We start from the raw sequence: 576,716 nt of genomic DNA, 5'->3' as shown, positions 1-576,716 counted from the left end.
AGATCTCAAACCGATTGTTGTTGATTTCTACAATTAAATACATAATTTAATAGCGCCAGTCGTATTATCATCGCATAGGGTTTTAAATACTGTGGCTTACTTACTCTTTTCACTGTTTTTTTTATTGCGCTGTGATATTCTAGTGCCATTTTGTCTTTTACAGAGTGTCGCATCAGTGTTCGTATCACTACTAGAGGCTTACGACCATCGATTAAAACAATATTATTATTTATTGTTGTTGTTGACTTTTGTTTCAGAATTTTAGTCCATATTTGAGGCCCATCAAGGTATGACAGTAAAAAGTTACTGTTATTACAAAGGAGCCATATTATTATGCCAAATAATTTAGGCCTGAGATGTTGCTGATGACGTTATGTTACTAATATAAGAATTGCCTAAATTCTTCATATTCGAAATAAGATTTTCAAAATCTCTATTTTATGAGAGAGGACGTTTATGTCCAGCAGTGGTTCATTAATACACTAAAGATTAAAGTTATATCAGTACATAATTATAGTTAAAATCAATAAGGATACAGACGCCAAGATTAACAAGATTATGGTGCTAACTGTGTTGTACACAAAACTCTTAACTATACTGACAGGTTTAAATACAGTCCTCTCTATAAATAACAGTGAAAGGAATGTCACTACTTTTAAATGTGCCAATTAAGTATAGATAAGTCATATTATGTCCAACAGAATTGCCACCATTATAATAGCAAATGAGACTTTTTAAAAAAAGATTACTTCTTTTGGAGTACCTCAAGTGTGCATATTAAAGTTTTCTTCTCGCAATTCCCGAGTGCATACTAAACAGAGTGAAATAAAAGGTGATCAGAACCGACAAAGGCGCTACTGGACGAATTACCATCGACAAAGGTTTCCGCTGCCGGCTATTTGCACCATTACCCTGATAGTGCGGGAGGGTTTGTTGCTAACGTGTAGGGTGTGTATACTTGTGTTTATGTACAGGATGTACTGTTTGTAACACTTGACTCGAATAAATGTATATTATTTCATCTTTACTTCACTGTGTCACAGTATACTATTGTAACTCCTTTACGGTTAACTGTGTTAAACTCTGGAACTCCTTCACTAATGATATACGTCACTCAAAATCAGTAAATATTCTCAAAAATAGTTTGAGAGGATATTATTTAATGTAACCATAAATAATGTAGTATATGATTAAATTATATATGTTTAATATTTAGTATTCCGCACTGGGCCAGCGTGGTGGACTATGGCCTAAACCCTGTAGTGGGTCGATGGGTATTGGATCGATATGATGATTTACAGTAATAGGTATCAATTATTGTAAATTATACCAAAATACCAACAACCCCGTTCTGTTCGACTTCCTGTCGCCAAAGGTTGTCTAAGAGAGAACGCTTTAGTAATAAGACAGCCTTCGCACGCAAAATGTTAATGTTAAGTTTTTTCTGTAATTATAAATGTGTCAGAAATTAGGTTTTACAAACGACACAAACTGTGCCGTTAACTATTTGATAGAATCTTACAAACACATTTCAAATGGATCAAAGAAGAAGATTAGATCAATGGGATTACTAATATTTAAAGTTATACTTTATGGTACGATTTCCGTATCGTGTCAGAGATGGGATTGTGTTTTGTTCAGTACAGACCGGAGTAAGACATTTGGCGGCTTCTGAGAAAGGGCATTGATTTACGGTCTTATGTCTGGCACGTGATAGTAATTGTTAAAGTCTGCCAACTCACATTGGAGCATGGTGATAGAAATTAATAGGCTGAGGACGATAATGAGAATAATTATAATGACAAGATATACCCATTGAACTGCGGTGAAAGCGTAGTAGTAAGAGCTTCAGCGTCTCTTCCGGAGGTGCCGAGTTCGAACCCCGGCACACAGCATATACTTTTCAGAGGTATGTGCATTTTTAAATACCTTGAATGAAAAACTGCAGCTCTAGCGCTGTAGTAACCTATAAAAGCCGGAAATTGGATTTACATACATAAGATTTTGTGTTAAGGTGCAGTATGAAACAATATAGATATAGTTTTAACGTTAGATGTTACAGCGATAATAGAAAAACTGTTTAACACTCCCTGCATAATACGGTTCATGAGAAACAGTCCATCATCAAATAAGAGAAGCAGACATTCGGGGTTAGTTATAGGATCCCGTTGCCTTCCGATAGTAAACCCTTAAAAGGACAATTCAGGTTTTCCAAAAAATATCATCAAACTGAGAAATTAACGTACAGTTTCTGCCTTTACACGATACTAAGTCAAAAAACGTTATCATATGATATATTTTATCATATATTATGTTATTAATTGTTATTATTGTTGAAGAATCTATCTGTATAGCATGTAATAAGAAGGAAGAGCCTATAAGGCGTAAATAATGTGAAAACAGTAGGTTAGCTTGATAACTGTGTATCCAACTTTAAAGCAACAATGAAACTCGGAGAGAGTACTTGAGGCGGTTTAAGTCCTTATATAAGTCGAGTACAAAAGATCTTGAAGTGTCGAAGTGCATCGACAAAGCGGGCCCTACACCAAGATATTTATTTTAGATAATGCGGTTGACTTGTCACATGACGTGTTTACCAGAAATAAATGTTTTTTTTATGCTACTCCATCATGGTGACCCTACATCCCCCATTAAACGTCAGTCACCCTTTATCAAACGACTGCGAGTCAAACCGTGCCTTTGTTACTGCATAAAAGGCCTGAAAGATAAATTTGGTATAAATTAAGTTCTTCTTATCTCCTTAGGTAAGGATGCCTATACTAATTTTCGTTCTTATCATCTTGGGCAAGGAGTATTGCCTCTACTTATTTAGTTCGGAATTTAGGAACAGGTTAGAAGCCGCTAGCGGCTATGTAGAACTCCATAATATACAATGAAAGTTAAGCGGGATATGTTATAATTATTTTTATTCCCTTCCACATTCATTTGAAATACTAGTTACTTAGATTAACCATGGCAGCCCAAAGTCAGCTATTGCAATTGCATCTCAGTGATCGATCTATGACAAAAAGTACTATGAAAAATAACGTTTTAAATAAAATACGATTAAAATTACGAATAAATAAATATACGTGTAATAATAAAACAAGTTTGTTTGCAATCAGCAATGCAGGTTTTTTTTCTTAATAAAATTCGTTGTCTCTGAAACTTGTGGTTATCGATCGAAAACTAAACATAACTTGAATGGGTACCTAAGATACAAGCTCGCTTAGTTTTGAAGCGTTTGGTGTTACTAAAATGTTTCAATTTTTTTTTCTTCATGATTATTTTTTGTAACTGAACGATAACCGAGTCATAAATTAAATGTTCAGCCCCACCATGCTAAGTGGTCTTGAAGCAACACACGTAAGGAACGGACTTTTCTCTGGTAATGCAAGAGTGCTCCCTTCGGCAAGATACAATTGTTTTATAATTTTTAAAGTCACTTCGTGTTTAAGTTAAACATTTCTTCCCTAACAACTAATGTTTAATGTGGAATGAATACACTTGTATGATGGTAATGGTGTGATGACTGGATGAATATATGGTGACAGGGAAAGCTTAAATAAAAGTTATTTGAGGGTCACGCAAGCATGCAAGCATGTGTTATAAAGATATAACATAATGGAAAATGTTTGTGTGATGAGCAATAAGTGTTTTTCAGTGTCTGGGTGTTTATATGTATTTTCTAAGTATTTATGTATAAATAATTCATAAAAATATTCATCAGTCATCTTAGTACCCATAACACAAGCTACGCTTACTTTGGGGCTAGATGTCGATGTGTGTATTGTCGTAGTATATTTATTTATTTATTTATAACACATGTTTTAAAGTAGGTACTGCCTTAAAAAACTTATGTGTAAGGTTTTTTAAACTCTTATCGACTAGAATTAAATTTTTTGTCATTGACCTGCTTAATTACTACCCGGTTGAACATCCTGTATGTGCCACGCGATATTAGCATAGAATCGAAATATAATTGAACATGAGAGGATCAGCTTAGCATAAATTACATCATTTACATAAATTACAATGTAGGTTACATTTAAAGCTTCATATCTCATCGTTAAGGATCCGGCACGGACTGAAATCGAGAAAGTCAGGTCGCTTAATGGGCTTTGACTATGTATTAGACTTAAGGCATAACTACGCGCCAAATGGATACCTAACTATTATTGTAAATAAAAAACTGTTTTACAATATCTCTTCCACAAAAAATGGTCTATTTTACATCCCTTCGATAATACTTCTAATAATAAAGGGGAATAGTTTGTTTGTAACAAAACTCACGTTGAATGTGAAAAATGTTTGTTGCATACGACAATTTGGGTGAAACTTGTTCAATATTCACTAAGTTATTGCTACTTTTTCACTTTTTGAATTTGCTCAGTTCATAAGGGACGAAAGCGTGATGTTGTATTTAATTAATCAAATCTAACCGGGTCTTGTTAATTAGGGTATTGAAATAGATTATTTCCGTGAAGTAAAAATCTAAAAAATATATGGCAGGAGTGAATATTAGTACAACTTAAAAAAAAAACTGTGTTTCTTAGTTTGCATGCATGTTTCACAAAAAAAAAGTCCACATTGTGTCTAGAAAGTACTTCATCCTGTTTGGAAGCGCCTAGGCTAGCGAGTAAAAAGACCTATAAAACTGTTTTTGAACGATGCAAATACTAGTTTACACGACGCTCGAGACAGCGCCCGGCCGCCGGTGTCGGTGCGTTGATAAATATTTATGGAGAGTTTAAACAGATACCAGAAACCCACTTCGTAGAAGATCGGTCTATGACCTTCCGTAGATGCTACTATTAACGTCCCACTACTGGGCACAGACCTAAGCACTCATAGGAGTGTGGGTTTTAGAGCATATATCCACTAAACTGCTCCAATGCGGGTTTGTGGGCTTTAACCAATAGTATCGCAAGTTAGGGATCAGAATCGAGAGCGGTTTAACGGCACGGCATGGGACTTGATACTACCAATTTTCCTCACCGGGCGGGTACTGAGAATTCTCCAACAGAACCCTACAAAATTTTGGGGCGACCCGAGAGCTAGACCAACGAGGCAGATGCTCATCAGTTTAATAGCTGATCATCTGGTAGGGATATCGTTAAACACAGATAAAGAATCACCTTCTTCAATCAAAGACTATTTCCTGTCTAGTTTTTAGCAAAATATCTATGTATTTTATGTTTATGTTTAAATAAAATAAAATACATAGATATTTTGCTAAAAACTAGACAGGAAATAGTCTTTGATTGAGTCTTTGAATCGTGGAACTTGGAACTCCCTACAAAAGACCTATGTCCAGCAGTGGACGTCTATCGGTTGATGTGATGATGATGATGTTTAAATAGTAATATGTATTTAAGTTTATATATTGATATATATATATTGATATTTATATACATATATATAAATATATATGTTTTTACTGTATATATGTAGTATTAGTATGTATTGTATATGTGATATATATAATTAGCACAATTTAAGTATTGCACTATCCCGTTACTCTAATGTGTTTCTTCAACCGAAGGTTGTCTGGAGGAGATCGCTTCAAGCGATAAGGCCGCCTTTGTGCATATGTATATTACCGTTTTTTTTTTGTTAACCTGGTTTTATATTTGTATGAGAAATAAAGACTTTTTCTTCTTCTTCTTCTTCTTCATCATATTCTTATTACCGAACCGCAAAACTAAGTATGCTTGTAAATAATTATTGTTGTATGCTTAAAACTTTGTTATTCTCAGAAATTGGCAATGTCTTGCAATTCTTACATTGACCTCTATCGGCTCTATTTATTTCAGATTCTGAGGTTTGCCACTTTATAGATATTTCGGAGGAAAGGCGGCTTAAAAATAGATAAATATATATAGTATAGTAAATGATAATGAATTTATATTGTCTTAATTTGTTTTTAAAATATTCAATTAAATGGAACAACTCTACAAACAAAATAAAAAAAATTGTAAAGTAAAGTTTTCTTTTAAGAAATTATTAGGATGTACGCCGCACTTCCGTTATAAAAGGTTGTTTCAGTCTTAGTAAACTGAGCTTCATTAAAAACCACGGAATAAATCATGTAAATTGTGATTTATCTGCGCACAATAACTCGTAAGATGAGACTTTGCAGACAGTTAAAAAAAAGTGGCCTGTTTTCATGTTTACACGCGAGGGAATTAAACTAAAGCTAGTATATAGCTAGTATTTACATCGGAAAAGCTGCTGATAAAAGTTTTCTGAGGTATTAAAAAAACGCATTTGTTATTTAACTACATATACATAGCTTAATCGCTTAACTTACTCCTCCTCCATCTTGGAGACAACCGCCGGATATTTCTTTTATCCCGGAAGAAAAGGGTTCTTGCGGGGTTTATAAAAACCCAGTAATAAACCCGGACGCAGTCGACTTCATCGCGCATATGAAAATATTTTCAGTTACAGAAATTCACTTTAAAAATAAAACGTAAGCGCATTTTAATATTGAACTTAAGCTTCAAAAGTACTTAATGGGCTAAAAGTAGGTCAACCGCGAAACAAATTCCTGCAGCTGGGGTTTGGAGTGCTGCAAATAATTAATAACTAGATGAAATAATTGTGGTAGGTATCTCGAAAATTGAGTCATATCCTGTATTTTAAATATCTAGACGAGCAATTTACTTTGGGTGCCATATTTTATCTAAATGATACTTAAAAGTGTACATCTTTGGTAGGTACTTTAGGTATAACCTCTATACTTATAATAAAACTGTAACAGATGAAATTCCGTACATAACATATCAAAAAAAAAATGTATGGAATTCTGTACTGAACCGAAAACTGTAATTTTTTCATTCATGTCTGTCTGTTTGTCAGTCTATCTGTGTGTGTGTCTGTCTGTATCGTGGCCGCGCATCATATTTAAACTACTGATTTGACACCATAATTCCATAAAATGTTAATCAATTTATCTAATTATTATCGTACTGGATAGATTAAACTATCAGTTTAGTTTATTACTCTTTATAATATGTTTATAAATCTGATATTAACAATCGAGTTACCAGAAATGACCATAAATTTGTGATATCTGCATGTCTCTACTAAAGATGCAGAACTCCTTTTTGAGTATACGCTTTTACAACATGATTCCTAAGGTAATTCTAGACCTACCAATATAAAAACAACATAAACCATACATTTAAACAACGTTAAAAAACATCTAATACAGCGAGGTTACTATACATTTGAGGAATTTCTTAATGACAAGGTAGATTGGAAGCAGCCAGCTTCGCTCTCATTTCTCGCAAGATAGAAAAATGATTGTGAATGTAGATGTTGGAAAAGTTCAACTATTGAGTTTCTTGCCGGCTCTTTTCGGTAGAATCTGCTTTCCGGGGAAGACTACTACTACAAACAGACATACATGACGTGACGTAACGTTGACGTTCCAAAAGTGCTTATAAAGTAGGCCTACTTGAAATAAAATAAAAATAAGATAAAATAATTTGAACGATACTGAATACATTAAGTGTTGCCACATTAATGATAAGTTTAGTGCTAGGAGTGAATAAAAATTTATATAGAATAAGAATTCAAAATCTTATTTTCTATTAATATACTATTTCTTTAAAAATGTAAATATAGATATTTCAATTCAATTTCAATTTCAATTTCTTTATTTGCAGATAGAGTTACATAGTTGGTAGGTACTATATTATAATAGTGCTACAATCGCCATCGATTGGCATGCAAATAAGATTTCTCAAAAACTATAAATTGAATTTGAATTTGATGATGAATGAATGAAATTGAATTAAGTATTTAAATCAAATAATAATAATATAAAACAAATTTATATATTCTATTAATAAATATGATATGTCAAAGTTCTATAAAATGTCACATAAATATTCTTTAATATCATAATAACGCGTTTTAAGTAAGAATTTACCGTTTTTATCTGAAATAAATGAATTAATGTCAGATATTTACGTTCTGCAAGTATTCCGAAAAATATAACTTTTTTGGCGGCAGTATTCAACTTACGAGTATAAAGCACGATTTAACTGCGGCATTCTGCCCTCGTAGCAAATTTTGTAGTAAAATACAACAACAGTACTTTCTATTTGGTACAGTTCGCTACCAAATAGGAGGTACCAGAAAATTTAAACAATGCAAGATCGTAAATATTCCGATATGGTAACTCAAAGATGTAACTCGAAAAGGCAGATAGGTAGGTAGCTATTGGGGGAGATATGACGGCTACCGACAAAAAGGTTTGCGACAAGCAATTTTATACGCGCGACAGGATGTTCCTTGATCTTGGGGACAGATAGATGTATTGCATAATGCTTTTGTATTCAAATGTTATTTGAGATATACCTACTTAGTCTGTAACCAGAGTTACAAGGTTGACAAAATATTGAAATTCCGGAGTCTGTATTCATAAAAGGGAAAGGTGATTGTCTGACTGACGTACTGACTATCCAAGGCAAGGGGTTGGACTATGTCTATTCTCTAATTACAATTTTCGCCCTAGGAATAGAACCTATATATTTGTATCCTACTACATTCTTGAAGTGTTTGTTCTTTCATTTGTTGTTCTAAATGATGTGATGTACAAATAAAGAGTATAAATAAAAATAAAAATAAAACCTAAGAACTGTCTCATGATTGATAGGTAGTTCCTTGAAAGTTCAGAGTGTAACTACAATTTACAAACAAATATTGTATTTAGGAAAATGTGCCAACCTTGGTTTTATAAAAATGTAACTAGGGTACGAGGAGAGATATTATGCCAACAGAAATGTTTGTGACAAGCAATTTGACACGCGCCACAGAACGTGTCGTGTCCATTGCCCCAACATAGTGTAGTGATGTGCATATAATATTACAGCTAGGTACTATGGTGAGGTACCTACTCACTTTGTTGTAACGCGTTTTGGTATTTACAAATACAACTAGTTCATGCTAAGTATGTTTAATTAGATAAAATGTTGACTTCTGAAATACTATAAAAGCTCAGTGATTAATGGAAAATGGATTGGTGGTTATTGGAGACAAAATATTTTAAAAATATTTACTAATGTCTTAAACATCTCTGCAATTTTTGCAGAGATAGCTTCAGAATCGTTAATTTATTCAATCTGTAAAATTTAAGCAACGTTTACAAAAAAATATTTTATTTGAGTGGCATGCCTATAATAAAATACATAAAGTGTGGGCACTACTACAAAATTCAAATCAAACCTCTCAGGTATACCATGAATAGACTAATTAACTATCGTATCAATTAATAGTTAATATTTATAGGTTTATTGTGTTAAAAACAAAACGTAACCTACAAGGTTTTTTAATTTTTATATTAAAAACATAAAACTAAATTAGCAAAGTTTTTAATTTTAACACACAGGTCGTTATAATACGTTACGAGCATGTCATGGTCACCGTTGACACTAACCTATAAATCTTTACGCATTAATAAATTCATACAACCTATACTAATATGTTAAATGCAAAATTGTGCCTGTATGTTTGTAGTTATTGAAAGCCCAATTACTACACCGGATAAGTGGATGGACACCGGAATTTTTTCTCCGAAATAACATTTCCTGTGAGATAAAAAAGATTTTGTTATCTTTGCAAGGCAAGGCAAAGCAAGGCTTAACAATTAAAGCGATCTTGAAGAATTTAAGCTTGCATACTGGAGACAGGCATAGTTTTCTTTATGCCGATATCTGTAAAAAAGGGAACGAAATAAAAGGCGAGCCGCAGTATTATCACATCATGCCTATTTTACGGTTGCAACCTGATGGTGGCGCTCTTCTATTGACTAAACTAATACTATCTTTGTTGATTTGAAAAGCACTCGTATAACGATATAATGTTTTCAAAGTTCCGTTTAGTCACTGCGCAATACTGTTTGGCAGACATCTCATTTGTCAAAGGGGTTTAGGCAGTGAAGTGAGGAAAGCGTAAATAGCTGTGCATTTATCTTCCACTTGTCTAAAGCGACATTCTACAAGTAGCATTCGGAAATATAGCTCGAAATTTGGTAAATTTTGACTTATATTTAGTACCTACATCACATTTTAAGTAACGATTCGCTGCGACTTCATATATATGGCTTTAGCGTCTGATAAAAAGTTTTTGCCGGTTTGCACCGGAAAAATCATCCGCTAATTACACAATATACATCGCCCTCTCACGCCTTTAACTTTTCTTTCTGTCTGGTATTTCCAGATATTATGTAGATTTTTCTTTACTAATACCACTTTAAACAGCTTTCTTTTTGCTCTTTTTATACTTTTAGTTAACGTGTAAAATAAAACTTATAAGAAAGCAACGTGCCACCAATACCAAAAGTCGATCGATCGATTCGATCAGTCAGCTCAGCTCAGGTCAGCCTCAGCGGACGATAGAGAGCTATGCTGGGAGTATGTCTACGTGATCAGAAAAATGAAGAGATCTGTAGTCTTAGACTCCGACGAGGATGATAAATGGGAGCCGCTTGAAACAAGAAGCCCAAGCCCGGGGTTAAAATCATGTCAGTTCCGTAATTTTTATATGCATTTAAAAAAAATATGTAAAAATGTTAGTGTGATACCACCAGACCACGCTGATACCTTAATCCAGAGACGTAAAACTCTCCTGTACAACCCGATATTTTTCAGTATCTCCTAAACTATGCGACTAAATTGTAGTGACCAAAAAGAAATCTCTTTTTTGAGGAACAGAAGTCTAGGTATATCTAAAAATGATGATAGAAAATCAAATAATTATAATAATTATTGTGGCTTACTTATTAGGAATTTAAAAAAACTTTCCTCTTTATAATATTAACATAAATACTACATATATAAATCAACTCGGCGCGTTCGTATAAGCTGAGAGACTAGTAATGTTTGAGAATACCGGATGGTAATACCAGCCGATATTCGATTCATATTATATTATACGGGCTTGTATAAACACTTCGCATATAACGTAATCACCTCTAGGGGCCTTTAATAATAAATATTGATTGGCACTGAAAATTTTACTCGTTAACATATAGGCTATCAGGCATCAGCAATGTCCGTACACGCCTTTGTATTAAATATTCAAGCTTATCTAGGCCTCTACATAAAAGCTTGCCTGTAAAACGCTTTTATGATTAACGGTCCGACCGCAAACTCTAATAAATATGGTTATGAATAAAACTACTCCCTATAATAACTCGTGTTACATCATTAACTTGATAGCTTCGGAATATAATTTTCATATATTTTTTTTAATTAAATGTTTTCACTCGAGCACACACGTGGATCCAGAAATAGTGATGCAGTATAAGATAAAACCGATAAGCTGAAATATTGGAGTACGTTGTATACGCTTATATAGTATCAGTGGCGAAGGGTGGGTTATTTTATAAAGGGAAGCCGGATTAAAAATAACAGGCACGATCCAAAATTCAATAGCTGGACAAAAATAACTCCCGCTTTCTCCGCATAAAGTAATGATATTTTGTTAATACATAACTACTATATGATAAGTTGCCTTAATCAAAACTTCAAACTGTTTATGCTACACAGAACACAGATACAAATACATTTACAGTACCTATTAACTAATTAAGTGTAAATTAAGAAGACATGCTTACAATGTAGTTTTTAAGATGTCATTAAACAGCGATGTTTTTTTCTTATAATTTACGGGTTTATGTGGTATACGAGTAACTATTGGCATAGTTAGAAAAAAAAAAAAAAATAACAATATCCTCTTATTAATGATTGAGAGGCTATCATCTAGCCAATATTCATAGAAGTAATGTACAGAGTTCCGTCTTACAAAACGGCCTTATCTCGTAAAACTTTATGTTTGCTTGTGTAGGTACCTGATGATTTACCCCAATCTGTTACCGTCTTGGAGAAAGTTGTTAATTACGGCAATCAGCTGTTCTGCTTTACTAATTATTATACCATCTAACCTTTTATATTTGTGAAAACTTAAATTAAATCCGTTTCGCCCTTTTTGGGTTTAAATGTTTTAAACAGACAAATGCTGCGAGCAGATCTTACTTCTACCTACTTCACAAGTATCAGTGATAATAATAACCAGTTTACCATACAAGTTAGGTATTTATGAGAATTACACTTCCATTTTGTTACGGGAAACTGAAAATAAATCCATTGAATCGCATTCAGTCCCAAAATAATTACTTCTACATATTGTTCAGCGAATAATACCGCGTTCACAGTATAATAAAAGTTTCGGGTAAGCCTGCAATAGCGACGGTTGTTCATAATAATTGCAATGAATGAATGTACGAAATAATGAATGAATGAAATCTTTTTGTTCTTAGGGATCATTCAACTATGGGCCATAAAGCCTGAAGCCATAGTTTTAAGTACTTATTATGTGTTCGTGATTTAACCCATGTCTAACCGTTTTTTAACTCACTTAATCCTAATATATTAATTAAAAATAAGTAAAATGTTAATAAAGCAGTATTCCTTATTGATAAACAATTAAGAGATCGTTACTTAAAAGTTCAAACAAACAACCAAACAAAAAACGAATCTATGCATATGTCATAAAATTTTCTTTAATAGCAATAATTACCCAGTAAATAGGCCACCGGATGGCGAGTTAAAAACCATCAGTTCAGTTAAAGTGCGGCCCTGTATGTACAGCCAGTGTCGTGGGTATTGTATAGAAGCAGGCGTTACTTTACGGAAATCCATGATATATCATGAAAATTAAGCTTAATTTGCTATACTCCGCGATAAGCAGGAGAATCCGTACGGTGATATTTATAATTTCTTCAATCCTTACACTCCACACCAAACGTTTCTTCGGTAACTATCTACGCACGTTTCGCTCCAAAACCGGAGCATCCTCAGGATATGTTGTTGACATTCATTGAATGTTTAACAATTATAGAGTATAGCAAATTAAACTTAATTTTCATGAGTGTGTGTGTGTGGGTGTTAAGCCATATGTATCTGTTATTACACCGACAAGCACGCTCTTCAGACTGGAATACATTAATGCTGATTGGCGGCAGATAAAAGCATGGTGGTAGAACTTTCCCGGACGAGCTCTGTCACAAAAAGCTCATGGATGCAGGTTTGAACACGTTAATCCCCCCCCAATTCTAATTTAAAATAATCTTTTTGCGTTAAATGGCATGATTATTGATTATGTGTACACCACAGAATAGATAAGTAAGAAACTTTTACTCCTTTCATTTTGACGAATGTTGCCCTAAAATATTAGAAGGAAATTAGATGAACATGGATTAGAAATGTTTTACAAGGCCGCATTTCTGAACCGTTTTGTTTGAAATAAAAAAACCAAATTATACACAAATACATGTTTTGGTTTGCTTAGTACAAACAAACGAACTTTTTTGCACATATTTAAAAATCGGGTGGTCGTCAATTCCGACGCTGTAATTATTGTATCTGGATAATAAGTTACACATAATTATTTATTTTGACGTAGTGGCTTTCGAACGCGGTTTTGCTTCAAAATAATATGTATAAATATAAAAATTATTTAGTCTCTGTGCGTTACTTATTTGGCAGACATAACTCATTCATAAAAATGGCTGGAGTGTTGTTACGTCCCAACAGATAATAATTTCCCTTCTTGTTTGAAATACATGATACCAGCTGATTGTAATTTCTATTTTATTGTATTAGGCATCTATTTACGTAACTCTTGCCTTCAGACTATATACATAGATAACGATAATTGTATATTTTATTGGGTTAGTCTTTCGGATTTATTAGTTCTATCAATATTTTATTCTGTTATTAGTTTTATCAATAAATTTCACTGAGGTAAGTGAGCTTTTGGTGAGGTAGGTGAGGGTTTGGTGAGTAAAATTTTTGCCTACCGCAGTACAATATGATTACTTTTTACTAAACATTTTGCAAAGTTCTCTTTTAAGCCTGTAAAAGTCGCATCAAAATGGGATAAGGTGCTTGTTAGATTTATATCTATTATAGTTCTAATAACACAGCTGATTTTTAATAGATTCAGATAGATTTATTTATTTCGATATTATAATCAAATATTCCATTTGTTTGTATTTATGTACCTATAGGTATTCGTGTTTGAAATACGGTTACTAAAATTAATTAATAGACTGTTATATAAAACTAAGATCACCTGCGGTGGGTTAGAAACTATGGGAAGGAATCAAAATATTTTTTGCAATTACGTATTGGTTTAAATATTAATTTGTTTTAAACTAGATGCCCGCCCCGGCCACGCACGGGCGCAATGTAGATACTAATGTAGGCAGTTTAGATTGCTTAAGAAATAATAATATAATTCCCTACTACAGAAGTTTAATCTACATCGTAAGGTTTAGCGCCTGCAATGTAAGCGCAAAAAATATGTTTGTTACTACATCAGTCTATCTATTGTTCAAAACTGCATTAAAATCTGTTGCGAAGTTTAAAAGATCAAAGCGTACATAAAACGCATTTATGCAAAATTTATTGCACACAAAAAAAATGGTTTGCAAAAGGCGGGCTTAATGCTAAAGCATTTTCTTCCAGCTAACCTTAGGACGTGCGAGAAAAAACGAGTGCGGTTGTGGCAAAAACGAAACTTATGACATTATAAAATATTACGTGATGTATATAGAGATATTGTTTAAAGATAGACCTTGTTTTATGCTATGTAAAGAAAATACATAATTTGAGTTCAATTCGAATAGCATCTTTCTATATACTATATCTACATGGGTAACAAAAACCAGAGACTTTTCTTCATTTATAACAAAAGTACGTTGTATATGGATTATACAATATGGATTGAGCTTTGCCATGAAAGTTACGCCTCAAGGTTCTATACAATATAGAGTAGACTATGGAGTAATAGACAACCACCTGCCTCTTTGAAAAACCCAGCATCTAGCAACAAATGATCTCCAAAGGTAGATAGGTACAATTTAATTGAATGCGAACTGAAACAATTGCTTCAACGTATTGTTCCGTAATTATGTTTTGCTCGCTGCGGTGTAATTAAAATTTTCGTATTCGCCTGAAAGTGTGAGTTAACTCATAATAATTTTAATTGACTAAGAGCAGTCTAGACGGAATTATTACTTTAAATCAGATGTCTATCGCTCGTGATGGAGCTTTTAGAAGGTTTTTAAATTAAAATTAATCCAGGAAAGAAACTATGAAGTGTTATGAAAACATAGCGTAATTTGCTATTCTCCGCAAAAGCAGGAGAATCTGTATGGTGTAATTTATAATTTCTTTAATTTTTATACTCCACTCCAAACTGATCTTTGGCAATGTAGGGCCTTTACATTTACTACAATGCCGAAGATCATTCTCTTCGCGGAGCATAGCAAATCAAGCTTAATTATTCATTGTTATTTCAACATCTCCAGAGGATGCTCCAATTCCGGGGCGAAACGTGCGTGATCTGTTTGGTATGGAGTATAAAGATTATTATTATTATCTCTTTATTTGTACACCATATTAAGAATTATACAAGAAAAAAAGAAACGTAAAAATATAAATAGAATACAAAAGGCGGCCTTATATATATCTGCAAGGCAACTTTAGAACAAGATTAAAGAAATTATAATTAGGATAGACGGAGTATAGCAAATTAAGCTTGATTTTCATAATATATCATGGAATTCTGCAAAGTAACGCTGGCATCGTGCCGTGTGGTGACGGCAGATCAGAGTACAGTTGTCAGAGTACCTGTTTGCGTCCCGCGGGAATCCCGACTACGAGTCGACTAAGGGAATATCACCGCGAACGGGTAGCAGCGTCTTCTGTCTCTCAGCAGTGGACTATCATAGGCTATTGATGAACGCCTGCTTCTATAATATACAACTGAAAAGTAGCTGAAACTAATGAAGGTTTTCAGTCCATCGGCCACAATGATATGTTGGCTAGAATGATGATAAAAAGTATTGTCTCGATGTGCCAATCTTCTTAATGTACGTACTTACATTTTAAACGACGTATTTATAGCAAGTGAGTGCGTAACGGTCAGTGACAAATCACAGACAAACGACATATAATTGCCATATTGCTACGCTAGTCGCCGACAAGAAGCTCTTAAAATAAAGAAGTCGACACCAAGCACACGATCTATGTTGGTGGGTCGGCTATTAAAATCCATGTAACCCTGTATATATATATATGAAGAGTGAAACTGATGAGTTTCCAGCCGGCTTCTTCTCGGTAGAATCTAAACCTATGTGGCTATGACCAAACGGGAGGGTTTGGTCATAGCCACATAGGTTTGGGCATAGCCACTGCGCTGAGCAGACGCGTTGGTGACGGTAGTAGTGGAACATATTACGCAACTACTCGTTCTTCGTCATATTCTCTTACTTGCCTCGTAAGACACTCGTGAGACGATTAGGGATGTTATCAACTGTATTCTGATCACCACAAGGCACATAGAATTGTGAATAAAAAAATATCTACTTAAATTATTGTTGAATGCTGTTTTGTCGTTATATAATTTTTCACAATTGAATCGCCACTCTCCAATTCCTGTGAATGACAAGCAATACGTGTGTAACTGAAATTCAATTATCGGAAACTAATTATACTTTATGTAGGCCACTGTGCGGTCGATTGGTGTGAAGTGTTACGGGAACGGAAATATTTGGTTACGGAATAAAACGGTTGCTACAGTTTTGTAAAGCTGTTCATTTTCACATTTTAACTTATTACTAGTGATTCACACCGAACCAAAACCTAGCGCTGTAAGGCGAATAAATTTTACATTTAAACGAAACACTTTCGATTCGATACTAAATAGAAAAATAGTATCGAATCGAATTACGTTATACACGAGGTTCACAAAGAAAACTAGAAAATACTGTCCCTTATTTGTTTATATGAGAACCCAAAACTATTGGTTGTGAAACATTAACTGCTACGCTTTAGCAGTATAATTCACCCTTTTGTCGTTAAGGCAAACGGCGTGACGCTATCTTAAGCCATATCGTTAATATATCGAGCAAAAAAAAAATTTTAAAAAATAACTCGATTGGAGGTTTTATGGTTTTAAATAAAAATCAAAAATTAAATAAAATCTGTTTTGGGGTTTATATGAAAAATTTTGATAAATTATGAAAGTACCGGAATCGTCCAACTGTAGTTTCTTTATAAGTAAATAAAGATTACTTCATCTATTTTACGTTTTTGTTTGTATAATTTTCAAATAAAATTTACAGAAACAACAATAAAAGATATCAATATCAAAGTTAGAAATATTGTTATAAAGGCAACACATCCTTATAATATAATTAACCAAGAAATAATAATCAACCTTGCATAGTCCGTACTAGTAATAAGAATAAAAATAAACAAGATCCTAATGGCTGTAGAGATAAAAGAAATAACTTTAGTTATACGCGCCACTACGCCAAGAATTCGTACCGCTTAATGTTACGAGTTAAGTAGAAACGGTTTCTTTGGTATAAGCAAACACTCATGAAAGTAAAAACTACTAAAGATAAATTGTTAAAGTCACAACCACATATAAGATTTGCTTGGCACATAAAGATAACAAACTTATTTGGATCATTTTTCGAAATTTTAAGACACCTACATCGTATATATCAACATCATATAACAAATTTAAATATAATTTATCAAAATTAAGCTTAATTTGCTATACTCCGCGAAAAGCAGGAGAATCTGTGTGGTGTAATTTATAATTTCTTCAATCCTTATACCCCACACCAAACAGATCTTCGGCAATATACCCTCTACGCACGTTTCGCTCCGAAACCGGAGCATCATCAGGAGATGTTGACTTTACAATGAATAATTGTTAAGACTTTACAATTATTATATTTTAATTATTTTGACTTAACAATTATTCATTGTAAAGTCAACATCTCCTGATGATGCTCCGGTTTCGGAGCGAAACGTGCGTAGAGGGTATATTGCCGAAGATCTGTTTGGTGTGGGGTATAAGGATTGAAGAAATTATAAATTACACCACACAGATTCTCCTGCTTTTCGCGGAGTATAGCAAATTAAGCTTAATTTTGATAATATATCATGGATTTCCGCAAAGTAACGCCTGCTTCTATCCAATATTTAAATATAATTTCATAAAATATTGAATCTACAGCAGATTAATAATGGAACCAAAAATTTGTCAAGGGAAAGAATATAAAAAACACAATGGGATATCACTGATTTTGAATTGAACTTAAACTTAATTAGGTTGGCCTTTGAAAATTAAACCATACTGTATTTAGTGAGTGCATATAATTAATACGATTTAACACAACTATATTATGAAAATTTACGACACGCTATACTGAGTCTACAATTTCTTTTTTAGTTTTTTAACTCACAGCACATAATGTAAATCACAGGCCTTAATTTAAAGGTGTAACCCCAAAATAACTCTTCCGTACATCCTGTCGTTGACTATGTTTTGAATAGGTAATTCATAAACTAATTCTACATCATGTACGCACTTTAATAGAGGACTATATAATGAAATAACAATTTTATTGGTCTAATACCGAACAGGTTTGCATTAATTTTAGCCGAGAATGTTTCACTTTCTTCGCAAGGTGGGGTACCTTCGTAAAGGTGCAAATATATCATCATAACCTATATACGTAAATAAACGCGTAGTACAGCAGACTTCATTTCGATAAAACAACCTAAACGTGCTCTACCCCGAAAAACGTTGGCGAAATCTTAACACCGCCTTTTCTAATGGAACGGCTACATTAATGAGTCGCGGGAACCCGCAGTTTCGTATTCGGACTCCGTAATAAAGGCATGCTCAGAATACGCTTCGGCTGTTTGATATTTTCTGAATTAATTATCCTTCAATTTTAATCTGAATATGGATTCTATTTGCAAATGATTTATTTCGTTTATCTAGTGGTCTTATTTTGTAAGCTGGCTTATTTTGTCTACCAGGGGCTGGGGCTGTCGTGCAGAAGGATAAGATCACGTTGTTGAATCAATTTAGATAAATTATCTCATAAATACTTTAAGTTACCAAACCATATGATTTCTTCCACGTGACATTTTTACTCCAGAATTACGATTCAGTACAAGACGCGTGACGTGCTTGATTGATGTGTAGTGTTATATATTATGTGCTGAGGTGTATTGCAATATATCCTCATCAACCAATGGATTCCATTTCTGTCTGTCAATCTATAGTATACCAGAATTATAAACTTTGTGCTGCTTGTTTCAGCAGCGCTCGATAACCCGATTCAGTGTTTAAAAGCGACGCTATATCACACACAGTAGAACACGTAATTTTAACAACAGATAAACAAGCATGAGATTTTAAGATACATGTCTTTATTGACATTAGCTACATTTACATTACAAATATATGGAATATTTGTTTGCCATGTCTTGTCCGGTTTAAATGATATTCCGTAAAAAAACAAAAATCGTTAGGGATTGAAAGATTAGCGTGAAAAGTCTGAGGTCCCTTTTAGGAAGAGTTTGACAAACTCCCTGGCGCAACGGTGCGCGCTGTGAATTTAAATAGGCGGTCCCGGGTTGGATACCCGGCAAGGGCAATTTGGGAATTTATAATTTCTGAACTTTCTCTGGTCTGGTGGGAGGCTTTGGCCGTGGCTAGTTGCCGCTAAGCGATTTAGTGTTCCGGTGCGATGTCACATGAAAACCGGTTAGGGGTATGACTACCATACTCCCTAACAGGTTTGGGCTCGCTACCATCTTAGACTAGATGATCACTTACCACCAGATGAGATTGCGGTCAAGAGCTTGTGGAGGAATAAATAAAATAAAAAAAAGTACCAAGCAATGGAATTCTTAACTGACGGTATTGTAGTATATATAGCTATCCTATTTTCAGGGTCTGTGCAAAGATACACAGGAACAGGTATTTTTTTTTATCCCGCCGCAGAAACGTGTATCCTGTTTGCTATTTCTGGATATAAATATCTCTATTATAAAAATAAATTATATAAAATTAATAAAAGTAATAAAAGTTTGAGTTTGTCCATTGTGAAGGTCTCTTTACGGAATTGGCGTACTTTTCTTGCGTCTCCCTCCTTTAGTTGCAGGCAATTTCGTTTCTACTAACGCTCTTCCTTTGTCTTAAATGTTTTTTTTTTTAAGATAGCGCTTTGTTTGAAAGGAATCGAGTGGAGTTTTGTTTCAGAATATCTTTACTCAACATTGCAAATTGTTTTCTTGGCTTTGATTATTTAGGTTTTTTTTGTCAAAAAAAAAAAAATAGGTATCGTAAAAAGTTACCTGTTGAAAATATTTGTATTGAAATTCTATAACTATGTCCCTAGCAAAGACCAGTAGTGGACGGCTGAATGATGAACGAGGGTTTATTGATATTCTAGGGGTTCGTTTGCTTACATAAACTGTCATGCAACTGTACTGTTTAAATAATATTCGGCCATCATAATTTAAGCATGTAAATACTCATAACAGAAATGAAATATTTGTCGGTCCAAATTCCGTGTTCATTAAAATGCCTTCAGCTATTGAAATTAATGATTACCTGAAGAGAATTTAAACCCTCGGTTTACAAAACTTTTAATTTCATGATCCCTTATTAAGAGTGTTTATAAGATTTTTAGCTACTGTCGACACACATTTTAAGTTCCACTTTGTAACCAGTGAGTACTTATACATATTTTTCTACTTTTATGTTTTATTACTTCTGCTACTAGATTGCACATTAAACGATAGCTGGTTTCTAAGCATCGATTTGCAAATTTTTTTTGTGTCTTTTCAGGGCGATTACGTAAATAAAATACTTAAGCGACCATCTCTTTTGTTTGTCGGGTGGTAACTATGGTACTACACATTCTTAGTACAAAAACAAAATAAACTTTAATAATGCGCGTGTGGTGTGTGCAAAATGGCGTACATTCAGAATTTACTAAACCTGTGGAGTTACCAAAGGTATAGCGCCGGTCTACCGTGGGAGAAGCGGATAGATGTTGAAATGGTTGTATGAATAGTTATACAATTTGCGACGAAATTAATAATGGTGGTAACTAAATTCAATTAAAAGTATCTAAAGCTAGGAGGGTTTCGAACGAGCTCACAAGTGCACCGCAAGATACCTCAGTGAGGAAAATCTGTAATTTAAATATGCCCTGCTGAACCCGGGATCACCCACTTATAAGTCAGCAGACCTCACCTCTGCGCCAGGGAGATCTTCGAAAAGCTAACCCTATTCTCAGTGGCGTGCACAGGGTCTTCGACCAGGGTATGCACTTGCTCTATAGCAAGTACATGGCATAAAATGAAAACCCGTCAAATACGAGTTATATAAAATAATTTGGGAAGGCAATGCTTTTGTGCATGTATGAAATGCACGCCACTCTCTATTCTTTGTACTGGAAAATGAATTTGTGCAACCGTCGCGCATCTAACTCTTTTTAAATCTGGGCAGGTATGAGCGACTCTCGCAAGAATTCTGAATACCCATTAAATTCCAGAAAAGTGCTTTGACGCTTATATCTTATCTGATAATCAGATCCTATATCAGAAGTAGTTGCATTAATCTCTTTTGTTTGAATCACTATTTTGTAAACACCTGTCCACGGCAAGGTAATGTATGTAACTGGGATACAATTATCGGAAAATAATTATACTTTATGCGGGCCGTTGTTGATAGTTTGCGGTATATTCATGCGAGGAGCTACGAGCATGGAATATATAATAACATAATAATCGAAGCGAAACATAAATGTACGGAATATAATATTACGGTTTTTCTTTCTTTCAATATTTTACCCGCCCACATTTGCCATGCCTCATTCTGATAATGTCCGTCCTCGTAGGAGCTTACCTATACGGAAAAGTATCTTAAAACTCATGTTTGAAAATAAAATGTTATGATAATTTTTTAATCTAATCCATTTATGATTTTTTGTGTTTTGTGGATACATACGCTTTCAAGAGCTACAAAGTCATTTTATTGAGCTTTGGGGATTATTAGATATTTATTTATTTTGGTTTGTGGCGTACTCACTCATACGGCAGCTAATATTTAAAATCAGTAAGGCATCTCAAAATCGATAAGGCCATACCGAAGAGCAAGTTGTTGATGAATTATCCTGGCTACTTGATTATGTTTGTCCAAGTATTCGCCGTTAGCAAGATGAGAACACCCGAAACTATATTTCATAATGTGTTTCCGGTAGTTTCTCGTCTTGATGACCTCGTCCATAATTGCACAGACAAAACCCTCGGTTTCCCCAAATAAGTCACCGTAACCAGGATATATTTGGTTTAAATTATTATTAATTAGGCTAAATTAGTTAGTTAGTTAATAGTTCGATAGACAATACACACCTCGCCATCTAGCCCCAAAATAAGCGTAGCTTGTTTTATGGGTACTAAGATAACTAATGAATATTTTTATGAATAATATACATAAATACTTATAATATACAGATATACACCCAGACACTGAAAAACATTTATGTTCATCACACAAACATTTTCCAGTTGTGGGAATCGAACCCACGGCCTTGGACTCAGAAAGCAGGGTTTCTGCCCACTGCGCCAGTCGGCCGTCATTATAAAAATTAAGCTTAACAATTATTCATTTTAACATATCTCCTGAGGATGCTCCGGTTTCGGAGCGAAACGTGCATTGAGGGTACGATGCCGAAGAACTCTTTGGTGTGAGCAGTGGCGTGCACAGAGTTTTTGACCAGGGTATGCATAAAGAAGGAAGGTGCCATAAAATGGAAAAACTCTCTGCATTTATAAGTCATACAAAAATTTTAGGGTATGCAGTGCTTTTGTGCATGTATGAAGTGCACGCCACTGGGTGTGAGGTATAAAGATTTAAGAAATTATGAATTACACCACACAGATTCTCCTGCTTTTCACAAGGTATATCTAATTAAGCTTTATTTCCATAATAAATCAAATCTATTTATTGAATAATTACAATAAATTTAAATTATTACTAATAAGGCTATATAGGTAAGACACACCAATTTGTATACTACGTGTTGTTATTGCTTTTCTGTTCCCGGTTCTTTTAGTGTTGTCAGTCAGGAATATTTAATTCCTTTAATAATTTATGTCATAATAATGAGACATACGTCACAAACCGAAATAAATAAATATCTAACGCTCCCCAAAGCTCAATAAAATGACTTTATAGCTCTTGGAAACTTGAATAAAACTCGAATAATCAAGGCCTATTCCGGCCTCAGAAGAGTCATTTGCTAGATATTACTGTAAACGAGATCGCATAAGAGCATAATATGGGAAATGAGCACGTTTTATTACACCAACCACTCCGCAAAGAATTCGCTTAGTGTTACGAGTTCAGTAGAAATGGCTTCGTTGGGAATGCGAGGAGTAAAAATAAAATCAAACCTGTGTTTTTACGAAATAAACTCAAGTTAAGATTTATTTACTTCATGATTAGATAACGAGGGTTAAGAGTTTATCAGTTCCTTCATAACTTCAAAACCAAGCATCATAATTTGACAAATTAGTTTTTTTAGAAACGTCTTGATAGTGTGCCAAACGTGTGTGACTGTGTGTGTCAAAACAGCCTTAAATTAAACAGGAGAGCACATCTTTTAAAGGAGTTACTGAAAAAAAGTATTTAATAATGCCGTATAGGGTATCCATATCGCTTTATTACTGTAGAAGTGGTGACATCACGTGAACACCTTATTTCAGCTTAGTAAAGTATTAATACACACAAATCCGCACTGAGCCAGTGGGGTGGACTACGGTCTTAACCCCTTTTCATTGTGGGAGGAGACCCGTGTTCTGTTTAATATGAACCTTTAATTTTTTGGTTTAATCATTTATTTCTTTCATCTCTTTGCAATCACAAGTTGAAATGAACACACGATCATTTGATTAATCGAGTAATATAAGTAAGATACAGAAATACGTGATAATAAAGTGCTGTTACACAACAATACGTGAATAAAAAGTATGAAGACGTAAGAAATGTCTTGTGTTTATTTACACGTCACAAATGAATTGCACAATGGCGTATACAGATGATTTTAGTTCTTGTGAGATATGTCGAGTCCAAGCTTAAACGTTACTGCTTTCACTAAAAAGGGCGAGTTTAAGTTTGTTTTACTTGAACTCGGACTTTTGGTGTTGACTCTGGTTTCTGACTCTTTAAACTTTCAATTAAAAAAAAGGACGGGAAAAATTGCTGGTTTTTTTTGAGTTAGGTCATGCAAATTATTAGTTTGAAAATAAACTCTGGTATGAGTGTATGTTGGAATTCACTGATCAAACAAATTATAATATCATGGCAAAGAGCAATGGAACGAAGTATTATGTCAAAAGGAGAAAAGAAGTACCCTTGCCAGCGATAGACCGCATTATCGGTAGGATGATGACATAAGAAAGGTGGCAGGACCAAATCAGAAAGCCCTGGCTTTCTGCGGACGAGGCTTTGACCTAAAAAAGGGTTAATTTTAACTGTTATAAGTTTCGAGTTCAAGAAATAAATATGATGAATCTATAAAAAAAAGAAAGAAATAAAATGAAAATACATCATATTATATTTTTTTTTACTCCGATTTAAGGCAAGCAATAAATATAGTCTTATCATTAAATTGTAAAATGTATGAAGTAATAAAAGGCTTTTTTATTCATTTATTAAAGTGTGATGCGTTCTTAAGTTATCCTTGCAATGCGCTGTGCATATGTCGGGTATTTTTATAGAGTGGGAAAATTTGAGCACAATAAACAGTTGGTTTGAATGAGCTTCACAAAACGGGTAGCTTGAATAGGTGATGCGATTCTTTTCAGACGTTTTGCAATTTTATTTTCATACCATTAACTTTTCGGTATGGTTTGTAGGAGTTTTAGATAAACTTTTGCTATTGGAAGAGTGTATCTAAAAGATTGCATGAAGTAGTAATCCTTGAACAGAAGCAGGCGTTACCCAGGCGAAAGCCCATGACATAAAAATATGTTTAATATTATCGTGAAATATAAAATAAAATTAAATAAAGATAAATTTTAAAAATCTTGCTAAATTCTTTAATGTATTTTAGTTATCTCTTTATGCCGTTTGGGTCAACGTTTGAAAGCAACCTCTAAATAGATTATTCCACTACTACATACGTCACTATCTATTTTTCGAAAAGTGACGTATGCTAAGATTTATAAACTAATAACCGGCTTGTAAGTGATATTATTAAAAAAAAACTTGTTTCAGTCCGGATTATTGAAAGTAGGTTAGTATTGAAAGGATACTTCAGGCTTCTGCCACACCCTAGTGTTACTGGCTACGATGAGCTAGAATCTGATCAGAAAACTGTGTTAGATGCAGCTTAGCTAGTATTTTTCTTTTTTTTTAACCGCCTTTACATAAAACGAGAGGTGATAATTTGGCTGTATTTTGTTTTTATTTTCGTTACCCCAGAACTCTTGCATTTATATACCTATTAGATTTTATTTTTTTGAATATTGGACTATAATATTGTAAGTATATCATATACTCCCCATTATCATCAGATCAAGATCTTTTTTCTTTTTTTTAAGAGAGAACTTTTCAAATATTATGAATACACCTATAGCGATTTAAGTATTTTTAAAGGAACTTATGCTTTCGAAAAGCACTATTTGGTCATTTGAAACTGCTGATGAAAACTATAATATTATGTATTGCACGGTATATACGGTATAAAAGAGCTAATGGTGATGTGACGGGAGAACTCCTCAACCACCAACCCCGCCCCAGGTTCAGGAAAAAAAATATTTTGCAAAAGGTTGAGCAGTTGACGATTGGCTATTGTAACTTAATTTAGATAATTATTAACCGAGCAACTAAATCAGTGAAAAATACTTACTTTGCATACACATAAATATGTTTTAAAAAACACTTATTTTTTGCTTTTTAATTACACAAGAAAGTTGGTTTTTTGGTCAATTTTTGTTCTATTTATTATAGAAATGGGATTATTGCTATAGATTAATTTTCTTCGTTCCGACTTAGATGCGCGTCTTAAATTAAATGAGAAGATACAGTGATGTATATATATATATATTTTATATTAATAGCGGGCAAACGAGCAAGTGGGTCACCTGGTGTTAAGTGATAACCGCCGCCCATAAACATTTGCAGTACCAGAGGAGCCACCGATGCGTTGCCGGCTTTCGAGAAAACACATCAGATGGGAGATTGTTTCACAATTTGCAAGTGCGCGGTAGAAATGATCTGGTATTTCGAATAGTAGGAGAATACCAGGCATCCAGATGGTGATGGTGGAATGCATTTCTACGGCGTGAGGTGCGGTCAGAGAACAGGGACGGAGTATAATTTAATGTAACCAACATGATAATATACTTAGTACACAAGCAAAACAACGGGAAGTTTTTCAGTACCACTCTGCTTGAACGACTGTATAATCAAGCTAAATAAACGTGCTTCGATCACGTTGTTTGAAGATAAAAGTACACAATATGATGGCAGCACCTGCGAAGCGTGAAAAAATAACTTCCTTTTACGCTAAGCTCAAGAGAATTTATTTTACAAAAAGGGCTCTTTTACATTGGTAAACGTTGTGTATCACAAGATACATAGAACATATATTGTATAGGCTAAAATGGATTATCGCGTACAAAGTCATCAGTTTGTACGCAAGTAAATTGCCTCAGGCTTTTCCTTAGAAGTTTTGTTTAAAGTATATTTATCATTACTCTAATTATTTAATTGGTAAATTACGTATAAACTTATGTGATGAGGTACCTAAATGTTTATCATTCTATACATGAGATGAGATAATAGATCATTTATTGAGTAAATAATATTTTTTTGACCCCATAGTTCTTCTCAGTCGGTTCGCTCTTGTCAGAGCGGTCGTGGTCGTCATTTAAGGGTTGTGGCACGCTTAACTGACCCCATAGTATCAGTTCTTATTTCGAATCTCGTTGATTGCAGTGAACTTCAAGGAAACTGGATACTTTCTCTTGGATGTAATGGTATTTTACGTAAATATATTAGCTTCTTCCCTGGAGACATCAATACCTGGAAGTTGACAAACCTTTAGAAAGACTAAAATGTGTGATAATTAACGTTAAAAAATAATTCCGGTGTAAAGCTAAATTATAAGAGCCGAAATTATTAAAGATAGTAGGCAAAAAAGATGCAGACCTTGCTGCCCGCCAAGCATCCCGAGACTGTACGTCTATTAAACGTGTTTACTTCTGCCATCAGACTTACTCGCCAATGTGAAGGTAATATGCCAACAAACGTATCATTCGTATTTCAATGAACGCTCTCGGGTATTTAGTACATGACTTTACTGAGTGACCCACTTCTTGCAGGAAAACGTGTATTTGGTCGCACTATTAAGGCTGTGCTCTGGTTAAAGATGTCTGTGTCTATCATCGAAGATGTTGACTCCCCAAACGGCCTTCTTTGGAAAGTGATCGACGAAATCCAAAATGAAATATGTACCTAATCTATTCACAACCAGAGTAAAATGCGGAGGGATTTTCATGTTTCGTATCAGTATCAACTCGGCGATTAAGTACATTTAAATATTCATAATTTAAGTGAGAATGTTTATAAAATCTAGAATTTAAATGAACGTTTCGTTGTAACTCCGAATCTGAACTGGGACGCGCTGTAAATTCGCCCGGAAAAATGAGTGGTGCACTAATGAATAGGGAAATTTCATCTCTGGACTTTGAAGGTTTATTTGGGTTTTAATTTTAATGCTTTATTTAATTGCTCTACCGTACTCCGTAATGGGAAAACAAATTAAGGGACGAAAGAGCGGTCAGTGACGTCCCCTTTTTATGTGAAAAATATGATGATTTAAAAATAAGCCTTTAGTAGATTTGCTTCGTTTAATGTAAAATATCCTTTATGTACAATTGATAGTGTATATAAAACGTTAATGCAGCTTCCAATAATTACGATACGGAAATTTTGAACATTCAAGTATATTGAAAGTTAGAGCGCAATTTTTTTCCATAACCAGGTGCATACGAGCTATTTACGTTGTTTCGGTGGCCTAATAATGCTTCGTTCTTAAAGTAACATGCATAAAAAATAAGTCTTATAGTGTGCATAAAGTGCTACTGCTGCTTCCAAAAATTACTAAACTGAAATATTGAATATCAAAGTATATAATTGAGAGTTAGAACTCATTTTGTTACATACCTAGAATCTAAGTCTAGGTCTAATGAGATCGATCGATCTGTATTATAGTTAAAATGATTGGAACGGAAATTAGACGTGAAGAAACCTTATGTAGATCTCTACATAAGGAATCCGGTAACGACACAATGTTCTCAAAGTTGTGTGGAGTCCACCAATCCGCACTAAACCAGCGTGGTGAACGACGGCCTTAACCCTTTTTCAGTGTGGGGGAGACCCGTGCTCTGTAGTAGGCCGGTAATGGGTTGATGTGATGATGATGAACTAAAAACGCACGTAACTCCAAAAAGTTAGAGGGATGGATCTCAGTCCCCCGTAAGAAAGGCTTAAAAGTTAGGCATCCACCCCTTCCACATAAATATAAACCGTAACAAATTATAATTACAATTATTACCGACATTATTATACAAAGGATACACCTAATTGCAATTTGATGTCCAAAATGGCCGGCCGGTTCGCAATTGCAACATTTGCCACTAACGATGTTGCCATTAGTAACAATTAGATTGAGACTGCTAAACGTACTGCGCACAAACTGCCACACTTTCCCGTTTTATTGGCCAATTAGAAAAATATTGAAGACATATTGATGCTAGTTTGGGAATAAAATGGGGGGATAGGACTTTATTTATATTAGATTATATATGACCTTAATAGTTAGGACTTCAAGCCTCACTATCAGCGGGAACGGGTAGGATCCCTGCCACAAACCTTCCTTTCTTTGGCTATTCCAGTAAAGTACTACCCCCATGTTTATTTCAGGCACTAAGCAGTATTGTTGCAGTTCTGTGTTCCAGTCTGGACGAGCATATGATGCTTAACACCTATGCATCAAGTTCAACCCATTAACGGCCCAATACAGGAGACAAGTCTCCTCCAGTAATAAGTAGCGGCTAAACTTCATACTTATATAGAAATACTATGTAAAATACCATCGCTATTTTCCCCTCTTCTCGTCCTAATACTGACGTAAATTGTGGTTAGAGAGTTGAGCAGTAATTCTCTCGCACCTCGGCTCGGTTAACGGTGACACCAATTGTCCTAAATGAATTGTACAACTCACAAACTGTGAAGAAAGTTCAGCCCAACAATTTACAAAACTGTTATGTCTGGGTCCAATTGCTTCGCTTGATTTTCTTTCTCGTGTCAGAGCATTACAAAAAATTATGGATTCTTTGAACATATTTTTGTATATAGTTATCATTGACGGAGAAAGCACATAGCCCACCTGATGGGTTCAAGAACAGTCAAGAACTCATCAACCTGAGGCGTAGTTGTTAAGCCTCAAGTTCTTGTTATCACATCGGGAACCACGCCCTTCAGACCAATTCAAATTCAAATATTCTTTATTCATGTAGGCATGTAACTTCGTCCTCAAACTTAAACCTACAGCTACGAGGGTTCACAACGCGCCCAGAAGCTAAGCTCGCTAAGAAGAGCCTACAAAAAATTAGCCGGGTATTTTTTCTTTGTTATCACCATCTCACAGTAATTTAATATGAAGTTAGAGCAATTAACACCTAAACTTTTTTTATCGTTTAAGCGATCCTTGATATTCATCTTCATCATCACATCAACCCATTACCGGACGAACAAGGGTCTCCTCCCACAGTGAGAAGGGGGTTAAGGCCGTAGTCCACCACGCTTCGGATTAAAATGAATAACCTAACCGTAACATCAGAATACAAGACAAACATATTTTGCATTTACAGAGTAATCTTTGCTGGGCATTCATGGATACAAGAAATAAAGTTGAATACCGAGTTATTATTATATCTCATTTATAAAAAAAAAAACAAAGTGAAAAGCAATATAAATAATCAAAGTTATCGAAACAAAGTAAAGCGTTATCTAAGAAAAAGTACATTAGAAACAAAAGAAGAGCGTTAGTAGAAAGGAAATCGTGTCTGCAAGAGAGATCGCACGGTAACGATTCCATTTTTGCTAGGGCTCATACACCGATAGTAAAAAAGAGCGATTATTATTTTTGTTAATTTTATAATAATTTAATAATTAAGTTACTATAAATTTCTTCAAAATGAATATAAATAATTTTCATATCTAGCAAACGAAATTTTATAATTTATTTCGCATTTATTATAATTATTTCGTATTTATTATAACTATTTCGCACTTGTTACTTTTTATAAATTTAAAATGCATATAAAAATTTTCGGAACTGACAGGATTTGAACCTGCGACTCTCGGGCAATCGACGTCGCTGCCGAAAATTAGTATATGCCTTTCACATCAGTCATATAGCGACTGTAGCGTCATCTAGTAGGAAACGTTGCAGTTTCGATCTACTTTTTCAAAGGTCCATATTACAATGAGACACGTTTGAAATAAGAGTTTTTAATAATCCTTCTCCTGATTGGTGAAAGCGCTCAGGCCGCGATTGCCCGAGAGTCGCAGGTTCAAATCCGGTCGGTTCCGAAAATTTTTATATGCATTTTAAATTTATAAAATTGATAATTCCTCCAAGTGTAGGTAAAACACTACTAAAAAAATTATAATAACTTGTTACTTTATTGGAAAAATAACAAATAAAAAAAAGGAAACTTGGTTCAGCAGTTCTGTAACAATGGACTGATTATAATTTTATATCATCAATTATTGGAAATAAATGAACCATATGTATAATATGTAAGTATAATAATTAGTGACCATGTCCTTCGAAAAGTTTAGGTGTCCTCTAAGAGGTTGGGTTTTAGTGATAACTTTTTTAACATTATTCCAAGGGAAATTTTAAGCATTACATAATTTTTAATGATAAATCAATTTATTACATAATACGATTTAACAAGTACGTTTTAGTACCTACCTAGATGACGATTTCGTACTGACAAAGAATTAAGGAAATGAAAGTGATCCGGGTACCAAGTCAGCTTTCACAATTTCAATGACAAAAATATCATATAAGGTGGTAACGTGGGTGCCTATTCAAGTTTTATTACTTTTAAAAGTGAATTTTAGTCACAAAAAAGTGTAAATATCATGCCCATCATACATTATACGTCTTCAAAAACTAAAAAAAATCGACGAGTTCAAGTAGCAAGAATCGAAATTAAGTTTATTATGAAAATAAGAATATAATAAATTTAAGATATTATTATGAACGCGTCTTTATACTGAAGTCCAAACACAAAGTTGCGGGCTTCCGCAACTCATTAATGTGGCCGCTCCATTAGAAAAGGCGTTACTAAGATTTTGCCTACGTCTTCGAGTTCCTTCTATAAATACGCTCCAATTCTTCTTGGAAATAACATTTCGGGAAAATAGCTATTCCTATATTTTCGAGGGAATATTTTCTTGAAGTTTCATTATAATTATTCATTTCAAGGTTTGAAATGTAGTATTTTTTTTTGATAAATTTATGTTTGGGAAAATAAAGTTTTGACTGTCCTCAGTGTAATTCATTTTTTGATAGGCAGGTTGCTTTAATAGGTTTTTGAATAGATCCCCAAATTGTTTCGAAACAAGACGGGCATACTCCGATGACAGTTCATATGAGTTTAGCCGTTACTATAAATAATAACATTTTTTAAAACTTACGCAGATGATTAAAGGATTTCTCCACTTTTTCAGCGGCATCTTAGTTTTAAAATTACTATTTTAATTAGTACTACTACTGAGTGACTTCATTGACGCTTATACTTGTATGTGTATTTTGTATCTAAAATTATAAACGTACAAGTTACGTTTATGATATTTATAATTATAGTTGTTCTCACTCCGTGATATTTTGAAGGATTCTAAATAATATTTCATATAAACAAAGAGAATATTCTGTTACACTTAAATTTTCAATGAAATGCAAGACTACGGAAATTAAAATCTCAAAAAGCCGTAGTTTAGAGAACTTATAATGAAACATGCATTTTATAACTCTCACACGTTTAGGGAATATTGTATTTAGTTCTCTTTTTACCAGAGCACAAGTTGTGTAGCGGGGCGAACGGAAAATTGAAATTTTCAGTGTTGAATTTTAACTGCGTTTGAATGAAGCCTCATTAAACGCGATGGCGCAGCAAAATACAATTTATTGTTGTCGAAAGTGTTGCAAAATGTTTATTATTTGGGTCCATTGTTGTGGTAACGTAACGTTGTTGTAGGCTTCTATTTCGGCCGTACTTGGCTAGCCTCTTGCCAACATTAACTGTAAAGCTCCGTCCACACGGCGCGTTGCGTTGCGTTGCGTCGTCGCAACGCAAATATTTTGACGCATAGCCGGCCACACGGGCGCTGCAGCGTTACTATGACGCAGTCAACGTTCCGTCGGCGCAGCGGCGACGCACAGTTGCGGCAAGTATTTTGAAAAAAATTCGCAGTCAGTCTATAGCAAATCATGGATCGGAAAAGACGTCTAGCATTGCTCCTATTACTACGTCACCGCCGAAATCGACGCAAGATCACAAGACGGTACTGGATCAGTCCTTTCATTTCATTAAGAAATCGTGATGGACAGTTTTTTTTTTTAGAATATCGGGAGTTGCTATTAGACGAAAAGAAGTTTTATAATTTTTTTAGAATGAGTGTATCCAGCTTCGAATGTTTATTGAAGTCCTTAGAACCACACATACGAAAAAACTATACTAATATGAGGAATCCAGTGGAACCAGTAGAAATGCTGGGAATCACTTTAAGGTAACTATATAAATATATTTAAGTAATAAAAATATAACAGTTTTTTTGGTTTGTTTAATTAGTAATCAACTCACAAATAATCAGCAATTGTCATAATTTTAAATTTAGACATTATTTAAGAGAGATATCATCCAGTAATTACAAATTAGAAAAATCGTATTCAGTTTCTTCACTTGCTTGAGATGTTTCTGGAGATGTAATTGAATTATTAAAATCAGAAATGTATGTACTTTGAAAATTTGCTGTTTGATACCCATATGGTGGTTGGTGAGACGTTGATGGGCCACTCACATATGATGATGTTTGTCCATACCGCATTTCATCTATAATTTGTATAACTTTACTTTGGAAACGGAGAGTTTCTCGGTCGGAAAATTCTTGAATAGATGGCAATATAGCTCTGAAAAAGGACATATGGCGATTTTCCGGCTCCTTGAGAAGTTTTAGTCCTTCTCTTTCAAACTCATCCATTTGCATTGCCCTTTTGCGCGCGACTGGAACATAGCGCGGAGTGTTGTCTGTGGTAATGTCATCATTTGTAGACGTAGATTCATTGTTGATTTCTCTAGGCGAGTCTAAGCTAGATTCGGTGGCATTTTGTTCCACTTTTCTCAAAAAAAGGAGTTGATTGTATAAATGATACTTCTTCAGTTTCGTAGCGCCCGAGCCCGATTTTGATGCTTCTTTTAATTTTTTTGAATATCTGAAGTAATTATCTTTTACACTTCTCCATTTTTTTATTAAATCATTACCTGCAAAACCAATAGTAAACATGATTTAATAATTTATACATAGTGAATTTCTCGATAAAATTTAATGACATATTCAGATATCGTTAACAAACACTATGTGACCGACTCTGGAATCGTGAAAATATAACAGCTGTTACATACAAAAAGCAATACCTACTGAATCAAAATGTATGCAACAGCTGCTATTTTTTTCGCGATTCCAGAATTAATTGGTTACATAGAGAAAGTTATTTGCTATCGATGTCTGAATATGTCAGTATTTTTTTTCGGGTATCTATCTATCTCATAAATGCATATTATAATAATTATTTTCTTTTCAGATACCTAGGAAGTGGAAATTCAATAACTGATTTACATTTCAAATTCAAACGGGGAAAATCTACTATTGCATATATAATACAAAGAGTTTGTCGTGCTATATGGACCAATCTTCTTCGAGACAACATCCCTGAACTGACAACTGAAAGTTTCCAAACAATAGCGAGGGGTTTTGATGTAAAGGCAAATTTTCCTCAATGTGTTGGTGCCATCGACGGCAAACATATCCGCGTGTGTAATCCTGCAAATAGTGGCTCACTTTTTTTTAATTATAAAGCCTTTTTTTCGATTGTGTTGCTAGCTATTGTGGATTCAAATTACAAATTCGTATTTGTCGACATCGGTGCATACGGAAAAGAATGCGATTCAACCATATTACAAAATTCTAAACTGTACGAGCTAATGATTAACAACAACTTACCACTACCTCAACCCCAGCCACTCTCTGGTAGCAATATACCAACCCCGTATGTATTTGTGGGTGACGAAGCTTTTGGACTGAGCAAACATATTATGCGTCCATATGGCGGTCAAAATCTCGACTTACAACAAAAGGTTTTCAATTACCGTCTAAGCAGAGCCAGAAGATATGTCGAATGCGCTTTTGGGATTATGGCTAACAAATGGCGCATTTTTCACAGACCGATAGACGTGTCCTATGACTTCGCTACTGACATTATAAAAGCATGTTGTGTATTACACAATTTTGTCGCTGATCGAGACGGTTTTAGACAAAGAGATAAATTTGCTATAAGTGTTGATGAATTTCTCCCAATACAACCCGTACATGAAGAACAGACAGCACCGAATGTCATAAGACAGCAATATGCGACCTATTTTATGACTAGAGGAACTCTGCCTTGGCAGCTAAATAAGGTATAATTGTATTATGAGGGTTTTCAAGATTTTCTTGCACCGCCAATTCCGCGATCAGTAAAAAAATAATATTTTATACCTACTCAGCGTAGTCTAGGTTAGTTTTGAGCTAAGTAATAAAATAGTACTCACGCTAATCTAAATTCCCTAAGTTTTAAAATTTTAGAGTGTCGAGATATTAATTGAGTAGTCCACTTTCAAACCCCGTTAAGTTTATGCAGCAATTAATTGAGAAAACTAATTAAAATGTTTAGACTTAAAATTACGATATTAAGATGCATTTTTTTGTGTATTACATGAACTTAGTAGCACATCGAATTAAATTATGTTAGCAAATAAAATCACTCTTTCATAATAATCATTTAATTTGCATTTTAAAATTAAACATAGCTAGTTTTGCAAAAGATTTTTTAACATAGATAGTTTTGCAGTTGTATGCAATCAACATAGGCAGTTTTGAAATAATCAAATATAAGCTTCTATTTTCCTCTACTCTTAAGAAATTACAATTTTTATCTATTATTACACTCTTAAGTCTATTTCTTCGTGTATTATGGTTTCTTCATTATCAGTCTCTTCTATAACAGTCTCATTTGGTTCTTCTTGAAGAAAATTGTAATATTGTAAATAATCGTAAGAAGCCCAATCTTCACCGAAATGTTTTTTCAAAAGATTTCGCACATCATTTAACTTTACTGGTTTTACTGGAACTCCAACATTCATCATAACGGGCACAATATTTTCGAATGATTTGCCTCTTTTGCAAACGTTGCCATAATTTATTACCTCAGATACATAATTAGGTTCCCCTTTAATGGCAATTCTATTATTTTTATCCTTTCTTAAAAAGAATCTTTTAGAGGCATTAAATTGAAAGTGCCAAGATCCAGGTAACTTAAGTACGTTTTTAACGCTTGATTTCCAATCATAAAAATGGAAGTCGCTGCCTAGTCTGAGAACCGTACCATACTTTTTAAAAATATCAAAATATGTCTGGGGTTCCACAATGACTTCTAAAGGACGTATTTCTCTTTCGATATTTCCAAATACACGGTCGGGGGGCAAAAATGAATGCCCCACTACAGGGAATATCAGCGTAAGTTTCTTGATGTGACGTGGAGCTTTTGTTTTTAGCCAATATGCCAACATTCCCAAAACGATTGAGTTTTTATTTTGCCCCCCACAACCGTCGCAAAATAATTTAATATGACTAACAGTGTCTTCAAAATTGGTATTCATTAGCCGATGAAATACCGCCGAAGCAATCTGATTAGATCCTTTCTTTGCCTCAGTTTCCAACCACGTGTAAATAAATGTGTTTAAACAGTTTTGAGCCCCACGAGATGGCCCTTGACATACTGTTAAGTTATACGTATACAATTGTCGGCTAAAGTAGGCACTCTGGTCTGGTACTTTTGGTAAAACCAAATTCTTTTGACAGTCAAAAGAGAAAATTATTTCGTTGTCGCCTTGTGTTTTGAGGCTAGTGTAAAAGCATTTGGCCTTTAGCTTGTGAATACGAAGCTGAGCTATTTGCAGCTGTTTTTTTGCTGTGTCGCGTTCTCTTTTAATAACTTCTTTTAATTGAATGCATTTAGAACATGCATCTGTAGCGGGAGACTTAAAACTCAAATTAAAGTACTTGTTAAAGATACGTCGGAAAAATTCATATCTCACTGACACATTCTGAGCGTCATCGTTGTAAAGTTTATGCAATTTTTTTATACTTAGATCGCTGCTCAGATATTGCACAGTAGATCTTCCTCTAACATAATGTGATTCCAAAGCTTCAAGTCCCTTTATAAACGATTTTACGGATTCTGTGCGATCAGAATACAGATTGGACTTTCTATTACCTCCTCTTCTTTCTTTCGGCATTGCCATCGTGATTAAATGCTGTTTACAAATTCTTTGAATTCTGTCCCTAGAGATTCCCAGAATTGTGGTCATTGCTTTTTGACACACCTTAATTAATTTGACGCGGCGTCTTCCAGCCAAATTTTCGTGCTTTGGTATAAAATAGCATATAGTCTGGGATTTTCTCTTTCCTTCTTTTTTAGGAGTTTGCGCTGTACAGTATTTTAATAAAAAAGTATCTTGGGTGACTTTAACTGAAGTTGAATAAAAATTCCGATGAAATTTACTGTAGTCTTGAACCGTTAAGTCGTTACACTTGTATCCCTGTTTTGAATTTCCATGTACACATTGTGGTATAACTGGCAGTCCCTTAGGCATATGTCTAAAACAAAACAGATAGGCACATTAATAAATAACAATAGAGCAAAAAAATCCCCAGCAAATAACCAGGTATCTATCCTATTTACAAAAGGTAACCATAAAATAATAATCTTACCGTTTCGACTTCTCAAGTTCTCTCTTCCATGTAGATTTATCAGCTATCTTTTTACGTCCTCTTCTGTTTGGTGCCAAAACAACTTCTTGTTCTTGATACTCCATGATAATTTTAATAGAAAATACCTCGTTTTTAAAAGCCTGCAGTATCTGAAGAAAGCAACGCGTGCATGCACTTCGACAGTATTATGCGTACTGGCACTCAAGATGGCGGCTTTTGCAAAAGTCACCACGCAACTTAGCGTCGTTTGCAAGTTAATACAAACTTAGCGATTTTTGAAAGTGGACTGCCGATCAACATAACGACTTTTGCAAAAGTATTGAGATTTCAATCCCATTTTATTCTTATCATAGCGAGTTTTAACACAGTATATTAAATGCTGACGTTAATATTTTAAATCCTTAACCGATTGGCGCCATTGGATAAAAAATGTTTTTTTTTTAACATAACGTGGTTTGCAAGTGGACTACTCAATTTTGTACTGATCGCGGAATTGGCGGTGCAAGAAAATCTTGAAAGCCCTCTTAAATAAAAAAAACATAAATATCTGTACTGTGAACTCACCAACTTTATTTTTTCGTTCAGCTGTGAAATTCTCGTAATCAGGAAATAAAACTTTTGATATGTCTTCCCAGGCTTTTGTTTTTAAATTTTTATTTTTAAAATCTACGTTTGACTTGTCCCATATAATTTCCCTTTCCTGTATCAATGTAATCAAGTAATCTATGTCAATTTCTTCAATGGTATTCATTTTACCCTGCAAATAAAACTAATTACCCTGCAAATAAAACTAAATACAAAAACGTAAACGTAAAACGAAATGAGCTTCCGTGTATCCTCTCTGTCAACGCACAAGCAACTGAGCGCTGACGCTCCGACGTCGCACGAGTAAACCCCCTCCCGCTTCGTCTCGGGGGCTGCTGTCCGTCATGTGTGCGTTGCGACGACGCAGCGCGCCGTGTGAACACCTTGGTTATTTGTATGTAAAACAACGCAGTGGTAGCGCTGCGTCGACGCAACGCTGACGCAACGCGCCGTGTGGACTGGCTCTTAAGCGTAAATACATCAAGTTGATGTGTTCCGATAGTGCACAAGTCTTTAAACTTAACTCAATTTTACAGGTCTGATAGAATCACGATTCTTTGCCACAAAGTAATAAAACCGCTTTACGTTTAGTAAGGGGATTTGTATAAAATAAATTTTTCAATAGCTAAGAGGAAATTTCTATAGCTAAAAGGAAACGCTCTTTATAAAATCGCAAGATAGGTTACTTACATAATTTACTAGCTGCAGCCCGCGACTTATCTGCCTGATTGAATTTTTAATTATTTCATTGGTACTTAAATTCTTCCCAAATTCGGTTAAGCGGCGTACATAGGGACATTATCCAGTGCTTTTGCGATAAAAAAACTTTCATTACAAGAAACAATATACGTGCGAAATTGCATCAGGCCCTGTATAAAGGTTGAGCCAAACATAGCAAAAATAGGAAATTATATTTTTGTGAGAGTATAGATCTTTAACTTGTACTTCGAGGTAGCTGCTGTATAAAATAAGATTTTGTCTTTTAAACTGTACTTTGATTCTTGAAGATTGCAATAGAAATTGCGTAGAAAAGCGAACACTTCTAGAAAATATCTTCTATGGATCACTATTTTTAAAAGAAAAATAGTTATAGCACAAAGAAGAGAAAAAGAAGAATTGTTAAATTGCGAAGTTTTATTTAGACAAACACAAAGTTTTGTGTTCAGTAAAATTGTACACAAGCTGTTTGTAAGCATTAAACATGGAGAAATTCAGTGGTGAGTTTAAGTTGAGTTGCATTTCAATGAATGCAACGGAGTCACAAATGGCGATTTATTGTTACCGAAACTGTCGCCGTAATGCCCGTTCATTCCGTTTTATTGTGTAGGTAAATTATTAATGCTGTATGATAATTGTTTTTAATTATTTAGTGCGATCAATACAACATAAATTACTATAAGCGTTGAAAATTTGGCCTCAATTTTATGATCTATCATTAGTTAATTTATAAATGGAATACTTAAAAAAATAAATTGACAAAAAAGGCCAATTTATTAAAAAAAATAAGAAATAACTATTCTCTGCAACATTTTTAAGTCGTTGCTAAGTAAAATACATTAAGGAAGTATGTAAAAATTTTTCTTGCTTTTTAATAGGTAGGTTTGCAATTACCTATATCTAAATTATAATAGACAAATGTAAGCTGTCCATAACTTTCTACGAAAAATTGTTTTTTTTCCGAGACCGGGGTGTTATTGGTGAGGCATTCTCCCGGCAATTCAAAATCTAAATTTTTTTTTGTATAGCATTTATATTTATTTCATCTAAATATTATAAAATTTATTTGTAAAGAAAGAGTGTCTTTTATGCTATGCATGCTAAGTTAGCCTTTAGATGGAGTGCACAACATTATAAAACAATTGTTAAATGTGTCCATATATTAAGATAGTTGTATGCACATTGGCTTCCTAATATATAAATAAATGAAAATCCTCTAGTTACATTAAATAATACTGAAATCGCTCAAGGTGTGCCTATAATATTTGAAGAGCTCCCTGGATCTTAGAAATGGGACAACCTCTTAGATATGACATACCAAAAAAAAATCATAAAATTTGTGTATAATTGGCGGAGTAATCGCGTAACAAATGTACAACTGTAAGTACATTGAAAACTTACATACGCACCTCAAACCTCACAATACTTATGGAGTTTATAAGTTTTTATGGAGTTTTTAAGTTATTTTACTACTACAACAACAAGTAAATTTTAGTTGGCGTAAATGAATCTGGAATATAGATTGCGTTTAAGTGTACCTGACATTTTTTAGAAGATCTTTTTTATGATGACTTTTTATATCTGAAAAAAGTCAAGTCAAAGAGAGATTCAAAACAAGTCAAATTTCAGACGAATAACTTTGTTAGGTTCCAATTATTTCTTAAGTCTGTGTACAGGATGTCATTGATAGTTCTATACGACGTTACTAACATTGGAACTACACTTTTTTCTATTTAAGGTAAAAAATAAAAAAATCTAAAAACATTAATCAACCGATTTTTGGACGAATTAATTGTCCGTAGTTTGTCCGAAAAATATTTCACGCGTTTTTATTCAAACCGTTCAGGATCCTTATAAGATTTAGTTTAACCGCGTCATGGGATTATCGACGGCAAGAAGTTAAAGAAGAGTTACAGTGGAACACTCTTCGGCTTTCATATTGAATTAAAATAACAAACAGTCCCTAGATTTAATGTTTGTAGTACATTATAGTGAAGGATTTTATTGTATACTGACTAGATATTGCAATTTGCAATACCATAGCTATCACAGAGGCTTCATTCAAACGTGGCAGAAATTCAACACTGAAAATTTCTGTTTTGTACTCGAAGCAACAACTTGTTTTCAACTCCACTGAATGAGATATTCTCCGAGCGTTCATTTCAATTCCTGAAGCATTTCCAGTTTAAAAAAGGAACCTATATTATTTTGAAAAAAAATATGGGTTCCTTTTTTAGTAAAATCAAAATAGTTTTTATTCGATACTACTGCATAATATCCTCTTTGTTATTTTTTAATTGAAACTTCATTTGGTTCTATAAAAATAAAAGAACTGAGCAACGCGTCTTTGCAGCTTGGTACCAACTCAATCTAGATGCAGCGTCCGAATAAAAACACAACCCTACACAATCTGATCCAACCAGATCTAATCCGTTGCATTCTGAGCATGAAACGGAAGATAATCAAGTACGTCGTAATCAAACTCCATTCTAATCAATCTGACACAATCTAACTTTACATCAAGGTAATAATTTGGTTTTAATAACCTAAAACCAAATTATTACCTACACGTGACACATAATTGACGTCATTACATTCCACAGAATTGTGAGAAATTGGACAATTTCGCGGCAGTTTCAACGTCAAGGCGCAATTTGGAACACCACAGTGCTTAATGAGGCTTCATTCAGACGTGGCTGAAATCAGGCCGAAATCGAACAGTGCAGTACATTTCAATCCAATTTTAAAAGCCTAGCAACAACTTGTTTCTAACTCCAGTAAATGCAGTATTCTCAGAGCGTTCATTTAAATTCCTGAAACAATTACTACTATGATTCAAAAGATTTCAGCTCAGAGAGCAGCTGGAATTTAAATGTCTATGATTTATGAAATAATTATTCTTGTCGTTAGCCTTTTAATGCTTTATTATTTTCTTCATTTATTAAGGAAAAAGAAAGCACGACTGCAGCCAATACTTTTCGGTTTTCTACTGGAATGGATATTTTATGAGATGAACGTGTACAAAGAAAAAACTATTCTACTATATTATATAACAGTTGTCATCGGTGTCATTCATCTTAAATCTAGTATTATGTTAACTTATTTAGCTTAAACGTATGTCATAAAATGGGTAGTTCCTGAGATGAGCGTGTTCAAACAATTAAACATTTCAGGTATTATACTTAGTTATATATTAATAGTATAATATATCAAGGTTATATAGTATATACTAATGATACTAATTATGTTTGCCAAGTATGTCTAGTGGTTAACAATTTTAACTTCGGATCAAGAGGGTGTAAATTTCTAGGTGGGGAAAAAACTTGTGTTTTTCCGGAAGTAAAACATTATAAAATGTATTTTTTGAAAGCGTTGTGTTCGTAGCGTAAGCTTAGCGTAATTCAACATCATCATTCACTCAAATTTACACAAATTCACGTTTTTTGTAGTCATGATATGATTGTAAATAAAATATCTATCTATTACACTGGAAACACGAGTAAAACTTGATGAATTCAAAAGGTTTATTAAAAAATGGATCCGTAGTTATAACTTAAAACATTTTAACTCCGAGCGGATTTTAATGAACGTACGGAATTTTTAAGACCAGCGTAATATTATGAATTTAATAGTCCAATGTTTTCCACTGCCTTCCGCAAAGATGAACGGATATTTATCCGCTAGAAGTATATTGTTATAATAATTGTTTCCCAAGCTTGTACATTTTAATTAATTTTAGCATTTAAAAAATGTTCATCCTTTAAACAATTTTATGCCTGAATTCGCGTGTTTGAATCTTAATCATATAATCCTTATTAATAGACAAAATAATGCCCCCAACTTTGAATAATTTCATTTCCTTTGGAGTATTGAATCAAATAACCGGGTAGACAAAGAAAACTATTTGAACCGGTTACTAAACAAAATTTGCCAGTAAAATAAGACCGGTTCAGGGCTTTAGTCACAATATTGTATTAAGGTTTACTGTGCTGTGTGGATTTCCACACAAAAAAAAAACACTACGTCCGACGGAAACAATTTTCTACGACAAACATAGTAAAAGTTCATTTGTAACAAATTCCTTTTAAGAAAGTATACGTGTAACAAAAAATACTATGTGTGCATATCGAATACCTACTCTATGATTCGGATGTGAGATGGAGCGAGCTAATAGTGACGCGTCATTAGCTAATGGGCAAGAAACCACTGCAGAGAGCTATTATCCTCAGCGTTTTTACCATGTTTTTACTCTGTTGTGTGCCTGCTCTGTGCTCTATATTACAGCGAGCGATGACTTGTGCAAATAAACCTATTTTGCGTTTTGGCTTGTATTTAAACACTAGAAAGTATGTGTTCATTAGTTTTTAAAATATCAATGAATGAATAAAGCGGTGATCGTTGATAGCTTAGTGGTAAACACTTCAGTCACCCTTTCGGAAAGACCTAGTTCTGTGTAAGTTTTTTAATTTAAACAATTAAAGACCACTTGCTTTAACAGGAAAGGAAAATTTTGTGAGGAAACCTGATTGCCTGAGATTTCTCCATAACTCAGGAACTCACAGTGTTATACAATTTTGAGTACATATGTAATGTACTTAAAATTGTATAAAACTGTGGTGGACAACGGTCTAAGCCCATTCCTATTCCCATTCTAAGAATAGACCCGTGCCCTACAGTCGGCTGATAATAGTGATGACGGAAAAGGCATGTTTTTACCTACCTGATATGAGTAAAACGTTGCGGTGACAGCCTAATGGCTAATATGACTTTGGGTTCATTGTCAGGGGGCGAGTTCAAACTTCTAATTTCGAAGTTATGTGCGTTCCAAGCAATTAAATATCACTTGCTTTGACGGTGAAGGAAAACATCGTGAGGAAGCCTGGATGCCTGAGATTTCTTCATAATGCGTGATGCGTGAGATTTCTCAAAAGCGTGTCAAATCTATTAATCCCAAATTGGTCAGCGTTGTGACTACGGTTTAAAACCTTTTCATGCTAAGTTGAGAGGAGAGGGTTGATAATGATGATTAAGGAAATTGAATGTTATATTAGCTAAAATAATATGAGTAAAATAACAGCACTACAACTAGCTTATCCAAACTACTATATAACGTTATGTCGTCATACATGTTACGTTAAGCTTAGATACGGAGAACACAACAATACATCGGATGATTACTTCGACTATAATAGGATAACAGTTGGCCATTTCTCAGATAAGATAGTTGTACACAAAGTACACATACGTGTTGGACCAGTATATGCTATTGTATTACGAGTACCTTTAATAGGTTTTTAGCCCCCTTTCATATCTCAGTACCTCATCCCACATGTATACCATATCCCACAAGTATACCATCCCTATCCCTATCCCTACTAATATTATAAATGTCAATGTAAGTTTGTTTGTAACGCTTTCACGCAAAAACTACTTAACCGATCCTTATGAAACTTTGTACGCATATTCTTGGAAGTGTTAGAAGTAATATAGGATACTTTTTATCCCGACATTAAACTCGGTTCCTTTGGGAGAGGGGATGAAAGTGTTTGACGATTTTACACCATGACTCCGACTAATTATAACCGATTTAAATAATTATTTTTGTACTACAGAGGTTAAAATATGTGTTTAATTTTGCCCAAACTGTGGTTGGAGATAGAGGACAGAAGTCCTTAGCGGACGGCAGCAAACCCCTCATTTAAAACTTAGCGATACTGAATACTTTATTTTTTTTTCGATCTACAACTAAATTTAATGCCACATCAAAAACAAAATCAAACACAGACGAAGTCGCGGGCAACAGCTAGTATTTAATAAATAAAAGAAACTTAAGAAGGTCCAAATCACAATTGATACATCAAAAAAGTGTTATTACAAATTTCCGGCTAAGTTTGTTGTGGGCTTCTTCTTAGACCGGGTCGCGTTTGGAACCCTCGTAGCCTTAGTTTTAAGTTTACGAATGTGGTTATCGCCATCATCTCACTACCGTGTAATTCTTATGTACGCATCAAAAGTGCCACCTATGGGCCTACTTGAATAAAGATATTTTTGACTTTGACTTTGATTTAATGCCACATCAAAAAACAAAATCAAACGCAGACGAAGTCGCAGGCAACAGCTAGTACTCTATATATGCGTATATACCCATACCTATATCCCAGTAAGGCCTCCGCTTTCTTAGACAGAGGAATTAGGATGTTTAATGACTACACGTTGTTTTTATTTGTTTTATTGACTGCAAACTCGCATAATAGAAAGTGCGGATACAGTCTAAGATAATAGTGGGCTTTCCTGTTAGAGGTATGATGCTATTAAACCATAACCACTACAGTTTACGGTAGCGTTCCGGTACGTTTTTTTGGGTAGGGTTATAACTAACCACGGCCGCAGCTTCTTCGAACCCGGAACCACCCTCTGAGAACCGAAGCGCTCACCAATTCGCCAGGGAGGTCGACAAAAATGTTCTCTCAAGGTCTTAGTATAAACAAACGCCATTAAACAACAAAGTGTGAAGTACTAATTATTTTTATTTTGTTTCAGTTGTCGCTGTAACTATCAACTTTATTGAATCGAAAACGCACGGAGACCACAATCTTCTCTTCAAACAATATCGCAGGTACCTACGTTATATATATAATCTTGAGTTATATTATATGGAGGTTTTGTATGTATAAGCGAATTTGATTTAATAACTCAGCGGGTACAAAGTAAAAATAATAATTAAATAACCATTAAAAATACTTAAAGCTATGGCAATTGGTCGCAAATTCAAAGTTATACTGTGCTTTAGCAGCAATACGTAGTAAAAGAACTAGGTTCGAAATAGCCTTATAGATTGAAGAAATTATAAATGACACCACACAGATTTTTTCGCTTTTCGCGGAGTATAGCAAATTAAACATAATAATCATAATATATCATGGAATTCCGCAAAGTAACGCCTGCTTCTATCCAAATATATTACATTTTAAAGAATATATATTAGAATCCGTGAGGCCCAAAACCCGAGTTACTGGACTTTTCATAAGGACAGCAGTGGGTGTAGCACAAAATTTGCTTGTAACGCTTAATTCTGGACTATTCGATTTTATATCATTATTATTTAACCTGGTACGGTTGTTCAGTGACAGGCATACTGTATCTCATCGTTTAGCCCAGTTAACTAGGTCGTAGCCCACCTATTGTCAATAAAGTAATTACCGTTATTTACAATTATAGTCTTGCGTCCACTGGATACTGACACGGTAAATTCTTGTTCCAGTTGTATGCATCTCACAATATTGACTTGACTCAAAAATGTTACTAAATTGTGTAAATCTGACGATTTGGTGATTTATTTATTAATTTACTAGCTTCTGCCAGTTGCGGGCGGTTCGTCTGCGACTTCAGAAATGGGTCTAAAGCTTCGCTCGTTAACAATTCTTATTCCTACCACAAGAACTATTGGAGAGATCGGTATATAAAGAACATGCCCTGTTCCATAGCGCAGGTGACATGCATACCAAATTTCAAAGCTGCCTGCCCGCGGCTTATCTTGTAAACATTTTTCGATTTTCCCTCGGGAAATACTCAAGGAATCGGGATAAAAGGTAGCCTATGTTCTTTTTCATGTCAATGGCTACATGCATGCCAAATTTCATCCAAATCCGTTAAGCCGTTTTTGCGTAATTGTGTAACAAACATCCACACTTTCACATTTGTAATAATAGTAGGATTAATCAATTAGTAAAGATAAGCATAATATTGTCAATCGACAATTACATTATTATTCTCATTATACTTATGAACGACATAAACAACAAGTATTTAAAATAAGGGTACATAAAGTAGATAAAAAAAAGAATAAAAATTGAAATAATAACAAAAAATAATGGTTTTTTTTCTCTACAAATAACTACATATTTTCAATAGTTTAAGTTATTTGAACCTCATTTAGGAACAATGAGCATAATGAGATAAATTTTTCCCCTCAATAAATACTAGTTCCATTGGGTTTCTTCATTAGATTTTTTATCGAGAGATTTCATAACTATGGGACTTGTAGAAAAGTATAGCACTACTAAATTAGATTTTTCATCAAAAGATATTTGGATTAAATTATTTATGTACTCCATTATGCATCTTATAACAGTATTAAACAAACTCTAGGGTAAAGTCCAAGTTACACCTAGAGACACCCTTAAAGAGTAGTGAGTGTGAGTTTTTTACCTCTCCGCAACGTAAACAAAGGATCGTGACAATACTGTTTCTCGGTATTGTAACTAGATGGCGCTTGTTCGATTCCAGAAAAATATTAGTTAACTTTCACGCGTTTAAATAAGTAGAAAGTCTCACACTAAGCACTCTGAACAGGCCCATATAATGGTCAAAAATTAAATGTTACTGCGTGTAACTGCGGTTTTCTGCCTTGACTAGATAAATACTGACCTTGCCCACAGTCCTTCTTAGATAGTTTAAGTTTGTATGCCTTATTACTAAGCGCTTACAGCAATGTTTGCGTATCACAATAATATTAGTAGCAAAGCAATGTTATTTGCAGGCAATAAAAGGTAATAGGAGAGTCTATTCAATTCTATCTAAGGATTTAATATCCAGAAACGCAATAAAACATCCCTCCAAGCCGTGTTGTTACTTTGACACTGTTAACTCGTAAAATTGTTCGGTCGGTGATACACTGAGAGGAAAACGCACCGTCAGCTTTAGGCATAGAAATTATTACACACCGTATACATGCACCATGTACCAAGTTGCGAGGAGCTCATGTATGCATAAATGCACTGCCTACCCCATAGATTTTTTATAACACGTATTTGCGCAATTCATATCGGTGATGCTTAGCTATTCTTGATTACCAAGATGCACCAATAAGGTAACACTTTGTTTTCTCCGTGACGAGCCTATAAACATTAAATTATGGAATAATCGTTTATATATATAACTTAAAACTAACCTACAAAATTTAAATCGTAATTAGGTACTAGACAAATTACATGCTTATAATATTTTTTGAGGTGTGTGTTTTGAATATATTCGATAGCGTTGTTGACATTTATATGATATTGTTAATGTGTAGAAAACTATAAAATTATTACCATTATTGCCATTATCCGTTAGCCGTTTTATGTGTATGCAACAAAACATGTCAATTACTTGCTCTGTTAAAAAAAAAAGTATAACACGGGAACCGTATATTTTTCCAGGCTAAAAGGTAGCTTATATGCTTATATAGACTAATCTACTCGTGTGTATGTGCTAAATTTCATTCCGATCCGTTCAGCTGTTCTGGCGTGATTCAGCAACAAACATCCATTAAAACTTTCGCATTTATAATATTAATAGTTGAATAGCAATGTTATAGTATTTATGTGTGATAGTGTGTTTTACTGTCTAACTATTTTAGTATGAAAAGCGATGCCAAAAATAATACATTATAGTGACGAGTGTACCCACACCATTACACAGTACACTCGGTGACATAAAACTTTAAAGCCAATAAAAATACGAGCATCCACTGTAACAGCTGATAAGCGCTTTTTTATTTCACTGTCCGACATTACTGAGACACTTTTTGCCTTGATTGTCTTTTCTCTGGGAGATTATTTCTAGTACTTAGGTACTACTGTTGTCAATGAGGTACAGTCGATACAGTAAATTAGTAGTAGCAGAGCTTTAAGTACTACTACCATGATTATTTCTGTGCTCCGGTGTGGTATGACAGTCATATGAGGTATGATTATTTCTGTGCACCGTTGTGGTTGACGTATGACAGTCTTATGAGGTCTTATACTCAAGCCTCAGGTTGATGGACACAGTGCATCATGTGGTGAAAATACAGCAGCGCAGAGGATATATTAGACTCTTACTGTCTAACTGCCTAAAGCCCCACGGAGTTTCTGATGTTTGAAGCACGGCTGTCCAGTGAAGCAGATCAATCTCAATTTTAAAACTTTATTATTGGAAATAAATAATACTTACTGATTATGACATTTGTCACTAGCTGGCGTATAAGTCAAGAAGTGTGGAGTATATGACGAATACTTACGACCGATCTATATCATTATTTTTGAATAGCGGAATCTACATAGACGTCTGACGTAAGCGTTACTTCGGTCGAAAAAAAAATTGAGTTACTCCCTAGACGCGCCTTAAGAAATTTTACTTCAAAAAAACTTTAAATAATCTTAGCACAGACATGGTTTATATTTGTCGTTGATAAAGACAAATTACATCCGAGTATTGATAATCTTTCTTGTTCCCAGGGCTCCCGCATCCTTCCCCGGGGCCGGGATTAGTGATAAGATCCCGGCTGACAAGCGGGATTATGGTGAGTGATTCGTATCTATACTTCTGTTCCCCAATTCTTTAATCAATTGTATATACGCAATTCGTTTTGTGTCACGTAATACATTGAATTGTGTTGTTTGACCCAAATTAACGTGATTAAAACATAACACGTGTACAACTCAAAGTCAAAGTCAAAGTCAAAAATATCTTTATTCAAGTCGGCCCACAGGTGGCACTTTTGATGCGTACATAAGAACCACACGGTAGTGAGATGATGGCGATAACCACATTCGTAAACTTAAAACTAAAGCTACGAGGGTTCCAAACGCGTCCTGGTCTAAGAAGAAGCCCACAACAAACTTAGCCGGGTGTTTTTTTTTTTTTTTGTTATCACCATCTCACAATGTCATGTTAAATTATTAGAAGAGCAACCTGGTTAGAGCAATAATTTACACCCAAGCTTTTTTATCGTTTACGTAGTCCTTTATACTATAATAGGACTTTTCTATAAGCTTACGTTTAATACAAACTTTGAACTTTTTAAGAGACATCTCCAAGATGACAATTGGTAGTTTATTGTAGAATTGTATGCAATTTCATTTAAACGAATTATGAATTTTATGTAACCTAGTATATTGCACTGTAAGTTTATTCTTACTTCTAATGTTTAAATTTTTAAATTATTGCAGTAACTTTTTTGTAAGTAGCACTCTTTTTTTTAGATGTATGGCATTTAAAAAAAATAAGTGGTTTAGATTAAGGTACATTTTATATATCAATAAAGATTATTATTGGTATGAGCAGGAAGATCAAAAAGTTTGTTGGGCTATCCATTGTATGAATAGATGGGGCAGCGATGAATTGTGTGCTCAATCATCTAATCACCCTCGCAACATCCTCAAGTTTTTTGGCTTCACTTCGCAAAGTATGTGTTATGCGTAATACGTCATCATCATCATATCATCACATTACCAGCCACTACAGGGCACGGGTCTCTTCCCACAATGAGTAAGGTTTAGGCCGGAGTCCACAACGCTGGCCCAGTGCGGATTGGTGGACTCCTTACACCTTTGAGAACATAATGGGGTTCCCTCACGATGGTTCTCTTCATCGTTGAAGCAAGTGATATTTTAATTGCATAAAAAGCACATAACTTAGGAAATTTAAAGGTGCGTGCTGGGATAAAACTCGGCCCTCCGAAAGTGAATTCGAAGTTCTACCCACTGGGCTATCACCTTTTCTGCATAAAGTTGGAACCAGTTACACAGTTAGACAGAAATAGACTATTACATAGAATACTATAAGTATTCAGTATCGCTAAGCCTTAAATGAGGGATTTGCTGCTGTCCGCTGAGGAGTTCTGTCCTCTATACCCAACCATATTCATCAGATCTACACAAAGTTTGGGCAATATTAAATACATATTATAACCTCAATAGTACAAAATATTTTTTTAAATAGGTTATAATTTGTCCGAGTTATGGTGTAAAATCGTCAAACATTTTCATCCCCTCTCCCAAAGGAACCGAGCTTAATGTCGGGATAAAAAGTATCCTTTAATACTTCTAATACTTCCAAGAATATGTGTACAAAGTTTCATGAGGATCGGTTAAGTAGTTTTTGCGTGAAAGCGTAACAAACAAACTTACATTGACCTTTATAATATTAGTAGGGATAGGGATAGGGATAACAACTATGTCATTGTGTAGTAAAAATTAGCCTTTGTTACCAGCTTAAAGTTAAAATAAACTATTATAATATATTCTTAAACCCGCTCTCAGTGAGAGATAAGGCCTTGCATTTTGTCATTAATAGCTCGATGATGTTGAATAAAGATTAATTACATTTTACATGTAACATGTATTACAACATGTATTATACTAACTGGTAGTACTGAAGAAGTATCAAATGACATTAACGTGCAATTTCAGTAAGTGGAGTATAGCAAAGGTCAGCGATTGATGTTACTGGTATTATCTGGATCGAAGAACCTAACCTTGACAAGTAAGGAGATCAAAGCAACGTTGTTCGTTACTTACCGTTCGCTCTACACTAAACTTTCCAATCTTGTAACTGAAGTTGTCTAAAGAGAAGATTTAATATTTGTAAGCGCCGGAAAAACGTATATTGGACATAAAATGGTGTTCTGGAGGTATAAAAGAAGAAAAATGCTTTTTGAAATCGTTGTTTGTTTATTAACTAAACTAAATAAATAAATACTAGCTTTAAACCTAGACTCCGTCCTCGAATTTCAATGTTTCTTCAGTTGGCTCAAAACTAATTTATATCTGTTTCTAGAATGCAATCACCGACCAAATATTTTGTGAAGGCGTATACATGGGTCACAAAGTGTAGTTTTTTATATTGCGCGGGAAAGGTTCCAAAGTAAAATTCATCCTCCAGGATGCAAACTCTTGGCAATGTTTTGTCAAGACCGGTGCAATGGTTGAGCTAGCTGAACAAAGGTAACAAACCTTTTATGATAATTTATTATTATTATTGAAACTCTCTATTCCGCCGAATATATAATATATATATTATATACCACTGGTAAGGGCGGCCTTATTACTGGTAGTGGTCTCTTCCAGGCAACCATTAAAGGTAGGGATAGTAAATACATACTTATAAGTATGGACTAGAGAAGTGTTTTTTAGTTCGGTGAGATTTCCTCACTTTGTCGTTTCATCTGGAAGGAAATTATATTATGTATATTTTAAAATTTAACATTGCGATTGAGTTTGTACGTCATCATTATGAAGGTTATTTTTGTAACATTTAGACAAATAGATGTACTTTATGAAATATTATCTATTTATAGCTCTTTTTAAAGGAGCCGAATAAAAAATGACGGAAAATTTAGGCACAGTTTCACAAATAGGTGGCAGCTTTATATATGGTATTTTTATAAGGAATGTTGTCGGCAGTTTGAAATTTAATCATTCAATTCAATTTAATTCTCTACTACCCTTCTCTCTCCCACTACTAATAGTACTAATTCTGCTTCTCGCAATTTGCCTGAAAAAAATCCAAACTCGATCTTAATCTAAAGTTTCAAATCCGTGGTCAATCAGCAATTTGAAAAAAAAATACACATTTTCTGAGACAGACCTCTTAATCGTACCTAAAACAATAAAGTTATTCATGAAATTTAATTTTCTACCTAGTCTCATTTTGTATTAAAAAAGAGAGCATTGTCATGGAAAACAACTTTCGTATCGGTCCTCTTTGAAAAGAATAAAGTTGTAAGATAAAAGTGTTTTCAAAAAACTCGGAAACAACTGCGTCGCTTCTACTGAAACTTTTGGGTCCAGTTCCCAACGTTTTGTGGTATCAGTACAAGTGAGTGCAAAAATTTAGATACAAAAATATATATATTTTTAAATCAGTTGCCCAAAGAGTGGTACTTTTACAGCTGTGTACCTATCGTGTGGAAACTTAGATTTTTGCACTATACAGTGTTTCTTTTAGTCACTGCTGTTCTAAGCCATAAAACAAAAAAAATATTATTCAATATTTTTTGGCTTCGTTGACTAATAAAGAGTCTTTTTAATTTAAAAAATTGTCCAGAAAGTCCGTCTGAATGTGCTAAATCAGGCAGGGTTTGTGGGACTTTTTTAATCTACGGTCATTTATGAATCACTCGTTTGAAACACGTGCAAAGCATTTTCCACATGTGAAATTATTTACTTTTCGCATAAAAACTAACTACTCAGTTTCCAGAACTTTTCTAACGTTTTCAAAAGTAAACTTTCTAGATAAACTCGCACTTCATTATTCAGAACTAAATTCAATGTTATACATGTCTAAAACCCAATGACATAAAATGTGGTGGAATTTAAAATATTGCGAAAGAAGTCGGGTATTTCTCAATACAAAATATGTTATAGTGGATACAGCATTTTTATTCCAAAGAAGTAAAGTTAAAGCACTCATAAACTGACGTCAAACAAGTAAAATTGACAGGCCAAAGGTAGAAGGCTAGGCTATCTCTTATACATAATAAATTCTAAACAGAAAATTCTGATCCGATAGTAAAATTTCTTTTTCTGAAAATAACAGTATAAAGTTTAAATCAGTATTGTTAAAATGTACCATTCATATTTTTTCTTATATTTTGGCGCCTAATATAATAGAATAATTAACTACGATGTATGGTTAAGCCATTTCGATTATAATTTCTATCCAGTTGGAAGTTCTGTTATTAATAAAATAAATATATTACAATGGGTCGTCGTCTGGGAATATAATATAACTTTAAATAAAATGTTCCCTTTTTCAAACCCAACCGTATACTAAACTTTTGCCTATCGACGTGGAGAAATTGCGGAGGAGATTGTTCGGAAATTTGCTCCAGCTTTCTGTACAGGATCTCGATTTTTATTTAGCCCTTTTTTCACTTAATTTATATCCGAGTTTCTGTTGCGGCTAATTATTGCATCGCTCAATGGGTTACCGGAAAAATAATTGTAAAGACTTCAATAATAATAATGTAAAGTTTCTGGGGTACTTTGTATGCCTACTTATTTTTACACGTTATGCACCGTACAACTGCAGGACATTATTGAACTGGATGGTCAAGGACATATTGCAATGACAACGAACGTTGCCATATAAATGTGGGTAAACCAGCCACTTATCTCATTATTTCAAATACAAAAATTAAATAATAATCCAAATATGAAGTTTACTACACATATAATTGGATAGGTAGAGACGAACTATCGCCAATTTCGGCCTTGGAAAGACGAGAGCTGGTGGACTGTAAATAAATTAACTAAGAATTTAGGCGTTCACAACTTTGGCACAGAGGGTGCAAGGAAATTTGGATCGTGCACTAACCTAAGCAGTTTGATTACAGTACATAACATATATTTTTATTTTTACTTCCTTGAGAATATATTTAACACTCCGGGAAATCTCGAATGAAAACAATATTTGTCAAGGTAACACTTTGACAAATATTTTGCTTTCGTTACATGTTAGTACCTTAAGCTATCGATATAATTGGACAATAATTATTTATCCTACTGTATTATATAATATCAGCTAAATATCGTAGTAAATTTTAGGTATTTATTTCTGTTCTTAGAGATTATAGAATTCATCGAATCGTGCGTTAATTTTATTGAACCTCTTGTCTATGTGTACCGTTTGTAATAGTTTATATCCTCCTCATAATAATTTTTGAGAGCATCTGCGAATCATGATAGTGTGATATAAAACATCGCTATGACATGACGTTTCGTCAACATATTGTGCAAAAATTAGGTACACATGATTGCTAGCAAAGAAGATAAGACCGATGTATTGTCAATAAATTTCGAGGAATAGTGTCCTTGCCCCGCATGCTTACCCTGATGCATGAACTACTAAACAATTATGAATTTCAAAATTTAAAACTTTATCAAACGATTCCGCAGTGCACTTACGCACGGTTTAGTTCTGTAGAGGCTGCATGAACCTAACTCGGTACTGCACTCAAAAGTTGTGCAGTTGCGGGAAAAGTTTGCCGTCTATTCTCAGTAATCTATATTTACAAAATAAAAAGCTAATTTAAACTTTATTTCGTATATCATAAAATGGAATTTCATTTGCAAGCAAACTCGTATTTTTAATCTGAAGGATCTGTGTTTGACGCTCATGATAAAGTTTTCAACTAAAGTTCGAAGTGTTCGAACTAATTAGCATTGAATTTGCCTTTAATTATTATTAAAGGTACATGAATTTGTTCGGTATTTTTTCTGCGTGTATAATCGTTAAATAATCATATTACAAAGTCAAAAAAACGTTTTGATTAAATAACGCGTAGCAGAATTTCTGTATTCAATTTACACTTTTGTTTGCACGTTATTGTATTCGAGTAGTAGTCTAGTTTCAAAACGTACACACACTTTTATAGGTTTTATAAAGTTTCCACATTCAAAATGTTACCAAACAATACTTTGTTTCCGCACGTTACGAGAATGTTTTGTAGAGGCCTTACAAAGCTTATTCAGTACCTACGCTTTTGTAAACTGTTACGTCTGGGAGAAAAGTTTCATGTCTACACTCTTATCTAAGCATAGATAACTAACAAACTTATTCTAACTTTATATCCTACTATCCTATATATATATATAATGTTTTCCAAGATTAAACTGAGTAACTGAGAGTTATTTTTTTTCAAACTATTGTCTTTTTAACTCTTTGTAAACCGTTTGGCTGTGATCCTATTATATGATAGCAATTGACAATACTGTTTAAAATAAACTGGCATTTTTCAACAGTAAATTTTCAAAGTAAAGAGTCTCTTACTGTGTGCTCAATCGCGCTTAAAAACGCATCCGAGCTTACCAGATAGGACTCAGTTTAGAAATAACAACTCCCTAAATATGAATACAAAGCATTTTAAGATAGTTTCGTTAGATAAAGTATAACCTTTACCTAACGAATTAAAAAAATTATCCATCATAATAAATACATTTTAAAACAAAAAAATATACAGCTTAATAAGTATCAAATACTTTATGTGAAAGTAATAAACACTTTTTTAACTACTTACTAAAGTTTAAATGAAAAATTAAGCTTTGTAGCTTCAAAATGTACAGATTTCTGCACGTTTCAGCTGCTCTCTAGAACCCGCACGAATTCCATCATGTACAGCACTCCAAACTTGTGCTCCTACACCCAAACTTTTGCCTATGTACGCCGTACGAGTACATTGAGCTAAAATGACTCTCGATACAAGCTATTTTACCTTTAATGTAACGATAAAGTAGAATTTCGAAAGCAGATAAACTTTTCAAGTTTTTTCTTTTTTAGTACCAATCCGCGTTTTACTATCAAGATAAGGTTAAATTGAATGGATATTGCTGTAAGAGTGGTGTGGCCTAATTCTCAGAGAAACCAGGGCACGTCACTTGAACACATATCAGTTTTTAAATTATAATTACTGTTTCACGCGTCCAACAACTCATGAATGTAATTTATGTATTTAGTACCTACTCTCTTATTATTGTACCATAGTTTAATTCAAAAATTCAAAATTCTTTTATTTCAAGTAGACCTAATATAAGCACTTTCGATACGTCAAGTCTGTCTATGTGTAGTGACTCTACCACCGGTTCGGAAGGCAGATTCTACCGAGAAGAAGCCGGCAAAAAATTTAGAAGTTGCTCTTTTCCAATAACAACAATTTACATTTTACATTTAAAATTCATTTTAATTCAAACTGACTATCTTATTTTATAATCAGCATCAATAGCCTATAACAGTCTTTCGATTCTCAGGCCGCGATTGCCAGAGAGTCGCAGGATCAAATCCTGTCGGTTCCGAAAAATTTTATATGCATTTTAAATTTATAAAATAGTCTTCCGATGGACTAAGAGCTTGTACCAATGTGAGGGTTGGTCCATAGTCACCATGCTGGCCAGACGGGAAGGTGGTCGTAGTAGATGGTAGATAAAAGTATCACAGAGAACGTTGCTGCCCGTTCTGCGTTATCTCCCGTAGCCACCTCGTTTGATACTCGCAGGAAGTGGAGGGGTGGTGATAAAGTGTATTCTGATCTGCCATCACCACTCGGCATGTCACTGATTGTTTAATGTATACGTATGTAAACATACGTGTACGTACTGTATATCCGATACTGACTATTTTAAATATATGCAAACCTACGCATACATATGTATACACAAAATAGTCAGTTTCGGTGAAGAATACTTTTATCAGCGACATCCTCACTAATTATAATAGTGCGAAAGTGTGTTTGTTCATTTGTTTGTTTGTCCTGCCTTAACGCTTTAACTTATCAAATCGATTTTTGGCATAGAGTTAGTCGAAAGGACGGAGATGAACATACTTTTTATGTTAGGAAAAAAAATGGTTCCCGCGGGATTTGTTTAAGATAAAAAAACGCGGACGAAGAACGCGAGCAACAGCTAGTAGACAATATTTGCCAGCGGAAGTAAGTAGTCTAACGTTGGCTAAAACAATACTCGTAATAATTGTCAACAACAATTAAATTCAATAAGATACTCATGGCATGCCGCTTATAACATTCTATTCCTATCCATTGGATTGGAAGCATGCCGCGTATGTAAGATACAATAACTCTCTCTCGTAAACACAGTACATTCTTTTTCTAGTTCATTGTTAGTGTTTAAGCTTATTTTTACGACCGACGTCAACCCTTTTTTGGGAGGGTAATTACAGTACATTATAGATGGTTTTCACGCCAAAAAAATATTATCCACCTTTTCAAGTAATAGCTCTGTGATAATAATTTAAAGAAATGGAAATGGAGTATACAAATTGCTAAGACCTGTATCTATGCTTAAATAACAACTTTACTCAATTAAATATTTGTTTATGAAACTGTGAAACGAGTTAACGCCAAAAGAAAATTATTATATCTGTAATTAACTAAATGTTTCTGGCAGCTGTTTTAGTATTTCATGTCACATAATCAGAATAATTCCTAGTCTAAAAGTAAGTATGATGACGAGTAGCGAACATCAACTAAAAGAAAAAAGGGCGCGTACGGAGTGCAATTTTAGTAGCAAGCATTAGGTAATACAAATTTTGAATTTTGAGGGTAATAAAAAAAATAAACAAAACTAAAGAAAGCAATATAATTATAAACTTTATGAAATGATTTTGCAAATGGATAGCAATTAAGTATAACTTCCGTCTATCTCTGGTGTTGAAGCAGAACTGAACTCCATTTGGCGTGCGCGCAGCCTCGTGCCCCGCGCGCCCCTCCAAGTCCGCTTGCCTCCCGCCAAGGCATCGTCCGAGTAGGCCACGCCCCCAAATATGACTAGTCTAGACTAATTCTATAGTATTATAGTAGTCAAGTTCTTTCATTTGACACCCATACTGAGGAGGTTGTGAAAAATGTGTAATCCGCCATTTTGTGGCAGCGGCCATCTTGGTTTGATTTTCATACGCACATAACTAAGAACACTCCCAACTAATTCACTTTTCAAATAAAAAATAAAATAAAATCGATATATCCAAAAATAGTAATTTAAATCCAATTGAAAAGTGATGAGCTCAAAAGAAATGAATAAGATACCCCGGGAGACAGCATTAAGAATAATTGTAATAAAAAAATAAATTGTCCAGCGGTTAAAACACCAGTTGTGTTTTGTTCTGAAATAACTTAACCCTCCAAGTGTTTGAAATTTATTATGTAGCAGTTGCTCGCAATTTTTATCGTTGCCTCTGTTTTTCATTTGTTTTTCCTGCTTTTAAAGATCGTAATTTAAATATACAGTTTCAATTTTTAATACACCATGCCTTTAACTACATCATTGATCTATTAGTTACATATTTTGACTAGGGCGTGTCATAAATTCTTAGGTTTTAGAAAATCATGGAAATATGGAGTATAAATTAGCTCTGAACTGGTGCTAAGTTTGTGTGTAGACAACACACGAAGAAATCTAAGAAGAAAGAGCATTGAACTAGGTAGTTCTAGGTAATTTAAATAATATCCCCAATTATGGGCCGAAGATACCGTAATCGAAATCTTGTTGAAGTTGAAAAAGAAAGTCTGTGATTTGTTGAAGTCTAAAGCTACATTTAAATCCGGGATCTACAAGTTATAGTCAAATCTGAAGGCTGAACCTAACATGAAAATGAAAAATAAAATAAAAAAATATAAAATCTTAACTATCGCTACATAAAGAAGGAATTGAAATAAATAAATCGAAGTAATCAAACTTCAAAACATTGCCAAAACAAAAACTCTCGTAAATGAAAACTCTCGTAATAGGTATTTTAATTGCTATTTCACTTTCAATAACATAGGGCAAAGTTGAGTTCAGCTTGTATTCAACTTCAAAATAGATTACTGAGAGAAAACGTAAAACTTTGACCGCGGATGCACAAGTTTCGAGTACAGTACTGTACCGACTACTGAGTATTGACTGCCGAGTTAGGTTCGTGTGGCCTCTACACAGCCAGACGGAAACTGATCGTTTCGTAGTTTTATAAGTTCCGAGTGTGTACGAGTATTTTGCTGCCCATAAATTGAAAGTTATTAAAAGAATTCTAGAGAGAAGTATATCAAAGAAAGTAAAGCTTCAGTGTTTAAAGTACATGTTTCTTTTGTGGATACAATTTATTATAAATAAATAAATAAATATACTACGACAATACACACATCGCCATCTAGCCCCAAAGTAAGCGTAGCTTGTGCTATGGGTACTAAGATGACTGATGAATTTTTTTATGAACAACATACATAAATACTTAGAATATACATATAAACACCCAGACACTGAAAAACATTCCTGTTCATCACACAAACATTTTCCAGTTTGGGAATCGAACCAACGACCTTGGACTCAGAAAGCAGGGTCGCTGCTCACTGCGCCACTCGGCCGTCAAGGGATACGTTTAATACATACTCATTTTATTTAAAATTCCAAATTAATCTGTTTTAAGTTTGATTATGAGCACTTTTGAATCTTCAATTCTGCCTTTTTGCAGTGATTCTACTACCAACTGGTACGAATCCGGTCGGGAACGAATGTAGTCTCTCTAAATTTGTCTTATTCGTGGTGACCTAAAACATATATATACAAATAGTAAGAATCTACTCTGCTATCACTTCAGTGTAATACGAAATACCGCACTAAAGTATTATTGTTTTCTTATGTCGAAAAATTGACTGATACCACAATTATCAAACTCGATCCAATAACGAAGCGCCATTGTGAAATTAAAATTCTGAACATACGTCGCTTTTAAATAATAAATACATAACCCTTCCAGTGCTGTAGTTGGGTAAAAAAGAGCATTTCAAACTGAAATAAAGCGACGAAAGTTTTTGTGCAATCAAAAGTTTTCTGTATTAAGCAGAGGATAAAGTTTAATTTCGATTCTATTTTACATTCGATATGGATTACGGTGGGGTAGACGGAAAATTTTGACCGCAGCTGCACGAGTTTAAAGTAAAGTTCCGTGTTAGGGCTTTGCGGCCTAGAATTGAACAGTGAGAGAACTCGTAGTGAAAATCCATTTCATTGTTATGAACGATTTTCAGTAAATTAAAAAAAATAAAAATCGACTATAAAAACGGTGAAGCTCTTTGAACAATTGTTTTAATTTATAATGAAAATGTTTTATGAAGCCAAAACAAATCACGTTCTTGAAGATTTGATTCCGAATCGGGCTGAAAATTATTACTTGTAATTATATTCTGCAAAATTTGAGAGCTTGTTAAGCTTTCAGTCCCAGTAACTATATTTAATAATATGTACAGATATAAACCCACTGAAATGTAAGGCGTAACCTCAAGAACTGAATAAGGTTTCAAAATTTTTCAACCTTTGATAGCACACGTATTTAAAAGCCAGACCATGATGCTTAAATTTAGTGTCCGTACATAAGTAACCGTTTTGAGGAAACTTGGATTGTTCCCTCCTAAGTACACCAAAACAATATTGTATATTTGTTTGTTATAATTTAAAATATGTTAAATTTTTTCAAATTGAATGACCCAATCTTATTAAAAACCTGTTAAAATTTTTGTTGCATCTTTTATAAAAATACTCCATACTAATATAAAACTTATATACTTATATACTGTTTTGTTTCAGGTACACACCTCCAACGTTTAGAGTCGGAATCAATGCACAATTCTAGAAATTCTAGGTAAGTAAACATATAAGAATTCAATATCATTCATACATAATTGATGTATTATTGGTATAAGTTTAAGGAGAAAATTATAGTACTACAATTAGCTACAAATTTTTTCTAAATTCATACTTGAATGAGGTTATTAATCACAGGATTTATCTTATCATATTTACGCAAACAATGCGTTAAAATAATAGCTCCTATTTAAAACATTTTGATGTATGTGACGCTTTGTTATGTGCCTAAACTATAATTTTGCAAATGAAGGCTGGACTGCGGCCAAGAGTAGAATAATTTATACTATCACATAGAACAAAGTGGTATACATTTGTAAGAGAAAATATTTTCATCAAAGCCAAAACAAGATCATCTTTATTTTTTTGTATTGTGTGTTTATGTGCACACGTTTATGTGCACACGTAGTTTTGTAGGGGAATATTGTAAGTATACTGGGAGTGCTAAATTGTTGACTGCTCATTTATTTCAAATCAAATAATATAACTTCAATTTTTGTTTTATCGCAGTAGAATTACAGTTACAAAAGCAATTTTAACTAAGAAAAAATATTATTTAACTTAATATTGCTACGCTTCTAGAAGTTGAGCTAAAGGCGCGCAATGCGACGCGGTTGGTCAAAAAAATTATGAAACTGTGAAATTCACGAGGAGCCGCTGGTATTTATAAAACCGCTCTAGTGTTATATACAACCGCTCGCAGTACTTCAACGTCGGTATTTATCGCCGTCATTCAGTTGTTTTCGTAGCGTGTAGATGCATGCGCTACGAATAATGTATTCAGTTATTATAATGTTTAAAACATGCCAGCGGCTTATCTTTGACAAGCAGCTGTTTACGTGGTGGCATAGTATTATAATGAAGTACGTGTGTTGATTTTATATGCCACCTTCTAGTTGCCTATCCATAATTGCATCTCTCCCGTGATGATAAAGTGTGCAAGCATTATTTTTGTCCCTATTGCAAGGATAATTCATCACTGACATCAAATCATAATTAGTAGTTAGTTCTCCTAAATAAGCAAGTTTAAGCGATATATTCCAGTACGACAAACGAACACAGTTTTTCTATAATAATAATAGCTGATGGCTCAATGATGGTAAGAGGAAAACAATAACCTTTATACGGAGCAAAACTTAGTCGGCCATGCAAGGAACACGTCAACCCGAGCTGTAGGTGCTAAACCTCATGTGCCTATAATTTTTCTTGCTGCTGCTGTCCTTCACTTATAATAATAATTAAAAATGAAATTATTAGCGGAGATGAATACAATCGACATCGAAATTACAGTGTTCTGATGAAAGCTTCAAAACGTAGCACCGGAGTAGCTTACTTTTGATGAAATGTCAATTTTTTTTGATTGACAACCGACCAGTGCTGCAATTTCATATTTATATTTTGTGAATAATGAGATAAACATCTACGCTTTGTAAATATTAGTAACATTTCAAAAGTGCCGTTTTCATATTTGCTTACACCTATTTTTTTTAACTAGCTGTTGCCCACGTTGTTCGTCAAAGATTACTACTGTCTTTGACAAATCCCGTAGAGTAAAAAATAGCTTAAATTACTCTACGACTTTTCAACTATCTCTCTATCTCAAAAATCATGTTGATTGGTGAATTTGATAGACCAACAAAAATACGAAGAAATAATAAACCACTGGACCACATTCGCGTGCAAGATACTCACATCTAAACCCCATAAGCCTATCTCCTATGAGAGTTAAAGCTTATGTTAAACAGCGTGATGTTGATTAGAGCAATGATGTTGATATAATTATGGAAACAATAACAAAGCCCTGTACATAATGGCTATATAAAACTCAGATTACATCTGCAATCTAATTACGTCCAGTAAACAGTGCGGGCGTAGTTTAACAACGGTTAACTATGCATAAATTAAACTGAGATTAATGAAATTACCACGAACAGTGGGCGGTCGTGGCCATGCATTAATGTATGCTCAATTTGAATTTATAGCTTCCGTAGGTTCACTACGCTGTATGTGAAATTGACTGGGATATGTCTTTTGCTAAAAATAATTTTTAATGAATTAAAAATGTTATTTATTTTCTTTTACCGACTACCGAAATGGAAGAGGACGTTATGCACCCACGTAAATTTTTATTTGGCGGTTTTCCATCATTCGTAATGTTAATAGATTCGTAATATTTTTTTCGTTAAATCCGTTGATCTTCTTCAGTTTAATCAGAATTTGCTAACCACCATTTTCGGAGTTGGAGTATGAAACTTATCAGGAAGGAAAAAGTACTAGCACTCAATGTTATCTATTGTTAGTTGTATAAAGTGGTATTAGCAAAATAGGTATCATCACATTGCCTGCTACCAACTTAGACTGCATCATCGCTTACCACCAGGCGAGATTGCAGTCGAGGGCTAACTTGTTTTGGATAAAATAAGTGTATTATAATCTTATCCATTTATAGAGTTAAGTTAAGAATTTAAATGGTTTGATACTACCTTTGTACATTGTTTTTTCACTGAACTCTCCATGAAATAAGAAAGCACCGAGAGAGTAACGGTGATATTTCAATTACGACCTAAATAATTATATGAATAAGGCACAGTATGGAATATCGGTATTGAACGAAAAATAGGGTTTACAAAACACTGTATTATTAAAATATTTGACGGTTCACTCTTCGTTTCTACAAAAAAAAGTAATAGTAAATAGACTAGTTAGGCGGCACCTTAGCACCTTTTGTTTTTGTATAGTAATATAATTTAATCTTCGATAAACTATCTATATGTAGATAGGACTATCCTTTATATAAAGCTACATGGTTATAATGTTCGTATGGCGCAACGTGCATATTGTTGCTGGAACATATAATATATTTGGTTATGTATGATGGTTTAGTATGTGTACATACAGTGTGATTAGAAAAGTACGTTTGGACCTGGATTCATAGACAATTAATTATAAACAGATTCCGAATTATTTGTGCTGTTGTTAATGAATATAAATATTAAAGTCATTAAATATAAATAGGTATTAAAGACAAATATTTATATTAGCTTAAATACCTGTTCCGACTTTTATGACTATTACTATTTATGACTTCGATTTAGAGCTGGGCCGAGTTGGAATACCATTACTCACCTCTAACTTTTCTATGTTACGTGCGATTTAAGCAATTAAAATATCACTTGCTTCAACGGTGAAGGAAAAAGTCGTCAGGAAACCTTTATACCTGAGAGTTCTACGTAATGTTCTCAAAGGCGTGTGGAGTCCACCTATTGGCACGCCAGTTTGATGGACTACAGCCTTAACCCGTTCTTATTGTGGCAGGAGACCCGTGCCCTGTATTGGGTTGGTAATATATTTATATGATGATGATGATAAAGTATTTACAAAATTTAAATTTATTTAAAAAATATTGTTTTATACAGTGCTCCCAGTACTCCTCATTAAAATGAACGGTTGCCAGAAACTTTAAATGTTAAGTGCAACATGAGGAATGTCATCCACAGCGTGTTCTTTCTATTTAAACACGTCAAAAAACTCACTCTTCTTCGTATTAGAAACTAGTCCATGTGATGCAGCATATGTCTCGCATGTTTTGAGGAGCTTCTTTAGAGCAATAATCGATGGGATCGGCAAGAACACATCGTCTGCATAGCTCGGATTATTGATCATGGTGCCATCAATATAGCAGCCAATTCCAGTGTTGCTCAGCTTATCCACAACCTGGTTAACATAGATGTTATATAAATTAGGGGATAAAAAACCACCCTGCCACCGGACCATTAACACCACACTAACACCGGACTTAAGCTTACATGTGGATGAGATTGCACCCCCAAGTAACTCTATTCGTTTGAGAGCAGATATCTTAAAATTCTAATCATCTCAGGTGGTACCTTTAAAGTCTGCAACTTTTCCCATAGGTACTAGATCAAAAGCCTTCGAGAAGTCAAGAAAAGCAGCATATACAGGACGTGGCTTTCTGCACGTATAGTACTGGACTATCTGCTGGAGACAGTATGGCATTTTCCGTTGACTAATTTCGGCGAAATCCAAACTGCGCATCAATACGTAACTTCGTAATATTTTCTTTCTATTACAAATGTTTCAAACAAATACTTGAAAGTAAATAGGTACCTATTCCATTCCCCGAACGCACCCTGAAGAAGTTTTGATAGCAAAACTTTGTGCAAACTAAATTCAACCTAACTCGTAGTTCATGCATACTGATAGTATGAAAACAATCCGACTATAATACAATTAACATTATAGGCTAGGTGCCAACCGTTTGTATGTTATTAATTTTATGTATTTTTGCCATATATTAAGTAAAAATACTTCCTAGGTCCTATGTCTGTATCCAATATTCGATATTTAAAATTTTACCGGGAGCTGCCGGGAAAGTTCCCCGTAAGCTTTTCCAGGATGAAAACTACGTTCATCTCTGTAATGCGAGGAATAGGGCAGTGCCTGTGCCCTACATAACTCAAAAACACATGACTCCATATACCTGAGGCCTAGGGCATAAGCATCATGGGCCACACTGGCAATCATGCCCTTCCAACAGGAACATAACATTGCTGCTTGATGGCAGAAATAAATATGGCGTAGTAGTTACTTCCCCGGACGAGTCACAAAAAAGTATATTATTTTAGAAAAATCTCAAAACTGACAAATTTTGAATTACAACTTCGTGTTATTAAATGTGCAATAGGACTTTTAAAATAAATCATAGTTTAACAATGAATTGCATAAAACTTGTTATAAAATAACAAGAAAATGTTATAAAATAAGTATTCGATTCCTAGAAGATTTAATGCAACTTTTTGCAAACTAAATTAAACTTTAACTCATGCATACAAATTGAATGGGAACAATCTGACTACATAGAAGTAACTGTTAGTTTTGACGAAACTAGAGCTGCACCTAAGTAAGCTTATGATCACTGGATCAATACCTAATGTGGTAGCCTTTATTTTGGCCGGGATGGTAGGGTGTGGCCGCGACTAGATACCACTCTACAAACCGGTTTGGATTATTCCTCCCGTTCCTAGTTGCTCGTTCATCTCTAACAAGTAACACTTGTTAGCAATCGACCATGTCGTGTTTAATGTATTTGCTGACGGTAATGAAAAATACTTATTTATCGAGTGGTCAGCCTGTTTGACTACGGATAACGAGGTCATGCGTTTGACAAGGCAAATACAATTAAATATTGTGGGGGTCTTTTAAATAATCTCACTTTCAGTTAGGAAATTAGCCTCTCCACCCACGTTTCTCGGAGAGCACTTTAAGCCATCAGTACCAATTAATTTCAATAACACATGATGATTATCATTCAAGCACGCCAAAACGCATTTTTCTGCATGGTGGGTCTATGCTCTTAAGCCCTCGCTCCTATTTAGAAAAGGCCCAGGAGTCGGATATTACTAATAAATGATCTCATGACTATGATGATGATGGCTTAAAATGCTTACAACTTTCGCGGCTTATGCGGCTTTTGCGACCTTGCAACAGTCTACAATAAACTTTAAACGCGCTTTTGTGTAACAAAAATAATATTGTAATTATATACGCTCTTACACTAAAAGCGGTATTATGTTGAATGCAGTATTTGATTTCATATTTCAGTAGTCGCATTATAAACGAGAGATCGTGGCCTAGATTCGATAGCGAAAATTAAGCTTTACAACATTCAAACAAGTATGTAAAAAAGATTGAGAGGCGGAGAGCCTTTATAACAATATCGTTGGTTTATCTAATGTGTTTTTAAAAGATAAACACACGCAACACTTAAATGCTAAGCGCACTTGTTGCACTTTTAGTATATCCAAGTGGTGTATGTTTATACAAACAAAATTATTTCCTACTAACAGATATAACTTACATCCTCGTCTACTTAATGTATGAAACGAATTTTTAATACCACTACACTGTCATCTGCATTCAAGATTTAATAAGGAAGAATGATTATGAATCGTTGACTATTAAAAATGGCAGCTGTTGGGTTTCTTGTTGTATTCTTTTTAGTACGATTACCATTCTGAATGTCTTAAACAGAGGTAAAAATAGGTATTATATAATTCGCTATACAATCAAACCATTGTTACACAAATTTATCCAGAGTTCAATACTTATATGGAAAGCTAGAGTTCAAGCGTTAGCCTGCGTTTATTTTGGTCTTTTTTTTTTATTTCGTGGAAACTGTTTGTTTTCCTGAGATAAAAAAGTACCCATGTTACTCTCCGTCCTTTCAACTAACTATATGCCAAAAATGAAGATGCTTAGTTAGAGTGTGCAGAAGGACAAATAAAAAAACAAATATACTTACGCGTTTATAACATTGGGAAGGATTTACGGTACAAAGTTGTATTAAAAATGACAACCATAGCATCACCTATGTTTCCATTCAAATAGGCTCATGGTTTAGCAACCGGAATAGCAACTCCAAAAAGATAAACACACCTCTCTGGCCATAGTTGTGTGGTTATAATTTACTTTTTTGAGTTAAGTTTAAAAGACTGAAATAGTTGTAGAAACTGACAGAATTTACGTTTAAAAATATAGGGTAAGGTGAGCATGTTAAGTATCTTTAAAACAAATGTGTAAATCAGACCGTTTTCATTTTACGCCATTTTCATCTCCACACAAGATATAATAAAGAAGATCTTAAATTAAGTACCATTTCGAATTCAAGAGCCGCTGTTGAGTTTTTTGCCTACCGCCTCGTAACTGGTTATTTGTGTGACTGTGACTTCATCCGCTTACGAATTCAGAAAAGTTATCCTTTTGCCTAGGAATATATAACCGCTATTGTAGAGAACATAGTCCGGGTCATATACTTACAGAAGTAGTTTACTTACAGCCAAATTAACATAAAGGTACAAAACAATAAGAATATTACTTCATTTATCTCGTTACAAGATATATACGAGTACATAATATATAAACAACCGAATAAAATCTTACAACTGTATAAAGTTTTTAAAAGAGTTTTATTTTATCTTATGAGTTTCTTCTTTTTAGTAATATTAATACAGACTGGTGAAAGAGTCACTACCAGGGATAACTTATAAGTCTAATAAAACTTTTTCGCTTAAACCAAGGCCCTTTGTGTAATGTTTATTCCATCTGATTTAATTTTAGAAGTAAGCAACTATATAAAATGTTTGTTGTTTTAAATAATTTAAGGTTTCTTTGAAGGTAAATAAAAACTGAAATATTACAATTGCAGGTCGAACGATGACAAGAAGACGAGAAGAAAATATGATACGGAGCTGCCTTTTCAGACTGTGTCATTTGGTTAGTGTTACATTTGCTTAACTTGCTTTAAACTTAGAAAAAAATAATAATACACAGTGTACTTAGTATAAACGTATATTATCATCGCCATACCACCGATTGACGTCCTGACTGACTAACTTAGTTAACTGAGTTAACTGTAAACTGAGTTTATTTCCAGTGGCTTCCAACAAATACTTTTAACCGAAATTAAAGTATAATCATATGATAAACAGGTTCCCTGGGATAAATAATAAACTGTCTACACTATAGTATTTCAGATATTCCATTAATGATTTTCTTAACGACATGGTTGCTTCGAGACAGCTCTGTTGCGATCTCCATGTGACCTAACTAGATGGCGCCACAAGATCGTACATCACGCTATCGAAGTTTTAACAAATGAGGCGCAATAACTTAAGCTCAACTGTAACAACAGGAAATCTGGTTTTCTGTGCTCTGAGGAAGATTTTCTATTGTAACGGTTCAGCGTATCACATTAGCTCCCCTTACAAGCTGGTTCTAATATCAGCATTTTAGTGAGAGTAGAGCTTTTTGTGCAAGAGACAAAATTCTCTGTAAAACCTACCCTTTGAACTATAGAGTCACTAAAAAAAACACTTGATGATTCAAAAGTGCTTATAGAGTAATCATATAAGAAATAAATCCTTTGGAATTTGAATTGCTTTTTTTATATTATAGGAGCAAGATTCAAGAGAGACCTCAGCTCAGGAAATGTTATGATTACTCAGCATTTCAATGACAAAGTCGTATCGCCGGGTGAAGATGTAAGTACCAAGTTTTCTATATAATTACTTCAAAGGTCTCGTCGATCGGTAAATCTATACCAATATTATAAATATGAAGGTGTGTATGTTTGTTTATTGTTTACCTAAGGTCGGCTCCACCTGAGTGAAATGAACAGAAGTCAAAAACTTAATTACCAACGTAGGTACAAAGTCAAAGTAAAATAATTCTTTATTTAATGCTCATAGACGGCACTTTTGATGCGTACGTTCCATACAAAATTTGTACATGGTAGTGAGACATCGTTGTTAACTTAAAACTTAACCTATACGATGGTTCCACACGCTATGTTTTAAGAAAAAGCCAACAAAAAACTTAGTTAGGTGTTATTTTTAAACTTAGTTAGGTGTTATATTACCATCTCACATGGTCTAAAGCTATACGGGGCATCCAAACGCGCCTTGTTCTAAGAACAAGCCAACAAAAAACTTAGTCAAGTGTTATTTTTGTTATCACCATCTCTCATTGTGTATATAATAAGTATTTATGTATATTGTTCTTAAAAATATTCATCAGTCATCTTAGTACTCATAACAAAAGCTACGCTTACTTTGGGACTAGATGGCGATGTGTGTATTGTCGTAGTACATTAATAGTATATTTATTTATATTTATTGTATTTACAGCTTTAGAGCAGTATTACATATATTCATCATCATCATCAACAACTAATCACCAGCCCACTATAGGACATGGGTCTCCTCTAGCTTTGACGGCAGTCTTACCCCTTCTATGAGATGGGGTTAAGACTGCCATCAACCACGCTGGCCCAGTGCGGTTTGGTGGACTGCACACGCCTTTGAAAACATTATGGAGAACTCTCAGGCATGCAGGTTTCCTCACGATGTTTTCTTTGACCATCAAAGCAAGTAATGTTATAATTGCTTAAAACGTACATAACTTAGAAAAGTATGAGGTGCGTGCTGGGATTCCAACTCGTCCCCCCAAGTCCAAACTACTGGGCTATCACCGCTTCATTGCATATGTTATTCAAAATTAATCAAAGTTACCGTAATAAATTTTATATTTGCCATTACAGTATATAATAGTATTCCCTAATTAATTATTCGGCCTCTACGCCAATTGTTAGTACAATTGAAAATCAAATTCAATTACGAATACCGCGAAAGTGTAAATAGTATACATTTGATAAACGAGTAATACATGAAATTATTATCATATGAATATTATTCTGATATAACGAAATACCTAGACATTAATTACCAAGCGCACAATGGTATGTTCAAATCTATGATAAGTAGGTTTATCTGAAATGTATGATGTTTTTAGGTTACAGTTTGTAGAGTAGGTAATAATATCATGCATTCATTATGAAGATAATGAAGTAATGAATCTCCCCCTCTCTTTCTCCCTCTCTCTCTCTCTCTCCCTCTCTTCCCCTCTCTTCTATCACACAACCACTTTGAAAGTGGGGAGAAAATGATAGTTGAGAAAACTAATATAATCTTTATTACTTGTTATGATTATAACGCATGAATAAATCCATATTATTTATTACGTAAAAATCTAAAACTAACATATTTATATATTATAATTTAATGTTTGTAAATTTTCAGATAAGTCTACAATGTACAGCTACATCGGATCGGCCACCACGGTTCATTTGGGAAAGAGACGGCGTAGTCATCACATCGAATACTGACTCTAGGTATTATTTTCCTTAGACTTGTCTCAGAATTTCATCGATATCTCATCTTTATCACCATTCTCAGCCCATGATCCAGGCCCTCCTTTATCATAAGAGAAAGGGATTTTGGGGGTCCACACTCAAATCAGCTTAAATGCGGCTTATGGGGCTTCACGAAAGTGCTAATAGCTGGAATAGAAAGTTTTACGTGCTCTTTGATGCACTCGGGTGGGGCGTACAAATTTTTTGACTCCAATATGGTACTGGTAGTATTAGAACAAAAAACCCACCACCTAATAATTCTCGGTCCGACCCGACCCGACCCGAGCGGGCTAAACGCTAAGCAAACGAAGCAGTCAATTACAAGAAATTAATATTTACCCACGTTAATACCTTTTGGGGTACATAATAATGTGTATGTGTTGAGTAATTATTAATTTATATGGATTTACAGCAGCAATTCTAATTAGCCTTGTATAAGTCTCCTCTCAGAATAACAAGGATTATGGCCGTGGTCCACCACACTGGCCAAAAATTAATGTTTTTCACGCCTTTATCAGGACAATATTGAGAACTCTCAGACATGTAGGTTTCCTTAGGTTATTTAAGCAGGTGATAATTAAAATAACTCCAAAACATTACAGCAAGAGAACTAGGTATCTCCGACAGGAAAACAAAAATCTTACCCGCTAGATTAACATCGCTCTTTGACCATTATTTTTTAGTCATTAACATAAATACAAGTTTCAGATTTAGAATAGTGCATCTTCCCTTCCATAATTATAAAAATCGTTGTTTTTTAAGACAAAAGAAGAGAGAGTATTAAAGAATGAATCCCGTTCCAGGTATATCCTTGGCCAGGTAATGTCGCCGTCGGGAATTGGAGTGATATCACAATTAAACATATCCAGATCTAGGGTTGAAGATGGCGGGCTTTATGCTTGCGTGGCGTATGAAGGGGAGTCAAATACAAAACATGCTGCTAGGATAGATGTCTATGGTAAGTTGAATGTCATCATCATCATCAATTCAACCGATTGACGTCCACTGCTGGACATAGGTATTTTGTAGGGAGTTCCAAAATCCACGGTCCTGGGCCGCTTGATGGCTACAAAGGGACACGCTTGATGTCGTATGTTCGCCACGTTGGTTCAACGGTTCGGGGTCTGTGACCTGCCCATTGTGACTTCAGCTTCGCGACTCGCTGAGGTAACTCTGACTCTTTTACGGATCTTCTCATTTCTGATTTGATCACGTAGAGATACTTGTAGCACTCTCCATCGTACGCTGAGTGACTCTAGCCTTCCTATGAGGCCGATAGTAAGACAAAATCTAAATAATCACAGGCAGTAGAATTTTAAATCAACCTAGCTAATATTAAACTGCTGGAAAAAACCTCCTCTCATAGACGAAGGGAATATATCAAAAACCAACTACAATTTTTAGTCCAATGTGTGGATAGTCACGTAAAGGTAACGATATTTAGCTTTTAAAGATTACTATCGGTGTTAATAATATCATGAAAAAGCATCAAACTTTCAAAATCAGTCACCCATCTGCAACATATTACAGTCTTCGGCAACTTTGCTTCATGATGAACGGTACATTCAAAACGGTCATAGGTCAGAAAGAAACAGACACTTTCTCATTTATATGATAATGTATGGATAAATATAACATAATAAAAAACACAAACAGAGTAAGTTACTCTGTTATATTCGCTCAATAGCTCGATAATGCTCGTAAGATATTCGCGGGAAGATGAGGAGTTATCATAATTGTATGCAGATCTACCGTCACCACACATATGAACTTAAATCAAGTTCAAACAATACTCTTAGGTACTTGCCAATCTCTCTGGCGCAGCTGTGAGCGCAGCGGTTTTAAATTGAAGATCCCAAGTTCGATTCCCGGCAGGGGCGATTTTGGATTTATAAAATCTTAATTGCGTCTGGTTGGCTTTGTTGGGAAACTTCAGTCGTGGCTACCCTACCGACAAAGACGTGTCGCTAAGCGATTTAGCGCATTGAGACCGATTAGGGATATGGGTTCAATAAAACTGCTCCCTTAAAGGTTAGCCCGCTACCATTAAACTGCATCATCACTTAAAACCAGAGATGCAGTCTAACTTGTAGTGAAATTAAAAAAAAGAAAGTAATAGCAATTCAGACCGGCTGTTGGCAAAATTTCGCCATGCCATTGTTAGCCCGCTTCTATCTTAGACTGTATCATCACTTACCACACGGTGAGATTGGTACAGAAGGGCTATGGGCTAGTAGTGGAAAAAAAAACAAGTTAACATATCACATAGGTGCAGTTAAATAATTTATAGGTATCATTATAAATAACACGGTTAATTTATGTTATTAATTTCCATAATACATTTCGGTAATAAAGTCTTGCTTAGGTAAACGAATCAGCTTCCTGAAGCCAAGCAATGTCTTTGACAAAATTGTCATTACTTCGTGCTCAGAAAATGGTTTTCTTAACTTTATTAATTGACTAATAACTTGGAAAGCTTCCGTATTATATGTGTTCATAAAAAACTTTAATTGATTTTCAGAAACCGAATAAGTTTCATTTGCTAGGAACATTGATTTATATTTACATAGAAGTTGGTTGGTTTAAAGCGTATATTATGTTTCACCAAGTATAGGCTGGTAAATTTTTTGAACTAGCAATTCCCCGCGAATTCGTCCTGACAGGTTTTCCATGCGAACTATCGTCCGCTATTCTCAACAATAGACCTACCGCGTAGCATCTCCCGCCTATTTCTCCTATTCGCCGCCCTTATATTTCTCCGTTTGATCACCAAAGAATCATCATAACAATTGATATTAAATAATATGTAATCTTGCTCAAACTTGTTTTATAAAGTCAAAGTCAAAGTTAGTTCTGGTATATATTTACGTGAATTTATATAAACACATACATGATGGAATCTTTTGCAAGCAATACCTGCACCAAAATATATGTATGCAAATTAGGTTAAAGATATGCATACCCATTTTCTTTCTTGGCCTAAAAATGGTATGAAAATTTATTTAAAGTATTTTTGTTAATCAGATTAAACTGTTTTAGATAACAACTAAATGTAATTTATGAGCTTTATTTTGTGATTTAACTTTACAGGTCCACCTTACATAAGAACTTTGCCACCGATCAAAGTTCAAAGCGGTGATTCATTGAAACTGAGATGCCCTTACTATGGATTTCCTATAAGGTAAACCTGTTTATATTTATATTACAACGTACCACCGTTATGTTGCTATTTTTCTGTATCTGTGTTGTAATTCTGTGTTTATACACAGATATTTATGAATGGTCTTAAAAAATTTCAGCAAATTAGAATGGGAACACAAAGGAAAAAAGATCATAACATCAATGTTGCCGCAACACACGAGGTATAAACGAACAAATATAAATAGTAAAAACCGTAAAAACACGAGAAAGAGACGTAGAAAACGACAAGTCTTAGAAAGTAGTGAAGACGGTGTCCTCAATATAGAAAGAGTATTGAAAGAAGAAAATGGCGAAATGTATACTTGTATCGTATTTAGTCCGTCGGGAGAAATGGCTAGAAGGTAAATTGTTCTATATATGTTCTAACCATGTTAGAGTAGTTTGTTATTCGATCATGTCCAGTCAGGCAATAATTACTATAATGGGGCAGAAAAAACTTTAGAATTTGATAGCATATAAAGACAGACTTAATTTATCAAAAAGATTATAATCCTCCAGAGAAATTATTTTCTCTTACGACTCTTACGTGATTCATGCGTAAACATAATACCGCATCAAAGTCAGCACTGTAGTTTACATAAAAATGGCAACATGGTAAAAAAGAAAGAGTCAAGTTCGCAGTGCCACAGTGTGTCTACAGCAAATCTATCTAAAAATCAAGTCCAGACATTTATTGCTAAACACGTACGTAATGTAATACGGAACCTCATTCGATCGACCCAACGATATAGAGACTCTGACTCGAACGAAGTGGTCGTAACGTCAAATTCTGAACGACTACAATTCACATGTTATTAAATAATTGAATACGAACTACTGTATCATATTTTGTTAAATAGTTATTTTCGCTATTTCTAGATCATTTGAAATACAAGTTGTAGAAGCCCCTGAGCTGGATGAACTGCGCGTTGGATCCGGTTTAAAAGAAGGACAGATTGTTCAAATTACTTGCAATATAATCAGTGGAGATCCACCGATTTTTTTTTCTTGGCTTAAAGATGGTATGAAAATTCCAGCTAGCTTAAAGGTAAGAAATTTTTAGCTCAAATCGTTTTTGCGTTATTTATTTGTATAGGATTAATTCTACTGTGATTCAATCTTAGTTTGAAATTATTTAAAAAAAATGTAACTTAACAAGGTATCATTATATTTTATATATCTTTATCTAACAGTTACTCTTTTTAACTTTAAATTTGAATCATAAGTTATTATTTTATTCTTTTAACTTTTGGTAATACGATATGAATGAATAAGAATAAGGTATACTAGAAGAAGAAGAGTACCTTTATTTTGGTCTATTATTTTTCATATTATTATTGCACAGCAACGTTCATTGTTATTTCACTTAAATTTCAGATAACTGAAAGAAGCTCAGAACTATTCAGCGTTTTAATCATTAAAAGAGTATCGCTAGAGCATTGCGGTAGATACACATGTATAGCTACTAATCATGTCGGTAAAGTCAATCAGACCACTGACTTATATATAAATGGTAAGTAGTACTCATTTTAATAATATGCACAGACCAACAAACAAATCATTTAACGAGCTCATCAACATTAATTTCCAAAATTTTATAAAATATGAGTCACGATTTGAATCTATTTATTATTATTTTTGTATATGAAATTTTCACTTTCCATAAACTTGAATATGTACGTCTGATAATTAATTAATTTTATCTTATACTTTGCCAGACCTTAGTCCTTACAATAAACATTTGATAATACAATAAGCAATAAGCTTTCTTCAATAATAACTTTAGTCTTGTTCCTCCTTCCCCGTTCTACCACAGATCAGCGAGACACCGTGAGCGGTTGATATTCCATCAACACGCTCGAAACGGTTTTTATCCACGTTTCTAATACGTGCCGCTAAGATGTGGAACGCCCTCCCGGCAACTGTGTTTCCTGCCACGTATAATTTGAGTACCTTCAAAGCTAGAGTGAATAGGCTTTTTCTAGGCAAGCGTGCTCCAACCTAGACCTCATCATTGCTTTCTAACGGGCATGATTATCGTCAAACGCTGGCCTATCGTTAATCGTTAATCGTTAATAAAAAAAAAAAAAAGTTAATACATACAATTTACGTCAGATGAAGCTCCAGTATTTTCTTTATTTTTAAAAATTATAAGAAGTCATATTTATTAATCATTACATAACTTTATTTTGTCCACAGTTGCACCAAAGTGGGTTGAAGAACCGACAAATACATCTCTTCTTCTTGGCCAACGTGGTATTGTAGATTGTAATGCAAATGGTTATCCCACGCCACAAATACATTGGATGAAGAGAGATGGTATGTATCTACAACTAAAGCAGATTGTTCACTTTACCTGAGCTGTATGTTTGAATGTTTTTTTTATAGTAATAATTTACTAAACAAGCTGATGGCACACCAGATGGTAAATCAAAAACTAGCACCTATACGCAGGGCACATCAAAGGGCATGCAAAAACCACGTCTTACAAAGGGTCCATGACTAACCTGAGGCTTAGGTGATAAGCTTTATGTGCCTATAATTACACACATCAATGAGGTTATAAGAATTGGTATTCAATTTTCGATTACATAATGAACACTCATTTTCAGAAAATTAAATTCTTTTATGATGCTATTTACTGTAAAAACATAAACAAATCAATTATTGAATTTAAACTGAGGTAAAATATTTTCTTCCAGCTGCATTAGGAATTTGGCGACCAATTCTTGATTTAGCTGGGGGTGGAGTGTCCAGCTATCCTAATGGCTCGTTATCGTTAGAGGTGGTTTCTCTAGCAGACGAAGGAGAATACGCATGTCACGTAGACAATGGGGTTGGTGAACCATTACACAAGAATTTGTGGATAAGTGTCAATAGTAAGTTAAAAAGTAATAAAATCATACCCTATATCACAGCTGAGTATTAACTTAATCGTAGTATTTTACTTTTAACTAAATTAATGTAGCCAGATATTAAGTTTTTATTATTTAATTAATTTCGATATTTGTGAAATTTAGTTGAAGGTGTGTAAAGTATCGTGATAAAATTGACGTCAATTAGCGCAATGTGCATTTCCTTAACATTTTTGCCTACATACATGGGTAAATGGAGCCAATTAGTTTTCCTAAAGACTCGAACTATCAAGCTTTGATAATTTGAGTGCGTACGAAACTTACCTACTTCAGCTTTTCATGATCATCATTATCATGTCAACCAATAAATAAATAAATAAATATACTATGTCACATCGCCATCTAGCCCCAAAGTAAGCGTAGCTTGTGTTATGGGTACTAAGATTACTGATGTATATTTTTTTATGAATATTATACACATAAATACTTATAATATACAGACGATGGACAATGGACGTCTACTGCTGGACATAGGCTTTTGTAGGGAGTTTCAAATACTCTTGTCTTATGCCGCTTCCTGCGATGTTATCGAGGCTGCGTTTACAGCACCTTGGAACCCCAACGTCCATTAGTTCCCCGATCTATGTGTCCCGGCCATTGCCACTTCAGCTTTGCGACTTATAGATCTATGACGGTAACCCTGGTTCTTCTACTGAAAATAATATCTAGTTCGGAAAATCAAACTTCGTACCTAAGCACTTTTAATTATGGAGAATAACTAACTTCCAAGTTATTTCTAGAGCCGGTGCACTTCGAGACCGTGGGAATGAACCTGACTACAAAAATGGGTCTACCAATGACACTTATTTGTCAACCATTGGGTGACAATCCTATACGGATCAAATGGAGCTTAAATGGAAAACCAGTGGAGTTCACATCGTCGAGGTAATTAAAATAATTACAAAACTGTTAGATGTATTCTTGATGTGTGTGCAAAACAAGAAACTACTGAAGTTATCAAGCGACATCTATCAAAAGTAAACTTAACTAAATTAACATTAGAAACAGAACCAGGTTGTAACAACATTTTCCTGGGTACGTTGGAACAGTTAGTGCACTGCTTCATTTGTAGATGGCGTTCTTTTGAACAGACCAACATAAATTTGTGTAGTTTAACAGGAATTAAATCGATTAAGTTTAAAAATTCTGTAGCTTGTTTTAATATAACTAATTTTTAAATTAATTTTTCCAGAATCACCATATCAGAATCGGTTAATTCTAATGGTATGAAAAGCACGATTAACATCAATTATGTGGAAGGCAGAGATGGCGGAACATACGAGTGCAGAGCGAGCAATCCATACGGTGTTGCTACGTTTAATATTCATTTAAATATTCTGGGTGAGCATTTCTTTGAAATAATATTACAAATCTGCGAATGCCATTATATATTCGATCGGTATTCGGTTTATTTCATTTACGCATAATGAAAAAACTATCGAGTACATTTGAATTATTGCTTTAATATTTTACTATAATGTCACTGTTTTGAATAATGTGATAAGCATATAGGTTAATAATTATAGTGCGCTAAGTTTGAACCTAAACGGTGGGGCTAGCTTCAGATTAAGATTTTATTTTCTAATATAAATGAAAACAGAGATTCATTACCTACTGAATGTTAATAATAAGACCCATTTTAGATCATCATAATTATCAACTAGCCAAGGCAAGGGCCTTCAAATTCAAATTTCATTTATTTCAAGTAGGCCTAATATAAGCACTTTTGAAACGTTAAGTCTGTCTGTTTGTAGTGATTCTACGGTCTACCACCGGTTCGGAAGGCAGATTCTACCGAGAAGAAGCCGGCAAGAAACTAAGCAGTTGCTCTTTATCAACATCAACAATTTATATTTTACATTTTAACATTCATTTTTCTATCTTGTGAGAGCTGAAAGCGGAGCCGGATGCTTCCAAGCAACCTTGTCATTAACCTTCATACTCAGTTTAGGTACTAGTGATTCAACCAAACATAGTACTAAGCTATGATTTCTGTCACTATTTAATAATCGTGTGAATAAATGATTTTTATTATTATTATTCGAGATTTACTCTCACGCCCGTGTACAAAATAAATACATAAAAAGAGCCAAAACAACATTAATATACTTACTTAGATACATAGAGATTAATACACTTAAATATACATTACATAAATACATACTTGCACCGGGCGGAGGATAACACCCCGGCAGGGGAGACCAAACGGCCGGGGGTCAGGGCGACAGGCTTAGGAATCGCCGGACTATCCTAGCCGAGCCTGCAACACCACTTTCTGCATCTTGGCTGCCAGTGAATTGCCACGGAACCCCAGTCGCCTTAAATGGTGTGCTAAGCTAACTGGGATTAAACCATTTGCAGATATAACTATAGGGATGATTTCAGCGGACTCCACGTGCCACATGGCGGTAACCTCGTGAGCTAGATCAAAATATTCACGCTTTTTCTCGGTCTCAGCTCTCACGAGGTTCTCGTCATATGGAATCGTGATGTCCACCAAAAACACCCTAGACTGCGCCCGGTCCATTATCACAATATCTGGCTTATTAGCCATGATCGTCCTGTCGGCTGTCGGTAATAATAGACCGGTACCAATAGAGCCGGACATTGTCGCGCTCGAGTATTATTATTATTATTATACGGGTAATCCACCACGCCGGACAAGTGCGGTTTGATAAACTTCACACGCCTTTGAGGGCGTATTGGGGAATTTTAATGCATTCAGGTTTTCACATGATGTTTCCTTGAGCGTTTAGCAAGTGATTTAATTTCGGAAAAAAAATATATAAACATATACTTCAGAATAGTCAGAGGTGCGTGCCGGGGATAGAACTCGGCCCCTCCGAAAGGGAAGCTGAGGTGTTAAATTACTAGGCTATCACCACTATTACAACCACTATTATAGAATTATTTTTCATTTTCTTTTTTCATCAGAACCGCCTACCCCTCCAATGGATCTCCAAGTGGACTCAGTAACCAGTTCATCAGCGAAATTGTCCTGGAGGGACACAATCATATCGCACGTACAATATTACAGTTTACAGTACTCCTCCAACCATTACACTATGTGGGACACTGCTAAAACTATCAATATAACTAGGTATGTACAGAGAAAATTATTGTTTCAATTTTGATAATCGCTTTGGTTTTTATAAAATCCCTCCGGAACTGTTAATGTTCTGCGCGGCTAGCAAAGGCAGGAGTCAAAAAATGTATCCCCCGATTATATCCATTCACAAGCAAAAAAATTAACTTTTCCACCTGCCAAAGTACGGGAACGGGGAAAAGAAACTTACAATCTAAAGCTGTCGGATAGAATATAGTATTATCCTTTCCCATAGATAAAATGTCTCCTGCCCGCGCTAGCCGTATCGTAGGCCCGGCCCTCAAGGTATCTTAATGCAAAATAACGTCAAGACGGGTAATGGTTTAGACGAACATACGAGTAAATAACAAAGAAACACAGTTTCACAGTTATTTTTTCACAACAAAGCAATAAATACCTAAACGTTATGTATTTTATACTATATGGATGGTTTAAGGATGGTTACTTAGATGTTAAAATTGCTAAACAGATCTTTATATTACGCGTTTAGATCTTAGTATAACACAGGGTACTTTTTATACCGATAAAACTATTCAAATTATAAATGGGAAAGAGACTTATTTATTTAGACTTTTTTACTCTTGATTTTTTGTCCTAATTTTTGAAATTAATACCTACGGCGTACATAGAAATTTTACCAGTTTAGGTGGAGATTGACACATAATATATATTTTATTCCGTAGGAGTAATCTAACATATTAGAGTAGGCAATGCTTTTTGTGAACGTATGTCGGCACTGCACAGGAGTAAAATCTTAAGCCGTGCTAGAATCCTGTACTATTTTGTTTATATAGGCAAGAAAGCGACATTCGTCAAAACATAGAACTACGTGATCTGCAACCAGCTGTGGATTATCGAGTGCGTATCGCTTCAGGCAACCAAGTTGACCTCAGCCCGTACACTCAACCTGTCCACTTCACTACCTTACAAGAAGGTAGGCTATTTACCATTGTTGATTTTATGAGCACTCCCGTCTCATTCACTGCACACGTAAACTCAAATCTTCTCAACTTTCATTTGTGGATTCCTAATAAAACTATTTTACTAATCTTTCTCAGAATTTACATTTGGAAAATATTCCCAACCTCATATATTTATATGCAAACTATTTATAATATTACACATACATTTGGGGTATGAAAATCACAATGACATAGAAAATGTTTGTGCACCGAATGTTTTTAATTTCCAACAGCACCATCATCAAGCCCTCTCGGGGTTCAGGTTCAACAAACAGACAACCCGGGTGAATTATTCGTATCATGGATACCGCCTACAAGGGAGACCCATAACGGAGCACTTCAGGGTTACCATGTAAAAGCCATGCCAAGGATCAGTGGAGAAGCTGGTAAAGTTCTTATTTTTAAACTCAAGTACATTATTTTAGAGCAAGGAAATGCCTTGTAGTTAGAACTAAGCGTGTAGAAGTAGTAGAATCTTTTTGCTGCCGCACTTATGACCTGATGTTCACTTATCTGTTCCTGATGTATTAATAGGTGGCTAATCGTATCTTTTATATAAAATAATCGAAAAGCATCGGCATGTACAAATTCTAGCGATGCCAAAGTGCTAGCGCATTTACTTTGTCTGTTCATTAAAAGCTCTGGTCTGGGTTTTACCAAGCGGAAGTTAAAAATTTGGTATTCAGTTGAGTATTATTATTTACATCTAAAAAAAAACAGAAGAACCTCTGTTTTCTAGTTTATTTTTTTATCGCTACATTTAAATATAATTAATAGTACATAAATATAATTAATAATAAATAAATATACTACGACAATAAACATATCGCCATCTAGTCGCAAAGTAAGCGTAGCTTGTGTTATAGCTACTAAGATAACTGATGAATATTTTTTATGAATACTGGTAGATACTAAGATAACTGATGAATATTTTTTATGAATAATATGCATAAATACTTATAATATATAGATAAACACCCAGACACTGAAAAACATACATGTTCATCACACAAATATTTTCCAGTTGTGGGAATCGAACCCACGGTCTTGGACTCAGAAAGCAGGCCCACTGCGCCAAATTAACGAGGGCTGAGCTAGATGAAGTAATGAGTACTTGTAATATAAATATTGATTTTGCATTCCAGGTGGCAACGACTCGCAGACTAAACTAGTGAAGGTTACGTCAAGGAAAGGAAAACAAGAGACGATTTTGAGCGGTCTCCTAAAGAATACGAGGTACGCTTACTACGTAAAAATAAATATCATTTCAGGATATTTATTGCGTTACTTACACCCAAAAAACTTTTAATGTTGGATTGGATTTCTAATAGAAAAACTCAGGCCCATATCTGAACATAAAAAAACGACCGCTAATTTTACAGGTACGCTGTATCTGTGAGTGCATTTAATTCAGCGGGAAATGGGCCATTCTCTTTGCCTGTTTATCAAACCACAAGGGAAGGAGGTAATTTGCAAATAATATTTTAATAATGAATATAAAATTTAAAAAATAAAGTTATTCCAAATATATTTTTTTGACATTTCTACATTTTCTTGGTTCAGTGGTACTTGCAATCCTTATTTTATCTATTTCAGCTCCAGAAGAGGCTCCGTCAAGTGTGGAATGTGTAGGGTCATCATCATCGTCAGTCCGTGCAGCGTGGCGACCGGTGGCTAACTCCCACTCTTTATTGGGATATGTAACACATTATTGCACAGATGGTAAACTTCTTCCTACACACATTTTATTGCCTACGAACAATACAATTACAATTTTTTTATTTTATTTTATTTATTTACTTATTATTGCAATGGTTGTACCTGAATCAAAGTTCACAAAGATTATATAAAAAGAAAAATAAGATAAATAATATTAAGATTCGAAATACGGTAAGAATTATGTACTATGTTAAAATAAATGTGTAAAAGAGTTAATATCAAACAATTGTATAATAGTACAATCGATCAAAAACAATCAGACAAAAATGTATTTGTCGGAGCATTTTAAAACACGCGTATGTGTGTATGAGTATGAGTGTGTGTACGTGCGTGCTAGGGTGTGCCTGTGTTTGTGTATAAATGTAAGCTCTTCAGTGAAAAAAAAACTAAATGGGTCCCGCGCACTCTTTTACGAGCGTTAAGATCTTTTATTTTGAAGACGACATCTTCAACCAGCTTTATAATATGTTTCTTGGTATGTATAATCTTCACACCCTTCCTCTTTTGGCAGCCTCTTTGTTACCGTGGTGAGCGCTGTTGCATATAAAATGATCTGATATTTGTTTCAGATGGTCCTTGGCTAAACGTCACAACGCCACACACAGAATTGTATCTTCAAGGTCTGCTCAAATACACTAATTATACTATAAAAGTCGCCGCCTTTTCTAACTATGGCGTTGGACCTTTCTCTTATCCTGTTGTTTGCACGACATTACAAGACGGTAAGTTTTATTTACAGAGTTTCTAAATTATATACAGCTGCATTTATATAGCGTCTCTTTTGGAGGCTTTGGCCGTGGCTAGTTCCCACGCGGCCTTTGTTGATGCCTGCCAAGCAATTTTGCGTTCCAGTACAATGTCGTGAGCAAACCATGGGGTTTAATACAACTGTCATACCTTTAAAAGGTTAGCCCTATCTTAGGCAGCATCAACTAGGACATAGACTTCCATCTTAGAAATTGTAGACTAGGGCTAACTTGTGACAAAAAAAAAACTATCCGGCATCCGGCGGCTTAATTTACGCAAGCACTGAAATCCAAAGTTTTCAATTACATTTTATTCGTCTTAAATTTGTTGTATTTCTATGAACTATTGGTATACGCGTGAATAATATTAGCTGAATGCTCATAAACCGAATATTTGTTCGTTTTTAAGTTAAGAAATTATACTTTTTTTCAGTTCCTGGACCACCATCTGCTATAAAAGCTTTAATATCATCTCCCACTTCTTTACTAGTTAGTTGGAAGAGACCTGATCAACCTAACGGAGAAATCACTCACTATACTGTTTATGTCAAACCGGTTACCAGGTATTTATTTTTCTTTATATTATATTGATTTAGTTACAGATTTTTATTTACTTTAAGGAGGATATGTAGTACCGACCCGTGGAAAGTGCAAGAAGAAGTTGATTCACTTAGTAATTATTAGAAGTAAAATATTGTGTGGACACATCAAATATACCTTCTTTAAGGTCACTTAGTTGAAGGAATCAAATTTTGAAATTGTGTTTGTCTTAGAAGATTTTAATTCAATACATCGATATAAATTCCTTGTAAATCAAAGAAATAGGTGTATAAAACATTATATTTTATTTAGTAATTTATTTAATAGCAAGCCAACGTTATATACAATGCCTTAAATCTATTATAAACATAATGATAATATTATAAATTATACATCGTATACCCCACTTATAGGTTAACTCTCCTTGCATTATGAAGTTTAGAAGTTCTTCAAAGATATAAACAAAATAATACTTAAGATTTTTTTTAAATCGTATTATTTTCTTTAATCTCTAAAGAACTTCTAAACTTCATAATGCAAGGAGAGTTAACCTATAAGTGGGGTATACGATGTATAATTTATAATATTATCATTATGTTTATAATAGATTTAAGGCATTGTATATAACGTTGGCTTGCTATTAAATAAATTACTAAATAAAATATAATGTTTTATACACCTATTTCTTTGATTTACAAGGAATTTATATCGATGTATTGAATTAAAATCTTCTAAGACAAACACAATTTCAAAATTTGATTCCTTCAACTAAGTGACCTTAAAGAAGGTATATTTGATGTGTCCACACAATATTTTACTTCTAATAATTACTAAGTGAATCAACTTCTTCTTGCACTTTCCACGGGTCGGTACTACATATCCTCCTTAAAGTAAATAAAAATCTGTAACTAAATCAACGAAGTTCCCAAATACGCCCCGGTCCCAGAAGAAGACGACCGTAAACAAACTTATATGAGCTGTATAAAGGAAAGTTGATCCCTTTAAGAGATCTCTTCTAGCCACTTTAATTACTTAAACGTTGAAAAATTGGGAAAAAAGTAATCGAAAACTATAATCAATCAATTGTTTTATTCACGTCACTGTTATGTTTAAACAAAGACATTACTAAATTGAAAATATAAATTTCAGTACCAATGCACCTCAAAGCTACAGAGTGGAACCAATACAAGAATCGAACCTGTCACGACAACTGACATTCCCCTTGTCAGGTCTAACCACCGGGATGCAGTATGAAGTATTCGTGCGAGCTCATACCACCGCTGGTGAAGGCGCTCCAAGCAACAGAGTTCACGTTGAGTTAAATTCTAGAGGTAAAATATTACAGTTAACAATTCCGGTAATGGTATAATTAGATTTTATCTGGATTAAGATGTTGAATTCACCTATCTATTTATATACTATATAAAAAAAAGATTTAAAATTTTCGGCCAGTTGGATCGATTCTGACCAAACTTTGGCAGGAGACATTTTTCTCCCCGGAAAATCAACTCTCCAACCACTAGAGTTTTGCAGAGTTATTATTGCAAGTATTATTATTTAGCTATTATTACATTTATTTATAATTTTTTCATTATAAAATTAAGCTTAAAATGCCTAATTTGTGAAAGCAGGAGAACTTGTATGGTGCTATTTATAATTTATTCAATCAGCATTAAAACAAGTGTTTATTTTATTTTCAGTTGTAGCTGGTGTAGCATCCCTTGGAGGAGCTGTATCAGTGGGGGTGGGAAACTCCCTCCTACTAGTTTGTCAGTGTGTGGGATCACCACCACCGAGGACAGTGTGGTACCACAAACACAACATCATCACACACCATCCGAGATTCACGAGGAACCATGATGACAGCTTGTTGATTAACAGTAAATATTTATGTTTACTTTTACTGACCGACCGACCGAAACGGTTTAAAACAACGGATTTTTTTGTATATTAATCGGATACATTATTGTTATTTGTGTTTGTAAATTATCAATTTTTAAAGATTAAAATGTTAGATTAACCTATGCTAGCAAGTTTATCCTCCGATTTAATAATAAAAAACGTGAAACGAAAGATCACCTTATTTATTGAGAAACTAATTTAAAAAGGTATATCTATTCAACAGGTTTAATAAACGAAAACTTAACCTTAACCTGAATTATTCCTAACCCAGGGTAAATAATTAAAACCGGTTGATAGTGATTTACACGATTAAAATTCTTAATACCACTTTATTGTTCTTTTTAACAATATTTAGTTTGTGAAAGCATAAATAACCGGTGCCAATTACACTAAATAACTGGGTTTTTTTAACTCTTTTGACGTACGAGTTAGTTTTAAAATATTAAGAATGAAATAACTATTGATAAACACATTTTTCTCACAAGTTCAACGAAATGAACGGTTCTGAAATATATACACCAGTTTTAAAATTTATAAAATTGTTATTTTCTCCGAATGTATGTAAATACACTAATTAAAATCATAAAATTGTAAGCAGTGAGTAGTAGTACAGTTGCTAATAAAGGAAACATTTACTAAAACTGTTACGAAATTTTCAGATATAGATCAATCAGTAAGTGGAAACTACACTTGCTTAGCTAAGAACCTGTACGGATCGGATTCGGTGTCTTATGAAGTTTCAGTATTACCCACGCCAGAACCACCCGTTTTTAGGGTGACTTCGCACAAGAATGCCATACATTTACAGTGGGACCAGCCGAGGAAAGTTGGAGAGAAAAACCAGAAGATCAGTGAGTACTTAGTTAAAGTACCTGATATCAATAAAGCAACGTAGAAAAAACATAATAGGTAGACAATAATTAATTTTACAATGAGATTGTATTGATACTTGCGTTGAGTTTCAATGTAGTCTATGACATGTGAATATCTTCCCCATCAATATCTCGGTGACGACTCTCAGTGACGACTATTTTACATTTTACATAGTGAGTCCCTGGACAAACTGGGGGAAACTGCTCCGTTATTCATCGACATAAAAATTTGATGTTTTTTACCTGTATATAAACATAATACTTTGTATTAATTTAGTAAACTTCAATAAAAAGAAAATATTAAATAGCTCATCATCAATGTTGCATGCAAAATAAAAAGACGTTTTTTTCCATCCATCCATTACATCGATATCCGAGGAATTCACAGTTATGTAATATCTCAATAGAATGTTCTATGGATTGATAATAACTCTATTTACTCTTTAATCTCCAAACGTATAATATGAAGTTTGGCGTCCGTAGTCCGTACTAAGATTTTTATATGAGTACATCCAGTTCACGTTTTGATAAATAAAGTTATTTCAGCCTACGAGCTGACTTGGAAAGAGGCAAACGGCTTGTGGCAGGACACGTGGTCAGACAAAGGTACAACTATTCAAGGAGTCCAGGAATACACACTAGAAGGTCTGAAATGTGGTACAAAATACTCTCTAAGGATGACAGCAGCCAATAGTGTTGGCTCTTCACAGCCGGCTTACGTTGATGCTACAACTTTGGGTGGAGGTGAGATTGATTTCACAATATTAGGTTTTGATGCTCACTTACTTAATAGATAGAACTATTTTTTGTCATAAAAGGGCACAATTCAAAATTAGTCTACCTGCACAACAGCCTCTCGAAGCAAACCAGATGACCGTTATTAGAAGAAACTACCCACATTTTACTAAAATTAAAGTTTAATTTTTCACATAGAACATCATTTAAAGCTAAGTGCATATAAAGTAAAGTTAAGGATTTATGTAGTACATTTCAAACACATCATTAATTGGATTCACTGGCAAAGGTTCCCAAATAAGAATCTCCTGCTTACTATTAAAGTAAAACTCGATTGTCCCAAAAAATATAAAATTATTTTTAGTTCCGATATCACCGACAACAACGGAATGGTTTTGGAGTAACTCGAGCCATATATATATACAATTGAGCGGTTGGGACGAGAATGGCTGTGAAATAACGCGATGGGAAGTCGACTACAGAGAGCACGGAGGGAAAGTTTGGAGGCGAGCTGATAATAAATTGGTGAGAAACGTAGACGTCATTTGTGTTAAAGAATGTGACTTGCTAAGTAAACTTATTCAACGAGCAAAAGTGATTCCATTTGAACAATATACTTTTTATGATTGTACTTTACTGTTTCTTCATCATATCGACCCATTACTGGCCCACTACAAGGCACGGGTCTCCTCCCACGATGAGAAGGGGTTAAGGCCGTAGTACGTACGGATTGGTGGACTCCACATACCTTTGAGAACATTATGTAGGCTCCACTCTCAGGCATGGTTTCCTCACTATGACTTCCTTCACCGTCGTAGCAAGTGATATTTTTAATTACTTAAAACGCACACAACTTAGAAATATTAGAGGTGCGTGCTGGGATTCAAACTCCTACCCCCCGAAAGTGAAGTCGAGCTTCTATCCACTGCACTATGACCGCTTCAACTGTTTCTTGAATTCATGAACTTAAGTAAAACCGTTAAATTAAACCCATGGCCCTAATCGATTTCTACGCACCATCATAACGAAACGCTAAACGACTTGGTGGCACATCCTTGTCACAGTTTCTAACAGATATCTATCTGTTTTTCTATTAGTTTTTGTATAGTAAAAGAGTCTATTTATCTTGAAACTGCGGTATTTCTATCATACATTATTTAGTCTTCTGAACCGCCTTGTCATAACATATTATTAATAATTCGCAGCCTCTACTGGACCAAGCGTGGAATCATTACTCATCATCAATACTCAGTCAGCCAAACTCCTTCGTCATAGCCGACCTCGTTCCAGAGCAGTGGTATCAAATAAGAATAGTCGCTGAGAACGCCGCGGGAATATCTACTTCGCTTTATATGTATGCCACTACTACGATACTTGGAGGTAATACAAAACAACTTTAATAACGTAATTGTTCAAAGTCAAAAATATCTTTATTCAAGTAGGCCCATAGGTGGATAACAATAATCGTAAACTTAAAACTAAAGCTACGAGAGTTCTAAGCGCGTCCTGGTCTAAGAAGAAGCCCAAAACAAACTTAGCCGGGTGTTATTTATTTTTTTGTTATCACCATCTCATTTTCATTTAAAAGCAACCTGGTTAGAGCAATAATTCACACCCAAGCTATTTTATCGATTACGTAGTCCTTTATACTATAATAGGACTTTTCTATAAGCTCACGTTTAATTAATATGCGATTCTTATTTTCAATTCAAGAAAACTGAGAAAATATCAACTGGTTCTAACATTATCCCCGATAGGTCGCAGTACATTCCTAAATTATAAAAAGTTTATATTTAATATACAAAAAATTATTACATATTGGTTTTTTTCCTACAAGACTGATTTTCGGTTTAGTTTATAATCTAGTATTTATATGCTTGTTTAAAGAAAATATAAAAAACATCTTTAGTAATTAAAAATCATATTGGAGCGCAAAGCAGTTATGTTAAAGCCAAAATAGTTAAAAGTAAAGTCATGTAGAATAGGCACCCACGAAATGGTACCAACACATAATCGTTTTTATGTTGAATTTTTTAATCCCTATCCCTACTAATATTATAAATGTCAATGTAAGTTTGTTTGTTACGCTTTCACGCAACAACTACTCAACCGATCCTCATAAAACTTTGTACACATATTCTTGGAAGTGTTAGAAGTAATATAGAATACTTTTTATCCCGACATTAAGCTCGGTTCCTTTGGGAGAGGGGATGAGTGTTTGACGATTTTACACCATAACCGACACCGACAAATTATAATCGATTTAAATAATTATTTTTGTACTATAGAGGTCATAATATGTGTTTAATATTGCTCAAACTGTGGTTGGAGATAGAGGACAGAACTCCTCAGCGGACAGCAGCAAACCCCTCATTTAAGGCTTAGCGATACTGAATACTTAATTTTTTTTTAGAACTACAACTAAATTTAATGCCACATCAAAAAACAAAATCAAACGCAGACAAAGTCGCGGGCAACAGCTAGTTGTAAATAAATGTTTCTTCATTTTCATTTTCCGACCCATCGAATGCAGTCTTTTATTTACACAAAACATTGTTGAGTAGTACTGGAGCTTTTTGTGGCAGTGTTCGTCCGGAAAATTACTACCAACACTTATTCCTGCTGCCAAGCAGCATTGCTGCGGTCTGCATTTAGGGACGCGGTGTTCGGTGCATCAGTTTGATGGACAAAGACAGATGGACATGATTTCTTTTGGAATTTTCCTTGCTTGTTTCGCTTTTGGGTGGCTTTGTGCTCTGTGCTTATGCTTGAGAGCCCAAAATGGATTAGGTTAATAACATTGAATACAGTCGCAATATGGATACATTTACACGCATTTAAATCCCTTCCCAAGTGTTTTGGAAAGTGCATCTCGTCACATTTACATTCATTAATAATAATGAAGATGAAATGTAAATCATGAAATTCATCCATTAAAACAGTTTTATTTTTACAGAATCAATCGGACCACCGTCGGACAACTTTGATATTAACATGCTGGTTATTGTATGCAGCTCAATACTACTATTGATTTGCTTAGTAACGTGCATGTACATTCTAGTTAAAAGACATCAGTAAGTCGACTTTTACATTTCACTTCTTACTTTTAAGGATACAATTAAAAAGTAAAAAACGTGACTGCTGAAAAATAAAACCAACTTAAAGTGACTTTAATTTAACGTTCAGACGTCTTCCTTCCATTCCTGAACAATAAATATCTTCTTAAATAGGCTAGAAGATTTTTTTTAAATAACGGCAATTTACAGGTTAAACTTAAACATAATGGACTTCTTAGATTTCATACTTATTTATTTCCGTTTTACAAATGATTAAACAGAACAAAATATTTTCAGCCACCAAAGACTGACGGAATACAGAAATTCATTAACAGGTGAATGTAAATCGGAGCGAAGCAACGCAACAGTCAACACTCCTCAAAGCATTCCGACTGAAGTGAATAACAGAGTTTACAGCACTCCAGTACATCTCACTGGAGATAACAAACATGGTAAGCTAATTAGACCCAAGTATTTTCATGGTAAACGAACTTCGAGGGACTGAAGATAGTATGTATACTTCCATCATATGTAAATATATTGACTACGCGACATACAACCTAAATACGAGTACATATACAGTAAGTTGCCATACGAATGTATTTTCAACGTGCAATTGTCTATTCCATGGCATCCATTTCTAAACTCCAGAAAATGTTACCTACAGTTGGGCACAGGCCTCTAGAGAAATGTAGAGCTTAGATCCACCGCGGTCAGAAATGGTTTGATGGGCTATTTTCGTCTCAGACAGGTTGAATTAAATTTTAGCTTAAACTCATAGCTCCGAACCCTTATTTTTTGTAACATATAAGTATTAAAGTCTATTTTTTGTTATCAATATTGTTATGGAAGGTGTTTAATTCTGTTACAGAGCTATACGAAATAAGTCCGTACGCACAGTTCGCGATTGGTTTTCGTACATTCGGTCATGTGGACAATCAAGAGGTACCCACTCGGATGCACCTGCCTGGCAACAGTAAAGCTAGATATGACAGTGGTAAGTTCTACACATTGAACTTTTGTCGATATATTTTAAACTGCACTTTTCTATTATGAGGACAGGTAAGATTTTGCTAAAATGAATCAGTCAGAAACCTTTCCTTTGAGAAACTGACAACGTTTTTGCAAATCTGTGGGGCAGTAGAGTTCATCATAGAAAACAAATAAACAGACACACTTTTCCTGTAGAAGTTATATCATCATCATCATCATCACGTCTACTAATGGACTTCTGCTGCTGGACATAGGTCTTTTATAGGTACGTTGGTTCCAAAGTTATGTACCTGGCTATAATTTATGCACATCTTTGTGTTCTCAGAGACAAGTTTCCAAATGAGATCAGAATCTGAAGAAAGCGATTGCGTTTCACGAACTACAACATTAAAAAGTGCACCAAGAAGTGAGTATCTAATTGTCATACAATTCTTACGAGAAAGCACTACGGTTGACTGCCTCATCTCGTGACAGAAGGGCTCACAAATTTTTGCGCAAAGGTTTTGCCTGACTGTTCAGCGCGGAAGTGAAGCCAGCATACTTGCTATCATTTCACGTGGGTTATGGAAAAAAATTATTATAATTAAATTAATTATCAATTAAAAAACTACTCCACTACAAAGTACTCGTATATAACAGAAAAAGTGTTTTGTTCGAAAATATTCAATATAATTTATATTACTTTAACGTTCTTGCTTAATACATATTATCACTTATTGATTCTATAAACGCCTCTACACATTGGTATACGTCTAGTAATAACCAAATTGACTAAAATAGATAAACAATTCGTAGGTGACAACTTATTTCATTTACAAATACTTTTAACGTAAGTATATAATATATAGATAGATATTATCTACCTATTCATAAAAAAGAGTGCATTAAAACTAGGTTCTAATATTTCCCAACTAACTTTCAATTAATGAAAGATCTTAATAGACTTATTTAAAGCACTACAAAATGTATCATGGAATTTAAAAAAACATATATTGTTTATTTATTTTCAGAAGCCTGTCGAGTGCCTCATCACAGGTAGCCATCGAATATTAAAAAGAGAAGTGAAACCAAAACTAGTCAGTAATTTAATAAAATGTTTGTTTTCATTTTGTTATATAATACAAAAATATCAATTAATTCTAGCTTATGAACCGTTACGAGATTTTAATAATAATATGTTTGTTTTATAAACCTCATGTGTATCGACCCCATTTTTTAAATGTATGAGCTCAATGTAGTAATTTAATATAGGTTTTACGTAAAATTCTTACAGTTATTTTAACATTTGAATCTTTGTGTTATTACAATATATGTAAATAATGATAGATGGTTAACTAGGTGGAAATGAAAAGCAAGTAAATTTCAGTTCGACTATTGCCCATTGATATAATATTTATTAAAAATGTATTTCGTGTTTTTTGTCTGCTGGAAAACTATTTACTTATATGAAGTGTTTTTAAAACATGTACTCTCACTAAAGTCACACTGCCGAAATTTAAAAATGTTATATATTAGTTTTCTTTTTATTGTTAAAATATTTTATTAGTATTTCTTTTTATATTAATATTTTTATAAATTGTATGTGCACAATTTTTGTATTGATGCAAATTTTTCTAGTCAAAGTATATTTATCTTGCCAGATAATATTATGTTTAAAGCTGATAAGTCAAAATTTTGTAACATATTATAGAAGCGATAGAAATATCTTTTAGAGGTAATTTTGCTTCTATAGATAATGTTGTAGTGAAAATTAATATTTATCTTCAAAAAGACTGATTGTTTAATGTTTGTTTATTAATAATTCAAACTTGTAAATCTTCGATTTACTAGAAATAAAATTTCGAAAATATAAATGTTAGAACATGATTTATTGTGTTTACTTCTTTGTTTATTTTTTTAATGTCCAATCCCTCAAGGAATGCCATGTTTTACTAAATGCTGAATAATTCAATATTGAGTGGTTATTTTGATATGAATAAAAATTCACAGTGCACTCAAGGTGGCTTCTTAACACCCGCGCGTCGTTATTTTAGATCCAGTACAAGCTTATTGATTAAGTGATCAACTTTGGTAATTACACTGTAAATAATAGTCGCGCAAAAAAAAATATTACCTACTTAGAGAAAACTTAGGCTGTGACCAAAAAATATTCTTGACAAGAATTAATTCCAACTGTTGGCTCCAAACATATTGTAAGAACACTAAAGTACTTTATAACCTTTTTAACGGTTTATAACAGAAGGAATTTCTCGATAGCCATTGATAAATAATTTAAATGCTCCTCTGTATTAGTGTTGCCCAAATTCAGTCTTGGTCTTGCAGTCTTGGTCTTGTTCTTGCGTTTTTGCAAGACCAAGACCAAGAACAAGACCGCGTATTTTTAGCAAGACCAAGACCAAGACTGACCGTGCAAGACTTGAGCAAGAACAAGACATAGCCTGCAAGACTCTTGCGTCTTGCAGCTAGGACTTAGCGCTATTTCACGGAGTAGTTAGGTGTAACAGTTCGGTGTATAGGTAGGTAGGTACGCTTAGGAATTCTATGAGACGCAAAAAACTATATCAAAGAATATGAAAAACTGGACCTATGCGCATTACGACTAATACCATAAACATAGCGAATAAAAAAATATCTATTAAAATCAAACTGAGTGCATGCATAGTTATGTTTTAACCATCGGCACTTTGATAATGCGGCATCAAAGGTTTTGTACTTACTTCTCAAAGAAATTTGCCGCTTTTCGGAAGTACATGGTTATGATACACGCGCCGGCGGCTTCTTTTGAAATCTAAAACAATCGTTGCCGCCGCGCCGAAATCATAACATTTGACACTATTCATGCAAAATAATTTCGAATTTTAAGAGTACCTACAGGTGTTCCAAAGAATAAATAAGTTTCAGAGTGCTTAGAATGAAAATGAATACATTATACTGATCACGCAAGTAGTATTATGATTAGGATAAAATGGTGAGGATAGGTAGTAGATGTCATAATAATTCATTCTAGTAAGTAATTATAATATTGATTACTTATATGGTTTTAAACTAATTACTTAGGTACTATTATTGTACATTTAGTCATTATATTTCTTAAGTTTTTACAAGTTGTTTTAGCAAATGTAAGCTTATAAATCATAAATGTTTATTAAGAAACAGTTACTTCCATGGAAAACGACATATAGGTCAGTTGATTTTTCGAATTTCTTATCAAATCTTCAGTTATTTATTAATCTGCTTGATCTTTACTATGGCTATGTTAATTCAAGCTCACAATGTTCCAATTCTAATACGTTTTTCTAAGATTTAAAGTAAACTTTAATAAATAGTAATAGACTAATAGGTAATTGCAAGACTTGCAAGACTCTTGCTGCAAGACCAAGACCAAGACCAAGACTGGGAGCGCAAGACCAAGACCAAGACCAAGACCAGGTGTATTGGCGCAAGACCAAGACCAAGACTGGCTAAGTCTCGTCTTGTTCTTGCATTTGGGCAACACTACTCTGTATTAGGGAAAACCAAACATTATAGGCACTTGGTTCTCGTGATACCGCCTTAACGACTACATCTAAGCGCTTTTAAAATAGAAAACGCACACAACTTTCTCTTCCAGAATAGTTACTCTGATTTGATTTCACTTTCAAAAGTTCAAGCTTAGCTTTTTACTTAGTAATAGATTCCAATTCATTGAAATTATGAAATGGCTATTTAGTTGAAGATAGAAAGGAAGCCGGAATCAGCAAAACCCAAGCGTCCCTATATACTCGTGAGATGGCTCCGAACTTTCAACTTTATCGCTCACCTCCAGACCTGAAAAAGTTTTCATATAAAATCAGTTTGGAAACTGCCGTTTTGTTCGAAGTGCGCATTCAACCGGGAAATTGCCTGGAAACTTGCCCTAAGATAGGTAGATAATGAAACTACTTTCCCGTTTTTCTGAAGTGGAGATTTGATACCTAACTACGCCGTAATTCACTTAGTTATATAGTTTAAGCTAAGTGCTGCTAAATGAGCTTGCAAGAACTTTAAATATTTATAATTTATATAATCTTTGCGGCGTCTAAAATATATGTTATTCTTGACCAAATTTCGGTTGAATAGTTATACAATTACATTGCCATTAAAATATAATTGTCAATAAAACTTTATAATATGACCAACTAACCCTAACTAAACTTAAACTTAAACCTTACCTAACGAAAATTTGAAGCAAATAACATATCACATGGTTCAAAAATTTTTGGGGTAAAATAAAAAATACTATATTGTACGTGCACATTACTTAGTATATTGATTATTTATATTTTTTTCATAACTAATCTCTATTGATATCTCCGCCAAGTGTGATTTCTGCATCACGTACCTGCGATTTCGCGTTGCCACTGCCTACCTCATGGCCTCTTTGGACTAGTATTAAAATCGTCTCGATTCAAATTTCGAAGGTAGAATCTTTTTTTCTTCATATGAAAAAGGTTCAAAGGTAATCGGAAAGACAGACTTGAAAAAAAGAAATGTTACATTTAAGGGAGTAGACAATTTGAAATACATCGGTTGTATCGTTACCGAGCTCACAAATAGTAGAGATGGAATATGAAATTGATACTCGCATCCAATACGCCTTAAGATGCTCGGATGCTCTCCATGAGGTCTTCATGTCCACGATTAACAGTCAGAAACCCAAGATCTATGAAACTGTAACTAGGCTGATCTTGATGTACGGCTGTGATTCCTTGAATTTACACGAAAAGAAGAAAAGAAGATCTCAGTGGCAGAGAGCAGGATATTCTGGAAAATCCTGCGACCAACAAGGCGTGATGACGATGGCCTGAGGCTACGGAAGAATCGAGAGATCGCAGATCCGGAAGTCGAACCAAACATGATTGGAAAAATCAAAACGGCGAAACTCCGTTGGCTTGGTCACCTAAAGAGCATGGGGGAGGATCGGGTGATGAAACAGCACATTTAGGGCGTCCATTAGAAAAATGGCCTGTTCGAGGTCCTAGGTAAGTACCGATGGATTGATGAAGCCTGCCATTAATTACACACACTTGGCGCAGAAAAGAAGCGAGTGGCAGCATTTGGTGTCGGAGGCCAAGATCCTCGTTCGGTCACTGAGCCATTGTAGGCAAGGTAATTGAGGATCTTTTACATCAATCTTTTTTTTCATGCAAAATTTTTCTATTATTACCTTCTATTGTAAAAAATTATACTATTTTTTATCTATCGTGCCATCTATCGGATATTGATGAAACTTCATGTTCAAGAGAAAGTTCGCCATGTTGGTTTAGTAGCTGGGGTGTCTGCTTAGCAAGCTGTAATATTAGGGTTTAATACTGAAAATCTCGCACTAGCAACACAAAATAATAAGACATCCACCGGACTTTAGGTGCTATAACTACATGCTCATCATGCAAACTGAAACTATAAAAAAACCATAAAGCCAATTAGCTAATAACTTCGTAATGCACTATTGCTCGACCGGACCAAGGTCTTAGATAGAAGCAGGCGTTACTTTGCGGAAACCCATAATATATTATGAAAATTAACCTTAATTTGCTATACTCCGCGAACAGAAGGAGAATCTGGATGGTGTAATATATAATTACTTCAATCCGTATACTTCACACCAAACAGATCATCGGCAATGTACCCTCTACGCACATTTCGCTCAGAAACCGGAACATCCTCAGGATATGTTGACTTTACAATGACCAAAATTGTTGACGGACCAAGGTCCCAAAACATATTATAATGGGCAAAAATGATGGGTACTTCACATGACGAAGTGCCTAGGTACTTTATATTAGTATAAAAAAATTTAAATATCAACCAAGATCATAATGTACCAACTTTGTACCTAAACAAAATATTGCGTTACGGTTAATTCGATAAATGTAGGGCGCAATTCTATCAACCTTATTAAAGTGGACTTTCGTCAGAAAGAAAGTATCAAATACCTAACTTAAATCAGATCAAAGACTCAATTTCATCTTCATTAGAGTTAATACATTTACGAAGCGTTCGAAAGCAAGTAACGGAAAAAAAACATGTAAGGAAGCATCTGGAACCTTTTCCTAAAATTAAGCTATCGATTTAACCGTTCTGAAGTATCCAATTTGCCACTTGAGTGCGTCTTCATCTTTTCATCTGAGACACTGTGAAGTTTAGGTATAGGTTCCTTTATTTTTAAATGGGCGAACGTATCAGCGTCTACAATGATTTTGAAATTAAACCCTTGTTATTAAGAATATGAGAAATACTTATACAGATTGCTTGAAATAAACTATAATTAATAGTTTTCTACTAACGTAATCTAAGATTTTTATATACCTACAATTGAGTTTTGCTTTTTATTAATAACATAATAATTATTCATTGATTCTGGTGAAAGCTGAAAAGGAAAAATTATCTAAATACTTGGACCTTGCTCAAGATTACCGCCATGTGGAATTTGAGTCGACCGTTGTTGTTCCGATCGTCGTTTCAGTCAATGGTCTTCTCGCGAAAAGCTTAAGAAGCTTTCGCTTGGTTGTTGGATCAAGGGTCGGATACAGAAGGCAGTAGTCCTTGAAACGGCGCGTATTGTGAGGAGGTTCCTCACTCTGGAGCCCTGACCACCGGTTTTTTTTTTGTTTTATTACTTTTTAATAGCGTTTTTTAATTTATTTTTAAGCGTTGTTAATAATTGAAAAAAAAAAGAAAAAGAATAAATGATAGGGAATCATTGTTATAACAATTTTAATTTTACTGTTTAAATATGTTTATAAACTGTGTATAGGTTAAACCGCATTAAAATTCTCCCAGAACTTTTAAAGAAAATGGTGCTCGTTCGAAAAAGCTCGTATTGCAGATAAGTGGTCAGTAGAAAAGCTCGCATATTAACTAGTTGATTGATAAAATGAAAACAGATGTTATCTTAATCTAAAAACCAAATGATAATTAAAGTATTTCATGAAAAATGGCTAAGTAGTTTTTCAAGGAAGTTTTCATTTTCATTTTCATTTTATGCTTATGCGTTATGTCACCCAAGTCTGTGGCGCTAAACTGTTCTTCGTGGCTGCTAATGTGGCTTTATTACCTTGCGCAACTTCAGTCCCAAAAATTACAACGGCTGTGTATTTCCTTAGTAAATAAGTAATATAAATAGGTTTAAAATAAACCCCGACATGGGTGTGGTGGTAGAGAGTTCGAATACTACGTTCTTGTGACGCTTGCGTCAAGTGGCTCCCTACAAATAGTTTGATGTCCCCTGTCCACCTAATTAGGGGTTAACCTACGCTGGGTTTAACCGCGGGTGGTTGTCAATTCTTCACTCTGTTTCTTCGAGAGATCTTCTCATTTCTGATTTGATCACGGCTGTTACTAAAAATGCATCCATCGCCCGCAGAGTGAATCTGAGCATTTTTCCTATTTAGCCAAGTTTACATAGAATTATAAAAAACGTGTGTCAACCACTTTATAAAAAACACCTAAGTATAGTAACTCAAATCCAATGAATGCATTTTAAAATTCAACTCAACTCTCCTTATATTTTCTGAAGGAGACAAACTATACTTAGGATAGCAATATAAACTGAAAACAAGCAATTAAACTACACCGACGACAGATTAATTATTTGTTTGTACAACAAACTTTAGCTGGCTTCCACGAGTACCTACTATGGATTGTCGATTCGAGTAGTCTCAAGCTTTTAGTTGTTGTTTTTATGCTTATGATATTTATCAAATAAAACATTTCGAATTTTGTATTATAGACAATAGTATGTAAAACTGGTAATTTTGACTATTGCTTTTACGTCTTTTACTGTCCATATTCATACAAACATAAGATTTTTTAATATGACTTGTAACACGATTTAATTTACAAATTGTAAATTGTTTTATTCAAAACTTGATATATTCCATTTATCGAAAACACAATAAAGAATGAAATAACTAAACTGCATCGGAAGAGATAATAAATTATGTGAAATCATTCATTTAAGATTGCACTTCTACATAAATTAAGACTCACACACGCATACATTTGCACACTTATACACACTTACGCACACTCACACGCATTCACACTCATTCATGCTGTTGTGAATATCGTAACTGATTATTTTGTACATGTTGTACTTGCACCTATTGCTTAATGGTCACAGTTTATATTTGTAATCTAGATTTGGCTTTATTTTAGTAATAAGATAAAATTTGTAACGCTGTTGGATTACTAATAAATAAATAAATAAGTTTTGTGCGTTTGTGGACTATGAAAAAGCCTTTGATTCGGTGGAAACTTGGGCTGTGTTTAGGTCACTGCAGAGATGCCGAATTGACTACCGGTATATCCAAGTGTTGCAGTGTTTGTACAAAAACGCCACTATGTCAGTTCGTATACAGGATCAGACTACGAGACCAATCCAATTGCAGCGAGGCGTGCGACAGGGAGATGTTATCTCCCCGAAACTATTTACCGCTGCGTTGGAGGACGTCTTTAAGCTTCTGGAATGGAACGGACTTGGCATCAACATTAACGGCGAGTACATCACTCAACTTCGGTTTGCCGACGATGTAGTCATAATGGCAGAGACTCTGGGAGACCTAAATACGATGCTCGATGGCCTCAGCAGAGCTTCTCAACAGGTTGGCCTACGAATGAACATGAGCAAGACGAAGATTATGTCTAATGCTCATGTTCCGCTTCAACCAGTAATCGTTGAGAACACTGCACTCGAAATTGTTGACGAATACGTATACCTAGGACACACGATCCAGTTAGGTAGGTCCAATTTCGAGAAGGAGGTGAACCGCCGAATCCAAGTCGGATGGGCAGCGTTCGGGAAACTCCGTGCCATCTTTTCGTCAGAAATCCCTCAGTGCCTGAAGACGAAAGTCTTCGAACAGTGCGTGTTGCCAGTGATGACCTATGGCTCTGAAACATGGTCGTTAACTATGGGCCTCATAAGAAGGCTTAGAGTCACTCAGCGGGCGATGGAGAGAGCTATGCTCGGAGTATCTCTACGCGATCGAATCAGAAATGTGGAGATTCGTAGAAGAACCAAAGTTACCGACATAGCTCAACGAGTCGCGAAGCTTAAGTGGCAATGGGCCGGGCACATAGTTCGGAGAAAGGATGGACGTTGGGGTCCCAAGGTGCTGGAATGGCAGCCCCGTACTGGTAAGCGCAGCGTTGGTCGACCCCCAACGAGGTGGACAGACGACATTAAGCGCGTCGCAGGTAGCCGTTGGATCCAAGCGGCTCAGAATCGTGGAACTTGGAACTCCCTACAAAAGACCTATGTCCAGCAGTGGACGTCTATCGGTTGATGTGATGATGATGATGAAATAAATAAAAGGATACAAGTAGGAAAATATCATAGAAACGCAGTTGCAGATGCGGATACAATACACGTTTCGTTTCTTCGTCGTTCATATATCGGTTAGATGGATTGCTGCAAACCATCAGAATTATTATAGTACTAATAGTAAATTTGAATGTAACCAGCATAAACTTATGTAATAATTACGCTAACAAATATCGGTAATACACAACAACAAGTAGGCACTCGTACAACTGTTTAACATCGTAGCCACGTAAGCCAAACTAACTTTATATTATAGTAGTAGTTGAGAAGTTGCGGCTTTCTGCTTAAGTGGAACAATTGTGATGCTATAAATAGAACATCGGTATTATAAAAGCCATTGCATCGGTATTAGGTAAAATATGTTTGGGTGTACAAGTTGGAAATGAACATTTTAAAACACACAAACATGAAACAAATTCACAATAATAAAATGCGGACCATTTTTACATAATTTTCAGAAAAAACGTGTAATTAGCAAGCTGACCATGCAAGTAAGTTTAGAAGAGATTCTGGTTTGACTGCGTAACTTTAAAGTTATACTGTGACTTGAAGAAAATGAATAAATATCTTCTAGCTATCCCCAGCAAGAGATTTGAAAGCAGAGTGTGAATCCATTTATTTTACAAATGACATTTCAGTAGATTGGACTGGTAAATTCTGTGTAGGCATTTGATATATAGGTATCGGCTATTTCGAAGGAAAATTTAACCCTACCGTTTCTTGACTATGCATTAAAAAAAATTATGAATAGATCCTTTCTTAGGTGCACTAGAGAAACCCGTTGGCTATGGTTTTCAAAATATTATGCATTGAATTTTCTAATCGCAATCATAGGGGTATTTACACATGGGTATTTTACATATTTCAATAACGATTGCAATGCGTTTATTAAATAATTTAAGAATTAAGTCAATATTGATGTTATAGTAATATTATTCACTTGTTTATTAGGAACGTCTTGTTCATGCAATGACAAATGGTGCAGTATGGTATCAAGACTGCAAAAGTCCGCAGAAACAAGAAGAAAACGACGAAGAGAATGCACTTATATAAATAGACGGCCGAAGATTTTGCGTATTCGAAGAAAGACACGCAATAGAGTTAAGTTGTAGATATATAACATTACTTAAATCTAACGACATATTAAATATTAAGGCAAGGTCAAACAAACGCATTCAGCTCCTACTTCGCCTGCAAATTTGCTTTCTGCTCCCGGCCAATTACAAAGATTGCTCCAACCAGCATGTCTTTAAGGCTTCGGTTTCACTTTAACTTCAAGTACTACAGTCAAGTATCTCTGTACGCACTCCACGCCATTTCTCGTTGGAACTAAATTTCTCCTGGTTGTTTCGCCTTTAGAGAACTACAGAAAAGTTTTCCCTCAGCGTTGATGGAGTGATAATTAAAATTATCAAAAAACCTCTAGCATTTCATGTCTAGTTGAAACAAACTATTTTATAGGTTGTGATTTTATCATAGTCAAAATTGCCTGCCTCGCCATCAATCTTAGTTGATAAATAATTTTTGTGTAGTCACTATTCAAAATATTTTATGCTCTTAGAACCTTTTAAAGCATCGTGACTGAATTGTTTAGAAAACTAGAATTTCTAAGCAATTCAGTTAGAGGTACCTTTATAATAATTTGGAATTCAAGATTTTTTTTGTGAAATCTAAAATTTTATGAAGTTATTGAGAGCTTTTGCATTATTTCAGAAATGCGCATGCCCTAGCAAAAACGGGCAAGTTAAAATTCCTATCAATATTGACACTATAGCATGTTGCTCACCAAATGCTGACAGTCAATCGAAATGCAGCAAGATCCAACCAAAAGCCAATTTATGTTCACGGGGTACAAACACATGCTGCCAAAATACTCATGATACGGAAATTCTAGATGTGAATGAAGCAAAACATGGTTGCGGTCCAATGGATGATATTAGGAAGAATATTTGTAGATTTACTATTGATGCTTATTTTATTTAACAATAGTTAAAATGTTGTTGCTTGGAAAGAAAGTTGATTGGTGAATTTGAATAAAGTCTTTTAAAATAAGTTGAGATTAAAGTTAGCTTAAAGTTGGCTAAATCAGATTCTGCTTATTATTCTATACCTACCTGTGTCATTAAACAAATTTTTACAGGAGCTGTTGCCATTTGACCGGAATTGGCATATTAACAATTTAGGTAGCACAAAATGCTGCGTAGTAATCGATAAAGATATTATATTATACAGCTTTTGTAGTACCATAAGTCTTCATGAGTATAGGTTACTCACAATTATATTGTTAAGGTTATTATCAGGTGTTGTAAATGGTAGTAACCAAGGGTCGTAAGTTGCAAGCCACACAAATAAGACCACCAAAAGTCGCAGATTTATTGCCATTCCTTCAAATTTCATATATAATGTATGGGAGTAGAACACATTATAATAATATGATAATTATATTTTTGACAAAAATTAAAATGCGGCCACTTTGTATTCAACACATATTTTTAACACAAAAAGCCAACGCTGCTGCCTCCAGAGCTACTTTTGTCTAGTTAAAAAGGACCGTTATAAGATAATATTAGGTCATCATCATCATCATCATCACATCAACCGATAGACGTCCACTGCTGGACATAGGTCTTTTGTAGCGAGTTTCAAATCCACGGTTCTGTGCCGCTTGTATCTTGGACGCGCTTAATGTCATCTGTCTACCTCGTTGGGGGTCGACCAACGCTGCGCTTACCAGTTCGGGGCTGCCATTCCAGCACCTTGGGACCCCAACGTCTATCCTTTCTCTGAACTATGTGCCCGGCCCAACTCTGGTTCTTCTACGAATCTCCACATTCTAATAGGTATTATTAACAAACCCAACTATATAATGCGGGTGAATTTAATTAATTTACATAATAATTGACGGTCTGAAATATTCTAGAGACAAAACGCTTTAATTTGAATACGAGGTTTTGCTAATAAATATCCTTACATATTGCGTGTCTACAAGTACGTTCTGGTGGGAAGATACGACAAATAGGTGCTGCCAAACGAATTAGCGTTCCGATACGATAATAGTATTACCATCTGAGGCTGCCTCATCGTCTAGTCGTATTAACTTATCTAACATTGAATGGTGATATATGATAGGTGGTGGCTTTTAGTAGCTTGGAAAAAACAATAAATGTAAGGATTCTTAAGATACTTCTTATTATATCTACTTAACATAATTACAATAATGTAAAAAATGTTCACAACAAAGCGAACGATAAGCATTTTTGTTTTTATTAAGGCGGGAGGAATTCAGAAATTATGAAAGAAAACAGTTTATATTCAAGAAAATGTGTACAGACAGCTAAATGGGAAGTTATTACGAGCGTGAGGGAATTATTCTCAGAAGTGTTAAGGCTTTAGGCAAATTGTGTAATTTAAAAGCGCTCCTTCAAAGAAATTATGAAATTATTAAGGTATCTAGTACAACTTTTATCTGAGAACCGGAAAACTTCCATAGGCATAATATATCTATAAATTTAGATGTATCGAAAAATAATTTAATAACTTTTTATAACTATAATTTGATATGTGTCAGATAATTTGTTTTCAAATTAGTTCGAACTTTAACGCATGTAATAATGGATGAATAGTTTACAAGAAATTATTAAAATTATGTTAAAGTCACAGCCAGTGTTCACGTACTGTGCCGGTGGGTATTTTGATATTAATAATGGTCCATTTTCCAGTTCAGTCTCGCGAGAGACTCAGACGGCGTACATCTCGGTCGTGTCGATAAATATGTCGTTTGACAGGTAATAGTTGTTTATGTATAATTATTGTTACTGAAGTTCAAAGTGTGAGACCAAAATTAAAGATCCAATACATTAAAATTATAAAAGACTGTAGAAAGTCATGTTGCTGATATGAAGTCTATTGACTATGAAATGATATTTTTGTTAGTATAAAATTACGACTATTAAGTGTTAACGATTCCCAGTGACTTATTTATCTCGTACAAATTTAATATAATTCTTTAATATACCGTGACCTGGCCCGCCTCAAGTTACTTAATTTTATGGGGCCTAAGTGTCTTATAATATTAAATAGCCTACAACTATCCTAAAGTATCGGGCGTCTACCAATAATTAAATAAGCAATGACTTCTTTAAAGAGCAATCACTTTTCCTATTTTTTTGCACCGCATCTACTTAGATGTTTTCAAAGGATTTAATCATCTATCATACGATTTAATGAGTTTATTAAGATTTGTCGTTTGAGATCAATTCCACCCTAAGGTAGGATGGGATTGCAGATAGAAGCAAGCAACAGATAAGACAATTAAGGTAATTTGTAGAAATTACAACTACTTTGCGCACTACAGAATTATTTATTATTTATATTAAAAACACAATACGATTTTGACATAATATTCAAATACCACCAAACGGATAACGCTCTCTCAACACCTGTTTTTATATTTGTTGCTCTTGCACGGTTACTACATCATTATTTATTATTGTTCAACAACACATCACAACCATGCACGTAAATTAAATAAAATTAACCCTCCATTTGGGTGGATAGGGTAAAAAAAACAATTTTCTATTATTTTCAAGTGTGTTTGTCCTTAAAAAATATGACAGAGGGTTTTATAATCAACATCATACCGCAACACATCAACAAGAATTAGACCTTACTGTGACGGAGCCCGTCCTGGGAGGTACCGCCATGCTTATTTCTGCCGCCGAATAGCATTCCTGGGTTCGGGTCTGAACGGTGTGGTTGCCAATGCACATCACTATATGAGGCTTAAGAAATGAACCTTAGGGTGATACAGGCAGGAAGGCATTTTGTAGGACATGTTCATTAAATACCCGGCGAAGTATTGCTATGTATCTGGTGTATCATCTGCGTGTACCATCAACTGAAAGATAAAAAAAATTTTCCATTTTTTTCAAGTGTCACTGAAAACTAACTACCTTATCGAGCCAAATATTTATCTAATAGCTTTTTATAATAAACGCAATTCATATCATTTTATCTCAGTCTTTTTATCTGTTGTGGTATTGTAAGAGTTTTGTAAGTTTTGGTTTATTAAAAACATCAACTTTGAAGAGAACTTCCCCGCGCTATCATTAGATAGAATTTCTAAAATCAATGAAAATTAACTAAAAACATTATGTTACTGGTTTTCATATTTATATATAATGAATTTAATCAGTAACACGCGTTTAAGGTGTTAAATAACATAAATGAGCAAATATACTGCATATCCTTTTATAGTACCTAGGTTTTTTATATGTAATCTATACTGGGCCAGCGTGGTGTTTTAGAATACGGACTAAACCTTTTTCATGGTGGGAGGAGACCCGTGTACTATTAAAGTGGACCGGTAATGAGTTGATATGACGATGATGATAATAAGTTATAATTTTATTTCCTTTTGAGAACAACACGGTCTTAAAAAAAACCCATAGATCCTATCCGTAGTGCGATTTTGACTCACTTCAATTAAAATCTTCCAAGGCTTATTGATCACGAAAGCAATTAAGCTTATGTTGCCTTCCAGCGTTAATTACGCTTAAATAATATAACGAATTTAATTAATTTATAACAGCCGTGTAATTCCTCTAAATTGAAAATTCACTGTGAAGGAACTGGTCAAGTGTTAGAATACGACGGGTCATATTTAAAACGACAATTTCTTGTATCAAGATGACATATAATAAAAAAACAGCTTTGAATTTCCCCCTATTGAGTTTGGTTTAAAGTCTATGACGCCAGTGTTATGTGATAATAACACAATGTTATTGTTGGGTTTGAAGTCACCAATATATCTTCAAGGAAAAAACTTCAAGTTCGCGAAATATTTCAGCCTGATGTTTCACTGCTGTGATGTTTTGACGGCCGATTGGCGCAGTGGGCAGCGACCCTGCTCTCTGAGCAAAGGCCGTGGGTTCGATTCCCACAACTGGACAATGTTTGTGTGATGAACATGAATGTTTTTCAGTGTCTGGGTGTTTATCTATGTATAATAAGTATTTATGTATATTATTCATATAATTATTCATCAGTCATCTTAGTACCCATAACACAAGCTATGCTTACTTTGGGGCTAGATGGCGATGTGTGTATTGTCGTAGTATATTTATTTATTATTTATTATTTATTACTGCTGAACACAGGCCTCGCATCCCATGGTTAGGCCTCTCCTTACCATAAGCGTTTTAGAGCCTTTTAGAGGAAAACTAATTGTGGAACGAAGAAAGAAGAACGTGTTCCTTGTTCAGAGCCGCGGCATCAAAGATTCAAGTTTCCTTAATGACCGTCGACCTTCTAAAGATGCCGGCGCTTTAAGAAGAAAAGTTTAAATACTCTTTACTTGGAACACGCTGAGTATTAACGTCCTCTTCTTCTTGTTCCCTCTGAGTAGAGAGGGAGAGAGGGAGCACAGACATACCACGCTCCAATGACGGTTAGCGGGCTTTACAAGTTAGTAAAAATTACAAGGTCCTACGGCTTAAAGTGCTCTTTTCGTGGCACGGGGTTGACACTGCCAATTTCCTAATTTTGGTCTGACATTCTTGAACAGAAAACTCAAAACCTAACAGTTTAAGACCCGACTCAGGATTGAACGTAGGACTTTGTGATCCAGTAGTTGAACATTCTAACTACTAGACCAACGAGGTAGTTAAGATACTCTAATCTGCTAAAATTGGCGGGCATTAAACGTAAATAGTGCTTTTCGTTAAATGGAATAAGGGATACAGGGTGAAATGGTGCAATGCAAACTTTCGAACTCTAAGTACCAGCTACCAATATTTAAAACCAGAAACTCGTTGTTCTTGTGTGATTCGTTGTTCAAACATGTTACCTAACAAAAGAAGCAGTTTTTAACAACCCAAACTATAATTTTAAAGTGTGTCTACATCCAACATTGTCATCACATTGGCTCAGTAATAAGTAATTACTGTATGCATCATAAAGCTCCGAAAATCTCGCAAATTAATACAAAATTGCATGTGCTTACAGAAAACGAGCGGCCAAAAAACGTCATATAAATCAGATTAAGGATAATCCTGAGTGGACTGAGGATGTTTCTCTTGGTAATTAGTGTTCAACCAAACAGAGAAACTAATTTCAACTTGGTATGTCTACACACGAAACTAATTATATCTTGCAACCGCTTTATGTTTTGGGAACTTGTCTGGTGATGTTGCCGATTCACATATTTATTCGTGGTTAGGATATTAGGATGAATCCTTCGAGACCTCGGATGTAGAGCATTTTATTTTTTACAAGATAAATTGCGTAAAACGATAAAACTGCCCTTACGGATTTTTTTTTCTATTTGATTTGTTATTTTAAATAATTAGGAGTTTTGTCATAAAACTGGCATTTTCATCTCCGTATCAGGAAAATAAATAGTGCATGCATAAATCAGATACATTAATTTTACTAATGTTAAGCAAAATCCCATACTTAAGCAGAACTACCACCAAATTCGCAGACTGACTTGGCTTCTTATTTGTATTATAACCTTACTTCCTGCAATAAAGATCTTTTTCTACCTAATTTCAGAACTAACAGATTAGCGTAATCCCAAAATATACATAGCTACTCGTACGTTGCACTGGTTTCATAATTCGTGGAGCTAACGAAGTAGGAATCGCAAATGAGGCGCGACTGTCCCACAAATCTGGGGCATGTTCTCTTTGTAATGTTCAAAGCTACTAAGGCACTGCGATATTTAGTTATATCCAACAAGATGAAGTTCAAACTAAAACTACTAAGGCTCTTACAAAATATCACCACGGGGAGAAGTAATATTTGTTTCCTTATATTAGTAATACCTATTTGGAATCTATATAAGAATATATGTTTTTTAAGTCCAGACTATGTGAATTTCGACAGTTAATTCAATATTTCCTTCAGAGATTCAAGTTTTTATAGTTTATAGTTTATCCAAACACACACGCAGTCATACGAACATAGAAATTAATTGTAATTTTGTTGCTTCTCTGTAGTCAGGTTTAAATAAAGACAAACTAATATTCAATAAAAAAAAATTGCCACCATGGCAAATCTGCTATAAAAAATATATTCAGAGTTAATATTCAGAGTTTAGTTAATGTTTTTTATTCGATGGGGCCGGCTAAACGTTTAACATTTACCCTGGTTTAGTATGATTTTTTTCTAGTCTCAATAAGCACTCAAATTAGTTTTGTGTATATCCAAAGTGTAAATGAAAACCGAAATAATATTTCACAGGCTTTAGAGGTACATTATGTACTTGTCTCTGAGACTGGTCTGTGAAAACGAAACATAATAGTTTTTGTGTAAACCACTGCCAAAGTTTTTACTGGAAGAAATCAGATACAGCTCTAACATCACATGCAAAATTAAAATCATGTGACTCCTGTCACTTTATTAGGTACGCGTCATGTAACGTAGGTACTATGCGCGTGTCTGTCTTTTAACTTCAAACTTAGAATATTTTTAATTCGTTGTTATGGAAAAAATCCTTATAAAATATACTTATGCATCCTTCAATATTATTATAATTTTCATTATTTCGTAATTTTGTTAAACTTTGTACACCAATATACTTATAATATGTTATGGAACTTTATTAAACACCTGGACTTCAGATGGGTTAAAATATACTGGGACAAGCAACGACCAAAATAGGCCACGGTTGTTCATAACTCTGAATCCAAGCGCATTTTTAATGTCATCACATATGAATCCGCTAACGAAATGAACAACGCATTTCATGTGAACGTCACGTACAGCGCCTTTGTGTTGACAACACAATGTGCATCGGATGTACGACTTTTCAACTCGTTCTGCTGCGCCGTGAAAATTTTCATGTTGCTATATTTGTGAAACTGTCCTACTGAAAGAGCCTACCTTTACATAAAATATGGAATATTTTCCTAACCATATTAATTATCAGCTTATAACTTACCTATACTGGACACAGGCCTTCTCTCTCATACGATAGAGGGTTTGTGCATAGAGGGTTTGTGCATAGAGGGTTTGTGCATCCAACTCGCTACTTCAATATGGGTAGGTGGCTTCATATTTACAAAAGTCAGTTTTTTTAAACCATTCAAAACTTAATATAATGATATCATATGAAAGTGATTATAAACTATGTGTTCCCTTAATGATAGGTGCCATCCAGGCGACGCGACGCTGTAAATTTTAATTACTGACCGAAATTGAACAGTTGCTGGTTATTACTTAAGGCGACATGACCACATTAGTTTAAATTTTGCTACCTTATGTTATGGCATCCCTGAACTTACCTAGGTTTTGTCTCTTCTGATAAATATAATGTGTTTACCAAAAATTTCACTAAATAAAAAAAAGCTTCTATTTAAAATTTGATAATTTTAAAAGTGTACATTTTTCTTTTAGTGTACACTTCGGGCCTTTTTCAACTTTTTGGCGGGCTGCCTTCGATAATCTCTACTTTCTACTCAATGAATTTCCGGTTTATTTGCTATCCAGTACAGTTTTCAAGAAACAATTCAAATTATATTTGAATCAAAGCCAATGGTAGAGGCGTTACTTTGCGGAAATCCATAATATATTATGAAAATTAAGCTTAATCACACTATTATTATGGGTGATTTTAACACTTGCCTTATCAAGAATGACTCACGAGCTAGGCGCCTGGTAAGTATAATTAATAGCGCCAATTTAAATCTGCTCAGCACTAATGCAACTAATTTTTTTCCCAACTGCGTACCTTCACAACTGGATTTAATGATCGTCTCTTCACCTGAGCGTATTAATGTGCATGGCCAGCTTCCAGCCGAAGCTTTTTCATATCATGACTTAGTATTCTTATCCTATAAAATTCGCCCGCCCAGGGTTAAACCTACAGTCGTGATGCGGCGAAGCTTCAAGAGCTTTGATAATGATAAGTTTATGCATGATCTTAGCCGGATTGACTGGGATGTTATTTTGGATGCCCCGGATGTAAATGATAAAATTTCAATCTTTAATTCTCTTCTTATTGATCTATTTGATGTGCATGCGCCTCTTCGGCCAATTAAACTTAAGCATCTTCCAGCTCCTTGGCTTACTGTAGAAATAAGGGGTTTGATGGCGACGCGAAATGCTGCTAAGTCGAAATTTAAAATCAATCCATCACCTGAAAATTTACAAAAATATAAAAAGGCACGTAACCTTTGCAACAAGACTTGTCGCGATGCTCAGCGTAACTTTATACATACTTCTTTGGATAGCAAGGATTCAGCCAAGATATGGAAATTTCTTGACGCTATGGGCATTGGACGACAGCGTAAATTATCCGTATCTGGTTTCAATATTGATACTGATGCCCTTAACAAACATTTATCCACAGTAACAATATTAGATGACGTAACCAGAGCTCGGACCCTGAATAAAATTTCTTTGCAGCCAAAACCTAACCATGCAGTATTCAATTTTGACGCTGTCACTGCTGATGATGTCAAAAAGCATATTATGGCTATCCAATCTGATGCCATTGGTAGTGATGGTGTTAGTCGCAAAATGATTATGCTAGCTCTTGCTTATGTTTTACCTGTACTTTGCCATATCTTCAATAGTTCTCTCTTCTCTTACTCTTTTCCTAATGTGTGGCGGCTGGCACATGTCATACCTATTTCGAAAATTAACCAACCTTCATCTTTTTCTCATTATAGGCCTATCTCTATTTTACCTTTCCTGTCAAAAGTCCTGGAGCGCATTGTTCATGGGCAACTATCTCTATTTCTTAGGAAAAATAACATTTTAAGTCCCTATCAATCTGGATTTCGTCCTGGACACAGTACTACTACAGCCCTTGTTAAAATTTGCGATGATATTAGATGCGGTATGGATGAACAAAAAGTAACAGTCTTAGCATTACTCGATTTCTCTAATGCTTTCAATACAGTAGATTTTGAAATTCTTCTGGCTATTCTTGATTCCATAAATATATCCTGTAATGATTTAAATTGGTTTCGTTCATACCTCTATGACCGTAAACAGTGTGTACGTATTGATAGTAAGTGTTCTTCTTGGTGCAGTCTCAGTGCTGGTGTCCCACAAGGTGGTGTTCTTTCTCCTCTACTTTTTTCCATTTTTATAAACTCATTGACAGATTTGCTTTCGCTGTCTTACTCTGTTCGCGGAGTATAGCGAATTAAGCTTAATTTTCATAATATTCGACACACTTCAGTTTTGTATGAGAGAAAGATACCTTTGGTTGTCCTAGTCGTGTATCAAAAAGAAGAAATCAACAATAACAAAAATTCAAGTAATATTATAATTATTCAAAATAATATAACCAGGATTAAAATTATTCTACGCTACAAAGCCATAGCCACGGACTAAGTTTTAATGAATAATTTCAATTTGACGCCCGTTAAGTTAGTAACAACTTCCCATTAGGGAGTTTGTAACTCGAAATCTGATTCAAATTATTTGTGACCATCCCAAATAGCAGAGGTTGATTTATCTGTTGTTCGATTTTAATCGCTTAGTAATGTTTCGGTTTCCCGCAAATTATTATTTATCCCGTTGATAATTGATAAACAATAACGAGTTGAAGGAAGATTTGAATAGAATTGTAAACAACATAGCAAGCGGTAAATGGATATTAAAATGTATCCTTAATCATAATACTCAGCCCGAATTTACACTATCTATGATAAAAGGGAAATGCAGGCTTTCGAGGTGTGCATCGAAAAGCTAAAATCAAAGATCCGAGATCTAATATTAAGTTTCAGTAATGTACATGACATGACATCCATACCTACTAATCTATTATAAATGCGAAAGTGTGTTGTCCATTAAATATCGTCCTTCCTTCCCGTCCTAACAAAGCTTTTATTATTATTATATTATACTGACTTATTCAACCCGAGTAAAATAGTGGGGCGCAGCTAGTTCTATAAAATTGAGTACAGAGTTTGAAATCTCAAAATTCGGCTCAACATTTCGGTCGTTACAAAGTCATTCGAAACAAAACATGGGACCCAAACTTTAGCTAATGACGTCGTTTCACTCGAATCACCAACAACCGTAATGTTACGAGCTCTAATTAAATTTTATAACGCGGTGTAGATGTTAATTGCCACAAATCAAGAACATGTTAAATTGCATTACCTTCTTGTGATTGTTAATAATTTAATGTAGCAACGACGTAGGTTATGCAAAATTTTTAGTTCTTCATAATCCTCAACTCAAGAAGTAGTTTAAGTTGAAGGAATTCGTTCAGTACCTATGTTTGGTTATGTGTCTGCGTGTCGGTTTTTCTTTGACATTGTATGGACAGAAATTTGGTATATTTTTCAATCTGTTGGTTACTTAATTGCGACTATTCGTAACCAGTTGTGATTAATTAATGTTGTGTCTCGAAGTATTATCACCTCATTACTCATCTGATGAAGAGATTTCCATAATTTTGTTCATTTGTAATATAACTTTCATATGACTACATGTTAATACTTACTGCAAAACTAAACTTTCTAATTAAAAATTTTAAACGGGTATGTCGGCGATGCGCCAGGGTTTTCACGCTCGGTGTCCATTATAATAAAATAACTCACCAAATATCACGTAGTTCATTTTCGCACAATTGCTAGTATAGAACAGAACCGATTTACATAAATAAAACGCTTTTATAGTTTCCTTACAATGGCTAAAACGGATATAGCAAATACAACTTCTTTTGAAACAAACAAATAAAATTAGGTACTGCAAAATAATTCTTAAAATATTCCTTAATATTTATAATAAATGTTTAATCAATTTAAATTACTTAAAATGATTAATCATTTATATAATACAGAGGTTTGTTCATTTAATTGCAACAAACATTAGTCAGTCTAATGATGGCGCTGCCGGCCAGATTTAAAATGAATTAAAGAAAGACTTATTGCATAAAATAATAAAGTTTGATACAGAATAATGATATTAATTCTATAAGATATTAATTTGAACATTTTCACAGTAAATAAAGTAGTTTAACAATAAATGGAACATCAAACATCTTGAAAACATTCAAACAGTCAAAACAGTGTATATTAAATATCAGGCCCTAATAAGTATCGGTTTTATGTTTACAAATAACTATTTGAATTTAAATCTGATATATTTCAGATATTTTTATAATAAAATATTCACTTTAACGATAAACTAAAACATAAATATCAATAGTCGCCAATTATTGCCGACAGGTGGCGATTTGCGCCCATAGGTACATACCACGATAATATTTTGAATTTGTCGATATTTCGACCCAGTTGCATGGATCGTGGTCACGACGGGACTGCGTAGGTACGAGATGTCAATGTTGGATGTCACGGGCAGAATCTGACTACCCGGTTTCGTTTCTTTTTGTCGGTATTTCACGAAATATTCGACACACTACACTGACAACGTCACTTTTAAATTGAGAAGCTGTACGATGCTTTCTTGGTTCGCATAATTCTACCACCGGATTCAACACACTTGCTTATTTAAAACCGTCCTCACGATTGAAGTTTTTGTGCTTCCGAATTTCAATCGCTTCACGAACTAGTCTTGGAATATAATGACGGTCGGTGGAGAAAACACCCTTACAAAAGATTGCCCACTTGATGTACTCTCCAAAGGATTGTTTACCATAACAGTGTCCCGGTGTGTACAAGATCGACTGCAGTTGTGGAAGATCTTATATTGGGCAAACAAAGAGATCCATACCCACTCGGGTCACCGAACATATAAAAGCGGTTAGAGACAATGAAACACAGAAGTCAGCGATTGCGGAGCACATTCTACAAGAGGGCACTGGATAGAGCTACATGACTCTAAAGTTCTTTCCACCGACCGTCAATTTTTTCGCATAAATATAGGTGCCAGGGTACGTAGCGTATAATATAATATATAAAGAACAGGAGCGTATTTGATAACAAAGTTGATAGTTGACCATGTTATAAATTCTAAGACAAAGCCATTAGTTGTCATTAACACCCCATAAAAGTAAAGGTGTCTAACATAGCATAATCTAAATTGGCTGAATTGTTAACAAATAATGGTTATAAAGAAGACATATTTTACGATCTTAAAACCCCTTCGTTATTGAATAAAAAAGTACAGCAGACCGTATTAAAAAATAATCCAGATGCAAATGAAATAGCTTGGCCACCGTCCAACACACCCTTGAAAATATATTAACTCGTGAAAATAGGGAATCGACTAAAAAGATAACAGGCGGTTTACGAATTGCTGTTTATTGATCAAAATAATAAAGTGAATTATTCTTTAAACGTAGATCAATAAGTGGGTAGAAATAAAGAATTGGTTCAACAATTTATTGCTTAATTTAGTTAGTATAAAAATAAAATTTACAAGGTAATGGACTGAGTATGACTTTAAACCTTCGTCGTGCCTTGCAGTAGACTGGTGGATATTGATGATGAATATGAAAGTTACATGTTTACGATTTTTGTAACTCTGACAGACACTATACTCTACGATTTTAAATCTAAATCTTGAACAAATGTAGGTTTAGTAACTGAATAAATAAGTCTTAGGTAGTATCGTTACATAATGATAGTGAAATAAAGGCTAAGTTTTTTACAGACTTCTTTTACAACCCTAGAGCATTTGTAATTAACGTAGTGTTATAGTAATTTAATAAAGTGGGTAATTATTAGAATTTTTATAACTATAAATTTATATTTGCCAGTAGGTATTTTGATATAAATACGACTGCAATATCGATACACTTCAGTCCTGTATGAACTCGAACGATGTACCGTGTCTTCGTCTTTGTCAGAACTTGAAATAAATAGAATCCAGGCAGGTATTTAAGTATGTTGGAAAAGAGTAAGTATTTACCTGCTATGTTTGTTGACCAAAGATTTAATAGGCATGTAAGTAACAAGGGATAAGATAAACTATTATAAAAGACTAACGAAAATAAAGATTCATACTTTCATCGCTTGTCGACCATAAGGTAGTTTTATTTTATGCTTTTAAAAGATAGGGTGCTTTACTAACTGATTTTGTTTTGATAATATACATAAAAAGTTATATAAGACAAATGGTAACAGCCATATATTCTACATAAACTAACAGACGCTACACCACTATATCGTGGATAAAATAACCATGTACCTACTTAATGTATCTTGGAAGCATGGTTTTACCTTCTATTAACTGGAAATCAAATTCAGGATAGTAGTCAATTAGCAGAGACTTTTTTTTTTCTTTTTTATTGGTCAACTTAAGAGTAAAACAATTAACGACAACTAGGTCACTCACCTCATCTCAAACCACACAGAGTTTATGTGACCAGGTATAGCTTAAAAGCTTGCCTGTAGCTGCGTAGATTATATAACCTATAGAAATATAAAGAATTCTCGCCTAAGCTTAAAAGACTATTAGCCTTCATTAAAAGAGGAAGTAAGTATAGAAGCAAGGACAAAAAACAGTAAATGAGTTTATTCGATTGAAAAGTCCTTTAATTATAAGATTATCAAGAGCAAGCATAAAAGACTTAAAGCCTTTATTGGTACAGACGGAATACGTAAGTACAGTGCCACGTTTCTCTTGTTATTAGAAATTCCCTTTGCTGTCAAGATGCTTTGATTGAGTTTAATCATTGGAGAATTTGTTCCGCAAGATAATAACGACAGAAATAGGAATTTATGCAGGATAGTGTCAAAAGTCAGCATAATATTTAAAAGTTGTTAGATATTTAGTGTTTATGTTGTTTTATTTAACAACACTTAAAACAATTTGTATTTTATAAAATATTGATGTGATATCTATTTTTAGCAGATACAAAACTAATTATAAAAGCTTTATAATCTCTATGTTTTTCATATTTGTAGCAAGGATTTATCCTTTCATTAATCACCAATTTCATGGGTGTGTAAAAACTTAATTGATGCGCCATCATTATGGGTCCGCCATATTGGATTTTATTATGTCACTTCAAAATGGTGTATGCAAATTTTTTATCTCTATCAGTTAAAGGATAACTGGTATTAACATTAAGTTTCAAGATTTCATCCACACACACTCACTCACGTGACACGTTGAATAAAATCGTCTTTATTCGCAATAGCCCCTCAGTGAAAAAATATTTTGATTACTGCAGCTAAAATCCACACAGCTATAGCAAGCAATATTGATGATCTGCATGACGTAGTATCTTTTTGATTAAAGGAACTTAAACTATTTATATGGTGCTGAGAAACATATTCGTGAAAACAGATGCTGGAATTTTTTTTTTTTTTTTTAATCTTTATTATTTTCAAGGGGGCTTTATCACATTGTGATTATGTCGCTCCCGTAATTAATTTTAAACCTATAATCTATGATATTATTCAAATTTAATCACAATAATGTACACTAAATAATAGTGTGCATAGCATCTCCGCCTGCTTTGATAACGGGAAGGCCAAGATGCTATTGCACATACCTACCTGCAAAGATTGATTAAAAATTTGTTGTCGTTCCACGGCGTTCCGTTCACACTCCGTCAAAACATGTTGGATGTCGTCAATAACTCCACAATCAGGACAGTTCGGGGAGTCAGATATACCCATTAAATGTGTAAACTTCTTCGACGGAATGTGACCGGACCGCAGCCGTAATAGTGCGACCACATATCTTCTTGCCATTTTCTCAAACCATGGATGTCGAAGAGGCTCACTCTGTAAGGTTTTGTACCAAATACCCTTCGTTAGTGACCGTTCATTGAAATACTCGTGCCACATTTGTTTGCACATTACCTTCACTTTGCCGAGTAAGTCAGATGGCAAAGGTAAACACGTGTAAGGCGTACCGTCTCGCGTCGCTAGGCGGGCAGCAGAGTCAGCCTCTTCGTTCCCTAATATTCCTACATGTGACGGTATCCACTGTATCGTTACATTTTTGTTAGTTTCACGTAGTCTGAAAATAATATCTAAAACGAACATGGCTATCGGGATGCCTCGACAACTCGAGGGTATCTGAGCCAAATGTTGGATGCTGCTTTTTGAGTCTGTAAAAATGACGAAATTTTGTTTTTCTATGCCCATTATATATGAAAGTGCCTCAGCAATAGCTATTAATTCACAGTTCATAATAGAGATGCATGTGTTAATTTTAAACTTTTTAGAAAAATTACTCTGTGAATCATAAAAAGCAGCTCCCATACATATATCATCCTTAGACCCGTCTGTGTACAGTCTGTAGTGTAGATTATATTTATCATACATATATGTTACACATAGCGTTCCTTAATCCGTGGTATTAATCAGTCTTTTGGCTGTGTCTACTCCAGTTATCTTATCACAGACCACGTTGGTAAGATCAATATTACTAGCCCATGTGTTTAAAGTAAATACATGGGAACATCTTTATAGGTTCTATAAATATCTACTAATAATGGCAATTTTTTATTTCTCCAGTAATATCCATGGCATAGATTGGAAAGTTCGTCTAAAATACAAGTAGTGAAATCATTGTTAATGGAATTTGTTCTCAAATAGAACTTCCCTGCAAGAAATCGCCTGCGCATCGTAAGTGGTAGAATGCATAGCTCACTTTCCATCACATGAATTGGGGTACTCTTGATGAATCCTCCTACAATCCTCATTGCTTGGTTCTGTACACGATCTAGTTTATATAGGTGACTGTTAGAACTAGTATGATACAAAAAACTTCCATAATCGATTCTGCTACGAATTATAGCTAAATAAAGTCTGCGCAGATGTTTGGGATGAACGCCCCATTTAGACCCTGCTAGAATTTTAAAAATGTTCATATATTTATTTACTTTGTCCCGGGTTTCGTTGATATGCTTTGCCCATTTTAGTGAACAGTCCAACCACATGCCAAGGTATTTTACCACGCTAACTTGTTAAATTGTGTAATTATTAATATTTAATTTAATTGTGCTTCTTATTTTACCTCTGCCAAACACACACACCTTTGTTTTTCTATCTGAGATATTTAGACCCAGGTCGGCAATTATTATTTGGAAGGAATCTAATGCGCTTTGTAAATATGATTCTGCGTCTGCTAGTCTTTTTTGGCAACTATAGATTATAAAATCGTCCGCGTACTGGGAAATAAAAACTTGATCGATATTTTGACAAACCTTTATGGTAGCCACATTAAATAATATCGGAGACAGGGGATCGTCCTGCGCTATACCAATTCCAGTAAACCTACTGAGTGTTTTATTATCACTGGTATGTACTATTAGATTCCTTCTATGTAGGTAATGCCAAAGATAATTGCATAAAAGTGACCCGAAACCAAGACTATCCAGAATGGTCAAAAGAGCTGAGAGGTTAACGTTGTTATACGCACTATCAATATCTATAAAGCAAGCCGCAGTTGGGAAACCCTTAGAAAAACCAATCTGAATTCTGGAGACCAGTCTGGATAGTCCATCGTAACACGACCTATAAATATAACCTACCTATAACCTTCTGAATCCTGTAGCGTTTTGCGAAAGGTAATTATTGTTTTCAAGGAACCATTCGAGTCTACGCGTTATAATTAAATGTAGTATTTTGCATGGACATGAAATTAAAGCTATGGGTCTAAAATTTGAGTTTACATTATTATTGAGCCCATGTTTTTGTAAGGGGACAATTCTCACATTTCTCCACTGATCCGGAATAAAACCGGAATTTATAAATTTATTATATAAGGAGGTCAGTATGTATTTACCACTATTCGGCAGGTGTTTTATCATGGAGTATGATATGTTATCTTGACCTGGTGCAGTATCTTTACTTTTAATAGAATTGACAACTTCCTGTAACGAAATCGGGCCACAAAGTTGCATATTATCAGAGGTAAAATCAGGAGTAGGTGGAACAACATAGTCTGGCGCCAGACTCTTTAACAATATGTTAGCTTTCTCACTATCTACTATAGGTCTACCTGATTTGTGTCCCTTAACCCATTTCATCTTGGTCCACATTTCACCTGCAGTTGTTACATTGTCTATATGACTACAAAATTCTTGAAATGATTTGCAGCTACCTCTACGTATGTCTCTTTGTGCTACTTTGATTTTTCTTTGTAATATATCGAGATTTTTTGATGTCGGGTTTCTCCTGAAGGTGGCCAATTCACGTCGTCGTTGCGCAACCGCATGAGATAGGTTTGGTTCCCAATAAGGCCTTGGTTTAAATTTTTGCTGACGTAGGGGATTATCACAAATTTTTATCATAGGTATAAAGTCATTCGCCGCCCTGTTAATGATATCTATAAAATTATTATATGCAGTGTGTAAGTCAAAAGGAAGAGCTAAATTTGTAAGTTCTGATTATATTTTACTTGTATATGCTGCCCAATTGGCTTTCTTGTAATTTCTAAGCTTGGTATATTTTCTTGAACACTGAATTTCTGCACTGATTTTGATAACCATATGATCGCTTCCCAAATTTTCGTTTATTACTTCCCAATTAAATGCAAATGCCAAATCCGTAGATACAATAGATATGTCAGGTCTTCTGGATAACGCCGTTAACCAGCTTTATGCGTGTATCTGCCCCATTATTAAGGGTTATTAAGTTATTCTGTAGTATAGAGTCAAATATTTGATTTCCTCTTACATCTATTTTAGATGACCAATTAGAGTGATGCGCATTGAAATCCCCCGCTATTACTGTCTTTTTGTTTACTAATGAAAAAATTTCGTCCCAATCGGTTTTTGATGTACATACTGATGATGGACAGTATATAGAAATTATGTTTTAAATATCAGCACAGTTTAAAAGTTGTACATGTATAACTTGTATATCAGTGTTCGTTATACTAAGGTTACACAACGATGACTTTATTGATCTATGTGTTAATATAGCTATTCCTCCATATCCGTCATCTCGATCTGTTCTAAATATGTTATAGCCACTAATACTAAAAGTGCTTTCGGGATCTAGCCACGTTTCACTGAGTATATGTATTTTCTCCTGGCTTAGTAAAAGTTCAAACTCTCTTGTTTTCGGTCGTAAACTTGGGCTATGTTTGTTGACAGTTCCATTGGGCTATGTTTATTTTTATGTGTTCGTGTCTGTAATCCATTGTCTTATGTAAGAGAAGAAAGGCTGGTCAGATAGATATTTCAATACAGAGTGTTTGATCAAATCGAAAATTATCTTTGCACAGGTTTTTACTTTTTCTTCTACCGAAAGCTTACTATCAAAAATCTTTTCCTTCACTTGTTTCAATATCTTTCTCCAGGTAATTTTATTTGAATTGTGCTTAGAAGTTCTTTCTTCAGTATTTTGAACACCTTCAGTCTCACTTTCCGATGAGTGATAATTATTTATACCATCATCTTCCTTAGATGTACTTTTTGCTTTCTGCGTTTTCTCTTTTGTATTATCTTTCTTCATCTTATTTTTGGATTACCCTTATTTTCCGATGATTTTTTCAGTATATTTGCATATGTTCTTTTACCTTGCATAGAAAATGAGTTTTTCTGTTCATCTGTGTATTCTTCATCAACTTCTACTTCACTTGGTTGTTCAGTGTAATTGCAATGATTTGGAGGATCTGGTGGTACATATATAGTTAGCGCTCTTTTATATGAGCAGTTAAACTCTGCCATTAACTCACGGATCCTTTTCTCTTTTTTATATATAGGACAGGTACGGGCTAATGCCATGTGTTTCCCATTACAGTTATTGCATTTGAAAGTTGTGGTATTACAGTTAGCATGGTAATCACTACATTTAGGGCAAATGATTTTGTTAGATGGGCATACCCTAACTGAATGCCCATATCTCCAGCATCTCGCACACTGTGTAACAGGATATAGGTAAGGAGTTACTGTATTTACTGTATCAAAGATACCTTATACACCTTTCTTGGCAATGATGATCCTCTAAAACATATTCTTACAACTTCTGAGGGTTCCCATTATCCATTAATGCTGCTTCTTCGTTTGAGTCTTTTAACTGCTATTATGTCAACATTACATCTTAAACTTTTCTGAATTTCTTCCTCCGTTGAATCCAAATCTATATGTTTAATAACTCCATAGGTCTCATTGATATCAAAAGTTCTTTGACACTTGAAGCCTTTTTCTTTGAAATATTTTGACTCCATTAATTTAACTGCACTGTCATCGTTGTTGAATTGTATTGTAACTTTGTATGCGTTAACGTATTTTACCCTTGTGATATCCTGTATACCTTCAGCTTTTAATATTTTAGCTAATTTGAATTGCTTCGGTATTTTTTCTGTAGCTGTACTGGTGATATTAACTTCTATCTTATCTTCTGGGATCCTGACAGACTCAACGCTATCGTGCGTTCGAGCGATTCGTTTACCTCGTCTTGTGACAGTTGTCGATACTTCCTCTTGATCTACTGGTCTATTTCTCTTTGGTGGTCTTAAGCCAATATTTTCCTCATCCATGTTCTCATCTATAATTTCAACATTCTCACCCTGACGTGTCATCTCAATATTTTCCATCCTCTCATAATACTCGTTCACACAATTCGCGGTCTGAACATATATAGGTAACATTTCATAATAGTGCTCAGTGCAATCCATAATGAATAAACATTGTTAAGCGATATAACATCGACAAGGTCCCGCGCGTCAACGTGAAACCGGTTCGCGGTGAAACAAAAGGCGCGTAATATTATTTGCTACATAATGGAATAGCCATATATATATTGGCAGCTTATTACGACCCTGTCGTACTACTACTTGATACTAATATTATAAATGCGATAGTGTGTTTTTTTGTACTTCCTTCACGCCGTAACTAAGCAACGAATCAACTTTTCATTGAGGTAGTTGAAAGGAAGGAGAGTAATTTTTAACAAAGCGAAATAAACGGGGACGAACGCGGGCAACACCTAGTTCTCTATATTCTTAAATCAACTTCAAGTTAGTTATTATCAACTCAGCAAAAGTCAGTTCACGTTATAGGTATGTAGTAGACACGTACGTTCAAAGTCAAACTCAAACCCGAGCCGGGATCGTAGGTAGAATAAATTAATAGGAAACACCGTGAAAACATGTTCCGCTAAGAAAAATGTTAATATGGATAAGGCACTCCGATTTGCTCTACCAATGTTCAGTGGCAAACATTATCAAAGATATTTGTGTTGCTACCAAATTCAGATTCCCCTTTAGTTTTTCTTTATTGATTTATTTCTATTATTTGGTATCTAAACTTTAACATCGTACTAAAATATTAGGTATGTTTCTTAAATTAATCTGATGACTTATCTTTGGCTTACTTTATCCACGTTTTTTTATGAAAATTAACGGATTTAATATTAGCAATAATTAGATAAACTATTTTCTATTCTCTGGACAATATTTTTCGATATTAGTCTAGTTGTATTTAACCAACGTCGTGTATACATACGAAGCTGAATCTTAAATGTCCACCAACGACCAACATTGCTTTGTTTACAAAATTGTGCCATTACGTAACCAAAACACAATTACCCTATCCACACACACATTTCCCTCATATTCCAGGGAATTGTAGCTTAATCTGCATGTCGTTACGAGTCTTGCCTTGACTCATCCATAATTCACATAATGAGGACAGCAGATGTCGTTTGAGATGAGTTCGTAGTTGGTACAGGCTACGGTCTGATGTTCTTCATCTGGATCCTTTAAAGATGAACAACTAAACCTTCAGTAAGAAGTTATTGCCTACTTTGCATTTCAGAATAATCTTAAAATTTGATTGTTTTTGAAGTAGATAAGTATGCCCTCAATATCAGCACGTATAGCAGTTTGCTTTCACGCGATTAAATAAGTACCTAATTGTAGGTATAAAATCTTACACTTAGCACTCTGAACGTTACTCCCAGAACATTTGCACCGCGATAACTATCGCGAAGACCAAACAGCAATGTGCCTAGTGACTTGAACATTGGCATTGGTGTAGCACCAACGGCAACGTCCAAGATGTTATATTTTACTATGCTAATTTCGTGCGATGCAATTGAGACACATTAGAGCCGCGTGAAATTAACGCAGGTGTGGCGAAGACGTAAGTTGTTTTGGATTTCTTTTTAGACAGGGCCACGTACCACGATCGCTTAAAACTATGACGTATATATATTAATATTATTGACGTTGCTGTATCAGAACTGTAATACTTTTATAACTATAATCTTAATTTTAAGAAAGCTAAGTACTCTATGTGGCACACGATCCAGTTAGGTAGGTCTAATTTCGAGAAAGAGGTGAACCGCCGAATCCAACTCGGATGGGCAAACTTCGTGACATCTTCTCGTCCAAAATCCCTTCAGTTCAGTCAATCTTTGAACAGTGCGTGTTACCAGTGATGACTTACGGATCTGATACGTGGTCGCTAACTATGGGCCTCATAAGATGGCTCAGAATCACTCAGCGGGCGATGGAGAGACCTATACTAGAAGTATCTCTACGTGATCAAATCAGAAATGAGTAGAAGAACTAGAGTCACCGACATAGCTCAGCTAGTCGCGAAGATGAATTGGCAATGGGCAAGTCACATAGCTCGGAGAACCGATGGACGTTAGGGTCTTAAGGTACTGGAAAGGCGACCCCGCACCGGTAACCACAGCGAAGGTCGCCCCCCAACGAGGTGGACAGACGAAATCAGGCGAATATGAAGGTATGTGATGAAAAACTTTAGAACAAAAGTATATCGAACGCGTTTGGAATACTCGTAGCTACAATTCACAAGTACCAGTGACGGGTCTATTTGAATATTAGAACTTTATTAGATTTGACGAACAGTCAATACTGTTTGTTATGATCAGTATGAAGCACATAACTTAGTCCATTATAGTCAAATCCAGTAACATGCTATGATTCTCGTATTGAATTTAAAATTGAAATTCATCGAAGAATTACAGACGCATTTACAATAATGAAAAATAGCTCTTAGAATTTTATTTCATTTTTAAATTAATAAAGATTCAATTCAGAGTAAGCAAGCAGAAATAAAGGAGATATACACTTGGTAGTTTCTAATGAATTCTCCTGATAATTTGTACCCGCTAGACTACCGGACAAGCGCAGTCATCTAAGAAAACAATTAGATACATAAATATTTGTTGGTATCCCCGAAAGGGAAATCAACTTAAAAGGTTACTCGAAGCCTTTATCTCTGAGCTCATTCTGAAAATTGGGATTTCGCCCCGATATATATTCGTATGCCCCGATAAAAATAATTCTGAAATGACAAAATATTTGCGTTCAAACTATTTCACATGCGATTTTACGTTTCGCCCGCTACGTATGAAACCGGTATTTTATTCTGGCGCAGTATTATATTTTAAAGTTTTTATGTTGACCCGGCGATTGTTAGAGAAAATCGCAGCGCGTCACACATTTTTAGACATCAAAACTTAAAAAAAATAATATTTTTTTGCAAAAAAATTTGAATTGAGATGCTTAGAAATATATTGAAAACATAAAGTGTTCAAAATACGTTGAAGGTAAGAGTGGGAGCAGCCTTTTTTGAGCAAGGCAGAGGTTGGTCCTTGTCCTTATACTCGTATATCCACTATGCAAAAAAAAACGATTGTCTCTCGCTAATAAAATGGATCCAGATCTGCACTGATAGCATTGTTTACGCATGAATCGTAGTTTATGCACAACATAAGAACTGATACTAAGTAGTTCAATGTGACCTTTGCGCGTACAACCTGTAATATAAAATAAGGCAATCCCATACAGTCTTCCATCCGCAATCCGTTGAATCGTCCACCTTCGGTTTATTTGTAATTTTTTTAGTTATTTTTCATGCCTATCGGCTAAGGATTGGAGTATGCATGTAGCATGATGTTTAACAGCGTACAACTGTTCTCTATGCATAAAATTATATATAAAAATGAATATAAAAATTATTTTTAAATCAAACTGTAATTAGCGCGTTCAAACAAAATAAAACAAAAACAGTAAAAATTTAAAACAAGCTATTATGAGTACAGATATATTCCTTATGGTATTTATACTTTCATTACCATCAAAAAACATTGAGGTAGATTTTTTTAAGTGAAGCCAAAGTCAAGAGTTTTGTAACCAGCGGTTTCTGAGACTCGTATAATTTTGTCTATTCATGGTGGTCTTGTAATGTTAGGTCACCACTTCAGGACCATGGGAGCCCTATATCCACTGCTCCTATATTCATACTTACTGGTCCCAACTCGCTGAGGTACTTCAGCAACTCTGGATTTTACGTGTTTTGATTTAATTAAATAGAGAAAAATTAATCGGCTCTCTACATCACACGTAACTCTTGTACTTTATTACAGAGATTAATATTTTAATATCGCCATATTCAAATATTCCAAATATCTTTTGATAAAAGCAATCTGAAGCTGACAAAAACTGACGTTCTCGTATCGCACATATACGGTTTCACGCATCGTTGGTTCCGTACTGATACCACGCGGATATTTTACTGTGGCACGGAATTGTATTTCAGAATTTTTTGTTTGAGCATCGACGGCAGGTAACGTATTAAAAGCTCTGCAAAATTAATACTTTTTTTGCGAAATTTTAATTAATCAAAGAGTGATGATTGGAAATTATAGTTGCTACTTTTTTTAATGTCAATGCTTGATTAAAAGTGATCATTCACTTTTTATTAAAATTAAAACCTCGTACCTACTACAAATAATTAGTAAAGAAACCACAATAAATTTTAAAACATAAATGAAGATTAGTAACTCTTCAACGCATTCATGCAGTAGTAGGTACTTTGTCCTATTTATTCAGCACAACGTAGATAAGTTAATTATTAAAATTAATATACACGGTTTTTTTTTAATGCAAATGTTTTTTTTTTAATTTATTAGTATGAACTCGATAACAAGGGATTCCTTTCAGGTGGGCCACTATGAGTCAAGCCTCCCTATAATAAAATCGAGATGTTATCCGGTAAAAACAACGGTTCTATTTAATAAACAGCTCATAAATCAGAAAAAATCACTTCTCACAACCCTAATAGGTTGTTTAAATTCCATTGCGAGCGGTCGATAACAATGCCAATAAAATTGCCTTTGAAACGTCAAACGATATGCTAATGCTAGGGCTGCCAGCTCTTTTATATTCGGCGCACGGCCCCGATATTTCACCGTGAGATCTGCTAAAATTCAGATAAGGGGACGCTTTGTGTGGAGATGGACATTGTGTGCGGAATAGTAAAAAGCTTATTTTTCATGTCGTTTACTTTATTGTGTTGGGGATTTGCTGAGTGTTTTAGTAAATATTACATCATAAATAGAACACATAAACGAGTTTAGAGGAGTAAAGAAGTGCAAGTTCAGAGTAGCAAAAATGTGGAAGTGTTTGGTAAAGCAAAAACAATTACTGAATTTAACAAACAATGATATTGCGTAATATTTATATCCCAAAAAGAAGAGAAGCAATGATCCCAATATAATGTTTTAAATTTGCAATAAAAAGGAATATGCTTATTTACGTAAATATGTCAGTAATTTATCAAATAAGCAGTCTAGTTTTTAAGATTATTTTTCCATAAATTTTAATAGTTTCGTTTCCATACTACATTAGCATAGAACACCTGAATATCGGCAGATTGCGGCTTACACTTACAGCAAGCGTTCCCGGTTATTCTCCGCTTCACTGGATTCGAGGACAACATTGGAACAAGCTATTATGCACCTTCATGCCTTACCATAAAAACTAACTCGTCCGCAAAAAAACCTAAAGTTTGTATTACGACCACGTTCTGGCTTTTAATTTCAAATTACTCTTAACACAAAGAGAACTCGCCTTTAATTTGAAAACGGTAGAGTTTACAAATACAATCATTAAATTCAGGAATGGCGTCATGAATAATTCGCACTAATACAGATAATATTGATGATAAAGTAATATCTAAAACCCGATTGGCTTATATTTAGCTATGTTGCGAATTACTATATCAAAAAGAATTATTTAATTTTAAATAGTTGAGTAATTTAAAAAACTAACTGGTTAAAATTAATGAAATTATTGGAATCAGAATAATAACATTTTAATACGTTCATCTTACCATTAACAAAAATCGAAGCCTTTACGTGTTGGAATTAAGCAAATATATCCAGGCTCGTCGACAGGTTCGTGAAATTGTTTTTATGTTTAAAATTTTAAGGAATGAAATTGATACTCCAAAACTACTTAGTAAAATTGGTTTTGTATGTCCAAAAAATATTATATATAGGCGTAAATCGCCTCCATTTTATTTGGCCTTAGTCAGATCGAAATACGCTCTTAATAGCTATATTTACAGAGCTACTCAAAGCTATCATAATAATTTCTCATGTTTAGATTTATTAAAATCTTGCTCAGTTAAAAAAATGAAAAGATAAGTTCAAATTGTTCTAAGTACTACATATGATTTCATATATCCACTTTGATGGATAGTGTTTATCTATCAACAATGTGTTTTTTTTTACTAATATTTAAAATTTTCATAATTAGGTTATGATTTTTAGCGGCTACTTAATTGGTGTATGTGATATTTTCTTTGTACTAATTTTAAGCATTAAGTTAACCTATTATATCCATCAACCTGAGGCAAAGCTTTTAAGACTTTTGTGCCTTTAATAACACTGGCAATAACCATGCCCTTCCAACCAGATATATAGAGATAGCAATGCTGCTTGGAGGCAACCACCTATGTCAATTTTTATGAAAAAATTATTCGTTATTATTATAAGCAATCGAGAACGTTTGTCGTTGTCGCCGTTGTCTGTGACTAAAACACAAACTGATGCTGTTTTTAATGTTAAAATGTTTCTGTAAATGCAATTTAATTTTATCAATAGAATTATTAAGATAACCTGTAGGAATACGTTTTATTAGCACGACAAGGAGAACAGATAATCTAGATCAACTACCAGTGTTGCATTATTAATGTCCCACCCAGAGCTTCCGAGACGTTAAGCTCGCACTGCAGAGTGCTTTGACATACAGCTTGAATAAAAGCACTTTTCTTTAAAAAGGGGAAATAAAATGCAGGTTTTTTGATTTAACTCAAACCTAATATAAAAAAACAAAGGACTTAAGGTTAATTTTATAGGACTCGAAACTAAATCCAAGGAGTTAAGATTACAACAAACACTGCATTTGATTACAAAACATGAAATTGTTTATTTACAGCAGGCATGTTCGTGTAATGTCTACTATAACATAATTATTATTTGCTACAATACCATTACACAAAAAAATAGAGGAAAGACTTTAAAGTTAGGCTTATTGAAATTACACAAAAATAAAAATAAATATTTTTATTCACAAACGTTTAAATCTCACTGAATTCAATAATTTTTACAAATATTATTTTTTTTTAAAATTCTAGTGGATTTTCGATAACTTTTTTAACATTAAGTATATTTTTGATTACAGTCACAGTACACATTAATTTGTTGAGCTGGTGGTATCAGTGGCGTGCATAGAGGGAATGCACAGGGTATGCAGATGATATAAAATGAAGAAAATCTCCAGTACGAGTTATAACAAACTTAAGGATAGTCATTGTAAGAGTTATAAAAAGCCTACCCTTAAGTATTTATAACACGTACTGGAGATTTTCTTCATTTTATATCATCTGCATACCCTTTGCATACCCTCTATGCACGCCACTGGGTGGGATAAAGCTTTTTAAGAGCAGTAATATTTTAAAGAAAGTTATAAGGTATTGAAAGGCAAAAAAAAGATATGTAAAGATTAGGAAAACACATGAAGGAAAAATCTGAATTAAAAGGAATTAACTCACGGTACCCCTTCACGAATCCAGCGTGTCACTTATTTTCACTTACACAAAGTAACTTCACCAACACAATATTCAATGAGGCGTTAAACGATTTTAATTTACAAATTTTTGTAACTTATACGGCCATGTTTTCGTTCTCACGAATAGTACGTGCGCGCGCGGTAGTCTGATTTCGATTTGTTCATAAATTTGCGAACTCCAAAGAACGGGTAGGAAGAAAATAAAAATAGGAGTGTCTAATTAGTAATTTTTAATAGATGCGTTTTATTTTGGCGCATATTTAGATTAAAATTGACGTTCCTATTATTGCCAACTGAATTGATTTTCAACCGACTTACGAAAAATTTGACTGTGTTATTTTCTGTATATTATGTACTTGAATCCTCCATCAATTAGCAATTCTTTTTTGTTTGGTACGTTATACCTTCGAGGTGGTTTTTAATTTGCTGAAGATTTGCTGGAGAAATCGAGTGAACTCTTTAAATATTATAGGCACACCTATAGCAATTTGAGTAGTTTTTAAAGGAACTTGTGCATATTATTTCGAAAAGTACCATGTGGTTAAGTGGAACTCATGATGAAGACCACGGATGAGCATTGGAACTATACAATAATTAGTATTACACGGTTAGCGCTTCCATTACATGTCTGCTAAGCAGTTTATGCTCATCACAATAAAATAATAATTTATTTTTATACATTTAACCCAAAATGTACAAAAAATGAAATGAAAACATCCTTACGATTGAATACAAAACTATCCCTATTTTAAAATAAGTACATATTTAGATTTATATTTAAATGAATGACAATAATATTATAAGCAAAATTATCACTATACATGGTCTCCGACATTATAATAACTCTTGTATAGCGTATTTAAATATTCATCTCGATATATAAACTCAATTTGTTGCGCATATAGGTACATGGGTAATTGGAGTTTCCCAATTTAGGATTCATAGGCCGCGTCGGTTGTTTTGAAACTGGCTATTTAATGGTAACATATTCGGAGCTAGATTTATAATTACTTAAACTTATTCTAGCTGAAGAAATATATAACAGGTCTCAAATTAATTCAAACGTACCTGAGCGTAAGCACCTGCATTACAAAGCGATGGTAATACTTAAATAATTATTATGACCAACGATTGTGCGGTAGGAATCACTACAGCGATAAGGCCTTCTTTGGGTTTTTTTAAGCTACAAAAACTGTAAAAAAGCTTAAGCTAAAGGTTTTTAAGGTTTTTTTCTTTATTATTATTTATGTGTGCAATAGATTTTTGTAAAAAACAAATAGACCTATACATACTTTTCTAAACGCGTTTGATTGTTTGTTTATTTGTGATCAATGCATGTCTCAATTGATGAACCGGCTTTTGCGTTATTTATTACAGAGATAGCCAGAAAAAGACCAGGACGCACCGGGGCTTTTTCATGCCCGACACTACACACTGTACCATATTAATAACACAATTACTATATTTTATGGTCTTCATCCCCAGAACATTATATCCATAGCTGAGAACAAGTGTTATCTTTATACTAGAGAGGTTTTAGAGCATAAACCCGCCAAGCTGCTTCATTGTAGCTTAGCGAGCTTTAACTTTTATTATAATAATTATGTTATGACTAACGGGACTGACGGTTACTCGTGTGTTACATACTCTCACAGGCACAGGGGCGGACAAACAAAATCCCTAACTTTGGGAAAACTCAACAAAAGCCCATTTTAATTCCAGGTTGGGCACCTGGAAATAGAACCCAATACTCAGTGATCCGCAATCGAACATGCTAATTCATTAAACCACTGAAGAAGTAAAGCAATCACTGAATTATCATTATAGTAGGTTAATTGCTCGTGTTTATTTTGTTGCAAATCCAGTGGGAACCATTTGTTTTCTAGAATAAACAGTAGACTATGTTATTATCCGACCATTCAATTAGATTTATGCTGAAAATTAAGTAAATTGGTTGCTTAATTAGGGCGTAAAGGAAGGAAAAACAAAGAAACACACTTTCGCATTTATAATATTAGTAAGGTTTGAAGAAAAAAAAAACATTAGCTTTATTATTAATAAGTAATGAGTAAGTCATATGCGCCATCAACAGAGATGAGAATTGAAAATAACACAAAAACACCTTCACCTGCAACCTACATTGCCGCAAATGGAATCATTCGCCAGTTTCCCGGACACTGTAATATTGATGCACCCATCAATTCCTCGCACATGCTTTGGGCAAGTTGAATTTTTAAAACCAATGCCATTTGGCACTGCGCCATAGTTTGACGCACTCGGAACGGAAAAACAGGCAAATTATACAAAAAGTGCATCATTATTTGCAGACGTACGACGTTATATACTAGATTTCTAGAGAAACATTATCAATAGTCTTAACAGTCCACTAGTGGACTAAAGTAACACGCTGGGCAGACGGGTTGGTGATCGCAGTAGATTGTGGTAGTAGCACAAAGGATGCTTCTACCCGTTTTGTGTTCTCAAGAATATTTTGGGGTGACATCTGTGAGCACTGTTACGACGAATTCCGATAGTTTAGATCACGTATAGAACAAATTCGACGATAAAGTGCATCAAAATTAAAAATTCATTTAATTCAAGTAGACCGTAAATAAAAACTTTTGAAACTTCAAGTCTATCTGTTAGTTGTAACTTTACCCTCGGTTTGGAAGGCAGATACTACTGAGAAGAAGCTAGCAAGAAACTCAGCAGTTGCTCTTTCCGAATATCAACAATGAAAAATATAACTATTTTTACAAAGCGGAAACTTGCTTTCAAGAAACCTTTTCACGCTAAAATAAATGTGTTCATAGATAGATAAGCCAACAAAAAATACCACCACCAATACCACCGTGGACGAAAAAGTATACGTTCCTCCGACTCCAAGATACAGAATATCTTCAGGAGAGACTGACTTCATTCATGCATAGAATGGCAATTTTAATATTTTATAAAGTAAATCTTATATGTTTTAGGTATTTGAAATAATTTCACTGTTTAACCTTACTAAGCCTTTGATAAAATAATTAATTATTCGGTTCACTCTCATCGCATTGGATTTTTAAAAATAGATTTATAAAACCAATGTAATTTGGCACGATGCCATATTTTGGTATGTAAGAGAAAGGATAGGATTTTTTACCGAACATGCACTCTTTGAATTACCCTTAGCAAAGCAACTACAACCTACAAAATATGAACATCATTAGTCTAATAAATTCCGCACTGATAAGCAGGAAACAATATAGAGATCGAACCACACCATTGTTTCAATGCTAGTATTCGGGCTTTAGTAATTATTATCATGTCATCTTAACGAACTCTTCTCTTCTTTCGAATGTCAGTCCAGTATTTAGTTGCCAACTTAGGGCAATATTACTAAGAAATGAAATATATAATATATCCAATTTACCCTTGGGCACATAGCTAGATTAATCGATGGGCGTTGGGGTCCCAAGGTGGCAAGGAACCTTGTAAAGGTACGCGCGGTGTTGGTCGACCCCCAAACTAGTGTACAGAATAAAACTAGATACTGGGAGCCGCTGGAAACAAGTGGCCCAAGACCGTGAACTTCGAAACTCCTAACAAAAGGACTATGTCCAACAATGCCATAACAGTATATACCAAAAAGCACCGATATTAAAAAAAAAAAATATTTATACGCAGAAAAATACTAACATAATATCCAATACGAACAAAAACAAGCTTATTTCAAATGCGAAGGTAAAAAACGCCAGAAGATGTTGAACATAACTAAAAACAACTTTACCAAATGCAGAATCTTTTTTCGAAATCAAGTATTCCCCTTTCCTATCCAGCTGAGCGTAAACCTTGCACAAGAGCTTAGCTTGCTTGTGAGCCCGTCTGAAATAAGTCAAAAAAGGATTTTCAGTCCGGATGTCCTATAATATTACGGGTTTAAATTCTTTTGTGCTCTGTTTGTATAGCTGTGCCGTGGAAACCAGCTTTTATGAAATACCTTTTTGTTTGAATACATGCAATCTATTACTATTTTATATATATTGTATATAAATAAAAACAGCTATTTTGTTTAAATATAAATTATTTAGTATTTATATATTCTACAATAATTAATTTAAATAATAAGTTTGAGCATTATTAAGATTATATTGTCAAAGATTATACTTCTACTATCACAGATTTTTCCATGACACTGACACTGCTAATTTGTCTATTTTTTTCAAACAAGTTATAATTTAATTTTTTTTAAATAAGAGTACGTTTTATTTTTTTTTTATTAAAAAAGAGTAAGTCTGTTTGTCAAGTAAAAGGTTACCCATAACCGCACTAAAAAAAAATGATTATTACTCTATATGCCTCGAAAGGTCAAAATTTTGGACAAAGGGTATCCGGAAATCTAAAAGGTCATTTTTAAACCCACCTTTTGTTCCATTGTGATGTCTGCTCCTTAGCCACAAGCTTTACTTTTAGTTCAGAAGAGGGTGAGAAAGAATGGAAGGGGAACAATAAAGATACCCGTGATTTTCAAAACTAATAATGGGTAACACTTTTTCCCTAAATATGTCAAAATTAAAATTAAATATTGAGGTAAGTTCGGTAGATTCTCATATTAGAGATAGGTTAGAGCATTAGAAAAATAATTTTAGTTTGCTGAGCTATGTCGATAACTTTGGTTCTTTTACGAATCTCCTGATTTCTTATTATTATAGCTCTTTCCATCTTAGAATCTTCATTCTAATGAGGCATTTCGTAAACCTCGCCTACAATATCAGAAAAAACAATTGTGTTAAAAAATATTGAGTATAATTATTAGTCTCTATTGCAACATCGCATACTGAAATCTTCTTTAATTAATGGGTGATATTGACGTGTGTCCAAAGTAGCAAATGAAGGACAGTAAAATATTTTTTATGTAGAATTGAACAATAAAATTTTAAATTGTATGCCAGAACTTGTAGGATTCCGAAAATGCCTTTCCTTTATAAAACAATGGGGTGAATCTCATTATACAATTATACCGTTCAGGAGTAAAAAGTATGAAAACAGTTGTCTATTGTTGGAATAGGAATCTAGTATTCGGCGCTGAAAAGGATTCTTTGTGCATAGAAAAAGTAGGTCATTGTGTACACTTTTTACACGGGCGTTCAAATAAATAGAGTATAATTTGAACAATAACTTTTTGATCCTTGTTGATGTGGATGAATTTTTAAGTTTACGAATATAAATATAGGCAATATAATAGGCCCGATTGTGATAAATATCACAATATAGCTTCGATATCAAGTTGTATGTGCGCAACAATAGTGCCTACTATAGGCCTATTTGAGTAAAGAATAATTTGACTTTGACTTTGACTTTGCTGTTTTCTATTAACTATATGTGTGCTGAATTTCATTTTGCTTGTTATATTTTCAAAAATAGTTTCGTTGTATCTAATTAATCTAAATGTCAATTATAAGCTTTATCGGAGAGAATAAATTTTTTTCAATTTAGTAGGCGTTGTTTATAAATTAAAAGGTAGAAGTATTGAGATGAGTTAAATCGTAATATTATGAATGGCTAGCACGACATCGACATCGATCACATTTAATTGGGCGTTCTGTAAAGAAATAGTGATTAACAGTGTGATTTGATTAAACGCGCATTGCGAGTACACCTGATAGTAAATAATGATGTCGGCTTACTTTAACCGCGCTTGTGTTTTAATTGAACGTACACATAATATAATAAGTGATTGTGATAGCTATAGGTATATGGAGATAGATGGAATATAATTCCAGACGCATTGCACGCCCAAGAAGGTACTAGCTTTCTTTGGTTGCAATTTCTTTACGCAAATACTTACACGGGATGTTTATCAAATGAGCACGCTTTTTTTGGCCTGCAGTGTATACACCGTGTTGACCATTCGCTTGCCCGCGCAGCTTCCAATTAGCGCGCTTTGTACCGTATGACTGTCGCTTGAACATTCATGTCCGACTTTAATAAGCGGGTAAATTCCCTTTGTTATGTACGTACTTTGCTAGCCAACGGATCAGTTGCTGTGACATTTTTAACTTGACCTTTAGGTTTTGAGTTTAGGTTTTTAACTTGAAAAGGAATTACAGCCACCGAATTTCTTAAGGTTATATACATTTCATCGTATCGATCGTAGTTCATAGGTACAGTGAATACTACTATACTAGTGAATACATTTTTATACAGAAACTAGCTGTTTCCCACTTACTTCCGCGCGTATACTGTTTTTTTAACATAAACCGTTAGAAGCCTATTCTTTTACTGGAATAAAAAGTATTCTGTGTTACTCTCCGTTCTTTTAACTATCTATATGCCAAAAATCAAGCTGATTGGTTGCTTAGTTAGAGAGTGAAGGGAGGACAGAAAACAAAAACACTTTCGCATGTTTAATATTATTATTTTATACAGAAATCACAGTTACCTGAACATTTTCTGTTTTCAGCTTCTCATTTGCTATCACGTTTATAACACGCAACAGCCAAGCATTTCCAATTGGTTAGCGGCACCTCTGGGAATTCAACGCTCGACCGCGCTAGCTAGATAACACGTTGTTTCTAAACCATGCTGCGTTCACAATACGCCATATTGAGTGATTCTTTTTGAGTGTGTTTTAAACCGACTCGGATTGTTTGATACAATCTACCTAATAAAAACGGAAACCGCAGAAATCCTTTGCGTCATCCACTTTGATATAATATTTTATCCAAAGGCACCTATCAAAAACTGCCTTTCTTATCATAATCAGTATATTCAGTAAAGAATATGGGTAATGTATATATTTGTTAAAATTATCAATTGCATTATCCAGTTCCCATTATTCAAAGGGTAGACTGAATCATATTGCTTTAAGCGATATGCGTTTGCGCATATATATATTTTGTGTTACTTTGTGCAATAGACTTTTGTGTATCTAATATCTATATGTTATCATCGTCATTCTCTTAATGACCCATTTGAATTGTAACAGGCCTCCTATCTCGTACGGTAGAGGGGTATTTTTGCTTATAAGTTGTGATTTCCACGACACAGGGAATCCTAGTGTGGAAATCCCAGACTATCTGTATTCTTTGGCTTCCTTTTTATGTATTTGTTTGAAATAAATAAAGTATCCTTAACGTTGCTTGAGGGACTTAAACGATTTTAGTCATAACATGAGAATATCCGCGACCAACGGCTTAATGTAAATTTCTTCACACATAAATAAGTACCTTATAAGAATTTTGGCCTCTTCTGAGAGTCAAACACAGGACCGCGACATCGGTAGTCGAACATCCTATCAATGGAATCAACAAGGTAGTGTATTCAAAGATAAGTAAACGTCTAAACATTAGTATTATTATGTCCACCTTTTCTATGTAGCTGTGTTTAGTGAACCATTCATTGCAGAGAGAGTTCGCTTTGTTGAAATAAAACCGACACTTTGTATGTATATGCTCAAATATTATTTATATAAGTGAAGTTCATTTTAGTATTATCCAATATTAGGAAACTAATTAAAATCTTATAGCCAAACCAATCCATTATGTCGCTTCGTCAATAAGACTACTTTTGCACGCCTAAATGTTTAGATTATAATTCTATATTGCTTTTTGTTTTGTATTTATTATTTGAGCGTGCAATAAAGTTTCAATGAAGCACACAATCAGAGGCTTGGTTGCGCTTGTCTCGGTTCTTGTCCTTTCAAATTTTAGATTGAGATTAGATATGATGCATGTGCATTTAAGAACTAGCGCTAGTGGAGTTGCTTAGCGTGAACGCGCATTAAATGGTTTGTTGCGATATCGCACGGAATATCTGGCGACCCGCATGGCGTCCGACCGATAGCGTTTCTCGCTCCGACTAGTTGCCGTTGCTAATGACACTGATATTGTTCCTAGCTGTGAAGCCCTAGTTTTAGCAATAAACTAGGTATTTCTGTAACATCATACCTCTCCTTATCCTTATCCTTTCTAAGATTATAAATGGAAAAGTTTTTTATCATCACCTCTCTCTCCTCTTCCCACAAGTAAGTGGCAACTAAAGAAATATAACGGAGAATGGACAGTTACGTCCACACTTGCACCTGCCCAACGCGTGGTGATAATGTGCCCAGCAGTGGATTGTTATCGGCTATTGATGCACGTAATAGAGTGACGGATTAGAAATAAATAGTTCATAGCTCGGACAGACTATATAATACAGGATTGCGTTGACTGATTGTATTTCACACCGTTAAGGTATTGCACACCTGTGTTAAAATTTCAGCTTGATGCCTTTAAATTTTATTCCTGAGGGAATTGTTCTTAATAGATATACAGACACGGAGATAGAATCGTGGTTTATTTGGAACCACAAAATGTTTGCAAATACTTCTTAATTTGTTAGTTGTTCACGCAGTTGTTGTCTTCAAGTTTAATGTTTGAAAATTGGTTTAGCTAAGAATTTAGTTCGAATCTGGAATGCCTGAGCGTCAGTTAAAGCGGTTGCATCGAGCGCAGATTGTTTTGTGTACTAACCAATGAATACCTTCCTAGCATCTAGGATCTAACTTATATTTGCCGTAATTCTATATAGTGGGTAAATTATTAAAGTTTTGATAATAAATAAATAAATGTTACATCATGTTTGCCAGATAATTTAATAAATTGATTAGGATTTGTTATTATTTTATTAATAAATAGTTTTAAAGAAAAAATAATATTTGATTAACAACCAATTGATAAACGACTAAGACATCGGGAGGTATCTTTGCATCGTTCGAGTCCATGTAGGACTGGAGTATATCGATAATGCAGTCGTATTTATATCAAAATACCCACCGTACAACGTAACAACAAACCTTTGAGGCAGCCAACACTTTTTACGTTATATACTTTATTTCAATGTACTTTGCTGTCAGTGTCGCTATACGTACTTTACAGTACGCTACTAAAAATGCGGGTTGGCGATCAATTATTTTTCTTATTACGCCAGTGTTATCAGGTCATATTTTTGATAAGTACCGGTAATTCGGTAGTGGATAACGCAAACTTGCTAACTACGGACTGAAAAGGTACTGAAAATTTTATTACTATCAACTTATTACTGGCCACTATATAAGAAAGGTTCAGAAAGGTAGACTTCACCCGCCTTCAATTGCATTATGTAGAACTCTCAGGGATGTAGGTTTCCTCACGATGTTTTTCTACTCCTATTTAATACTTACGCCACACATAACTTTCCACAAAAGTTAGTGCACTTGCTGGGAATCGAACTCGGTCCTCCCGAAAGGCTAGGCTTACACTTAATTATTTTACAATTATTTATTGAACTGACTTCGGAAGTGAATCTTTTCTTCCATTACACTGCATGTTAGCCCTAAACTTCAATATTACCTAGTGGTATGCAGTCTAATATGGTAGCGGTCTAACCTGTTAGGAACTATGGCAGTTATATATAACCCCTTATAGGTTTCTACGCGATACCATACTGGAACGCTTATACGCATATCGGAACTACTTTGTCGTTTAGACCAGATTAAATTCGGAAATACATTCCCAAATGGCCCCTGCCGGGAATCGAACCCGCAACGTCAAACTTATAACCACAGCGCTCACCGCAGCACTGGGGAAGTTGCCAAATCTATGACCATGTGATTGAACTGACTGGCTGATAGAGCGTGTGGTCGAACATGCCAAACACTTACCAAACTCCATGGTATCATGAAATTATAGAAGACTCGCTGGCTACTAGAAAATGCATATAGCAGACTCCGGGGAGCATGTGCATTTAACCCGATCGTGTTGTAATGGGCACAGCCATGTTGAGCGCAGCTGCAACGCAATTTGCATTGATATCACTTTGCCGATGGTTGCAGTTAGAAACAGCTTCGTAGAAGAACATTCGATGCGGTTTTAACTGACTGTGAAATAAAACAAGGTTAAAGGAAAACACTGTTTTTCCAGATTCACAATCGAATATAAATCTTGCCACTTTAAAATATTGTTATTGAAATCAGTTTTTTTTTTTTTTTTTAAATACACTTTCTTGAGTCTTTGACGTAACAATGTGGCTATTTTTTAATTCAGGTCGATTTACAACACATCCGATTAGAAAATGTAATATAGGTGTCTCAATGTTTAAACGGGTATATATTTTCAAGGGCGGTGTCATAGGGGATTATTTCCAGTGACTAGTGTGTTTGCTTGTGCTTTATCCAAGAATGGCAGTACTTATTGATAACAATGGTGAGATCAGACGTACGAGTAAGTGCCACAGGTTTGTTTAGTATTTTTTTTAACTTATTTTACATACGACCATGTACAAGTAGTTCCTATTGATTATTTACTTAACCACCTTCACACAATTGATAGCTTGGCGGTATAACTTGGCAAGTGAATTGATGACTAGCAGCAACCAAAGCCTTACTTAGCTCTTAATAGCCTATAATTTAATAATAAGCTTTTAAATCAATATTTCATTCAAAAATGTCACGAGCTTTACAGTTGCAACCGAATTTCATCACAAAAACTGTTTTTTAATCGGTCATATTTACAAATGCGGTCACATTTGCATCAAAAAAACTGCGGCATGTAAAAGCAATAACACATTAATTCCCAGCGAGCGTGATGCGTTGTGTAGTGAAACAGTGCGGGTACGAACCGCATATGAATTTCGCTTTAGACCTTTTGAGCATTTGCACGTTCGAGTTACTTCCGCCAATAGAGATCTTTGTGATAACAAACTGAAAAAAAAATGGTATCGCGGTCAGCACTATTAAATTAAGACATGGAATTAAAATTCTCAACTTCATGACTACATATTGTGGGTGTTTGATTAAACATAGGTCTTTTGTCAAAATTGTCTCCTAGATGATTGATGATTGATTAACTAGGTGGCGCTCTTGCGATTAAATACAAATCTTTTATCTTTCACAGAAATCTCACACATGATAAACTCTGTAATAGTAGTGAGGCACATGGTTTTTTCTATAGGATTTAATGATAGTAAAAAATATATAGAAAGGTAAAGGCTCATTTTAATATATTTATTTATAATACTGATGGCTTCTCACTCTTAGGTTGACTTTAAAAAATCACTTTCATTGATAATGCCGCCTTTGCATCGTAACTCTACGTACTTATGCATTTCTTTGTATTGTTGCAATACAGGTAATCTATTGAGTTTTAGTATAGTAACAAATAAATTTATGATTATAGTTGTAAACCACTAGGCTATCACCGCTTCTACATCTTACTTAAAACAAAAAATTATGTAAACTAATAACTTAAATATTTTAGCGAAGGGTGGTTAGTTCGAATTGACTTAAACGCAGCACGTGGTAACACCCGTTGTGTGAAATTAGAGCTATATCCGCGCCGATGTTATTGTTTCGTCAAAATCTGTATTGCATTCAACTGTTTAGCATTTAATCTCATTATTTGCCCTGTGATATATTTTGTCATAATATAAACCGTTGGAAATAACTGCAATAAATGCGGGTGATTAAAATTTTATGATAAAATTAGAATAATTATCACGGAAATTTTCATTTTCTTTCTTTCCAAATGGTATGTCTATCGCGACACTCCATTTTAATTTTATATTAAACTATACTTTCTTATAATAAAACTGTAACTGGTCAAATTCTGTATATTGATGATATTTTGCAAACACTTCGTAATTGATTCTGAAGCCAAAAGTGTATTTTTTAATATTTTTCTATCTGTCTGTCTCTTGGCCGCGCATCACGCTGAAACTAACCTAAAAAAATTAGTTTATTTTCAAATTTCGTGTAGATCTGATGAATATGATTGGATCTAGAGCACAGAACTGCTCAGCAGATAACAGCAAACTCCTCCGAAAAGGCTAAACGGTACTGAACACATAAAGTGTTGGCACATTTATGAGGAGTTTAGTGCTAGGACAGAACAAAAAATTTACAAATTGTCTTGGTCAACCTTAAGTTTATTCGTATAACCCAACTAACAAGGAGATTAAGATTCTTCTTTTAACAATTACTATTCTTTGTAAATGATAGGAGCCGAGACAGATGGATACCAAATTCTCTTTTAAATTTCCAAAGAAGTTCTGATTCATTTACTGACTTGGGTCAACGTCGCTTACCCAGTGCTGTTGACTGATCTGAAGTTCTGATATTAAGCAACACATTATTATCAGCCCTTTGTTATAGCGAATTTAAAGTATTTTAAATGAGACAAAACGAGAATAGGCCTCCGGGACGGTCATTTGCGATTGGCAATGTTTAAAAGGTTGAAGGATAATGAATAAATAGTGGGTAATTCAAGAACAAGAACAGATATATTATTTATCCACATTTCAGCCGTTAGTTTAAATATGTTAAAATACCATCTGTACTTAATGTAATAGGTTTGTATATTTCGCACCACCATTGGATTGAAAGACTTTACGTTTAGTATCTGATTTATTGTGGTGGGTGTTAACGCAGTACGCTACGTCCTGCAATTTACGCGGCCGAAGCCTCACCTTTACCTACACACCGGGACCTTTAGTAGATACATTTTATCATATAAATTTAGGAAAAAAAAATATGCTCGAATAGGTAAATATATATAGATATAATTTTTTTTTGGTTATTCCACTCATTATTTGTGACCGTCAAGTTATACAAAACTAGCAAACTTATAAGATGGTATAATAATGCATAGCCCATTGAAACTTTATTATAGTTCGGAAAAGTAAAGCTACGCCAACAAAGAGCAGAGGCCAAACTTTTAAATGGACAAAAACCGGCATATAAATTTATTCCAAAGCAAAACACTCAAACCGGCGGGCAAACCGTCTTATTCAAATGCTAAAATATTATTCCCGCAAGTTTATGCTAAGTCCTCGTTCGTCTCGGTTTCCTAATGAGGTGCCATTCTTTGTTAACGCCGAGTTTGTTAACCCGTTTTATCCTGTGGTGGCGCCTACTTTAAATCCCCTTAGGCTTTCTGTAGTTTTATAAACTGTAACACAAGTGTATCAGTGTAAACAGTTATATTCGTAATTTGATAATTAGAGCGATAGTATTTAAACCATTTATTGAACGAAATCTAGTCTCTGCTTACCCAGTAATCACTGATTGAGATAATTGTGGTAAAAATCCTCGTAAATACGCATTGGAGCAGCATCTAAGCTTTAACTTCGTGGCTCATGCCCATAAATTGGGGGTAAATTATAATTTGTCTATTAATAATAATAATAATTTATTGGATCAAAAATGTTACACAGAATATCAAAACAACAGTAGAAATAAAAAGAAATACAACACAAAAAGTAAAACAATTTCACATAAATTGGTAAACATATTTGTATAGCTTAATGCACATTATATTGATATTTGCCTCTTACTATTGATAACCTGTGGACCCCACACTAGGCGACCAGTATCGTGGGGCCCAGTTGGGTGTTCTAGCTGTTTAGGTAGGTGCCAAAACCTGACGTCAAAACAGATAAAATAGAGTAGTAGTAGAGCTTTTCGTGACAGAGCTCGTCAGAAGAAGTACTACCACCATGCCTGTCACCAAGAAGCATTGCTGTGGTCCTTGATTGCCGGTGTAATTACAAGCACATGAAGTTTTATACCTAAATCTGAAATTGATGGGAATAGGGTTGCACATTGTAGGACGTTTCCCTGCGAAGTGTTGGGTGATATGGTTGATCTGTCAATGTTAACTATTAGTCAGAGAAATAAAATATATAAAAATCATATAAAGTGTACATATGTGTATGTAGAGGGTCTCTTCTAATTTCAGTAGCACTCTGTCCATAAATATAAAACTACAAAAGTAGTAGGTAGTTAAAAGTCGGTGCCAAACGAATTAAAATGAAATATCTTAAAACAATTAAACTACAACCGCTGAGTGCGCGCGACGTCTTGGCGACACTCCAACGTGTGACACTTGTGGTTACTGAACGTACACATTCGGTTACTATTTAAACATAACGAAGTGAGACCACAAGAAAGTAATATGAACTTCTGTATTATTTACTAACCTGTACTGGAAGAAGTTCATGAATACAATCTAGAACATTTTGTAACTTAATTTGTTTCTGTGGCATGAAATCAATGGCAATTCTTTGTTCGCGTTGTTTGGGGTTTTTTGACCATTCCGCAAGTAACACCGTAATAACGAATTTCTAAATGCATTTTATAGGCAAAATTTTGCTACTTTGGGTACAATTTTTAAATTTTTTTTTTTAAATTTAGCGTTTTCTTTTTTAAATAATAGTAGCCTAATAGCTGTTGCATGCGTTTTTCATTCGTAGTTATTATGGTATTTACACAATGTATGTAACTATTTGTCCATTAAACTAACTTTACTCTAAAAATCAAGTTGAAAGGATAAATAAGCTTTCTTAACCTTTTCGTAAAAAAAAAATCTTTTCTCTTTAGAATATTCCTACAAAAGCTATGAGCAATTGATTAACATGGTAGGTACTTACCTCGATATGATTTCAGCGTGCTTCACCTACAGATCTAACACAAAGAATTGCAACAAATAACGAATTATCAAAATCGTGAACTCTGAAACGTCAGTTTTGACATAAGTGCAAGATCCTTTTCTCAGCATAAAATCTTGGCAGTAGGTATAATTAAAATCTTGGCAGTAGGTATAGTAAGGAATAAGTAAATATGAAAAACCTTTACAACGAACGACTAAACTATTCACAAAATCTGTACGAGAATAAGACATTTCTAGCATCATGAATTGTAACTCCAGTATCCAACTTAAGCAATTCGGTGCTAATGATGGCATTTTGCATGGCGTCTCTTTTCTTTGTGCGTCCGTCTTTTGTTCGGAAAAAATGTCGTGTTCTTATAAATAGTTGAAAACTTGGGACTATTGTTTCGGAACTATCGTTCTTAAAATATGTTTAAGAGACGCAAATGCTTGTGAATTTATAAGAGAAAAATATTATCTAGACTTTGTGACCATCTATATATAATATTATTAAGCAAAATGCGTATCCTAACCTCATGGCTATCTATGTTTATGTAACAGTAGATAGGAAACATCAACCGCAAGTGAAAACTTTAACACCATATAAATACTAGCTAATATGCAGTAAAACTCTGTAACTATGTGCCATTTACCAACGAATTGTGGATACCACTGCCTCACCATCAGACAGTTGCAAACATTATCTTCAGCAATTCAACTTAAAAAATGGACCATAAAAACCCCACGATTCAGGGTATTACTCGCACAGCAAAACAAAACTCGATACGAACTCGAAACTCGACCTTAGAAAGCGATAAACAGTAGTAAATTCTGTTTCTACTAAAGTTAACTAAAGAACACTACAACAGAGCTAGTAAAAAAAGTAAATCGAAGTTGTCAAACAAAAGTAAAATAAAGTAAAGGGAAAACACTCGTAAAAAGTCTCTCGACGTGGAATTTACGATTGTAAGGATTTGCTTTATAGATCTCAGGATACGAGATTGATTGAATAATGATGTGAACGGTAATGAAAAGATTCAGTAGAAGGCACAACAAACTATTTCAAATGCTTTTTTCAACCGACTTAAAAAAAAGGAGGAGGCTCAATTTGACTGTATGTTTTTTTTGTATATTTGTTACTCGATTACTCCGCCAATTAGACACTGATTTTGATTTTTTTTTTGTTTGGTACGGTTAACTTTGGTAAAGATTTATTGAAGGGATCCTGGAAAAACCGAGGGAACTATTCAAATATACATATCTATAGCAATTTGAGTATTTTTAACGGAACTCGTGCATCTTCTTTCGAATAGCCCCATATGGTAAGTGGAAGTGATGATGAAGACCATAGGTGGCCACTGGAACAATACAATAATTATTTTTATATGGGTTGCTTCACTTCGGTTATGTAAACGTCTACTAAGCAATTTTTTGCTCGTCACAATAAAAGCTGATGGCGATGTGCTAGGAGAACTCCTCAATCATTAACAACCCGGCATCGGGAAAAGCAATATCTTGCAAAGGGTTATGAGCAGTTGACATTTGGCTATTATAACTTAGATTATGGCAAACTACTAAAAAGCGTGAAAATAAATTTTTGACAAATAAAAACGTAAACGGTAAACAACTAAACGGCTAGAAGAATTCGGTGCCAAGCTAAATGTAGAAAATTACTAGGTACTTTCGTTTTTTTGCACCACAAACCTAATAATTTTTCATTTTACTTAGCACTGACTTATAAATAATTTTTTAAGTAAAAATTCTCAGACTTATGTATTACTATGTGTCACATTAAAATGGGTATAATACAAACACAAAATAGCTCTAGGTATCGCTATATAAAAGCGGTGATAGCCTAGTGGGTAAGGCATCGTTTCCTTTCGTGGAGACTGAGTTCGAGCCCTGCACCACCAGCACCACTGACTTTTTGGAATTACGTGCGTTTTAATGTCAACAATCTAAATATCACTTGCTTTAAATGGTGAAGGAAAATTACGTGAGGGAACATGCATGCCTGAGAATTCTCCATAGTGTTCTCAACGGCGTATGAAGTTCACCAATCCTAAAGCCTTCTCATTTTGGGAGGAGACCCATGCCCTGTAGTGGGCCGGTAATGGTTTGATGGTGATGAATGTTATCCATATAACGGCCTTACTGATACCTAATTAGTGCAATCCACCTTAGACGGTATCATCATGTACCTACGAAACAAAAATTGAAGTCGAAGATCCATAAAAAGATAGTCAATGATTCACAGTCATTAATTAGCCATGAAATATCAAACCACTGCCGTATATGAGAAAGAAATAATAATTAACTTGCACTTTAGGAGTACTTGAACAACATAAAGAAGATGAAAAGGAAATGGCATACAAAAATTGCGTGTGAACATAAAAGTCACGTAAAGGTATTATGTAAGGCATATATAATATAAAATCTTGAGTGCCTTTCTCACTAATCCTGCCCGAGGGTCGATCCGTATTAAGTTTGGAAGGCCAGTTATTCTGCAATCAATTTAAATTTAAATAATCTTAAAAATTTAGCTTAGTTGCCCAAGTGTTTTAGGGTAAACAATTAAGTTAAGACGGCAATAAAGCGGGTTAAGCTTTTATTTACCTTTTATCTCTTGGATATTGTACTATAAGCTTTAGTATGATTTTTATGCTATCAACAATAACTGTTGAGATGAAATAAGTTTATTAATCGGAAGAAATACACACATATCTCTCCCAAATGAGAGAGATAGAGGGCTTAGAGGGGAATAGCATAAAACCGCCACGCTGCTCCCATGCGGTTTGGTTAGAAGTAATAAGTTAGGGATAAGATCAATGCATGAAATACATGAATTAAAAACTGCAATCAAGTCCAAGTGTAAAATTACTGTTACTTTCCTTGCTACTGTATAAAAAGGAATACAAAGTATATGATCTCAACATTGTAACTTTCCACATTTTACTTGGCACCGACCTAAAAATTTGGTACAAAATATTTACTTCTTGCTTTTTTGTTGTATAACAAAGTCGGTTCTTTTTAGTCAATTTTTCTTTAAGTTTTGTCAATATTGTTTAGCTCTGGATTTAAGAACAAGTGGATAAATATGTGCAATGCTATAGTTTTTAAATATACTTACAAAACCAGATTACGTTTTAGTTTAATCAAGGATTTGCTCCTCGGTGACGCCGGCCCGAGATGAAAATAAAAGTTTATGGGTCATGTTGTCCGTTCAGCGGAAGGAATATTGCCGTCACCAGGGTAATCAGCTTCTTTATGTAATTCACTGCTTTAACAATTTCCATGAATTTCCGCTTCGATGGTGTGTTTTCTATGTATACTTTTATTAAAAATAGAAAAGATTTGTTTTTGTACCCAATCCGTTTGAATGTTCTGGATCGAATTTAACCAATATTTTTTCACTATTTCAAAGTAACATAGGCGTTTAAAATTTCTTTTCAGAAAAATTGGGGATAAAAATAAAAATGCAATAAAGTAACCCAAAGTAGCATAATTTTTTCTTTAAAATTAATTACTTGGTATGCGCTGAGTAAACTATTGATGATACATAAAAATTATGTTTTGAATGATTAAAGTCCTCATTATTTACCTACAAAAAAATCCGGGAATATATGTATCTAACAATCAATGCAAGTCGCATTAGCACATTTTATGGTCTAAAATTTCATCAGAAATGGGCTACATTACTATCGCAGTATTAATTCTTATCCGATAAATAGTTTTATCACCAAGAGTTTTTATATAGCAATACAATACTTTTTATTTCATACCAATAATACATTTAATATAGAGTGTATCAGGAGTTTTAACAATGCATGAACTACAACTAAACAAAACAGCGTTTTAAAAACTACACCTGTTTATTTTTTTAAAGAATACACAACTTAACAACTTGCTTGAAAAACAAAAACAAACGTAGACGAAATCACGGGCAACAGCGAAATTTTAATATTTAAATAATTTTAGTGGCGGCCCGTAACGATTACTTATCACTTTAGTGATAGTAGGTACTGAGACCGTGAACTTAAATACCTTTAAAACCAATTTCCTTATTATTATATGCCTATGCTGTGCAAGGTAAAACAAAAGATTTTGATTTCACCAATATTGAGGCCATATTTGGGCATTTTTTTAAACCTCAGCCCAACGAGGCAGTAATAGTAAATTGTGACGACAAATTAAACGGTTTGGATATCAGTGGTGAAAGTTCATTAAAGGCAATTGTTTGATATAAGTCTAACTAGTAATTGTTTTATAGCTGGTGATCAGTTATTTTTTTTTCTTCATTTGCTTAACTATTTAAAGACCAGTTGGCGCAAAAAAAGTTGTACACAAGAATTGAATTTTGCTATGAAACTGAACATTGTTTATTAGTAAGGGTATGTCTATTTTTGACTAACAATTTCAATAAAAAGCCTAAAATATTAATCCCAAGCCAATTAAAAAAAGCCAAATTCCATGTTATCCGATGAAATTAATTGGCTTCTGAGAATTGAGGCAGTTTCCAAAAATAAGGTAAGTTCTGTGAAAAATCTCTAACAACAATCTTGGAAATCCTAAGTCAGAAAAACTTATACTTCCATCCCATTTCAAATGTTGACACAGATAGCTTAGTAATTTGTGACTGAACGAGAAACTTGAAGAAATCGATTGGAGTCAACAACTAGGTACTCGTACCTACATAAATCGTTACTCGGTTTGCGTAGCACTCGACTTGAAATTGATTTAATTTTAATGGGCGATTTAATCGAGAACAGCTCTTGAGGATGTTTATTCTTGTTTCTCGACTGTTTTACATGGTAAAATAATAACGTCCTACTTTTATCTATATTATCAATACTAACAATATAAATTGGGTTCTGTGTGTGATTATTTATTTATTTGTTTAGTATTTAAATAGTTTAATTACCGCACCGGCAAAATTAAATTTGACATATAAAAAGCTTGCATCCTTAAGTTGGGTACTTTTGTATGGAAAAGCAACAACGCCTTGTACACACAGCTTTAAAGCAAAACCGTTCTTTGGAAATTATGCATACCTTGTAAAAACAAATGCAAAAAAAGTCACAGACAACAGCTAGTGGAAACATAAGAAATGGCAAAAATAGGATTGTAATATAATTTGAAAAGCTGTGATATTTTTTATTAATTGAGTCGGAATTACAAAATGTACATATAGTGGACAAAGGATTGTGTACCTTGGTAAGCAAATGCGAATAAAGTCGCTGACAACAGCTATTAGAAACATAACAGATAAAAATGGCAGGTAAAAATTGCATTATAATATAATTTGAAAAGGTAAAGAACTTTGAATTTTTTATGAATCAAGTCGGACTTGCAAAATGTGCATAAAGGAGGCATAAGAGTATAAAATTTCTTAGGCATAGATCAACGGGTACATACCACGATAATATTTTGAATTTGTCGATATTTCGACCCAGTTGCATGGATCGTGGTCACGACGGGACTGCGAAGGCACGAGATGTCAAGTTGGATGTCACGGGCAGAATCTGACTACCCGCTTTCGTGTTCTTTTTGTCGGTATTTCACGAACATTTCGACACACTACACTGAAAACGTCACTTTTAAATTGAGAAGCTGTACGATGCTTCCTTGTTTGCATAATTCTAACACTGGGTTCCACACACTTGCTAATTTAAAACCATCCTCACGATTTAAATTTTCGTCCTCACGATTGCGGAGCACATTGTACAAGGGGGCACCCAGCACTGGATAGAGCTACATGACCCTAAAGTTCTCTCCACCGACCGTCATTATAATCCAAGACTGGTTCGTGAAGCGATTGAAATTCGGAAGCACAAAAATTTCAACGGGTACATACCACCCGTTGATCTATGCTTAAGAAATGTTGATTTACCACGAAAATCTTAGTTTAAGAGTATAAAATGTTGTATTACTAGTTAGTAAGGATGAGCAAGTAGCTAGCCAGGAATTGAGCCCAAGGGTTCGACGACATCCAAAACAAAAATAGCCTCTACGAACTCACGTCCAACCGACATTGGTCGTAGCAATAACCTACGGAGCTACAAGCAGTTATATAAATGACTTACGGGCACTATTATGGCCTCATCTCTTGTAAGAGAGATTTAGAGCTTTAACCAATCCCGTGGCCTTAATTTGTGTTGGTGGGCTTTTATAGACAATACTGAAAAGGCTTAACATGTTCCTCGAGGAAAGAGGGCACCCCACAAAACTCTGCTAGACAGAAAAACCCAATCAAGCATCGTTAGCCATTAAATGAATTAATTTAAATATTCAAATAACAATAAATTTAAAAAAAATATATGTGCAATGTTACAGGGCCTTGATTCTCTATTGCATTCAAGCAGTTTAGTAAGCTCCTTAAATGCAATAAATAATGTTATAATAATAATTTAAAATATAAAACACCTTTTAATATTGCTGCGATTTTATTTCAGTTTAGTTCAATGAATGTTTTGTCAATCTATATATTTTTAGAAAATTCAAATATTTCATAAAAATTGTCACTATAAATTTTTACTACTTTAGGCTATATTATTAACTTGTATTCTTGCATATCATCTGATGTATATCCTTAATTATATTTTCAGATAATTCAAAACTAAAAATTGGACAAATATATACTTGTGCAAATATTGGCCAAATATTTGCTGAACGATCCCGCGGTATTTGTTCACGGGAATAGTTCCCACGTCTGGAATTAGCTGGCGAGTTTCCCATTCGACTTAGGAAATAATTTCGTTAAGCGTCAAATGGTAGCCTTATGAAGAGGGAAATAAAGAAATAATCCTATGCAGTATAGGCATGAATTCATAATTTCTTTTAAACCTTGTTTACTTGCGTGTTCGTGCTCTTAAAAAGGTGGAAACAAAACTCGGAACAGTAACTAAATGACTGAAATTGAAAAGGAAATCTACGTTATATATACAAAATTATTTTGCAACAATTAAATGAATTACATTTCAAATGGTCACTAGACTTAGTACTATTATTATAAATGAGTGCTTAACCTGTGCATCATTGTTTTGATAATTTGGTATAAAATTAGCTGGAGTTTTGGAAACAAACAGGTATCCGCAGAATAATCTGTATTGTATTTTTTATCCCGAAAAAGCACCCGCAAACCGAAGTGTGGATAGTTGACCATTTTCGTCTTGATGAGTGGAGAATATACCGAATTCCTCCCTGCGCTGGCGTGAGTCGCATTGTTTTACGGCAGACTCGAGATTGGTTCCGAATTAGCGTTTTCGGTCAAACTTCGTGACTTGAGGAATGTTCTAGTCAGTAGTACTTTTCCCATTACATTTCAGAGTTGGTGCACGTAGTAGCTAGCATAGTTCGTCGTCGTCATTTGTTTGTTATTGCCATTTATTTTTTAGAAAGTAGTAGCATAAAATTAGTTTTATGCCATTGATAATTCCACCTGTAAACCTTTAATATAGTATTTTAATATTATAATACATGCATTGTAATGTCAATCCGACTTTAATTAAAAATGTGAGCCTTGCTGCATGTAAAAATGAAAAATCCGAAAACATATTTTTGTACATTTTAAATATACAGACAAAACGGTCATCTTCTATTATGACTGGCCGTACACTCCTAACATTTGCACATTGTGTACTGTACATGCACTGACAGATACAATCTTCATAGGTCCGATCATTGATTTCATATGTTACTGCGTCCGATCGCAAAGCGGTCCAATCATAGATAATAGAATTTCTATTATAGAAATATCGTAAAGTGAATAAACAATTAAACTTTTGATAACAATAACATATGCCTGCTATCAAGTCCTAAGCGTATGTCACCCTCAGCCTATAAACCTACTGTAAGAAATATACCTTGTTTATCTAGATCTGGAAGTTACTATATACTATGTCGGTTAATACTATTACCTAATAATATGAAAGAAAATAACTTCATGTGATAAGGGGTCAAATATATATTTGTTACGTCAGGATAAGGCCAAAGACATTCTAAATAAATTAAATAAATAGGAAGCAACCCTAGATGATTCAGCTTCGGCTTTCGCCTACGACATATGAACGCTTTTAAAATAAAAACTAAAGAAACTAGCGCACGCTAGGTAAAAGCTCTTATTATGCAATTGAAACCGACTTATTTCCTAGCTTCCTAGACACTCAGAGAAAAAGGAAGACACGTTATGAAGACTGAAGTAGGTATACCTGCGACAAATATTTTCCAAGAGGGATATCACACAAGTTATAACGGGAAATATGCAAGGGTTCGCATGTTAGGTACTTTATAATAACAAACTACTTTACTCAGTTATGTACCACATGGAGAGTTGTGGATGCCGATAGCTAATAATTTTTTTAAGTATGGAAATATCCTCTTTTATGGAATAATAGATGTTCCTCGTGATTTCACCCGATTTCACGTTAAATAAAAGGGTCATCGGAATCAAGGCGAATCGGATTGGCCAAAAGCGCAATGTCACAGCTACATAGGACTTGGAAAGACAGGAATATCTCAATCAAGACAAAAGTGCGTCTGGTCCGCGCACTTATTTTTCCTATATTTACGTATGCAGCTGAGACATGGACCATTAAAGCAGCTGATAGACAACGTATTGACGCTTTTGAGATGTGGTGCTGGAGGAGAATGTTGCGAATCCCGTGGACGGCACGCAGGACCAACGCATCGATTTTGAGACAGCTTAAAATTACAAGAAGGCTATCAACCACCTGTCTTAAGAGGATTCTCGAGTACTTCGGTCACATTGCCAGAAGAGATGGAGACAATCTTGAAAAGATAGTGGTCACTGGCAAAGTGGAAGGAAAGAGACCTCGAGGACGTAGCCCGATTCGTTGGTCGGATCAAATCCGCACTGTTCTCGACACCAAAGTGCATACGGCTTTAAACGTTGCTCAAAGCCGAGTCAAATGGCACAAAATCGTCCAAAAAGTTGTTAGTGGAAGGGGTCACGACCCTCAGCAATGAGGAACACGACGTAGAGAGAGAGAGAGAGAGAAAAGGGTCATAACGTAGTTGGGTGTTAAGACGGTTTAAATAACGTGTGTTAGCGATTGACACCAGACTATTACCTACTCTACGCCATATCACATATTGTGACGTCAATAAAAGATTCATTGATTTTGCATAAATAATAACTCTAATATATATTGAAAGCTTTCTTAATAGATTATGAACCATATACTTCCACGAAATAAGTTGTATGGTAAAATATAATTATGTGTTCGTTTTGTTGTCAATATCTAGTCAATATAGCGCTGAACCCAATATAATATTTGTGCGAGTATAAGAGGTATTCCATATTACCATCACATAAAACCATTACCGGCCCGGATCTCCTCCCACAATGAGAAGGGGTAAAAACCGTAATCCACCACGCTGGCCCAGTGCGGATTGATCGACTCCACACATCGTTGAGAACATTATGGAGAACTCTCAGGCATCCAGGTAATAATTTAGTTCAAAAACTTGTATTAACAATAGAGTATGGTAATAAAAGGATGAGGTTTATGAAGAACGTCGTTGGCGATAACGCAGTCTAAAATGGTAGCGGGCTAATATGTTGGTACCGCGAGGATTATATTGAACCTTTAGTCTCACCGGATCAAACCAGATCAGTTCAGGTTTAATATCACAGCTTAACCCCTGTCAGGTCAGTACACTAACACAACTAAGATTGCATCATCATTAACGACCAGGTGAGATTGTTGTCAAGGGCTATTTTAACTTAGCTAACCGCCCCTGCCCTAATAAGTGGGAGGTCAGAGTTCGATACCTAGGACCTCCCACTTATAAACCAAAGCTACTTTTTCAGGGAGGTCGTCAAAATTGGAAGCATTGGGAGGCTTTAACCATTGATAGCCCTATTTGTCAGAAATAATAAAAAGGAACGACAACGGCTTAGTACCGTTTTTGAGGCAAGTTCATAAACTACGTCAACAAAAAAAGTTTCATAATTCACAATAAACTACGTCGATTCAATAAATAAAATATCTATTTGGTAGATGGTTTCAACCGCAAAGTCGTCGTCTGTAAAAGCATAACCTAGTAAAAGCCTGTTAGGGATGCCTTATTTTCTCGTTTCCTAGATATCAAACACAGCAGAAAGGAAAATTCGCTTCATAATAAACTAGACTACGACAAAATATTTCATTTGAGTGAACATTTCTGCCAATTTCGCATGCAACCAACAACTTCATATTTGTTTAGTAGATTTCTCAACCGTTCTATTTCAAAGAATGCTCAGATTGTACCTATACTCTTGTTTTCCTTAGCCAGATAAAAGGAAAACAAATCACGAGATTTTCTCGCTGAAAACGTCGCACTATGCACGTTGTTAAAATCCTTTTTCTACTAATAATACAGATGCTATAGTATGTTTCTTGGTTAATCTTTCTTTCACGCAGCAAATAAGTAATGACGTGGTTTTGGTAAATACCAATTGTATAAATACTTATTTATGGGCCAGAGAGGGGACAAAGGCTACTTTTATTACCAAAATAAAAAGGTCAAAAGGCTAAATCATGAAAAGTTCCCATGGACTAGGTTTAAAGCCCAATTCCATCAATAACATTTTCATGCTGTACGTAACTGTCAGAGGAGTCGTAACGCCATGGCTGAAGCTCTTCACTAAACCGAACCAGAGAAAATTCAGTAATAATTATAAATTCCTAATTAGTATATTCTATTACGGATCACAAGGTTGTTGGACATCGGATTTTACTGTTGTAATTTATCAGTACCTGTCCGGAGTTAAAAAATTGAGGGTGTCCAAACTTTAAGCTGTCCATCCCGCCGATTGTCACTAAATATAAATAAATATAAATATACTACGACAATGCACATCCCATCTAGCCCTAAAGTAAGCATAGCTTGTGTTATGGGTACAAAAATTACTGATGAATATTTTTATGAATAATATACATAAATACTTATAAGATCCAAATAAACACCCCGACACTGAATAACATTCATGCTCATTACACAAACATTTTCCAGTTGTGGGGATCGAACTGATGGCTGTGGACCCAGAAAGCAGGGTCCGATAATTAACATACTTAGATGTTAATTATCGTTGAAGCCGTATTTTAGCATTGACCACAATGCACTAAAACTCTATGACAGATGAGGTATGTACTCTGCAAGTGTCTTTGTATTTAACTTCTTGCAAAATGGACAGCCAGTTTTATGGCGAGTTGGCGTTATTATCCTAGAAATTAAAACTAAGGCACCTTATTGCAACATTAAAATTATTTAAACATAATAAACAAGAACAACGGAGAAAAGGCAGAGACACAGATAGAGATTTGAATTTTTCTTTCAAATATTCCTCAAATTACGATGTATTGTTGTATCCATTTTCCCTCGCTTTTATTTCTAATGTCATCAAAAATATTTTTTGTTTGTACACCTATCCTTGGTTTTATGTTTATTTATTGTTATGGAAGAGAAGTGTCTTCTGACACTGGGTGGTTATACTACCCTTAAAAGAAGGCTCCAGCCATTAGTTACAGTAATTCTATTTACCCAAATAAACTATTATTTATTTCGCTACATTCAATATTGCAGCAACAATTTATTTGACTTTGCAATTGAACTAATCAATTGTTTTGAGATCAAGACTGAACGTGATACTTATAATATTATGAGCATTTATATGCAAGAATGGTTAATCTAGCTACGCGTTCTGTAGCAAAGTTACGTGCAAAGTATAACTTTGAGTTAGTTTATTTCCTTTGATCCAGCATTTGCAGGCAATAACAGAAGTTCTGGTTACAGCATTTACTTCTAATAATAAAATACAAGTATCTTGTAGTTGGTAACTGTAGTTTACCGCAGCTGCTTAGTTAATGTATCTAAATCTTTTAGTTGCATAAATTAAATTACATAATATTAACTGAGAGCAAATCAAAAAGCTAACAATTTTGTAAGATTTTCTTCTTCTTCTCCTGCTTGCGGCTCAGGTTCGCCTAGTCCCTGGTGTCACGTCGACCGGTTATGGTCTATTGTGAAGCCGCTGTATAGATCTTCCAGCAAGTAACAAGAGCAGTTTCTTCGCTGGAAGAGATTTAGCACCTGAGCATTGTATCGCTACGTTTATGCATCAACGCAGGGCAGGAACAGATTGGTAAGGTGGTACTTGAATAAATAAGTTAATAAATATACTTCGGCAACGCACACTTTGCCATCCAAGCCCAAAATAGGCGTAGCTTGTGTAATGGGTACTTACATAGCAAATGAATATTTAAATGAATAAAATACACATAAACACTTATAATATTCAGATTAACACCCAGACACTAAAAAATATTCATGTGCATCACACAAACATTTTCCAGTTGTGGGAATCGAACCCACGGACTTGGACTCAAAAAACAGGGTCGCTGCCCCCTGCGCCAATCGGCCGCCCGTCAATAAAACGTAAACAACAAAAGGTACAAGAAAATCAAAATCTACAACACAAACACTTTATTCATTTAAGAATTTTTTTTCAAAGCATGATGCAAAGGAAACATTACAACGAAAAACACATCAATCTGGTACATTAGGCGTAACATTTCCCGAGTTTTGTAGCTTCGTACGTCCTTTCCGGCACACAAATTAGCGTCCATATGAGATTGGGAGCCCACCGAAATGTAAACCGCAACTAACTTTGTCATTCGTACTAAAATATCACTCATAACTCGTACCGTACTTGTTTTAAGGTTGAAAATCATCTATCCTCGAGTTTTTCCACAACAAACACTTCCAGCAATATCTCTTCGGGTAAAACTCCATTCAGTACAATTTCAACCCTCGTGGAGGGTGGACGTATTTTTGTGTCCTTCGTAAGTTTTCGTGCATAAGATCGAGTAACTTTTACAGTGGTAAAATTTATTTTGGACTTATTTATGTTTGTGGTTATGACTTGGTTTTCGGATTGGAGTGTTGAATTTTTTGGAAAATGTTGTTCTTGATTTAGTGGAGTTTACAGGTAAGAACTTTTACTATTTAATTTGTCTGTAAATTACTGTTTTAAGTATAAAGAGATTTGATCGTAAGCATCAAATACAGTAAATAGATTAGTACTCATAATTAAACATGGTTTATGTGATACTCGTTTCATTAGATGCTCTTTATGAAAGTTACTTAAAAATAGTTTTTTTTGTTATTTTTGTTGTTCTTAGTCATATTTAAAAAACTTAAAAACTACCGTAGTGAAATCAATAAAAGAGTCTATGAATATTGATAGTTATCATTAAATAAAGATAGTTATGAAATTATTATTTCTTTATTTAGGTAAATAATTTTAGCCAAATCGAATTTATCGACATCCAGAAATTTCATTGCCAGTGCTAGTCAGGGATGGGCATTATTAATAGATGTTTGCAATATAATATATAAACTCGTGCACACTTATAGTTCGAATCAAATGGCATGTTCTGATTGACACACGGACACTATCATTTCTATCTCATTTTTTACTAGGATGGGTGCTATGTTCAAACTGAAACCCGAACGCCGATTCCCATGTTTTTTTTAACTCGTCACAACATCTATGGTTCGACTATAGTGTATGGAAATAGTAGTTTTCTCGCTGATTCGTCAATTCCTTTCATAGTTCCTATCAAGGTTTTGTGTATTGTTTCAGCAATAAAACTGCCCTTGGACACAGATTTAGCCATTTTTTATGTTTCATTTCATCTATACAGATTGGTAGGGATGTATTATAAAAATAGCAAATGCTGAGTTCCAGACCAGCTTCTGCTTGGTAGAATCTGCCTTGCGAACCGGTGGTAGAGTCACCACAAACAGACAGACTTGTTGTTTCTAAAGTGCTCATTGCTAAGGCCTATTTAAAATAATTAAATATTGAATGTTGAACATAGATTTTTTTTAAATACTGACTTGTCGGTCCCTTTTTTCAATTATGAATCTCGAGTGCTTGGAATTTATTCAAGAGTCGCGCCAAAAATTGTATTGGGTTTTTCAGTTAAAAATTTTCAGTGCATACCACCTTGGAGTTAGGAAATTGGCAGTGTCAACCCCCGTGTCTCGGACGGCACGTTAAGCCGTCGGTTCCGGTTATTAACTTTAACTTTTCTCAATAGTCGTTAAAGCCTGCCAACTAGCATTAGAGCAGCGTGGTGGGTCTGTGCTCTTAAACCGCCTCTTCTATGAAAGAGGAGCCCTGTGCCCAGCTGTGGGACGTTAATAGGCTTTGGAGGATGATGACTTAAGTTATTGAATGGAATGTAGACCTTTTAAACATTTCTAGATTGGTGCAAAGATGTAAAAAATTCTTGTTACAAAAAATATGGTATACAAAGTTTGTTATATTTTTTGATTTTTTGCGAGAAAATATTTCGACGGTCCCTAAGTACATAAAGACATGTCGAAAATGGCATTTTTTTTTTATTGCACAATTGGCTTTAGATTTTCCATATGCACATACCTGTATATATATATTTTTTTAATATTACGTATTTAACGTCATTTACAAATCGTATATGAGAACAAGTATTATATTTACAACTAATAAGTGTCGTAGATGCGGATATCTATACGTATCGTTTTGTACGGTGTTTTAAAATGCGCGCCACTCGGTGCGGACGCGGCCTTGTCTGACATAACGTCATTCACGGCGGGAGTTCCCCAATAAGACGGGTCGATGCTTGTTCGCGTGGTGACATATTAATGTTTTAATACAGTTTAGATAGATTCAGTGTTTTTTACTTATAAGTATTCATAAGACCTGCAACAATACTGTGAAACATGAATAACAGTAGATCAAAGTTATTGGTGGATATTGCTAACTCCAGAAATAAAATTTTATGCGTTTCTGAAGCACAAGATTTAATTGATTATATCGATGAAGCTAATGAAGGTAAGTAGTAATTCAAATAGGTATACATTACTAGCTCAATGAAATACAAAACCGATATAAATTAATATTTTTATTGTTTTTCTAACCTAGACCAGTACAATATCAGTGTAAAAGCGGTCATATCAGACATATCCGCTTATACTATGATATAGTCATGAAAATATAATTATTTCACAAATAATTTTAATGTTACATGCTTGTTTAAAATATGATTTCCTAAATAATTATTACAAAGAAAACAAAGTTTTTGTTTTTTATCGAAGTATATGAAGTCATGTCCTACATGTTTGTATATACGTGTAACTATAAATTTATTTATGGATTTGTTTTCATTTACGTTTACTACATAAATATTTTTTTCTTTTTAGAGACACGTGTATGTACCAAAAAAGATATTTCAATGGATCTTGAGGATCGGCCTTTGAAAGTTTCTAACGACGAAAGACAAGTTGCCGAAGCACATAGTGATGGAGAGCAAAATCATACATCAGCTGATATACTATCGCAAAGTGATTTAAATTATATAATCGATACGGTAGGGGAAATTTCGAATGATGGAATTGACCTTAACATGCCCATTTGTGAAAATGAAACACCACAACCGATACCTGAAAATGATAATAATGAAGAATCTTTGGTTTCAACTCCCATGCCAAGTCCATGCATGACCTTTGGAGACACTGTAAATGAATGTAACTGTTTAAGCGAAAGTTCTGTTATCCTATCTGATGAAACCTTAAGATCAAGCCCGTTAGGATCCAGTGAAATGTCTGGTTCATCAACACCGCACCAACGAAAAAAAAAGCGTCAGTATGTAAAAAAAGCAATAACAAGGAACAGAATTACTAACAAATCTAACTGGCTAGATGAAAAAAGAAAGGTGCTTGTCAATTTAGGCGAAGCTCATAAATCTCGATCCGGAAAACAACAAATGGCAAAACAAATAAAGGGTCCATGTCCATCTACATGTCGCTTAAAATGTTTTGAAAAGTTTGATGTGGTAGCTCGCCAAAATATATTCAAAACCTTTTGGAATCTAGGTGATCATTCTCGTCAGTGGTCTTTTATTGCGTCACATGTGAAAGAAATAAGAAAAAAACAATGGACACAGGATTCCAAGAGGTTAAATGTTTATAAGTTTTTTTTGCCGCTTTTGTCTGGTATTGGCATTAAAGAGAAGATTATGGTATGCAAATCCATGTTTAAAAATACATTTTCAATAAGTAACACTTTTATACAATCTGCCATCGACAAGCATGATAAAAATATGGGTATGAGGGGTTTTCATCAAAATCACCCAACTATTATAAATGCTACAATGAAAGAAAATGTAATTCAACATGTAAAATGTTTTGCGCCCATAGAAAGTCATTATACGCGCAAAGACTCAAATAAACAGTACTTAGATAGTGAATTGACGTTTAAAAAAATGTACGACCTGTATACTGTATGGTGTAAAGAGCTGAATATAACTGAAAATATAGCTACTTCTGTAAGACAATACAAAGATATTATTAACAAAGAACTAAATATAGCTTTTCACTTACCTAAGAAAGACCAATGCGACCTGTGTCACGCAATGAAAAACAACACCTCGCCAACCAATGATGATAAACTGAAGCATAAGTCACACATGGATAACAAAAAACTTGCCAGGGAATTAAAACACGTTGATAAAATTGAAGCTCATTCGAATCCTTCTGATATTTGCACAGCGATGTTTGACTTCCAAAAAATAAATAACACTCCACATGGCGAAATTAGTGTGCTGTATTACAAAAGGAAACTATCAGTATATAATTTTACCATTTTCGATGCTGGGTTAAAGGAGGCTACGTGTTACATGTGGGATGAAACAGTTGCTAAACGTGGCGCGAATGAAGTGTCTAGTTGTTTGTTTTCTTTCATTAACAACAAGGTTAAAGCTGGCGTTAAAGATTTTAGATTCTGGTCGGACAACTGTGCCGGTCAGAATCGCAATCAAATTGTTTTTTTTATGTACTTGTATGTAAGCAATACATTTAAGGTAGATGTGTGCCATAGATTCTTGGAAAAAGGGCATACTCAAAACGAGGCAGATAGCGTTCACGCATTAATAGAGCGTTCTTCAAAAAATAAACTTATTTACACCCCAGATGAATGGTACACACTGGTTCGTTGGGCGAAACAGAATAGTCCACCTTACACAGTCGTAGAAGTGAACCAAGACTTGGTTCTGGATTTCAAAGCGTGGCTACATACTAAAAACTGGATAAAAGATACAAATTTAGAGAAAATTTCTTGGAATATGATAAGAGAAGTAAAAGTGCAAAGGAATAATTCAGATATTATTGAATTTAAGTACAATTTTTTTGAAGAAAATTATAGAAAACTGAACTGTGGCAATAATTTAAAACTGACTAGAGGGAGAAAAAAGAAGGAGAAAGGAGTAATACTAGAGAAGGTGTACAATAATCCTATTCCTATCACTGAAGTGAAATATAGAGACTTGATTAGTTTATGCGATACGATGATTATCCCAAAAAAGTATCATACATTCTATAATAACCTCAAGCATAGTAAGGAAGAACAAGGTAATGACGAAGAAGATTGTTAAATTTATTTATACTTTCTATTTTTCTATACATTTTATTTTGTTATTTAACTATTAAGAAAACTTTAATAGTAATAAGATGAATCAGTCTGAATAATGCTGTGATGATTATTAAATATTACTAATTATTTAGATACATAATTAAGCTTAGGTTCATGCTTAAATAAAAATGGTTAATTATTATTCTTAGAAAACTGTGATTTTTAATGTTTAGTTCCTGCTTCAATGAGACTGTACGATATTGTTTAGATGCTACAACAATTATTAATTAACAATAAATTATTTTCAATTATAAACCTTGTTTAATTAATAAAACACAATCCTGATTATTTTATTTAAGGACATGTCTTTATTTACATTACAAGAAATATAGTCCTACCCCGAATGAATGAAACCGCGTATAAAGCGATATGTCTTCATTGATGTATTTTTTATATCCATGGGTGGCGATCTTAGGATGTTTAACATATCCGTTTGAAAACTGTAACATAATTCTACATTTTAATAAATCAATTTATTTAAATCTCATTTTATTAACTGTTTTCTTCTTTCCTGCGTATAAAAAGGTATCATAGACATGTCTGAGATGCTTTTATTTTAATATCAGCGTAGAAACAGTCATCTATCAGTTTTTCCAAGAAAATATAAAAAAAGAAAATATGTAGAAATACCATTATAAAGTTCCTAAAGCTAATAAAGCATTATAGAAAAATAATAATTATAATTGTACATAGAATTATTTCTAGAGCGGTTTGAACATAAATAACGCTCTCCTGTAAACCTCGGTTTTTGACATGTCTTTATGTACGTAGGGACCGTCGATTTGTCTATTGCTATTTAGTTAATGTAATATTTATTTATTTTTAAAACAGATTTTCTTCGATTCTTGGTGGGGTTGGCTTGAACGTTATCTAAGTTGTATTAGCGAAAAGTCAACTGCTCATCACCTTTTATACAATATTACTTTTCTCGATGCAGGGGTGTGAACTTTTGAGGAGTTCTCCTGGTACGTCACCGCAAGCAATATTATTCACATAACAATCCTAGAAATACCTACTATTGTGTAGTTCCGGTGGTAGTGGTATACAACCTATATTTGAGGAGTTCCATCGATTTATCCAGGATCCCACCTATAAGTCATAACCTGATGATGAAGGGACCAACTTGGAAGTATATCGGTTCAACAAAAGGGGTTTTTTCAAATCAGTCGTTAATTCAGTTGTGAGGTATCTAACATAAAATACAAAAATCGGTTAAAAAAGGCCCGACTCTGATACATGCTAACATACCCTCATGCTAAAGAATGATAATAATATAAAATTTATGGAAACCCACAGCCCTGAACCTGTCCATTTAATTGCATGGATTATATCGAAACCAAAATTAGACTAATTTCAACCATAAAGCTTTTGTTCGATAAAATATTCCACGGAAATCGCATTAAAGGCTTGAATTATAATGGCTGCTTTTAAAACGTTATTATTTTCACTTGAATGGCCTAACAAAATGGTCTTTTAATATAATTAGACGTTACGTAAATCGCAATCAATATGAAAACACAAATCATAATATAATTCAATAAATTTACCATCTGACCTATCACCGAATTATTTTCTCATATTAAGTTCATTAATATCTTAGGCTATTTTCAGTTAGCCCAGTCGGCTCAGTTCGCGTCATGCAGTGAATAGTTGATTTTCATTTATTAAATGAATTAAATTCAATTCAATCACTTAAATCAATACATAAAGAATCATATCTCATGGTTTTGGTCGGCGTATATCCGATTAGTTTCAAACCCGCTAAATGATGTGTTATCCATTATAGGTACTCCATCAGTTGTGATTGCAGTTAAAAAAATCTAGATTTGCACTTCAATAGTTTGAACTGTCATTCTTTTTACGATTATCAGAAAACTGTAAGTCTTATTAAGTTACAACATGAGCGTTTACTCTTGTAAACGGCTGATACACCTTCATTTTCGCGCTGACGCAAAAAATTACTTAGGTGACACGATTCGTTAAAATGCTTTTACTTTTATGCCTTTTTCGAGTTCTAGGGTGTCATTGTTAATAGCGTGGTATGAAAATCTAAGACCTAGTTTTAGCGCAAATTAGTCTATTGCACTGGTTGACAGCGTTGATCTAATTTGGTTACTAGATGAGTGACATAGTTTGGAGGTCTGAACTTGGTATCTCAACCTCTCCACAATGTAAAGGTTCATTACTAATGCCGGTCAACCTGCTATCCAGTCCTTTCCTATGTGCCTCTTACTCCTTTAACTACTTTAAGTCGTGAGGCCTGGTATAGCGAGTCATACTAGAGACTTCATAGCAATGTATGGTTTAATTTCTAAATTCTATAATATATCTAGAGTAAAGTAAAGACTATGGCAGTGGTTTACTCAAAAACTATTAGCTTTTCGGTTTCACAGATAAGTCTCAGAGATAATACATAATGCACCTCTAAATCCTGTGAAGTAATATTTTGGTTTTAATTTTCTCGTTATATTATAATTTTAAAAGTGTATGGTACTATTGACTGTTAATTGGGAAGCTATTTGAATAAAGGAATTACGTCAGACCATAAGCAACTAACAATATATGCCCAAACCAAGTATCCACAACCCATCACTACTGCCCGTGCCCTAAACTTCATTAAATTTTAGTTCTGTCTGACTTAATATCCACATTCTCTAAATTCTCTCACAAACTCTTTGAATACTAATTCGTAATGCAGGTAAGTTATTCGCAGGTACTCACCTTTTGACCCTTAGGGATTGGTTAAATTAAATTCAGAACTTTGCATAAGCTTCTCTACTATTAGGTATGTGACCCGAAAATGCTTTTAAACCTGTTTTCGTTCATTATCGAAATTAGAATAACATGATTTTTATTTAAGAAAAGAAATTAAAATAATGATAATATTAATGAAAGGATTAGTTTTTGCCAGAGCTCGCCCGGGGAAGTACAAATGGCATGCTAATATCTGCACTCTGATGAACACACGCGGTACTCTGTAGGACGTGTTGCTTTCATCCCCTGCAAAGTGTCTTCTATTTATAGGCGATGTTTCTCCACGTGCCATCAGGTGAGCCATCTAAGTTTGTCAGTTAATTGTGTTAAAAAAATAGGAAATGCTGTTATTTTTACAATATTTTCCGTGGAAAGGAACATCTCTATTTATCGATCAATCACGGGCGACTGTAGCGGTGGGCAGCGACCCTGCTTTCTGAGTCCAAGGGCGTGGGTTCGATTCCCACAACTGTAAAATGTTTGTGTCATGAATTTTTTTCAATGTCTGGGTGTTTATCTGTATATTATTAGTCTGTATTTTATTTTATGTATATTATGATTATACCCATAACCCAAGCTACGCTTTCCTTCGGGCTAGATGGCGATGTGTGTATTGTTGAAGTATATTTATTTATTAACTTAAAAAAAAAAACATTGTACTCTAGATTAGTTTATTTACAATAGAAATAGAATAAACAGTACAATATGTTGGCAATAATAAGCTTTTCTCGGGGATATTTATTATATAAATACCATCAAGATTCAATTGGGAAGTTGGCATCAATACAATTCTGTACTGTTAATCTCTTTAGTCCTCCATTAAATTCAAGATTTATCTTTTTTTAGTAGTTTATTTTATTATTATTATTTAATTAAATATCTTCTTCTGGTTATATTCTTATATTTAAGAACCTAATAAAAAAATGAATTATACTTTTATTTTTTTTTGGGTTGCAACCAAAAAAAAATATGTCATCGATGTTCCTAATTAATATTGACCGGTATAAGGTGTCACACCCACTTTTAGAACATGTTTTACGCTTATCTGGATGTTAAAATATAGTTAGCATTCTTAAGCTAGTATATTTTTTTTTATATAAAGCAATTTTCTCCTACGTAGATAATATCTCACTTTAACTGTAATTCGGTAAGGAGCGGTAATAGCCCAGTGAGAAGGACTACGACTTTACTTTCGGAGAGCCGAGTTTGAATTCCGGACACACCTCTTTTCCAAATTATGTGTGTTTTAACGTCAACGCTTCAGCGGTAAAGGAAAACATCGTGGGGAAACCTGAATGCCTGAGAGTTCTCCATAATGTTCTCAAAGTAGTCAACCAATCGGCACTGGGCCAGCGTGGTGGACTACGGCCTTAACCCGTACTCATTGTTGGAGGAGAACCGTGCCCTGTAGTAAGCCAGTACTAAATTGATGATGATCATGACTGTAATATTTACCAAATATTTTTGCCAATTGTTTCTTTCCCATTTTTAACAATTAAGTTTTGTCATTCATCTTCGGGTTTCCTCTGCAGAATATTTCTGGTAAGGATTCGGATCATTAACTTTTCTTTCAATTGTAAATTGAATGGTGAATTCCCATAAAATTTGGGATGAGTATGCAGCCATCGCGGCCATCGCGGTCATTTTTCTAAAACGGTCCAAAGTCGGAAAATCATCTAAGTCTCACTATCGTAAAGTGTCTTATTTTTGCAATGGTAGTCATTACAAATATACAAATTACTCTTGCAAAGATATTTTTGATATTAGGTATTAATAAATCATTATTTTCATGACACGGAGTTTGCAAAAGTTTGATTACCCCTGATCGACCAACTAAAATACTTGTGTACAAACTACTCAAAGTTCTTAAACCTCGTTGTCACTTTGTAATCACTTGTTTTGATATATCTTACGAGCTTCGGAACAAGTTAGCTTCAAGTTTTCCGTAGCATATTTGCCTTCATGATTTGTTTGTCTCTTCCTATAAAGAATAAAATATCTTCCACCGTGAAGAGATTTTTCTTAGATCGGAAAATTATGAAATGGGATTTTATTGGTTCTTTGCTATATTTATATGTAATCATTGAAATTTTTTTCGTTTTAGGTTTTGCATATGTTAGATCGCTATATTATATAAATAATAAATAATTTATTATTGTTGAAGTAAGAGATCAAATTATTTCGCTTTTTATTTCTCCTTCTAGATTTTCTCTCCTCTCATCACTCATTGTTGAATCGCCATGAAAACATGTACTATGATAATAAACACATCGCCATCTAGCCCCAAAGTAAGCTTAGCTTGTGTTATGGGTAGGTACTAAGCTAACGGATGATTATTTTTATGAAAAATATACATATATACTTATTATATACAGATAAACACCCAGCCACTCAAAAACATTCATATTAATAACACAAACATTGTCTTGTGGGAGTCGAACCCACGGCCTTGTACTCAGAAAGCAGGGTCGCTGCCCACTGCACCAAACGGCCGTCAAATCATGATCATCATTATATACCCGTTACCGGTCTCTGATGTAGGTTTGGATGTAGTCCACCACTCTGGTCAAGTGTGGCTTAGTAGACTTCATACGCATTTGAGGAAATTATGGAGAACTTTTAGGTATTTAATTGGTGAAGTGCGTGGCGGGGATTAAACTCGGTACCCCCGGAAGAGAAGCCACGGTTAGGCTATATACGCTTTCATTCATTCAGTTTTGCATATAAAGACTAATTTTTTCCAATTTATGTTAGGTTTATAAATATAAATACTCTTTTAGATTTTTTATTAGTAAGGAATAAAAAAACAGCTGAATTGTAACTTTTAAAGATATCGTTAAAAATACTTTTTCATTCCATATGAAATAAAAAGTAGAAACAATTTTGCAGATTCTTAAGATTCATCTCTCCTTAATTAGTAGGATAACGGCACACGCTCCGGCATCATTCGGGGTCGGTTTTAGATTAAAGGCTGTAAAATCTCCAATTCAAATAGCAAGACCGAATTCAAATAAGGCGGCCGTACTACCGGTTTTAGTAGTTTTTTACTTCGACCATGTCTATGTTATTAACTGAATTAAAAAAAAAAAAAGATATTCATATATATACTTCTTAAACAGTATTTTGCACATAGCTTCCTAGTGGTACCTATTTATCCTTAAAAGGACGATGGACCTGGATATACCAGGGAACTCCTCAAATCGCTGAACCGACACGCTGTACACGGACAAGGAAAACTTTTTATCCTGTAATTTACCAGGAATAGAATAGAATAGAATAGAAAAACTTTATTGCAACCCGACACAATAGGAAAAATACAAGGAATATAATTATAATATTACACCAGGAACTGTTTTGAAGAGATTAAAAAAAAACTTTTATCATATGCACGACTTTATATCAGCTAAACTAATCCTAACGAAACTTTTCATAGTAATAAAATGCTTTCTGGATATTATATTTTAGAAACGGGGAAAAAACAAACGAGACGAAGTCACGGGCAACATTTAATAAAATTGATACGTTTAAAAATTACCTCTGGTAGTATTGCCTAAAAAGTGGTTCCAAGTGATTTATGAGCCGGAAATTGATATTATTCTAATATTCGGACCCCCGCGACTTCGTCTACGTATGAGTCAATCAAAAAGCTAGAACAGATCTGATACTAACATCATAATCATCGTAGCTAGCTATGTTCCCCTTTATTATTTTACGTGGTATACTGAGTTAGTAAGTTGTCATTATTCTAGTTGATACATACACACATACATGCATACATCCATACATCCATACTCACAAACTTTCGCATTTATAATAATATGTAGTAGGATGATGTATTAAACGTAAGCTTATAGAAAAGTCCTATTATAGTATAAAGGACTACGTAATCGATAAAAAAGCTTGGGTGTGAATTATTGCTCTAACCAGGTTGCTTTTCTTATAATTTTAAATGACATTGTGAGATGGTGACAACAAAAAAAAACACCCTGCTAAGTTTGTTGTGGCCTTCTTCTTAGACCAGGACGCGTTTGGAACCCTCGTAGCTTTAGTTTTAAGTTTACGAATGTGGTTATCGTCATCATCTCACTACCGTGTAATTTTTATGTACCTACTCATCAAAAGTGCCACCTTGTTGTAGTGGCCTACTTGTATAAAAATATTTTTGAACTAGCTTACCCGCGCAACTTCGTCTGCATTAAATCGGTTATTATCGGATTTAATATCTTTTAGCATTTCTATACCCGTAGTAACGTCTAAACGATAGGTCCAATTTGAATAATTTAAAGAGAAATTATTATTTATTTGGATCTGATAGGAACGTTACCATCTTAAACTTGTACCCGTGTTTTGATTGATAAATTATAACAAAAAGCGGTTATTGTGTCCTAACGATTAGGCATTTAGCCTCCCAGACTTTTTTGTAGGTAATAATGATTACTTTAAACATGTCAATCCATCCATCTATACATACATACATCCATCCGTCCATACATCCTTACTCACAAACTTTCGCATTTATAATATAAGTAGGATGGTACGCATGCATTCGATCGCTGTCCCATATGCTTTGCAACTCGCTGTTATCTGTGAATAGTTATGTCCTTTATCTCCTGCTTGATAGTATACACTTTCAAATAAAAAAAGAGTTATTAAAATTGGTTCAAATTTAACGGAGCTATGAAGTAAAATTGATAAAAAATTTCATCTCATTTCCCAGGAGAAGCTTATTGTTTATCGGGATAAAAAGTAGCCTATATGTTGACCCGGAATATTAGCTACCACTATAGCAAATTTTATTTGAATCCGTTCAGTAGTTTTCACGTGATGCCCGGAAAACAGCTGACAGACAGACAGTCAACAATTAAATAAAAATCTGTTTTGGACTCGGTATCGATTATAAAAATCAATCCGGTTAAATTTCTCAAAATCGTCTAATTACAGTTTTATTATAAGTATAGATGTCTCCAATCTAAGATAGCTGAGAAATTCATTGAATGGTGAATTATTAAATTATTTTTAATAATTTTATATTTCTCACATGTTTCTCGAAATGAAATCAGTACGGTTAGTGGTAGGATATTCTCCAGTCTAGGATAACACCGCGCGGTTGAATTTAAATGGGACTCTGCGCAAATCGCCGACGTCTTGGTGTGAGATTTATTTCCGTTTTTGCATTTCCCGCTCGTTTGTAGGTCTGGCCGTTCGAGAGACAATCCTGCGGTGATTGGTTGAATAAAATCTGAATTTAAATAAGGGTTAGCTTACGCCAGAAATGTTCAACCTTTTTGTAAAACTAACGAGGTGGTATAGCGTTTGTGGGTTTTCTACAACTTTACGGGTCTTTTGTTTTTGTTGTTTGCTACTCGAATGATCTTACAATGATCTTTGGTTTTTGCTACAGTATATTCAGTTGGGAATGCAACATTTTATTGTTTTAGCATTACACGTTTTGTAACAATGAACATTAAGCCTAATTTGCTATGATACGTAAAAACATGACAAACCTGCGCGGTGAAATTTATAATTTCTTGAACTATTTTACTCGTGTAATCATGTCAGTTTAAAAAATCAGCTTATTTATTTTGTTCTATCGAACTTCCAAGTTTTAACATAACAATCAATAGTATTTTTTGCAAGGATATATATTTAACAGGTAAATTCCTACCTTTCTTTGAAAGAAGATTTTTCCCGCTTTATAATAGGCATCATACCTTACGCTTTACCTCGCCCCGCGCCTCGCTGTGTCAATAAAAACCTGAACGAAAGTTTCCAAACGATTCTGCTTGTTCAAAAACTTAGGAATAACTCGTTGTTTTTGTTATTCTTTTATCAGTAAAGTCCAATAATGGAATCTTTTGTTTGCGCCGGTGAAAAATGTTAGAAATACTTTTGCTAAAAAAAGTGAGCTATGATATTTCTTTTTCTTTTTCAAATAGTTTAGATCATCTTAGCTTGTTTTTAATAATTTCAATTATTTATTTCACTTCATTTTAAATCATATTTAAGGTTGGGCAAGAGCGATTTACATTACGTGGAGCCTATGAAAATCTATCTAATCGTAGATTTATCTAATAGTAGAGCCTATGCAATCTAAATAATCGAAACGGCTTAATTATTACATCATTTCATAAATATTTTCTTGAAAGATTATCAATTTACATCTGCCTCAGATGATGAAAATATAAGTAAAAAATGTGTAGATAAGAAATGATATTTTATAAAGGTATATAGGTTTATAAAGGTTTATATAGGTTTATAACATATGTTGTTAAAGTACTGAGGGGACAAATATGTAATGCTGATGTGTTACGCCTGGTAAGCCTGCGTGCGCCGGACCGGTATGTTTGGCGGAGGCACCGGCCATCGCTGCTGGCGGTGCCGAACTGGCGCACCAAGCTACTGAAGGAGGCGCCACTGACGCGCGCACTCCGTACCCTCAATGTGATAGCCGAGAAGACGGATTTATTTTGTTGCACTCTGAGTGAACTCACAAATATAGCGATTTGGATTTTATCATATACACTATAGTTATATATATTATTAAAAGGTACATGACATGCCGCATTGTCGTATTAGGATAACTTTTTCCTGTAATGACAAAAATGTAAGATGGGAATAAATAAATAAATAAATAAATGAAAATCCAAAACTAAATGGTAACCTAACTATGAAGAGTAAAATATCACTAATAAAAGTAAATATAAATGACCTGCTGATGATATACCTCCTCAGAATTAGAAAGCCCGTTATTGACACGATCTTGCCGTTTGTGGCAATCGACTCTTCTCTTCTTGTTCTCTTCTGGCATCTGTGCACCTAATGAAGGGTCTACACCAACGTTTAACAGTTCGCAATCCTCGGTCGCTATTCTAACATCTCGGGGACTCAAAGCTCGTAGGCCCACCATGCTACGTGCCCCTTTTTTTTTGCCACTTTAACGCGACTTGATAAACCGTAGAATCCGTAATTCTCTCATTTATGGTTTTTTCACATAAGTAGGTAAAGCTAATTTCACTCAGGCCAGTGACGTATTTGTTTATGTAAAGGTTTCGAATTTCATTAAACCAATTCCAAGGGTTAGAATTTAAGGTATTTACGGTTGGTATTCGAAAGGAACGTGAGAAATTTTAGATTTGGTAGTGAAACAAAGGGTTCCTGTACCCTTCAAAATAAGAATCGCGCAGACATGGATTGTGGGAGTGGATGAACTTTTTTCTTCTGATACTCATTTAGCTTTAGGTAAATAAATCTGTTTATCTTGTACAGTAACGTGTTTTGTGTACCTCGGCCAAGAACGAAACGCTTCGCCTCCTTTTTGTGGACACGGATCGTCATGACCTTTCCAACTTTCTTTTTCCTGTGAACCTTCAAATCAAGAGTGAATAACCAACTTTTTGACATTAGATGTCCACCTTAAGCTACATTATTACCAACAGGCAATAGACATAAGTGCTCCCAATCACCATTCTACATCACTTAATAAAAAAAAAACATTTTCATTATATTACACGAATTAGGAATGCCAAATATCACACGTTTGAAAGAGAAGGGAACAGATCTCAAGGAAAATAAAAATGCTCATTAAATATGGGGTTAAATTATAATGATGAAAAAGTCAAATAAGTTTAAAACATAACAGATAAAAATGAAAATTAGTCCGAGCTGTGATCCTCTTCTTTTTGAAACATTATAAAAGCACGAGCTATAAAACATAATATGACTCCTCTTAACACGGTAAATAAGTTTTGACGTCACAAATTGTGGTCAAGAGTCTGTCAAGATTGCGCTTTATACGTTATCTCTTATAGGTCCAAGTTGCGCTTTATACGTAATCTCTTACTCGTATAAGAAACTTATTATTAAACTTCCGCCACTTCTAAACTAAACTAAAAATATGCAAGTTTAAAATAAAGTCTAAGCCGATCATATATAACAATTAATAATCATTTAAGACTCTAATAATAACAAAAACGAAAAGGCGTCATTTACACTCATTGAGCTCAATAAAAGTTTGGGTGAAATGAAAAATATCTCAAAAAAACGCAGACAAAACAATAGTCAGCTGATAAAAGAATGACAAAAACAACGAGGTATTTCCGAGTTTTCGAACAAGAAGTATCGTTTGGAAAGTTTCTTCTTATTGAAAAGGCGCTTGGAACATTCAAGTGAAGTACTAAACACAGGGAAAAATATTTAACTACTTTTTATAAGGAAGGAGTTCTGCACATAATTCTACGTTATTCTGTGAAGAACTCTACAGTGCAGTGATTTCAGGAATATAGGCATTCCTAGTTTTTGTTTTGAAATAATTAAAGTTAAGTATCTTACTACCCAGTAAAATTGATATTTTGTCGTAACCATATTAAAATGTTCGATAATCTCATTATGTAGAACAGGATTGTGTTAAGATCAAAGTTTTCCAAACACGTTAACGGGTATTTGTCTTAAGCAAACAATGTTAAAATTAGCTGAAAAGATTTGATGGTAAACGATAAGCTAGCTTACCTAAGCTGGTTTGACGAGTAAGACTGAACACCATTTGCAAAATGCAGTTTACATGTTTTAAGTGCGTGTCGAAATACACCTATGTGCAAAGGCTATTAGTCATTTCAAACTTTATGACCTTTTGCTAATGAGAGCTCTTTTACTTACAATTTTTGGTACAATGTACCATAAGGATAATCACCCTTTTACTGACCCTCATATTTGGCCCGCTAATTAGCAAAGTTAGGCGACCACACGCCCGCCAAAAAGTTCGAAAATTTAACTTTACCACCGAACTGGGAATCTGGGGTACAAGAATTTTCGTGATTTTGTTTTATTTTTTGCCTTTAATAAGAGAACGGGGAAAAATGAAAATAAAATAGAAAACGCTTTCTGTGGTAATTGCGGAGGGGAATATTTGGGAAAATTTTAATATTCCTAGTGTTCATTTTCTATGTGTGTGTATTTCACATGGTCAAATTAGTTTTTTCGCACTGAGGAACCAACATACAAATAGCTGTACGATTTAACCTAAAGTAATACGTGGAGTGCGATGGAGTTACGTTGAGGTTTTAAATTGCTGGTCAATTAATGCTTCCTTTGGCCCACTAGAAAACCGCTGGAAAAATACGGAACAAGACCGTACAGTGTAAAAAAATCCTACGAAAACAGGCCTATTTGAGTAGTAGAACATTAATTGGGACAACGCTATTTTTAATAGAATACCCATCGTGAAGGCATGTCCTAAGTACAGCGCCAGATTCAGTACATCGTAAAATCGTACGTGAGGATGGAAGCAATCTCATTCATGAGGCTCAAAATGAATAAAATGGAATGGATTCCAAGATAAAATGCAACTAAAATCCCTTGATAGGAAAACTCATCAAATGAGCAAATACAAAAACTTTTCATCCGGTCCGCTGAGCAACACTTTTATATTCCAAACAACAAGCAATTAGGATGTAGAACTTGCCTCGGACTAGTAATTCGCGGATAAACATTTGATTTATTATGAATATAAATAAATAATCTACAAGTGAGATCTATACTTGATAGTATAGAGCTATAGAGTTTGCTTGTTTTTGTTTTACGCGCTAATCTCAGGTTCGAATTGAATAACTTCTTGTGTTGGGTAGTCAATTTATATATAACATCGCGCTACAACCGGAGTAGTAGAGAGAGGAGCGGAGCATAAATGAAAAATATTACTCACTTTAATAGCAGCATTGTTAGAGTATTGAAAAAATTGGGTATGACAGAAGTAGTCCCCTTCAAAAGTTCGTAAAAAAAGAATAGCTACTAGATATGTATATCTCAATATAACTCTTTTTATGGTAATCAAATTTGATCTCAAAGAATTATACATTATTTATTATAACGCATTATTCAAAAAAAACCGTTACAAACGCGTCATGGGCAACAGCTAGTGCGGTATTCGATAGTTACGATGCGTAACAAGTATTTAGCTTCTAAATTTTATATAAACGCGTCGTAAAATCTGCGAAAAAGGTCAATAATTCAAGCAGGCTCAGATGTCGAGTTAACGAGAAAATAACTCCCCATTCACACACAAAAGAACTTATAATTATATATACCCAGCAAAAGGACCCGAGGGACTACAGCCCACTACAGCCTTCAGACGTGATATAAAATTAATGATATTTTATTGCGTAAAATTGTGTTTTAACAAAAAACATTTCTAAGGGAACGGTGATTATTTTTGTTTTAAGTTTAGTGTTTAACGAGGCAAACTTTTTATTGAAGTTTGATTCGTATTTTGCTCCTACCATCAGAGCATCGTTTATTCGATTCCCGGTTCGAGTCATAAAATATTAATGAATTTTTGATAAGAGAATTAATGAAAGATGATAGCAAGTTTATCCATTTATCTTGTTGCAGTTGTTATAAATTGATACCTCAATCTGTTTCTAGGCAGCATCGTGCTAAAACGCTGAGTCACTTGGCGACACGTCTTTGTAGGGACAACGAGTAACACACCGAATCTTTAAGACCACATCGTTCAACTCTGCGCCGGGTTGACTGCGATCGCATGATGAGTAGGATATATTCTCAGATGGAAACGAAAGTGGCATATCTGTTTTCATGTGCCTTTGGACGCTGAATCGTACCAGAACGCTTAACTCCAATTAGCCTTTCCGTAGATGGTCTCACGCACTGTGCAAATTATAACTTCCATACCTATGGTGTGTTTGTACTACGTTTTGGCAGGGTTGTAATGAAACAATTGTGCGGACAGTTCAATTCAGATTCTTCGTCATCATCATCAACCTTAAAATCGCACTGCACAAGACACACCGCGCTGCTTCATTGAGGGTTTATGGACTTAAAAGATTAATATCACATGTTAGTAATAATAAACTGGCAGCTCTTCGAGGCTCTTAGGTGGATACCGACAACTTTGTCACTTAAGGCGAGTACTTAGGAAAGGAGAAGAAACTAACAAATCTTAGCCATCAATGTAACCCAGGAATTCGTCATTCGTAGTTGAACATTCTAACAAATAGACCAACTAGGCAGTTCCATCAAATTATTATTCCAAGTATAAACGTGTTAACCCGCTGACAGTTCTAGTTGTGCATCAGGCCAAACAAGGTCAAAGTCCATGCAACGCATATTATTAGCAGGATATAACATAACTGCAGACATTATTACAGGCTTAAAGCTCAAAGTAGGGCAATGACCCACCAGGTACATAAGTCAAGTTAATGAGAAAATGTATCCCCTTTCAGACAAAGAGGGAGTAAGATTATATAGCTCCCATGATGTCTCAAAGGGCTTAACAGATTACAGAGCTTTGATGTGTTATGTGTCCAATTACCTATTGAATTATGAACTTTGTATATTAAATATCTCACGAATATCTCATACGTCAAAAATATTATGTATTGAAATAGATTTCAACCAATTATATAAAGCAGTAGGTGCCTATTAGGAAATTGGTTACAGCATTGCATAGTTAGTTGGATATTTCGTTTCACTAGCATTTTCCCGGAATTTCGTTCGCGTACAATTTATAGTACGTAACTTTCCATACAAACATTTATTCCCTCCATATGCCTGAGATTTGTTCTAAAAAAATTTAGATGTATTTTCTTTAAAACAACGCAGATTTTTATGCGTTTTACACCTCTAGGGATTGATTTTAAAGAAACTCTTCTTTTCTGTATACCTACAAACTAAAGGAACCCTACTTTTAGAATTTTCGAAAAACATGTGACTTACAATCTTTCAACTCTCAGCCTTCATACCTTTGAGGAGAAAAAAGCTACTTTAAGTACTATATCCAAATAAATTCTTGTCTAGCTTAGTGTCTATAAAGTAATCTTCTTCGTACTTATGGATGTTTCGTCAATCGCTCTCACTGTTTCGGAGATTCGAGGGAGCAAATAGACAGAAAGACATTATATTTTGTACCGTTTATTTTTTCATAGCAAATATGCTTTAATTTTGATATTACAAATGGACACTTTGATTTTATTTATTTGTAGAGTGTAGAGGACATTAAGTTATTCCAAATTGCATAAATTAAGGGTAAATGAACATGGCTGGCACAATATATGCGTTAAATAAAATAACCGTTAGTTAATCAATGTTATTATGGAAAAGGTTTTATTGGTGTAATATATCCATTTCCGCTTTTCTACTTTTGTAGGTAAATGTTAATAGATTGTGTATTGTTTTTACAAAAGAATAAAGAAACGAAACGGTGAATTTTGAAAGAGAATTTACATAAACTAAGTACGTCATAAAACAGTAAAATTGTTGCATACTATACTATTTAGAACAGTTTAGATTAAGTTTTGCATTCCTAGGGGTTGTGGCGGAAATTAAAGCGGTTTCTTGAGCACTAAGCTGTTTGTCTTAATACTCTCTTAATATAAATTGCATCTGTCTACTCTATAACATCTATATCAGAATTTGTTGGGATTTAATTCGATGGGATTCAGATTATTCGTCATGAATCATGGTGTTTCTGTATATTACGAAGAATGTCGGTTTATTCTGTGAAAACTATACATATTAACTATATTAAAATATAGTGATAGATTTTATTTTGTTGTTTTAATAAATCTCATATAACTGTTACGAAATAATAATAGATGCTAAAGCGCTATATGTATATAATATCGTATGGCTGAATTAACAATTGTTTTACTTTATTTTATTTACCTGTTAGGGTTTAAAATGTCTCAGAAGCACTTTATATTTCCGGTATAACATGTATCCTTGGGCCGTCTCCAGGATGCAAACTATTTCAACAAAATAAATGAGGAAATAAACAGATGAGCAAACAACCACGCACACGCTTGCGCATTTATAATAATATGGATAATGGATATAGTATCAAAGTATGTATAATGTTTTCAATGTCTTGCACTTCTTAAATCTCCTCAATATAAAGGCTAGTAAGAGGTCATTTGCACAACAATATCTTATGAAAACTGATATTTTTAAACAGCAAAGAACCGAATAGACAAGAAATATTTAAATTCAGAGTAACCATTTACAAAATAGTGCAATGGTAAGTAATTGTCTACAAAAGGATATTAACAAAAGCGCACGGCATTGTAAAAACACAGTCCCCCAAAATCAATCGCACTACCAAACACTACGCACAGACTACGAATAAAGTTTTAAACACGCACACAAAACATTTTTAATTCCAACAACAGCAAAAGGCCTGCTTCCAAACAGTTGAGATTAATATCGGATATGCGTTTCCGTACGAATGAGTATTTTGTATGCAAAAACTATGCATGAACGCACTATTAATTTTTTTGAGTGTACGTACCGATGGCGCGTATCGCGACGTCATTTGTTTAAAAGCGGCTGGGATTTCCATATTTTTTTCACTAATCTCGGATTTTATGGTGAATTGAATTTTTTATTTTATTTTTGTGTGGGATTATGAGTGAACATTTCAACATATTTCTGCATACTTATCTTATTTATTTTTATTTTTTAATCCTGCGGAATTCAAATTGAATAAAAATAAATTTCGTAGCTGCAATATACGTGTATATATAATATTTTAGCTAACTAATAAATTCGGTACGACTAGGCCAGTAGTAAACTTTTTGGTCTCCCTTCCGGGGCAGCGAGTTCATAGGCAAGTACCTATAAGTGAACGAAGTTACCTATGTGCTTTTAAAATTTAAAATTTGAATAACAATTTAATATGGTGAAAAACCTGCATACCTGAAGATATCAATAATGTTTTAAAAGGTGTTTGAAATTTAACAATCCTCCCGTGACCAGCATGGTGGAATACCGCAAAAACTCTTTTTATTCTAAGAGGAGATCCGTGCCCTATCGGTGGCCCGGTAATAGATTGACGTTCATGATGCCAAAGTTGCCTTCCAAACCGGTGGTAGAGTCACTACAAACAGACAGACTTGTGGTTTCAAAAGTGCTTATATTAGCCCAAGATGAACTACATAACTACATTTTGAATTTTGTTTTATTTTGAATTGGATGATGATAAAAAGGTTGCCAGGAAACGAACTAAGCCCTTAAAAGGAAGGCTGAAGAGCTAATCACCATTAAATTTTTTAACCTTCTCAAACTTAGTCTTATTATTAACCAGCATTGCCCGCAGCTTTGTCATCCCAAATTACGAAATTCAGAGTACTGCTACTGTCCTTAAATATTTAAATCTATGTTATTAAGTACGGATATAAAGCAGCAGATATAAGCAGCAATAATCTGATATAAATCTGACAATGTAACGAATAAAAAAAGAATTATTTAAATGTGTTTACATTTTACGGAGTTATGGTGTACAATCGTCACACTCTCAAACCCTCCCTCAAACGAACTGTGCTGAATTCCGGGATAGAAACTACCCTATGTCCTGAAACTTTCAACGTGATGCGCCTTCAAGGTAGAGACAGAGACAAAACTGATTTTTTTTTAAATATCTTCAATGCACAGACCCGCTACAGTTCTATTTTAATTATAGATGGATAGGTATTTCGTTGGAAATGTTAGCTGCTTATAGCTACATAGACAAAGTGTTGTATAACGCGTGCAACTAATCGCTACTGAGTGCCGGTTATTGATGATATCGAATAATCAAATTAATCTCCATTAATTCAAACTTTCAATATAATTAATGTGCATGCAATATTAAATAAATTAACAACCCACTCAAATTATTCATCACTAGCTCGTATAATATCCCACTGCTGGGTTCCTTGTGGTCTCTCTTACTGAAGAGCGATATATAGAGCCACAGAATTAAGAACATACAGAAACCGTGTACACGACTAATATTGCAGCATCAAAAACCACTCCACTTTAGAATGGTTACTCGAACAAACTTTTAGTCATTTAATACCACTATAAAGTTGACAGTAATTATTTTACCTCCAATGTTCTAAGAGTTCACCAAAAAATCGGAAAATGAGGAAAAGGTTTGCGAGCTAGCAACATTCCGCAAGTATAAGTGTTAGTAGGACGTGCCCGGGGCGTTTTCACTGATTTTGGACACAATTTACTGCATAAAATGATGACTGAATTTAAAATTAATTCAATGTATAGAGTCCCAACCAACAGTGCTGCATCAATTTCGAATGGCAGGTTAACATAACTAACCTTAAGCGTCTAAAGGATCTATAATGAAGTAGCGTTTTGTTGCGACTTCATTAGCGTACATTTAAATGTTTATGCCCTATTCTATACAATATATCCTGATCAACAGCGTCGCATCGCCCGTCTATTCTAATACAGCTTCTAAGGATCGTAGCGTGATATTAAATAGTTTGGCCTATATTAAATAATAAGCAATAAGATTGAGCTGAAAGCTAACATCTAGTGAAAAGAAAAGGTTTAACTGTATGTTTACTGATTGCAGTCCTAAATCAAGATTTGTCAATCTCATGTGCTTTTTTTACATTTAAAACTTTAAAAAAAAAATTCGAATGAAAAAAATCTATAATAATGCCTGATTAAAAATAAACTAGACATTGACCGACTAGTAACAAACGGTGAATTGCTCTTTATCTTAAAAGTAAGGCCACCCAGTAATATTATTCCCGACGTGTCCTTAAGGTGCGCTAGTACTCCGCGCTCAAATAAGTTACGTCAGCAACACCAGGCCCTGATTTGTAATTTAAAAAATAATAAGATATCAAGTGGATTAGGTTGGGTGTTGCTGAAAAATAACAAATAAAACGTACCTGCAGGTTTTTACACAAACTATATTTACCGTCACAGAATTTAGACTACACTACACTACACTACGCTTAAGGAGGTTAAGTGAAGTTAAAAGAACTTAAACTATTAATAGTCTATGTCGTTCTTCACAGCGACAAGATGTTTCTTTGCATGTTTATATTTGACCATATTACTATTAAACGTATGCCCACTTTAATTTTCTCCATAGAAAACAATGACAAGGTTACCTATAATACGTATTACTTAGTTCATTATTAAACTTTATATTAGTATAAGGTTGAAACTCCTAGAACTTTTTTGGAACTCTCTACAAAAGACCTATGTCCAGCAGTGGACTTCAATCGGTTGAAGTGATGATGAAGCTCAGAACAGGAATACATATATTATCAGCGCACACCTCTTAAACTATGTTGATAGGCGTTGCATGGCTATTTTTACTATACGTACAGATTATCATAGAGCTGAACAGTGTATTTTGTTTGTTTGTCTATTTGGAACTACCAGTGCAATAGAAAATAATCTTCGCGTTAGGGAGCTGAGTTACGGAGGAAGGTTGTATTCTATGTTACTACTGTTACAAAGAATACAACGCTGCGATTCATACTTTACCGCCGAGGGTTTACAGGGCACCGCTAGTCTTACTTCTCTCTATTATTACTAATGCGAAAGTTTGGGTGGATATTTGTAACTCATTTTAACCATACCGACTGGACAGATCTGGGTAAAATTAGGACAGAGTAAGATTATAGTTTGGTATTTATTATACCTTGATTATGTTTATTTTAATTATCTATATGTTCATATATGTATGATTGAGTATATATTAGTTTATTATTTTATATTTATTTATTATATTTTTCTTATTTGTGCAATTTTGTTTATGTATTTGTATTTAGCTATTTGAATGTACGTTTATAATAATTTTACACCACCTGTCCGCTCTCTCTCATCTTGTCCTAATCCAAAGGTTGCCTGGCAGAGATCGCTACTTAGCGATAAGGCCGCCTTTTGTATTCTACTTCTGTCTTTGTATTTCTTTTAATTTTTTTATTTTCCTAACTTCATTGTGGTGTACAAATAAAGAGTTAAATAAAAATAATATTTTAGATTTTAAGATTAAAGTTTGGTATTTTAGATTTAGATTATAGATCAGTTCCCGCGGGATTTGTAAAAAAAACCTAATAATCGTCGATCGACAAAGCTTCGGGCAAAAGCAAAAATGTGTTTGTTTGTTTTTGTACCTAGCAGAGGTATAGCGTGTATCCTGGTCACGGTTATAAGTTCCTTTGGGATCCTTTTTTTCACAAGAAAACGGGATGTAATAAAAATAAACGCCGTAGAACGAAATCGTGAGCAACAGCTGGTTTCTTATAAAACTGCATATAACTGGATACCAAAAAACTTATTAAATTATACATAAACTACAAGTAAAAGTTATATAATTTATGTCATTAGCATCATAGATAAATAGATCGGCATCACACGGGCCACTAATGGCCGCATGGTGGTTATTGATGACTAACCAATTAATCTTGCTCAACCCAGCCTTCCGGCTTTGAGTTCACAAATTCTATGTATTTGAAAGTTGGTAACTATTCAATACATAAAGCAATTACTGGAGCTAACTGCGGAGAACTAATAATGTGTTTGAATGAATGAATGAATGCACTTATATTGCAGTTATGCAATAAAAGTGCATTCATTCATTCAGAGAAAATATAAAAAAATACAAATGATTGATTTATGTACTAAGAACAGATCTTTATTCTGTGCTAGAAACCTTCCTTACTGCTGGGTATATTATACCGACCGATATACAAAGTATAAACTTTCTTATTTTTAACTTTTACTGGACACTACTTGACTTAAAAATGTTCATTTTTGTCTTTTTTGTTGGCATAACAGAAGTCGGATTTTTTGTGTAAAAATTCTTTTTGCGTTTTAGTGAGTAGTTTTAATAGCCAAACGACAACTTCTCATCTTCATTCACAAAATATGGCTGCAGGGACATTTTCTTTGTTTAAAAACTTATTGCACATAATTAGCAATACAAAAAGAAAATATTATACGACGTTAATAATAAATGTTGAGGAGTTCTGCTGGTACTTCACTTGATAAAATTGGAACCTCTTTGGTAGTATACCGTTTCAAACAAAAGAAAGTTTTTATATTATATCAGTTAATAAATAACGGAGTTAAGAGGAAATAAATTAAACAAATACAACCGAATTGATTACCTCCTGCTTTTTTGAAGCTTATTTGATTAATAAAACTTAATAAAAGTAAATGACCTGATTTACTATGCGAACAAATTTGTTTCTGTGTGTGATTGCATAAACTTGTAAAGTTCAACACACAATAATATTTGAAAATATAATTTTACAAATATTTTTTTAAACAATATAATAGATAATTGTAAAATATTATCCTAATAATTAGAAATAATAAATAATAAATAAATAAATATACTACGACAATACACACATCGCCACCTAGCCCCAAAGTAAGCGTAGCTTGTGTTATGGGTACTAAGATGACTAATGAATATTTTTATAAATTATATATAGGTGCATAAATACTTAGAAAATACATATAAACACCCAGACACTGAAAAACACTTATGCTCATCACACAAACATTTCCCAGTCGTGGGAATCGAACCCACGGCCTTGAACTCAGAAAGCAGGGTCGCTGCCCACTGCGCCAGTCGGCCGTCAAATATCTATGCGTCATAATCATTTCCTTAACGAATTGCCACTAATTACCGAATAGCGAGTTATTGATGACTATTCAATAAATCTTGCTCAACTCTCCCGCTTCCTATTAAGTTAACTGATTTTTGGTGAAACTTTGAAGTTAAACACCGGCGAAAGATTTGGTTTAGCTATACCTTGACCGATGGAAATTAATATTTATAGAAGTCAAAACAATAGAAAATATACTTCACTTTTTGAAAATTAATGACGGATGTGTGTTTATTACTGACTTCAAAACACGGAACTTATTCTTCAATTGTTTGAAATAGAGTATTTATCAAGTTGTCCCATTTTCATCAGGTTAAAACTTTATTCTTATTATCAAAACAAGGAACTGATTCTTTAATTGTTTGAAATAGTGTACTTATCAAGTTGTCCCATTTTCATCAGGTTAAAAATTTATTGTAGGGATCCCGGAGAAATCGATGTTACTCTTTAAATACTATACCTTTGTGTTTTTTTTTTTTACGTAACTTATGCTTTTTTTTTTCGAAATGCACTATAAGATCTAGTGAAACTGATGATGAAGACCATGGATGGTCACAATAATGAGTTTTTTTTTCTTTCTTTTATTAACGATGTCCGTTTTTTCCCTTATTTTATTAATAAAATGATTTACTTCACTTGAAGGATGGGATAGATAATAATGATGCGAACCTAAATGATTGACTTGAAAAGTTTATTCCTAAAATTTGATTCGTATTTAAAAAAAATAATAATAGTATTTAGGCTTCAGCCACAGAGCAGGAAATTGTAAAGTTTCATTTAATTATTAGTTTTCTTTTCCTTTACAAGTTAACCCTCGACTGCATCTCACCTGGTGGTAAGTTATTATGCAGTCTAAAATGGTAGCGGGTTAACCTGTTAGGGAGTATGTTAGTCATACCCCTCATAGGTTTCTACGCGACATCGCACTGGAACACTAAATCGCTCAGCGGCAGTCTTTGTCGGTAGAGTGGTAATTAGGCCCCACCAGACCAGACCAAAGAACATCACAAATTATTTGTTTTTATTTAAATTATTTAATTCCTAAATTTAATTTTATAATATTTATAAGTTTTGAAGGATGTATAATATATTATGTGATCTTTCATTTGAGGTTGTTAACATATTAAATCATCGCTTATTATTATTTGCACATGCTACATGTTTTATCTTCTACATTTATATATCTACACTACCTCCAAATTATACGGGGTAACCTAGGGAAATTTCTTCCACCCGAAAGCACATACCGAATGAGTGAGTGAAGTTAGAAGGTGCCTGGAATTCAAACTTGCTAGCGCTTGGTAATATTTCATGTGGATGTGGCGTTCCAACGTTGTCTTGAGCCAATTTGGCTCGAGCGTTTTTTATACGAAGCTAGAATAAATCGACGTTACACTAAAGTTAAGACTACACTGAGTGAGGGCCCTCTTTAACATCTTGGAATGAATACTCTTTTATTGTACACCACATAAACATATAGAAAAATCGAAAATGAAAATCGAACGAAAATTTAAATCCTTACTAATATAATAAATACCAAAGTATAGGGTTTATCCTTTGTTTTTAATGCGTAAATAATCTACAAACCTATGTCCAGGAGTGTATTCCATTATCCATCGATTGATGTTAATTATCTTTGACGATGATGGTGAAGTTCACTTTTTATTCCTAATTTTTATACCAATTCGCGAAATGTTATTCTTTCGGTTTTAAAATTAAAATTTCGCTACGTTTTTATAATATTAAAAATTCTACTTCTTTGTGAACTTACTAGCGATGGCTACCTTAAAATAAAGTTCTTTGGGAAAAAAAAAGTTTTAAAACATAAAAAAAAAACATAAACTGACTTAATATAAAAACATAAAGTGCGTAGTATTCAGTGTTACTAGGGTTGTGTAGTCTTGACCTTACATACTAGAAATAAAAGTAACCATAAAAAACAACAAGATTTCTTGATGCTTATAGCATGGCAAAGTTAAAGACATAAAACTCGGATATAAAGCATAAAGCCGGATAGACTTATGACGAGGCCCAGTTTTACGAGCACTTACATAGTGTTATGAATTTACGCTTTATTAGCGCTGGCCGGCCTAGGATTGATGGCATACATGATCCTTGAAGTTTTTATTACCATACTTACGTATGTATATATATTTACACAATAAGTAGGTACATATCCATCTTACCTTGAGACACGGACACACAAGATGATGAAATGATTTGTACTGGAAAAACAACCCTAGGTATATAAATACGCATTTATAACAACAGGGTTAATTTTTAAGTAGATTTTTAAATCATTTAAATCTCTTGCGTACTGATTCAGACTACATATCGCAAACCAAATAGAAATTGCGCTTGCTGATCCTACCGCACGTTAAAATGCAAATCCTGGCCAGCTGTTAGCAATCCATACTAAATCCTTATTAATTTTATGAATGCCCTTACTTAACGCTTAATTAAAATTAAAATATTAAATTAAATAACAAAGCAACCAATCGACTTGATTTCTGGTTTTGATTTGGTAGAAAGAACGAAGAGTAACATAAGCTACTCTTTATACCAGGAAAACAAACGGTTTCCATGGGATTTGTAAAAAACTGTATTAAAACGAACGACAACGAAAGTGTGTTTGTTTGTTTATCTTTAATTAACGTCCTAACTGAACCAATCAACTAGATATTAGGAATGAAATTGAAAGGACGGAGAGTAACATAGGCTACTTTTTATCTTGTCAGGGAAGTGTACAACGGGTTCCCCGGACGTCCAAAAAATCCAACGAGAGGGACATGCCGTGGTGGTTTTTAGTTCGGGTAAACGAGTCCCACATAACCTCTGTCCTGCCCAAAAGGACAGAGGTAACCATAAAGCTTTTCCACCACGACAAAAAAAAAAAAAACGGCTTCTTTTTATCCAAGGAAAACAAACTTATCCCACGGGATTTGTAAAAGCCCGTTTTAAAGGCGAACGAAGAACGCGGGCGATAACTAGTAACTAAAAAATAGCTGCTGCCGATGATCAAAAAACGGCGCGTGTTTAAATCAGTTGCCGCCATTCGCTTGTTTGCATATAATACCATAAGCATGTCTATATTATATTGAGTAGGTAACCTGCAAAAAAATAACAGAATAATATTGATTGCTTACTTTACCAATACATTGCCGTATACTGTAGTTTAGTGCACTCAAAAAGTCGGAACGTTTCTGATAGTATTTTCCGATAGCAAATCATCAGTCTTTGATACAAAGTAATTGGGTCGCTGGGAACCAATAACTGAAACAAACTTGCACCCCTCGTTTTACTGACATCAAAGCTAGACGTAGGGGCTAAACAAATTGGGAAGGCTTCATAAACTTCGAAGTTCGAATAGCTTCTACCTGTTACTAAATTGATTCGCAATCAAATTGAAATATGCACGCCTCGCATGTAAGAAGCACGTATTTTTGAATAATCGCAGACTGCCGCAAGAACCGCGTACCTTACCTAGCGACCCGCATGCAACGCAACGAGCAATGTTTTCCACGCTACGGATTGATGTCTGATGTTTAGCCGATTTATGTTTTTTTCCGCACTGGATTTTTTTTTTCATTTTATATCATCTGCATACTCTGTGCATACCCTCTATGCATGCTACTGACTACAGTGGACTCATGCTGGGGACATTTAAGTATCTCTAAATGTGCCATTTACTATTATTTAATTCTTACTGCTCGTACGGTTCTTGCACCTCTTGCGTCTTTGGTTGCAGTCTGTCATAATTTTGGTCAATATAAAAAATACCCATCGCTTAATTGGTTTCAGGCTAGATTTTTTTTGGTTGTTAGAAAATTGGCAAATGGTTTTGCAAAACCAAGCATTTTGATAGGAAGACTTTTAGATGCAAATTAAGAAGAAGAATAAAAAGTGCCAAAGCTCTTTCTATATCAAGGCGTTCACTTTTTATTGTACCTACCTATTAGAGCTTATAAGATTTATGGATTATAAAGTGCTGGAAAACAAATACCTTATCTTATTCTACGTCTCTTTCTTTAGACCTTATAATTAAAAGATAAATGAAACAAGATTTTTCCCTAGAAATATGAGCCACACCGATAAAATGTTATTATAACAAATTAAACCATCGCATGAGGTAAAATATTTAAATAAATAATTCATGTTAATTTGAAACTGTAATTTTTTGAGGATGTTTTACTGACGAATACGTCTTAATTTAAATTAGGTATAAAAGGTTATAAGAAAGCCATAAATCAAAAGAAGAAGAAGAAAGGCCATAAGAGGATCATTGACAAAGCGTTCACTTACGTTACGTTCATTATTTTGTTAATTATTATTAAAGCACTTGTTCTTTTACAAACAAGGATAAAATAAGAATTGTATGACTTTCGAATACAACGTCAGACTTTTTAAGCAAAGGTTGCTATGCTAAAGGGGCTAGCTATTTTTGTCAGTGTATCGATGCTGCCATCTCTGGAAAATTCATAAAAAAATAAGTTTTGTGTGCATGATTTTTTTTTAACTTTTTTCATCGAGGCCATCGTAGGCCACCAACACATAAAAAAAACGGAATTGGACCGCCCGACCCGTGCAAATCTATTGCCGGCCGATAGTTATTCTAATAAAACACAAAATTCATAAAACTGTGTCATAAAAGTTGACCCGTTTTTTCCCGGGCCTTACCAGTTTTTATGTTTTGTATCATAGTTTATGTCTTCAAGTTTGTGTCGTGATGAGAATCGAGGGATCCATTCGAAGGTTTCGTTTAAGAGAGTAAAATAAAATTCATTTTTAGATTTATTGTATTTGACCATAATTTGAGCTAAGGTTATTTTAATTATTAAATTTTAGATTCCTAAAAGCAGAAGGTATCAACTTTATAGCAGTATGGAGTAACGTTATAGATTTTCATTGTTCCGATGAAAATAGGTTTCCCATAATTTTACTATGACCTGTAACCAATCAAACCTGTTCAACCTCAAAAACTATTATTTAGGTCTTGAACCCTGTAGTGATATAGGCCAATGATGATGGGGAAATGATTGACATAATTCATAATGTTATGAGTAAATTAATTAGGTATAGTACATAAAAATGTAAAAGAACGTCAAAATGTCTTTTTATTTTCATAAACTAAAAATAAGAAATGTACAAATTAAAAAAGCCTCTCTCGAGACAACAAGTTTCTTATAAGGCTGCTTGTACACAGAGTTCAAAAGTAAAAGTTTGCGACTTCCTCTGGGATGGTTTAATTTAGTTTGATTTGAAGGAATTATTTGTATGGCATATTTTGTTGAACTTATTCATAAAAGTGAGATACAATTTCAAATTATGCTGAAGGATATATATACCCAAAACATTTTATAGTCTGTCTAATATCATGATTATTTTTATTGCATTTATTTATTTATTATGTGCATTAAAGAATTCATATATCTATCTATCTTTACCGTTAAGGGGCTTATCTTGTAAACGTTCTTTATCTTTTTTTGGCTGAAATTCACTAATTTTATGTCTGTATATTTTCTTGATTATACGATATGTTTCTTTCGATGACTTTGTTTTTTAGTTAACTTATCGCCCAGGTTTTTATGTGTAATAATCCTGGCCGTGATCTTTTGCGTGTTCACACTATGTAGATTTTAGCTCCACTTCACTTAATAAACTTCTAATTCAAAGTATATTCAAAAATAATCGGCGGACGGGTGGCGACTACTGAATTCTGGTCTGCCGTCTCCACTTGGAAAATAATATACTTATTTTACACTGTTATTATTTAATCTGCTGAGAGGCACCAGAAGCAGAAGAGAGAGTCTGTAGAAGTATGGAAGAACTGAAACTTTAAAATAAAATAAACTTGATTTTCTTACTCCCAACGATTTAACTTCGATCCTTAAAATAACAAATATCCCTGTTTCGATACTTTTAAATTACTGTTTAATAAATAACCTGCAAATTTTTCTCGGTAAAATAAAATAATAATTAAAAATCTGCGTAGACTATCATTATTCAAAGCTGCACAGTGTGCACAAAACTTAGTGTTACATCACCCCAGCATCATTCGTGTCACCTCACCTCAAAGCGATCCTCATGTTGAGTGCATCTTAACGTTTTAAGATCCGTTTTTAAGTCTCCTTCAAGATGTTTGTTTACGACTTTTCGTATTTTCGGATTGAAACGTCCGTTTGTAGGATTATCCCGATATTACAAAACTTGAAATGGTATCTTAAATCCCTATTTTCATGAGAGATTTACTGGAAGCTTAAAGTTTATTTATTGTTTAGATTTTTTTATGAATATCGTGATAAAAAGTTATTAGTTTTACTTTACACACATTGTGTTATATTAACGTTAAACTCTGGTTATTATAACACTAACATGTGATAATTATTAAAATTAAAAGCCGCTAAACGCCATGAAGCAGCCAGTAGGGGAGATCCAGCAGTCAAACTTTCAAACGGTCTCGTAAGTTATAACGACCCAGCAAAAAAACCAATCTCGTTTCTAATATAGAAGATACCGCTTTATTTTGTATAATACACATTCCTTGACATTATGAATCTCTACCTATAACGGTTTATAGTATACAGTCCAACGACGGACAGATGGACGGCGAAGCTTTAGTAACATGGTCCCGAAGGCCCCTTTAGGTGAAGAGTGACAATCCCTCCGGATAGGAAATCCCTAAAAATGATTTCAAATTAATAATTTAAAATTTTGTAACATTGCGTGGACCAGAAGATTAAAATAATATTGCTTGAAACCTATTACACAAATTAATTAAATCACAATTTAAAAACCTCTCGATAATACCGTGCTCATTTACACAATAAAATTGCAGTACATTCTGTCTACCAAAATACAGATACTAAATTGGGTTGTGGTTTGGATGCGAGTATTGTTCTTGTACTAGTTACTTGCAACCACTGACATAAAATGCAGGACCAGCGACAAAACAAGTGAAAATGTTGCATACATATCCAAAGTATTGATGGTTGGACTATAAGAATACCACTTTTTTTCCACGCAAATGTGAATTGCGGAATCAGCATTTATCAATATCGCTGCGATGTTTTAGCTAAGTTTCAATAATATTAAAGGGTTTGTGTTTTCTGGGTTCCGTTTCTTTGTTTCTACATAATATGTACATGTCAATGCTCAAAATATAGTAGTGGTTGTAAAATGATAGCCTTCAATTATATATTCAATTATTGATGAAGTGCCATGTCACAGCTCGTTTTTAATCCAACAGCCTTTGGTTTATGGTGCAAAGTAAAATCCAGGAATATAAAGAGGAGACAATTTTTTAACACCAACTCAACATCTTCCGTAAATCTCCGTTATCAGTCCAACATTCATAGAAAGCGAGTATTTGTAAGGAACTGTGTGATTGTTTGTGAGGATATATGAATGGTTGTTACTCTTTTACGAGATAGATTATATCCTAGATTAACACATAGGCTACATTTCACCCCCGAAAAAATCATGGTTCACGCACAATTTGTGAAAAACTAAATTTTAAGTCAAAAAGCAGTAACTATTGAAATCTTGAATTAAACTTTATGCTGCTGTAAGTGTCTGTGGCATCGTATTTCCCGAACGGATGAACCTGTTTAGATTGTTTTTTTTTTATTTGAAAGGTCGGGACTTTTTTTTATCTATGTTTGATTAAAATTGGTCCAAGATAGCCGCCATAACACATGTATTTTTAAAATTTCCTCAATATGGGTATCAAATGAAAGGCCTTAACTACTCGTAGTATAATAATGTACACAATTCAGTAATTTATAAATGATTTTGGCTGCGTTAATAAATATACCGTTATAAGAAATAATTCAATGAATAGGGAAATCCTTTATGTAATTTTATGTTTTTTTGTTTCAGAAATATTCAATCGACATGTCTGGAATGGTCCTCATTCTGTTCATGTCTACAGCGGCATTCAATATTGGTAAGTATCTTTCAATTCTCAATTTTTCGGAAGCTTTCGAGCACCATCGAGAATGAAATATAACAATTATTTATTAATTTCGGGCATGACGGCAAAATAATTGGACGAAAAACAAAACCCATTCAATGTGTTTCCGGATTTTCCTGCTCTACCATAATGACAAGTGGGCATGTAATAAAAGAACGAGTTTTCTGACTTTATATTGTTAGCCAAAATACAATGATTTTGACTAAATTCTTATGTAAGCAAATAATTTTTTGAGCAAGATTGCCATTAAAATTGAAGTAATATCGGTTGAAGTAATATCCTTCAATATTAATAGAAGCGGTAATAAACTAGTGGGTAGGACTTTGACTTCACTTTCGGGAGCCGAGTTCGCAAAAATTACTAAAACAATTATACTGAATTTTGGAAACGAGATAGCTTATACCCTGGATTAGCAAATAGGCTGCTTTTTAACTGGAGAAAATGTACAGTTCTCGCAGGATTCATGAAAAACCAAAAAAGTGCGTACGAAGCCGCAGGCTAGAGACGGTTCTCCATAATTTTCTTAAAACTGTGTGGAGTCCACCAATCCGCACTTGGCCTGCGTGGTGGACTACGGCTTTAACCTCTTCTCATTGTGCAAGGAACCCCTTGCCCGGGTATTGGGTCGGTAATGGGTTGATATTACAATAATGATGATGATTACGCTTTCATGATGTAACGCTTGAATATAACTTTCACACAAAGAGGCCATCGCAATTAGATTGCCTTTAGTAAATACCTAATTTTATTGTTTATGTGAAACAAAATGTATTTAGAAACTTAGGCCGATTTAAAATACGTTCTCGTTTGTAGAACTAGTTCCTGTGCAATTGTTCAAAAGGTCGTTTACTAGACCTTCCATAAACTATGCTTCTAGTAGCATAAACAAACCCAGTGCGTACGTACATGTGTTAGATTTGCATAACGTTCCCGCAATGACGCCGTTCAATTTGAAACGCTCAAAGTTTTAATTACAGCGCGAAATTAATTTGAGATTAACTTTGGAATACCAATTTATGTTTCTACATTTATAGTGTTGGAATTGTAACACTGCAAATTTTCGGTATACGTTTTTGCTTTGTTATATTCTCCATAGTGAAATTGGTCACCAGTGAACTTTAAAAAATTGTTAATTTCAATACAATTTTTGCGTAACATGATTTTTGTCAGGTGATTTAGTGACTTTCAACTAATCCAAATGTTGATGACTTTTTATTCGATATATCCGTTTATTTTTTTTATATTATCTTTTATTATATTCTTTTATTTTTTTTCAGAGTACAGCTCAGTATTTAAAAAAAATAAGGATTTAAATTATATGTATTATAATATAATCTGATAAGCAGATGACCATTAATATATATAGGTCTGTGCCTTCAGTAATATATTTGAATGTACTTTCAGACTAAAATTTATTTATACAAAAGATGGCAAAATTTTACATCACAAATAGTATTAATAAATAATGTGCTAAAATTAGAATGTAGAGAGCTAGTGCCCACTATAGGCATACTGTTTAACACAGTTTTTACAAGCTTTTGAACTAAAAACATCTTTTCGTTTGTACCGAATATAAAAATTAAGCTTTGTTTACAACTCCTCATAAAAACGCACAGCGTCCGTACAAATTTTAATGAGTCCATCTCCACAAAGCTAAGTGTTTTTTATCTTTTTTATTATACTGCTATAATATTATCTGGTATACTTGTAATCAAAAGGCTTTAAATATAAACTTTTCCTTGCTGAATAGATATTTTTTCGATATGAGTGACTGCCCTCACAGTTATTACAAAGCTATGTTCCTTTTGCATGGAAACGTTAAAATTAATTCTATAAAAGTCATTAGAACACGCGTTACCTTAAAAATCGCAAGAGCAAATAATAATTTTAATTCGGATCAACCTGAAAAATGCCCAAATTTCGCAAGTGATTCAGATCTTTAAATATTTAAAAGAATTTTATTTTCAATATAAAATTCAGCGAAACATATAAAATTTGGTATATGAATCTAAAGCGATTCGATAACTTTTTATAGGCACTTCCGTACGTTGTAACGTACCAATGGAATAAAGACGATCTTTATACACTTTTGGAATATTTTAATTAGCAGTTACCTTTTTATATAACACTAGCTGACCCGCGCAACTTCGTCTGCACCAAATCAGTAATTGCAGGTTTTTATAGCTTCAATACCTAGAAATTAATTGGAGCGCCATGCACCAGGTCCAGTATTATTTCCAATCTATATTCATCCATACATCTATCCTCACAAACTTTCGCATTTATAATATTAGTAGGATGATGCATGCATTCGATTGTTGTCCGACATGCCTTGCGACTTGCTGTTATCTGTGAAGAGTTATGTCCTTTATCTCCGACAAAAGTTATCAGATCTTCATTAAAATTGGACAATACATCGGTTCGAATTTAACGGAGCTATGAAGTAAAATTGATAAAAATTTCATCCAATTTCCCGTCGGAAACTTATAGTTTATCGGGATTAAAAGTATCCTATATGTTGACCCTGAATATCAGCTTCCACTATGCGAAACTTTATGTAAATCCGTTCAGTAGTTTTCACGTGATGCCCGGACAGACAGACAGACATACAGACAGACAGACAGACAAAAATGAAATAAAAATCTATAAAGACCCACATTTAAAATTTCCAAAAAATATTAAATGTACAGAAATCTTACGGTTACAGTATTATTCATATAAAAGACATTACATCTATAAAAAAAGTATAGATATAGATTAGTTGGAAAATACTAAAAAATAATGAAAAAAAATCCTGATATAAATACTTTTAGAGGAAAATATGTGAGTTTCATCAAACATAGCAGTGATAACCAAATAAACTATTTTTACAATAATGGTCCAATCAGGTCACGGATTACTTTGACACAAGAAAAAAGGATTTTCGTCTTACATAATAATAAAGCAATTCCAATTCAAAAATACTTTATTCATGAAAGCTTATGACAGACATTTATGAAGCGTTCATACATATATATGTTAACATAATTATTGTGAGATGATGGTGATAACTACGTTCGCCAACTTGACTTGATGTTAGAGCATATTTTCATACCCAAGCTTTTTAATCGTTGAGGTAATCCAATACAATTATCCCTGTATTAATTACTAGGTATAGCCTAACCTAGTAATTATTAATTCACACATTTATACCATCATATTTAAAACAAATAATTCACACATACACGTTTGAATGCGTTTTATAATTTGGATTGCAAGGATTGTGGTGTTAGGTAACTTTTGTATAAAAACTGAATTACGCCTTTTTTTTTATTTCACTACAAGTAAGCCCTGGACTGCAATCTTACCTGGTAAGTGTTGATGCATTCCAAGATTGTAATGGGCTAACTTGTTATCAAAACGCGTACCTCTAATCGATTTTTACAAGATGTACCGAAATGTTAAAACGCTTTTCGGCACTTCTTTGTTGGTTGGGTAACTAGCCACGGCTAAAGTCTCCAGAAAGACCAGACCAGAAGAAATTTAGAAATTATTAATTTTCAAATTATTCAGGAATCATATATAAATACTTAGACTGGTAAAAGCATTACGCGACCCGCAGTAGGGTAGAGAACATTTTCAGGCAACAATTTATCTAACTAGCTTTTTCCGGCGGCATCACCCGTGGATTTTTTTTCTAAATGAAAGCTACTCTTTGTCTTTTTCTGTACCCTTGACAAAGTGTTTGCAAAATTTTATGATGATCGGTAAAGTAGTTAAGGCGTGAAAGCGTTAAAAACAAACCCACATTAGCATTAATAATGTTTGTAACAAGGAATGACGAAATCATCTTTAATACATTTCCGTAGGTAAAACTCTGACTTTTATATCACAAGAGGCTTTAACATTCTAATAGGATATCAACGTCCCTATTATTATGTGAACAGGAAAATTATGTTGCCTTTTCATAAACCTTCGTGAGAATTTCAAGACCTACTGTGAGTGAACTTGTTTTGTTTAGCGATCAATATCCCAAGAGGATTTACTCGTAGATTGTTATTATAAACGAGAATACCTTTTCATCAAGGAAGTAGAAGTAGGGTATGCGGTGCGAGAGAGAAACTTAGCTGATAAACAATGCGTCTTCTTTCACATAGCTCTAATATGAATACTAAGCGATGATAAAAAAGAAACAGAGAAATAGTACCTACTCTATAATTACCTATACATGAATCTAAACCCGCAAATTCGTCAGAGGTTTTGGGGGTTTTTTTAATCCAGCGAGAATGTAGGTTTTTCCGAGATGATAAATATGCATCCTTAGTCCAACTCCAGGATAAAAACTACATCTATGAAAAATGTTGCCAAGATCGGTGAATAAGTTGTTGAACCGAACCGTAAACCGACACTTTCACATTTATAACAAAGTTAATATAATATATGGAATTACGCAAAACATTTGTTATACATGATGATGATTCTGTGCCTCCAAATGTTATTTTAAAATATTGATGAGTTTCTTAATGACAAAGTTGTATAATAGCAGTGAGTTTCGTTCTGATCTCGCGCAAGATAGAAAAATATTAATATAATTTTGACGTGGAGATGCAACTTCTCGAGTTTCTTGCTGGCTTGGTAGAATCTTCGTCGCAACCTTAAAAGTTTTATTTATAATTCGCACGCTTTTCTGCGCACGGAAACAAATAAAGAACTAAATTTTATAAATAATATAGATTTTAAGAGTTACTGTTTAAACAAAATATGTCATTAGTCATGTAATAAAGTTTTTACAACAACACAACGATTTATATAGAATTATAAATTAGTGTTTCAAACTTAATCCCTAATTAATTTCGAAGCGTAATTAAAACTTCCAACGTACCGTAATTGAATGGCGTTATTCTGGCAACTCTATGCAAATCTAACAAAATTTGGTTCCGGGTTGTAATGTTTACATTAAACTTTTTGTACCCGGTATCCGAAAACCTGGTTTCATTGAATCTTGCTTGCCTTTTAAACTTTGAAAACATAGGACGTTACTGTCAACATATTATCCAATCAATAAATATCGAATTAGTTATAATAATATGCAAAAAAGATATATCTTAACGGTTATTGATCGTTCTTCAGTAAATCGTGGATTGGTAACTTCGTTGGAATTTATTTTCAAGCCTTTAAAGTTGGGAATCACATACATTATAATATTAAATTTTTTTCTTTTAGAAATATGCCTATAAATATATGTTGGCATACTTGGAACGTCTGGCTCTTTTAAAACGACACGTCTGTCAAGTCGTTATGATTCTACCTACGCTACGGAAGGCAGGCTGTATCGAGAAAAAGTAAAATTTTTCGCCATTAGCCTCACTTCTCATACATACAAATTACATCAATCAAGAAAGTTAAAATTAACCTACACGGTTTAAGAAAGGTGAACGATTCATAAATACGAGCACGCCTTGACAAATGCCCCTTCCTATCTTCGTCGTATTTCTGTGACGTTGACATATTGCGCCATATATTTTGGCGGCGCCATACATTTACCGTTAATCGATTATAAAGCCTTGTTATTGATATGGCTTTTAACAAAATACTGCTTTTGTTATGTCAGTGAATGAATTTTCGCAAAATGGACTCGATTGATAGCTTGTTAGTAAGTTTCGGGAATACAAAACCGTTACTACAATAACATTGTTTATTGTTTATTCATATCAATCATTATTTTTAACATGATATACAATCTACGTGAAACTTGATTTTATACAATGCGATGTTTTTGGAGTTCTTATTAAGACTGTCATCTCATTTTTAATTGTTGTTTTCTTTATTCTTTTGCATAGTGAAAAGGCAACGGTATATCACCGCACAGCCATGTCTTCAGTGTTTTATATTTATATTCAATTTGATAGTAATGAAAACTCATTTTATTATTATTTATATTTGTTTCGTTTCTCTCCTATTCTAAAAGCCATTTGAGATAACCTTTCGTCATGAGTTAAAGCCGTTATTCTATATAACAACTCAACAATTACGTATCTTCTTTGTGGCGTCCAGCGAAACTGTTCCTGTTACTCCATAAAAAAATTTTGTTACTACCTATGATACTTCTATAATATTGTAAAACTTAAAAAGACAATTGAATAATATCTTTTGGTGCTGTTCAAATTTCGGTTGAAGGCACGCTTTGTTCGCGGGGTCCTAACTAGCCGCGACCGAAACCTCCTACCCAGACAATGTAATTGAATGAATTGTCTGTTTGTCTATATCAGTAGTTATTTATGTATTCCGATTTAAGTGGATAAAGTTTTCTTTCACAACACAAAAGCATATACGTGAGGGTAAAAGAACATAGAGAAACAAGAAATGGAAGTGACGCAGCTAATTTTCCTCACAATTTACTTCCCTTCAAGTTTTTCCAGACACACTTTTAACCTAAACGCCACTTGACTCGCCAGTTTTTTACAGAGAGCGTCTGCTTCTTGATTGATTGATATTGATTCTTTTTTATTAACTATCTTAAAAAAACTCGTAACAAAAGGTGTTTTTATTTAACAAAATAGTAATAATAAATCCAAATTACCCAATTTTTGGCTATAACTAAGAAAATATAAAATTTAATTCGGAAACCAACATATATTTACACTTAAGACATGTATTAATACAACAACCGATGACTGCGATATAAAACAACAACAGATTTTCCAACAACAGAAAATATCTGTAAAATACTATTATTTTCACCTATAAAGAGAAAAGTAGGCTTAGACAAAAATCCCTTTAACCCTGTTTGTTCTGAATTGCTTTTTGTTATCTATGGGATAACGCGAGAATACTTCAGCGTAAATAAAATTCTATTGTCCCAATATGCCCTTTGTTTGATGTTTTGCGTCAAATGTTAGGAAATATTTCAATACAGAAAGTAATGTGTACACAATCCAAAAAAATAAATGTCTGTTTGTGATTTTGCGATAACCGTGTCTTATTAAACTCATAAGCGGTAAAAGCTTAGTGGGTACGACTTCGGCCTTCCTTACGGAGGAATTGAGTTTGATCCCCGGCATCTTCTTCTTCTTCTTCTCTCTGGGCAGTTTCCTCAAGTAAGCGCTTCGCTTGTTGTACGTGAAATTTCCCACTGTTGCTCGCTACTCCAGCCATCCAAGCTCATTCCAGAATCCCAGCATACTTCCCAGGTTGCTAAGGACTTCTGGGATAGTGACTGGTGATCCCAGGTAGATCTCGCGTTGCTCTGTCACGCCTGTGCACTCCAGCATCACGTGCGTAGGTGTTTCATCTGCCTCCATGCATGCTCTGCAAAGAGGGCTGTCGGTGACCCCGGCATCTTATCTTAAGCTCTATTCTACAAGTCTTTCCGCATTTGGCCAGTGTGGTGGACTAAGCCTTCTCATTTTGACTTCGTGGATGTCATGTAGTCTAGCTGCCTATCCGTTTTCCGACCTAATCTTAGAAACCATTACACCGATTATGTATAAATGTTTTTATTAAAACGGTACATATAAGTACATTATTAAAACTTCCTCTTATATTTAGAACACACTATATCCATTTATTTGATTAGGTATATTTTATAAGACTTATCTATATTATTAAGTAAGGGCCCTTATTTTCTATAGACTTGAGAACCTCAGTGCGTATAAAATGCATTTTGTATCGTAATTCTCTCTTCTTTAAAAGTCCTATTCATAAACAGACTACAATTGTGTTTTTAAAACTACATCGTGTTACATTTAGAATAAAATAGGTTATCAGGGCTATATTATTTTTCAGATATGCTATAATATTAAGGACTATAACATTTTCTATTTATTCCCAAGCATATTATATTACAGAGAGATTCAGACATGACACGACATAATATTATGCATCGAGAACCTTATAATACTATATTTTAGATAAGTTTATGTATGAATAATAGTTTTTTCAGACACCATCCGTTTGTATATAGAAATTAACGACCAGCAAATACACGCTTTAGAACTAGTTTGCCTTACAAAGTTGCGTGAACAAAGCGCAACACAACATATACAAAATAATAGATAAGAAAGAATAGGCTTAAGGGAAAACCTTTCCCTTTAAGCCTATTTCTTCCGAAATTGCTTTATGTTATCCGTAGGCTAACGCGCCCTGTAACTAAATACAATTCCATTGTTCCAATACCTACGCCTGTTTGTGATGTTTCCACCAAAAATCAAGGCGTATCTCAATAGAAACTATTTCTAAGTATCGTACTTAATGGGGTTTTCTTAACTAAAGCCTTCGCAAGCATTAACTTGGTTGCGTTAGAAAGAAAGATCGAAATTAACTTTAACTTTTTTTTCGGTTTCTTTCCGAGGGTAGGTGTGGGTGTGGATAGTAAACATATGTTTTTAAATTGCTTTTAATTTTAATTTCAAAATAAGAACTAGTTTTAGTTTAAATAACCTTAAACTAGTTATTATTTGAACTATTTGCTGGTAGGTATTTTCACTCACATGTACATGTGATTGAAAATCCGGCAAAAGTTATCCTTGTTAAAAATTACTATATTTGATAGCCTTTTACTAGAGTTATTCACTGACACAAAATGAACCCCTTGAAACAACTTTTTTATTGCAATGTCAAGTTACAAAAAAACTCATATTCCAAAACCTGTCACCACTTCATCTATTGCTGCTGACTTTGGACTATTCAAAACATTAATTGTGGCCACACTTTACAGCAGCAGCTCGGATTTCCTAGAATGGAAGAAAATGCGAAATAGGCGGATAATGCTGCTCTTGCATGGAACTTGACAGCACGAGTTACCACAACATTCGCCGAAAATTTGAATTTGCCGAATTTTTCGAGTTCAAATTTTCCCAGGCGTATTGTAGACAAGTTCACTGATGTCGCAGTCCGCAATAAGGTTTGGTTTTCGAAAACAATATTTACTCAGTTAGTGTTTGACTAAGCCTCGTCATTACTTATTTTTATTTGGAGGAGCAAACTGTTCATGGTACCTGCCGCTCGCATAGTTACACCTGCTCGCTTGCCAATCCCTCGCACACTGTCTGCGATCCAAGCTGTCGTAGATGCTTAACCTGATCTCGATGAGATTGAATATGTATATTCTAATTATTTATGTAATATATTATTCATAAAGATATTCATCAGTCATCTTAGTACCCATAACACAAGCTACGCTTACTTTGGGGCTTGGTGGCAATGTGTGTATTGTCGTAGTATATTTATATTTATTTATATTTATTTATTTATTGCCGATAAATGGATGAAGATCATACGCGAGTCTAGATTATTGTAACAAGTCGGTGTGAATGTAGATCAATAATTCTATTTTATTTTTTATAATACAGTTACCAAGTAACAAATAAAATTGTTAAGTTTTTTATCTTTGTTCAAAAAGTGCAATTAATTGGTTTCTAGCTGTTTTAATTAATAATTATAAAAAAAAATACTAAGTTTTATAACATTGGCACTTCTGGGCCTCGCCATTGAGTGTCAGTGGCAACTGCTAGATTGGCAGTTCAGAGCCCTGGAGTACCTACCTTTAAAGAGAACAGAGTTGAGATTGCCTGTTCTCTGTACTGTTAAGCGAGTAGTTAAAAGAAAAGTATTTATTTAGTAAGATCTTTCCATTTCATTCTTGCGATAGAATAATGATAAATATTATCATCATACGAATATTATACCTTGAATACAAAATGAAAGAAGGTCGGTAGGTCTATTACGCAATGAGTTACTGATACATAATATATTATACTTTGGAAATACATATACTTTATTATTATATGTTATTGTAATACAAGAAAAAACACGTAGTTACATTAGATAATAAAAGGAAAAACATATTATATTTCCATTTGCCACAAAAATGTGAATAGGTTCTTTCATTTCACAAGGCAAAAGATAATATTTGCTAATGAAAAAAAATATAGATAAAAATACGCAGCGTTGTAGAGATGGCCTCATTAAAATTTATACAGACCGTTGCGTTTGTAAGAGCAGTTGTAAACAAAGCCTGGTTTGTAGGCGGCTCACAGGAAAGGAAGTTTTGGTTCAAGTACTTGCTAAAACAATGTTTAATCTCATGTCTAGGCTGCACTTCGTATTTTATTTCGGGAAATTCCACCATTATCATCAACAATGTGCATTTACTAACGCAGATCCTATGAATTTGCCACCCTCAGCCTATTTATGTCAAACGGCTGGAGACAAGGCATCTCTCTTTTTTATAGTACTAATTGACAAACCATATTAAGGCTTAGTTAAGGGTTAATAGAATACATCGCCTTTTAGCAGAGCAAGAGTAACGTCCTTCAATGTACCGCCATATTACAAAAGCTCTTTTACTTCCAGAGCTTAACATTTAACACAGCATGCTTTGTAAAGGCATTGTTTGATAAGCCACTCGCCCCTCAAATATAAGTTTTCCTAGTTTATGGGTCAGGATTACAATGAATTATTGGTTATGAATTTTACTTATAAAGATTCATATACCTATTATATTTGTACAATAAAAGTGTTTCATTAATTCATTCATTCATGGCAGGACATTACGATAATCATGCATGTAAGTTGTCAAAAGCGTGAGACCACGGCCAACGGCTTAGCATGTTTGCTATTTAACTTTGAGGTAGATCATCCAAGAACTGGGGGAAAAATGCAATGAAAATTTCGGGTTTCCAACCTGTAAATCAAACTTAGTCATTTGTAGTCATACAGGCTATGCTATTACGATTGTGAGAGAATCAGGATCCACGACCAATCAACGGCTTTACATGCTTTCCGACGCATATAGGAGGCAAGCTAAAGGCAAACTTGGATCTTGGAAATCAGACACTTATCCAGTGCCCTATTCGTACCAACGCTTTCCTTAATGAGCACAATTGACTTATTTACTGTATTTTGGTTTGATTTTTTGTTTGAAAGATTAATTAGTCGGAGTGATTTTAGCTGTTTTATAAAAATTGTACAAGGTGCAACTCCTACAATATGGTATCAAATGAAAGGGCTTGACTAGTAGAATACTATATACTATGGCAAATAATTTTCAATCCAAGATGGCCGTCACCACAAAATGGAAAAATACATTTTTTTCACCACCCACATAATATACATGACCTATAACATGCCTATATATGCACAACATACCTATAACATGAAAGGGAATGACTAGTAGAATAATGAACATCATATTGAAAGTCGGAGATTTTAATTTTATTTAATTTTATCTTTACTTTGTGTACCATCCACTGATAGCTGGGCTGGGCTTGACTGATAGTCAAGGTGGGCTGACCTCTCCGGATCTATTTAATCTCTACGTCAATAACCTGATCGAGGAGCTAAGTGGCACTGGCATCGGATGCCATATTGGTGGAGTCTGTTTTAACAACTTAAGTTACGCTGATGATATGGTGTTACTTAGTCCCTCAATAAATGGTATTCGAAAATTGTTGCACATCTGTGAGGAGTATGCGAGGAACCACGGTTTAAAATATAATGTTCGAAAATCGGAAATGGTAGTTTTTCGAGCTGGTAAGGGTCCGGAGAGGATTCCACCCGTACTTTTGGATGGAATACCAGTTTAGGTTGTAGAGCAGTTTAAGTATCTAGGTCATATGCTGTCGGGATCCTTGAGCGACGATCTGGATATAGAACGGGAGCGGAGGTCGCTGGCCATTCGGTGTAACATGCTCGCTCGTAGATTCGCTCGGTGCTCTGAGGATGTTAAAATAACTCTGTTTAAAGCTTATTGTTTAAGTTTTTATACTTCGCAGTTATGGATCAGCTACACCAAAAGATCCTTTAACACCCTCAGAGTCCAGTACAACGACGCGCTCCGCGTTTTGTTAAAAAAGGCGAGGTACTGCAGTGCGTCGGGCATGTTTGCCGATGCCGGAGTCCCCGACTTCTACGCTGTGCTCCGTAAGAGAATTGCGAGTTTCTGGGAAGTCGTTGTAAATTCCAACAATAAGCTCCTTAGAGTCGTCGCTCAGGCATCCCCTGACAGCGTATTTATTAAACATTGGCAAAAAGTGCACCAGATTCCAAACACGAAATGATATAAAATAGTTGGATATTAATTTGAATTGAAATTTAATTTATTTTTTAATTGAAATTTAATTTATTGTAATTTTTAATTGTAGATTTTAATTGTAGATTTTAATTAATTATTGTTTTTTTTCTCTTTATTTATTTATTTTTAAAATCGGTCTTATATTTATTTTGTGTTTATTTTTAAAATCTGTCTTATATGTATATTTATTTTGTGTTAAATTTTGTATATGGGTCCCCGACCTGAAATAAAATGATTTTATTTTTTATTTTTATTTTATTTTATTTATTTTATTTTTTTATAGCTTTATTACGCTAAGGTCGCCTTTAAAAAACGCTTTTAAGTGATGAGGCTGCCTTTCCAGAAACACTATGTTATTATGTCTTTGTTTTTTTGTTTTGTTTTTTTGTTTTGTTTCTTTGCCTTTTGCAATAAAGTTACTCTATATATCTATATCAAATAGGCTACACTATCTCGTTGGTAATTCTGGCTAAAACCACAGAGTAAGGATATTAATACGTTGTCTAGAATTGTGCGGAGTGCAGGGCGAAGAAAAAACGCCAGCTGGTCTTCGTAGAATGAGTTTTTGTCTGTTAGAATGTCGCTACGCTGTCGACTGGATACTATGCTAGTAACAGCAAGTGCTACGATATTAAATTCACATTAAAAACTAATTTAAGTAACAACTTCATAATTAACATTCAAGTCGTCTGACAACATTGTTGAATTAAAATTGGGAGCGTAGAACCCTACACTCAAATACGACTTGATGGACGTTTCCAACGCCAAGCCAAACTGCGAATGCCTAAACAGAGTAATCTGATCACTAATAATGTTTGATTCCGCCTGGGAAAAGAAACCAGGATCTCGTAGAGGTCTTGAATTCGATTGGTCCATGGTCAAACGCCAATGATCTCTAAGCCAAATTTCAATGTATCCGTTCAAGAAAGTAGATATCTTTGGTGTTTATCGACACTAAAATCACATCATAGATCATTCTAAAATATACTTAACCAAAAATTGCTAAGACTTTGCCTGTAGACATAAAGAATTAAACACATGAATAACTGACCTCTGTTATCTATGGTATAATAACGGTCAGTGGCTAGAACAGAGATAAGTAAATTTCTCTTGCTCGCTTGAATGCAGAACTGACGCCCACTATAAGCCTGCATGAATGTATGTAGTCGTCCTTAAGATCATGCCAATTTGATCAAAATGTTTGAACCGACTGTTTGATCAAATTATTTAAACGCCCGTTGCCTGCATGATGTACGAGTAAGATATCAAAAATTGTAACCTAGCGGTGTTATGAAACACGATGTAATTTAATAATGCTTCTCAAAAGGCTTTTATAACGAGCTCTCTCATTATAAAAGTAGGACTTAGTGCCTAATACCACTGAACTCCGTGCTAGTGCCGCTACGAGTGCATAATTGCTTCTTTGGCTTTTATTTTCGACATACATTCCTTTGTAACTTACGAAACATTTTTCGCACCTTAGAAATAAAATAGAGGAAATTTTACTTTACAACTGTTACATTTTAAATAAGTATTTAATATGCTTAATATGTTATATTATATTCTATTTTATTATAATAATAATTACTACCTTGTTGGTCTAGTGGTTTGCATGATGAACTACGGATCACGAGGTCCTGATTTCGCATCTCGGTAAGGCATTGTGTTTTTTTCTGTTAAAGAATTTTCAGTACCAACCCAGAGTTAACATGTTGGCGGTTCCATCCCCTATATATTAGATAAGCCGTGTGTCCTGGTTATTATCACTTACTTGTGATAAAAGTCGTTAATGCCCAGCAACCCGAACCAAAAATTGGGGCAGCGTGGTAGGCCTGTGCCCAGACATTTAGGACTTAAATAGGCTGCGGTCGATGATGGATATGATAATAACTTTGCCAACAAGCGAATTAACAGTGTCCTAATTAGTAGTAATAACTAAACCCAGAAATTCAAATTAGGATCTTGTAAATATAGACATGACTTGTCTTGCAGACAAATGATGGTACAGTCTTAGTTAGAGTTTGCTTTTAGCAAGAGCCTTTGCAAACATGATTTGAATGAGCTCATGTTATATAGAGCGAGGTAAACGAAAGCTAGCAGGGCATTTCAGATCTTTGCGGAGCGTATAATTAGAAATGAGGAAGCAAACGCTATATATCAACTAGATTAGTTTTAGCGAGGACGTTTATTGTTTCTCGAGGATGCCGCTGTCGATAGACCGACAAACATGAATGAAACTTCAAACGAACTATAAAAAATTCAAAAATTCAAAATTTCTTTATTCACGTAGGCCTATCACAGGCACTTATGAAGCGTTCATACATACATTTTTACATAATTGTAAGGGGATGGTGATAACTTCGTTCTTATCTTGGTTCCAGATCAGTTTTTTTAGCTCAGCATACCACCCAATGCAATGCATCAAGCTTGTACAGTTTGCCAAAGCCATCCATTATATAGAAGCAGTAGCCTATATTAATCGAACCTGAACGTGATACTTGGTAAAAGGATCTTGTATCGTATGGTATCGTATTTCTAGCAGTATGGAAATTTTCTATTTTGGTATTTTCTCTACTCTAATGTGGTGCGACGTATCGACCGAGGCTAGTTACCACCCTACCGACAAAAACCGTGTCCTCCAAGCGATTTTAACGGACCTTCGCGTAGAAACCACTGGAGGATGTGGGTTTAAAAACTGCCATAAACATAAATACAGGTTAGGCTGCATCATAACTTACCACAAAATAAGATTGCAGCCAAGAGCCAAGTTGTAATAGAAGAGGTTTTTTAAACCGATTCAAATAATAATGTTAATTCAATTGGTTTGTAGTTTAAAACTACCGCATGAATATAATTTTAAATCCATGTTACAGTTTAAGCAACCGACACACTTTTTTTAACACCATTTTATTTCGTACCAACTAAAGTAGAATTCGAGATACGCCGTGCAAAGAGCCGATATTAATCAATCAACTGACAAACGCCCCGCGGAAACTGGCGGTGAGTCAAATGGCGTTTAGGTAAAAAAAATACTAGGAAAAACTTGCGAGAGAGACGTGAGTAAATAAGAAAAAAAAATACTTCGTCACTGACATCCAATAACGATTTTGGCCGAAAGTGCGGCAACACACTATACCTAATATAAACAGACTTTTACTAAGTATTAAGTAATATTAACGTTTTACGACATTTCAAATTAACCATAAAGAAGGATTTACGCTTCATACTTCCTTACAAATCACATGCATATTATAAAGGCGAAAGTTTGCATGTAGGTGTGTATGTCTGTTACTTCTTAACGCAGCAACTACTTTAACAATATGGCTGAAAATTGGGATGGAGAAAATTAAACCGTGGATTAATACATAGGCTAATTTTATCTCGAAAACCCAATTGGTTCCAGCGCAATTTGTGAAAAACTGTGCTGAGTTATAACTATAGCTATATAGTTTTCATATCATAAATGCTCGGAATTAGATTTTTCTACTTACTAATACAAATGTGTAAATAAGGAGAAATATCAAGAATGTTGTAACAGTAGCTTTACTTAGTAAGCGTATTATTTTTGTTTAACAATGGACTGATTTCTCTAGGACAAATTAGGTAAAGACTGTGACTTCAATAGCTCGCGAATAATAAACTTTAAAAGAATTTTCTTTCTTCAAAATTATTCTTGTTAATTAAATACAACAAGAGGTGATAGCCTAGTGGTTAGAGCTTTCGGAAATATCGAGTTTAATTCCGGCACGCGGCAGCTTTTCTGACTTATGTGAATTTTTAATTTAAGCAATTTAAATACTACTTGCTTTAACGAAGTTAAAATGTTCCATTTTAAGGAAATCTGCATGCCTGATAGTTCTCCATAATGTTCTCATATGCGAGTGAAATCCACCAATTACTTTGCCAGCGTGGTGGGTCATATATTAGCTCGAATAAGTGGCGTGCACTTCATACATGCACAAAAGCACTGCATACCCTAAAATATTTACAAAGTTCGGAGGAGGATTTACCCGTTTGATGCCATCTTCCTACTTTGTGCCTACCTCAGTGAAAAGCCACTGTTTCTAATTATAAGAAAAGAGTCGTACCCTGTAGAAGGCCGGTAATGAGTTGTTAATTATGATGAGGATGAACAAAAAATTTATTTTACTCTATTCATGATCAGTCAGACAAGTAAAATGACAAAGTCTAAGTCAAAGTCAAATATTTCTTCATTCAAATAGGCACTTTTTAGTATCTGGGTGTTTATATATATATGCAGTGGCGTGCATAGTGGGTATGCACAGGGTATGCAGATGATATAAAATGAAGAAAATCTCCAGTACGAGTTAGAAAATACTTAAGAATAGGCATTATAAGATTTTATATCATCTGCATACCCTGTGCATACCCACTATGCACGCCACTGCATATATATATATAATTATATACTACGAGTTATAAATACTTAAGGGTAGGCTTTTTATAACTCTTACAATGCCTATCCTTAAGTTTTTCATAACTCGTACAGGCGATTTTCTTTATTTTATATCATCTGCCCTGTGCTGCCAAGCAATTTAGATTTACCTACCACCAAGTCAGAGTGTGCTCAGTTGTAGTAGAATAAAAAAAAACAAAAACAGATGTTGGTGATGCAACTCGAGATCCGAATATGCTAAACCAATGAGATAATAACCTATAATACCTTAAGAACATGGTAAATGATAAGGGTTGTCCAAGCTTGGGCGTGATAAAAAAAATCGGCAATTCCGATTCATAATAAGTAAATTACAGGCGATAAATCAGGTCTATTATGCAAATTCCATTCACAGGGGCTATGAAAGCAGCATTATGGCAAACACCATATCAATAACAAGGCTTTATAATCGATTAAATGGGAAATGTATGGCGCCGCCAAAATATATAGCGCTATATGTCAACGTCGGAGGCATAGGACGAAGATAGGATGGAACATTTATCAATGCGTATTTATAAAGTTGTAACTGACTGAATTGTATAAAAAGAAGGTGTCTTTAAGTCTTTATTGTACCGAAAAAACAATAACGTAACAATAAATAAAGTTATATGTGCCTAAAGGCGGCCTTATCGCTTGAAGCTATCTATCTCTTCCAGATAAGTGGTGGTATTAATGATCATCAACAACGGGGTTCCCTTTTTTTAATTCAATAATATCATAGGTTTAAATAATGCTAGCCACTTATTCGGTGTTTTGAAATGCATTTATGTAGATCTTTGGAGCAGCTTGGTGGGTATTAACTCTATATACGCTATTTATACCATCTGATCAACACATTTAAAAAATGAGTGATACGATGTAATAATCTCTGCAAATACTGCAATAAATTTTATTAGATAAATAAACGTAAGACGATGTCGAAATAAAATAACAAATAATTAAACTAATAGCGTCTGTAAAATTTCTTGTTCAATAAAAGTCGAATACCGGAGAATTCCTCCATTTCTCAAATAAATCATCCCCATTAAGTGCTCTGTAGAAAGATTTTCGGAGCAAAATAGACGGAAATTTGTAAGAAAAAATGCATCGCTTTTTATTGCATGTTCGGAGTTTCCGGGTGGTATTGATATCAAAGATTCGTTTTATTAATTAGGCAATAATAAGTCCTTCTTAATTCGTGGTTAACAGTTAGACAGGTTTTAATTTGAAATTCCAATCCATTGGATATTTTAGGTTATTTTCGCGATTATTATGAAGACTTCTCAGATAAAACGGTGGACGCTGTGATTTTACTAGAGGAACTTGCGATGGGCTATTTAAGTAAAAAGTTTCAAGCAATCCATTGACTAACCCACTTGCAAATAAGTAAACGCTAAGCCATGTAGGAACTAGTTTGGGATCTACATAATAACATATTCCGTAACCCTTCCGACTTCATCGACCAACCATCGGATGAGATTAAAGGCAAACGCTAATTTGTAACAAAATAAAAATACAAAAGTAAGGTAGAAGGTACCTACCATCCAAAACGATTTCTGTTAGTATGTGTCCTTAAAAGTAAAATAATTATTTTAAGTTCTTATATATTTCTGTTTGGTAAATTTCTGTGCTCTTACTGTGTGTGCATGCTGGGAGCTTGACATAAAAGTCAGTTCTGTTCTTTTAACCATAACGGTTCAATTAATTTTATAGTAATACGAATTAATATAAAGTATATAATTGTGTTATTATGTCATTCTAGGTTTTAGTTCACTCTACTGCACGCACAGTAGAAAAAAAACTAATAAATAAATAATTAAATAATATTAAAATAATACTAAAGACAAAGCTTGCAGGCGAAATACGAAGAATGCTTCTATTATGTCTGGTCAGTTAAAATTATAAGTTTTTCATAATTAACATGCTCAACTTTATTTTTGTATGCAAGAACAGTGAGCAAGTTGCTAAAGTATTGCAAAGGTAAAAATATATTTTCCGCACAGAGACACCTATAGGAAAGGCATGGAAACCAATAACAATACATAACTTACTCTTTGACGTTCACTTCATGCATTTTAATGAGGAGCATCCACACAAACATTGGACTGCATACGTTCGTAGTTTTTATTTTGAATGTTTTTCCGAAAAAAGCCCGTTTGAAAGAGGGCTTTGTGATACAGATGACATGCGAGCTCGAAAGCTCGTTATATTCTTTGATATTTTTATTCAAATTGAAATGCCGTTTCAGTTTTAGAAATGTAACATGTTTTTCTGTTCAGAAATAAATTTCGTCGAAATTCCGTGTCGTATCCACATGGAGCTGGAGCCTTAGCTGTTATATCTGTTAGTCAATGCTTTCCGTTTGATAGGTCGATTTGATTAGTCATAGATAGCTTTGAGAACACTGAAAGCTAAGGAGACCCTATCAAAGTATCAAACATAATCGCAGGTCTGCGACTGCGATATTCTACCAGATAATATGTATTTACCGATAGACAGACTAGCTGCGGCCAAATACTCCCGTTATTTTGGATTAAAATTAGAATATGTTAATTTACTAGAACAATACGTAAAGACGTATGCATGTCGTCATATCAACTCATTAACGGTCCACTTCAGGGCACGGATCTCCTCCAACATTGAGAAGTGGTTAAGGCCGTAGTCCACTGCACTGGCCTTGTGCAGATTGGTGGACTCCACACACCTATTAAAACATTGTTGAGAACTCTGAGGCATGTAGGTTACCTCACGATGTTTTCCTTCACCGTTAAAACATGTGATACTTCAATTACCTAAAACGCACAAAAGATAGAGGTGCGTGCTGGGATTCGTACTTGGCCCCTAGAAAGTGAAGTCGGGGTCCTACCCACGGTATTCATATAATATATAGTTCTATCTATTTCTTAATTTTAATTTAATTTATTTGTTTTAAATATCATGGTGGCAAAAATACTCTCAGTCAGTTTAATAATATGTATATACTTTTGTAAAGACAACGCTGGTATTCTATTGGAACCCTCGTACCTATATGATTCGAGATAAAATAGCAATCTTAAGACGCGTCGTAACCCTACTTTTTACCTACCGTTTAGTTAAAAAAAAAACATTGTTATGTATAAATAATGCGTGGTATCGCCTGCCAACGCTGTTACTTTGTTTACGCTGAATGTTCTACCAGACTTTTTTTCTTTTTGCTAAGCTTTAAAAGGTCTTAGCTTGATGTTCATATCCTATAATCCTTCTTAAAACTTCGTTATTTTGATTTTCATTTGTTTTTCTTATTTCAGTCATACAGATTAAACTCCTCAAATTTATTTTTGTCGGTCAAGGCGTCCATCTTGCACGGACTAAAACTACCACCTCGTATCTGACAGTTCTGCATGTAACCGCAATGCATTTCTTCATGTCAACCTTTCCAAGTGTTCTCTCAGTTTTTCTACTTTTCTTTTCCTCATCATTGTCTCCTCACCACTAGCATAGTCATTTAGCATTTCTTGCTCAAGAATTGAACAATAAAAAATAAGATTTGTAACATGCGACAGTAGTTCTAAAGATTAGCGCATTCAAAAAACAAAAAAAAATAAAAGCATCAACTTAAATATACTTGTAAACCTACATACTACACGGAAAAATAATTTTTAAAGTCGATTTTAAAATACCAAACGTTTTAGAATCACGTATTTACGAGAGAATGCAATTTAAATAGTTCACCTTTTATTTTCGCCAATTCGCGAAAAACGGATGACAATTGGACACTTCACCCGTCGATAGTTCAAATAAAAATGAATTCGTTCGACGGAATTGACTTAGATACTACACACACTTCTTCGCTAAGGTATATTGCGTTGGAGGCATCAAACAACAGTTGCTACTCCATGTAACGACAACGGTGCAATAAATAAATTTTGCTTTTTGAATGCCGGTTAACACAGTTCTAACACTAATTGATTATGCGCTGTATTCTTTACACAACGCGTACCGTAGTATGAAGGTCAAAACCTCCCTGTAAACATGTATTTCTGGGCAATTGAAATGTATTTTATTCGAACCTCCATTCTGGTTACAAACAGATTTTTTAGAATTTAGATCTTGACTAAGAGGAATATAGACTTTCTAGAATTGAAGCTTAGAAAATAATGACTTTATATCTTAAAATTATTGGTAAGCTCTTAAAAATACACGTAAAAGTGTGATTTTTACCCCAACAAAGTAAAACGTGCCAAGCACTTTTGTTTTCATTTTCGCGTGCACGTGACACGGTATACCACAGGCACAGGTTCGTTCAAAACTTTCAAACTTGAAAGTGACATTTCACTATTGTCTAGAAGGATATAAGAAAATTGGTATCAAGTTTAACAGCATTAGTTAAAAAAAAAGACTACGTAAAGAGACGCTACTAGAGACCCTAAAAAATTGTTCTTCAATCGGAAAAAGGGTAATATTTTATTTTCTCTATTTATAATTATAAATGTCCAGGCTCATCAGAGCTCTTCACGAAACGTATATGCTATAGAAACTTGAATACAATAAATGAAAAAATGAAATAATAAATGGGTGTAGTTTTCTAAACTTATGTAGATTCCAGTGCAGAATCTGGTGATAGCTCATTTATAAATGTGAATAATTTTAAACTGCAACGCGCAGTGAGCTTTTAAATATAGTAACATAATAAATGCCATTTTTATACTTTTATGTCTGATTTTGTAAGCACTTTATTTTTAATAATAATTTAAGCTATATAAAATAGTTTTTACTGACCAATTTCTGCCACAATAGTCAATCCCCAGAGAGGTTTCACAATATCAGTGCACAAGTGTGAGCGCAAACGCAGATGCACTCTCTTTACCCCCCGTCTCACAGTTAGATGGAATGGCATATTCGACAAGAGAAGAGAAGACCGGAAAGAAATCAGGTGTAGGACAAACTTAACTGCAGAGAGTTTCCAGGGGTGAATAATTGCCAATTGATTTTATAAAGTCTAATACTATTCATTGGGTCATCATCTCAACCCATTTCCACAGCTGGACATGAATAGGAATTTTCACATTCCACGCTCTTGCCATGCCTAATATCCAGAGACCCATTTGCAACCAAGTGTACAGAAATGTTTAATTAAACTAGTTTAATCCCCGGAGCTTCAATAGTTAGTTGGAAAAGTTTCAGGCTTTAATTCGACTAAGAGTGTGTGGAGGCTTAGGGGCGATTGGAATGTATTACAAAATGCAAAGAAATCGCGCAAGCACGTTTGTTTCCGATTGATTGCATCCCAGCCATTCGTTAAGACCATGTCTTAACACTTAAACTGGTTTAAGTGGCAAACCATCTTAGCCATCAATTCAGCTCCATCTTAGTATCATTTGGTCTATTCGATCAAAGTATCTATATTATCGACGCGTATCATGATCACATAATATTATGTAGATTAGCCACAGTGAAAAATAAAGGGCTATAAAAATTATAAAATATAAAAATTATAAATACAGTCAGTTTCTTTTGAGAATAGGTACCTATCGCATGTAATAAAAATTAAGGTACAATTTTAAGCTTTCATTTTGATATTTGAAATCCATAGAAATGGCTTCTTTATTCGCAGTGTCAACGAAACTTCGCTAACAAGCAAACTTTTGATGCTGATTTAAAAGTTAACCTTTTTGTTCTGACTAAAGTTGGGAAGTTTATAAATAGAATAGGCAGAATAACACAAAATTTAAAATGACTTAGATATCAACGTTCGCAGAATAGAATATATGTACACAAAATAATTGTATTCTACTAGCAGTTTCTTACGACTTCGTTCGCGTAGAATTCTAAATACGTAAAATGTTCCCATACCTACAAATTTTTATCTTCTATTCTAAATATAAAAGACTATTATTTTAAAACTATGCCCACTTTAATACCTTTACTTCAGAACTTTAATATTATAATTTTCAAATCCCCTTTTCACCCCTTTTATGGATAGGTTTCTGCAATAAAAAGTACGCCTCAAAATTTGTCCGCCCTTCATCTTTCAAAACAGATCACCGTTTTTTATATCATTTAAATATTTTTTTATATTATAAGTCGTGGAAACATACATTGTTTTCACAACTTATAATAAAAAAAAAATATTTCACAAAAACTTTAAAGAATCGATTCTATCTAATTAATCTCATACTTGCAAACGGTTTCATTTTAAAAGCCCTTACTGGCAATAATTTAATTATTTACACGCAGTTCTAAAGAAATTGCGCTGAAAAGCATTCTCATGCAAAATTACAAAACTTTGCCTTTTTGTTGTTTGCTAACATTGCAAAGTTTATACACGAAATGAATTTGATATAATACGGGAGCTAAAAGTAATTTAACATCTTGTACCAGACAGTATTTTAACGGTAAATAACAGTGCAAAGACGAAAGTTTTACTAGTGAACTCAAAGATAAAATGTCAATAATCCGACCGAATGCGAGAAAAACCACCGCACTGAGTCTAATCTTAGAAAGAAACGCACATAATAAATATTTGAATTTGATCTAGCTAATTACTCGAAAGACTCGAAAACATCAATCGCATAATCCACAACAAAGCAAACTGAGAGTTAAATAGCTGTTAGTTAAACGGTTTTTGCTGTCGTTTGGAAAAAAAGGTGCGCAGTTAGCGCATCCTACCCAATGCGCTATCACCGCTTCTTACCAAACCTACCACTGCTTGCACCAAAACAGCGATATAAAACCAAACTTCTATAGAATTACAAAACTAGGCCTTTTTGGTATCGGCTAACAATCCGGGCGAATGGATTTTATAGGCAAAAGTATAGGAATTCGAAATATTTTAATCGCTATGTTCGGACTCGTTGCAGCAGAATTCCTGATTCAAAAACTTTTCGGAATAATAATTGGATAGTTATCATGCCAAAAAGTATGAAAAACAAATGGGGATTTAACATGGGATCACGTTGCAACGTTCACGTTAAAACATTCTGTACCTATCTATTTTTATAATCAAGTGAGTGGCAATTTTATAAGGAAAATGTCTTAATTAGTATTGGTGTACGCATTTTTGTTACATTTAACCTTAACCTTGAAATTTTCAGCACCGTTTACTTTGTTATTCGGCAAAGTTACGTTTCAGTGTATATATAAATGAATTTTTTTTTTATGTATATACAACGATGATACACACATCGCCATCAAGCCCCAAAATAAGCGTTAAATTAACAGATAGATATTTATTTTATAAATATAAAACGATAATACTTACAATATACAGATAAAAGCCCAGACTCTGAAAAATAATTATGTTCATCACACAAATATTATCCGGTTTATCAGAAGCGAACCCACTGCCTTAGACTCTGAAAGCAAAGTCGCTACCCACGGCGACAATCGGCAATTAAAGTGTAAATGTAGTAGATAGTCTGATCGAGAGCTATACGCGGACGGATGGACAGACAGACAACAGATTTACCCTGATTTTACGTTTCTTTAATATTTACAAGCACGTATAATATTAATTAAAGCAAAGGTACTTATTCCTGAACAGGAATATATGTACCTTTGCGCAAAAAGAGAGCCCAAGATAAATAACTCAGTTAACTGCTTTAATTACTTGCATTATCAAAAGTGCACTGTTTTACACAGGCCTAAAGCGTCAGTCTAAACTGCATTTCTAAAACACGGTCTTCAATTATTTTTCAGAACAAAAAACTCATAATAAACCGTCAATAAGAGCAAACATATTTAAAAGCTTTCATATTTAAGTCACCTCTTCATACCCACTTCAATTCCGCAACCCCTTCTGAAAGATTTTTAATATCATATCCTCAAACATATTAAATAGACTCCCCCAAAGCTCAACCTGCAATTACATAATATTTTATGCACGGGGAAAATTAAAACTAAAATCTTCACCAGCAATTATCTATTCCGAAGGTAAACATCGTTATTAAAATAAACACTGCATTTTAAAACCAACTCACTGAGCGAATGCTTTGCTTTAATGCTCCATAAACATTCCTGTGTTCATGTCAATCACGGCCCAATGGAATCGTATCATTTAATAAACATGAGTAGCAGAAATATATCTTTATATTATGCACATATGTGTATGCATTCGTATTTTATTGGATATCATATTATTTATTTTAAACGGTATAGCGGTGATAGCCTATTGGGCTTCGAGTCGATTGGACCAAGTTCGATCCCTGGCACACATTTCAAACTTAACTACGAATAAGATAAAATATCACTTGCTTCAACGTTGGTGGAAAACATAGCGATTATACCTGCATATCTGAAAGCTCTCTGTAATAATATCATATCATCATCATGTCAACCCATTACCGGCCCACTACAGGACACGGGTCTCCTCCCACGATGAGAAGGGGCTAAGGCCGTAATCCTCCATGCTAGTCCAGTGCGGATTGGTGGACTCCTACTAATACTCTTAAGCTTGCACTTTTGTTATGAAACTATCGCGATAGGACGTTAAGTTTCATGGTTGCAACTTTAAAATTAAACACGTCGCACTCAAAGTTTTACTATCATTAGAGATACAATCGGCCTCAATCTACATGTCGATGGAAAGAAAAGATATTATCATATCCTTTCATCGATTGGTTCCATTATCTTGATATATGAACAAAACTGTTTTTGTAATAAGATTGCGTCAGCGGAACTCAAAAAGTTGTCTATGGTACTGCATTTTTACATGTTCGTGTATGATACTTTTTATTCCTAAGCTCGTAAAGGAACGGGAATTAATATAATAATGAGCCAAGTTGTAGTGGTGGTGAACAGCTATGTATAGTTAAGTAATAAGTAATAAATAATAATAAATAAATATACTACGACAATACACACATCACCATCTAGCCCCAAAGTAAGCGTAGCTTGTGCTATGGGTACTAAGATAGCTGTTGAATATCTTTATGAATATAATACATATAAATACATATAATATACAGATAAATACCCAGACACTGAAAAACAATCATGTTCATCACACAAACATTTTCCAGTTGTGGGAATCGAACCCACGGCCTTGGACTCAGAAAGCAGGGTCGCTGCCCATTGCGCCAATCGGCCGTCAATAGTAATATAAATACTCTCGTGGGTCCTCTAATCAAAATTTGCAATTAAATACCTAAGTGCCGCACTCACAAATTTGTCATTATAAAGTTATTCACCTCCTAAATTTATGCAATAAGATTTAGAACGCTATAAATTAGACGTGAAATGGCTATATCACAAAGGTACCTCTCTACTAGAAGCTATACAAAAGCTTATGACCTGAAAAATAATAAATAGTTAAACACTAATCAAAACCCTTCTACTACAGTAATAACAAATAGTGTATTCTTAAAGGGTAGAAAAGAAGAAACGAAGGTAGAAACATACGTTTTAAAAATAACACCGGAAGAATGGTTAAGCTCTGTTACATAATAAATTCGGAAAACATTCTCCGTTCGAAGTCCTTTAATTTTTTCTTTTCTTACTTTTGTCTGTCATATCCGCCATATTATTAGATTTATTATGACGTCACCTTTGATGCTGGGAAAGCTAAAACGAAACCAACAACCCCTCGTTTATCAGAATAGACCCAATAGGGGCGCCGGTACAGTAAGACATATATTCATAGTTACATTCATACCGATATACATCATCATAAAATTCAATAAAATCTCATTTATCCCCAGGAATCCGTGACAAACGGACAAACTAATAGACCAAGATACATATGTACATACGTTTTTAATACTAGTTGCCGTAGACCGGATTCCAATATAATCAGATCGACTAACGAATACTTACTGCTTATCTAATGGTATTTTTTTATGAAAGTTCTCCCGAGTGAATGTTATTGTCATCAAAAAGAATAAAGATTGAGGTTTCCCCAGCATACTCATCTTTCTGTTTAGCCTGTAATGGATTTGCGAATTTATTGAAATGGGGTGAAACTTTTATGAACTATTTGCTTATTATCATGAATAACATTTTATTTGTTCACTGGGACTTCGTCCGGTTTCAGGTTCTATACCTTCTAAGTAAAAGTCTTGTAGACTAGGTTTCTAGTCTGGTGGGAGGCTTCGGCCATGGCTAGCTACTGACAAAGAGAAAAGACGTGTTGCTAAGCAATTAAAATTTATCAATTATACTTTACGCCAGGCTGGGTTGGTGATCGCAGTGGATGGTAAAAGTAGCAAGGAGAACGTGGCCGCCCGGTCACTGTTGTGAACAAACAACAAACAAAAAATAATTTTTCCTCGTTTTTACATAAGTATAGATAATATGTATCGATTAAAGGCCAGAGGTTACTCCGGAAGTCTATTTCATAGTAAAGAAAAGAAATATGACTCGATAAAATAAATTGAAATATTTTAAATTCCCATAAAGCAAGTTTGGCCTATCAAATCCAATTCATCTGTAGAGTTCGCAGAGTTAGCCGCCAACAAAGAGGCAAAGTTTTGTAATTTAGGTTTAGAAGTTTGCTTGTTAGTGAAGTTTCGTTGACACTGCGGACAAATGAAGCGACTGCCGATAGGGGTTAAAAATATTGGAATTATGTGTAAAATAAATGCCTAGAAACTTTTGGAAAACTTTTAACTTTTAGCTTTTAAGTGTAACTGGATAATAGTCTTGTATGAAAGTTACTCTTGCTGTAATATTATCAAATATTACTTTTTAATTTTTAAGGTATTCTTAATTCACTATTTGCTTGTTGTGTAATTGTTCCTGTATAATTGAGCAAGGCTGACTACTGAAACACAATTTATAATAGTTCAGTAGTCAATGAACAATTTGATTAATAAATAATAATAATAAATAAATACTACGACAATGCACACATCGCCATCTAGCCCCAAAGTAAGCGTAGCTTGTGTTATGGGTACTAAGAGAACTGATGAATAATTTTTTATGAATAATATACATAAATAATTATAATATATAGATAAACACCCAGACACTGAAAAACATTCATGTTCATCACACAAATATTGTCCAGTTGTGGGAATCGAACCCACGGCCTTGGATTCAGAAAGCAGGGTCGCTGCCCACTACGCCAATCGGCCGTCAACGATTGTTTTATGATTACACATAGGTATTTGCCATGTAAAATGTACCTACCCAATGAAATAATTTGTGAAGTTTTTACACATTTGTAGTTGCTATGTGTTGTACAATATGTAAATTAATTAATTAAGTAAATTACATAAATAAATATTAATTGTTCCTTTGATTATTAAATAACTGTTTCTAAGTATAAAACATTTATATAATTATAAAAATCTGTATGTTTGTGTGTTTAATTTCTAATAATTACTTGGAATATAATATGTATGTTTATCGCACTTTTTAGTATTCCTATAAAATATATAAATATATTCACTATTAAACTTAGCTTGCAAACAAAGTTATAGTACAAGTGATTTGCCTTGATTTTGAAATTTTCATCCCCTTCTCATAATAATTCCTCAGACATTGATTGAAAAAAAATTGGTCCTTTAATGTTTTTTTCAAATTTCATTGTCACAAGTTTTGCCTAGTTCGAGTAAATCTTATCAGAAATATAATATAACGAATTATGAATTTAATAAAATTAAAAGTTATGTTGGTGTTTTTGTCTTTATATGGAGATATATTAAACTTATTTTGACCCAGCCGTGTAAAATAGAGCACCTAATTATTTAGATCTCGCTTTAGTACAACAATATATGTTTGAATCTAGCCTAAGCTTTTCACGTAAAATTCCTTTGAAATAAATAGGCACTAAAATGTAATGTACAACGTAATTACTATCCTAATACCTATTGTTTGTTCGCAGATGCTCTCCTAGTGTACAATACAAGGTCCTCCATTGTAGAATCCCATACGCATGGAAATTTAACTAATAGGTAAGTCCATTTTCAACCTTATGACGTATGATATAAAGCTGCTTTTTCTTTGTGAAAACTTAGAATATCCCTTGTATATTCACATACATTTAGATTTGCTTCATTTTCAATCTTATGTCCAGAGTTACAGAGCTGTTTTTTCATTTACCATAGTATTCAGGCCGCAAAATGTCACCGAATTTAACAAAAGAAAATGTAACATATTCAAACAAATTTGCATTTTATTAAGATATTATAAAGTTGTTTTTCCATTGCTACGTAAAATAGTTTCGATATAATAATGAGTCCGTAACAGAATAGAGGTTGCATGTAAAGGAATTCGCTGGATTTTTTTAATGAAATGTTTGCTTTTATATCCCTGTACATTATTCGAGGATACTAGTATTTAGTTATTTTAACCCAGTTATATGATGTTAATAAATACAAACAAAATTAATTAAAATAAATAAAGCGTTGAAGAGTTTGTTGGCTGTGATAAACAGTTGTTAGGGTAAAAAAAACTTGCACATATTTGCAAAATTAAAAGGAAGGATAAAATGGGTCAGTATATAACGACTACGATTATTGCGATATACATTCAAGCGGTGATAGCCCAGTGGTTAGGGCTATATATCGAGTTCACTGAACGCACCTTTTGCTTTTCGGAGTAATGCGCGTTTTTTAATAATTTAAGCAATTAGCATTTGCTTTAACGGTGCAGGAAAACAACGTGTGGAAACCTGCATTCCTGAAAGTTCTGCGAGGAGTATGAAGTCTACCAATCCGAAATTTGGCCTGTGAAATGAATTCTAATTTCATTGTCTAGGGTCGCGATGCGTCGTGTCACGTGTGTCAAAAAATGTTCTAAATTTTTCCTTTAAAACTGATAACAAAGGCCAATTATATTCGACTTATCTCGATCAGTATCACGATCATGTAAACATAACTTAATGTTCTCGATAAACAATAAATCCTGTCGAATCTCTAGTGATAACGAACTGTATAAAGGCTCAAAGGTAGACTTAACAACAGGCGAGCCTCGCGTAAGGGTTACGCCGCATTCTATTTATCTGCAAGTATACTTTTATCAACTGCCTCGTGGTTAGTATCTTTAGCCACCGATGACGGCGTGGGTTCGATTATTGAATAAATAATAAAATATTTAAAAAAACCCTCAACCATGCTGGTTTTATGAAAAAAGCGGTGTCTGCCACTTGCCTCGGTGAGCACGTTAAACCGTCGGTTCCTGTTATTACAACTAACACGTGATAATTCTGTTAAGGCCCCCCCGCATTGGAACAGCGTGTTGGGACTATGTTCTAAAATAAATTATAACTTCTAAATACTTATAATAAACAGATAAACACCCAGACACTGAAAAACATTCATGTTCATCACACAAACATTTTCCAGTCGTGGGAATCGAACTCACGGCCTTGAACTCAGAAAGCAGGGTGCTGCCCGCTGCATTAGTAACAATTATAATCATTATTCGGTATAAAATTTGTTAATTGTCGTTGTATAGCATAGTTTCTACTTTTGTCCTATATGACAATTAATCTGGATGAAATAAAATGTCAATTTGTGCCAAATCCTCTTTGCATTCACGAAAGGCTATAATAAAATGTGCCGTTGCCCCAATCCTACAGGATACTACATAAGCCGATTGGAAAAACTTGCAAACTCCACTTCGTCGGTTAATAGGATTTACTCTACAAAGATGTGATTCCTCTCAAATACTTGTTTTTCTAACGTAAATACCGATAGATTCTTTTTAAATCCGATTCGTACAGTTGAAAGACGCTTGTACCCTTTAACGTAACGCTCTTTTGTATGTATAAGCTGATTATCTTCTCTTTTACTTTGTTTTATTTATTTCGTATAAGGTGCCAACTCCACGAGTGTATTGCGGAGATAACTTCGCCTCGCCGTCAAATTCAATAAAACCGAATTAAGTTGAATTCTACTGATTTCTGTTTAGTACAAGTATTGCCAGGAGCCACAATGATCGTTTCCGATCACGCGGAAATCAGACAATATTAATCGCACGGTGGAGCTTATTGCAGGCCACGATATAATTATATCTACGAATCATTCCATCCTGTCTCATATAAATAGGCCTTAAAAATGGTAGACATAATTTTATCGCGCTCCGCTTGCTAGCCCTACAGGATATAAAGGCAAAATTATTGCGATTGTCTGTGGTAAAGGTAGCGTAAAGTACTAGTAAACTTAGAGGTTTCAATGAGTCCGGCAGTCCTAAAATTTTTTTAAATATTTTTTTTACTTATATTTATCAATGTTAGTAAGTTAGTAATTTGAGCTTGTATACAACTTACAAGAAATAATTTGTCTTTATCTTTGCAGATTTCAAAATATGAGCAACTCACTGTTTAAGGGTAAGTAATTTTTTAAACAAGACCTTTAAGATACGGATGACTAAAAATAGAAAGTCCGAAAGTGGGACGGCTGGTCACTATTATTTATAAGTAATCGTATGATTTACAATTTAAAAATTACTAATAAAAATCAACTATAAAAATCAAAAGTTAACGGGACCTATTTAAAAAAAAAACTCATGCAAATCGGCAGTAATACATAGTATTAGTAGGTACATATTATTATTCAAATAAGTTTCAGTTTTATCATTCAAATTTTATTAACTAATATAATTATTATAACTTTTTGAAATGAATATTAAATTAGACTTCATGACAACATAAAATTTCAAGTAAGGGTTGAAAAATAAATATCGACAGTTGAACATATAACCTTTTTGAAGTTGGTTAAAGATACATGGTATTGAACTCGTCTCGAACTGCTTGATCAGCGTTAGAAATACAAAGTTCACCACGATCCTTTTAATATCTTATTTAATACATTATATTCAGTGAGCAGTAAATTTTCTGCCCAGTGAATATCGGTTCTTTGAATTCTAGTGTCATGGTATAATATATTTCTTTATAATTTAATTTTCAATAGGGCCCGCTAAAATATGCCTGTTTTATTCTAAAATCTTACCTACAGCTGCGGAGCTCGACCGTTGGTTTTTTCTTCACTTAGTTCCAACTTTAGTAGTTTTTTGTCTTTAATCACAAGTTAACGACTTATTATTTTCTTTAGTGCCCATCTAGGCAGCAGTGTCATTCGCAAGCCAGCCCGAAACATTCACTTGCTCTGTGTCAGTATCTCCGTTATCAGTGTTTAAAAAGGAGTTCTTATTTAAAATCTAGACATTACTTTTCCAGTATAGGTATTAGAAAAATCTTTAAAAGGCCGGTTTTGTAATAATAAACAAAGGATAAAGAATTTTCATTTTACTTTAGGCTTTGAGAAATAAAATTGAAAAGCAAATCATCGTTAGCTTTCCTCTATATTGGTTTTCCTTCGTTATGTAAATTAAAAAATTTACGAAAAGAATATTTTCCTTGTTGGAATGATTTTTATTTTATTATAATTTTCAAGATGCTATAAATTGAAAGACTTTTTTGACAAGATCCGATTTTGGAATTTTACACTATTTATTTACTTAAGTATATTTAGTTATTTTGTTCGGTAGTCTGTTAGTAAAAAATAATAGTTAAACCACTAGAGTTTTGTAGTGACTGTTCCGCGTACTATTTTCTATATAAGGGCATTGCAGCTTAATAGCCTACGCTAAAGGTTCAATCATCGCTTACCCATAGATGTAATTGGCAGCCAAGCGCTAGTCTATCCATTCGGTAAAAAGAATAAGATTCTTCTAGAACAAATAAGTAAAGATCCACTAGTCGGGGTGTGTAGAGAAACCATTTGAATGGAAATAAATTTCTTGAAGTGGGTATGTGCGGAGCTAATGAAAGGTTAAGTCAAATAACTTTCAAAGTTTAGCACTAAACACTACGCTTATCAAAGGCCGGCGGTTTTAAGCTAGGCTTACAGACTTACTTTAAGGCTGTTTTTCTACTTGGATATTTATTTTATAAAACCTTAAACATGACTAGCTCGGGCGGTTACCCGTGTTTTTAGGCATCGCAACGTTATTTTATAATACTATATAAGTTAGGAAGCGCGTGCTCATAGACGTAAACTCACTACTCAACCTTAATAACACAAGCTGCGTTTGCTTTGGGGCTAGATGACGATTTGTGTATTATCTTAGTATATTTATTTATTATTTATTTAGTGACGTATAGCGTAAATCGCACGATCGAGCACCACAGATTTTATACAAAATTATTTTTATTTTTCATTATCTGCTTTGCGTCCAAATAATTAGCGGTAAAAAGCAAAGATTATTTACATACAATTGTTTTGACTGTCATATTAAATAGGTTATTGAGGCTTATTTGTAGTAGATAGGTACAATATTTTATATGGCTCATCTTCATCATCTGTATTCCGTAACCTATTAAGCTACCACAGCTGGGCGCAGGTTGCGTCTCTCGTCAGGTAGACGATTTATATGAACTTTTTTAGATTGACGTAAGGTCATTTAAGTATTACAGATGCTTTTTCTTCTTGCTTTGGTATACTTATACAATTATATCAGATTGAAATCTTATTATTACTTAAGTTAAATATAGCCTATACTGGTAGAAAATGGAGCTTTCCAAAAGAGTTTTATCCATTTCGTAAAATCATACAAACAAAAAATTGAAATCTTTACCCTCTCTTAAAGTTTATATTCCGATTTATAGTATACAGGCTGAGGGGGAATTTCTATAGAGTTTTAAGAGAATCTATATCTATATAGTGTCTTAGGTCTCGGTAATCATTACTGAGGTAATCTTTACAGCTCACCAACGCGTATTGAAAAGACCAAAGAAAATTCAGAAATTACAAATTCTCAAATTGCCTGTACAAGGGAACGGACCCGGGACCTCCCACTTATAAACACCAGATCACCGAAGAGTGTACATAGGAGGTCGACTGTAACTTTTAGTGAAATTTTCTAATCTAGAAATCGTTTGATTTTAATTACTCGCAAAATGCTCATAATGTTTTAAAACAGTGTTTAAACTCTGTGTAGCACGGACATTATCACAGTTCATCATTGTTATAAAGGTCTGATTACCAGTATATTCATATTAAATTTGGTAATTTTGTAATGGTTATTTTAATGGCTTTAGGATTGCTTTAATTTATAATTTAAATTCAGATGAAATTGCAAATCCTGCTTCAGATATCATACCTAGTTATTCGGAATACCATCATTTACGAAACGTTCATTCAGCGTAGTGTTAAATAAATGTACGAGTGTTATAAATTAACTTGAGGTAAATCTTCACTTTGTACTTAAGTTCATCCGTCTGGGCATCTTTCTCAATCAATTAGTTCCTAAATTAATAATTTAGCTTTCTGGTACGATATTGCGTAGAAAGCGAAAAGGATGGTTTCTGTGAGTTTAATAAACTCATAGCCTCTAATAGGTTAGCCCGTTACCATCTTCGACTGTATTATCACTAAGAACCAAGTGAGATGGCGGTCAAGAGATAACTTGTAGTGGAATACAATTTATTTATTTATACCTGTTACACCTACACAAAGTACTGGTTGCTTCATAAAAATACGTACTTAGTTCATAACCTCAATGAATATGCTCCCTACCCTAAAGTTCTTACAATCAGACCGCAGATCCAGTCATACAGATGTGCAACTAAAGTGTCCAGCTTTTTAATATAAAGTAAAGACAGATATTAAAGATAGCGATACTATACAGTTTTACTTTATACAGTAACTTTTGTTTCGTAGTAGAAAATATGACTGCAAATAATCAAATCAAAACAAACATAATAAATCTAATATCAACATCAATTATTACGACCGATAACAGTAATTTTTATAAGAATTTTATCAATTGAATGATTTTCAAAGCGCGATCTTATCTTTTATCTTTAAACGAGCAATTCTTGTATATATATAATTGGAATCTCGGAATCGGCTCAAACGATTTTCATGAAATTTAGTATACAGGGGGTTTCAGCGGCGATAAATCGATCTAGCCAGGATTCATTTTTAGAAAATGTCATTTTATTCGTGTTTTATCGATAAATATATATAATTGGAATCTCGAAATCGGCTCCAACGATTTTCTTGAAATTTAGTATACAGGGTTTCGGGGGCGATAAATCGATCTAGCTAGGATTAATTTATATTGGAATCTCAGGCAAAAACTGCAAAAAATATCCTTTATGAGAGATTTGAGAGGTCATTCGCGGACCGGATCAAGTCGCGCAGGTCCGCTAAAATTCAAAATTCAAATTCAAAATTTCTTTATTCATGTAGGCCTATCACAGGCACTTATGAAGCGTTCATACATATTTGTTTACATAATTTTAACGGGATGGTGATAACTTCGCCAACTTAAATCTAAAGCTACGAGGGTTCCAAACGCGCCCTGGTCTAAGAAGAGCCCACAACAAACTTAGCCGGGTAAATTTATTTTTTTGTTATCACCATCTTCCAGTAAATTTAAATTAAGCTATGAAGCTAGAGCAATTCACAGCCAAGCTTTTTTATCGTTTAAATAATCCTTAATGTTATAATAGGATTTTTCTGTAAGCTTACGTTTTATATAAACTTTGAACTTATTGAGAGACAACTCAAAGATTTCATTTGGTAATTTGTTATAAAATAATATACAATTGCCCTTGAATGAATTTGCAATTTTGTGTAGCCTAGTAAACTGCACAACGAGTTTATTTTTTCTTCTAATATTTATTTTAAATTTTCATATATGTACTGACTATGCACCGTCATTATTTTAACTTCTTTAAATTTATCCCTTAATGACTCTCTTGAGCCCATTTTATATATCGCACGAACAGCCCTTTTCTGCAGGACGAAAATAGAATCTATATCAGCAGCATTACCCCATAATAAAATGCCATAGGACATAATGCTGTGAAAATAACTAAAATAAACAAGCCTAGCAGTTTCTATGTTTGTCATATGACGAATCTTTTTTACCGCGTATGCTGCAGAACTAAGTCTGTTCGCTAAATTATTTATATGTGGGCTTTTTGAAGCTTAGCATCTAAAGTTATTCCTAAAAAGATTGTCGTATCCACCAAATCCAACTCCTCATTATTAAGTTGTACAATGGTTTTTACTTGTTTAACATTCGGTAGTGTGAATTTTTTTTTCTTCAGTTAAGAGCTAAGTTATTAGCCTCAAACCATTGTACCACTTTAGCGAGACATATGTTTACATCGTCAAGATTTTTTCACGACGTTTAATTTTAAACATCAATCATGTATCATCAGCAAACAATACTATCCCGTGATTGTCCTCAGCTAGGTAAGGAAGGTCATTCATGTAAATGAGGAATAGGAAGGGTCCTAATATAGATCCCTGGGGGACACCGATTTGCACAAATTACCCGTTAGACCGCTTTCCGTTCACGTCAACTTTTTGAATTCTATCATTAAGATAGGAAATCATTAAATCTAGAGCTATGCCCCGAATTCCATAGTGGTGTAGTTTCCTGATTAATGTTTCATGTTGTACACAATCGAAAGCCTTGGACAAGTCACAGAAGACGCCAAGTGCGTCCCGTGACTTCTCCCAGGCTTCAGATATATTTTTTACTAACTCAACACCAGCATCGGTTGTTGAGCGACCCCGTGTAAAACCAAATTGCTGCCCGTGCAATAAACCGTTCTTATTAAAAAAGTGAAGTAATTGATTTAATATAAGTTTTTCGAAGATTTTACTGAGAGTAGGTAGTACAGATATTGGTCTAAAGTTAGAGGGGTCGGTAGTACTACCCGATTTGAACGGAACGGAACTAGTTTGCTATGTTTCATTAAATCAGGAAACACACCACAGTCTATACAATTATTAAATATGAATGATAGGTCAGGTGCAATTATATCAATCAAAGACTTTACAACGTTAACGGAAATGCCCCACAAGTCATTTGTTTTCTTATTATTTAATAATTTAAATGCCTTAATAACGTCTGAGCTGCTAACGTGTCTGAACTTAAAAGTATCGTTACATTCAGGCACATTAAACTTCAACAAAGAGAGAGCGGTGTCCGGTGATGATTTCAATGATTTTGTTGTGGAGACAGGAATATTGGTGAAGAACGTTTCAAAAGCAGTTGCAACCTCGAAAGCTGACGTTATTGATTTGTTATCTACATCAAGTTTGGTGTCATTAGTTCGAGGTGTTACTCTTCCTGTCTCCTGATTAATTATATTCCAAGTTGTTTTTATAACATTACTGCTATTTTTTATTTTATTCTGTATGAATATAGATTTAGCCAAAATGCATTCACGTTTAAATTGTTTGGAAAACAATTGAACATTTTTTTTGAACTCATCACTGGTGTTATATTCTCGTATCGCGTACAGATCATATAACCTTTGTCTACTTTTATGCAATTCAGTCGTAGCCCACTCACTGAAAACTAGAGTATCAGTAATCATGACAGACTTACTAGTGAAAATGTAATTAAATATTGAAATAAATTTACTGAAGAAAGTAGTGTACATTGCGTTAGGGCCAATTGTAGATGATAAAAAAGGAAGGTCCTTAACAAGGCCTATTCTCATTTTCTCCAGTCGGTCCGATGTCACAGGCACAAAAGTTATTTTATGTTTAGACAATGTTTTTTCCCAATTTTTTAACTGGATTAATTGACCACAGTGATCAGAATCTAATTTACTTATTATATTTTTAGTGATTGGGTTGATATTTGTGAAGATATTGTCTAAACATGTGGCGCTAGTGGCAGTTATTCTTGTAGGCTCCATAAACATATTTGATAAGTTGTAGGTCTTAAATAGATTCATTAACCATTAACCTACTACTTTGAAAAGCTAGTTTTAAATTAATTAGAATGACGTTATTAGAGCCGCTTAAGGTATTAAAGAGACGCTTAAGATTCTAAAGAGAAACTTCTGGTTCTATATTTGTATCACCAGATCATGTCAGTGAAACTTAGGAATAGCGTCAAACTTGTGTATCGTTAAGATCAGGGATCAAACAAACTTAGCTATGAATCTCGGAGGATACAGGTAGGTAGGTTAAGCACATTAAAATTTAATAGGTGATAATAAACTGGAATAGGTTTAGTTTGTTTTGTTATGGCACACTTCACACGTAATTAGGAGTCACGTAGCTACCAAAATGGATGATTTAATAAAGATAAAACTTTTTTTTTTATTCCACTACAAGTTAGCCCTTGACTGCAGAATCACCTGGTGGTAAGTGATGATGCAGTCTAAGATGGTAGCGGGCTTAACTGTTAGGGAGTATAGTAGTCATACCCGTAATTGGTTTTTACGCGACATCGCACCGAAATACTAAATCGCTTAGCGGCACTTCTTTGTCGGTAGGGTGGTAACTAGCCACGGCCAAAGCCTACCAGACCATAGAAAATTCAGAAATAAATTCCTAAATTGCCCCTGCCGGGAATCAAACCCGGGACCTCCCACTTAAATTCACAGCGCTCACCAATGCGACAGGTCGTCGCCAGAGGTCGTCAAAAAAGTCTGTCTTAGCAGATCAAGATTACCTGACCAAGTCATGGTTACAAAAATTTACAATCCGCCAAGACGAGCCAACCGACATAACCTACCTTCCTTATTTCGAAACTTACAGTATAGCATAGCTCTTTTACTTCAGATTTTATTGATGTCTAAAAAAACCGGGACTTCGTCACTGACTCACTGATGACAATCAAAATTCTTAGTCTATTTCTTAAAGTCCTAATAAGCTGAAATTTTGTATGTAAGCTAGTATTAGTAGGTACACGAGTAAAAAAAAAAGTTATCAGATCTCATGCATATCCAAGTTAACAACTTTACAGGCACTAACTCTACAAAGCCTAACCTTACGAGATACAAACTTTTTACCAAAATATTATGTGGTTTTGCCATTTCATCCCTACTATTAAAGATATATTGTAAAAAAACTACTATTACATAACAGCAAAGTAATGAACAGTGGATAAATTTACACCATACGCCATTGTAAATATAACTTGGCAACATTTTACATCAAAATGTTTTAGTGCGATATCGCACGAAATAGCTTAACGAAAATAATTCAATCAAATACGATTGACTAAAATAAAATAGATTCAGTGCAAACTTTTAGTTATAATATTGTATCTATGAGACACACAACAACAACCAATTTACTAAAACGTAATGCTCGGCGAGTTTCATACATTATATAATAAATAATACCACACGCGGCTTAATGGTTTCGTAGATTAAATGTGTTGCTTTTTCATCGGCTTTCTACTTTCATCTAAGGAAAATATTAACTTACTCATATGACTCAAGAATTCGAAATTGTTTTGAAACATTAGCACTAAATATTATAAGAAAAGGAAACCACATTTATGCCCCCAATAGTAATTATATTAATCCCTATCCCTACTAATATTATAAATGTGAATGTAAGTTTGTTTGTTACTCTTTCACGCGAAAACTACTGAACCGATCTTTGTGAAACTTTTTACACATATTCTTGGAGGTATTATAAATAATATGGACTACTTTTCATTAAAAAAAATTACTCTTCCCCACGGTTTCGACCGAGTTAAGTAAAGGTCGTAACGTAATGTTATATTGACCAACTCTCAAAGCTGCTATTGTGGCGTCACTTTGATAGTTTAGATATTTTCTTGGGTAACAATGACTACTTTAATCATGTAGTACATAAAAGTGCACTCGGTGCAGGCCAAATAATGAATTTTTATAAGCAAGATTTTGGCACTTTGGGTTACATTATTGAATTTTCTTTTTTATTTTACCTTTTTTTAAAAATAATATTACATTTTTTACTTCCTGATAATTTAGATTTTGAAGCGGCGATAGCCAAGTGGGTAAGACTTCGCCTTCACATTTGGAGGCCGTGTTCGAAATCCAGCACGCACATTTCTAAGTAATGTGCCTATTAAGTAATTAAAATATCACTTGCTTAAACTTGGTTAAGGAAAACATTGTGAGAAAACCTGAGATTTCTCCATACTGTTCTCATAGGTGGAGTCCACCAATCCACACCGGGCCAGCGTGGTGGATTACGTCGCTGCAACGCAGATGATGCTACAATGCGTGAATCCGTTAAGGACAACGCAAAGCACTTATGAGGCAGGTTAAATTCTATCAATATAATGAAACGATTGAAATTAGCGAACTTACTAAGCTCCGTTTCTGCTTTGGGGTTTTTCGCTTATAAACATCCAAACCAGAATTATTTTCCTGCTGAACTTCCAAGCTTAGCATACCACTCGGATTACCGAGGAATGCGCGAAGGTTTAAGATATATAGTAGAGTCTGCGTTGGTCTATTACGTACCTACATCAAGTGGCAAGTCACATATCATAAAATAGCTATGTTCAAAAAGAGGTAATAAGGTTATGAGTGCAATAAGTATGACTAGCTCTGCCATCTTCACTGTCAGTGTATTTGCTATCTCGGTACGTGAGCTGGGTTCCCGTCCTGACTTTTGTACTGCTGCAGGGACAAGCATGCCCAATCATTTGTTTCTATCCTTTATACCTTAGCTCTCATTTCACCAATGTTATTTTTTTATAACATTGACGATTAAAGGATAGATGCGTTGGAAATGTGGAGCTGGAGGCGCATGTTGAGAGAATCCTGGACAGTCAAGCGCGCAAATGTGCCCATCCTGGCGCAGCTAGGAATTACTGTTCGTCTTTTCTCTCTATGTTACCAACGTTTGCTGTCATGTTTTGGGCACAAATTGCTGCGGGGGAGAAACAGCCTGGACAAAATTATAGCAAAAGGCCGGTCCTCAACGTGATGTGCTGACCAGTTGAAAAGGTCAAACTCGTGTCGATTGTATCAAATCGCCAAAATGACCTTCAATGGAAGCCGATGGAGTCAATTTACCAGGTTAACGATCACCAGTAATGTAGGAACGACCATAGAGAGAGATTTGATATAATATAATATTAAAAAGAAGAATGATTAAGTTTAATATTCGGTACGTTGAAGAGTCATAAATCAGTGGGTTACTGATCTGCTTGCCGCTTTAATATCTCGTGCACATATAACGATATAGCGTGCACGTAATATCCCGCTTTGGTTAATGGGCTTACAGATTGAATGTGGTGCATTTGAACAATTTCGTTCATTGGGTGTTTATTTTAACAGGATATAAAGAAATATGGTTTTGTGCTTATTGTGTGACCATTGTTTATCTTATTTAATGTTATATTCGTTTATCATCGTTAATTTTTAATGACACGGAATTAGCGAAATATCATACCTACAGTATTTTGATACCTTGTGAGATAGAAATAAATGTTTTTCTTCTAAAATACGCCTTAAATTACGACTTTATCAACAGTTTATTAGTTGCAATTTACAATGCTATAGATTTATCGAATCAGTATTAGTAATCTTGGCTTACGTTCGGCATAAATTTCCGATTAAGCCATAGGCTGTAGTCGGATTAGATAGTAAACTAACATTCAAACCTACAAATAATATAATACATCTATGAGTTCAGTAGAATAATTAGGGATCTAATAGTAGGTACGTAATACGCAACTCTACCTTATCGTCCCTACCATTATATTCTGATTTTGAAGGTTCTTTGCTAAACGATGAACCTGTAAAATTTAACGTACCTAAGCAATTTGCTTGCTATAGGTTTCGACGTTCCCCGTTGTAGTTCCTAGCTACTTCGACAATCCCAGGTCATTCTAGAAACCTAGCAGGCCGCCTAGGCTGTTTTGGACCTCTTAGAATTTGACTGGTGATCCCAGGTAGACAGAATGTCGCTGTGTAGCATTAGGTGCTTCGGTGGTTCATCTACCTCCATGCAGGCTCTGCATAGAGGACTGCCGGTGACTCCTATAAGGGAGAGATTTATGTTTTACGGACTGTTATTAGTCCCACAGCCTTTTTGAGTTTATCTCTGTCTAGGCGAAGTTTGTTAGTGCTCGGTGCCCAGACTTTTAATTGTAAAATTCTTATTAAACAAAAAGTCATCAAACTCCTCGAGCTCTCTAGCTAGTTACTTGCTCTATTATGATAAAACTTAAGCAATATTTTATAATCAAGACTGTGAGGCGATTGATGTCACAATTACTGGAAACCATCACAGATTCATTTATTTAATTAAATAAGATGAACGCGGAAAAAGGTGTCGTGACTATTTTAGTGAAACTTTAAATATTTTTCGTATTAAATCACATACAATGAGAGTGTCATGTGTATGCGAAATTATATTTAATGTTATTTATAACAAGGTATATTGCCATTCATGGGTACATTATGGTACGTGAGATACATATTTGATGGAACCTTGAAGACATTGGGAAATTAATATTATTTATTTATATGAAAACAATTAGCTCTAATTCTCTAAATCTTTGTATTGAGAGGAAGCCTATCCAAGCAGTGCATGGGATAATTCTCATATTTGTAGAAAACAAAAACCATCTTTGTAATACAAATGATCCGAAATACGGCTATATAATAAATCTACAGCTTATAGCTCTGTAAGCTGCCGTCTGCCATATCGTTTTATGCACGTAATTCCGCCAGTTTGCTAATACCAACAGAGTGCATTCCTGTTGCGAATCGAAATAACTGAATACTAGCTTGTATCTGCATTTTCCAAAGTTGAACGTCCCTTTTAAGAATCGTTCGAACTACATGTTATATGTATTAACAAAAGAGGTTTGACTCGGGGGGACCGAGTTCGAATCCCGGCATCCACACTAAATTTGCGGAGTTATGTGAGTTTTATGTAATTAAATATCAGTCGCTTCAACGGTGAATGAAAACATCGAGAGGAAACCTGCATGCCTAAGATTTCTCTACAATTATCTCAAGAGAATGTGAAGTCTACTTATATACCTACTTACTTGGCCAGCGTAGTGGCCTAAAACCATCTCATTCTGTGAGAGGCCCGTGCCGACCCTTGGGCCGGTAATGGGTTAGTGACGATGATTGTCAATATAATGTTTAGGTGTGTGTTTGTTTATTTGTCTCGTGCATACGTTCCGCTTAGCCTCTGCACTGAACTCGATAGAATTTAAAACAAGCTTTGCTTGCATTCTGGAGCTGGACATGAAAATACTTTTATCTCGGAACAGTACAACGACATTGTTCCTGGGGGATAAATAAAAACCTTTGTCACCTAGCTGTGCATGGTTGCACAGGTAAACCGATCTTGGCGAAAGTTTGCGTAGAGAGAATTTGCATCATGGACGGACGTAGGATAATTTTATGCCGGGATAACAAACAGATACCGGGATTCAAAAAATTCTAAAAACACGTTGGTAAATTTACCTTATATATTTTGTGAAGCGTGTTAGAACACCCTTGTTTTTGCGATAAAACGATGATAGGTATCATTAAATTGTGTGTGATTTAATGTACCAAACGTCATCATAATATCATCATCAGCATCGTCGTTGGGTCTGATGGACTTCTTTTGCAATTCTGAATTTCCACACTTCATTATCTAGCTCGCTTGTGTCGAGCGACTTTCCACGACTTGCTTGATATCTGAGTATCAACAACGCTGCGCTATCCGATACTAAATCGCCACTTCAACATCTTGTAACGCAATGTAACGTAACCCCACTAAATTCTCGTCAGTATATTTATGGCACATTTCTGGACACAAGCTTCCACACTAAGATAGTCTTATATGTGAGAGGGTTGTGGAACATAATCCGACCACTGCTCCAATGCTGAGATGCTCAAAACCAATTTCCGTTTCGGGGGTAAAGGACAGAACTTGCTGGCTTCAAGAACTTCTAACGCTCGTAACTTTTGCTTGTACTGATCGCGACAGATTTGTTGTTCTCCCTTATGGAATTCTGTCTAAATTGGTGAAGACTTGCAAAATTTCAATATACACTGTGAAAGTTCGCATAACATCTCCACCACTTTCACTACTTTTACTTCACCTGACGACTTCCTCTTTTAATACGTAGGCAATAAAATTTGTTCGAAATTAGACCCACGGGTTTCGGCCGACAAGATATTAATATTAATGTAATAAATGCGGAGATACCCTGTATTTTTGTTACTAGCATATGATCGTTCAATTAGTTTAACCACAGCATCTATCTTAATGAAATTTAACACATACCTATGTAGTTTGGAAACTAAGGACGGACATAGGATAGAACTTTTAATTCCGAAAAAGCACCCGTAAATACTGCGCAAAACGATGATATAAATGTTATGATGATGGTTATAAATGTGTTCTTCATTTATATTTTTAGGTATTAACCTACCTTAGGTTGAAATAAATGAATCCTCTGCTGCCCATTATTAAAACCTTGGCTTACTAGCCCGCGCGGGGCTAGATAGCTTTTCGCACGTAATACCTTGGTTGGTCGGTCGGCTTATGGTATGCATGCTCTATTCGGGAAAATATGCTAGTAATAATATTTGTAGGTAATGAAAATAAGCTGATGGCGTGTACATAAACGTTTTGCGTTGCGTTAGTTATATTTACATTATTTATTACGAGTTAGCCCTCGACTACAATCTCAGTGCAATGGTGAGTGTTTGTGCACCATGTGTGTGGTTGTGTTTGTGTCTAAGATGGTAGCGGGCTAATCTGTCAGGGGTATGGCAGTTATAGACCTCATGTCGGAATGTTTGTGGATGGATCCCGGTACCTTTCATTTATCTATAAGGAGGTCGTCGAAATGCAATGTTATCCCCCGTTGTTTTTATAGAGATGGTCGATCTGTAGACAACAATACTAATGCTTTAGAAAGTGCAAAACGTAAACTATGAAATATAAATGTGTGGTGAAAAGTTGAATTTGTCCACGAACCAAAATTATACGACATTTGGCAACGAGCAAATAAAAACTTATTTTCATTTCGAAACGTGATACGCACGAGTTCATATTTCCCTGTTTTGTGAAATGAAATCACTGAGCAGTGAGACTAGCGTGTCGCGGCTCGTGATGAATTTATAATTTTTGTGTGAACTCTAACTTTTATCTACGGAATTAGGGCATGTAATTTTTAAATATGCTTGCTCTGTTTAAAGTCATAGCTTGCCCTAATTTTTACTAAATACTGTAATATTAAGAAACCTCTACGTGATCATCAAATCAGAAACGAGGAGATTCCTAGAAGAACTAGAGTTATCGACTCAGTCAGACTTGTCCAAGCAGAAGCGGCAACAGATGGATCAAATAGCCCGTATAACCTATAGAAGTAGGGGTCCCAAAGTGCTGGAATGGTGATATTGCACCTTGGTTTGAACTCCCTACAAAATACCCTGTGTAACAGTTATATCGTATGTTGTGACGCTTTTGTTTTAGTATTACAAATGTAATAATAGAGATATTAAGGTATGTCATATAATTTTTTTTAAATAATACTGCTTGAAGCGTAGCAGAAAGCCCCTATGCTAAGCTGATAAGAGTTTAATGTTCATTATTTATAAATTGTATATATATATATAATATGTAGATAACTTATTAGTTAACAGCCTGCAGGGTAACTCATCTTGCATTATTAGACTTAAAGAAAAAAAACTATATGTCAAGTATCTACGATTAGAAAGTAATATAAAAGAGGTTTTGACGTGACAACGTCTTATAAATTGGTTTGCCGGGTGACACTTCAAGAAACTGCGTTACGCTCCGCTCACGTTATGCGCTCACAATGAGAGCGAGTGAGAGGCACGCGTCCCTTCCACTCGGGCATGGTTAGCCCGCCTAAGAGCGAGAGAGACAGACATAAAAAGTGAAAGGCACGCGTCCCTTTGTAGTAAACGCTGTTTCATTGTACGCAAATGTATTGCAAGTTATTGTATGTATATTTGTATATAAATACGTATGTATGTGTAAAGGTAAAAATAAAATTTTGTTAATATGAAATTCAGTGCGAGATTCTTTGTATAAATTAATGTTTTAAATATAATTCTTTGTAAAAATAAATGTTTTAAATTGTTACTATTATTTCATCCTTCTTCCTACTATACGAATGAATATTCACATTAAAATTATTTTACCACTCAAAGTCGTTGTCACGTAAAACTTTCGCCCGTATACCGACTTTACAGGCAACCAATTTTTTACCTAGTACCATTTCGTACCTACCTTCGCTCAATATTTTGACGTACGTTTTTTTTTTTATAATTCAGCATAATGAATTATAATTCTAAAACTTCACTGAATTTAGACAGAGCTTATTTAAATGTATTTTTCCAAATTACTCAAAAGCCACATAGTAGCATAAAATAAGCGTAATTAAAATGCGTATTGATACTAATTTTGGATTACGTTTGCAATAATTCTAACTAAGCCATACGCTTCGACCAAATTAACCTGGGGTTTAACCGGTAGGTGTAGTTATATGGCATATGCCGTATGTTAATGCTATAATTGCAGGTATTATTTGGAGTAACTGTACGGCTAAAATACATATCTCTCGCTTGAATTGGTCCCTCATGACTGAGGATCGTAATGTCAATCCTATTTCGAGTTTTCTTGTGTTATATGAAATCTTGTCGCATCTGCATTTTTAATGCGTTTTAGAAGGTGCAAGCACCAGTTGCCCTAAATTGATTTGACCGGGTTGGAAATCGACCACGAAGTCTTTTGCTTTCCTCTTTACATTTTGTCGTTTAGATACATAATAGTCAAATTTTACAAGTTGTTGGCTAAGACTTCATCCGCATTTGTTTTGATTATAAGAAGTAGTGCAGGAATTTGGGCCAATAAGTATTAAAGTAGCATACCTAAAATAGGTTATTTTTAAAAATCCTGCAAGTGCTTTCCTGCGGGTGCTTTTACGGGATGAAAAGCTTAGGTTTATCAAAAGGAAGGGAGCATATACGTGCAAAATTTTATAAAACTCGCTGCAGTGTTTGAGCCAAACACACTTATAATAAAAAACAAACAAACACACTTTCGAATTATTAACATTTAATAGGAATATATCTTTACCATAGAGTTAGTAAACCGTAAAATACTTCTATTAGTATTTTTTTCCTACAAGTTAATTTAATGATTTTATCCTGCTTCAAATACTTATTTGTGTACACAAACATATCCAATTCATGTGTTGTCTAGGGAATGCACTTGGTAAAGCCATTAGCCAAACGGAGAAAGGTATTACGCGCACAGAGCAATCTGGCAGCCAACAGACCGCAAGCCTCAGACTTATTATTCAGCTTACCTATCTTATCCCGTGTTGTTTCGTGTATCCCCTACTATTTATTATGTGTGTTTTCGACTTTAGACAAGTTATTACATTTGTTTACGTTTAAAGGGAGTGTTTGTTCCAGTGTGTTGGAGCCGGTGATTCAAAATGTTGATGTATTTCGTTTCAATGCCAGTTCAACTCCAACGAGTCGTTGACTAGCCGGTTAAACCCGGACGAACTAGCCGGATTTGACTACGCATCAACCAGTCTACCTACAGCTCAGCATCGACTATTACTCCTACCACATCATTAGCCTTGCTACAAGATTTGCTTACTCTTAATCGAGGAGTCGATTTCGCATATTTAACTTTTTTATGGTTTTTTTTGGGTAGGTCCAAATATCTAACTGGTGAACTGCTGATTATTTTTTACAAATTGTTGCCTTCCCGATGCCGGAACGTTAATTGTTGAGGAGTTCCTCGGCACTGCTCCATCAGCAACTATATTGAGAGGCGCATCAATCGCTTAGCAACCACATACGATACTCGAAGCGCAATCCGTAAAGTACGAGTACTTATTATTGTACAGTTTCGATGGCCATCCGTGGCTTACATCATGAGTTTTACTTGACCTAATATTGCTCTTCAAACGAAAATACATAAATTACTTCCGACATCAAATCAAATCGTGGGTTTGGCTATATTATTTGAGTCTCCTTCCATTTCTGGAAATTAGAAGTTTTGTGAAGTTTGTTATACCACATATGTGGTCCCACCACATTTGTTGCATAACAAATTAAACAAAAAAGAATCATTAGAATCGGTTAATTGTGAGTAATCACGAACCGTATTTGTTATATTTATTCGTTAATCACATTTAACAGAAGCAATCTTTACTTTTCCGAATTCCATGATAAATCGTTATGAATCCATTTGCCTGGTTTTTCAGATTTTGGAAAATTAAGCTTATAGTGTTAATTGTATAACAGTGAAATCAGTTTCATCGGTTGATATTTTGCACTAAACTTCTACTAAAGCTGTGAAAGTAATAAAAGATCATAAATTGTGCACTAATATAGGTTTTAGAGGAAACTACAAGTTTTGTGAAATTTTACGAATTCCTGTGATATTCCAAATGTCAATTAAGTCCGGTGAGTCCGGAGGTTTGATTAAGAGAAGATTGTTCTTAAAAACTTTTGCCATTATAAGTTTTTCAGTGCTAGTTTATACGATATAAAATTAGTATAAATTGCATTATTTAGGTGTTCCTAAAATAGCTTTATTTTATATTTGACCTGTTATATAAGACATCCTTCAAGTTTGAATGACGCCATCTCATGTCGAAAGTAGACTGAGATTCGCACTAACGAGGTACTTTAGATCCTTTTATACAACTAACTAGGGACCAAAAAACTGACTATTTAAATAAATAATATATTCACAAAAATAGAATATTCATATTTCATGATCTTTGTATTAATTATTCGTGAGTATCAAACTCCTCGAATTAAATATTGGTATTAATAAAACGGACCTAACAATGAAATGTAAATCCCGTTTAACTAAGCTGAGCGCTCTGATTGGCTCTCCATGGATTCGTACCGCCGAAATCCGCCCCGAATTGAATAAATCCGGATTTGTGCAGTTTCGACATATTCACGACTTCGCTATGTTACATTTGTTCTCTAATTATATTTTGTATCAATAATATATTTGATTGTAGTATACTAAAAAATAACGCAAGAAATTGACGTTCCTCAGCAGATATGTGATCATGTTTGTTACTGCACACCAACCAACATCGGAAGAGCGTCGCGAATCTTTTTTTTTTAATTGGTAATAGACTAGCGTTTGACTACAATGTCACCTGATAGAAAGTGCAGATGCGGCCTAAGATGGGACGCGCTTGCCTAAATGATGCCTATAAGACTAAGGAAACACAAAACTTGGGAGGGCGTTCATATACTATATGCGCTCTAAATTTTTCTCTCCTTTAAAGAAACGGATCCATGATTTGTTTTTGGAACGTTATTAGATAGGCAGTGAGGAGAACGAAGAAAGATCAAGTTGGATACCATATCTTGTGTTCATTGAAATCTGTTTAAATAATAAGTCAAAATTTAATATTTAAAGCATTCAAAACAATTCTTTTATTTAGGTTAGTGGAAATAAAACTCAACCCACGTCAACGACATTCGGAAAAACCCTCTCAAGACGTCGGTAACCTAACATAAAATTTAAGAAAAAAAATGATAAATAATTTATTTGTTATCTATATCTATTGTGTGTATAACTATTTGCATTGAATTGAGAATAAAATTGACCAAAATGTAGTTCCTTGCAATATCATCTGGTAGTTATATACGTGATCGTAGGCTAACCAATTAGGAGTATGGTTATAGTTTTATGAAACGTATGCGTTTGGTGTGCGGATTGGTGGATTTCACACACCTTTCAGAAACATTATGGAGAACTCTCAGAACTCTCAGGTATGCAGGTTTCCTCACGATGTTTTCCTTCGCCGTTGAAACAAGTGATATTTTTAATTGCTTAAAAAGCACATAAAAGTTAGAGGGAGAGGGATCCACTGGGCTATCAGCGCTTTTCAATGATCAATTTGGGATATTTTTTTCTTTGGATTTATGCTAGAGAAAATTTAGACCAACTACAACAAGGCTAACTTAAAGACTTAATCAGTAGATTAGTTCTTAAAGTTAGCTTAATCCTTTAATAGACCAGTCATGAAATTTGGAAAGCCTTACAACACGTAGCACATAACTTTAGTCGCACCTGTGTACCCCTGCAACGTAATCCGATTGCATTTGCCCAACGCCGAGCTTCGCTAACATAGCTTATCAGTGAGTATACTGTATTATATGTGTTTGTATGAATTATTATGCCTCATCAGCGTTTCAAATATAACCACATTCGGCCTAATTGTGGTTACATTAAAGGTTATTTTCCAAAAACATTTTATGATCTCTGAAATGTCTGTTCATACAGTGTCTCCCGCAGAACAGAACCAGACAAGAATTTTGCCCTTTCTATCCATACTTTCCCCTGTAACCGAAGCAGTAGTCAACTCGGCTGTAATTGTAGCATTCTAGTGAAAGAAAAAATTATAAAATACCTAGGTGTTACAATTGATGAGCACCCGAGATGGTCGAGACATATTCAAAATACCACGAACAAAATAAAAAGGCTTATTCCCCTATTCAGAATCCTGAGAGATGTTGCACCAAATGAGACCACGTTGTTGGTGTACAAATCCCTATGTCTTCCTATCATGAACTACTGCAACAGTGCATGGGGATGTGCCGGTAAAACATTCATGCTGCAACTAGAGCGCGCGCACAGAACACTGCTTAAAACGATCCTTAGCAAACCGTACAGATACCCTACGGTAAAATTATATAATGAACTCAGTGACCTTTTTAATGTTCGGCAGCATTACTTTTTGGCAGTAATCCTACGCCACCACCCTCATACGGCTGGTAATGTTGCTAAAGTTAGTATTACTAGGGTTACCAAATTTCCAGTACCGGGTTGCACTCGCTTTGCACAAGCACAATTTGAATTTAGATCGGCACATGTATACAATACATTTATATAGGTAAACAAAAACCTAATCAATGCCAGTAAATATGACCTTGCAAAATCAGTAAAAGGCTGGCTATCAGGTCTTAGCTATAACGACACTGAAGATATACTTAAGATTATGATGTAAACATTTACACAATTTACATTTCACACATTTGTACAACATTATTTCATGTTAGTGCACTGTTTTGAATGTCTTAAATGTTGTTCACGCACGCACACAAGCATCCACTTGCACATTCATTTACGCACTCACGCACATACGGTCACACACACGAACACACACACACACACACAAACACACACACACATCCAGAATACCCCACACAGACCTACAAAATTTATTCTTTAGTTATAGTTTAATTTTTATTATGTTTCTTTATTTTTAGCTCTTAAATTTTTTTAATATGTAGATTTTATAAAACATAGGTTTCAAATAAACAAGCAACCTTTGTAACATCAGAAGGACCTAGCCTCTGTAACACAGGTTTTCCTTTCGCATGTAATTATTGTATCCATCATTTTTAGCCTGAATAAATGATTATTATTATTATTATTATACAAATAAATGAAATTGGAACGCTTGCCATTAATTTCGAAATAACTTCGTATTATTAAGCAGCAAAATGTGTTTATTTGAACAAAATTATAAACCAAGAAAGGGTTTTAGATGATTTATATGTGTTTTGTTTGTTGGACCTAATTTTTAGAACAGCTGAACAAATTTAGACGTGATTTTGACAAACATGTAGACGATTATGCAGCGAGTGACATTGGCTACTTTTAATGTCGGAAATCTATATCCTTAGGGGTTTAATATGTGTGGGAGTTTTGTATGACCATACTTTTTATACTATCTTAGTCTTAGAGTATTATCTGTTAGAACACCAGTTTTGAAATCCACAAAACTTTACAAAACGTAGCATATAGCTTTAGTCACACCTGTGTAACACTGTGGTAACATTAAAAATAATATTTCAAAGTTATTTTTTAGCAAAGATTCTATTATAGCTAAAATGTTTATTCATTAAATAAAGTAAAATTAAAATGCCTGTCATTAACTTTATCTCACTTAGCAACAAAATATATACATATTTGGCCTCTATTTGTTTGAATAATCATTTTAGAGACGATAAAATGTTTGCTAAAAATAACTTTTTAATGTTACCACGTTCGGCGGAATTGTGGTTATATTTGGATCGCTGATGAGGCCTAATAATGCACCCAAAATACAAAACATAATCGAGTATATTGATAACCAATGTTTGCGCAGCACAGCGTTAGGCGAATGCAATCGGATTACGTTACAGTGGTACACAGGTGCGACTAAAGTTATATGCTACATGTCGTAAGATTTTGTGACTGTTAATTTAACGGATTATGCTAATTTAAAAAACTAAAGTAGTAGCCTTGTTTAAGTGTGTTTTGTTCCTATTTTTTTAAACTATTGCACTAATCTTCTATATCACAATTTTAGTTTCTTTACGGGTAGATTTTGGGGACAAAAAGTGTTCACTCGTCACTTCTTTTATAATCTTGTACCGATTAATCGACTATTAACCCATCAGACACGGATATAAATTAAAATAACCTTTTTTTGGGTTCAACTTTGTTTCAAACACAAAATATTCGAACCAAAGTTGAACCCAATAAAAGGTTTTTACAATTTTTACCCTGTTTGTTGGTTGGGGTTTATCTTTGGAACAATTAAACCGATTCCGAGTTGATTTTGAGAAGCAGGTTTTAGATAATACAGGGTACAATCCCCTAACCCGTTTTTTTAAAAACTTTAATATGAAAAATTACCAATAGTTTAAAAAAACAGTTCAAATGTTACAGGATAGAAACTACTGCTACTTCAGTACTATAGTTTAGTAAAAAAACAGTAACAAAATAAACCAACTTTAAAACTAAAACAGTAACAACAAGGTTACTGTTTTAGTTTTAAAGTTAGCATAATCCGTCAAAGTACCTGTAACAAAATTTGCAAAGCTTTACAACACGTAGCATATAACTTTACTCGCACCTGTGTACCACTGCAACGTAATTCGATTGCATTTGCCTAACGCCGAGCTGCGCTAACATAGCTTATCAGTATACTGTATTACGAGTATATACCTTGTTTAGTGCATTATTATGTCGCATCAGTGTTTCTTAATCACAGTCTTGCTGAATGTTACCTAAGACTAGTTACGTAAAATGTAATAAAGTAATTCTTTAGCCTTCCTTGTTGGTAAAATTGTCTTTAACCATTTTCGAAAACGGGTCACGAGGTGCTAGGTTCAAATCTCAGTTCAGAACAATAATTGTTAGATGTTGTATTTGTTCGTCAAGACAGCAGTACCAGCCTGTATTTCGGCGTTTTGCGTATCACTAACATATAAATAAAATTAAAAAGTCACCGTAACCGTCACCGTTAAACACCGTGACATGCAATAATGGTCGCTAAAATCCCCCAACCCATATTGGAGTAGCGTAGTGAATCATCTACAATTCCCTCTCTTCTTTGAGTCCCAGCAGAAGGACATCAATAGACAGATGATAATGATGATTTATTAGCAATCATTTCTCAAATTTTGCGTCGTAAAATATCTCATAACACTATGTTAGCTATGTGAAAAAGGGGTACATAACAATTTTAGTGGATATTCAAATAGAGTGGTGCAAAGATATGGAAGTGAAGATGAGTGGACCATCAAAAAAAACGTCCTAAGAATCACGCTTAGTTGAAACTTTAAATAAATCTCATTATACTTGAGTGGGATTACAAATTACAGCTCTATTTGCTTGTTCATAAATTAAATAAAAGCTTTTTCTTTTAGGTCACGGATCCATATAAAAATGAGCCCGTCAAATTTAATTATTACTATTTTCTCTCTCTTCGGACAAAGGGCAATTCCATCCATTTGACTTACAGTATAAGCAATAGGTACTACAGCGACGAGTGTTAAAACTGTAGCAGTCACAGAGTGCAATCTCATTAGTGAGGCAAGCTTTTTTCATGTCGCTGACTCTGCCATTCCGCGAAAGATGTTGCAGTAATTGTGCTGAGTGTTAAGATATAAAAAACCGGCCAAGGGTGAGTCGTTTGCGCATCGATGGGTCCTTAGCTCGTAAGGAGAGACGTATACAAGCTCAGCTAGCTAAGATTAGACTAGACTTAGTTTTATTAAACATTTTCTTGAAACAGATTCTTCTTGAAATCACTAACACTGCCTGGTTTTGATGATCTCACATATTTATTTTATTTTATTTTTTCTTTAATTGGAAAACCAACAGTTGTAGATACTAACTAGTTAACAGATTGATTGACTTAAAACTAATAACAGGTTTCCACAGATAAGTCTTATATAAACAAGGGTACCTGATAGAACCCAGCAGAAACGCAGCAAACTAAAACAAAGTGTTAAGTTTACCTAGCATGCAACAGTTTATCTACTAATTTGCGACGTACACTATTCATATTACCATAAAATAGGTCAATTTCGGGGTCATTGTAAACAGAATTAAGAAGGCGAGAGACACGGATTAAAAAGTAATTAAATCTATTCTTAGTTTTAGTTAAGGGTACGTGCAGAATCTTTTTATGCCTAGGTAATCGCGAGGGTACAAATAAATCTAACTTAGTAAGTAATTCCGGACTATCTATTGACCCTCTAACAATGTTAAGTAAGAGACAAACGTCGGCAATGTTTCTACGTGTATGAAGGGGTACAAGGTGTAAATCCGAACATGATATTTCGTAGGAAGTTTTAGGAAGGTGAAATTTGTGCTTAAGGAATCTAATGAATTTCTTTTGAATACTTTCTAATTTATTGATATAAATGTGATACGCAGGATTCCATATTTGGCAAGCATACTCTAGTTGACTACGGACCAGTGAACAGTAGAGGATTTTGATGGTTTTCATTTTTTTGAATGGTTTACTAACACGTATAATAAAACCTAAAGCTTTAAATGCTTTGGTCACAATAGCATCTATATGATAATCAAAAATTAGTTTAGTGTCGAGGAGTACCCCGAGATCTCTTATAATATCAGTTCTGTTAAGGTTTTGATGTTTTAAAATGTAGTCATAGAGAAAAGGTTCCCTTTTCCTAGTAAAAGATATAGAGTTTACACTTTAAGACATTAAGATCAAGTTTATTTTGAATGCAGTAATCATCTAATCTAAACAAGTCAGCTTGTAAAAGTTCCGCATCTTTAACATTATTGACTATACGAAATACCTTCAAGTCATCAGCAAAAAGTAAAAATTTTGAATGTATAAAGCAGAGATCGATATCATGAATAAAAATAGTGAATAAAAAGGGTCCCAACAAGGACCCTTGGGGCACACCCGACGGTACTGCCATCCAATTTGATTTAAAACCATTTAACACAACTGTTTGAAGTCTGTTATTAATATAAGAAGAAAACCAGCGAAACAAATCTCCTCTGATCCCAAGGGAGGCCAGTTTTTTTAGAAGCAAGATGTGGTCAATCCTGTCAAAAGCTTTGCTATAGTCAGTATATACAGCATCAACTTGGTCACGACTATCTAACTTATCAGTAAGAAAATCTAAGAATAGTGCCAAGTTTGTGACCGTAGATCTACCCTTTAAGAAACCATGTTGGTTCTGACTAAATTGCGACTTTAGGACATTATAGCATTGATTATATACAATACGTTCCAAAACTTTGGCCACAAGGCAAAGTTTAGAGATTGGGCGATAATTCTCTACCATATTTCTTGGGCCATTCTTATGAATAGGGGTAATATAAGCAGATTTCCAAAGAGAAGGCATATATCCTTCAGATATAGACCTCCGAAAAAGAATAGAAAGGGGAACTGATAAACTATGCGCACAACTAATCAGAAAAATGGCAGGAATTTCATCTGGGCCAGCTGATTTATTAGGTTTTAAAGATTTTAGGGCTTTTTCTATAACTTGGGGAATGAATTCAATTGTATAAATGTCAGTTGTAATAGAATCTCCTGGCTGCACATGCGACGATGAAGAAGTTACTTGTTGATAGGTTGAATGAAAGTATGATGAAAAGAGTTCACATATACCTGTTCCAGTGTCAGATTTAGAATGGGAATAAGTCATAGACTTAGGATAGAAGCTAGTTGCACGTTTGGCAATACTACGCTTAACATGTGACCAGAATAATTGAGAATCTTTCGTGAGAGACTCTTCAAGTGAATTAATGTAATATGAGTAACAGTTATCTTCAAGTAGTTTGACTCCGGTTCTTAGTATATCGAATGAAAGCCTGTCTTCTAGGTTTTTATACGTACGATATTTAACTAAATGTTTGTATTTCTCTTTAATTGCTTTAATAAGTGGAATACTATACCAGGATGGATATTTATTACTTTTATTTTTGATTAAGGGAACAAATCTATCTCGCAGTTCATACAAAATTTTATAGAACGATTTGACAACAGATTCAAGATCCCCGACATGCAATAGAGTATCCCAGTCATAATTCGATAAGGCTTCATTAATCTGAGAAAAGTTACCTCTTTTATATGCATACATAGTTCTAGATGACAATGGTAGTGTCTGGAGGGAAAAGAACGGTAAATTGATACAAAGGGCCTTATGGTATGGATCTTCAGGTACTAGAGGGTCATCACAATGTAAAACAGTCACTGAATCATTCGATAAGACTAAGTCCAATATGCGACCGAAGTTATTTTTAATATTGTTAAATTGATTAAGGTTACATAAACTTAATGTATCAATAAAGTTCCTTGAATTATTATCATTTAAATTATAAGCTTGAAGGCCCTCTTCAGTTTCATTCCATCGAATGGAACTCATGTTAAAATCACCTAAAATTAAGAACATATCATTAGGATGTTCATTAGTTAATTTTTCAAGATTGATCAAAAAGTTATCCAATTGTTGATCAAATGAATTACCTTTATTCTCCGCACAGAGATATATAGTGCAAATATGAATACGCGAAGTGTTACGATTTTTGTTGTGATAAGTGACTGAAACCCAGAGGTCTTCAGCTGAGGATTGCCAATCCGACCTACATTCAACATTCAGGCTCTTTTTAGTAGCCACAGCTACACCACCTCCCCTTGTCTGACACATTTGCTTGTAATCACGATCACGACGCCATACAGAGTATCTTGTGTCAAAAAGTTCCGTGTCCGAAACACTATCAAGCAACCAAGTTTCCGTCACTGTAATTATGTCGTAACCATTCAATAAAATGTTTCTGGAAAAAGTGTCCGTCTTGGTCCGCAATCCCCTAACATTTTGGTGATAAATGTTGAGTTTAGCTAGAGTGAACACTGCACACAATAACTATAAAGAAACCAAATAAGCCTAAAAGTAATCCACTTATAGACCATAGTAATTAATACACAATAATAAGAATACTGCAGCCTTCCAAATACACACAACTTAGTTGCAACACCAACATATTCAACGGTGAACACTGTTGGTATAAGTGGAACTTTCTCTGGTCTGTTCTGGTAGCGTAGCCCGTGGCTTGTATTGGATTTATAGGTACGTAGAAAAAATAAAAGGTACGGGTTTTAAATATTACTGTCGTGCCCCTAACAGTTTAGCCCACTGCAGTCTTAAATTTGCACCACGAGGTGTGATTGCATTTAAGTCTAACATTTAGTGGAATACAAATATTTTAAACGTTTTAGAAGTTTAAAAGCGATACAAAACAAAACTTTCATATGATACCTAATTTGACCCTGACACCTCACTTACGAGTACCTAACGTGAGCGTGAGCTATTTAGGACACATAAGAAATGTTAAGGGAACTTAAGAAATGGATACCAAATTCGATAATACTGCACTAATTTTTAATATTTTTGAAAAAATGTACAAGGGCAGTAAAATAGTTTATTATTAGTAACACATAGATCTAGGGAAAACAATACAGCTTATAAATAAATAAAAATAATAAATAAATAAATATACTACCACAATACACACATCGCCATCTAGCCCCAAAGTAAGCGTAGCTTGTGTTATGGGTACTAAGAATACTGATGAATATTTTTATGAATAATATACATAAATACTTATAATAAACAGATTAACACCCAAACACTGAAAAACATCCATGTTCATCATACAAACATTTTCTATTTGTGAGAATCGAACCCACAGCTTTAACTCGGAAAGCAGGATCACTGCCCACTGAGCCAATCGGCGGTCAAATATTCCTTTATATATTTACTGTTATATACTTACAATACCACCTAACATAACGTGGTGACACAGCTCTTTGCGTTGGTTCAAGATTCGTTTCTCCCAGAGCTATAAGCGCAAAGCACTTCCTTCTCTCGGCTTTAACAAAGCGAGTGGGTCTCGGTATTATTGCAATCGCGTGGCAAACGTGCTCTTCAGAGTTGACTCTCGAAACCAGTCGGTTTTAATATTCTTACTCTACAACCAGCGTTGTCCCGGCTTTTTTACTTTGGTGCATACCGTTCCCCAAAAAAGCGACAGAGATCTAAATTACAAATCTATTGCAATCACCTGTCTACTCTCGAACATCGCATAAAGTCAGAATTGTTATTGATTTTTTCTAACACCTTTGAAATGTCAGAGCGAAATGAAAAAAAATCTGCTGAACGACTGTCACGCAACGTTTGTTAATAGCCCTAAAAAGATGGATCTAATGATTATCTCCCAATCGCTCAGATTCCTGGAAGAACCTCAGCGCATTAACGATAGTCAAATATCTCCCCGCGATCGATCAGTGGAGATCTCCTGGTCTATCTCAGAGATGCAGAGGTCATTAAAATGTTAGAAGAGGCTGAAGCAGTAGGAACGAACATTGACTTCCTTGCTTTCAACTGGGTATGGGTTCTCAAACGTCTTACGTTCTGTCCGGGAAATTGTTTGATTAAAATGACGCTTTCTCTTTTGTCACAGTGACACTATGCCACGGTTATAAATAAATTTAAAAATTATAGAGCTGAGCAATCAGCATGTTACCTAAATCTATCTTGACGCCTTTTTGAAATAAATGCACCAAAAAAACGCATCGAAAAGTTTTGAATCATGTTTTTGCTTCACCCGGCTTTGGTTTTCCTCGCCATCTATAATATTCCTTCCCTTCAAATCAAGAGTAAATAGGCATCTTCTTATGAAGCGGGCTAACCTGTTAGGTACTCCCTAACAGGTTGGCAGTTATATCAAACCTATGGGTTTCTACGCGAAACTCGAGCCGAAAGGTGAATCGCTTAGCGGCAAGTCTTTGCCGGTAATTTGTCGGTACTAATGGCTACTGCCATTTCGGTAACATGATATCTTGCAATTTCCGTCAATGTCTTAGATCTGTGAAAAAAGAAATGCATACATATATCTAAAGCAGTAAATTAGTGTGTCTGTCTCTAAAATTCTTAAATGACTCTATAATTTTCCATAGGGTGCAATGTGAATGGGGCATGTTTTAGACGTGTGAATTAAGTTTACGTTAGAGATTGCGTACTGCAGAATTGGTGCCATTAAATTTAAAATCACAGTTACAATTAGTCCTACGTAATCACCTATATGAAATTAAGTATATCTATCTATCTAGTACATACGTTAGTACATATGTACACTGTAGACATCAGTATCTTCAAACCAAATAGGTTTGCATATTTATGAGACTACGGCCTTCATAATGAAGGCACACTAATGAAATAGCGTCTTGAATTTGGCAGCATTATACGATATTCATGGAATATTATATTGCACGTAATTGCGATGTTATTATTATGAGAAAGCTTAGTACTAATAGGAGAGTATAAGACCTCGTAATACCAAATTAAGCTATCTTTCAACGAAATCATAGAAATGAAGATTCTCATTAAGTAAGAAAACAATATTTTTGATTACTCTGCACATGATAAAACACCTTAAGTGGCTACTATATTTTTTAAATAATACAATTGTAAAGTGCGTTTGATAGTTTTCCCTTCGTTCACACAGAAAAAGATCATTGAAATAGTTTATTTATATAGAGTAAATTTTATCCCCGAAAATGCACCCTTGACCCTTTGTATGGAATATTTATTAATACCTCTTGATGCTAGCAAACATGGGTTAACGCATTATAAAAAACAATAAATATTTTTGGTTGGATCTGTATGGAAATGGCTTCAATGCGGAAAATGGCTATCGAAATCATCAATCGAAATTCTATCGATCTCTTTAAGCTGTACAACCAAGACATACGGATGAAGAAAATGATACATTAGCGTCAACTCTTTTATATATAAATCTATAAATGAAATTAAACGTAAAGGTGTCCTCTTCAAAAGTGAACTATTTTTAATCATATCAATTTAATTTGGTTCAGAGTCTTATATACAAAAGAATTTACACTACTGCCTTTCAAATTGTGTTATTGTATCGATAGCGAAATTAAGCTTACGTAGGATTTAAATACAGCCTTAAACCCTTCTCATTGTGGGTGGAGACCCGTGCCCTGTAGTGGGCCGGTAATGGGTTGATGGTATGATGATGATGTTGCACATTTAATTTCTAACGAAAATTTCACGAAACGAAGATTGTTGCGTTTTTTAATTTGATGTTTTCTGGTTTATAGTTTATTATGAGTTTCATGAAAAGGTTTTATGTACATAATATTAATGTATATCTATATATAAAAAGAGAAAGTGTGTGGGTATGTTCCGTATAGGCTCAGAAACGGCTGGACCGATTTCAATGAAACTTTCAGGGAATCTCCGGATTGACCTGGCGAGTAATCCTGTAAAGTTTGGTGACGATCCGAGCACTCCTATTTTTGAACTGTCAAACTGTCAAATACAGCTTTAACTATGATGATATTCTATTGTTTTGTGTACATGGGTGTAGATAATGATTTTCACCCGCTCGAAAAGAGAATAAAGGAGAATGAATACGGAGAGAAATAAATGATTTAATATATTATGAGACTTAAATTAAAAATTTAATGATCTAAGATTATTGTTTAAATAAATTAAAGCAAAATCTAGCCCGGCGAAGCGGACTGGGTACGCTATTATTAATATATTAATATTATTACTTTGGTAATACTGTAATTTGACGTTAGGATGTATTAATAGGTATGTCTTCATTAGAATAGACGGTGGCTCATAAATATTCAAGCATGTAGTTTCAAGGTAAGACTGATGTCAGGAATATGATAACTGAATTTGAGGCTATTCAATAAACTGTAATAAAGTCAGTATATATTAACCACTATAATCTAATCAGGTACATGATATATCAGGACAACTACTTAAACTGGACTACTGAAACATGAAATTTTAGATTTTATTTTTCTAGCGTACTACCATTCATTGAGACTTCACAGGATTTTTTTTCATTAACGAGTTTAAAACAACTTTGAGATTTGAATCTGTTAATGAAAAAAAATCCTTTCTTTTTAGATTATTTATGCGGCGTAAAAATCCTTTCATCATTTTACAACTGAAGTAAACTTTTTGTTTACTATATTTGCATTTATTATTTTTATCAATCTCCCGGGGTCAGGATAGTATCTATTATAAGGTTATCATAATATAATAATAATATAATAATATTATTAATATATGACTAAAAAAGGATAGGTTAAGGTGCAATAAATATAAAAAGAAAACAAGTATATAGTTGTTTTCTTTTTATATATTTACTGCAATAACTTGAATATAAATTATAATGTAAAATGATGACAAAATAAAAGCTGATTCCAACTTAAGGTTATTAAATATCAAGTGGTACTCACATAACTCTCAAATATTCCTCTACAAACACAGTATAACGCTACCAAATACAAGACGGTATGTGCTTCATTAGTCTGCCTTCATTACGGACGTGCCTCATAAATATGCAAGCTTATGGAGCTTCAAGCTGAGAGTGACGTGTACATGTGTACGGGAAAATGCATTATGTATCTTGATGTGGGTCAGACTTACGTATTGTTTGTGGAAATATAATATGATGGAAATACTGCGAAGTTGTTCGTATGTGTTAAGTTTTAGGTTATTATGAGTAACATGTGTCGTTAAAGCCTTTCAAGTACTAAGGTCAATCTCGTATAATAGACATTACTTACATTTGTTTAGTGTGTTCTGTTTCTAGAAATAGCACTCGAATTTTGATGACCCCCCCTAGGCAGATCAAGCGCTGGGGTTTTGGGAGGTGGGAGGTCTCTGGCAGGTTCAATTTACGATTTCTTATTTTTTTCCAACCCTTTACTCGTAGGAAACTTTAGCCATCGATAGTCACCACTCTACCGACAAAGACGTGCCGCTGAGTTATTTAGCGTTCCGGAAAAATGTCGTGAAGAAACTGATTAGAACATGGGCTTAGTATAACTTCCATACCCCTAGCATGTAGGAAAATAATTAACTTAAAATTATTTTCACCGATCAATCTTCTTCGCGCCTTCTCCATCTGGACGACATTCGGGATGTACCTTGTGCCCAGCTGACACACACAAAAGCTATAAACAAGTATTGAATTGAACTGACACCATGTACCTAGTGTTTCATAAATTTGATGATACTCTTGCAGACAATATATGTTACTATCTATACTTATAATAAAACTGTAACTGGAAGATTTCTGTACATTTAATATATTTTAAAAATTTTGATTGGGGGATGCTTTGTAATAGATACTGAGCCCAAAACAGATTTTTATTTAATTTTTGTCTGTCTGTCTGCCTGTCCGGGCATCACGTGAAACTACTGAACGGATTTAAATAAAATTTGGTATGCTGGTAGCTGGTATTACGGGTCAACATATAGGCTACTTTTTATCCCGATAAACAATAAGTTTAATTTATAAATTTTACTTCATAGCTCCGTTAAATTTTACCCGATTTTAATATTTTTTTTTTTTTATTTGAAAGTGTTTACTAACAAGCATGTATTATGTAATTTTAATGAAGATCTGATAAATATTGTTGGAGATAAAGGACATAACTCTTCCCAGATACTAGCAAGTCGCAAGGCATATGGCACAACGATTGAATGCATGCGTACCATCCTATTTCTGATAATTGGCTGAAATATAACGATGTTTTCTAAAGATGTCATGCCGACTTTTAAGTCAAAAAATATAGCGGGCCGCCCGGCCGCGCATAACATAGTTTGGAAATAAAACTGGACCTGGTAGCGTTGCAATTTGTTTCTAAGTTTTTTAAGATATTGAAACCTCTAATAACCGATTCGGTGCAGACGAAGTTGCGCGGGTCAGCTAGTTAAAATATAATAAATAAAATCATATTATTTGGCACCAAAATGTTTGATTATGGGCATTGCACCACAATCAGTGGCTCTTGGTATACCTAGACTTAGTTCTTGGGCTAAATAAGCGCCAGTCACTAGACGTGTTAATCAATTTTTGGGACACAACATTAATTTAATGTTCCAGAAGTCGACCCACAGCCGCAAAGAGCATCACTAGAGGCGCAAATTGTAGCCTTTAATAATAACTGAGTATTAAGAGCACTTTAGCATCCGAGCAGATTCGGCGGATATCACGTAATAATAGCAGTGTTTTATCTCACATAGTTCTTTTTAAAAACTCTGTTTGACACATGTGACAGTTGATTTTAGTTGTTATAATCAAAGGTGATGGATGTTGGTAAATAATTGAAAGTTTTCTGCTTCGAGGTCTTTAGCCACAAACAGTAGCAGACAGCTCTGCTAATTCGAGCTTTAATTTCATTTCATTTTAGTAGTAGAGCTTGTCGTGACAAAGACAACGACATTCAGCAATTCATATATCGAAATATCTACCTGTTCCCTATTTTATTTTGCATACTGCATGCCTGCTGCAGCCGCAAGTTGTGAATAATTTGTATACGCTACTGAACCGCGCACCTAATTTGAAACCTAATTTGAAAGCAACCTTAAGGTATCTGACATAATAGTTCTAATCATCAGCATCCCAAACCATGAACGTCTGGACATAGGTTTTTTTAGGGATTCAGCCTTAAATTAATTTATCTCACATTATAGCTGCCTACAGCATAACAAGGCCAAGAGTTTGTCAGAATCTTTTAAGGTAGTCTCTAAGGGCAGGGGTTGCAAACCTTTTTATTTTTTTAACGTTAAATTTACGAAATATACAAATATTTATATGTATAATATTTTAGAAACGCAGTTTACTTTAGAGAATATTATGTATACATATATAATTTAAATATTTTTTTTTATCAAACGAAATTAAATAGAAAGATGAAGTATTTTTGCAAAAATTACAAAGAAAAAAAAAGGCGCAGAGGCGATCTTATCGTTTTATAAGATCTCCTGCTAATCCTAAATGGAAGAAATAGGAATAATCTAGCTTTTATGCTGCATGTCAAAGGAATTTGCAATGCAGAATTTGGTACTTTTTTTAATTTATTACGCTTAAAACGGGCATGGTAAAACTGGTTAATGAACTCACGCAGTCATAACTCAAACAGCTCCAGCTCGAAATTTAACAAAATATTAAAACGTAATGTCTCAAGGGTACCGCACTTAAACGCTTTACTACGTACTATCAATGGCACGTATGCCACTGTTTTGCAATCCCTGTCTTGGGGCTTAGAACAATATTTCAAAGACGTTGTCAAAGCATCAGGTGCCTCATTAGGAGAACAAACAGACACCAGGTAATGGCAATTTTCGAGGCATTAATAACGTCTGGCGCAATTACTAACTAAATTCATTAGCAGATTGGGGTGTAGCATAAATATTTAGCAGCCGGCTCTAATACATTAGAAGGCAGAAGCTATCTGTGAATTATGTATCAGCGTGTGGTACAAGTGCAATGGGAACGAAATATTTGGTAACAAGATTGAAGTGTTTAATGCTTCAATAAATAGAACCTTATTGATGCGAAGAAGGTTTGAAAGCATTCCTGATGGAGACATACTACTATATACCACATTCGAAGCGCAACAAGTGTAATACTACCTATTGACTATTGATAAATGACTTCTTGACTCGACTTCGACTTCGACTTGAAAGAAGAGTAACTTTGCATTTTAAAATAATATTTTTCCGCTGTTTTTTTATATTAAAGGTTGTTATTGATGTCTCTTCATTCTGTTACTAATCAATTAATATGTTTATATTTATCGTATTTGATTTTAAAGTAAAATATTTGTTTGAATATACATTACCTAGCGCATTTTTATCAAAAATCTTCATAGTAAGCTTGTCACATTTTTATATTGATAAAAAACGAGCATTCCCGCTCGCCGCTTATGAGATAGCCACTATCTACTGTACAGAATTGACTTTTACATACAATGAATAACATACATGAAGATTTTGGTAGTAAATAAACTAAGTTCGTGTTCGAGTTCGCAGGATATTGATTAGGGAGGCAACAAGATTGTTTTACTTTGGGATTTGCCAGGCGCCTACAGATAATATTGGGGTACGAAATATTGGAATCGCGGAGAAATGTTTAAGTAATGAGATTGTGAAACAACTTCCTTTTGTAAATGGTTTGATGTATGAACCCAAAACCAAGTAAGACCAATATTTTAATAAGAACATGCGATGTAAAGAGCTATGCTTAGAGTATCGCTACGTGATCAAATCAGTGATAAGGGTATCCGTAAAAGAACCAGAGTTACCGACGTAGCTCAAAGAGTCGCGTTCTCGCTCGGAGAACCGCTGGAGGTTGGGCTTCCAAGTTGCTGTAATTGCGGCCTCTCAACGGTAAACGCAGCTTTGGTAGACTACCGACGAGCTGGACGGATGACATCAAGCGAGTCGCATGGATCCACTGGACCCAAGCGGCACAAATCCGTGGTATTTGAATTTCCCTACAAATGACCTAGTATCCAGCAGTGGACGTCCATTGATTAAGATTTTGTTTATACACCCAACATCAAACGAATCTTTGAAACGTTATCTCTGCACCAATGCTATTTTATTTATTTATTTAGAAGACTTTTTGCGATAACTTTGAAACAATGCAAGAAACACACAAGTATAAGAAATATATATATATATAAATATATATATTTATTTCTTATACTTGTATATATAGTTGTTAGTATATATATATATATATATACTAACTATCCCGTGCAACTTCGTCTGCACCAAATCGTTTATTACCGGAAAACACGAATAAAATGACATTTTATCGCCCCCGAATCCTCTGTATACATGAAATTTCATAAAAATCGTTGGAGCCGAGATTCCTTTTATATATATACCTATATACAAGAATTGCTCGTTTAAAGATATAAGATTTATATATATATACCGGATGTTTGGTGCATCGTGTGCCAAATCGAATCTGATGATTGGAGGGGTCTTTGGCTATCTCTTCAGCCCTCGTAAAAAAATCTTGCTCAAACGGTTTTTTTTATACTGATTTTAAATTGTTTTTTTAAAAATTGTAAAAATTCTACATTTAAATTTTAATAAAAAATAAAGTTGTTAAGTATTAATTAATTTTCTTTTTAATCTTTAATTTGTAACGTTTTACGCTTCTTTTGAAACTAGAATTACACGCCAGCAACATCTAGTTTTTGTTTTACAGCCCCGCAAAGTTTTTTTTACGTAAAAAAATAAGCTTGAACGTCAACTTTCGGTTTTAATAAAAAAAAAACTAAAAGTGATCATGTTCTTCCAATTTTTTTAAAACATCTCTGGACTGTCCCCTTTCTAATGGTGTGCAATATGCCATGAAAAGTAATTAGTAACATCACTAATTTTCAAATTTTCTAAACTTAGTCACAATTTTCTAATATTCAACAGATGAAAGAAAAACAAGTTTTTGCGTAAATAAAACTCACAAGCAGGTAAAATTTTTAAATTTCGTAGGTTTTACTTGAAATAAAAATAATACATTGCATTTGAAACATTTATTTCATAATTTTTACAAATTCTGCTCAAATTGTTCACCCCTGTTTCGAATGCAGGCCCGACATCTTTGACGTATTGTTACAGTTGTAGTCCGAAGCCGTATTTCGTTCTTAATTGTACCGAAGGCCGCTTCTATGCGTTGTATTAGTACCTCCCTCGTTGGGACTTCTGTGGCGTATACTAGCTCTTTGGCACGTCCCCAGACATAAAAATCTAACGGAGTTAAGTCTGGGGAACGTGGAGGCCATGCAATAGGCCCATCGCGCCCAATCCACGAATTGGGGAACACATTATCGAGGTATTCCCTCACAGTTAAACGCCAATGCGCGGGACAGCCGTCATTTTGAAATACTATGGGCACATCTTCATTAAACACGGGCACCTCGGCCAATAATTCCGGCAGATCATTTTGCAGGAACTCTAAATAATTATCGCCATTTAAGTTATCAGGCAGGTAGTGCGGTCCAATTACCTGATTCCCAATCACTCCTGCCCAAACGTTCACACTAAACCGTCTTTGAAAAGATTGCTGTCTTTTGGCATGTGGGTTTTGCCGTTTCGGTGCCCAATGGTGTAAATTGTGCAAGTTAAGAATCCCTTCTCTGGTAAATTTGGATTCGTCAGTCCACAGTATTCTTTTTAAAAAATCAGGATTATCCACATCTGTGTGTAACAAAAACCGACAAAAGTGCATTCGTCTGTCAAAGTCGCCACCCTCAAGACCTGCAACAACCAAAAATCTTTTTAATTCCCCTTGAGCAGTAATTAATTGCACTAGAAGATTATGGATACCTGCTAAACAAAGGCAACGTCAAACAAAGGTTTTAAATTACGTACCTTGAACCGGAGTCTCGTGGAATGGATATTTTTCGTTTTGTCGAAGGACTTTCCACACTTTCCATATTGAAATATCAAGTTGTGCCGCCACATATCTAATGCTTCTTGTGTCGTCTTCCTCAAAAAGTGCCAGTATTCTCTCGTCCACTTCAACATTATGTCGCACAACATGTCCCCTTGGTTCATGAAAATTGACACTCCCAGTCTCGCGTAAACGTCGGTATGTGTCTTGGAAGACTCTGCGGCCAGGTAATCGTCGACCAGGAAAGCGTTCCTGGTAAAGTCGTTGCGCTGCACGAGCGACACCACGGGCTGCACCATAAACCATTATGATGTCCGCATATTCCTCGTTAGAGTATGTCGTCATTGCAACAACAAAAAAGTCAACAAAGTTTAACAATAACACCAAAAGTAAATAAAACGTAACAAAAAACAACAAAACTTAACGAAAACTAAATAAAAGAATCGTGGAGTACAGTAAGCTAGCACACACGTTAGGCAGCAGAGGCAGTGATGTCTCGACTAAAAAATAAGATGGCCGCCGTGTCGACGCGACGCGGGGCCCGTTCGCGATTGGTTCAAACAGGTTTGCACTATGCAAGAAAGGAATAGAAGATAGATTTCGCTTCACTAGAGTGAAAAAACTATTTTTGCCTGTTTAAACGAACAACGGGCGTATAACTTTATGAAAGAGACAGAAAATGTCATCTGCCTTGTGAATTGTGAGTGTTATTTACGCAAACCCTTGTTTTTCTTTCACCTGTTGAATATTAGAAAATTGCGACCAAGTTTAGAAAATTTGAAAATTAGTGATGTTACTAATTACTTTTCATGGCATATTGCACACCATTAGAAAGGGGACAGTCCAGAGATGTTTTAAAAAAATTGGAAGAACATGATCACTTTTAGTTTTTTTTTTATTAAAACCGAAAGTTGACGTTCAAGCTTATTTTTTTACGTAAAAAAAACTTTGCGGGGCTGTAAAACAAAAACTAGATGTTGCTGGCGTGTAATTCTAGTTTCAAAAGAAGCGTAAAACGTTACAAATTAAAGATTAAAAAGAAAATTAATTAATACTTAACAACTTTATTTTTTATTAAAATTTAAATGTAGAATTTTTACAATTTTTAAAAAAACAATTTAAAATCAGTATAAAAAAAACCGTTTGAGCAAGATTTTTTTACGAGGGCTGAAGAGATAGCCAAAGACCCCTCCAATCATCAGATTCGATTTGGCACACGATGCACCAAACATCCTGTATATATATATAAATACTACTACAGTTGTGTGCAAAGGCGGTCTTATTGTAAAAAGAATCTCTTACAGACAACTCCTCTCTTGGTGAAAGTAATTGAAAACATTAAAGTGGTACAGTGCAAACAATAAAATATAAACACGTAAAAAAAGAACAAAAACTTCTTTAGAAATAGAAATAAAAAGACATACTAAACTATATATTATATCATTTACATATAATTGAGTAACAATACCTACCATTTGCAGATTTTTTGCGGTAAACCATTCCCAATAAAAAGAGGTGATTAAATTGGTTCTCTTGCCGCTTAGGTCTAAGGTTTGGCAACATGTAGAAGTCAGGCGTAAGTGGAAAAGTGGGTTTGTTTGTTTGTTTGCCCTTCCTTAACTGAGCAACATCATTTTTGGCGTAGAGATAGTTAAAAGGAAATAGAATAAGGCTACTGCTTAGTCTAGGAAATCAAACGGTTCCCTAGGAATTCATAAAAAAATCTTAATAAACGCGGATGTTAAACGCTAGTCGTCAATAACCAATTCTAAACCGCTAAGCGATTTAGAATTCCTATACGATGTCGCGTAGAGACTATGTTAAATAAAAAAAACCCTTTCTTTGGGCAACTGCTTCTGTTAACAGGCATTTTGATCTAGCATAGTAGTTCAACTACGGATCACAAAGTCCTTGGTTTGAAACCCGGGTCGAGCCAAAAAATTGTTTTGGGTTTTCCTGTAAACAATTGTTATACGTGCCTGGAGTTCACGATGAGTACTCCGAGTAAATTTAAAGGCGTAACTTTGCGGAATTCCATGATATTTTATGAAAATAAGGTTAATAAAAACAGGAGAATATGTTTGGTGTAATTTATAATTTCTTCAATCTTTATACTCTAAACCAAACAGATCTTCAGCAATGCACGTTTCACTCGAGCATCCTCAGGAGATGTTGACATTACAATGAATAGTTGATAAGATTTATATAATTGAATCTTGCAGCAGCGTGGCGATAGCTTTTCTCTCAAGAGAGAAAAGGACAATGCCCGTTAATAATTTAATGATGCTGCTACTCCCACATTTCATACACTATAATATATACCATGGATATAGTTTATTGCCTCCTAATCTTTTAGTTGCTTGGTTACCTCATTACTAAGACAAAAATTATTTATGAGAACAGTTATAGGTTCTTTTTTTTAAAATCAGTTTTTGATAGAAAAGACACAAACGTGAAGTTTGGTTTTGGAAGAAAACACTTGACCTACCAATGCATACATTTAAAAAATGTGTAAAAACGCATCTAGTACAGCGAGGTTATTATACATTTGATGAATTCCTCAATGACAAGGTAAATTGGAAGCAGCCAGCCTCGCACTCATCTCCCGCAAGATAGTAAAATGATTGTAAATGTTGATGTTGGAAAAAAGCAACTACTGAGTTTCTTGCCGGCTCTTCTCGGTAGAATCTGCTTTCCGAACCGGTGGTAGAGTCACTACAAACATACATACTTGACGTTTCAAAAGTGCTTATAAAGTAGGCCTACTTGAAATAAATGAATTTGAATTTGAATTTGAATTTGAATTTGAATTTTGAATTTCTGAATTTGAGATTTAATCATAGGCTCGTTTGAAGAGTATGAGCTAAGTGATAAAGACATTAATACACATAAAATAAAGTTGTGTTAGTTACGCCATTTATAACTCAAGAACGGCTGGACCAATTGTTATGATATTTAATTTTTGGATTATTTTTAGTCCGGAATAAAGGTATTAAAATATAGTATTCATAAAAAAAAATTGTTTGGCAGTACGTAGATTGCCGGGACAGCTAGTATAATCTAAAACAATAGTGACAATTCTTATGAGAAACAAAACTTCTTCTTATATGGAGATAGAGAGACAGTGTTAATTACATTAACAGATTTACGAACGCCCTCCGGCGCCTATATTGTCTGCAAACGATAAAATAAAGGCTTTTGTCCAATAAATACATAACCTTCGTATCTTTCAATACAAGTCACAATAATCTCAGCTGCCTAAATAAAACGTCACACCCTTGTCAAGCACATATGACTATGGATTAACTCGGACAACAATGACTGGTTTATGGTCTATCTAGATATGTCAGTGCCCCGAAGAAACAGAAGAAATTTCATACAATTTGTATTACCTGTACACACTTGTTCGTAAGAGGGTCATTTTAGTCATAACTGAGACTGACGGCTTAGCGTGTAAAGTCTTCGAATGCCAATAAAACTCCTTGTTGGTTCTGTGAATTAAAACAAAAAGCAACATCGAACTTTACAAAAGCAACTCGATACTAATAACTATACCAAAAGATATTTCATTGTATCAGTAAAAATTATATATATAACTATAACTAGGTAAACTTAACACTTAGTTATAGTTAGCTGCGTTTTTGCCGGGTTCTATCAGGTACCCTTGTTTATATAAGACTTATCTGTGGAAACCTGTTATTAGTTTTAAGTCAACCAATTTGTTAACTATTTAGTATCTACAACAGTTGATTTTCAAATTAAAGAAAAATAAAATAAAATATCTGAAGACGGCCTAGGCGTCAGGGCTTTCACAGATTTAGTGAAATGAAAAATGAAAATACACTTTATTGTACACCTAACATAATGAAATGATAAACAATAACAATAAATATAACACCCAGATACAAATAGTGAATGAACAAAGGAAACTCTAATCCTGATATGTCTGAACGGACCCTTATTCCAATGCTTGGACACCGCGTAATTATATACGCCTAAAGTAAATGAAACGGACAGGAAGATTTTTACCTAAACTTTCCCTATTTTAATACTTATACACGGTAAGTGCAGTTTACTAGGCTTCATAAAATTAGTAATTCATTCAAGTGAAATTGTATATTATTTTATACCGAATGAAATCATTGAGATATCTCTCAACAAATTCAAAGTTTATTCATTAGGAAAGCCTATAGAAAAATCCAATGTTTATATCAAGGATTCAAGGAAGGACGATCATAAAACATGAGTGTGAATTGCTCTAACTTCATAGATAAATATTAATTGGCTGTGAGATAGTAAAAACAAAAAAAAAATGTTGTGGCCTCTTCTTATACAATGCGCGATTAGAACCCACCCATCACTTAACAATTATGTAAACATATATGTATGAACGCTTCATAAGTGCCTATATGACTAAAGAATACTTAAATTTGAATGAATTTATTAAGGATAATAAAATGACACCTTGGCCACAAAAACCAGATAGAAGTCTCAATAATTTCAACCGGAACATAATTCACACCCTTGTCAAGCACATACTGTGGCTAAGATCTTTTAGGGTAGATTTTTTTTTAAACCAAATTTTTGTGAGTTTTGGCAAATATATAACTAGCATTTTGGCCATGACACAAGATACTTTAATTTCGGGAAAGTACCATCATAATGTCCCCGGGGGTCTATGTCTTTGTGTTTTACTATTCACGATTTCGAAGCTAAACCAATCTTGACGTAATTTTGCATACAGATAACTTTTATGTAAATGAGCTTTGCAAATTTTGTACCGCAGGACTACTAATGGTTCCCGCGGGATCTAAAACCCCCAAAAAAATTAGCCATAGTCGCGTGCAATAATTAATGTGAAATGAAAAAAAACTAGTTTGATATAATGTATTGACTAAAGCCGGTCGTCACACAGTACAGTTATGTCTAACTTTCTAAACAATATATAATATAGAATCAGAATCTCAAAAATGATTTAAAAAAAAATATATCGCGCCGTTTTTAACTGTCAACTTGTCAATGACACACTTCAAAGACAGTAAAATGACATCCGGTTAACCTTGCCTTCTCTGGACATCGATCTTAATAATACACTACAATTGAACTCTGGAAAATGTTAGGTCGAAAAGATCAAGATAAGTTCTCAGATCTGTACAGATTTCACTTATTTGCAATGTAAAACATTCAAAAGTTGCAGGATCTGGAGAAGTCGTCCTAAATCGTTCGAGGGCGTGATTCAATTCTCAAGAAAGATGCTTTAAATTCCGATCGAGTGATCCTATGCAAGGGTTGGCAAAATTTATTTAAGAATACTCATAGTGAAAAAATTACGCATTACAAACAAGCTACAGAAGTTTCTATCAATTACATGGCTCAATCCATATAACGCCTGATTGTTACTTTATACACTTAGGTTTGATACCAATTCCAGAAAATGTAATTATCGATTCGATACGTCCTTTTTTTGAGTGGATCCTCCTCGACTGTCGTTTTTTTTAAATCTAACATTAAAATACCGTGGCTTTTTTGTTATTTTGTTTGTTTTTCGCATCTAAAAACAATTCTTGATATAATTTTTAGGACGAGTACCTCTAGTAAAAGGCGTGTGACAGCCCTGTTTCTGATGTAATAGCCATTGGGATGAGTACATTCAGAATAGATGGCTAGGATTCTCTTAGTATTGGAATTAAGTTTTGACAAAAATAAGCTCTGAGTGCGAGCGATAGAGTTCAAATCTAAAACAAAAATGCTGAAATCTTGACTCGAGCAAACGAAACCTAACGCTTGCGTTATAAGCAAAAGTATTTCTTTGGCAATTGAATAGATTTATTTTACTGAGTTTGAAAATTAGTCAAATAGTTTTTATGTACATTCTTGTAATGCTTTCGTTTTTGTTCCTTATTGTTTCTGTATTCAAACGTTGTGTTTATTGATTTGTCTGTCCTTCTTTCACACAGCAACAAAGAAACAGATTGGCTATAATTATTCTGAATTGCTATAATGGCAAAAAGTATTTTGATGGAATTTGATATTAAGATACCGCCTTGTATTTGAGGATTTGTAGAGTTTCCTAAAATGGCGGAACCATAATTCGGTTTCTATTCACATAGTTTTTATTCGGATGGAAACGGATATTGTGGCAAGATTCAATTTTTCGCGTTTAACCGTTGCCGCAAATTGATTCGGTACAAACTGCATTGTAAATGAAGGATTCATTATTAAAATTTAAAGAAAGTCACCTTGATCTACTAAGGATCATATAGCTCAACACTGTTAAGACTGTACACAATTGATATAATGTAAACAACTTTATTACGATATACAAAGACTAGTTCCGCGTGGTGACGGCAGATCAGAATACATTCTTCACCACCCCTCGTCTTCCCGCAGCTGTCGTACGAGGCGACTAAGGACATGTAACAGGGAACTTACTACAACCATTATTATTACTATAACTCTTTATTTGTATACCGCATCAAAAATATATATACCAGAAAAAAAATAAGCATGAAGAAAGAAGTAGAGTACAAAAGGTGGCTATTAGGATAATAAAATAGGAGAACAGACTACACGTGGTACAACTTTTATGTAATATTTATATTTTATATAATAATTCAATTACATGCAAATAATTACATGCTAATACATTTACACAAATACAACATACATAATATGATTAATTAATTTAAGTATAAACTAATATATTATTAAATTCTTTTACATTAAATAAATACTTAAATAGAAGTAAAATATACTATTGAAAGTCGTCGTCCATCCATCCAATGTTTTTCTACTCTTACGTCATATAGGCACGTGGTTCCAAGCAATGATGAAATATTAGCTTGGTGCGAGATGAGACAAGGTAAGGTCGTTCTGTAACCTATTTCAATATTAGCTGAATAAAATACGACACTTTGTGCGACGGTTTTTTCAATTTACTATAATTGTAAATAATGAAACTGCGAAAAAATTAAACCTTAATAGAAAAAAAACATTGAGCAGAACAACATTTTTTATTTTATTTTAAAATTATATAATTTTCAAAAAATCAATTATTTACAAATGGTTTGCATTTATTTTTGTGGAATTTTTATTAAAAAATCTACAGTACCTACTCTGATATCATAATATTTTTTAAATGAATGAATACACTTTTATTGTACACCACAGAGAAAATTTACAGAGATAAATACATCAGCACAATAAGGTAGAACGTACAATTTGAACGTACAAGTGAAACCTATTATTCAAAAGAATACTTGATAGCAATTAAGTCTCCAATTTACGGATTTAAGATAATCTTTGTCCTGACTGACTTATAAACAACTTTAAGCTAGTCAAAACGGTTAAACGTTAAAATTTTTTACGAACGTTTTTAAGAAAATATCCTTTAAGATAAAATTTTGGTATAAATTCTACGACATTTCGAATTACCTCCACGAATTAAAGAGTAAGAAAAGAAGGTATTTGGACTTTGGAAGAAACATAAGTTTCACATTTTTTGGAAATAGATGGAATACGGAATGGAAGTTCTTCGAAAAGTATATTTCATAAATTTGGTTATTTGACTTATAATTTTAAAATACAAATAGTTGTAGCAGTAAAACGACATTTTACGAAAATGTCTGTTGGTAGATCGCGAAAATCGACCGTATTATTATTACCGATGCTGAAAATCTTTATTATCGAGCTGTGCAGACTCAAACGTGCTATGGTAGGGGTTCTGATAACGATATCGGATGGAATAGTGTGCAAACGCTATAACTCTAAGCCAGGTTGAAATATTAGCTAGAACAGAACCGTGACAGGGTGGGTGCTATCTCTAGGCCATTCGGATATTTATAAAACCAACATAAAATATTCAGAGCAATAAAAGCTAGTTTAAGAAGAAGTTTCCTTATCAAAACTACAAGGCACGGGACTCTTTCTAGAATGAGAAGGGGTTAAGGCCGTAGTCCACCATGCTGACCCAGTGCGGATTGGTGGACTTCACACACCCTTGAGAATATTCGATATCGAGTACTATATATCGAGATATATATCGAGTACTCCCAGGAATGCAGTTTTCCTCACGATGTTTTACTGCGCCGTTGGAGCAAGTGATATTTTAATTGCTCGAAAACGCACGTAACTTAGAATATTTAGAGGTAAATAGAAACACACACACAATAGTTAGAGGTGCGTGCTGGGATTTGAACTCGGCCTCTCGATAAGAGTCGAAGTCCTCCCCACTAAGCTATCACCGCTCCTGACATTTTTGGTACTGTACGTTAATTAGGACATGTTACAATATCATAACTTAATGAAGTGTTTCATTTTACTAGAACAGTTATTACCTACCTTTAATCAAGGAAGCAGCTCCGCCTAGTAGTGACTTTACTAAGACATAATTAAAGGTATATGAACATTTTGCCAACAGAACAGCAAACTCAAATATACTGTTAGCTGAAGCCAAATAACTTCTAAGGCAAATATTTGTCCCTGTACGCTAGTAATATGCCAACTCTCTGGTATGTTTCGCGTTAAGGACATTTCTTACGATATTAATGTATTTCAAAAAATAATTTTGAATGTTATCAAATTAATATTATTGTTTAGCAAAATATACCTTTCTATATAACAGATAATTTATTCAGAGTACTTTATTGCACTTTATTGCTTATTGTAAATATACCCTTCTTCTTAATTCTCTTATATCATATAAATATACTGGCATAATATATATAACAAAATAAACTGTCTACGAAAGTGGGAAGATAAAATAAGTCAGTCGGTCAACTAATTAATCTCACAAGAATCGACTATTTACAATTAAACAATTGATAAATAATAAATGATTATATTCTTTTATTTCAAGTAAGACTACTTAATTCTTTTATACACCATGTTCATTTGTTTCTCCACAATCAGTATATTTGTCTCGAATATATTTTGTTTGTAAGTGACTGTGCCACTAAATTAACAATTGTTTTATTATTTATGAAAAAACAGGAAGCCGACTGATCAACAACCTTAGCTTTAAGAAATCCATATAAAATATAGTATAGTATTTCTGTAGTATGTTGATGCAGTACGTTGATGTAATAAATGAATAATTTTGTATAGGTTATACAAATTTAAAGGTGGTCGAATGCATGATCAGTATCAAATACGCCACACCTTATTCAAACATTTTTATTTACTCCATCCGAATATTCGATGTTCACGAAACAAAAATTGTTTACTCTGTAGGATAAAAATAAGATCTCTATTTCTTATATCAGTAATGCACAGTTACCCTGGAGACTTGTTGCTGTAGTCGAAATAAGAACTATATATTTATTCTGAGAACGTAATACAGTTTTCAAAACATTACATCGTGCAATGCTTTTTAAAATTATTGTAGCAGTACATCCTTACTCATTATTGTCACAAAGTATGGAAAATATATTATCTTTTGTTATATGTTTGTCTTTTACACGACAGCAAAGCATTGGATGAAAGGTACCTACTAATAACCCTAACTAAACAACTACGTCTTATCCTGAAATAATACTATACATTCAAGTCAAAGAAGCAATTATTTCTCTTAAAGAATAATTTTATATATTCACCAATAGAGAAATAATTGTAATATTATTTGATTAGATTCATATTCAACTTAATATTATAGGTAGGTAGGTTATTGATATATAAATGATTAAATATCTACCCTCAGAATCTTCGATATCCGCAGGTTGCGAAATGCGAAGTCGTTGTCATAGTGTAACTATAAACGGTATTACAATTGAGTTTGAGTTTGTGTTACATTACATTACTAGCTATTCATTCTAAAAATGGCCAGATTTTGATGGAATTAATTATTAAAGCATTGAAATAATACACATCATACAGGGACTATTCATTTCGAAAAAACTTGTCATTTTTTAATCTCACACATCAGTAAGGAAGTATGGAGTCAGCCATATCATGTGGGTACTTCACATTATGTATTATATAGAATTTTTTATACGTATTTTGTATACGTAAATTGATTCTGTATAGTAATTTAAACATTTATGCGGTTTTTTTTGTCATATGTGTTAAAATTATACTTTTTTATGAAAGTAGCCCACAGTTGCAGCGCCTCGTCATTTCGAAAGGGGTGACGCCAGGATAACAGCAGATAGCATTCGTAGCGTTACAATATTATTATCTGTAACGGAGTTTTAATCTTTTCGCTAGTCTGAATTAAAGCAAAAAATAAAAAAACGTAATTTTAATTTAGTTTGCGATCTACTGAAAATATACCTATAAAGTCTAAAAACTAGCGTCATAAGGCAGCTACTACAGCCTGGTTAATCAGTTAGTTATAGAGATATTGGTTATTACAAATCTTAGTTTTAAGTTTGATATTTTCTCTACCAAGCGAATTTTTGTAATTCTTTCGAGAAATAAAGATGTTAAACCATAGAAATCTGTATTTTTGTTCCCTATAAGTAACCTAATCTATCCTAATATAATCCTATGCGTAGAAAAACAAGAATCTTGAAAAAAATAGTACTTACTTTCAAAATATTGAATTTTAATTTAACAACTTATTTTATAAATAATAATTTTCCTTATGTTACTTTTACAGGTACATCAACATTGTTAGAAGATAGCTCATTCGGATTTGAACAGGCCTACAGTGATGTGTAAGTATTTATCACTTTATGTAGTGTTGTGTATCAGAGATATGTGAGAGGTATAAACCTATATCCAATTCTAAGTAGCTTTATCATCGTCATCATTATTATGATCCACCTCTCAGTCACTAAAATTCACTGTTCTCCTCTCAGAATGAAAAAGGTTCAGGTCGCAGTTCACCACGCCGGCTAAGTGCGGAAAAGTTAACTTCACCCGACTTTAAGAACATCGAGGAGAACTCTCAGGCATGCAGGTTTCCGCAAGATGGTCTTCTTTCACCGCTAAAGCAAGTGATATTTAACTGCATAATTGAAAACAATATAGTTTTCTACCTCATTCAATATCTAGAGGTGCCTATAGGTTGATATACGGTTAAAAAAAGCGGCTGCGTCATTACAAAGACTCAGTTTAGATTTCATAATTCATGCCCTGCAAATCACAAGCAATTTTTGCGAGATATCATCAACTAAAGTGATAGTAAAATATGAATCTCGTTTTACACATTCGTTAGCCTAACTAGTTCTTAAAAGGCATTTTCCCTAAAATGAATATTTTTTAGAGTATCGATATGGTGACTTTTGCTGGCTGAATAGGCTTTTGGACAGGTCGATATCTGCGTCGAATATTCTAGCAATGAATTTCATGAAAGGCTAACGTACTCTAAAATACGCATGCAACCATTTTTTATCCGTAACCGCTGCGTTCGCGGTTGAAAGGTAGCCAATCGTCCGGGCATACGGTTATATTTGTATTTGAATGTCAATATAACTTCAAACTTTCCAGTCGATCCAACCGATTGCTCTAAAATAATTTTCATAACCCTGGGACTTGAATTGTTATTATATGTTTCCGATTGATCTCTCCGTAATTTTAAAGTTTGTCTATTGAAACTGATATTTATGCTAATTTGTTTTGTCTGTCTTGAATATTAATATTGTTGACTTTGATTATGATTTATCATCATCTTCATATCAACCCATTACCGACCCACTATAAGGCACAGGTCTCCTTCTGCACTAAGAAGGGTTAAGGCCGTAGTCCACCATGCTGGCCAAGTGCGGATTGGTAGACTTCACACGCTTTCGAGAACATTATGGAGAATACTCAGGACCTAAAGGTGAAGCCGAAGTCGTAATCACTGGGCTAACACCGCTTTTACTACACCGATTATGATGAGACGCAAAGAATTTATATTTATAAAAATATAGTATTTGTAATGGACTAAAACTGTAGGAAGTGAGAAATATATATAAATATATGTTTCTCTCTTCCTACAGTTTTAGGCCTTACCCTCACTTGTATTTCTCGCACTACTACTGTCCTGGTAGAAAAGGCTTTAGCATTAAGTCCGCAGTTTGTATGGGTTGTCCAGTTGTGCATATATATACATATATTCTTCTTATTTAACGTTTTTTTTTATTCAATTATTGGCAGGCAAAAGTGTCTATTGCGTAGGTTTAATATCAATTATTAAGACTTCTAACACAACTCTAACTGAAGCAAACTCTAACTGAGTTACAAATTTTAAAATAAACTTTTTTAAGACAGCACTTTCTTATAAAATATATTGAAAAACAGTTAGATATTTCATGTCTATGTGAAGCTTATATCTTATATCTTTGTATATTAGTCTACTTTGGGCCACAGACTTTTATATAAATAACTATATAGTAAAGGTTTCATATAATAATTTATTAGAAAAAAAATTGTATTTATATTTAAATATATGGATGTACGTACTTTTTAATAGAAGAAAACAGTAAAACTTCAATAGGATACATGATTTTCCTATTGAAGTTTTACTGTTTACTTCAACCTTTCTACAAGTCTAGTAAAAAGCCTACATAACCGGATGCATAAGTATTATAAATTTGCTACCTAAACACACCTGAAAAACATTACAATATTGATTAAGTTGTGTCCAATTATTTGCCCAATTCTTGAGGAAGGTTAAAGGGTCTGTAACATCATCCTGTGGCAGGAATATACGGCAATTCTGAATTCAAAATAGAAGTACACTTCCAGACTCATATTCGGTCCAATATTTATTAAATTTGCAAAAGTTAGCTATAGCTACTTACAGCTGAAGTACAAATAATAGATAAAATATCCGATTTCAATCGGAACGTGAAGTGTATTGGAAAACTGCGCGAGCGTCCTTTGCCTCGAGAAATTTACGTTATAACCGTTAGTTACGCAGTTTTCGCTAATTACCTGCCTTAAATTGTCACTTAAATTAAACCAAATATCACCAACCAATATCTTTTACCAATACAATCCATATTAAGCCCTTCCTGAGAATCGTATTCAGGAATTCATGATCCTTCATGCTTACCACTCGAGTAACGGAGGCGTATTTTTTTAGGAACTTTAATATGTGCAATATTGAACTCCCTTCAAAATATACCTCTGCATTTGCGACTCGTTTGGTCGCACCTGCCTACCTAGTCAGATTACAGTGCAAGGTCGCCATCAGCACCTTGGGACATCAACGCCTACTGGTTCTCCGAGCTATGCGACCGGCCCATTGACACTTCAGCGACGCTCCACTGACTTCATTGAATTCGCGACTCGCTGAGCTATGTCCGTAACTCTCTTTCTTCTGCGGATCTTCCCATTGTAATAAATTTATGTGATATAGCTCACGAACTACTTCACGTTTCCGAATAAAATACGTCGTTGGAAGACATTGAATAACCTACCACAAAATAGTTTCTTTCCTCTTTCCTGAATGACATGAGGCCTTTACCGCCTCAAGTAGGTACGATATCGGAAATATATAGGAGTGTGAGGTAAACATTACGAACCCTACATGTAAATATATCATTCCGAAACACCAAACCAAATTTTGTGCTCAATATACTCAACCAACCATTCCAATATACTTAAGTAACTCCGAAATTTATTTTGTACAATCTAAATAATACTGAAAACTGTAATAATTTCAATAGATTTGAGACAGTCAATATTGTTAAGTAACTTCATACCAATAGTGGTTTATGGTAGCAATTGACTTATCACTCAATTTTTCATTCCACTCGTTAATTTGCCTAAAAATTTATTTTAAATTGTTTAAAATATTAATTTTTAATTTTGGATATTTTTATGCAATTTAGGTATAACTAACACTTAACAGGCGCTAGTAAAATATTTTAAAAACTTTTGAATATTTTATCCATTTATACCTTTACTAGAGGTTGCCAGCAACTTCGTCTGCCTCTAGAAAGCAAGCAAAAACTTAAGACAAAGTTTCATGGATATAATTTAAAAAATAATGGACTGACACCCTTTTTCCCGTTTAACAGGGAAGAATGGGAAAGGTATAAAAAGATTCAAATCCTGTCGGTTCTGAAATTTTTATACGCATTTTAAAATACATAAAAATCCAAATTATACTATTTCTGCTAATGCAGAATTTCTGACTTAACAGTTTATATAGACAGATAGACTCATAGACGGACAGATTGACTATGGAATCCTAAACATGAAACTAACTCAACTGGCAGGCTATTGTTAACAATGTTCTGTAGGCGTACAGAAAGCAGAAATAAAAAGTTGTACGAATGAAAAATGTTTGCCTGTATTGTGAATCAAATCAACATAACATGAAACTTTACTTAACGCACATAAAGCTGCCTTCACACTAGATCTACGTGACGTAGCAGGGCTTGCAGGATGCTAGCACGGGTGTACTGAATGAGATAAGTGACTCACATTTGTGAAAAAGGTGAGGAAGGTTGCTAAGTTACGCAGTATGTTGGGAGGGCCAAGTTACAAGGGATACGGGATTTGCAGACATACCGTGAGCAAATCCCGAGGAGACATCCTAAACGCACGTTGCAAATTTTGGAGATTATCTAATAAAACTAAGCTTATATGAGCCTTATGATCTCGGGCTTATATCACGAAAGCTTATAACAAGTGCGTATCCCAATCTTATAACCCGATGGTAGATACAATATATTATACATGGGTAGGAGACATTTTTCTCTCCGGGGAAAGGATACAATTATATCTTCTCTATTCCAAATCTCCAAGCATTGGCGCACAAATAATACCCAAATAATATACGTGTAATAATAAACATTTCTCTTATTCCCTGTTGCCGTGCTTTGGCAGGTGGACACGTACATTTTATCTTTTGCAAGGGGATAAAATCAGGGGATAATTTTTTGTCTCCCGCCTATGTTAGCCGTGCTGGGTACTTATCCCGAGCACAAATTCCCACTACGAATTGTCACACTCACATCCTGAGCGCACTTCCAAGCAAACTTTCCGAGCGAACATCCCGAGCTTTAGCGATAACATAAAAACTAAGCTTAGCTAAAACCCCTTTCCCAGCGCCAAGCGTAGTTAATCCATAAAAATGAAGCTATCCTATTGGTCTTATACATCCCTAACAACGCATCCTCACTCAACTCTAGTGGAAAGTCGCAGTAACAAGCGGAAAAACTGCAAAAAGCTCATCATGAAAAACGTATGAAAAATACCTGAAATACGTTTCATGAAACTTTTCTATAATAAAGTGCCCGGGAGACTAATTTTAATGAAAGTTTCGAAACAGTTATTTGTTTTAAACTACCTATGTGTTTTTGCTTTCGTCGTTATTCGTTGGGAGTCTCTTAGTGGTTAGGAGTATAAGCGTATTTTTGTATCCCCTCTTTCACGCAGCTTTCATGATTTAAGGTGAATTTTGACGACTTCCCTTGCGCAACGGTGAGCGCTGTGAATTTAAGTAAGAGGTGTTGGCTTCGATTCCTGGCAGGAGCAATCTGGCAATTCATGATTTCTAAAAAAAATCTGATCTTGTTTGGTGGGAGATTTTGGCCGTGGCTAGCTACCACCCTTTCTGGATCGCACCAGAATACTTAATCACTAAGCGGCACAAATTCGGTCGCGTAGAAACCGATTAGCGCTATGACTACCATAATCCCTTACAGGTTAGCCTGCTACCATCATAGACTGCATCATACTTTAGCACCAAGTGAGATTACAGTCAAGGGCTAACGTATAGTGGAATAAAAAAATGTAATGCAGCCGCCGAGTGGATACGCATCCACAAGGGCACATCCGCTCCGGCGTAGATGGGGGAAGAAGACGGAGACAATTTTCCGCACGTCAGCTTCCCTGGGAGGCGGCGTAGCTATTGAGCTATCACTGTACGAGTCTCTCTGAAGGAGAGTTGAGCACGCTGTTCCGATCTCCTCTTAATTAGCGTGGGAGACCCAGACAATTAAGAGGAGAGGAGGTGGCCAGGCTGGGCCGGTGAGCAGCCAAAAAAAAGGGCCAGATAATGATAAACATGTCTACTTATATCAAAAGATCTATGCATTTCCGTAGTTACTTCTTCATGCTGAAACACTATAATTGATTTTGAACAAGTTTAGTGTTTTAGGTATTAAAATTATACATCGGAGCAGTCGAGGATAAGCCTCGATTTAGGGGGACTGGGTAAGATTCGCGGCATACATCTGTCACTTTTCCGAATTTATATGTGCGTTCAAAACAATTGAAAGTCACTTGCATTAAAGTTGAAGTAAAACAAACTCCTTAATGTTATCAAAGGCTTGAGTTTTCAATTTGCACTTGGCCTGCAGCGTGAGGATCTAAGTGTAACATTTACCTAGGTATCTTTGGCATATAAAGATATACTAGCTGACCCGTGCCACCAAATCGGTTATTACCGGAAAACAAAAATAAAATGTCATTTTCTAAAAATGAATCCTAGCTAGATTGATTTATCGCCCCCGAAACCCCGTGTATACTAAATTTCATGAAAATCGTTTGAGCCAATTCCGAGATTCCAATAATATATATACAAGATTGAAGATATAAGATATAATTTTCATTCCGTACAACATAATATATGTAAGAAAATCAAAAGTAAGTTTGTATTAAATGCTATAGTTACTTTTTATTACATAAGTTATGAAGTAGGGCTGAGAAGTCGCGGGAAAAGCTGGTAAGGCACTGTGTGCACCAACACTGGGTTCAGATGCAGTAAGCCTTCATAATGTATTTGCATGCGCGTTATTTAAGAAATACATCTCGATCTTTTACTACGAATAATATAAAAGAAAAATGTTCGAAAATCATTTTCCCATAAATTGTGTTATGATAAGCAACAGGCAACTCGGAACTTTACTTAGCGGCTATTAGTAGGAAAACTGTAAAAACACACAGAATATTATGGTCTCGCAAAAGTTAGGCTTTTCGTTAGAAAAACAGACGGGGTGTTTTGCTTTAAGTATTAGATTATCAATAAGAACATTTTTTTTTTCTTATTCGAATACTAGACCTGGTGAACATAGTCGTGCATCCTAAAGAAAGCCACCTATTGAAAGTTATCTGAAGTGGTAATTCTATACGAACGAATTATTTTATATTCTTAGTTTAATAGTAATGATGAATATTGTTATTATGTTGATATTTTATGTATTTTTAGTAGTTATCGTTATTTATATTGTATCTTTATTTTGACTTATTACCACTTTATAAAATCATCACAGTGTCATCTTGGGCTGGCTGGAAAAAAAATCTCTAATAGATTTAAGCTTTTTATACATTTATCTCATATAACAATGTTTGTAAAAAAATTGTGTTAAAAATAATTTTTTTTACAGGTCTGCCCGCAGAGATTCAACTTCTGGTAAGGATTTTTTCTATGTACTATGTTAAATTGGTATAAATATCTTACTATCAACGAACCATAATAATAAACATTTTAAGGCAGATGGCTCAAGCTGATGATTAATTGAAGACCATAGCCCATAAATAGAGCAAAAAATATTAACTCAACTGTGAGATGATGATGGCAAAAAAAAACCTGGCTAAGCTTATTGTGGGCACTTCTTAGACCAGGACGCGAATGGAACCCTCCTAGCTTTAGTTTTAAGTTACCGAATGCAGTTATCATCATCACCTATCATTCATAAGGTCTACATGAGTAAAACATTTTGAATTGAATTGCAACACTTCGCAGGGCATGAAAGAAACATGTCCTGCAATTTTCTGCCCGTCAAAGGACAGTAACAATGCTGCTTGGCGGCAGAATAAGCATGGCGATAGTACTACCTCGGGAGAGCTCTTTTACAATAAGCTCTACTACTAATAGAAAGCTCTGATGCAAAGCCAACTTAACATACGATGTGGGATGATATTAATTTTCATACATAACATACGATGTTACTAAAAGTAAATTTAGCATTTCTGAATGCATATTCTACAAAGAAGAAGTACCTACTCGGTCTTGTTAATCATTTCTAAAGTTTATTTGCAGGAGGTTTTAACTTTGAGAAGTAACAGTACCAACTCTCATGCTATTCAAAACCATCAAGAATAAGTTCTGTTCAGTACTTTCAATAACGCAGCTCTAAAGTATAGGTGTTAAGAAGTATTAAAGTAACAACCAACAAGTTCTAAACGACTGGAAGACCGCTGTGCCTTTTAAAACTAGGAGCGACCGACTTTAAACTTGCTAAAAACTCCAGTCGCACTACGGGATTTCTAATAAAAAAATTATAAACATCTTTTGAACTTTTCTAGACTTTGACTGATAAAAACTTTTAGACAAATCTTCAGTAACCCTATATGACCTACTAATTATTTAGAAGTTTTATGATATTTTAAATAATATCTACGCAATATTCAACAAATTAGATTAAATTAGATGTAATTTTTTTTGATTTACTACGGATTTTTCGTTAACTTAATCACTGGACACTTACTACAGTGCGAATAGGATACCAAAGTAGAACAAAAACTTCCTGAAAGTTCGCTAACTACGTATAAACTTGTGACACCGCTCGTATCATTACGATGCTTCTGAGCTTTCGAAATGAGTTTGTGACTTTTAAAAAGTTACCTCATAAAGGTGAGTAAAAAAGTATATTATCTTACCTACGGTGTATGAGTACAATACACGCAATATCTTAACAATAATAAAACAAAAACTATGTAGACATATATTTGTCTCCTTCAATATAGTATATATTAAAAGTAGGTACAAAAAATAGTAGTAAAATCGTGAGAAACTTGAAGAAGATTTTAGATTTTCGTATATTCATACAAAGTAAATTATATAATTTAAAAAAACACCTAGCACCAGTAGATTATAAGGAAGTTTTTAGTTAAAACATCTACATCTGTACCTGATAGGGAGCAGAGCCCGCCAACCCCAATTTAAGTAGACTCGTGGGTTTTAGATCCTGTCTCCTATGAGAGATGAAACCTGTGCCTAGCGGTCAGCAGTTGAAAAGAATATTTTGAGAAAATATTGTCTATCCGAAGACGAGTAATTTCGACCAACTCTATCATAATATTCAAGAGTTTGTTGTTTCACACAACCTTTGTTCTGTCACGTCGCTTTCCAAAATAGACCAATATTTGCCTTCCACGCTCTTGTTCCCTCAATCAGTCTGGTAAGACAATACAAAGTGTCGTATTTCCCTCAGGAAATTCCTTTATAGACTAGTAAATTGATTTCAAAGAGTAGGTTATTACAGGTCGCTTCACGTAAAAATAGCTCTTCTGGTCTGCTTGCGTTATCGCCAATTTACACAATCATAAGAGACTCAGTTTCACTCGCTAAGCAACCCAAGTCAAAAACTGACTCCGTAACTGCTACGGTATTTTTTTTATGATATTGGACTAAATCATGGTATTCGATTTACCACGAGCTTTCGTTCTTCAGGGGCCTCCTCCTGAAGGAGGAGGCCCCTACCAAGAAAGAGATGAGGATTTGAGTTTCAGTTGGCTTCTCGATACTTTTCGTGATGCTGTACCGTATCAAGAATAACGTAATGTAAACACTGATATTTCTATGCTTCTGCTTTTCCACGATTAGTCAAAGAAGAGGGTGCATGTAATGCCTGAAAACTTTTGAATTTGGATACATGAGGTTACGTGTGTGAGAACCGTTCTTACGTCATCTTGAGTAACACTGGCTAGGTAAAAAAAAAACAAATTTCGGCTCTATGTTCGCCATTTTCAAATGTAGAAAATCGTAATATGTACATAGGTCATACTTGTATATCTTCGAATTTTATGATATCGGTTCGCAAAGCCCAGATCAAACTAATTTTACAAATTTTCTAACAAAAACCGCAGGCATCACCAGTAGCATAATATTTGTCTTCAACACTTTTGTTCTTACGATCGATCTGGTAACGCAGTACCTACAAAGTGCCTTATTTCCCAGAGGAAATTCTTCCCGGACTGAAGTAAATTGATTTCAAAAAGTTGTATTACCTTCGCTTCCCTTGTATTGTCTTGGATCATTTACCTGTTTATTTAGATTTTGGCAAAATTCTATGCTTCACATTCTTAAGAAGATTTAACTCTTTTAATTTTAATTAATATTATAAAATACTAGAGCGAGTATGTTTGTTCATTATCCATGTTCAACCTGAGCGCTGCACTAAGCTTGATGAAATTTTGCATAGTTTGCGTCTTGGTGACATGACATAATATAACTGGCTATACATAAGATACCTAAGAAAGAAGTTTAATAAAAACAAATGAGGCAACCGACCTGGTTACCTGTATTTATTTATTCATAAGACACACCAGCAATTAATTGTAACTACATTCATAAAAAAATTAAATCGTGTTTTAAAATGACAAATTCTGTCTAGTGCAATTACAATAGACATTAATAGGTGCATACAGCAGTATCGTTGCTATCTCCGGTCACATTATAAAAAACTAAAATAAGTATTTAACTAAAAACTATTAAAAATAATAATGTAAATATGAATTAAGCTATTATAACAGATTGATAAGTAATATTAAATTAAAATTAAAATTTATAATTAAGATTATATATTGAATGCTTAGTATAAGTTTTGCACACTCGCAGATATATTAACATGATGATAATGATGATGATAAGCCACTCTGCCTACAGCAGCAGTGGATGCAGGCAGAGGGGTTTCTAGCCACGGCCGAAGCCATATGCTCCTGCCAGGGATTGAACCCTTAAAGTCACAGCGTTCACCGCTGCGCTAGCAAGTTAGTCATACAAACCTGGACTAATAGCTTAAAGTCACGGGGGTGGACATTTTTAATTTCCTAACTGCTACTGTTGTATGGAATGGAGAGTTATAAACAGAAAAAACTAATACTCAACCATTAATCTATCCCATTGTTCCGGTGGATGAGTTCGATCCCATTGGTAATTTGGAAATTTATAATTTCTTAATTTTCTCTGGTCTTGTCTGGAGGGATGCTTCGGCCGTGGCTTGTTACTAAAATACTGGTCAAAATATACCTTACAGCAAATACCCTAACCTAACCCCCTTATAATCTCAGACTGCATCATCACGCAGATTGCAGTCAAGGGTTAACTTGTATTGGAATAAAGATAATATTCTAACTTCGAGTTTGTATGGTGAATTTACTAACAAAATAAACCTGAATACTTCTCCTAGGAAGCAGGAAGCAACAAATTCAATCATAGGACTTTATTTAATTTGGAACGGTTTCTAGACGAGACGAAAGGACATTAAAGTTTTTATTTGAAAATAATCTGAAAGCACTTTGCTGAAAAGGCTATGTTAAACTTTTTTTTACAACTAAACTTGGCCCGGAAAGTTAGACCGATTGCTGAAAACTGCGCTCTAAGCTCTTTGATTTGAGCTTTAGTCGGTTAAGAAGTTAAATTTAGTTTGAACTGCAACTAACGCATTAGTTGAAGAAGCTATTTATTAAGCCGAATTGCTTACCAAAACGTTTTTACTGAAGAAGTTCGTTTGGGGTTCCAATTTTGGATGACACGGCTGCTGTTGTAAATACATGTTTAAGATAAGCGGTTTCAGTTTAATTTCTACTTGGCAAAAATCATTCTGGCTACTTACCCAGAATGCTCTTGCGTACTTAATAATAATAAAGAATATCGAATAATGTAAACTGCATAGAAACACACATCAAAATTCCAAACCTTCTACATTGAAATAAGCCAAGAGGCTTTTTTTGTTCATACATTTTTTTCCATCATAGTGAGGTCTCCTGGCTGTGCTAGCCCTGCTGTAGCGCGCCACGAGAAAATTACGTGTACTGATTATCTCGTCTAACGAATAGAGATAATATTATTATCTCGTGGCACGCATGCTAGTTATACTGGTCTATAATTTATCTCTAAACTATTTAATTACGTGCCGCGTGTATATAATAATAATTCAACTCGCCCGCCCGACAGGGCAAAGTATGGATTTAGGTATGTGTGGTATACATACATAACTACTGGTATTTTATAAAATAACCTTCATTTTATTAGATGTCACTAAAGAAGTGCTTAAGACAAGCCCAGAATAAGTTGAGACTTCACACTAGCCCCCTTTTGCGGAGCTTTCACTTAGTTTCGAATGTGGGATAATCCAAGAAAGGGGCCCATAAACAAATCCTTCGAAAGCTGGTAACCCATTCGCAGTATCAGGATTTCTTGGAACGGGCGGCGTTAATTACAGTAACAAACATCAGTGCCCTTTGTATAATATTTGTAAGCTGCTAATCAAAGATAGGTTTCGAATATGGATGACATACATTTTATGAATTAATCAAAGAAATAGAAACAGATTCCACCCTCACCATCTTTATGCCTGGTATTAGTCTAACATCCGAAATACCATACCGGAGATTACTTAACATCATAACCACTAACTCGTTTGCTCGCTCTTAATTTATGCATCAAGGATTGTTTTTATCTATTTTTCTTAACCATTCAATCACAATCAGCCACAGCGAAGCGTGGCAGGGTACAGCTAGTTATAAATAAATAAATAAATATACTACGACAATACACATATCGCCATCTAGCCCCAAAGTAAGCGTAGCTTGTGTTATGGGTACTGAGATAGCTGATGAATATTTTTTACGAATATAATACACATAAATACTTATAATATACAGATAAACACCCAGACACTGAAAAACATTCATGTTCATCACACAAACATTTTCCAGTTGTGGGAATCTAACCCACGACCTTGGACTCAGAAAGCAGGGTCGCTGCCCACTGCGCCACTCGGCCGTCAAAGTTACTTATATAAGTACAATATAATGTTGCTTACGGGCTATTTTGTTCCACAGTTATAATGTATCTATATATCTATCTTTACATCAAAATGTACTTATTTGTTTGTTATAGAAAGACAACAGAAGCTTGTTGTTTTAACTCCGCTAACAAGTTATTCTGCTGATTGTACTCAGTCAACACTTAATCCCTGGATGTATATAACACGGGCTCGGATGTTTCACGCTGACTGTGCATCAGAACAAGTTTGTTAATTTAGTCCAACGTTCGTCGGATAATTAAAGAGCTTCTTGGCTTGTGTGTTGTAGCCGTAGTCTAGATCTGTAATGTATATGTGGCAGGATAGTAAGGAAACATCGAATAGTTGTGAAAAACCTAGGACGATCACAAACAACGATTACAATCTAATCTTATACTAATATATAAAGCTGAAGTGTCTGTTTGATTGTTTGTTTACTTGAACGCGATGATCTCAGGAACCACTGGTCCGATTTGAAATATTTTATAGTTATCGAGGAAGGCAATAGGCGATATATCATCACGCTAAAACCAATTGCACCAATGAAGAATGTTACAAAATCGTTTTTTTTCCTTTTGAGAGCTTCCGCTGCATGTGCTGCGTAAACGGTTAAAGTTTCTATAAAATCATCTCAGTATGTCAAAGTTGTTTACCTTTAAAAGTTCTAAAAAATAGTGCGCGCAAGATATATAGAAATATCCTATACTATATAGAATATACTATATAGAAATATAGTCTATCTTTTAAGGTTGCCTTATACGCAGACGGAGTCGCTTGGGACCGCTAGTAGATTTTAATAGGAGTAAAGCTTTATGTGGTAGAGGGAAATACTACCGTCATTCTTATTTCTGTATAGCTACTTTGCTGTGTTCCGGTTTGAAGGGCGTAGTTCCGGTGTTATTACAGGCGCATGAGTCTTAACACTTGCATGCCTTGCGCAGTGGAAAGGCATTGGCCACTGAACATCAGGTGTGCAAACTGCTTTGTGCATCAATTAAAACTATAAAAACATCTTCATATATACAATCCATAAAATTGATCATATCAAATAAGTAAATGATTGCCGAGACCTGCCGCAGATCCGCGCTAAACATCGGTATGTCACAGTGTCTAGTGGGCTTTGGCCGTGGCTAGTTACCACCCTACCGACAAAGACATGCCGCTAAGCGATATATTATTATATAATTGATAATAGTCGTGAATGCACCCGCCCACCACGCATTGAAGCAGTGTGGTGGGTATATGCTCTAAAACCGTCTTTCCTATAAGAGACAACGCCTGTTCCCAGAACAGGGAAGGTTATCAGTGTGATACAAAATTAAAATGTTACAATTAAGGAGCTCATTGTGGAAGATAAATAATCTCCCACTTTCCAACATATTGCGGGCATTACTTCTGCGAACCGATCCTCCAATCCTTCGGGCTTCGGTTAGTAATACGAACCATTACTGTAACGAATCGATAGTTGTAGAGCCTCTTTATCTAGGAAACTAAAGTTCTTTAGGGAGAAGAACTTTATTTAGTTTATAGTCAAATTTTTTGTAATCAAATATATCGAAAAGAAAGGATAAGAAGTTTACAGTAAAATACAATGTGGCATGCAAAGGCGGCCTTATTGCAGCAAAAATCTCTTACAGGCAACCTTTGTAGACAGGACATACAGCAAGAGAGGACATAGTGCCAAGAGTGTTCTTATATATACATATATACCAAAATGTATAGATAGAAATACAAACATAATTTAAATAAATATACATAATATACTAGCTGTTGCCCGCGACTTCGTCTGCGTTTGATTTTGTTTTTAAAGTATTCAGCATCGCTAAGCCTTAAATGAGTATAGTAGTATGTAACTTAACCAACATGTGACTGTCAATTAATTATAGACAAATAATTTGCAATAAAATAAAATTGCGACTATAATTAAAGATCTAAGCTATCCTATCTCTTAAGTTTGACCAGACTGCTCACGGTGTGCCAATTTAATTCAAAATCGGTTAAGAAGTTTAGGTTCGTTAGGTTAGGTTTAGGCGGACAAACATCGTGACAGGAGATTTATATATATTAAGATATATAAATATATGCACAAGTAGATTTTAATACTTACCCAATTTACTTATAATAATAAAGCAACAAATGCCATCACTCAAACACGATGGCAGTAGTCCTTCAGACGACTCTTAAATGTAGCAAGGGAATTACTTCCAAGGATTTCAGCAGGCAGATTGTTCAAGAGCATAATAGCTTCAAAGGTGACAGAATTACCGAAGAACTTCTTTTTACATAATGGGAGTACAAGACCAAGAGGTCGGTTTTTTAGAAGTAGTAGTAGTTGTACTTTTTTCTGTTGCCAAATACTGTGGTGAAGGGCGTGGTTGCCGTGTCGTGTTCCTAACTTTCAAAGTGTTGGTCTTATTCTGGTTTTCAAGCGATAGTTTTTCACGTTCATTATTATAAAATCTACATAATACTTTCCTACTTTATAATATAATAAGGTATTATATTTCCTTCTTGAGTTAATCTATTAGATCACAAGGTACTCAAATAGCTACCAAAACTTTTAAGAAAATGAGTTTAGTATCAATGGTGTCATGTTAAGTCGATAATTGACGGACAAATTTAACCTACAACGGTGCCGGGCTAACAGGTTAGCTTGGTTCTATCGTAGACTGAATCGTCACATACAATCAGGCGAGATTGCAGTTAAGAGCTATCTTGTATAGATAAAAATCTTTTATTTATTGCTTCTGTTTAGCTTTGGTTTGGCTTCGGTTAATACACTGAAATGGGGGAAAATGAATGGGGAAGTGGATTAGCTTACCTTTGATGTGTGCGGGAGTAAATCCAGTATAAAATTAAGAGTATGCTAATTCTGAAAACTTATACCATAAGAAAAGTTCTCCCTTTGTGAGGGTCTCATGCATATCACCTCACGCCTTCAAAGTATTAAACTTACCTACTCGTAACGTAACGACTTCTACTTTCTACAATTTTATTACAATGTACAATTTTAGTACAGTACCTGCGAATGAAATCTTCAACGAAACGATCTACCTTATGTTAATTAACGATTTTAAAATTGTATGAGAGATTAGAAGAGATTTCACAGTTCAATTTATACCAGTTTAATAGGGCTTTGTGTGCTGTATCTACGCTTACGCTCTTTGATCTATAATTACAATTGTTTATTTATAACAATAATTAATTGCTGTGTTTGAAACTTAATTAATTATATTCTCTGGAATGTCATTAGCATGTACACTTTCAATGGAAACCTGCGAATGACATCGATTAAATAAAGTAAACGTCACGAAAAATTTATTTTGATCAAATCAAAGTTTTTTCTCTCTTGAGATACGAGGATAAAAAGAGAGGTAATAAAAAGCAAAATAAAGTTTTAATTTTTTTTGTTGGCAATATTCCATGTTAATTAAGATATTAATTTTGTAAAAGCAGTTACGTGATTATGTCCGAGCGATGTTTCTGTTTTCCGTTCCCGCTTCATAAAGTATTAGAAGGCATTCTTCCAGCTAAACTAAAAGTCCCCTTCCTAAATAAATGTTAAGTTCCATTGAAATATATTCAATGCCCTGCTACAAAATAAAGCCTAGATTACTCCTCACAAAGTAACCTGCCTGTGAAGTTAAATTAAAAAGAAAGGCAAGTAGATAGACTAACAGAAAAATAATTTGATAGAAGTAGGTTCTAACATAAACTAACAGAAAGATCTGTGATAACTGCTCGTCGAACTGTATTGTTGCGGAAAAAATGATGTTAAAAACATCGTAAAACCAACAAAGAACAATAAAAAAATCAAAAAATCTAATAAATGTATTGAAGAGTTTTTTTTGTGCAGCAGCAGCAATTGTAAAGCTTCCACTCTCACTACAATTTATCAATTTAAGTAGAATCTTTGAAATGGGACTTTTAAAAGAAATCATTCGTTTCAAGAACTCATCGAGAGCAATAAATAATTTTTCCGCTTTTCTATATATTGCGGGAATTAATTTCACGAACCGATCCCTGCTCGTTCAGTCAGTAATGGCAGCTATTATTACTACAGCGAATTGATAGTCGAAGGACCGTATTCTCTTTGGGGATATTTTCACATTCAATGGAGTTTTATTAAAAAAAGGGCAATATCAGTTACTGGCTCTCGCGTGTACTGTATTTATTTTTCCCTAATAGTTATGTTAATGCAAATGCTTAGAAGAATTCCAAAGTCGGAAATTCTTAACTATCAGAGTCCCGTTAAGAAAAATATCATGTACTTTATTCCAAGCCACTAACAGATAACAGTAACAGATTCGGGTTCAGGTATTCAAAGTGACCGTGAATTCAAAGTGTAACTTCCAAGAAGGTCATTCGATTTTTTCTTTAACTGAAATTAAAAATAAAATTTCAAGGTAACTTTAAGCCAAATTTCGATAAATGAGAGCTATAGGTAAGTTTTACCTACACGGATATACGTAAAGAATCAAATAATATAGACACGGAAAATTTACTGGTGTATATTATATTAAACGTATCACTACGATGTCTTGGTATGCAGTGGTATCAAGTTGTATAATAACAGAGATTTAAGTTAGTCATATATTATAGTACAATATTTGATATCAATTATATTTTCCATCACGTATCTTTTGATATACAATCACGTATAAATAAAGAAACCAAAACAGTTTCCCTTCTACATAAACACGTTTTGCATACATATATTTTAGCCCAAGTATGATGGCCAGATGTAATAATATCGTTAGTACATGGCGTTAATTATATGTATTGGGCTATAATTGCAAAAAAAAAAAACCAATATGAATCAGTTTTTAGCGTTTAACCCATAAGTGTAAATAAATAAATAAATAAATAAATAAATTACTTGTACGCTCAATTTAGTTTGCCTTTCGAACCACTAAAAGCATGCGGACTTGACTTTTCAAATGTACTTACAGATTAACGTTTGATCTTTTTTTCTGCTTTAAACTTACAATTATGCAAAAAATCACGTCAATTAGTAAGTTAGTCGCCTATATTTAACTTCAATTATACCCATATTATGTGAATGGGTGATTTCAATTTCTCATTGTTTATATCTTGACGGATTCCAAATAGCAGCTTATTTCTAATTGTTGTAGGTAATTGTATTTTATTAAAATTGAGCTCTCAACTTTCATTGAATAATGAAAATGGAAATATAGCCTACCGATGAAACTAGTAACTTTATGCAATTATTGTAACAATTGAATGGAAATAGACCCGAAACTTTGTAAAGTACCTGCGATTATTTTATTTTGGGGTCTGGTGAGTTCGAATCTCAGCACATACCTCTTACTTTTGTAATTTATGTGCGTTTTAAATAATTAAATATCACTTGCTTCAACGTTGAAGGAAAACGTCGTGTGGAAACCTGCATGCCTGGGAGAGTGAAGTCCACCAATACGCACTGAGCCCGCGTGGTGGTCTTCGGACTTCTCTGTAATGGGCCGGTAATGGGGTGACATGATGATGATGATGTAGTTCAACACCTACGCCGGCGGTTGATAAGGCTTTACTTTGCAGGCCGTGTTTCTTGCGAAAAGTAGCTCTATTGATAAGTAAAGGTAGGCCATCTGCTAGGTTTATCGATAAATATTAAAAAAAAATCGTGTTCGTGCACAAAAATTTACGACCTTTACGAAGTCAATAACTTACGGACACGTACGAAGCTTTTGCTTCTCCTCATCTCGTAAGTTGTGACCCGCGGGCGACCAATCACAGGTCGCCTCCGTTTGTAAAAGAGTCGTCTGATTGGTCGTATGCCAACTTGAACGACGTCAAGGACACAAGTTGGTGTCCTTGATGTGACCATTGCTTTATAAACACGGATACATTCCAAAGACGGCCGATTGGCGCAGACCCTGCTTTCTGAGTCCATGGTTCGAGTCCTAAAAGTGGAAAAGGTTTATGTGATGAACATGAATGTTTTTCAGTGTTGGGTGTTTATCTGTATATTATAAGTATTTACATTATACATAACCAGTAATCGTAGTAACCATAAAACAAGCTACACTTATTTTAGGGCTAAAAGGCGATGTTTGTATTATCGTAGTATTTTTATTTATTTAATGAATAGTATATATTCGTCTTCAGTTAGTGCTCTCATGTCTGGTAACACACTAGACATAATTTTCTGAAATATGGACCTGCGGTGGAGAGAACTATTCTTAATATTTTTAAGATTTTAAGTTAAGATTTTCGTGGTTAATCAACATTTCTGGAATAAAGTTCGTCGGGTACATATCACGATAATATTTTTGGATTTTTCGATATTTCGACCCAGTTGCATGGATCGTGGACACGACGGGAAATATCGACAAATCCAAAAATATTATCGTGGTATGTACCCGATGAACTATATTTAAGAAATATTCTTAATGTATCATTACATGATGCGATCATGTAATGATACATTAAGAAATAAAAAATCGAACCGAAGTAATTGACACAGCTCAAATAGTTGCGAAGCTAAAGTGGATATGGGTGAAGCACATAGCTTTCAGGGCTGATGGATATTCGGGTCCCAAGGTACCGGAATGTCGACACCGCACCGGAAATCTCATCGTTAATGGATACGCCATTACACAGATAGATCTAGTCAAGAACCTAGTGGATGCCTATCTAGTATTTAATTATTATTATTTATTAATATGACTTAAAAAAAATGGAGAGGTCTCCCACGAATCTCTGAGATCATCGGAGGGTGTAGCTTCACTTACCATCACTTACAATCAAGTCCTTATATTGATATTTTAAAAGCCCTAGTCAAGTAGGTAAACTCTATTCAAACAAAGTTATAGCAATTCACCGGGTTAAAGGTCTCTTTTGATCCTTCATTATCAATTTATAATGTAATGTTTTGGGGTTAGGTAGAGTGACGTAATGATCCACGCAGAAGTTCTTTAAGTACATAAGCATAGGGTTATTTTAGGGTAAAGCCAGTTGACGAGCGATATTATTAGAGATATTCGTAAGAATCGTAACTGATGCTTTTTTCTTGGTAACTCTGACACTTTCAAGGCGATAGATAGTGCTTTGAAATAATCTGCTTGCTGATAGTCGTAAAAGTGATTCCCAAATTCTTTGAATTATTTAACTAATATTTTTATTAATGTACACTATTTGTATTTTTATGTACTTATATTTTAAATAATAATAATAATAAATATATTACGACAATACACACATCGCCATCTAGCCCCAAAGTAAGCGTAGCTTGTGTTATGGGTACTAAGATGACTGTTGAATATTTTTATAAATAAAATACATAAATACTTAGAATATACATATAAACACCCAGACACTGAAAAACATTCATGCTCATCACACGAACATTTTCCAGTTGTGGGAATCGAACCCACGACCTTGGACTCAGAAAGCAGGATCGCTGCAAACTGCGCCCATCGGCCGTCTAATGGTTTGCACGTATTAATTTCGTATATTTTTCACGTATTATTTTATGTTAGTAAATTTATATCTATGTTAATATATTTAAATTTATATGTATCTATATATTTATGTGTTATTACCGTACGCCTTTAAGAGATTGCTAGCAATAAAGGTTTACAAGTTTTATAAAATTTAATAGAATAGAAAACTCTTCGAATCATCAATATTTTATTTTTGCATTACTTGTCATGTTAGTAAAAAGTAGCTTTATATCGCTTTCGAATCGGCTTTCGAACATCAGCATTTGACAAACCTGGGTTATTTACGTAGGAACTAAGCCGGTATTAAACTTTGGCAATTATTAAGTCACCAGCGGTGTCCAAAGTTTGATAAGCCTGTATTTATAGTTTAGCGAGATTGCTAAATATTTATTTATGTCCCGGGGGAAATCTGTATACTTTTCGTTAAATTTTTATTTACGTTTTTTCTATATGTTTATGTGGTGTACAATAAAAGTGTATTAATGAATTCATTCACTCGACCGGGGAAGAACTACGTCATGATTAATTTTACCGCAAAGCAGCATACCTGGGTTACGGTTTCAAAAACGCGGTTGCCGCTGTAATTACAGCTCTTAACTATTGGTAAGTGCAGTCTTAAACGGTAGCTGGCAAACTTTTTAGGAATATGGCAGTTATATCAAACCCCATAAACTTTAAACCGTTACATAGTTATATGTGCCTACACCTAAAAGATTCCTACGCGGCATCGTACCAGAACGCTTATTCTATTGGCTGCATGTTTACGCCGGTACGGGTTTTTTCGAGCTGTCCGTTTCTGAACAAATGGGTAAGCATACCCATAACTTCTGTTTCTGTACTTCTTCTTTTCAAGTCATTACCGAATACCGACCTCCTCTCGTCTCGGAATGAGAATAGTTTGCTATAAATGCGAAAGTGTGTCCCTCCGTTCGTTTGTCTGTTTGTTGCAATTACATGTAGTTTGCATCCTGGAGATGTAGATAGGATGATATTCATCCTGGAAAAGCTGCTAGCAAAAATTAAGCGCGGGATTTAAAAATGTGCATTTGTTACCCATTCAAGGCTTAATGGCTAAACTAATCGTGGTAAAATAGTGCATATGATAAGTTTGCTTCCTGAAGACGGCCATACGTTTCATTTAATTCCTGGAAAGTAAAGATTTCCTGCGAGATTTTAAAGAAAACAAAATAAACTTTTACGAAGTTAATAGTTTCGGCCTAAGACCACGCTTTCCAAGTGCGGATTGCTAGACTTCACTCAGATCACTCAGAAATGCAGATTTGCTCACGATAGTTTCCTTCACCGGTTAACCAAAGAGATATTTTAATTGCTTATTTAAAAAAAAAAAAAACACCATAACTCTGAAAAGTTAGATAGAGGTGATATACTCGAAATTGAGGCTGAACCTCTTACCTCCTTCGCCACTTCAGTGTCTAGAATAGCGGATGAAAATTTGTATTGAAAACTTTTTAGAAGTTTTACACAAAGTCGCTGCAAACTGATAGTAAATAAATAATTTTAGATACTCGCGAACCTGCAACTTTTATTTCAGCATTTTCGTTCAGCGTCCAGCTATCAAGAATTCAGTTTTAAATTCCCACACGGTTTATATTTAGGTACGTTCTTTGTTCGGCGCGTATTGTATATTCCCCATATACAATAGACACTAAATGCTGTTCTGGAGAACACGGCAGTTTTCATTAATACGTAGCTAACACAATGCACGCTTCACTAATGATCGCGATAGCTGCCATTGTTCAGCGATAATGAGATAGTATGTGATTTTTCCACACCTGTCCGGGTCAATGGACTTATGTATTATATGCCAGTAACTAATTATTATAAGAAATCCTAGCTATGTATTCGTCGGGTTTTTTTTATTCTGAACATGTTATGTCAAAGTCAAACATAACTTTATTCAAATAAGCTAACCTTTGATGCGTACATACAAAATTTTACATGGTGGTGAGATGATAGTGATATACTAATTGGTAATTTAAAATTACAGCGAAGAGGGTTCGAAACCTGTAAGGCTAGCATGCACGAGATAATTATCTCTACCCGTTACTCGTATTTTTTATAGCGACATACGAGACAATGGGTAGACATCAGTTTGTCGTGGTGCGCGTGCTAGCCCTTCTGGTCTTAAGAGGCGCTACAACAAACTTAGCCGCGTGTTCTTTTTGATATTGCCATTATATTATCTCGCAGAAATATCTAAGCCATTAGATGTACGAATTTTACCTACAAGTCAGAAATTTTCTGCTTCCGATGAGTTTTTTTTTTAATAAAGCGAGCAAGGTTATATTTACAACTTCTCTTTCATGAGTGAGAGCAAAATAGAGTTTACAGCCATTGTACTACTCTTATGAGGGTTGATGTTCGTACATATCAAGTTTGGACTGTACATTAGGCAGGACAGTTACCTGTACAGTTTAATTACACTTACTACCAACACCCTTATCTAGTGTTTCCTTACGTGTAGTATGTTAATGTGCTATAATAACAAAAGCTACTAAGTAATCTTGCAATTTTTAGTACTTTGCCAACCGATCTAGTAGTTCGCACTTAAATGATAATTTTTCCTAAGCAATTGATGCTTTGTAAATAAACTACTATCACCCATATTCGCTTGCATAATTGAGTGTGTTAGTTAAAATAATAATAATCATCATCGTCATCATTTCAACCGATTGAGGTATTTTGTGGGGAGTTCCACAATCCACGGGCCGCTTGCCTCCAGTGGCTCCAAGCGACTCGCCTGATGTCATCTGTCCACCTCGTTGGGGGCCGACGAACACTGCGTTTACCGGTGCGGGGTCGCCATTCCAACACCATAAGACCCCATAGTCCATCGGTTCTCCGAGCTATGTGCCCTGCCCATTGGCACTTCAGCTTCGCGACTGGCTGAGCTATGTCGGTAACTAGTTCTAGTACTAGTTCTTCTGCGGATCTCCTCATTTGACCATGTTGAGATACTCCTAGCACAACTCTCTCCATCGCCTGCTGAGTAACTCTGAGCCTTTTTCTTTACTTATAAAAAACTGTAACGAAGATTTCTGTACATTTAATATATTTTGAAAATTTTGACTGGAAGATACTTTATAATCGATACTGAGTCCAAAACAGATTTTTATTTAATTTTTGTCCGTCTCTCTGTCTATCTGTCCGGGCATCACGTGAAAACTACTGAATGGATTTAAGTAAAATTTGGTGTAGTGGTAGCTGATATCCCTGGTCAACATATAGGATACTTTTTATCAATTTTACTTCATATCTCCATTAATTTTGCCCCGATTTAATCATTCTTTTTTTATTTGACAGTGTGTACTACTAAGCATGTATTGTCTAATTTTAATGAAGATCTGATGAATATTGTTAGAGATCAAGGACATAATTCTTCACAGATTGCAAGTCGCAAGGAATAAGGGACAACGATCGAATGCATGCCATGCCATCCTACCAAAAAAATGCGAAAGTTTGTGAGAATAGATGTATTAGAATGGATGGATGTATGGATGGATGTTTGTTACGCTTTTAACGCCACAGCGAATGAAGCGATTTGGCTAAAATTTGGCAAAGATACCTTCAATATAGTCTGGCATAGCTCATAGGCTTCTTTTTATCCCGGAAAAGCAAACAGCTTCTACAGTATAGCATCGCTATTTTTTCCCCATCTGTGTTTCAAAATCCCTGCAACGGAGTTTTAGATTGACGTGGTTTTTTGGATAGGCATAATTGACGTGTTTTTTTTTTAAATCGACTTAATAAAATAATAATAATTCATTGGATGACAAAAATGTCACGCAGAATATCAATACCAAAAAAATCACATAAATTGATAAACAAACTTGTTATGTTGAATCCACATTACATTGATATTTGCCTCTTATTATTGATAACATCTGGACCCCCACTAGGAAACCTATATCGTTGGGCCCAGTTAATAGATTACCAAAAGCTCGGCCAGAAAAGAGAAAATCATAATCACTGCAGTAATCGTCAACAAAGACAAGCGTGGTGGGTACAAGCTCTATACCCGTCTCGTCTATGAGATATATGTACTCAGCATTGGGATATTACTTTACCCTTCCATTAACGGCCGCAGAATAATTACAAAACTGGCTTCACATTAAAAGCTACTCAGTTATGTACAGTTCATAGCACTTTAGGGATCGCTATTTAGTTCCTTACCCATGAGTGATACTGTGAAGCAAAGTGATGCTTACTAAATAAAACTAACACGCATATTAACTACAGTTTTTTTTATTCCACTCCTAGTTAGTCAAGTTTGAGTACAATCTTATCTAGTGGTGGATAGTTCAGTCTAAGATGGTAGCGAACTGCAATTATATTACCCGTATCGGTTTTTGCGTTGTATCGTACCGAAGTTAATCATAATAATTTATTGCAAAATACACGTCAATAAGGTTTTACATGTTGGTTTAAAGTACAGTGTATTGTCAGTAATTTTGTATGCAATGTTACAAATTAAGCAAAGAAAATTTGAGTATTTTGAAACAATAAATATGAACTCCTTCAGCTCATTATTCGGGGGAAAATAGCCTGCAAAAGACCACTTGGCTGAAGATAAATTTCGCCAATAGTTCGGGAAAAGTACCCGATCTTTGTTCCGTGCAGCTGCATCTAAAGTCCAGATAGCCTTAATGGTTGCCAACCTACGATAGGAGTCGGTACTGCAAGAAGAAGAAGATCGTACCGAAACGCTAAATAGCTTTGCGGCATGACTGCGGGAAAATCAAACAATTATTTTATTCCCTACATAAAACACTTTTCTTCCGGGTAACGGGTAACGGGTTAGAAGATGGGCTTTAGATGCCGGAATTCGTCTTCTTTCTTTATAGTAATAATTGACGGGCCAAGCAGATGGTCCACCTGATGGTAAGTGGAAAACCATCGCCTATTAACAGAGAAACACTTCGCAGGGCATGCAAGGAACACGTCTTGCAACGTACCGACCTTAGGCATAGGTATTAAGCCTCATCTTGATAGCCGATTGGCGCAGTGGGCAAAGACCCTACTTTCTGAGTCCAAGGCCGTGGGTTCGATTCCCACAACTGGAAAATGATTGTGTGATGAACATGAATGTTTTTCAGTGTCTGGGTGTTTATCTGTATATTATAAGTATTTATGTGTATTATATTCATAAAAATATTCATCAGCTATCTTAGGACCCATAACACAAGCTACGCTTACTTTGGGGCTAGATGGCGATGTGTGTATTGTCGTAGTATATATATTTATTATTATTTAATCATTTCAACCCATTACCTCCTCAAACAATGAGAAGGGGTTAAGGCCGTAGTCCACCACGTTGGCCCAGTGCGGATTGGTGGACTTCACACACCTTTGAGAACACTCCACAAGAGTTTTCCACAACTCTCAGATATGCAGGTTTCCTGACGATGTTTTCTTTAACCGTTGAAGCAAGTGATATTTTAATCACTTAAAACGCACATAACTCAGAAAAGTAAGAGGTGCATGCTGGGATTCGAACTCGCAACCCAAAGGTGAAGTCGAATTCCTACCCACTGTGCCGCTAATTACAGCGGCTCAAACGACACACAGCAGTCTTCAGTTTTGTGACAAATCCAATACAATGCAATAATAGATTGTTATCTAAACAATATACAAAAAGAGAAACTCCACCTGCCTCGCAGAGCACGTTAACCCCTTAGTACTGTAGTAACTTCATGGAGTACCGTGGTGTTTTTTGCCTCTATATATCACTTTACACCTGTGGTACAGGGCGTATTTACCCAATGGTGAGACATTATCAACTGTGAATTCTCATTTTGTAAATGAAAGGTATTATTTCCACCTATCAAATTTTGAAAAAATAACCAGATACACCCATCCTTTCCAATCAGATTTTTAAAAGGTAACGCTGTTTTTGACCCAGGGGTTAAATTCAGTACCTCATGTTCCGTAATCAACAGTTACTAAAACAACAGCAATAAAAAGACAGTTAGTAAATTACTGCAAGAAAAGACGAGTACAAATTCATTTAGAGATAACGAAATATACTCGGTATGGTTCAAAAATCCAAAACGTGGAACCTACATGTTCACACTGGTGTTCTAGGGGGGAATTCATATTAATGGCTCTACATAATGGAGACCGTACAATAAAGAATAAAAATTTCCAATACGTGTATTTTAATTAAATCTCTCAACAGATAGCCCTGTGAAAACGACACAAAGGACAGCAGATCGAATGCACAGCTGGTATTTCCCGATTTCAATTTCCTGTCTATTTCCGCCAGCATGTGTTCTCCGCACGCGTCAATGTGTTCGTTGACTACAACTATATTATTTATGTTTAAGCGGATATTTAGTGGTCATAACGCCGGCTGTACACATATGTCCACAACTTCTGTTAGAGTCGTAATGCTGCCTGCCTCAGCAACTTTGCCAACAAGGTGCCAACCGGTCGTGTTCATACAAAACAATTTTTTTTTATATTTATATTGGGGGCACGAGCCGCCAGTACCCTCCACCAATATCCTTATTATAAGATTTGTAAGCTCCTAATCGAAGATCGGTTACGGACACCCTGTAATGTCAGAGTAAAATGGGATTTATAAACCTTTTTTTAGAGCTCAAATTTTTTTTCAACAACCGATCTGTACATTATTATAGTATTGAAGAATTTACGAGTATAAAACGAGTATCATAAGATCCAGTTTTCTTTGACTTTATAGTGTTTTGATGTGTGAAAACGACTCAACTTATGCGAGCATGCAAATGCTATACTAAGCATTTTGTGTTAAGTGATCGATACAGCCCATGAACATCTAGACCGGAGGAGCAACAGATGATCATAAAGGAATTTAATATATTTTCAGTCCCTTAAGGACTCCAAGGTGCAAGTCAATTTGAGATTGACAACAAGCCAATTATCAAAAAATAAAGAATTGTTCTCGACCATCCACAAGCAAAGCATTTTGTACCCTACTCTTGTTTATTTTAAGATACATACCAACATTATTAATAAAATAAAAGTAAAGGGAATTTTATTTTAAACATAGGCTGAATCGTCAAAAAATAATAAAATTGCTGTATAAATATAAAAATATTTTCTGCATCCATAACATCAGATGCTTAAAACGCAACTCTTCAAAAACAAACAAAGACTTAAAACAAACATACTCATCCAACCTGTAAGCGTAAGTAGTATTAAATATAAGTCTAGACCGAAACCCTTCATCATAAAATATGCACACTCAGCATACGTAAACACTATCAACAAATATGGCGTAATTAGAGAAATTTACTTGGGACGGAGGGCCATTAAATATGCGAAAGTAAATTCATTTAGCGTGCTCCTTAATTGTGCCGGAGTGTGGCTTGTTTACAAAATAATCTAAAACGTAAACTTAGCACAATCCTAATTTTTAAAGAAACTATTAATTTTTCGTTAGTGCTAATATTATGTATCTTGATTGATATTATGTGTGTGAGAAAAGTTTGTCTAATTTTAACACTAACTGTGTCTGAGCTAAGTCAAATAACGCTCTGTAGATCTCAGCCTATATGATTTTTTAAACTTAAATTATTTGCGTATTGTTGTAACAATGTCTGCCTAAGAAAAGGATATCAAATTCAAATTCAAATTCAAAATTGCTTTATTTACCATAGAAATTTATCAGGATACTCCTTTACCATAGAAATTTTAATATTAAGACACAAAATTTGTTGTGTCCGCGTTACCTTGTCGCCGCGAACGAGACTCCGAACTCATAGTACAAAATTATTATGATTTCTAAGCCCGCTATTGTTTTTAATAATCATCATGATTTATTAAAAAATGTTAGTTGCGTCGTTGAGGACTTTAAATAATTATATTACTTTTAATTCAATACCCGCCTGTTTCACAGCTCTATCCTATCTCCATATATTTGCCTCTCGTAAATTGTCACTCCAGTGTACACCTTCAAGCGAGTACACTGCCGTGACGACTAAGGGAATACGGAAACACACGAACTAGGTAGATACTCGTAGTTCATAAATAAAGCCTGCAACGTCATTCGGATAGGTATACAAGTAAATTCGCTTCTCTAGTCTTCTACCATGTGGCATTTTCTGGTAATTAAATTCCTTGAGTAAAAGGGTCTATTCTGATATATAACAGAGATTTTTGAGCTCCTAGCCTTTTCCGTCGTAGCGTTTTCATTAAAATAAATTCCGTGATGGAAAGGGTCTAACTCCGAAATAATACCTTTTTTTTCCTAGTCTTCTTTGATTCAGATACATTTAATAATAGTCTGTGATGACATTTGTTAATGCAAAACCGTTTCGAAGAGCAAATTTCCGTCCAACAGAACTAAGTACGAACTTTAAATTCCTTGACTAAAAGACATATCTGGCACTCCAGAGTCATCTTCAATGAATCATTTTATTGTTATATTCCCCGACTAAAAGGTTATGTTCATGCACAACTATGTTACAGCTATTTGGCTACCTAAACTGTGAGAACCATCATGGCCTTTAGTTTTGCAATTGACACTATAACGAAGAAATCATCTTTCGTCATTATTTTTTTTATTCATGGTTGAGGCAGTTCTGAGCAGCTTAAACTGGGTAACATTAAAATTTGATTGTCGTAACAGAACATGCATCCCATTTAAATGGCACTAATCTTTAATCTAATATTCATAACATATTATTGTTATCGTTTAAAGTTTAACGTTACTCTACTTCGTTGTTTAAAAACGACTTTTTTAAAAGAGATAAAAGTGCTACCACAATAACAAAATTGTCACAGCTTTGAAACTGGCCGACGTAACTGAATAAACAAGCAACATTGGACAATGGGTATTGTTTACTCAGTCTGATCGGTTACTGGTATCCTCTGGGGAAATGTGGACATCTTGCTCCAATCTGTGTTTAATTACCTAAGCAAAGTATTGTAGAGAACCAAAGATCTTACATATTAAAACAACTTCGGTCTCGATTCTGTCGCAATTAGGAAATTGAAATGAATGAATATGTAATTGGTTATTTTAAAGACTCGCACTCATTATATATTACATTCTAATCGTAACACATTCTAAGCACACAATTTGTGACATAAAACTGATAGTACTAGTTTGAAGGGGTGTCGAGATATATCAGTCATCATCAACAGGTTCATCCCTATGCAAAAGCTATCAGCTGATCATTCTTCTATTTTAATGAATGTATGAATGAATACACTTTTATTGTACACCACAGAGAAAATTTACAGAGATACAAATATAACAGCAAAATAAGGAATGTAAAGAAATGAATAGATAAAATATGGTAATGCAAACAAAAAGGTCCTGCAAACAATCATGTTTCACTAATTTGCCAACGTGTAATCAGGCGCCATCTCTTAAAATACTTAGAAACTACCACAAATTAACATCGTCATATTTTCCCATTCACTTAAGTAAAACGGCCATATGAAAATACCTACCGACAGGTGTGAGATCGCTTGTTAAATTAACTTAACTCGGCAATACAAAGCTGTCTCCTTAATCGTTTTGGCAAAAATAAGTCGGTTCCATTTTGTTTCCTCAATGACCCGATGATATTACAATTTTATTTTACCTACATCATGTATAGACTAACTTAATCATTGTACGTCAATAAATAAAACTAGTCTATTCAAGGAAGTACCTAAATAAATCAGCCTTACATTTTTTAGAAACTCCCTAAAACTTTTCTACTTACACTTTTTTTTGTTCAACGTTGTACGAAGCTCGTTACATACAAGGGTTTCGCAAATAGAGAGCGCCGTTTTTCTTCGTATAGACTCAATTGAGCCCCTTTTGTTTTATCCCCTTGGGCCCTCCTTAAATGATGATAGTCATACCCTTTGTTTGGAACAACCCGAATTAGGGTGACCTTTTTTGTTGATTATATCGTCTGTTGAAAGTTTTATTAATAAAATATTATCGGACAGGTTGTCGTCCACTCCAAAATTAAAACACTTAACAAATACAAAAAAATAAGTACGTAACTCATTGATTCCCATTCCCAGACATATGGCACAGTAATTCAGTGCTTTGCAACGTAAATTCAACATGTGAACATAGTGAACATAGTTATTTATGTTTATATTATAGTAAGTCTATATTAATGTTGTTTTGTTCTTTGGCTTGTTTTAGCTATCATCAATATTTTCTAAATTTTTTTCTAAATAAACTAGCTGCTGTCCGCGGTTACACCCGCATAAACTAAGTGCCGTAAGGTGATGTTATGTCAGCTAATAAGGATACATCACTCGTTACTAAAACCTATCCCGTAATTTTATTTTTTCACTATCCTCTAAGCCAAGCAACTATAGCCCGTATTCACTAAACCTAGGAATTGTGATTTGTGATTTCAGTGAATCCTAGGGAAAAATCATTTCACGAACTCTTATGTGATGGCTAACGACGTTAGCAGCTATCTAATGCTACGACACCGATTCCGCGGATCGTAAAGTTTTGGGGGACTCGTAAACTAGCACTTGACAGATAAACAAACATTAATTCGGTGTTTTTAATAATCTTTTTTAATAACGAAAAATTAAAATTATGATAATACAAACACAAATATCACACCTTGCAGCAAGAACCATAGACATGAACGGTTATATGAGTAAGGTAAATGTATGTCTAGGAACCTTCTTTGATTAGGCGTTAGTTACTTAAGCATTGCCTTGTCCTTCGTTAGTACCTCGTTTAGTACTAACTAAAATTATGATGTTGAAGTTACGGTTTTTTGAAGGATTAATATTTTATATCTTAAAGTAACAATAGAAAACATTAAAGTTTTAAAATTTGCCTGTACAAAAAAATAGTTATTGTGGCTTATTTATAAAAGATAGGTAAGTATATGAATGATTTTGTGGATTTTTTGACGTGACAACGTCTTATAAATTGGTTTGCCTAGTGACACTTCAAGAAACCGTTACGCTCCGCTCACGTTATGCGCTCACAATGAGAGCGAGTGAGAGGCACGCGTCCCTTCCACTCGGGCATGGTTAGCCCGCCTAAGAGCGAGAGAGACAGACATAAAAAGTGAAAGGCACGCGTCCCTTTGTAGTAAACGCTGTTTGATTGTACGCAAATGTATTGCAAGTTATTGTATGTATATTTGTATATAAATACGTATGTATGTGTAAAGGTAAAAATAAAATTTTGTTAATATGAAATTCAGTGCGAGATTCTTTGTATAAATTAATGTTTTAAATATAATTCTTTGTATAAATAAATGTTTTAAATTGTTACTATTATTTCATCCTTCTTCCTACTATACGAATGAATATTCACATTAAAATTATTTTACCACTCAAAGTCGTTGTCACGTAAAACTTTCGCCCGTATACCGACTTTACAGGCAACCAATTTTTTTTTTAAATCTATTGGAGACCAGTATTTTTATATTTCTTCATGACTGACTTTTAAGACAGCACACGCGAATTAAACGGATATTGAACGTTTTTTCTTCTAGCTTGGTTTACTAATACCATTAATTCAGGCGGGAATTTAAGTGTTACAGAAATTAAAGATATCAGATTAATTCAGGCGGGAATATTATTATTACCGAACTTTAACATAGACAATGCTATTGTTAACTGTGGAACAGTAATACAAATAGGTAAAGCTTTTCCAAAGGTTATCGATTATAAATAAACAAATAAATATTTCCTGTTTATATATTTCTTTATAATTATATAAATTATTAAATTGAGCAGATAGTAGGTACACCCGATAGTCAATGGAATCCATCGCCTATAAACAGTTTTTAGACCAAGCAAGAAACATGTCCTACAAAGTGCCATGCCGTCCAGTTTCCATCAACCTAAGTCGTAGAAGTGTGCCTGCAATTTCAACGGCATTCACACCCTTCAGACTGTAAAACAGCAATGCTGCTTGGCAGCAAAATTGTGTCACAAAAAACTCTACTGAGGCTCACATTTTATTCTTACAGATAGCTAATAATAAAATAATCGTCATAATCGACGTGCTTTAGTAATAGTTTAGGCACTTTCCGGCAGCGGTGCTTAAATCTAGAAATGTATTTTTATCAATCTAAGCTGTTATAGCTACAGCTACTTAGAAAACATTTCAGTTTCATATAACTTCAAAGTATGGAACGAGAGATGACACCTGGCAAACTAGTGAAAAATATTTATTGAAATTTTCGCATCGCTGGGCATGAAGACTGTTACTCAATAAATGCTCACAGAGTTTGAGTTGCGATAGCTTGGGTTCAAATTCCGCAGTGCTGCTGATTCGGATTTTTTATATGTTTATATTCATAAATTTCTTTTATAGTCTATTTTGTTACTCCCGACGCAAAAGCGACGAGCTCTTACAAGCTGGACGAGTCTGTGGCATCGTATTATCCGACCTGATAAACCGATTATATTTTTTTGTTTGAAAGGAGAATTAGTCGGGTGTCTTCTCAGCTATGTTTAATAAAAATCGGTACAATATCGCTACCGCCATAAATGCCGCCGGCGGATTAGGATATTTTTTTACAACTTGACTAGTTAAATATCGACATCTTGGAGATGTCTCTTAATAAATTCAAAATTTGTATTAAACGTAAGCTTTTAATGATTTTAAATGTGAGATGGTAACAACAAAAAAAAAACACCCGGCTAAGTTTGTTGCGGGTTTCTTCTTAGATTATGTCACTACTACATCAGCAAGAACAAATCTTAAAATTGTCTTTGGTATTTATTGTTAGTTAAATTTCAGAATAAAAATAACCTTTGCATTCATCCAGGAACTTAGCTAAGAAACCTAAATATTACATTTCATCAAAAAATTTTGTATTTAGGTTTCTTCCACGTTCGTTCCTGAATTGAACTTGTATTAAATACGCACGAATTCAAATACGACGTTTTGAAAAGTAAGCTGTGCAAAACTTTGACTTATTCTTTGACTACCTTGTCCCCGGTAAATGGCTGTACCTACTCATATCTGACGTGATATATGTGTTCTATAACAAAGTAGTCGAACTAGGTACAGGTGGGTAAGGTAAAGTAAAGTGTCAAAGCTGCTTCCGATAAACCTTCGCTCGAGAAGTAACTACCGTTTTACGCGACTTCCCAAAAACGGAGCGTAAAGTTATCATGTAATCATTAGTAATGTGTATGTATAATTTGTACCTACATGAAGTCCTTTTTCCACAATAGCTCTCGTGTCTCATAGGTTATAGAGCATAGTCCCACCACGGGTTGATGGTATAAATATGAATATAAATATTTAAACAATATGGCGGCTGTACTCTACGATATTCAAATTGTCCAACGACTTTGTATGTATGGACTTCAGAATTTCATCTAGAGCTTCGCTCGTCAACAATTTTAATCTTACCACGGGAACTATTTAAGAGATTAGTATAGAAAGTACATGTCCTTTTCATAGCATAGGTGACATGCTTACCAAATTTCAAAGTCTGCCCGCGGCTTGGATTGTAAACAATTTTCAATTTACCCCAGAGAATTACTTAAGGAATCGGGAAAAAAGGTGTTCTTTTCCATGTTAAAGGCTACATGCGTGCCAATTTTCATTCAAATCCGTTCAGCCGTTTTTGCGTGATTGAGTCAAAAACATCCACACTTTCACATTTATAATATTAGTAGGAAGTAGGATAGTATTACGTAATGTATTTATGTTTTTATTACGAAGAGTTTCAAAAGATTGTTACCAACAGAAAATGGAATCCCGATCTACTTGTTTGCAAAGCTACACAAACATTTCCGCTACGCTTCAGCAACGTTTCAGCTACGCCAAATAGCTACTACCTATTCCAATTAACGAGCCCGTATAAAATAACCAATATTATAATATGCATTAGGCTGTAACACGGCTCTAAAACGAAACTGTTCTGAGGCATTCACATTTTAGTTTAACAAACAAGATAACATTGTTATATGCCATGTAAGTACTTCGCTATCAACTGAATACAACCTCTTGTAAGATACAAACTTGCTCTAAATAGAAGTTGCTAAGTTGTTCGTACTGTCTGAACTAAGTCAGAAAACACTTAAAACTTAAATGTTTTTATTACTTTCTGAATTCACTTTTGATTAAAATCTATAATAATTGTTTTATCGGTTGCACGTAACTTGGTTTATCCGAGCACCACAGGAAAACTGTTGGACCGATTTAGTTTTAATTTTCATTGTTGGAAAGTAGAAAGAAGGTAAACTTTTAAACGGAGGCATATTTAGCGAGACTTTATAAGAAAAACATTGTTAAGCATTATCCGTTAAAGTGGTTAAAGAAAAGGTTCCTTTCAAAGAAATCTCTGGTGACGTTTATATAGGTAAGGTTATAAAAAAGGACCATACAAATAATTTATACAATTATTTGATTTAATCAAATAACGAAACAATATATATTTTCATGACTCATTTTTATCACATCTTATCTTATCTTATTATATTAAAATATAATGAATAAACACATTGTGTGTACAACTCCTCCTAAATGGCTGGACTGATTAGTATGTCATTTCAATGGTGTTTATATTTCAATGGTCTTGCACAATTAGACCCAGAAGGTTGGGCTGCCGTCGGTAGGGAACCGAATTTGATTAAAATATCATACTTAATGCCGGGTCCTTATAGTATTTCAGTGTGAAATAACAAATAACGATGCATCTGTTGAAATTGTTCATATAATATCTTCAATTCCGCTCAACATTTTAAACGGATAATAGATCTGCTCGTAGGTAATAAAGGTACCGCTATAGGTAACAATAGCTAACTGTATATATATGCAATTAAAATTGTATGAAACTAATACTAAGAAGTTCAGCGCAAGATTAATAGGTAATAAGAAACTTTGGACTTAATATTTTTCTATTGTTACAGATCCTAGACTTCAATATCGAGATCCAAACGCTGGGTAAGTGTTTTTATATTTTATTGACCGACAAAATAATGTTTTTATTGCACGAATTCAAACACACACTGATGTCACAATGTTATTTATATATTACTAGTTCTTATGCCAAATTGGCGTACCAACTAGTTAAGTTATGCATAGTTTGTACGTAACCGAAGTGTCTGGCCTACCGAATAACGGACAATTAATTTATTTTATTCGTCCGACAATCGGACACGTACTACTAATTTATATTGGTTGTCGGATGCGATTCGATATTATGAAGCAAGCCATAGTTAGAATGAGGTTATTTTTTTTGAGCACCCAGAAAGACTCTAATACTCATATGAATAAAATTAAAAAATAATGCTTGCCACATTGGTAACCGAAGTTTCTAACTGTCCGACTACCGGACGAGTAATTTATTTCATTCGTCCGACTATCGGATGTGGTCGACTTATTTTTATTATTTTATCGGATACGATGTGAAGGCATACTACATATGACTACCCGAAATCGGTGTACTGGGCTTTTCTGTTAAGAAATTTGTTTGTTTATTGGCTTTGTACTTACAACCCCGTGTCGCGGAAAGCAAGTTACGTCGTCAGACCCGATTATTACCATTAATATGTGTATAATAATCGTTAAAGTCCACCAAGCCGCATTTGAGAAGCACGGTGGACTTCTCCTACGAGAAATGAGTCTTACTTAATGATAATACTTATTTTATCTCTATGCATAACTTATGCGTGCGGAAATTTTCAAACCAAATTTTTCCTCTATAGATTGAAGTTATAAACATATTTCACTTTATGAGGAAATTTCAATTAAAATTCCATGGCTAATCTAAATCCCGACAGCTCTTGTGCTGAAAATTAACGTAACAGCCACCGTCTGCAATACATGGGCAAACTGATTGAAAGTTAGGTACCTACTTACAGAAATTTTGTCACGTAATAATTCGGATTCTTTGAGAATTCTGTTTTTAAATTTTATTTCATAATAAAATTTAAAAACAGAATTCTCAAAAAATCCTAACTAACCTTGTTAAAACCAAAGTGTATTTGATTGTTGGTCCTTCCATTTTTAGTCCGAGAAATATATGTAGGACTGTTTTGTGTGGGGCCTGTAAATGCTCATAAAGTAACCGTATACAAATCCCTCATGAAAATACTGATATAACCATCACTTGTTTTTATGTACTCCCTTCCTATTTATATACACTTATAAGTCGAAATAATATTAATTTATCTAATTATTAGGTACGTTATATTTTAAGAGTGCCGATCCCGTCAACAAATCTTTGTACAGCGTGTTCCTCATAATGGTTGCCTGGAAAATCACTATAAGTGATAGGCCGCCTTTGTTAAACAAATTTAAATAACTACGTACCTTTGTTCCTTTTATTTATTTCTGTTTTGTTCTTGTGTGCAATAAAGTATTTTTGATTGATTGATTGATTTGACAGAATGTTTGTAATTTACTACTGATGTTTTTTATTGTTCATGAAAATAAAATAATAAAAAAAAACAAGCACATAATTATTATATGCCTGTTTTTTTATTTTGCAATCCAGTTAAGTGGAGGCCAAACCAACCTGCGCCTTATCAGCGTTCAACTTTGCTTCCAGCGCCCGAGCTTTGAGCTTTGTTGGTCGTACGTAGTGTTGCCCAAATTCAGTCTTGGTCTTGCAGTCTTGGTCTTGTTCTTGCGTTTTTGCAAGACCAAGACCAAGAACAAGACCGCGTATTTTTAGCAAGACCAAGACCAAGACTGACCGTGCAAGACTTGAGCAAGAACAAGACATAGCCTGCAAGACTCTTGCGTCTTGCAGCTAGGACTTAGCGCTATTTCACGGAGTAGTTAGGTGTAACAGTTCGGTGTATAGGTAGGTAGGTACGCTTAAGAATTCTATGAGACGCAAAAAACTATATCAAAGAATATGAAAAACTGGACCTATGCGCATTACGACTAATACCATAAACATAGCGAATAAAAAAATATCTATTAAAATCAAACTGAGTGCATGCATAGTTATGTTTTAACCATCGGCACTTTGATAATGCGGCATCAAAGGTTTTGTACTTACTTCTCAAAGAAATTTGCCGCTTTTCGGAAGTACATGGTTATGATACACGCGCCGGCGGCTTCTTTTGAAATCTAAAACAATCGTTGCCGCCGCGCCGAAATCATAACATTTGACACTATTCATGCAAAATAATTTCGAATTTTAAGAGTACCTACAGGTGTTCCAAAGAATAAATAAGTTTCAGAGTGCTTAGAATGAAAATGAATACATTATACTGATCACGCAAGTAGTATTATGATTAGGATAAAATGGTGAGGATAGGTAGTAGATGTCATAATAATTCATTCTAGTAAGTAATTATAATATTGATTACTTATATGGTTTTAAACTAATTACTTAGGTACTATTATTGTACATTTAGTCATTATATTTCTTAAGTTTTTACAAGAAAAAATAGCAAAAAAGTGTTCGAATATCTCTGAGAGAGATGATGAGAGTAAGTATTTACTAGCTGTGCCCGCGACTTCGTCCACGAGGAATAGTAACTTTGGAGGTATAGTGACGTTCAGGATTTATTTATTTATTTTAAAACTTCTGTCATCAAACATACAAACGAACTCTTCAGCTTTATTCAAATAAATGATAAATCGTAAAACTCTTTTATTAAATTTATTATAAGTTGAGGGTTCAATCTCTTTCTAGACAGATAAGTATTGTTCTTTAAAATACAGTCAAGTTATTGTAATTAATTTGTTTTTTTACATGTTTTAGCAAATGTAAGCTTATAAATCATAAATGTTTATTAAGAAACAGTAACTTCCATGGAAAACGACATATAGGTCAGTTGATTTTTCGAATTTCTTATCAAATCTTCAGTTATTTATTAATCTGCTTGATCTTTACTATGGCTATGTTAATTCAAGCTCACAATGTTCCAATTCTAATACGTTTTTCTAAGATTTAAAGTAAACTTTAATAAATAGTAATAGACTAATAGGTAATTGCAAGACTTGCAAGACTCTTGCTGCAAGACCAAGACCAAGACCAAGACTGGGAGCGCAAGACCAAGACCAAGACCAAGACCAGGTGTATTGGCGCAAGACCAAGACCAAGACTGGCTAAGTCTCGTCTTGTTCTTGCATTTGGGCAACACTAGTCGTACGCGAGTTTGAGAATACGCCTTGCACATATTGTAGCAAAAGATGAGATCACGTAACAACCATTTTCAACATGTCACTGCAAATCCCTCCTGCTTCCACTATTAGAGCGGCGGCTTTAGTCCCTTAGCAGATAAATCTAATATTAATACATTTCAATTATTAACCTATTTGTTATTGTTATGAGGTATATTTATTTAAATTATAAAAGTATTTGTATCTATACATTTTGGTATTTATGTATATATAATATATATATCAACACTCTTGGCACTTTCCCGTTCTCTTGCTGTAAGTAATGTCCGACAAGGTTGCCTGTAAGAGATTGCTTGCAGCAATAAGGCCGCCGACAAGTATTCTGAAGCGTTCATACATATTATATTGGTTAGTACTTATTTATTTATTTATTTATACACTTTATTTGTAAACTACAAATAGTAAAAAAAAAACAATGCACACAACAAAAATAAACTTAAAAAGTAGGATACAAAGGGCGGCCTTATCGCTTAGTAGCGATCTCTTCCAGGCAACCTTAGGATTAGGAAAACCAAGGGAAACCGATTGGTGGGGTGTATTATTATTATATACATACTTACGAACAATTACACACTAATACTTATCAAAATTACACACATAAAATATTAATAATAATAAATATAAAAAAATAATAAACTAATATATACTAAAACATACTTAAATATGAGTAAGAGTTAATCACTGTCGTCTTTATTGTTCAAGATAATGGGCTTTAACAGCATTTAAATTAATAAAATTTGTACTTAGTTATACAAAAGGTATAATCTAAAGCGAAAAAAAATCTCTTTGCTATCTGCTTACCGGTCTGTCACCACTATAACATATGGAAAAATTCCTTTGAAATTTTGTGAGTTTGCAGTCAATCAGTCAAGATAAATAAATTTCACTACTAAGTAAAATAGTAAAACTCCAACTAGATTGTTAAATATTCTGGCAAAACTGTAGAAAATTCAAAACATCTGCACAAAGCACGGAAATTACACTGCTGCATCATATGCCGTGACATCAACGTCGCGTTGTTTCGAAAACGGAATTTTGTGAGGCCAGCTAACGACCATCGTACCTGCCACCAGCATGAGGCACAGAGTGAGGTGATATTTGTGTCACGTCACACGATTTGCAAGCTTCTATTAAACCTTAAAGGGCCTTAAAGTTACTGAGCTGATGATTAGTTATGCAATGTTTGCTCTCTTTCTATCATTAGTAGTTCGACATTCAAAAGGAGACGACGGCGGTTGTACAGAAGAATGCGGTAGTATAGCGAAACTATACAACCGCCTTACAACGTTTATTAGTGGAAAATTTATATCTATCGCACTATATTATATCTATAATATTTTGCCTCAGGTCGAAATGGTATGGTGAAATTTGAGCTTTATTGTTGTGTGTCATAAAGTTTCTATTATGTAAAGGTATGTGGCAGACGCTTGGTCAACGGGTCGTCTATTCGTCCTACACTGGCATAAAAATATTGAACGAAGTAGCTTCAAAATCACATGTCATAAATCTCACATTACACTGCCTTAATTTCAGTCGAGTCGATGTTGAGCACATATTTTGGGCGAAGGCCATTACCATCGTTGGTCTCGTGCGTTGCTTCCTAACCAGTGGTAAACAGATCACCGGAGGTCCGCAAGACCTAAAAAATGGATCCTTCACCTTTAAAACAAGTGATATTTTATTGATTAAACGCACGTAACTCGAGTTTCGAGTTTTACCTTTTAACTTTTTACTAATTTACTATTACGAACTCGATCGTTCGTAATAGTAAATAAGTAAAAAGTTACCCTCAAAAAGAAAAACCAAAATTTTGCCAATAGGCTATCACCGCTTTTATGTTATTTTTGTATTTGTTCAAGGAATTGATGTACGAATTCAAAATAACGTTCGGCACGCATTTCTCTATGCACTCTATACCATGAACACTAAGCTTGAAATACCGCAAATGAACGCCTCTTAATATCCAATATCTATGACCTGTCAACTATCACCGTGTGTCTACATTATCCCGCGATTACCTTCCCCCAACTGTTAGGTGAGTTCAGATTTAGAATTTAGTATCAAAATGTATCCGCTTGGCTCGGTTATATATGTACGTGTTATGTGTCACGACGGTGCCAGGTGTTGCGTTGGTCCAAACGACCTCTCTAATATCAAAATCCCGTTTGCTAGATGACGTATACTTCTTTCGCTCATACAGTTCGCTTCGTCATCGGCGTCGGCTACTTCAAAGGCTTCACGTGCTATACAACCGCAATCCCTAGCCTACCTACCTAGTAAATAAATATCACTTGCTTCAACGGTGAAGGGAAACATCGTAAGGAAACCTGCATGCCGGAGAGTTCTACATAATGTTCTCAAAGATCTGTGGTATCCACTAATTCGCACTATGCCAGCGTTGTGAGTACGGCCTTAACCCCTTGTCATGGTGAGAGGAGACCCCTGCTTTGTGTGACCCCGGCCGGTAATGGGTTGATGTGATGATGAATACCTAGCATTTTGATTTTCCGGTGTTTGAGGTACCTACAATTGTAGGTACATGCCTCATCATCATCACGTCAAAGAATAGACGTCTCTGCTGGTCATAGGTCTTTTGTAGAGAGTTCCTAATCCCAAGGTCTTGTGCCGCTTGTGTCTAACGGCTGCCGTTTGATGTTATTCCACGTCGCCAGAGATCTACCAATTCTGCGATTATCGATAGTCACCATTCCAGCACCTTAGTACACTATTTAATCATTATAATAAATATTTTCTTTCAATTTGTTTGCAAGGTAGCGTTGGTATTTTGTAAACTATCAGAGCAGGCACACATAGCTATAACATGATCCAAAAAATACCGCATTAAGGACGCCGGATCGTTTCACATTTCCGTTGTCCCGTAAACGAATTTAGCCGACTTCCAACAACGGTGTGACAGCTATGACATGTCTCATGCCTGACACGTGCATAGTCACGATTATTTCATATTTACGTGATATACGAAAGCAGGTTTCAGTATACCTACCGTATACTTTTTCATGCGTATTCGTTGTTGAAATTCCAAAAACATAATATATTTTAATACATGCTATAGTAGGCGCAATATAAAAGCAGTCAGGCGGCTGGTGTTGAAAGACAGGCGTCGGCTACTTCAGAGAAACGCACGTACCGTACATCCGCAGTGGATTTCAGAGGATTTAGATGACAATAAATTTACTTAATAACTTTTGATTTTCCTTTCATTATTGTAATTATTGTTAATAATTTAAATAAATTAAGTAATTTATTTATTTCACTTTATACGAAAGCTGAAGGTTTTTATTTACCTAATACCAACGGATATGATGTACCTCCTTTCTTAGTGGCTTCAGTTTTGACAAACTGGTCGTGGATCTCACTAATGTGGTGTGGCTCATTTGACAATCCCTGTTGCTTTTCTGGTGCACTCGTCTAGTGGTGCAGCCTTTATTTAGACGGTCCATTGCATCCTTGACCTTCCGCGTGCTTTGGTCCTCCCGACTTTCCCATAAAGTAAAAGCCGTTCAATGGACACGAAATATGTACCTTGGTAGGTAGGTATAATTAATTCCACACAAACGTAGAATGCTTTCGACAAAAGCACAATATATGTAGTCAGCCACTTTAAAGACTCAATCAGATAAAAATTCAGATATTTACCTAATTGAGGTACTCGTATAAAGTAATAATGCACCAAATATTGTACAAATATGTTGACCTGGCGTAGTGTTGCCACGTCCAATTTATGGGACTACAGTGGTCTCATGAATGGGAAGTCCCGGAATTAATCCCAGCCAGTTCCATTTGGGACTTTATGATCTTTGAATTTTCTCTGGTCTGGTCGCTATGGCCGTGAAAAACTATATTTCTTAAGTGTGATAAAATTAAATTGTATCTTAATATTGAAGCAAGGTTAGACTAGGCTACAAGACTAGGGTAAATTATGAAAGGAAAGAAGTACCAGATCGAAACGTCTAAAATATTAGAGAACAATGGAAAGAAGTATAATAGGAGCTAAGCTTAAGGGCCGATGCAACAGTCAGGATATATAAAAAAAATCCTCGGGGCCAAACTGACGCATAGTAGCACAAGATACATTGGAGGGACTAAAGGGGGCTTTTGCCAATATGCAATTTGAAGTGCGCGACATAATCTAATCTCATCTATATCTATACTTCTATACTTATAATAAAACTGTAACTGGAAGATTTCTGTACATTTAATATGTTTTGAAAATTTTGACGGGGGGATGCTTAATAATCATCACAGACACTGAGTCCAAAACAGACTTTTATTTAATTTTTGTCTGTCTGTCTGTCTGTCTGTCTGTCTGTATGTCTGTCTGTCTGTCCGGGCATCACGTGAAAACTACTGAACGGATATAAATAAAATTTGGTATAGTAGTAGCTGATATACCGGGTCAACATATAGGATACTTTTATCCCGATAAACAATAAGTTTCCTCCGGGAATTGGGATGAAATTTTTTAACAATTTTACTTCATATTTCCGTTAAATTTCAACCAATTTTTATAATTCTTTTTTTATTTGAAAGTGTATACTATCAAGCATGTTCTATCCAATTTTTATGAAGATTTTATAAATATTTTCAGAGATAAAGGACAACTCTTCACAGATAACAGCAAGGCGCGAGGCATATGGGACAACGATCGAATGCATGCGTATCATCCAACTAAATACTAATATTATAAATGCGAAAGAAATAAAGTAATATAAATATTACTGTATAATCAAACTTTGATTATATACCTGCCAATTCAGTTTTAAAATATTCAAATTGAACCTATCGCTTAGAAGTTGCGACGGGTATAGAATAACACGTTCGGCCGTGAATAACATAGTTTGGAAATAAAACAGGTCCACCAGGTAGCGCTGCAATTAGTTTCTATGTTTTTTTCTAGGTGCAGACGAAGTTGCGCAAGTCAGCTAATTTTATTATACAGTTGCTAAATTTTATATTTTTTGTTATCGTAATAATGGTATCAACGAATTAAAATTATTTTATTGACGTGACAACGTCTTATAAATTGGTTTGCCGGGTGACACTTCAAGAAACTGCGTTACGCTCCGCTCACGTTATGCGCTCACAATGAGAGCGAGTGAGAGGCACGCGTCCCTTCCACTCGGGCATGGTTAGCCCGCCTAAGAGCGAGAGAGACAGACATAAAAAGTGAAAGGCACGCGTCCCTTTGTAGTAAACGCTGTTTCATTGTACGCAAATGTATTGCAAGTTATTGTATGTATATTTGTATATAAATACGTATGTATGTGTAAAGGTAAAAATAAAATTTTGTTAATATGAAATTCAGTGCGAGATTCTTTGTATAAATTAATGTTTTAAATATAATTCTTTGCATAAATAAATGTTTTAAATTTTTTATTGTATTTTTTTATTAATCTAGGTAAAAGTAAAACACCCTTGTGACTCATTTTATTTAAGATGGTAATATATCAAACACAAGAACTTGTACTTTTACCCTCTTAGGTACGATATAAGTCGAAACAACAGTATAATTCTCTAACGCAAGAAAAGCACAAAAGTCCTTTTACCGAGATTATGTGCAACCTATGTACGATATATGTATGTTTATGTTACTTACTACAATGAAAGTCCCACAAGTTTCATGGGTAACCTACGAAGAGCACTTAACAGATTGCAAGCCTGACCTGCCGTGAATACCGATATAACGCTGCTAGATGTGAAGAAAATATTACGTATTATTATGATCGTAGTATTTTAGAAGTGGAAACATTTATGAAAAATTCAACGAACATTTATGACAGCATGAAGTGAAATTCACATGTTTATTACTTTAAATATTGTATTTTTCTTGAATTCAATAAAAATATAGAGAACGTTGAATTTTGTATTAAATTAATAATTTACTTTAGTAACAATATTATTATTTGAATTTTTAATAACAATGTTCTATGGTAAAGATATCAAGGGCTCTAGCCAGTCGTATAGGAGCGATGCTATCATTACTCGGACCGAGCTAGCAATATTAGTATGAATTTAAATCGGATGCTTCATGTTTCTAAATTCAAATCAAATTAGGAATTAACATTACGACCCCGTCAAGCCTAATTAATATAAAAACGTATTTTACCTTTAGATAAAAAAAAGGAAGGAAGATCTTGTATTCAGGCATTGTGGAGCGAGTGCTTCGAAAAATATCGTGTCAAGTCAGTACAATAACGGGTAGATTTACGATAATATTCACTAATGTATATTCCAAGGTACTCGGTCACGTGTGTTGTATGTGCCCCATCTAGTTAATCATTCATCGCTCCCCGTTCTGTATTTACGGCAGGTGTTCACGTACACCTTAAGTAGGCCTTAAAAATTCACGACGGTAAGTGCTTCTTAAAAATTTGCAACACTTCTAAAAGACTGATTCAATTAGCAAATCGAATCGGGTTTTGTATTGTATATTGTCTTGTTTTGTATTGTACCGAGTATAATATAATTTTTTCCAGAAAATATTGTCTCATCTATATAATAGTAGGTGATTTTCAGCTGTATGGTGATTGTTTAGTTACCCGATCCTTTGTCTTCTTGTTTCGATTATCAAATTACTATTTGGAAGTGTGTATATAATTATTGTTGTGCATTTCTCTCACAAATGAATGCATAGTAAACAACATATAAGCTTGTTTCTAGTCCGAGCCACGGGGTAGGAGTCCACCGTTGAGCTGCGTGTGTTGGTGCTCGCAACTTCCATTATTTCATGCCGTTAAACGGAGATATGAATGCCTGAAGTAGGCAGACGACGTAGATTATGCTATGATGTATTGAATGATGAGTGAAGGAAAAAATCTGGTATTGTGAGCTCGTTGCTTCTAACGCTCTAAACGTCTTGAGTTAGTATGGGACAACGAGGTTGGGGTCTTGGCCTCAGGAAAATCATGTGCCACTATTATTTTAGAAATTATGGAACCTTACGGAGAGTTTTTTAATGGGGACCTTTGAGTTAGTTACCTCAAGCATGCAGGTTTCCTAACAATGTTTTCCTTTACCGTTGAAGCAAGTGATATTTTAATTGCTTAAAACGCACATAGCTCAGAAAAGTTCGAAGTGCGTGCTGGTATTCGAATTCAGTCCGAAGGCGTCCTGCGCTGATCTCTTTCCGGTCTTATCAAATCTGCCATCCTATATGACTATGAGAATGAGGTGATAAAGAGTCCACTATTATATGTTCCGCGTAGTTGGGAAATTTCTTTGGAGATTGACCACCGTGGCCGAAATCGGTCAGCTCACTGTTTTTTTATTACTTATGAAACGTTTACGCCTGTAAAACTTTAAATTTCATACCAAATTTATTTTGGTGACATTTATACCAAGGACGAAATATAAAATTTCGTCCTCAATATTTCAAATCCAGAACAAAAGAATTCAATAGAAGTGCATTTTGGATCTACGTTTGTGTATGAATTTGCACTTTCGACTCAAAGCAGGAAAAGTCTCTTTGAAACATTTCGTTTTATATGACATAGTGGAATTCTTTCGACTGGTATTTTGTTTTGATATTTTTCGAGTACATATATACACTTTAGTTTATGTACAATTTAGTTTATAATCCCTAACTAAAAATATGTCAACGTGAAAGTATGTTTGTTTGTTTCCCCTTCTTTTACTCATCAACAGAGTAACGTTTCGATGTGCTTCGAAGATAGTACGAAGGCTTGAGAGTGGCACAAGCTACTTTTTATCTGAGTAGAAACTAAACTGTGAGATAGATCAAAAGATAAAAATATTGCTTAACAGTTTTTTTTTTATTTATTTAATTACCAGCTGTTGCCCGCATTCTTCTACCGCGTATATTATAGTTTTTTTATTAAATCCCGTGGGAAGCGTATGTTTTCCTGGGATAAAAAGTACCCTACTACTCTCCATGTTTTCTAACTATATTTCATAGTTTATATCAAGTATATTGGTTGCTAATAAGGGCGTATAATAAGGACAAACCAAAAAACACTTTTACGCATTTTAATATTAATATAAATTACTTAGTTATCAATATAATGCAGTATACAATAGAAATTAAAACCTTCAAACAAAATACTGATCTCCAGAAGGTTTAATCATAATACTTATTTTCTATGGATAACCTAGAATTTTGCATTTTATATCGAAAAAGGGAAATTATGATGGTAATTTCAATCGTCATAATAACGAGTCAGTTTTTTATCGGGTCAATTTTATGTATACTATCATGTGATATTACACACATTGGTATATAAACGATATATTAGGATATACTTTATATACATATGAATATATAAAACTTACGTATACTTATATATATACATTATTATATTTTAATCAAATCATCAATTGTAACATATATTGTATTTTATTAATGTTAAATGTATTTGTATTTATGTTTAATTTGGTAAGTATAATAACTCATAAAATACTTAACACTATCGCGCTCTCTAGCTGAAAGTTCTGTCAACAAATGTTGTCTGTAAGAGATCGCTTGCAGCAATAAGGCCGACATTGTATGCCTTATTATTGTAGGTATATTATTGTATTGTAGGCATTTTTGTAGGCATGCAAAGGCGGCTTTATTTATTTATACATCTTCAAGTAGTTTCTACATTCCTTCATCTTTTGCGTGCAATGAAGTCTTCTACTTCTTCATCTTAAAGAGTAATGAAAAGATTGTTTTCATAATGAGACAGGTAAGTAAATATACACAGGTACAGTAACAGACAGGTAAGTAGATATCTATTTGACATATTACATTTATTATGTAAATTTAGTTTTATGGTTTCCTCACACGCAACAGTGTAAAACCACTCAGTTAGAGTTTTAAAAGCCACATAAACAGGGTGAGCCACGTTCAACACTGCTATAAAACCTGGAGACATTGTTATCAGTGGTTCATAAAAGTTTAATGATTTGCGCAATTTTTAGTTAATATACCTACGGTAATAATCTTGTAGGAAATTAGGACACGGACGTATTTTCAGCTGGTTTATAAAAGTATTAGGTTTAACTTCAATGCATCTCTCTCTCTCAAATAACTGTGCAAACATCTATTTAGTTTGTTGCATTTATAATAGAAAATAAATAACCGTAGTCGGACTCGCGTACGAAGGGTTCTGTACCATTATCTAAAAAGGGCAAAAAAACTTACATACGTTTATATACGAACACACACGTACACATGTACCTTTTTTTAGAAGCAAAGCTTTTCCAGCCGTCTTATTTATAACCTAGTCGGATTTATATAACACATGTACAATGACTCTATAGTTCCCGGGGTCTCAATAAGAAATTAAATTACTTCCACTTTTCCAGTTACATAATCACTCAATACTCAATAATCAAATGATTTATTCGCAAACGGGATAAGCTCCTACATATTCCAAGCAATTTTCAACTCCACTGATCTGCGTAATATTATTTATCTCAAGCGTCAGACGTCTATAAATAAGTTTTATAATATATAGTTATTTTAACAATATCCTGGCCTATATTTTTTTTATAATACATATTTATTTTTATAATTTGCCTGGACCTTTAATTTGATTGCGCGATTTCAGTCAAAATTATTATATCAAATCTGAGATAGTCTGAAGAGATAATCTTGAAGTATAATATTATAGTTTACCGTCGCAAAGCATGGTTCCTTGCCGATAAGAAAGTCGAATACAAAGTCAATAAGGGATATTGTATACGTAGGATAGCTGAAACTCTAATTGCTAAAACAAGACGTACGGAACTCTTTGGTGTAATGAACGCAGCCAGCAATTTCAAAGTCCCCGTACCACAATAATTAAATTCGTATCAGTATAAAGCTAAAGACAACGTCCTTTAGCAAAATAGAACACGGATTTAAGAAATACTCCATGTATTACCTTTTCAAAGTAGCAAACCTTTATTTTCTATAAAATAAAATAATTCCACCATTTTTATTTTGTATTGAATAAAATATTACCGATATTTTTACTACTAATTACTAACAAGAAAAAAAATTGAAGCCATTTTGTAGCTAATCGAAAAAGTAAGTTCCTTTACTCACCTACTCAGGAAAATCTGCAGCAATCAGAAGGTTTATTTGCAAATGAGATATCGCCAAGTCTTTGATATATTTCAAGACAATTTCAACTTCACTGAACTGCGTAATGTGATTTGTGTCGAGCGACGCGGGACTATAAATAAATTATTAGGAAGCATCTTCTACTTGTATTTCTTCAGAACTGCTGAAGGTTGTCTTTCATCTCAAGACAAGAAATAGGACAAGAATTAGGAAATTTTTATTTTGGTTGGGTCTATACAACGTGTAAATGAATACCGAAATAAACTTCACATGCTTTAGAGGTACATAATTTACCCTCTTTAAGACTTATTTGTGAAATCGAAACGATAATAGTTTTTGAGCAAATCACTGCCATACTCTTTACTGAAAGAAATCAGATACAAACCTAACATCACATGCAAAATTAAAATCAAGTGTCACTTTATTATGTACGCGTCGCGTAGGTAGGTACTATGCACGTGACGGTCTTTTATCTTCAATAGGGTTGTCATACTTAGAATGTTTTGAATTAGTTTGTATGGAATAATAAATATGCTACTTTTGATTTAATATTTTTACAGAGTGATTCCTTATGAAATATACTTATGCACCCATCAACAGAAGGTATTTCGTAATTCAGTTACACGTTATATAAAAAATAAATAAACTAAAGACAACTAATGAAGCTCGCCTCACCTTACTGCTTACTTACTTGCAAATAAGGTATTGCGACAATATTCAAAGCAATTTTCGAATTCAGTGATCCGTGCTTTGATATTCCAATCCGACTACAGGAGTCCATAAACAAATTGGAATTGAGAAATTTGATATTCTGACCGTGTTCAATTGAATGTTAATGGAATTGCAAAAATCATATTGTTTTATGAAATAATTTGAAAAGGCGAACATGCAGATTTCTTCTCAATTATTCAGATTGTTTATTTTTATCGACTTTGCTTGCTCGGACTTTGATTTATTTATCGTTTTAGTTTAGTGCAAATCTATTAAATAAGCGTTCATTATAGTGACTTAGTTGTAGCTATAAACATCATCTTAATTCATCGTATAAATTAACATACCATAAGCGCCTAGAAATTATGTTTTGATTTGATTTTATCGATATATTAATAGCCTATAACAGTCCCCTACAGGACTAAAGACTTCTCCAAACGGGAGGGTCTGCCGTTCGCGTTGGTGGGAAGAAGAGGGTTGGTGAACGCTATATTCCAATCTACTGTCACCACGTCATGTCATGATTACTGTAATTATTGTGCCAAATTAGATCACGTTCATTGCAGTTGTAGAGCCGAACAAAGATAACAAACAACCAGATAAACACTTTCGCATTTATAATATTTGCATGGATTTTTTTATTGCTACGGGGAAGTGAATTCACTGAGGACGATTTTTCGGAAAATTCTTGACTTCATCATTTAATACAAAAATGTAAAGCTTGTATACAAACGGAGTAATTTTATGTCTCTAAACGCCTAATATTAATAACGTACAAAAAAGTTAATTAGATATACATACTTGCAGTGGCGTGCATAAAGGGTATGCACAGGGTATGCAGCTGATATAAAATTAAGAAAATTTCCAGTACAAGTTAAAAAAACTTATGGGTAGGCTTTTTATAACTCTTACAAAGCCAAAATTTGGACGTGTATGCCTATGTTATCCTGTGACCTCTTAACTACTACTAACTATGCAAAAAAAAAAAATGTCGATCTCTCTGTAACAAAACAAAAGCAAAACTATCCCACGGCAACATTAAATTTTTCGGGATACCCGATTTGCTATTCTAGACTTAATTCAGCCGTTATGGTCGCATAATAATATTAGTAAGGACTTACTAAGGTATGTTTATTTATTTTGTATTAGGTAATCTGCTAAAATAATTTCAGAAGTATCGAGCTATCTTGTTGAAATTCAAACCACAACAATTTCCCAAACGAAAACAGAGGGTATACAAAATGATCCGTGAATATTGGATCAAAAGATTACTAATAAACCGACATCTCAGATTTTCGCCTCAATAACGACCATCGGTTCGAAATTACGAACAATGTGTCGACGATATTTGATATTTTATGAATTTGAGCATATTGCGTGTTGACGCAAAAGAAATAGAATTTTATTGAGAACATTTACCTAATTTTTATCAATATTTAAAAGTACACTTATTCAACGTGTAACGGAATTACAAAATACTGTTGAAGGGTGCATAAGTATATTTCATAAGGAATCACCCTGTAAAAATATTAAATCAAAAGATGCATATGAATTTTTCAATACAAACTAATCCAAAACATTATAAGTGTTTACTTATGATAACCCTATTGAACATAAAAGACCGACACGTGCAAAGTACCTACGCTACGCGGCGCGTATCTAATAAAGTGACAGAAGCCACTTGATTTTTCTTTTGCATGTGGTTTACTCAAAAACTATTAGCATTTTGGTTTCACAGATAAGTCTCAGAGACAGTAAATAATGTACCCCTCTGAAGTATTATTTCGGTTTTCATTTACACGTTGTAAAAAAAAGTATTAAAAGTATAGATTGACCAACTAAAGTCAGGATGTATAGTTTCTATATAGAAATATAAAGGCGGCAGGCGAATAATTTAAAAGTGTTTGGTTTTGAAAAAGTTGAAATGGCTATATTCACCTCCGTGCCTTAGCTAGCACGTGAATCCATCGCTCCCAGATTATCATCATCATAAAATCAATCCCTAGCCCATTTCCTACCACAATGAGAAGGGTTTAGGTTCTAGTGCACCACGCTAGCCCAGTGTGGTTTTGAGAACATTATGGAGAACTCTCAGGCATGCAGGCTTCTTAACGATGTTTTCCTTCACCGTTCAATCAAGAGATATTTTAATTGCTTGAAATGCACATAACTTAGCAAAGTTAGAGGCGCGTGCTGGGATACGAACTCGGCCCCCCGGAAGTGTTACCGATGTCCCAACCACTAGTCTATCACCGCTTCTTTATTCCTGGTCCCCGGTTATCATTACATAATTATGGGCTTGGATTAAAAATATGAGCGGCAGTTCGGCTCGAATGAAATCGTATATTACCAATTTCATCTACAATTAATTAGGGGCAAAATGACGTGCCGCGCCGCTTGCCTTTTCAGCCAATCTAATTGGACAGCGATCGATCGATCACATTATAATTAATTATATTTGCCGAACGCAATCGAAATGTTAGCGTACGTAATATAATTTATGTAATAAGTAAAATGATTGTATATGTTTCTCAACACGGAACATATCCTGGACTAATCATGACAGGAGTATTTAGTTATAGTAGCTGAAATTTAATTCTCGCCTTGTCCTTTCTTTCTGAGAGAGCTTTACATTGTTATACTTGACAGACCAAACAAATGGCCCAACTGATAATAAGTGGTAAACTCTCGCCTATAACTGGAGAAACAGTTCGAGGGTACGCAGGAACACGTCATACAGAGTGCCGCCCTGTTTCCATCAACCTAAGGCGTAGGTTTTATACGTCATATGCCTGTAATTACACCGGCAACCACCGCGCTACACACCCGCACCAACCATAGCGGCAGAAAAATGCATGGCATAGCTCCCTGAACGAGCTCTGTCACAATAAGATGTACTTGGATCTTTTTTTGACAGAGCTCATCTCGCCTTATTACTAAAATTAGGTGAACTTTAAAAGGTTTTTTTAAGTTTTTTTTTAACTCAAGGTACTATTTTCTCTAACGTGTCGATGAAATGATTGCCTCAGTGCTTTTATCTGAGACAGAGGCAGACTTCCAGCTTATGTAAGCAAAAGAATAAGACGAAAGAGACGTAGGACAAAAACAGTGTTCGATAGAAGGGCAAGAGGCAAGTACATCAACGCTACAGAGTTAGGAGGCGTTTTAGCCGATAGGAAGCCGCTCTATCCACTACAGAAACCTATGTCTCTTACGAAAAAACCATCATCATATCAGCCCATTACCGGCCCACTACGGGGCACGAGTCTCCTCCCACGTCAAGGCCGTAGTCCACCATATATTATGAAACTTAAACTTAATTTGCTATAGTCCGCGAAATGCAGGAGAATCTGTATGCAATGTTAACGCTATACAGATCTTCAGCAATGTAGCCTCTACGCACGTTTCTCTACGTTTCGTTTCTCCGAAACCGAAGCATCCTCAGGTGATGTTGACTTTAAAATGAATAATTGTAACAATTATTCATCCTCAGGAGACAATTTTACTAATATATCATGGATTTCCGCAAAGTTCTAGTACGCTGGCCCATTGCGGTTTGGTAGACTGCACACGCCTTTGAGAACGTTATGGGGAACATCATCATTTGCATCATCATTGAAGCAAATGATATTTTAATGAATTAAAACGCACATAACTTAGATTCGAACTCGTGCCCACGAAATTGATGTCGAAGTCCTACCCACTGGGCTCTCGCCATTAAATTAATAGTTAATTTGATAAAGTAAACTTACGACCTCTTTTTTTTTTGTATAGATCTTTTTGATTTGTATAGATACCGGATACGAGTATATCCACATACATTAAGGTAACATATCAGATTATAGCGTTACATACCTACTAACGAGCTTAATAAACGTAAGAAGATATCTTGGATCGCGTGATAATTTACCCCGATGATGTTACAATATTCTACGACCATGTTTATTATATATTTCGTCTTATAAAGGTAATTAATAAGCCTGTCTTATATATCGGAGCATGGTAATTGACAAAATATCTGAAAATATATTTATTCTCTACATTACGATTGATTAATAAATTAAATAAATTTGTATTAATTAATTAATAAATTAATTTATTGATTGACCGACCGATCCGACCCTTGATCCAACAACCAAGCGAAAGCTTCTTAAAATGTTGATCGAAGCTTTTCGCGGGAAGACCATTGACTGAAACGACGATCGGAACAATAAAGGTCGACTCAAAAATTTTATTATGCATATTATTTATAAGAATACTCATCAGTTATCTTAGTATCCATAACACAAGTTACGTTTACTTTAGGGCTATATGGTGATATGTGTATTGCTGTGGTGCATTAATTTATTAATTCATATGTTAACGTGTGTGCGTATTAAAGGGTTTGTAAGCTTCGGACTTCCCTATCGACCAAGACTTGCCGCCTAGCGATTTAGATTTCGGGTACGATGTAGCGTAAAAACCGATTAAGAATATATCTGCCATTCTTACTCATAACAGTTGGCCCGCTACCATCTTAGACAACATCATTCAATACGTCAACATTTATAATCAAAAAAGGGCTAACTCCGAAACGAATAAAAAATAACTTTTATAGACTTGATCAAAAAAAAAAGTAAATCATAGCTGCAAAAAAATTTAAAAACGATTTAACAACCATTTCAATACATATTATAGCTATTAGTTGCTGCCGTTTCATACATATTTGATACCATCGCGTCGGTCCAAACGGAATACAAAATTCACGTCGGTACGTAAATACAGGAGTTTTAAATTGACGTTTGCTTCAATTTAAAGTTATATACCTAACTGTTCAACTTTATTCCAAACAAGTTGAAATACTAACTGAAATAACACCGGTGCGTTATTTGCTAGTAGTTGTAATTATTATGTATCTTGATTAAGTTAAGTCTGTACCTCATAGGTAGATTAACGCCCGTTTTCACTAGCGTCTGTAGGTACAAGGCAATGTAAGCAACGCCCGTTTTCACTAACGTCCGTAGGTACGAGTACAAGGCAATGTAAAACACGCCTAATCAAAGAAGATTTCTAGGCATACATTAACTTATATTTTTTTATATATTTTTTATTGTTGACGGGGTGGAAGATACCCGGTTCTCTGCCGGTGATTTCTACCCACTAAAACCCCCTCGGTAGCCAGCCTCAGTACATATTGGGAATTTACCGTTACCTAACTTGTTTATGCCACAGGATGTGGTATTTTGTGATTGTATGATCATATTTTTTATATTTCGTGCGAATTTTTAAGGTTATTAAAAAAAACTACTTTTTTTTTTCATTAAATTTGCTATAGACGAGGCGTTTCGATTGTTCAGCTTCTAAGGATCGTAAGGTGGTATTAAGAATCTTATCTTTCCCTACACCGTTATCAAACGCAAAATAATCAGGTCAAACTTTTAGTTTAAGATATAAAAGCACATTAAAACAAATAAATAAACTCTTAGCTTTTTTTTTATTCCATTAAAAGTTAGCCCTTGACTTCAATCTCAGCTGGTGGTGAGTGACGATGCTGTCTAAGATGGTAGCGGGCTAACCTGTTAGGGTAATCGGTTTCTAAGCGACATCGCACCGGAACACTAAATCGCTTAGCGGCACGTCTTTGTCGGTAGGGTGGTAACTAGCAACGGCCAAAGGCTTCCACCAGACCAGACCAGAGGAAATTCCGGACCTCCTACTTAAATTCACAGCGTACACCGTTGCGCCAGGAAGGTCGTCTAAATTGATATAGATTTAACTTTTCTTTCAAGATAATAATAATAATAATAATAATAATAATAATAATAATAATATAATTTATTTCTCAAAAAACTTACATTCTAATAAAACAATAATTATTTTAGTAAGTACTTAAATAACTAGTCTAAGGATAATATTTATGTGCTATTAGGCGTACTTATTTTCTTACGGATGGGGTATCCTTTTTATTTTAATGTTTTATACAATACATAGCTTCTGAAGCCAAACTAAGATAACTTGTGCTTCAGCTTCAGTGCCACCTCCCCTGGGTGTATTTAAATTTAAAGATAGAATTCAAAGACGTTGTTATGATAAACTTTCAGTAAAACAAGATTTAAATAAAATTCTAATTTGTATTGCTTACCTTCAAATTCAAAATCCTGAATTAATTGCAAATGGAAATTACCACAATTACATTACACCGTATAATAAAATCAAAATATAACCAATAAATAACTCTGTGAAAACCTCAAATTACACACCGTTGCGGTCCCATCCAATTATAATTTACTTATTTATAGTCTACATTTTAGGTAACATCGGAAACCGCTGACGCTGAAAATTATTTAAATTAGTCGGATCATCCTCAGCGTTTCACCGTCAGTGGAGCGATGGTTCTAGACCCACGATGCTTCTACAACGCGTACTGGCGGACTTATACGATTATTTAGTACCAGCTGTTGCCCGCGGCTTGTACATATTGGATATAAGTTTATTTTACTAAACTAGTTAAATAAGAAACCAGCTATCGTGACTTTAACTCGCAAGCAATGGAAGAATCTTCATCATAAAACTTGAAGCTATAATACAATCACTTCAGAAATGTTACATCAAAGTACATGTACCTACTTAAAGACGTGTTTTAATCATCATCAGAAATGACATCTTAGGCCATGATACTTCAATTTAATAGAATTTAAAAGACTTTAGAATTGACTTTAAAAGGAATAAAAAATTATATGCGAGAAACCTCACTCGTTTTTTCTCATTTATACCTGTTCGATGTCGGGGCGGGTCGCTAGTACGACATACATTTGTTTAATATAATTAGGTTTAAATCATTCTCATATTCAAATCATTCCGATATTCAAATCATTTTATAAAGTAGACTAAAATGAATATCAGAATACATTTTATTAGTTTTGACGACCTCCCTGGCGCAACGGTGAGCGCTGTGAATTTAAGCAGGAGGACCCGGGTTCGATCTCCGGCAGGGGCAAGTTGGGAATTTATAATTTCAGGATTTTCTGTTGTCTGGTCTGGTGGCTTTGGCCGTAGCTAGTTACTACCTTACCGACAAAGACTTTGTATTACCGACAAAGACGTGCCGTTTAGCGATTTAATGTTCCGGTGCGATGTCGCATAATATGTATTGATTAGGGGTATGACTACCATACTCCTCAACAGGTTAGATTGCAGCCAAGGGCTAACTAGTAGTTAAGAAAAAATGTTACAATTCCTGGTCGGGAATATGCAAAGCGGCCAAAACGTACCAGCAAATGTTTGTTTGCTACGACTATCAATATGAAAATTAACGCCACATTTTACGCTAGATACTACAAACTACTCGTAAGTATGCGACTTTGTAGAGCTGCCCGTAAAACTAGAGTTGGATACATTCGTGAACCAAAGTATGAATTCTATACCACGAAAGCCGTGGAATATTAAAATCGTGGTTCTGTTCTTCTTGTAGTACAAAGGGAAGAAATATTGCGACGGTAATATAAGACGACACCATTGAGGTAAATATGTTTTATATGCGAGCAGTCCACGTTGGTATCCGCTTATGAGATTTTGTATGGTGCTTGAACGTATATAGCATATATTGCACATTGGATGTTAAGAAATAGCAGAACTTCTCAGTATCTATCGCTAAGTAATATGGTAGGATTATAGAAGGTACGTTATAGTAATTGAATTTTACACAAAAGAAAACGCTACTTCAAGACGAGTGCTGCAAAATTCCAATAAAACTAATACAAATGCGTCCGACCAGACCATTTCAATCGGTTTTTCTTGCGATTAACTCACCGGCTTAATTCTTCGTGACAACTTTTCTAACAAAATCCATTAGTGCCTAAAACCAGTCTTCGAACATTACGAGTGATGACCTATTGCTCCAAAACATGATCGCTAGCTGCAAGCCTCAGAATCACTTAGCAGGTAATGGACATAGCTGTTCTTGGAGTATCTCTACGTGATGAAATGAGGTTATTAGTAGAATTAAAGATGTAGCTGATCGAGTCGCGAGGCTATAACGGCACGTAGAATGGAAGACCGATGGACGTTGGTGTGCCGAGATCTGGAGTGACGACCTCGAACTGAAAAGCGGTGTGTAGGCAGATCTTGATATTATCCGTTAGTCCTAATAAATGACATACGTCCAGCAGTGTCTATCATAAAAATTATTCCAACAATGATGTTGGAATAATTATGATGTTTTTTTTTTGTTACACAAGTAAGCCCTTGACTGCAATCTCAACTGGTGGTATATGTTTGAAATATTTTTGATTGAAAAATTAAATTCAGGCTTTCGTGAACCAAGGATCTATACCTGCTAATTTCTTAACCAACGAGACAGTCACAATACACGAGTGTAATTAATTTCAGGCATGGATTTTTATATGAAGCTATAGTGGTTATTGTTTGAAAAAAAATAATGAGGGAAGAGATGTCTACTGCCTGCTCTTAGAATGAGAGAGATTTAGACCTTAGTTTACCACGCTGCCCAATTGGAAGCCTTCACAATCCTTTGAGAACGTTGTGGCGAACTCCCAGGCATGCAGGTTTTCTCTAGATGTTTCCCAACCGTTAAAGCTAGTGATATTTAAATAGGTTTAATTAGAATCGCACAAAACTCCGAAAGTTAGAGGCACAAGCCGAGAATCTAACTCTGTCTCATGAAAGGGAGGCCGAAGCTCTAACTACTCGGCTATAACTTCTTAAAAAATAAGAGCACATTGAATTGTATTATTAGAAATTCACCAACAACGCAGTACTTTTTAGGATTTATATAGCGCAAAACATAATTCCATAGATTAATACTAGTTTAGAACAAAACTCATTTCCATATAAATAACCTCGATATATACGGTCACAGACTGTCGAGGCAGATGTTTTCCGATCGCCAGCCCCGTCAGAGCGATTCTTCAGTCCACTGCACTTGATATCATTGAGTCCAAATATAAGGGATGTGGAGCAAAAACTGTTATATACACACCTTTTTATCCGACTACGAAAGTGAAAAACGAACGAACGTTGTTGTACACTAAGAAACAATATGTAACTTAACATTAGTAAAATAGGCGGTGTTATCGATAAAAAACCGCCAGGCAACCAAGATGCAGAGGATATGATTGACTTTGACTGTCGACTAGTCGCAAAGGGTTATGAGTATACGTACGCAATAATAAGCCACAAAACAATATAAACAAGTGAAAAAGCTGTGATTTTAGCAGCAGAAGAAGTAGGTCTTAGAAAAGAGTAATTATTGATGTTGGAAAAGAGCATCTGCTGAATTTCTTGCCGGCTGCTTCTTGGTAGGATATGCCTTTATGATCTGTAGTAGAGTTACACAAAACAGGCAAATTTGACGTTTCAAAAGCTACGTTATAAACCAGCCTAAACGACATAAACTACATTTCCGATCTAGAATTTCGTATCGCTCGTTTTAGAGTCACGAATTGGTTCTCGAATTACTATGCTGATAGCAAAAATGTATATAATGATTCTAATATTAAAGCAATAATTTCCACAAACATTCATACGCACATACAGGCACGTTTAAATGCGATTTTAATCCATTACAACTAGTTAGGTTTGTCAATTGTTTTTTTAGTTTTTCATACTTTTATATGTAAACTGAAATTCATTTATTTATTTATTTATTGTTAGGTACACAAAACATATAACTTGTTATAATTGAAATATTAATAATAACAAGTTTTGATCTAAGAGAAAGAGACAATTTTACATTTTTAATTAATCCAGGGATATAAACATGAATTAATAATTAACAATCTTAAAAACTATAAAAGCAATTTAATTAAGTGGTCAAGATAACAAGCTAACCAAAAAAATAAAATTGAACATTGCAGTGTACTAACTTGTGTGTTAACTAAATAAAATGAGATAAGCAATAACCAAAAAGTAAAAATTAAATTAAATTAAAACAACCAATAAACAATTACAAAATTGTCACGCAAATTATAATTCCAAAAATAACGTACTAGAATAGTGGTTAAAAATGGAAATATCCGTGACTTTAAATTATAATCATCAATCATTTTTCTAAATCGAGTGCCAGTGATAGTTTGTATTAAAAAATCAACTGCGTGTGTTAAGACAAACTCGATGGCGCCAGCGATTTGAATATTTTTTGTTGTTGTTTTGTTTGTCTTAACAATCAGGGGCTTAGCAATAAAAAAACCTTAACAAATATAAAGAAAGCAAAACGTTAGACGAAAAATGGAAAAATCTAAATTGAGGATGTATTGGAATTCACATTTCGGATTATTTTCAAACTTTTGCGATCGGATTGATTATGAATAGTTACAAAGAAATCAATTATGGTACTAAAGCTCACCAAGTCAAAGTTAAAAATAAATACTTTTACCACCACCATTATTTTTACGAGAGAAAAGGCCGGATCCCGGATGGTGCCGTCCGTCCGCCGCGTCGGAGCAATTCCTCAGTCCACCGCCTCGGATATTGTTTGGCTCTTGGAAACGGACAGCCCAACAAAAGCTATTTTTAAGATAAGTTTTTTTTTGTAATAATACATAGAACATGAATTTATTCACAGAATCAGATTTATAAAGTCATCACTCGAAAGCGTTGATTGCGTTACGGTGAATAGATAAATTTCGGATATTTTTTTTAAGATAAAACATTACAAACAGAATATAACATATATTATGAAAATTAGTAATAATTGTTCAGTCAAAAATTATTCATCGTAAAGTCAACATCTCCTGTGCGTGTCGGAGCGAAACGTGCGTAGAGGGTACATTGCCGAAAATCTGTTAGACTGAGAGACTGATGAAATTATAGATCACACCATACAGATTTTCCTGCTATTCGCAGAGTTTAGGAAATTAAGCTTAATTTTCATAATACATCATGAAATTCCGCCTGCTTGCTTTTATCCAATAGAATATATTATATACCATATTTATATTTTTGGCAAATGAGATAGCACAAATAAACGTTTTAAAAACTAATAAATAATAAAACCATTCTAAAGGGTAGATCAAGCGGGACACTTCTTTTCTAGATTTTATAATGTTGTTCATCTTGATTAAGTTTGACACAGAGATAGCTCATAGTATAGCTGGACTACTGTGCCATTTAATGTTTGCATTCACAAAGAAGTAAAGGCCAGACCACGGCGCGACCAATCACAAATCGCGTTCGAGCAATAGTCATGTGATTGGCCTCACGCAACACGTTATTACAGGGCTACACAGTCTCTTCAACACGACTAGTTGAAGAGACTGTGTAGCCCTCGCTCAACAAATATTACGCTAGCATCAGCTATAATCACATCAGTATCTTATTTGCGGCGCCAAGTTCTGTAATCAAACTTTTCTTGTTAGAGTTTGTGTTGAGAATAAATTAGTACACACTAGAATCCTAAACTTCCATAGACGATACAAAAATTTTCAAATGAAACGGGTAGTGGTCTTTTTCTTCTTCTTTCCCTGGGCTCGTCTCCGTACTTGGTCGGCCGGAACCTTTCGTTGTAAATAGTGCGTGTGGTACGGCTCCCCGTTGGGTCACTCCAGCCAGCCGAAATAACTCCAGAAGAAGCATGCGGCCCCGGTCGCCAAGTGCTTCAGGAAGTGATGCTGGGGAGCCAAGGTAAACAGCTCAGCTACTCCTCTAAATTGGAGCATTACTTGTGTCGTTGTTTGATCTGCCTCCATGCATGCTCAGCACAGAGGACCACGGGTAGTAGTTTGGCCGGATCCTTAAAATCCGGCAAACCTCTACGCTGGATATTCAGCTGTATGTTCTATCTGATCACGGTTGGATGGTAATCTGCAATTTTTTTATCTCTTAATATAAGTGATGATGGATCCAAATGTGCTTAACCTAGAAGTTAAATACACGTCTGGTATTCTTTAGAGTATCATCCTGATTATCATCATCATCAGCAATAATTGAAAATGACGGCCAATTGACGCAGTGGGCAGCGAGCCTGCTTTCTGAGTCCAAGGCCGTGGGTTCGATTCCCACAACTGAAAATATTTGTGAAATGAACATGAATGTTTTTCAGTGTCTGTGTGTCTATGTATATATTATAAGTATTTATGTATATTATTCATAAAAAATATTCATCAGTTATCTTAGCACCCATAGCTACGCTTACTTTGGGACTAGATGGCGATGTGTGTGTTGTCGTAGGATATTTACTTATTTATATTTATTTATCAGCAATAATTAATAAGCACTACACTTGAGTAGTGGTAAGGTAGTATAGAGTCACCAAGCAGCATTGTTGCGTTATTTTGGTATACCCAAATAAGTGATCTCTGGAAGATTTCTTCATATCTCGGGAGAACAGAAATTCTATTTTTATATTATAATTAAATTTTAGTTGAGGAATATATAGTTAAAAGGCTTTAAGCCCCCAATTTTAGTGACAAAGAAAGTGGGATTTACTGCAGTGAACTTACTAGTTGTTTCTTATTTCATATTCTGGTAAGTACAAGCGTCAGTTTGTGTAATGTCGAAGTTTGTCTAATAAAACTTTTCTTGTTAAAATGTGTCTTGCGACTAAATTAACGCGCGCCAAGTTTCCTCAACTTCCGACGGGCTAAAATTAAAACTGTGCTTCGTATATTTTTGTGCCGATTTGAGAGATTTTTTTAGGACTTACCTTTTTTCTTTGTCTCTCAAATTTATATTATGTTTAAATCTAAAATACCCAAAATAAAACCAAATATATTTTCTTTGGATTCCACATTAAAATGGTAAAAATAAACACATATACAAAGGTTCTATCCATCCATCTACCAACTTTGTTTTTACCTCCCTACTGCTATGGATTAAAGAATTCAAATAGTTATAGAAATGTTTGCCAAACTGAATATCAAAAATGCATGTCATGAATATTAACAGTAAAAAAAATGAAAAGGCAAAATAAAACATTGCAATGAATAATAATAATAATAATAACAATAATAATAATAATGATTATTATTATTATATAAACTTGTTCTGGTATTTATAATATTCTGAATTTAACCATTTGCAGCCTATAAATATCCTACTACTGGGAAAAAGCCTCCTGTCTGATAAATAATAATACAGGATATACGTGTAAAATAATAAACGTGCACTCAAAATCCTGAGCCGGCATAGTAATACGTATCTCGTACGATAGTTTTCCGCGCCAACGAACTAGCAAATGGCGGACAGGGTCACCATGTGGCCGGAATAGAAAACTGGATACTTTAAATCCTACGTTCGAATAATATTACTAAGATCGTGACATGACCGGATTCGATTTCAGTACGCATAGTTACAAGTGGCAGTTGTTTCTGTTGCAATTTAAATAAATAAATAATTCTTTTTATTTCCAGAATTAGATATTACAAAAATATTTACTCCTTTATTAACTTATTATGTGCAATAGTTATTACATCATGAATATTTAATTAGCATAAGTGAACTTTTAGATGTTATGTTACCGATATTTCAGTTCGTTGTTCAAGTTGTTATCTCTGCGTGACTAAACGCGAGGTCACATCGTCAGTGATTAAATCATTCTATCAGCTTCGCGCTAGAATCCTCTTTGTGTTAAGAAAATGATACCTACCTTGAACAAAAGTTGGAGTTACCAAAAGTATTACTAAACCAAGTTAAGCCAAATGTAGTATTACCAGCTTAATCGATTGAACAATGCTTTTGGAACTAAAAATATATATTGAACAATATAGAAAATTAAAATGCACCTGAAATGAAATATTATAAATAAAATATGACGCTGGAAATATTCACGCTCAGCTGAGCGTTATGCTCTTTATGACAGTGTCGCTCGCTGCTTTAATATTTTTTTTTGTTTTCATCGTTCGAACTTGACTGCGATCTCACCAGATGGTAAGACAAGATGAGAAGAGCTAATAATTATTATGAATCCAACTAAGTATTAAAGTGTTAAGAATGCGTCATATTAATTTAAATACCTACCAAAAAATCGGATGCCTAATGATTTGAGTCATGCGCAAAGAAAAAATACATTTCACCTACTCTAAGATAATGAATAATGAAAAATATGAATATACAAACACAAAAATCCACACCTTGTGGCAAGAACTCTACTCATTTAGTTTCTCTCTATTCGTGCTTTATTTTTATAGTTGTGTACAAATAAAGAGTTTCAATGAATAAATAAATAACCATAGTTGGGTAAAATATGAGTCGCCTTGTGAAAATCGATGGTAAATGCATACCTCAGAATATTGTGGGATTGGTCTTCACTTACTCAGCGTAGCCTCGTTTGTGAAAACGGGCATAAGTTATTAAATTACACACATAACATATGAATAATTCAATGACATAAAGACGCGTTCTTCCAAACAAAATGTCGTTCCAAACGCCAAGCGTGTCACCCGCGGATTGGACGCGTATAGTATAAGTGGCATGCCCCCTAACAGGTTAGGCCGCTACTATCTTAGACTGCATATTACTTACCATCAGGAGAGATTGCAGTCAAGGGTTAAATTGTAGTGGAATAAATAATAAAAAAAGTATTTCTAGGACTATCAGAAGCATGCTACAGTAAAACTTTAGGTTTTTTGTTTTGTGTAATTCTTATTCCAATTCAAAAAGTCTTTGCATGTAGGCTTATCACAGGCACCTGAAGTAGGTCCTTATTCAAACACATCACGAGATTCCATTAAAGTAATTTGAACTATTTCAACTTTTGTCGACCTACCTGGCACAGCCGTATATTCCCTATCGACAAAGAAGTGCCGCTAAGCGATTTAGAGTTACGGTATGATGTCGCTTAGAAACCGATTATGGATATGGGTTCAATGTTACTGACACACTCCCTAGCAGGTAAGTCCGCTACCGTCTTACACTGCATCATCACTCACCACCAGGTTTATTTGCAGGCTTGTAATGCTATAAAAAAAATTAGAAGAAAATCATTATTGGTTGAACTTTGTTTCTGTGAGTTGATAAAATCTTTCTACTTATTTAGCGTTTGACGATACGGCTTTATGGGAGCCAGCACATTTCAATAACGCATGTTCCCATAGAAACATTTCGTTTTGTCTTGATCCAAAGAAATTAAGCAACCTCGATGGAAATATTATATTTTGCAATCGTAGTTAATATTATTTCCTTGAGGGATTCAAACTGTTCGTTCCATTTTAGAACAGTTTTTTTTTTAATTTATCTACCACTATATCGTTGCAGTTCGAAGGAAAATAAAATTAATATGTAATCCAGTATATCGGACCAATCGAATAACATTGAACCTGCTTCAAATGAATGTGACCTTTAATATTATTGTTTTCAATAAAAATATACTCATAACTAAAAACTACTTTATTAAAAAAAGATAAGTCCTTTTCGAATAAAGAAGTTTTTTTCTCTCAATCTTTTCTAGCGTTCATGAACACGTTTTGTTTATCTGTAATGTTTATATTGAAACTAGCTTTTCGCTGAACTTCATGTAGGTAAATAAAATGATTAATAACTCTTATAGTTTTAGCACCACATAAAGAAACAGCTCGCAGATATCATTCTTTCTCTGACTCGCTTAACGTTACATTTTCACTCAATATCTATACATATAAATTAACGTCCATGTGTTTTTCTGATGTATGAGCTATATTATTGTCAAGTTTTATCCATTCAGTTTGCGTGAAAGAGTAACAATCATCCAACATACATACAACCGTACATGCTTAGAAACTCAAGTTTATAATATTGGTAGGATAAACCGGGATGATGGTAAGAGACCTGATGGATTGACGATGGTTCCCTAGGAACCTCTCATCTCCTCATCGCCTCATCTTTGACAACAGATTGTCGCAGTATGCAGCGACCCTGCTTTCTGAGTCAAGGCCGTGGGTTCGAATCCCACAGCTGGAAAACGTTTGCGTGATAAAATGAATGTTTTTCAGTGCCTTGGTGATTATCTGTATATTATAAGTATTTATGTATAATATTCATTAAAATATTCATCAGTCATCTTAGTAGGTACCCATAACACAAGCTACGCTGACTTTGGGGCTAGATGGCGATGTGTGTATTGTCGTAGTATATTTATTTATTTATTCAATTCATGTCACGGAGACAGTATTCATACCAGTAGCTGCAGCTAAGATAGTTGAAAATGTTAAAAGGCGTTATTAAAAAGTTTCCCAGTAGAAAGTTGCATATTTGTTTGCCGTCGACACCAAGGGGCCATGGATGGTAAGTGCAATAAAATTCTTGCGAGACATTACTCCGCCGTTTTATTGCCTCATCTGGTGACAGAAGTGTTGGCTCATTTTTTCGCAAAGGAGCAGCCTGGCTGGCTGTGGCTGGCGCATCATTCCACGTGGGCACACGTTTACAGTATCAAATTTAGTTCTTAATTGTATTACAGAATTATCACTGATTATTCAAAATAGTCTTATAGAACGGATGAAATAAAATACATCATCATCATCATAATCATCGTATCAACCCTTTACAACCACTACAGGGCACGGTTCTCCTCCCACAATGAGAAGGGGTTAAGGCCACCAACCCAGTGCGGATTGGTTGACTCTACACACCTTTGAGAACATTATGGGAACTCTCAGGCAGATTTTCTCATGATGTTTTCCTTCACCGAAGCAAGTGATATTTTAATTGCTAAAAACGCCCATAGCTTACAAAAGTTAGAGGTGCGTGGTGGGAATTTGAACTCGTCCCCTCGAAAGGAAAGTCGAAGTACTATCTATCTCTCTATCACTGGGCTAAATACGTGACTTATTTTATTTTATTTCAAAATCCCAGCAGTAAAATCTGTATTTACGAGCACCAAGCAAATTATTCACGGTGTTCGGGTTACTTGAGAATACGTCCGCTCAAGACTTTCCGATCTCCTAGTGTATGTGTAGCCAAAAACACAACTTTTTTTGAAACTTTTCCTTTTCTAACTGTAAATATACTTTCAAATTCGGTTTAGTTTTTCCTAGGATAAAATGCCTGGATTGACTTCTTGCAAACATGTATCCGCTAGTTTTAATTTCTAAAAAGCTTGGCTGAGATTTCTAAAAAGGATATTTTCTAACATAGTTTTTATATTATACTAGCTGTTGCCCGACTTCGTCTGCGTTTGATTTTGTTTTTTAACGTGGCATTAAATTTAGTTGTAGATCTAAAAAAAATTAAAGTATTCAGTATCGCTAAGCCTTAAATGAGGGTTTTGCTGCTGTCCGCTGAGAAGTTCTGTCCTCTATCTCCAACCAAACAAACTTACATTGACATTTATAATATTGGTAGGGATAGGGATAGGGATTATATTATACATTATGACTTTAATTAGTGGCAATTTTTCTTGATCGCCGTCAGACATGTCAATTTAATTCCTTAATTGAAATTATCATACTTATAAAATACTTGACACATGGCAGCTGGACAGACAGACAGGCAAAAAAGTAAAATGATTCCATGTGTGTTCCGTTTTTCCATTCCATTCGGAACCCTAAAATTAACGAAAAACAAAACACGTACGTATACGACGAGGATACATTTTATCCTTTTAACGAAGTAATTAAAAAGAAAATAAAATGTGACATGTTGGTGCTCGACTTACGCTCGGCCGAGCGAAAAGCTCTGCGAGGCCGTGAGTTGCACGACGTGTCGCACATATTCTGGCCTTATTAAAAACTCTGTTTTGAAAATCTTCAAACCCTTTCATTCAATTCGTTCTAAATGTCTTTTTCATTATAACTTGAGTTGGATTCGTACGATTCACGCCTATAATCATCGTTGAGTGGAACTTCATAATCTTTTACTTTCAATGCATTTTTTTTTATTTATTTTTATTCGTTTTTTTTAACTACACTTGGAGGAATAAACAATTTTTATAAATTTAAAATGCATGTAAAAACTTTCGACACCGACAGGATTTGAACCTGCGACTCTGGCAATCGCGGCCTGTGCGCTTTCTCCGATTAATTTCTCTTGTTTCAAACGTGTCTCATTGTAATATGGACCTTTGAAAAAGTAGATCGAAACTTCAACGTTTCCTACTAGATGACGCTACAGTCGCTATAAGACTGACGGGAAAGGCATATACTAATTTTGGCATAGGAGAGCCGTAGCCTAATTGGAGAAGGTGCTCAGGCCGCAATTGCCAGAGAATCGCAGGTTCAAATTCCTTTCGGTTCCCAAAAATTTTATATGCATTTTAAATTTATAAAAAATCATCGTCATTCTACCACAGAGCAGCGAGATAATGAAGATATGATATCATATCGATCCATTACCGGCCCACTACAGGGCAAAGGTCTCCTCCTACAATTAGAAGGGGTTGATATTAAATCAAATCTAAATCAGCACGTTTCTGATAATGTTAGACATGCTTATATGTTACACAAAAGACCATATTACACACAAGCTGGTATTACATTTTAATTAAAAAAAGACATACTTTGACTATGAATTAAAGATGAATAGACTAAGATGAAAATGATAAATGAAATATCAGCTATCAACAGTGGCGTCATAGAGGATATGCACTGGGTACATACATGCACGCCACTGGCTATCAGGGTCCACTTTAAAAATATAAAGGCTCCAAAAAGCGGTTGAAGGTAAATAAAAGAGGAATTCTCATTCAGTTTAAAATAATGCAGTCGACGTTCAAAATGTGACATGTTGGAACAAGATTCGTGCTCCGCTAAGCGAAAGGCTTCGGGAGCGAGATATCGCGTCACATCACAGGTTTTGCGCTCTTTAAAAGCCACTAACTTTTAGTAGGTATTTCTCTTACGTTTTCGCAAGTTTTGTCTTTTGATGAAACTGTTCATTACGTTAGTGCACCATCAATATCATCAGCATAATGAATGCTCCATAGCTGGGCAAAGGCCATCTCTGCCCAGAGAATGTAAAGTTACCACCACGCTACTCAAACGGTCGTGAAACAAGCAGCCTCATTCTGGTAACGAATTTTGGAACACGTTAATATAAATAATGTAACAACAGTTACCACCCAAAAACAAGATATGTCTTAATTTCTAAAAAATCTTTAAGATTTTTAATTTTAAACCAATGTTACAGTAATTTTATAAGGTGGGTAAATAATTATACTATAAATTGATATTGGCCAGATATTTTATTAAATTTATTAGGTTTTTTACAAATACGCTAATAAATATTATTTAATTAATAAATAGTTTTCAAGAAACAATTATAGTTACAACACAAATGATTAACAACCAATGTTCATGACATTGATTGGTGGGAAATTCAATATAAATACGACTACATTATAGATACACTTCAGTCCTTCATGGACTCGAACGATGCAAAGATACCACCCGGTGTCTTAGTCATTATCACTATATTACGTAATATGACAGAATCTTTCCAATATTTATAACATGGCAAAAACTGAAGTCGAAAAAAAATATGCGACGGTAAAAATTGCAAGTTCACGCGTTGAAATTTTGAAACCACTCCAGTGGGTTCTTAAGTTAAATTATGTAAATTTTGACTTCCCCATTCCGCCACGTGGCCTTGTATCAAGCGTACGTGAAGATGTGAATGAATTATTCAAAACTTAAGTCTAGCGCATAATGAGTGTGATTTTTGTTGCGATTAACTAGTCTAAGTACTCATACCTAGGATATGTACACAGATCAGTGTTATGTTATAAGACACAGTGTCCTAGGGTATTTAATTTGACTAAGCGCTAAATATTTATTCAACGTTTTTAATGGATACCAACAAGATATATTTGTTAGAATGGAACATCGAAGAACCCAACGTGTTGTGTATACCTATCACTGATTACAGTCGGTAGTAAGTGTCGTTCAAGCTATGAGAAGTTTTTTTTCAAAAAAAAAACTTAAATAGTTAACCTTTTCTTCGCCAAAAACACAGCTTAACTCGCCATAATAATCATTCCCACAGAATTTTAGCTCATATTTTAAATAAATTAACTTTTTCGAACTCTAGCAAACAATAAATTACTATCTCTAATACTAATCAACATCTTAAAAACCCATCACTGATGACGACGATGTTGATTTTCGAACGCGCCCCGGTATCTATATAGGCTCCTATGGTATTACCAATACTGATCAGATTCAGGATGACAATGAATTAGCAATTTAAAAATTGGATTTCTATACATTAATTTATGGGCTCTCTTCGTAGCACTCGCCCCCTCTCCTCTGTTACATCCTTTAAGTTGATAACCAGCTACTTTCCTTCCTAAAAATAAAATGAAATGAAAATAATTAAATAAATAATAATCAATTAAGTTTAAGATAATGTTTAAAACCTAGAAAGTACAAATATTAAATGGTTATAAAAGGTATATTATTTAATATTATTATAACAACGACTCAATAACATTATTATAAATTCAATACTTTATTATACTACGACAATACACACATCGTTATCAAGCCCCAAAGCAAGCGTAGCTTGTTTCATGGGTACTAAGATCTTTTTTGTGAATAATAGACTTTAATACTTATAATAAACTGTCTGTTATAATAAAATGTCCATCACAGAAACATATCCGTCGTGGCCGTCTAAATTAATTATTAAAAACAGATAGTATATGAAACTTGTGGACAGACCTTTACCACTCAAGCAAGCTGCTGTATTATATTTTTGGCGAGAATGCAACGATGAGACCCGGCTTCTCATCGCGACAGCGTGAATAAGGAAAATTTACGAACAATATTACTATATAGGTTCTATGTATCATACAGGTCATATTACAGTACCTACATATGAAGTAGAATACATGGTGAACGATCATGGAGTGGAATAACACTAGGTAAAATTAAAGTTCTGCCATTCTGATATTATGTTTAATATTCCAATGCCGATCACAAGGTCCCTACTCCGATTACCGGGTCAGGCCAAAAATAAATAGTTATTTGGTGTTTCTGTCAAAAAAATACTCAGTAGGCCCGGAGTTAGGAAATTACAGTTCTTCAGCCCCATGCTTCGGAGAGCACGATCAACCAATCCAACTAATTGTCGTAGTATATTTATTTATTTATTTATTTATTAATTATACCTACTAACCTTTACTAGGCTATACCGAAGCCCACCACCCTGCCTTAGAGCAGTGTGATGGGTCTATGGTCTAATTTCTTTGGATGGATACTTGTGCCCAGCTGTGGGACATATTTTTATGCCAGCGACTTAAAAAAAAAAAAAAAAAAAAGTCCAGGAAAGCCGCACTGTGTCCATTAACGCGCGTCGTAGGTGTTGTGCCAGTAATTAATTAAACCGGCAACCACGTACTTCTGACCGGAATAAAATGCTTCTTGGCGGCAGAAATAAGAATGACAGTACAGAGCTCGTCCGGGTATCTACATACCCGGACGAGCTCTGTCGAAAAGTCGACTACTTTATTCAACGGAAGTGTAACCAAACATGTGTTACTATTCTTACGTTACGTTACGTCTAGTATCTTTATTAATAAGGGGTCATGGGTTTTAAGAAAAAGCGACCATTTCCGTTTCTGGGGAAATTAGCAGCAGTATCAAGATCATATAGACTAGATAAGCTGCATATAATACACACACATCTAGTCAAGTTTTAGGTCAAGCGGTTAGAGATTTTCATTGATAGGTCTTCGACTCTTCACTCACGCTTTCAGTGAGAAAACTAGGTGACCGAGTTCTGATGGAGCTCGAAATATATTTATAGACAAAGATTTTTTTTTGCATTCGTGACGTTGCATATTTTTACTGTTAATTTCCATTGGATTTGTATATTAATAACGTCAAGGACGTATGTATATTTAAATAGAACACAGATACTACACAGCCTTCTATCCAAAATAGTGTAGTAAAATTAAAAGCCGGAAAACCCTGAAGACAGGCGTTACTTTGCTAGATATTCCTGGTATACTACACACCACATTAAGCTTAATTTGCTTTAATCTGAAATCCACTAGGTAAATTTATATTAATTAGTATACACCAAATCTCACAGACTTTTCTAATACGCGTAGTGAACGCACTTTTCACTTACCGGAACATCCTTAGCAGATGTTGATTTTAAATACGTGTATACTGTCTCAAAATAAAAACGCATAGTTTTTATCGTTTTTATTTATTAGACCCATGTCCCCACGCAAACTATTAAGAACGGTTTACGTATAAATTTTATTTTCATTGAAAATAATTTCATTACGTAGAACTAAATATGAAGACCACCAATGGCCACTGGATTCCGGAACCACGCAATAATAAGGATTTCATGAGTTGATTAAACTACTATCGAGAGTTCATTCAACTACTTTCATTGACTTGCTAAGCAATTTTTACTCAGCTTAACGAGGTAGCTAATGATCAAGTATCAAGAAAAACCCTTCATCAATATTTTTTTAAAGGTGTTGCAGTTTTTTTTTAACTTTAGCCAAGAAACTCATAGCAAACTCCTTTCCTACTTAATTAAAAATTACATTAAAATCAATTTCGTGTTACCCGATGAAGGAAACTGCCTAGATAAGGTAGTTACCTAGCACTTATACAATATACCAAACTGAGTTCCATCTAAGTCGTCGATCTAAGTCCATGTATTAATGCCAGCTACCAATCATCCATAAACACATAACTAATGGTCATGGGATGTTCAGATTCTTTACGGTAACCATAATTAAATTATTACTTGTTTCAGGTATAAATCGATGATCGCACACGTCAGCCAATACTCCAGAAGAGGTAAGATACAAAAACGCCATATAAGTTAATGTATTTCTGCCGGCATTAACTCTAAAGCATGACACACAAAGGCCGGTGCAGGGTAGATCGGGGTTCTAGAGGCCACTGATATAACTCACAGCTCCTAGCGTTGTTCAATTCGGCATGTTTCACTCACAATAAAGAACGCCCCAATCACCATGAATTTAGTATATATACAGCGATTCACTTGTAACATTTAAGTGTAATGTATCAAGATCAACTCGAAGATAACAACAGACAATGCAGCGATATTCGCCGCTCGCTCCCTTTTTGGTATAGAGCAAACACATTGTATCACATCACATCACATTGTTTGACAAATTATTTACTAAATACAACTGCATATTATAATTTTTCAACATGGCTTCGAGGAATCGACGCCATGAAGAAAAATGAAAGTTAATAATCTTGTTATGTGTCTGAAGTATAAAGTTAAACTCGTAATGCCATCCAGTATGAGCTTTGTTTTAACCATAGCATACTTACAATATTTAGTACCTACGTTACTACAAGATTTGTAAATTGGCAATCGTACATCACTTGCAAGTATCTAATCAATCGATGTTATATTATTGTAAAATAAAGCTTATCTACCTTATTTAAATGCTTAAATTTGTCTATTTTCCGAAAGCTTTTGCAACAGCTCTCGCTTTTGGCGAACATTTGTAAACAATAAATGAGTAGTACAGAAAGTTAGTCGCGTCATGCCAGCTTAACTGTGACGTTATATCTAATATTTCAAGGCTCGAAACAGACCCACTTTTGCAATCCTGCTAATCTTGAGTCCTTTGGTGTTTTTTGGGTACCTTAAACAAGCCTAAATAATTTCGTATTTAAAATTGCCACGCAGTTTCCATGATTCATACCGAGGGCAATCCTAAACAAAATATACAGGAGGCGCGAAACAAAGGGATAACAATAAGCCCTGACTTACCATTACACCGTAGTTCATATTGCATAGATACTCGATCGACCCCATTGACAAAAAAAAAAAAATGGCCGATGAGCTATAGATCAAAACAGCCCAATAATGTCCCGCCCAATAAGGTTCCCTAGCCTATTAATGTCCCGTTACTATGTTTTTTAACTATTGCAAGCACAGTCCTTGCCTTCTGTGATTTAGTAAATTATTAAATACCTTTTTTTCTATTATATTCTACATAATGATGTCTGGTAAATATGTAATAGAAATTAAATCTATAGGGTAAAAAATATTTGGAAAACTTTAATGTTTATAATTATTCAAATATAAGAATAATCATAGTTTGTATTATCAAAAAAAAATTTTAAAAGGACATTTTTGGCTTTGCAAGAATAGAATTCATAAAAAAACCAATCACATAATTATAAAATATATTTTGTGTTTGGAAGTTGTGTCAATTTAGGTATATTTTTAAAAACGTCAAGTAATTGTAATTTTGATAGTACTTTTATCCAAAAAATTAATTGGATTACATTCTTTTAATATATTAATCAGAATAATAGAATAATATTGAAATATTAAACCTTATTTTATTTCAAATCATCTTATCTTAAAAAAGTTTCTTGAAAACTGTTAGAAACATCTAGTTACACAACTTTATTCTAGTTAGAGCTACAATTAACATATAATTTTTATAGTTAGCGACCTTACCCTCCAAATTCCAATGCCAGTGCAGCATGCTCTCGTTTAAAGCAATAAATTGACATTTAATATTATAATAATAATGGGTATTTCCAAAAAAATCTTAAGTCTATACAATACAGTAAAAGATTTTCTTATTTTATAGGACGGGGCATCCATGAAAGCAAAGTTGATAGCAAAGTTCCGCACGCGTTTTTAGGCGAAAATGTCGTTTGTTGCCGATGTCTAACTAGATAATAATCTAGTCAAATATTAAGAGCTGCAAACCTTGATCAGTTTCTTGATCCATTGTTACAAAACGGTGTGAAGTACGATTGCATCCAATCGGTGCAAAGTTAAGACCACTCGACACGACCGGTGTCGTGGGCAGATTATTTATTGCCGCTATTTATTTCCTTCTGCTGAATGGAAGTGTGAAACAGCTAACAAATACCTGCGAGACGCATTTTCTAAATAAAGTTAAATATTACTGATTCTGCAGTTTAGGTAGGTATATCAATAATTATACTAGTATTATAATGAAGAAACATATGTTGGTTCATTTTGTAATCAATAAACACTGAAACTATAGGACAGAGATTATTAATTATTTTCGCATTAGTAAACTATTTAATAGCTTTTAAAACCTTATCAGCCTTAAATTTGTAAAACAAATGTAATTTATTTCTTTTTTATTATTATTTATCAACGTAAATCCCCGTAAAATAATAAAAAAGGGAGAAATGCTTCACAACTTTGGTTTAAAAATGTACATTTTAGTCGCTGATGGATTAACTCCACCAACTTTCCATATACGACATATAAAAAGGATATTCCCACTTTAGTACGCCTGCAAATTGCAATGCCATCCCTGTTAGTGCACGTAATGACATCTAATATCATTAGTCTTCCGGCAGGCCCTAGGGAAGCTATCAGACGCAATCAGTTGCCATAACTAAACTTGTGCTACTTACGATCTGGCTGCCAGAGGTGATTTCATGTTAAATAAATAAGCTTATTTACTGTTTAACATCTGTATTCCTGGTTTATAAAACTAATATCTAAATCCTATGGGAAAATTACTGTGCGCTCAACGAACTCCGCATACTAGTACTAAGAGTGTGCGATAGAAACTGTCCATACCTGGGTGAATATGCTTAGCCTTAGATCTCGGTTATTGTCTAAAGTATAATAGGCAAATTTTGAATAACTGCCCAAAAGATGTTCACAAGTATCAACTATATAAAAAAATCCATTCCTGCACAAATTAAGAGTTTTGTTAATTCCCAATTAAGTATATTTAAAAAAATTATACTTGCCGTATGTCATGGTCATACGCGTGTCATCATAAATTAGAGCTTTAGTAAGTCCTTACTCCCTGGCTAAAGATTATTTATTTTGGTATTATTAACAAAAAACTTAGCATCTGTTAATTTGAAATCCCAAAATACCTTATATACGAAGAGATTAATAAATTTCAAATGCTGCAAAATTATATTTATATAGAAGTGACTTCATAATTTTCAATTCGGCATTTCAACTGAAATTAAATGAAACTTATTACACTTTATTGTACACCAAATCAAAAAAAAAACAAGCTGTAAAAAAATACACAATTAAACAACTGTCATGGTGGATGGCTAAAATTTGCAGTTATATTAATTGAAAAAAAAAATATCAATCGCACTAGAATAAAAATAAAAATAGGTTTTTTATAATACATGAAACATATATGAGTAGATAAGTTTAATATTTTAGCCATTCTTTATTACTGTCATCATGCCTATTCCATCTTTTCCTGTGCCCAACAATGATAATAATGATGATGATATCTTTAAAAGGCAACATAAATTACAAAAGGCAACATTAATACTTAGGATGATTTTCAATTTTATTTATATGACCTAGACGGTATGGGATTTCAAAGAAGAAAAATTTATCACCGAAAGTACCGACGCCGCTTAGAAATTATGATATAATAAAACTAGTGGACTCGGCAGACGGCCTGCCCGGTAAAAGCGCCACCTACCGTGTCCAATTTTGTTTTCTAATCATTGAGGAGCCCATTGAATATATGTAAATACAAAAATTTCATTAAACCTGTCCAGCACACGTATAAAAGAATAATTGTCCTTTTTAGTATTTTTCTCGCCTTTTAAACTTCAACGAACATTTCAAGCCCTAAATAAACCAAAACGATCCAACCCTTCTTGAGTTTTAGTGAGGCTAAAAGACTTACTTACTGTCATTCTATGGTTACTTATTTAAGTATAATTAAAATTCTATTGCAAATTGCAATCTGATACAATTTCATTCCCCGGTCAGATTGACGAGGGATGGTATTAAGGCCTGACATGATTTCATTTTTAAGCTAACAGCTTTTTATAATCTAATATACTCGGTCATTTTCATCGGAGACTTTATCATTTGCCAGTGACATGGGTGAAAACAAATACAAATTTTTGTTCATATTGTACTAGCTGTGATGGCGAATTATATCTAATACTTACCTTTTTAGGTAAAATGTTTCGATTGTTAGTGTGATTTCACACTTAAAAAAAAAAACTTTGACTAAAAGCCAAATATAGTATATATGATAGTTATATTTACCTACATATCTTTATAATACATAAATTCAGCCATTTGATAACAAAAGAATTAATATATACCAAAGTCGCAATTTTTATTGCCTTTTTAGGTCTGAAAAGAATTGAAGAAACATTAGTTGAAAAACATAAGTAACTACAATTAAAAAAAAACTTAGGTACAAGAAGTATGAAATTGTATTATCCCCACAAGTATCGCTAAATCTTGATGAAATATTAATTTGTTTAGAAGGAATCAGATATTTCCTGTGACTTGGTTCGCATTTTATTCGTCTTCTTTTTGTGGCCCAAAATGTATCTTATGTTCTTACCTAGGTTGCAATATATGTTTTTATCAAATTTTATCAAAATCTGATCAGTGGTTTATGCGTGAAAAGGTAAATACTTACTGTAACTGGTGGGAGCAGCCAGGTAATTCTTACAATATTGCACATGCAGGGATATAATACATCTCTTACCAATTTGGCGAAAAGAAATGATATTGCAGATAATCTAGAAACAAAGTCACGGTCAAAAGCTCCTAGTAATTTACAGTAAATTATATTGTCTATAGGTCTCTAGCCATATGCACAAGTTCAACCCATGGAAAATTGCAATTCCGTCCCGTATAATTATATTTCTCGGTCAGATTGCCTGTTACGGGTTACGGGTGAGGGTAATGAGACCCAGTGTGATTTCATTTTCACTCTAACAGCTTTTGCTATCAAATCAAATTTGGCGGTTTTAAGCTTCGACTGTTTATTTTTTATTTATTTTTTCAATCGTGTCGACTTAATTAATATTAACTTTAAATGAGTAGCAGTTAAAAATTCCAAAAACGACGGAGTGTTAGAAGTTTGATTTGTCTGCGTGTGTGTATGTGTATGTGTGTCTGACTGTGGCTTCATTTTTCTCCAACTGATTTTGTTTTTTTCTTTAAACCTGAATTATATATAATATATATATTTATATATATGATTGTTGATTGTCGTGATTGTCGGTCACTGAATTAGTCGGGAGTGTTCTTACACATAGCTAATGTTTGATGAAAATCGGTCCAAAATGGCCGCCACTACAAAATGGCGAATTACATTTTCTTTCATTTGATACCCATACTGAGATACAGTATGGATATATATGTACACTATATTAGTCGTGAGTTTTTTTTTATTTTAATATGTGCATTTTTTTTGTGCTTTTACTAAGTTATTTACTGGATTACCTTATATAGGAAACGGAGGGTCTGTTAATATGGTATTTGCGGTTAACTACCCAATATCTGCGTCGCACCCTATACCTGATATTACTAATGGCTGCCTAGCAACCTCTGTCCATTTCCGTATTCCGTAATTACGATTGGTATTTGGTATGCTTTTGGTGGCAGTCAGTCATATTTACCTCCCTGCACGACATATGTAGTTATTATTATGAAATTTATTACTTACCATAACTAGGTACATGCAATTCATATAAAAATTCATATTTTCATTTAAATTTTTATTCGCAAAATCCTTTAAAGGGTTTCTTCCAATAATTTTAGCATGGGACGGTGTATTCACCTGACTGACTTGTAATACTTGGGTTCCGCACTAAAACAACACTATTCGTTTTCGTAAATATGTGAGTGTGGCATTTTATATTCTAATTTCTGTCGTAACAGGTCTGGATAGAAGAAAAAGAATACGAAGAGGATTGTCTGATAATCGAGTAATTATCACCCATCACTTCACCGAAAGAACTGTGACACCTGGTGGTGATGTGAGTACTTTGACAGTAACCGATACTAAAATAACGACGTGCCATGGATACAAATGTGAATAATGCAAAACTGTACCTAATCTCGCGTATCGATTTGTTTGTTTAACCAATCCATGACTCAACCGCTAAGTTGGCTTTGCTAGAATTATACCTGGTGCCGGTATCTAGTAACAAAATTTTTATCCCGGTAAAACATAGTATAAAAAAACGTTGAAACTATTACTTAGTTTCAACGTTTTGCTGGCTGGTTAGCTGGTTAGCCGGTGTTTAAATTCGATCGATTGAGTATTGCAGATAAAACTTATTTCAAATAACCCCCTTTTAGATAGCATTTATAATCAAGATGTGAAATGACAAAAAAATCATAGATATCTGCAAAACCTAAGCTCTTGCCGTTTTTATCGATTGCTACCAAAGAACTAAAAGCATCATAGCATTGAATGGGTGGTCCTCGCCGTTATAAACTCTATACTTTTCGACAAATACGTAGCGCTTTGTGTTTTCGTTCCTACTTCAAATGGCAAAGTTCTGTAATGACCTTCCAGCTTTCATTTTAACTCTGGGTGGGTCTTCTAACAAGCGCGTTTCTCTTTATCATCATACAGGGTGTCATGAATGACAACTGATGGATAGGCGCACTGATGGATGGATCAAATGTGACCGCTGATAAGCCTTAAATTCAAAAATAATGTGGTGTTTTCAGATAAGTATGCAGTGTTCTGCTACAGGAGATAGACCTCCGCAATTTGTTTGGGAAAGAGATGGCGTCACCATGTCTAGTAATACGGATCCAAGGTAAGTTTTGATATGAAAATAATAATAGATTCTATCGTGAAGTATATTCGGTAGATTCTATAGTGACGTGGTTAGTACGGTATAAATAATTCTCTTTTGTAGGATGCGATCTGCTTTGATACCTTTCTAGCGTCTTACTTACCAAATGCGTACCAAGAAACGGGTCAAGCCGCTGGGTCTTGAGACTCCATGGGTCCATGATTATCAGACACAAGACATTTAATGAATGAATGTCGTGTCGCAACATGAAATTATTTAATGGGCTTAAAAGTGTCTCTTACGGCTAAGTCTATCCGTAAAACAACTTGGAGGATCGTGGCTCTCATAGATACCACTCCCGTCACAATTATTCGGAATTTCTTTCTATAAATCGCTGTGCGAATAGCACTACTGGCTCTGATCTGACCAACGTCTCCAAATACGGCCGCAGATTCTCCTTCCTTTGATTTTACCAAATATGATTACTTAACACATGGTCACAAATGGACAACAAATATTTCGTGTCGAAAATATCTTTCAGTTATCTGAGTTATTATTGTTTTCAAATAATTTTATATTTCATACCATATCCATTTTTACCAATTTTTTTTATAGATACGCGTTAGGCCAAGTCATGACATCAGACAACTCAGTCGTTGCGCAGCTCAACATCACTAGAGTCAGAGTAGAAGATGGTGGTTTATACTCTTGCACAGCAAAAGAAGGAGATCATTCCGCCACACATGAGAACCGGCTCGATGTTTATGGTAAGTTATGGCATGCTTCAAATTTACATAACATAACATGAAAGGCTACCAAATTTCCTGAAAATACGACTTTCCACTGAAACTTTGTCCAGTTTTTATATTAGGTTCAGCCTAATTTGTTAGTTTCTAAAATTAAAAACTAATGAAGAAATTATTTAGGTACTAGGTAGGCTGTGCTCAGAGATCCTTCCCGCGCCGGAACAAATTGGAGTGCAGCTACTATACATCTAATTTTGACCAAGTTTGCTGTAGCAAACTATCCGAGTTGCTATAGCTCATCAACATAAAATTCTGTTTGTCACAAATCGCGCAGGAAACATTGATTTTTCGGGATAAAAAATAGCCTACGTGTTAAACTAATCTCCATTCCAAAGTCCAGTCCGTCCAGTAGTTTTTGAGTTTAAGAGTAACCAACATCCATACATCATCACACGTCACGTTTATAATGTTGAAGTAATAGGATTAAATTTAAAAAAATCATTAAAGTTATTGTGACAGCGCCTGTTAATTTGGTAATCCTACGACAACAATGCTAACTCAATTTGATCCGAGTTTAATGGATTACGAATATCAGATGGCAATCCGTTTAGATTATCTGACGCGCAACTTCCAGTTTACCCTTTTTGCATGATGTTCCATTTCATAATTGGAATTTTATTACTTGCGAATTGTGAAAAATCATAAAGTAGGTATTCTTCTTATTTTAAGATGTGAAAGCATTATCGGTTTATTTATGACCCTTTACTTTCAGGACCTCCATATATTCGATCGTTGCCCCCAATCAAAGTGCAAAGTGGAGAACCAATAAATTTAAGGTGCCCTTTCTATGGATATCCTATAAGGTACCTTTTATAGCGCTACTAGGCATTTTATTACATGAAAAAAATTTTTAGGAAGTTGATTTACTACTTACATCCAGACATTTATTGCTAAAACTTAGATTTTTCGGCATACGTAAAAATAACACCATTATGCTGTTACAGTAAAATAGACTGGGAACATAAAGGAAAAACCATAAATTCAAACAACTTATTCCAAAGTCGATACAAACGAAATCAAGGTCACCCGAAAAAGAAAACCCGTAGAAGTATTGCCAATATACATGGAATACTTACGATACCAGAAGTCAGTAAAGAAGATAATGCTGCTGTATACACTTGCATAGTAACATCGCCTTCAGGTGAAATGGCAAGAAGAGCATTCGAAATACAAGTGATAGAAGCACCAATTCTTGAAGACCTTCTACTGGGCAATAACCTTCAGGAGGGTCAAATAGTAAATATTTATTGCAACGTCCGAAGCGGAGATTTGCCGATACATTTTGAATGGTTGAAAGACGGGAAGAGAATACCAAGTAGCTTAAAAGTAAGTTTCAATTTGTTTTTACTACTGAGTATTATTTGAGTAACTTTTAGAATTTTTTCGTCGGTAGCCATTTCATTAAACATCACGAGGTCTTGAGTTTAGAAATTTTTAATTCCCGGATTGGACCGAAAATTGGGTCTTGCTGTCAAGGAATTCTCAGTAGGTAACAGTAACCCAGTAACCAGTAACCCAACTCTAAAATCCTCGAAGAGTGCGTTAGTGCTGTTTTGAAGTCGTTCGAGCTCGCAAACTCTCACATTAGGACAGCTGTCTTAGCTTTACAAGTTTAGACCCGCAGTCAGTGGCGTGCATACAATGTGTGCAGTAAGCGGGCAGATTATTTAAAACTGAGAAAATCTCCAATAAGAGATATAAAAACTTAAGGGTAGGGTAGGCTTATTTTATTAACTCGTGATTTTTTTTATTATATCATCTGCCCGCTTAGTGCATACTCTTTGCATACCCTACGCCAATGCCCTCAGTCCTCCAAGCTACTGTCCTATAAGAGAGAAGACCTGTGCTCGAAAGTGAGACTTTCATAGGCTGAGGATGTTGATTAAGAAGCTAACTTAGCTAAACGTACCTAATTAACTTAACACTTTGAAATTTTAGGTAGTAGAAAGAAGTTCGGAGCTCTTTAGTGCATTAGTAATAAAGAAAGTGTCTTTGGAACATTGTGGCACATACACGTGCGTCGCTTCCAACCATGTTGCTAAAGTTAACAGATCCACAGAACTCTACATTAAAGGTAAGTAATTTAAATGATTGCTTTTAATCTATCTTTCTATCTATATATATATAAAAGAAAAAGTGTGTGGGTATGTTCCGTATAGGCTCCGAAACGGCTGGACCGATTTCAATGAAACTTTCAGGGAATCTCCGGATTGACCTGGCGAGTTATCCTGTAAAGTTTGGTGACGATCGGAGCACTCCTATTTTTGAACTGTCAAACTGTCAAATACAGCTTTTATTTACTATGATTCTATTGTTGGGTGTACATGGGTGTAGTAATGATCTTCACCCGCTCGAGAAGAGAATAGAAGAGAATGAATACGGAGAGAAATTAATGATTTAATATATTATGAGACTTAAATTAAAAATTTAATGATGTAAGTTTATTGTTTAAATAAAATAAAGCAAAATATAGCCCGGCGAAGCGGGCTGGAAACGCTACTATTAAATAAAATTAATTTCATCTGACTACATACGGAGAGTAACGGCGACCCATTTAATATTGCAAATGTCTGCTGTTCAATTAAAAATCGTTAAAATTTCTAAAAAAAATACATTAAAAACCGTATAGTTAGTGTAAGTGGTGCGATGCGGAAACTGATCTAAACTGACTAAAAAACTAACTACTTAATATTGATCGGCGAATGAATTCCAGTGAATGTAAGACCATTGAAATATTTCCGCGTTGTATCCATCCTTATGATTATATTATTCAGACTTTTTTACTACAGTTATATTGACAAAACAAAGACATAAGAGAAATTAATTTTTCAGTGGCACCAAAATGGCTAGAAGAGCCTAATAACTCCTCATTGCTTTTGGGAAGAAGAGGCACAGTATCTTGTAGTGCTAGTGGGTATCCCCAGCCCCAAGTCCACTGGATGAAAAAAGATGGTTAGTTCTAATTACTGCTTCATTTATGTATGCCGGACCAATTTTTAAATGAGGAATGTTTAAACATTAGGTAACAAATGTATTGCAAATAGTAATTTTTTACTCTTTCAGCAATCTTAGGAACCTGGCAACCTGTTCTTGAGCTAGCTGGTGGTGGAATTCTAAGTATGCCAAACGGAACTCTAGTCATTGAAGAGGTTTCTCTCACGGATGAAGGCCTCTACTCCTGTAACGTAGAAAACGGAGTGGGCACGCCTCTTAGCAAGACAGTCTGGATGAGCGTTAATAGTCGGTACCATGATATTTATCTATGTCGTTATATAACACGGCTTTAGCAGAGCTTCAATTGAAGTGTCAAGTGTTATTTTACATTTCATTCACTGTAAGCTACTAAGATAACGAGGAAACTAGGAATCGATGCGTTCTTTAAATGAATACTTGTTTTTATAAGCTTTTATTTAACTTGTTGTTAGTATCTATATGGAGATCAAATCTTGCAATTGATTTTTGAAGCAGTTATCCCCAAACAAATTGAGCTTAAATTTTACACACATGTTATGATTCTTATAGAAGGCGGACTAATTATTTTGGACTTATCCTCTTCTCAGAGGATTTGATACTCAAATCATGGTTGAGTATCAAACTCTTCAAGAAGCAAATGAAAAGCTTGTTTATAAAAATAAAATTAATTTTATATAACTTTATCTTTCAGAGCCAGTGCATTTTGAAATTTCATCAACCAACGTAACGTCACGACTCGGGCATCCAGTCACGTTAGAGTGTAGAGCGCTCGGCGATGACCCTATAAGGATAGTTTGGACCCATAATGGCAACAGTTTGGATTTTTCAAGTCACAGGTGCCATGAAATTTGCTTATTTATATTTCTACTCAATAGCTTATAATCTATGCGAGGCACATTGCCTAAGATGCTGGCAGCATTGTCCCTTAAAATGGCCAAACTAATTCCTTGCCAAGGTCAGCCACCTTGGCCAAGTTAGTCCATTTCTAGGACCAACGGTTGACTCGATATGACGAGAGAAGCGATCAGCGCTACTTGAACAGGAGAGTCCATGGTGTTCGTAGGGATCAACGCTGTCACCATAGTGGCATCAATGTGGCTGATTATAGAGGCGCCAAGCTTAAGACCAATCACCACCGAAAGAGAGGTGTGGTCTAATATAATGCCTAGGTTGGCAGAAAGGAGAGCATGTAGCCAGTAGCCGGACTCTTTAGTAGAGACAGCGAAAAACGAGCACGGTCTTTTTTGGATGCCATTTGACCTAAAAGAATGTTAAAGATTTTATTTTTAACAAAGAATGTCTTCCCACTGTCTCTGTGAAGCAAAATATATCGGTATATTTACAAAACCAACTATTTGTTGCCTCTGCAACGTGTACACTTCTATGGATCCCAAAAAACATTCATACAAACAGTTTTTCTTACATCTTATACTATTGTATCTACTAAAAAAAACTTCAGGCACTACCAACAGCCAACTTCCTAAAAAGGTCAACCTGGGTTCTGGGTTCATACCATCCATTCATACCTACTGGTACACGGATTGATTTTGATGGAAAAAAGGTATTTACTACAGGTACTTACTTACCGATGTCGTCAAGGTCTACTATGTTTTCAGAGCGAAGTACTCTGAAGCAAAGACTGCTCTCGGTGTGACGAATACAATCAATATCCAGTTTTCTGAGGCGGTCGATGCAGGGTTCTACCAATGCCGTGCCAGTAATCCTTACGGCGCTGCTACCTTCAACATTTTTCTTACTATTTTAGGTAAGTTACAGTTATCAATTTTCGGTTCCAGTTACCGTGTTTGTTGTTACGCCTTTGTCTTCGCTTAAAGAAGGTTATTTAAAGCTTTGAACGTGTTTAACTAACATATGAAATAAAAAAGCTATATTCATCTATTTTTTCTCTTCTTTAAAGATCTTCCTATGAATATTTCAGAGCCTCCGACCCCTCCATCAGAACTGCGCGTTGAGTCAGTACGGTCACGTACTGCAGTAGTGTCGTGGCGTGAAGCGCGGGCTCACGCTAAACATTACGCACTTCAATACGCACCAGCGCATTACGCTGATGCAGGTTGGGAACATGCTGTAAACATTAACGTGACCAGGTATGAATATGAAAATTATCCTTTTACTTTGCTTTTGTTTGCGATCACTTTCGAAAATAAAAGAGGAAGATTCAGAGTATGCGTATTGTGTAGTTATATACATCTAACGGTATTTAATCTAGCATTCACAGAATCAAGTGCAACGCTTATTATTCTACGTTAACAAAAAATTATATTTACAGAATTGTTTTTAAAAAGAACATGAATTCTTATATATATTAGACGGCAAATATTTTATAACATAATGGTGCCCTCGTTCTAATGTAGTCAAGAAACGACTCTTTGCAAAATTATCCTTAAAGATGGTGGATAACGCTATTTTTATACTCTTAATCTGACGCTTTTCATATCTTGTTGTTAGTTCCATTGAGATAGATTTTGTAAAGCATTATTTTGGTGTGACCCACGCGAAGTAATTTTTAATGATTAAAATAGCATATATATCGTAACATTCACTAAGATAATTGTTGAATTTGTTGACACCTATGCGAAGAAATTTTTATTGAAAGAAAAAAATAATTTAACAGAAAAGAAAACGACATTCGCCAAACTATCGAACTACAAAATTTGCGACCAGCGACAGCCTATGTAGTACGTGTTGCGACGGGCAATGAAGTGGGGGTCAGTCGATACACTGCTCCCATACATCTGACGACTCATGAAGAAGGTAAACTAAAAGATTTAATAAGAAAAATTCACGAACGCACACACAAGATCAAACATCAATGGCTGTTCAAAAAGATAAAAAGATTCTTGCAAATTAAGATGTTTATGTTATTTATTCTAGCGCCTACATCTCCACCCATAAACATTCAAGTAGACCAAACGGAGAATCCTGGAGAGCTGTTTTTAAAATGGTCACCACCACCTAAGGATAATCATAATGGAGTTATTACTGGATACCACATAAAAGCTGTGCCACAGAATATTGGCTCTAGTAAGGATACGAAATATATTTACTCTTATTTCTGAACTGGAAGTAGAATATTTTCGTCTTCCTCTTATACTTATGTATAACCTAATAGAAATTCCACAAATCAGCTTTGGCCATTTAATTATTGGGTTTAATTCTAAATGTGATATTAATCTTTAGTTTCAGAAGATGGTGATACACGAACGTTAAAAGTGTCACAACTATCGGGAAAACAAGAAACCACAATCACTGGTCTCTTGAAAAATACAAGGTAAATATTTGTCCCTAACAATAAGTTATGCATGTGCCGAGTGAATCGCAGACCAAAATACAATTGTTAACCACTTCTCTTCTTCCTGCGGGTATCGTAAGAGATGACTAAGGAAATTTCATGGAGAATGGGCAGCAACGTCCTCCAAGCTACTACTACTATCTACTGCGATCACCAACCCGTCTGCCCAGCTTGGTGATTATGGGCAAACCCCTTCCGTGAGGAGAAGCTTTTAGTCCAGCATACTATATATATACATATAGGCTATTGATGCTGTGATGATGCAAGTTACTTTATTGGTATTAATACAAAATAAAAAGTACGATGAAAATAAAAAATAAACTCTGTTTCAGATATGCTGTAACGATATCAGCCTTTAACAGTGCAGGTTCTGGACCATTCTCTCTACCAGTATTTCAAGATACTATGGAAGGAGGTAAATTGAAGATAATAGATAGATGCTTTTATACTCAACAATTGTCAAACGTTTGTCACTTAGTACATTGATAGAGAGGAATTCTTAGGGATTTATAATTATCAGTTAAAATAACTTCCTGTGATTTAGTTTCAACCTCAATTTTTTTTAACAAGCCTATAAATATAATTTTTATAGCACCAGAACATGCTCCATCTTCTGTGGAATGCACTGCAGTTTCTTCTACTTCCCTGAGGGTTGGATGGCAGCCTATCGCTATTCACGGCCAAGGAAGTTCTTTGATTGGCTACTCCATATTGTATGCTACGGAAGGTAATTGAAGCTTTTACTAATAAGTATGAAATCATATCATTTTAAATAAAATAACGTCTCCAACCCTGCTTCTGGTTCTAGATAGTGCCTGGCATAATCAAACATCTCTCCACACGGAGATTTACCTTCAGAGCTTGATAAAATACACAAACTATACCGTCAAAGTAGCTGGCTTCTCTAACTACGGAGCTGGACCATTTTCATATCCGATTGTATGCTCTACTCTACAGGATGGTGAGCCATTTCAATATTAACACATTTGTTCGTTTCGGTTTGACTGTTACGAGGGACGTTTCAGAACTTTAGATGTGGATAAGAAATACTTACTAATTCTAAACACTTTACAGTTCCTGATGCACCCGCAGACATCAAAGTTCTCATACTATCACCTACATCCTTGTTAGTGAGCTGGAAGAAACCTGAACATCCCAATGGAGAACTCCTTTACTACACGGTCTACGTGAAGCCGACGTCAGGGTAAATATTTTGGAATATATTGTTATAGCCCAACCGTCATCGTAAATAGAAAACGAAACTTTTGAAAGTTTTTAAGAAGTTTTGTACTGATTTCATTTGACATTAAAATAAAGCGCATGCATTTGCATTACATTTAAGCGGTGATAGCTCAGTGGGTAGGACTTCGAATTCAGTTTCGGGGGGCCGAGTTGAACCCAAGCACGCACTTCTAACTTTTTTAAGTCATGTGCGTTTAAAGCAATGAAAATATCACTTGCTTCAACGGAGCAGCAAAACATCATGAGGAAACCTGCATGCCTGAGAGTTCACACAACCAATCTGCACTGGGCCAGCGTGGTGGACTATGGCCTCAAATCTCCACCCACAATGAGACCCCTTCTCATTGTAGGAGGAGACCCGTGGGAGGGGACCCGCTTAGTGGGCTGGTAATGGATTGAGATGATGATGATGATGATGATAATGATGATTTGCTTTACGTACTAAAAAAATATTTTATTCCAGAAGCGGTTCACCACAAACCATTCGTGTGGATGTAGCACGCACAACGGCAGATGTTAAGGATCTTACGACAGGCAGGCCGTTCGAGGCCTGGGTCACTGCTAGTACCAGTGTCGGAGAGGGGTCTGCGAGCAAACGTGTTTCCCAGATGCCTGTACAACGGGGTATATATTAGCTCCAGTTCCATTGTCTGGTTCCATTATTTATCTTTAGGGCACCTACGCCCCTAAAATGAGTAGAACGAAATATATAAAAATCTTATACTTAGTCTTACATGTCGAGATACAAAAAATATAAGGATATAATAAAACAATTAAATTGTACAATCGTTTTCGAATTTAATACATCCGAGGTCGTCAACTTCCTTTTTTTAAAGTCACACTTTCAGTAACTATGTTTTTGCTAGCTGGATGTGTAAAGAGGAACTCTACATTGAAGATTGGTTTCCAAAACTATGAAGATTTGTTATTGAAATAGAATAATTAAAATTAAATAAATTTATCCGGTAATACAAAATTTTTAAATAAAAATATCCGGTAATATCTATCAGAATCAAGCAGATTATTCGCAGAACCATTTTCATGATTGTATTCGTTGCGCTAGTAGGAAACCGGTGCGTTTCGGCTTGTAAAGATTGCCACAGGGATAGATAGCATAGGAAGGTACTCACTGTCACAAATTTATACAGGTTTTTTTGAGAGAAGTGGGGGTGGGGACAAAAATAGGCAATGGTAGGGGAACAATGGAAAAAAAAACTTTGTTTTGGCACAAACAGGCATGACTAATGAATGCTTCTTACTGTTGATTCATCCAACAGTACTGATTGTGAACCAAAAATGGAAAAGTATTACTTAGACATTAATATTTTTGTAGTGGTGGCCGGCGTAGCATCTCTCGGCGGTTCAATATCGGTGGGCGTCGGATCATCCCTTTTGCTCGTGTGCCAATGTGTGGGTATCCCACCACCTCGCACCGTGTGGTACCACAAACACAACATCATCACTCACCATCCGAGGTTCACTAGGAATCATGATGACAGCTTATTGATTAACAGTAAGTACCTATTAGGCTATTTATCATCGTATGGCCTGTTTCATATTTTTGATATTTAATCAATCATATCTCACTTTTGACAGACTTCTCGTTTTATTTATATTGCATTTGTATGTAATAAGTACGAAGGTATGTATGCTGAGACAGCATAATTATCTTCCTCTTATAATATACCTACCAACTTTATACAGAGTTTCTCATAAGGCTTTCATTCGAACACACGCATTTATTATAATTGGTCTTACACTAGACGCAATCTTGAACTACTCTGAAAACAAAGTCTTGGCTTGCTTTAAATTATGAAAATTTAAAGTACATCTACCATTAAACACTCACTTATTTTAATTTAATCTGTAAAAATAATAGATGTTTGCCATTAGAATTCCAATATATACTGATTTTAAAATATCTACAGAAACTCAAATCCTATTTCAGACATAGACCAATCTCTAAGTGGAAACTACACCTGCCTAGCCAAAAACCTATACGGGTCTGACTCTGTAGAGTACACAGTCATAGTTCTACCTCTACCCGAAGCTCCGATACTGAGGGCTACGCCTTACAAAGATTCCATACTGGTCGAATGGGAACAGCCCTATTATGCAGTCAGTAATAGAAGTTCCGGTCAAAAAATTTGTAAGTATTAAAAATCAACGTAGACTAGCCTAGCTTCGGATTTCAGTTTAGATTAAAATTAACGTCATACGAATTTCTCAGTAACAAGTTTTCTTAATTTTTAGCATACAGCCTTACATGGAAAGAAGCAAGCGGACCTTGGCAAGAGGCATGGTCGCCCAATAAATTGGCCAACAAATTGTCTAACCTTTCAGGCGTACAGAAACACGCACTTACAGGCTTGAAATGTGGCACAAAATATTCTCTGAGGATTACAGCTACCAATAAAGTTGGAACTTCACAACCTGCTTATTTGGATGTCAGTACTTTAGGTGGAGGTAAGAGATATATGTAAAATCTTTAAACATAATTCTTTCTTCGTCTTAAAACAGGTAATACAATCCCTGCTGTTGTTTTTATTGATCCAAGTGCTGCTGATAGTAGCCAAGAAATCGATCTAAAATGGAGAATTACTAAGGAGTTATATGATTACAAATTCCTTTCAGCACCAATCCCGCCGACAACAAACGAATGGTTCTGGAGTAACTGTTCACACATTTATATCCAGCTTGCTGGGTGGGACGACGCTGGCTGCGAATTGAGGACATGGGATGTAGAATACCGGGTATTAGGCTCCAGAGGCTGGATCCGGGCACACAATACTCTGGTGAGAACGTCCTTTATTACTGCTGAATTATGGTGTCATGTTTTCCCTTGATTTGATGATGATGCAACACATCGATTGATCACCATGGTCTAGGATGAACATCGTCTAAGATGGGACGCTGTCAATACGCTTATTATAGTTAGAGAAGGTACGAAATTCTCATACTTCCTTAAAAATGATAAGTTTTTGAATTATTGGAGCGCTTAATAAATGGCTGCGTATGTAACTAACCAACCAAGGATAGTACCCCTATCCAGTTGCTTTTCTAACAGTTGGCAATATTTGGAGGCAAACTGTTCTCAGGTGATCTATGTAGGTACAAAATTTGCAAAAAGTGTACAACGGCCTGCAATTTGATTAGGGCACTTATCAGAAATATTTATTCTTTCAGACATACACAGACCCTTCTTGGAATGTACCACTCTATCAGTCTGGTTACCGAGCCAGTTCTTTCGCCATTTCCGCGCTATCGCCAGCCACGTGGTACCAGCTAAGAGTGACCGCCACAAATGAGGCTGGTAGTGTGACCACGGGCTATAACTATGCTACTAAAAATGAAGATGGAAGTAAGTAATGCTATGGTCCTCTTTTTAGGTGCTTATTCCTAATATAGGTGGTAGCGGATAAAGCATATAAGGCGTGACCGCTATATTAAGACTAAGTCGTGAGGATTTAGATGCTGTCATAAATAATTTGGAAACATAAAGACATTGTGATTTTTCTATAACAGAGTTCGCATTTTTTCAGGTGAAGTGGGACCTCCTTCAGACTTATTCGATCTGAACATGCTGGTGATCGTATTTAGCTCCATCCTCCTAGCTCTGTGCCTAATATGCTGCGTTTACATTTTAGTCAAAAGGCAGAGGTGAGTTTCATACCTATCCGGCAAGGTCAATATGGCGCCGTAAAGTTTCGATGACAGTGTACCTTGTATAAACTGAAAGACCAGACCTAACAAGTCTATGCATTGCGATACCGCAACGCAGCCTGCTTTCTCTGGATGATTGCAAGACATCATGCACAGGGCACATAACTTCACCATCTGGCATGGAAGGCATCAGCAATGGCAACGGATTTTTCTATGTATAAAACGCCACCGCCGCTATTTAGGTTGTTTAATTTCACCTTAGCGACAAATACGAATTTGTAGGTAAAGATTATGTACGTGAAAAAAACCTTCAGTAATACTTGTTATAGGTACTTAATAAATTAGATCTAACCAAGTTTTCACGTAGGTATACTTTCATACGAATGGAACATAATAAACGAGGACATAGAAAGTTTGTTAGATCTCACCTTTGCAGCTAATATAGTAATTTGTAGGTTAAGACAAGTAGTAAGTTTTCAAGTAGTGACATAGGTATATTTTCATACCAATGAAACATAGTAAACGAGTAGATAGGTAGAATAACAATGCGACATGATAACTTTTAAACTTAATGTAAGGTGGCTAAAGTTAAGGGTTAGGCCATAAATATTTATAGGTTCGTTCTGATATTTAACTTAACACGCAGTACATGAGTCGTGACGTAGTTGGATATTCCAATAGTGCTGTGAGTGGTCAGGTCTCTTGGAAGGAACGCGGCTATGCTGTTTCATTCATTCATTTTCTTCAGAACTAACACCTTCACGGAATACCGTGACTCCATCACCGTGGACAAGTCAGAGAGCGGCAACATCACTGCCAACACTTCGCACAGCAACCTCGCAAACGTAAAGGAAAACGCGATCAACGCGCAGAACCGGATATACAGCGCGCCGATACACGTGCGGAATAACAGCAAACATGGTAAGCGTCGTCCATCTACTTCAACTTTTCACCAGCCATACAATAGAGTGCTAATAAGTGTGAGATTTTCTACCTACGTTAACTTACTCAATCACGTGTCTAAGTAGCGCCATCTTGTACAGTACTGGGAAACCGTACTGACACTAGACGGTGCTCTTAATTGCCTCGAGGCCCATACCCCCAACCGGCATATTGGCAGCTTGCGGGACCGACCCGCGCGCGTCGGTACAACCAGCTAGGAACTGTCAGAAATATTAACTAAAACTAAATTTATGAGTATAAAGGTTTCGCGCACCAAATCGTCTCAACGACGAATAGATTAAAATTGAAGCATTGAAATCTGAGCTTCATATTAAGTCCCACAAAGTGTACTTTCCAAAAATAATGTAATAAACTTAGAGTAGAACTATGTATTTTGACCTACTATAGGTATGCCTAAAGCTTTTACTAAACTTAAACTAGCAAAATATACCTAATTTTGAGCACGTATATCTCACGAAACTTTTATCGTATTTCAGAGCTGTACGAGATAAGTCCGTACGCACAATTCGCTGTGGGCTTCCGTACGTTCGGTCACGTGGAGAACCAGGATTTGCCGAACCGACACATGAAACAAAGATACGATACAGGTAAGTCTACGAAAAGTTGCATGCCCTGCAAGTATAACTTAAGTAGACGGCGTTATCTCGTGAACTATTCAAAAGTAATCCACTTTTCTGACCTAACAAAGAACGGAGGATAGTAAAGTAGTATCCGTTTTAGATGGTTGGCATGGCATTTTGGGAATGTTATTTCCTCTAGTACCCACTCACTAGTGTTACTATACACAATGATTTCTTAATCGTCGGACTTCAACAGCCCTTTTAATCTATGCTATCTACAATAAATGTAAGCAATATTCAAAATAATCATAGTTTATTACACCATTTTCGAATATTCTATCATGCTGTATGAAACGACCGCAATAGATTGAATTGGTACCGCCGCAGCACTGAGCCGCTTACTTGATATAGGATGCTTCTTGTAAACCAAACTTTTAATTTTATTTTTCAAAACATTGATCATAGGTACTGACTGCGTCCTCTTTGTAAACAGAAAAACAAGGCATCATGTAAAACACACTTGCTACTTATGCTTCCAAGGTAGTAAAGTGTAGTAAACAAACAATACCAACTGCCGAGTAAACCATAACGTTAACAAAATGAAATGTTTATTGTTTTCTTTCAGAAACAAGTTTCCAAGTGTGCTCAGAATCAGAAGACAGCGACAGTATATCGAAGTCAACATTAAAAAGTGTGCCAAGAAGTAAGTTTCAACTTCCAAAGTATTATTGAACCAGCAGATGGACTTCCACTGCTCTACGGCAATCAATGGAAGTCCATAAGAAAGTGGAAGTCACGTGTTTTATAGGTTTTCAAATTTCTTTGACATGTGCCCCATACTTCCAACATCTCCCTGCTGCTTAATGTCGTCTTTCACGTAGTATGGACACTACCTTCGCTGCTTAGGTCACCAAAACAGCACCTCGTGTCCAGTCGTTCGATTCTCTATTTCATACCTCCAATTTAATACATAGATGTGGCTTTTTAATTTTTAATAATATTTTTTTTCTTGGTTTGTCTAACAGTTTTGTCTTTAAGAATACATTAAGCTATGAACCGCCTTTACTACCACTAGCAAGCCAGCAATATCGTATTGGAGCAAATTCAAGCTCTCTATCTCTCTTTCCTACAAGAGAGTCTTTGTGTATCCCCGTGCTAGATGACTCTTCGGTGACCAATGCAATAAAAAACTTCAGAATTTGAAGCATTGTCGCAAGGTTTCCTGCCTTTCGGTATACTATAAGATATATTTCGGAGAGTGTGCTCAAGATCTGATCACCTTTTAACCATCGAACCGCGAGGCACCGTAAGGATCCATGGAGGCGTACGAAGCGTTTTGCATCCTCGTTTCTGATTCACACCGTAAAGATCTGAAATGCTCTTCCAGCTTCCATTTACCTCAGTACCTATACGAGTACCTGTTAAAATGTTCTTGGGTCTCCGCCATTTCATTTAATATTTACTATTTCATTTTATATTCCATTTAAAATGAATTTCACATTTTATAAATATTTTCATTTGTTAAATAGAATATTTTTTTTTATATCACTTTCACATTTTATAAATATTTTCATTTGTTAAATAGAATAATTGAGAATAGTACATTGAAGGGAATAGATCAGCACATGCCAATATAACCTTGTCCGTATTGATTGAAAATATATATATATAGATGTCCGTTTGAAAATATCGGAAATAAATAATCCTTATTGATTATGATATTTGCCACTACCTGGCGTATAAGTCAGGAAGCAGTAGAGTATATGACATATACTTACGACCAATCCAAATTATTATTAGCTTAAACTACACAGAGGTCTGACGTTAGCGTTACTTCCGTCAGAAAAAAATCTGAGTTACTCCCTAGTCGCACCTAAAGAAGTTTTACCTTAAAAAAGCACAGTCACTCGATAAATTAAGAATAATGATTGAAGCTACATTGATAAAAATTGAGTAAAAATAATGAGGCTTACCCATCATATTCAATGTAGTTACTAATCCGTAATTCACATCATGTGATTTACGTATACCCATTATAGAATCAGGTATTCTAGTACGTTCATATAAGAGTTTTCTTTATTTTTCAGAAGTATGCAGAACGCCGCATCATAGGTAACTAGATAGCTAAATCACCCTCAAATATTTGGAATATTTCAAGAAAAATGTTTATTTGCGAAGTAAAAATAATGTTTCAAAAATCACCAGTTCGGTATGTTCCTGATTTCAAAGGGTTGCCAATAAAGGCACTTGCCAAATTAGTTAGCATTTATTATTGGCTAAGAAGGTTGTTGGACTTTTGAAATTTTGGGCTACTTTTATATAAGTTTATTGTGGCAACGATAAAGAATGATCTTGTGCCAAAAATATAAAATTGTTGAGTTTAAGATCTTTAAACCTGTTATTTTTTTCAAAACTATAGTTTACGTATATTTAAGGACATTCTTTGTATGTGGAATATATCGATAAACAGGCGTAGGTATGCAAAAGCAGCCAAAGATCCCCAACCTTAAGCTATAAAAAACTTCCGAAGAATACCATTTTAAAGGTAATATAGTGAATGAAATAGCTTCCTACTTTTCCTGTAAATGGTGACATTCATTGCTAACAAGTTCATAAAAATTAGAAAATGACATGTTGTAAAATATACATACCTATTATTCATAACTATAATATGACTCAATAGTAATATAATAAGTAATTTTATATTTGTACAAAGTATATTGTTGCATAGTATTAAAACTCTTTGTAAAAAATAATTAATACAATACGAGTAGGTTGAAAATTGCCTGTATTTCTGTTTATATTATTCGTAATATATTCAATCCATATTTATCTAGTCGAGATCTTCTAGTCAAAGACCAATTTTAGATTGAAACGTATGTGCCAAAACTTATAGCACATTATTTGTCATATTAAGTTTACGAAAAATCGGAGACCTAATAAATAATTTCAATTGTAATAAGTCCTTGAATTGCAGTGCCAAAGTGGTCAAAATTTATTAGTGTAAATCTGTGAAACAAATGTTTATAATTTTTGGAAATCTGATCATAAAATTGGTCTTACCTCGTAAAGTACAATACTATTTTACATTATTCGATAAGTGCGGCGGATTGTGCTAAAATATCTGCGAGAAGACTGATTATTCATCTTAATTAATGGTTATTTTGATCTAAATAATTTACTTTTAGAAATAATAAATGTTAGATTAATATTATTGTTGTTTTAATTTACCCTTAACTATGGAATTTAATATGGATGTTATTAGCGATTGCGGATCACTAGATCCGTAGTACTGTAAAGCTTGACAAGGGAAGTGATATGTACTTGTGGCGGTATACGCAGTTGTTGGTGAAATTACAGGCTTAACACCTACGCCTCAGGTTTATAGACACAGGGCGGCACTTTGTAGGATGTGTAGGTTACATGCCCTGCAAAGTGTTGCTGTTTATAAGTTGGGCCATCTGCTAGTTACGTCAATTAAGTACTATAAAAAAAACTGGATTCGATACTCGGATCAGTCCGAAAAACTGTTCTGAAAGCATATTGAAGTGCACTTCAGCATTTGCTTCCGGTTATTATCACTAACTTTTGTGAATAGACGTTTTAGCCCGTCAATCTGCATTGGAGTAGAGTAGTGAGTTCCTGATTTTAATAAATCCCTCTCCGCTATGAGATAAAAGGCCAGAGGCCAACAGCGGGACATTAATAGGATGTGGATCACGATGATGACGTTGTTAGGAATCCGATAAAGTATGTTCCTACCATAATGTCTGACCAGCTAAAGAAAGGTGTTCAGAAATATGTATCCGGCTTTAAGAACCACTTATGGCAGTCCTACTACTTATGTAGAATGACTGATTTGAAAGGTTATAGGACTTAAAAAAAAATAAGAAACAAAACACATGGACAATATTCGTTTATTTTCACCAATTGATCAATTACATACGCAAACGTTTACCTAAACACATTGTAATAACAAACTTTCTCGAAAAATCTACCATTACCATATTATATGTCGTTAACTGGACTATATATTTTGATATATGAATACACCGATACATTGTTGGTTATTTATTTGAACTCCCAAGCGAGAAAAAATATAAAATTCAACCACCGATATTTATTTCTTTATCTATATTGTTGTAAATGGGATATGTCAAAAAGCTATCGTTTTATAACCACGCTTAATATTATCATTTATCATCTGTGCTACTAATGTCTAGATAATCTAGAAACTAAGAAATAAAGTTTTTTTTTTATATAAAAATAAAGCATGCGTTAAAAAGTATGAGGAACAAATGTCTACAAGATACTATTACATAAATATTGTGATCTATTCGCGTAAAAAAATAATAAATAAGATTTAGCCTCCTCTCCCATTTTCCTACCTAACTATTAAATTGGGTGTTATCTATGTTTTTATACAATAAATTTTTAACATTCTGGCATTATACTTATATGAATAGAATGAAAAATAAATATTTATAAGAAATTTATAGAGTTACTATTAAAAATGGCGATGTTATCTGTTACATTTATGGACATAAACTCTATTTTTTTTTTTATTACGTATTATAAAGTAAAAAATTAAAGGCTACACAGACTGCAGACATCACGTTTCAAGTAATAATGTATTAGAAATAATCAAATAACTTAAAAGAACGAAACTGAAAAATTATTTCTTTAAACATTGATTAACATTTATACATTTATATTATAATATTTTCATGACTTACGAAATATTATACATCTTAACATACACTTTAAATAAAATAAACGACAATCATCAATGGAATTATTTAAAAACTATTATATATTTATTTCGAAGTTTATTTATTATTTATTTTAATTTACGTTTTATACCAATGTAAAAAGCCCTAAATACTTTTCAAAAGGTAAAATGGAAAGGCTTGAAGAACACAGTTTATAGTAGAGTCATTTTCAGTCAATATGTTGAATTTTTCTGGACAAGAATTTTAGCAAAGTTTACCTATATCATAATATGCTGCACGCGATACAAGAAATCGTGACGACTTCTGACACCAAGCCAATTACGAGCCTACCCATACTAACTTTAAGAAAAATTGCCTATGTTAGATTTCGCACGAACAGCCTTTTGTTATAATGTACAACATAGTGCTACTGCTTCCGCCACTCTAGTTCTACTTCACCCTTATATATAAAAACTTTGTGGAACAGTATAATAGGAGTATTTTTCGTTCAAATGAATAATTTGTTAAAACTTTTTTTTTTTAACTGGCTGACACGAATGCTGTTTCTCGTGAAAGAGAGCAGTTGCTATCATTTATCTCTTTCCCAACTTTTGTATATATCTGACCACTGAGAACATACAGAAAGTTCATTCGACATTATTGCTTGCAGTGTCCAAAAACAGTGAAAACGCCCCGCGCACGTCCCATCTAACGCCCGCGTAATGTTGCTTGCACACATACTTTTCCCATTTTATGGTTAACGTTTAGATCATTAGAGGTAAAATTATTACTGCCAAATGCTAAATGGAGTGACACTGTATGTTCTTAATTATGTATATGACTAATTTTTATTATCTATGTCTTTGTCCCAATATTTATTATCTTTGTCATACATCGTCTGCACTGCACTATCTCTGTCATACTGTGTCAATCTTTTCAGCTGTACCGACCGCTTGCTGGCAAAAAGTTTAAATAATTTGAAACAAGCACATCCAAAATTCTGTTTATAAAATAAGATCGACCTGTGATATAATGCATAATATAATTAAATGATAAAAAGGAATATCGTAGAAATATGTAGCAATATTACGTTGGACAAGTCTGTTTCAAATTAGTTAATGTAACGTAACATGAAGCAGAGATCAAATGAAATGAGAGCAGCCAAACAGAGTTACACAAAATGTAACGCCAGAAAACAACGCTCAGATTCGAAAATAATATTATACTTTAGTAATAATATTTACAACTTTAGTTCAACTTAGGGTCACCTAAGTAAATCAAAAGTTATATGTCACGGGATGGCCGGGAGATGTGGAACAAAGAAAGTATTTACATTTAATCATTTAAATTTATATCTACTCAAAAAAACATAAATCGAATTTTGACATTGAAATAAATATACATTTATAGTAGCAATAGATGTTACTCGTTTTATTCTAGCTTAAGGAAGCTTAAGGAGCTTGTGTTATTTATAAAAACGCGGTTCTCACATTTTGAATTCTGAACTCCATCCAGCTACTTAATTTGGCGCTAGTGATTGTCAGGCAAGCTGGGTATAAAGTTCCGTTCTATAATTGATACAAACTGCATGAATTCGTTACTGATTACAAAGATTACTGGTTGACTTGAAGGATTGACGAAGATAAATTACGACTAAGTTAGTTACGAAGTGATACCAATTATGTTGACATATATATCTAATCTTGACCTGTTTAAAAATGGTGCTACTTTTTTCTTCGGGACACATTGCATAAATTACAGTAGGTATTTCTAAACCTGTCAATTTAGTTTCGAGGCTTATCTCTAAACTAAATTGACAGAATCGGCACCAGTTAGTACCTATAATGTTAAGAATACGATTTTATAAATATGTCAACTATAACGAAAGAAACGAGTAACGATACGATTGCAACGAGTTAATTATTTTAGTAAAGAATACATACAAGTACTTATTTGTTGTTACTTTTATAGCTTTGATCTGTTTATAATTGGGTCAACGATATTTCAACTGTCTCCTGGAAACATTCAGAGACTGAGTAAATTTTACACAGCTTTCCTTATTAATTAACTAATGCCAAATTCATATTCGAAATTTTTTTATTGATAAAATTGTATACAAAGACACACATTACTAAAGATTATTATATAATTTCGATATGCTTTTAGTTACAAGTATTCTTAATGAGATATGTCAAATTATCTTACAAGATTCTACGATATTGTCAAATTGCATCAATTTATTGCATTATATAATGTTATTTTCATTACAATTACAGCTTTGCGTAAATTTTTTTCGAGAGCTTTTCGTTATCAATTAGAATACCTTATAGAAATGAAAATAATTACATTTTCATGTATAAGACATTGGACGTTTTATTATTCATTAATAATAAAGCCAAGTCGGGTAACTTTGATTTTTAATGTAAATTTGTCAATTAATAGAAAATGGAATGTTATGTTTTACTTGTAGCTAACTTATTAAGAGACCAGATTATCCGTAGCATTTAAATCCTTAAAATTTTGTCACATCTTCATAAAAGTTTTGTCACTTTTTTCTTTCCGCTTTGTCCTTAAGAGTGTTAGGATTAAATATAACGCACAATCGGGGCCCTGTCCCTCATGTTTTTTTTTTAGTTACATTGAAAATCAAAATTACCTAAAAAGACTTATGCCACCTTAATAATAAAGGAGCGCTAAAAACGAGTACTACAGCGTAGGACCAACGTACATCTTAATATTCCTTCTATACTGGATTATTACTAAGGTGGATAATAAGTCGTTTCGAGTTATAAAACAGATTTTTTACGATACAGTACATGACTTACAAATGCATACAAAGCTAAAATCCAAAAGTGTAACTTACAAAAACAGCCTTGGAGGTGATTTAAATCGAAATCAATCATGCTCTAAAGATTAGAGATTTTAAATTTGCGCTCTTACAATATTTTCTTCTTATCAATTATTTTGTTCAGGTAGTGAAGTTTATCGTGTAGGTATCCATTAATAAAAAATACCTGGCCTAAAGTGCATCGCTAGTTGATCTGTTCAGTGATTTGAGTGAAATAAACACATATGAAAGCATCTAGCATTCAGCTGGGTGGTTCTGGACACACATTAAAGCATCGTCAGTCAAAAACTGCTTTATAATCTAAGCCTTATCGCATGTCTTAAGATTGAAGCGTCGTATCTTATTGTAGTTTACGATAACATCGCTTCGATTTGAAGCTCTTTGTTCTGTAGTTGTAGCTTTAATATAGGTTATACGTATGTAAGCGTTTATAAAATCTTTTAAAATGTTAAATCGAGGCTTCACATATAAGCAATTTAATCTCAAACAAAAAAAGAAGTGTTGATACGTACACTATTAAACCCATATTCAGATAAAATTGATTGCGATTCGATGCTAACATATGTGATTTAACCCTTATAATAATTTTAAAATGGTTAAACAGACCAAGAAAAAATTTTGCGTTTAAAATCATTCGGACCAGAAAATAAAACCAAATATATACCAGATATTAATCGGTTTTTCTTTTGCAACCTGGATGATTTACTTATACTACCTTGATCAGACTTAATCCTTCGAATCATCTAGAATAGAATCAAAGTATGTTCACTTTGAATATGATGCATTGTGCGTATATGAGTTATGCTTCTTTGCTAAATGTTATGTCTAAATCCCATTAGAATAATGTTCAAAACTGTCAAAGTCATCAAATATTTGGTATAGAATCGAAATATTGATATTTTGAACGATTGTACTTTTGATAATTTGTTAGTGCTAATAAACGTGTTCAAATACACCGATATAGAACTTTTAATACGTTAAAAATACATTTGAAAACATAATGCTTCTTCTTTCTTGCATTATAGTGTAAGAAACAACGTCAGCGTATGAATGAAGTCGCACCGATTTAATATAACTTTAAGTATCAAATCATTTTTTTCACATCATTCAATATTTTATATCGAACTGTATAAAAGAGAACTACGTGAACAGATCTAATACAAGTTTATAGATCTATTACGAGCAAATCCTAATAACCTGTTTATGAATGCATAGTTTTTTAATTAAAGCATTATGTTATTATGAAAATAATGCTTTAATATTTTATTTTCATTAGAGTACACTTCGAACCAAACAAGTATTAGTTTTTTTTTTTTTTTGGGGCTATTTACTTTTGGTTCCCGCTTAAAAGAACTTGAACTCAGAGCAGCATACCAATTGTGTGATAAATATGTAAATAAAGAACAGTATGCACCAAATTACATAAATAAATATTAGGTTGTATTAAAGTTTGTTCGAATATTCGTCTTAGGCATAAAATGGTGAAACGATCAGTTTTACATAGGTTTCGTTACTATAATTTACATTATTAACGTATTTTTGGCGCGGATCTATCGTTGCAGTACTTGTTGCGGCGAAGTGTAGCGCCGCGTTTTATCTGCTCCATTAGTGACGTGTGACATACACGCGGGTCAGGCTACGAGATTAAAACAAATGTATGCTTATATGCTATATATCTATGTCAGTGGTAATTATAGCGAGCGATAGTCCGGGAGTGCGGTTTAGACGTACTTTTTGGGTGAGGCATAAATGACATATTACTATTAATAATATTCTGTCGTAAACAAATCTCGAAATTAAACGAAATCGACCAGTCTTAAAAGAATGCTGTCATTGTCTTCGTATTCTTCGTGGAAAAGGATTGCACTATTTTGAGCTCTGCCAATTTAGATTAGTTAAGAGATTTTCTGTAAACAGAATGTGCCAATTATTTTTTAAGTCTTAATACAAATATGAACCTTTTTAATTTAAAAATGTCAATTTGTAATCTCCAAGTGCATCCCTTACTCACTTTTAATAGGATAATATTAGATGTCCTCTATGTTTGATTATAAACACCAATAATACCATAAAGCATTAGCAAATCTAGCCGTTGACCAGTATTCTTCGCGTAAGCTTTGCACTCTCGCAATGTGCGAGTCGCTATCGCGTTTCGAAACGCTAAACCGTCAAAGTAAACTGGACCTAATGCCACTCGTATAAGGAAAAGCCCATCTTTACATGACAGTTCAACGCTTGCTATTGGCTCCCCAGCCCGGCTAGCATGGGCAGGAGACAATTATATCCCCGGGGAAAGGATATAACTTTATCTTCTCCTAAAGCTTGAGCTTTATAAACTCGCAGAGCAAGTGGATATAATATCCAAATAATATATGTGTATTTATAAACGGGGGTAAACTTCTCCTATTCCATGTTCCAGTGATTTAGCAGATGGGCACGTTAATTATATCCCTTGTCGGGGGATATAATCGGTGGATATAATTTTTATCTCCCGTCCGTGCTAGCCCTGCAGACGGGGCACACACCCCCGTCGCACCTTAGACGTCAACCACCCGCATTCCCGCCTTATCGCATGCTTAATGTATTGTTTATATTGTAAATGAGTTAAAGTGGAAGGTCGAATGGTGCATAGTATACCTCATGGAGCAGATTTATTTTTCTCGCATTGCAAAGTTTGTTGTTTCTCGCATGTGAAATTACTTCAGCTAGCATGATCACCAAGAAATGTTACACGCTTTTAACGTATTGGTGTGAGATAAGCGTCTAACTAGCATAAAAAGTAACGCAGATTGAATGAGAACCACGTACAGATTCCAGAGCTCACGACGTTATTTCCTCTACCTTGTTGTAGAGTGGTAAAACTTTAGAAATAAAATTAAAAAAGGCCGATGATATCTATAATTTCAAGTCAAGCTTAGGACATAATTTCTTGGTGGGCATGCGGAGACTTGTTCTTCATCTGTTTATTTGCGTTTAATAATGTTTATGACATATATAGACGAGAATTGAAAAGAAAATATTCTCGAGGTTTTATAAACTAGTTTTATTTAATAAAAACATTTAAAAAACCCCAAATTTTCGAGCGAAATGTTTCATCATGCTAGGATAATGGTTTCCTCTTTATAAATGATCGCCATCGTTACTGGTAAACGTTAGTATATTCACCTGTGCGTGAGCGTTGATGTGATCTCGCACCGTGCCAGCCCGTGAGGAGTTGAGCTGCCGACGCTGCAAAGTCGCAGACAGTTTGTCCAGAAAAGCTGGTTGCACAGCCGCGGGGATTCCTGCGGGATAGTGTGTAGTGAGACCAACCCCTGTTTATACAGTATATTTTTACTTTAAGTTACTTAGTAAGTGATGATGCAGTCAGTAAGTCTCTATTATAGATTTAAGTAATCTCTGCCAAAGTTCCTATACTACAACTTGTTTCTAAATTATATGTAGAACATATACTTTAGAAACAACATCAGAATTAGATGTAACATCTCGAACTGTGATTTAACTAAACAGAATTAAATAAGAAATTACAGAAAGCTCTCGGCCTTGTAGTTCATATCATTAAAACTAACAACTTTTGTTCTACGAACTTTTAAAATTTCAGTATTAATTTATTTCATGCAAAAAAAGTAATAAATCATGTTATTTCTGTAAAGTGACATTACACTGTACATCACAAAATAGTAACAAGTAGAGTACCTATCTATGTAAAATATTGTATATTTAATATTTCACAAACAATCGAGTTATAAAAGTCAACTACAGGCCGAGAGCTTTCAGGTATTTTATTTAAACCTGTATATATAAAAAAGACGAGCATAACAAAAACACAATTAATAAAGTCAAAATGTCACCATTTTCTATGGTCAAATGTCCTGTAGCTACCTTTTCCTTTAGGCGCAGAATCGGCGGTAGTAATGGTAGATATCCCCCGTCTGGTCGTACGAGGAGAGAGTTGCGGAGCGAGCTTAGCACTAAGGCTCGCTATAAGACCGCCATCTGCAATTAAGAGCGAGATAAGATTTGATTTGATGATAAGATTTCAGTATACGACGTTAAAAGCTGTGGTCTAGCGTAGTGGTCAGGACATCAGTTTCCCTTCCAACACAATCTTGACCAAATTGAGTGATGAAACAAGTGATATTTGATATAATGAGGTGTCAAAATTCACATAACAATTTTTTTAAGAGTTTTAATATTGCTAGTACAAAGTATCAAGGCCCTGTAAGTATTTATTGGCCTGGTGGTCACCTAATTGAAGGATAAAATTCTCATTTCAAGTTACGAAGAAATATGGCTATATAAAATAAACTAAATCCTGGCAATTTCATACAAGATGTCCATAATTATATGGTCAACAGATACGTTCACATTAAACAAAATTGAGAATGTAGGTTGAGTAATTAACTCACGTTCAGTGTGATGTCGTTCGGCACTATGAGACCGTGCGGTCAGTCGTCGTACTAAAGGTCCCGGTGACAGTTGCGATGGTTGAGCATAGATACATTTTCCAGTGCCATACTTCTCTTGTTGAAGTTTAAATCCTAAAACAGTAATTAAATTCACGCATTTTTTACTCAACGTACCTAGTTACACAACGCGTAACTGAATTACGAAATAATGTTAAAGGATGCATAAGTATATTTCCTAAGGAATAACCCTGTACAAAAAATAATCAAAAGAAGCATATATGTTTTTCCATACAAAATAATTCAAAACATTCTAAGTTTTTACTTATAACAACCCTATTGAAAATAAAAGACCTACACGCGTACCTAATAAAGTGACAGTTTAATTTTGCATGTGATGTTAGGGCTGAATCTGATTTCTTTTAGTAAAAACTATGGCAGTGGTTTACTCGAAAACTATTTAGTTTTCGGTTTCACAGATAAGTCTACATAATGTACCTCTAAACCCTGTGAAGTATTATTTCGGTTTTCCTTTACACGTTGTATTATATTTTTAAACTACTTTTCTCAAGTTCAACATTTTTAAACGAGTTTTCAGCAACGGTTTCAATAAAAATGCAAATTAAGCCCTGATCCATTCGATATAAATACGAAAGTTTCAATAGATGTTTGTATCTCAAGCACGCCAGAACGGCTGAAGAGATCTGGATGAAATTTAGCACCGAGATAGATTATATTTTGGAAAAGCACATAGGTAACTTGATGGTGTAAAAATGTACGGTTTCCGTGTAAAAGAACTGTTATTGTGTTTAACAGAACAAGAGATGAACATGTTTTTTGCATAGTGATGGTTCGAGGATCAGAGAATGACATAGGAATAAACATAAAATTTTCGCAAACGCTTTTCGAGTCGCGGACAGCTAATTCAAATAAAGTTGCTAAAAACAAAAATGATTAAGTAAGTTACTTTCTTACAGAATAGGAGTAAAATATGTTGCGGAAATTGAAACACTTTTTTATTTATAAGATAAGTTATCATCTCACCAGTCTGTCCGTAATGTGAATCGTTTGTCACTCGAGGTCCGAAGCTTGAAAATGTATTCGTTTCTCCGTAACTTGGCGTCGATGGCGTGGAACCGATCGGTGACCCTTTTGTCTCACCATAGATGCCTCCTAGAAAACATTACATTAAGGGAAGCTGTACCTAAAATTAAAATATTTTCTTTTCCCGTATTGACGGCTTTGTCTGAACGTCAACGGGACGCGGCCTAGACATCACCCTAAAAAATTGACCATACCCAAAGCAGCCCTCAGTCTTTTTCGTAGTAGTAATAGTTATTCTTACCCACAACAAGTAAATTAAAACAAATCTACACACCTATTTAATTTTTTTTACATGAGTACACTAATTTCTTTGACGTTTATATAAAGACCAACACCTTGAGTGATAACTTACAAGCGTGATTATTCATTGGCGAAACCAAAAAAAAAATAAGTTGAACACCCTTATAAATTAATAAATACGATGCTATTGCTCACCTGTATTCCCACTATATAGATCCGAATTTGAGCTATTCAAACTATTCTTCCTTACGAACATGGAATTTTCCACATATGCCATAATCCTGTTGCCAGTCTGTCCATATATCGGGTTCAAGTTGCCCGTACTATTCAGGCTGACGCTCGACGAGAAATTGCTCTTCGCCTGTTGAAATGTACTCAGTTGGGTGGGACTTTGCTGGTTGCCGTAATTTTGGTTTTGGTTTTGATTTTGGTTCTGGTTCTGATTTTGAGTTTGGTTTTGAAGCGTGCGACGCACAAGGCCAGGCGATGCGGGCATGTGTTTTAATTCCGTTAACTGTTTTACAGTTTCAGCGACGTTTATAGTTTGGTGGCCTGAAAGCAATTGTATGATATCGATTTGTCTACAACTAAAGTATGTTTGGTAGAAAATTTGGCATAGACAACCTTGGCGCTTAAGTAGACGGAATCCGATATAACTCCTTCGCCTCCGCGTTATTCTGAAGTAACCATGAAGTTTCCCCCAGGATTAAAGGTCTGTACTATCTTAGACTACCTTTCCTCAAAGGATTTTATATATTTTGAAAACAAACAGCTATTCGTATTTTTATAGGCACAATTCCCGATCGGGTAATCTATATTACTAGATCGGATTTGTTAATATTGGTAGTAAGTCGACTTATTTGTGATTTAGATTGGCTTATATATTATCTCTAGTCGAAAGCAAAGCCTTGAACGGTTCGTTAATTTTTCGAAGTAACTCTGATACCGAGATCTACCATGTTTTAAAATCTGTCTTAAGACTGCTCATAAGGTGTCTGCTATTTTACTGTTATGTTGCTTATTTGTTACGATCTGGGTTGTTCAAGTAGCGTACGGTGTACGCAGTGATGTTATATAAATATTTCGATTAAGTAAGGCTAGTTGCGTCGATTTCCTTTTTCCCTACAGAATCAGTCCGTCCTTCTTCAAAGATGAGCTTTTTATTAAACCTGGTGTCGCAAATACTTCTCATCTATTATAGTACTACTTTCGGTATGAAGTGAGTTTAAAATTACCTGCATTATTAGCTTCATTGTCCGGTTGTAAAAGAAAAGCGGGCGGCGGTGGCAGGTGGTCCGTATCATTAGTGTTCACTTGGGACCCCGACATATTACTCTGGAAAAATACAATTGATGCAATTGTACAAAATAATCTTTCGAAAAGCATGGAAGGTTCTCGAGCGTTCGCGACTAATTTTATGTCGTCTTTGCAAGGATCCAGTCTATTTCTTCGGTACATGGTGGCAGCCATTCCAAAACTTTCTTCCGCCTATCAGTTAAGTAGTTTCTACACATTTTGCATACAAACAAATGCTCTTCTTACATCTTCGTGCACTCACACCGTACCTCTACTACTAGCAAGTACGAGCAGCATCTTATAAGATTCTTATTAGAACTTCTAACCTGGTGGTAGGGAGGTCGCTGAGGTCTCGAGATGGAGGAAGATCGTCGCACCGGCGGCGGAGGCTTTCCCACTGAGCTTGACGAACCGCGTCGAGACCACACCGATGCTGAAAATAGTTACATACATATTATTAATTCAACCCGCAAGGTATGTTTCGTCCAGGATCACCAAACGTAAAGTGTATGTTAAAAGTAAAGCACATGACTTCATGCGTAATTACTCAGCCACTTGTGCCCGTTTTCACTAAACCTAGGAATCGAAGAAAGAACTGAAGAACTGAAGAACTATGGGATGCCTAAGGACATTAGGCGCACGTTAAAGTTTCGACACCGATTCCTCGGATCGTAAAGTTTAGGACACTTGGAAACTGACACTTGACAGATGAAAAAAATATAAATTCGTTTATTTTCTTCATAATAATCTTAAATACGTACGGAAAATAAAAAATATGATATACAGGCATTGCTTGGTTCGTGACACATTAGTGGTATAAAATAAAAAATCGGTTCACCGATTAGGTCATGCCTTTAGTGTGGTGGCGTATAAATCTAGCGATGATCTGATAAAGACCTTCGGAGATTGCGTAGAGAACTCCAGAACGTACAGCATTGCCAATGATATTGTTAATATCAATGAAGTCTGTAATTTTAAGGAACTTATTGTATCGTGTTGCGAGTATATTCATCATCACGACTACAACCCAGATGCGAAGGTTTTAGGCGGTAGTCCACCACGTCGGTCTAGTGCGGTTTAGGAATCTTCTCACGCCTTTGAGAACATGATGGAGAACGGTCAGCCATGCTAATTTCTTCACGACGCATCGCGCCTTTTTTCCTTCACCGTTGAAGCAAGTCATAATTGAATGCTTAGGATACACATAACTAAAAAAGTCAAAGGTGCATGCCGGGGATGGAACTCGGTCTCCCGCAAAAGGGATGCCAAAGTTCTGAACACTATCTATCACTGCTCATATATTGCGAAGTGATATTTTGATAATGTGAGCATTAACACAGCCTCGCATATCTTACCTGACATAGAAACAGGTCGTCGCTTCGGTACAGCCGGTTTTTTTCCTATCGTAGCAAAAGTTGGTGACTCAGTGGCCTCATCCAAAGACCGGACAGCCTCCTCTAAACTGCCCAAGGATATTGAAAAGTTCTCCCTCGCTGCAGCGACTGAGCTTTCGGTGTCCCTTCGCAAGGTGACGATCTCCGATTCCACTGTGGTGGTACGCAAATAAACGGCATGCAAAGCATAAAAACAAACAAACGAACGAGCCTAATTGGGTAGTCGACTGTACAACATAAGTGCGTTTTCCGCATTGCGAAATTGAATCGAGTACTATCGAGTACTATAAAATATTTCTTTATGTTTGTACCAGCCAACCACGCAATTATTTTAACACAAAATAAAAAGTGGAAATATGGGAATTACATGATAATGCACATCGCACACCAATCCGTATATTGAGGATTTCTTGAATACGATACGAGGTCGAAACGTGCAGATGATGTGTTGCGTAAAAGAATATAAAATGATATAAACTGCACCGGACATCTAGTTGTATCGAATCTTATACGAGTAGTTGTATAGAATCTTTTGTCATTCGAATCATCATTAATTATAAAAAAAATGTATTGCGTACTGATTGGTGTGAAATCAGCAATTCTGCCCTATTAACAAGAAAAAAAGGTAAGTCGTATTTTTTGTCAAATTGAATTAATTAACTACATATTTGGTATCAGCGAACAAAATGCGTTTTTTACTGTCTAGGAATCGTAGCTATTTTTCCAATATAACGATTATGCATAGCAGATTTGCAAAGTATAAAAAAATATTTAAATATATATGTTCAATGAACATATTCGACCCCTGCTGATTTAAATGTTGTAATTTTAAGATGCAAAATCTATTTTCTAACTAAAATAATTTATTGATTATCTAGCATATTAAAAAAAAAATGAAAGGAATGGTTAAAATAAATAAGATTGTATCCTATTATTATAAAAAAAAACCCATTCTTAGCTCCTGTGTGCATAATGTTAATGGATGTTTTAGATTTTAGTCAATAACTGAGATTACTCTTTGTAGTACATGATTTTTCAAGTTAAGAGGGCAGAATAGGACAGGCAAAATTTTAAGAACTTATTGAAAATGCACGGCAAGGTATATTTACACTACTAAAACATAAAATCAAAGGGCATTATTAAAAACAATGAGCAACCAAGTTCAATACAAACACAAAACTTCTATGGGAAATTCTTCATTATTACTTTCACAATAAGATCTAAATATCCATACCATCAGCATGTGGGAGCATATGCTGGTGCCCATGATCTTCACCCGCGAAAGCTCCCTGGCTTCCGTAACCACTTGAAGATTCCAGCGACGATTCACTGGCACTGCTTTCTGAACAAACCTGTATAAGAAAAAGTTACGAGCGTTAAGCCCATTTTTTTTTGTAACGAAATACAATTCGTTTAACAATCTTTATCATCAACTAGCTCCTGCCCGCAACTTCGTCGGCGTGTACTTCAGAATTGGGTCTTTAGACCCAATAATAATTAATTTTTACTCCTACTACGGGAACAATTACGGTTCTCTTCCATGTCAAAGGCTGCATGCATGCTAAATTTCTTCTCAGTCAGTCAGTCTTAGATTTTGCTCACTTATGAAATACTTTTCTGAGCTTATTATAAAGATTAGGATTCTATAGACTTAATATGCACGCTGACATTATTCTGAACGTAAGTAAAGATTTAAAAATGCTATGTTATTCAAATTCTACTCGTCCTATTAAAATCTAAAGTGGACTTAAATGTTAGGATGACCTTTAAACTTTAGAAAGGAAGTTCAGGTGCTATCATGAAAGATATTAAAATTTTTCGTTAGTCGTTTTTGCAGATTTAAACTTTGCTAAGCTCAGTCTTAGCCCGTTTACGCCTTACACAGTTTATAAATATAATTACACAAAACAGTTTATATCTTATAACAAATACAGTTTATAACCTAACTCCAAGGGCAAGTGTAAGCTAAGACTGAACAGTGTTGTTCACTCTACCAGTCTCTTACGTTCAGAATTCTAATCGTGTCACACATTCAACTACAATTCGCATTATAGGGGTAACATTGGCTGAGTTTTAAATACAACTAATGATTATACTTTAATTAACAAAATATAAATAAGGCGATTATATAATTTAATGCGAAGGGTCATAATCGGAGTATGTGTATATTATATAAATAAATAAATATAACATGGGTATTCTCTATTCAACGATTGTTGTGAGAACTGATATAATGTGTGTACGTACGTCTTGTAATACACGTTTATGTTTAATCTCCTTGTGGAGTCCGAACAATGGGCTCTTTCTACCATTGGTTCTGTGTAGTGAAATTGTATCAACTTGAACGTTGAAATATTGTTTTAATAGATTATCAACCAGCTTAATACAGGACAGGGTCTCCACTCAGAATGAGAAGGGTTAAGGTTAGTCCATCAAGCTGGCCAAGTGCGGATTGGCCTTGTCAACACTCGGAAGAACTCTGAGGCATGACCGTTTCCTCACAAAGTTTTCGATCAACGTTAAAGCAAGCTATATTTAATTGCTTCATTATCATATCAACCGATAGACGTCCACTGTTGGACATAGGTCTTTTGTAGAAGGTTCCAAATTCCACGGTTTTGTGGCGCATGCGTTCAACGTGTGGCTCCCTGCGAGGCGCTTGATGTCGACCAACGCTGAGCTATGTCGGTAACTCTGGTTCTGATTTGATCACGCACAGATACTCCGAGCTGACTCTGAGCCTTCTTATGAGGCCATATTTAATTGTTTTAGACGCACTCAACTCCCAAAAAATTAGAGGTGCTCGGTCCTCCAAAATGGAGACCGAAGGCCTAACGGCTTATTCAAAGCTTTATCAGTATTTAAAAATAACAACCGAATTTCGAAAGAACTGGTACACAATTAGTTTCCGATTTAAACTGTACTTTTTTTTATTCCCTTACAAGTTAACCCCTGACTGCAATCTCATCTGCTAGTAAGTGATAATGCAGTCTAAGATGGTAACAGGCTAACCTGATTAGGGGTATGGCAGTCTTTGTCGGTAGGGTAACTAGCTACGGCAGAAACCTCCGTGGATCGAACCCAGGACCTCACCACTGCGCCAAGGAGGGTGTCAAAATATAAGTAGATGTTAATATTCTTTAGTCATAAACGTTTCTAGATCATCATCGGTACTTTTTACCGATATAAATTACGCGGTAGGGACAAGCGATGAAATATACCGACGAGGAATCGTTGGTTTAGTGGTCGGCGTGTTTACATTAATATCACTAACGTGTGAGATAGTTAAAGCCCGTCTACCCGCAATGGAACAGAATGGCGAGTCTATGTCATAAACCCCTATATCTTATAAGAAGGCATGTGCCCTGCAGTGAAACGCTAAAAGACTACTGATGAACAGTTTGTTCGACTAATTTGACCACTCTAATATTGTTTTGTCATTCTACTTGGTTCTATTCTAGTTTCGCTTGGCGCAAGACCGCGAGAAGTTCGCTGAGCTGACGGCCAACCTCCAGTAGTGGAGAGGCACAAAAAGAGAAAGAAAGAGAAGAGAGAATATTGTTTTAAATAGTAGTAGCTAGCTCCCAAGTACTAGAATGACAAACAGTCTTGTAAGTGTATTTCTAGTACTTGAAAATAAACCAATCCCTCCCTACTAATATTATAAATGTCAATGTATGTTTGTTTTTTACGCTTTCACGCAAAAACTACTTAACCGATCCTCGTGAAACTTTGTACATACTCTTGGAAGTGTTATTTAAAATAACTTTTTATTCCGACATTAAGCTCGGTTCCTTTGGGAGAGGGGATGAAAGTGTTTGACGATTTTACACCATAACTCCGACAAATTATAACCGATATAATTAATTATTTTTGTACTATATAGGTTATAGTATGTGTTTAATTTTGACCAAACTGTGGTTGCAGATAGAGGACAGAACTCCTCAGCGGACAGCAGCAAACCCCTCATTTAAGGCTTAGCGATACTGAATATTTTTTTTAGAACTACAATTAAATTTAATGCCACATCAAAAAACAAAATTAAACGCAGACGAAGTCGCGGGCAACAGCTAGTTATTTTTATTTCATGTGGCAACTAATATTAAAAAATACCATTAAGAAACTGCATAGGCAGTGCCATATTGAATTAACCAAGTATCAAAGTATTTCAATCACTCAAGCACAACATAACTGAATGGCAAGCATAAAGCCGTAAATTTTACAATCCGAGGCGAATTCCCTCAGTCGTTACCGTTGTATCGATGTAAGTGCAGTGATATTAGCGCAAGTAAATAATGAAAACTATCGAACATATTATAACCATTGTGAACGTTCTGTAAGTAACCACTACCTATGGTTTTAATCATCATAACACTCCTATCTAATATAGATAGACAGATCTTATATTTATCTAAAGTAAGTCGTCTATCGTGCAGTGTTTTTTAAGACGTTTAATACTTTTTTAATATTAAACTCAGGAAATAAATACGTAGTATTATTATTGAAATGTACTTTCACGCACATGTACAAGATTGAAATAAAAATAGTGAACCAAAAGAACATTAATATGCTCACTTGGATAGACGGAGATTAATAATTAATACACTTTAATATACATTACGACGGCCGATTGGCGCAGTGGCAGCGACCTTGCTTACTGAGTCCAAGGCTGTGGGTTCGATTCCCACAACTGGAAAATGTTTCTGTGATTAACATGAATGTTTTTCAGTGTCTGGGTATTTATATGTATATTATTCATAAAAATATTCATCAGTTATCTTAGTACCCATAACACAAGCTACGCTTACTTTGGGACTATATGGTGGTGTGTGTGTTGTTGTAGTATATTTATTATATTACATAAATACATATTTGTACCGGGTGGAGGATTACACCCCGGCACGGGAGACCAGACGGCCGGGGTCAGAGCGACAGGTTGATAGCTCCACGTGCTATCCTAGCCTAGTCCAGAAACACCGCTTTCTGCATTTTGGTTTCAAGCAAACTACCACGGAATTCGGAAATTCAGACTGAAATACCTCCGATGGTGGGCTAGGCTAACTGGGATTAAACTATTTGCAGATATAACGGTAGGGATGGTTTTAGTGGACTCTACGTGCCACACGGCGGTGACCTCGTGATCCAGATCAAGATACTTGCGTTTTTATCTGTCTCAGCTCTCTTAACTAACTACTATAATATATTTCTTACCTTTTATACGTTCTGAAATTAATTAAACTCATAGTTAGTGTATTAGTCGTTTTATTAATTACGCCTAAGTTTCACTTTTGTGGACTTTCGTTTAAGTACCTGTTTAATGCTTATACATTAATTTATTACTTAAAATTTTCCTTTCTAGGAATATCATGAAGGTCGGACTAATATGTGACCATACTAGTATATTTAACTTAAAGGTTTATCTGTATGTTTGTTTGTTTGTTGTTTATGCAAGACTCGTAGATTGCATCCTAGTAACGCACATATTATTTTTTTATCCCGGAAAAGCGCCCGAATTAAAACTATTAGTGCGGAAACAAAAAATATAACCTTTAACACCTATGCTCAGTGGCGTGCACTCCATACGTGCGCTTAAGCACTGCCTAACCAAATTATTTTATTTAACTCGTATTGGAGGGGATTTTTTTTGATTTTATGCCATGTACCTGATTTATGCATACCCTGTGCACACCACTGCCCAAGTTCAACATATGAAGTAAACCGATCTTGATGAACTTTTGCATGAAGTGAGCTTGCACTCTGAAGATGGCCATGAGACTTATTAGCACAGGAACTGGGGACAAAGTCGTGTGTAACAGCTTGTATAACACTCACGATGATTTAGGTACAATTGATTTGTTTGCCGCCGATAAAATGTATGTTCTCGAATTAAATCATTAAATCAATTATGTTGGAAAACCATACACGATTTATATTATTATTTTAAACTCCATACAACCGAAGCAAACGAATTGGGTATATTTCTGAGAACTATATTATTTGCGTTCATTCGACATGCTTAGACAGGCATCTTGCTGTAAGCTAACACTCAATTGACATGTCATCAGACTTACCATACAAGCATTATTAACATTTCATTATTTAAGCATGAAAATCGATTTGTTTTGTTTCAGATTCGCTGTAAACGTTTTTATTGGTTCAGGATGGTGAGTAATCGAATGAATGGTTAAACCTATTATAGTTAAGAATGCCACCGCAAAGTAATGAGTAGCATTTTTCCTTTTGTGCTATTTTATTATTTAAACACGAAGCTTGACGAGCTTTTTAAAAATATAATTTTATTAATAAATTGATGTATATTTTATATTAACAAATTAAGCTCTGGTCATAATAGCAGCGTTTTACCTGAAAAATAAAACGCTTATTAATACTTACCTTATTTGAAACTTTTGGTTGAAGAGGGCACTACTGTTTTCTGCTTTATCTATGTATAATCTGTCCCAATTTATTGACCTCTCGCTCGCACATCGCCCATCTCACCTGGCAGCTCAGCGGTTTGAACCGCGTAAACTTCTATCATTGAGTCGAAAACCCACCCAGGCAGAAATAAAATGGAAAGTTTCAAATAAGGTAAGTATTAATAAGCGTTTTATTTTTCAGGTAAAACGCTGCTATTAATCCTTGAAACTTTTGGTTGAAGACGTGTTTGTTATCGCCTGGTGGAGATGGACGCCAATGTGACTTTTTTACCTATACTTAAAAGAATGTGTAAATACAGATTAAAGTAGGTAGGTACTCATACGACAGCTTTACGTAGATCCAAGAGGACCTTAGCTATTAAAAGGGGTTTAGATTGTATGAGAAAAATATTTATTAAAAATTAAAATACACAAAAAGGTATTCACTTGTTACTCCAACTTGAAAATAATTTACCTTACTACTTAAGATTAGTAGGTATATAGGCAAGTAGCAAAACTTATGCAATCAAATACATTTGAAAAATAATTAATGATATGGAACAAAAGAGTTAGTAATACCATAATGCGCAGGGACTTTGATAATTTCCCGTCTATAAAAATGTCTGAAAGTATTTTCAGATCTCCAATTTCCTCGCGATAGGATGTCGTCTATAGGAACGTTGTCAGCCCAGTTCTTTGAAGCTACCGCTGATCGAATACTACCCGGGGACGCGATGATTCCAGCTTCAGCTAATAATGTCCTTACCGATCCAGCAATCACTGTCCTAGATGCAGCTTTAGGTTGACCTCTTAAATGTACAAATAAGTTAGAACACTTTGCTGCTTCACGCCTGTCGTGAAGGAGCTCCTTACAGTGGCTTACCCAAAAAACCGGGTCAACTTTCTTTCCTCTAGGGCTTCTTAGTAATTTCCACCCCGACTGTCTGTAATCACAATTATCAGTTTTAGAACCGAAATTCGGCCATAAAATGAGATAGTCGCTTTTCTTTTCAAAATGATTATCATCTACGGCCAGCAAAGTTAGGTCATGTACACGACGACCTGAACATAACAACAGCAAGACCGCGCAATGTCTAGATGTTTGAAAAAAGTTGTTTTCATCAATATTATATCTTTCTAAATAGGAAACGAGAATATCAATATTCCAAACAAATTTCTTATGATTCACAGGTTTCTGCAATGATATTGATTTTAAAACATGCTTAACTAGGACGTGTGAGATTAAATGACCGGATAGTTCCGTATTGCATAACGTGGATACAACAGATTTATGCAATAAAATAGTGTTGTATGATAATTTTTCTTTTAAATGTAAGTCTGCTAAGAACTTTGCTACATTAGAACCGCTAGGGCTAAATGGATTGACTGAACAAGTTTTTTTTTTTCCAAGCAAGCCATCTATTCCATGCTGCTTTGTAAGTCTTACGTGTGGACGGACGCCAGGATGACAATAATAGTTCTAATTGAGAATCATCCCAGCCAGTTAGATCTTCCGACCAGCCCCACAATTCCATACTTCTAATGTCATTTCTCGTACGTTGGGAGGTGGTAGGCCTGTCGATTTGTCTATCAGGTACCGATCCAGACGACGTATCGTGAATGGCGCTGCCAACGCCCTGGATTTGAGGTCTGATCTCCAAAACACCCGCTTCCACCAAGGAACAACCAAAAGAAATGTCCCTTGTGCTTGATTGAGATGTGCTAGCACCCTGGGTATCAAGTAAGGTGGAGGAAAAACCCAAGCTAGCTGGTAACTCCATTGGTGGGAAAAAGCATTGTGGAACATTGCTTGACTGTCGTGTTGATCTAAGGAGACATAATTGGCCACTACATGTGCATTTTTCGAGGCAAACAGATCTATAACAGGAATTCCAAATTTTCTGAAAATTATTTCTGTGCAAGGTGCCACTCTGGGGGTGATCGGTAACGAGATAGATGATCTGCGTGGCTGTTGTACTTTCCCGGTATGTGATAAGCAGAGAGATGGATCTGATGAAGCTCTAACAAGTGAAAAATTTTGAATGTAATTTTCATGAGAGCTGTAGATTTCGTGCCACCTTCGTTCCGAATGTAGGAAACCGCTGTTCGGTTGTCGCTTTGCCACAGAACTGTGGATCGATTCAGAAACCGATGTTGAACTTGCAAAACCTTCAATACAGCAAGAAGTTCTTTCTGATTGCAATGCAAGTCCTGTTCCTGATCGGTCCACTGTCCTGAAAACGCTCGACTGTCCAATTGTGCTCCCCAGGCCAGGTCGGATGCGTCTGTCACCAGAAAATGATTTGGGGCTGGTAAATGAACACAACTCGGTAAACAGTGGTTTTGGAGCCACCAGGTAAGGTTTTTCAATGCCTCCTTTGAAAGCGGATTCCGGCTGCTTGTGGTCTTTTTGGATGCTACATTGAGAAGGTCGAGAAGGCCTCGATAGTGTAGTCTCCCTTTGGGGACTACAAAACTCGCGAAATTCAGAAAGCCGACTGAACTTCGCAGTTCTTTTAGTGTAACAAAGCCCTTGCTCAGAATATTTGTGATCTTTAGACAGAGACTGAGACCTTTTTCTGATGGTAAAGATTTTTCGTTCTTCCGAGTATCCCATTGTACTCCTAGGAAGATGAGCTTTTGCTTAGGCTTTGACTTGCCTAGGTTTACTTGCCAACCGAGGTAACGAAGCCTCTCTAAAACAATTTGTACTTGAGACTGTAGGACTTGTGGACTCTGATGGGCCAGGAGAAAGTCGTCCAAATAAACGATAATACGTATCCCTTGCTCTCTCAGAGTTTGAGCTAATTTGTCAGGGAAGCGAACACCTTTGGTGCCGTGCTGAGACCAAAGGGTAGGCATGACATTTGTAACAATTCGCCCCTGTAAACTAGTCGAAGAAATCGCCTGTGGGACGCACTTATCGGTAAATGGAAATGTGACAAATCTATTTTGCACATCCAATCCTTGGACTGTAGAAAATCGGGAACACGGTAAACGTTTATTAGTCGGAATTTGTCTGTTATTACGTAATCGTTGAGAGCCGACAGGTTGAAAATGGGTCGGTGAGATCCGTCGCTCTTTGGAACCAAGAACATGTTCGAAATAAAACTTGGTGCATGGTCGACTACTTCTAAAACACCGTGATTTATCATTTGGTTTACAACGGTTGTCATTTGATCTGATGTCCGAGTACAGAACCGCTTGCCCGCTAGATCTGGCAATACCAGAGGGGTTTTTTGGAAAAATGGTATGCGATACCCTTGTAATATTTTCTGAATGAAGATCGGAGTCCCCAGTTGAGCCCACCGACGGCGGTATAGAAGTAGTTGACCCGCCCTGAATGTCTGATTGTCAAAACTTACGTTTTCTTCCTCTAGAGTTGTTCTCCGAGGAGGTTGAATGACGTTTCGGATTGTTAAATTGTCCTTTGTTACTGTCCAGAGTCTTGCTCCCTTGACGGCCCCCTCTTTGACGAAAGGAACCTCTGTGGCTATTCGAAAATGTATGACGTTTGTCATTATAGTTATTATATCTCTGTCCCTGCGAGGGATGAGAATGAAAACAACCCTGCGAGGGTTGGTTTGTATGGGAAATGCGCCCGGAAGCGCAACATCCATGAGAAGGTACATTTTGATTCACCTGCCCCTGCGAGGGATGGTGTACAGGCTTGCTCGGTCCAGCTTGCGAAGCGGGAGCATTTAAACCATGTCTGTTCAAGGGCAGGAAAGCTTTCCGGACGCCACCAGCTTTTTCAAGTACCTTGGTCAGTGATTCAGCTTCAAACAAATGGCGGCAGGAGGGGGGTACTTTCTTTACGGCAACCTTAGTTAAAGGATCCCGTAGACAATTTGTTATACCGTCTCTCCTCATCTGAACAACTTCCGCCCGATGGCCACAAACTAGTTGTAGCAGTTCCGATGAAGTCTTATAAAACTCACCATTTAAAAAGTGTTCGTTTATTTTCTCACTTAGCCCTTCATAAGTAACTTCAGAGTCACGGGCCCATTGTAAGAGTTTACGGAGGGTAGTTTGTAAAACTTCGCGTTGTTTCAGAACACAAAACGTTAAGCCAGCGTATGCTTTATCGGAATGGGCTAGATGCCGTAATGAATCATAGGCTTTAATCTCGTCATTGGCCTCTAGCTCGACAAAACCAGGAGTGTGATTATATAACTTCTGAGTCTCCGCGTATCGAACTTCACACCACTCACTACGTTCAAAATGTTGAATCTCTTTTAATGTCGCTAAATAATTCTGAGGAGCTTTGGGAACTGAGGGTTCCTTGAGCTTCGTTTCGATTTCAAATACGAAGTTCGGCTCCGTAAGTACTTCCGATTGCTTATTAATGGATTCGTGCTCACTGCCATCGATGTAAAGTTCCCCGCTAATATTGCCATCAACTAAATCCGAATTCAAAAAATTTAAATTTGTTTGTTCTCGAAGTTTCTGAACTTCCTGTGTCAACTTGTTTAAGAGACGGCGGTCACGTTGACGATGACGATTACGTTTGCCGCCCCTCTTTTTACGTTTATTGCCTTTTTTATGCTTTCGAGAATTTGAGCTAGCTGATGAAGAAGTACTCTGAGCACTTGAGGAGCTCGAGGAGCTACTACTAGAAGAGCTACGCCGTCTTTTAGATTGCTTATCGGTACGTAACCCGCCGCTGATGGTATTCGTCGAAATATTATCGCTAAATAATTCACCTTCTTTATCACTCATTTCTAACCAATTAACACGCAATAAAGTTATCTGGGACAATAGAATAAACTCAAATCAGCAAATAACACACACAATTATAAAATCGGAAAAAAAAATAGAGGGTAGATTGAAATTCGAACACGCAAGCTCTTGTTCAAATCTACATAACCCAAATGATAAAACTATATCGAACGGTAATACCGTTTAAATATTATCAGCATGAAAGTAGATAAGTAAATTACTCACGTGATAGGTTCCCTCACAAAGAACGTCGTGTATTGTAAGGAGTTGAATGTACAAAGTTGCAATAAAATATAGCAAGTACGTAGGTACCCCTTCAAGCACGACTCGACTGTGCGTCGCAGAAAACAAGACGCCAATGATAGAAGTTTACGCGGTTCAAACCGCTGAGCTGCCAGGTGAGATGGGAGATGTGCGAGCGAGAGGTCAATAAATTGGGACAGATTATACATAGATAAAGCAGAAAACAGTAGTGCCCTCTTCAACCAAAAGTTTCAAATAACGGTCAAGGATTAACAGTAGCATATATAACTATTTTTTAGTCAATACCTACTCTTTGACTGTGACTACTTATTAGCAGGATAAATTGTTAGGGAAATAGTGAACCAATTTCCCTAATCATTTTTTTTTTGTTGTATCGTATTATTTGTCGGTAGGATGGTAACTAGCCACGCCTGAAAACTATAAGCTTATAAGTTAGGATTTCAAGAAAGGGAAATTGCTTTACTTATTTTTTTTTAAACTTATTTGTCTCGTAACCTTATAGTTTTGGCATGTTCGGTTAAAGCTGGGTTCTAATCCCAAATCAGGCCGAATTTGTTAAGCATCGGGTTTTGCTAGTAAGAAATTTTAAATTAGAGATAATAATCGAGTCGGACGGTTAATCTTACTCTCCAAAGCACGTTTGTTGACAGTGCCATGGCTTTACTCCGGGCTTCAAGCATCACCTAATTCTAACTAATATTATAAATGTCTCTTGGTTTCTCCTTCCTTCGTGCCCCAACAAAGCCCAAAATCTACTTGATTTTTGGCACATGAAAGGACGAAGAGTACCAGAGGATACTTTTTATCCCAGTTAAACTAATGGTTCCCAAGGCATATGTAAAAATCATTATAAACGCGGACGAAGAACGCGGGCAGTAGGCTAATCATTTCTTAAAATGTTTAGTCCCAACGAGATCAGAGATGCGAAGGCTGCATACAAATCGGGCGAAATCCACGATCAAAGCCTACCGATAACGCTGGATAATATCAAGCGGAAGTTAAAGGAAAGCGGCGTTTTTGATTGGCAAGATCGGACTTTAAATGAACGAGAGAAAAAGGAATTGAGCAAATTGTTCGATGCTGTTGAGATTATGGTAAGAATGTTTCAAATCAGAATAAATCTTTTTCTTCGCCAACAAGGAAAAGGGTTGAAAAAGAAGAGCGATTTTATATTAATTTTTATAGTGGTTTTAGTACTATAGTTAGAACTAACATTCTTTTTTTATATAATACATTTATAAATTTAAAGTGTATATAAACATTTCGGAACTGGCTGAATTTGAATCCGCATCTCTCCAGCAACCTGGCCTGAGTTATTTGGCAATTAAGTCACGATTCTCGTAGCACCGATGAAATTATGATATGCCTTTTATTTACTGTAATATAGTTATAAGGTTTGAAATTTTCAGACTACATCCCGTAACCGTCAACCGTCTAGCGTACAGAACGTATTCTCTTCACTACGTTTGGTAGAGAGAGTAGTCAAGAAACAACTAAAAGAAGGGCAAATTTCTGAGACGCTGGCAGCTAAGTTTCGTTGGGATAAACTGTGAGTATAAATCATTCATTCATCCATTTCCTCTTAACTTACACACATATAACAAATCTTTTAACATTCATTAAGACAAGGCAGACAGAGGCAAGACTCTCCAAATATTTAGCACTTATTTACACAGTTAATTTTATAAGAAATAATTTGTATGTTCTTCTAGAGACCTCTCACGACTTTGTATGCGTAAAATTTATTATAAGTTTCTCATACAAACTTTCTTTCGGTAGCCTACAAAATGTACTCCTAACTCAACACACGGCTACAACCGCTTTAGGGTAGGAGCGTGATGTGTGCGTGTTAAATACACATCCTTCCTCAAGAATTGGGCTTTCAAATGCACTTATGATATAAGTATATATTCTTGCTCTCCTGAGCAAACAGCCCTTCCTAACTTTTATTACGCAAACACAACTTCACCATTGTTTAAAAATTTTCTGACCGCCCCTGAACGATCTAAGCGGCGCTATTTTTTGGCAAGACATAATTTACTTATTATTTATTTTATTATTACGACATTATACCCGTTACTTTTTTTAGGGCCTCATTTATTTAAAGAAATGTATTTAAATCTTTCAGATAAATAATGTTTTAATCTTTTAGATCTACGAAGCACAGGCGTGAAAAACCAACGTATTATATAGACAAGAAGACAAGCATGAGAATTTTTGATACAAAGAACTAAGTTTTAATGCTATTTTCAGAGTGAATGGCTGTGGTTTTTCTGAAATGTGTATGTGGCCTAAACGAGATTATAGTTATCATTTATGATAAGTTGTATTTGCTTAGTAAATCATATTGCAAGGAATTAAATAAGTTTAAAAAAGAGTTTTTGCTATCATTAAATGCATTAGCGAAGCTTGTATTTTTTCAAATATTAGAGATATTATATATTTTCAAATCTTAATAATAGAAAGTTTACAAATATTGTTATGATAATCTATAACCCAAAGCTATTCTTTAAGTTTAAAAAGCATCTAATGAATCATCAATCAGGGTTAATTCAAGCAAGTGGAGGTAAGAACTGCGTTGTTTTAACTTCACAATATTTCGGGGTATGGTAAAACATATATTAAACGACTTGAAAAAAGAAGGGAGACGTATTTTTTTATGTTTGTTACCTCAGAACATGACACTCTGATTTGGAAAAATCTTCTTACGATTGAAACGATATGTACACCTAGATAGTCCCATTGTCTCCATGCCGAGTATAAAATAAAATACAAACATTTTACATGGCACCGACTTCAAAATATTATTAGAAAATATTATTTGCTGGCTTTTTTGGTGGTACTCATTACAAAAGTAGGTTTTTTTTTTGTTAAAAATTATATCTGCTCAAAATAAAACTTATATTCAAAAAAATCTGGATTTTATTTGTGATATTATTAGTAGCTCATCCAAGACCTTTTTTATAATCTAGATATGTCTCAAAAATGGCGGAACGAAAAAACAGTAGGTACGTTTCAGTCATATCGCAATGTTTTAAATTTTTAATATTTCTGTTTTGTTACGTACCTTTTCCTGTTGCGGATATTCAGTATTATGCTGCTGCTGCTGTTGCTGTTGCTGCTGCTGCTGCTGCTGCTGTTGTTGCTGTTGCTGTTGAGCCCTGGAAGCAGCTAATGTTGCGAGCTCTGACATGTTAACGTAGACAGCTTGAGGCATTTCTGTTAAAAAAAAAAATGCATACAGTTGCAGGCCTTGCAGTTCCTATTATTAAAACTAACAACTCTTGTACCACGACTTTTCATAATTCAGTTTTATATACTCACCTTTAGCAAGGTGTGGCGGCAAGGAGGACGGTTTGGCGGGTTTGAACTCTGCGTGCACTGTATTAGCGTTGGTTTTAGCAGGTACTATAGGTCGCTCCAGTGACGAGCATCTCTGTTAAAACACAAACAAGATCATCATCAAATTCATACATTCAAAATTGGCAAATTGGCTCTTGATAAGTCGCACAGCGTGCTCTCAGAGCGAGAGGAATGTATTTAATATAATTTATTTTGTTACACTGCGAGTGAATTTACGAGGGTGGCGATTTGGACTATAACATAACGTTTTATATGTAATAATACAGGTAGCATTTACACATGACATATGTCATGACAGATGTCAGATTTGGGAGGGGAGAAAATTCAGTGTGTGTCAGCAGTTTTATTTTGACATATTTTAAGAAAAAGCACATTTACAAAAATAAGTTGACACCAAAAACGAAACAATAGTTTAGGGGTTTGTTATAACAACTTTCTTGGATTAAGCTGTCCAAAATTAAATACATTGTTTCTCCGGTCTTTAAAGTATAAGACAAGGGTATTCCATATTTCAGAAGCAGTTATCTTCGCAAGAAGGTAGATAAATCATGAAAGTAGCAAATTCGCCAATTATCAATTAGATAATAATCTTTCAAAGCTCCCAGATTGGAAAATTTTGTTTGTTTCTTCCTTTTAAATCTCTAAAATGTAATAATCTTCTTATTAAACTACGCGCGCCTGCCATACTTGTTCCATAGAAACCTTATCCATAGTATACCGCATTTTTGTATAATAAAGAACTGTAATGTGAAATATATGTATATATACTACGACAATACACACATCGCCATCTAGTCCCAAAGTAAGCGTAGCTTGTGTTATGGGTACTAAGATAACTGATCAATATTTTTTATGAATAATATACATAAATACTTATAATATATAGATAAACACCCAGACACTGAAAACATTCATGTTCATCACACAAATATTGTCCAGTTGTGGGAATCGAACCCACGGCCTTGGACTCAGAAAGCAAGCCCAACTCACTGCGCCAATCGGCCGTCATTATAATACTTACTGTAGGTAAAGGTGGTCTAGCATAAATAGCCTCGCGACTCGTGTTCTCTGTAAACGTGTGAACGCTGAGCGCTGGTCGAGGATGCCCGCGCTCTGATGCTGAAATATTATACACATTCATCATCAAGATTATCAACCTTATAATTTCATATTGTAGACAACCCACTAGAGGACAGGAGTCTCCTCTCAGAATGGGAAAGGTTGGCCATCTCCCGGAGAGTCGGGTGCCTGAACAATCATGTAAAATCACCATCATCATGATGGTGATTTTGCATGATGCCCACAACTGGGAACGGGTCACCTCACCTCAGAAAGAAAAGGACAAATCCGCACCTTGAAATAATAAAATGGCCTTTTAAGACATTTTGGGGAACTGTCAGTGTATGTCCCACCTTTTCAGTTTTCTCTCTAGTTTTCCTAATCCTAAGGTTGCCTGGTAGAGATCGCTACTTAGCGATAAGGCCGACTTTTGTATCCTACTACTTGAAGTGTCTGTATTGTTTTCTTTACTTCTTGTTGAGTACAAATAAAGAGTACAAATCAATGAACTCTCACGCATGCCCGTTTCTTCACAATGTTTATCAAATTGGAATGACAATATTAGTAAACACTGAGTAGTAGATTTATCGGGATATAACGAACCGACTACCTATTTGCTCAAAAATGTTCTTACCTCCCGAAATAGTATGTGGTCGTCCACCCATTATGGCAGAAGCCGCCCTTTCGAACTGCGCGGTGTCTTTCAGATCAGGCCATGTCGCAGAAGCTGAAAAAGGATCAGATATCTAGAACACCATAAGATTTAAGAAGTCACAGAGCCATCGACCCTTTACTACTAGGTTTACTCGGGTCTCCTAATAAAACGACTTCATAAACTAAAAAGTTAATAAATTGAATAAACAACAAACTTGGAGTCTCAAAAAAATATGTTACTTTGTACTACTAGCATAAATGTTAAAATGTTAAATGTAAATTGTTGATGATGGAAAAGAGCAACTGCTGAGTTTCTTGACGGCTTCTTCTCAGTAGAATCTGCCTTCCGAACCGGTGGTAGAGTCACTAGAAACAGACAGACTTGACGTTTATATTAGGCCTAATTGAAATAAATGAATATTGTTTTTTTTTTAGCATTGATGAAAAATGTGGGTGTATCTGCGTAACCCTTTCATGTGTATAGACGTTATGTTATGTGATTGCGTATAAAATTCATTATGCAATAGCAGTAATCGCAGTTGATTTGCTGTCATTTATGACGACTTCCATTCTCAGCCTCCGATACTCTTCATCAGATCTGGCACCATTTCAGACAAAAGATTTTGTAAATCGGCCAAAAAACACGCAATAAAAAAAATCCCGTTTGAAGTTGGTAATAAAATAGGATTTTAAAAGTTGCTTTAAATCATCAAATACGCACCAGCGTTGGCCATAATATCGTTGGAATCATCGATGTTGTCTTCGTCTGTCGCCTTGGAGGGAGTGACGCATTCACTACTTACGCTCTGATTGTCTGAACCCTGCGAAAGAAAACTCATCTTTACTAATAAACATTCAGGTTTGTAGACACAAAAGGTAGATAGATTGACAAGAAATATGTATGAAAGTTTTATATAAGAGTATTTATTCTATATGAATATTCATAATATACTTTTCATCCTTAAGTTCCGGGAACAGGATTGGAAATACTAAATAAAATACTGAGTCACAGCGAAGCATGGCCGGGTCTAGCTAGATGGCAATAGGATTTGATTATTAAGAGCGTAACTGTAATTTTTTTAATGTTTTTTGTACATTTAACTAAAATCAAATATTAAGGTTAAAAAAAATATAAAGAAGAAGCTTGTACCTATAATAGAGATTGCTCTCAGCCTTCCTCTACTGTAAGGTGTGATTGTACAGGGTTAAATAAAAAATACCAGAAAGCTCTAACGCCTTGTAGTTTCAATCATTAAAACTAACAAGTAACAACTCTTGTTTTACGACTATTTAAAATTCAGTAAGTATTAATTTATTATGTGCAAAAAAAAACATCATGTTTGTAAAGTGGCATTACACTATGTACAAGATCACGTAGTCAGTCGGGTCAGTGACCGCACGATAGAGTCGCGGTTCGTGCGCTGTTGCCGATTTTATATTACAGAGTAGAAACAAGTAGAGTATCTATATGAAATATTAAATATTTATTATTTCAACTATCGAGTTTTTTTTATGTAAACATCTATGGATAACTTACTGGTATTTTATTGAAAAACATGTATAGAAGTATAGGTCCATAGGTACACAATAAAGGATCCATTGATAATATAAAAATGCATTAATTACAATAATGAAACAACGGGAAATTGAATGACAAAATTAGTCGATTGAACGCACCAATGTACACTGCGGCTAACAAGTACATGCCGAGTCTTTGAAGTAGATAACGCTCGCCTTTCGACATGAGCCCGCGGCCGTTTTCAAAGCGCGCAAACCAAATGAATGAATGAATGGAGTTTACCGAAGGCTCTACCTCTGACCCACGATGGAGCAAGTCGTTAGGCTATCTTTTAAAAATAACGTTGGATATTTATTAAAAAAAAAATATATATAAATTATAAAAAAACAATAAAATAATAATAACAAAAACCAAAATTACATTGTCAACGTAGAGCGACGGTCTTTGGAGCGCATCTTGGGAACGGAACCCAGAGTCCGCACTGCAAACGCTGGCCAGCCGAATACCGGACTGAAGGAGCAATAAAAAAATAAAAATACTAAAACAAAAAAAAAAAAAACTCAAGTTCAAAACTGAAACTTATAATGCGAAAGTGTGTCTTCGGTTCGACCACGGCACTGTCCTTGATGTAATCTCCACATATATAGCTCAGTTTAGCTTTGCTTGGTTTAGCTTTTCTCGGTACTTTTTTTTTTAGTAAATCAAAAACCAAATTGCGCTCGCCGCGGTGGTTTCGAAGATGTTTTAGATTTGATTTAGTTTTATTTTAGTACACAGGTTATTTTTGTTTATATAGAACCACGTTAACATGTTTTTATTATTCATGTGCACCTGTGAAAGTCCGCGAAGGGAGTCCGGTACAGCCGCAGGCGCTGGGGTGAGACTGGAGGAGGCACTCGATATAGGTGTGGAACAGCTTACTGTAGATCCCGATACACCTGTTTTATCATATGAATATAGTTCTACTTACAACGTGTAAATGAAAACCAAAATAATACTTCAGAGGCTTTAGAGGTACGTTATTTACTGTCTCTGAGAGTTATCTGTGATATCGAAACAAGTAAGTCTCAGAGACAGTAGTTTTTACTGAAAGAAAACGGATACAGCCCTAACAACACATGCCTAAGTAAAATCAAGTGACTCCTGCCACTTTATTAGATATGCGTCGCGTAGCGTAGGTACTATTCACGTGTCAGTCTTTTATCTTCAATAGGGTTGTCATAAGTAACTTAGAATGTTTTGAAGTAGTTTACATGGAAAAATAAATATGCTATGTTTGATTAAATATTTTTACAGGGTGATTCCTTATGAGATATACTTATGCAACCTTCAACATTATTTCATAATTCAGTTACACGTTGTATAATACAAATATTACGACCCTAGCTGCTGACCGGATATTGCTGACTTGCTATTTCCGAATTTATATTAATAATAAATTGTCCATTAGCTATATGGGCCTATAAAATCGATCCTTTTCGCCGAATCCAGTTAGTTCTTATTCTTCTGTCGAATTGCTCTCTTGTCGAATGCTACTGACCTGTTTTCTGCCTGCCGGTTTGCTTTCAGCGAGGAGATTAAAGATAAGGTTACTCTAGCTCGAATAAAAACTTCCGCTATAGGGCGATAAAGTATACCCAAGTAAAGTGGTAAATTGTAAACTGAAAGTGATGTTGAAAAAGAGCAATCTGCTGAGTTATTTGCCGGCTCTGTTCGGTAGATTCTGCCTTCCTCTACAAACAGACTGACTTAACGTTTAAAAAGTGCTTATAAACTAGGCCTACTTGAAATAATTGATGTTTGAATACTTGTGGATTTTTATTAAGGTTTATTGATATGAGGTCAAGAGATTAAACGATACAAAAAAGCGCCTCATCGTTTTAAATATCAATATTTATTTAAAGCGCCAATAGTTCAAATCGTGAAAAGTACAAGTCAACAAACACAGTATCAAATACGAAAATTAAGCCGAGATATGGTTGTTGCCGAGTATGTAGGATGAAGAAATTATAAATAACACCATACAGATTCTCCTGCTTTTTGCAAAGAACTATAAAAGATACAAGTTAATTGTCGTAATCATAGAATTCCGCAAAATAACGCCTGCTTGTATTGAACGAACTGGGCAACAAGTTAATAAATTAAACAAGTTAATTAATAAATAAATTCAAAAAACAATAGTCTTATAAGTAGGTTAAGTTAACTTATCCAAGAGAATCGCAAAGAAATCACACTGCTCTCTAGCCTCTATCTAGTGTGTGTATATCCAAATAAAGTTTTCTTCTTTCTTTCTATCTAGGAAGAAACCTATCACGATGCACTCAGAACATTCGCGTTACACGCAAACTCTTCATTAGCACAGTATAAAGCATAGTAAGAAAATAGTTGGAATAGTTACCATGCTGATCCGAGCATTGGCTTGTCAGGGAAGATATGGACGTGAGAGAGGACTTGCGACTGCCGAGGCGTGACGAAGCGGAAGGTGAATGCGGTGCGGAACCGCTTTCCGCCCAGCCGCTGTAGCAGGATTTGACGTCGCATATCACCTGCAAGGATACACCCTATTAAATGGGGAACTAATATATTATAAAACATATTAAAATGTTATTAGAGAGTTGGTGATCTGCGATAATAATTATATGTTTGAATGTTTTGTTTCCATTATTTTAGAATTCATGGTTATTGTTATTATTTTTAAAGGAGATTCCTAATTATTTACTATTTATAGGTTTCGCCAATTTTAATTTACAATATAGTAAATAAGATAATTGTTTTTGTTGTAGCTATGGAGTTTAATCTAAATTAAACGTTATTTTTACTATTATTATTTGAGTTGTTGATTTTTAATTCTTAATTTTATATAGCTCATTTTTATTTATCTTGTAATTATTAGTCCTTGTTGAATTATTTCTATAGCCCCGGGGAGACGAATGTCATCTTCTTCATGGCAACTGTAATGTCTTCACGTGGTGTGTTTTTGCTTAATAAATAAACAAAATTCTATTTCACTACAAGTAAGCCTGCAATATTAAAATAATTATCAACGCATTTCCGGCTAATCCTCGTACTGAGAGGAAACCGCGCCTTTTAGTGGACAAGGCGCGGGTTTCCTCTTAGAACGAGGGTGGTTGAGGCCGTTGTCCACCTTGCTGACCAAGAGTGGAATAATAGACTTCACACAACTTTGAGAACGTTATAGGACATCAATCCGTACTTATTGTGATACAGTCACCTGAAGGCTAGCAGCCGGTAAACTCCTTGGCTCGGATGTTTGTCTCGACAGTTGTTCGGTACCTTCTTGCAGATGACCGACCTCCGCTAGCATTGCCACTTCACTTTCCTGCAACAGTAAGTAACATACATTGAGCTCAATCTTACTTGACACTCCGGCAGGGTGTTACGTATCTCGCGACAGCAATGCGTCAGGCGTAAATCTTGCAATCGCTGCTGTCAAAAGTCACTTTTGTTTGTTTATTGTATGGAAAAGTGACGTTTGACAGCAGTGATTGCAAGATTTACGCCTGTCGCATTGCTGTCGCGAGATACGTATTCACCCGGCGGGACATTTTTCATTTCATTTTTATTCCTCTATAAGTTAGCCAATGAGTGCAATCTCACCTGGTAGAAAGTGATGATGCACTCTAAGATGGTAGTGGGATAACTTTTTTGGGGTATGGCAGTTATAACATAAACGGCCGAATGGCAAAGTGGGCAGCGATCCTGCTTTCTGAGTCAAAGCCGTGGGTTCGATTCCCACAACTGGAAAATATCTGTGTGATGAACAGGAATGTTCTTCAGTGTCTGGGTGTTTTTATGTATTATATTTACGTATATTATTGATAAAAAAAAATATTTATCAGTCCTCTTAGCACCCATAACACAAGCTTCGCTTACTTTGGGGCTAGATGGCGATGTGTATATTGTCGTAGTATATTTATTTATTTTTATAATAATAATATCACAAAAAAGTTTATATCAAAGGCAAAATACCTAGAAAAAAAAAACTGTACTTAAAAATTCACAAATGTTAATTGCAATCAATGGTTTGTAATCTTTGCACGCCAGCTAATGGCAATACACTGTGACTTCGTAATAGATATTTAAATGGCATCGATGTAAACGTGTGTATTATGCAAATAAAGATCTATCTATCTATGTATATATCAAATAATATGAATATTAATACAATCATATTAAAATCAATAATAATCAAACTTAAATAGTACCTATTAAGGTTAAAAGAAGTCTTTTCAACATATTTAGTTCTGATATACTCTGGTGCCCCGCCCGATTTTAAAGATTTTCATAGTATAAATTGCATAGCTGCACGTTTTTTACGTTAAAAATGACCAGACAGGATCAGTAAATCACAAAATATTAATTCTCAAAATTCGCAAAACGATTTCGGTAAACACTCGAATCGTTTAACTACATTAAAAGATACGAGTATGTGAATAAGAATTTGCTACTGCCAGATTTTGAAGTAGGTTACGTACGAATAGGTTCGCACATTTACCATGTACAAATGCCTCCTCAGATTAGTATCACGCTGAGAATATTGAGTGTATACTGTATATACAGTATACCGAGTCAATCAAATTATAATAAATATAAAAATAAATATACTACGACAATACCAACACATCACATCGCCAACTAGTCCCAAAGTAAGCGTAGCTTGTGTTATGGGTACTAAGATAGCTGATGAATAATTTAATGAATAGTATACCTACATAAATACTTATAACATATAGATAAACACCCGGACACTGAAAACAATTCATGTTCATCAACCAAACATTGTCCAGTAGTCGGTATCGAACCCACGGCCTTGGACTCAGAAAGCAGGCTCGCTGTCCACTGCGCCAATCGGCCGTCTAAATTAATTATTAAAAACAGATAGTATATTAAAATGCTCTACTTATTGTTAAAAACTTTCATTTCAATATGGACTAGTCATACTGTCAGTCTATAATTATTATTTTTTTTATTTTTTTAAACGTGAGAATCCACTGTAAATGCCCAAACGAGAGTTAAACTTGCGAACTCACCACGACAGGACTGAGCAATGACACGAAGTGACAGAAGCGGCTCCTTTCCTCGATCAGGGCTGCCTTCACTGCCTTCTCTTCCATTTCCTCCAATTGTTGCTTCCGCTCTTGGATGTCCTGTGGGTACACAAACACAGGTAAATATATCTATAGAAGTAGAAGGAGAGCTATTTCTGCCGCCAAGAAGCATTGTTGCAATGCTGTGTTCTGGTCTGAAGGTGTGTGTAACTACGGGTATATGAGGCTTAACACCTACGCGTTAAATTGATGGACACAGAGCTGCACTTTGCAGGTTGTGATTGCTTGCATGCAGTGGCGTGCATAGACGGTATGCACAGGGTATACACATGATATAAAATGAAGAAAATCTCCAGTACGAGCTATAAAAAACTTAAGGATAGGCTTTGTATGCGTATGTATGAAAGCGTCTATATTGGATAGCCCATCCTAAAGAAGTCAAAAAAATCTGTTATGCTTTTTTCAATAACATAAATGCAATTTTAAAAATTCGAAAGCGCGATTAAAACTTTGTGACAAACACGGACAAAAACGAGGGCAAAAACTAGTACTTAAATCATATAAATAGCCTGGAAGAACAGGAGGAAAATGTCTTCAAATAAAAACTTAAACACTTGTTATTATTGAATAGAAGCAGGCGTTACTTTGCGGAAATCGATGATATATTATGAAAATGAAGCTTAATTTGCTATACTCCACCAAAGCAGGAGAGTGTGATTTATAACTTCTTCAATACTTATACTCCACATCAAACAGATCTTGGGCAATGTACCCTCTACACACTTTTCGCTCCGAAACCGGAGCATCCTCAGGAGATTGTTCGAATTGTTAACAATTATTCATTGTAAAGTTAACAATTATTCATTATAAAGTATTGAAGATAGGCTTGAAGAAATTATAAATTAAACCATAAATTACTCCAGCTTATCGCGGAGTATAGTAAATTAAGCTTAATTTTCATAATACACTTGTAATTACAAAAATGCTTTTATGGTTTAGATGACTTATAGTAAACCGCAGATACGTGTCTTAATATAAAGAAGTTACCTTTTATTATTAATTAATATAACATTAATATAATTAATGTTCTAATTAATGTAGTACTATCAAACATATCAAATACCTACAAGTATAGTAGGTATTTGATATGTTACCGGTATCGAAATGGTCCCAATTTTGAACTTCCTTTTAATTTAATTCCTTTTAATTTAATTTAATTTTTCCTTTATTATTGGAACATTGCAATACCTTAGTTTTTAATCTACAGTTAAAAGGCATTTATTTCTCTTAGGGCTGATTTTTAAGTCCCCTAATGAATCTTTATCTAGGGAATAAATGTGACGTTTTGACAGTTTTATTTATCAGTTGAATTGCACAGATGTTAATTCTTCGGTTGAAAAATCTGCGTTAGGAATCCTCCTAGCCTTAGTTTTAAGTTAACGAATGCAGTTATCACCATCACTAACATTAGTGTTAACATGTTAAATGTATGAACGCTTCATAAGTGCCTGTAATAAGGTCTAAATGAAAAAAACAGTTTTGAATTTGAATTTGCTATTGCAAGACATGGGGAACCTCTATATAGGATACATTCCTATTAACTACTAGAGGTTGTCCATACTACGAAGATTGTTGTAAATCGGAATATTATCTAAGCGATACTAACAATTCCAACACAAGGCCAATAACATATTTGTCCCATAAATATCAACATTTAATGATATTGTAGTAGGATTATTCATGTCGTAAACTGGGAAATGTTGATAATTATAACAATAAATTGTATGGAGACGATAACAATTTCCTGGTTTATACTGTTACTAGCGACCCGCCCCGGTTTTGCATGGATGCAATATAAGTAATTATGTTTGTAATTTGAATCTGTTTTTCGGGAGTTCTAATGTCGCTCCACACACACCCTCATGTGTGTAGGACACACCCGCTTTTCTCTCTATGATATCGTATAAGCTTTTCATTCAAATGATATGCTGAACAATTTTGATCCACATTAAATAGACAACGTTTCTAATTTATATTTATACGTTATTTGTATGTTTACCTATTGTTTAGTCTAACAAGGCATTTCACGGCAATTAATGCTCGATCATCATCACCGTTATCATATCAAACCTTCACCGGCCCACTACAGGGCACGAGGATCCTAGAACGCACGCTGGCAAGTGTGGTTTGGTGGTCTTCACACGCTTTTGAGAAACGATACATTATGGGGAATTCCCGGGCCTCCCGGTTTTCTCCTGGTGTTTGATTTCACCGTTAAAGCAAATCATATTTAATTACTTAAAACGCATAAAACTTAGGAAAATTTTGAGTTGTGTGCAGGTGTGCCAATTACCTGACGAGCGATACAAGTACGAAAAAGTTACTATAAAAGCGCCAAACTATAGAGAAATGCATTTAGACTGACGGTTTTACAGAGCCCATGCGTTATTTGCCGATGTTACTTTACAGAGAAAATGTCAGGAATGCAGGTTTCTTCACGATGTTTTTTCTCCACCGTTTGCTCCATACATCTATGATATTACCTGTAAGCATACGTCGGCGCGTCGTTTGACATCTGGCGCAGCTCGCCTCGCCTTACGCGCGTGTCGTTGCGCGTCGTGCACGCGGCGACGAAGTTCTGCGCGTGCGCGCTTGCACTCTCGTGCGTGCTCGCGACTAAGTGCGCCGCCGCCGTTGCAGCCGCGTCGCCATTCGTCTGCACGCTCCGAGAGCGGTGTTATGAGGCGGTCCATCAGAGTGCTGGAATATTCCGATCAAATAATTAAATACTAAAAATAGGTCACGGTGATTTTGGTCACAATGCTCCGAAAAGGCTCGAGCGAATTTTATACGAATTTTATACTAATTTGTCTTATGTACCTAAGTAATGTTTTCATTACTTTTTAGGGTAAACTACGTTTTATAAATGTAAGAAAAACATATTTGCGTTGAAACATAAAAAAATAATCTTGATGTTTTTTTTTTTTATATAATTTCAAACGATCTTTACATATATTTACATCGATAATTCGCGGGAATGCATATAATAACTAAAACAAATTTGGACTTAAATGATGGAAATGCACGACGATGCCGATTGGTGACGATTCCACGTAGTAATATTTTCTTCCTGAAGTTTCTTGTGAAGAATACATGTGTAGTTGTTAGAAAGTTGGCGTTACGCTAGTGAACTACTTTTTTTTTTACTTATGGCGAGGTCTTAATTTGGGTCGAACTACCCGTTACAATATAGTTAACCAATAACTAATAAGTTGTATGGTCTACTGACGTCAAATTATTAACTAAACTATTACAGACGTAGATCGACGTAGCTCTACATTTACAAATAATGAATAAGTAGATAATCATACGTAACCTTTAACCTATCTCTATATAGATTAAAGAGGCTTGAAATTTGGAGTAAGGAATATTTATAGAACATTTTTTTTTCTGATAATAGTCGCAAGGCGTAACATTTGAATAAATAAATATGATTAAAATAATTTATTTAGTAGGTGTATATATCTCGATGAGCTCACCTTATAAAGGTCTTCATTCGGCTTTCTATAGCTCTGTGTCGAAGACATACTCGTGTTAAAGCTGTGCCGATTTCCTTAGTCGCCCCTGTAACAATACGAGACAAAAGTTATAGTTAGAACCGAACTGCATTATTTTTAAATTGGTACGTATAGATGCCTATTTTAATCAACGGTAGACTTTAACAGTCCACTGCTGGACTTAAAGCCTATCGCAGGGGGAGGGTTTACCCATAATCACCACTCTGGTCAGACGGGTTTTGTAATCGAAGTATCGAAGGTGTTGTTGTAATCTTAGTCGGCCCGTACGGGAAGAGGTTCATCCCGCATAACTTTAAATACCATATAGCCCTCTTCCCAAAAAATTAGCCCAATACAAAAACAAATTGTCAAATACAATACAATTTTCGAAGATCTTAGTCAAATCCTCATTAAATTTAAATAAGGTAAGTAAGTAGACTGTTAACCATGCAATTGAAAACCATTTAAACGTTGGGGTTTCGAGCTATGTGACTTAACTCTGGTTCTTCTACGGATCTGCTCCTTTCACTCCTCATTATTTGATCGTGTAGAGATACTCCCAATATAACTCTCTCGATCGCCCGCTGCGTGACTCTAAACCTTCTTATGAGGCCCATAGTTAGCGATCACGTTTCAGAGCCGTAGGTCATCAATAGCTTAAAGAGAATTCCCAATTTCTTCTATATGGTGTTTACACTCATAGCAGTAATATATTATACAGGATTTTGTAGCTTGTGTTGTTGTGTTTAGTATGTTTTATTTTCAATAAAATAAAGTAAGTTGTTGATATTACGAACTGGTAATTGATTGCCTCTACCCTTCTTTAAAAACAATCTCGAATCTTAAAAAATGGCATGATAATATCAAACCTAAAATAAACTATACCAAAAGCAACACCGAATCTTATGAACTTATTATAAACGTTTATAGCACATAAAATATGTTACAATCTAAAATATGATTATAGGATAGGATTCCGCCAAAAAAGAAACCCTTACAATGAAAGTCATCACGTACGTCTGTCTGTGGCAGCTATTTTAATAAGTAAATATAACAAATCATAACAAGGCATATGATACAGGCATGAGCCATATGCCTGCCGGTGCCGGTGCATGCCGGTTTATATATAAACAAAAATCCTAGGCATCTTAACATCACGCTACAACAAATAAGAGCGCAGCATCTATGAAAAAATTTGCAAAAACGAAAGCAGAAAAATATTCCTTTTGAGAGCTTTAGATGTGTGTGATGCATAAACTGAATTCTTCCAAGTTTAAAAGTTCATAAGTCTATCATAGTTCATAGGTTGACTCCTAAGTTATCATATAAGATATTGTAAGCCAATATATTTCATATAAACCTTCCCATTAGGCACTTTGATTGCAATAAGACGCTATTATTTCAACCAGTAGGTACTGAGCAGTATATGAGCATAACACAAGGAAGTCGGGCTTGACTTTTGTTTTTTAATACTCCTTTAAGTGGATTTATGTCTTATTAATATGAAATAAAAATTATGACCTATTATGCGATACGGTCAAGGTCCTCGAAAATGTCAATGGATTCAATTCATATTGTAATATTTGGACAAATAAGAATCTAACATATCATTTTGTTATAGTTTAGGACATATTTATTACTGCGTCGACAATCTATTGCTAATAGAGAAACCTGATGTATAGCACATTATTCATAGAACAAAATTTAAAATGTTAATAGCCCACTTCAAACATATTCAATGCAATAAATCGCATCAGTAGATTTTTCTAGAGAATTATAATTGACGGACCAAACATTTAGCCTAACTGATGGTAGACTGGTAGACTACTAGACACTAGGACGTGTTGTGTGGACAAAGTGCCGCCCTTGTCCATCAACCTAGGGCGCAGATGTAGAGCCTCACGTGCATTTACTTACATTGGCAACCACGCAAACCGGAACACAGGAATTCTGCTTGGCGGCAGAAAAAGGCATGGTGGCATTACTTCCTCGGCAGTGGCGTGCACAGAGTTTTTGACCACGGTATGCATAAAGAAGGAAGTTGGCATAAAATAGAAAAAAAAAATGGAAAATCCAAAAGTGCCTGATAATCTCATTCATTACAATAAAATTGAGATATATATATACAATAAATAATAAATAAACTACATCTAACTATACCGTGAAAAGTAATAGGCTTCTATTCCTCAAAATAATGAAGCCTATAAAAAAAACTAACACGATAAGTGAAGTATTTCGATCGTTATCGTGACCACAAGATACGGGATCCGCACATACAGACACACGGACGTCCAAGACAGAACTTTTTTAAACATTTTTTTAATTAGTTTAAATAATAAAAAGAGATTTAAAAATATAATGAGAGTTAAAAATAGTGTTTTTTCTCAACATTTGTCTATTTATATTCACTTATAAAAGCAATAAAGAATAAAAAAGTGACATTTTAAGTTGTAGAATCACTCGTAATGTCAGGAATGCAGGTTTCTTCACGATGTTTTTTCTCCACCGTTTGCTCCATACATCTATGATATTACCTGTAAGCATACGTCGGCGCGTCGTTTGACATCTGGCGCAGCTCGCCTCGCCTTACGCGCGTGTCGTTGCGCGTCGTGCACGCGGCGACGAAGTTCTGCGCGTGCGCGCTTGCACTCTCGTGCGTGCTCGCGACTAAGTGCGCGTGCGTAATCTGACAGTAATACCCACCTCAACGCTTCGCTTATGAGGCGTGCAAAATCCTTCGCGTTTATGAGTTATACAAAAATTTTGGGATAGGCAGTGCTTTTGTGCATGTATGAAGTGCATGACACTGTTCCTCCGAAAAGCTGTCAGAAAAATGACTGCTGCAAACACACACACAACCTAAAGAAATACATCAAAGTGTTGACAGTGGCATCACAATCATTATTATACTCAACCGAGTGTCTGAACCAGACATCTGAGCATAGATATAAACAAGGTATGTACGGTTCTGTAGAGTGTTTATTTGAAGTATTACATTTACACCACAACGGAAAGCGGACAAATCCACAGGATTATAGTAGTTGCTGTAGGTAACGCAACAAAACAGGTATCGCTTATCAGTGCCATCCATTGAGGATGGTTGTTTGACGGGGTTGTTGAACTAAAAACCTATCTCCGAAAACACCTGCTGCCAATAAACCATTTTTTTTTTGTTTTGATTTTATTACTTTTATCGTTCGCAATACAAAAACGCAAGTAAATATAATGTGGAGAAGAGAGTAATATTTAGGTTATTAGGTTGTGACGGCCTCCCTTGGTCAGTGGTGAGCGCTTTGGTTTTAAGTGGGACGTCTCGGTTTTGATCCTCGAAGGGTCTCTCCTCTGGTCTGGTCTGGTAGGAGGCTTTGGCCGTACGTACAGTACCTACATTCCGTACGTAACGACTAAGACGTGCTACCGGCTGATTTAGCGTTACGGTACGATGTCGCGTAGAAGTCGATTAGGGTATGGGTTAAATATACCCCTAACAGGTTAGCCCTTAGACTGCATCCTTTCTTACCAGCAGGTGAGTACGGGCTAACTTGTAATGGAATAAAAAAAAGTATGGAGCCTAGTAATCAAGATTTTCAACTTATTTATCAGTACATACATACACAGAAATGAGACAGTGGTCAACGCAAAGACAATCTTGACACCCAATTAACAAACATTGCGTGTAAAATATCTGTCCCTGACCTCTTATTATTGATTATTTATTATTATCTGCTAGTAAATACATTTAAAACTACTGTAAAAACTATATATAGATGACCCGATAGACCTAGCTTATTTCCTGACTATTTTCAAAGCGTAGTTCAAGAAGGCAGTCCGGCAGTCGTCATCATTGACCACTAATACTAACTAAACTGCTTTAATCTGAGTTTATTACACATTCTGAGTCTGCATTCAAATGTTTCAGCACCGAACCTGGGGCACCAGCTCAAATATATGAGCATGTCATTCTGTCGAGGGATTCCTAACAATATCAAATACTTTATCAACGTCCCTTTTAAACGTGCACAAGTTTTTCTTTTTATCCTAAAAACAAGACAGTGTAGGTACGCCACACTTATCGTTCGGGTATTTTTTTTTCAAGCAATATAAAACGTGAATAGCCATAATGTTAAGAGCTAGTCCAAGGAAAGGTACCGTGGAAATCGGACGGTTGATAAAATGACACCATTCGTGAGTCACTTACTTGTTTTGGTTCTGTTCTCGGCTTGCTGTGCCGCAGTCGGAGGTGAGTGAGCAATTTCGAATAAGTTAAACAACTTTAAAAATAAAATCAAATAAATAGTGTTTTTTAAATGCCTCTGCATTTGCTATTTATAATGAAGAAGGTATTTTTTAAATGCCATATTGCATTTGAAGACAAAAACGTTTTTAAAATCACCCAAGTAACTATTTCAGGTCGAGTGAATGTTGGAATTTGTTTCAATTTTGAATATTTCCTTGTATGCCATTTTAATTTATTTCCAAAACAGGCCACGTCAAAAAGTTCTATTCAAATTAAAATATAATTTAATTATTTAAAGTAATATTATGAAACGTCAAGTGTTCTGTCTGTAGTGACTCTACCACCGGTTGGGAAGGCAGATTCAACCGAGAAGAAGCCGGCAATCAACTCAGCAGTAGCTCTTTTCAAACATTATTTTACAATTTAACGCTCATTGTTCTATCTTTCAAGCAACCTTGTCATATTATATTCATATAATAATATATAAAGTATCAATTTAAAAAAAGATATTCGAGATATAAACTACCAAAGGTTTATTTGTGGTCTGCAGCGAATAAAATAAAACCAAAAATAAATGGACGAATGGGCTCTGCACGGCTAGCATAGGTAAAGCATAGCCAAAGCACGAAAACCAGGAATAGGAGCAGTTTATCCTCGTTAATTGTACTACTAATATTATTTCCACATGTGCGCCAATTCGCGGACAAAGTTGTGGGAGAATATAACATTTTATCCTTTCACCGGAGAGAAAATGGCCATGCTGGCATTGCTGAAACACTTTTTAAGGTAATATCAGTCTACACCCTTGCAGGCTATCTGTAAATCTAGGTTCGAATGAAAGAATTGGGAGGACGGCGACGTTATACCAATTACCAAGTATCGTATTATTGTGACATCATAACTCTTTCATTTAAATTACAAATGCCATTTAAAACAGTTAACATATACATTAGAAACAGGTTCCTTGATGCGCTCATCATCAAGTCAATCTAATGACAACTTTGCCGTTGCACGATCGTTAATGGCATTAATTTAAAATAATACTAGTAAATATAATATCATCTTATTTAAATCCTAGGCAATAGAATTCTCATAGCTCATGAACACCGGAATACCTAAAGCTTGCAATTGGTTTCATTTAAAAAAAACTGATTCGCCTTTTGGGTTGGTAAGTATTCGGTAGGTACTTATTTACACAAAACTGCAATTGCAATTGTGACTCAGTGAATCGTTCAGTGACCAAAAGTTATAAAGAAAAAGTTAATACTAAAACGTTTATTCTATCTTTGAGTCCAATAAATGCTTAAATTGATCACATATTTACTACTTCTTATTATATTATATTTACGAATTGTACTCTTTTGTTCTACGTTTATGTCTTCGTACATACTTTTTTCTTTGGTCTACAATAAAAGTGTATTCATTCATTCATATGAATGATCATATTGATGAATGAATGGTCAATCCTATCTGATTTAAGTAAGAGAAAATTTGAAGGAATTATTGCTTTAAAGTATTCTAAATTAAATTCAAAAAATTCAAAACTCTCTAAATTAAACAAAGTTTTATGTTGTTCCAGATACCTGTGGACAAACGGACAATCTTCCTGATCCTTCGACAGAGTGCTGTGGACTTGATCAAGCCGATGACCACAGGGAGATAAGTAAGTAAAAGGTTTAATAAACGATGGTGACATTATAACGACTAAGATAATTTAACAGCCACATACCTTTGGACATCTTTACTAAGGGATTTTATTATAATAATATAAATTTTATCGTCAAATAATAATTGTCATCATCATCATCATATCAATCACTACAGGGCACGGATCTCCTGCCAGAATGAGAAGGGTTTAGGCCGTCGTTGACCAGATGCAGATTAGTGAACTTCACACGCATTTAAGAAACGATACATTATGTAGAACTGCCAGGCGTGCAGGTTTTCTCGCGATGTTTGCCTTCACCGTAAAAGAAAGTGATATTGAATTGCTTGAAACGCATATAACTTAGAAAAATTAAAGTTGTGCGCCGGGGATTGAAATACTTGACGACTACTTGTAGTTCGAAATAGTTACTATAGAAGCACCAAACTATAGGGAAAGGCAGTTAAACCGACGCGCAACGGTTCTACAGGGCCCATACGTTATTTGCCGATGTTATTTTAATACAGAGAAAATATGTCTATATTTGTGATTACTTTATGCAGTGTTTTTTTATTCCACTACAAGCCCCTTGACTGCAATCTCAACTTGTAGTAAGCGATGATGCATTCTAGGATGGAAGCAAGCTATTGTTAGTGAGTATGGTAGTCATACCCCTAATCGGTCTCTACGCGACATCGCACCGGAAAACTAAATCGCTTAGCGGCATGCCTTTGTCGCTAGGGTGGTAACTAGCCACGGCCTAAGACTCCTAACAGAGCAGACCGGAGAAAATTCAGAAATTATAAACTTTAATTCACAGCGCTCAACCCTGCGCCAGGGAGGTCGTCAAAAAACAAAAACAAAGTTGTTTTGGTAGTAGAGCTTTTCGTGTCTGAGCTCGTCCGGGGAATTACTATCGCAATGTTTATTTCTGCCGCAAAGCAGCATTGATGTGGCCTAGCAATATTGCTGTCTTTCGGTCTGAAGAGCGTGGTTGCCAGTGTAGTTACAGACACATGAGGCTTAATACCTACGCCTCAGATTCATGGACACAGGGCGGCACTTTGCATAGCGTGACCTTCTTCGCTTTACCTGCGAAGTGTTAAAATCCCCTACGAGACCCGTGCACTTTAGTAGGCGGGTAATATATTGATATGATGATGATGTCTGTATACATTTTTACTAACATAGTTCTAAGGTAGTCTAAGCGTTAGGTATTTGTATGAAGTAATCCTAAGTTGCTTTAAATAAGAAAAAATAATATGTGCAAAAAACCAAAACCGGTTTCAATGTGTTTGGACTACCATCGCTTAGTAATTGCCCGCCACTTTGTATGCGTAGAAGATTTTAGTCTCTGACCCCTGAACTATGCAAAACAACATAACGATCTCTTGCTCTGTGAAAAACAAACACAAATCTTTCCCACAGGTACCGTACATTATTTCGGGATTAATAATGATCCTTCGACATAGTAGTTATGGACTGAAATAGCCCATGTGCTATTTCAGTCCATAATCTAACTCTGTGCTAGACTTCATCCAGATCCGTTCAGCTGTTCCTACTGGCGTGATTGATTACAAACATCCATGCAAATTTTCGCATCAAAAAATCTGTGTAGATTTTATTTTAATTTAATTACTATAGAATCTACCTTGACTTTCTTATAGGATTGCAATTCTAAAACAAAAACGCCAAAATAATAATGCTGTAAGCGAAGTTAGTAGGTAGTTGCAATTTGATTTGGATTGATTTGAATTACTGAAATTAATTACAGGTGGAAATGCAGCTATAAATCAGTTCCCTTGGCTAGCACTCATAGAGCACAATGAAGGCAGGATCACGTGCACAGGAGTTCTGATAAGTTCCCGTCACGTGCTGACTGCCGCGCAATGCCTGTATCACGCCCCGTAAGTTACCACAATACTTTGCTCTAAATATTGGTTCAAAGAACTTTTGACTAAGGGCGGTACAACACTAGTGCGTTGCGTTGCGTCGCGCGCGTCGTCGCAACAGATAAACGCACTGTAGATAATTTGTTCGCCCGCGATCAACCGCGAGAAGTCGTTTTCGAGTAAGGACACACTTTTAGACCAAAGTAAAATGGACCTTATTCAGATTGAGTCAAAGCTCAAATTTGCCTTCAATTCTTTTGCACGAACCTTGGTAAAAGTTTTGTTCGCTCGCAGTCGAGGAGTCGTTTTCGCATATCAAATTCTATAAGGTCAAAGTAAAATTGTCCTAATGAATAATGATTTTAAAAAATTGCTATAATTTTACCAAAACCAGCAATTATACCTACCGACATGAAACTTACGCGGCAGTAACTAACTGCCTCATTGGCAGAGCCTTAATGCCTATTCGTATTGTTTTTAATTCCAATACAAATAAGCACTTAACTGCAATCTCATCTCCTCTAGTGATAATGGACAATGCAAAATGGCAGGGGTCTAACCTATTAGGGATATTGTTATTATTGTAACTCCTAATCAGCTGCTACGCGGCATCGTGCCCAAACGCACAATTGCCTGTCACCACGTCTTTTTCAATAGGGCGGTTACTAGCCATGACCGAAGACTCCCACCAGATAAAACTTCCACCGTCCTTTGGCATCATCCTGTAACTTGCTTTCAGGAGACCTTTGGCTATGCTACGATGGGAAAATTTAATCTCTCGGGACATCACAAAATCCTCATGAAAGAAGCCGCGGGCATCATCTAGTAATATATAATTCAATGGGTGTCTATTGTTTTTTAAAGGAAGAATGTACGTCTCGGCGAATTTAACAAAACTCACATCGGTCCAGATTGTCTCAACATTAAGGGCAAGAAGGTTTGCAACGGTGGTGCCATCACCATTCCCATAGGATCGGTCATTGCACATCCAGAGTTCACAAGACCTAATTTCCATGGACATGACATTGCTATAATTAAACTTGCCCAAAGGGTACCTTTTAACGGTAAGTCTATTTTTAGATTAATTGTAGTATCACAAAATCTATAACGTCAAAGTACCATTAAAAAATTAAGACCAACTAGGAGACTTACGTTGAATTGGTTAACCTCCAAAATCTGAAAGTCGGCTTACAAACCCACTTTAATAGCTATCGAGACATCCTTCGCATTGCTTCCTTTCCACCAACATCACCTGTCTTCTACATAAAGGATATTGTGGCACTCAAGAATCAATAGAAAGGTCATCGTGCTATCAAAGTCTTTACACATGAATAAGTGACATAATACAGAAAGAGAGGAATAGTTTATTTATCCACATAATTGCTTACTAAGTTGGTTCGATCTACAAAAATATAAATAACCTGCTTCCTGTTTTACTATGATATCAGAGTACATACGCTCTGTGTTGATGGCCGATTGGCGCAGTGGGCAGCGACCCTGCTTTCTGAGCCAAGGCCGTGGGTTCGATTCCCACAACTGGACAATGTTTATGTGATGAACATGAATATTTTTCAGTGCCTGGGTGTGTTTATCTATATATTATAAGTATTTATATATATTATTCATATAATTATTCTTCAGTTATCTTAGTACCCATAACACAAGCTATGCTTACTTTGGGGCTAGATGGCGATGTGTATATTGTCGTAGTATATTATATTTTATTACTCCGAGTAAAACACTACTCCAAAATAACAACTATTTGAGCCAGCCCAGACTGACAAGTACCGAGTACCTACGTAAATATGTGGACAAATAGGGTACCGCTTCAGCTCGAAGCCACAGTAAGTTGCGGCAAAGCAAACTTTCAAAGATGAATGGTTGGATCTTTGTCCCCGAGCACAACAACAAAAAAACGGAAAATTAAAATCAATAATTAAAATTTTAAAATAAAGTATTTAAAACACCTTAGATATTAAATACCAATATAATTGTATAGAAAACCTCAAAATTGAAGACTAAACAAAAAACTATTATAAACTGGATAACACAACTGCTCGGAGATAGATTTTCTTATTAGTACGGACGAGTGCATGACCCGTACACTTCGCTCTTCAGACTGGCAGGCAAATTTATTTGATATATTTAATTAATAAATAAATAAATGTACTTCGACAATACACACATCGCCATCTAGCCCCAAAGTAAGTGTAGTTTGTGTTATTTTTACCAACGTAACTGATGAATAATTATTTACTTACATGTTTTCAGTGTCTGTGATCCCACAAAATCTTTTCAGTTGTAGGAATCTAACCCACGGCCTTCGACTCAGAAAGCAGGGTCACTGCCTACTTCGCCAGTCGGCCGTTAAATTTAAAGACTAGATGGAATTTTTTAATCAGAATTTCAAAATGCCTAATCTTTTTCAGAATTCATTCGCCCAATCTGCCTTCCGCTATCAGACATTACAGCATCGCCACCTGATGGCTTCCGACTGATAAATGCAGGTTGGGGAAGTGGTCCCAGTAGCACTCAAGAGGATGATGTAGTGAAACATTACGTAGAGCTGCCCTACGTGCCATTGAAGGTAAATCTTTATTTATTTTAAACAATAGCTTTTGCTTCGTCGGAATTCATTCCAGTTTTTTAAAAAATCCAGGGCAAAAGCTATCCATATAAGCAGAATTTTGCCAAGAAGCATTTATTTAAACAGCCGTGCTTGTGTATTTTCGTAATACAAGGGTGCTTCGCCGAGATACAAGTGCATGGAAAGGATGTGCATGAAGCAAGTCATTTTATGACAGAGTAATACCGAAATTAATCAGTGTTATTGTTTCCTCTATTAAAATTTAGAGTTAAATTGTGGTTCTTCATTCTAATGTTTCATTGTTTACCGCCTCAATAATATATTTTTCCTTATATAGTGACGCACAAACGTACACATTTCTTTCTGTCGGATATTGAATTACGTTACTTTGCTGAAATCCATGATACACTATGAAAATTAAACTTAATTAGTCCGCGAAAAGCAGGAGCATCTGTATGGTGTCATTTATAATTTCTTCAAACCTTATACTCCACACCAAACAGATCTTCAGCAATGTACCCTCTACGCACGTTTCGCTCCGTAACCGGAGCATCCTCAGGAGACGTTGACTTGGCAATTAATAATTGTTCCTTTATGTTGGTAAAGTTGAATTGAAACTCACAAAAAAATAAGATTAAAGACACCTTAGGCTGGACATACGAAACTGCTTAAAAGACAATTTCAAATCACATGAAAAACATACAGAACTCCAAACACATTCAGAAACAAGCATAAGAGCACATTCAAATTACATGCGAGACAAACAAAAAATGCATTAAAGACATCTCATATGCTGGACAGACACTTGAAATTCGCATGTGAGAGATACAAAGCTCGCATAAAATACACTTTCATATCGAAAGCGAGACTCACATGCAAACTTGTATGCAATGTTTATATTATAATCAATTATTTGCGATATAATCAATCAAGCGAATTGATAATCAATTTTAAAAGTTAGTTATGGTTTACTTTTTTTCAGAATTGCCAAAATATTTACCAGTCAAAATTAAACGAATTGTCATCAAAAATCGGCGACCAACACATCTGCGCGGGTGGTGAGAAAGGGCTCGACTCCTGCAGAGGTGATGGCGGAGGTCCTTTGATGTCTGAACAAAATGGTCGATATACTTTAGAGGGGATAGTGAGCTTCGGGCCAGTACCTTGCGGTAGAGAGGGAGTTCCAAGCGTGTACACCAGAGTTTACTCCTATATGCCTTGGATACAAAGCGTTACATCTTCCTAAAACATAATTTTAGTCTGACGAGGACAATGTGATATTACCCTTTTCTAACACGGAAGGAAATATAATTTTGCTTTAATAAAAATACATAAAAACTACTATTCGTTTTATTTAAATTTATCTATGTTTATGATTTATGCTTTTACAAAGGTCACTTACTTACTTACTCATTAAACACGAGATTAAAATCTGTTGACGTAAGGACATGATGTCGGGCAAGTGTCGGTATATTGCGCAGAATAGCGGATGAAAGTTTGAATGGGAAACTTATCAGAAGTGGTACCCGGGAGAAGACGTGGGATACCGCTAGAGTTCTATACAAGTATACGGAAGGAAGGAGATACTGTTTGTAACACTAAACAAGAATCATTCTATATTTCAACATCTGAAACAAAGAATTTAGTTAAGGTGAACTTATAATAATTATTATATATCGAGTTAGTAACGCGCCTTTATCCTGTATCATATTTATAGATATCCAATCCTTGGTAAACCTAAAATAGTGACTGTTCGCTTATTCAAAAACATGCCCTCAAACTCAGTTAGTGATTTATGTGACGCCACAAAGATAGGACGTGTGATTTAAACATGCATTATGGTGTATTCATATATGTGTTTAAATTAACTTTTTTAACCTGCACCGTACTGGGCCAATATGGTGAACAATTTTTTTTTTTACTTGATCATAATATTACATAGGCTAACACTTATGTACCGTTTCACCTGCGTTAACTATGAACGGTAACGAAATGTTATATTCAATCATAATATAACCTAACTTACTAAAACGTAAACTAGTTCTAATAACATTACAATCAACAAATATTATTACCTAATTAACTTGATAGTGTATTGGGAACAGGGAAAGAGTTCATCTACAAAGTCTTGATAATACAATGTTAATAATGTAAGGACTATTGCAATTCACCATTCAACTTTGGAGGACTGCGTTGCACAAGGATGGTTAAAACCGAAACTTGTTAAAGAACCTATATACCTAATATATTTTATTCTTTATTTTATTTATATATAGGTTCTTTAACAAGTTATACTTTAGGGGTATAGCTTCTATACTCCTGACCGTTTAGCCCCCCGTTTAGACTGCATCATCACTTACCATCAGAATAGACTAAGAAAAGGGCTAACTTGGAGTGGAATTAAAAACAAAATTATAAAGGAGCTAAATTGCAAAAAAACTGACAGGAAAGAAATATTGTGACAATGAGGCACTAAATGAACTAAATACATTTGAAAAATATTAAGAAACCAAATAAATATCTTGGAAATAACTGAGAAACATAATAATATTGTTGATTTTTTAAAGACTTTAAAAAGGAGGAGTTTATGTATTCGGAAGTTTGTTTGTCTTTTTAATATAATTACTACAGACGATATGTATAAATTCATACCTATTACTTTTTTCTGATTCAATACATTTTTCATCAGACGTCTGCAATTTGATGCCACAGGAAAATAAACAGTGCATATCGCTCGCAGCATGCGAAAAACTCAAACCACTCGTTAAAACAGATCCGGTTACTTTAAAAACTTTAATTTGTGGATACGACAAATTCCTGCCTAAGGTAATGTAATTGATATTATTTTTTTATTTTTTAAATGGCTCAGCTCCTAAGGGCGTTGATACACATGCCTGTAAAACGAAATAGTAGCGTTGCATGCATGTTGCAAGGAGCGGTGATAGCCTAGTTTTTACCAAGCATCATTAATTACGGGGGGACCACGTCCGACCCCTCCTTCACATACTTGCCAGTAATTACCAAAAAATCATATGTTGTTCGATCTTCTCGCTTGCCAAATACAGGCATGCCAGTTAGCGAACATGTAGTCTATTTTTTTTTATGTGGCTAATAAAGAAAACAATTTTTTCCTGAACTTCAAGTGTAAAATTTCATAAAGAAAAATCTATTTAATTTTGTTTGTTTTTATTTCTTTTATCACTCCTGATATTTTTTAAAACATACTCGTACTTTACATTAAAAATTAATAAAAAGGTTGTTGACATTATTTAAAACAAGTTAGAAAAAATAGAGTGTCCATAAAAGTAAATGGCATGCGTAAGTAGCTGTTATACAAGTGTGCCAGGTATGAATTCATACAGGTAACTCTGATTACCTATAAGTAATAAAACCTTTTACAGGTGTGCTGTCCAATGCCGTCGATAACTATTGTTGCTTCTGAATCAGCTACCTGCCACAAAATTGAGGGCAAATCAAAATATTCATGCGTACCCTTAAAATCCTGCAGGGATATACGAAACAAGTACTTGAGGAAAACTATAACAGTACACGATATTGAAAAGTTGAGGTAAATTCACCATATGATGTAATTGTGGAGGTTTATTGGCTGGAAGCGGTGATATCCCAGTGGGACTTCGACTTCACTTTCGGGGGGCCGAGTTCGAATTTCAGGAAGCACCTCAAACTTTCACAAGTTATGTGAGTTTTAACCAATTAAAATATCACTTGCGTCAACGGTGAGGAACATCGTGAGGAAACCAGCATGCCTGATAGTTCTCCATAATGTTCTCAAAGGTGTGTGGAGTCTACCAATCCGCACTGGGCCAGCGTGGTGAACTAGCCCCATTTTATGGTTTACGGCCGATTTGCGCAGCAGGCAGCGATCCTGCTTTCTGAGTCTAAGGCCGTGAGTTCGATTCCCACAACGTATATTTATATTAGAAGTATTTGTGTATATTATTCATAAAAATATTCATCAGTCATCTTAGTACCTATACCACAAGCTACTATATTTATTTATTATTTATTTATTGTGGGAGGAGACCCGTGACCTGTAGTGGGCCGGTAATGGGTTGATATGGTGATGATGATTGGCTGGAATGAAATTAGTTTTTGATGACTTCCCTTCCCTGTCGCAGTGGTTGTATAAGTGGGAGACCCCCCGTCAGGGTCAAATTGGAAATCTATAATTTCTAAACTTTCTCTGATCTTGCCTGGTTGAAAGCTTCGACCATGACTAGTTACCATTTTACCAACATCGATGATGCTGTTAAGCGATTTGGCATTCCATTATTTGGCCAGATTAATGTGTAACTGCCACATACCCCTTTTAACCGTCACATTAATTAGGACGGCATTTCTTCACACAAGTTGGTAGGCATTTGTATTTTTTATGACACCAAATAATGTGTATAATAGAGTATTTAGTAAGTTTTACAAAAGTATATTGTACCACTAGATAGCCCTTGACGCAGTTTAAGAGGGTAGAGGGCTCGCCTTTTAGGGGCTAATTTTTGCGCGGTATTGTGCCGGAATTAGCTCTTGGCGGCACGTCAGAAATCTCACGCACCCAATGAATGGGGCGCATTCCCACCTGTTTACTTACAGACAACCGCTCATATAATTATAAATGATATTTACATATTATTTATATTGTAATAATATTTTGTTAGCTCCTAGTACATAATCTATAGACAAGCGGACCTCAACGGTCTTCTGCCCGGTTGCGTGTTAAAGCAGCGGAACCTACCGGAACTAACCAACTATGTTCTCAAACCAACCAGGAACCCATTGAAATATACATACAACGTAACGTAACGTAACGGTTTAGGCGGAGCTAGGTGATAAACATATACAGATACATGTATAAAAATCACACACATGTATAAAAGGTTTAAATCTTCCCTGCCAAGATTTCAAGACTCAAATAAACCAAATCGGTCCAGCCTTCATCGGGTTTTAGTGAGACTAACGAACAGCAATTTATTTTTTATGTCACCAAATAATGTGATTAATAGAGCAATTAATTTTTAATATAGATAGTAATATTATGTTGTATTTAGATGCAAAGGAACAGATATCATTAACGTATGTTGTGAAAATCCGAAAGAAACAGATTCACTGCGACCGGAAAAGATTCCCGACTTGAGATATGATCTTAAACCAAGTGTAGTACCTGAGGATCCATTTTGTGGCAAAGAATATTCCGTAATTAAATCAAAAATAAATGGTAAGTGGTATATGTAAGTCGAGTTATTTAAAGCTTCAATCAATGGTTTCATAAATTTATTCTTCTTTAGAGTACGTTTTCGGGCCTCGCTAAGTTACCTGCATAATTAGCGAAATAAAAATTTAAATATTACTCACCGGTATTTTATCTTCGAAGTAAATCTTTAATATTTATTATAATGACATCACTAGCATTATTATCAAAATTTCCAACCTTTTATGCGAACCCACGTATTTTTCAGGTGGTCAGAATGCACACATCTATCAATACCCTTGGCTAGTAGCTTTAATCAAAGATCAAGGGTCAGTTTCAGTTAATTTTCAATGCGGAGGATCTTTAATAAGTGACAAACATGTTCTGACAGCAGAACACTGCACTCAAACAAAGAAGTACGTATTGCCAGCCATATTTATATATATACTAACTATGTATTAACCTCGTCTACGTCCGCGATAAAATTTTGATTTGCCCTGAAATTAAAAGAAATAGGTACCGGGACCGCGTATCTAAAGCAGTAATAGTGGAAATAGCGGAAAATCTGTCCGATAATTATTCATATGTTGTCAGCACGGCTAGCATGGGCAGGAGACATTTATATCCCCGAGGAAAGGATACAAATTTATCTTCTCCCACAGCTTTATCAAATCTTAGAGCACTGTTGCACAAGTCGAAATAATATCCAAATAATATATGTGTAATAATAAACGAAGGTAAACTTCTACCAATCAGGTATACATGTTCCCGGTCTTTAGGAGGTAGACACGTTAGTTATATCCCTATATATATAATCGGGGGATATAATTTTTGTCTCCTGCCCGTGCTAGCCCTGCAGAAAATATATAATACTCTCAAGTTTATAATATTACATTTGATGTGCACCTCGAGGTGATTTAAGCGGATGCCCGTGACACCGTAGGCGTAGAATTCCTTGGGCTTGAGAATATTCCCTATGGTGCATATACCATTCTTCAGAAAGAAAGCTACCGGCAAATTTCAAATGTCCTTAAGATCAGTTTAAAAGTATATACGGTAGATGGCTATAAACAGACATAAAGTGTGTACGCCAAAGTGTGTACTTTGGCGTTATATATATATACGGTAGATGGCTATAAACAGACATAAAGTATGTACGCCAAAGTGTGTACTTTGGCGTTAATACTTATTTTAATATATTATTTTAAGGATATACCCATATGCTGCAGTTCTAATTTGAACAAGTCATCTCTTTCTTTTCCTTCGTCTACCGGGCCAGTTTCCGCATTTCACACTTCTGGTCTGTTGTACGTACGCATCCCTGTCTTATTAGCCCATTTATATATAATAATTAACCTAAATACTAATTTCGGTGTCTCTAACCTCGTAAACAGAAGGGTAGAGTGGATAAAATATTTTATGAACTGATGTACAGGTATGCTATAAAAGTAACGTATTTTCTTAATTTCAGAATTGTAGGCTTACTAATAAAAAAATCAACATAACTTTCATCCCCTATTTAACACGAGATTTTTCAAAATTATTTATATAGACTTTTGTTATTTAAAGCTTATAACCTAAATGCCGATCTAACTTCAAAACCAATAGATAGGACTTTAGACGTAAACTCCCCCTCAATGACGCCTAGTGGGTACCGCGCGATAGAGCGCCATAGATTTTAATTTTTCATTATCCATAGATACGACTTCGTAAATGATATATATGTATAATTGTAGTTAAAAAAATGTTAAATTCCCCAGGAAAATGGTGGTAGTACTCGGGGAATACAATATAGCAAACGATGGAATCGATTGTATTCAGCTGGCGGGAAACAACAAAGTATGTACAGAGGCCATTGAGGAAATTCATATTGCAAATATATTCAAATACGGAAACAAATATAGACAGAGGACTTCACTCCCGAACGATGACATCGCCTTAATCAAGCTTACAAGAGCAGTTCACTTCAGTAGTAAGTATTGTAGTATGTTGGGGTATTTTAAATGATCTGAAATAAAACTTGCCCTAACAGTGAAGGTAAACATCGTGTGGTAACCTCAATGCCTGAGATTTCTCCATAATCTAAGGCGTGTGCGAATATGCACTTGGCCAGCGTGATGGACTACGGCCTAAAGCCTTCTCATACTAAGAGGAAGCGGATGCCTGATGCGGCGAAACCCGTGCCGTGTGTGAAGATAGTCTCATAATTAATTTCGGGCAAATGTGTGCAGGTGCTTATAGCGATTGGTATAGGCGACTGACGGGGGCCCACAGTTATTACTTTTTCCCCTTCATTTCTAGAATTCATCAGACCCATCTGCTTGCCTTCGTCAGACATAACGAAATCACCGCCAGAACAACTGCAACTTTTCGCAGCTGGGTGGGGATTTATGGATACTTATGCAACTCTGAAAAGTGATATAAAACAGTATGTTTCAATGCCGTTGGTGAATCATGAGGTAGGTACTTTTCTTTGTAACGCGTTAAAAACTTCTGGAATAAGATACAAAACTTGCTGAGGTGTAGATCAGGCTCGCTGGCCTTCTGCACATTATTAGGAAACACAATGTACACAATTAAGAAATACGAAGGATATGACCATGCATACATAGTAACTTTCTACATTTTACTTGACACGACTTAAAAATGTTGTAGAAAATATTTATTTCTTGGTTTTTAGTTATATATCAAAGTCGGTTCTATTTAGTCAATAATGTTTTTCAAGTGTGAGTTATCAAAATTATAGTATTATTTGCCAGGAATATATGTATTCTCTGTATTTCTGGTTGATAAGCGGTTGATACTTGAGGTTTTGGAATAGCGACCCCGCAATGGTAAGCCCAACGTTGGTAAAACCTCGACTAGATGGATAGACGTCATCAAGCGTTCGAAATTCAGAATTATAACCTTTACCATGCGTATGTCAATCATATTTAAAACCATTATTACAAAACAATACTGCTTTATGCCAGTGGCTACAGGTGGTACAGGGGGCTTTAAAATAACAGTGTTAAGTGACATACCTTGGGTCTTTAACATATGGATTTTAATTTGTCTGAAATAAGAGCGTCAACAGTATTAAAATAATACTGCTTTAAGTTAACCTAAAGCAACACCATTTTTTTTCAGACATGTAAATTACTTTATACTTTAACTGAAATAAATGAAACCCGGATTTGCGCCGGGGGTGAATCTGGCCAAAGTACGTGCATGGGTGATTCTGGCGGACCTTTGATATATAAACGAGACAATGTCCATGAGCTCGTCGGGATTGCAAGTACTGGTCCAAAGCAGTGTGGTTTATCAAGAAAACCTCGTCTTTTTGTTAAGGTATTTCCATACATACAGTGGATAAAAGAAAATATGATGAAATAAGCCTAGTAAGAAAAATTAGGAAACTCAGACCTGAGTCCAAAAGATCCGAGTTACTTGAATATACCTAGCATATATTTAGCAAACAATGTTCCTGTAATTTAGAATATTACTATATTAATAATTGATATAAGATATTAAAATAATATATAACTACTTATTCAAGTGTTTTATTTGTTTTAAGTTTGAATCATAGAACTTTGCAGATGAACTGCGTAACACTTCGTGGCATTTACGCGCGGTAGTGTAGTTAAATCTGCTGCTTATAAGTTCGGCTGCTTAAAATTTCGGCCGATTAAGATTGAGTTTCTGACAGGTCAGGATTGAATGGACGATGTAACTTTGAAAAGGCGCTGCTTTAATATACAACGTATAAATAAAAACAATAAAAACGCCAGTCGGCAGCTTTGATTCTATTATTACTTGTTTAAGGAGTGAAAGGCTCAAGTCTGGCGTTTTCACATTTCTAGCTAATATGTAAATAATATACGGTCATGTGCATATTTTTCGACTTCCCTGGCACAGTGGTGTCCGCTGTGGTCCTATGTGGGACGATCCAGGTTCGATCCCCGGCAGGAGTCATTCAGGAATTTATAATTTTGAATTTCCTCTGTTCTGGTGAGGTTAGGAGATCGTGGCTAGTAACTACTCTACCGTCTACAAAAAATTAGCTTTCCGGTACGATGAGGAGAAACCGTTGAGGGGTAAGGATTTAATATTAATGTCTATTCTTCAAAGTTTAATACCCATTTCCATTAAGACTGCATCACCACTTACAAGCAAGTTGAGAAGTGCTAACTTTTACAAAAATAAAAAAAAATAAAAACATACTTTACACGGAACATAAAGAGAAGCACTGATTTAAATATTCCTTAAATGTTCCAAGGATTCTTAAATAAAATGAAGTTATATAACAGGAAAGCCCATGAAATTATCACGTTTAAAATGATCCACAAAACAGATTACGTTTTAAATTATACTCACCATTGAAATTTCAGTTATTTATTACGAACTTAGTCAAATATTTCTAGAATAGAACTGATTTTTTCTTCAAGAAGCTTAAAAAAAAATTAGGGCTATGCATTAGTCATAAATGAAGGAAGCTTGTTACCTTACCTACTCTAAAAAACGGACCAACTGCGAGTCATACACGCGTAACGAAGGTTCCTTACCTGGAAATAAAACAAATAAATAGTTAGAAAAACACCAAAAATCCGCATGACCATGTTTGTTGGAGCTAAGATTACTAAAGCATTGTGATAGTTTTATTAATTGTTGTATTTTTTCTGAAATATTTGCATAAATATCAATAAAGTCTAATTAGTTATTTCTTATACTTTACTTCCGAAAAGCAGGAAACTTAATTTTCCTCCTATACCTACATTATAGAGATTTTATTGGATTGAATAAACGAAGTTCTTTCTTATTGGAAAGGGCTACACGGCTTTTATATTATTATAGCCTCTTTATTTCCGTAAAGAATATTTATAAATTATTTGTACATATGTGCATGCATTCAAATTATATATATTAATTATAATTTTAATGCATGCACATATGTACAAATATCCAATATTTGTTTTTGAATTGGAAAATTTCCATATAATATAAATATATCATATATTCCCTATATATGATATATTTATATTATATGGAAATTTTGGAAAAAGTTATATGGAATATTGTATATATTATATTTTGTGCTGACGGGATACTATACTATATTCGAGTGAAACACTTTTTCACACAGCTTTTTCTGAAATAATAAATATATGCAGTGGCGGTACTACCATACAAGCCGAAATGCCCGGCTTGCGTTACAATAAATCTCCTAAAACAATTCAAAATTTATAGCAATGAGGAAATAAAAACGATGTATTAACTTTGACTCAATAGTGTATGCACACTGAGTATACAAACAATACGGCTGGAGGTGTAGCAGCAACCGGCCCATAGAATTACACTGCGCGATATCTGAACGCAGCTGTATAGAATATCCCGAACGCAGCGAACTTCGCGAAAATAAAATGCCAAAATATCAAGGTCGCGCACGAAGACCTCTCGCTTCGTCTCACTCACTCTCGTTGGCTTGCATGGGGCTTATTTTTTACTGCTTTCACCTATTGAAATGTTAGTGTTTTTAGCAGAGACAATCTAAATTATTTAATAACTTATATGGACATAAAAGCAACATTATGGGTTGAAGTTCGTCAAATTTGAACAACTTCACACTTCTCCTATAGATTGTTGTGATTCATAATTTGAAGTTTATTATTGTTTGCGGAGTAGTGAATTTCATTGTTTTTTTTTTCATTATTTATTAAAGTAAATTTTATTAACAATGAGTTCAAATTGTGTGGAAATTGTTTCTTGTGGCGGGCTCAGGTGTGTGCAAACGTTAATTGGTGAACAAAAGGTAAATTATTTCATTTTTCTGGAAAAAACGCTTATGTATTTCTAAAACTAGTAAAAATCTTAAGAGACGGTTTAATAGATCGGTACACAATACTCGTTGGGCTGTTGGATGCACCCATTCTAATAAGTTATATTGTTGGTATTGCATATTTTTTTCTAATGAAAAGAACGTTTGGAACGCGGCTGGTTACAATGATTTAAATAACTTTTTAGATGCTATAAAAAAGCACCAGAATTCACATAAACATTTGAGTGCTATTATTTATTTGTTTAATTTCGGCGAACAGCGCATAGAAACTACTTTATCCCACCAATTATTTCTATGAAATTTCAATCATAATTCGAGTGTTGACCATAATCGTAGTGATTTTAAAATATTAGTTGATATTGTTTGTCATTTGGCACAACAAGAACTACCTTTTAGAGGTCAAGACGAGTCCAATAGTTCATTTAATAAAGGAAATTTCGTAGAACTTGTATTGTAACTTTCAAAATACGATCTTGTTTTAGAAAAACTTATACAAAATCAATTTAGCGGCAAATCCAGGCTGAGTTATTTATCTAATAAAATGACATTATTCATTTCGTAGCTTATGTAATTTACGACTAGCGTCTATTTTGAAATTAATTTGACATCATTTGTTTCGGTAATTATCGATGAAACCTCCGATGTTAGCAATAGAGAACTCTGTTAATGTGTCTGAAAGTCGTACGTCGGACACACTTTACTATATTTTTTAGGGCTTGCTTATCTTCAAAACCCTAGGAACACCATTGAAGATATGTACTACGAAATCAATACTTTAATTATTTCTCATAACCGTGCAGTTCTCATAAAAAAAGGTACGCAGTGACAACCAAGATACTTAAATGTCACCAACCTCCGGATTTCTAGACAATTCATATACATCGGAAGAACAGTGCCTTTTAGCATTTAAAACCCATCGTATATAGTTATTTTTATATGTTATCTTAACGCTTAACTTACCTTTTCTGCCTCGAGGAAATATTACTTAATGGTATACCTACAGCGGATTAACATTTAGTCAGAGATATGGTCAAGAATTTTGCTGTGCAGAACTTCGCAGATATAATAATAAATGTTGTTTGAACCTAATTTTCGTAAACTCAGCACCAACAATTTTATGTGACACGCTACTAAAAGTGTAAAACTGCCTAGAAGAAACTTATTCACTCTAAATTTAAAGGTTCAATTAGCACGGTCAAAACGGAAGCTATGTTTTCACCTTCTTTATGACCATCAACATCATGATTTCATCCATGACGTCCACTGCTGGACGCATAAGTCCTTTTTTTAGAGAGTTTCAGAATCCATCTTTCTTTTACTTTATTATCATATCAAACCAAAATCTGAACCTATAATTGCTATAGGTTTCAGGCCTTAGTCCACCACGCTGGCCCAGTGCGGATTGGTAGACTCAACACGCCTTTGACAAAATTATGGAGAACTCTCAGGCATGCAGATTTCCAGGCATCAAGATGTTTTCCTTCGCCGTTGAAGTAAGTGATATTTAACGCAAAAAATTAGAATAATTAGAGGTGCGTGCTGAGATTCGAGTTCAGCCCCCCGAAAGTGGAGCCGAAATTCTCACCACTAGGCTATCATCGCTTCTGTTCTTCCTTTTATTATTCAGAAATTTTTATTTATTTATTGGCTTAAAATAAATAAATAAGTATTTGCGATGCGTATTGCAATCGAAGAAGTGAAACGCGACTTTTCAACTATGTTACGATGCAGATCGCTACGATTCGTTGCTGTTCGATTACAACAAGGTGAGGGGCGGTTGGGGACTTGTTTAAATAGTTATTAAAGTTATTCAACTATATATAATTATATCAATAGTAACTTTATTGAATTACAAAAACTATCTATTTTTTATTAGTGTTTTTACCTACACTTAGAGGATTTATCAATTTTATAAATTTATAATTTATAAAAATTTTCGGAACCGACAGGATTTGAACCTGCGACTCTCGGGCAATCGAGTAATTTAAATTTATAAAATTGTTAATTCCTCCAAGTGTAGTTAAAAACACTATGTTCCTGGAACTCCGCCATTTCATTTAATATTCACTATTTCATTTTATAAAATTCATAAATACCAGTTTCACATTTTATAAATATTTTCATTTGTTAAATAGAATAATTGAGAGTAGAAAATAGAAGGTTAGATCAGCACATGCCAATATAACCTTGTCATTGAATATTATAGAATGTCGCAATCGTCAGAAAATTTACTAACAATTTATTTTTAAATTATAAATAAACAAGTATATCTAGAGATTTAAAAAAAACTTTGCAATTTAAAATAGTTCTTTTAAACCTGTTGAATTTTTATTCACTTTGCTATTCAGAATTAATCCGTTTGAAAATATTAGAAAAAAAATAATCCCAATTGATTTTTATATTTGCCACTAGCTGGCGTATAAGTCAAAAAGCGTGGCAAGCGTGGCGACGACATATACTAACGACCAATCCAAATCATTATTGTTAAATAGCGGAAACTATACAGAGGTCTGACGTAAGCGTTACTTCCGGTACAGGAAAACAATCTGAGTTACTCCCTATTCGCGCCTAAAGAAGTTTTACTTCAAAATATTTCGACGACCTCCCTGGCGCAGCAGCAAACTTATAATTTCTGAATTTTCTCTGATCTGGTCCGGTGGGAGGCTTTGCCCGTGGCTAGTTAGCAACCTACCGACAAAAACGTTCCGGTACGATGACGCGTAAAAACCGATTAAGGATATGGGTTTAATATAACTGCCATACCTGGAGCCCTAACAGGTTAGCACTCTACCATTTTAGTCTGCATCATCAATTTCCAGCTGGTGAGATTGTATTCAAGGGCTACCTATAAAACATATATACATATATTACACGAAAAGCTACTTGTGGCCACTATAAACGCCTAGGATAACGCATTATTTTTAGGACCTCATTGCTAAAATTTATATAAATAAAATCATTCACGAAAAAATAAATAGACTACGACAATACTCACATCTCCACCTAGCCCCAAGGTAAGCGTAAGATGAGTGATGAATATTTTAATGAATATATTATAATATAGGTACATATAAACATCCAGACAATGAAAAACATTCATGTTCATCACATAAATAGTGTTGTTTTTCAGTTGTAGGACCGAAAGCCTTAGACTCAGAAAGAAGGGTCGCTGCCCACTGCGGCAATCGGCCTTCCAACAACTGTTTAATTACGCTATTTTTTGAATTCCCATGGAATCCAATAAGAATTCTACAATTTCTATTCTATTATATTTCAATTTCTAAGTATTGTTATTTACGCGTATGTGCAAGTAAGCTGGAAGCGTTCTGGGTGAAAGGCGGAGGTTCCGTGTCGTGGCATGCTCTTCGAAAGGCCTATGCCCAACAGTCGACGCTAGAAGATGAATATTCACTGGCCAGACCCGGGATCGAACCCAGGACCTCGTAATCTGCATCCGAACACGCTAACCACTAGGCCACCGAGGCATTCGTTTACTACATACGCAAAATAGGTGACGCATTCCGTACAGCTTACTGTGGCGTTCCAGTAGGTAATATTTTGCTCAGTGACGTGAACTCGTTTAACAAACCACAACATGATGTGTAACAAAAATTCGCTAGTATGTAGTTACGGTAACATCGTAACCAGTTGAAGTCCGATAAGCAAAGCTCGAGACTTGTGTCTTTAGTCTTTACTCAGTTACGCGGTGACACCGCATGCGGTGGACGTACTCGCGAAAATGTATTCTCTGTTGAAAGTTGTGTTCAAAGTTGCGTTTGTGATATGTATCGTACACGGCCAACAAGGTAGGTTTACCTTTTAGCAGACGTAGTATCTTTATCCAGTTTAATTTAAACAATGTGCTAAGCATTTCGATGCTCTATTCGATCGCTTCTTACAGCCTGGAGTCGTTTGTATAAACAATAATACAAAAATGTTTTCTTTGCGGTATATTTTCGAAATCCATTTTTTTTTAACTTATTTTCGTACTTGTATCACATATTGATGATATCCGTCTGTTGGCATGGTTTAATTATGGCACGTTTAGTTGATTTACTTACGTACGGTACATAACAGTGTCAGCTTAACTTTCACGTGGTTACTTATTATGATCGTTGATGATGCTCAATCCTCAGTGCCGGTTCACTGTGACTAGCGATAGCTATCCAGACTTTATTATTTATTAAAACATGACGTAGCTACATCAGTGAGCCGATTGTGAATCTTGTTACTATGACATTGCGGTTGTAGCGGTTTTCTTTATTAGCTTTTATAGTAGGAGACTGAGTACGTTTAGCAAATAGTGGCATTGGTGCCGATTCTGTTGTATACAAATCTATAATTGACAGATTAAAAAACAGTGTTATCTATCCCCTTCCACTTATATTGTGAAGAGGATATAATATAATTGACAAGGTCTAAATGTTGTCCATTTAAATCCTGTAAATTTTGTGTAGTTCAGTGATTTCCGTACAAAAAAAAATTGGCATCGAACAGGCAGTGTCGGTCAATGAGAAAGCATTACGATCAATGAACATCGGATTATACCAAACTAGCTGTTGCCCGCGACTTTGTCCGCGTTTGTTTTGAGTTTTTAAAAATCCCGCAGACATTCTTTACTCTCCCGGGGTATAATGTAATCATTTTCGATAGCATTATACTTCCTTTTTATTCAAATATAAACCCGCTGCATGTTTTGCGAAAAATATATTACTAATTCACTGTGAACAAGCCTCAAGTATATTGTCCATCTTTATTCCCAATGCACGTATAAGAGATGCCTGAATACAATTCAAACAATCATTTGTTGTTTGTAATATTGTCGTAATTAGTTAATGCTCTATCTACCTTACATAGTAGCTATAATATTTGCACAAGCATGTATTAACAACCGAAATAAGGCTAAAAAAGTAAGTTTCTCAACTATTTTCTTCTTTTCACTACAAGTTAACCCATGATAGTTCCTGGTGAAAAGTCATGATGCATTTTGAGTCGGTAGAAGATTAACTTGTTAGGAATATGGCAGTTATAAATTCAAAAGGCGGCCGTTCCGGAACGCTAAATGGCTTGGCGGTCTTTATCGGCAGTAGTAACTAGCCACGGCCGAAGTCTTCCTTAACACAAATATATCGGTCAATCTATGCCTAAGGCTGAACTTGAGAACCATTTCTTATCTTGATCCCGTTTAATTGATACAGGTCGCCGTTGTCGAGTATCTAAACACAATACGACAATATAAAGTAGACCTACATTTTAAGGCCTGTGACTGTACTCGAATGGACCGATTCAAATGTAATTTCTGCAACACTTACTTTACTATAATTTTAACACTATTTATTAAAACTGCATGTCAACCACCTGCCAAGACTAAAGAAAAAAAAACATTTTATATTTGTTCTAGTTAAGAGTTTATTTAGTTCATTGTTTCTTTTGGCTATTGTTCTATTCCAGTCAAAATCTCATGGTAAATCAGAAATATTATGCAGAAGAAGTTTAGGACATGGGCAGTAGTAGCCTAAATATAGGTCAAGATAGTAGAATTATAACCGTAATCCTAGAGCAATTCATAGTACCAGGGAAACCTTTGAGTACAAATGCTAATCAACATGTATACCTACGTATGAAAGTTCTTTGAATTTTATGTATCCTCAGGGTACCTAAATCGGGACAACACTAGGGCGATAACCGTAAAGATTAATGCTTATTAATGCTTGAATGACCACAGATTGAATGTTTAAATTTCGATTAACATTTGGTTAGTTAAAGACCTGAAAATCGAGGCAAATTATTGCAATAATACTTGAATAGATTTGTCGCTAAGTTTTTGCATTGACAACAAAAACTGGAAAGCTGCCGTAATTTTATGGCTCAAATTAGATGGCTCGCTCGCTTGACTGTAATCTCACCTGGTGAGAATGCATGTATATAATATATGTATAGGTGCGCTGACTGCTAACCTGGAAGGGTCATGGCTGTTCATTAAACCCTTCTTACTTAATCCTTGTTGATAAATTCCATCTGCTTTTACTCAAACTGTTTTAACCATTGATCTTATATGTTCTAATGGTGTTTTAGCTCTGTGGTTAAGAGTTTCAAATGAAGCAGAATCGAAGTCTAACCATTTTAATGTGATAGAAAGTGTAATATAAATGAGCAGTTTGGCGTATCTATTTGCGTGGCGTAGCGATATTGGCAATACCTAATAGGTAATACTCGGTGTATCTGAATACGACGCCTTTACTTTATTTATCATCATCACTTCAACCGATTGTCGTCCACAGCTGGACATAAGTCTTTTTTAGAGCTCCAAAATCCAAGGTCTTAGGCCGCTTGTTTCTACCGGCCTGTTTGATGTTGTCTGTCCACCTCATTGGGGTCCGATTAATGCTGCATTTATCAGTCACCATTCCAGCACCTTTTTGAGCCAACTTCCATTGATCTATGTGCATTTTCCCATCCCCTTTCCCTTCCCAAGCTAAGTCGGTAACTCTGGTTCTTCTACGGATCTCATTTTACCTATAGACACTCATTAAAACTATTAACAGTTTTACATCTGTAACACTTATATTTCTGTTACATATACGCATTACATGTGTTTTGGGTATTCTTAATATTAAAAATGCGACAGCTTTGCTTACAGATATCATTGTGTAGCCCTTATTAGGGTGTTTTAAGTCCCTTGTTTGATGACAGTTAGCAGGTTAAAACTGTTAGCAGGATGACAATTGAAGGTCTCATTCAAGTCCTTGTCAACTACAAGTGACATTTAAATTTAGATTTTTCGTTTAGAACGCGATTGTATTGATGGTTAACGTGCTCTTTGGTAATCGGTTTTTGACACAGCCAATTTTCTAACTGCGGGCTTGTACTATATTGTACTTGTATTTTCCCGACTGCGGAATCATATAAACATGCTTAACCAAGTAACCAACGAACCAACGAAGTAATTATAAAACTACAATTGTGACTAATGAGTGATGTTCATTTGCGAACATACTTATTATGAAGAAAAAAATGTACCTTTAGCATACGTGTCTCAAGCCTTGTTCAAAATCAGTAGTTATATAAATCTCCGTAGTTATTTAATTGTTTTGAATCACACATAATTAAAGTAACTGACGTCACTATGATTCATATTTTAAAACCTAAAATTCATGTGTTTATTGTTTACACTCTTACATTAGTCTCATCAATGTTTCAATGATGAGCACATGCATTAAACAAGAAAAACAATTTAAATCAAATCTTTGAACCTTTAGTGCGAAAGTGTGTTTGATCGTTTGTCCTATCTTTAAGCCATGCGCGTGCACAAAGAATGCACAAGAATGAAATTTTTCTAATCAAAACCAAATCAATGAGATCTATCTGATACAAGATGTCGAAGATTTGGCGCAGTTTCAGATATTCCGAATGCAGAATCTGTTAAAGGTTATCATTTTATTGCAGTGCCATTAGTTATAACGAGTGTGTGAAATTTCAAGTCTATTATGAGTGGTAGTTATACAAATATCAATCTCACGACAGTATGCTTCCCTTTAAATGTTAAGGCCTTACTTTTACTTAACTGTAAAAATTTCTATGTTAAGAATCAGTCACTTTTTCTTAACAATAATTTTTACAATAATTTATCATGCCGATAATAGGAATTCTAAAGCATACTAAATATAGCAAAAATAGGCAATATTATTAAAATAATCCAGCTACATTAGCTGACTGAGCTAATAAGATTAAAATTGATGTGTAACCACATTCGCAACACCGTATATAAAATGTGCCAATTATAACAGACCTGCCCGGTAAAGCAGCGTCACCTGCATCATATTATATTTGACAGCCGATTGGCACAGTGGGCAGCGACCCCGCTCTCTGAGTCCAAGGCCGTGGGTTCGATTCCCAGAACTGGAAAATGTGTCTGGGTGTTTATCTGTATATTATAATTATTTATGTGCATTATATTTATAAAAATATTCACCAGATATCTTAGTACCCATAACATAAAGGACGCTTAAATCGGGGCTAGATAGCGATGTGTGTCGAATCGTCGTAGTAAATTTATTTATTTAGTATTAATTATACATACTTTCATTCAATTCGGTCCAGCCGTTTACAGTGATCATCGTTCGTTCATTACCGCTTAATAAAATGTTTTTGTTCGCAAAATAAATAAATTTCATTTCATTGCAAACGTACAGACCAGTTATAATATAGGTATATTATTAAAATACTAATTTCTAACAAGTTGATATGTAAACGTTACAATTGGTTGTTCAGATTACTTCGCAGATCTCTGTTTCACTCCGACGCAAGAAGAGGGCCAGTGCATATCGCTTGATCAGTGCGAGGAACTAAAACCGCTCATTTCCAAATCGCGGGAGAACCTTAAAAAATACCACTGCGGATGGGTGGAAACAGTTCCTAAGGTAGGATCTGCGGGATCAGTTCCTAAGGTAATAGTTATTGCTTTATACTTGGTGGTGGTATTTTTAATTTTGATTTAATAAAAGATAAAAAATACAGGGTGTAATCGATATCAATGCAGCAGGGCTAGCACAGACAGGTGATATAAATGATATCCCCCTATTATGTCCCCCTGACAAGGGATATGATGAACGTGTCCATCTGCTAAATAAAGCACGGGAACATGGAAAAGAAGAAGTTTACCCCCGTTTATTATGACAAATATGATATTTGGATATTATTTCCATTTGAGCGCCAGAGCTCTGTGTTAATGTTAATAAAGCTGATAGAGAAGATAATTTTTTATCCTTTCTTATCCGGGGAGATAATTGTCTCCTGCCCATGCTAGCCCTGAAAGTAAATAGGTAGGTTTTCATGACGATGTAATGTTTATTTAAGTTGATAAGTTTCGTTAGGTTATGAACCTTAGAACTTTTTAACTTTAAATTAAGAATTCAAATCAATTCACAATAATTTAAAAAAATGTTAAATTATCAAATTATCAAAATGAAGCGAAGGATTCTAACAAGGAAACTAGGCAGTAAAATATTTGTAAAAAAAACAAAGCACATTTAAAATTTAATTATGCGGAGTTCGGTGATTGGGTTTATCCACCCGGTGCCTTTGAGAGCACTTTAAGCCGTCTGTCCCGGTTATCATCACTATTTCGTGATAATAACCGTTGAAGTCCACTAACCTGCGCTGGAACAGCGTGGTGGGTATATACTCTTTAAACCCTCACCAATGACAGAGTAGGCCTGCACCTAACAGTGACAGTTGGACGTGATTGTCTACCTTATCATCATCGCGCTTCTGTGCTATTAGATAATATTATTTTTCAATTTGCATTGATTATGACTTTATTTTGTTGCTGTTAAATTATACAAATCAAAATTCCGATTACACCTCGTATAATATCAGAAATCAAATAGGATTTCAATTTAATGAACTTTGTCTCTGTTATTTTAAATATTGCCAAGTTTGCAACTAACTATGACACTCGAGGAATTTTATTACATTTAAATCTGTTTTAGATTAGTTTCGAATTCAATATTGAATATGTCGCATTGCTATATTGTGCGTCATCCTAATACAATTATGTACGACTCTGCATTCATCAACATGAACTTTAAAAGTTTAAAAAATAAACGTGGTGTAACGTCGGATCGGTTAACAAATAGCAAACGAGCAAGCGGTCAGAGCGTTATGAAGCACTAAAGAAACTATTACGACGTTATTTCACGTTATTTTAATTACAAAAAACTGTGCCAGCTAATGAGCTCATTTGTTTTCTGTTTATCCGGGAATTGGAGATAAAGGAAGCGAGCGTCCAACTTGCTACAAGTAAACCAAGCTACCTATTACTGCAAGCACTGGTCCGATTTTGATGGAACATTCTAGGGTTCCAGACCCGAATGATGCCAATCCTATTACAAAACTTCCACCGTCCGTCGTTCCGCCTGTCTGTGTGTGTCGATCTCATATCAATCCTACGAGGTAGAATTTTTTTCAAGGAATGTGCTATTCTATAAAATCCGATATAACAACAATAAATTTTAATTTTTTTATTACATAGAATGTGTTTTTTTGTTGTTTTGTTGCTCGATACTAAAAGCGGTACATAATATAATTATTCCATACAACGGTGAAATACCTTAGTAAATCATTCGTTTGCTCCAACGAAACCAATTCGCACTTAGCGGATTTTCATTTACTTAGGTTGGAAGGGGACTTCCAAAATTGGTACAAGATTTCTTGTCCAAGGTTCCTTTATACAGCGACTAGCGGGAAACAAAAGTATGTTTAATTGCCAGTATTGCAATATGAGGAACGCTCAAAGAATGGGTAAATCCAGCGAACGGTTCATGATTCTTGATATATAAGTAATGTCAAGGTCTATTACCTAACACTATCATTTATCACTTACTAGCTGTCCCGGCGAACTTCGTACCGCGGATCATTTTTTTTTTTTAAATGTTATATTTTAATACTTATTATCCTATTCCGGTCTAAGAGGAATCCAAAATATCAAATATCATAAAAATTGGTCCAGCCGTTTTTGAGTTATAAATGGTGTAACTAACACAACTTATATATATTATATATATATATATAGATTTATAGAATTTGATGACTTGGTAGAAGTCGTTCTTACAAGTGGTTTTTAGGAGTAGTAGAGCTTTTTGTGACTGAACTCGTCCGGGGAAGTAGTAAAACCATGCTGATTTTTGCCGCTAAGCAGCATTTTTTTTATTCCACTAGAAGTTGACTGTAATCTCACCTGATAGAAAGTGATGATGCAGTCTAAGATGGCATCGGGCTAACCTGTTAGGGAGTGTGGTGGTCATACCCCTAATCGGTTCCTACACGACAACGCACTGGAACACTAAATCGCTTAGCGGTACGTCTTTATCGGTAGGGTGGTAACTGGTCATGGCCAAAGCCTCCCACCAGACCAGACCAGAGAAAATTCTGAAATCATAAATCCCCAAATTGCCCCTGCCGGGAATCGAACCCGGGACCTCCTATTTAAATTCACAGCGCTCACCGTTGCGCCAGGGAGGTCGTCAAAAAATTCGTCATTGTCGCAATGTAGTGTTCCGGTCTGCAGGGCGTAGCTGCCGATGTAATAACATGTACCTACATGAGACTTAACACTTACGCCTTACTTTAATGGCGACAGGGCGACACTTTGCAGGATTCTTTCATGAGTTGGGAAGGGTTGCTCTGTTTATAGGCATTGGTTTTCTACTAACCATAAGGAGGTTATAATAATAATAAAAAAAAAAACTATATAGAAATTCTAATACAAGGGTGCTGTCACCAATTTATGAACGGTAATCAAAAGCATTAGAAATAATAAACCGAAAAGTTGTGAGGGGCTTGCGGGTGATCAAACTCTGTCCTCGTGAAAGGGGACAATACAAACTTAATTACTAGGCTATCACCGCTTCGACAACCTGTCTGTCCTGACCTGATATTACCATCTTGACGGCTAACTGGCGCTGTGACCCTGCTTTCTTAGTCCACAGCTGTGGGTCCGATTCCCAGAAATGGAAAATCTTTGTGCGGATGAACATGAATCTGTGTCTGGGTGTTTATCTGTATGTTTTAAGTATTTATTCATAAAAATACTCATGTGTCATTTTCTTACCCATAACACAAGCTACGCTTACTTTGGGGCTAGATAGCGATTTGTGTGTATTATTACCTTTCGGTTCAAAGTTGTTTAAGAGAGTCAGTCTACCTGAGCATACGCATGATTTCGTTCCTGACCCTATCGAACATGTTCCTCATTGCATCAGACTCATTCTCCGCTTTAGTCGCTGCGTTAAATAATCAACTAGGATACTAATAATCATGTGAAAACTCCTTGCACCTGCAGGTTTGCTGTCCTTCAACTATTACAAGTTCAACAAAGACAACCACAACAACGACGACTGTTTCCCCAAAACCATCAGGCGACTGTGTCACACCAGAGGGCAAATTTGGTTCATGTGTGCCAGTGCAAACGTGCACATACATAAAAAAGATGTTGGCAACGAAAACCGCACTTAGCTTGGAATATTTCCAACGGTCCAGGTAAATTAATTCATATTCTTATTATATAATGTATCTTTTGCACGCCTCATAAGCGAAGCGTTGAGGTGGGAATGACGCCCAATAAACTTATCTAAAATCTTGGTCAGTAATAGGATGGGGTATACATTTTAAAACCTGCGCCATTAAATAATTTAAATTATAGATTTATAAATCTCCTTCATACAATATATTTAGAAACTCGATGTTGTTGTTAGAAACTATATTGTGACGGCCGATTGGCGCAGTGGGCAGCGACCCTGCTTTCTGAGTCCAAGGCCGTGGGTTCGATTCCCACAACTGGACAATATTTGTGTGATGAACATGAATGTTGTCAGTGTCTGGGTGTTTATCTATATATTATAATTATTTATGTATATTATTCATAAAAATTATTCATCAGTTATCTTAGTACCCATAACACAAGAAAATTACATCATAAGTAACAAAAGAAAATTACATTCCAAACTAATTCTTTCTATTACTCTACCTTACGCTAAGTGGGATCGGCACAAATGTTTTCTTCTTCTACTCATTTCTATTGGTGTTTCACTATCCGCTACGTTAACACGGATATCGTTTTTCACACAATCCAACCATCTCTTTTATTTTCCTCTACAAATATTGAAAACTCTACTGGAAACCAGTTCTTCTTCTCTCCAAATTACATCACCTTATCATGTCAACCTATTACTCCTCATGCTTTCCTTTTATATTTATTCGCTATCTAATTCACTCTTGACCTACAATACATCCATCTCCTCATCATCCATCAGTCCCTTGAAATCCGACGACTTGAAATCACATTTACGCGTGCATGCATGTGCGTATGAGCATGGTTTAATTCCGTGCCTTGAAAAGGACCATAAATTAAAGTAAAGATGATGACGAATGCATTTTCAATTAAAAACAAACCGGTGTGGCAAAATAACCGTTACCTTGTCCTCGACTTTAAGATCCTAACTGGTTTGTGAAACTACTTAGCGGGGAAGAACACTTGTATACATACAACGTGTAGCAAATAATCACAAAAAGTATACTCAGAGTAAATAAACACTCTCCAATATTATTCAAAGTAAAATCATATGGAATGTAACGGTGTTTTTCGTCTTGAAACTTAAAATGTGGTCAAGTGCATTTCAAAGCATGCAGAATTCTGCAGGGTTTCTTTTAGTCATGCCAAGAAATTTAAGACCGTAAATGAAAACACAAAGTTGGTTTGGGGCTTATCTTTGCTATGTCACTATAGTGATTGATTGGGTTGACCGCAAAGGAAATTATCATTATCGGTATATCAAATCGAGATTATATTTTGTAGTAAACGTGCCAATTAAAACTTCAAGCCACTAACTTTAATATAGAACTACTATAAACAACGATACTTTTGGGGTTATCTTTTCGCCCTCACTATAGTAATTATTCCAAGAAGACCCGGAGTCTTAGCATGATTGTACGTGATAATGTTGTTTATAATTTCCTTGCTGTGAACTTAGATTAACATTTTCTCGCCGCTGCGAGAAGCACAAAAATCCATTAACCATTAATCGAAAGCTGATAATAGTTAACATGCTGTTTTACAATTAATACATTAGTTAAGGCTTTTAACTCAAGTAAAACGACAATAGCTTCTTAATAAAATGACTGTCACACACATATACCTAGATGATTAGAAATGATTTTACTGCAGAGTCCTAAATAGGCGCTAACTGAATAACTTAAGTTGAAGACCAGGGCACAATTTATAAGTGTGTGACGTTTCGGTGAAGGTCATTTGCTATTACCTACTTAGGAGAATAATAAGAAAGGAAAACCAGTCTAACCTACCTATGCAAAATTGTTGGGTGGGAATAATACGCAAGATGCACGCAAGATGCTTTGTTACAAAAGGTGTTTGCATTGAACTATAATTTTGTATGATTTCTTCTTGTCATCTGTTAACCTTTGTAATGAATATCCTCATTGGTGAGACTTCCATAATTATAAACGTCAATTGCGTCAATGCGTCGTTATACGATGATTCCTAGCGGATTACTTAAACAATACAATATAAAGTTTACATGCAAGTAGAAACATCATTTAACTGCTCGGAGTTATAATAAATGTACACATTAGTAAGCATTTACTAATTCCTTGCCTCATATGATTATCTAAATATTTTAAAGAGAAACCCACTGACTCACTCACTCACTCACTGACTAATCACGAAATTTCAGGAACTATAAAGCCTACAAACTTGAAATTGGAGAGGTAAGTTCCTTCTTGGATCTAGGTGTCAGTTAAGGATCGGTTTTGAGAAATTACCGCTGTTAGGGGGTGAAATAGGGGTTGTAATTTTTCAGGTTTCTTTTAAAGCATAGGAGCATACGGATTCTTTGAAACTTCGTTTAAAGTGTCGCCATGTATTTATATAAATATAAACACCAAGGTGTGTCTTTCTGTCTGCCTTTAGCCATCTACCGTATAAACTATTGAACTGATCTTTAATTTAATCTGCCGGTGGCTTTCTTTCTGGAAAAGCGCACAGGCACCATTGGAACTCACGGGAAATCAGGAATTCTTCACTGACGAAGGCTCCGACATTCGCTTAAAATCATCGTTTTTAGCAGTATTTTCTAAAACTTCACTGTTATAAATAAGATAATATATAATGGTGAAAACCTGAGAGTGTAGTACTGTCTGATTGTGAACTGATAAATCATGGGACTGATTTTGAGGTTCTGGTACAGATAGGCGTAGGAAGACCCGGGATTTTTTAAAGTTTTTTGTGACCTCACCCTCAATGACCCTATTTTTTATTTTCTTAGTTTCTATGTATAAAATCCATGAACCAGTTTAGGATGTGTGTATACTTCTTAAGAAGGAATGGATATACTTGGGTCAGCGGGATCTTTGGGATATTGGTGTTAAATCTATTGGTTATGCTTCGCTAACATATGCCTAAAAGAATTAATATTAATCATTTATAATTTGCAATTCAGATGCATAGGCGGCGATTTAGGGTCGATGAATGTATGCTGTGACTCGAAAATTCGTCCCAGCTCCGAAGTTGTATCGAGAGACGGCACATGTCCTGATTCAGCGATCCCACCAAATCCCGAAAGCCAATGTTGTGGAAAAGAAAGCTTTACTGGGAATAAAGTTTTTGGTAAGTAAATACTAATACGTTTGCAACGAAATCGTGTTGATTCGCGAACCGCACAATTTTAGGGATTCGTTTTACGCCTCAGGTTCCTAGACACAGTTAGGCACTTTGTAGGACATGTTCCTTGCAAGCCGTCCAAGGAGATTGATTCTTTCTAAAGATTTCCAATTACACGCAAATTAGCTTGCTCGGTCAATCATCATTAAAAAAGAGAAGAAGAACAAGTTTGTTCTTTCCGATAAACGGCGAGATGTCTTCGATTCTTATCTAAGTTTACTTTTTCTGATTGGTAGATGAGTAATTGTGCCTTCTCGATTTCAGGTGGTAACGAGACAGCTATAGACCAGTACCCGTGGCTTGCTTTACTGCAGTACACAAGGCCGCAGCTTTGCGGGGGCTCGTTGATCAGTAACAAATATGTGTTGACTGCCGCTCACTGTATCATCAACAAATCAAATAAACCTAGAGGAGTGTGAGTTATAATTTTAAATGACGTCTTCTTGAAGCACAAGAATTCTGCTTAAAACATGAAAAAAGACTTGTTGTTTCGGTTTTAGCATCATCAATATCGGCATTTACATTAATTATAATTTATAAATATTAAATGACCACGACTACAATCATTGAATTTAAAAATCCATGCTCGTTTTTCTATTGGATTACGTTGAATCATGTCATATCACGCCAATAAACTCAAAGATCTAGCTTCGTTTGGTCAATTATTATATGACTTACTTCATTTCCTATGTGCAAGTGGGGAAAAAACTTATGACTTTTAAAATAATACCACAATTAATTACCCGCACATTCTTCTAATAGTTCCTTTTAAAACAGCCGTCTGCTATTTCCCCATATACTGACGATAGCAAATTAATGTACGTACGCACATTATGTTATACATACGTAATAACGATAATAAACAATTAATCTACCTGAAACATATTACAAAACAATAATACTAAATTTAATAGATTTTCTATATTTTATTAAGTTTAACCATTGCTGAATTAATCATTACTGATGCTTTTTACTTATCATACTTTTTCGGTACTTAAATTTATTTGGTAGTTTTTTTTTTTATTGTTTGTTTGTATGTTTGAACGCGCTAATCTCACGAACTAGCTCTCCGACATGTAATAAAGTTTTTTGAGTTAGCTAGTTCAGTTATAAGCTGTATAACTTTTCTACGACCCGTGATTAGAGTTACGTCAATATCAAGAGTTACGTCCTCCTCAAAAGTTATTAACGTTCTTTAATGTCAATAAATAATTATAGTTTTACGAATTTGTGTGGGTACTCTTGCACACCAGGGTCTAGTGTGAGATTTTCTATCTTCTTTGACTTATTCGGTCGCGTGTAAGTTAACTACTATTTAAAAGGAATAGAAAGGGCGACATCTATGTACAACATTGGGAAATAGTAATGTCACTATTTAGCTCTTTCGATACCATATAAATCGTAGTTAATCTTAACGCGATCGAATAGATAAACGTACGTAGAGAATCTCGCACTTGGCAATCAGGATAGTATAAAATAACTACGTAACAGGGTAGCTGTGCTGCTGGGTGAATACAACACCACAAACGAAGGGAGCGATTGTATGCCAGTTGAGGGTGGTGGCGAGGACTGTACACCGGGTGCCGTTCGAGTTCCTGTAGAGTCAGCTGTAGCCCACCCACAGTACAACACCCAGAAGATAGTGCAATTTGTCAACGACATCGCCTTGCTAAGACTTTCCGTAATGGTCACTTTCAATGGTAAGTGCTTATGCAAGTTCTCGTTCCTGAGCAATGTTTTTATCCAGGGTACATACATGGAGCGTGGATGGTCAAAAATAGTTAATAGCACACTAAAACGGTTAAAAAAGGCAGTGCTTTTACTCCTCTATCACGCTACAGTTTTAAGGGTGTAGTTGCAACAATCGACTTCGTCCGCGTGTTTTTATATAAAGTATCCTTTGGCCGAAATATGTACCCATCCAATTTAGGCCAAGTAGTTTAATGCGTCAAGAAAAAAAGTGATTCTATAAGTTTACGATTTATTGCGAAGAACGGAATCTTAATAAAAAACAGTGGACTTGTTCCCATAGCTCTAAGTAGTATCAAGAGGACAAGTGATTATATATAAATTATTATTTTTTATATATAAATTATTATTATGGTCAATATATATACTTAAATCACGCGAATCCCTCCGTGAGAAGTTTAAAGAAATAGGCATACTTACTGTAGCTTCACAATATATTTATAACAATATAGTATTTGTAAGACAACATATTAGTCTTTATAAACAAAAAGTGGACATAAACAGTCGACTTACAAGAAATGGTCATAAATTAGTGTCATCTGCATATCTTCTGCGTAAGGTACAGGGATCATTTGTGGGATTGAGTATACGCTTTTATATTATGATTCCTAAGGTGATTTTGGACCTGCCAATGCACAAGTTTAAAGAATTTGTTAAAACACATTTATTACAGCGAGGTTACTATACAATTGATGAATTTTTTAATGACAAGGTTGCTTGGAAGCATCCGGCTCCGCTTTCAGCTCTCACAAGATAGAAAAATGAATGTTAAAATGCAAAATGTAAATTGTTGATGTTGGAAAAGAGCAACTGCTGAGTTTCTTGCCGGCTTCTTCTCGGTAGAATCTGCCTTCCGAACCGGTGGTAGAATCACTACAAACAGACAGACTTGACGTTTCAAAAGTGCTTATATTAGGCCTACTTGAAATAAATGAATTTTGAATTTTGAATTTTGAATTTTGAATTTTATTTAAAAATAATATTGCTTACGATAGTGAGTCCTCCGACAACAGCCGGTTCATAAGCAGGTGGAAAAAATATTTTTAAGGGAATTTGAGTGAATGAGGTCCTTTAATCCTCCATTTATTTTCTAGATTTCATCAGGCCAATTTGTTTGCCTTCGTCAGACATAACTAGCGCACCGCCGATAAACATGAAGCTCTTCGTAGCCGGATGGGGGGCTGTGAGTGAAATACGTCCGTTCAGCGAGATTAAGCTGTACACCAGTTTGCCTTACGTCAGTCATAAGGTAAGCTTTACATATTAATAGTAGATTGTTCAAAGTGTGGGTAATGTCTTACGCTACGAGAGATTTTATAGTAAGTAACTCCTGGGTGTAGCGGGCGAGTTCATATGGAATTCTGAGTGTAGCCAAGTATAGCATTAGCCCTGCGTTCAATACACTACTCTTCACATCGAGCAATTAATTTTCATGCACATTTATTATTTTATTGTCGACCATCGAAATCCCCTTTAATTTATCGAATCTACAGTAAGGCTAAGCAATATTCAATATTCTGTAGTGATACAATATTTACATAGCATGCGTAATTGATTGAATAGCCACCGCCGCCGCTTACACTCGACACAGGATGCTTCTTATACACCAAACTATGTTTCATGGTTCATTAATTTTTATTTTTTTATTTTTTATTAATTAATAGAAGACATAATTGGGCTATTTTGTTGTAAGGCAACAAAACAGCCACGGTGTATAGGGTTTTTAGGATGATTTTTGGAGGAAAATGTGCGTTCTTCGCACCCTAGGCTGGACTTAAACTCTCATTGATCTTACCTTTGCAAGAAAAGGCATATGGCTAACATTCTTATGAATACAATGAATGAGTAAATAATACAATTTGTGTTTACTTTTTCAGCGATGTCAATCGGATTTCAATACGCTACAAGGCTCACTCATATGGGAAAAGCAGATTTGCGCCGGTGGCGAATTAGACAAGGACACTTGCAAGGGTGATTCCGGCGGCCCTTTGATGTACGAAAACGAAAACGTTCACGAAGTCATAGGTGTTGTTAGTTTCGGATTGTTGCAATGCGGTATCAAGAAGCCAAGTGTTTATACAAAGGTCTACGAATACTTATCGTGGATCAATGATAATATTAAGCCGTAACGTTAGTTTAGACCTAAGTTGACAGATGTCTTGGGTATAGTATTTATTAACCACTTAACATAATATACTTAATAGAGAACTTTTAGTGGCAATAACTGTGATAAGAGGTTAAGCATGTATGCATTTTTTTTAATTTATCTGATTTTAGTAACACTTAATAAATGTTTGATGATCGAGCGGACGAATTAACAATTAAAGTACGTATAATTAATTATGGACTAATACGATTTATACTTCAATAATTGAAATACATTCCATTCGCCACAGTACAGCGAGCCGCCGCGTACAGTGGAATCCTTGATATGACAAACGTGTTGACATTCAGTGAACACGTACGAAGCGCTTTTTAATCACGTTTCTTATAAGTACCGCTAAGATTTGGATCATTTTCCCGGGATCGGTGTTTCCTACTAGGCATTTTCTAGGCAAGCACGCTCCAACTAAGATAGCATCATTGTTCGGCATTATAGTCGCTAAGCGCAAGCCTTTCTAATATAAAAGAAAAAAATAACATTGTTGTACATTGTTGTAACTGTTGACTAAAGGTTATGCCAAAATTGTCGGCAGATTATTCTACTATATTAATTATTTTCATCGTTAACTTACGTAGTATATATTTTTTTATCCCTGCATTATTAATCATCAACCCAATACCGGCCCACTAAAGAACACGGGCAAAATCTTCTTTCACAATGAGATGGTTTCAGGATTTAGTCTACCACGCTGGTGGCCAAGTGCGGATTGAAAGACTTCATACGCCGCGCCGTTTAAAACATTATGCAGAACTCTGAGGCATACAGGTTTCCCCACGATGTTTTTTCCTTCACAGTTTAAGCAAGTGACATTTAAATTGCTTAAATTAAATTAAAAACGCACATAGCTCCGAAGGTGGTGCATGCGGGGATCGGACTCCGTCTCGACGAAAGGAAAGCCGAAGCCTTACCCACTCTCCACGCTTTATATTCATATATCATTAGCATTATCTACATATAAAACAAATCGAGTAAGTTCTTGGCAAGTAGTAGTCGGGCAGGTCACCAGTGGCGTGCACTGGGTTTTTGACTAGGGTATGCATAAAGCAGCAGTTTGGCATAAAATGGTAAAATTCCCCTCCAATACGAGTTATATTAAAAAAATATGGGTATGCAGTGCTTTTGCGCATGTATGAAGTGCACGCCACTGCAGGTCACCTGCCAGAGTTACTGCAACGGCTCATTAAAATCTGTTGCATCAGAGGAGCTATCAGGCAACAAACTGCGCCAGATTTTAAAGATTGCGTTTTTAGCCATTGCATAACCTCAAATTAAAGGTTTGAAGGAGATAGAAGCTGAACTTGCTGGTTTCACACCATCCATTCCCAATATCCGAATAATTTTAACGAATTTCGCTAAAATTATTCGGATATTGGGGATGGATGGTGTGAAACCAATATTTGCTAATATAATTCGTATATTGGAGATGAACAGACGACTACATCGAAGGCTCCTAGAAGTAATATCTTTAGGCACGTCCTCTTCTTTTAAATTCGTTTAAAGTTTTAGTAACATATAATTATAAGTAGGAAAAAGATCATTTAAATGCGCTTAATCAAAACAATATATAAGGTCGCAAGATAAAACTCGTGTTTTAATGAAATCCGTTTTAAAAAGTTGATTAATTGCATTAGGTACCTATTATCCAAGTATCTTAAAAAAAAATAGCCCACGACTAATAAACTAGTCTTCAAAGAAGAAATCTCTTTAAGGCTTTCAAAGACAAATTTATAACGATCTCAATTCGTATACCTACCTACCTATGTTTTAGTTCTAAATTTCTATAATAATTAATTTATTATTGGCATATCTGTGCAATGTAAGAAAAATAACGTACAATAAGTAATAAATATAAGATTTTTATTGAAAACATATTTAGTTTTATTTAGTTCCTTCTCTAAAGACTGCCGCTTATCGTGATTTTTGTCGCCGTACCTTTTTACCGCTATCACATGTCACTGGATGACAAAACGCACTCATTCTTTAGATGGATTTCAACGATTTCTTGATTTGTGGTCGCGCGACGCGGAAAATATCTTCATAGCATTCCACTTGGCGACAATAAGTCACGGCGACAGGTAACTACAAATTCCTACGGGAAATGGAACAGATTTTATTTTATTTTATTTATTAGGTTTACTTACTTACACTTACACAATCGTTTTTTTAAGTTTTAACTATTCTAATTAAGTGTAATGTTTTCTTAAAAGTGAACACAGCATATGAAAATATATAATAACACAATGTTACAGTTATATATATAATAACACCATATAATGAAAAGAAAAATAAAGAACAGATGAAGGTACTCTACAAGAAGCAGACTGGCATTTAACCGGTTTAAAAAAATAGAACACTAACTAAATATCTCGTAAGTGTAAGGTTATCAACTATAGTAGAGGAAATGTTACGAATATATTAATCTATCAACGCGTTATTATCTAAACGTTCAGCAATTTTAAAATTCCACCTTTTATATTTGACACGTTTTACTGATGACTAATCTTTGTACGAGCATCGATATCGTTTTATATATTTTTATTAATTATCAAAAGTTTTTATTAAACACGTTATTTTATAGAAAAATGTGTGTCTATAGAGAATTTAAATAAAAGTGTGGTTTTATTTCAAATAAAATTAATCGCGTGGCCATCGAGGTCAAGAAAACCCGCCCAACCGTACAGGATGGATATTTCAAACGATATATTATATTTGAAAGTGCCAACAAAAAAAGCCTGTTTATAATGTACTATCATAATGATGTTAAATATTTCAAAAATAAAAACGTGGAACGTGGTGGAACGTTAAGCTCAGAAACTACTGGTTCGAATTGGAAATAATCTTTAGAGGAAAGCTACAGGCTATATTATACCAATAGGACCAATAGCATCCATAAAAATGTTGCAAAAACGCAAAGTAATATTCCTTTTGAGAGCTTTCGGTGCATTTAATGTGTAAACGGTTAAAGTTACCTGTTTACAAGCTCTTAAACAGCCCGCCACAGTATGTGTCTATCTTTTAAGGTTGCCTCATACGCAAACAAAGCAGCGGGGTGACCGCTAGTTACCTATAAAAGAACCGAAACAAACTCTGACGAGTGTGGCCAACACATAGGTACATAGTAAAGTATTTAATCACGTAACTTTATCAAACTGTATTTAATTCGTTCAGTTACGGCTAACCAATAGGCTAGGGTTACTATAATTAAACTCATTCATTTAAATCATATAACAAGTTTGAGTTTTCTAATTTAAAAAAAAAACCTACCCACTAAGCTGGTATTCTGTCAGTAGATACTTACAGAGTTGAGGGAAGTCCTGATAAAAATTACATATTAGTTATTACGAGATAAACAGAATGAAAGAAAATTTTATATCGTTACAGACAAGAAATTCATTTATATTTCAATTAAAATGGAAAAATATGTAAGTCAATTCATAATTAATTATTGCCTTTTCTTAACTGGTCACGACTCCTGAGATCTCTTCTATCTTCTTTACTCTCTCGTCTGCTTGAGGGCATGGAGAAATTTATCACTTACGTTATAATATGTAAGCTGAATAATCATAAATATTGTTTGTTCATTACAATGTTTGTTCAACGGAATTACGGGTCGGAATTACGGGTGGATATGTCTTGAGTCTTGACACTCTTGTTTCGTGAATTTTATAAGGTCAACCTTATGATATTCATAATCAAAACAAGCCTAAATAAGATATCGGTAACTCATCTTCAATCTGGAACATGTGATAGGACATTATGGAAACTCCAATTGCCATTTATGAGGTCAATGATAAGTGACTTTGATATTATCTCAGTTCTCAACAAATTCATAAATTCTTAAACAAGACTAAATACGCAATGCATTATAGCAGAAAGCAAGTCGAGATAAGAGCCTTTTACAGTCACCGATACGATTGCGAGAAGAAATATAGAATTAGGTGTCAGAAAACGGGGCAAGATTTGCTAACCTACCCAGTATCTACTATGCAGTCAGAAAACCCTTAAGTTTTGCCTTATGAAATATTGATTTTATATAGTCCATTAACAGGGGCTGATATTTTTTTTATTATTGTATTTTAAGGTCTGCAAAGCTGCAATTTATAAAAAAAAACTGATTGTATATTTATCAATTAAGAAAGTATTTTATCCAAATCCACAACTTGGCGGGTAAAATGATGGTTGAATTCTTATATCAATTTACGAGCGGATGGGCACAGACGCTGCTGCCCTTTCTACGTCTCTCGTACAATGCCCGTGGCAAAAGGATGGTAAAAACTGTATTCATATCTGCCATCACTACACCACTGTTTGAATGTTTACTATGCGTAATTTATACATGCATGCACAATAAAGTTGTACATGCTGGTCACGAAATTTTTAAAGCCAAATTAACTTTAAATAGTCTCAAAGTGTTTTTTAAAAACAGGTTAATATAAATATGATATAAGTAGGTACTTTAACCAACTAGTTATGGGAATATAACGCAAATAACTCTGTTTCGGTTTAAATAACAAAGCATTTTATTATGTGTGTCAATCGTAGTCGTTTAGCAAAAAAGCGCACAAAAACTAGCGGTCAAGTCAGTTATCGCGATGCCCATTTCCCAGTACGTTCCGATCCACCGCGACGTCTACACGCGTTTTTCATAATGCCAAGTTCATAGCGCGACCTATTGAAGATGACTCGTTTTTTACTTGTGACGGCGTTGATTTCGTACACTATATGTTATACACAAGGACGTAAGTTGAAATCCTGTTTGGTTTTAAGCATTTTTATTGGAAGCGTTTTTTTGGTTTGAAGTTTTTTCGGGATACCAATAAATAAGTCTGTCTGCATAATAGCAGTTCTGTGGACGTAATAATAACACATCTATATTCTATATTTCTGTGCTTGTGTCTGTGTGTGTGTATAAATACAGTTTCCTTATGTTAGTGTTTGTACAACTCTAAAAGTAGTCGAAGAATTGTATCGACTTGGTTTTTTTCTACACAACATTTATAGGTAGGTACTCAACTGCAGCTGAGATAAGAGAGTGTTTAATTAAGATTATATACTTATATATTAATTAATTTTTCGACTTTAATCCATGAGGGTAAGTAATGTGAATAGCGTTTCAAAAATATTAACTAACGTCTTTACAAAAACCTTACGTTTTATAAGATTTAAAAGAATATCTACTATAAATTTTGACGAAAATTTAATCTAAACTTTGTCATGTAACGTAACCAATCACACGTGTTTGTTTTTAGCAGTGTAATGTCCATATCTCCGTAAATTCTAAATCGATTTAGATGATTTTTCGTTCAATTTGAGTTTATCAATTATTAAAGAAAAACCATTTAATATATTCCATGAGAACATAGATGATAGAAGACGGTATCACTCAACAAACTACCGCAAAAATATATGAACTGAACAAAAAACTGCGTAACAATTTCTACGTTATACCACGTTTGTTAATAAGGGTCTACGTGTCTTCGTCTAGCATAGCTGCATCGGAACTCATGAGAACGGGAATAGGTATACACACAAAGGCTATATTAATTCCGTAAAATTCAAAAGCTCCTGCAGGAATAAGCACAACCGAATTCCAAGCAGACGAAGTCGAATATTTTGCATGCTATTTACTTACATAAAATGAATAACAATATATTAAGTATGCCATAAGGAAAAATATCCATTTAATTAGAGTTAAATGTTTACCCAGAGATAATAAGACACTCTGAGATATTGAAGAACTTGTTTTCTTCGTTTTTCACAAAGGGATTTGAAATAATATTAGGATAATATTATTTGTAGGAAATACACAACCAGAATCTCTGTACGTTAAGATTTAGGAGGATGAACAAAAATTCGAAAGGCTGCAATGACAAAAATTCTGGTGTTACTTACTAATCTCTTTAAGTGACTGACGGACCAAGCCAAGATGGTCCAACTGATGGGTAAGTGGAGATCCATCGAATATAAACAGGGCAACATTTCGCAGGTCATGCCAGGTACACGTCTTGCAACGTGAAGACTTGTGTCCATCAAGCTGAGGTGTAGTTGTGTTTAATTACACCGACATCCACGCCCGTGAATGGCAGACGGGACCGGAACACAGGATTGCAACAATGCTTTATGGCAGAAATAAGCATTACGGTAGTACTTTTCCGGACGAGCTTTCTTTACAAAAAGCTATACCTACTACAACTCAAATTGATAAGTCATTAAGTAATGCTATCCTTTTTACTGGATAGCATTACTTAATGACTTATCATGGAAAAGGAGAGCACTATTTTAAAACCTATTCTAAGACCAAGACAATTTACTCTACTTTAGAGATTTGTATACACAACAGCAGGGTGATTACGTATACAGGAGTAAATCCCGCGATCATTGCTGTCAAACGTCACTATTGTATACAAAAAAAATAGCAAAAATGACGTTTGACAGCAAAGATTGCAAAATTACCACCTTTCGCAAGCCTGTGGTGAAATACCTAACTACTCTGCAGGCTTTGACCCTTTAGATCCCCAACACAAGGGGTTTGGCTACAGTTAAAAAGCAAAGGGAAATATAAGTTATTCGACTAAAAATATATATTTTCAAAACCAATCCAAACGTGCCCCAACGTAATTGTAACTAAAATCCGGCACAAGACAAGCGTGATGGAAATAAAAATCGCCCAACACCACCATTTTTTTGCCACGTAATGCAATTAGAATAAGATTTTAGAACAGAAACTATTCCTAACATCAATTAAATTTTTTAGAGTCGCTATGCATGACGCCGAGTGGACAAAGCGGCGTATGTATCCTTTTAACGAATTGCAGTCCATTATTGGAGGTACTCAAAAATAAAAACAGGAACGATGCAGACGTGAAGCTTTTGAGAGATTCCTTATGTGGATATTCCAGCAACAACGCCCCAATGGTACCAATGGCATTTTGAGACTAAGTATACACACATACTTGCAAAGTGGCTAGTTAGTTTCCACCCGCGTGGTCTTTACGGTCTACTGGTCACAGATGAATAATAAGTTGCGCTACGTGGCGGTAGATCGGGCAGCAGCGTCCTCTATGATACCATCCATACTACCTACTGCGATCAACAAACAGTCTGTAGCATAATGATTATGAATGAATAATGAATACACTTTTATTGTACACTAAAGAAACAAAAAGTAGTTACAAAGATATAAATACAAATCAAGAGAGTACAATTTGGTGGCCTTATCGCTACATAGCGATTTCTTCCAGGCAACCAATTATGGATTATGGTCAAATTATTGCAGAGGCAGGGGCCTTTAGTCTAGCAGTGGATTCTTATAAGCTATTTATTGATGACACATAAGGTAAAGTATGATGTAGGATGAAAAAAATTCTAACTTCGAAATTTTTAATTGGACCTTCTGTATGTCAGTAGTCAATACTTTTTATTTATATTTTTATTTATATAAACAAAATAAAGGCGGACGAAGTCGCGACCAGCGGCAATCAATAAACGATTATCATATATAAAACCTTACTCCATAGGTATGTTGTCCAAATATGAATTCCGAAGGAGATCAAAAATGTTTTACTCCAGAAGCACAGGAAGGCACATGCGTTGATATTTACAAATGCCCAACAATTGTCAAGTTACTCAGTCCACCACTATCTGCAGAGAACTTACAGTTCGTCAGAAATTCCAGGTAAGCTAAACTAGTGTAGAAAACTAAAATACTCTAGATATTCTAATAAATAGAGTTACCAATATAAAGTCACTCAGCAGGTGATGAAGAGAGTAATGCTAAGGAGTATCTGAACGTGATTAAATCAGAATCATTTCCGATTTGATCACGTACAGATACTTCTAGCATAGCTCTCAACATCGCCCGCTAAGTTACTCTGAGGATTCACTTAGTAAGGGACCACGTTCGTGAAATAGTAATGACAAATTATTGCATTAACTAGCTTCAAAGTGTCATTGTGATCGAGAAATATGCCTGTATATTTGTGTTTAACCAAATTTAATTACATTCGCTGTACATGCAATTGTTTAACACAGATTCACGATCAACAAATCACTGGACCAGTGATAAAAAATATAATTATAAAACTTTGGAAGCAGGTGATCCAATTAAGTACTATATTTGAATGTATTTTCTATTGGATGAAACGACCGCAATTGATTTATTTATGCCCCCGCCGCACCGCGTTGCTTTAATGTAGGGTGCTTCTTATCCACCAACTACTAATTTAATTTTCTTCTTATTTTTTACCACTGAATAATGGACAGATTAACTGGGTCACTGTTGTAAGAGGACAAAAAAGTCATCGTGTATAGGTACTGCGAGAGAACCTGGTTAATATTCACAGATGCGAAAACCCAAATGTACAGAACAGCGTCTGCTGCGGCCCCGGTCCGACCACGGTGACTGCCCCGAATAGAGTTTGCATACCCACAGCGGCACCGCCAGACCCTCGCACCGAATGCTGTGGCCTAGATAGCTCTTCTGGCAATAAAATTTTTGGTAAGTACAGTTAAATCGTTGTCTAACCAGATTACTGACCGGCAAAGTCATCACTAAGGAAATAGTTGATTTTAGGTTTTTGCCTTCGTTAAACGAAATATATACCGATACAAATTAAAATAATCCGAAGTCTAACAATAATTAATTTACAAAGATGAAAGAACCAAAGAATTCTCATTTATTGTCTTCTTAAAAACTTAATTATGAATTCCAGATGTGGCTAATTACAATCCTCGTGATGATGCACGTGCATCTAAGTCATTCAAAATGTAAATTGTTGATATTGGAAAAGAGCAACGGCTAAGTTTCTTACCGGCTTCTTCTCGGTAGAATCTGCCTTCCGAACCGGTGGTAGAGTCACTACACTCAGACAGACTTGACGTTTCAAAAGTGCTTATATTAGGCCTACTTGAAATAAATGAATTTTGAATTTCATTGTCTGCAATAACCTGGTAGTAAGTGATGATGCAGTCTATGATGGTACAAGGATAATTTTTAAGTCTATGCGGCAGTTTAATTTATATTAAATTATTAGTAAACCCATTAGGTACGGATTTACTATTAATTTCCTCTGTTTCTTTTTGACAATGTACCGGAACGCTAAATCGCTCGGTGGCCCGTCATTTTCGGTTATTTACTCGAATCTTCAATCCTTCTAATCGCTATATATACAAAAAATAAATCCAAAAGATTGTCTGAAAAAAGAGCATCTACTATCGCTATCAACTTGATTTTCGTACTGCCGATTATGAAAATATGAAAATAATTTTCCAGGTGGCAACGCAACTGCAATAGATCAATACCCTTGGCTGACAATCATAGAGTACAAGGGAGTCAAAGATGAGAAAATCAAGCTGCTTTGCGGAGGCGCGCTCATCAGTGGTAAATACGTCCTGACTGCAGCACATTGCGTACTCGGACCAGTACTGAGAATCGCTGAACCGTAAGTTAAAAAAAAAGGATTAGGTAGAAATAAAAACTACTCTTTTTATAGATCTTCAGCACCCCTGAGGACGCCATCACAGAATTAAGACCATACAGAACCCTCATTCAGCCATTATTGCATGCGTCCATTGTGTCATAAAACAATGAAAACGACCCGCGCTTGCCTTACTTCACACCCGCGGAATGATGCTCACAAACTTTTTCCTATTTTTCCCACTTTATGGTACATTTTCACGTTTAGAACATTAGAGGCAAAATTATTACTGTAAACTGCTAAATAGATTGTAGTGACTAACCGCCTGTTCAAGAAACACTACTAAAGTGAAGAGGTTTTTTATGTCAATATAGTCGTGTACACGGTGTCTGTATGTTCTTAATTCTATGGACGTAAGTTTAGCCTTGCTTTAATGGATAGGTGGCTTGGGTTTTTTTTGTTTTTTCATGTACGCAAATAATTATCTGAATTTCCTTTTAAACCGTAAAAAGAGAATAGCCATTGAAAATTAAAATTATTTTCGCAGTAAGAATGTACGCCTCGGTGATTACAATATACACAACGACGGCCAAGATTGCGTGGAGGTGGAAGGTGGTGGGATGGATTGCACGGAAGGCGCTCTTGTGGTACCAATTGAAAAAATAACCCCGCATCAGGGTTATGATCCCAACTCTCCACTTCGAAGACATGATATAGCTTTACTGAGGTTGCAGACTATGGCGCCGTATAGCGGTAGGTTTCAAACGCTAATTTATGGCAAATGGAGACAATTCTCCTGGGGTCCTATTAATAACTTGGCATTGTCTGTTTGGTTGGCTATGTTTCATTAATCTTCGACTTTTGAAAGGTGCTGTCAGTTGAAGTGTGATATTAAACTCGTTCTTAATGCTAGTGAGGATCCGGATTCTACCAGTTTCTGCTTTTTTATTTTACGAATAGATCAACTTCTTAAACCCGCCTTTTATAAGTTTGATGGAAAGATCAAATTCGTAAAATTTGCTTCATCATCCTATCACCCATTACCGGCCTTCTACAGGGCACGGACGAAGTTGGAGCGGTTTCATCTGAACAATAATTCACAAGAAACAAGTTTCCTACCTCATTAATCTTTTAATTTCCCACGGCTGGGCAAGGACCTCCTGGAGGGTTTTACTTATATGATTTTTTATTATTATTCATTAGTGATAATCACCGGGATCAAAGACTTACTGTTTTCTCCCACGTACGGGGGACACCGACATCTTAAATTCGGGCTGGTTCGTACGTGTCTTTTAAAAAAAAAAAAAAAAAACAAAACGACGACATAATAAAACCTAGGACCTCGTGATCATAGTTGAATATGCTAACCACCAATAAAAAAAAATTAAATAGTCTATGATGATATTTTCGTACAATAATCTGAACTAAAATTTAATATATATAGTACAGTTCTTAAATACTTATTACAGATTTCATAAGGCCCATCTGTTTGCCGACGTCTGACATAGCGAATTCTGAACCCAAGCCGTCACTGCATGCCGCTGGTTGGGGTGCCGTCAGCGACATGCAAAGCTCCAGCAGCGTTAAACTTCACGTGGACCTTCCTTTCCTTACTCAATCGGTAATACAGAATACTCATTACTTATGACCGTGTTATTATACTTAAGCTTGTGTAAAGGCGCAGTTCAGCTTGTAAAGCGAAACAGAATATTTTGCATGATTTATGAATGCTTACATCTATTGTCTAGGCATATACGATATAATACGTTCAAAACTATGTGGCCCGCTGTCATATTTTTTTTTTTATATTAGCGCTCGACTGCAATCTCCCTGGCTGCAATTGAATATATTTTCCAACAACAAAACATTTGAACAAGGGTGCCTAAGTGTGTTTTTTTTTTTTTTTTTTTTTTATCATAACACAATGTTTTCGATCGTAACAAAATATTATATATGTATACAAATCTTTAATATTATTTTTATTTATTATTACACTTTTTTTTTTCTTATGTTTTAATTATATAATACTTTTACATTGTATTATTTTACCCATAGTTTTTAAGCGTCGCTCTGACAATGCCTACCGTCCAAACATCACGTCTGGCTTCACGGAAGATCAGCGCTGTGTCTTAACAGGCACTGCAAACAAGCTGAGTGAATACCATTTTGGGATCACACCGTTCCTATAATTGTTGTGTAGACTATTAAGTTGTATTTTAATTCTAGTGTTTTCTTTCTTTTCTGATGTAGGCTATATTGGCAGCGGGTTTAGTTGGTAGGGTTAAGGAAATTATACTAGATCCACAGTTTTTGTATAACTCGTATAGGTGATTCCACTTTATGCCATCTTCCTGCTTCATGCCTACCCCGGTCAAAACCCTGTGTACTTTGTCTCTAAACGGTATCTACATGGCATCTTACTGGAACTATAAATCGATTGGTGTTGTACGATTGTACGTATCTGTGTCAATTTACTGCATACATACACTGTATTGCTGTCAATACTCAACTAAGCTGTGCAGCATCGTCCGTATATTATATACATATAGATACGTAGAGATCTAGCATTTCTGTCTTTTATTAGTCATGTTTTAAGCCTTTGTCAGTTTAAAGCATTGTATGTAAGAGCAATCATTGGATTGTCTATCTATGTCAATTTTACTCTTTTTGTTATGTAGTTTTTTGGGAATCAGCACACACACCTCTAACATTTCAAAGTTATGTGCGTTTTAACCAATTGAAAAATCACTTGCTTAAACGGTGAAGGAAAACATCGTGAAGAAAGCTGAATGAGTCAGAGTTCTTCATAATGTGATCAAAGGAGTGTGGAGTCTACCAATCCGCAATATGCCAGCGGACTATGGCCTTAACCCCTTCTCATTGAGTGAGGAAACCCGTGCTCTGTAATGGGCCGGTAGTGGGTTAATATAATGACGATGATGATGATGATGATTTTGATAATTATAAACCCCCCCTTTATACCTAGGGAAGATAATGCGTAAGTACTCTAGGGAAGTATTAACATATGTCTCTTTCATATTTCTAACAGGAATGCCAACCGTCATACAACGTGGCCAAACGAAAAGTTGAGCTGTGGAACGGACAAATTTGCGCTGGCGGCCAGAAAGGCAAGGACTCTTGCAAGGGAGATTCTGGCGGGCCTTTGATGTCAGACAATGGTAGACTGTACGACATCGTCGGCATTGTGAGTTTCGGTCCAACACCTTGTGGAATGGAAAACGTACCCGGTGTCTATACAAAAGTCTACGAATACTTGCCCTGGATAAGAAGTAAAATTAAACCTTAGTTAATAATTTGCTAAGAATAATATAATGTTTTGTATAAGATTTATAATAATTTTGTATAAAGATTTTTTACAAGCAGTGTGTTTTCATTTTACATACAGAATAAGTTTCCAGAAACATTTTTCTAACCCCTTCCGCTGAAATTATGCGATTGATTTTTACTGAAGAAGAAATGTATGATAGATTTTTATTATTCACGGTTGCAATTTAAAGATGCATACTTTGGAGGCCTGTGTCCATGAATGGGATATAAATACGCTGAGGAAGCATAGATCGTAAAACAATGGTCAACAATAAAATATAACTCGTTTTTGAGTTTCAAATTTTCTATTACAGAGTTTTATTTCACAAACGTTCTGCCAAAACCACTAAATGTAAATTTTTGGATGAGCTTTAGAAAAAAGAAATAAGCTTTATCTTGCTCTGACAGTTAACATACAGTGTTACGATACTGGAAATGTTGTTCATATTAATTTCGGCATTGATGCTATGTACTTGATGTAGCTTAGTTCGAAAGCGCTCAGGCCGCGATTGCAAAAGTCACAGCTTCAAATCTTGTCGGTTCCGAAATTTTGATATGCATTTTATTTGAGTTAACGAACAAAGTTTTACCACAGGTTCGTTCACCCATGAACACGTCACTCTAACGTGCGTACTTTATCGTATTATTTGTAAGCATATGTAATATTTAAAACCACAATTTCATTTTCTACCTACAAACCATAAACATGTATGTAATCCACAACAAACGCCGAGTGAGCTATGTATAGGTATATATGTATCATCATCATCATTCCATTAACGGTCCACTACAGAACACGGGTCTCCTCCCACAATTAGAAAGGTTTAAGCCGTAGTCCACCACGCCGGCCCAGTGCGGATTGGTGGACTTCACGAGAACATAATGGAGAACTCTTAGGCGTACAGGTTTCTTCGGATGTTTTCTCACGGTTAAAGCAAATGATATTTGATTGTATACATTAAAAACGCAGATACCTGGGATCGAACTCGCTCCCCCTAAAAGGGTAGTCGAAGCCCATACCACTAGGCTATCAGCGCATTGAGGTAGGTATATAAAAAGGTAGCTAATTTTAGAAATTTGCGATATTCCGACACTTCAAATAACATGTAATCAGGTAATTATAATCAGTAACAGCAAATTTTAGGATTTTTTAAAATCCCCTCGGGATGGGAAATAAGCTATGCTAAAAGCATTGCGTTATGAAGAAGCGAGGGTATGTTATAGAGCCTAATACGGCGGGAAGATTTAAACAAACCGAATTAAACGCGGACGTACAAAATTTTGATGAATTTGAAAATGAAATTGAATGCGAGTATGTTCACAAAAACCGCACATTTATTATGAAGACTATTCCGAATCCAGCGAACGAAAAAAGCATAGAAGACGCGTTTCTAAGAAATTGTCTTTCGAAACTAGTACCAATTAGTCAATAAACGCACGCCCTTTAAAAGAAGGAACTTGAGTCGCAAAGAGCTCTTAATAGGTTCTTCTATTTGTCGTACGACACGTGACCAAGCGTGATTGGCCGGTAGTTACGTAGTGCCGCGGCTGCGCAGGACCAATAAGCAGTCTCCGGAATCGTTGGATGATTTTATGCAATAAGGAAAGACAAAATAAATTAGATTAAAATGGCGTCATAATAAACGCCGATTTACTCCAAACTAAATACACTCTATTAACAACATTCTATTATTATGAATGTGAAAGTGTGTCTGTTTGTTTGTTACCAATGTTCGGCTCAACCACTGCACCGATCTTGATGAATTTTTTGAATTTTGAATTTTGAATTTTGAATCAAACGTTGCCGCGTTTAAATTTACAAAATTGACTACAAACACTTTAAAAGTATAAAATAATTTTAGTTGTACACATTTGTACACGAATTCCGGCCAGTGTACCGCATCGGTTTCATTGTTTCTATTTAGGCCCGCCCGACTTCAACATATTTTTATTCGAATTCATATTGAGCATTTTATAAATATAATCCAAAGAAGTTTGACCTATTTCACCTATATGCAACGGTACAGATAAACATTTGTAATTAATCATTGTAAAATATATCTATAACATTTCTTAAAATAATCTACCTTTTATTTACATAAACATTTATTAGATTATTTATAATACTTGTAGAAGAATAAAATTAAAAACCAAATTAATTAAAGCGCCATCTAGTGGCGGTAGTTTTGTAAAGGTTGAAGAGAAGGTTAACAAAGAATCATTGTTGACTATTGAGTAGAGTTAAAATTTAAATGGAAAAATGAGTTTCCTGTGTAGTCGTACAGCTTACATTCACACACACACACACAAACTCTCAAACTTATAACACCCCGTCGTTTTAGCTTCGGGAGTTAAAAACCAATCCAATCGCAGCCAACGTGTTAACTACATATGGCATAACACCATCCATAAGGATAATACGTAATTGTAATTATTTAGATTTTAGTATAGTTATCGGTGTACTTACACGTGAAAAGTTATTTCACTATCCCTGTGGTGATGATCCGTATTATTTCGAAACCATTTCACAACACATGAAGGCATTTTGAATTATTAAAATCTAGTTGTACGCAATTCGTTTAGCCGCCACTACGCACGAATGTTGCGAGTCAACTTTTCGTTTGCGGTACAGTTTATAAGCCCCTCCCACCACGGGATAGTTTCCGTTACGCTATTTTTGAGTACGAGAAATGCTTCTATGCTTTTTTCGTTCGCTGTCCGAATCGAATTTTTACGAATCACGAAAACCAATTGAATACAACAGAGTGCATAAACGCTCTAACAGTGTTTCGTTACTCGAAAACAGGTATTCGATTGCGAGCATCCAAATCGTATGCTAAGGGTATAACTATACGATTTACGTCAGACACGTTGGTGTTGAATCCTAATTGCTACAGAGGCTTGGAGCCAGTTGCGCGTGGCGGACCATACCAACAAGACAGGTTTCTGTGTTTTCCTTATACGTAACAACGCTGTCAGATAATATGGAGATCGCATTTAAAATATGTAGTTTTGCTGTGTATTTGTTGTACATGTTGGAAATTATTGAAGCACGTGAGTATTTTTTTAATTAAGAACTAGGTATCTGTATTAACTAACACAAGGGTATCATAGCTCATTTATCAGAAAAGTCACGTTTATTATTGACATATACAAACCGGCATATTTAGCGGAACACAAAAAAAGGTCCATAATTAAAAAAATATGGTTTTATTTTAAAATCTACTTACTACTAACACTTTTTTTGTTATTTAAAGTTTCATTTGTTAAGTCAGGCATAATTCAGTCCTCAACTCCACAAAGATACGCGATTAAAAAAAAAAAAAAAAGCAAAAAACAGTATTTCAATGAAATTTTAAATCAAACTCAGAAGGAAGAAATACTCGCAGTTCGCTCCACATAAGGTGTAAGTATTTGAATAAAATTAAAACAATTACATAAAATGTGATGTTCAGTTGTTTTCTTAATTTGAAAATATTTCTTTTTAAATTAAATGACGTATAAACCAGCCAGCAATCTTATATGATACTGATATCAAACCTTTTTATTGTGTTCCGCTAAATATGCCGGTGTGTGTATATATTTGTATAATAAACTAACTAAAATTTGTATATAAACTGACCAGAAGGTAAATATTCCTATTCCAAAGATTTTGCAATATTAATGCTTTAGAGTCGAGAGAGCATTTTTGCCCGAAAAATTGAAACAATAAAAATAAGAGATACAGTTAAAAAAAAAAAAAACGGTAAAATAACTGCACTGCTTACTAACTCGACTAAAGAAGTTAAATCCAATCTCTTTATTATTTAACATAAATAACATAATTGTTTAACACTAGTTGCACTTCAATTCACGAGTAGCAGCAAGTAAATCTAATGTATGCTCTTGTGCATAATAGTGTTTAGGTAAACCGGCAACTGATGGCAAATGAAAAATAAATTTTTTGTTTATTTTTTATCTTGTATCTCTAATTTATTCATATGAAATGCACTTTGCACGTCACAAATTCAAATTAAACTGAAAATATCAAAAAATACTACTAGTTTTTTTTTCAGGCTGGCGTCTGTTATTACGAACAAAATTGTGTTCTTTCAAAATTATATTATACGTCCCGAGTAATTTAGTTTATGTTATGCAGGCACTTGTTGCTGGTTTTCTATAAATTCCATCCACCTACGAATCAGACGTGGGCTAACCTCAAATGTCTAATAATAGCGCTATCATTTTCCAAGGGATACTGTGTGAAAAGCATTGCACTTCTTTAGAACTGACGAATAGGCGCCAGTATTTTATTTTATTAATGCCGGTTGGCTGTCCATACTAGCATTGGAAGGGTGTCTGTCTGTTTAGTTTTTTATACATAGGCACCGAACACAGCGCCGATCTTGATTTAATTAAGCACATAATATAATAAAGCTTTTATCCTAGGTATATGTAGATAGACATATATTATACTTTTTATGGTATTAAAACACATGAAAACCGTTCGCACGGAATTTAAAATAGCCTTTGTTTTGTTATCTTTTAATACAGCTTATCCAATCTTTAATAAATTTCGCATGGAAATAGCCTGCATCCTGAAGATAAACAATATTTTTTAGGCCAGGAAAACAGGATTTTTAAAAACCGAAACAAACGCAGGTGAAGTCGCGGTCTACACTAGTGTAAAATTCAAAAACGCACGTATTACACGTGCTGTCTGAGAAGGGTAAAAGCGGTGTTTACTTATATTTTGATCCCCAGCACGCAACTCGTAACTTTTCAAAGATATGCGAATCTTTCATATATGTTTTTTATATGTAAAACATAATCGTAAGAAAAACCTGCATGCCCGGGAGTTCTCCACAAAGTCTCAAAAGGGGTGTGAAACCAGACAGCGTGGTGTACAAGGGCCTAAACCCACTTTCTGAGATGAGACTTCTGCCCTTTAGAAGGCCCGCAATGGGTTGATAATGATGTACGAGAAGGGTGCCATCGAGACCCTATTTCTTAGCCTCAACTGCCCGTCCATCTGTCTGTCAGCGAGCTGTATATCATGAAACGTAATAGGTAAAGAGGGAGCGAAATTATCACAGAACATGTATTGCAATTTCCGCTTTGACAATTGATAACGACTAAGAAACCGTAAGGTATCTTTGCATCGTACAAAGATACGAGTCCATACAGTACTGAAGTGTATCGATAATGCAGTCGTATTAATATCAAAATACCCACCAACTAGGGGCTGTGGTTTTTTTCTCCTTCCCATTAAAGATGTGCCCGATAATGACCACGCTGGGCAGGCGGGTTGGTCATCGCAGGGCTAGACTGATCGCCCCGGCGTCGCTGCTGCCCGACACCGGTCTGTGCCATTTGTTCAGCCTAGCCAATTCGAAGTGGTTATACCGCCACTTGTCGGTCGCCAGAGCCTCGTCGGTTCTGTTCTTCAACTGGTTCTGTTCTTCAAAAAAGGTGATAATACCTTGTTGAAGAATTACAGACCCATCTCGCTGCTGAGTCATGTCTACAAGCTGTTTTCGAGAGTCATTACGAATCGTCTCGCTCGTAGGTTTGATGACTTCCAGCCTCCCGAACAAGCCGGTTTCCGTAAGGGCTTTAGTACCATAGACCACATTCATACGCTGCGGCAGGTTATACAGAAGACTGAAGAGTATAACCGGCCACTTTGCTTAGCGTTTGTGGACTATGAAAAAGCCTTTGATTCGGTGGAAACTTGGGCTGTGTTTAGGTCACTGCAGAGATGCCGAATTGACTACCGGTATATCCAAGTGTTGCAGTGTTTGTACAAAAACGCCACTATGTCAGTTCGTATACAGGATCAGACTACGAGACCAATCCAATTGCAGCGAGGCGTGCGACAGGGAGATGTTATCTCCCCGAAACTATTTACCGCTGCGTTGGAGGACGTCTTTAAGCTTCTGGATTGGAACGGACTTGGCATCAACATTAACGGCGAGTACATCACTCAACTTCGGTTTGCCGACGATGTAGTCATAATGGCAGAGACTCTGGGAGACCTAAATACGATGCTCAATGGCCTTAGCAGAGCTTCTCAACAGGTTGGCCTACGAATGAACATGAGCAAGACGAAGATTATGTGTAATGCTCATGTTCCGCTTCAACCAGTAATCGTTGAGAACACTGCACTCGAAATTGTTGACGAATACGTATACCTAGGACACACGATCCAGTTAGGTAGGTCCAATTTCGAGAAGGAGGTGAACCGCCGAATCCAACTCGGATGGGCAGCGTTCGGGAAACTTCGTGCCATCTTTTCGTCAAAAATCCCTCAGTGCCTGAAGACGAAAGTCTTCGAACAGTGCGTGTTGCCAGTGATGACCTATGGCTCTGAAACATGGTCGTTAACTATGGGCCTCATAAGACGGCTTAGAGTCACTCAGCGGGCGATGGAGAGAGCTATGCTCGGAGTATCTCTACGCGATCGAATCAGAAATGTGGAGATTCGTAGAAGAACCAAAGTTACCGACATAGCTCAACGAGTCGCGAAGCTTAAGTGGCAATGGGCCGGGCACATAGTTCGGAGAAAGGATGGACGTTGGGGTCCCAAGGTGCTGGAATGGCAGCCCCGTACTGGTAAGCGCAGCGTTGGTCGACCCCCAACGAGGTGGACAGACGACATTAAGCGCGTCGCAGGTAGCCGTTGGATCCAAGCGGCTCAGAATCGTGGAACTTGGAACTCCCTACAAAAGACCTATGTCCAGCAGTGGACGTCTATCGGTTGATGTGATGATGATGATGACCCACCAACTCAATGTCAGGAACATGGTTGTTAAATCAAATATAAATTTAACTGTTTTTCGAAATTTATTTAATAATGAAATAATAATTATTGGCGTTTTTGTAAAAATTCTTATCAATTGTATAAGGTATCTGGCCAATATGAATTAAAAGTCGTCAAAAGTTTAATTATTTTCCCACTTCATAAAATTACTGTAACACAATAAATTAAAAAGGTTGAGAATTAAAAGCGGGTTTAAATATAAGGAGCAGGTTTTTTTCGTGTTTTTGCTAGATCATAGTTTTTTTCATACTACTTATGAGGTGTTTCATATCGCACCTTGATAAGGAACCCTTCATGTACAAGTCCAAGTCGCGATTAATCAGTTTACAGTCCGGTAAGTCTAGTTGGTTTTAGCCAAACTAAAGCACGACTAAGCGCAAGCGAACACTTAAGTATGTTGACTTGCAAATTACTTTTCAAGGCAATTTCAAGCTTGAGGCGTAAAATGAAAGGGAATTTAAATATGAGTACAAAAAAATGTGAATGCTCTTAATACGTCATTTAAGTGTAAAAGTAAATATTTTTATTGGTATTTGTTTGAGTATTACTTGAAGCGATTTATTTATTCTTTTTATTACTGTGGCCGTCTTCCAGGATGAAAACTACTTGTAGGCAATATTTCACCAAGATAAGTGAAAGTAAAGTCATGCATAATTATTAATGTTACTTTTTTTAAATCCCGCGAGCTACTTTTACTAGCAGCTTTTCCGGCATCATTTTGACACTGATTACCAGGTAAACGGTAAATTATATTAAGATAACAAAAAAAAATTTAGAGAACTGTCAACTCGTTAGATTGGCAATGGTATTAAACTGTTGTGCATAAATCTCTACAATAAACTAAATTGACATATGTACTCAAACTAGCTGTCACAAAAAGGATAGCGCTTCTTTTAGACGACATCATTCATATTATTACTCCTAATATCACTCATATCAGGCGTAATAAATGAGGAAAAAACTTTAATAAGGAAACAGTTGTTTAAATTTATAGGATATCGACAGTTTCCTTGACCGATTTCGCCCAAAGTAGTCAATTTGCAGATAGATTTTTCAACTACGTGGGAGATATAATAGTTTGCGTGCAAACACAGGTGCACTGTCAATTCGCTCTATCTCATAGTCTGCTAAGACAGCAGCTATGACACGACTGGAAAGATATCAGACAGAATAACGTGCCCTCCGAGGCAAGGGAGTGAATCAATGCCAATTTTTAAACTCCGGTCTGGTACTAAGAATTTCTAAAGCAACACCCTTTAGCAATACACCGTTTAGCAGTTAGCTAATGCAATAAAATATAAAGAGCCTGCAATTGTATAACTTCAACTCCAGTCTCTGAAAAGCTGAGGAAAGTGTATATGGCTATTTTTCTTCCTTTCCAGAAAACTATTTTTAGAAACGGTTTTGTTGAATAAGTAAACGTAAAATTTTCCACTAATATTTATTTTTGCCCGACTCAGGGAGAGTTATATTTTACTAAAATGTATCTACCTACAACTTCAAGGAAATTTCCAAATAATTTGTTTACATATATTTTGATAGCAGTGTGACGAACACTGCTACTAAAATTGTTATGCGTCTATACTAATAGTAGTAGAGCCGCAAGTCTTTGAGTCAAATAAATACAAAATAGCACAGACAAAATCACGTATGTACACGAACAATAGGTATCTTCCTATTGTTATAATATTTTTCAGTTTGTTTTCCTTAATGGAGACGAATCATCCCAAGTGGCACAGGTTACTTTTTAAAGCGGGAAAATGAAGTCCACGCGGACGAAGTGACAGGCAAAAAAATTTGACACAGTAGTGAGCGCTGTTTTATAAGTTGAGGTACCCGATTCGATCCCGTTCGAGGCAGCGGCAGTTTAGTTATCACGATACTGAAGAATGCGTGTCGCCAAGATATTTAGCGTTCCGGAACGATGCCACGTAGAAACCGACTGGGGGTGCCATATCCCAAACAGGTACTAGGTGAGATCGGTAAATGGCTAATTTGGACACTTTTTTACGAGTATATATAAATTAATTGAAATTTAAAATGTCGCCAAACTGGACATCCAGTTAAGAGGGCGAGTAGGCGCTGTTAAACTTGATATAAAATCTCCCTTTCGGCAGGACCAAGTTCGGACCCCGGCACGCCCCTTATCTTTCAAGTGCGTTTATAATTAATACAATTAAATATCACTTGGTTCAATGGTGAAGTACAAACACTGAGAGTTTGCCATAGTCTTCTCAAAGCCTAACCTCATTTGGTCAGAATGGTGGACTACGGCCTAACTATTGTTTATATTAATTCTGAGAAACCGTACTGTCACTGTAAATCGTAGTTAAGTTTCACGCGATCGAATAAGTAAGCGTAGGTTGAAACTCTCAGAATTGGCACTCCATTCCTTGCGGTGGGCCGGTAACGATTGGCTTGAGCAAGATGAAGACGATTGGGCATGATAGTGCATGGTTGTTGAGGCGCCCATCTGTTTTCAACCGTAACTTCAGGGCGGCCAAGTAAGATCTTGCTATCCGTACACACGGATCAAATATCGGAGAACGTCATAATTTTCACCATTGTTAAAAATGTATCTTACTTGTCAACAGAGAAACCATGCAAAGTACCAAACGGAGACGCGGGAACCTGCATAAATATCGCAAACTGTCAACCATTGTTGAAACTTTTCAAGAAGAAACACCAGACCCCGCATGAACACATGTACGTGCAGCAAGCTTACTGCGGCGGGCGTGTACCAGGGAAACATAAAGTAAGAGCAAAGTTTTTTGAAACCGTCATGCGTCTTCACTAGTAGGCGGCATTACGCAAAGAGTACTCTCCTCGCGTCAGTGCAGCGGCAACATTGCTTACGTATATTAGTTGGGACTGTTTTCTGTTCATTTTTTTGCAAAACTACCGATTTGATGTTTAATCGTAATTTTTTTCAAACGTCGGCAAATTATTTTTGTGTTTCGTAGAATTCTGCTTTTGCATAATTTTCTGCGGAAATAGTTAATTTAATTTTTTTTTTTTTTTGTGAATAATAACATATCTTAACCACTAATGAATGAAACGATGATCACTGTAAAAGTATGAAACTGCGTATATATAAGTATTTTGGAAGAAAGTAACCAATAATCGGGTTAAATAACCCGATTATTGAAGAAGGTTGTACACACTACGTGTTACGACTTACAGTTGACGTGGATGATACCGTGGGGTAAAGCGATCAATCAAGTTTCTAATACCAAGTCAACTGTATTAGGCAGCTACTGAATGACGTTGAGATAGACGTACAACATCATAAAATTTACATTTATGCAATATCACCACATAACAATTCGCATTAATTTGAAATGACGTAATACACAGTTAAGACTGTAACAAGCCAAGGGAAACTACGAATAATCTTGGGGAAAATACGCTTATTTAAAGTTTGTTTTCCTACTTAGTAAATGCTTGCTGATTTTGAAACCATTAAAATGTGAATATTATGTCTCCTGTGATGACAAATACCAGCATCAGAGCACTCACCTACCCCTCCTCGAGGGAGTGGTTGATTAACAGCTTACCTTCTGTTCTATTCTAATTAGATTTTAACAGTTAAGTCATAATATCCAGAATTATCGTGCTCTTAGCATCAGCGCAACTTTCGCAACTTCCCAGAGTACTAACCAAGAATTTCTTGCAAAAAACCCAACACCTACGTCCGGGGAAGTACAAACACCATGCTTATACTTGTAGCCAAGAAGCATTGCTGTGTATCCATCTGGAAGGCAAAGGCAAGGCTCAACTTAGGTCGAACATATGGCGGCGCTTAATAGGACGAGCTCCTAGCACGCCCTGCGAAGTGTTGCGGCGCTGATTCTTTTACCGGCCATTACGCTTGATTCGTAAATTGTTCTAAAGCAATTTTTGCCATACCAAGGAGTCTACCGGTAGCCTAGTGAACCGCAGGGATAATATTCTCATCCCAACATGTACCTACTCAGAATTCGTTGACAGAAAATCCTAAAACCTAACAACATTTCACCTTCCTGGGAATTAAATTTACTACCGTATCGAACTCACCAATCGTTCAACGTGGCAGTACCTACCTACCTTCTAATAAATCGATCGATCGTTAGGAGTGAACCTACACCATCGAAACGACCAGCTATGTTGCAGCCAGTACTAGTAGATTATTGATTATTAAAATAGATATTTTTGTCTTTTTTTTATTTTGGCATTTTGACCCACATTCCTGCAGCAATCGCGGCCTGGATGCTTTTGCTAATTGAGCCTAAGTCCTATTATAGTATAAAGGATTACTCGATTTAGGTGTGAATTATTTCTCTATCTAACCAGGTAGCTTTATTTTTAAGTTTACGAATATGGTTATCGCCATCATCTCACTACCGAGTACATATTTCTCATGTAAAATACCTACGCATCAATAGTGCCATCTATGGGCCTGCTTAAATAAAGATATTTTTGACTTCGACTTCGACTCGATTTTGTTTCAGGTTTGCTGCCCACCACAGTCTACATGGGATACATTGGCTACAAATCCCGTGCTTTTTCCGCGTGCACCGGCGGTAATGCCAACACAAACGCCGATAACAAACAGACCATTGTTTACAAACCAGGGGCCATCATCCCCTCTAGAGCCCGCAGTTTTGACAATACCATCCGACGAATTAGGCACAAGAATCTTTCCAGAAGAAGCCAACTATCCAGAAGAGGAAGATATGAGCACGCTTTGCGGGCTCGATACGTCAAGTGCAAACAAAATTGTCGGTAAATACTTGCTCTTCCGGAGATAATGCATAAAAATTAGTTTCGAGTTGTTTACAACGAATACTTTTTTTTTATTTGCATTCCTTGTGTGTCCAGTTGATGAAATAACTGGACACAAACAAAAGTAGACACAGTTGATTTCGTAGCCTATTAACGTTCCAATACTAGGCACAGACCTACTGGCTCATAAGGGATACGATTTTAGAGCATAGATCCACCACGCTGTTCCAATACGGGTTGGTGGGCATTAACTTTATTATCACAGAGTCAGTGACCATAACCGAGATTGAGTGCTTAACGTGCTCTCCGAGGCACGGGGTTGTTGCCAATTTCTAAATTCCAGTCTGCTACCTACAGAAAATTCTTTACCAAAAAATACCCAAAACCTAACATATTGATTGTATAAAAAAATTATACAGCTTGTATTCACAACAATGCATAACAGTACAGGTCGCAGGTCTTAAGCCGAGTCTGTGTGGCAAACTAATTTTGAAATTAAGAAAAAAAATTAGCTGAAACCGATGCTGTTGATTTTTGAATTGAAACGCCAAGCGTAGCAAGCAGCAATAAGTAACAACTATACTTCCATCTTCATAATAACTTTTATGGAAGATACATGACAGACATACGTCTGTGGTGTGTCTTATATTTAGGTTTATCTATGAATGAAAATATCTTTTAGGTGGCGGGGAGACCATGATTGACCAATATCCGTGGCTGGCTCTTTTGGAATACGCCGGAGAAACGCTATCTTGTGGAGGAAGTCTCATTAGCCACAAGCATGTATTGACCGCAGCGCATTGCCTTAGCACTTTAGTCTTTGGGAAACCGTAAGTAATTCTGTTTGATATTTATTGTTTAATTTTCATACGTCGTGCAATCTTAGGCTGGGCTAGGTTAGTAGTCAAAGAAACATATTGTTTTTTTACAATTAGCCTTAATGCCTATTCTTTATAAGAGCCACATCAAGGGCCTTCTTCGTTGGACCGGAATAGTTTAGGGTATCAGTTGACTAACATAGGATAGTGGTTTTTGTTACTAACATTTACTTTAATACTTGTTTTTTATATTTATTTTAATACTTGTTTCGTGTTTATTTTTTATTTAATTTGTGCTTGTGTTTTATGTAAATTATTTTAAAATTTTAAGTGCACTATAATGGGCTATGCCTGAAACAAAATTTATTATTATATACTATTTTAGGTTGAAGGTGCGACTTGCTGAGTATAATACTACATCCTCTCCAACTGACTTTGTGGAACAAGATGGCGGTGGAACGGACAATATAACTGTGAAAATCATAGATATTAAAGCTATGTACAAGCACCCAAATTATAATCGGGCACTTAAGATACACGACATCGGTCTTATTGAGATGGTGGAACGAGTTATGTTTAGCGGTATGTACCTAATAGTATAATAATCTTCATAACGCATATGACAGAAACAAACTATAGGGTTTTGTTTATAGTAATAAATGATGGACCAAGCAATGGTTAGTGGAAAACCATCTCCTACCTACAAACAGAGCAACACTCAGTAGGGCTAGCATGGGCAGGAGCCAATTATATCCCCGGGGATAGGATAAAAATTTACCTTCTACCACAGCTTTATCAACTCTCAGGGCACTGGCGCACAAGTGGAAATAATATGCAAATAATATATGTGTATTAATAAACGGGGGTAAACTTCTCCTATTCTATGTTCCAGTGATTTAGCAGGTGGACACTTTAATTATATCCCCTGTCAGGGGATATAATCGGGGGATATAGTTTTCATCTCCCGCCCGTGCTAGCCCTGCAGCAGGGCATTCAAAGACCACGTCCTACAAATTACAGCTCTTTGTGCGTCAACCTTGTGGCATAGGAATTAAGCTTCATCATCTGTATATCAACCCATTACCGGCCCACCACAGAGCACGGTTCTCCTCCTACAATGAGGAGTGCTTAAGGATGTAGTCCACCAGGCTGGCCCACACAGTGCTGATTAGTGGACTCCACACACCTTGGAGAACATTATGTAGAACACTCAGGCATGCTGGTTTCCTGACTATGGTATCCTTCACCGTTAAAGCAAGTGATAATTTAATTATTTAAACGCACATAACTTAGAAAAGTTAGAGGTGCGAGCTGGGATTCGAACTCGGCCCCCGAAAGTGAAATCGAGCTCCCAATGCGCTACCACCGCTTCATGTGCCTGTAACTACACCGACAACCGCGCCCTTCAGATCGGCACACAGAAATACTGCTCGGCGGCAGAAATGAACATGGCGGTAGCAATTCTCCGCGCTGCGCGAGCTGCGAGCGCTGTCACAAAAAGCCTTGCTATTACTTAAAATCTATCTCTAGCAGTGCACTCCATACATGCACAAAAGCACTGCCTACACTAACATTGATATATATATATAACTCGTATAGGAGGTGAATTTGTGCCGTTTTATGCAATTTTCCTGGTGTCTGCATACCACTGATCTCCAGCAGTTATAAAATTATATTTTCAGAATTCATCAAGGTTATATGCTTGCCGGACAGGGACTTCATACCGAAGTTTACGCCGTCCACCAACTTCACTATTGCCGGTTGGGGCAGTACGGAAAACGCTACCGAGAGTGATATAAAGCTAGAAGTCTCTATACCTTATGCAACTTGCGAGCAACGCGAGAGGGTGCAAGATACAGATGTGATGGGCACGCAAATCTGTGCTGGCGGTGCAAAGGGAAAAGATTCCTGCAGCGGGGACTCTGGAGGGCCTCTGATGTATGAATACAATGATAAATATTACGTTATTGGAATCATCAGCTTTGGGAATAGACATTGTGGTACGGCAGGCAGCCCAGCTACGCACACAAACGTATTCCAATATATTTCCTGGATAAAAAATGTCATGAGTGGCATAAACAAGAATTGACGTATCGGATCAATTGATTAATTAGAAAAATCTGACCAAAGTTTATAGATAAGGCTGCCATTGTAAAGTTGCTTAGGCAAACTCTTCGTTAACATTTATATTTAATTTAATAATAATAATACAATAATTTATTCTCTGAAATTACATTAATACACTAAGATTTGATAGCTCAACTACTGCTGATAACTAAACTAAATAAATAGTTGTACGTCAGCTGTCAGTGTTTTACCCTGTATCTACAGTTTTATGTTGGGAGTAAGTAAATACAACAGCTTACCTCTTGCATTTGTAGCAGCGTCCGCAATCTTCTGAAAGGCATCGAGAAACGCAGCAATGGCGACCAGCGCTGATCTAGAAAAGAAAACAAGATGTAATCATAAAGTATATATGTGAAAGCCCGAAATTAGGAAATAGGTGCTGGCCATAGCACTTCCAAGCGGCATTAGTCACTGCCGCAAACAGTAACACTTAGTGTAAACTCTAAAACCCTCTCCCATTATAGAGGTGGCGGGCACTGGCCTCCGCCTCAGCAGAGGGTCATAAATGATGGATTCTGAGCAATTAACGTAATCTCATGACCCTAAACCCTAAACGTATTATAGATTTTGTAAAAAAAAAACGTGTATAGTTATATTAAATGTAGAACAATAAATACAAGGTTATGACGGCCGATTGGCGCAGTGTGTTTATTGCAGTGTAGTATTTAAAAAAAAAAAGCTTAAACCATTCATCAGACGTGAGTACAGTTTTCCTATTCTGCCCTTTCTGTTGTATCGCGTAGTTGAACGGTTGGACAAAACACAAATGTTTAATAACGCCTTGCTAATATTACAGAGCAAAACGTTTTACAGCGGTATTGCCCGGTTAACCGGGCTAACTAATATTATAAATGCGAACTAGTGTTTGTTTGTTCCTCCTTAGAAATATAGTTTAATGGACTGTAGAGTGGCATAGACTAAATGTTAGCACATAATTTACAGTTAAACAAAAAACCATAATATTGCAATCTAGAAATTATTAATACGGATTCTTTTTATAGGTCCATAAATCTTTTGAGTGTTTAAAAAACACGAAACGGAATTTGGTTTGTCGTTCTTTCACGCAGCAACATCACTTCTTACATAAGTAGGGAATTATATAGTTAAATTATTTTTTCAACCTATATAATATATATACTCAAAGGAACGCAAACTATTATTCCGGTAAATAATACTTTTCTAATATTATTAATACGGATACTTTTTATATGTCAATAAATATTTTAATATTTTAAACACGAAACGGAATTTGGTTTGAATTATATAGTTAAGTTATTTTGTCAACCTATATAATATATGTACTCAGTTGAAGCGCAAACTCCGGTTATTATTCAGGTAAATAATACTTTTCTAATATTGCATTGCAAAAACATTTTACTTCGGCATTGTAATTAAATCTATACAAACAAATAATATTATGTTAATATTAATAATTAGGATAGAGGGTTTTTAGAGCTTGACTGCTTCACCCACTTCGCTGCTACTACCATGAGTTAGTGATAATAACCGGGACTGTCTGCTTAGCGTGCTCTCTGAGGCACTGGGATTGGCAACCCTACTTCCCTAACTCCCGGCTGGTAGCGAGAACTCTTTAACAGAAGAACCCAATACCTAACAAGGTTTTAGCGAAATGAGGATCTGAACCCAGGACCTCGATATCCATAGTAAAACACAACTACTAGACCAATGAGGCATTTGAACTAAAGCATAACACAATTAACTTATAAGGCGGATAAGTTTGTGAGGGTTGGATACCTATTTAGTTCTGTATTTACTGACAGATGGCGTTAGTAGTAATATAACATAAGGAACGCTTTTTAGTTCTATAATTTGTTACAGATGGTGTTAGTAGTAAAACAATATAATTATTGCTGCTTCTATTATTAATAACACATTACCGGCGCACTACAGGACACGGGTCTCCTCTCTGAATGAGAAGGGCTTATGCCCTAGTAGTAGACTTCACATGCTTTTGAGAACATTATGGAGACCTCCTAGGTTTTCTAGGAAATTGCTGCAAGCTGTTTGATCCACCCGGAAACCGAAACCATGACATTGACACGTTAGTCCATGCTAACCACTACTTCAAGGAGGCTGTTAACATTACGTTATGTGACAAATTGGTTGAAATATTGTCTTTATTAGGACGCCAAACGTTAAAAAATCAAGTTTAAGGACATTGGAACGTAATTTGGGTGTCATATCCGATATAACGAGGGTCATGTATTTTTTGACTGAAGATATGCTTCCATTTGTTGACATGCGAGAAAGATTGCGAGAGAGCAAATCTTGCTAAGGCTACTTATCTTCAACTTTCGGCATAGATAGAGTATATTTACTTAAACTTTGAAGAACATAGGAAATTGATATTAAAAAAACAGCTAATAAGAACATGCACCCTAGTCTTTCGCAATAATAAAAAAATATACTTTTAATTATATACCTATAGGCCGAGTTCGAATCCCAGGCGCACCTCTAACTTCTCAAGTTATGTGCGTTTTAAACTATTAAAATATCACTTGCCTGAGAGTTCTACATAGTGTTCTCAAAGGTGTGTGGATTCGACCAATCCGCAATGGGCCAACGTGGTGGACTACGGCCTTACCCCGGTTACGGGTTGATAAGTTGATTATAAGTTAGGTACTTATGGAGGCATATGTGCCCCCGATAGTTATTGCGTATATGGCATAGATCCAAATACATAATGAGAATGTTGCTTAAATAACTTACTTTAACGCAGAATGGAGTTTGGTTGCCTTCGATATAAACTCCTCCCACATCGGAGCACTGCTCTGTAACAACAACAAAAATAACATGAATTGTGAGGCACGTAATTATCAAAAAATAATATTCTTAAGGCAACTCCATTAAACTGCTTTAAAAAGTTTAAAAAGGGTAATGTTGTCACCATAATTGCCTGTTTTTTTTCTCTGTTGCTTGAAAGATATCGCTACTAAGCGATAAGACCGCCTTTACTATTCTACTTTTAAGATTTCCTGACCATGACTTTTACATTATGTGGTGTACAAATATAGTGTTTAGATAAATAAATAAAATACAAACTCTCGTGTAAAATCTCACGATTGCAGGCTGACAGAAAGAGAACCTAAGAAGAGAAATTAATCAGTTCAACAGTCAGAAAGTACGACTTTGTACTCATTAATAACCTGAAGGTGATGATTAGAATACTCAATGAAAAATCCCCTTCAATAAAAATAAGTCCGATCTCGGCATATAGAGTAGAAGCGTAGTAATATCAGCATAACGCAATTTCAGAACCATCAAGATACTAAATGGCTACTAAATTCGTTACGGCGATATTACGTCGGGGGACGACGGGAAAAATTAAATTGTAGCGAATATCCTAAATGTAGGGAAATGTGCCGGAAATAACCCAATTATAGAAAAAAGAGGCAAAGGCGAAAGAGATCTGATAGGCGGGCCCCTTTTCTATTGGTTTTCTTTGACGCTGGGGTAAATTCTCATTTTCTCTTTTCGGCTTGAGAGGTGAAATTACGTGTAATTAGTTTATAGTTTGTCAATCACACCTGATTGTAAATGACGTGGTAGATGAAAGCAAGAGCGCGTGTACCAACAAAAAATATCTCATTCTAAGCAGTAACAAATAAACCTAATAAGTTAAACTACGTGATGATGCGCCGATTGAATTTTCTGTCTGATACAATTACCTCCAGATTCCGCTATGTAAAGCAAGAGTGACTTTACCCAACTATTTGCACAGGACTTCCACGGTCAGGTTTAATCGATACACATTCCTTACGTAAATGAAAGACCTCTTGTACCACACAGCATCCTCAGTAGATGTTGATTTTACAACGAAAAATTATTAAGACCTACTTTTTTTTACTCTCACGTTCCAGAGATGAAACCGACCTACGATTAGGAGCATACAAATCTATCTATAGGTTGCGTAATCCTTCTTAATCCTTAAAAAATGTTTTATGTTAGTTTTAATTAAACATACGATTTCTTACAAATCCTTTTGGACTCAAGTCGTTGCGAAATTTTATAATCAAGATTAACCCAATTCTCGGCAAAATTAACCCAATAAATTGCCGTTAGACCACCGACGAGAACGCCTCGAGTTATTTTCAACCGTTACCACGGAATTATTGCTTGCGAGCAAATGAGCAGTTGGCACCGTCATTATTCACTTCAGAAAATCACTTACTTCTCAGCCAATCTTGGGAAAAGTTTTTTGCTCACCTAGACTTAACGTCATTAATAAATTGTTGGATTGGTTCGCATGCATGTGTTTCGGACTTCTAATAAATGTCCATCTAACTATAAATTAAACGAAGCAGTTGGACCGAAATTTGGTTAAAAATCTAGGAAAGCATTGGTTATGATGACTATTTATCGAGATATGTCTTTTCAGTGATGACAGTGGTGATGCACTGACGGCAATAGCGGGTTGTTATATTACAGATATTGCTGTTTATTAGGGTCCCATGGAAAGATCAACATTCGAGATTAAGCTTAACACGAGAATCTACATGAGTCAGGTACTCATGAAGATTCTATCAGGTGCAAGTTCCATGTTCTCAAAATTTTATATTGACAATTAGTATTATATTTTCAAACTGAAGTTTGAAAGGCCATACAAAATGACAGACTATTTTATTTATTCAACCCCTAACGTTACGTATTTTACATCAGTATTCACAATATAAGTGGTACCGTATTACTGTATTTACTTGTTCATTCTTAACAGAGATTTAATATATATATATTTTAAGTAGACGCTGACTAAATAGCGAAAAGTTTTGAAATTACCTACAAAGCGTGCACGTACCAGATGTGGATAAGTGCAAAGATGAGATAAAGGTGTTGTTTTTTGTTGAAAACAGCATGTGGTAAAAAGCAGGTAAAGGTATAAAACAGTTTTTCAGGACATTCATTTTTAATTTTCAGCTAAAAGATAATATATATTATTAATGCTATTGTAACTAATTTATTGTCTGTGCTGCTTCTGTAAAATCAAACATCGCGGTAACAGATAGAAAGCTATCCATCGTATCTTATTAAAAAGCTTCACAATACTAACGTTGTTTATTTAAAGGCCACATTCGATTGGCAATATAATTCTATGAATATATCTATATGAACTTATCAATCTTAAACTTATGAGGATAAAGATCAAAATCCATTAACTTTAATAGGTCTGCTTACGGCTGCAGTAATAAACTTCGTGAATCTTATGAAAATATACAATAAGAGCCAAATTTGCTAGAAACTTGTTGAACTATTAGACTGAGAGGCAGACGTAGTAGGCTGGAAGTGATGTTGCCCGAATACGTGACTAAAATATCGATAGATTGTGGGACAGTCTCGTTCAGTATCACAGTGACATGCATTTCGTGACCGGAATGTTTCGTTACATGGTCTACATAGAAATATCCTTAGAAAGTAATTTAGTGGTTAACAGGACATAGTATGTGATATATTAATACATTCGTAGATCTCATCTATATATAAATTATTTCGTAGATCTTTGTAGAAAAGTGAATGCCACACATTTACTAATGAGTAATAACGAAATCTAATAATCACATTTTTTAAGTTAGGACGTATCCGACCACTAAAAAGGAATTTAGCAAAAATAAATGAAATGGGAGTCCGATGGTAGTATGAATGTTAATTTATTGCTGACAATATCTAAAGAAAAATATGCTTGTCATCTAATAAGCCAGATCTCTAATCTGGCTTTATTTCTCCTGTAGCGCATAAATAATCGAATAATAAACTTCAGACTTAATGGGTATTATGATAATTATTTCGAGATATTCACGATAAAAAATATCTTTATTACTTTTTTCTTCACAACAAATAAAATTTTTAGTTGCTTAGTGTACAATATGTAATTAAATAAATAAAAAAAAAATATGTTAGGCCACCAATAGTCACTGGGCCAGTGGTGGACTACGTCCTAAGCCCTTCTCTTTGTGGGAGGAGATCCGTGCCCTGTAATGGGCCTGTAATGGATTGGTTGGGTCAATATTCCAAAAAGAGTAGTTGTCTGAGAAGTGATCGGCTGTGACGGATGAAAGGACATGAATTCAATAACGGTTCCGTTTTACCTTTCTGGTATGGAACCCAAAATATATACGGAAATAACACCACAAACAACCACACAATAATAGATTTGTGTGGTTGGCGCAGATTTTAATGTCCAGTTTTTAATTTTTTCTATATGTGGTAGATAATAATTGGCGCTCCCAGCAATGCTGTTTGGCGGCAGCAATAAGCATGACGGTAATACTTCTCGGGACGAGCCCTTTCAGATAAAGCTCTATAAATAATTTACTACCGATACTGTTTATAATATCGATATCGAGTAGCAATGATTATGCATGCTCTAGCTAATACCTTGCGGAACGGAAAGAGCGTAGGTCGATTACGAAACGGTTTGGACCTTTTAGATCGATCCATCTGCTCTTATAAAGGCTGCATGGCGCCGAACGATGCAACAATAGTTTTTTTTCATCGCTTTAGGTAAATAATTACTGCAGAAACAGATTTCGTAATAGATGTCTTATAAATTTTTTCAAATGATGAGATGACGACGTGGTGTAAGGTTTTTTTACTTGACTTGAGATTAGTGGCGATTGATTTTATTTTATGATTGGATTTTCTCAACACGCGTCTCAGTGTGTCTAGCAGTGATTAGGATAGGTATAGTATAAATACCTAAGTTAGCAAGTAATATAACACGAAGTTAATGAACCCCAAATTTTGCATCTCGTAATCCTGGGGCAGTAATGTTTAGCGTGTATTTCAATGTATTATGCACGTTAACGTTTTTTGGCGCTGCAGAACTATTTACGAATGTATAAGCTGAGCAAAATACGTAATATTTATTCACCTGTTTTATATCATAGTCAGTGAAAGTTAAATCATTAATCATTGTTCTTTAAGTGAAATAAATTGCCATACCTATTTTGTGGATTTAAAAAAAAAACAGTTTGCACCCACTTTCGTGCAAACTACGTAAATAAACAATCTGACTATTTGACACATTTCAATTCTAACTCTTGTAAAAATCTGTTCAGTTCAAAATCATCTACGAATCGTTTTAAAATTAAACTACTATGAAACTAGAAATACTTCACCTGTATCTGTGGATATTTATGACGCCATAAACACTACCAGAACAAAATCGGAGCGTTAACCTTTAACGAAGTATAACTGTTTTAACAATAAGGCGGAACCTTGTTGTTATATTAGGAAACTTGTTTTTTTGCTTTGCAATTGGTCTCCTGACTAGTTGGACCGATATTGGTGAGACTTTCACAGGCCGGTAGACGATAACACAGAAGTAACAGAAACTATCTTGTGTCAGAATTATTCTTGTGTCAGTTGGTTTTCTTTTGTCAAAATTGTTTTTAAAAAAGCTATTTTAATAGTTCTAAATAAATTTTTAATTAAGCAAATTCTAAAGGTTAAATCGGAACAGGGTATAAATTTAATGTATCTACATAACATCTAATTATGGGCTGATAATGATGATGATGATGAAATTAGCTCGTCGTTTAAAACTTTTAATAAGGTACTTCGCCCTTGATAAGTGAGCTGACTGATACACATTATAGTCTCTTTATAATAATTCTATAGTGTAATTGTAATGTAATTTAGCTTTAAATATTTATACTTTTAAAGGTTTATATTAACTGACTAATAATTAATTGTAAATAATTTATAAGAATGACTTTTTACATTTTAATGCATGCTGTGATAACCTGTAAATAGTTGAACATTTACTATATGACTCATTCCAAAAAAAAAAAAGCAAGTTTTAATGTATCTACTGTTGGTTGTCCTTTATACTAAATAAACTAATAAATAAACTAGCTAACCCCAGCGTCATCTGTCGGCCTGATTTGTGAATCTAAACCATCCAGGGTGCCACCCAAACGCATACCGAAAAAATCATTCAAATCGGTCCAGCCGTCTAGGAGGAGTTCAGTGACATACAAACGCACACAAGAAATATATATATAAAGATAAATAAATAAATAAAAGTTTTAAACGACGAGCTAATTTCATCATCATCGTTATTTAATCAACACTTTACATAATGAGCATGATTAAGGTCATATTCCACCATGCTGGCCAATTGCACATTGGTAGACATGACTGTTAAGACATCATGGAGAACTCACAATCTAGCAGGCTACCTCATGCTTTTCTTCACCGTTAAATCAAGTAATATTTACTTGATTGAATTAACAAAAAAAATAACAGATGACAACTAATTAAGCACACCATATGCACAACCTATTCACAAAATCTCTACAAGTAACATATATATATATATGCATTGAAAAACAGAGCCACCTCCAATACGAAGGTTGAATTACAATGTACCATATGAAGCCAGGGCCTATAATTTATGCTATTGTTATAGACAATATTCAAATAAGTATTTTAGGGCCCACCATAAATATACGCAACACTTTCGTAAATGTGGGCGCAAAAATTATGTTATCTTCTTCGACTGCTAAATTAGCTTTATAATTTGAGGTTTGGGATTAATATCACAATCGAAATTAAGCTTATACTAATAATAATAAATATGCTATGACAATACACACACCCCCATCTAACCCTAAAGTAAGCGTTGCTTATGTTTTGTTTTCTTTTCTGATCCTTCCTTTTTCCTTCGATATTGGGATCGATGACTGTTCTAGATCGGTACTCAGATATTCTAAATGGGTTGCTTTCTGGTTGCTCTGTTTTTTGGCGTTTATAGCGCAGCTTGTGTTAAGGATCCTAAGATGACTGATGTTTTTTTTTTTACGAATTATATAAGGCCTCCTTTGCACCCTAGCACTAAGTACTATTACTATTTTCCTCGTGTTTTTCCTATTGTGTTGTGTTTCAATAAAGTTTTTCTATTCTATTCTATTTTACATAAATACCTATAATAAACAGATAAACAACCAGACACTAAAAATCTTTCATGTTCATCATACAAACATTTTTCTGTTGTGGGAATTGAACCCCCTTGCCTTGCACTCAAAAAACAGGGTCGCTGCCCACTGCGCAAGGCGGCCGTAAACTAGGCACTTACTAACCGGCATTCAGGGAGGGTGGCTTGTCTATGCTTTCAAACATTCTCTCCCCCGGACCCCGGCAGGTCCGCGAGGATCCTGACAAACATGTGCCGCCAAGCGATTTAGCGTTCCGGCACAATGTCGCGCAGGCAGATTTTACTGCCTTACCTTCTTAAAATAAATAATAACATACCACCATGAGAGATTGCAGTCAAGGAACTTAGTGTTAAAAAAAATACGAGGCCTATGCCCTCGAAACTAACTTCAGTCTATTTATTAAAATTAAGTACGGTTGAATAAATAAATAATCAGTTATTCATTAGAGAGAAACGGTCGCCTAGACAATCCGCTATGCAACCTTGGCTGGTCAGTGCCCTTATAGTAAAATTTTAAGGTTTGTTAATATTCGCGTTTGTTTTTTTGAAATCCGGATTTAGTTATTAAAATTTAATATCCATCTTTAGCCAGCGCTATAGTGTAACTTTTCAGAGAGCGTACAACCCAAACCTTTCTGTACTGTACCTGTCTTTATTGGCTTTGTTTGGGTAAGTTGTAAACGTTTTGTTTTACTGGTTTTTCTGTTTTCTGGGCGTTTGTTCACTGTACCATAAAAGTTCATTTATTCATTCACTTATTAATCCGCTGCTGTTAAATCTTGTGGTAAAACGATCGGTGAGCAACATGTCAGATAAATTACCAAAATATTATGGTTTTCATCATCATCATCATTCTTATCACACTTTAGGGCCTAATTACCATTTCAGAATGATGAGAACATTATCCATAACTCTCAGGCATGCAGATTTCCTCACGATAACCGTAAAAGCAAATTAACCAAAACTCAGATTACTCCTAAATTTTAAAGGTGTGTTCCCGAATGGGAAGCCAAAGTCAAAGCTTTCACTGCCTGAGAAATCGTTCGAAAATATGGTTACTACTTATGGAATATCTTTAGCAAGCATTCAAACTAAATTAAACAAACACATTTAAACAGCATTGATTAAGTTAGTTACTCAATAGGGGTACGCCTATATTGGCAAAAGTACCAAATAACTCTTCACAGCATATTATGCGTTACAAAATGACTTACACGTCGACCTACTTTCATTCATGCTCAACTTGACCATGAATATTTTGAATGAGTAATGTGGACGATTTTATGAATTCATTTTACCAGTTAACTATATAAAAACGACTTGACTTTGGATTATATGAAATACACTATTTTAATTATGATTAATGATGTCATCATCATCAGTAACAACCCATTACCGGCCCACTACATGGCAAAGGTCTCCTCCCAGAATGAGAAGGTTTTAGGCCGTAGTCCACAAAGCCGGCCAAGTGCGGATTTGTGGACTACGGCCTGAGGATGTGTGAGGTCCACACACCTTTGAGGACATTATTGGGAACTCTCAGGCATGCAGGTTTCACAATGTTTTCTTTCACCGTTGAAGCAAGTGATAATTTAAATTCCTTGAATTATAATAGCACATAACTCCAAAAAGATGCTGCTCTAATCACAAGGCTATCATCGCTTCCATTAATCCGTTAATACATATAAATAAAAATATATTAATAAAGTTAGGTACTTTGTGCATAACAGCTAAGCAAAATTCGCTTTATCGTCCCGCACATTTAGGTCCTATTGAAATACTTGATGGGCAGGTGTACATAATGGGACGTCTTTTTGATTACGTGACCGGAAGGTTTCGTCAGTCCAATTGAGCTGTAGGTACGGGATATGTACCACAAGAAATAGCTGTATTGATTTAAACATATTATTTATTATTAATCTTCAGTATAGACGATCTATAACTGTACTGAATTATTGTACTTAATTTACATTACACAGTTTTGTCTTATGTCTTGTTGTTCTTGGTAGGTAACGTCGTGGACTTTAAAGTCTAAAAGTAACCTGCTCAATCAAATAACTATATGAGCACATTAACGAAGTCGTAGAATTTTCTGATGATCTGAATCCTAGGTTCGATCCCCAATGGGGGCAATTTGGGAGATTAGAATCTAAATTTTCCCTGGTCCAGTCTGAGAAGGCTTCGGCTGTGGCCTTTTACTAACCTACTAACAACCTGCTGCCACAAGATTTAGCGTTGCCGCATGATGCCGCATAGAAACCGATTAAGGGTATATAGTTAATATAACCCCTAACTATTCATTATAAAACATCTCATATTACAACTTTGTTTAGAACATGAAACATTCTCTTGAGAAATCAACACTATCAAAATTTAGCCTTATTTCCTAAACACACGATTTCGTCAATTCAACCGCCGTGTAAGAATATTCGCTTCAAGGTCAATGTTATGCATACAATGCCTTAGTCGCGTCCAACGATACTGCACTTTCAATTGACCGGTCTGTACATAGACAGAAGGTCAGATTAATAAATAACTATTTGTGTTTGTTACAATGAACGAATTGTGGCTGCAGCATATACCAAGTAACATATACCTAAATCTTTCTTCAGAACTTAACACAACACAAATAAAATCCGGCACGTAAGTAAAAGTCCGAAGATATTTATACCTAGGAAGAAATATTAAAGAACTAAAAAGTACTCTATGTCTCGAGGATGCCTGTAAAGCTTTTTTTAAATCCCGCAACAATGGTTGACTGGAACTTTTCCTGGTATTTTTTTGGTTAACATTATTCGAGGGCTTCATTAACAATCTATAACTATGCAAAATTTAACTTAGCTACTCAAATCTGATGTTGTGACAGGCAGGGCTAAAACATAGCGATGTATTAGTTTCTACAATGTTACAACGAAACCCTAAAAAGAAACATAAAAAGATAACTTAAACCAAGTAAAATATTTTCGGCGCCACCATAACGTACAAGCATAATAAATAACACCCTGCGGTTTTATGTCAACATAATTCTGCGAATGGCACTCTGACAAAACGTACAACATGCAGACCTTGACAAATTGTATTACGACGTGTAGATCTTTTCACATCCCAAGCCAGGAGGGCCCTCTGAGTTTTCTTTAAACCTGTCCGGCTAATTTATATTTAAAATTCATCTCACTTTCCTCTTTGACAGAAACCATCGCGAGACAACCTAAAAATATCACGGAAAATGTTGGGGTTTATGAAACCCACCAACGTGTAGCGCGATTTCATGGCTAAGCTGTAATTTTAATATTCCCATTATCGTATAAGAGAAAAATTTTGCAGCAGAACTCTATCGTATCTTTAACAATTCCTTACCATTCCCCTCAGACTTTTAAAATCATTCACTCTTGTGTACAAACTTATCTAACTAAAGTGAACAAGCAATTTCCAAGTAGGCATTGAGGGCTTTATTCATCCACAGAAAAACCCAATAAGCCTAACCTAACAGCAATAATACATCCATACCACCCAACAATTTTCGACCTAACTTGGGAATATAACCAAGAACCTCGTGAATCCGTGGTAGAGTTCAGACAACAAATGGCTTGACCATCACGAGAAGTACGTTCGCATCGATCTCAATATCTTTAAACAAGGCGTAGATAGGTATTATCCTAATCAAATGTGCGAGATATTCAGGTCGCTTCCTGTGGACCTTGCGTAGTGATGGCAGGGAGCCAATAGTGCCAACGACACAGAAGGGCCCCATTAAAGCGTGGACACTTATAAATAGAACATCACGCCTCCTTATACTATACGCGTCGTTGAGATCCAGTTTTTTGTAAAGATTAAAAGTTTTAGATTTTTTTGAATTGATATTATTAAATACGCGCTTTTGCTTACATGACAGTCCTAAGATTAGCATTTCAGCGTAGGTTTTATTGAAGAGCGGGCATCTATAATTTATGCCGGTTTTCTATTAAACAACACTTTTGGCGTCTAAATGAAACCTTTATTTATTAACCTTCATTTATAAACTGTACTGCCCCTGTTATATTCATTTTATTGAATTATACTCGAAACGATTTCCAACAAATACACATATCGGGACTGTAATTTTATGCAAAGAAAGAAATATATATCTGTCAGAGATTTGTTTCAACTCTTTGAACATGCAAGTTAAACTAGGGCATGCGGAAAAATACGTACTTCAAAAAGCCTTTGTAAATATTAACATATATGCTTTTGAAATACTGCCTTTGTAGAAATCCTTTAGGTTTCCTTTACTATTCAAAACACTTTTTCATTTTTCAAAACAATCGTAGGTAGATGAAAATATGAAGTAATTTAATGTTTTGTAACTCAAATAAATAATATAATGTTGCTCACTATATAAAAAAAAGGAATTGGATTAGGGTAACTAACTCGTCAATATCAGCGCTTGTTTTGAGAACCTTATTCAATTAACGATTTTCTAGTCGCAAACACAAAGTACATTACACACTACATTTCCAAAAGAGACCTTTTAGTTTTAAATTTCATAATAATAATTAATCGATCTCTCGCAATATTTCGGCATACAGAATGCCAGTAGCAGTAAGTAGATTTTTAACTGTACCAGTTAGTACTAAGCACAAAGCTGTTACTTTCGGTATCATCAAACGTCATGCAATCGTAACTTAAATTCATAGTTAAGTAGGTAAAAGATTTTAGGTCTTGATTTAAACAATAATTGTTCATTCAGTCAGTAGAGGTAGAGATAACTCTGACGATGTAAGCCGTGCTTTGTCGCATGTGTCGCACTGGTTTACTGTCAATAATGCAAAAAAAAACTAAGTGTGTGGAATTTATTTTACCAAATGTAAAGAAAGTTAATAAAAATATAATAATAAATGGAGAATCACTAAAAATGGAAGATTCCACAGTTTTTCTGGGCATGACCTAAGATTATAAGCTTCAGTGGGGTACCCATATAGATATTGAAACTATATTCATATTGCAGAAAAGAGCTGTACGGTCAATATATAAACTTAAATCACGTGAATCCCTCCGTGAAAAGTTTAAAGAAATATGTATCCTTACGGTAACCTCACAATATATTTATAACAATATAGTATTAATTGTAAGACAACATATTAGTCTTTATAAACAAAAAGTGGATATAAACAGTAGACTTACAAGAAATGGTCATAAATAAGTGACATCTGCATATCGTCTGCGAAAGGTGCAGAAGTCATTTGTGGGACGTGGTATACGCTTTTATAATATGATTCCTAAGGTAATTTTGGACCTACCAATTTATAAGTTTAAAGAATGTGTTAAAACACATTTATTACAGCGAGGTTATTATACAATTGATGAAATTCTTAATGACAAGGTTGCTTGGAAGCATCCAGCTCCGCTTTCATCTCTCACAAGATAGAAAAATGAATTTTGAAATGTAAAATGTAAATTGTTAATGTTGGAAAATAGCAACTGCTGAGTTTCTTGCCGGCTTCTTCTCGGTAGAATCTGCCTTCCGGACCGGTGGTAGAGTCACTACACACAGACAGACTTGACGTTTCAAAAGTGCTTATATGAGGCCTACTTGAAACAAATGAATTTTGAATTTTTTCAGCATAACCTTTATAATTTTGTCCTACCCGTCTCTCCACCATTTAACTCTATAATGCTCATGCCTATCTCGCACTTGACTGATTAAAGTAATACCGATAACCTGTAAAAAATAATGCAAAATTCCTCGTCCACAATTCACTTTGTGCGTCTTAGAAGGTCAGAAAGTCTGCTTTAAATATTTTTCTTTCTAAGCCGAAATATTTTAATAAATTTTTTAGGTTTTCAAAAACTCTCACATGCTTTATTTATGCAAACTTTTGCATGGAGTTACTTTTAATTTCGAAAAAATGCAAGATTCCTAAGGGACAGATCCTAAAGAACTATTCTGGTATGGTTTCTTTATGTGACATGGCCAATTTTGATGAAATTTGTTACATATATAAAGGAGTTAATAAATATAATACACTATATTATATACATTATGATGAAAATGCGAAAGTCAGACCTTTTTGGGTAGTCCTTCTTTCACGCAATAACTTTTCAAATTGACCAATTACTAAGAAAGATTTAACTAGTTAAAATTTTATGGCAAACACGTCCTAAATTGTGTCTAAAGTCTGAAAATGAGAATTGCGAGATTATGCGTCACTCATCTCTTTATACTTGATGTCACATTGACTCGCTCTGATTTACTGAGGGATGCACTAGACTACATGATGTACGAGACTCAATGAGATGAAATTATGATTAAAAGTACACTCTTCTTTAAGAATATAAGTAATTTTTTTTCTAAAAGTTAATCCTAGACTCCAATCTTATGGCGTTAAGTAATGTACATTCTAAAATGGCATAGCATTCTAAAAGAGATTCAGTACACATGAGCAAAGCCGCAGGTACAGCTAGTTCATATATTCAAGGACGTCATTTACCGTTCCTTATTGTTGTTACTCTATTCTTTAATTACCGAGACGACTACATTTAACACCAGGGTCATGTTTCATAGTTTATTTTATACAGTATCAACTTGATTAGAATGGCTTTAAGAGAATTTCAATAGGCTAGAACTAAGAAATAGACTTTCTACATTAACCGCAACGATATTGATATTATTTGACTTGTCTTGAATTTGTCTCAATATTGCATTTTTTGATACATTTTCCAGTTAAAACCAATAACATCAGATCAGATCAGACTTAAAACAGCTAGGTAATATTCCACCTTTTTTGAATGTTAGATATAAACTATGATATGAAGCGATGAAAGTCTTTCAGGGGACTACCTAAAGACAATATCTAAATAAACCATGAAAGTATTTCGGACATTGACGAAACATTGGCAGTATTAATAAATAAAAACACGTCTCATTGAACTTATTTTAATTTTATTTTTTCAATGCTCAGACTCGCGCTTGGTTGCAGTCACACGTGATGGTTAGTGTACTTGCAGCCCAAAAGTGGGGCACACTTTTCTAAAAGATGCTCATAAATTATTAATCTGAAGGTTTTAGGATTAAGCAAAAAAGGGGTAAATTAAGTATATGTCGTGAGGCTTAAAAAATAAAATAGCTACCGTACATAGACCGTACATTCCAAATAACATAAGATACAAGAAGCATAGAAAAGCAGTCCGAAATACAATACCCAAATATTCCAAGCACGTATTTCGGGCATTCACTAAACAGTGTCATTGTTATATGAATATTACACAACTACTTATTGATACAGCTGTACGTTTTGTAGCGTACGTGGTTTGTATTTAAAAATTGATTCTTTTGAGTCTGTCTGTAGCGCCTTTTTTTTACAGAGCAAATGCCTGAAACACAGCACTTTACGGGAAACGGAATGCTTTTTTGGGACTTGCACCAAATCAAATTCTTTGTGTTTTCCTCGATGGACCTATCGAGGCAATAATACAATACAGAAACTTGCGAATTCAGCGCGCTCTCGCAAGGTTTCGACCAACCACTCGTGCATAGCGGGTCACATCTTCGCCAGCAGTTCAGCCGCTGCCGAATACCTCATAGAGCCACCCCTCCACGCGCCACCTTCTTGGGCTACCTTATATCAGACGAATTAATTTTGGAGCGCTCAACCACCGCGTGAATTACTAACAACCTTCAAATATACCCTGGTCTCATAAGTCTCTAAATTTTCAATATAATAGTAAGTAACTAAACATATCTAACTAACAAACAAACAAAAAAAACTTTCCTCTTTAAAACCTAATAGTATCTACCACCTATTATAAAGTAGGCTTGAGCCCAGGAGTGGGAACATAATCATCGCATTATAGTCAATTTCGTTTACAAGAATAGGATAGGATACCAGATTTCCAGTGTTCCAACACCAGCTCTATTATTTTATGAGACTTTTAAAACGGGTTAATGTAATACTAGCTGATTCCCGCGTTCTTCGACCACATTTATTAAAGTTTTTTTTTTTAAATCACGTGGGAACCGTATTTCCCTTGTGTAATGGGCGGTACACGGCCGGTATCACTTATATTTCACTGGCTCTACGCAGTCACGAGTGCAGGCGCACGTCCAATCCGTACCCTCGGCGTCAAATTATTATATACTCGATTGACAGCTACTTCCTCTGCTTAAGCACGTGAGACAATATATGTGTCTATATAGATACAAACACTACATCTGGGACAAAAAGTAGCCTATGAGGAGTGTAACATTCTTTCAACTAAATCTATGCCAAAAATCACTTTGATTGGTTGCTCAGCTAGAACGAAACAAACAATCAAACACACTTTCGCATTTATAATACATATAAGTAAGGATTATAAATTCCACCAGTGCTATTTACTGATATTGTACAACGAACGATCAAGTAAGATTGGGTAACACTTCAATTGTTTGCACAAAGTATTTTATGATCTCATAGGAGTAGGTAGGTACAAAAAAGGGGAACCTGTTTCAGTGCGTTTAGAATAGGTACGTATAATAACGGCGGGCTTTCTCCTGAAAAAAACCACGTTTATTCGCGTACTTAGTATTGGTGGATCGCTGCTAAAATGTGAGTTTGATGATTAGACATATGTATAAACAAAATAATTTAAATAGGTAGGTATATAAAGAAGGTACCTATTTAAATTATTTTGTTTACAGTTATGCCGAGGCCAAGAGATGGATAGCCTCAACCTCTGATATAGATGAACAATGTACAATTAGTCCTTTTTAACTATCAGTGTTTAATTTGACAACACTTAATGTTTACGTTTGTTTTATTTAGTACCTACTTAAGATAAACTTTCCCACCGACACGGTCCAGTACCTCCGATGTTTTTAATAAAACTTTATATAAGAGATTATAGCAGCGTAGGCTTCATCAATTGTGGGCTTTTACGACTATTATCACAATACGTTGGTAACAATTGCCGGGACCATAACAAATGTACCTAACGTCTATTTCCTAATCGAAATTCCCTAAACTCTTAAATATAATAGTCCTTAGATTTTGATGCAGGCATCGTCAGGCAGCTGACCTAATGGGTCGACATTAGAAAGAAAAAAAGAAAAATATACACACAATTAAATGTATATAAACGACCAAAAAGGTGGAGCCCCCAACTCTTTGAATAAGTTTTAAAGATTGATAACGTGGATTCCTGGATAGCTTTTTCCTGCCGTGATAGGTTTGAAGGGCTGTCATGCGATAAACGTCTTAATACGTAGTGCTCTTAATAATATCCATGTTAAAAAAACTTCCAACTTATCTTGCAGCGACACGAGTCAATGTTCAGACGTACGCCACATAATCAATATTTGGTAAAGGCCATCGATAATATTATTTGTACAAGTGGACACAAGTTTAAAAAGTTCAATGTTAGATACTGTCACAAAAACAAAACATAAGTAGTATTTCTCTGAATTTTTATTATTCACTTTGGTATGTAATCCCGAACCCATCACCATTTTAAATTTTGTTTTGCTCACTCATGGAATAGCAATTTTTATCTCGTGTTTTTTGCATGAGAAATCGGCTTTCACAATATTTTGTAGATACGGTTGAAGTAAGTATTTATGATGTATTATTTTATTGACAGCCTTGTCTCTAGGACTTCGGCCTCTGAGTTCAATAGCCGTCAATCTCTTAGATTTTCGGAATTAAGCACTTAAGTCTGACTTTATTTAACTCATCCTCCAAGCAAGTCATATTAAAGTCGTTTAAGTCTAGGAAAATATCGTGAAGAAACCTAAATGTCTAAGCGTTCTCCATAAGCGTGTGAAGTCTACCACAGATGAAAAAAAACCTGATCATTCTCAGAGGCGATGCTTACCCTGCACTGGGTCGGTAATAATAGATGTATAATGATGACTACAGTTTTTAATTATGGATATTCTGTCACATTATCCGATGCCGACCGGATGCAGAATAGTTTTCATATCAAAAAGTCACATCCTGGTTTTGATAATTTAACAGTAATTCCATAATTATCGGCAGTGTTATTCATCCCAGACAGTTGTGGCGCCAGGCTCAAGATAATGAACAGAGATAGATAGAAGAACCAAGTGGACTACCAAAAGGTGCCCTCGTGAAGCGAATCTGTACTAATAATAAAGCTGAAAAGTGCGTTCCTTTGTTTGAACGGAAAGTCGTATTTGAATAATATTTATTGTAACTGATAGCCTAATTCTTGAGAAAGGTCTAAGGCTATTTAAAATCTAGCTGAAACGCTTAAAACTTATAAGCCGCGAAAAAGAAGTATAAGCAAAGTATGTCTAGAAAAGCAAATAAAAGCTTTCATAGACGCGAAGATCAATCCAGGCGTGATAACAAATTTTTTATCGAGGTGCAAGAAAAAACAGAAGCACTTCTAAACAATGACAAGAAACCATAATAATTATAAAAGAATAGTAAACTTGGTAACAAGAATTTCCTATTATAATACGTAACTACTTACTGAAAGTCTTATTTTTTATGTTAATAAATACATCTATAAATAAAGATCAATAAACATAAACGCAAAACAGTACACAACATTTTTGCTAAAAGCTCAAAATACAAAAAATAAGAACGGCGCCCTGATTAGGTTTTCTCTATTGTTAGTTTCCATCCAATTCCATGTATTACCCAATATCCTGCAACGCAACTGAACGGAAAGGTTTTCGTGTATAATATTAAAGTGAAACGATACGCGAGGAAGACGCCCGTCCGTCGGTGTGATGAAATTGGTTGCTGTTTGCTAATCTAGGGCTTCACGAAATGAATGTGCAGTAACTACTAACTAACGATTAGTTACTTAGTTACTAGTAAACTGAGTTCGCTATTACAAAAAAAATGTTTCTGTTCAGAAAAACAACTAACTTCCGATAATTCTTTTTTCTTTCTAATAGACAAGTTAAACGAAAACTATCCAACCCAGATACACAAGCTAACTCGTAGTTTGGAGATATATTTGAGAACTTGCAAATAAATGAGGCATAACATCGAAATAATCAGGCAGTGTTTTGTCACACTTAAAATTAGAGCACCTTTCAAATATAAGAATATTGCAACTATTCCAACGTTATGCCTCATTTATTTGTAAGGCCTTAAATGTCTCAAACTACCTCAATATGGTCCTTTGATGTTACGTCCTTTTCGGTTAATTAAGGATATGAACCCGTTAGAAAATTGGGGTTACAACCCAATAGGTAAATCCTAGGTCCCGATTAGTATTTATCCATAAGATGATAAGTACCGTAGAGCAGAACAGAAGTAAATAATAATAGGGCTTTTGTGACTGGTGTAGTATACTTCAATTATTTTGAATATTGCTTAGAGTTACTGTACCTAGATCGGATTGATGAAAGGGGTTGTCGATAGGTGTACGACGCTAAAAGAGTCATGATGTATGATATATATAGCAGAAGTATTCATTTAATTCTGGTATGTCTATCATGTACAATGAACTGCAATAAAGTCAAACTGGAATCGCTGTTAAATGGATACGTATGCAGAATATAATAACTAAGTTCGTAATAATTCACACCCTCTTCGCGTCATTAAGTAGAATAAAATGTAGTATGAATAAAATGTTCGCACAACATTAAAGTTTAAAATAGCATGCAAGCGTCCTTAGTGCCAGATGCATTCACAATCGTAAGCATCGGCGCCAGGATGGCTGGCGTAATTGTGTGACCCGTTTTATACGAGCTTATAATATCTAAATATTGCAGACTTGCCATAATTTAAATGCATCGGTATTCCTTGTGATTTTTTCTGGATCTAGCAGCTCTGCCTCCTTTACGGAAATAACGAAACGTACTACTGACCTTGCAGTTTGTAACTCAGTTAGTCGCAACTCGTAAATGGGTGCCATGGGACGCAAGCACACATTGTCACCGATAGATAAACAAAGCACTATTCGAGAGTCATGATCAAGCGAGAATCTTCAAATTGAGTTTAATGAGTTTGACCTATCTTTACCTTATATTTGGGGGGTTGTTATTGTTACATAATTTCTATTAACTTATTTTACTACGCGTTCGTGTCAATGCAACTTGACACGAACGCGTAGTAAAATAAGTTATTAGGCTCTTGCGAACTATTCAACGGGTCTCATATCTCGTCATATTAAGCTTTTAGTAACAGCGTTTGTACTGGACTGCCTCTCTGTTATTTATGCAATGCTGCATTTTGTATAGTTGGCGAATCAACATCCAAAATTTAAGTCATAAAGTCAATCCGAAGCCAAAAGCCAATCAGTTTTTATCCCACTTCTGAAATTTGTTCAATTCGTAGACGATGAAATAAATGACTGATGGCACCAATCTAACATAGTCATAGACTGGTAATTACACGGATGGCAAACAGCTATGTAACAGCCTGTTAAGTAAATCACAAGTAGGTAAACTATGACGATCGTCATCCCCATGTGCTCCATAAAGCGAAACCACAAAGTACCTTTGACCTCGCTAAATTACAGTGCAAGCCGTAGCGGAGCGTTGAACCGTACTTGACACGCTGCCAGCACACTACAGCGTAAGCCAAAATGCGATCGCTTACGTAGTTATTAACATAACGACAGCGAGTGATACACCGAACAAATAACACATACAATATTTATCTTTTTTAATGAAAACAGCGAAGTTCACTTATTGGCAATACAATACAGGCGTTACTTTGCGGAAGTTCGTGAAATATGTTCATTGCATAACCAGCTTAATTTGCACTCGTTGTTATAACTTGAAACGACACACCATTCTTCAAATACAGAGGGTAACATTAGGATTTGTATCGCTGTCGATGGTTACAGCAAATTAAGCTTGTTCATTATTATATATCAAATTTATTGAACACTTTTTTTTAATTTTTACAAGTCAGCCCTTTGAATTGATGATACACTCGACGGAGGTAGCGGGTTAACCTATCAGAAGCATGGCAGTTATGATAAAACCACGGATTTTACGCAATACACACACCAGAGCGCAAAAATCCTTTGGCGGCCCGTCTTTGTCGGTAGGGTGGTAAAAAGCTACGGCTGAAGACTCCTCCTACCAGGAACTTAAACTTGAACATTTTGCCTTACATATATTATATATATTGGGTCCGCGGAATCTGAGAGGAAGAATTTTTTGTTGTGTAAATATAATGTTTTCCATTGTATTGAATTGTCATAAACTTCAATTATGATGCAGAAATAATTTGTGATACACATGATAATAAAATCTACAGCTCTACCTGATTGAAATAGTTTATCCGATTGAAATCTAGTGCCTACTGGCTAGCAACAGCGGATTGCGAGGTTCTAGGTTCAATTACCGGATCGGGCTATCCAGGTATCTATAGGTCAAAGTTTGCGGTTTTTCTGACCTATTTTATTCTGTAGCTGTAGTACAAGCCCGGATTAAGGCGTTTTTCAACCCCCCGTAAAACGGCACGTACAGTCATCGTCGGAGTACTCAAAGTAAAGTTTAACAGCTTGAACCCTCAAGCTCTAAAACTTTCTTCCCGATGAGACCAAAACCTGTAGCCAGAAGATTTTAGAGTTACAGTTATTGCTTGAAGAGGCTAAGCTCTCGTCATCTGTTTATAGTGTAACGGATTCACAGAATGCTTAGCGAATTGTTGGCATAGTCCTTCCGGTGACAGTTTCAATGGGTCAAGAATTTAATGCTTATTGCTCTCAATCAACACTATTATAATTAAAACGTTATTGCTTTCAACATTATAATAGGAAGTATTTAAGTACTTGTGCTGAAGGTAGGCAGTAACTCTTATACATTTTAAAGAGAACAAGTCATTGGACTTAGGCTTTCTTTTTTTATATTTATTTTTGGGGACTTTTGTCCTCAAGGACATGCCAGCACCATAGACTTAGGTTGAGATACGTAATGATGCTAAACAAACAATGCGGATAATCTGGTTAATCTAAAATTGATGGGCTCCCTAAAGGTTTTAAGGCTTCCCTGTATCATCTGTAATAGCTATAAAGAAACCAGCAGTACAGCAACTTTTTTGATACGAAAACAAAACGTCATTTATGTACGTAAGTACATTATGAATAAAGCAACTGTTCAAACAACCTACAATCGTCCTGTTACAAAGAACATCACAAGTCGGTCCGACATGATATCGCGTATCGTACTCATTAAATAAGTTCAAACAAATATAGCATCCAAAGGTCATTTTAGAGTAGACAAAATTCCAACATAAACCTCCACTCTTTCGAATTTCTGTCAGTTTTTGCCTGCCTCGTTCACATTACTAATTTTTTATATTTTCCGACCCGCACCCGGAGGAATGTGCAGGGTCCTATGCCTATCAATGGGTGAATATAGACTGCGCATTATGTTGTAGTTGATTGAAGCAGTGATCGCACGCACCTCTAACTTTTCTTAGTTAGGTGCGTTTTAAGCAATTAAAAAGTGGTGGTACCACTTGCTTCGGTGAAGGAAAACATCGTGAGGAAACCTACATGCCTGAGAGTTCTCCATAATGTTCTCAAAGGTGTATGGATTCCACTTATCCGCACTGGGCCAGCGTAGTGGACTCCGCCTTAACCTCTTCTCATAGTATTAGAATTGCCTTGTAGTCGTTAATGGGATGATATTATGATAATTATAATGATGACGATCGAGTACAAAAGATTCTAAAGGGTCGAAGTGCATCTGCCAAAGCGGGGCTTCCCATAATATAGATGATGATGATGCATTTAACTTGGAGTGCAATATAATACATGAAATAAGTAATTCATTTAAAGGAAATTGTATGCAATTTTACAATAAACTGCCAGTTGATATATTGGAGACGTCTCTTAAAAAGTTCAAAGTTTGTATTAAACGTAAGCTTATAGAAAAGTCCTATTATATTATCAAGGACTCCGTCGACGATAAAAATGCTTGGGTGTAAATTATTGCTCTAACCAGGTTGCTTCTTTAATAGTTTTAAATGACAATGTGAGTAACAAAAAAAAAACCGGCTAAGTTTATTGTGGGCTTCTTCTTAGATCAGGGCGCGTTTCGAACCCTCGTAGCTTCAATTTTAAGTTGACGAGTTTAGTTATCGCCATCAACACACTTCTGTGTCATATTTTTCAAGTAATGTTCGCATCAAAAGTGCCATCTATATGCTTATTTGAAAAAAGAATGATTTGACTTTCACTTTGATTTTATTTGTTTTCTTTTTACATATATCTATGTAGTGGTAATCAGAAAACCAAACTGTTTCATTTATTTATTTTAAATAAACATCTTTATTGCGTAGTAAAGGAGAAATTAAAAATATACTAAAAAAAATCTTATCACTTTCATTTTAGAACTATTCATTATTGTTTAAAAGAACACAAGTTTAAGCGACAGTAACCATATTAAAGTAACAATAATTGTTAATAACGGTATTGAAAATAGCCATAATCTTTTGTATTAGGTACACATAAGTCGACGAAAGTATTTTTTGGTAACTTGAAAAGAAGCCTAAACTTTAAATGCTTCTTTCTATGTGAGTAGAGACCTGTGCCATACATTAATTATTTTATGCTGACGAAAATGTAGACAATTATGTAAAATTGACATTGGATTTAAATGAAGAAGGGGATCTATAAAGAATCGATCTATATTGTCTTATAAATTACGAAACAATTCCTTCAGGAGCAATAGTAAATTTATTGCGATACAAATATTTTATATACATATTTCGTTTGAAATGTGCATCTACTGTAAAAACTGTCAATTCGACTTTACAAAACGATTTATCCGTCACAACCATTTAACCATAACAAGGGAAGCAAAACAATATTAAACAATACGCTGAATACATTCGATAGAGGAAATCCATTGAAATCACTAAAACATGCCGTCGACTCATATGCACATAACATCGCCCTTTACTCGACAATGGGATAGCCATCGGTACGTAATATAAATCAAGACAAACATTTAAGTTAGAATAACAAAATACTTAGTAGTAGTAGTAATTTAATTAAACTTATTAAGTAGTTGAAAACTCTAAGAACCAGACCTGACTTGATTTTTCTAATTCAAACAATCACATAATCGAAGCAAAAACACTGTTGCAGCACAACCTTGTGGTCAACAGTAGTCAATCAGTACGATCCGATCGATTTTTACCGTGTTTTAAATACACATGTAGTGGAAGCAAATAAACCTATAGTTCTTTACTTACTACTTATTGCGTGGCAGGATATATAAAAATATGTCCTTTACCTGTTCCACAGTTTAAGTGTAGGTACATATCCGAGAAAAGCACAAAAGCATGGCAACGGTACTTTAAAACAAAGCTTAGTCTACCAATGCATCAGTACAATAGATGCATTGCCGTTCATTCCGTTTTCATCAAAATCACTAGAGCCGAGTTGCACTTTATCACAATGACAGAAGGCTCAAGAGCATTGAATGTTTATAAGCTCCCCTCTAATTTTCCCATGTTTTAAAGTGTATGGAACACTCCCATATGTTTTGTTTCTTATTCGTATGTAAAAGGGGGGGGTTTGAGTTGTGCTCTCTCGTCAAGTTCAACGATCTTAAAAAGAGACTAGTTGAAGCGAAAATAGCAATCGCAATTTAACATAATCGCTGCAAGTTACTATTTAAAAACACATAACAAGCTTTACAATATATATCTTATTCGTTTAAGCGAACAATTCTTCTACATTTATATTTATATATATATAAATATAAATATAATCTGAATCTCTGAAACGGCGATCCGACGATTTTCATTGAATTTAGTATGTATTATATAATTAAAAATATAAAATATAATATGCAATATTTTTTTATATAATTTTAATTTAATTTTTTGTATTATTTGATTTAATTTAGTATTTAATGTAGTTTATTTAGTATGTTTCGGAGCCGATAAATCGATATAATTAAGTTAATTTTTAGGAAACGTTTTATCAGTGCTTTCGGGCAATGAAAAACAGGTACAATATTATTACAATACAGGTACAGTATAATTGGAGTACAATATCCGCTAAATAAATAAATTAACTATCAAGAAGGTAGTAGGAAACTATATTTAGAAATAATAATTACGGTATTTTATACAGGTACGGGATTTTTTATTTAAAGCTTAGAATAGAATAGAATAGAATAGAAAAACTTTATTGCAACACAACACTATAGGAAAAATACAAGGAAAACAGAAATAGTACTTAGTGCTAGGGTGCAAAGGCTTAATCACTATGCCGCCCTGTTCACTTTAATTTAATCATCCATAACCTATTTATGTACAACTAACTGCTTAGCCTTCCCTCTGATACCTTCTCTCCCTCTGATAGCATAAAATAATAACTTAGATCACGTTTATTTAACGCGAGGAACGGCAATTACTTAACTCCAATCTAACATTGTCAATTTCTAAACAAGAAAATCTAAGAACCAACATTAGTCCACGTGATCTTTATTTGAAAATACTTGGTATTACTAACTACTCTAGTTAGTAATACCAAGTAATTACACCAACGCAACCAGGTATTTGAAACCGTAAACATGCACGTTTTTTTTTACCTTTCTTCTGCATTTACATTCCTTGCATAATATCCCGTCAGCTTTATGGTAGCCTTTTTGCGAAGGTCAATTATTATGAGCGTGTAAAGTCGTTACGTTAGCTGATAAATCGACACAATCAAGCATCTCGGGAAATGTAACCTGCATTTGTTCTTGCTCCGCGTCCTGTCGTCTAATGAGATGTAGCTTCCTCCGTCGGCCGACTTTATGTCGCCGTTGTGATCCCCGTTAATTATTAAACGCATAGACACGCGGACATAAATGTTAATTACAATTCATTAGGCGCTAACATGTTAGTTAATATTATTTCATGTTTCAAGAGGTATTATAAAACAATTATCATACTTACAATAATACAAGGTCTCAAAAGTGTGTCTATAAAAGCCAAATAATTTCAAGAAAGTTCTTAAAAAACATAATTTCTGGTAGGCAAAATCAATAAGTAATGTGCCAAGTTTGTCTATATTGTAGTTACTCTACCACCAGTTAAAAAAGCAGATCCTACCAAGAAAAAACTATATACTATATGAAGATGGTAAGAAATATCCGGAAAGTACAATTCTAGCCTTGACCTGGTAGGTACCTATATGAAAAACAAAATGGCATTACAAAAAAACTTCGGCCCACATAACAGTGTTGCAGAGCAAAACCCTTTCTCCACGCTGTGATAGTTCCAACAATAGGGGAACAGTTACAGTTGACGAGCATTTGATACCTAATTCTCCCAATATAAAAGTATCGGAACATATTATTATAAGGGAACTCAGAATAGCAATCACTTTTATGTGATACATAGTTTGCGATCTTCTACAATTTGTTTAAAGAGACCTCGACTTTTTTGTCTTTTGCGTAAACTCGAATTGTTCCTATGGTTAAAATGTTTGTGCTCTTTGGCACGTTATCATGAATTTTATACGATTCTTTTGTGTAAGAAACTGATGATCCTCAAAATAACTGGAGAACTCAGTAAATTATACATTTCAAAAAACAATAGCAAAATGTAATTCGAATTTTTAAGGTATCGTCTAACAGATTTGGTTATAATTTCGAAAATTAGCTATAAACACACAAAAAAAAATTGTAAGTTAAACGTAATAATGCAAATGCTTGAAAGATATGCTCTTATGAAAAAGAAATTGCAATCTTCCTCGCTGAAATAACATCCAACGGAAAAGGATGCTCCAGTTTCGAGCGGAACGTGAGTTCAAGTGACTCGGTTTAATGGATCTAGGATATTTTAGGTGCATCTTATTTTAAGACATTTAATTGCTTCCGCGCTACCAAGGATAATGACCGTGAAATAGGGGCTTGTGTCACAATACTAAAATATAATTTAAAAGGATAAGGAGTAATGTGTAGATGTTTACCTATAGACAATTCAATAACATCATGTTGTTTTCGGAAAAAAATGTCAATAATTCAAGTGAGTGCGTGTAATCTTTACAAGCGATTGAAGTAAAACTTTTATAATTATTTATTGATGAAAGAATAAAATGTTCCTGGGACTCCACCATTTCATTTAATATTCACTATTTCGTTTTATATTCTATTTAAAAATCATTAATATCACTTTCACATTTTATAAATACGTATTTTCATTTTTTAAATAGAATAATTGAAAGTAGATAAAAGGTTAGATCAGCACATGCCTATATTACCTTTTCATTGAATATTATATAATGTCGAATTTTCACAAAATTTATTAATAATTAATTAAAGTATATTTAGAGATTTTTAAAAACATTGCAATTCAAAATATTTTGTTTAAAACTATTGAATTTTTATTCACTCTGTTATTCACAATTGATCTGTTTGAAAATATTGGAAATAAATAATCCTAATTGATTATGATATTATTTTAAATAAGAGCATTTAGTGGCAGTGGTGGATATACATTTAATATTCTTCGACAACTTAACTAATAACAATCATTAGACATGGTAACCGAAACTATTCAAATATCGATCAATCCAAAATATTATTTTTAAATAGCGGAAACTACACAGACGTCTAACGTAAGCGTTACTTCCGTTAGAAAAAAATCTGAGTTACTCCCTAGTCGCGCCTAAAGAACTTTTACTTAAAACTTTTACTTACAAAAATATTATAGAATATTTATAACTTATAAATTGAATAATTAATATGTAGTGTTTTTTGTTTTTAAATGACATTACTTGAAGAACTCGCCAAATTTACTATTATAATAAATAACACAGATGTCAGATATATGACAATTATTTATGTCAAATTTGTAAAAACCAGTAAGTCATTTTCAATTATGTTAAGCGTTATAAAAAAAAAATAAAAAAATAAAAAAAATAAAAAAAAGAATAACCGCAAAAATCCTATGTGCCAAACATTGCTTACATTCAGGTACGGCTAGTTATGTTCCACAAAGCTCGAGTTATTAGTGTGGATTAGTTTTTACTTGCACTACTTTTGCGCTAAAGTGTTTTAAATCTTCCATTCGAGTAGGACGTAGGTATCAATTACAAAATAGTTTACGATCCATTAAACTAGCAAGTTCGCTTGTTGGTTTTGAATAACAGATATTATGATATTTCCAAATTGGACATCAGACCATTATAAATCCGAAATTGTTAAACGCCTTCGCAAGTTATGTCATCCTTTTCCATTTTTATTACAAAACTAGCTGTTGCGCGCGACTTCGTCTGTGTTTGTTTTTTGAGATACATGGACATTAAATTTTGGTGTAGTTGTACCTACTGAAATTTGTAAGTTGTGTATTCTTATAAATAAAAAATCTATTCGCATAAACAATATCTGAAAAGAACTGTCTGACCTCCTCCTATCTGTCTCAGCTCTTCCTATCCCTTACAAAAAATAGTACTCCTTATAGGACGCATCAAAATCGCATTGTTAGTTCATTTATATGCTAAAGATTAACCAAGAACATTTCTATAATTTTTTATATAATCCTTGTATAAAATCGTCAAACTTTTTCATCACCTCTCCCAAAGGAACTGAGCTTAATTTCGGAATAAAAAGTATCCTATATTACTTCTATTACCTCCAAGAATATGTTTCCAAAGTTTCATGATGATCGGTTCAGTAGTTTTTGCGTGAAAGCGTAACAAACAAACTTACATTCACATTTATAATATTAGTAGGGAAGTAGGGATAAGGATGAAGATCTTTAAGAAAGTGTTCATAAATTCAACTTAATAATATTATTCGTGATTGTTATTTTGATACAGCTCCGATTTTCACTATTCGTTGGCTACTTGCTTCTAAATCAAATGCTCATATACATAAGAGTTAAAGAATTAGCATTTCAATGAGTTAAGTTGAATTTATAATGGACAGCCTTGATTGCAGTTTGCTGCAACTGAAATCGTCCTATAAAAATAAATATATATAATATGTAATTATAAAGACATCCTTTCATGTCCTTATTGCTTTTTGCAAGTGTTCTACTTTAAACCAGCGGGTTACGGCTCCGATTAACCTTTAGGACAATATTTTAGTATTCGATACAAAAACAAATTACATTAAATCCACGAGGTAATCTTCATTGTTTAGTAATCTTTACGCCATGATCATTACGTCACCTACATTCGTATTATGAGTGCTATAGTTTGCAATGATTTCATTTATTAACAACATATCATTTATCATCATTTGTTTTGATACGTTTAAATTGCCACTGTCAGAAGACACCTTTTTGGCAGTAATTAAGGTCGTGAAGAATTCGCCTGTTAGCTATGACATCAATTTTCGACTCAAATGGATTCTGGTAACTATTTTAATTTTCCATTAAAAAAAACAACTATGAAAGCTTTTTATTATAACTTAGAAAAGAGAGAACCTATAAAGTTCACGTCAAAATTTTATACAATGAATAAGCAGTAAAATGAGAGACTGTATTAGGTATAAAGTTTTTTGCTCTTTCTTTTAAATTAATCATAAAAATTAGAACACAAAAATGGTCGTGGTAAATTTATTTATATTTATTTAGTTAGGTATAAAACATGGTCAATATCTTTGGAAGAGAATTACTGACGTCTAAGTCTATTCTCTTATATACGCAAAATTGATAAAAATCGGTACCATATTAAACTAAATAACGGTGACAACGGTGACGGTATCAAATACTGCATATATATAATCTACAAACGTATAAAGTAAAGTACCTAGTTGCTGCAACTTGCTAGCAGTTTGCGACCGTGTTACCGCAAAACCAATTCTTACTAACAAATTCAAATACCCAAGCAAGAATATTATACTAAGGTTGATTATATTAAAAGATGTAATATTGTAATATTTATGTATGGAAGGATTTATGTATCCAGCTGTAGTCCAATATTTATTTCTGTATTGTGTATTTATATCTCTGCTAAGATTCTACTTCTGCCCGACGTGACTCTTACCCGAGAGTAAAAACAAAGGCACATTAAATTTAAATACCTACTTGTACTAAGTAAAAGAATCATAATAATTTCAATCCTCATAATTTACAAATAAATCTAATACATTTGAAGATTCGTTCAAGAGATACGCAAGTTTCCACCAATCCCGAGTAAATAATTCATTTTTTTAAATCAAGTACCTATATGGATCTCTTATCTATATGGAAAACAACATTCACAAGAGTGAAATTGCACCTACGTGCTATATAAATAACTTTATTATCGTAGCACACCCGTAACCTTCCTAACATGAAAGGGAAATGAATGTTCCCTGTATATTGAAACAAAAACAATCACAAACCAAAAAAAATCCCGCGTGAACATAAAAGTTCCTCTTATTGCATTTTGAACGGTTGTCAATCCTGACTTTATTTAATACGATAGGCAAGCCATTTAAACTCTGCAAATATTCAAGTGTTCTAGCAAAACCGCAACCAACAAATACTGTGAAAATTTAAAATTGTGAATTAAGAAAATGAAAAGAAATAAAAATTACTTACTACGTTATATTGCAAGAAGAGAAACTGTTTGAGGAACAGAACAGAATCAGTGCTTACAATTGCTCGAAAATATTGTAACGAAAAAATTAAAATTATTTTACAATCTCTTGGAATAAAAGTGCACGCTGATCTAACCACAAAAGTACGAACAAAACTGTGAAAATATCTTTAATTTTGTGTTCAGTTTCTACTAATTGCAATGTTAAAAATAAGCAAATTTAAAAGGCTCTACATATTTTTGTGTAGCCTTCAATGAAAATAATGCGTAACACTATAGTTATTAATAAAACCACCGACCTCATGAAAATTCTAACATTTAAAAAAAGTTACTTGCGTTCGACACCAAGATAATATTTTAAATCCGCATATTCCGGGGAAAGATAGGATAATTAAAGTATTGTAACATATTATTTAACACATTATAAGACAAACAGGAAATCGTTTTAAAATATTTTGTTTGTATAATATAATATTTAACGCTGGCCCTGGATTTCAGCAATGTTATTACAACCCATAAAGAGCCTAGATCGGCACAACGACCAACCAAGATAGAAAAAAATGTTACCACAATTATTGACGTAGAATAAAGTTATAACGCTATATAATCCCTACTATCCCTACTAATATTATAAATGTCAATGTAAGTTTGTTTGTTACGCTTTCACGCAAAAACTTCTTCAGCGATCCTCATTAAACTTTGTACACACATTCTTGGAAGTGTTAGAAGTAATATAGGATACTTTTTATCCCGATATTAAGCTCGGTTCCTTTGAGAGTGGGGATGAAAGTGTTTGACTATTTTACACCATAACTCCGACAAATTATAACCGATTTAAATAATTATTATTGTACGATAGAGGTTATAATATGTGTTTAATTTTGCCAAAACTTTGTGCAGATCTGATGAATGTAGTTGGAGATAGAGGACAGAACTCCACAGCGGACAGCAGCAAACCCCTCATTTAAGGCTTAGCGATACTGAATACTTGAATGCCAATTGAATGCCACATCAAAAAACAAAATCAAACGCAGACGAAGTCGCGGGCAACAGCTAGTAATAGTATAAAAACATTTATATACAAGAAATAAAACATTTTCCTGGTTCTTAAACTTATTCCATTCTAAGTTCAGGATTAATACATGGTAAGGATTTCATGATTAACACTCAGTCATTGTAATAAAGTCTAAGGCCTAAGCTTGGGATTAAGCCTACGAACAAGTCTCGTAACAGGCTTAAACGTTATCAGGTTTCCTGAAGGAGAAATGGGGATAAGAAAGCTGTATACTATTGTATGTGTCCTCATTTTGACATTGTATAAATAGCGTTGGCAGAAAACCCCCGAGTCTTACAAAATAAATTATAATAGAGCTAAAGTTTAATTTACACTACGCTAAAAATAACCCCCGAACTATCATACGTATAGCCTCCACCAATTCACGTTGTCTCCCGCAGACCTGTCTTGTCCGTGACGTGAGTTAGCTCCATAAGGGCGCGGGTCGGTGCACTGCAAGTGGGTCGGCAAAGGGATGGGGCGAACTTGATGACAGGTCGTCGGCCTGATGATGTGTTACTTTAAAAACATGAACGAATTAAATGACTGGCAACGTGTCGCGCAACGCAATGTTGTTTTGATCCACGCTTAGATACCGCCTAGCGACGTGATAAGCTTACCTGTCAAATAAATTTACTCCACACGAAATTTGCGATAAATAAAGAACCATCGAGTTATAAAATAATGAGTTTTATTAAAAATAATAAAGTATGAAAATGGTCGGTTGTAAACTGCTGGTAAAAGTTACTGAATCAGGTAGCAGACCTCAATAGATGGATCACGATGATAAAATATACTAAATAAAAGCCAGTTATAAATAATCTTGAAAAACGCATAGATCCGTGCACTCCGTTCCTAGAACCGTAACGCCTGTACTCAGAAACATAATTGTCTCACGTAAAGTATCTGCACAGACCCGTGATCTGTATTACTTAGGCACGTATCCTCATTACGTAAGGCAAACTATAACTTATACAGTAGTAACTGTAACATGCTTTAAACATTGTAACACTATTATATATAATTTATTATTAACATGATTACGATATATCGTAATGATAATATTTACGATCTAGTCATTCACGAACTACGAGATCCAGGATTAAATTCGCTTAAAACGCGCATAACTCTGAAAGTTAGAGGTACATGTAGAGGGTTGTTTTTTTTATTCCACTACAAGTTAGAGACTTGAATTGCCTTGACTGCAATCTCACCTGGTGGTAAGTGATGATGCAGGCTAAGATGATACCGGGCTAACCTGTTAGGGAGTATGGCAGTCACACCCCTAATCGATTTCTATTTGACCGGAACACTAAATCGCTATGCGGCACGTCTTTGTCGGTAAGGTGGTAACTAGGCACAGCAAAACCTCCCATCAGAAATTATAAATTCACAAATTGGCCCTGAATCGAACACGGGACCTCCTACTTAAATTTACAGTGCTCGGTAAAACTCGGTCCCCGCTATCCCCTAGTCTTTCCACTTCCTATGAGACAATAATAGACTAAAATTAATGATTTCACTTAAGCGTCCAAGATTATAAGGTAGTTCTTCTTCTCGAGTTAACTTAAACCTCACGTTAACTCCGGGAGTCAACTTAAGGCCGTACGTAAGGTTGTGCGATCTATACTTGTCTTAATATTTTGCCTTCTTACCCGTTTCTAGCACGACTAACTACTGGTCGTTTTGTGTGAATACATTTAATTTACTACTGGTTTATTATTCATATAAATAAACGCGTGTTCAAATATTGGCCGATCGCCGGTAAACCAAACCAAAAGCGCGGCCCACTGACCAACAAATAGTTTTACGTGTTCAACGCGCGATCGCATGAGCAGGTCCGCCTCGAACAAACTGGGCTACCATTATTAGCACATTGTTTTGATTCCGGCGGTATCGCTGCGTACAACTTTCAAAGCATATTTCGCAAAATTATTTTCTTCTGATAATTTAATTTATATATTTGACGGCCGATTGGCGCAGTGGGCCGATTTCCACAACTGGAAAATGTTTCTAATATGAACATGAATGTTTTTCAGTGTCTGAATGTTTATCTGTATTTTATAAGTTTTTAGTCGTACTATTCTTAAAATTAATCATCAGTCATCTTAGTACCCATAGCACAACCTACGCTTACTTTGACGCTATATGACGATGTGTTTTTTGTCGTAGTATATTTATTTATTTATATATATATAAACATACTTTTTACAAACTGGTAATAATTTTAGCCACATAGGAGCAGCGTGGTTAATTCTTAACCCCTCCGATCCAATAAGAAGTTTAGGCCTTTTTCTCTCTTTGATCTACATTTTAGAATATAATGTAGATCAAAGAGAGAGAAAAGCCTTTGGAAAATTAAATAACACAAAAAATTCATCGAAATCAGTTAACATTTATCAAATTTAACTTCTGTTTTGGAAGACGGTTGAAAAACAAAGCCATGCTCTATAAATGTAAAAGTTCTTATAATATTGTCCTTTTGCGCCAAAATAAGTTTACTAATGTCTCCTAAGGACTATGAATTATTTCCAGATTATATACGATGTCTGGAGCTAAAGATAATATTGACGATAAAGTTAGTTACAACGGACCGGACTTTTCAGAACGGGTACCAGAATAATAAAAAAAAAAACAAACAGATGCAATCTCTCACAAAAGACATTGTTGAGACCACTGTGGCTCAAAAAGGAGGTTACGTACAATAGTGGTCCAAGTGACAATAGAGTAGTCGGGAGAGTTTAAATAGGTCACCTAGGAAAGATAAATTGCCTATCTTCTAAACCATTAACTCCAACTATATCGTCGAGAGTGAAAGAGAGACTAACAAGATGTGTTCTAGCAAGTGCCTAGTTGCTGAATCCTTATTAATATTATATTGCAAAAGTGGGCTGTTGCTATGTAAGGGACATACTCACATAGCAACAGCCCACGGCTACCATAACAGGAGACAAAAATATTATCCCCCGATTATATCCACTGACAAGGAATACAATTCAACGTGCCGATTCACGGCAACAGGGAAGAGGAGAATTTAACTCCCGATTGACATTAGACGCATATTATTAAGGTTCTATTTCTAACCGTGCACCCATGCTCGAAGAATGGATAAAACTGTCATCAACGGGCGGGTTTGTCCATAATTATCGTGCTGGGCAGACGGGTTAATGATCGCAGTGGATGGTGGTAGTAGCACAGAAGACGCTGCTGCCCGTTGTCCATTGTATACCCTTAGTCATACATTATTTCACGCCTCGTACAATACCCAGGGGAAGATGAGAGATGGTGACAACTGTTTACTGAGCTGCCATCACTACACGGCACCTACTATTAATAGTTGACCAAAATTAAGAACAAAAAGAACTTTATACAAAAAGACTCGAGCAAACATTTAACTTAACCAAACTCTTTGTCCGCTCTAAAAACTATTAACTAAATACTGCATCAATATATATTACCATTGGTATTAGACACAGTAGCGTTTTAACTATAGGCGTATGGATTTATGGGAGAGCTTGTAATCGTTTGAAAGATTACCTCCTTGCATGTTATAGACGAATTAGCTACAATGTTTAACGATTGTAATGGTTAGGTAAAAGTATACGATTCGATGCGCTTACTATATTACCCGATGCAGTTATGATACATTAGAATGTAACTGTAAAACATGATTTTTAGTTCATGAACTCTGCGGATGTTATTTTGGCAACCTCCCTGGCGCAGTGGTGAGCGCTGTGCTGTTTTCAGAAGTGGGATTTCCTGTACAATTGGCGCATTAAGCGTTCTGGAACTATGCCGTGAAGAAAACGATAAAGGGTATCGGTACAATAGAACTGCCAGACCCCTTACAGTTAAGCCCGCTATTACAGTAGAATCCATCACCACTTTCCATGCAGGTGAAATTGCAGTCAAGAACTAACTTGTAGTGAAAAATTGTGTAGTGACAGTGAAGGTCAGTATGAACGTAGTAGTATTTATGACCCCTTCAATATAAATTAATAACTACTCACACCTCTTCATAGAAATTGATAGTTCGGAATACTCCATTTATAATCATTTGCATTCTAAAATTCTATGGATTTTGTACCCGTGAAAACCGATGACAACGACGATATGTCCGAAAACGAATAGTTTATGTCAAGGCTAGTTATTAACTAGTTCTTACGTTATGTAGTAGATTTAAATGTAATATGCGTTGTACAATTTCACGAGACAGTTTATTGGCAAGCGTTTTCTTATTAAAGTTTAACCCGTTGGAGGTTTTTTAATACACACATACCACAACATAATATATCCTAAAAGTTTATAAGTTGGTATATGGGTATTGGGATATCTATGATAATTTTATATTTTTTACATTATACAGCTAGAAGAAAATAAAATTCAGCAACTATAACTTAGGAACTACTTCATTACAGCATTTCATGTTATGTAACAAAGCTCAATCATTTTGTCAGTATTTAGACTCGTCGTGAAATAACATAATAATATTATATATATATATTTATTGTGTGCGTGTGTATGTCACTGAACTCCTCCTAAACGGCCGGACCGATTTGAATGAATTTTTCGGTATGCGTTTGGGTGGCACCCTGGATGGTTTAGATTCACAAATCAGCCCGACAGATGGCGCTGGGGTCCGCTAGTATTAAATATGACACGCGAACCTGGTCAGCAAAAATCTTAATTTCAAAATTTAAAAGGTCGTATTTATTTATGGGTGAATCGAACGAACATACTAACTAAAATGTACATTGAGACAGCTTAACACATAACCATAAGTCATAAGCCATCCGTAGTTGAGCAAGGCTGTATAAAAACAAGTCTAGATCCGTTCCAAATTCCGACAGATCCGTATTTTCGTAACCAGCTCGTTTAAGTTTTGTTATTATATATATGAAATTCCCTATGTGCTAGAAAGACCGGGGACCTGTATATGGCGGTGCGTCCCCGTTAGCCATAGCGGTAATTAGTCACGCTCGTGTGACCTAAGTTTTCATGCTTTCTTACAAATTTTTGCTTAAACTTTTTAAGCATCTTGATCATTAATTAGCTAGGTAGTAAATTTATTTATCTTACCACGATTAAAAATGAAACATTGATTTAAGAATAAAGCAATGGTGAAATAAATCATATATATGCGGCATAGGCAAGATAGGTTCAACTTTCTTAACTAATGAAGATTGTCGCGTGAATCTAGAATAGTGAATATACTTTTTCGCCTGCGATGTCATTTACACAACTTAAGTAACACGACCTGGATAGAGATAACCTGAATAAAGAGACGTACCGATGTGAATAAAAGACGAAGAAGACGAAGAATAATAAGAAGAAGAAATACACACAAGAAGTGCACACAAACGTAATAAAAAGGACCAAGAACGTAAAATAATGTAGCTGTGCAAAGGCTCTTATTAATGCAATCAATCACCTACATGCATCCTTTACCTAAATATTTAATGTAGCTTATAGTTTTCGAGGCTTGTTGAATTATTATATTATTTTCTCTCTACAGCAATCATAAACGGCTAACTCACTTTACGTTGAATAAAATACGTTCCAGTAGGCCAATGTTAAGATTTGAGGTCCGTTAGGTTCACACCCCGTGGGAGCCGTCCCGCTATTGCAAACAATGCACACTTTTGTTTATAAATAGCTGTTTCTATCAATTCTTGTGATTCCTCTTCAATTGCTTTAAATACCGTTCGGCACAAAGAGTTCACCTTTGCTGATCTATTGACATTTTTACGAACCGAAAATTGGGCACAAATGAACATGGGTCTGGATCAAAATTGGGTCTTTATAAAACTATTTAAACCTATTAAGTCGGCAGGTACTATGATAAATTATAAGTACCTGCTTTAAATAAAGCGAAAGTAAAGTATTAGTATGAAAAATGTTTACCTAGTAGGTAACTTAAATAAATCTCGAAGTACAAGGTAAATAAATAACTCTTAAATATGTGCACTGTAATTTATTTATGAGAGCCTAACCCAATGTTTCTAACAATATAGTATTAATATCAATAAATAATCATGTCAGCATAGTTACAATCAATTGAATATTATGGGGCTCGAATTTCACCATTTAAATTTTTTGAAAATTTTTATATAAATAACATCTCCCGCATAGTAGATATCCAAGAATTTACCTACTTTACTGAGTTACTATACTCATAAAACAGTGCAAATTCGCAGTCAACAGTCGAAAACTGAGTACACAATGCCTACCGATAGAAATCTATATCAAACAATGACATAGTACTCATAATACGCAATTTGTACCCAAGAGTCATTACTGGGTGCAGGCACCATACGTTTACTTTCTTAATGGTCAGAGAAAATTGGCTTTCTAAACGCTTGAAACTCTTGCAGCACCCAAGGAAAAAGTTTTATTGTATTTTATAAAAAACTGCTTCCTTGGCCTCGATAGTTAACGTCGGTGAACATTGTGGAACACGTAGTTGCACGTTTGTACGCGGTAAGCGTTCATCCGTACAAATTGAATGTTCCGGGAAAATTTACTTATAAGACTGCCTAAAAGTGATGCTTAAAAATTTATATTTTTTAAAATTTTCTACGCGATATTTATAACTATGCATGTTTTACCAAACACTTTTGAGAAACCTATCTTGCTTAAAACTTTATTTGCTACGGGCCACGAGACCAGGGGGTAAGCCCCAACCAAGCTACCAACATCTATATCAGCATTATTTTACTGTCGTTGTGGTTTTTTTAAAATTTAAATTGTTATTTTAAAATACTTAATAACTAATTTAAGATAAGCTTTTTTCTAGTCTGTAGTGTTACGTAAAAAAAAATTATGAATTCCGATCCATCCATTTGCAAAACTAAGCAATTATTTAACCCTAACATAATCACAGAAACAACGTGGTACATATAAAAGCGCCATTCTAAAGAGCAGGTACTTCTTTGAGCCTACTCATTGGATCAAGAGTACAGGAGACTTGACTTGTAAAATGAATTTCCAGAGCTGTGTAAAATCCTTTTGCATTGTTAAGACTTCCCTTTTCCCAACGCGTTGGAAGCTCACTACGTACCTACTAGTTATGTATTTTAACTCTACTGCTCTAAAAGAAAGGTATTTCTTATACGGTGAATGTACTTATATATAAATGCTACAGGATTAAGGGGTTGATATTTTTTATAAAGGTGTTTAATTAGTTTTCTTCTTAAGAGTATCCTTTGGCTGCGGAAACATGGTCGCTAACTGTGGGTCACATTATCTCTTAAGAAGGGTCAGTCTCACAGCGGATAATTATGAGAACTAGGGTAGGGGAATTTCAACGTCGTAAACTCGAGGAATAAGAGGACCGTTTTAAAAATAGAGTTACCGACATAGCTCAACGAGTGGAAAACTTGAAGCGACAATGTGCGGCATACATCGCTCACAATATCGGGGTCCCAAGGTGCTAGAATTGCGACCTTTCTTCGATAAACGCAGCGTTGGTAGAACTATAACTAAGCGGACAGACGACATCAACGAGTCGTAGGGAACCGATAGACGCAAGGGGCACAGGACCGTGGAATATCGAACTCCCTACAAAAGACGTCCATTGGTTCAGATGATAATGATGATAATGGGAGTGACACCGGATTTTGGAACAAACGAAAAAAAAGCAATGTCAAAAAAAAGCAGCCGTTTTTATGCGTTATGGTTAAAAAATATACAGTTTTAGCCACAGTACCGCAAAGTTAACTTTAGCTACACCTACTTGTCTCAGTCTGAGACATGATTATTAATTGCCCACTCTTAGAACAGCGGACACAAGAAACAGCTTCTCAATTGGCCACTACAGGAAAAAGCCCTTTTAATGAGAGGGTTTGACGGCTCACCCTTTACTACTTAGGGCCGTTGAATGCAGCTCTCAGACAAGTTAAGATACTTTACTTTGACGCCGCCTAAACAATACGTCCTTCGCATCTTTTCTATTGTTTTGAATGCAGTGGCAAATATCTGCAAGCATAATTTACATTCTAATGCGAGGACGGAGGAACAGACGTGTAGACGTCTAAAAGTGGCTAATTTTGTCCTATTCAAATCTAGCTGCAATTACAATTGGATGAGGAGATCCGTAGAAGAACCAGAGTTACCGACATAGCACAACATGTAGAGGGAACAGCAGTGCGAAACCTAGCTCGACGCTGATGAACGTCGGGGTCCCTAAGTGTCCCCACACCGCTCTTAACTTGGAAAGATATATAAAACGAGGCGCTAGACGCAACCGGCCCAACACAGTAAAATTTGGAACTCCCTTAAAAAACCTACGTGCAACAGTGGACGTAAAACGTTATTCGATTGATATTATGATGTTGATGAAATCTACAGGAGTTTTATTCCCGTTGATTATGCGCGTAAGTAAGTAATTATTCGTATGACGACACAAAGCTGGTAAAGATTTTTATGTAAAATAAATATTACGGCAATTGACTGCAATCAAATAAATGTTCTTCCAGTAGTATATGGATTTTTTAAAAACTGGAATCGACATTGTATATGTATATCTCTTCTACAATCGTGTAAACATATATTTATGAACGCTTCATAAGTGCCTGGGATAGGCCTACATATTTAAAGACATTTTGAATTTATAATAAACTAAATAAAACTTACACACACTAGCAGCGTACTATGAACCACAAATCAATATTCTTAGCGATGTCTGTGATGCATTATTCACGGTACAGCTCGTGCAGTTAGTATTTGAATATCTATTTCAAGGTCGAATTGTACTCTTATCTATGAGATCAGCACTTTTAATAAAAGCTCCGCTTTATTGATGACCGGTACGTGATTAAATGCAATTTTCCAGTAAAAACGGCTGGTAGATATGACGCCGGTTCATCGAGACTTAAGTTACTGTGGTATTCTCGTAATCGGTTTCGATAAAGATGATTTTTTAGTTCGCCAGTGGAAACTGTAAAATAATAAAATAAAGTTACATTCTAGTTACTTATATATGTATATATATATCATTATTATGATGACAATGATAATAATAACCAAAAGCTTAATGCGCATCAGAGTTACGTGATGAACAACGCCGTTTCTAACTCCGTGCTGGTAACTGGATAAAATCAGTACAATCGCAAAAACACTCAGAAAGTGCTATCGGTAGGTTGTAAGTATGATGGCATGGTTAGGTATATTAAAGTAAAAACTTTTGGTTTTCAAATCAAACATATAAATGGTCTTCTTAATTTTTAGTTACATAATTATGGCAACAGACAGACTTATTTTATACGCTTTCTACCTTTTCAGGTAATTAAAAAATTTGCCTAACAAATAAGCATAGCATACCCATGACGATACCGAAAACTGTAATACAGTTTAAGTGTACAGTTTAATCCGAGTATAATTATATTATTGCTGAAGTAGGTAAGAAAATTGTATTAAGTGGCTCCATATAAAACATCACTCTCAGCCTATTACAGACCCAGTTGCTGGGCACAGACTTCCTCCATTGATCCGCCACGTTGCTCCAATACGGGTTGATGGGCTTTGATAACTATAATCATAAGTATGTGATACTAACCGGGATCGATGGCTTAACGTGCTCTCAAAGTAACGGGGGTTGATGCCGCTGCCTTACTCCAAGCAAGTACTTAAAATTCCTTAACAGAAAAACCCAATACCTTTAAAGTTTTGGCCTGACGCCGAACACGATCCCAGGATCTCGCGATCGGTAGCTAAACATGCTAACAACTAGACCAACGAGACAGTTTATGGCTTCAAACAATTACGTTAGCCTACAAAGGTGAACTTTAAAGACAGCTTTTGACAAGTCGGTTAACTAAACTGCTGTATGCACTCCCATTACACAATACATGTAATTCTACGTAACGAAGTAACCCTAACCTTCGGTCACAAAAATCGATACCCACCCCCAATACATTGCACCCTTGCACAGTTCTCGTCGATTATTTTACATATAATATACGTGTATCTTTTAGGGTCTCCGCACAATTGAAACCCTACTAGCAGCTCCCCCTTACGCTCCAATAAAGAGGTTGTATATTGGCCATTTGCTGCAGTGCAATTGATTTAAGAAAAAGGTATTTGGCAGCAACATGTTATGTTATAATCATAAATTATACTTTACTCTCCAAAAAGGCTTTCTGGTTTTTAACCACGTAGGCCAGAACGATAAAATTACAAAAAAATAAAAAAACAGGGGGCAAAAACATTTGTGTTTTTGTAAATTGATAGGAACATTTGGAAACCTCAAGATTTATTTTTTGATGATGGCGGGTGGTGTTTAAAGTCCCTTGTTGTCCCTTTATTCAGAATTTTGCTCATATCTGGAATGTCTGATAGAATAGCATGATAGATAGAATGGATTACTTCTGAAAAATGGTTTCTAGATATAATTTCCCACGAATTTGTTTCAATCGTAAAGTAATTAACTTTACGATCATTGCTTTAGGGCCTAGGTTACAAAGCTTAGTTGGACGCTAGGCTTACTGATATCAGCTTGTCACGGATGTCCGCAGTCACGGGTCAGTTTCAGTTGACCATTGTTCAGTCAGAGTGCTTAAAACAAAAGTTTCATCCTTAATCTGTGATTCAGTAATCCGAACAATATCTTCGATGGAAGAACAACTTTTTAAGAGGAAACGCACGAAAGATTAAATAATGAAAGTCGCCTTGCAATATAGCATAACTAACTCTGTATCGTACGTTATTATGTGTCGTAAGTAGACAGTCAAAAAAATGTCAATTCATTTCACTTCACTCGAAGCACTCTTAAGTTGCAACAACCATATACTATAATATTATTTATATTGTTTATTTGTTTCATATTATGTACGTCTCATGGGCTGATAACCAGCGTTCAGTATCCTGAACATTGAAATAGGCTACTTTTAAACTCGAAAAAATCCTGCATAACCTATAAACTGATCTTGAGGAAATTTGGCACCGAGATAGCTGCACAATTAGACATTCATAGCCTGGGTAAACAAAACTTTCCCGCGCGATTTTCACAGAAGCAAACGCGGACAAATTTGTGGCTAGTATAGTGCCAGCTTTAAAGTTTGAATCGATGATTTCACTGATGCGATCACGTAATAAACTATTTAAATTAATTATAACAAGCTGCTCAAAAGGATATCCTTAAACTCTTATAGTTTTCTAGCTTCAAATAAGATAATGTCGTCTCTTATTTTTTTTTAATAATGGCAATTATTTATTACTGGAAATGACAAGAAAGGTCGGAGGCTCCGCTCACCACACGAATGAGCTTTGAAGAAGTATAATCATGTAAAGAAAGTAGCCCAAAATGACTTTTCCACGTACTCATATTGAAGAAACAATATTTTATCAAGACAAAATATACTAACCACGATTTGGTTGATTCTTTAAGTGTGTTCAAGTCAAAAGTTGTACCTAAACCCAATATTGGCACAACGCAAATAGATTAACGTAGAAAACCGGTTTAACAAACGTTTTCATCCGCACGATTCTCTTCAATATATTCACGATAGATAACAAGGCGTATGTACCGAAGATGGTGTCACTAAGCATATTAAACACATTATTATGTACAGACTATAGGATACCTAAAGACCCACTACCTCGATTGCTTGGTTACCGGTTGTGTTATCTAAATAGGCTCACTGCTGCAGATCGATTCAGTTATAGTCCAACAAATTGCCAACCGATTCTCTTCATATTATACAAAAGGCTTCATAATTTGATAGCGCCGGTTATATAACTTCTTATCGCTTATTTTGTATGAAGATGACGAGTAGCCAACAGTTAGATACTGTCAGAAACTGAACAGGAAGGCAGGTACGAAAGGATATACCAGCCACGTTTGGTTCCCGCCAACCGATCAAGCTTCCATGAGCGCCACTGGATAATTATGTTTACCCATTTTCTCGTCTTAAAACATAGTAGAGTCTTTATATGGGACGAGAAAATGGCAAACAAAATTATCTCGTGGGGCGCACGTCAAGCACTTCAAAACATGATCACGAAATTTTAAATAAGAAGTAGCCAAATATAATAGGCAATAAATTGTTTATTAATTAATTAATCTATCCTTTCATAGTTACTCACACCCAAGTTTACAATATAGGTCAAACACCCGTATATTTACGTTTAACGTACGGACCCGCCAAAAACACGAACCAACGAGTGCTAAAAATAAAACTACGCCTATAACAGCTGGAAGGTACACCCGATACACAGCTATGGGCGTTGAGCGGCGTGTAAATCATGCCGGACATGATTTACAACACCGTATGAAGGTGTTACTGTTACCGGCAATCTGTTTAGTTCAAATATTTTATGGGATCTCCGCGCGATCTATAGCACGCGGACGGTAGATAGAACACTGTATAGAAGCAGGCGTTCCTTTGCGGAGTTCCGCGATATAAAATAAACATAAAGCTAAATTTGATAAAGTTCGCGACCACCAGACAAATCTGTAACATATCATTTATATATACAGCCCCCTGCAGCTTTTTGTTTCACCCTTTGGAGGCCGCGGCTAAACACTTCAGCGTCAAGGAAAGACTAGCCGAGGCAAGCGGTCCCGATCCGCTCCTCTTTAGCGTGTTAGCCCTGGAACTCGGCTGGGGCGGTTGGTCCGACGTCCTGGAAGTATGCAATAGGTTCTTCGGGCGTCTAGAAAAGCCAACGTCAGGGACATGCCGTGGTGGTTTTTAGTTCGGGTCGAGTCCCACATAACCTCTGTCCTGCTCAATAGGTCGGGGAGGAAGCCATAAAGTTTTTCCACCACGCCTAAAAAAAGTCTAGCACGAAGCCTCAGCTAGCACTGCTATGCCAGAGCTAGAGTAGCTTTTTACAGTGACTTGCTCCTGATATAATGTTTGCCGGTCGGTAGTAGCTATTATCACTAGCAGTTAACATTCATTGTTAAAGCCCACCAACCTACATTGGATCAGCGTAGAGTGTCAAGCTCTCCAACTCTTGTGAGAAAGGAAGCGTCTATCCAGCAATGGAACTTTAATAGGGTCATGATGGTGATGATGATAAGTATGGAATATATATGGATATATCCATACTTATAATAGACGTGAAGTTTGTTTATTTTGAACGCGCTTATCTTGGGAACAACGAATCGGAATTGACTCCCAGGAGCAAAGAAAACGAAGGCATACGTGGTCAAAGTCGCATTAAACCCGTAGCCTTTCTATATTTAAAATAACTTGTTTTTTGTTTTCTATATATGTATATTACTATCATACACACATACAACATAATATCTTCTTGAGATATCATGCAGACCCAGCGAAAGGTCTGGATCGAAAAGAAGTCGACTTAGGAACCCGTAAATGATTAGGCCGCAAATAAAATGACGTTCAATTTAAGAGCCGAGAAGACCATCACGACCGAATTTTGGCCAAGCGCAATTGTCCGATATAATGAGCCGGACCATTGTCTAAATTGCGCTGGGTTCATTATACCGAGCCGTCCGTGTTCCAGGAACTATGTAGGTTAAGCTGAATACATAGCCATCATGATATGTACCTGCATAGCACACTTTGATATTCCCGCGAAAGTTGTGTCTTCTTCTACCATACAAAACATAACAGAATTACACACATTAGAACATTTGTTGTTAATATTTAACTCAACCCCTGCATAACCAATCTTGTCAATTTTTTGCATAGCTTACATTCTGAAGACAGGCAGTTTTTTCATTCCGGGAAAATAAACGGTTCTCGCAGGATTTTTAAAAACCGCAACAAACTAAAATGTATAGCACCAACTAGGAATTAATGCGGTAATGAGCTTAGCGTTCTTGCTTTTAAATGCATGCAATGCACATAATATCACGTAGAATTAATGTAGGTCCTTAGGCATATTCAGGTGGAGTATTTTCTAACTTACTGCTATCTGATGTATATATATACTCCAAAAAAAACATTTTTCTCAAAATTTTAAAGTCTGTGTTTAACATAATTAATGTTCTGTTATGTCCTCCTTTTTTAAGACAGTTAAAAAGAATAACATAGTAAATAGCGTTAGTAATAGTGAGCAGTGTACAGGCTGCTTTATTTTTGCACTTGATTGCACTAACTGTAGTGCCTGCTTTTATGTCACCAACCCGTTCTCGGTACCGTTAAAAAAGGGCATAAGCTTCGAACACGATGTTCGATATGTACTGGGGCCACGAACTAGGTACCCTGTTCGGTAGTATGGAGATTACATAGGGCATGTTCGTTTAATTGTGTACTAAATTAATCAATCGTCAGAAAGTGTCCGTAACCAATAATCTCTCATCTTTAGTTACTTTTTTCTAAGAATCTGAATGTCTGGTTGTAATTTCATAATATTATCTTTACATAGGAACACCCCAAAATATCCCGTGTGCGTGTTTAGTAATAATTGATTGATTGGGAGATTTTTTTAACTTTAATTAGTAATTTGCATCAATTTGCTACCTTATGAGGTCACTTGGATTGTTTTTGGCTATACATGACAGACGCTGTTGACTAGATTGCATTTTGTAATTAATTATATCATTAATTATGTCATATTTTTTTTACACAAATATTATATAATTGAAGCGATGATAGCATAGACCCTAGCGGAAAAGCCTTCGGTTTGCCTTTCTGGGGTACCGAGTTCGAACCCGGGCACACTCCGCACTCTTTTCGGAGTTATGTACATTTTAAGGAATTAAATATAACTTGCTTCAACGATAAAGGGAAACTGTACCAAAAAGGGTCCGTAAAATCTATTTACCTACTTACTGTGTTTACATATTTTATCTTAATAAATAAATTTTGTGAGGAAACCTGCATGCCTGCGAGTTCTCCACAATGCTCACAGGGGCGTGTGATGTCTAGCAGCCCACACTTGGCCAGCGTGGTGGACTACGACCTAAACCCTTTTGAGAGGAGACGCGTGCCTAATAGTGGGGCGGTAATGGATTGATAATGATGATGAAACGTGATGATGTTTAGATGTTATGATTTAACACTACATTATGCATATATGCAGATTAATTAGATTACTACAATTTCACAATACACACGCGGTAAATAGGCACCACCACCTTTTTCAGAATTAAATGGAGTGTAAACAGAACGCGTTAATAAACTTGTAATTAACGATACCTTTTTTTTTCTTTTCCAACTTGTCATCGACTAAAAATAATAGGAGCTTGATTGCAATTCACGTCATGGGTAAGGAAAGAACGAAGCTCGGGGATTTTGACAGTTTAACTCATAACTACCTCTGGTCTATACTACAATCTGTCTGTGTTTTCTAGTCCACATCAATGTTTCCCCATATAACCGCTCACTGATAAGAGGCATGCTGTAAACGGACCTGGAAACTGATACCATCAGAAACTTAAAGAGCCACTTACCTAGTTTACAATAGTGAGTAGTAAGTAGTACTAGTTAAATACCCAAATATTAAAGTTCACTTGCGTATCTAATCGTAGAGCTAACTACATAATCAGCGTAAGTCCGTTAATATGTTTTGTGAGTCAATATTGTTTACCCTAACGTCTCTAACGTCTTATTATACGGGCAGTAAATGGGACTTTGCAGCGCTTAGTAATAACGTTAAAAATGATCAAATGTCGGAATGTCTAAATTTACTACTCGGTGAAAAAATATTGCTGAGCTTATGAGTTTAGCTATAAGCAAATGTAACGTGGTACACCGCATTTCGTACAGCCCTGCCTTACTTTTAGTTTTAAAGGTATCATTAACAGTTTTCAAGTAGGTTCCTAGTAAGTATTCCCTTTCAAACACGCATTAAACAATTATTTCGGCCGACGGCCGGCCGATTGGCGCAGTTTGCAGCGATCCTGCTTTCTGAGTCCAAGGCCGTGGGTTCGATTCCCACAACTGGAAAATGTTCGTGTGATGAGCATGAATGTTTTTCAGTGTCTGGGTGTTTATTCTAAGTATTCTAAGTAAATATTCTAAGTATTTATGTATATTATTTATAAAAAATATTCAACAGTCATCGTAGTACCCATAACACAAGCTACGCTTACTTTGGGGCTAGATGGCGATGTGTGCATTATCGTAATATATTTATTTATTTCCTATAAAATTTTAACTCTTAGCAAATTCACTGCTCCGAATTTACCTACATAAAGATCACCTATTCGCTACTCGAAATAAGTTTTTGAAACAGCAAACTACAAATCTATCACAGTATAGTTGAGTGGCCAGGATTCCGTAGCCAAACAAGGAATCCAAGTTAATTTCGTTATGAAGGTATGTCTGTTAATGAACACAGTAATTGTAGTTAACTATGTGCCCAAGTACGTACGTACCTGATATTGAAAATAATGATACGCGAAACAAAAACGCTATGTAATCGTAATACATTACTTTTACGTGAACAAATAGACCGTGACGCGACACCTGCAGTCTTCGTAATAGTTACCTCGTTACTTTTTTACGCCATTTGAGACCAGCCCACATTATCACCCGTATTTACCTACAAACTTTTCTATGAAGTCTCACTTTACAACCACGTCGCACAGTAGGTATAAGTTCTACCAATCATATTTTCCATTAAATAATTATTATTATATATGTATTATATATCTCATGACGTGTGGTGAGACCATAATGCAGTTTTCACCTTCTGCACACGCGGGTGTCGTACGAGGTGACTAAGGGCATTTAGCAGCAGCATCCCTGTGCTACTATTTATTTCAAAAGCCTACAACAGAGCAGGGAATGAGAAGGATTCAAATGCTGTCCACCACGATGACCAAGTGCCAATTGGATGACATCACACACCTTTGTGAACATTATGGAGAACTATAGGGCATACAGGTATCTTCACAATTTCTTCACCATTATCTATGCAATTCTATAACACAATAACACACATAACTTCAAAATCTTCTCCTCCATTATTCTGCATTCTGATCTAAGCATTTGAACAAAGTGTGTAGCCATTGATTACTTATGGATTCAGAACATGGCCAGTAAATTTAGGCCTCATAAGACAGCTCACAGTCACTCAGCAAAAGAAAGAGCATTACTTGGAGTATTCCTACATGATCTAACTAACTATGGACAAATCAATAAATAATTTAGGATTGGCTTTGAAACACTTAACTTAACATATGTCTTAGCATGCATACAGCAGTTGATTAACAAATAGAATTGTGATAATTCATTAAAAAAATATTATATTATGCAGCCACTGTATTATCTTGCATGCATACGTATTTCCACCTAGTGAGACAGAAGATGACATAAGTTTTAACTTATTCAACAACTTGATACTATGTTTAAATTCTGCCCATTTATTTCACCATGTTTCCAGTTTAAAGGCATTTAAACTTCATCCACATGGGTATTTTTTTCCCAGTAGATAGAGTAGCTTCGGCCATTACTCTTTAGGCTTTGAAATTATGTATTATTTAGTATCAATTTAAAACCTATAAGTTCATGATGATCAATTAATTGCACTGTTGCTACATAAAAGAAGGACAAACAAAGAAAAAAAAATTACATTTTCAATATTATTCATTATTTTTTTTATACTTTTCTAAATTCTTTACCGTTTACCTAAAACAGTTTAGCTATTAAGAATATTAAGAATACATAGTAAAAATGTAAGTACATAGTTAATGTAATGGGTATACCTAAGGCTGAGATCTATACTTTAACATCGCTGTCTTTAAGAAAGTTTAGATTAATCTGTCTGGTTTTGAAGCTTACTTTGACTAAGCATTGCATCTATTTCTCTTTACATAAACTGTCCTAAAGCCAGTGTTAGAGCAGCTTAAAGAACCTTAAATCCCTCCCTTCTAAGAGGAGCCTTAAGCCTCACTAGCCTATTAATAGAGCATTAATCTGCTGAGAATACGGGTAGCAGAGTTTTCCTAACTAATATTACAAATTCAAAAGTATATTTGTATGAACTTCCTTAATACCCTAATTAAGCAACTAATCTACTCAATTTTTGGAATAGACTTAATTGAAAGGATGGATGGTAACATAGGCTACTTCTCCCATGCCAGGAATAAAACAATCTTTAAGAAACATTGATGAAGAACATGGGCAACAGTAAGTACTTGATAAAAATTAATTTTAAGGCAAACACGAATTTTATTCGTTATGGTCACTAATTTGTTAAAATAAATATATATTTGGTATTTTCGTAGTTCAGGCAATTTTATAAAACCATAGGCAGAAACCTATAACCAGACCGGACATCATACAATTAGGAATTTTAAATTAAAGTCAAGCCAAAAGGCTAACCCTGGCTCACGCATTTAGAACTCAGTACACTTACTATGCTACGACTTTAAGGCGTCGTTTTAATACAATAATAATGCATCATTAAATACATGACAGTATTAGACAAAAGAATTATTATTAGGCAATTATAAGCTTAGATAAAAATAACCAGTTCAATTCTTGCGATTTTAGAGAACAACTTGGGAAATACACCGGCAATTTGCACCCTTTAACGAAACCATAGTCTAACTAAAAACAAAATGTACCCCCTACCTTCATATCAGACACGATCTGCTGGTACAAATTCCACAAGGGAGAGCAATCTTTTTCATTAGTCCCCTCCATTGTCAAAATAAACACAATACCGACACAAAAACACAAAAAACACGATCAAACACAGTGGATCACATTGCGCGGTGTTTCGCGAGCGCCATAATGATAATACAGCATCTGTTGCATTTCTGGGATACTAACATTTATTTAACACTCAAGCACTACCCACATTTCACTCTTTATTACAAGAAACAGTGCTAATTTTAAAATATTTAACAAATCAATATTTATAAACACCAATATCCTCCATTGGATGATACACGCGAAGACAATATGATAAAGTTCTTATTGTAATATCTCCCGTACGTAACAGTTAAATTAAAATAATATTTTTAGTGAGTAAGTTAGTTAAAATTCATCCTAGAGAAAGGAGTTTCAGATGTGATTTCATACACAAAACACAGTCATAAAATCACTTTGCATTTTGATCGAAGCAAGCAACGAGCGACAAACAAACTGACGGCCGGAATCACAGAGTACAGACCAATAACCGAATGAATCTGTTTGTGTACCTAATACCTATTGTGTTGTCACAGTAATGTTGCCAACATGTTATCGTTTAAGGTACTTTTTCTACCAACAAACTAATAAATGGGTTTAATTTTGTAGGGTGAATTACACCAAAATATTCAAATGAAAAAGCGGTGGATAAGGCTTCGGCTTCTACTTCGGGGCAACAGAATTCAATCCCCGGCATGCAACTCAAACTTTTCAGATCAATGTGTCTTTTTAATTTTAGCATTTAAAATATACCTTGCTCTAACGGTATAGGAAAACGTCGTGAGAAAGTCTGCATTCCTGAGCCTGTTCATGATGTTCTCAAAAGGTGTTTGAAGTCTACTAATCTGCACTTGGCCAGCGTGGTGGACTTCAGTCTACTACAGTCTAGTTCTGGTTTTGAAAGGAGACCTGAACCCTGTTGTAACAAACAATTTAATTAATATTATTTCTGTAATACCCCATCGGATTAGTACTCCTTTTCCTACTTCTTAGCCTAAAAAACAGTGCTTGACTGAAATTATACCTGATGGCAAGTAATAATACAATATAATTTTGGGCGCGGTTGCCTTGAAAATGCCCATTCAACTATTATACGTTGGTACTCAAATTATGTAATAAAAAGGTAGGAAAAATAACCTTAAAACGAGGCCAGGGCTATTAATAAAGTTATACAAGTCCCTTTTTATCTTTTATCTATTTTGATGATGAAATGGTTAAATTATGGATCAATATAGATCGACATTTAAAAAAACTTTATTTTTACCCTTACATCAAGGAAAAATTATCCTCGAGGCTGCCAACATAGTCAATGACGAGACGACCAATCATAATTATTCATCCAAGGACCAATCGTTACCCTCGGAACTTGTCAATTTCAAAAAATGTTACCTGATGCTAAAATACACAAATTGCTATTAACGTTCTAAAATTAATATAGTTATTCGATCATCATATGATGACGTTAATGTAGAAAAATGAATATATATTTATGAGATAATTCCTTTGACGTTATTTTTATAACTTTGTTTATATCTATTTTTTATATAATGTTTTTCACTATTCGATAAAAAATCCCAAAAAATAAAAACTTGACATTTTCATTTGAAAATAACATTCTCCTCAATTATTAAAAACGAAACGTTTAGAAAAAAAAAATATTTTTAAAACCTTCCTATTACTAGTGGTTTTGTTTTAGAGAAGATAATGTAACGAATTATATTTATTGGGTTATTTCAAACTATGATTTTGTATCATAGTTTGAAGTTTTAAATAAAAAGGATAAAAAGAAAAAGCAGCAGTGAGTCTTAGATAATTTGTGATCCAACCATTGAACTATCCATAAGAAGACTTATAAACCAAAACGTGCTTGGAAGACAATAACTTTATAAAAGAACGAATAATGTTCTTCTGAAACTTAAAAGCTAAGCTATTGTCGGTGTAGCTTTTTCCCACCTTCTCTATCCATTGCCCTGTCTTATACCTATTTATAAGTCCCTAGTCAACCCTTTCGTTTTATTTGTCCCACAAAAGCCAGTCTCAGAGGTCCTCGTCCCCTCCTTCCATTTACTTTCCCCTCAATTATATTTGTTTTAAATTCATCATGTCTTAATAGGTGGCAAATAATTTTCCCTCTTCTGATTTCTAATTATATTCCTCTTTTACCGACTTTAGTTAGTACCTACTTCTTTATTTCAATCCAACTTCATTCGGCGCCGACACCACATTTCGAATGCTTCCAGCAGTATTATTTCTCTCTGTCCAAGTCTCGCATGCATATAATGCTATGCTACAGATGTATAAATAATAAATAAATAAATAAATATACTACGACAATACACACATCGCAATCTAGTCCCAAAGTAAGCGTAGCTTGTGTTATGGGTACCAAGATAGCTGATGAATATTTTTATGAATATGATACACATAAATACTTATAATATACAGATAAACACCCAGACACTGAAAAACAATTATGTTCATCACACAAACATTTTCCAGTTGTGGGAATCGAACCCACGGCCTAGGACTCAGAAAGCAGGGTCGCTGCCCACTGCGCCAGTCGGCCGTCAAATAATATCGTCGTCCGTATAATTTGATAAGCCATTTTATAAATAACGTTTAACAAATATAAAAGCATTGCGTATTTAAGCGTACTTCTTACGATATTTATTTTTGCACTAGCAACATTTGACACGTCAGTTATAGTCTATATTCCGAATTGAAGAAAAAGGGCGGGAACTTTCGTGGCGTTAGTGCGCGTTTTTTTGAACTCATGAAATTTTAGTTTTTAAGTCTATTTGGGATATTTTAATATTTCGTTTTGATTTCCTTATGATGGCGAGAGTAAGTCTGAAAAAACTTGGAGGGGAAGAGAAGGGAGTGCCGGAGTCCATCAAGTCTTCAGATGCCGGGGGGTGTCCTCTGTGTTCGCTGAGTAACAGGGGTAATCGGGATTTGATGTGAGAAATTGATGTGTGTGGATGTTTGTAATCGAAGATTCATGGGATTTTGAGGACGTGCCTTTTCGCTTTGGGGTTTCCCGCCTTTTTTCCATTCACTGACAAATTATTAGAGATTTATAAACCAACAAAGATTATTACACCGCGCACTATTCTGAGCTTTGAAGAAGACGGAAGCTTAGAACATTACATAAGAATATATTACATCAACAATTGAAGTCATTTGAATTACCCGAACATTGACGTAACCTATATGGTTTGTATACCCGAATTAGAAAAATTACTCTACTGAAGACATGGCTTTACAATCAAATAAGATAACACTGAAGACATGGCTGTACCGTGATATACCTTTGCTTTGTCCCTAAACGAAAGAATTAAAAAAAAAAGTGGCATTGATGGGGATAATTTTTGGTCTCGTTCATGTATAAACACGCCCCATTGTTGTTAAAATCGAATAATCGATGTCGAAGATAGTGTTAAAAAATGTCGGAAGTAATTAACCCTGGCGACATCAGAGCTGGTTGCATATACAGGATATCCCTGAGAAATTTTGTGTAAGTTGAAATTCGCGCAATAATTGTGTCTACAAATATGTTATCAAAATAACTAGAGGATTTCAAGGTCATGAATACTGACCACTTCAGCTTATTCATACATTAAGTTTGCATTTATTTTGTTCGCCTTTTACAACATTGGTATTGTGCTTGACTCATTGAACTTGTCATTGGATGACGGAGAATTGCCGCCAAGCGATTAGGCGTTCCGGTAGGTTGTCGCGTAGAAACCGATTAGGGGTACGTTTTAAATGTAACTGCCATCTTCCCTAAGTAGTTAACCCGCTACCATCTTAGATTGCATCATCACTTACCACCAGGTGAGATTGCAGCAAGGGCTCAACATAATGTATCTACTCAAGTTATTGTTTAAAATATATAAGCAGAACAAGATTTTTAGAGCAATTTATTCATCTATTGGAATTATGTAAATATGATTCACCATTTCATTATGCTTTTTCAGAACTTTTAGGAAAGTGACACTGTTTCCTGGTAAATCCTTAAATTTAATTATTGGTCCCAATGGCACGGGCAAATCCACACTTGTAGCTGCTATCATTTTGGGCTTAGGAGGAAGCCCCAAAGCCATCGGAAGAGAAAAAAGGGTAATAATATTGCATTATCACTGCTTGAAACTTTAAATATACTATTGGTGGATGTGTACTTGATCAAATCAGGAATGAGAAGATCTCTAGATGAATGGGAGGTAATGACATAGCTTAAAGAGTCACAAAGCTGCAGTGGCAGGGCGGGTAGCGCGTAGAAGCAATAGACTTGGGGACTGGGGTAGGGTTGCCAGATCGATTCTTCCTGTTATCAGGATCAATAACCGATTTTTCGGGATATTAGGGGCTTTGGTCTGGAGAAAAAAAAAATAAGTTAATAATATTAATTATGCATAATATATTAAGTTAACAAACATATTTTTGCATAGCACTGTAGTTATAAGAAAAAAAAACATAGTAGGTATTTGTGACACATAATATAAGAACTGAATGAGCATGTTTATTGTTTTTGTTCTTACCATAAGAATTTGTAATTTTTTTTTGTGTGTTGTTTGCAAGTTTCGTTTGACGAAAATGTGAACTTAAAATTATCGAACTTGTTTTTCGGGAGATTATTTGCTTTGTCGGGAGTCGGGAGGACATACAAAAATTCGGGAGAATCCTGCCAATTCCCGACTGTCTGGCAACCCTAGACTGGGGGTCCAGTGGACGTAAAACATCAAGCAAGTCACAGTGAGCAGTCCTACCCTTGCTGCACAAGACTGGTGTTTGGAACTCCCTGTAAAACTCCTATGTCCAGAAGAGGACATTCATTGGTTGACATGATGATAATGTGTAGAAAATTGTGTGAAGGGTCGGAACCCTTTGTATTCCTCTCACAGAGTGAAGGCCTGTTCTCATGGGAAATTAATTGCCTGAGGATGATGAGATAGGTGGTAGAGAAAGACTTTTCAATTATATACTGTTCCCCTGCCTAGGGACACACAGATCAAAAAGCCTGTCTGTCCTGAAGACAAAATAGGCCTTCCCTTACTTTATACAGATTTAAAGGAAGCATGTTTTGAAATGAAATGAAATGAAATGAAATGAAATATTTATTTTGCTAAATATGGGTTAATTATTGGTGTTTAGGATATAAAGTTCCAACATATTCTGTTAACATGCAAAATTTAGACATTAAGATTTGGTTTAGACATTAAGTCATCTTAATATTAATCTTATTTGTTTTCAATTATATAAAATAATGTTCTGAGATTTATAGTGTCATATTAAATCATTGTATTAGTTATTTAATCACAATTCTAATAATATGTTTATAATTATTACATATTTAATTCATAAGAATTAACTTAATACAATGTGCATTTTAAATTATTTAGCTCAAGGATATTTATAGGTCACTATTTTGGCTATATCTAATGGCTTCCAGATAAAAATACATTTTTAACGAACTTTTTTAGAACTTTTTAATAGTACACAGTAATACATATATACCTAACGGTTTTGCAGTGCTTGCAAAGCCAAATTTTTGTCCAGTTTACACAATATCTTTATAAATTATAGCCTTTTTGTTGTTGTGATGTATAACATATTATTATTATTGTAAAGTTTTATTATCTGTTCAATCTGTTCAGTACTTTGAGAAAGAGTAATAAACATCCATATATCCAAACCTACAAACTTGCATTTATACTATAAGTAAAATAGGTTTAGTAGGATTATGACTTAACAAAAATATAATACAACAACACAACACAAATATGATACAACACTGATTTTGGTGAAATTATAGCATTGAATTCTTACTTTGTGACACATAAAACTATCAACAATTTGGTGTCCATAATATACAAAGACTGAACCACTTATAGCCCATGTGTCACACTAGCTGGTTAACTATATTTCATACTAGCTGTTTCCCTTGGTTTTATCGATGTTAAATATAGGTTGTAATAAAATGTTATATAAAGGTACATATTTTAATCTCAACTAGCTGTGCCCTATGGTGTAGGCACAGTGTACTGCAAATTGTTTACAACCTTCCTCAATAAATCAGCTACATAAGAAAACAATATAAGATTTTTTCAATCTTACTGATAGTTCCAATTTTATATACAAACGTACAAATAATCTGTTTAACTACTTGCATATAGCAAAGATAGTCAGATAGTATGCAAGTTCTTTCAAAATATTTCAACTTTGAAAGCTTAAAACAAAATTACGGTTTATTACTAACAAAGAATAGAAATTTTTAAAGCACCACACAATTAATGGACATTGAAGTAAGATTAAAGTAGTAAAGGCTCAAAATTATGAAATAAAAATACATACTTGTGCACAGTTTGATAGTGATGCCAATTGTAATTGCCCAACTTTAAATCAAGTTTCAACAATCAAGTTTCTCAGTGTGATACTAGATTACCGTATGACTTGGTATGCTCATATAGATTTTCCAATAGAATTAGAAAATTAATACGGGTTTTCAAATATCTCAGGCATATAGCTTCAAAAAAAATTCTCAACACTGTTTATTTAACTCTTGCCCAATCAGTTGTATCTTATTGCATTACTGTCTGCAGTAGTGCAGCCAAAACTAAATTTCTGGAGCTAGAGAGAGCCCAAAGATCTCTTTTAAAATAATGCTCTTTAAACCTTATCTGTTTTTAACTTCACAACCTTATTTAATCACTGGGTTGCTTACTGTCAGAAAGCTTTATATTTCAAGCATACTTCTTAGAAGGCACACAACTTTACCGTTTATAACTACCAGTAAACGAAATAGATATTGTGCGGCTAATTCATTTAAAACCAAAACTGCCTTTGCGCGGAAACAATACATGTCGCAATCAAACTATCTGTATAACGTGTTTAACAGGAAACTTAAAATATACCCACTAGGATTACATAAATGCAAAGAAATTTTAAATAAGTACCTTTTATCACTAAATTATGATGAGGTGGAATCTTTATTAGAACGTTTTATACAAAATTGAGTGGTGAATTTTCACAAATTCTGTCCTCCACAAACTTTGATCATGCACACACAAACATACACACACACACACACACACACACATACACACACACACACACACACACAATTACACACACTCAAACACACACACACACAAACATACATACACACACACACAAACATACACAGAAACTCGCATACTTATTTTGTATATTATAGGTTGTAATTTTTTATTATCATCTAAATTTCTTTATAACATGTCTGTCCTTTTGTATATCATTGTATCTCTTGTTTTGTTTGTTTACCTACCAGAAGAGCGGAATCTTCTGACACACAGGTATTAATACTACTCTTAAAAGAAGGCTTAATCTATATATTGATACCACCTGAAATAAACTATTTTTATTTTATTTTATTTTTAGTAAGAAAATGTATTATTTTCTTATCTTTTTACTGTTATTGTACTGTTACTTTAGAAAGAGTAATCTGTTCTGTAAAGAGTAAAGTACATATTTTTCGCAATTATGTCAGTTGTCATGAGGTAACATTTTGCTACTGATAGGTAGCAGTGATTCTAGTAAAGAAATTACCAGCCCGGCGTTGGGAAGTTGGTGGTGTAAGCCCCATTGCCTCGAAGAGCATGTTAAGCCGTCCGTCCCTTAATATGTTGGGAATAGTGGTTATAGCCCACCAACCCGCATTGAGGCGGCTTGGTGGGTCTATGCTCTAAAACTGTCTTTCCTATGAGAGACTGTGCCCTACTGTTTTAATGGTAAAACAATGATTGAATTATTTGCTCTTTACAATATTAGTGTCTAGATAACATAAAGTCATCTTAATAAATATATAAATAATATAAAAATAGTAAATCTCATATTATTTCAATGTCTTAATTTTAATTTGAGTTGTTGTTAAGTATTTTAGTTGTATAGTGTGCGAAGGCCATTATTATGCTGATATTTAGTTAATTTCTTTTAGTTAGAACAATTTGTGAAGACCGGAACCAGTGAGGCGAAAATTGACATTGAATTGTATCAAAAGCCGCAGCAGAGAAATGTTATTATAACAATGACGTTTAACAAAAAGAGTTCTATAACTTGGTACATAGATAACAAAACTGTGGACAAAAAAAGGGTACTTGAGTTAATTGAAAACTTACACATACAGGTCAGTTGATGTCTTAAGTTTATGTCTCACTTATATGTTTGTTTGTTTGTAACCGACTTCTTTGGACGCTATTTTGACCCACTTTAAACGGTCAGATTTCGTTCAAACTTTCGAGACATATCGAGGACCGATGGACAATACACACACACACGCTTTTTTTTACAATAAAATATGTTTTTTTTATTCACACTATTACTAATTAATATTTATTGAAATTTTTAAAACTATTCTTAATTGAAATTTATTAAAATTTATTTTCTATTTTTTAGTTCGGTTTTCTATAAAAAGCGTGTTTTTTAGTATTTTTAAACTATTATTTATTTTTTAAATAAATAGCTGTACCCTGCGGTTTCGTCCGCATTAACTATGGGATGCAGCATATTAATTCATTTATTTATTTATTAAGAGCACTAACAAAATGCATACCTATTACACGTTTTTAAATATAGCACTCACACAAAAACATGAACTGATATGCACGACAATTACAAGTGCACATTGAAAAAGCGTCATGTAAACTTAATTTGACAAAAAATTCAACTTACCGATAAGCGATTGGTGAGTTTTTTTTCTAAAACTTAGCATTTAATTACATTAGCATACAAAAAAACTGTTCAACTATATCGTACTAAAAACAGATAGTAAAGAAAGCGATAAAACTCCTTAGAACATATTTCAACACAACTAAACTGTGCGCAAATAATACATCTATTCATACTCTTGGAGTAATAAATCAAGTAAACATTGCCAAAGGCAAATTAACGTTCCCGGCATCTACTCGTCTCTCCTTAACTATTATATATCACAAATGGCTACAAATAAATGAGATGTGTGGTCTCATAGGAGCACCTAATAATAGTTGATAGGGTAAGCAACTCTAACCCAATTCAGTGAATAGATCTTGGCCCGACTTTTAAGTTCAAAGGAGAATATGACAACAAAGAATAGTATAAAATGTAAATTGTTGATCTTGGAAAAGAGCAACTGCTAAGTTTCTTGCCGGCTTTTTCTCGGTAGAATCTGCCTTCCGAACCGGTGGTAGAGTCACTACAGACAGACTTGACGTTTCGAAATTCTTATATTAGGCCTACTTGAGATAAATGATTTTTGAATTTTTGAGTTAGAATAAAAAAATAATTGTCCAAATCTGTTAAGATGGAGATATGGAGTCAAATCCACAAAATTTTTCTTTCTCTATCCCTTAGAAACCTGCCTGTTTGTTTCTGCTAGAAAATAGCCTAAAGCCTAGCTCAGAGTATAAGCTATATGTTTACTTAATTGCATTCATATCTGTGAAGTGGTTATTGCGTGATACGCGAACAGATATAAAAAAAAAAAAAATGTTTGGATTACAATATCGATACTAAAGCTAAAAAATGAAATATATATAATGTAAAAAATCGCCCAGTTTCATTTTTATTATAAGTATAAAATTTAATCGATCGATTTTTTTGCGTTAGGTGGAAAACTTATGCCAGTTTCTTCCTCAAGACAAAGTTCACGAATTCTCCGCAAAACAACCTCCAGAACGCTTACGCGATACCTTGGCCACAGTTGGAGCTCCAGGGAGTGTGGAACAGTTAAAAGATTTGAAGGCATTAAGAGCTGAACAAAAGGAGTTAGGGACCTGGCTACACAACAATCAGAAAGAGCTCCAGGAACTTGAAAGGAGAAACAATACGTAATTATATTAACTTATATTAAACTTAGCTTCTGCCAGTGGTTTTGTCCGCGTTTACTTTGTTTTTCATGAATCCCGCGGGAACCGTAAATTTTTGGAAGATAAATAGTAGTCTATCCAGTATTTAATCTATCTCCATTCCAAATTTTAGTAAATTTGATTCAGTAGATTTGTGTGTTATAGTAACCAACGACCTCCCTTGCGAAACGGAGAGCGGTGTTAATATAATGAGGAGGTACCGGGTTCGATTACCGGCAGGGGCAATTTAGTATTCAGAATTTTCTCTGGTCTGGTCTGGTGGGGAGCTTTTGCCGTGGCTTGTTACCATCCTTCAAAATCCACAGAACCGGCCCAAACCCACAAAAATTTACAACCAAATCTCGGAACATATAAAAGAAATAGAAAGTATAAACTTATTTACAAAATCCTTAAAACATTACTTGCTCGAGAAAGCTTATTATAAAATAAACGACTTCCTAAATGAGAATATTTAATATTGACAAAAATAAGTCCGCCTCTCAATCTGGTTACAGCGCCCTCACAGGGTTCCATTTCAAATGTAAACATTACATTGACATTCTTTTTTGAAAATATAATAATTATGTAATCTATATGACATTGTAATGGACTTGTAATTGAATAAATAAATAAATTGTACCGACAATGACGTGACGCTATTTAGTGTTCCGATGCGATGTCGCATAGAAACCGATTATATACCATCTTTACACAATTTGAGTTCATACTACGAGGTAGGACATAGACATACTTTTTATCCAGAAATTCGGATCAGTTCCTTTGCGAAAGTGTCTCTCTCCGTGAAATTTTAACGAATGAAAATAATTATTTTTGTACTGGATAGGTTTAGTTTTGCCTTAAGTTCGTGTAAATCTGATGAATTAAATTGGGGAAAGAGGACAGAACTCCTTAGCGGACAGCAGCAAATTCTTCACTTAATGCTTAAAGGTACTGAATACATGAAGTGTTGCAACATTTATGAAGACTAGGACAGTGCTAGGACTAAATTAAAATTTTTAGAAATTTTCTTGGTTAACTTGGTTTTCTGGGTTACTATTATTTATTAGTGATTGGAGCATAGCTTGATAGATACGAAATTATCATACAAACTTCCAAAGACGGGCACCCATCCATTTACTGAATTGGGTGAATGTTCCTTACCCAGCACTATCAACTGATATGTAGTGCTGCTGCTAAGCCACACATTATTAATGCAGTCATTTGTTATATGGAATTGTTGAACAGAGTATTTTAAATACAATTTTAAAGAAAAAAAACGAAAGTAGGTCCTCGGGACGGGCATTTGCGATTGGCAATGTTTACTTGATTGAAGGCTTCTAATAGTGGGATGGTTAAAGCTCCAAGAGCAAGAACAGATATATTCTTCGCCTACACCTTAGTTATTTGTTTAAATATGTTGAAATACTATCTGTACTTAATATCATACATCTGTATATTCGACACTTCCAGTACGATTAAAACAACTTTACCTTTGGTATCTGATTTATTGAGGTAGGTGTAGACTATGTAGCAGTACGCTTCGACCACCAATTTACGCGGGGGAAGCCGCAGGGCACGTATAGTGGATTAATAACAACGGTTTTACAAAATCTCTGAGAGAGAGAAACTCTTAATCGTTTTCTAAAGAAGATTAAAAATATATACAACTTGTAAATGAAAACCGAAATTACACTTCAGACGCTTTAGAGGTACATTATTAGTCTTAAACTTATCTGTGAAACGCTAATAGTTTTTAAGTAAACTACTTACTGAAAGTAATCAGATACAGCCCCATCACATGCAAAAAATAAAATCAAGTGACACCTGTCACTTTATTAGGTACTCGTCGCATAGCGTAGGTACTAAGCGCTTTTCTTTCAAATAGGGTTGTCATAAAACGCCATAAACATAGCGTCGCAAGTACAACAACAACAACAACAACGACTTGTTTATATTTTCAGATTAAAAAAAGATATTGAAGTAATGAAGGAAAGAAAAAAAATCGAGAAGGAGATAGAAGTTTGCGAAGCGAAAAAGCTTTGGCTTGAATACCTAGAGTTAAGAGACAAGGTCGGGGAATATGATCGGGATAGTAAAAAGCAAGCACGTAGAAAAAATAATTTTGAAAAAATTATCGAACCACTCAAAAACGACTTGGAAAACGTTAAAAAAGAAGTAAATGGTTTAGAGCAAATAAAACAAGCTGTTGTAAGTATAAGTATACTAAACACAACAAAGTATAGTGACCATACTACCACCATTGATGCGGTGCGCAGGTGTGTTGGGTTCCGTCTTTTTTTTTATTGCAGTACAACTATGCCGTGTGGTGACGGCAGATAGTACAGTTGCCACCACCCATCATCTTACCGCGAGTAAGGGAATGTAACGGAGAACGGACAGCAGCGTCCTCTGTACCACTACTAGAATCATCTGCCCAGCGTGGTGATTATGGGTAAACCCTCCCTTTGGGAGAAGCCTGTAGTCCAGCAGTGGACTATTATAGGCTGTTGATGATGATGGACCTGCTAGGGTTATGTCAGTCAGCCATACCCCTCATCGGTTTCCACGCAACATCGTACCGAAACGCTACATCGCTAGGATGGTAACAAGCCGGAGCCTAAAAGCCTCCCCCAGGCAAGATAAAAAAAAACCGGTATATTATAAATTCCCAAATTACATGTAACATACGCATCAAAAGTGCCATATATGTGCCTATATGAATAAAGAACTATTTGACTTTGACTTTGAACCCGTTGATCATAGTGAAATTCAAATATTTCTTTATTCAAATAGGCACATAGATGACACTTACGATGCGAACATTACATGTAAAATATGTCATAGAAGTGAGTTGATGGCGACAACTAAATTCGTCAATTTAAAACTAAAGCTACGAGGGTTCCCGGGTTCCCCAAATGCGCCCCGGTTTAAGAAGAAGCCCACAATAAACTTAGCCGGTTGTTTTTTTAGAGCAGTAATTTACACCCAAGCATTTTTATCGTTGACGTAGTCCTTAATACTATACTAGGACTTTTCTGTAAGCTTACGTTTACTTGAACTTTTTAAGTCATCTCCAAGATATCAACTGGTAGTTAATTGTAAAATTGTATACAATTTCCTGTAAATGAATTACTTATATTATATAGTCTAGTGTATGCACTGCAAGTTTATTTTTGCTTCTAATGTTCAAATTATTGCAGTCACATTTTCTCTTAAATTTAGATATATTTAGATCGAAGTCGGGACCTCCCGCTAATAAAGTCATTCGAAGGCTGCGGGCTAGATTATCACTAAAAATATGTGTGATGAACATGAATGTAATGATAAAGATATTCAGTAGTCATTTTAGTACCCGTAACACAAGCTACGGTTACTTTGAGGCTGGATGATGATTTGTGTAGTCGTAAGGGCACCAAGAGGTTACAAAAATAAAAATAATATGTATTTTTATAAGTATCGCTTTACTTCAGTTATTTTTAAGTACCTATTCAGTATTACCCGTTAAATTTTCATATTCGAGGGCTTCTGGAAGAAATCTCTTTAGAGATAAGTTTTCCTTGTGCACATCCTGTCTTTTGATGTTAAACTAAATATATGGTGTTCATGTGCATTTGGTAACTTCGGCGTGCTCGAAACAATAACATCAAACAAGCTGGAGATAAATTTATACTAATGAAAGACCTAAAATTTTAAAATACTGCAAACGTTTTTGTTTATTTGTCCTACACATCGCATATACGAGATATTGTCTTTCCTAACTACATTGAACCTTTCGGAAGACTGTCAAATTCAACAAATTTATTATTTAGCTAGCGGTCCCTCGCGCCTTCGTCCGAATATAAGTCAATAAGGAAGGAAGACATTTTAAAGGGGAACAACTTTGTCATACATGATTTTTGCGAAACTTTTAATCCGTTTACTCAGCGCATGCAGCGGAAGCTCTCTGAAGGAAAAAAAAACCCGATTTTGAAACATTCTTCATTGTTTCTATGCTGTTATATGCTATTTTTCGAATCGGACTAGTAGTTCCTATGATCATCGCGTTCAAGTAACACACATACTCTTAAGCTTTATATATTAGTATAAGATAAGATATGGTGTTATAGAGTTGGAAGGTAGTCTCCTGATTATTTTCTTGTTGCTATAAGGGTTTGATAATGTAGCCAGTATTACAAACATGAATGAGTAGTAATGAAGCGGTAATAGTCTAGTGATTAAGACTTCGGTCTCACTTTCGGCGGGGTCGAGTTCGATCCCCGGCACGCATCTCTATCTTTTCGGAGTTATGTGCGTTTTTAATTTAGGCAATTAAGATATCTATTGTTTTAATGGTGCAGGAAACATCTCGAGGAAACCTGCATGCCTGGGCGTTCGCCATAACGTTCGCAACGGCCTGTGAAGTCTGCCAATCCGCACGTAGCCGGCGCGTTGGACTAAGGCCTACAACCTTCAGAGAGCATACCCATGTGCTGTAGTGGGGCGGTAATGGGTTGATAATGAAGAATAACTTTTTTTATGTAATAAAAATATCTCTTATTTTAGAATACGGAAATACTAGCTATACAAGAGCAAATAACAGAAACTTTTGACTCTATAAAAAACCAAGCAGGACAACTTGAACTTGTTAAGGCGGCCTCACAAAAAAGAAAGGAAAGATACGAAAATAGAAAACAGGAACTAATTGAAGAGAGATCTAAGTTGGACAAATTGAACATGGACAAAGTGTCGCTCCGCGAAAAATTGGGAGATCGTAAGATATTTTTTATACTACATCTTTATATCAGACAGATCTTTAAAACTGCGTAAGGAATATTAACAAAATTTTCAGTAACATATAGTGATTTGAAAGGAAGGTTCATATTTTGTATACATGTATATTATAGTAGAGATAAGCCAAGTAGGTACTTGAAACATTTGTAATGGTATATGTTTATTTCCTAAAGATGATCCACAGTAACCCTTTTTATCTTTTACTTTTACAAATATCAAAAAAAGACTGGTTATTTACCAAGCTATTTTAAACTATACAGTATTATAATGAAATGTAATATCTTAGAGGAAATCAGAGATTGAAAAGTCGGGTCGTGCTGCTAGTGGGCCGTAAGTTACGTCAATCCCGGTCGCCAGAGGTTGGCGGGCAAGGCACTATTAAAATCAATTAACGCCAAGTTTACTCCAAAATATCAACGATCAAGAATAAGAGCCAAGAACTAGAATTCTTCAGGTGCATTTATACCAATCGAACAAAGAACCGGAGCTAGAAAAGAGCATTCATTCCAGGTCGTTTAGTGTAAACGAAAGGTCTCCAGCGTTTACACAAAAACAACAACGATCAAGAATAAGAACCAAGAACTAGTAGAATTCTTGGGCAAATGTTTAGCTCAGCCGAGCTCATTGCTAGAACATAATAACGCTTTGAAGAGAACGTTAAGGGGAGCGAGCACACAAGATCAAGCAAGAATTAGCAAGCGAGCATTCCTAGAATATTCCATAGAATCTTGCGAACGCATACAGAACAAAGACAGATCCAAAACCTTAGGGCTGGTCGACTTGTCTACCTTACCGTATATTGTCTTAACATATCCGTTATAATTGTTATGATATACTAATTTCTTTTTTTCCAGAAAATGATTTGAAAGAGGATCTTGCCAAAACACAGAAACAGATAGGCGTAACAACGGCTGCTTTACAACAATTCAAATATCAAAAATTAAACTTGAAACACGAAATTGACCATAACATTACACCGCAGATCCGACAGTACCAGGAAAGGTAAAGTGAAGCTGAACTAAGGAGTCTAGTCTAAACAGTTTTCCCCACAGAAGTCTAAATGACAAGCCACTAGAAATGTTGTGTATGGGTCATCTTGTCTCCTTTTTATAGTAATAATTCCGGACCAGTTGAAGACCGTCGTCTCTGAACAGATCAATACCTCGCGGGGCGTCACACGCATCCTACAAATTGTTGCCCGGTGTCTAATCAACCTGAGGTGTAAACCAAGCCTAAGCCTCATGTGCCTTTAATTAACCAGTTAACCACACCCTACACACATACACAGAAATGCTTCAGAAATAAGCAAGCGATAGCTCTTAACCGGATAAGCTCTGTCTGCAAAAAAGCTCTAAGTACTACTACTTGTCAATCTGTTGACAAGGTTGCTCTGTATGTCTGTGTGTTGTGATGAGTTGGTCATCTCTGCGAGTGTCTTAACAGACCATCTTTACACAATTTCTCATTTATAATATTAGTCCATGCTTGACGATTATCATGCCTGATGGAAAGCAAAGATAAGGTCTAGGTGGAGCTTTGAGCTGCATCATCACTTTCAATAAGAGCCTATTGTGATTTTCTACGGTTACTTACAATAACGAGATGACGCTCTTTCGATTCCACATAAATCTAAGTTAACATGTCTCAGACAATGCACTCAGATGTGATTGCAGTCACACGTAAAAACTTTACAAATATATCTTTTGCCGACCCTAGGGCGTTAATAGCTGAGGAGTTTTCACGACACTTCACCATCAGCTCCTTTCTTCTTCTTCTTCTTTCTCTGGGCTTGTCTCCGAACTTGGTCGGCCGGAACCTTCCGTTGTACGTAGTGCCACTGGGTAACTCGCAATCAGCTCCTTTATTGTGTCCTTTGTGACCAGCATTTATCCCTTACCAACCATATACCAAAATGGAATCGCAACCCGTGCATTTCTTAATATTGTGTAGTTCGGGTGGCTCTCCGTGGTCTTCATAACTTGACCAAATAATGCTTTTCGAAATGAAATGCTCCAGTTACTAAAAAAAATGCTCAAATCATCATAATATGTGTATCGTAGTATTTGAAAAGTTCCCTCTATTTCTTCAGGATCCCTACAACTGATCTTGACCTAATGAAAATTGGACCTTTCAAACAATAGATATTTCAAAGCATCCTCCTTTTTTAAGTTTGTTAAAAATTTAGTATAATGCTACGGCTCGTTTTTTATATAAACACGTCTCTCTGTAAAACGTATAATCATTGTAACCATTACAGAATAAGAAAATTGGAAGACGTCAATGAGGAACGACTTAGAATACTAGAGAGATCCAAACCGGACACTTATAAAGCTGTCATGTGGTTAAGACAGCATTTGAACCTGTTCGAAGAGGAAGTGCATGAGCCAATGATGCTTAAAGTAAGTTGATGATTTGTTCTATCATCCTCTAAAGGTCCCTGCACGGCTATCATGGGCAGGAGACAATTATATCCCCAAAGAAAGGGTGAAAATGTATCTTCCCACAGCTTTATAAACTCCCGGAGCACTGGTGCACAAGTGGAATTAATATGCAAATAATATATGTGTAATAATAAACGGGGGTAAACATTTCCATGTTCCCGTGCTTTAGCAGGTGTACACGTTACTTATACTCGTACCTCTTGTCTGGGGATATAAGATTGCCAGGTCCGAAGCGTTCCCCGAAAATTCCAGGTAGCTAGAAGTATTATTATCAGAATGAAAAAAGTACTCTGCAACCGCAGGCTTAAGATCCCTTTGCGCATTCGTCTCCTGCATTGTTACAAGACCTCAGGAAGCGAATAGAAGTATTTGTGATATGGGCATTCAGACGAATGTTGGCCATTAGTTGGACTCACAAAGTATCCAATGTGGTAGTTCTGCGACTCGTTGACTAAAACCGCAAACATCAAGGTCAGGAAAGATGCGCTGCTGGGGCACGAGAGATATAAGATCCTGCAACTGAGCTTATTAGGTTGCCGTAGATGAGGCGCTGGTCGCAGAAAAAAGTCCTGGCTTCATAACATCAACAACAGAGTGGGCTGGAATCGCGAGTGCAGCAGAATTATTTCGCGAAAAATAGACAGGAACTTACAAAGCTGACTGTCCACCTACAACCGCTAGCCGGTGAAGCACCGCAAGAAGAAGAGGCGTTCCGCATATATTATATACATATAATCATCATCATCGCCCGCAGCCTTTTAACGCTAAGCACAAGTCCCAACTCTCGTAGGTGAGATGGTTACATAGAGCCATCACAATGCTCCAATGCGCTGAAACGGGCTGATACTGATAATTCTTTAACAGCAAAAACACAATACCTAAAAAATTTTGGCCCGACCCAGGATTCGCCCGTCATTGAAGATGTTAGCCACTAGACAAGCGAGCAGTTGCTCGTCATCATCATGGACGTCCACTGCTGCTGGACATAGGTCTTTTGTAGGGAATGCCAAATACCACGGTCTTTTGCCGCTTGGGTACAGCGGCTCTAGGGCAGGCAGGTGTAACGAATCTATCCTACTTGCTAAATAAACAATATTTTTAAAGAATGTAATACCTCATAATTTACTACTGATAATTTGAACTTTTAAAGAAGTGGAATATGGAAATTACGATTTAGGAATAAATCTTTTTTCTCTATACGTTGTGTTGTGAACGGAGTATTATTTGAAATAATGCAACGGAGCGATACTCTAATAGTTGAGTTAGAGTACTGCATCACACTGTGATGCTACGACGTGATGCAATAACGTGGTAACATAATATGATTCTAATCTGTTGTTTTATGTTAGGCTGGGTTTTAGGCCTGTGGCATACTAGTCCTCGCAGTGAGCCTCACCCTGCCTTGACGTCTAACGTACAGATACCCAAATGCAGGGGATACCCAAACGTGGAACGCACTGCTATTAAGGTTCATTAGTGACCATGCGCTATATACGGCTCTGCATTTCTATCACAAATTAATGCATAGAATAACAGGGGGGGGGGGGGGGGGAGGATGCTTCCAATCGAACTTGTTTCTAGTCCGAGATCGGGAGGGAGTCCGTTGCGATGCGTGAGTTGGGGCTCGCAACTACGATTATTTCAATAAGAGATAGGTAGAATATAATATGATGAGGTAAGGGAGACATGATGTTGATAATGGGATCTAGTGGTTATCTAGATCCTATTTTCATGCCATTTAAGGAAATCTAGTCTTGTGAACTCGTTGCTTCTGACGCTCTAAAGGTCTTGAGTTATTATGGGACAACAAGGTCTTAGCCTCTGGATGATAATGTGCTTATACATAATACTTATTTAAGAAATTATGAAACCTTACGGAGAGATCTTTAATAGGAACCAGTTGGTTTAGTTACACAGGCCAAAAGCAGTTGGTACACATATAATATTTTGATGTACTTGTGTCCCACAGATAAACTTCTCCGACCCGAAATACGCTCGGTACTTAGAATCTACTGTACCTGCGAGGGATCTGATTGCGTTCACATTTGAGTCGACCAGCGATATGAATCAGTTCCTGAAAATCGTTCGGTCCCAAGACTTGAGACTAGTGAATGCTGTGCAGAGTAAGGGACTACCGGAAAAATCCGATGATATCAGACGTTTGAGGTAGGTGTTCACTTGATATCTTATGATCATAAAAAAACATAGATTATAAATAGACATCCACAATACTTCCAGGCAATTGTAATGTTATCCCAAATATTTCCTCGATATCCCAACAAGTTAATAGTGGTGTTGTAGTATACATTTATGAAGAGTGCTTCATTTATGGCTGTAGAATTATACAATAAGTAGTCCACAGACTGTGAAAATCTGACTTGCCTTTTGGAAAACTATTATTGTATATGTAAAAATAACTTAAATATGTATTTTGTAATGTTTAAACTCTAATAATTTTTATCTTTATCTTGTACTTGCACACTATTGACAAATAGTGTGCAAAAACCTATAAATGACAAAATTTTATTTACCATCACATAATATGTATCAATATTCTGGCAAATGAAAAATGAAAATGAAGAAATTGTTTAACAACAACATCCATTTTGGTACAATCCTGAAAAAAGTTTGCGGCATTTCGCTAGAACTGTTTGCCTCAACATTTCTCATTATGACACTGAAGCTGTTGCTGGACTATTGTCTTAGTTCTAGAATCTGTATATTTACTACCAAATTAAATAATATGTACATAAAAATGTGTACATGATAGTGAGATGATAGCGATAACCACGATAAGGTAAATAAATAAATAAATTAGGTCTAAGAAGAAGCCCACAAAAAATTTACCTGGATGTTCTGGTTGTCACCATCTCACATTGTCATTTCTAATTTTTTAAAGTATCCAATATTTATCGTATAAATAGTCCTTTAAAGTATTATAATAGGATTTTTCTATGTATATGCTCATGTTCATGTCTCCAAGATATCAACCGGAAGTTCATTGAAAAATATCAGTGTCCATACATTATACATTAACATTTCTCCCCCGTTTATTTGGTCCTTGTATGTTTTTTAACTGATCACTTTTGCCACAGCTACCTCGGTTTCCAAACGTACCTCGTCGACACAATAACTGCTCCGGATGCTATATTAAGATTTCTTTGCAAGCAGTACAAAATACACAAGATACCTATCGGTAACCAGCATACCTACGACAACAGTGACAGAGTGCCTCCAAACATTACAAAGTTCTTTACAGGTTAGTACGATACGACGTCATAAAGCGGTGTTAGCCTAGTACTTCGAGCTTCGGCCTCCCTTTTCCGAAACAGAGTTCGATTCCCCACCTCCAACTTTCCATAATATGCCCGCTTTTTAGTTTAAGCAATTAAAATATCACTTGCTTTAACGGTGCAGGAAACGCCTTCAGAACTTGAATTCTTAGACAGACAGGATGGCTGAGAATTCTTCATAAAGTTCTTAAGGCGTGGGAAGTCTACCAAACTGTACTTGACCAGCGTGGTGGACTACGGCGGATGTAGTGGGCCGGTAACGGGTTGCTAGTGATAATGATGCTGACTGTATTACCTACCTATGTTTACTGTTTACCGATATTGTAACTAGATGGCGCTCGCTCGATACCATATAAATCTTGCTTAACTTTCAGCCGATCGGATAAGTACACTTAATTCGATAATCTCACTGCTGATATTGAAACAGTATTACGTCTAAAGTAAAATAGAACTAATGTCACTCGTGTTAGTCATGAATTTTGTAATGAGAATCTTTATTTTACATATGAAGAAGGCGACATTTTGATAAACTGAGTTTCAAGCTTGTCCTGCATCTGCGATAGGAGCTCAAGACAGAAAGAAAAAAATAAAAAATTAATGATCGGAGATAGCCGTTAATATCACTTGCTTCAACGGTGAAGGAAAACATCGTGAGGAAACCTGCATACTTGAGAGTTCACCATAATGATCTGAAAGGTATGCGGAGTCCACCAATCCGCACTGCGCCAGCGTGGTGGACTACGGCCTTAACCCCTTCTCATTGTAGGGAGACCCGTGCCCTGTAGTGGGCCGGTAATGGGTTGCTATGATGATGATGATTAATGAATGATTGAATGATTGAAGAGTTGAGCTCGTTTTGCAGATGCAAGGTAAGACTGAAACTCATTGTTGCCTTTTTTCATATATAAAATACGGCATTACGTACCGTCATGTGTGCTGGCTATAGAAGTATGGCCGATTGCTAGTAGCTTTCGTTTTACTCAAATGTTGCAATGTTTCGAATATCATAGCAACTATACGATTAAAAAAAAAACACTTAGTATGGTTTTTTGTATACACATAGACCTTGAGTTATCTAAAAATGCGTATTGATGTTTCGATGTGATGTGATATTTTAATTGCTTGCACTAAAAACGCACATAACTCAGTTAGAGGTGTGTAGTGGGAATCGAACGCAGTCCCTCCCAATCGAAGCCGACGCCTTATCACTAGGCTCAGCCTAACACGACATCATTAATTTAAAATACTTACCTTTATTTCAGAAAACCACTTATTTACGATACGCGTTTCGTCGTACAGCGGTATTAAATCTAGTTCTACAAGGGAGATATCATCCGCGAATCTATTGGCTAATTCCCTCGATGCCGAACAAATCAACAGTTTGAGAAATCAGTAAGTACATATTTACGGCAATAATAATAAACGTAGTAAGTACATCTATCTGCTGGATAGTTATACAATTGGTGTTTATATGTATTTTCTAAGTATTTATATATATATATAATTCATAAAAATATTCATCAGTCATCTTAGTACCCATAACACAAGCTACGCTTACTTTGGGGCTAGGTGGCGATGTGTGTATTGTCGTAGTATATTTATTTATTTATTTACAATTATTTATCCCCATCGGTTATCAGTAGCCTTAGAACAAGATTTTCGCGCTCGCAATCAAAGAGTCTTTCTCGCATATCAGTTTTAGTCAAAATTGGGTTTTATTTCAATACTTATAAGATCCATTTTACTCTTATGTTCTAGTATTTCCATACTCGAAAACGACTCCCCGTTTGCGTGCGAACAAATCCTTTATTAAGGCTAAAGTTATTTGATTTTCGAAAGAAGAAGACAAAACATTGCGAACTATACCCTTTTACAACAAATATTACTATAAAAAAATGAGCGGGAAATTTCTTTCTAATCATGAAAATCATGAAAATCTTAACAGCAATCGTAAACATACTAATTTGCATTTTATTTTTGTTATTCCTCTATGATCTAGCGTGATGATCAAAATTATAGTCTAGATCAGTGGCGTTCCTAGAATTTGAGCGAGCCAAGGACTAGCTTGACTCATCCTGACCTCTAAAGCGTAGTTTTTGTTGTGCTGACCAAAATTTGAAAAACGCTACGATTATGGTCAATACGCGAAATACGATAGGAGATAATAATTGCATTTATTTCTGGGAGCACTAATACACACGTTAGCAGCACTCAAGTCTTTAAAGCACCAAATAAGTTATTTAAATTATAATAACGAGCAGCGTTCCAACCATCCTTTTTGTTAGAAAAAAATATACAATACACAAAAAAACACCTACTTACCTAATTTATTCAAATCCAGGAGTATCCAACATTCCAACGGATTTTGAATACCGGTCTGTTAATTTTTTTTTTACAGTTGTAACTAGTTCGGGAAATACACAAGTCATCAGCTGTAAAGATATCAGCTGTTTTGTTCGCCACAAAAAAAAAGTTAAAAACCTTTTGTTGAACACACCTGAACTCGCCACAAGAAACAATTTCTACACAATTTAGCGCATATTTAATATAATTTACTTTAATTTATTAAGGAAAAATCCAGTGAAATAATCACTAAAACACACGGAATAAACACTTATTTGTCTGAAGTTGTTTATCTCAGTTGTTTAAATTTTCTAGTCAACCACACGAACTTCAACCCGTAATCTTGCTTTTCTATCCGTACTAGATTATTACATAATTTATATTTTCTCTGCTAAATACACGAACATTTTTTTGAGTTAATAAAAAGAAAGCATTTAGAATTAGACCCATATAAGCCAATGACTGAGCGAGACAAGGCATTCCATCGTTGCGTTTCCGTAATTCGGATATGCATAGAATATAAGTTAGAATGCGCGCGGCTACGAAATGCGTTCGGATACACGCGCAAAAAAAAAATGTCTTGCATAATGAATGCTTGTTTACTCATTTTTTAACCTTTCCTCAGTAGTGTCTGGACACTACTGAGGAAAGGTTAAAAAATACTGTTTATTTTCTCATTGCTATCAAGTATGAATTGCATTTTCTAAAAGTCGAGCAGGGTGTTTATTGTAAGGCTAGTCCGGCTTTTCGGCTTCTAGGGTAGTCAGTACCGCCACTGGTCTAGATAATCAACATTTTTAAAATATATTACATCATCATCATCCGCAGCCAATTGACGTCCGACGACTGGACAAAGGCTTCGTCTCTCATACTCGTAGCAGACACGGTTTTAGAGCATAAACCCATCAGGCTGCTACAATGCGGGTTGGTGGGTATTAAAGACTATTACCACAATTAAGTGATAATAACCAGGAACGACGGCTCTAAGCGCTGGAGCCACGTGGGCAACAAGGCAGTTGGTCTAGTAGTTAATTCAAAAGATATAATTCATAATTTTGTTAAAGAATGTTTGTTGCATGTTTGCATAATTGCCATCTCTTTTACAAGATAGCTTTACGAAGAGTCCGAGTAGTAGTCGTAGTTTCCGAGTATGGGAATACTTGAATATTAAAGTAAAATTGATCTTATTTCTTTTTATAAAAGCTCAAATTTGCCTACAATACTTAGCTCGGATATTTGACCACAACATATATGAAAAGAAGTACAGGATTTGCGACTCTAAAACGAGTGACATTAGGACTATTTTACTTCTACTAGTTGATTAGCAAAATAGGCTACGGATTTTGTATCAGTATCCTATTTTGCTTTATCAACTTCAACTGTCAACCTGACCGTAAATAAATGTTCCTGTAATCATATGCTTCTTTTTTAGATTAGCCGAGTTACAAAGTACCGAGTCGATGAACCGTCTTAGTATCGATGAAATAAACAAGAAGTTAGACATCTTAGAGAATAACCTCAGAGAACTGAACGGCACAAGAGAATATATCGAGTCGTGTATTGATAAGGTGAGTTACAACCGTAAAAATAAAAAAAACAGGAACATACGTACGGCTGCAATTTGTAGGGCATTTTTTACTGAACAATGTTTTAAGTTCATCTCTAGTTCAGTTTACACAAGATAGAACATTAATTTTAATTTTTTAAAGTTTTTATTCCTTACAAGTTAGTCCTTGGATGGATCGATGGAGAGAACTACATTAGGAGTATCTCTATATGATCTAATCAGAAATGAGGAGATCTATGGAAGCATTATTAGTTATCTCGATATTATAAGTATTTAAGTGTAATATAGTCGTAAAAATTTTCATCAGCTATCTTAGTACCCATAACGCAAGCAACGCTTACTTTGGTGCTAGATAAGGTTGTGAGTATTGTCGTAGTATATTTATGTAGTGTTTATTAGAGCTACCGAGCAGGAGAATCTGTATGGTGTATTTTATAATTTCTTCAATCGTTATGCTTCACACCAAAAAGATCTTCAGCAATGTACCCTCTACGCACGTTTCACTCCGAAACCGGAGCATACCCAGGAGATGTTGAGTTTACAATTTAAAAATTTAGCAAATCAAGCTTAATTTTCATAATATACGGTGAAATTCCGCAAAGTAGCGCCTGCTTCTATCCAATGTCTCATCTCAAAATGAGAAGGGCCGTATAGGCCGTAGTTCATTATGCTGGCAAAGTGCGGTTTGTTAGACAACACGAAAAACATTATAGAGAAATTTGTTTTTTTATATATGTTTTTAATACATTGAATTCTTACAGATAACATCAAATGTACGAAAAATTAATTTGCAAATAGAAAAGGTCAACGATCTGACTAATGATTGCACATTCGACTTAGAGGATGAAATTGTTATGTGCAAATTAAAATGCAAGGATTGTGCCCTAAAACAGTGCAGATTACATCAAGAGTTGTGTGGCATTATGAAAGCCATGCAGAAAAAAATTATGAAAAAGGAGTTATGCTCGGTAAGGGACTTTCTCTAAATCCTTTATTAGTGTGTGCCATATTATAGAACACCCGTACTTCTATTACTCTGCATGGAAACTTTATACCCACACATTGTATGCCTTTACTCTTACATCAAACTCTTATTATTTGCATGATTGTGATGAATTTTTGTCATTTACTTAAACAACTGCTGAAGTTTACTATATATATACAATGTTCTGTTCCTTAAAAAAAGCTATATTATACTAATGTTAATATTAAGAGTATGCAGTATTAGAGACCAGAGTGCCAAGTGTGATATTTTAAAACTGCATGGCAATTAAATTGCGAATTTGCGTAACAATATAAACAATGGGTGATCTATCGATATATATTTTTGTAGGTGAAATTGAATATCAGCAGAGAGGCGATATTGGACCGCGATGCACAGTTACGAGAACGTTTAAAGGAAAGCCGTGAAATTGAGGTAAGTTTTCTGTGTCCACACCACTGTCTCTTAATTCGATTTATACCCTCATTATCATAATTGCAGTGTTTTGGAAAATATCACACTTCAATCATAGGGTTGAGTCAAAGCGCATCAATGCTAATAAATTTTCACCTCAAAGTCCACAAAGTAATGTGTACTGTAATAATGAATACAGAATATACACTCTTTCTAATCTCGACGAAAACCGCCATTGTTTATTCCAATACAACGTGCGCTCAAGCTAAATTACACCTTAACGCTGCGCGTACACGTGTGTTACAAACAAAACACTGAAGAAAAGACACAAAGAATACAGTAATACTCAGCAGTGGCGTGCATAGAGGGTATGCACAGGGTATGCAGATGATATAAAATGAAGAAAATCTCCAGTACGAGTTATAAATACTTAAGGTTATGCTTTTTATAACTCTTGCAACACCTATCCTTAAGTTTTTCATAACTCGTACTGGAAATTTTCTTCATTTTATATCATCTGCATACCCTGTGCATACCCTCTATGCACGCCACTGAGTAATAGTACTAGCAATAGTTTAAATATTTATAAGTATTTAATTAATAAAAACCTTAATAAAACCTGTTTAGTAATATTCATACAAACGGACAGGCATAATAGTTTACAAGAGTGGTGGACTACAGCCTAAGCCCTTTACAGACCTAGATGAGACCCGTGCCGTGTAGTAGGCTAGTAAATGGGTTGATAATGAGGGAGAATCAAACGTACCCTACGTTAAAAAATTATATTTATATGAAAAAAATGAGTAAAATATATATATACTAGCTGTTGCCCAGGACTTCGTCTGATGGTTTGATTTTGTTTTTTGATGTGGCATTAAATTTAGTTAAAGATTCAAAAAAAATTAAGTATTTAGTATCGTTAAATGAGGGGATTGCTGCGGTCCGCTGAGGAGTTCTGTCTTCTATCTCCAACCACAGTTTGGGCAAAATTTAACACATAACCTCTATAGTACGAAAATAATTATTTAAATCGGTTATAATTTGCCGGAGTTATGGTGTATAATCGTCAAACACTCTTCTTCTTCTGGGCAGTTTCCGCACGTAAGCGCTTCGCTTGTTGTACGTCAAACACTCATCCCCTCTCCCAAAGGAACCGAGCTTAATGTCGGGATAAAAAGTATCCTTTATTACTTCTAATACTTCCAAGAATATGTGTACAAAGTTTCATGAGGATCGGTTTTTGCGTGAAAGCGTAACAAACAAACTTACATTGACATTTATAATATTAGTAAGGATATATATACATATATATATTTTAAGTAGGCCTAATATAAGCACTTTTATAACGACTATTTGTAGTGCTTCTACTACCGGTTCGGAAGGAAGATTCTACCGAGAAGAAGCCGGCAAGTAACGTAACAGTTGCTCTTTTCCAACATAATTTTACAATTTAACAATTATTGTTCTATCTTTATTATATTGTTGCATCTTGTATGACATGAAAGCGGAGCGGCTTGCTTCCAAGCAACCTTGTCATTAAGAAGTTCATTAATAGTATAGTAACCTCGATGTATCAAATATACATACAATGTTTACATACATTCTTTAAACTTTTGCAAAGGTAAATCTAATATTTCCTAAGGAATCATGTCCTAAAAGCATATACTCAGCCCCACAAAGATTTTCTGCACTTTTCTAAGACGATATGCTTACATCACCAATTTATGAACGTTTCCAGGAAGTATTGCAAAGAATACAAAATCTGCTAGATGCCGCTAAGTCTTCTGCGAAACAGAAGCAGATTGAAATAAAACAGTGTTGTAAAAACAAGCTGCCGAATGAACCTGAATTTCCCAATAAGGAGATGTTTGATGCTCTGCCGTCTGAACAGCAGGCGTTAGACACGCTTTGCTGTGAACTAAGGACCAGGATGGGTCTTTTGGATGCAGGAGATGAGCAGGTTTGTTCGTTTATTTAGTTATTATTCTCTTGGCGCGCTATAAACATATTATTCAAATTGTAATGTCAGAGAGAACGAAAAAATGACCAATAAATTTTCAGGCACCATTGGAAATAGGAAAGTAGAAAATTGAATGTATATCGGCACAATCGGCCACTTTTGCCACTAGATGGTGCTCTTTCGATTCCATATAAAATGTACTTAACTTACACTCGAGTGAATAAGTAAACGTAGGTTAAAAATCTTTCATAAGGCATCCTGTAGATAAAGCTGCATTCATATTTGATTTGCGTGTCTTGGCACTGATACACTCAGCGATATATTTAGGTATGCATCCAATAGGTATAAGAAGAGGTGGTGAAAAGTTCACGGGGTTATGTAGTTTTGTATGAAAGTGCAAATACAATATACATAAGTAATTATTTATGACTTAAGGTGAGGAGGCAATAGTAAAAACGTATATTTTGTAACAAATGTGTAAATAGTGAAAAACAATCAAATTCACTTCAGTAATAGGCACGATTTTGAATTTTGAAAAAAGGCCTTATATTGTTCTTATACAGAAATAACGAAGCTACAAAAAACATCACACAAACATTTTCCTATATTTCCTACATTCATATTTATATGTGGGAATCGAACCCACAGTGTTGGACTCAGAAAGCAGGGTAGCTGCTCACTACACCTATCAGATGTTTTAGCGATTCTTTGTTACTGTCGTCATGCCTGTTATACAGGCAAATTACACAAACGAGCTTTGACATTTAAAATAAACATAGTTTAGTATGTAGTAGATTGTATAAGTATGTAAATCGGAATTGATTAATTAATAGTTCTACACATTCCAGGTGATCAAGCAATACGAGGAACAAGAAAAACAGATCAATAAACTGCAAACAACATTAAAAAATTCATCAAGAAACACCAAGGAACTAGAGAACAAATTGAGAAGAATAAAGTGAGTAGCATTGATTATTTTCTTTCCGGTTGGTCTGTTTAATTATACCCTTTGTCGTGCGCCGTTTGCTGCAAGTGGCGTCCTGCAACTAGCACAACGCACACACAAACACACGCACAATCGCAAACTTATAACCCCGTCGTTTTTGGATCGGGGGTTAATCAAACTGCTTTGCTGAAACTTTGAGCCTGAGATCTGAGAGAGGCTGAGCGTACTTTGAATTTGAATTAAAAATATATATTTTCATATTCTATTTCTAAATAATAGATATTAAAGAAGGACGAATGAAACTTAAGGGTGCGAAGAACCTATAAAATATTATTTTGTTTCAATAAATAAATAAATAAAATTAAAATAAATGAACGTTTTCAAATAAAACTGATGCTAGAATTTCACGCTTACTGTAATTTATGTAGAATCTTTCTTGGCTGGATAAATAGATTGGCAAGTCCAGGCTTTGCTCGTTAAAACGCAAAAGTGTGGGGTCCCGCGGCGCGGGAATTTGAAAATTTAAAAACTCTGAATTTCCCCTGGTCGACGAAGACGTGCCGCTAAGCGATTTAGAGTTCCGGTACGATATCGCGTAGAACTCGGTTACTATAATTGCCACTACATTCTCACTTACCAGCAAGTGAGAATGCAATGAAGGCCTAACTTGTAGTGGAATTAAAAAAAACAATACTACTTTTGGATGGAAACAATGTCAAATTGTTAATTTTATTTATCTTAAATAGGGCCCAATGGCTGCCGTCACTGGAAAAATTGATTCAGAACATCAATGCAAAGTTTTCAGAGATGTTTGCAAATCTAAACTGCGCTGGGGAGGTCAAACTTGTGAAGGACGGCAGCGAGGTAAGATTGTGATTATTGTTATAGCTTTAGTCATCGGCTTCGGTCTATATTTTAAACCCCGACACAACAACGACGGGGTATTATTTATGTTTTTATGTTTGCATCGTAACGTCTAAACAAAAGAAACTGCATTTTTTTTGTTTCAAAGGAAAATTAGTCGGGAAAGTTCTTAGCTGTTGCTTTGATGAAAATCGGTCCAAAATGGCCGCCGTCACAAAATTACATATTATTTAACAACCTTTATGACAAATTGCAAATTTCAAAACCAAGATGGCCACCACCACAAAATAATTAATTACTTGTTTTCACTACCCTCTCAATATGGATATCAAATGAAAGGGCTTGAAAAGTAGAATAATGCACACGATATAGAAAGTCGAGGGTATTTTAAATTTATATGTACAATATTTGACGGTCGATTGGTGCAGTGGGCAGCGACCCTGCTATCTGAGTCCAAGGCTGTGGGTGTCATTCCCACAACTGAAAAACGTTTCTGTGATGAACATGAATGATTTTCAGTGTCTGGGTGGTTTATCTGTATTTTATAAGTATTTATGTATATTATTCATAAAAATATGCATCAGTTGTCTGAGTACCCATAACACAAGCTGAGCTTACTTTGGGGCTTGATGGCGATGTGCGTATTGTCGTAGTATATTTATTTATTATTTATAATTCATTAATATGAGCATCTCTCTGATTTGTACGTGGCTTTAAATGTAATGAATCAAAACTTTCCTTGCTATCCTTAAGGACGACTTCGACAAGTACGGCATCGACGTCCTCGTGAAGTTCCGTGCGGAAGAGCAGCTATCGCGTCTGACGAACTACGAGCAGTCTGGTGGCGAGCGCGCACTCACCACCGCTGTCTATCTGATGGCGTTGCAGGCCCTGACGTCTGACGTACCTTTCAGGTATAATTGCCTGTATATTCCGACGTGCCTTTCAGGTATCATTAAGTAAAGAACGCACTTTAACATAAACCTAGACTCACACACGCACACTTGAAAATACATTCGCATACTGGAAGAAATCGCTACTAAGCGATAAGGCCGCCCTTTGTATCCTACTTTTTAAGTTTATTTTTGTTGTGTCCATTGTTTTTTTTTTCCTATTTGTGGTGTACAAATAAAGTGTATAAATAAATAAAATACATTTACGCCCACTTACGCTCATTCACACTCACGCGCTGTTGTGAATATCGTAACTTCTTATTATTCAGTTTATTTTCTAATTGCATCTATTAATTTATTGTTACAGTTAAGATTTGTAACCTATATTTTAATATTCAGTTTAAACAATAACCGAAAAAACAGAACGCTGCGCGCTGTTGGATTACTAATAACAATCTAAACTTACATAATATAATGTTTACCTACTTAGAGGTTACCTCGGCCCAAGAAATAGTAACAAAAAGTTCGCCATACAAACAGACTACTTACCAATCGGTTCTCCGAGCTATGTGCTCCATCCATTTCCACTTCAGCTTTGCGTCACATTGTGTTATGTCAGTAATTCTACAAATCTCCTCATTTTTTATTTAATCCAAGATAGTCCACCACGCTGGCCCAGTGCGGATTGGTGGACTCCACACACCTTTGAGAACACTATGTAGAACTCTCAGGCAAGCAGGTTTCCTCACGATGTTTTCCTTCACCGTCGAATAAAGTGATATTTTTAATTACATAAAACGGAAATAACTTAGAAAAGCTATAAGTGCGTGCCTGGAATTCGAACTCGGCCCGCCGAAAGTGAAGTCGAGCTCTTACCCACTGCGCTATCATCGTTAAGTTAAGCCTCACGCTCCTGTAATTACAGCAGCATTGCAACAATGCTGCTTTGCAGCAGAAATAAGCATGGCGGTAGTACTTTGCCCGTGTTTTCCTGTTTTCGAGCCATTTTTTTTATAGGTTTATAACTGGTAAAACGCGCTGATCGAAGAAGGATGAGCCTTCTTGAGGCCCATAGAAGCTTGTAAATAGAATCACGTTCAAACTTGCTTTCGTTTCGACATCCAACGAGCGTATTTTTTTCTCGCCGTTTGCGTCCTGCGTGCAGTATGTCCCTACATATTTCGAGTTTAAATTTCTTAATACTTCTTGCTTGGCAGGTGCGTGGACGAGATAAACCAAGGCATGGACGCAGAAAACGAGCGCCGTATGCTAGAGATGCTGATAGAAATCACTACCTCGGGCAAAGCATCTCAATACTTCTTGTTAACACCTAAGGTTGGTTAATCCGAAATTGTATGAAGCGTTAGTTTGTACTGTGTAAAATATACATATAATAAACGCGATTTCGGTAATCTATATATATAAAAGAGAAAGTGTGTGGGTATGTTCCTTATAGGCTCCGAAACGGCTAGACCGATTTCAATGAAACTTTCAGGGAATCTCCGGATTGACCTGTAAAGTTTGGTGACGATCGGAGCACTCCTATTTTTGAACTGTCAAACTGTCATATACAGCTTTTATTTACTATTAAGATATTCTATTGTTGATGTACATAGGTGTAGATACCTATGTACATCAACAATATAATGTCTAGAATAGAATAGAATATCTTCACCCGCTCGAGAAGATAATAGAACAGGAATACGGAGAGAAATAAATGATTTAATATATTATGAGACTTAAATTAAAAATTTAACGATGTAAGTTTATTGTTTAAATAAAATAAAGCAAAATCTAGCCCGGCGAAGCGGGCTGGGTACGCGTTGATGGAAAGTGTCCTTCAAAGTGCCGACCGGTGTCCATCAAACTGAAGTGTTAATAAAGATATTTTTATTTCTTTCTTTCCTAACTAGTTATGGTGTAGGTGTTACCCTAACGTGCCTGTAATTACATTGGTTACCGCGCTTTTCAGACTCAGCAATCTTGGCGGCGGAAATAAGCACGGACCCTGACGAAAACAGTCACAAAAAGCGCTATTACTGCTAAAATATTAATCGCAATACAATAAACTACGATACATTTAAAATCGAACTTTATCAACTGTGAGATGGTGATAACAAAAAAATTTTCCTTGCTAAGTTTGTTGTGTGCTTTTCTTAGAACATGACACGTTAGGAACCCTCGTAGTTTTAAGTTTAAGTTGTCTGACGTAGTTGTCAACATCACCTTACAATTATGTAGACATATATGCTTCATAAGTGCCTATATGACTTAAGAATATTTGAATTTGAATTCGAATAACTATTAACAAATCTTTTTCTTTATTTTCTTAAGCTGCTGCCCAACCTACGATACAATGAAAAAGTGACTATCCACACTGTCATGAACGGAAAGCACATAATGGACTACAAGGACTGGGAATATGAAAAGTTCCTCGAGAATGCTCGCCGATACAGGCCTTCGTGAATTCACTCAAGTCAGTCAGTCGAGTATCGGTAAATCGGTACCGAAGGTATTCTTACTAAGGGTCTAGGTAGGAACAGGAGTTTTCAGCAAAATTGTAGTCCGGCCGTTGAAATAATGCGTTCCTGACAGGTCTTGATTGAATGGATGATGTAACTTTGAAGTACAGTTGATAAAAGCATTTCTATTTTTATTACACTCACTTTTTTACAAATCCTGTTGGAACCGTTTGTTTTCCTGGGATATAAAGTAGCCTATATTGTTTTCGGGTCTTACTAACTCTCTGTCAAAAATCAACTTGATTGGTTGCCTAGTTAGGACGTGAAGGAACGCCAAACAAACAAACACACTTTCGCATTTAAATATAGTAAGGATTTTTCCTAAAATAAAGTTTATCATTAAGGACCATTGTACTGCGATGTTGCAAGGTTCAAGGTAAGGCAAGGTGAACTGTTTATTTTGTTTTATGTGTCCATTTGCCAAATGTTAGAGTAACGCATGCTCCCAGCGGCCGGATTACAAGGCATTCTCAACATGCCCCTCTGGAAAGAATTCATGATTAAGTGTTTTACAGGTTAGCCTGTTACCATCTTAAGACTGCAACATCACTTACCAGGTGAGATTGCAGTCAAGGGCTAACTCGTACGGGAAAAATAGTACAAATTTTTGAAGTTTTATAAACCATATTCGATGCTAAGTTCTGCCTTATATAAACAGCAGTTTCAACGTTAAAAGAATGTCCCTATGACAAGTCCAGGTTGAATGAACGATGTAACATTTAAGTGACGTTGCTTATCTATTAAAATATTTTTATTGTTTATCTGCCCTACTTACTGATTACTTTAACAATTTATTTAATAATATTACACTAAATATAATGTTTAATAACCTGCTACCATTTAGACTGCATCATCACATACTACCAGGTGAGATTGCAGTCAAGGGCTAACTTGTAGTAGAAAAAGTTACTACATAACGGTTTACTAGTACTTTAGGCTTTTCTTACTCTGATATGTACGATGTGTTATCAACACCTTGGAACAATATCAACATTTTCCTTTGTTGATACCTCGTATAAGTTAGAGGTACTGACCTAAAAGGCCTCTTCAAACTTTAGCCTTACTTATATATTTTGTTTAAATACTTTAATGTGCCATGTCTTAGTCCTAAGTTAACAGCGGCGTATGTATATATATGCGTTGGCCCGGTACCAAGTAAAACTGAGCTTTGATGTCTGGATTGAAATGCCATTTAATGCCTTTACTCTATACCCACTTCCCTACTGAGTATCTAGTGTGAGTATGTACCCATTCGATCGCGTAAAGGTCATCTACGATTTGTATGGAATGGGAACAGCGCCATCTAGTTAAAACACTGGGAAACATTATTGACACTAGATGGCGACTTTCACACGATATGGTGGGTAGATGTAAGTTTTCAATGTTACTGTGTTTTTAATGTTTTATTATTGGTTTGTACTTTCGCATTTATAACAGAGTGCAATGGGCAATAATAAAACATTCGCAATTATAATGCTAGTAGGGAATATACGGGTTATAGGTTATTTACTATTTGCATGCAATCAAAACGATAATAGCATTGTATTGGCTAAAATATGCAATTTTGTCAAGAGACCCGCAATTTCGTCCAATAACAAATATGGAGGTCAAGGCTAAAATAATGTATTAACAATTCTAAGGGTTTTCCGGTTAAGTAAAAAAAGTTTTTTTTTATAGTGCTCTTGATAAATTTACATTTAATCAGTTTTGATACTATGTGTACTTGCTTGCATGAAAAAGAGCAACGTATTAATACGACTTTCAGCATTTCAGCACTGTACACGTTTTGTATTTTTACACATTATCTTTAATAACTGTAAAAATTTACGTTAAAGCATTTGGTTCTATCTGAACGATAAAGCTTTCGTTACACCCATCATTTGGCTATAAATAAAATGAAAAAAAAAACTTATTTACATGTACCTAAACGATGTTTGCAATGCTTGCAGTTTTGTAATACTTAATAATCTACTTAAGGCCTTGTTTATACCTGTTACTGTTAAATGTAGTGGTTAGTATTTTACAAACCTCAAATATATCGCCTTACAAATTTTTACCAAATGTCACACTTAAGAATCCAGAAATTCGCGTAATACTGAGTTAGGTACAGTAAAAGCGAAAGTACACTTATTAATAAGAAAAGAAAAAACTATTAAATATTCTGTTGAATTTTAAAGTTCCGTTAAAAGCAGAGTTATCCAACTTGACGGCAGTCACAATCATGCTGTGAAAAGTATGACATTAATTTTAGTCATGTCAGTTTAGTTTTAGTTTTTTGTACAATTAAATTAGTCGTAGTAACCTATAAATCTATAAAACTGCAGACTTCGAAAAGTCCCGTCCCGATTAATTTTATTTATCGGCGTCGGTATATTTATGATTCATTTGATTGTTATATTAAAATTAATGTTAACGTTTTATTTGACCCTAGTTTTTAATGTACTTATGTGTTTTATTGACACTTAATAGTATTTGTTTTTTTTACGTCAAATACCGGTCGCGGCCGATAAAACGCGACAGTAATGGAAAAAAACTCAAACGTCTGTCGCGAGGGTTTCAGAAGCTTCACTTTATCATAATGAGACTTAATTCACGTTGCGTCCGTCGAGAAATAATTGCAAACGTTTCATATTTATAGTGTAAGGATTGTTGTATTAGCCGCGACGCATTGATTGTCAAAAATCTCTCGTTGCGACGCCCAGACGCGTCTGTCATGGCATGCTTTACGTTATCACTATAACACATAAAATCCATGTCGAGTCGGCGTAATGTATCTGCCATGGGGGATAAACAATTCATAAAAACGTTTTTGCGAGGCTTCTAAAGCGTTATGTTTATAAGCGCGAATCATATCGGCCGCGACGAAAGTCTACCATTGATATTGCGTCTAACCACTAAGTTAATAAGATAAGAGAATAAGAAATATATGACTGTGATATAAATATTCTCCGTGCCTTTGTGCTCCACGCAGCGTCCTTGTTAACTATGTTGAAATAGTGTGTTACACGCAGAGCGAAGTCGTTTCCCAAAGAATCCAGCTTTAGTTTTGACCGTGGGTCATGGTTAAAGTAATATGGTGGGTGGTGGTGTTCGTAGTTATAATCATTACAATAATGTTGTGTCATAATTTTCTATAGTTCTGCTGCCGGTGAGGTTATAATGACCCGGATTGACGGCTTAACGTTCTCTCAAGGGGTTGAGAACTGCTAAATTTTGGACTGGTACTAAGAATTTCCCGATGAAAAAACCAAACAACCTACAATTTATTATTTATGGTAGTAGCAGAGCTCTTTGTGACAGAACTCGTTGGGGGTAGTACTAACGCGAAGTTATTTGTGCCGCCGAGATGAATTTCTGTTTCGGTCACTAGAGCGTGGTTTTTCTAGGGGTTGGTAAATACCCAGAGCAATTGACACACAGCGGCACTTCGTAGGACGTGTTTCTTGCATGCCCTGCGAAGTGCTGTTTTGTTTATAGGCAATAGTTTTCCACCTACCTAGGTTTCCATCAGGTGAGCCATCTGTCAATGTTTGTTTGTATAAAAAATACAGTTTAGCCCAACCCAGGGAGGGAGTTCATCCAAGGACATTAAATAAAAATAATAAAAATAATAACGGGTATCAAAGAAAAGTTGCCAAATCTGTTTTCATTACATAATCACAATAATGTCCACAACGTTTATGGTGGAAACATATATTTGAAACGCAAAGTTATACATTCATATAATTGTTTTTTTTTTTTTAATAGATCACAAGCCAAGGTATTGCGATGATCTCACCGTAAGATCTAGTTTTAAAGTCACGCTCTGAAGTCTTACACTGCACCAGACCTAAGCTAATTTAGAAATATATGACGACCTCCTTGGAGCAGTGGTAAGCGCTATGGTCTGCATTGGTGAGGTCTCAGGTTCGATAACCCCGGTATTTTTTTTTCTAATATATTTTTTTAATTTTCTCGTCGTTGCTCTGGTGGAGAGCTTCGACCGTATCTGGCTACCACGGACTGCCCTACCTACAAAGAAGTGCCGCCAAGCGCGTTAGCGTTCCGGTATGATGACACGTAAAGTAAATGTCCGCTACCGTCTTAGATTGCATCATCACTTACCTCCAGGTGAAATTGCAGTCTGGGGCTCATTTGTAAAAAAGAACAAAATTAAATAAACCTGGGACCTGGGATTAATATTAATCACAATGCTTTTTTTTATTGATATTTCTTTTTTTAATTAAGAATTACTTAGTTTGTATAATTTTACGTAAATTACATAAATGATTGGATTCATTTTAGTTCGATAATTTAGTTATTTTGATTTTATATATACTTCTCAATAACTTTAAAATATTTCACTTAAGTTTTTGAACAACACAGCTCTCTTAAAAACGTATTTTAAGTACGCAATCAGGTAATTTGAATCGCATTTAGGTTTCATAAATGTCTTACGATTGGAATTGAAAGACCTAAAAAACCAAAAGCTTTCTTCATTGATAGTCATAATTAATATATCATGATCATTAGATAAATTATGTAATAATTTTATGAAAGTTCGATATTTTGGTAATTTTAATAAGTTCCGGCAACTTTGTCTGAATCCCTACTTAAAGGACAATATAACACAAAACTGTCCAAAACGATCCATGAACAATTTTATACTATCTTTGAAACTTCCGAAAAACCGCTCAAAGAAAATATTAAGATTTGACATAACTCGAAATACGTGGCGTGGCGTGAGATAGGTATAAAGTGTTTCCAGTCGAATTTTAGTAATGCCGTTGGCTTATTTTGTTCTGTAACATTGCATTTTATCAATATATTTATGTAGTGTTTTACAATGTATTAATAAAATAGTTAATTAATATTCTCGGAAAAGTATGTACAACTATTTTTATTGTATACATTTTTTAAAATAAATATTATTAAATATTTTACATGATAGTTTTATTTTCTAGTAGTTGGTCTTTTTTTGTATATGCAGTGCAACTCAGACGAAAAGGACAGATATGATATTTTTGTTCATTTCGATTAGTTCGTGATGGGTTTTCAGATTAAATGCAAATTTAAATACAAAAACAATCGTTTACTTACTAGAAGTAGGATACGCCATCATCTTTTCTCACTTTAGTTAAGCAGTCGCTGCATGTTTTTACCATGCAGTATGTCATTTTGTTCGTGTAATATTTTAGTAGATAGGTAGGTTTTTATGAACCTAGATGGTTTTTTTTATGGGAGTTGATATTAAATTGCTGTCTGAAAAACCATTGATTCCTGTGAACTGTGTGACGATGACTTGAATGTCAAAGCTAATTGTTACTTAATGACTTGAAATAATATAAGGAAAACCTTCAAAGGAAATGGCACTAAGAATAAGGTTGTTCTAGCTAATATTATGTGACTTAAGGTAAACTCATCATTGTCCGATTAACCCTGTTTGCAGGCTTACGTAAATGAGTAAGTAACAGATTATTCGATCAGTTTAAATAAAACACTAACAAATTAGAAAAGCATTTTATTATTAGAATACGAAGTGTAAGAAAAGGTATATGTGAAAAAGTCTTTAGTTATAATTTTGAAGTTGTTACATAGTTAGAGAGTTTTTTTAACCTAATTATCCTGTAGACAGACTGGCACACTAAGCCTAAAATTTAAAGTGTACTTTGACTTTAGAGACAGTTTAAAAGAGACAGTTAAGTGTTCGACATAAATTCGTTTCTTTTTAACAGTTAAGTCTAAGCAAAGTCAAAGAACGCTCTTGAGCTCAGTTTTATTGTTACGGGTCGGACTAATTAGATAAATATTTGAGGACCGACTGGCGGCTAGCTTGACACTCGGCTGCAAATTGGGTAAGTCATGTTGGCTACGTCCCGTCCTTCTTGGATATACGAACATGTTTTCTAGTATAGTACATCAGAATGGCTATTTTAGATTGGACAAACGAATCAGTCTTTCGTGCAAATCGGTTTTTTACTGAATAAGACAGCAACCAAAAAGCCGCACAACAAGCGAACCATATTAAATAAGTATATGGGAAGGAAACAAGTCTGAGGGAAACTATTTATCTAATAATTTCGAAGCCTCAAGAGTACTAGTAAAAATGAAATAATCGGCATAAAAAACTTTCCAATTATAAGGCATCTGTTGTGATCGATTCAATACATTTTGTTATTTTTTATTTTATTTACCAGTCTGGGTCCACAAATGGACACTCCTTTGTGAATCAAGGAGTAGGTATAATAGTTGTAATAGACATGATGACTAAATTAGAAAAACTGCGTTTTGAAGTTCGGCTGTATCAACTATATCCAAAAAATATCTTCTTTGTGCAGAAATTAAAAGTATTGGCAATTATATTTATATTTCCCGCTCTTCAAGTCATGTCTGCACTAGTGACGACATAGATAAATTAAAGCTAAGTAGATAAATAAAATATTGGAGCGATTAATTATTTGTAACTGTCATCATGCTTAATGGCTTTTTTTATAAGCCTGTTTATTTCGGGATCCAGAACAATTTGCGTCCGCATAGGCAGAGTCAGCTCATATACATATGCGATTCAACAAATCTCCGTGTACCTAAATACATGCTCACTTTGTTGGTGTTCATTTACTCATCAATCTGTACCCCTTTCCCCGTCCATTGCTCGTCGAACTTAACATCGCAATCCAAATCCCTCAAAGCAGATTTTATGTCGAAGCCGAAATCTTTCGCGAACTGGCAGTAACTTTTATTGAGTACGGCTTCGATTCCCAGCTCGTGGAATTTGGGATTGTGATCCTTGTGCCTAGCCACCATGTTGCGGATTGCCCAACAACCGTTTTTCTGAAAACATAACATACACAAAGTTCACATCACGGATTACGTATTTCATCACGGGGAAATTTAAGAATGTCGATTTTTTTTTTCTGAATCTACAATCAAAAGAACCAATTGCACTATAATCTTAAGACACATCATATGATGTAAACACGGCGCTAATGTTCTGTTACTAGTGTACTGCAAGAAACGGTTCTAAATTAGCCTGCTAGTTTTTTAGGAAAATGGCAACATGAATAACGGGACCATAAGAATCACCCATTAAAAGGCACGGGCCTCCTCCCAGAATGAAAAGGGTTTATGGCGTAGTCTACCTTGTTAAGTGCGGATTGTAAGACTTCACACGCCTTTGAGAACATTATAAAGGACTTTCAGGTCATGCAACTTTCCTCGCGATGTTTTCCTTCACCGTATAAACGAAAGCGTACATAACTCAGAAAATTTAACTAACTGCTAACACAAATTTAGCTTTAACGGAATGCAACTAAGATACATATTTCTATACTCGAAAACCGATCCCTCTATTGTTAGCGGGCAAATCTTGTACCTACCACTAAAGCTGCAGGTATTCTACGCAGAAGAACGAAGCCGCGAGCACGGTAATATTATGTGTATACAGTATTCCAACTAAACATAAAATGGACAAAGCGCGAGCTATGTCTACGCTCCTTGATCTCGGAATGCGCTCGGCATGCAGTCAGTCGCGTTGACTTAATAGTAGATACATACGTAATGTACTGATACGTACATAATATTGTGTGTCTTTTTAATGGATAAGGTATCAGTTTATCCCCCGAAAGAAAATATGTATGTCGTAATGAATAAAGTGAGCAGGCCGCGGAGTAGGGGTAAAGTGAAAGGAGTTCGGCCTTTCACTCTACCCCTACTCCGCGACCGACCATCACGCGAAATGCAATAGATGTACGAAAAAGTTTGAGGCAATGTAAAAAAGTTGCACCTCAATAATTTGATTGATAAACGTAGCTCTGAAGTTAAGTTAAATTATATTAACGTATATAAAATAATCACAACAACGTGCTTAAAGTGCTGACCTGAACGCTTGGATTATCGGCATGTACGGTGAGACACTCCACTATCACCTCAGCGACACCGTTCTCAAGGAACATCCTCCCATGTTCCGCTTCACGCAGACATAAAGCCGATATACACTTGAGTATAAGTGACGCGGCCGCTGCATTGCTCTACAAAAAACAACTCGAATTAACACTAGCTGAACATAAATGGGCTAATAGCCTTATACCAGTATAATGTTAACTGCATCAGTAGAGTAGTAGAAGGCTTCGTTGCGAGTCACCGTGAAGAAGCTAAAAATAATTGTTACTCACACAATGCCTTTTGAGTAGAGAAACGATGATAGGCACAATTCCACTTTTGACAAGTTGTCGTTTGACATCATCGTTGCCGGCCAACGCAGTTATACTGCAAAAGAAATGTTATTATGAATTTAAGGGTTAAGGTCCATTTAGATCGAGATCGAACCAAAACTTGCGAGAAACTATCTCCATTTAAGTTGCCCTTAAGGGGCGATAATCATTAATAGTATTGACAGATTTTCTGCAATTTTATAAACAAAACATGACCGTATGTATTAATTTGTAAAATCGATACTTGCGTAACCGGCAGGTACTCCGCCTATTTAACTGGTTGCTAAGTATTTATTTTGTCATGGAAACAAACATAAATATTAAATCGATAGTACTCCAACTTTGACCTCTAACTTTGATCATCATCAAATATATTCTGCAATATAATGGCTTCTTATAAAGACGGCGATTATCTGTCGTTCGGTGACAAAAACTTCGGTTTGACAACTATGAAAAACTGGGATAGACATAATAGAGATGTGTTAAAAGGAGACATAATTGGTATAACCGATAATAACACGTCTATTACCAAAAACTGCATCATAAAGGTAAACCAAACTGCCTGCAACGATTTCAGCGACAGCACTGATCAGTTGAAGCATAGAACTCGACATATAAACTATTGGAAATCGGAATTAGACCGAGCTATTCAAGACATCGATGCAGAAATAAATGCTTTAGAAGCTCTAAGACAACAACTGAAAAACGCAATGGATACAATTAATATACCAGAATATGTAACTGAAGAATGCCTCCATCAGAGAACTAACAGAATGCAATCTGACATGGTCTACGACGAACCACAGGACGAACTATTTAAAGAATCCGTGCTCATTGAAAACGTAAAGAGATTGCATCGGGAAATGTTACGCGACATCGAAAATCAAATGAGGATGAACGTAACCGCAAAGCATGCATTGGAACGAGACTGGAGCAACAAATACTTGGCATTTAAATACGAGAGCCACAACTCGGATTTAGAAACGAAATCTAATAACGTTAAAGATTCAGCTGGAGCCACGAGACTGTCTGAAGGACAATCCAATGTGCAGTCGTGGGAACAGTATACTGTTACAACTTTAGAACAATTTAAAACCGCCATAGACAGGTCTAAAGCGTTGCGGGAAAAAGTTGACGCAGTATTGATCAATTCTGCAAGAGATTTACGTTCTCAAGACATAAGAGTTAATAAGGCGTTAAGCCAGAGAATAGCTCGAACTGAGCAAGTGAAAATCGAATTGGAGAATCAGTTGCGTTTGACCTTGGACAAGATTGTTGAAGCTGAAAATATATTGGAAACGTTACACGAAGAAATGTTAAAAGTTTCGCAAAGGATTCAAGTGGCTCAAACGAGATTAAACATTAAAAACTGCAGACCAAACGTTGAAAGTTGTAGAGAAGGATCTTTGATAGGGTTGATTGAGGAGGTAAGGGATTTAAACGACAGTATGAGTCTGTTGCAGAAGAGGTCTTTAGAAACAGAGAAATTGAGAGCCGATTTGATACACGAACGTTCAAGACTAGAAAATGAAATTATAGTAAAAAAGAAGACTATTTATTTGGACAATGAGAGATGTTTGTTTTTGAGATCACATTTCCAATCTGCTGAAAAGTTGTGTGGTTTTTAGATATTTTTAGAATTTTTATTTTATTACCTTTCTGACTAGATTTGCTTGTTATGTTAATTGTGTGTTAAAAAAGATAATAATAAAAATAAATAACATGTAAACAAGACTAGTTTGTCTGTTTTTGAAACTTTTTTATGTTAACTCAGTACATGATGTTAAGCTATTGTCCGTAGACCTCATCACAAACGTCAAATCTCTACAGGTATTATTAACTGATATATGTACGACTACATGTTATGATAGCAAAGCCCTAGATATGAAAACAAGCCCACTTTATTGATAGAGTGTTGCATACTTTCATACAAGAAATATTGAACTATAAGGTATACTCACAGTTTGCTTGCTTGAAGTATAACAGACACATTGTCATAGTTATCTGCCAAGATTGTGTAGAGTATGTCCTCATAGGCTTGCGCACACAGCTCATGTCTCACCAGTAGTGTTGACATTGTTAGCATAAGCTCTGACACTATTGGTGCTTGCATGTTTTCTAAAGAAAACAAAATAACACAATAGTGGAAGCTAATAGATAGCGCGTTTAGGTATATTGCAAAGATATGTGTAAAATTAATATAAAACAACATGAGTTTTTTACCTTTTAATAGCTTAGTCAGTGTTTCCAGCAAATTAACACCTAAATCTCTTGCATGTTCATGTGCCTTCCCAAACTCCATCCGAATATCGTCGTCGAGAGTAAATCTCCTTATAACTTGAAGGGATTCAATAAGTAACTGTAAATTAAATTTTAAATAGTTGAAATTTAGTTCCTCTTGAATATTTTATTTCATTTATTTGTCAATAATGATGAGATAAAGCGAAATAAAAATATTGTAGCACCACACAAGAAGTTCATTTGTTTTTTAAAATAAAAATAGCCTTTATTCTCTGACTAAATACATTTTTGCTTATACACTACTAGTTACTAAATCTATTATTTAATTAAGTTATATTTATTCCTAAAAAATTGTAACACCAGCGCGCTTAGTCAGGCTGTCCTTGGACATAGGCCTCCTCTAGAATACTCCAGTGTGCTCTGTCTCTGGCTATTCTGCGCCATCCTTTTGGCAGGTCATCTTCCCACCTTTTTTGTGGCCGTCCTTTTTTTCTCTTGCCATCTCTAGGGTACCAAGATATAATTTCTTTAGTCCATTTTTCTTTCGAGGATCTAACTACATGGCCAGTCCAGCGCCATTTTAGCCTCTTAATCTTTCTGGGGACATCCGTTACTCCTGTGGCCTTCCTAATTTTCCTTATGCTCCACTTGTCTTTCAGCTTAATATTCAACATGCTCCTTTCCATTCTATGTTGGCATACTTTGAGCTTCTGTTGGTGAGCTTTCGTTAATCCCCAGGTTTGACATCCATAAGTGAGGATTGGGAGAATACACATGTTATATACCTTGGATTTGGTTGACATTGGAATATCTTTGCTTTTTAGTACTTCTTTGAGTGACCAGTATCGAGCCCAGCTGTTGTTCACTCGCCTTTGCAATTCCTTGTCCATCTGCATGTTTGGTGAGATTATTTGTCCTAAATAGACATATTCGTCCACATATTCTCCGTCATATCTCTTGGTTGTTTACTTTTATAGTTTGTTTATGCCTATTTGTCATAACCTTCGTTTTGGAAGTGTTGATGGTGAGACCTGCTTTCCGGCTTTCTGATGCTAGTTGGTTTAGCATTTCTTGTAGAGTGTCTGGGTCATCGGTAAATAGCACTAAGTCGTCTGCGAATCTCAGGTGTGTCAGTTTGCATCCATTTATATTAATTCCTAACTCTTCCCACTGTAGATTTCTAAAAATTTCTTCTAGCACAGCTAAGAAGAGTTTAGGAGACAAAGGATCTCCTTGCCTTACTCCTTTCTTTATTTTGAACTCCTCTCCAATTCTTTCCAACTTCACTTTTGCTGTGCTGTTGCTGTATATATTTCTAATGAGTCTGATATATTTATTTTCTATTCCTTGACTGGCAAGGGCTTTATATATGTAGTTGTGAGAAAGGGAATCGAATGCCTTATTGTAGTCTATAAATGATATATAGTATGATTTACCATACTCATTATATTTTCAACAACTTGTTTCACTACATGTATGTGGTCTACTGTTGAAAAATCAGCTCTAAAACCCGCCTGTTCTCTAGGCTGTTCTTCGTCTAACCTTTTAGTGAGCCGGTCTAAGATGATTTTAGAAAATATTTTATAAATTGTTGTCATTAGGCTTATTGGTCTATAGTTGTCCATATTGTCTCTGTCCCCTTTTTTGTGAATTAGCACTATAGTTGACCTGGTCCATTGTTCTGGAACAACTTCCTTGTCCAAGATGTTATTGAATAGGTTAGTCAGTGGGCCAAGCAAAATGTCTAATATCCCCTTTAGCAGCTCGCCGGTCACTCCGTCCTCACCAGGGGCTTTATAGTTTTTTTGAGATAGAATGGCTTTCATGGTTTCGCCTTCTAATATGTGTGGGACTTCCTCCACGTTTGGGCCTTGGGCCGATATTGATAACTCTGTTGAGTTATAAAGATCCCTGAAGAAGTCGGTGGCGATTTTGCAGATCAATGCTCTTTTTGACGTTTCCATTTCCTTGTTTCCTTTGTCTTTACCCTTCATTTTTGGTATCCAAGACGAATGATTTTTAAGTTTATTCATTGCTCTCTTGATTCCTCCTGTTTTTTCGATTTCAAAATGAATTCTGTTGAGACGTGTCTTTTTTTATGGTGTCTTATACTTGATGTGATCTTTTTACTAATTTCTTCTATCTTTTTGATGTTCTTTTTTCTATCTGTTAACAATTTTGTTCTTTCGTTTATTAATATCTTTGCGTTATGTCCTATTCTGTCCTTATTTTTCCGTTTCATGTTATGTGTTAATTCGGTTCTTAGTTTGGTTAGTATTTTTTCAAGTTCATTGTATTTTTCTTGGATGGAATAGTTCGATTTAAGGTTGTCTAGTTGTTCTTTAGCTTTATTTCGTATATTTTCTGGGATTGGAATAGGTATTTGATCCGATATGTTTTTTATGTGTTTTCTTGTTTTCCGCTTGTTAGTAATTTTTAAGGTGGCTCTAACCATCCTATGATTTGTACTAAAATTGAGTTGATTTATAATGCTAACATCATTAAATAAATTAGGCTTGTTAGTTAATATAAAATCTATTTCATTTTTATGTTTTCCATCCGGTGAGATCCATGTCCATTTCCTGTTTATTTTTTTCTTGTAGTAGGTGTTCATTATTCTTAGATTTGATTCCAGAGAAAGATCGATTAATTTTTGTCCGTTTTTATTACGCTTGCCTTGGCTATAGAGACCAATGACATTTTTTTCTCCATCTTGCTGGCAACCTATTTGGCTGTTGAAATCTCCCATTACAATTTTGTTTTTGTTGCTTTCTTCAATGGTGTCCAGTAGCGATGCATAAAATAAATCTTTATCTTCTTCCTTGGCTTGTTCTGTGGGTGCATACACTTGTATAATAGACCATGGATCTTTTCCTTCTTGTAAAGCCAGATCTAAAACGGCAATTCTTTCTGATTTACTTCTAAATTGTATAATTGATTCTTTTAGTTCCTTTTTGACCATAAAACCTACTCCATGTAGTCCTTTAGTTTCCCCTTTATAGTAAAATATATAATCCTTATACTCTCGCACTTCTTCTCCTAACCGTCGAATTTCGCTCAATCCTAATATATCCCAGTTTATTTTTTCTAGTGCATTCTCTAGTTCTGCAAGTTTGTGATCTGTTCGAAGAGTTCTTGTATTTAAAGTTGCTATAATTAGCTTAGTTTTATCTTTTCCTTTTATGGCGTTCAATATAAATTTGGGTAAAAGTTTAGGTTTAAATGAATTTTCAAATTTTCCTAATTTTTGTAAGCATTCCAGAGGGTGTTGGTCGGAAATCCCAAGGTGACCAGCCTGATTGGGATCATTTATTGTTGTTTTGTTTTTTTCTTCTGTTTCTGACTTTTTAGTTTTCCGTTTGCGGTTGGTGTTACTTAGTTGCTAATTCTTGCTGCTGGTTCCACTAAATGAGAGCGATCTCGCTTTGTCAAAATAGTGAACTCTGCCCATTTTAGTCTTGTTGATGTTCAGTTTCTCTTCATTAGGTAAGTTTGGCGATGTTGTAGGTGACCTTTTCCGTTTTTCTTTGTTTTCTTTTATTATTAGTCGATCGTAGGAGATAAACCCTTCTTTGCCTTTTTCTAGTTCTTCTTTTAGTTTATTCTTTAATTCTTTCCTTTTTAATAGTACTTCTTTGGGATAATCTTCTGTTACATATATATTTTCTGGAAGATGCTTTTTATTCCTTAGAAGTTCCATTTTCCGCCAGTACAATGTGAGTGACATGCATATAGGACGTGTTTTACCATCATTCTTTTTCCCTATTCTTTGAACGTTACTTATCTCCCACTTATCCCAAGCTTCTATCCCTGTCTTCTCACTAACAACGTTCAGGGTTGTTATGACACAATTTAGTAGGTCAGTTAAAGTAGTTTCGGTTTCTTTAACACCATGGATAATTACATTATTTTTCCTTGATTGTCTTTCCAAGTGCTGTGTTTTGGCTTTCAGTGTTTCTACCTCCAGTTTCAACCCAACTATGTCTTTCACAAGAGGTTTTAGTTTTTCATCCATGGTTACATTCATACATTGATTAATATTAGCCGTTTGTTGACTCATCTCCTCCTTCATTTTATTCCATAATAGTTGAAATTGGGGGTCCATTGCTAATTAAAAACTACCATTTGTTTACTTTGTCATAAAAATTCTAATGTTACTCCAGTTCAAATTAGTACAGTTAAGAATGTACGTAAAATCAGCTACAAAACTGTTACAGGGTTCTTGTTTAGCTATCCCTAGGTTGTCGGGAATAATTTACAAATCTGCTTAGAAATATAAGAAATTGTAATAAAAAGGAACAAATAGCTTACTCTTTTATTTCCTTTTCTTTTTAGCAAGTTTTTTAGATTTCCAGTTATATTTTTATTAAAAATCATTTGCCTGTTCATCTCGTGTTTAATACAGCACACACTTATCCACTGTAGAGTTGATAACAGAATGGATTCATTTTCAACACTATCTAGAATACTAAAAAAAAAATTTTAATGAGAGATAACCTCAAGTGATTCAAGCTTACTAATGCTTATGCTGCAATGGATGTTCACTGCTGGACATAGGTCTCTTGTAAGAATTTCCAAATAAGTGGTATTTGGCAATTCTTACTCCTGGTGTTGTGCCACTTGGTCCAGCAGCTCCCTGCAACTTGTTTGATATCATCTGTTCACCTTGTGGATGGTCTAACAACACTGTGTTTACCTTGCAAGGTCACTCCAGCAACTTAGGACCTGAATGTCTATCAGTTCTCTGGTTTGAATATAGCACATCATATTAAAATAATACAAAGCAAAAAATTCAAGAAAGTTGTATCCTGATACACAATTTATGTCCTGGCTCCTTCTGTATGAGAATCTCTGCTCATACAGAATGAGCAAAATACTGTAGTTTTAAGCAGAATTATGATGAAAAATAAATTGTTACCTTTTAATAATATTTATTCCTTTTTCATCAAGGAGGTCAGGCTGCATCTCCATCAAGGCTGTTAAACAATTTAAAGTCTTAACAATTAGAGTTTGATTTCCTTTATTCTGTTCTTGGGTGTATCCTTTGAGTTTGACATCTAGAACATCTATTAAAGTATTGTAGGCACCTTCCTTTCCTGCCCTCACTCTGTGTGCAATGTCTTTATTGCATTCTGTCTAAAACAAAACTATGAATATGGGATAAAACTACCAAATCAAACTCTAGCATCACATCAGATCAGAAGACACTGGAAGCTCTAATTTTCTGGCTCCATCCTGGCCTGAGTGAAGGCATATGTCCAATGTGCACAGTTTGCACACAAAACTGATATTATACACAATATATTTTACAGCCCACCTGGTGTGCAATTCTACTAATACAGAGAAAAATATATATATCTATTGAACATGTATATAAACATAATAAAATAATAAATGAGATAGTATACCATTAAAACTTCTAACTCTTGTATTATCTGAGTATCATTTTCAGTTTCACTGCATAACTCTTTCAATTTTCCTACAGCAATGCTGACAAGATGGTTATCACTTGAACTTAAAGCTAAGTCTTTTATTATGTTGGACAGGTCAACCCCCTGAAAGAAGTCATCCTGTTGTTAAAAACATACATATACAAATCATCATCATCATCATCAACCAACCAATTACCAGCCCACTTACAGGGCACTGGTCTCCTCCCACAATAAGAATGGGTTAAGGTAGAAGTCCACCACGCTGGTCCAGGGCTGAATAGTGGACCATATATATACGAATATCAATTGATTATTTAATATAAATGTAATGGGTTATTCCTAATACCTTGAATAACAACAACTTATGAGCATAGCATGCTCCAAAATTAATAGTAACTTAAAATTTGAAAGTAATAGTTTTACAGTACTTATTACTTGAGATATCAGTGTGAAGGTATAATAAAAGGTACCTGAGCTTCAAATTGTGCTACAGCCTCTTTTACTGCTTCCTCAGGAGTCATGTCGAATTCATCTATGTTCTCCTTAACTACATCATCATACGTCTCCTGAGTTATTACACGCACCATTTTCGTTTTGTTACTTTTGATTCTCAATGCTGTTAAATAATTGCTAGAGAATTAAGGATCATTTATAAAGAAATTGAAAGCAGCCGGTTTTCACCTTTCTTTTTTAGCCAACGACAAATGATTAATGAAAAGAATGACAGTGACAGTAGATTGTTGCCCCAAAGCACTGTCAATTGCCATACAGAGACAACTCGCATATAAGTAAGGACGTCAATATTCATTCAATATCGATAGGTAATGAATTATTTAAGGCCTTTTTTCTTTAACGGTAATCATAGGTATGGATTAGCTTAAAGAGCAATGCCATAAGCAACCAATTTGAGGAAACAAAATTAATTGTTTGATCGTTGAAATGAACTTGAAACCTTGTCAGCTATGAGAACGATTGAACTGATATGCGATCAGACGATTTAAAGTTCGTGTGCCTCTACTGACAATTTAAAGTCCGTGGAGTGAGTACACATTCTGGTAATATAAGAAAATGGTAGCCTTCACTAATGAAGAGGGTGGGTTTATGTTATGGTGGAGGGGGTATTAATCCTTTCTTTCCTTCCTTCTATAACATTATATCTTAGTTAGGTATTTAATTTTTATCTGGGTTCTAAAGAATGATAAAAGTACCTCTTGACGTTTTGTATATATTAGAGGAAACTCAAAACAAACTCGGTGGGTTTAAATATCGGAATTATTTCTCAAAATAAAATACTCCTCTTTTAGGCTATAGAGCGTACTTTCTTTCACCACGTTATTTTTTATAATTAAACGGAATTATTGTGGCTCTTTCATGTAACAAAACTATAAATAAAACTATTTTTTATTGTTCTTCGATTTTTCTAACGATTACGTGACGTGAGAAATAGATTATTGTAATGAATTTCATTCCTAACCCAAGCCCTAACCACAAACGGAAATCTACGTTCATAAACTGAACACAGCTGATTTAGAATTAATTAAACAATGGTTGATCTTAAATTCGAAATTTGTATCATTTTAGGAATCGTATGTTATTTAAGAATTAGCGAAATCCTCTTTGTAAAGCTGAAAAAGCAATTGTGATTTACACAAATGCAAATTAAATTTTATGGGCTATTATTGATTTCTGTTCAGAAACCTTTAATGACAACTGACAAGTATTATGGATGACGCATACTTCTAAAAAAGTAGTGAATAGAAAATAATGCGATTTTGTTATAAAATCTACGCGTAATAAGACAATATTCACAATATTTAAAGGTAATTGTATGTTTAGGATAATCTTATAAAGCAAAATGAGTTTTCTAGGGAAGTTGTTCGGTGGAAAAAAGGAAGAAAAGGGACCCACGACACACGAAGCTATACAAAAGTTACGTGAAACTGAAGAACTATTAGTCAAGAAACAAGAGTTCCTGGAGAGGAAGATTGAATTGGAGATACAGACTGCTAGGAAAAATGGTACCAAGAACAAACGAGGTGAGCAGATAGATATCTATTCGGAAGCTTTGTATTGTGTTGTTTGCACATAGTACCTTTGTTGACAACTTTCTGACCTTGCATTGAGCAAGCGATTCTTGGCTCAATTTCTTCTCTTTATAATAATTATTCACTTTTCTTAGTAAAGACGTTGCATTGTGTTTTTCTTGATATCTTTTTAATCTTATAACCCTGTGTTGTAATACTGGAATCATGAGTCATTTGTATTGGGTTGTTCGGAAAGTCATTTCGTTTTTTTTGGGGAACATGAAAGACAGTTTTCGTATAATGAATAAATATTTTATTAAATTATATATTGGCACAGTTGAATTCGACAAATTTAACCTCTCACCGATCTCTCGTGTGGTGATTCGCCGATTTGCATCAACTAATGCCTTTATCGCATCTTTGTCAGCTTCGACCGGCCTTCCAGACCGTGGTGCATCTTCGACATCAAAATTGCCGGATCGAAATTTTGCAAACCAGTTCTGGCACTGGCGTACTGTTAACACGCCTTCTCCATACACATCCGTCAATTTTTTTCTCGCTTGGACAGCATTTTTACCTTTTCTGAAGTTAAAAAGTAAAATATGACGAAAATGCTGCTTATTGCTCTCCATATTTAAAAGGGCACCAACCAAAAACTACTGGGTAGAATTAATAGAACTTTTTCACACACAAGCCTTGCAATATCAGCTCTCAAGACATATAATGGTTATGGGGCTTAAGTGTGAAGTTAGTTTCGAAAAAACGTAATTAAGTCCTCTGGCGGGAAAAAACGAAATGACTTTCCGAACAACCTAATAGTAGTACAATGCCAAACAGTTTATTAGAATAATTTAATTGTTTTTGTAGATTTATGTATCCTAATAAGACATATTAACAGTACTAGATTTAAAACACATTGAATAATAATTGCAATTGATTTGTAGGTATTTCTACTGCATTGCTCATTACTTTCCATATTTTGTATTTGAGGGTGCTTGCAATGACCTGCTTCCTAAATGCTAATGTCTTTAACATCAAAGACCTAGGTTGTACATGTTTCCAACATACACTCAACTTTGTTTTCTATTTGCTTGTGAAATTTTTAAAAAATAAGGTCAGCCATTCTAAAGATAAGCATGGACTAATTAACTTAAAAGGAGAAGTACAGACAAGCAAAAATTAGAAAATTGTAATAAATTATAAAATTATCATTATGATTTCAAAAAATAATTAAAATTCCATTTGTTTCTTTACACATGTTTCATGTCTCTTATCTTTTAAAAATAGATGAAGTCTCTTAACATCATTTTATTATTAAAAATAAATATTAATAGTCTTATAAGCAATAAGACCACCTTTGTATTTAAAAATAAAGTCTACCGGTGATCCTAGAGCGGGCAGTTACCTTGGCCAACAAATTAGTTTAGCCATCCAAAGGGGCAATGCTGCCAGCATCTTAGGAACTGTGCCTCGCTGCGGTGGTTTCGAGGATGTTTTAGATTTTATTTAGTTTTTAAATAGTTTATTTTAGGTTATAGTTATGTTTTAATAAAAATTATATCCTGCACAAATAAGAAACATTAAACTCTGTAATGTATTTATATATATATATATATATATTTATTATTTATGCAATATAAACTTTATCTATCTATCTTGTTTCCAGCGGCAATTGCTGCACTTAAACGTAAGAAGCGATATGAGAAACAACTGAACCAGATTGATGGCACACTTACACAAATTGAGGCACAGAGGGAAGCACTGGAGGGTGCTAATACTAATGCACAGGTGCTTAACACTATGAAGGATGCTGCAAATGCCATGAAATTGGCTCACAAGGACATGTTAGTATTGTTATCTTACTCTGTTAACATTCTCAGAGTAATATGTTTTATACATACTATTTAAAATATTGTTATGCAATAATAATTATTAGTACAGTGAGAAAATTAAGGCAAGGCTAGCATTAACAGTAGTACTACATACTACATTACTAGCGCAAGAGTATTGAGCCCCTAAAGTGTTATCTAGTAATAAAGTATTTGAAAACAAATACAATATACTATAAAACTTATTAAGAAACACTAAAAGTAAATATTTATTAAATTAACAAAAGTTAAGAAATATTAATAATAAATTCAATTTACTTTGGTTTCCAGTGATGTGGACAAAGTGCACGATATCATGGATGATATTGCAGAGCAGCATGATATTTCCCGTGAGATCACAGATGCTATCAGCAACAATGTAGCCTTCCCCAACGAAATTGATGAGGATGAACTGGAGAGGGAACTGGAGGAGTTGGAACAGGTTTGTTGTCTAGTTAAATTACAAACTAACTTGTTAACCAGTGACTAGATTAGATAGGTTTTCTTTGTTTCACTCAAAATTCTATTATCAATCAGTCAGAATTCTAAGCAGATTATTTGCTGATGTTTTTATGTCTGTAATATTTTTCTTTGGTTTGCCATAAAAGTGTCATTCAGTGAATGAAACAATCATGTCAGACAATCAAGGATTCATTATACCTATTACATAAGTAAGAATAGTGTTTGAAGATGTTTAATAAATCTTGCAATCAGTCTAATAATAATTAGGACACGGCACACTTTTGCTATACTCAGTTACAAACAGTTACTTCAGTTGAGTATTTGCTATTCTATCTCAGACAAGTATTTTGTCACGCTTTTATTGTTACAGGAGGAACTTGACAAAGAGATGATTGGAATCAGTGTGCCTGCAGACAACCTGCCAGACGTGCCGGCCACTGAGCCAGTGCCAGCAAAGGCCAAACCCAGCAAGCAAAAGCAGGAAGATGATGGTGAGAATTGCCACTTATAGTTAAAGTGTTTCTTGTGTAACATAAAGGCACAAGTCTGTTTATAGCACACCCAATGGTGTGGGATGACTTGGTTGAATATTGTCACAGCCTTCCAGGCCAAAATCCTACTGATATTATAAAAGCGAAAGTTTGCTTACTTTAACAGCTTTGACAGCTTTTTATAAGTATAGATTATGGTGAAAAATCGTAAAAAAAATTGTTGTCCAATGTTGAATTTAGGGATAAAAAGTATCCTATGTCCTGGGCTTGTAGTATAAACGCAAACCATGCCAAGTTTCATTAAAACTCAGCTAGTAGTTTCGACGTGATGCGCGGGCAAGTGACAAGCAGAAAGACGCACGGACAGACATAGACAATTAGGCAGAAAGATCGACAAAAATAAAAAAAAAAATGCAGTTGGGGTCCACTATCGTCTATAGAATGATATATATTTTTGTTTTTTAAAGAAGTTTGGTCTAGTCTGGTCTAGGAGGCTTCGGCCGTAACGACCTACGGGTACGTTGAATATGACAGAGTTAAGGTGTATAAATGGACAAAATCCCTTGCCCGAAGGTACCTTTGGGATTCTCTGGACAGTTGTTTTCGGGATGATGATGATGATGACTTTAATGATAACCCGATAAATTGCATTTAAATATATTTAGAAGTTTCCGCGTGATGCGCGAATAGACTGACAGACAGACAAACAACAATGAAATAATAATCCGTTTTGGGTTCTCTATCGATGTTTAAGCTTTTCCTGTAGGACATGCGCACCACGAGATAATGGTTAGACGTAACTCTCTTGTGGCGCGCACTCTCTCCTAGCCCTACTGGTTAAAATACAGGAGTCTTGCAGTTATATTTTGTGCAGTCATTTCATGGGCGTACATAGATAGATTTAATCGTTGAATTAATATATAAAAATACTTATAATAAAAAAGAACTAACACTATAATTTTATATAAGTAAAAAAGAAAATAACTGCAGTATAATTAAATAATACAAGGTAAGATTGTGGTTTTAGTTAGGTGGGACTCTGTCTTCAAGTAATTTGTTTAACTTATCTTACTTATAGATTAAAAGGCGTAACCTAATGCCTTTCGAAACTTAACTTTCACATTTATAAAATAGATTTTAACGATTTAAATTACGTCCTTTCTTTTCAGCCATTTTAGCATCAATATCAACTCTATAAGAGCTGTGTACTTTTGGGTGATTAAAAGTAGCCTCGCTATGTGTGACTGTGACATACTTTTCATCACAGAGAAGTACATTAACTATCTCTTCATAGTAATCAAGAGGATCTGTTGCAGATTTGCTATGTGAAAGACGGGCATACAAATAACCACACTTTTGTATATTTAATATTAGTACACATGATTGCATCTCTACTAATATAATCATGTGATTATTTGATCGAATATTTACTACTTAGACGAAGCATTTTACTTTAATACCCAGAGCGAAGAGAAAAAAATGTCAGCATTAATCTGTTATTTTGTGTTACACACACCATGAGTACGCACACCCATTCACACGTACACGCACGCAGTCGCGCACGCATATACGAATAATCACTCGCGCCATACCTACCTTCCTTTTAATGCAATTTGCAAGTTTTTTTAAATTTTAATGGAAGAACAGCGTTTTCTGACAGGCATAGTAATATTTGTGCTATCAATATACCACTTCGCTTCTTATCGAAACAAACTATTATTTTTAATATATATAAGGAAGCTTTAAATGGGGCTGGTTCCCAACTTATCTTGTCCTATTCGATACCCATTATAATGCCTAATAGCCTAATATTATGGTTATCTTGAAATTCCATGATATTGTTATTCTGTTTACCTCTTATATTACTTTTTACTACCATTCGGTGAGAGTAGTAAATTGCCTTGTAATTTATTTCTTTATTTTGTTTCAGATGAGGACTTCAAACTACTCAAATCCTGGGCTACATAGACGTTTCTCATATAAGCTGATGTTTGTGATATTTTCAGCTATACATTCTTAAATCTGAATAATCTATCCATCGCTACACAATTATGATTTTCTCATATGATAAACTATACCATTTTAACTGTGTATCTAATAAATTGGCCCGACTGGTTAAGGAATTTTGCTGTTTTCAGAAAAAGGCTCTATGCAATGATTTAATGTTGATTTTTAATTTTATGTTGATTCCTGAATTTGCATTATTTACATTACAGGGCTACCAGACTAACAGCTTAACTTTACATATTTTATTTTAACAGTATAATTCGTGTTTATATTTTTACAGTAATTATTACGAATGATTGATACAAGCTATTAAGAAACGATTAGCCGTGTAAAATGTATACTTTAGTGACTTCAAAAGTCACTAAAATATACATTTTTTTACCTTTTTTTGAATCTGGATTAAATATGTTTGCTTCGTGTATCCGAAAGTAAGAAAGAGTTACATAGAAGAGAAAGTTACATTTAATTTTAGGATCAAGTTATCGTCATTAATCATTATTATAAGTGATAAATAAACATTTAAGTCACTTAATATGTTGCATTGTATGCCTTAAAAGTTTTTGAACATATAATTCCTTGATATATTACAGTATTAAAATCCAAATCCAAGTGTTAAGTCGTTCCATGATAATTTAAAAGATAAGGAAAGTTAAAAATATCTCACACTTTTTTTCATACATTACGATTTAGTTAATTTATGAAAATTTATGTATATTCTGCAAGTAATGAAAAAAAACATTCTCAAAGAAAGAATAATTTTGGTTGTAAAATAAAGTCGTATATCAAGGAATTTATATTTTCAATTTCTAAGCTATAGACTAAATATTGATAGCGTTAACGAATTTGAATTATTAAAGTCTGAGGACAAACACGGATCGCATCGGAATGTGAAAATAACCCTTTACCGTTGCAAGCAGAGTCAAATGATGTCGCGGTCTGACCGTGCTGGCAGGCCGGAGGCTGATGTAGTTTTATCATCATTACAAAGCTGGTGTAGATATAGAAGGCGATGATTCTG

General features: G+C 35.0%; 16 protein-coding genes across 20 annotated transcripts; 13 read left to right on the top strand and 3 right to left on the bottom strand.

Moving 5' to 3' along the window:
- The first annotated feature begins 32,378 nt into the window (after nt 1-32,378).
- On the top strand, nt 32,379-37,372 carry LOC120636648 (protein ALP1-like). 2 transcript variants are annotated; one of them, XM_039908300.1, is made up of 3 exons: nt 32,379-32,448; nt 32,674-32,790; nt 33,863-37,372. In XM_039908300.1, exons 1-3 carry the CDS (start codon nt 32,402-32,404, stop codon nt 34,740-34,742), a joined length of 1,044 nt encoding a protein of 347 aa, XP_039764234.1. In that variant the 5' UTR covers nt 32,379-32,401; the 3' UTR covers nt 34,743-37,372. The 2 variants fall into 2 exon arrangements, with proteins under 2 accessions (XP_039764234.1, XP_039764182.1); XM_039908248.1 differs by lacking the exon at nt 32,379-32,448 and having other exon boundaries at nt 32,476-32,790.
- On the bottom strand, nt 32,788-38,135 carry LOC120636795. The gene is made up of 2 exons (XM_039908389.1): nt 37,654-38,135; nt 32,788-33,542 (listed from the first exon to the last, which is right to left on the bottom strand). Exons 1-2 carry the CDS (start codon nt 37,838-37,840, stop codon nt 32,929-32,931), a joined length of 801 nt encoding a protein of 266 aa, XP_039764323.1. The 5' UTR covers nt 37,841-38,135; the 3' UTR covers nt 32,788-32,928.
- Nucleotides 38,136-44,950: 6,815 nt separating this feature from the next.
- LOC120623806 (Down syndrome cell adhesion molecule-like protein Dscam2) lies at nt 44,951-91,926 on the top strand. The gene is made up of 34 exons (XM_039890060.1): nt 44,951-45,007; nt 48,651-48,715; nt 60,267-60,321; nt 67,549-67,616; nt 68,298-68,383; nt 69,980-70,071; nt 70,896-71,050; nt 73,183-73,273; nt 73,392-73,634; nt 74,152-74,320; nt 74,650-74,785; nt 75,472-75,591; nt 75,975-76,151; nt 76,928-77,072; nt 77,380-77,528; nt 79,122-79,287; nt 80,088-80,227; nt 80,489-80,641; nt 81,401-81,491; nt 81,638-81,720; nt 81,852-81,977; nt 82,544-82,696; nt 83,154-83,283; nt 84,410-84,591; nt 84,961-85,140; nt 85,822-86,013; nt 86,581-86,778; nt 87,134-87,294; nt 87,975-88,149; nt 89,726-89,843; nt 90,123-90,277; nt 90,697-90,822; nt 91,144-91,224; nt 91,829-91,926. Exons 3-34 carry the CDS (start codon nt 60,299-60,301, stop codon nt 91,855-91,857), a joined length of 4,293 nt encoding a protein of 1,430 aa, XP_039745994.1. The 5' UTR covers nt 44,951-45,007; nt 48,651-48,715; nt 60,267-60,298; the 3' UTR covers nt 91,858-91,926.
- A 9,027-nt stretch (nt 91,927-100,953) lies between these two features.
- LOC120626287 lies at nt 100,954-102,254 on the top strand. Its single transcript, XM_039893739.1, has 3 exons — nt 100,954-101,014; nt 101,116-101,264; nt 101,878-102,254. The coding sequence occupies exons 1-3, from the start codon at nt 101,011-101,013 to the stop codon at nt 102,145-102,147; spliced, it is 423 nt and encodes a 140-aa protein (XP_039749673.1). The 5' UTR covers nt 100,954-101,010; the 3' UTR covers nt 102,148-102,254.
- Nucleotides 102,255-158,096: 55,842 nt separating this feature from the next.
- LOC120630653 lies at nt 158,097-160,804 on the top strand. The gene is made up of 3 exons (XM_039899953.1): nt 158,097-158,208; nt 158,577-160,548; nt 160,612-160,804. Exons 1-3 carry the CDS (start codon nt 158,097-158,099, stop codon nt 160,802-160,804), a joined length of 2,277 nt encoding a protein of 758 aa, XP_039755887.1.
- Nucleotides 160,805-336,489: 175,685 nt separating this feature from the next.
- LOC120626677 (Down syndrome cell adhesion molecule-like protein Dscam2) lies at nt 336,490-361,048 on the top strand. The gene is made up of 31 exons (XM_039894296.1): nt 336,490-336,557; nt 338,417-338,460; nt 344,330-344,427; nt 345,131-345,222; nt 345,817-345,968; nt 346,720-346,810; nt 346,952-347,333; nt 347,946-348,081; nt 348,840-348,959; nt 349,071-349,247; nt 349,672-349,816; nt 350,597-350,745; nt 350,920-351,088; nt 351,616-351,755; nt 351,876-352,025; nt 352,182-352,272; nt 352,626-352,708; nt 352,886-353,020; nt 353,102-353,254; nt 353,368-353,497; nt 353,999-354,159; nt 354,869-355,048; nt 355,484-355,684; nt 355,789-356,001; nt 356,170-356,330; nt 356,722-356,896; nt 357,078-357,195; nt 357,947-358,119; nt 358,638-358,748; nt 359,347-359,424; nt 360,809-361,048. Exons 1-31 carry the CDS (start codon nt 336,538-336,540, stop codon nt 360,835-360,837), a joined length of 4,257 nt encoding a protein of 1,418 aa, XP_039750230.1. The 5' UTR covers nt 336,490-336,537; the 3' UTR covers nt 360,838-361,048.
- A 3,210-nt stretch (nt 361,049-364,258) lies between these two features.
- Nucleotides 364,259-520,595, bottom strand: LOC120634863 (nuclear factor of activated T-cells 5). Its single transcript, XM_039906072.1, has 25 exons — nt 520,067-520,595; nt 471,856-471,917; nt 469,365-469,438; nt 401,327-401,411; nt 400,331-400,547; nt 397,770-397,886; nt 395,951-396,058; nt 395,117-395,264; nt 393,550-393,656; nt 393,139-393,228; nt 391,921-392,020; nt 391,180-391,272; nt 390,508-390,605; nt 389,448-389,559; nt 389,191-389,342; nt 375,956-376,073; nt 374,683-374,874; nt 373,654-373,760; nt 373,267-373,366; nt 372,227-372,583; nt 371,732-371,860; nt 370,691-370,822; nt 370,164-370,277; nt 369,447-369,565; nt 364,259-367,917 (listed from the first exon to the last, which is right to left on the bottom strand). Exons 1-25 carry the CDS (start codon nt 520,136-520,138, stop codon nt 367,810-367,812), a joined length of 3,111 nt encoding a protein of 1,036 aa, XP_039762006.1. The 5' UTR covers nt 520,139-520,595; the 3' UTR covers nt 364,259-367,809.
- LOC120637239 lies at nt 378,948-388,765 on the top strand. The gene is made up of 5 exons (XM_039909005.1): nt 378,948-379,057; nt 380,853-380,885; nt 387,028-387,217; nt 387,533-387,672; nt 388,276-388,765. Exons 1-5 carry the CDS (start codon nt 379,017-379,019, stop codon nt 388,355-388,357), a joined length of 486 nt encoding a protein of 161 aa, XP_039764939.1. The 5' UTR covers nt 378,948-379,016; the 3' UTR covers nt 388,358-388,765.
- Nucleotides 405,489-413,046, top strand: LOC120637164 (phenoloxidase-activating enzyme-like). Its single transcript, XM_039908879.1, has 6 exons — nt 405,489-405,584; nt 407,161-407,244; nt 409,001-409,133; nt 409,983-410,182; nt 411,548-411,705; nt 412,688-413,046. Exons 1-6 carry the CDS (start codon nt 405,518-405,520, stop codon nt 412,949-412,951), a joined length of 906 nt encoding a protein of 301 aa, XP_039764813.1. The 5' UTR covers nt 405,489-405,517; the 3' UTR covers nt 412,952-413,046.
- On the top strand, nt 426,373-443,148 carry LOC120635667 (phenoloxidase-activating enzyme-like). 3 transcript variants are annotated; one of them, XR_005659375.1, is made up of 9 exons: nt 426,373-426,529; nt 430,995-431,170; nt 434,566-434,762; nt 437,738-437,904; nt 438,223-438,373; nt 439,450-439,658; nt 440,802-440,956; nt 441,585-442,869; nt 443,022-443,148. XR_005659375.1 is itself a non-coding variant. In XM_039908289.1 (8 exons), exons 1-8 carry the CDS (start codon nt 426,463-426,465, stop codon nt 441,834-441,836), a joined length of 1,347 nt encoding a protein of 448 aa, XP_039764223.1. In that variant the 5' UTR covers nt 426,373-426,462; the 3' UTR covers nt 441,837-443,148. The 3 variants fall into 3 exon arrangements, 2 of the variants coding, with proteins under 2 accessions (XP_039764223.1, XP_039763067.1); XM_039908289.1 differs by having other exon boundaries at nt 430,995-431,143; nt 441,585-443,148; XM_039907133.1 differs by having other exon boundaries at nt 441,585-443,148.
- On the top strand, nt 446,466-454,648 carry LOC120636957 (phenoloxidase-activating enzyme-like). Of its 2 annotated transcripts, none has more exons than XM_039908565.1 (8): nt 446,466-446,610; nt 448,626-448,786; nt 449,389-449,546; nt 450,214-450,368; nt 451,143-451,311; nt 451,835-452,040; nt 452,757-452,908; nt 454,337-454,648. In XM_039908565.1, exons 1-8 carry the CDS (start codon nt 446,550-446,552, stop codon nt 454,592-454,594), a joined length of 1,320 nt encoding a protein of 439 aa, XP_039764499.1. In that variant the 5' UTR covers nt 446,466-446,549; the 3' UTR covers nt 454,595-454,648. The 2 variants fall into 2 exon arrangements, with proteins under 2 accessions (XP_039764499.1, XP_039764561.1); XM_039908627.1 differs by lacking the exon at nt 446,466-446,610 and adding an exon at nt 446,642-446,872.
- LOC120637085 (phenoloxidase-activating enzyme-like) lies at nt 457,525-469,370 on the top strand. Its single transcript, XM_039908756.1, has 6 exons — nt 457,525-457,668; nt 464,011-464,171; nt 465,907-466,180; nt 466,863-467,010; nt 467,384-467,580; nt 468,681-469,370. The coding sequence occupies exons 1-6, from the start codon at nt 457,599-457,601 to the stop codon at nt 469,085-469,087; spliced, it is 1,257 nt and encodes a 418-aa protein (XP_039764690.1). The 5' UTR covers nt 457,525-457,598; the 3' UTR covers nt 469,088-469,370.
- Nucleotides 520,596-523,499: 2,904 nt separating the features above from the next.
- LOC120637765 (structural maintenance of chromosomes protein 5) lies at nt 523,500-553,771 on the top strand. Its single transcript, XM_039909780.1, has 20 exons — nt 523,500-523,643; nt 524,107-524,248; nt 528,102-528,290; nt 529,751-529,971; nt 531,951-532,197; nt 534,532-534,739; nt 535,614-535,761; nt 537,017-537,158; nt 539,170-539,366; nt 540,296-540,459; nt 541,756-541,885; nt 544,269-544,404; nt 545,165-545,371; nt 545,737-545,820; nt 547,538-547,759; nt 548,608-548,717; nt 549,452-549,569; nt 550,323-550,483; nt 551,680-551,797; nt 552,797-553,771. The coding sequence occupies exons 1-20, from the start codon at nt 523,573-523,575 to the stop codon at nt 552,926-552,928; spliced, it is 3,147 nt and encodes a 1,048-aa protein (XP_039765714.1). The 5' UTR covers nt 523,500-523,572; the 3' UTR covers nt 552,929-553,771.
- A 4,698-nt stretch (nt 553,772-558,469) lies between these two features.
- LOC120637889 (armadillo repeat-containing protein 6 homolog) lies at nt 558,470-569,570 on the bottom strand. The gene is made up of 9 exons (XM_039909944.1): nt 569,317-569,570; nt 568,823-568,969; nt 568,333-568,550; nt 567,726-567,882; nt 563,397-563,532; nt 563,135-563,291; nt 561,135-561,228; nt 560,841-560,990; nt 558,470-559,794 (listed from the first exon to the last, which is right to left on the bottom strand). The coding sequence occupies exons 1-9, from the start codon at nt 569,431-569,433 to the stop codon at nt 559,579-559,581; spliced, it is 1,392 nt and encodes a 463-aa protein (XP_039765878.1). The 5' UTR covers nt 569,434-569,570; the 3' UTR covers nt 558,470-559,578.
- On the top strand, nt 561,446-562,829 carry LOC120637896 (tektin-3-like). Its single transcript, XM_039909957.1, has one exon. The coding sequence runs from the start codon at nt 561,560-561,562 to the stop codon at nt 562,799-562,801; it is 1,242 nt and encodes a 413-aa protein (XP_039765891.1). The 5' UTR covers nt 561,446-561,559; the 3' UTR covers nt 562,802-562,829.
- Nucleotides 569,571-570,554: 984 nt separating the features above from the next.
- Nucleotides 570,555-575,810, top strand: LOC120637208 (charged multivesicular body protein 4c). Its single transcript, XM_039908917.1, has 5 exons — nt 570,555-570,882; nt 572,537-572,714; nt 573,030-573,180; nt 573,571-573,691; nt 575,622-575,810. Exons 1-5 carry the CDS (start codon nt 570,702-570,704, stop codon nt 575,657-575,659), a joined length of 669 nt encoding a protein of 222 aa, XP_039764851.1. The 5' UTR covers nt 570,555-570,701; the 3' UTR covers nt 575,660-575,810.
- Nucleotides 575,811-576,716: the final 906 nt, after the last annotated feature.

This window comes from Pararge aegeria, chromosome 1, assembly GCF_905163445.1.
Source record: "Pararge aegeria chromosome 1, ilParAegt1.1, whole genome shotgun sequence".
NCBI lineage: Eukaryota > Metazoa > Arthropoda > Insecta > Lepidoptera > Nymphalidae > Pararge > Pararge aegeria.
The sequence above is the reverse complement of the archived record's forward strand: the minus strand, read 5'-3'. Positions and strand labels throughout refer to the sequence as shown.

Coding starts and splice junctions, on each gene's coding strand:
- LOC120623806 (XM_039890060.1), top strand. CDS start 60,299: ATGCACAATTCTAGAAATTCTAG. Junction 77,529..79,121: donor TATTCATTTAAATATTCTGG/GTGAGCATTTCT, acceptor TTTTTTCATCAG/AACCGCCTACCCCTCCAATG. Junction 88,150..89,725: donor CACTACTACGATACTTGGAG/GTAATACAAAAC, acceptor TTATTTTTACAG/AATCAATCGGACCACCGTCG.
- LOC120636648 (XM_039908248.1), top strand. CDS start 32,492: ATGGATCGGAAAAGACGTCTAGCATTGCTCCTATTACTACGTCACCGC. Junction 32,791..33,862: donor ATGCTGGGAATCACTTTAAG/GTAACTATATAA, acceptor TTTTCTTTTCAG/ATACCTAGGAAGTGGAAATT.
- LOC120626677 (XM_039894296.1), top strand. CDS start 336,538: ATGGAGTGGAATAACACTAG. Junction 350,746..350,919: donor CATTTTTCTTACTATTTTAG/GTAAGTTACAGT, acceptor TGAATATTTCAG/AGCCTCCGACCCCTCCATCA. Junction 359,425..360,808: donor ATTAAAAAGTGTGCCAAGAA/GTAAGTTTCAAC, acceptor TTTATTTTTCAG/AAGTATGCAGAACGCCGCAT.
- LOC120637889 (XM_039909944.1), bottom strand. CDS start 569,433: ATGGTGCGTGTAATAACTCAGGAGACGTATGATGATGTAGTTAAGGAG. Junction 568,970..569,316: donor TAGCACAATTTGAAGCTCAG/GTACCTTTTATT, acceptor GACTTCTTTCAG/GGGGTTGACCTGTCCAACAT. Junction 563,533..567,725: donor AAAGAAAAGGAAATAAAAGA/GTAAGCTATTTG, acceptor TTTAATTTACAG/TTACTTATTGAATCCCTTCA.
- LOC120637239 (XM_039909005.1), top strand. CDS start 379,017: ATGAAAACTATCGAACATATTATAACCATTGTGAACGTTCT. Junction 380,886..387,027: donor GTTTTTATTGGTTCAGGATG/GTGAGTAATCGA, acceptor TAAAATGTTTAG/TCCCAACGAGATCAGAGATG. Junction 387,218..387,532: donor TCGATGCTGTTGAGATTATG/GTAAGAATGTTT, acceptor TGAAATTTTCAG/ACTACATCCCGTAACCGTCA.
- LOC120636957 (XM_039908565.1), top strand. CDS start 446,550: ATGACTCGTTTTTTACTTGTGACGGCGTTGATTTCGTACACTATATGT. Junction 450,369..451,142: donor TTCTGGCAATAAAATTTTTG/GTAAGTACAGTT, acceptor ATAATTTTCCAG/GTGGCAACGCAACTGCAATA. Junction 452,909..454,336: donor TTCCTTTCCTTACTCAATCG/GTAATACAGAAT, acceptor TATTTCTAACAG/GAATGCCAACCGTCATACAA.
- LOC120637085 (XM_039908756.1), top strand. CDS start 457,599: ATGGAGATCGCATTTAAAATATGTAGTTTTGCTGTGTATTTGTTGTAC. Junction 457,669..464,010: donor GTTGGAAATTATTGAAGCAC/GTGAGTATTTTT, acceptor ACTTGTCAACAG/AGAAACCATGCAAAGTACCA. Junction 467,581..468,680: donor GGAACGAGTTATGTTTAGCG/GTATGTACCTAA, acceptor TTATATTTTCAG/AATTCATCAAGGTTATATGC.
- LOC120634863 (XM_039906072.1), bottom strand. CDS start 520,138: ATGGAGGGGACTAATGAAAAAGATTGCTCTCCCTTGTGGAATTTGTAC. Junction 392,021..393,138: donor CGTCGCTCTACGTTGACAAT/GTAATTTTGGTT, acceptor TTTCTTTCGCAG/GGTTCAGACAATCAGAGCGT. Junction 369,566..370,163: donor TTCTGCGCCTAAAGGAAAAG/GTAGCTACAGGA, acceptor ACTATCCCGCAG/GAATCCCCGCGGCTGTGCAA.
- LOC120630653 (XM_039899953.1), top strand. CDS start 158,097: ATGAATAACAGTAGATCAAAGTTATTGGTGGATATTGCTAACTCCAGA. Junction 158,209..158,576: donor TATCGATGAAGCTAATGAAG/GTAAGTAGTAAT, acceptor TTTTCTTTTTAG/AGACACGTGTATGTACCAAA. Junction 160,549..160,611: donor TCAGATATTATTGAATTTAA/GTACAATTTTTT, acceptor AAAACTGACTAG/AGGGAGAAAAAAGAAGGAGA.
- LOC120635667 (XM_039907133.1), top strand. CDS start 426,463: ATGTATTCTCTGTTGAAAGTTGTGTTCAAAGTTGCGTTTGTGATATGT. Junction 431,171..434,565: donor CTGCGGGATCAGTTCCTAAG/GTAATAGTTATT, acceptor TTGCACCTGCAG/GTTTGCTGTCCTTCAACTAT. Junction 439,659..440,801: donor CGTAATGGTCACTTTCAATG/GTAAGTGCTTAT, acceptor TTTATTTTCTAG/ATTTCATCAGGCCAATTTGT.
- LOC120637765 (XM_039909780.1), top strand. CDS start 523,573: ATGTCGGAAGTAATTAACCCTGGCGACATCAGAGCTGGTTGCATATAC. Junction 529,972..531,950: donor CTTGAAAGGAGAAACAATAC/GTAATTATATTA, acceptor TTATATTTTCAG/ATTAAAAAAAGATATTGAAG. Junction 540,460..541,755: donor CATTACAAAGTTCTTTACAG/GTTAGTACGATA, acceptor CCTTTATTTCAG/AAAACCACTTATTTACGATA.
- LOC120637208 (XM_039908917.1), top strand. CDS start 570,702: ATGAGTTTTCTAGGGAAGTTGTTCGGTGGAAAAAAGGAAGAAAAGGGA. Junction 573,181..573,570: donor AACTGGAGGAGTTGGAACAG/GTTTGTTGTCTA, acceptor TTATTGTTACAG/GAGGAACTTGACAAAGAGAT. Junction 573,692..575,621: donor GCAAAAGCAGGAAGATGATG/GTGAGAATTGCC, acceptor ATTTTGTTTCAG/ATGAGGACTTCAAACTACTC.
- LOC120637896 (XM_039909957.1), top strand. CDS start 561,560: ATGGCTTCTTATAAAGACGGCGATTATCTGTCGTTCGGTGACAAAAAC.
- LOC120626287 (XM_039893739.1), top strand. Junction 101,265..101,877: donor GAAGAAAGACACGCAATAGA/GTTAAGTTGTAG, acceptor GCATTATTTCAG/AAATGCGCATGCCCTAGCAA.
- LOC120637164 (XM_039908879.1), top strand. CDS start 405,518: ATGACACCATTCGTGAGTCACTTACTTGTTTTGGTTCTGTTCTCGGCT. Junction 405,585..407,160: donor TTGCTGTGCCGCAGTCGGAG/GTGAGTGAGCAA, acceptor ATGTTGTTCCAG/ATACCTGTGGACAAACGGAC. Junction 409,134..409,982: donor CAATGCCTGTATCACGCCCC/GTAAGTTACCAC, acceptor TGTTTTTTAAAG/GAAGAATGTACGTCTCGGCG.
- LOC120636795 (XM_039908389.1), bottom strand. CDS start 37,840: ATGAATACCATTGAAGAAATTGACATAGATTACTTGATTACATTGATA. Junction 33,543..37,653: donor TGAACGAAAAAATAAAGTTG/GTGAGTTCACAG, acceptor TTGGTTTTGCAG/GTAATGATTTAATAAAAAAA.